Source organism: Nycticebus coucang, chromosome 19, assembly GCF_027406575.1.
Source record: "Nycticebus coucang isolate mNycCou1 chromosome 19, mNycCou1.pri, whole genome shotgun sequence".
Taxonomy (NCBI): Eukaryota; Metazoa; Chordata; class Mammalia; order Primates; family Lorisidae; genus Nycticebus; species Nycticebus coucang.
Genome location: NC_069798.1, coordinates 26,388,539 through 26,934,443, shown reverse-complemented (window position 1 = coordinate 26,934,443; position 545,905 = coordinate 26,388,539). Strand labels below are relative to the sequence as shown.

Below are 545,905 nucleotides of genomic sequence, written 5' to 3'. Positions count from 1 at the left end.
GGCCTAGTGTTTTATAAATTAGTAGGGTGACTATAATTCACAGTAATCTACTGTCTATTTCAAAATAGCTAGAAGAGAATGATTTGAATGTTTCTGGCATAAAGAAAAAACAAGTATTTAAGACAATAGATATCTTAATTACATTGATTTGCTCTTTACAAACATGTGAATGTATTAAATTATCACATGTATCCTGCAAATATGTACATTTATTATATCTCAATAACAAATTTTTAAAAAATGGCATATCTTGTATTCATTCAATAATGTTACAGACTTGGTCAAAAATATTTTTAAGAAAGATGGAATGCAAATGCTCAGGACACTTAGAAGGATATGTCATGTACCCCTGGGGCCACATGGCAACCTTGCTGACTGTACATTTCTGGAACAGTCCAAAAGAAATTAATAACTTACGACTTGGCTTTGCTGTATTGTTAAGACTGATATAAACTAGACTAATATAGAACACTTTGTTCCCCATATTAAAGATGGGAGCAAGTCTTTTCCTGTCAAGGAATTTATAGATCATTTCTTGAAATGGCCAAGTAATAGACGTATTTTTTTAACATCTATTTTCTTCCTGGGGGCGCTCTATGGTTTTGTATTACTTTTGTTTTCAAATGGCGAATCAAATTCTCCAGTCACGCTATTTCAAGATTTTTCATACATGAGTATTAAATAATAAGATCACACCCTGCACACACATACAGAGGCACACACGCAAGCAGTATATATAGTATCTTTAAAACCTTGCAAATGCATTTTTACATCTATAAAATTTGATTCTGTAACATTTCTGTGAATTAGGCAGGGTATTATGATCCCTTTAGTATTCAAGAGACTTGCTTGCAGTCACAAAGTAGTTGGTGGCAGACCTGGGACTTCTACAGACTGGAAAGAAAGGACTGACAAATGAAATTTTATTGCATGAAGTTATGATCTGTGTTATTAGCAAAGGTAGAACACAATTTTAGAGCTTTTGAACCCTGGTTCAAGGTTATGGTCATCGATTCGAGACCATCTTTCTGTTCACATGTATATTCTTGCCACTAAAAATGGTCATTAGAGAACTAAGACATAAGAATCACTAACATTGTGATTCACTAATCTTTGAAAGGCCCTCTTGCTATTATGCTTACTTACACTATATGAAAATAATTTAATAAGGAACCATCTCAGGAAATAAAATCTTAAGTGCTACTATAATTTATTGTATCAATTTGGATTTTAAAATGATTTGGAATGTATTTCCTTGACCAGAGTTGCTGAGCTGTGTCTATGGTATTCTTTTTTAAACTGACAAAAAATTATATGAACAGTAGCAATGTACGAAAAATTACTTCTACAATTCTATGAGTAATGTTATTGTGGTGATAGACTCTATTAGCATTTGTGATGAAATTTACTAATGGAAAATAAAATCAATCATATCTTATTCACTGATCCTTGAGTAATGTACAATTATATGGTAATAGAGATTTCATTTGAACTGTATTATATTATCCCAATGTGTTAATTTAATTTAATTTAATTAATTTATTTATTTTTTATTAAATCATAGCTGTGTACATTGATATGATCATGGGGCACCATACACTAGCTTCATACACCATTTGACACATTTTCATCACAATGGTTAACATAGCCTTCCTGGTATTATCTCAGTTACTGTGCCAAGACATTTACATTCCACATTTACCAAATTTCGCATATACCCCTGTAAGATGCACCGCAGGTGTAATCCCATCAATCTCCCTCCCTCTACGCACCACCCCACTCCCTCCCCTCCCTTTCCCCCTTCCCCCTATTCTTTGGTTGTAACTGGGTTATAGCTTTCATGTGAAAGCCCCAAATTAGTTTCATAGTAGGGCTGAGTACATTAGGTACTTTTTGTTCCATTCTTGAGATACTTTACTAAGAAGAATATGTTCCAGCTCCATCCAGGTAAACATGAAAGAGGTAAGTCTCCATCTTTTTTTAAGGCTGCATAATATTCCATGGTGTACATATACCACAATTTATTAATCCATTTGTGGATCGATGGGCACTTGGGCTTTTTCCATGACTTAGCAATTATGAATAGGGCTGCAATAAACATTCTGGTACAAATATCTTTGTTGTGATGTGATTTTTGGTCTTCTGGGTATATCCCCAGCAGAAGAATTACAGGATTGAATGGCAGATCTATTTTTAGATCTCTAAGTGTTCTCCATATATCTTTCCAAAAGGAATGTATTAATTTGCATTCAGACAAGCGGTGCAGAAGTGTTCCCTATTCTCCACATCCATGCCAACATCTCTAGTCTTGAGATTTTGTGATATAGGCTAGTCTCACTGAAGTTAGATGATATCTCAAAGTAGATTTGATTTGCATTTCTCTGATGATCAAAGATGATGAGCATTTTTTCATATGTCTGAAGGCCGCTCGCCTGTCTTCTTCAGAGAAGTTTCTCTTCAAATCCCTTGCCCAGCCTGCGATGGGATCACTTGTTTTTTTCTTGCTAATGTGTTTGAGATCTCTGTGGATTCTGGTTATTAAACCTTTGTCGGAAACATAACCTGCAAATATCTTCTCCCATTCTGAGGGCTGTTTGCTTGCTTTACTTACTGTGTTCTTGGATGTGCAGAAGCTTTTTAGTTTGATCAAGTCCCAGAAGTGTATTTTTGAAGCTGCTTCAATTGCCCAGGGGGTTCTCCTCATAAAATACTCGCCCAGACCGATTTCTTCAAGGGTTTTCCCTGCACTCTCCTCTAGTATTTTTATAGTTTCATGTCTTAAGTTTAAATCTTTAATCCAATGAGAGTCTATCTTAGTTAATGGTGAAAGGTGTGGGTCCAATTTCAGTTTTCTGCAGGTTGCCAGCCAGTTCACCCAGCACCATTTGTTAAATAGGGAATCTTTTCCCCACTGAATGTTTTTAATTGGCTTGTCAAAGATCAAATAACGGTAAGTAGCTGGCTTCATCTCTTGGTTCTCTATTCTGTTCCAGACATCTACTTCTCTGTTTTTGTGCCAATACCATGCTGTTTTGATCACTATCGATTTGTAGTAAAGTCTGAGGTCTGGTAGCGTGATTCCTCCTGTTTTGTATTTATTTCTGAGTAATGTCTTGGCTATTCGAGGTTTTTTCTGATTCCATATAAAACGAAGTATTGTTTTTTCAAGATCTTTAAAGTATGACAGCGGAACTTTAAGAGGGATTATATTAAAATTATATATTGCTTTGGGTAGTATAGACATTTTAACAATGTTGATTCTTCCCAGCCATGAACATGGATTGTTTTTCTATTTGTTAACATTTTCAGCTATTTCTTTTCTTAAAGTTTCATAGTTCTCTTTGTAGAGATCTTTCACGTCTTTTGTTAGGTAAATTCCCAAATATTTCATCTTCTCTGGCACTACTGTGAATAGGATAGAGTCCTTAACTGCTTTTTCAACTTGACTTTTGTTGGTGTATATAAAGGCTACCGATTTATGAATGTTCATTTTGTAGCCTGAGACAGTGCTGTATTCCTTGATCACTTCCAGGAGTTTTGTAGTAGAGTCCCTAGTGTTTTTCAGATACACAATCATATCATCTGCGAAGAGCAAAAGTTTGATCTCTTTTGACCCTATATGGACACCCTTGATGGCCTTTTCTTCCCTAATCGCAGTGGCTAAAACTTCCATTACAATGTTAAAAAGCAATGGAGACAATGGGCAGCCTTGTCTGGTTCCTGATCTGAGTGGAGATGATTCCAACTTAACTCCATTCAATATGATATTGGCTGTGGGTTTGCTGTAGATGGCCTCTATTAGTTTAAGAAATGTCCCTTCTGGGTGGCGCCTGTGGCTCAGTGAGTGGGGCGCCGGCCCCATATGCCGAGGGTGGCGGGTTCAGGCCCAGCCCCGGCCAAACTGCAACAAAGAAAAAAAAAAATAGCTGGGCGTTGTGGCGGGCGCCTGTGGTCCCAGCTGCTTGGGAGGCTGAGGCAGGAGAATCGCATAGGCCCAAGAGTTTGAGGTTGCTGTGAGCCGTGTGACGCCACGGCACTCTACTCGAGTGCTGTACAGTGAGACTCTGTCTCTACAAAAAAGTACAAAAAAAAAAAAAAAAGGAAATGTCCCTTCTATACCAATTTTCTTAAGTCTTCTGATCATGAAGGGATGCTGGATATTGTCAAAAGCTTTTTCTGCATCAATTGAGAGAATCATATGGTCTTTGTTTTTTAATTTGTTTATGTGCTGAATTACATTTATAGATTTACATATATTGAACTAGCCTTGGGACCCTGGGATAAAACTGACTTGGTCATAATGTATAATTTGTTTGATGTGTTGCTGGATTCTGTTTGTTAGGATCTTGTTGAATATTTTTGCATCTATATTCATTAGTGATATTGGTCTATAATTTTCTTTTCTTGTTGGGTCTTTACTGGTTTGGGGATCAGGGTGATGTTTGCGTCATAGAATGTGTTGGGTAGTCTTCCTTCTTTTTCTACCTTTTGGAACAGGTTGAGTAATATAGATACTAATTCCTCTTTAAAGGTTTGGTAGAATTCTGACGTGAAACCATGTGGTCCGGGGCTTTTCTTTTTAGGGAGGTTTTATATAGTTGATGCTATTTCTGAACTTGATATGGGCCTGTTCAGTATTTCCACTTGATGCTGGCTAAGACTTGAAAGGTGACATGCTTCCAAGTATCGGTCAATTTCCTTCAGATTTTCATATTTCTGAGAATAAAGTTTCTTGTAATATTCATTAAAGATTTTTTGGATTTCTGAGGAGTCTGTTGTTATTTTGTCTTTTTTGTTTATGATTGATTAGAAATTTGAGATTAGAGATTAGAGATTTTACTCTTTTTTTTTCTGATTAGGTTGGCCAGAGGTTTATTTATTTTATTGACCTTTTCAAAAAACCAACTTTTTGATTTATTGATCTGTTGTATTATTCTTTTGTTTTCAATTTCATTTAATTCTGCTCTGATTTTAGTTATTTCTTTTCTTCTACTGGATTTGCGGTTGGAATGTTTTTCCTTTTCCAGTTGCTTGAGATGTCCCATTAAGCTGTTAACTTTCTCTCTTACCATTTTCTTGAGGAAGGCTTGCAGTGCTACAAATTTCCCTCTTAGAACTGCCTTTGCAGTGTCCCAGAGGTTCGGATAGTTTGTGTCTTCATTGTCGTTTTGTTACAAAAAATTGGCAATTTCTTTCTTAATCTCATCTCTGATCCAGCTATCATTCAGCATAAGGTTATTTAACTTCCATGTTTTTGTATGAGTATGCAGATTCCTGTTGTTACTCATCTAAAGTTTTATTCCATGGTGGTCTGAGAAGATGCAAGGAATAATTTCTATTCCTTTAAATTTACTGAGGTTAGACTTGTGACCTAAGATGTTGTCGATTTTGGAGTAAGTTCCGTGGGCTGATGAGAAGTATGTGTATTCAGTTTTTTTTGGATGAAATGTTCTGTAGATGCCTGCTAAATCTAAATATTGGCTGGTTAGGTTTAAATCTAAAATTTCTTTACTCAGCTTCTTGTTGGAGGATCGATGCAACACTGCCAAAGGAGTGTTGAAATCTCCGACTATTATGGAGCTGGTGAAAATCAAGTTGCTCATGTCTGTTAGAGTTTCTCTTATAAATTGAGGTGCATTCTGGTTGGGTGCATAGATATTAATAATTGAAATATCATCATATTGAGTGTTACCCTTAAAAAATATGAAGTAACCATTCTTGTCCTTCCTTACTTTTGTTGGTTTAAAGTCTATTGTATCTGCAAATAAAATTGCAACACCTACTTTTTTCTGATTACCATTTGCCTGAAATATGGACGACCATCCTTTCACCCTGAGTCTGTATTTGTCTTTTAAGTTAAGATGTGACTCTTGTATGCAAGAAATATCTGGCTTGAGTTTTTGTATCCAGTCCGCTAACCTATGCCTCTTTAGAGAACAGTTTAAGCCATTCACATTAATGGAGAATATTGATAAGTCTGGTGGAATTTTGGGTATTGAGTTTTTCAAAGGTCCAGTGGACATTTTTAATCCTTTCGCCAGTGTGGAAGTTGGAGTTTGATCCGAAGTTTCTGAATGAGTTTATTTTTGTGGTATAGGATTGGGTTGGTCATTGTGGAGGATAGGTCTGAGAATATCCTGAAGGGCTGGTTTGGTTATGGCAAATTTCTTCAACATATGAATGTCATTAAAGTATTTAATTTCTCCATCATAAATGAAACTCAGTTTAGCTGGATACAAGATCCTGGGTTGAAAGTTATTTTGCTTTAGGAGATTAAAAGTCGATGACCACCCTCTTCTGGCTTGAAAAGTTTCAGCAGAGAGATCTGCAGTTATTCTAAGATTCTTCCCTTTGTACGTAATGGTTTTCTTTCACCGGGCTGCTTTGAGAATCTTCTCTTTCATATTAAGTTTAGTGAAGCTAATTATGATATGCCTGGGGGATGACTTATTGGGGTTGAGTCGTGCTGGGGTTCTGAAGCTGTCTGCTATCTGAATTTCAGAATCTCTAGGCATGTCTGGAAAATTTTCTTTCATAATTTCATGCAGAAGGGCCTCTGTGCCCATTGAGGTCACTACATCATTTTCAGAAATTCCAATTATTCGTATATTGATCTTCTTTGAATTATCCCAGAGTTCTCTGACAGAATGATCCATTTTTGCTCTCCATTTCTCTTCCTCCTTGAGAGATTGGGAGCGTTCAAAGGCTTTATCTTCCATGTCAGAAATCCTTTCTTCTGCTTGCTCCATTCTGTTGCTGATGGATTCTACTGTATTTTTCATATCTTTGAGGGCTGTAAATTCTTGCTTCAGTGTGTCTAAGTCTTTGGTGGTTTTGTCTTTAAATTTGTTAAATTCTTGAGACAACTTTTGAATTTCTCCTCGAATTCCTAATTCCATTTTATTAATCTTGTCTGCAATGCAAATTCCGAATTCAATTTCTGACATCTCAGCCAGTCGTTTATGAATGGGATCTTCAATTACATCTGCTGTATCTTTTCTTGGGTGGGGTTGATCTATTCTGGTTATTCATGTTACCAGAGTTTTTCTGCTGATTCTGCCCCATAGTTATTTTACTCCCTTTGATTTTTTCCCCTGGGGCTTTATCGAGGGCCTGTACAGTGTTGTGGCTTGAGAAACTGGGGCCCTGTCTTGTGTGGTGGGGCTAAGTGGTTCTGTCTTGTTTTCAGCTTGTTTCCGTTCAACCCTAGTGTAACATTTACCCTGGGTTGAAGTCTCAGCTGTGTGGAAAAACCAGCAATTAAGTCACTCCACCTGCCCACCTCTGGCACCAATTGGAAAAGGAAAATCAAACCTTCCTACAACCGCACACCCAGGGCACCACCTGAAAAGTCCTGAGTCTATTGGTTCAGTTCAAAAGGTCCAAATCAATTGCCTCAATCAGTAGGCACCTGTCTCAGGTGGGAGAGTTCAAGAGGTCTCTGGGAACTGGATCACAGGGGTCTGGTGAGTACTCTGATATAGCTTACTCCAGTGCTGTGTGGAGTCAGGAGGAGCCACCTAGCTAATAGATCAGCCTGGGAAGGTTGATGTCTCCGTCCCCACTTTGTCCCTCGGTCAGACCCAGTCACTGGAATCTCTGCAAATGGCTGACCCAGTTGCCTGTAGTGAACAGATACTTCAGGGGTTTGCACCTGCCCGAATCCCAAGGAAATCTGTCAGGCCTCTGCAGTCTGCCACTATCTAGCAGGACGAGGTTGTGGCCTGACATCCTTGGGTGCTTGATGAAGGTGGGGGGGAGGTGTTCACTCAGGCTTAGCCCCGCCCCTGATTGATGTTGCTAACAGAACAGAACAGAACCGTAAGACAACTTTGCGGGATTCTGTCTCTGTTTCTGCTAAAATCGCAGAAAGACAGGCTGTTCTGAGTTCAAACGTCTTTGCTGATGGAGGTTTGTGTCCGATTACCTCTCTGAGTCGGCCCTGCCCTGGAAGCTTCTCGGGTCTGTGAGCAGCATCAGGCAAATTTTTTACTCACTGGTGGCCTCCTCTGGTTGCCCAGGGAGACAGGTGGTGTGGCTTCAGAATATCCAGAAGTGAGCCGTTTTGCTGTTTAAAAAAAATGGCTGTTGATCTGCCTCTGGGAACTGCTGCTCTGGTGTGGGCACCCAGTTGACCCTTTTCTCCTCGGTCTCGTGCCCCAGAGTCAGCACTGACCAGCCGCAGTTTATGCTCTGTCCACACCCCTCAAGAGATCACCCAAAAATGCGGACTCCTGGGGGGTCAGACCTCCAGGTCTGAGAGTGGGGGCGAAGGAGAGTGCTGAGGCCCAGAGCTGTAGGTATTGATAACACAGAGTTCCAAACAGTTTTATGCCTGGCTGCATCACTGCCAGAAGACAGCTGCAGCTCCATGGTCTCAGGGAACTGCCGGTCTGGTGCAGTTCCCTTCTAGCCAACAGTCGTCTCCTCACTTCTGCACCCCAGAGATAGCACAGCTCAGGGACTGTCCACAGCCCATGAGAAATCACCCAAGAATCCGGACTTCTAGGGGACAGGCCTCCAGACCCCTGAGTGAGAGTGGGGGGGAGTGCTGGGAGCTCAGTGCTGCAAACGGGAAAGCTACAGTTTCACTCAGTTTTATTCCTGGCCATATTGTTGCCCAAGGAGGGCTGCTGCACCGCATCACAGGGAAGTGCCACCGAGGCATGACTCCCTCTCAGCCAGGTGCCCTCTCCTCACTCACGTGCCTCAGAGTCAGTGCTGACCAGTCGCAGCTTGGGCACTGTCCACACCCCTTGAGAAATCACCCAAGAATTCAAACTCCTGGGGGACAGGCCCCCAGACCCCCAAGTGAGAGTTGGGGGGTAGTGCTGGGAGCTCAGCGCTGCAAACGGGGAAGCTACAGTTTCACTCAGTTTTATGTCTGGCCATATTGTTGCCCAAGGAGGGCTGCTGCACCACGCCGCAGGGAAGTGCCACCGAGGCGTGACTCCCTCTCAGCCGGGTGCCCTCTCCTCACTCACGTGCCTCAGAGTCAGCGCTGACCAGTTGCAGCTTGGGCACTGTCCACTCCCCCCGAGAAATCACCCAAGAATCCGAACTCCTGGGGGACAGGCCTCCAGACCTCAGTGTGAGTAGGGGGGAGTGTTGGGAGTTCAGGGTTGCCAGCAAAGGATATTTAAAGTTTTATACAGTTTTATGCCTGGTCGGAGAACGCCATGGCACCCCAGTAGGGGAGGTAGGTCCAGTTTTTAGAAGGTCTCTCCCATGGAGTGTAGTGGGAGGGCCTTTAATTTCTGCCCGTTTGTTTGTTTGTGGGGCTCTTGAGCTGCTCTCATGGGGGAGGGGGACTCCCATCTGCTTGGTGATGGATTTTGTACCTTTTGTTTGTGTCCTTGTGGTCGCAGCTTGCCTCAGTGGTGTTGATGTGCATTCTTCAACCTTCTCTCTTGGTGCAGCTCATATCCACCAGGTTACTTACTAAATTTCTGCCCCTTAACTCTCCTTCTGGACGGGAGCCTCTGTGGAAAGCTGGCTTCAGTCCACCATCTTGTCTCCCCTCCCCCCCAATGTGTTAATTTAAGAAAAATATTAATTCTAGATCCTTTTCTTAGTTTCATTTAGTTTGGTAATGGTGCTCTGTTTTTGAGAGAGAAACTAAGTGTTTGTTTATTCTTTTGTTCATTCAAGAATCATGCATTGATTTCTTCTCCCTCATTTTTTTAAATTACCAGGTGAATTTTCTTCAGAAACTATTTAAAATGTTTATTAATTTATTGGACTATTGTTTATTGTTTTTTTCTCCTCTAAGCAGAGGTTTTCTATCTTGGTTACACTGTGTTTCTAATGCCTACATTTATGCCTGGTTTTGAGAGAAGGCTCACTATGTGTTCTGTGATGACTACAAAACATAAGTGGGAGAAAGACCTCTTGGTATCTCACTGTTCCGGCTGAACCTGGCCTTGCAGCCTTCCTTGCCAAAGCACCAGATGTGTAAATGGCTCTCTTGCATATTCTAATCTACTTGAGTCTCCAGAAGGATGCATGCCCAGCCAATATGTGGAGCAGAACCATCCAGCCAACCCTCAGAACAGTGAGAGGTTACAAAATCATTGCTCATTTGGGACTTTGAATTTTGGGGTGTTTTTAAAATGCATCAATAGGTGACCACAATACTGGTATTTTAGACTTCATTTTTTGGAAAAAAAAAATTTTTTTTTTTGGAGACAGAATCTCACTCTGGTACCCTGGGTAGAGTGACGTCTTGTCATAGTGTCATAGCTCACCGCAACCTCATGGCTCAAGTGATCCTCTTGCCTCAACCTCCCAAATACCTGGGGCTACAGCTGCCCTCCACAATGCCCAGCTAGTTTCTCTATTTTTAGTAGAGATGGGTCTCACTTTTTCTGTGAATGGTCTCAAGATCCTAAGCTAAAGCAATCCATCAGCCTCAGCATCCAGAGTGCTAGGATTCCAGGTGTGAGCCAACACACATAGCCTTGGAAGATATTCTAAAAAGGAGAAAAAGATCTTGGGATGCCATGAAGTGCAGGATCCTAGAAGGAGATAAAGCAGTCAACAGTTTAAAATACATTCTTGTCTTAGAGCCTTCTTTAAAATTTATCTGAATGTTTGTCCATTCATCCTATTTAACCACACTCACATGAGAAAGAAAAAATTAAAAAAGAAAGATTTTCCTTTGTAAAAATCTATGGTAACATTTTTAATATAATTTAGAATTGGAAGTTCATATTATCAAAAATAGTATCTTGCTGGGCTTGTTAGTTTATGCACATAATCCCAGCATTTTGGGAACCTGTGGTGAGAGCATCACTTGAAGCTAGGAATTGAAGACCAGCTTGGGAAACACAGAGAGACCCTGTCTCTACAAAAGAAAAAGAAATTGAAAAAGAAAACCAAGCTTGGTTTGGTGGCCTGTGCTTGTAGTCCCAGCTACTCAAGAGGTTGAGTCAGGAGGATTGCTTGAGCTTAGGAATTCAAGGTTGCAACAAGCTATGATTGCATCACTGTACTCCATCCTGAGCAATAGAGCGAGACTGTGTCTCTGAAAAAGATCTAGGAAGAAAAAAAAAATTTTTTTTTTGAGCCTTGTTCTGTTGCCCAGGCTAGAGTGCAGTGGCATCAGCCTAGCTCACAGTAACCTCAAATTCCTGGGTACAAATGATCCTCCAGCCCTCCGCCTCTGGAATAGCTGGGACTACAGGTGTGCCAAATTGCCAGGCTAAGTTCTCTATTTTTGTAAGAGATGAGTCTCTTCTGCCTCACTCTGCCAGAGTGCTAGAATTACAGGCATGAGCCCCCTGTCAGGACTTTTTTGTTCTTAATAATCCACATCTTTCTCTTTTATTTTCCTAAATCAGATTAGGCCAGAGATACAGACAATGGACATGAGACTAATCATAAATTAGGAGACAGGTAGTAGTTAGAATAAATTCGGGACAGAATCCCTAGTAACTACACTTTTTACTTCCACTTGCTTTTATAATAGCTCTGCTTCTTTTGTGAATTACTATCCTATCTCATTTAGCTACACTTACAATGTTTTGTTCTAATGATTTTTTTCACATCTTCCTTTTTACCAGGCTATACATGTCTTGAAAACAGAGCTTGTAACTTACTTTTTCTTTAAGCTTATGTTTTTTCTCGCATACTGCCTGGCACATAATAGGTACTCAAAATGTGGATGGCTTTGTGGGAAGTCATAGAGATACTCTTTATTTTCTTGGTGAAACCTGTAGGCTCATCTTCAGAGAATTGAGATCAGATGAGGAGTAAAGAAAATAAGTCTGAGGTCAGTTCTGAGCACTTCCTTCGTGCAGTGGGAGCAAGCCCTGGGCTGTGGCTTCACAGGACTCCATGCTGCCCTTAGAACTTGCTTTGCATCTGAGCTCTTGTTTCTGACTCCAGAAACTAGGAGTGAGACAGGGGATCCTTATAATATTTCTCTCCAGTGGGACTTTTCATATGACTTTCAAAGAATTGTTTAAAATGTACTTTTCGGGGTGGAGAAAAGATGGCTGACTGAAGCCAGCTTTCCACAGAGGCTCCTGTCCAGAAGGAGAGTAAAAGGACAGAAATTTAGCAAAAAACCTGGTGGATTAGAGCTGCACCAAGAGAGAAGGTCGAAGAACGCACATCAACCTTGCTGAGGTGAGCTGCGACCGCAAGTATACAAACAAAAGGTACAAAATCAATCACCAAGTGGACGGGAGTCCCCTCCCCCATGAGAACAGCTTGGAGTGCCCCCACAAACCAATGAGCAGAGTTCAAAGGTCCTCCCACTATACTTCGTGGGAGAGACCCTCTAAAAACTGGACCTACCTTCCCTACTAGGGTGCCACGGCATTTTCCTGCCAGGCATAAAACTTTATAAAACTGTATATATTCTCTACCTGCAATTCTGAGCTCCCAGCACTCCCCTCCACTCTCACTCTGAGGTCTGGAGGCCTGTCCCCCAGGGGTCCAGATTCTTGGGTGATTTCTCGAGGGTTGTGGAGAAGGCCTGGACTGCAGCTGGTCAGTGCTGATTCTGTGGCACGGGAGTGAGGAGAGGATGGTTGGCTGAGAGGGAACCATGCCAGAGTGGTAGTGCCCTGAGGCACAGAGCAGCAGCCATTCTTGGCAACAATAGGGATCACTCCCGGATATTCTGAAGCCACACTCCAGTCTCCCTGGGCAACCAGAGGAGGCTGGGCATCTTCTCAGGTGTCAAGCACTGCAGAACAGATCTGGGACTGAAATGCAGGCCCTGTGAGTAAAGGGTTTGCCTGAGGTGGTACCGGCCTGGGTGGAGTGTGGGGACTAGAAAATGCATGCACAGAGCCAGGAAATACCCAGGGCAGAGCTGACACAGAGGACCACTTTATTGAGCCTAAGATGCACCAGGCCCTCAGGGGATCCTCAGCCTACAGACAAAGGAAGGCAGGAGGCTAGAACTGACAGCTAACAGGACCGCGAATACAAACCTGCAGGAGCAAAGACAGGGCCTGAGGCACAAGTTCTGGGAATTCAAAACAGCTTCTCTTCTGCAGGGGAATTTAGCTGGGACAGAAACAAATTCTCACAAAGTTGTTCTGTTCTGTCAGTAACATCAATCAGGGGTGGGGCTGGAACTGAGTGAACACCCTCCAGCCTCCATCAAGCTCCCGAGGTTGTCAGTCCTCACCTCCCCCTGCTGGATAGAGGCAGAAAGCAGTGGCCTGGCTGAGTAGATATAGATTTCCTTGTGATTCAGGCAGAGGCAAAACCCTGGAGTATGTGCTCATTGGAGGAAACTGGGTCACAGCCCTGCAGGGCTATCAGTGATGGGGTGTGACATGGGTGCAAGGTGGAGAAGGAGGCATCAACCTTCCCAGATGAATCTATTTTCTGGGTGGGTCCTCCTGACTTCATGGAGCACCAAGGCGAGTTATATGTGAGTTGCCAGCAGAACCCTGCAATCTAGTTCCCAGAGACCTTTTAAACTCTCCCACCTGAGACAGGTGCTGACTGAGACAATTGATTTGGACTTTTTGAACTGAGCCAATCACCTGAGAATGATCCAAGTGGTGCCCTGGGTGTGTGGTTGTATGAAGGTTTGATTTTATTTTCCAATTGTTGCCTGTGGGGGGCGGGGTGACTTAATTGCTGGTATTTCTCCAAAGCTGAGAATTCAACCAAGAGTAACTGTTTCACTAGTGTTGGACAGAGATGAGCTGAAAACAAGACAGAACCACTTAGCCCCACCACACAAAACAGATCCCCAGTTTCTCAGGCGTTAGCACTGTATGGGTCCTTGACAAAGCTCTAGGGGAAAAGTCAAATGGTGTAAAATAATCATTGGGAGTAATCAGTGGAAAAACTCTGGTAACATGAATAACTAGAATAGATCATTACCACCCCCCAAGAAAAGATATGGCAGATGTAACTGAAGATCCCATTCATAAACAGCTGGCCGAGATGTCAGAAATTGAATTCAGAATTTGGATTGCAAGCAAGATTAATAGAACAGAGGAAAATTTGGAATTAGAAATTCGAGGAGCAATTCAAAAGTTGGAATTAAAAATTAGAGGAGAAATTCAAAAGTTGTCTCAAGAATTTAACGAATTTAAAGACAAAACCATCAAAGATTTTGATGCTCTAAAGCAAGAATTTGCAGCCCTCAAAAATCTGAAAAATACAGTAGAATCCCTCAGTAACAGAGTGGAGCAAGCAGAAGAAAGGATTTCTGACTTTGAAGACAAAGCTTTTGAACGCTCCCGAACTCTCAAAGAGGAAGAGAAATGAAGAGCAAAAATGAATCATTCTCTAAGAGAGCTCTGGGATAATGCAAAGAAAGCTAATATCCGCCCCATTGGAATCCCTAAAAATGATGAAGTGGCCTCGCAAGGCACAGAGGCCCTTCTCCATGAAATTATGAAAGAGAATTTTCCAGACATGCCAAGAAATTCTGAAATTCAGATATCAGACAGTTTCAGAACCCCAGCACGATTAAATCTGAATAAGACATCCCCCAGGCATATCATAATTAACTTCACTAAAGTTAACATGAAGGAGAAAATTCTGAAAGCAGCCAGATGTAAGAAATCCATTATCTAGAAAGGGAAGTATATTAGAATGACTTCAGATCTCTCTGCTGAAACTTTTCAATCCAGAAGAGGGTGGTCATTGATTTTTAATCTTCTAAAACAAAATAACTTTCAACCCCAGATCCTGTTCCAGCTAAAATGAGTTTAATTTATGACGGAGAAATTAAATACTTTAATGATATTCATATGTTGAAGAAATTTGCCATAACCAAACCAGCCCTACAGGATATTCTCAGACCTATCCTTCATAATGACCAGCCCAATCGTCTACCACAAAAGTAAACTCACTCAGAAACTTTTGATCAAACTTCAACTTCCACAGTGGTGAAAGGATTAAAAATGTCCACTGGACTTTCGAAAAACTCGATACCCCAAATTTTATGAGACTTATCAATATTCTCCATTAATGTGAATGGCTAAAACTGTCCTCAAAAGAGGCACAGTTTAGCTGACTGGATATAAAAACTCAGGCCAATCATTTGCTGCATACACGAGTCACATCTTACCTTAAGAGATAAATATAGAATGAGGGTGAAAGGATGGTTGTCCATATTTCAGGCAAACGGGAATCAGAAAAAAGCAGGTGTTGCAATTCTATTTGCAGACACAATAGGCTTTAAAAGAACAAAAGTAAGGAAGGATAAGAATGGTCACATCATATTATTTTTATTTATTTATTTATTTATTTATTTATTTTTATTGTTAAATCATAGCTGTGTACATTAGTGCAATCGCCTGTACCCAATCTAAGATGCACCATAGATGTGGCCCAACCTATTACCCTCTCACCACCAAAAACTCCCCCCCCTTCCCCTTCCTTGGCCCTTTCATCATAGTCTTGTGCTATAGTTGGGTTATAGTCTTCATGTGAAAGCTATAATTTAGCTTCATAGTAGGGCTGAGTACATTGGATACTTTTTCTTCCATTCCTGAGATACTTTGCTAAGAAGAATATGTTCCAGCTCCATCCATGTAAACATGAAAGAGGTAAAGTCTCCATCTTTATTTAGGGCTGCATAGTATTCCATGGTATATATGTACCACAATTTGCTAGTCCATTCGTGGGTCGATGGGCACTTGTGCTTCTTCCATGACTTAGCAATTATGAATTGGGCTGCAATAAACATTCTGGTACAGATATCTTTGTTATATTGTGACTTTTGGTCTTCTGGGTATAAACCTAGTAAAGGAACTATAGGATCGAATGGCAGGTCTATTTTTAGGTCTTTAAGTATTCTCCAAACATCCTTCCAGAAGGAACGTATTAGTGGGCATTCCCAACAGCAGTGTAGAAGTGTGCCCTTGCCTCTACATCCACGCAACATTTCTGGTTTTGGGATTTTGTTATGTGGGCTACTCTTACTGGGGTTAGGTGATATCTCAGAGCAGTTTTGATTTGCATTTCTCTGATGATTAAGAATGATGAGCTTTTTTTCATGTGTTTGTAGATCTTGCATCAGTCTTCTTTAGATAAGTTTCTTTTCAAGTACCTTGCCCACCTGAGATGGGGTCATGTGTTCTTGTTTTGTTAATACGTTTGAGTTCTCTGTGGATTCTGGTTATTAGACCTTTATCGGAGGTATAACCTGCAAATACTCTCTCCCATTCTGAGGGCTATCTGCTTGCTTTACTCACTATGTTCTTGGCTGTGCAGAAGCTTTTTAGTTTGATCGTCCCAGCAGTGTATTTTTGATACTGCTTCAATTGCTGGGGAGTCCTCCTCATAAAATATTCACCCAGGCTGATTCTTTCAAGAGTTTGTCCTGCACTTTCTTCAAGTATTTTTATAGTTTCATGTCTTAAGTTTAAATCTTTTATCCAGTGAGAGTCTATCTTAGTTAATGGTGAAAGGTGTGAGTCCAGTTTCAATCTTCTACAGGTTGCCAGCCATTTTACCCAGCACCATGTGTTAAATAAGGAATCTTTTCCCCACTGAATGTTTTTAATTGGCTTGTCAAAGATCAAATAACGGTAAGTAGCTGGATCCACCTCTTGGTTCTCTATTCTGTTCCAGACATCTACTTCTCTGCTTTTGTGCCAGTACCATGCTGTTTTGATCACTATGGATTTATAGTACAGTCTCAGGTCTGGTAGCGTGATTCCTCCTGCTTTGTTTTTATTGCTCAGTAATGTTTTGGCTATTCGAGTTTTTTTCTGATTTCATATAAAATGAAGTATTATTTTTTCAAGATCTTTAAAGTATGACAATGGAGCTTTAATAGGAATTGCGTTAAAATTATATATTGCTTTGGGTAGTATGGACATTTTAACAATGTTGATTCTTTCTAGCCATGAGCATGGTATGTTTTTCCATCTGTTAACATCTTCAGCTATTTCTTTTCTTAGCGTTTCATAGTTCTCTTTGTAGAGATCTTTCACGTCCTTTGTTAGGTATACTCCCAAATATTTCATCTTCTTTGGCACTACTGTGAAAGGAATAGAGACCTTGACTGATTGTTCGGCTTGGTTATTGTTGGTATATATAAAGGCTACAGATTTATGGGTGTTGATTTTGTAGCCTGAGACATTGCTATATTCCTTGATCACTTCTAAAAGTTTTGTAGTAGAATCCCTAGTGTTTTCCAGATATACGATCATATTATCTGCGAAGAGTGAAAGTTTGATCTCTTCTGACCCTATGTGGATACCCTTGATCGCCTTTTCTTCCCTAATTGCAATGGCTAAAACTTCCATTACAATGGTAAAGAGCAATGGAGACAATGGGCAACCTTGTCTGGTTCCTGATCTAAGTGGAAATGATTTCAATTTAACTCCATTCAAAACGATATTGGCTGTGGGTATGCTGTAGATGGCCTCTATTAGTTTAAGTAATGTCCCTTCTATACCGATTTTCTTAAGTGCTCTGATCATGAAGGGATGCTGGATATCATCAAAAGCTTTTTCTGCATCAATTGAGAGAATCATATGTTCTTTATTTATAAGTTTATTTATGTGTTGAATTACATTTGTAGATTTATGTTTATTGAACCAGCCTTGAGACCCTGGGATAAATCCAACTTGGTCATGGTGTATAATTTTTTTGATGTGTTGTTGGATTGTGTTTGTTAGGATCTTATTGAGTATTTTAGCATCTATATTCATTAGTGATTTTTGGGCTATAATTTTCTTTTCTTGTTGGGTCTTTCCCTGGGTTGGGGATCAAGGTGATGTTTGCTTCATAGAATGTGCTGGGTAAAATTCCTTCTTTTACTATATTTTGGAGGAGGTTTAGTAGTATAGTTACTAGTTCCTCTTTAAATGTTTGGTAGAATTCTGACGTAAAGCCATCTGGTCCTGGGCTTTTCTTTTAGGGAGATTTTGTACAGTTTATGCTATTTCAGAACTTGATATAGGCCTGTTCAACATTTTAACTTCGTACTCGCTTAGTCTTGGTAGGTGGCGTGCTTCCAGGTATTGGTCGATTTCTTTCGGATTTTCATATTTGTGAGAGTAGAGTTTCTTGTAGTATTTCTTAAGGATTTTTTGAATTTCTGAGGGGTCTGTTGTTATTTCATTATTACCATTTCTGATTGATGAAATTAGAGATTTTACTCTTTTTTTTCCTGGTTAGGTTGGCCAATGGTTTATCTATTTTATTGATCTTTTCAAAAAACCAGCGTTTGGATTTATTGATCTGTTGTAGAAATCTTTTGTCTTCAATGTCATTTAATTCTGCTCTGATTTTTGTTATTTCTTTTCTTCTGCCGTGTTTGGGGTTGAAGTGTTCTTCTTTCTCCAGTTGCTTGAGATGTTCCATTAAGTTATTGACTTCCTCTCTTTCTATTTTCTTGAGGAAGGCTTGCAGTGCTATAAATTTCCCTCTTAGGACTGCCTTTGCAATATCCCAGAGGTTCTGGTAATTCGTGTCTTGATTGTTGTTTTCTTCCAAAAATATGATGATTTCCTTCTTAATCTCATTTATAACCCATGTATCCTTTTGCATAAGGTTTTATATGTTCCATGTTCTTGTATGGGTGTGCAGGTTCCTGTTTTTATTTTTTCAACTTTTATTCCATGATGGTCTGAGGAGATGCAAGGAATAATTTCTATTTTTTTAAATTTGCTGAGGTTAGATTTGTGGCCTAGGATGTGGTCGATTTTGGAGTATGTTCCGTGGGCTGATGAGAAGAATGTGTATTCAGTTTTTGGGGGATGAAATGTTCTGTAGATGTCTGTGAAATCCAGATGTTGAGTGGTTCAGTTTAAATCTAAAATTTCTTTGCCTAGCTCCTTTTTGGAGGATCTATCCAGGACTGTTAAAGGGGTGTTAAAATCTCCAACTACTATGGAAGTGGAGGAAATTGAGGTGCTTATGTCTGTTAGAGTTTGTCTTATAAATTGGGTGCATAAATATTAATAATTGAGATCTCATCATATTGAGTATTACCTTTAACAAATATGAAGTGTCCATCCTTATCCTTAATTATTTTGGTTGGTTTAAAGCCTATATCATCTGCAAACAGGATTGCAGGATTGCCTGCTATTTTCTGCTTTCCATTTAGCTGGAATATAGGTGACCATCCCTTCACCTTGAGTCTACATCTGTCTTTTAATGTAAGATGTGATTCCTGGATGCATCAGATATCTGGGTTGAGTTTTTGTATCCAGTCCACCAACCTATGCCTCTTTAGAGGACAATTTAAAACATTCACATTAATTGAGAGTATTGATAAGCCTTTCGAGAGCCCGGTAGACATTTTTAATCCTTTTGTGACTGTGAAGGTTGGAATTTGATCAAAAATTTTTTGGGTGGGTTTACTTTTGTGGTGGAGAATTACGCTGGTATTTATGGAGGATGGGTCTGAGAATGTCCTGGAGAGCTGGTTTAGTTGTGGCAAATTTCTTCAACATGTGAATGTCGTTGAAGTATTTAATTTCTCCGTCATAAATGAAGCTCAGTTTAGCTGGGTACAGGATCCTGGGTTGAAAGTTATTTTGTTTTAGGAGATTAAAAGTCGATGATCATCCTCTTCTAGCTTGAAAGGTTTCAGCAGAGAGATCTGCAGTTATTCTGATATTCTTCCCCTTGTAGGTAATGGTTTTCTTTCGTCTGGCAGCTTTCAGAATTTTCTCCTTCATATTAACTTTAGTGAAATTGATTATGATGTGTCTGGGGGATGTCTTATTTGGGTTGAGTCGTGCTGGAGTTCTGAAACTGTCTGCTCTCTGAATTTCGGAATCCCTTGGCATGTCTGGAAAGTTCTCCTTCATAATCTCATGAAGAACAGACTTTGTGCCTTGTGAAGCCACTTTGTCACTTTCAGGGTTCCCTATAAGATGAATATTGGTTTTCTTCAAATTATCTGAGAGGTCTCTGAGAGAGTGGTCTGTTTTTGCTCTCCATTTCTCTTCTTCTTTGAGAGTTTGGGAGTGTTCAAAAGCTTTGTCTTCAATGTCAGAAATCTTTTCTTCTGCTTGCTCCATTCTGTTACTGAGGGATTCTACTCTGTTTCTCAGATCTTGGAGGGATGGAACTTCTTGTCTCAATGTGTTAAAATCATTGGTCATTTGGTCTTTGAATCTGTTGAATTCTTGAGATAACTTTTGGAATTCTGATTCAATCTTATTTGCTATCCAGACTCTGAATTCAATTTCTGACATCTCAGCTATTTGGTTGTACATGGGGTCTTGTGCTGTTTCTGCCCCATTGACCCTTGGAGTAGTTGATCTACTCTGATTATTCATATTGCCAGAGTTTTCTGTTCATTTCACCTCATGATTGTTTTTCACCATTGCCTCTGGCTGTCCTCAAAGTTGGGGAGGTGTTTCTCCAAGATTAGACCCCAGCAGTATCTCTCTATTGTTGCTGGATCTTTGTAGTGAGTGACCGTGTGTAGTTCCTCTGGGGCTGCTGTAGCTAGGGAGTTCTGGGTGTGGGAGCAGCTCTTGTTTGTGACACATCTGGATCCAGCAACCGGCCTGTGGGTGGTGCATACGGTTCTGAGAGTGCCAGGTGCCCAGTGACTTTGGCACAGAAAGCCCAAGGCTCCAGCTGTCTCTGGCCAGGAGAAGAGCTCTGCACAGAGGCAGGGAGGGCTGAAAGGGCACGCAGCTACCAGAGTCCCTGTCCAGATGAATGGGCTAGTTTGGTAGCTGGGAGGACACAGGAGGGATGACACAGGGTTGCGTGGCTCTGGCAGTTCCTGGTCAGGGAATGCAGAGGCCTGGTGGGTGTGGGTCACTGGTTGGGGGTCGCTGCACAGCTCTTATGGAGGTTTGGGTGGCACCAAGCCCAGGAGTTTCAGGTTGCAATGAGCTGTGACGTCACGGCACTCTACCCAGGGCAACAGACCAAGGCTCCAGTGTGCCAAAAAAGTCTCACTTTGCCCCTAAGTGTTAAAGCTGTAAGGCAGCTCAGCCCCTGCCTTTAGGCTTCTCAGTCAGTAGGTTACTTTGACCCGCCCAGTCCTTGCTCTGAGACCCTGAGGGCAGAGCTTGCCGGGGCAGTTCTTTCACAATGGCTTCCTGCACCCAGCTCAGTGTCTCAGTCTGGGGCCCCAGACAATGCCCAAAGTTCTCCACACTCCTGCTCAAGCTCTCTCCAAGGCAGTTCAACTGAGTGCCAAGTCCAAGAACACCGAAACAGTTCACAGGTAAGGCCTTTCCAGTTTGCAGTCTCACTGCTGCTTGTACTTACAGTTGCCGGCGCGATTAGGTCGATCGAACACACGCAACCACTTGCCAGTTTTCCACTGTTTTTATCCTCCTCTTTGGGTCCAGAAGTCCCTTTCTGGCTCCCTGTATCCTCAAAAGATGATTATAGACAGATCCCACTGGGAAGAGATGTCTGGGGTCTTGTCTCCCCAGACTCGCTGTTCCCAGTTGCAGGGAAGCTGTTACTCAGCCACCATCTTTAGTCTCCCATATTTTTTAAGGGTAATTCTCAATAAGATGAGATTTCAATTATTAATATTTATGCACCCAACCAGAATGCACCTGAATTTATAAGAGAAACTCTAACAGACATGAACATCTTGATTTCCTCCAGCTCCGTAATAGTTGGAGATTTCAACACTCCTTTGGCAGTGTTGAATAGATCCTTCAATAAGAAGGTGAGCAAAGAAATTTTAGATTTAAACGTAACCATCCAACACTTGGATTTAGCAGACATCTACAGAACATTTCATCCTAACAAAACTGAATACACATACTTCTCATCAGCCCATGGAACATACTCCATAATTGATCACATCTTAGGTCACATGCCTAACCTCAGTAAATTTAAAGGAATAGAAATTATTCCTTGCATCTTCTCGGACCACCATGCAATAAAAGTTGAACTCAGTAACAACAGGAATCTGCATAGTCATACAAAAACATGGAAGTTAAATAACCTTATGCTGAATGATAGTTCAGTGAGAGATGAGATTAAGAAGGCAACTGCCAAATTTTTGGAACAAAATGAAAATGAGGACATGAATTATCAGAACCTCTGGGATACTGCAAAGGCAGTCCTAAGAAGGAAATTTATAGCACTGCAAGCCTTCCTCAAGAGAATGGAAAGAGAGGAAGTTAACAACTTAATGAGACATGTCAAGCAACTGGAAAAGGAAGAACATTCCAACCCAAAACCCAGTAGACGAAAAGAAAAACCAAAATTAGAGCAGAATTAAATGAAATTGAAAACAAAATAATTATACAACAGATCAATAAATCAAAAAGTTGTTTTTATTGAAAAGGTCAATAAAATAGATAAAACTTTGTCTATCCTAACCAGGAAAAGAAGAGTAAAATCTCTAATTTCATCAATCAGAAATGACAAAGATGAAATAATGACAGACTTCTCATAAATTCAAAAAATCCTTAATGAATATTACAAGAAACTTTATTCTCAGAAATATGAAAATCTGAAGGAAATTGACCAATACTTGGAAGCACTTCACCTTCCAAGACTTAGCCAGAATCAAGTGGAAATGTTGAACAGGCCAATATCAAGTTCTGAAATAGTATCAACCATACAAAATCTCCCTAAAAAGAAAAACCTGGGACCAGATGGCTTCATGTCAGAATTCTACCAAACCTTTAAAGAGCAATTAGTACCTTTATTGCTCATCCTGTTCCAAAATGTAGAAAAAGAAGGAAGCCTACCCAACATGTTCTATGAAGCAAACATCACCCTGATCCCCAAAGCAGGAAAAGACCCAACAAGAAAAGAAAATTATAGACCAATATCACTAATGAATATAGATGCAAAAATATTCAACAAGATCCTAACAAACAGAATCCAGCAACACATCAAACAAATTATACATCATGACCAAGTCAGTTTTATCCCAGGGTCTCAAGGCTGGTACATTGTATGTAAATCTATAAGTATATTTCAGCACATAAACAAATTAAAAAACATATACCATATGATTCTCTCAATTGATGCATAAAAAGCTTTTGACAATATCCAGCATCCCTTCATGATCAGAAGACTTAAGAAAATTGGTATAGAAGGGACATTTCTTAAACTGATAGAGGCCATCTACAGCAAACCCACAGCCAAAGTCGTATTGAATGGAGTTAAATTGAAATCATTTCCACTCAGATCAGGAACCAGACAAGGCTGTCCATTGTCTCCACTGGTCTTTAACATTCTAATAGAAGTTTTAGCCATCGCAATTTGGGAAGAAAAGGTGATCAAGGATATCCATATAGGGTCAGAAAAGATCAAACTTTCGTTCTTCGATTGTATATCTGGAAAACACCAGGGTTTCTACTACAAAACTCTTAGAAGTGATCAAGGAATACAGCAGCCTCTCAGGCTACAAAATCAACATTCATAAATCGGTAGCCTTTATATATACCAACAATAGTCAAGCTGAAAAAATAGTTAAGGACTCTATTCCATTCACAGTAGTGCCAAAGAAAATGAAATATTTGGCAGTTTATCTAACAAAGGATGTAAAAGATCTCTATAAAGACAACTGTGAAACTCTAAGAAGAGAAATAGCTGAAAATTTTAACAAATGGAAAAACATACCATGCTCATGGCTGGGAAGAATCAACATTGTTAAAATATCCATACTACCCAAAGCAATATATAATTTTAATATAATCCCTATTAAATCTCCACTGTCATACTTTAAAGATCTTGAAAAATAATACTTTGTTTTATACGGAATCAGAAAAAACCTCACATAGCCAAGACATTACTCAGAAATAAAAACAAAGCAGGAGGAATCACGCCACCAGACCTCAGACTATACTTTAAATCAATAGTGACCAAAACAACATGGTACTGGCACAAAAACAGAGACGTTGATGTCTGGAACAGAATAGAGAACCAAGAGATGAATCCAGCTACTTACCATTATTTGATCTTTGACAAGCCAATTAAAAACATTCAGTGGGGGAAAAGATTCCCTATTAAACAAATGGTGCTGTGTGAACAGGCTGGCAACCTGTAGAATACTAAAACTGGACCCACACCTTTCACCATTAACTAAGATAGACTCTCAATGGATTAAAAATTTAAACTTAAGACATGAAACTATAAAAATACTAGAAGCAAGTGCAGGGAAAACCCTTGAAGAAATTGGTCTGGGCGAATATTTTATGAGGAGGACCCCCCCGGCAATTGAAGCAGCTTCAAAAATACACTACTGGCACCTGATCAAACTAAAAAGCTTCTGCACAGCCAAGAACACAGTAAGTAAAGCAAGCAGACAGCCCTCAGAATGGGAGAAGATATTAGCAGGTTATATCTCCAACAAAGGTTTAATAACCACAATCCACAGAGAACTCAAACGTATAAGAAAGAAAAGAACAAGTGATCCCATTGCAGGCTGCGCAAGAGACTTGAAGAGAAACCTATCTGAAGAAGACAGGCTCACGGCCTACAGTCATATGAAAAAAATGCTCATCATCTTTAATCATCAGAGAAATGCAAATTAAAACTACTTTGAGATATCATCTAACTCCAGTAAGATAGGCCATATCACAAAATTCCAAGACCAGAGATCTTGGCATGGATGTGGAGAAAAGGGCACACTTTTACACTGCTGGTAGGAATGAAAATTAATACATTCCTTTTGGAACGATGTTTGGAGAACACTTAGAGATCTAAAAATAGATCTGCCTTTCAATCCTATAATTCATCTACTAGGTATATACCCAGAAGACCAAAAATCACATTATAACAATGATATTTGTACCAGAATGTTTATTGTAGCCCAATTCATAATTGCTAAGTCATGAAAAATCCCAAATGCCCATCAATCCACGAATAGTTTAATAAATTGTGGTATATGTACACCATGGAATATTATGCAGCCTTAAAGAAAGATGGAGCCTTCACCTCTTTCATGTCTGCATGGATGGAGCTGGAACATATTCTTCTTAGTAAAGTATCTCAAGAATGGAAGGAAAAGTATCTAATATACTTAGCCCTACTATGAAACTGGCTTTGATATGAAAGCTATAACCCAGTTATAATCTAAGAATATGGGGAAGGGAGAGAGGGAAGGGAGGGAGGGGGGAGGATGGACAGAGCGAGGGTGATTGGTGGGATTACATCTATGGTGGATCTTACAAGGGTACATGTGAAACTTAGTAAATGTAGAAGATAAATGTCTTAACACAATAACTAAGAAAATGCCAGGAAGGCTATGTTAATCAGTGTGATGAAAATATGTCAATGTTTTATAAAACCAGCGTATGGTGCCCCATGATTGCATTAATGTACACAGCTGTGATTTAATAATAATAAAAAAAAGATTAGGAGTAAGATCAGATTAGGCTCCTAGAAGCATGAAATGGAAATTTCTAAACTTAAGTTAAAAATATTCCATGTAGTACTAAGATTCTGAGTTAGGTTTGCAGTCACAGGTTCCGGGTTGGGTTTAGGGTGGGGCAGACTAGAAAATTCTCAAGTGGCTTCTGTTTTCACTTTATGTAAAAGAGTGGCAGTGAATTGGAGAGATGGAATGTTTCGGTCTTTAAACTTCTGACCATGAACAGTATTTAGTAAACTTCTGGCTATGCACAGCAATTAGTATTTATTAAAAGTTTAAGCATTTTATTTATATTCTTTGAGAAGTTTGTTTATGTAAATCAATGACAGCTATTTCTCTCCAGTACTATCTAGAAAAATTGGACAACTGCAGTGCCTTCTTTTATGTACCTGGACAATGCCCTGTAACTGTCTTAGAAGCTCATAGAAAGAAAGATTTCATCTAATCAAGGTAAAGCAATACTTTATGCAAGTAATTAAATAAAAACTAAGTAAAAAAAAATGAAAAATCCATACACACACTTCAAATCTTGAATATTGTTTTATTTATTTAAAGAAATTGATATTTTTACTCTTTTGTGAAAAAAATTGGTTTTTTTAAATTAAATTATCACTGTGTACATTATATTGTGAAAATTTTTAATAAGGATTACAGAGAGTTAAAGCAATAACATTGTTCTGATTTTTTTTTTTTTTTTTTGAGACAGAGTCTCATTTTATCACCCTCCGTAGAGTGCTATGGCATCACACAGTTCACAGCAACCTCCAGCTTCTGGGCTTAGGTGATTCTCTTGCCTCAGCCTCCCAAGTAGCTGGGACTACAGGCACCCGCCACAACGCCCGGCTATTTTATGTTGCAGTTTGGCTGGGGCTGGGTTTGAACTCACCACCCTCAGTATATGGAGCCGGCATTGATTTTTTTTTTTTTTTTTAAGGGAAGGAGGGAAGAAGCAACAGCAATACAGAAGTTCCTTGCGTAGTTTAACTTGGGATATTGAGGCACTGAGACTGTACTTGGAATGGCTAATGTTGTAATTGTAGCTGATGCAATTGCAGGGTCCAGTTGGAGGTCATCTGAATATATCTGAGTTTTGTGGTCCTGATAGGAAGAATATGACTATAATTACAAAATGAATCACACAGTAGATAGATTAGGTACAATCCAGATAAGATGATGAAGAGGTTGAAAATGAAAACTATTGAGAAGAACTTAATTCAGGTAGTGGGAGGCTATTAGATTGGCTCCTTGTAATATCAGAAGTCCATAGTGATTATCAACACAGACTCACTGTATCCCAACTTCATAAAGTGTGAGTCTTCTGTTTGTCCTTGAGAACAACTTTTGTTTACAGAAAGAACTATTTGTACTAGCTATGATCTTTTATAGTTAATATTTGTTTTTTTTAAAGTTTTAAATCCAAATTGTAGCTTTTTCTTCAGGTTTAAATTTAAACTTATAAATCTAATTATTCTGTTTATAAATCTAGTATATTCTAAAAATTAATTTTAGGAGCACAGTGTATCAATTTAATAGGTTGATATTTTTAAAACAGTTAAATTTTCAGAACACTTTCCTGAGCATTTAAATGATTATTGAAATCTATTAAATTATAATTATAAACCTGAAGAATCTATAAATAGTGATCATTCTGAATGTTGTAATATTGTTTATAAACCCATAATTCTTTTATACATTTCCACTTAAAATCACAAATCTAAATGAATCACCTAATCGCACAGTTAAAATTGGAATCACAAGATTCATCTAGCAGATTCTTTATTCTCTTAATTATTCTACTGGAATTGAAGGAGCTTGAGCCTACCTGTCATTTTCTTCCTTCAGAACTTTAATTGCACTTCGTAACAAACCTTTTTTTTTTTTCTTTTTTAGAGGCAGAGTCTCACTATGTCGTCCTTGATAGTGTGCCATGGGGTCATAGCTCACAGCAACCTCAAACTCTTGGGCTTAAGGGATTCTCTTGCCTTAGCCTTCCAAGTAGCTGGGACTACAGGTGCACTCCAAAACACCTGGCTATTTTTTGTTGCAGTTGTCATTGTTGTTTAGCTGGCCCAGGTCAGGTTCGAACCCACCACCCTCGGTGTCTGTGGCTGGCACCATAACCACTGTGCTATGGGTGCTGAGCCAGCAGTTATCATTTTTGTTTAGCAGGACCCACCTGTATGTGAGGCGTCCTAACCACTGAGATACCGGCACTGAGCCCAATTTCCTATTTCTTAAGGCTCCTTATCCCCAAGTGTCCCAAATACTGGAGATACTGAGTATGTCAATACATTCTCTTCCACCTGTACCATGTACCAGTTAATCACGGTGAAAGTTTTAATGGTTGGAGTTGCCACAGAATGCCAAGGATTGACACTAGTCATCACTAGTAATGGAGGCCTTGCTGCCATTTTGCTAGTGAACCTTTTAGTTCTAGAAGCCCATCCTGAGGATCTGCTTCTCAGGTTTTCTTATCTTACCAATTGTCTTACTTTGTGCTCTCACAGAAGTGTACCCTGGGAGAAAGATTGTCCTATGATCCAAAATGTTTATTTGGGAGGTGAAGCAAACATCGGTAGGAGATTTGGAAATAAGATAAGGAGGGAAGGCAGCCAATAAAAATGTCCACTGTTGAATCAGTTTTCACTGTGGTCACTGGGCTTTAATCCCACTGGGGGATCTCTGGGAGACTGTGTAGAACATAGATCTCAGTATTATCCCCTGCCTGTGAAAGGTAAGGGATCTAGGGTATTATTTAGTAACGTCCTTCCTCATTGGTGGAGGGCTCCTGCTGAGGGATGCTAATTCCTTGACACTTTCGGACTGCTACAAAATGGCTGTAAAAAGCCCGCCAGGAAGGAAACACAGGTGCTGGGAGTTAGTTGGAAGTCTGGTCCAAGTACATAGAAGTGGTAGAGTGAGAGGGTTGTTCTTGAGCTTTGGCTCAAATTTGAGGTTAAGTGTTTAGACAAAATGAGAATTAAAATTTTCAAAATTGAGCCCGGCATGATGGTCACGCCTGTAATCCTAGCACTCTGTGAGGCCGAGGCAGGTAGATTACTTGAGTTCTGGAGTTCGCCCTGAGCAAGAGCAAGACTCTGTGTCTAAAAATAGTCAGTCATTATGGTGAATACCTGTAGTCCCAGCTACTAGGGAGATTTAGGCAAGAGGATTGCTTGAGCCCAAGAGTTTGAGGTTGCTGTGAGCTATGATGTCATCGCACTCTACCAAGTGTGACAAAGTTGGACCCTGTCTCAAAATAATAATAATCGCAAAACTGCCAAAGCCTTTTAAATAGGTATGAAGCATTTTCAGTATTCTGGATAGTAAGTATAAATTTGCTGAAACAGACAGATTCGCTAAGCTGAGCTATTTAAGCTAAATTATTTATTTTTACTTCTGCTAATAAGACTCCCAGATGTAGATGTGAAGGAATAGAATAAACATGTTTCTTGGACTGCTACAGGGAGGAAAGAATATGAGTCATATTCAGGGATTTGTTTAGAGAGGAATTAGCACTGCTGGGCATTAATATACCTATTTTAGAACAAGTAAACAAATTAGTGTTGGGGGTGGGGACGTTTCCGGTACCATGAGATAGTACAGAAAAGTTTGATCTTCATATTTACTATGATCAAATTAAGTTTCGTTTTGTTTTGTTTTTTTCCTTTGGATTGTTTTTTAAAGGAACACACTTGGTAGAAATCTGAGGACATTTTTATGGATAGTACATGAACCAGTACTTAAGTTATGGGATGACCATATTGAAACTTCTGGTTATATAAAGTTTTATAAACATCATAGACTACAGTGAGAAGTATCATGTCAATTATCAGTGAACTTCTTACAACACAATTTTATGTCGGAGCCATTTTAAAATTACACATATATTTGAGGATATGATAAGGAGGTGCATCAGTTGTGGTAAGGTATTCTGACTAAATGATAGCAATAATAATACAGATAATTTGTGTTGTGTATGTCAGAAAAGCAGAGTCCGTGCTTCTGATCTTCCAAACTCACATGGTGGTTTTCCCTATTACACATCAAGAATATTATTTTTCATTTACTGAAATCTATGCCATTATTTTGCATCTACCTTTGCATCTCAGTTAAGTTCCACAGTTGCTGCCTATAGGATGCTTATGGCCCAGTGCAGGAGAAGACCTCAACTCAGCTATTTTTCACACAATGGGGACTCTTTGGACTTTTATAGAAAGATGTCATCTACTTCAAATGAGGGGTTCTAGAGATTCCACCATAAAACTAGATGCTAAACAAGACTTCAGGGGCTGCTGAAAGAAATGATTTTCTATGCATGATCAGAAAGGCGAATGGGAACCCCAGAGAAGAGTTTCTGAGTGATCCTTTATAACATGAAGGTTGCTAGATACATAAGCCCCAGATGGAAGTCCTCACAGGCAGGCAATATTCCTTATTTGGAAAGAAGCTAGTTTAGCTTTCACAGTATCTCTGAGTGGCTGCAGATGCAGATGAAATGCGTGGAGAGATGTTTACGAATACTCAGTAGCACTGAGTATATCTTGGCAAACATAAATTCTATGAAATGAATCAAGTCTGTGCTGGATCCTTTTTCTGTCTGAAGCCAATTTATTTGCATCATTAGCTGTGATTACAGTTGATTGTCCTAGCCAACTTATTTGGGGTGGGGAGGGGTAGGTAAAGAGATCTGCTTAATTACTTTCTCAGGTCAGTATAAACACTGAGGATTGGCAGCCCTGTCTAGCTGTGTAATACTAAGCAGGTGGGTGGTGGTCTCTGCACTTTCACCAGAGCCCCCCCAAACCTTTTCTGCACAGAGTCCAGGTCTGAGACTTACCTTTTCCGTTATCTCCTATAGAGCTTTACTGGCAGTTCAGCACTGTTGGCCAGACTGTGATCTCTTCTAGAGAGACAAGCTGACTACTCTCACTGCTTCAGGGAAAAGAGGGGCTGTATGCACCATTCACGGAGTGCTCATAAAGAATTCTGGAACAAATACCATGCTTTCAAAATAAAAATAGACAAGGCTAAACTGGATTCCAAGGAAAAGCTAACATTTCTTTCAGTTACCTCTCTGTGTATACATTTCTTTTTTTTGTTTGTTTTGTTTTGCTGATTTTTTTTCTTTTTTTTTATTGTTAAATCATAGCTGTGTACATTAGTGCAATCGCCTGTACCCATTCTAAGATGCACCATGGATGTGGCCCCACCCATTACCTTCCCTCCACCAAGACCTCTCCCCTCCCTTCCCCTTCCTTGGCCCTTTCCCAATAGTCTTGTGCCATAGTTGGGTTATAGTCTTCATGTGAAAGCTATAATTTAGCTTCATAGTAGGGCTGAGTACATGAGATACTTTTTCTTTCATTCCTGAGATACTTTACTGAGAAGACTATGTTCCAGCTCCATCCATGTAAACACGAAAGCGGTAAAGTCTCCATCTTTCTTTAAGGCTGCATAGTATTCCATAGTATACATGTACCACAATTTGCTAGTCCCTTCGTGGGTCAATGGGCACTTGGGCTTCTTCCATGACGTAGCAATTATGAATTGGGCTACAATAAACATTCTGGTACAGATGTCTTTGTTATATTGTGACTTTTGGTCTTCTGGGTATAAACCTAGTAAAGGAATTGTAGGATCGAATGGCAGGTCTATTTTTAGGTCTCTAAGTATTCTCCAAACATCCTTCCAGAAGGAACGTTTTAGTGTGCATTCCCACCAGCAGTGTAGAAGTGTGCCCTTTCCTCCACATCCACAAAACATTTCTGGTTTTGGGATTTTGTTATGTGGGCTACTCTTACTGGGGTTAGGTGATATCTCAGAGTAGTTTTGATTTGCATTTCTCTGATGATTAAAAATGATGAGCTTTTTTTCATGTGTTTGTAGATTGTGTGTCTGTCTTCTTTAGAGAAGTTTCTCTTCAAGTCCCTTGCCCACCCTGAGATGGGATCACTTGTTCTTTTTTTGCTAATACATTTGAGTTCTCTGTGGATTATGGTTATTAGACCTTTATCGGAGGTATAACCTGCAAATATTTTCTCCCATTCTGAGGGCTGTCTGCTTGCTTTACTCACTATGTTCTTGGTTGTGCAGAAGCTTTTTAGTTTGATCAGGTCCCAGTAGTATATTTTTGATACTGCTTCAATTGCCTGGGGAGTCCTCCTCATAAAATATTCACCCAGGCCGATTCCTTCAAGAGTTTTCCCTGGACTTTCTTCAAGTATTTTTATAGTTTCATGTCTTAAGTTTAAATCTTTTATCCAGTGAGAGTCTATCTTAATTAATAGTGAAAGGTGTGGGTCCAGTTTCAATCTTCTACAGGTTGCCAGCCAGTTTACCCAGCACCATTTGTTAAATAGGGAATCTTTTCCCCACTGAATGTTTTTTTTGGGCCAGGGCTGGGTTTGAACCCACCACCTCCGGCATATGGGACCGGCGCCCTACTCCTTGAACCACAGGAGCCGCCCCCCACTGAATGTTTTTAACTGGCTTGTCAAAGATCAAATAACGGTAAGTAGCTGGATCCATCTCTTGGTTCTCTATTCTGTTCCAGACATCTACTTCTCTGCTTTTGTGCCAGTACCATGCTGTTTTGATCACTATGGATTTATAGTACAGTCTCAGGTCTGGTAACATGATTCCTCCTGCTTTGTTTTTATTGCTCAGTAATGTTTTGGCTATTCGAGGTTTTTTCTGATTCCATATAAAACAAAGTATTATTTTTTCAAAATCTTTAAAGTATGACAATGGAGCTTTAATAGGAATTTCATTAAAGTTATATATTGCTTTGGGCAGTATGGACATTTTAACGATGTTGATTCTTCCCAGCCATGAGCATGATATGTTTTTCCATCTTTTAACATCTTCAGCTATTTCTTTTCTTAGCGTTTCATAGTTCTCTTTGTAGAGATCTTTCACGTCCTTTGTTAGGTATACTCCCAAATATTTCATCTTCTTTGGCACTACTGTGAAAGGAATAGAGTCCTTGACTGTTCAGCTTGGTTATTGTTGGTATATATAAAGGCTACAGATTTATGGGTGTTGATTTTGTAACCTGAGACATTGCTATCTATATTCCTTGATCATTTCTAAAAGTTTTATAGTAGAATCCCTAGTGTTTTCCAGATATACAATCATATCATCTGCAAAGAGTGAAAGTTTGATCTCTTCTGACCCTATGTGGATACCCTTGATCACCTTTTCTTCCCTAATTGCAATGGCTAAAACTTCCATTACAATGTTAAAGAGCAATGGAGACAATGGGCAACCTTGCCTGGTTCCTGATCTAAGTGGAAATGATTTCAATTTAACTCCATTCAATACAATGTTGGCTATGGGTATGCTGTAGATGGCCTCTACAGCAGATACAAGGTAAAATTTCAATTCTTTTAATTCTGTTGATATTTGTTTTGTGTCCCAGGATATTATCAATTTTGGAGAATGTTCCATGGGGTGATGAGAAGAATGTATATTCTTTATCTTTGGGTGGAGTGTTCTGTATGCGTCTATCAAGCACAGTTGTTCTAGGGTCTCATTTAAATCTCTTATTTCTTTGTTTAATTTCTGTTTAGAGGATCTGTCCAGCTCTGTAAGAGGAGTGTTAAAGTCCCCTGTGATTATGGTATTATCAGATATCATATTGCTCAGACTGAGTAAGGTCTGTTTCAAGAACCTGGGAGCATTTAAATTGGGTGCATAAATATTTAGAATTGAAATGTCTTCTTGTTGTATTTTTCCCTTGACCAATATAAAGTGACCATCTTTGTCTTTTTTGACTTTAGTTCCTTTAAATCCACATGTATCTGAAAATAAGATTGCAACTCCTCTTTTCTTCTGAACTCCATTTGCCTGAAATATTGTCTTCCAACCCTTGACTCGGAGCTTGAATTTGTCTTTTGAAGCCAGGTGTGTTTCTTGCAGACAGCAAATGGATGGCTTGTGTTTTTTAATCCAGTCAACCAATCTATGTCTCTTCAGTGGGGAATTCAAGCCATTAACATTTATTGAGATAATTGATAAGTGTGGTAGTATTCTATTTGTCTTATTTTGTGAGTGTCCATTGCTTAGTTTTATCTTTTGCAACAGTGTGGAGGTTAGGTTCTGTCCTTTAATTTCTGAGGTCTTACTTTGGTGCTGATCCATTGTGGTCGTCAGTGTGCAGAACAGGTTGAAGTATTTCCTGTAGAGCTGGTCTTGTTGTGGCGAATTTCCTCAATGTTTGTATATCCGTAAATGATTTGATTTCTCCGTCAATTTTGAAGCTTAGCTTAGCAGGGTACAGAATTCTGGGCTGGAAATTGTTCTGTTTAAGTAGATTAAAGGTAGATGACCATTGTCTTCTTGCTTGGAAAGTTTCATTAGAGAAGTCTGCGGTCACTCTGATGGATTTGCCCCTGTAGGTCAAGTGGCACTTACTCCTGGCAGCTTGCAGAATCTTTTCTTTCGTCTTGACTTTGGACAGGTTCATCACAACATGTCTTGCAGAAGCTCGGTTAGAGTTGAGGCGACCTGGGGTCCAATAGCCCTCTGAAAGCAGTGTGTGAGAATCTTTGGTGATATTTGGGAAATTTTCTTTTATAATATTCTCTAGTATGGCTTCCATTCCTCTGGGGCATTCTTCTTCCCCTTCTGGAATTCCTATAACTCGTATGTTGGAACGCTTCATAAAGTCCCATAATTCTGACAGTGAACGTTCTGCTTTCTCTCTCTTCTTTTCTGTCTGTTTTACTATCTGAGTTATCTCAAAAACTTTGTCTTCTACCTCTGAAATTCTTTCTTCTGCATGGTCTAACCTGTTGCTGATACTTTCCATTGCATCTTTAAGTTCCCTAAGTGACTGTTTCAGTTCCTTCAGCTCTGCTATATCCTTTTTATATTCTTCATATCATTCATCTCTTATTTGATTCTGTTTTTGGATTTCCTTTTGGTTATTTTCCACTTTATTTGCAGTTTCCTTTTTTGTTTCCATCATTTCTTTCATTGTTTTCAACATGTGTATTCTAAATTCCCTTTCTGTCATTCCTAACATTTCTTTATAGGTGGAATCCTCTGCAGTAGCTACCTCATGGTCCCTTGGTGGGGTTGTTCTGGACTGGTTCTTCATGTTGCCTGGAGTTTTCTGCTGATTGTTCCTCATGAGTGATTTCTTTTATCTGTTTCCTTGCCCTAATTTTCCTTTCACTTCCTCTTGCTTTTTAAGTTCTCGTGCCTGTGGACTAAGGGTTACAGGACCAGAAGGGTGAGAAGGCTGAAGAGCAAAAAAGGGATGAAAGAAAGGAGGACTGAGTGATAAGAAAAAAAAAGAAAAATAGAGAAAGGAGAAGGGGTGGGTAAAAGGAATATTGACAAAAAGAAGAGAGGCACAGAAAGAGGGACACAGAACAATATGGGTGTACAGTAGGGTACTTTGACACATTTAAAAAAAACCCCACCTTCTGGGGGTGCCCAGTTGGTTGGTTCCCTTGAGGTCAGCAGCTCTTTGCTAACCTGATCAGACACAGTACCCCACCTCCACCAAGTAGAGAGGAAAGACAAAAATGCTATAAATCAAACCAAAACATGCAAGCAGAAAACTTTATGCGATAATATTGGGTGAAAAAGCAAATAATAGTGGTAGAAACACTAGCAAAAATGTTCTAGTTATTGAAAAAGGCAGCAATGGGAAATTATAATTAAACTAGAAAAATTGAGAAAGAAAAAGGATCTGTGTGGAAAAGGTTGAAATTAAAAAATAAAACAACATCAACAACACCAAAATAAACAAAAAAAACCCCAACCAAACCAAAAAAAAAAAAAAAGAACACAACCAAAAACAAAGCAGTATGTATATGTTATTGAATATTGTCTGGGCAACACTTGGTCTTCTGTGGTATGAGATGTTAATCACAGTTCTGATACGACTGGAGGCTGTTGATTTCTCAAACCCCAGCAGGTAGACACCCTAAATCTCTCTTCAGCCCATTTAAAAGGCACTTTGAACTTGTAAACTTGCTGAGCAGAAGCTTTCCCAGGAAAGTGCTTGTCGCTGGAATCACTGCTGAAGTGGCTATCCACTTACCCTGTGTGCCAAAACCGGTCTCACTTTGCCCCTGAGGGTTAGGGCTGCTAGGCGGCTCAGACCCTACCCTTAGGCTACTTGGTCACTGGTTACCAGCTCACACCCTATTCTAGGTCCGCGACCGTGAGGGTGGAGCTTGCCAGGGCAGATCGCTCACAATGGCTCTCTGTGACCCACAGCCAAACACTATGGCTCCGTCTGGCTCAGCAGCTCAGACTGGGGCCCTAGACAACGGCCAAAGTTCTCCGCACTCCCGCTCAGGCTCTCCCCAAGGCAGTTCAACTGAGTGCCAAGTCCAAAGACACCAAAACAGTTCACAGGTAAGGCCTTTCTGGTTTGCAGTCTCGCTGCTACTGAACTTACAGTTGCGGGCGGGTTTAGATGGATTGAACACACGCGACCACTTGCCATTTTTCCACGTTTTTCGTCCTCCTCTTGGGGTCCAGAAGTCTCTTGCTGAGTCCCTGTATCCTCACAGGGGTGATGACAGGCAGATCCCACCAGCCAGAGATGCCTGGAGTCTTACCTCCCCAGACTTACGGTGCCCAGATCCAAGGAAGCTGTTACTCGGCCGCCATCTAGCTCCTAAAGTTACCTTACCACTGTTCCTATCCATCCACACTGGCCTTCTTGATGTTCTTTAAGCAGGATAAATTTTCTTAATATACTTCAACCAAAACAACCTATTACAAAAGATTGAATGCAGAAGCAGTTATGAGAATTCAGACATCTTTTGTTAAGCTAGACCTTAAAGGGTACATGTGTGAAATTATAAAATAATGCTATTCTTCTCTCTAAATATTTTTTTGGTTTAGAAAATAGCTGTATTTTTTGAAAATAGGGTAACATGGAATAGATTTGTTATTGTTATTTTTAAAGAAACACTTAAAGTGTTTCTCAGCTTTAATTTCTATTAATGATAAATATTAATAGATATAACCCACATCAGGCTAAAGTATTTGATTATATGATATGCGCTTATTCAAAGTCTCCTTAATGTTTTTCACCTATGTGTTGCATTAGGTGTAAGCTTTGTCTGAAACTTACATGCTGTGCTTTGAGAATTCAAAGAATGCTTTAGTTTTAAAGCAAAGATTTAACTGCTATAAATAGTTCTTGTGCTATGCATGAATCTTCTAAGAAGCTCACTGATGGTCAACAACAGAGTTAAGAGAGCCAATAAACTCTCCTTTGAGGAAGGAGAGGAAAATCTGTAAAGAGCCAGTGTCACTTCCACACATTTTTGTTTCAAGTAAATAAACACATGTGAATTCTTAGGGTATTTATTCTTGAAATCACTTCTTGCCTTTGAAAAAGACCTAATCAACAAGTACATTTTCTTGGCTCAATAAGGACCAAAGAGATCTCACTGATACTTGAATAATTCAGTGCTTAGACTTCATTTCTGCCATAACTTATTCTTTAAAGAATAGTTACATTTGCCATGACAAAATTTTTCTTTTTTTTTTTTTTTTTGTAGAGACAGAGTCTCACTTTATGGCCCTCGGTAGAGTGCCGTGGCCTCACACAGCTCACAGCAACCTCCAACTCCTGGGCTTAAGCGATTCTCCTGCCTCAGCCTCCCGAGTAGCTGGGACTACAGGCGCCCGCCACAACGCCCGGCTATTTTTTAGTTGCAGTTCAGCCGGGGCTGGGTTTGAACCCGCCACCCTCGGTATATGGGGCCGGCACCTTACTGACTGAGCCACAGGCACCACCCGACAAAATTTTTCTAATCAACGTGTGCCATGCAAACATTTCACAGGCTGAAAAATGAAAAATTCCATTACTAATTTTTCCATAGAATTGACTAACTTGTTTTTATGTCTTGTGTCAAATATTAATTCAGAAATTGATGGGTCTGAGGCTAAGGAAATTGCTAGAAGACAGTCATCGGGTGTTGACTCTGAGAAAAAGACTCTTACAGATAGATTGCTCTTATTTTCCCTATGGATGACCAGCTTCCAGTGTTATAGGAGGATAAAATTTTGTTTCCCACAGAGATGTGCATGGACCAGCAGCATCAGCACCAACTGGAGCTTGTTACAAATGCAGAATCTCAGGTCTGACACTAGGCCTACATAATCAGAATCTCAATTTCAGAAAGAGCCCTCATTTCATGGCTGCCCAGCTTGAGAAGAAGTGCTAGTAGGGATACAAAAAAATATTTTTTATATATATTTTTTCAGATTTGTTTTACAATTTTCATATATTATTATTATTATTAAATCATAGCTGTGTACATTAATGCAATCATGGGGCACCATACACTGGTTTTATATGCCATTTGACATATTTTCTTTATTTTTTTTTATTAAATCATAGCTGTGTACATTGATATGACATTTGACATATTTTCATCACACTGGTTAATTTAGCCTTCCTGGCATTTTCATAGTTATTGTGTTAAGACATTTATATTGTACATTTAGTAAGTTTCACATGTACCCTTGTCAGATGCACCATAGGTGTGATCCCACCCATCACCCTCCCTCCACCCATCCTCCCTCTTCCCCTCTCCTTCCTCTCCCCTTCCCAAAATTCTTAGGTTATAAGTGGGTTATAGCTTTCATACGAAAGTCATAAATTAGTTTCATAGTAGGGCTGAGTACATTGGATACTTTTCTTCCATTCTTGAGATACTTTACTAAGAAGAATATGTTCCAGCTCCATCCATGAAAACATGAAAGAGGTGAAGTCTCCATCTTTCTTTAAGGCTGCATAATATTCCATGGTGTACATATACCACAATTTATTAATCCATTTGTGACTCAGTGGGCACTTGGGCTTTTTCCATGACTTGGCAATTATGAATTGGGCTTCAATAAACATTCTGGTACAAATATCTTTGTTGTGATGTGATTTTTGGTCTTCTGGGTATATAGCTAGTAGAGGAATTATAAGATTGAATGGCAGATCTATTTTTAGATCTCTGTGTTCTCCAAACATCTTTCCAAAAGGAATGTATTATTTGCATTCCCACCAGCAGTGTAGAAGTGTTCCCTTTTCTCCATATCCACGCCAACATCTCTGGTCTTGGGATTTTGTGATATGGGCTAATCTTACTGGAGTTAGATGGTATCTCAAAGCAGTTTTGATTTGCATTTCTCTGATGATTAAGGATGATGAGCATTGCATTCCCACCAGCAGTGTAGAAGTGTTCCCTTTTCTCCATATCCACGCCAACATCTCTGGTCTTGGGATTTTGTGATATGGGCTAATCTTACCGGAGTTAGATGGTATCTCAAAGCAGTTTTGATTTGCATTTCTCTGATGATTAAGGAAGATGAGGATTTTTTCATATGTCTTCAGGCCGTGCGCCTGTCTTCTTCAGAGAAGTTTCTCTTCAAGTCCCTTGCCCAGCCTGCGATGGGATCACTTGTTCTTTTCTTGCTTATACGTGAGTTCTTATACGTTTGAGTTCTTATACGTGGATTCTGGTTATTAAACCTTTGTCAGAGACATAACCTGCAAATATCTTCTCCCATTCTGAGGGCTGTCTGCTTGCTTAACTTACTATGTTCTTGGCTGTACATCTTTTTTGTTTGATCCCAGTAGTGTATTTTTGAAGCTGCTTCAATTGCCCTGGGGGGGGGGGTTCTCCTCATAAAATATTTGCCAGACTGATTTCTTCAAGAGTTTTCCCTGCACTTTCTGCTAGTATTTTTATAGTGTCATGTCTTAAGTTTAAATCTTTAATCCAGTGAGAGTCTATCTTAGTTAAGGGTGAAAGGTGTAGGTCCATTTTCAGTCTTCTACAGGTTGCCAGCCAGTTCACCCAGCACCATTTGTTAAATAGGGAATCTTTTCCCCACTGAATATTTTTTTTTTATTTATTTTTTTATTTTTTAGGACACATTAAAATTTGCTTTAATACTTCTTTGGGGGGGGGAAACACACTTGTAGTGAATGAACAAGAAACATTTTTATGCTATTATTTGTATCTACCATGCCATGAATTCACAGGGGAAGAGGTTCCAGCAGCTCAGGGAGGCACCTTGCCATTTAATGTGACAAAGTGTTAATTGACTTTTGAATTCGTGGGAAATAGGTCCCAGCACCTTGTATCACTGTTACATGGGGTCTATTGGTTATCCTGTGTGCTATGCTGTACACATATTATGCCATGAGCTAATGGGGAATAAATAGGTTCTTGCTCCTAAAAACATGGGTCCACTAGTACTCCTTTGTGCCATGTTATATGCTTATTATGCCATGAATTCATAGGGAATGGGTTCCAGGAGCTCAGGCTCCTTTCCGTTAGTTCTCACAAAGTGGGCTTCTCTGGGTGGCGCAGGCTGGCGCTTCAGTTGAACCCAGGTACCTTTCTCTTTGGCTTCCTTCTTTTTCTGATCATTTTCCTTCACCCGTTTCAGGAAGCTATCTCAGCTCTTAGAGTGCTTAATATGCTCAATACGAACATTAATCCTCTTCGCGAGGATCTTGCCCTTAACTTGTTTGTTTACAACAATGCCAACAGCATGCTGGGTAACATTGTAAACTCTTCCAGTTTTGCCATGGTAACATTTGTGTGGCATGCCTTTTTGAACAGTACCCATTCCCTTGATGTCTACAATATCACCTTTCTTGTAGATTCGCATATATGTGGCCAAAGGAACAACTCCATGTTTTCTAAAAGGCCTAGAGAACATGTATCGGGTGCCTCTCCTCTTTCCCTTTGTGTTTGTCATTTTGGTGAATTACTGGAAGATGGCGTCTCCGGCCGAAAGCCCCACTGAATATTTTTAATTGGCTTGTCGAAGATCAAATAATGGTAAGTAGCTGGGTTCATCTCTTGGTTCTCTATTCTGTTCCATACATCTACCTCTCGGTTTTTGTGCCAGTACCATGCTGTTTTGATCACTATCAGTTTATAGTACAGTCTAAGGTCTGGTAGCATGATTCCTTCTGCTTTGTTTTTATTTCTGAGTAATGTCTTGGCTATTCGAGGTTTTTTCTGATTCCATATAAAATAAAGTATTATTTTTTCAAGATCTTTAAAGTATGACAGTGGAGCTTTAATAGGGATTGCATTAAAATTGAATATTGCTTTGGGTAGTATGGACATTTTAACAATGTTGATTCTTCCCAGCCATGAGCATGGTATGTTTTTCCATTTGTTAACGTTTTCAGCTATTTCTTTTCTTAGAGTTTCATAGTTCTCTTTATAGAGATTTTTCACGTCCTTTGTTAGATAAACTCCCACATATTTCATCTTCCTTGGCACTACTGTGAACAGAATGGAGTCCTTGACTGTTTTTTCAGCTTGACAATAGTTGATATATGTAACGGCTACAGATTTATGAGTGTTGATTTTGTAACCTGAGATGCTGCTGTATTCCTTGATCACTTCTAAGGGTTTTGTAGTAGAATCCCTGGTGTTTTCCAGATATACATTCATGTCATCTGCAAAGAGTGAAAGTTTGATCACTTCTGACCCTATATGGGTATCACCTTTTCTTTCCTAATTGTGATGGCTAAAACTTCCATTACAATGTTAAAGAGCAGTGGAAAGAATGGGCAACCTTGCATGGTTCCTGATCTGACTGGAAATGATTTCAACTTAACTCTATTCAATTGGATATTGGCTATGGGTTTGTTGTAGATGGTCTCTATCAGTTTAAGAAATGTCCCTTTTATACCAATTTTCTTAAGTGTTCTGATCATGAAGGGATACTGTAGATTATAAAAAGCTTTTTCTACATCAATTGAGAGAATCGTATGGTCTTTGTTTTTTAATTTGTTTATGTGATGAATTATACTTATAGATTTACATATATTGAACCAGCCTTGAGACCCTGGGATAAAACCCAGTTAGTCATGATGTATAATTTGTTTGATGTGTTGCTGGATTCTGTTAGGATCTTGTTGAGTATTTTTGCATCTATATTCATTAGTGATATTGGTCTATAATTTTCTTTTCTTGTTGGGTCTGTTCCTGGTTTGGTTTGCTTCATAGAACGTGTTGGGTAGTCTTCCTTTTTTATCTATATTTTGGAACAGGTTGAGTAATATAGGTACTAATTCCTCTTTAAAGGTTTGGTAGAATTCTGATGTGAAGCCATCTGTGAGGCTTTTCTTTTTAGGGAGATTTTGTATAGTTGATTCTATTTCAGAACTTGATATAGGCCTGTTCAACATTTCCACTTCATTCTGGCTAAATCTTAGAAGGTGATGTGCTTCCAAGTATTGGTCAATTTCCTTCAGATATTCATATTTCTGAGAATAAAGTTTCTTGTAATATTCATTAAGGATTTTTTGAATTTCTGAGGAGTCTGTTGTTATTTCGTCTTTGTCATTTCTGATTGACAAAATGAGAGATTTTACTCTTTTTCCTTGGTTAGGTTAGCCAAAGGTTTATCTATTTTATTGACCTTTTCAAAAAACCAACTTTTTGATTTATTGTATAATCCTTTTGTTTTCAATTTCATTCAATTCTGCTCTAATTTTGGTCATTTCCTTTCTTCTACTGGGTTTTGTGTTGGAATGTTCTTCTTTTTCCAGTGGCTTGAGATGTCTACTTAAGTTGTTAACTTCCTCTCTTTCCATTCTCTTGAGGAATGCTTACAGTGCTATAAATTTCCCTCTTAGGACTGTCTTTGCAGTATTCCAGATGTTCTGATAATTTGTGTCTCCATTGTCATTTTGTTCCAAAAATTTGGTAATTTCCTTCTTAATCTCATCTCTGACCCAGGTATCATTCAGCATAAGGTTATTTAACTTCCATGTTTTTGTATGAGTATGCAGATTCCTGTTGTTACTGAGTTCAACTTTTATTCCATGGTGGTCCAAGAAGATGCAAGGAATAAATTCTATTCCTTTAAATTTACTGAGGTTAGACTTGTGAACTAAGATGTGATCTATTTTGGAGTATGTTCCGTGGGCTGATGAGAAGTATGTGTATTCAGTTTTGTTGGGATGAAATGTTTTGTAGATGTCTGCTAAATCCAAATGTTGGATGGTTAGGTTTAAATCTAAAATGTCTTTGCTCATCTTCTTCTGGGAGGATCTGTCCAACACTGTCCAAGGAGTGTTAAAATCTCTGACTATTATGGAGTTGGAGGAAATCAAGTTGCTCATGTCTGTTAGAGTTTGTCTTATAAATTGAGGTTCATTTTAGTTGGGTGCATAAATATTAATAATTTATTTTTATTTTTTATTTTTTTAATTAAATCATAACTGTATACATTGATATGATCATGGGGCATCATACACTCGCTTCATAAACCATTTGACACATTTTTATCACAGTGGTTAACATAGCCTTTCCAGCGTTATCTCAGTTACTGTGCCAAAACATTTACATTCTACATTTACCAAGTTTCGCAAATACCCCTGTAATATGCACCACAGGTGTGATCCCACCAATCCTCCTCCATCTACCCACCCCCCCTTTCCCACTTCCCCCTATTGTTAAGTTGTAGCTGGGTTATAGCTTTCATGTGAGAGTCCCAAATTAGTTTCATAGTAGGGCTGTGTACATTGGGTACTTTTTCTTCCATTCTTGGGATACTTTACTAAGAAGAATATGTTCCAGCTCCATCCATGTAAACATGAAAGAGGTAAAGTCTCCATCTTTCTTTAAGGCTGCATAGTATTCCATGGTATACATGTACCACAATTTATTAATCCATTCGTGGATCGATGGGCACTTGGGCTTTTTCCATGACTTAGCTATTATGAATTGGGCTGCAATAAACATTCTGGTACAAATATCTTTGTTATGTTGTGATTTTTGGTCTTCTGGGTATATGCCCAGCAGAAGAATTACAGGATTGAATGGCAGATCTATTTTTAGATCTCTGAGTGTTCTCCATATATCTTTCCAAAAGGAATGTATTAATTTGCATTCCCACCAGCAGTGCAGAAGTGTTCCCTTTTCTCCGCATCCACGCCAACATCTCTGGTCTTGAGATTTTGTGATATAGGCTAGTCTCATTGGAGTTAGATGATATCTCAAAGTAGTTTTGATTTGCATTTCTCTGATGATTAAAGATGATGAGCATTTTTTCATATGTCTGAAGGCCGTGCGCCTGTCTTCTTCAGAGAAGTTTCTCTTCAAATCCCTTGCCCAGCCTGCGATGGGATCCCTTGTTTTTTTCTTGCTGATGTGTTTGAGTTCTCTGTGGATTCTGGTTATTAAACCTTTGTCAGAGAAATACCCTGCAAATATCTTCTCCCATTCTGAGGGCTGTCTGCTTGCTCTGCTTACTGTGTTCTTAGCTGTGCAGAAGCTTTTTAGTTTGATCAAGTCCCAGTAGTGTATTTTTGAAGCTGCTTCAATTGCCCGGGGGGTTCTCCTCATGAAATACTCACCCAGACCAATTTCTTCAAGGGTTTTCCCTGCATTCTCCTCTAGTATTTTTATAGTTTCATGTCTTAAGTTTAAATCTTTAATCCAATGAGAGTCTATCTTAGTTAATGGTGAAAGGTGTGGGTCCAATTTCAGTCTTCTGCAGGTTGCCAGCCAGTTCACCCAGCACCATTTGTTAAATAGGGAATCTTTTCCCCACTGAATGTTTTTAATTGGCTTGTCAAAAATCAAATAGCAGTAAGTAGCTGGATTCATCTCTTGGTTCTCTATTCTGTTCCAGATATCTACTTCTCTGTTTTTGTGCCAATACCATGCTGTTTTGATCACTATCGATTTGTAGTAAAGTCTGACGTCTGGTAGTGTGATTCCTCCTGTTTTGTTTTTATTTCTGAGTAATGTCTTGGCTATTCGAGGTTTTTTCTGATTCCATATAAAATGAAGTAATGTTTTTTCAAGATCTTTAAAATATGACAGTGGAGCTTTAATAGGGAGTGCGTTGGAATTATATATTGCTTTGGGTAGTATGGACATTTTGATAATGTTGATTCTTCCCAGCCATGAGCATGGTATGTTTTTCCATTTGTTAACATTTTCAGCTATTTCTTTTCTTAGAGTTTCATAGTTCTCTTTATAGAGATCTTTCATGTCTTTTGTTAGGTAAATTCCCAAATATTTCATCTTCTTTGGCACTACTGTTAATGGGATAGAGTCCTTAACTGCTTTTTCAATTTGACTGTTGTTGGTGTATATAAAGGCTACCGATTTATGAATGTTGATTTTGTAACCTGAGATGCTGCTGTATTCCTTGATCACTTCTAGGAGTTTTGTAGTAGAGTCCCTAGTGTTTTCCAGATACACAATCATATCATCTGCGAAGAGCGAGAGTTTGATCTCTTCTGACCCTGTATGGATACCCTTGATCACCTTCTCTTCCCTAATTGCAGTGGCTAAAACTTCCATTACAATGTTGAAAAGCAATGGAGACAATGGGCAGCCTTGTCTGGTTCCTGATCTGAGTGGAAATGATTCCAATTTAACTCCATTCAATATGATATTGGCTGTGGGTTTGCTGTAGATGGCCTCTATCAGTTTAAGAAAAGTCCCTTCTAGACCAATTTTCTTGAGTGTTCCGATCATGAAGGGATGCTGGATATTATCAAAAGCTTTTTCTGCATCAATTGAGAGAATCATATGGTCTTTGTTTTTTAATTTGTTTATGTGTTGAATTACATTTATAGATTTACGTATATTGAACCAGCCTTGAGACCCTGGGATAAAACCAACTTGGTCATGATGTATAATTTTTTTGATGTGTTGCTGGATTCTTTTTGTTAGGATCTTGTTGAATATTTTTGCATCTATATTCATTAGTGATATTGGTCTATAATTTTCTTTTCTTGTTGGGTCTTTCCCCAGTTTGGGGATCAGGGTGATGTTTGCTTCATAGAACGTGTTGGGTAGTCTTCCTTTTTTTTCTACATTTTGGAACAGGTTGAGTAATATAGGTATTAATTCCTCTTTAAAGGTTTGGTAGAATTCTGACGTGAAACCATCTGGTCCCGGGCTTTTCTTTTTAGGGAGGTTTTGTATAGTTGATGCTATTTCTGAACTTGATATGGGTCTGTTCAACATTTCCACTTGATTCTGGTTATGTCTTGGAAGGTGGCGTGCTTCCAAGTATCCGTCTATTTCCTTCAGATTTTCATATTTCTGAGAATAAAGTTTCTTGTAATATTCATTAAGGATTTTTTTGATTTCTGATGAGTCTGTGGTTATTTCGTCTTTGTTGTTTCTGATTAATGATATTAGAGATTTTACTCTTTTTTTCCTGATTAGGTTGGCCAGAGGTTTATCTATTTTATTGACCTTTTCAAAAAACCAGCTTTTTGATTTATTGATCTGTTGTATTATTCTTATGTTTTCAATTTCATTTAATTCTGCTCTAATTTTGGTTATTTCTTTTCTTCTACTGGGTTTGGGGTTGGAATGTTCTTCCTTTTCCAGTTGCGTGAGATGTCCCATTAAGTTGTTAATTTCCTCTCTTTCCATTCTCTTGAGGAAGGCTTGCAGTGCTATAAATTTCCCTCTTAGAACTGCCTTTGCAGTGTCCCAGAGGTTCTGATAGTTTGTGTCTTCATTGTCGTTTTGTTCCAAAAAATTGGCGATTTCTTTCTTAATCTCATCTCTCACCCAGCTATCATTCAGCATAAGGTTATTTAACTTCCATGTTTTTGTATGGGTATGCAGATTCCTTTTGTTACTCAATTCATGTTTTAATCCATGATGGTCTGAAGATGCATGGAATAATTTCTATTCCTTTAAATTTACTGAGGTTAGACTTGTGACCTAAAATGTGGTTAATTTTGGAGTAAGTTCCGTGGGCTGATGAGAAGTATGTGTATTCTGTTTTGTTGGGATGAAATGTTCTGTAGATGTCTGCTAAATCTAAATATTGGATGGTTAGGTTTAAATCTAAGATTTCTTTGCTCAGCTTCTTTCTGGAGGATCGATCCAACACTGCCAAGGGAGTGTTGAAATCTCCGACGATTATGGAGCTGGAGGAAATCAAGTTACTCATGTCTGTTAGAGTTTCTCTTATAAATTGAGGTGCATTCTGGTTGGGTGCATAGATATTAATAATTGAGATCTCGTCATATTGAGTATTACCCTTAACAAATATGAAGTGACCATTCTTGTCCTTCCTTACTTTTGATGGTTTAAAGCCTACTGTATCTGCAAATAAAAATGAAAATATTTGCAACACCTGCTTTTCTCTGATTACCATTTGCCTGAAATATGGATGACCATCCTTTCACCCTGAGTCTGTATTTGTCTTTTAAGTTGAGATGTGACTCTTGTATGCAACAAATATCTGGCTTGAGTTTTTGTATCCAGTCAGCTAACGTATGCCTCTTTAGAGGACAGTTTAAGCCATTCACATTGATGGAGAGTATTGATAAGTCTGGTGGAATTTTGGGTATCGACTTTTTCAAAGGTCCAGTGGACATTTTTAATCCTTTCGCCAGTGTGGAAGTTGGAGTTTGATCCGAAGTTTCTGAATGAGTTTACTTTTGTGGTATAGGATTGGGTTGGTCATTGAGGAGGATAGGTCTGAGAACATCCTGAAGAGCTGGTTTACTTATGGCAAATTTTTTCAACATATGAATGTCATTGAAGTATTTAATTTCTCCATCATAGATGAAACTCAGTTTAGCTGGATACAAGATCCTGGGTTGAAAGTTTTTTTGCTTTAGGAGATTAAAAGTTGATGACCACCCTCTTCTTGCTTGAAAAGTTTCAGCAGAGAGATCTGCAGTTATTTTAATATTCTTACCTTTGTACGTTATAGTTTTCTTTCGCCGGGCTGCTTTGAGAATCTTCTCTTTCATGTTAACTTTAGTGAAGCTAATTATGATATGTCTGGGGGATGACTTATTGGGGTTGAATCGTGCTGGGGTTCTGAAGCTGTCTGCTATCTGAATTTCAGATTTTCTAGGCATGTCTGGAAAATTTTCTTTCATAATTTCATGCAGAAGGGCCTCTGTGCCCTCGGAGGCCACTTCATCATTCTCAGAAATCCCTATAATCCTTATGTTGCTTTTTTTCGAATTATCTGAGAGTTCTCTGAGTGAGTGATCTGTTTTTGCTCTCCATTTCTCTTCCTCTTTGAGAGATTGGGAGCGTTCGAAGACTTTATCTTCAATGTTAGAAATCCTTTCTTCTGCTTGCTCCATTCTGTTACTGAGGGATTCTACTGTATTTTTCATATCTTTGAGGGCTGTAAGTTCTTGCTTCAGTGTGTCTAAGTCTTTGGTGGTTTTGTCTTTAAATTCGTTAAATTCTTGAGACAATTTTTGAATTTCTCCTTGAATTCCTAATTCCATTTTACTAATCTTGTCTGCAATCCAAATTCTGAATTCGATTTCTGACATGTCAGCCAGTTGTTTATGAATGGGATCTTCGATCACATCTGCCGTATCTTTTCTTGGGGGGGTTGATCTATTCTGGTTATTCATGTTACCAGAGTTTTTCCACTGATTCTGCCCCATGGTTATTTTACTCCCTTTGGTTTTTCCCCTGGGGTTTTATCGAGGGCCCGTACAGTGTTGTGGCCTGAGAAACTGGGGCCCTGTCTGGTGTGGTGGAGCAAAGTGGTTCTGTCTTGTTTACAGCTGGTTTCTGTTCAATCCTATTGCAACTTCTACTCTGGCTTGAAGTCTCTGCTGTGTGGAAAAATCAGCAATTAAGTCACCCCGCCTGCCCACCTCTGGCCCCAGTTGGAAACGGAGAATCAAACCTTCCTACAATCGCACACCCAGGGCACCTCCTGAAAAGTCCTCAGTCTATTAGCCCAGTTCAAAAGGTCCAAATCAACTGTCTCAATTGGCACTTGTCTCGGGTGGGAGAGTTCAAGAGGTTTCTGGGAACTGGATCACAGGGGTCTGGTGACTCCTCTGACACGGCTCACCCCAATGCAGCGTGGAGTCAGGAGGAGCCACCCAGTAAACAGAGCAGTCTGGGAAGGTTGACGTCTCCTTCCCCACTTTGCCCCTCCGTCGGACCCAGTCACTGGTATCTCTGCAGATGGCTTACCCAGTTGCCTGCAGTGAATAGACACTCCAGGGGTTTTCACCTGCCTGAATTGCAAGGAAGTCTGACAGGCCCCCGCAGACTGCCGCTATCTAGCAGGAGGAGATGGGGCCTGACATCTTTGAGTGTTTGATGCAGGTGATGGGAAGGAGGTGTTCACTCAGGCTTAGCCCTATCCCTGATGGATGCTGCTAACAGAACAGAACAGAACAGACAACTTTGCGGGGTTCTGTCTCTGTTCCTGTCAAAATCGCCTACAGAAGACGGGCTGTTTTGATTTCAAACGTCTTTGCTGCTGGAGATTTGCGTCTGAACACCTCTCTGGGTCGGTCCAGCCCTGGAAGCTTCCCGGGTTTGTGAGCAGTGTCAGGAAATCCCCCGCTCACCGGTGGCTTCCTCTGGTTGCCCAGGGAGACAGGGGGTGTGGCCTCAGAATATCCAGAAGTGAGCGTTCTGCCGTTAAAGAAAAAACGGCTGTTGATCTACCTCCAGGGAACTGCTGCTCTGGTGTGGGCACTCAGCCAACCCTTTTCTCCTCTGTCCCACGCCCCAGAGTCAGCACTGAGCGGCCTCAGTTTATGCTGGGTCCACACCACTCAAGAGATCCCCCAAGAATCCGAACTCTTGGGGGATAGGCCCCCAGACCCCAATTGGGAGTGGGGGGGAAGCTAGATTTCATTCAGTTTTACGCCCGCCTGGGGAGGGCTGTTGCACCGCACCACAGGGAAGTGCCGCCAAGGCTTGATTTCCCCTCAGCAGAGTGCCCTCTCTTCGCTCACGTGTCCCAGATTCAGCGCTGACCTGACGCAGCTCAGGCACTGTGCACTCCCCTCGAGAAATCACCCAAGGATCCGAACTCCTGCGGGATAGGCCCTCAGACCCCGAGTGAGAGTAGGGGCTCTCAGCTCTCAGCGGGGAAGCTAGAGTCTTATTCGGTCTTGTGCCTGCCCCGTAATGTTGCCCGGGGAGGGTTGCTGCCCTGCACCGCAGGGAAGTGCCGCGAGGCGTGACTCCCCCTCAGCCCGGTGCCCTCTCCTCACTTGCGTGCCTCGGAGTCAATGCTGACCAGTCGCAACTCGGGGACTGTCCACTCCCCTTGAGAAATCACCCAAGGATCCGAACTCCTGGGGGACAGGCCTTCAGACCTCAGTGGGCGGGAGGGGAGCACCAGGAGGATTCCTAAGTTTTATTCAGTTTTATGCCTGGCAGGAGAACACCACGACACCCCAGCAGGGGAGGTAGGTCCAGTTTTTAGAAGGTCTGTCCCTGGAGTGTAGTGGGAAGGCCTTTAATTTCTGCCCGCTTGTTTAATTGTGGGGCTCTTGAGCCGGTCTCATGGGGGAGGGGGACTCCCGTCTGCTTGGTGGTGGATTTTGTACCTTTTGTTGCATCCTTGTGATCACAACTTGCCTCAGCGGTGTTTTATTGTGCGTTCTTCAACCTTCTCTCTTGGTGAGGCTCAAGTCCACCAGGATACTTACTAAATTCCTGTCCCTTAACTCTCCTTCTGGACGGGAGCCTCTGTTGAAAGCTGGCTTCAGTCCGCCATCTTGTCTCCCCTCTCAATATTAATAATTTAAATCTCATCATATTGATTATTACCCTTAACAAATATGAAGTGACCATTCTTATCCTTCCTTACTTTTGTTGTTTTAAAGCCTATTGTGTCTTCAAATATATTTGCAACACCTGGCCTGAGTTTTTGTATCCAGTCAGCCAATCTGTGCCTTTTTAGAGGACAGTTTAAGTCATTCACATTAATGAAAGATATTTATAAGCCTGGTAATATTTTGGGTATTGAGTTTTTTGAAAGTCCAGTGGACATTTTTAATCCTTTGACCATTGTGGAAGTTGAAGTTTGATCAAAAGTTTCTGAGTGAGTTTACTTTTGTGGTAGAGGATTGTGCTGGTCATTATGGAGGATAGGTCTGAGAATATCCTGAAGAGCTGGTTTAGTTAAAACAAATTTCTTCACCATGTGAATGTCATTAAAGTATTTAATTTCTTCATCATAAATGAAACTCATTTTAGCTGGATATAGTATCTGGGGTTGAAAGTTATTTTGTTTTAGGAGATTAAAAGTCGATGACCACCCTCTTCTGGCTTGAAGGGTTTCATGAGAGAGATCTGCAGTCATTCTAATATTCTTCCCTTTGTAGGTTATGTTTTCTTACTCTGGCTGCTTTCAGAATTTTCTCCTTCATATTAACTTTAGTGAAGTTAATTATGATGTGCCTGGGGGATGTCTCATTGAATTTGAGTCATGCTGGGGTTCTGAAACTGAACCTCTTGGCATGTCTGAAAAATTCTCTTTCATAATTTCATGAAGAAGAGCCTCGGTGACTTATGAAACCACTTCATCGCTTTCAGGGATTCCTATGAGGCGAATATTAGATTTCTTCAAATTATACTGGAGCTCTCTGAGAGAATGAACCATTTTTGCTCTCTATTTCTCTTCCTCTTTGAGATGTTAGGAGTGTTCAAAAGCTTTGTCTTCAATGTCAGAAATCCTTTCTTCTGCTTTCTCCACTTTGTTACTGAGGAATTCTAGGGTGTTTTTCAGATCTTTGAGGGCTGCAAATTCTTGCCTGAATGTGTCAAAATCTTTGGTGGTTTTGTCATTAAATTCATGGAATTCTTGAGACAACTTTTGAATTGCTCTTCAAATTTCCAATTCCAACTTTTCCTCCATTCTATTAATCTTGTTTGCAATTCAAATTCTAAATTCGATTTCTGACATCTCGGCCATCTGTTTATGAATGGGATCTTCAGTTGCATCTGCCATATCTTTCCTTGGTGGGGTTGATCTACTCTGGTTATTCACATCACCAGAGTTTTTCTGTGTTTCTGCCCCATGATTGTTTTACACTGTTTGACTAGATGAGCGGATAAAGAGAAGTTGGTTTGGGGGCTCCAGAAGTAGTGATTAACCAGCCCTTTTCCCATAAGCTGGGACTGGTGTCTTTATATTTTCCCCTGGAGCTTTGCCAAGAACCCATACAGTGCTACGGCCTGAGAAACTGGGGAGCTGCTTGGTGTAGTTGGGCTAAGTGGCTCTGTCTTGTTTTAAGCTGGTCTCTGTCCTACCCTAGTGAATCAGTTACTCTGGGTTGAAGTCTCAGCTGTTGAGAAACACTAGCAATTAAGTCACCCCATCCCCCAGAGGCATCAATTGGAAAAGTAAAATTAAACCATCCCACAACCAAACACCCTGGGTACCACTTGGATGGTGCTTGGGTGATTGATACAGTTCAAGAGGTCCAAATCAATTGTCTCAGTCAGGAGAGTTTAAAAGGTCTTTGGCAACTAGATCACAGGGGTCTGTTGACATCTCAAATATGACTCACTCTGGTGCTCCATGAGGTAAGGAGGACCCACCCAGCAAATAGATTAATCTGGGAAGGTTGATGCCTCCTTCTCCACCTTGCACCTCTGTCACACCCAGTCACTGATAACCCCCCGGGGCTGTGACCCAGTTGCCTCCAATCAGCAGATACTCCAGGGATTTGTACCTACCTGAATCAAAGGGAGATCTATGTCTCCTCAGCCAGGCTGCTTCTCTCTGCCACTATCCAGCAGGGGGAGGTAAGGCCTGACAACCTCAGGTGCTTAATGAAGGCTGGGGCTGTTCACTCAGTTCCAACCCTTCCCCTCATTGATGTTACTGACAGAAAAGAACAACTTCATAGAATTTGTGTTTGTCCCAGCTATCTTCCCCTGCAGAAGAGAGCCTGTTAGAGTTCAGAGAACCTGCACCTCAGGCCTTGTGTGTGCCACTGCCCGGTCTGACTGCTGTTTGTATTCCAGTGGCACATGGTTAGCTTCAGTTCCAGCCTCTGCCTGCCCTCCTTTGTCTGGGCTAATGATCTCCTGAGTGCCAGGTGCATCCCAGGCTCAGTAAAGTGGTCCTCTGGGTCAGCCCTGCCCTAGGAATCTCCCAGCTCTGCACGTGTTTTTTCTAGTCCCTGTGCTCCACCCAGACCAGTACTGCCTCAAGCAAACCCTTTACTCATGGGGCCTGCGTTTCCATCCCAGATCTGTTCCGCCAGTGGCTGCCACCAGAGAAGATACCCGGCCTCTGGTTGCCCAGAGAGATGGGGGTGTGACTCTGGAATATCCAGGGGTGAGCCCTATTGTTGCCAAAAATGGCTGCTGCTCCTGTGTGTTTCCCTCTCAGCCAACCATCCTCTCCTCACTCTTGTGCCACAGAATCAGCACTGACCAGCAGCAGTCCATGCCCTGTCCACACCTCTTGAGAAAATACCCAAGAATCTGGACTCCAGGCTTCCAGACCTCAGAGTGAAAGTGGAAGGGAGTTCTGGGAGCTCAGAATTGCAGGTAGAGAATATATACAATTTTATACAGTTTTATGCCTGGCAGGAGAGCGCCATGACACCTTAGTAGGGGAATTAGGTCCAGTTTTTAGAGGGTCTCTCCTGTGGGATATAATGGGAGGACTTTTGAATTCTGCTGGTTTGTTTATGGAGTACTCTGGGCCATTCTCATGGGGGAGGGGACTCCCATCTGCTTGGTGATGGATTTTGTACCTTTTGTTTGTATCCTTGGGGTCATAGCTTGCCTCATCAGTGTTGATGTGCGTTCTTCAACCTTCTCTCTTGGTGCAGCTCTAATCCACCAGGTTACTTGCTAAATTTCTGTCCTTTAACTCTCCTTCTGAATGGGAGCCTCTGTGGAAAGCTGGCTTCAGTCAGCCATCTTGCCTCTGCCCCCAACAGATCATCTTCTTTCTCTCTACGGGCCACCAAATATACCAGAGTTTAGTTTTCTGTAGGTTCTTGGTCTTGGTGATACAGAGAATGAATCCACCAACCTTAGCTCAGTATTAAAACAGGATTTATTTACAGAAAAAAAAAAAAGAATACAAAAACACCAAAGCTCCTGGCAGAGAAAACCCAGGTGGGGGGGAGGGGAAACTCTCTCGCTCCCTCTTTCTGCCTCCCAGATTTTTTTTTATAGTATTCAAACTCTTTCTCTCTCTCCTTCCTTCCTTCTTTTTTTTTTTTTGAGGTAGAGTTTTGCTCTGTCACCTGGGCTATAATGCAATAATGTCATGATATATCATTGCAACCTCAAATTCCTGGTCTTAAGTGATTGTCCTGTCTCAGCCTCCTGAGTAGCTGGGACCTCCTGCCTAGGTATTTTTTTTTTTTTTTCTGTATAGAGAGAGTCTCATGCTTTGGTTGGTCTGGAACCCCTGGCCTCAAGCAAGTCCCCCTGATCATCCTTCAAAATGCTAGAACTGTAGGCATTGCCACTGTGCATGGCCCAATTCTGTGCCTAATCCAATTTTAAGAAACATAATCAGTGTGTTCAGACTTACTCTTGAATTATTAAAATATTTACTCCTACTCTTTGCTATATATTATTCCTATTTAATCATTTTATAATAAAATAACGATTCTTGTGCTCTGTCTTCTAAAATGTCATGTCATTGAAGAGGTTGAACAACTCAAGAAATACAGATTAAAACCTAAACGTAGGATAGCAGTAACTGATAAAATCAGTGTATGTTCATGTTTTAAAAGTCCTTTGTCTTAAATGAGACTTTTTTAAGAAAAAAGTTTTATGTAAACTAGAATCTCTTCTACCTAGCCCTTTATCTGCTTAATACCACATTTTTAGATTGTCAAACAGTCTGATTTGCAAGGTATCCCAATAGTTACACATTCGTTAACATACTATACTTACCTGCCAGATGTCAGGAGCAGCCCTTTGACTTATTCATCCAACCTCCAATCTTTGAAGTGTTGTGAATTCACTTTCTTAAGGAAAATAAAAGCTTGTATCCAAATATCTTTTTTATGCTCCTGAAGGGGGCCTTTTTGAATGGTTGGTCCCACCTTGGTAGCTCTCTGGTAGCCTGCTTTGGGTCACGTGAGATCATGGGTTATCTTTCCTAAAATGATGGAAGATCACTTTCTAAAATCAGACCATGTTTTACAACAGGTGGTTTATTTTTGCTTCAGAGAAGCTGCCAATGAAGACATTCTGCAAAGTTTGAGGAAAAATACAATATGGCAATACAGTACCATTTTTCATATCCTACGCAAATTATTTCAGGGCATCTGTTGTTTGGAATGTGATCTTCCCCGGTCAAAGGCCATGAGATTTTATTTATTATTTATTTATTTATTTAAGATTATGAGATTTTAAAATGGATGACCCAGGACTTTGCTTCCTCAGAGCTTTTCAAGTGCATTCAATAAACACTTAGCTGCAGTTTATACAATATCAGGCATGTATGTCAGCCCTGCCTGTGTGGAAAGCATTATATTAATTAAAGGTCATAACCACATCATTACATCATTCTGTACTTCAAGAATTTCTTTTATCTGCTAACACTTTTGATGTGATATATGTTTAAGAATATGTGCTTTCAGTACTCTGATAAAAATGATGGTCGACATGTGGATATGTCCCACACTTCCTACGGACTCCATTAGTCACTACTGGAGGAAAGCTGCTTCACTACTGGAGGAAAATGTGAATAATTTACTGGTGAAAGTTTTGAGTTAATCTGCTGACAACTGAAATCATACTTAAAGGTTCCTAAGGGTATGGGGCTTTGGGAAAAAAAGGCATACTCTTTGTTAGTAAGAAGAATCAACAGCACCTTCAGCTTCAAGGCCACATAGGGCCCTCCAGTTCCCCAAATGTATCCTCTCCACAGAATTTAAACTTCACAGAAAAAAGTCCTTTGTTAAACAGATTTGCTCTGTAAAAGTTTGATTTTATGGAAAGGCTACACTCAAGGATCCAGAAAGTCACATTTGACCCTAGGGCTGTAGGTTCCCCACCCCTGATTGGGTAAATTATTTCTTCATATGTTATATTTATAATTGTTTGATGTTTTCATTATAATGATTTTGTGTGGATTTTCCCCAAAATATATAATAAGATAATATAATTTATTAAAAATTATATCTTCAAAAGCATTTACTTTTAAAAGATCAGTTTTAGATCACATTTAAAAATTAAATGTATTTAAATTTATAATAAAAAGTAAAAATCATTAGACGATACAAATTACATAGAGTAACATCTACATAAAGAAGATGGGAAGAGGGATTGAGGTTTATGAGAGAGTTTTTTAAAATACAGAGTAGGAGAAGAGAAAATAAATGGATTGAGATTGAGAGCTGCCAATTCTAGGTAAAATCTAGGCGATTATAATAATAATTAAAAAGTTAAAATGTATTCTTATAATGTTTACATGAACATTTTCCCCCATTTAATCCTTGAAGTAACCCTCTAAGAGGGGTGCTTTGGTTTTTCCTGTTTTTAGAGAAGGAAACTGAGGCACAGAATTGTCTTAAGGCCATACAACTCTTTTTTTTTTCAAAAATTTTAACTTAATTTTTATTAAATCATAAATATACATTTATGGGGTATGATGTGACGATTTGATACACAACATGGAATGCTTAAATTAAGCTGATTAACATAATTATCACTTCCCTTATTTTTTGTGGTAAGACTTTTATAATATACTCTTAGTTTTTCTGACAACTTTTAAATGTTTGAGTAGCTTCAGACCTAAGACGCTGGCCGGGAAGCTCATGTTCTTTAACCCTGCATGATACTGAGAGAGTCTGCTGCACCCCACCTTGTGATTCACCAGCCGAGGGCGCCAGCTCTGGGCCATGTTCTGGGAGGCTTTTACTCAGGTGATTTTGCAGTGTGATCTTCACCCACTGATTTCACGTCCTTCCCCATCTTCCTTATCAATCCTGCAGACAGGCTTCCACTCTTACCAGTAGCATTTTATTTTGAAATTGTATAAGACTCACAAGAAATAGCAAAATAGTATAGAGTTGCTCTGTATCCTCCCAGCACTTGGTATTTTTGTTGTTGTTGTAGTTTTGGCCAGGGCTGCATTCGAACCCACCACCCTCAGTGTATGGGGCTGGCGCTCTACTCACTGAGCCACAGGTGCCGCCCTCAGCACTTGGTAATCAGTCATTTTCCTTTCCTTTCCTTTCCTTCCTTTCTTTTTTTTTTTTAGAGAAGAGTTCTCATTATGTTGTCCATTATGTTGGATTTGAACTCCTGGGTTCAGGACATCTTCCCTCCTCAGCTTTGGGACCACAGGCAACTCCGTCTGGCAAGTATTTTTTATATTAGACATTCTTACAGGTATGCAGTGGTGTCTCCTTGTAGCTTTAATGTATATTTCCCTGATGGCTAAAGATACAGAGGCTTTTTTTGTGTGTGCTTATTTGCTGTTCTTATAAAGTCTAGTAAAATCTTTTGTCTACTTTCTAATTGGATTGTTTGTGTTTTTACTCCTAAGTTAGTGAGTTCTTGATATATTTTGGATGGTAAGTTCTATGTCAGCTATACAATTTACAAATCTTTTCTCCCAATGTGTGGCTCATCTTTTTATCCTCTTTATCAGGTTTTTCTCAGAGCAAAAGTTTTTTAAATTTTGGTAAAGTTCAGTTTATTGGTTTTTTTCTTTTAGAGATCCTGTCTTTGGTGTCACGTCTATTAACTCTTTGCCTAACCCCAGGTCATGAAGTTTTTCTCCTCTGTGAAGTTAGGTCAAGATATTTTCCTATGATTGTCTAATGTTCTGACATCATTCGTTAAAAAGACTGTTTTTCCTCCATTTTTTTTTCTGTTCTGGTGAAACTGTTCACTTCAAATAATTTTATAGGAAGAGCCTTGAGATGTATCAGTTATAAAACAAGTTATAAAGAAAACATTTTAAAATTTACAAATACAAATCAGTCCTTTGTACAAGAATTCTCTACAAAGTTCACCGATCAATGTAAAAAATAATCTGTTTCAACCTAACATAAGGCATGCCTAGTTTATGCCATTTTGTAGAATTATTTTGGCTTTGTGGGAGACTTTTCTCTTCGCTGATGCTGATTTTTTCCTTGCGTCTCTGGAATGTTCAGTGTATCTGCTAGATTTTTCCCAGTGCCTCTCTGCACCATTCTGATATCTGTCTTCATCACTTCTAGAGCTTGCATGCTTTCTGTCTGTTTCTCTTGACTTTGATCTATCTCATCTTCTAAAATTTTCACTGTCCTTATTTCAATGCCTGTGCTTCTCATTTTCAGAGTAAGAATTTCTTCTCTCTCTTTTCTTTTTGTGATTACCACGTTTATTCTCCAAATCTCTGTGCATTTCTTGATCTCCGTCAGTCACAACTCCACTGTCATTATTTCCCTCAGGGGGAACACTTCTGTCCAACATGTACTTTGTTATGGGGTCTCTCCCACTTGAATCTCTTGAATTTCCATCTCTGTGTTTTTCTGACCCTCTGTCTCTCTCAGTTCTTGTTTCCTGGTGCCTGTGTTGTAATCTTCTTTCTTCATGTTTTCTATCATTTGTTCGTAGGCTCCTGATCAATTTGTCTACTTCTTTACTTCTGGTCTTCCTTTATCTCTTCTACTTTGTATCTTTGCTGAGGCAGAGCAGTGACTGCTGATAGATGAAGAATCGTTCTCTTCACTGGAAGACTCTGAGCTGCTGGTCAGAATCAGAGTCGAAGGAGTCAGCCTCTGAAGAGGAGGAAGCTGAAAGAGGAAGAGGATGGGGAGGAGTTATTTTTCTCAACATCTGGTTCGTGTGCACGATGACCTTTGGCTTATTTTTGAGATGCTCATGCAATTCATCCGTTAAACCCCTAAGACCTATTGAAGAAAAGAAGTTGATAGCAAAACCAGTGTTTCTTGGATTATCTTCAAGTAATAATTCTTCAAGAATGGCTGTAGTTTCATCTTTTAATCTTGCATGAAGTTTAGGGAGACCCATGTATTCTCATAGTTCCTGAAAAAATATTTTTACAAAAATTCTACTGGAGGATGTAGTGGTTTCTTCGCTCAGTTTTATACATTCAATAATATGCCATGGAAGTGAATCAGTGTATAAAAGGTGAGCAAACATCTTAGCAACATTTCTCAATTGGTTTGTTTCTAAGCAATGGATGGTATCATATTGTTCTTTGAATATACTTTCAAAGGATTCCATGTACTCTTTATTTAGCATGCAAAATCTCCCAGCTAATAAGCCAAAAAATTTCTCATATGTCCTTTGCTGAGCACAGCAATCAAGTATCGTGTTGCAGAGTTCTTTGGTTTGACTTTCAGGGAATTCCATGTTCAGCAATTTGTGAGCACATTCTTCAACATCTAAACTTGACCGAATAGCAAGATATATTGTATGATGAAATGAGACCAGACTAATTTCTGTTTTGTCATGAATAGTCACTTTTGGTCCTTCTTCATCTTCTTCTCCCTCTTCCTCCTCACTACTTCCAGCATCTTGGTCTGTGTTTGAATCACTGTCTCCTTCATCAAGAATTTCCTTCTTAATAGTTTTGTACTTCTCTTCATTTTCCATAAAATTAGGATCCATCTGGAACACATTAAGTACCTCTTCGGGATTGTAATCATCCTCCAAAGGGAGCATATGGGTGAACTGATCATCTTCCTCCACTAAGTCAAGTCCTTCTAGGATAACGGGGTGGTCCTTGAATCCATCCTTCCATACAGCGAACATCACTTCAATCATATACTGAACTCTTTTATCGATTTCATACTCATGCAGACTGTTTCGAAGGCATTTGAATATAGCATTGATTCCTCTCAGTGACACTTGTGTTAATTTCAGGCTGCATTCCTTGAGAAAACCAATAGCTACTTTAACACTATCATCTGTTGGTCTTTCCAGGAGCAAAGTGAGCATCTCTAAGCATAACACCTCGTGCGCCACATTTTGGTTAATAACATGTGCCACAAATTTTATTTATTTTTTATTTATTTTTTTTTATTAAACCATAGCTGTGTACATTAGTATGATCGTGGGGCACCATACACTTGGTTTGTAGATTGTTTGACACATTTTCATCACATTAGTTAACATAGCTTTTGTAGTATTTTCTTAGTTATTTTGCTAAGACCTTTACATTCCACATTTACTAGGATTCACATATACCCTTGTAAGATGCACCGCAGGTGTAATCCCATTAATCCCCCTCCTTCCCCCTCCCTCCCCCCTCCTTCCCCTCCCTTTCCCCTTTCTCCCTATTCTTAGGTTGTAACTGGGTTATAGCTTTCATGTGAAGGTCCTACATTAGTTTCATAATAAGGGTGAGTACATTGGGTACTTTTTCTTCCATTCTTGAGACACTTTACTAGGAAGAATATGTTCCTGGGCGGCGCCTGTGGCTCAAGGAGTAGGGCGCTGGTCCCATATGCCGGAGGTGGTGGGTTCAAACCCAGCCCCGGCCAAAAAATCACAAAAAAAAAAGAAGGATATGTTCCAGCTCCATCCATGTAAACATGAAAGAGGTAAAGTCTCCATCTTTCTTTAAGGCTGCATAATATTCCATGGTGTACATATACCACAATTTATTAATCCATTCATGGATCAATGGGCACTTGGGCTTTTAAGGAGTCAGGCAAAGTTGCTTCTCATTTCTTCGATATCCTTTTGGAAAATTAAGAATTAACCTTCTGAGGATTAATTCGCCAATCTGTGGAAATTTTGAGTTGGTAATTGCCACTAGTGCTGCATAGACATGGGTGAATATTGCAGATGCAGGTTGTGCTTGTAAAATAGATCTGGACAGCAGACCTCTTCCTTGAACTATATTTTCTTGAAAAAGCTCTTGAATAATAAACCTTAGATTGGAAATGTTGACTTTGTTGGTAAGACCATTGATCGACTTCTTTAGGGCCTCCCAGCTCATCCTCTGGTATTCTGAGCTGTTTTTATCTGTAATCTGTTCTCGCATCATCCTGAGCTTTGCAGGGGGAATGTATGCTCCACCAGTGCGAGTCAGGAGAGGATCCGGCTCATCTTTTCTCTTCTTTGCAGGAGGTTCATCCTAAGCAGAGGAACTCTGGGTTACTGATGGTTCTGGGCTTCTTCTCCCAGGAGATGGAGATTTCCACGACCTTTTCTGATCTGCATTTCTTTCTCTTTCTCTACGTGTTTCTCGGTCTCTATTTCATGACACCATGCTACCATCGTGAGGATGTCCTCTTCTCTAATGCTCATGGTCTGACCTGCTATAATCATAGTAATCTCTATCCCATGGGGATCTTTCTTGCTCTACATATATGTCTTCTGGAGAGGAGGTCCCCTGATATGAATTATGGTTTTCCCTTCTGTCATGACCAGAAGAATGTTTTACGTGTGCCATGGTACTTTTCATTTTCTGTTGTGGTTGATAAATAAAGCAAAGATTCCTTAAACTGGTCCACATACTCAAAGTCTGATTCCTTGTCAGTTGACTTCTTCTGTCTGCAAATATCACCTGAAGCTCCACCGTGCCACCATTATACTGGATGTGCATCACTTGGCTTTGATGGTTCTTTTCCAAATTCTAGAGGATATCTGCATGTTGTGGAGCCTGGCTGCATTCTAGCAATGAAATCCCTCCAGCTGATGCTTGAGTCCTCACAGCTTCTTTTCTCCTTTTCCTCCAATTTTTAAAAACTGCTTTTACCAGGTTGCTGATGGCCCCGTACTTTGCTAAAGGAGCAATGGCCCCTGACACATTTTGGCAATGTAGACTGATGGATGCTTTAGCATGTCAGTGAGATCAAGAGTTGACTCACCTGCAGGCAGAGAGAACCAAGGGAGCGTATAGGCCTTACCCGTTGCCCACGGAGGGAAGGACACTTTCCTAGACGGTGGGAGTGGCCCCGATTGTACACTTCCTGCCTCTGCAGAGCAAATCGGGTCTATCTACACATATGTCCCCAGTGGTACAATGTGATTATTCAAGAACATTTTCCATCTGTTCTCCTTCAAATATTAAAATAAGAAGATAACATTATAGTTTAATTTTAATTTTTTTAGTTTTAGAAGCTAGAGTGCAGTGGCATCATCATAGCTCACTACAGTCCAAACTCCTGGGATCACGCAATTCTCTTGCCCCAGCCTCTTAAGTAGCTAGGACTACAGGTGTGCCGCATAAATTTTGTTGCTTTTTTAGGAGACAAGGTCTTAGTATGTTGCCCAGACTGGTCTCAACTTCTTGGCCTGAAGTATTCCTTCTGCCTCAGCCATGCAAAGTACTGGGATTATAGACACCTTTGTAGTTTTAATTTTTATTTAATTGTTTCTTATTACTAATAAAATAATGTATTCATTATAACAAATTTGTAACATACGAAAACACCTCTCCTTGCTCTTCTCCTTTGCCAGTTTCTCTTCTTCCTCATGGAAATGATATGTAGTCTTTATAATGGTGATCTACTTTTGCAGAAGTGGAAACGGGAGAGAGGGGGCTAGGTAGATAATTGGCTCTGTAGGTAGAGGTCAAAGCAAATGTGGCAGAAGTAACATACTCTTGGTGGTAGGGATATGGGAGGATTATTTTTCTATTCTGTGTTTGTAGACTTGAAATGTTTCAGAAGTGAAATAAAAATAAATGAAATCCCTTAAGGCATTTATTTCAGATGAAAAGACACTAAACATTTACGATCTTTATTATTAAATTATACAGTCCTGAATGGGGAGGTCAGAGGCACAGTGTCCCAACCATCTCAGAGATGAAAGGATGATGCTATGAACTATTTAAAATGCACCACTGTTTTTATTAAATGACATGAACAGTAAGAGAGACTATAACCTGTTCTGGATGTTTGGAGAGGTGACAGAAGAGTGATAACGAGGTTTTCCCATGGTTCTCTTGTAGGCACACTGTTCTTTGCTATAGGTAACAGAATGAATAAATGACCTGCACGGCAGTTTTGGAAAATTTCCTGATGTGTTCAGATAATAAGAGCAGGCAAGTAAGCTTCCTGAGAGCTGTTAGTTCATCAAGTTAGAATTACCCTTCATAGTCAAGTTGCAGATTTTATAGGTTTTCTAGGTTTAGTTTGCTGACAAGTCTGTTACTTTTTGATATTTCTTTTTCAGACATCTTTGCCCCCATCTGCCACCTGATTAGCCTCTGAAGGCTTATTATTAAAATAATAATTTCAATTTTATTTTATTCTTATTTTTTTGAGGCAGGGTCTCTCACTTTGTTGCCCTCGGTAGAGTGCTGTGGCATCATAGATCACAGCAGCCTCAAATTCTTGGGCTCAAGCGATTCTCTTGCCTCAGCCTCCCGAGAAGCTGGGGCTGCGTTTTTAGAGATGAAGTCTTGCTCTTGCACAGGCTGGTCTCGAACCCTTGAGCTCAATCTACCTGCCTCGGCCTTCCAGAGTGCTAGGAGTACAGGCATGAGCCACCACACCCGGTCCTCAGAAATTTTAATAGGCTCTAAAGAAGGAGGTATCTGTCTCCAAGTTGTAGCATTTGAAATTTACACTTCATAGCGAAGCCCATGTATTAGAGTGAAGTAGAGAATTAGGACAATCACTTAGATCAGGCGTCCTCAAACTTTTTAAACAGGGGGTCAGTTCACTTTCCCTCAGACTGTTGGAGGGCTGGACTATAGTAAAAAAAAAAAAAAACTATGAACAAATTCCTATGCACACTGCACATATCTTATTTTGAAGTAAAAAAACAAAACGGGAAAAATACAATCACACCGCCTCATGTGGCTCGCAGGCTGCAGTTTGAGGACCCCTGAAGATGATTTCAAGCAAAAACAAAATTCACAAGGCTCTAATTACCTGGACAATGAAGGCCAAATCTAGTTTTGGTACCAAGTACTCAGATAGTTACTTAATTTGGCGTAGACAGATACAGATTATGTCAAACTGGACTTGTTTACCGCTACCCTAACAGGCACTTTTCTACAAATGCCTTATGGGAAAGTGAGAACAATAATTTTGCTTGGGAACTTTTCCTAATGAATCTTACCTTACTTTGCACAAGCCTCTTACTGTTTTTTCTTGACTAAAGAACATAGGATTTGGACTGCATACACTTTAAGCTCCCTTTTATTTTCATGATTTTAAATAAGGACCTTTGTAAATCTCCTCTATTGGACTTTATTCTCTCCACTGAGATATGTTGTTAGTTTTCCTGCAGGCCTGGGGTTGAAAGATGGAGGAGGAACGGGAGCTGCCCTGATCCCCGTGTTATCTGTGGGAGTGAAGAAGACAGTGTGCCTTCCCAGCTCTCACCGGGCAGCTGCTTGGAGGTAAGATGCTGCCGCTCCTGTGAAAAGAATGAAGGACATGGTGGGAAATGAGGCAGGAGCGATAAGTGGACAGATCAGACTTGTAGGGTTTGGACTTTAGTCTGTAGGAGATGGGGCTGTCTGAGCTTTTCAGGTAGAATAGAAACAGGTTTAAATAAAGGCCCTTCTGGTCAAAGTGTGGAAGATCATGGTAGGGAAAAATTGGAGAGTGAGTGTTAAGGTAGAAGATAATTGTAGTAGGGTAGGTGATAAATGACAGCAACAAAGGCCTGTGGAGAAAAAAGAATCTGAGGGATTGTAAGGAGTTGGAATTGTCTGAACTTCATGGGTGATAGGATGTGGATATCCACACTTCTAGGTTTCTTCATTCAAAGTTTGCATTTTTTATGCTACATCCATGCTTATTTTAATCTAAAAATAGTATTTTAATTACTAGATTAAAAATTTGGATACAATTATCCATATTTATCTTGCGTATTCACAGTATGAGAAGTACAGGTAGGTAAAAAGGAAGAGGGGCTATGGTTAGAACCCCAAGGAAAGCCAGCATCTAAAGGGTGGTGGGGGTAGAGGAGCCTGCAAGGAGAGTAAGGAGGGGAGTCAGAGGGCGGAGGAAAAGCTGAGAAAATGCTACTATGGAAGGGAAAAGAGGAGACAGCTGCAAGGGGAGGAAATGACTGAGGGGGGCCACGTGCTGCACAGAACCCAAGAAAGTTAATGGAAATACAGTCTTGGAGTTCAAAAAGTAGCAAAGTCTTGTTGATTTAAGTGAGGGTACATTGTGGTGACAGTTACCAGATTGTCATGAACTATAAACAGAGGGTAGGAAAGTAGGGCCGATAGGCATGAACTACTCTTTTGAGGAATCTTATTTGTGAACAGAAGATCATTAAGAGGCCAGTGAATCCAGGGGGAAACAGTTTTTATTTTATTTTTTTTTAATTTTTTCACTGGAAGAGAGTTGAAGATTTTGATAAATTGGTCGGAAGGACCTAGTAGATATGAAGAGATTAAAACCACTGAGAATAACTTCAATCTCTTACATCCTAAAGGGTAAATAAGAAATTTTAAAGTCTTAAAAAATGTACATACTACACCCTTTAATTTTTATTTCTTGAATGCTATTCTAGTTTTAAAAGCTGTAAATACTTTTCTATAATTTAAATTCCACAGTTAGAATTGTATATTAGGTATTTAATAAAAAAGGAACAGAGATTTGTGCAATTTTAATACCAAAATATTAGTAATTACTTTGATATTGAACATTAGAAAATTTTCCTTGACTGCTGTAAGGATTTTTGAGTGAAATCTGTTGAGCTTTTATGCTGGATAGATTGGCCAAGCTCAAAATGCTTGTCGTACCCAGAGCCCCATTCAAGGAGTTCTTCCCCACTTTTTCTTTCTTTAAACCATTTTTATTCAGATATAATTTACATACAATAAAATGCACCATTTTAGTGTGTGACTGTCACCACAATCAGGACATAAACATTTATGCCACCCTGAAGATTGCCCTGTTCCCTCCCTCATTTACCCTCTTCCTCCCACTGGCCATAGGCAATTACTGAAATGCTTTCTGTCACCATAGATATGTCTTTTCTAGAATTTTCCATGGTACAGTGTGTGCTCTTAGCGTCTGGCAATTTCAGGTCACGTAATGGTCCAGGATTATGCCTTTTCATCATTTCAGGGCATAAATATACCATAATTTGCTCATTTACTCACCAGTTGGTGGACATTTAGATATTTTCAGTTTTTGGCTATTATGAATAAAGCTGCCAGAAACATTTACTTAGAAGGCTTGTGTGGGCATTTTTAATTTTCCTTGGGCAAATAGATAGGAACAGAATTGCTGGTTCACAGAGTCATATGGTGAGTGGTGTTTAACTTTATATGAGAAACTACCAAACTGTTCTCCAAAATGGTTATACACTTTTAACATTCTTACTAACAAAATATGAGGGTTCTGGTTGATGTGTATCCTTTGAATTCTTAATCATATTATTACTGGTATCTCTCTAAGTGTATATATTTTAAATTTTAAGTGTGATTACTTAATAACTCTTAAGGGGAGGGGGAAGGGGAGAAGGGAGCTGTATTCTTGTGCTCCCACCAAATGGGCACCACATAAGGGTATATGCCACACCTTCTGGGCACAGGAGACAACTACGTAGCAGGGGCTTTACCTAACAAATGCAAACATTGGAACCTAATTGTTGGCACTCTCATATTAATCGCCTATGGCTCAGTGAGTAGGGCGCCAGCTCCATATACGGAGGGTGGTGGGTTCAAACCCAGCCCCGGCCAAACTGCAACAAAGAAACAGCCAGGTGTTGTGGTGGGCACCTGTAGTCACCGCTACTCAGGAGGCTGAGGCAAGAGAATTGCTTAAGCTCAAGAGCTGGAGGTTGTTGTGAGCTGTGACGCCATGGCACTTTACCTAGAGCAACATAGTGAGACTCTGTCTCTAAAAAAATAAGATTAAAAAATTAAAAAAGAAACATTTTATAGTTTTTCTATCTGTTCTTGAGAATCATTGCTTATCCCAAGGTTGTGGAGAAAATCTCTTAGTTTTTCTTCTAGAAGTTATATAGGTTTAGTTTTATATTTAGGACAATATTCTATTTTAATTTTTATGTAAGATGTAAAGTAAGGTTTTTTTTTTTTTAAGCATGGATATCTAATTGTTCTTGTACCATTTGTTGAAAAGATTATCTTTTTTTCCTGTTGAATTATGTTGGCACCTTTATTGAAAATAAATTGATCACATATGCATAAGTCTATTTCTGAACTTTCCATTTTGTTCTATTTATCTTTGTCTTATACTTCACTTCTTAATTACTATAGTTTTATAGTAAATCTTGACATGAGGTGGTGTATGTATTCCAACTATATTCTTTTTCAAAATTGTTTTGGCTCCTGTGTATCCTTTGTATGTGTACATGAAATTAAAATCAGCTTTTTATTTTATTTTTAAAAAGTCTGCTAGAATTTTGATTTGGATTGTGTTGATTCTATAAATTAATTGAGAGAAAATTGTCTTCTTAATTTGAGTTAGAGAAATTCTGAAATAGTTTCTGCAGAATGGTATTGGTTTTTTTCCTTGAGTGTTTTATAGAATTCAGCAATGAAACCATTTGGGCCTAGAGATTTCTATGTGATGGATTTTTAATTAAAAATTAATTTATTTAAGAGTATATGGTGCTATTCGGATCTTCTATTTCTTCTGACTCACTTTTGGCAATTTCCATCTTTTAAGGATTTTGTCATTTCTTCAATTGTCAAATTTATTAGTATAAAGCATTCACAATATTTTCCACAATATACATCCTACAAATACTGAAAACATGATAAGAAAATATCCATTTCTTTATTCCTGATGTTGGTAGTCTGTGTCTTCTGTCTTTTAAACGTTTTTGAGCATCATAGGTGGAAGTTTATCAACATTTTTTATTTCTTCAAAGACCAGGTTTTGGTTTAAGAACTTTTCTCTGATGTCTATTTTTTTATCGCACTGATTTTTGCTTTTATCTTTGTTATTTTATTACTTCTACTTATTGTGGTTTAAACTGCCTTTTTCTTTAGATTCTTAAGGTGAACAAATATTTTTCTGGTGTGGCTTCTTCACACCATGCCTGGGTTATGCCCCGCCACACTGAGAGAAGATGGGATCTAGAGAGCAGCCAATGGAATGTGTCAAGTTGCTAGTGGCCTATAAAATGCTGTGGAGTAAAAATTCTGTCTAACAGGATGGAAGTGTTAATAGACAATCATATTATTCCTGTTAAGAGGTTGAGCAAAGGGCAGAGTGAAAGAGTTTCTCAGTTGAGCTGTGAAGGTAGAATATGAAAAATCCCCAGTGAGTAGCTGAGTCAAATGATGGTACCCAGGAATTAGAATAATGCATTCCTGCCACTGAGAGGGCAACAAGGTACTTGTTAGTGTCTGTGACTCTGGAAGACATTCTCATTCTTATTATATTTATGTTCTAGTCTTGGTAGGGCCTTGGTAGGGTTACATGGCTGAGTTTGAGTTCCTGCAAGGCCTGGCCCCATTACTGAGTCCGCTTTTTCTTCACAAGTGAATTCACACCATCACTTAGTTGATTGGAGCAGCCTCTGATCAATTATGAGAACACAACTGGCAAAATTTTAGAGATACAACAAAAACACAAGACCCAATTTTATATATGTATTGTATGATTCTTGGCAAAAACATATAGAAAAGCTATAGAAGAGAATCAGAGATAAGTTTTGTTTATATTGTTCTTTATAAAACCAGATTTTCTAGACTTCAGTCTATGGATGCAGATGGAATTACATTAAGTTTAGTAACTGGGCGGCACCTGTGGCTCAGTGAGTAGGGCACCAGCCCCATATACTGAGGGTGGCTGGTTCAAACCTGGCCCCAGGCCGAACTGCAACAGAAAAATAGCTGGGCCTTGTGGTGGGCGCCTGTAGTCCCGGCTACTCAGGAGGCTGAGGCCAGAGAATTGCCTAAGCCCAGGAGTTGGAGGTTGCTGTGAGCTGTGTGATGCCAAGGCACTCTACCGAGGGCTATAAAGTGAGTTAAAAAAAAAAAAAGAGTAGTAGCCCAGATATCACTGGTGTGATTCCTGTCTGCTTACAAGGACCTCAACTTCTTGTAAACTCACTTCTTTTCCCAACATAAGGAATTACCAAACATTATTGATCAGAACCAGAAACTAGGAGTATTCTAGACTCAAGTAAGATCCTTAGCTACACAGTGGCTTTATCACAAACATGTATTACAATCAATCCTCATTATTCCTAGATTCTCTGCTTTCGAATTTATTTGTAACCCCTAAATCCGTACTTGTGGTGTTTGCGTGGTCATTAACGGATGTGCACAGGGTGGCAGAAAATTGGAGTCACCACCTTTGCATGTTCCCAGCTGAGCGAACAAAGTCTGCTTCTTGCTTCAGCTCTCCTACTGTGAACAAGTATCCCTTTTTTGCATTTATCAATGACATCGTTTTTGCATTTTTATTGGTAATTTTGCTGTTTAAAATGGCGCCAAGCCTAGTGCTAAAGTGCTATTTCATGTTCTTGAGTACAAGAAGGCTGTGGTATGCTTTCCAGAGAAAGCACGTGTGTTAGATAAAGTTTGTTCCGGCATTATTCACAGGGCTATTGGCTGTGAGCTTGGAGCTAATGAATCAGCAGTACATTGAATAAGGTGTCTTTAAACAAAAGCACACATGAAAAGGTTGTGATAAGAAGCTCACTGAAACCCTATCCCTGTGTTCCCGCAAGGAGAAATGGTTCAGTATTTGCTGAGTAATATTTGCTGAGTTACTTTGAGGTAACTTTATAGAATACAACTATCGTGAGTAACAAGAATTGACTGTACTTTAATTAAGAGAGAAAAAAAAGATTTAATAAAAATAAAGAGCAGAATGCATATGAATCTGTACAATTAACATTCATTATTCTAACTGATGGAGGAAGGTCAGAAACTATAAAAAGGTTGGGGTTCAAAATACAGGAGATAGGGTACCTTTCCATCTTAGACCGGAAGGAAGGAGATAAGACAATAATCAGATGAAGAAAATTTGAGGGAAGGGGAGGAATGACAGGGAGCAGACCAAATTCAAGAAGTGTTTGAGATCATCTACTAACTCCACAAAGATGATTAAGATGACTTTAAGAGTATATTTTGCCAGATGGAAAGGATTTGGGGTGAATTTTTCACTTAACATCTTTATTAACTCACTTTTCTAAAGCTGTTTTTAATAATCCTTCAGCGTTCTTTATAATTCAATATTTTTCTCCCAAAGTTGTGAGAAAACACTCAAGTAATAAGCATTAAAGGATTCCGGAAAAGTTTGACATTATAAACATATACTCTTTGAGGAATAAAGAATTCACTCCGGTTGACTACTCTGCTTGGAAGTGGTCTATATTTCAAATCAAATAAATTTCACTTTGGTTTATCTGTCTTCCATTTACAGAATAGAAGATAAAAATGGTTTCAGATGTGTTGGGAGTACTTTTTATTTTTCAACTGGATTTTATTAAAAACACTTTCTGTAAGATATTTATGTCTAGAATCTATCTTTCTTTAGGACAGTTTAAAATTACCTAATTTTTTATTTTTAACACACAGATTCATCAAAAGCAGTTTGGTGCTTATTACAGAAATACATGTGAGCTATGTGGTCATATATTGCATATCAAATTAGTCATTTATCTGATCTGTCCACTGGAAGTATGTTGCTGTGAAAATATAGAGAATAGTATTTTAAATATATGGTCAAACTGCATTTATCAGTTATTGGAGCTGGCTAAGGGAGATTGCATAATATTAGAAAGTCTTTGAAAGTTTATTATTGGTTAAAGGAGTGTCGCTATGGGTTTTGTCTTTTTTTTCTTTTTAAAGTAAGCCCTTTGAATTCCTGGAACTTCTGCATCTGAGTAAGTGCTGTACTTAATAAGAAATGCGTTATTTATGTCAGTATATTTCCATAATGTCATTATGGTTTCAATTCTATGCTGATATACCATAATCACATATGGGTATTTGGGATATTTTTTGATGTTATTTGATTGATATATTTGAGATGAAATGCTGTCTATTTTTCTGTTTGCTGTTTTAAGTGGTTGCAGGATGTTTGTTTTATTGGTGGAGAGTATCGGATTATTTCATCTTATGGGGGTGAATGGAGTGTGCTATTATGGAAAGAAATGAAATTATTTTTAAAAGAGGTTTCAGTAGAGGAGAGAGAAACACTACTAAATTATTAACTTGACATTTTAGATGTGAATTATTAAGCTGCTGTGTATGAAAACTTTATGCTACTGACGTGTGTATAGCCAAGGGAAAAATCCTATTTGCTTTAGAACAAATGTAGCAGAAAATGAGTATTAGGAATATTTTAGCAAGGCTTACATGGAACAATGATTAAATCTTTTCTCTGTTGTGATACCTATGTGATAGATTTCTGTGACAGTATCCAGATGTTGAAGAAATTCTCAGCATTTACAAAAATTCATAGTGGTTGCTGCTACAACTGTTAACATTATACTGCACCATGGCTGTTCAGGATAAGCTGTGCTTAGACAGTTTTCATAGGGCTGAACTGAGTGAGTAAAGAAGGGGTATGGACATGCTTGAAGTCCCTTTTTGAATATCTTTTTAAAAGCAAATAATTTAAAAATGTTGATACTTTGCTGTCTGCAGCCAAGACATTAAACATGCCTCATGCCTGATCACTGTACACTAGTTTGTTCTGATAGTGTGTTCAATAGCTGCCAGTGTAGAAGGCCCTGGCTCCACAGCATTCTTCACATAACACTCAAGCTTTGTAAGTTACCAAGATTTCTTTACTATTGGTGAAAAGTGACATTACAAGACCTGATTAATTGCAATATACAGATTTTATTAGACTGAGCTGTTCACCAAGCAGCTCTATTGATTATGTTTCTAAGATAAATGCTTTGATGGAATTTTGAAATCAATACATCTATTTGCATCATGACTTAAAATCATATGTTCTTTTTAATGGAAGTGATGGCAACCCCTCTGGGAATATAATGTAATGAATTATAGATCAGAATAATGCTTGGACTTTATTTACATGCAGGGGATCATGATTTTTCAGGATCCCCTGTTGGGTACCACTTCTAGAGATTTTGGAGAATGAGAACTTGGGATTATTTGAATAAATATTATGTTCCAGGAATTGCAGTTGGCAAGATGTAGATCCTTCCTGGAAATAAGAGGATTATTTTTCTTTGGCAATTAAAGTGCTATTTAAAAGTTATAAAGGTGTAGTTACCCACAGTTACATCAATTACAAGATCTAAACAATAGAAAAGGTGAAGACATGGGGAAGGACAGTGGCTCTCAAGTTTTTCTCCAGTGGAGAAATAAGAAATTAAATAACGTCAAAAAAGAACATCACACAGGAAATATTTAAGCAGGGAAAAATAAAGCGAGGTAATAATGTGTAGAAGAAATAATATAAGCAATATTTCTTCTTTCCTCACAAATAATCTCTAGTGCAAAAAGAATATACTTTCTAGTGGGACACGTAAGAAAGTCAAGAATGACTCTTGTGCAAGTAAAATGTAAAATGAAGTGCTTGATACTTCATGGGTGGTGTGGAAACATGCAGTACTGGCTTGCTTCTGTAAACAATAAGACAGAGTGATTTTGATTGCTGTTCCCGCAGATGTCAAAATGAATTTATCTGCATTTCTAATAATGAAATCCTTAATCACTGGAATGGAATGCTGGTAGCAGACTTCTGTGTCACCTTGCAACAGTGTGGCTAGACTGTACTGGTTTTCTCTAACAATTCTAGTTACCAATTTATCTATTTATTCAATGCCTATTATTGTCAGCTGTGGTCTAAGTGTTAGGGAGTTAGGGAGTATAATTTTTTAGCAAATAAACGACTTTTCAGTCTACTGAGAAGAGTGAATCCAACTAGCATAAGCCATTCATAAGAGAAAAATGTCAACCACATTCTCCCCAAACTCCCCTTCTATAACACACATGCGCACGCATGCACACACACACACACACCCTTAGTCTTTGTGACTTTTTGTACAGAGACACTATTTACCAAATACCAAAGTATTTCTACAAATTCCCTAATACCCATATCATTAAACAGGATCATGTGCCTAGCAGTGTTCCATGAGTTAGAAGTTGAAGTAGACCTGCTGCGGGCCACTTCCAGGAGAAAGCATTTATTTGACAAGTGTGTGATGCTCCAGTTCTCTCCTCCCTAAGTGGTGACCTAGAAGCCATGGGTTTAGATGGCATAGCTATAATGAGGAATTAGAATGGGTCACCAAGTCATCACTTTGAAGGAGCAACCCTGAGACTCATGACAGACATGTTCTGTGGTAGTCCATTGGGAGATCATGGTGATTTTGGAGCAAAATTTATCCTAGGCAGACCAATAGACTGCTGTTATCTGATATTCCCTTATAAAGGCCATAAGATACCCTGGGATGAAACTCCCAAGTGCATTAACAGTGTTCTAGTGAAAGTTTGGGGACTATTTCTTTAGTTCCTTAGATTATACATTAAACATAAAATGGCTTAACCTTAATCTTTTTTAAAAATTTTATTTATTATTAAATCATAGCTGTGTATATTAATGCATTCATGGGGCACCATACACTGGTTTTATAGACCGTTTGACACATTTTCATCACACTGGTTAACATAGCCTTCCTGGCATTTTCTTAGTTATTGTGTTAAGACATTTACATTCTACATTTACTAAGTTTCACATGTACCCTTGTCAGATGCTCCGTAGGTGTGGTCCCACCAATCACCCTCCCTTCACCCCTCCTCCCCCTTCCCTCCTTTCCCTTTCCCCATATTCTTAGGTTATAATTGGGTTATAGCTCTCATATGAAAGCTATAAATTAGTTTCATAGTAAGGCGCAGTACATTAATCTTTTCTATCTCCTTCCCTAACTCACACTTTTTACTGTGGCCCAAATTTTAGTTGGGCAAAGCTAGACTTGATTACAGTAGGTAATTACTGTTCATGCCTTATTTTGGTGTTGCTGGGTTTTTATTATATAGGAACTTTGGAACTTGAAATGAACCTGTGAAGGCAGCAGTGATAAGTAACAGTGATAAATCGACATAGACCATCACCACCTAAGAGAGATTGGAGCTGATAAACACTCTAATGATGCCTATTGTCTACACCAGTGGTTCTCAACCTTCTTAATGCTGTGACTCTTTAATATTTTATTACTATTATTTCATTATTAAAATAACAATTATTTTTGTTGCTACTTCACAAATTTTATGGTTGAGGTTCACTACAACCTGAAGAACTGTATTAAAGAGTCGTGGCATTAGGAAGGTTGAGAACCACTGGCCTACACAATGGTGATGGTGATGGTAATACTAATGACACTACTGTCGGGTAACACTTCCATGACACTTACTATGCATCAATCATTAGTCTAAATCTTTTCTACACATTAATTTAATTACTTAATTTATCATTAATGGTATCTCCCAATTCCTACCTATCTTCTACTCATTGGGAATATTTGCTTGTTTCACTACTTAGTGAAATCTCTTCCAACTCTTCCAAAAAAACAGTGTAACTCCTTCTGAGGGTCCTTACTTCTTGGTACCTGTCTTTATTCGGGATTGATAAGATTATGTTGCAATTATTTGTGAATATCTGGGTCATCATACATCATATACTCCACAAAGGCCATTTATTATCTAATTTTACATTCCCAAACTTATACATTGCCTGGAATGTATAGACAGATGATGAATGATTTTTAAAAATTAATAAAAACGAATGTTAGTAAATTATTGAAATCATATCAGGCCTTTTGTTTCTTACGACCATGAGAAATAAGAAAATAAGAAACTGAGAAAATGGACTTTTTACAGTGAAAACATAAAAGATTTGTATAGTTTAATGTAACTCTGAAAATTTCTTAAGATATTAATAATTTTAGGCTTTATCTTCAAAGCAACTTTTAATCAGAAATCTTCTTTGGCCTGGATAATCAGATGTGACACAAGGGGAGAGAGTGACACAAGAGCATTAGAAGGATTTCTTTTCTTTCTTTCTTTCTTTTTTTTTTTTTTTATTAAATCATAGCTGTGTACATTAATGTGATCATGGGGCACCATACACTAGTTTCATAGACCGTTTGACACATTTTCATCACACTGGTTAACATAGCCTTCCTGGAATTTTCTTAGTTATTGTGTAAATGTCTTAGAAGGATTTATTTTCAAGGAGTCTCCCCTGTGCCTAGAAAGTAATATTTCAGACCCTCTTGGGGACGTTGGTAGAAAATGGCCTCAATCTCTTAGCCAGGGGGTAAGGACGTAATGGAGTGGTTCCCTATAATGAGACATTGGACTTCTTAAGTAACTTAAAGGTGAAACTGCAGAAGCTTAAAACATACTAGCAAAATAAAATTGCTCCTTGGTCTTCACTAGGATTAAAGTTTATATGGTTATTATTTACTATCTAATAACAAGAGAAACAAATAATGCAACCAAACATTTTCTCTGAGAGTTAAAGCATTTTGATAAATGATTATATTGAACTTTGGCTTGATTTTTATACCAACAGGTTAAAGTCAGGGTTAAAAGTTGGGGTTATTGATGAGTATACAGACTTCCAGGCAAAAAAGGATATTTCAGGAACAACCCTTGAACATTTCCTGACTGTATTGTAAACTTGCTTCACTAAGGCTTTGTGTCCTTAAAGTCTAAAAGGGAAATAAAAAACAGATTTGTAATTCCCTTAGCTATATACCATGGAATACTATTCAGCCATAAAAGAGATGACGACTTTACATCTTTTATGTTTACCTAGATGGAATTGGAACATATTTTTCTTAGTAAAGTATCTCAAGAATGGGAAAGAAAGTACCCAATGTACTGAATACTATTTAAAAAATCAATCTATAATCACTTGTACATTTGTATCAATGATAAAACACAAATATAATCCAGCAAGAAGTGGTGGGATCTCACCTAATGTGCACAATGCAAGGGTATATTTCAAAATAACTAAGAGTAAATTAAAAATGTCTTGCCACTAAAAAATAAGTGAGATGATGGTTATGTTAATCAGTTTTATTTAAGCATTCCACATTGTATATCAAATCATCACATTGTACCCCATAAATGTCCACAGTTATGATTTAATAAAAAGTTAAATTAAAAAAAACAAAAAACAGATTTGTGTTGCAATGATTAGTAATATTGGGACTAACAGATGTTTATTGAGCTTATTACTAACAGATATGCTGCTAACTCTGTATGCATTTCACCTTATTAAATCTTCCCAGCATCCTTTTGAGAGAGTTTCAGTAACTCCATTTTTTTTTCAGGTGAGGTACAGAGAGATTCAGTAAATGGCCCATGTCACAATGTCACACAGTTAATAAGCAACTCTAAAGCCCAGTTCTTAATCTATACCCCGAACAGGCTCCCCACGGATGGAAATGGGATTCTTTCTTTTTGTTTCTTTCAACTTTAGTGAGGTATAATTGACAAACAGAAATTGTGTACATTCAAGGTGCATGACTTGATGTTTTGATTTACCTATACATTGTGAAATCATCACCACAATCAAACTTGTTAACGTGTTCATCATCTCTCATAGTTGCCCTTTTTTTTTTTTTTTTGGCATCATGAGGACCCTTAAGATCTACCTTCTTAGCAAACTTCAAGTGCATAATATTAATATTTTAACTCCAGTCACCAGGCTGTACCCTAAGGATCTCAGAGCTTACTCTTCTTGCCTACCTGAAACGTTGACTCTCATTTCTCATTTCCCCCGGCCCAGTTCCTGGCAGCCACTGTTCTACTCGCTGCCTCTTTGAGATTCAAGATCATTCAGTATTTGTCTTTCTGTGTCTGGCTCACTTCACTTAGTATGACGTCCTCGGGTTCATCCATGTTGTCAGAAATAGAAGAATTTCCTTCTTTTTTAAGTCTAAGTAATATCCTGGTGTGTGTGTGTGTGTGTGTGTGTGTGTGTGAGAGAGAGAGAGAGAGAGAGAGAGAGAGAGAGAGAGAGAGAGAAAGGCCATCTGCCCCACATTCCTTGTTCTTCCCCTGTTGCTGAGGCTACAGGACAAGCTATGCTCAAGAGGCTCATTCCTTCCAGCACCTTCCCACCTAAAATTCTTTTCTTCCTGGGTCTGCTATTGTTGCTCAGGAGGCTGGGGAAGACATCTTCTTCTAAGTGCCTTTTGCAAACTACAACTGTAATTTGGGTTGTATCCTAGGATTGAATAATGGAGTTTCGTAGAAACTGTCTAATCCCTGGAGTATTCAAAAGAAGAATCTACACTGCACTGTCCAGAGATCTCATATATTATTTTCTCATGATTCTCTTCATGATAACGTTTTTAAGAGATGATGTTTTTTAAGCAAACATTAAATTTTGGGGGGAGGGGAGAGTCTGAATTCTGTTTAGATTTAATGAAAATGTGAAATATTTTTGATGAAAGTATTTTTTCTCATAGGAAGTTGAATCATATAATATTTTTAAAAAGTTCTTAGGTGCCTATAAGAATTATATAATTAGATTTCATCTTTGTGGCAAATAAGAATAATTAGGGAACTTTGAAATGATCCAAGCAGTTTCGTATCAGTAATAAAAATAACAAGTTATGTTTAGTAACTGAATTTTTATGTTTGTGCAACTTGCAAAGTACTTTTATTGGTGTATCATATTGTCGGATATATAGAAACAGTTTGTGAGGTACATAGAGTGAGTGTTCTTATTACTTTTTCCTTTGGAGATGAAGAAACAGATACTGATGAGGTTACATGTCTTGACCAAGACAGCCAAGGGCTCGTGTCTTGTGTTCCGACTTAAAGCTCGAAGTTCAGCATGAAGGCACTTGACCTTCCTACCCAACCCATGTCTGTGGCCAGTCTTATGAGGAGATTGGGATTGAGGAGAATGGGAAGAAGAGGAGAAGAAGAGGCCTATGTAAAGTTTTCACCAATCATTAGAATTTTTTTCATGGCACCTGGAAACTTCAAATGTAGGAAGCTCAGCTATCATCTCAGCTAACGAGGTTGCATATGAGTTCATCTGAGCTCAATGATTAAGGATTTTAGATTCTCTCTCCCTCCTTCCCTTTCAGAAATTTACCTAGCTATAGTGACTTATGAGTCATTAAATAAATATTTACAATGCTCTAAGCCGCTTGCCTGGAAAATTTCCTTCTCCAGATGCCAACCTGGACCTGATGGATTCTCTCAGTAAATTTTAAAAGGAAGACTGACAGCGTTGGGTATATTGTTGTCAGCTTGGTACTGCCTGGCTCCTTAGATAACTGAACTGGCATTATAATTGGGAGCAAAAATTTGCATTATTGTGCACATGCTAAGTCTAAGACATCATGCAGGATATTTGGGGTGGGCAAAAAACAAAATTGCAATAAAACATATTCCTTCATAGATACATAATGTAGTGAAATAGTCTCTAGGTCTAAATATCCTGTGCCAACTCATATTTTTTCCTCTTGTAAACAATGTGGATGCTTCAGCATTCAAAGACCTAGTATAACAAGGAAACAAGATGTGCTTATTTATTTAATAAATAGTGAATGTCTATTATGTGATCAGGCAACATCCCAAGCCCTGGGGATCTAAAGGAGCCTGAAACCACCTTATTATCTCTGTTTTAACTCAAGTTGGGGAAATGACTTAAAAAGAAGCAGACATAAAAATAAATGAAGTGGTCCAAATTGTGTTAAGTATGACAAGGCAAAACAAAAACAATCAAACAAACAAACAAGGAGCTAAGAAATGGAAAAAATGGATTTGAATAGGAGACCTCCTTTAAGTAGGATGCTTATGAAAGCATCTGGGAGAATTTCACTTAAACTGAGACCTAAGGCTGGAAAGAGTTAGCTATGTGAAGAGAGAGGGGAAAGGTGTTACAGGCAGAGGGAGCAGCACATTCAAGAACAGAAAGTACTTTTTGGCTTATATGAGCAGAAAGTCCAGGGGTAGATCTCATTTCCAACATGGCTGAAGTCAAAGCCTGAAAGAATGTGATCAGGATGTGGCCCTTCCTGCACCTCGCAGTGTGTCTTGGCTTCATTGTCAAGCACACCCTCGTCATGCTCATGGCCAGGGCATACGTCCCAGCCCGTGCCTGGCATTGAGGGCCCAGGTAAGGCTTGATCCCTCTCACTTCCATGAGCCAAAAATGGGGAGGGGTGGTGCCCATAGCACCGTGGTTACAGTGCCGGCCACATGCACCGAGGGTGGCCAGTTCAAATCCAGCCCAGGCCAGCTAAACAGCAATAACAACTGCAACAAAAAAAATAGCCAGGCGTTGTGGCAGGCACCTGTAGTCCCAGCTACTTGTGAGGCTGAGGCAAGAGAATAGCTTAAGCCCACAAGTTTGAGGCTGCTGTGAGCTGTGATGCCACAGCACTCTACCAAGGGTGACATAGACTCTGTCTCAAAAACAAACAAAAAAAAAGTGGGGAGGGTTTTTACCTGAGGGGAGGTGGATTCTGGGTGGGTAAAAACAACACCCTACACTCCTCCAATGAGAAAAGCCTTGAAGCCTGAAAGAGTTCAGAACAGATGGTAGACAACTGTGGCAGGTTGTGGGAGAAGAGCCACCAAGATTGGGTGGGGCTGGTAGTGAGGGATAGTAGAGAAGCATTTTGTAGGTGTGAGAGAGAGCAGCTTGGAATGTATTCTAAGAGTACTGGAAAGCTGCTAAAGGGTTTTAAACAGGATTGATATAATTTGATTCATCAATGTCATAATTTCTAAGATTTTTTCAAACGTTTAAAATTATTTTCTATTTGGAAATAATTTCAAATTTATGGAAAAGTTGAAAGAATAAGAATAGTATATAGGATGCTTTTGTACCTTTTACCCAGGTTGACCCAATGTCAACATTTGGTCTTGTTTGTTTTATTATTTATTGCCCCCACTATCTAATCTATCTATCTACCTACCTATCATCTATCTATCTATCAATCATCTATCTCTCCCTCCCTCTGCCCACTTTCTCTCTCCCCCCCCCACACACGAGCAAACACATACTCACACATGCACACACACAAAACAACATCCATAAAAGCAACTGAATGGCTTAAAAAGAAGCAGTCATAAAAATAAATGAAATGGTTCAAATTGTGTTAAGTATGACAAGGCCAAAACCAAAAACCAAAAAAACAAAAACACAAGGGGCTAAGAAATGGAAAAAAATGGATTTGAATAGGAGACCTCCTTTAAGTAGGATGCTTATGAAAGCATCTGGGAGAATTGAGTCATTTTTAAGCAAGTTGCATACATGTGGTGCTCTACTCCTAAAAACTTTAACGTGAATTTCTTAATAAGAATATTCTCTTATAAAACCCCAATACAGTCAGCAACTTCAATAAATTTAATTTTAATACAATATGCTAATCAAAACTAATATCTATATTTCAATTTTGTCTGTTGACCCAAAAATATTCTTTATAGATTTATTTCTTCCCCTCTTGTGCAGGATGTGCTCAGCCCTATAATACATCTGGTGCAGTTTCAGAATTGCTTCTCTCTATCACTAAACAAATCCAGATCCATTTTTAAAACTTTGGGGTTTATTTGCTTTTCTACTTCTCTCCTGGTTTGCCTGAGCCTGAAGGTGTATAACAAAATATTGTGTTCACACACGACTTAGATTAATTCTCTCTCTTTCTTTCTCTTGTGTGACCATATTCTCTTTTGAACAATGGTTGGGTTCATTTGTTTCAGTTTAATTTTAGCTTCAATTTTTTCTCTTTCCCAACTTTGTCAATTTAATCATATTAGACCATTAATGCATTTCTGAAGTAAAAATTACACACAAAGTTGTCCTCAGAGAATTGCTTCTCCCTCTCCCTCTCCCTTCTTCCTGTTCACTCTGTTCCCAATCCCATGTAGGTAACCAACTTGACTGCTTTCTAGCTTATCTTTCCTAAACATCTTTTGTAAGGATTAGCAGGAAAATTCTTGCTTTCTTTGTTCTTCCTTTTTTCTTGCAGAAAAGGTACATACTACATGTATTGTTTTGTACTTTGCTATTTTCAATTAGCAATACCTCCTAAAAAATTCTCCATATAGTTCATCAATATCATCCTCATTCTTTTTTTATAGCTGCGCAGTGCTTTGTTGTGTGTATGTACCATAGTTTTTCCAATCTCCTGGGCTCCAACATTTACACGGCTTCTAATATTTTGCAATGACAGATACTGCTGCAACAACAGATAATACCGTAATAAATAACCTCTTCTGAACATGTGTTTCCATATGCTTGAGAACTATTTTCAGAGTAATTTTCTTGATATGGAATTGCTAGATAAATGATTAAATGCATACTTAGTTTTATTTAGTATTGAAAAACTCCCATCCACAGAGAATATACTATTTCCTTATTCCCTCCAGCAATACATTCTAGTGCCTCCTTCTCTATTGCCTTACAACAGAATTTATTGTCCTTTTCCAAGCTTTCTACCATCATATCTGATTTGGATGAAACTTACTTTTCAGGAGATTCCTCAGGAAGGACATATGAGTACCCTAGGAAATAATTTCCCAAGTTCTTGCATGCTCAATCTCATTTGTATATAATAGTGTTGATTATTGAAGGACAGCTGGGATAGACATAATATTCTAGATTTACACATTCATAGTTTTTTGAAAATTTTGATGCTGTTATTTGAATATGTCCTGCAAAGTTCATGTGTTGGGAACTTAATCCCCAATGCAATATTGTTGAGAGGTGGGACCTAGTTGCAACGGACTGCCCTGTCGGTGGCCTTCAGTCCGAGGGAGTGCAGGGAGAAGGAACGAGGAAAGTTGAGAGGTCGGCGCAGGAAAGACAGTCTGACACACTACGGGTTGGAGTATGCAGCTGTGAATTTACTGGGTACACATGTTGGTATTTATACATTTTTACAGAGCTTACATAATGCAATCTTTTTGCTTACGTGCGCGGGTTATCTTTGCGTTTACAAGTGTGATTTATCATGCATTGTTATGTTTTAATGTTCCGCTTCCGGAGGGTGGCGGTTATTAGTCAACTCTGCCCGCTTTCTCCTATCTCAGTTTCTTATTATCTTTTTAGAACAGCTTGACATCTTCTTTACGTTAATGCTTGATTAATTCTACATTTACTATTTGATCTTATTGTTATTGATAATTATAATTTTGATTTAGAGTAAATTCTTTGACAAGTATTATTTTTCCTATTGATTTTTATTATGTGTGACAGTTGGTGAAACAAGATGTTCTGAACAGGACTTTATGGTGGGTGGATGTGTTTCAGTGACTTTGTAGCTTATGTAGATAATTTGTATTTCATGTCCTTGGGCTTATCGTCTTAGCTCACTGGTGGGAAAACATCTTTATGTGTTCATTGTTGGTGTCACTGAGTTTAGCAGCTCACAAGGCTGTGCTCTATCTGGATTAGTAGTGCATTGTGCTCATTCTTAGGAAAGTACATATTGACAATTTATCAGAACAAACAGACTTCTGGTACAGGATGACAAACACATGAGTAGACGCCACAATCTTTAAACTTAAGCGGGTAACTGAGTATGCTAGGCAACATTTCTGATGCTGTGCATACTGGGGGCGCTGGGGGCAAAGCTCCGGGGAGCACAAACCACCTTCCCGTCGTTCTATAACGCGGACAGCACTGCCTCACTACGGCTATATGCCGTGGGCGTGGGACCTAGTAGAAGGAGATTAGGTCACGAGGGCTGTACTTTCATGAATAGATGTCATTATGATTAAGAGTGGGTTGGTTATCTCAATCATGGCCTTGTTATAAAGGTGAGTTTGACCCTCTCTTACTCTCTCATGCTCATTCTCTCTTGCCCTTTGAAACTTTCTGCCATGGGATGATGCAGTATGAATGTCTTCACCGGGTGTTGGTAGAATGCTTTGAACTTCCCAGTCACCAGAACTCTGAGCCAAATAAACTTTTGTTGTTTATATATCACCCTAGACTTAGATATTCTGTTATAGCAACACAAAATGGAATAAAACTGTTGGTCCACCATTGCCTTTCTTGTGTGTTGTTTTTGAGAAAGATGATGGCAGTTTATTTCTCTTGTAAGGTGGATTTTCTAGTAGTGAAATCTCTTAGTTTTTGTTTATCTGGGAACTTTTTTATTTCACCCTCATTCCCCCCCTTTTTAAAAATAAAGTTACTCCCATTTTACATCACCCTCATTTTTGGAAGACAGTTTGCTAGATAGGAGATTCTTGGTTGACAGTTTCTTTTAGCACTTTAGCTATTTCATCCCACCTGTTCAAGTCTCTGTCTTTTAGGATGAAAAGTCAGCTATTAACCTAATTGTATTCTTTTGTAGGGGACAAGTCATTTTTCTCTTGCTGATTTCAAAATTTTCTATTTGTATTTGTCTTTCAATAAAGATGTCAGGGTGTGGATCTCTCGGTATTTTTACTAGTGAGAGTTTACTTTTACTTCTTTCTTCATCTAATTTTTATGGTTTTTGTTGTTTTATTTATTTTTCTTGAATTTTTACTTGAATCTAATCTTGGGTATCTTATGATTTAGTCTTCATTTTGGATATAATTTTTCCTGAGTTCAACAGATGCTCATTTCATATCTTCTCCCCCAACCCCTTTATTTCTGTCCTTGATATTTTGTGTTAGTGTTCAAGATTTTTTCATATTTACAAATATTTGTGTAGAAATAGTTCATTTGGGAGTGTTGTATTACAATTTCTTCAGCTTTGTGGTTTATATTTGAGGGAGAGTTTTTATCAACTAAAATGCCTTCATTCACATTTTCTGAATTTTTATAGTAGTTTTGTATGGATGTGGTCTGCTATTTCTATTCCTATTCATTTTGTGGTCTGTGCTTCTAGTTTGATAATTCTTTATTCTGACAGTTCTACCCTTTGTTTGTTGCTTTTATGGATGTTGTTGTTGATGGTCAGGAAGGCAAGGAGGTGGTGTGTTTTGTTTCTCTGTCATTTCTTTATTTTATTTAATTTAGTAAAGATATTTAATTTTCTTTTCCTTCACTTATATGTTTCCCAGGCTTCCATTTCTTCTCTGTAACTCTTCCCCTGAGCAGTTCTTTGTAGAGACTGCTGCTTCTGTGCTGTCATACTCAATCCCCCGTCCCTTAGCTTCTCTGTTAATTACCAATTTCTCCTCTGTGGTTAGTGTTTACTGTTGGGTTTTCTCTTTCTGGAGATAATTTTGTCTGTACCATGTCTCCATTCGTGTACCGCTTTGATCTTACTGTGGAGTCTTTAAAGCCTCCTCTTCTCCATTTGTTTCACCCACAGCTTGCACTGGTGGGTGGGCAGTAGAAGCTCATCTAAAATTGGGTTTATTTCATTACTTACAGGGAATTTGAATGTTGTCATGATATTCTCTTTCGTAATATTGCTAAAGGAATGAATTATGTATGATTTTGCTTTTCTTCTTTGTTGGTTTTATGTTTTTTCAAGTGGTGGAAGATGAGTATACCTACTCAAAAGTCAAAATTAGGCAGTTGCCATCAGCCATTTCTTTTTTCAAATTTTAATACCTCTGAAATCAAGATCTTCCAGCTGATGTAATACGAAAGCATTATGTCATAGTGCAGTGGTATGTTTTTTCTCATATGCCTATCTAGTGGGGCTATGCTTCTCTGGCACCATTTATAAAACCCATTGGCAGTTATTGTTTTTTCACAATGTTCCAGTAGGGTGGCTCGTATTGTTATTATCATTTCACAGATGACTACATAGAGATCAAGTGTGTCAGAAACATTCATAATTATACACATAAAATTTGTGCTTTTCTAACTGGACCACATTTCTCAGTTCTCCACCCCCGTGTTTATAATAAGGCATGGCCATATGGCTAGTTCTTTACACTGGAATATGAATTAAAGTGAAACATGTCATTTGTAGGCCAGATTCCTAAGAAGTGGGTTGAACTTCTCTATGCTATCTTTTCTTTTCCACTAGCTAGAAACAAAGAACTCTAAATCCTTGTTGATTAGAGCAGTTTTAAAACTGGAAGTATCTGAATCCCTGAATCACTATGTGGAGGAAAGTTCTCTGCTGACTAGAAATATCTACATTGAACTGTCCTGTGAGTAAGAAACAATCTTCTATTGACAGTGAAATTTTGGTATTTGTTACATAAGTAGTGTTATCTTAACTAATATATCTGGGGATGTTAAATGTCTTGTGCAATATACCATAGTAAGTTAATGACAAAATTATAGCTAAAACCCAGATCTCTTATCTCTTTGTTAGATGTTTTGATGGGTCTCCGTTGCATAGGTACCATGGACTCTGGAAATAAAAGTTACATTTTATAGAAAACTCTGGAAATAGGTAAGTAGATGGTTAAATCAAATGCTCATTTAAAAATGTGTTTAAATTTTGAAATAGGTAAAATTAATAAATCCATCCTAGGTTTCTAATAAATCAGTGAAACTGATTTTAGAAGTTGTGAGAAATAACCTCTATTAGCAGGATAATATCGTGGGTTTTGTGTGTGTATGATACAAAACTGCAATGCACTTCTAACAATGAGACATTAACAGTGTGCATAACATTTTATCCCAGATGGCTCTTTTTTTTTGCCAATTTTATGTGGAAATCAACAGCTTGTTTAGGAGAATGCCTAAATACCCTTTCAGGTCAAAGTTCTCCTCACGTTACAATACACTTATGTGTTGTTCTCTAAGAAGAGAACTCCTTGTAAGGCTAGAGTCATTCTAGATTACATTATAATTAGCCTTTTTCTTAAAAAAAAAAAAAAGCCATTTTAACAAAAGTATCAGATTTTATTATCCAGGGGTTGATGATCTCATTCATGGAAAAGGATCAAGAATTTATTGTTACCAGGCTTTTGTTAGTACAATTTTGGTTAGTATTCTTCTCAACATTTTCTTTTTAAGTAATTGTTAGTCATTGAAAGATATGATACCCAAACTTTCATAAGTGGCTTGTCTTTCTTTTTTCAATACTTTCCTTGTTTCCCTGTCCATTTCTGCAGTTTGCAGCTCTGTCTTGCACACTGTGGGGACTTGTTGCTGTCTCAAACCTGTCCCGAGAGAATAAATTTGGAGATTTTCTTTTTAATTTGAGAACGTCTCAGTGGGTTGTCCACGGAAAATCTGGTGAGTTGGGGAGCTCTGAAGAACACGGGATGGGTGGGTGCACAGAGCAAACACACTGCCCAGTGGCAACTGTAAGGAAAGCTCTCATCTCCAGAGACATGCTGATCATTCCTCCTTGACTATAATTATAAATCTTTAAGTTTCAAAGTCTCATCTCTTTGTTCTACAAGGCAACATCTTCTCTTTGTGATCAGAAGAGTCATGTTGATAGGCAAGTATGCATTGCCTTGCCTGAGTGGTAGGGAAGACTGAGGCAGCTCCTTCTGGGCCCTGGTGTGAGTGGATCTCTGTGAGCTTAGAAATGGAAGCATGGAGTACAATGGGATTTGCTGGGGCTGGAAGGTCAGATGGAGTCTGAGAGGGTACAGGAAAGCTTTGGTTCAAAACCAGGGAAGAGTCAGAATAAGGCAAAGATTAAAGATGTGAACAGAAGTTAGTTCTGCGAAGCCAGGTGTTCAGAAGAATGACACCAGTTCAAGCAGAGAAGAATTAAGACTTAAGTCACTGCTTAATGACTAAAGTTAACTGTTGCCTATGTTCTTCTTCTTCTTTTTTTTTTTTTTTTTGGTGAGGGGGACATGGGATGGTGTTTACTTTAAAACTTTCTTTAAGTAATTCCCTAGTGTTCCTAATTCTTTTTAATGTTTCTAGTCTTTGTCAGTGTGTGTGTATGTGTGTGTGTGAGAGAGTTACCTATAGGGAAATTCTTTCAGAGTTCCAGGATGAGATGCCACAGTATACTCTTGTATTGCAAACTGGATCACAATTTCCTCTGACACCTTTGTATTCCTCCTCTGGGCAGTGGGGTCGGCTATAAAGCAAAGCCTTGGGTTTCAGAGTGTGGATCTAGCTGGTAGCGAATTGAGAGCCAAATTGTAATCAAAGGAATGTCTCCTGCAGTTGAAGAAACCCTAGGAAACAAGGGTGAAAAGCCCTTCATGATAGAAAGACCACAAAGCACTAGGTGAGGGAGCACAAGAGATTTTGAAATTAGAATTACTGCTTTGCTGGGGATGGTATGGCGGGGAGGGGGATGCAATTAAAACACATCACAGTCTTAAGCAGCTTAATTCTCTTAACGCTATGTAGCTTTCAGGAGAGAAAGTTTTCTTTTATTTAACTAAAGGAAAAAAACACATGACCTCCATCAGTTTCTCTCTGTTCTTTGCCCTCTTATTCACTAGCTAGTAACACTTGATAGGAGCAGCCCAGAGAAAGCAGAGACAGACTTTAGGTGATGGGTCTGACAGGTTGAGCTTACAGGCCAAAAAGGAGGAGGGTGATGTAGGTATTTCTGAAAAGAATATCTAAGAAAAAAAAAAGGAAAAAAGAAAAGAGCAACAGCAGGAAACTGCTGTTGGCACAGAATTAAATACCACTAGGAAACAGTGGAAAGTTTCCACTGATATCTAATTAGCTCTCCCCCTTGGTTTTTGGAACTATTTACTGTCAGGTTAATTCAATTTTGCTGTGACTTACCTTATTGTGAAAAAGATGTTAGTTGTATAGAGTTCTGATTTTATCTTTTTGAGTCATCATTACTAACACAAATAGCTTAGATTTAAAGATTAGGTCTTTGAGAAAAGTTCTAGAAAGGACACACATGTCCCATGACATTTTTATCTCAAAATGATACTTTAGTGATATTCCTCAGTCGTTATTCTCACCAAGATAATTCTTTATTATTTGCTTATACTTTTACATTTTCCTTTGCAAGGGCAAAGCTCATATTATATAAAAGCAAACAAAAATTAGGTCAAGTCTGAAAAAAAGTATTAAAAAAAAGAAGAATTCTAATAAAAAGGAAAATGATTATCTCATCCATTCTATCATTCTTTAGATTATTGCTGTCACTGCTTGAATTCTGAGTTGTAATCCTGCTGTATTAGTTATAGGCCATGCCTAAGGGAAATTTTGTTCACTTAATAGAATTTTCTAGGCTCAATGATATATTATGCCTGCATTAACAATGATAAACCTAGCAGACATATATTTTTTTTCTCTCATTCTCTTCTGCTATTTTGTTTTGAAACTTGGAGTTTTATTCAGTGTGAAATTTACCTACATGCTGTCACTTGCCCCCACTTAGGTCTCTCAACACAACTGAATCTGAGGAATCCTAGCTCATAGCTATCACATAGGGGTTGCTTTTTTATTTTTTTATTTTCTTTCCCTTTCTTTCTTTTTTTTTTTTTTTTTTTTCAGAAAATGGTGTGTGGGGAAAAATACGTATAGAGTACTTTTTTAAAGGAACACAGAAGAATTTGGTTATTGATGAAACTTTTGGTCCACAGTTAATTGGGTTTACATAGAAACTCATCTTTGCTTTAATTCCACCAGATCCAGAGTTCAGTTTGGGTTTGCATGTCACAAGTAGAGAATACATATCCTTTGATAATATTACAGCGAGCTCTATGAACAAATTTCAATAACCTCTCTCTGTTATTTATTTATTTTTTAATGATTCTCTTCCTTGACTAAGTACTTGACCTTTTGAATTGTTACCTAGAAATGGGGTGTTTTCTGCAAGACAAAGGAGTTAAGGTTCCCTGGGCAGACTTCCTGATGCTGAGATTCATTATCCCCATGACCTGACCCCAGTGGTTGTAGCCTTTTGTTAGTTACACCATGACCTTCCCCAAGGAACGTGGCTGCTCCTTTAAAAGCCTATGGTCTCTGTTAGCCAGAGACATGGATTAGAGGCAGCTTCTCCTATTCTCCCAACAAGACTTCTGTCATTTAAAAAAAGTCCTTTGTTCTTGGCAATCCTTGTTTACCCAGTAAGTGGGTCTTTGTGTAATGAGCAACTGGACCTGTTACAGACTTACCAGGTTCATTGCTGCTGCTCAAGAGGAAGCAGATACACTGAGACAGTAGGGGGTCACAGCAGAGAGAGAGTTTAATATTGCAGGCTCCATGCAAGGAGATGGGAGAGAATTCTCAAATCTGCCCCCCAGAGAATTTGGGAGAAAAGATTTTTAAAGATAGTTTGGTGGGCAGAGGGCTAGGCAATTTGGTCTGCTAATTGTCTGGGTTCAGGGTAAAACCAAAGGGGTATTGACATTGTCTTCTTTGCTGAGTCAGTTTTTGAGTGGAGGGTCACAAGACCATTTGAGCCAGTTCCTCAGTATGGGCCACTGGTTCTAAGTGGGTCAACTGCTCCACTGGAATATGGGGCCTAGAAGATATCTCAAAAACTAGCCTCAGCATTCACAGGATGGTGTTATCTATGGGAGCAATGAAGAAAGCTAAGAATCTTCATGACCATCAATGATATGTGAGTAGTAAGCAAATATAGAAATGCAAGCTAGGGAACAATGGATGGTTTCTTTTCGTCACAAATTTGAAGGCTGTAAATACCTGGCAAATGGATGCCACTGTGTTTATGTTTAAATCATATCTCTTAATAACTTATTTAATTTATTATTAAATAATTAAACTTGTTATCAAATAACAATTACATATAATTATTAACTAATTAGAATGGAAAATTAGTTATGTTATATAAATGATTATAAAAAAATTCTAGTACACGATTTTCAGTGCTCCTCCTTAAGGTTAAAAATCAGTAGAGAAAAACCATTTGTGAGATTATAAGGAAAGAGTAAGAAAAAAACAATCTCACTCAGTGTTGAAGTGCTTCTATAATAGAACTTTGAAACCATGATTCAGATCTTCAAAAAAGGCAGTGTCTGGGGATCAGATGATGTTCGTGACCAGGCATTTTCTTATTTGAGTGGCTCTCATGTCTGTACTGAGTTATATAAATGTGTGAATGCCTGAGGGAGCCATTCAAGAGAATTTTGGATTTGTTTTAACTGCTAGACTGGAAGGAGGGTAAAATCCCACAAGTTCCACCTGGTGAAGTCAATTATTGCTACTGCAAGTGTCAAAAAAACAAAATGAGAAACACTGATTCAGAACAAATTGAAGTTACAGCTTGGTACCTGTAGCTCAAGTGGCTAAGGCACCAGCCGCATACACCAGAGCTGGTGGGTTCGAATCCAGCCCAGGCCTGCCAAACAACAATGACAACTACCACCAAAAAATAGCTGGATGTTGTGGCGGGCACCTGTAGTCCTAGCTACTTGGGAGGCTGAGGCAAGAGAATTGCTTAAGCTCACGAGTTGGAGGTTGCTGTGAGCTGTGACACCATGACACTCTACCCAGGGCAACAGCTTGAAGCTCTGTCTCAAAAAAAACAAAACAAGAAAGAAAAAGGAAAACATTGAAGGTACAATGAATGAAGTAGATAAATCTGCAAATCTCTCCACATCAATTCATTGCAGATCTCATGGTTAAGCTACTGTTTCCCAATCAAATGGAAACCACTGAGCACACCCTTCATCAAACCACCCTGGGGCTTGGTCTGCAAATTTCCAGTTTCATATAGCACTGCTCTTTAGTTTCAATAAACAAATACTTCTACAGCAATGGCCAAAAGGGGAAAAATGGCTCGCTTTCAGACCTAAGGGGATGTTAGCTCTACTTGCGGAGTGAACTCCACTGGGGTGCGGCAAGGGAGGCTCTGCTCAGAGTCCCAGGGATGTGGCTTACAAACACTGAGACCATTGTCTTTAGAGGAAACAAAAAGGGTTGTTGAAAAACCAAGCTTTTATATAAAGCCAAAAAATCTGTGCTTGTCATTTTGTGTTTATTTGGCATTCAAGTATGGCAGTCATTCTCAGCTCTTGCTGCTGTTTATGTTTAAAGGAAGGCCCACAGCCACCGAATGGGAGCCAGCTTTCAATATCTCACTGTTAAAAAAAAAACAAAACCAAAAAAATCGCTGTATCGTTTTTTACTCATGTGTCCTTTGACTTCTTGTCTGAACCTGTGGGCCTGGGGAGCTGATGGTAGAGTGACAGAGCAGAAGGTTCCTTAACACCAGTGCTGGGAACCCTCCTGCACAGTTATTTCATAACCAGCTCCACGTTTGTATTTACTTGGAGGAGGGGGATAACATTCCTTTGCCATTGGGTCAGATATTTTTTCCCTCTTATATATTTTCTTTTGTGGTTCTAGTTGGGTAGTTTCTGTCAAATTGCAGCAACGTGGGCAGGGGCGAGTGTGTAATTGTGGAATTTATTTCAGCTTCTTGGTTGGCAGTTACATTGGTCTTGGCTTATGGGAAACAAAACGTAAGTGGTTGAGGAACCACAGCAATTACGTAACCTTTGCCCTCACTGGCTTGAGGAATGAGAACTGGCAGGCAGGAGAGGAGGATGAAGTGATGCTGGTAACCTGGAATGGGCAAAGGTCACTACAGTGTTAATTAGCGTCTGCAGTGCAGACCCATTTTTCTATGGTGATCAATGTCATTCATTGAAATGAATCAATGCCCTTGCCTTCTTAAAAGAGGTGAAGGGAATTGATTATAGCAAGTTCCTTGAACAATTAGTTAAGATAAGGATACAAACTACTGGAACTGATGCATGTGATAACAATACCTTATATTTGAATGGTGAATTATATTTCTTCACTTACATTGTTATAAACTACTGAATGATTATACTTCTATTTCACTGCATTGCTTTATTTGATTATCATAATAAATCTGTAAAGAACTTAAAATAAACATCTGCACTCTCCATGAGAAATTTGTTGGCAATAAGAAGTTAAGTCATTTGCCTAGGATCAAGTAAGCCAGACTTCAATGTGGATATCTTCAGAATGTTGTCACATGGCCAAAAATTCAACAGTTGAAATACAATAAAATGATTATGCACCATCCAGTGAAAAGTCTCTATGGCACATCCCTGTTTTTTAATGCATCCAGTTCTGACCTGAAAAAATAAATGCTGGGGAAGAGTCATTACTGCGTCTAGTGGATCCCAGCAATGGCAAGAGATGGGTTCCTTTTTATTTCTTTTATTCCCCTGACCTATAAAACTGATTTTTACTTGGTTTCGGTGGTCTTTCATATAACTCTCTTTTAAATTAGCTCAGGGCAAAGTCTCTCTTGTTTATCAAACGTTAACTTTGACAGAGTTTCACTTTTTTAAACCATTGTTCTGTAGATTACAGCTAAATCTAAATGCCATCTCATTCCTTACATATTATAACAGTTCATAATACTGAGTCTTAGTCAAAAAAGGTTGTTGGAATCCCTGGCCTAACGAAGCCACTCAAAATTCTTTCTTGACCAAATTTCTGAATGTCCAATGAAAGCTGATGAGCAGAAAGTAACTATAGGATCCTATGAAATCCCAACCTGTCAAGTAGATGCCTGACTTATTCTATGACTCTGGTAGACCGCATTGGTCCATGAAGAACCTGGTGGCTTCTTACACCTCAAGAGCATAATAGCTGAGCATCATGACCAAAAATGTTTCTCTTTCTGATTTTATTTCCCTAAATACCTTTACCAATTTACATTCTGTGGAATGTTGGATATAAATGTTTAAGAAACTCTGTAAAACTCTAGCTATGAGCATTTCCTGCTTCCAACCTTTAGTTTGTTTTCCAGGGAGAATATAGAGTCACCCATTTCAAACTCACATGCCTGTACTAGGCACTCAAGGATCCCTGGGGGTAGGAATGGCAGGGCAGGAATTAGCCAGATTGTAATCTTTGTCCTGCAGTCTGACATCACCTGTAAACTCTGCCAAAATTCCTTTGGAAACAGATGTTCCTAAAGAAGGAATGGTAATCACTTATCCTCTTCTGTTTGTTTAGTACACGCTGATTCACAGAAAATACAAGGATTTAGGATATGATTAGGAACAATTCATTAGGGATATGCATTTTTTTAGAGAACAAATCTGATTATTACAAAATATTTTTTTCCTCCTACACAGCTTTCCCATCTACTCATAATCAGGAAGGAATAGTCACATACATGTATATGCCCTCCTACCGCTCAACACAGTGGGTGGGTCCTGTGTCAATCTGTGAATGAGTAATTTACAGATCCTAGTGAGATTTTCTTTTCTTCTTTTCTCACTTTATTTTATTTTAAAATATCATGGAGGTACAAATGGTTTTGGTTATGTGGATTGCTTTTTCAATGTTTGAGTTGGGCTGTAAGTATGCCCATCACCCAGATAGAGTTTATGTGCCCAATAGATAGGGTTTCACCCATTTCCTCCTTCCCCTTCCTTCTTTTTATTTCCACTGAGTTTTACTTCCCTCTGTGCACTTGTGTGTTCATCAGTTAGTTCCAATTTAAGAGTGAGTGCATGTAGTGTTTATTTTTCCATTCACTTAGGATAATAATCTCCATTTCTGTCCAAATTGTAATAAAAGGCATAAATTCATCCTTTTTATGGTTAAGTAGTATTCCTTGGTATGCATATACCACATGTTGTTAATCCACTCATGAATTGATGGGCACTTGGGTTAATCCCACATCTTTGCAATTTTGAATTGTGCTGTGATAAACATTTAAGTGCAGGTGTCTTTTCAATAAAATGACTTCCTTTCCTTGGGCTAGATACATAGTAGTGGAATTGCTGGAGTGAATAATATGTCTACTTTCAGTTCTTTGAGGAATCTCCATGCCATTTTCTGTGGAGGTTGTACTGACTTGTAGTCCTACCAAGAGTGTATAACTATTTCTTTCTTTCTGTATTCACATCAGAATCTATTGTTTTTGAATGTTCTAATAAAAGCCATTCTAACTAGGGTGAAGTGAGATCTCATTGTAGTTTTAATTTGCATTTGCCAGATAATTAGTGATACTTAGCATTTTTCATAAGTTTATTGGCTATTTGTCTATCTTCTTTTGAAAAGCTTCTGTTCATGTCTTTTGCCCACTTTCAAATGAGGTTGTTTGTTCTTGTCTTGATTTGCTTGAGTTCTTTGTATATTCAGGTTATTAGCTCTTTGTTGTATATATAGCTTGAGAGTATTTTCTCCCATTCTGTAGGTAGTCCATTTGCTCTGTTGATTATTTCCTTAGCAGTGCAGAAGCTTTCTAATTTAATCAAGTCTCATTTATTTATTTTTGCTGTTGCTGTGATTGCCCTTGGGGTCTTTTTCATAAATTCTTTGCCTAGACCAATATCTAGTAGAGTTTTTCCCTACGTTTTCTTCTAGAATCTTTATGGTTTCATGCCTCACCTTTAAGTGCTTTATCCATCTTGAATTAATTTTTGTGAGTCATGAGAGATATAGATCCTATTTCAATCTTCTGCATGTGCCTATCCAATTTTTCCCAGCACCATTTATTTAGTGGGACTTATTTTTCCAGTATATGTTGTTGTTTGCTTTGTCAAAGATCATTTGGCTGTATGTGGATGGTTTTATTTCTAGGTTCTTTGTTCTGTTCTGTTGGTCTATGCCTCTATTTTTGTGTTAATACCATGCTGTTTTGGTTATAAAAGACTTATAATATAGTTTCAAGTCTAGTAAGGTGATACCTTTAGATATGTTCTTTTTTTTTTTTGCTTAATATTGCTTTGGCTATTAAGGCTCTTTTCTGATTCCATATGAAATACAGAATTATTTTTTCTAGTTCTGTGAAATATGATGTTTGTATTTTGGTGGAGATTGCATTGAAATTACAAATCACTTTAGGTAGAATGAACATTTTAACAATGTTGATTCTACAGATCCTATTAATATTTTCTAATCATTGCTCTAACATCCCAATATAACCTTCAAGTCATCTTCCTTGTAATTGGTAAATTATCTCTTTTATACAAAAAGTGGAATTATAACATAAAACTCCAAAGGTAGTACTTTTATTGATATCTTACTTATAAACATGAAAACCTCTGGGTTTTGTATAATGGCTGTGACTACAATGGCCTTTGGCTACTATAATGAGTAAAGATATAGATACAGTTATAGTTATAGTTATAGATATAGATGTTGATATACATACCAGAAAAATACTGCTTCTGATATAAAAATATCAAGGGTTTTAATTTTTTATTTTTACATTCAAGAAATACACTCTCTGTGGAACATAAAGCTGAGTAAAACTGATATGAAACTTATTTATGCTTATATAAATCTCCAGCTAGAAATTCTTTATTGGCAGTTACCATTGAACTGAAAGCATTTTCAGTTGAATTTCCATCTGAATGAGTTATCAGCTACAGGGTAAGGATGAAAGTTCATTCAGAGGTGAACTGTTTAGGTAACTGCTGAAGCAGCTTACCCAGGACTTTTTCTAGTGTGATGTGTTCTATAGTTTTTTGTGTTATTAGGAGAATCTTGAATTATTTAAAAGACTAGAAAGAAATTATGTTAGAAGAAATTTCCTCCAGAAATTGCAGGATGGGAGCATTCTACAGTGCAGTATATAAATCTCACAATATGTTAGCAGTAACTTCCCCAGAAATATCAAGGTGATATTTTATTTTGCTTAATTGAGAACAGAAATAGTTACAACATTTGTTAGTCTTTGATTCAATAAACAGAAGAATTTTTAAGGGCCAGATCGTATGTTCCCTTCATAGAATCCAACCTCTTACATTTCTTTCTAGATTCTGTTTCAATGTCCCTTTGAGATTACTGCAGGTGACTAAGGGCACAGGACAAAGCAATGCTATGGTAAAAACAGGGCTGAGTCTTAGCCCGGTCTGTCCAAACTCATGTCTGAAGAATTTGATTCTGTTCTTAGATGAACTAAATGATGTCCTCCTTTCAAAGAAAATGGGAGGGCATGTTAATGAACTGTTCAAACTTTTTGAGACATCCTCAAGGATGTCTTAACCAAAAAACTCAATATCAGTCATGTCAAAATTCAAAACCCAGAGATTAGAATACAATTCAATGTCTCTGTTTCTCAGAACAAGCATCTCTTCTGCCTACTTTTAGAGCACATGGGTTTCCTCATCAACCTCCCACTTCGAGGGTTAACTAGAGTCTATTCCAAATTGATTTTCCTCTATTCCAACCCTTCCATGATAAATCCTCTGACCACTGAAAATTTAAAAAAGTAGACTGTGTCCTCCTTATTTTTTTTTTTTTTTAATTTCTTCCATAGTTTTTGCTCAATCACTTAGCACCAGCTATTGGGTTAGGTCAGGGATTTTCAACCTTTTTAAACTCATGGTCCACTTGAATCTATAGTTAAACTTCTGTGACACACTTTAATTATGTTGAACAATAAAAGAGTATACAAAGGAATGTACCTACCGTGCTTTGAACTTCTTTTGAAAGTAAGTTAATTAATGATCTTAAATAATTTTTGAGGCACACTTAAGATCCTCTCATGGCATACCAGTGTGCTGTGTTACCAATGTGCCATGGCAGACCAGTTGAAAATCATTAGGTTGGGTGATGTTTCCAATAAGGACAGATCCTGCTGACCATGGGCTTGGAATCTGATAAGGCAAATAAATAAGTGAACAAAGCTTTTCCTCTTCATCAGGCCTGGCCAGGCTGGCCAATGCTATAGTCCTAGAAGAAATTCTGCTAGCTTTGCACAACTCACCTTCATAAACTTGCAATTTAACATTATGCTAAGTGGTCATGAAAAAGGAGTTTATGCTTTTTTAGAAAATAAGTTGAAAACTGTTCCTGACACAGCTCAACATTCATTATATAAACATTATATAATACAGTCCACCCTCCATAGGTTCTGTATTCTTGGATTCAACCAACTGCAGATTGAAACTTTTGGGGAAAAAAAACAACACAGCAATAAATACACAAATTTAAAAAATATAGTACAACTATTTATATTGCATTTACATTGTATTAGGTATAATAAGTAATCTAGAAAGGACTTAAATTATATGGAGGACATGTATAGGTTATATGGAAATACTATGCTATTTTATATAAAAGACTTAAGCATGCCTGAGATTCTAGTCTCTGCAGGGGGTGAGGGACAGCCCTGGAACCAATCCTTGGTGGACACTGAGAATGGATTATATATGCCTTTAAAGAGTTCATGGCTGGAAAAATACCAGTCTCTGCAGTTGAACCACCTTGTGGTTGACAGTGAGAGCTAGGAAGCCAAGAGACGCATGCATTTTTCAGTATCTTTCCTTAGCCTTGGTTTAATTTTCTGGTAAAATGATACTTCCCTTTTTATCCTGTTAACATATTTTAATCTTTCTCCATCAAAGATTGTCTTTGCAATAGAGGGGAAATATTTCTCTTTTTTCATATATTAACTCCCCCATGTGTAGCATTCTTTTTGTATTTAAGACTATAAAGGATTTTGTTTTTCAGAGGACCATTGTTCCCAAATTGGCTATGAACCAGAGAAAAGATTCTTTCTCTAAGCTTGTCTCAGGATCTATATCCAGATCTGCCCTCTTGATCCTGACTTTTACCCATGAAGTCTTACTGGAGTGTTTTAGGAGTGGGCAGTAGTAAGTGTACATCACAGTTGTGGCAGAGCCTGACGTCTTAGTAAAAAACTTGGTACTAAAAAGAAACCAAAACTCTTTTTACCTTTCCCTAGCCTCCCAGGTTCCCTTTGCTAGTGCAAATAATGTTTACAATAAAAATTCTCAAACTTAATGTGGGTTGCTAGGAAACCACAAGACAGCAGCAGGAATTAAACGAAAGCCAAGAAACTGAGCATAGCTCCTTGGGCGAATCTAAATCTTGGCTGATACCATATCTAATAGGGGCCTGCTAAAGTTTACTTATCACATGTTGTAAACAACCATTGTGAAGAATAAGTGCATTTATTGAGCACCTAGTATTTTTCCTAGTATCTGAAATTTGGGAGGAAAGAATAAAAGAAAGAGAGAAGAAGATGGGAAAGAAGAAGAGAAGAAAGGAGAGAGTATATAGATTTTTGACTCAAGATGCTTATAAATTTATAGCAGAGGCAAAAAATATGCCAGCATTCCAGAGTTTATACACTTACTTGGCCCTGCTCAGTGTTCTAATTACCAAATGTTTGCTTCAAGATGACCCTTAAAATTACAATATAGCTAAAGAGACATTTATTTTGTTGTTATTAAAGAATGAAAAAGCAAGACATTTAGGAAAATAGGGGCAGTATTTAGCATGCTTTCCAGAAGGAATGAATATATGCAAATTTCTTTTCAAGTGGAAGAGTAATTTAATCTCATAAAAACTCATCTATTTAGGTCAAATAGCTAAAATTTAAAAATACTAACCAGTTTACAAATATTCCACGTGTAATTCTTATAAATTTGAAGACAGACATGTTACATTTAAACTCTAATACTTCAAAATGTAATTTGTGTTTGTTTTAGAATATGCATAAAATACAGATGGATTAAAAAATATTTTTAAAATGTATTCAAAATTCTTCACCTAATTGTTCTGATTACTTTAAAGTATTTCCCACCATATTTTCTTTAAAAAAATTAAAATTACACTCATATAGTATATAAAGTCTTCATTCTCCCTAAATTCCCTTTATTAGAAACAGCTAATTCTACCTCTTTTTTCCTTTTTTTTTTTTTTAAGCTTATTCTTTTGGTCTTTTGCTATGTGTGCCAGCTCCAAATAACATCTTTGCATTTTTGTTTCATAAATTTTGAGCATTGCCTATGGACTTCCCATTATGGAGGATGAGAAGCTAGCCTTCCCTTCCACCACATACATGTACATAGTCTATCATCCATCTTTTCAATGTAGTTATATGTGATTTTGGTCAGTTAACATCCTGTGTTTGCATTATTATTTCTTGTATGGTATTTGGAGCTGAGAGTCAAAGCTGAACTATGTGGTCTACCATGAAGTCTGACAATTAAGTTCAAGAACTCATCCTAGAAAAAGTGCTATATACCTCACTGCTGAATATCCCTATGATCACCTCCAAAGTACTTTCCTTGGGAAGCTATGCATCAACACCAATGCCTAGTCCACCCTTCAAAGCAATTTTGGAACTCTTTTTCTGGAATAGACATCAGAGCTGTTGTCATACGGCATACAAAAATATGCAACAAACAATTATGAATGCCACAATTCAGCAAGACACTGCCACACATCGACATGAACACAGCTGTGAGACCCTGATATACCAAGGTTATGGAACCTTACTGAGTTGTTTGAACAGTGCTATCAATGTAAATACACTGTGGCAAGTTTGTGAACTGAATTGTCAGATTTCATAGGAGGGCAGTTTAACTGTCCATGAAAGTGGTTCCATGGTGACTTCTGAACCATGATGAGGGCCCAAACCAGACAGTATAAAACAGGACCCCATACCATTGCCAGAGCCTTTTTGGCCTTGGCAAGAGTACCCATTTGTAGTCTGTAGCAAATGTATCTTTCTCTGTAAAACTGTTTCTTGCTTTTGCTCTGTAAACCTTTCTCTTCCTCAATAAACTTTCTCACTTGCCTTGGTTTGGCGCGTCTGGCCATTCTTCAACTGAGAATGCAGACAATTTCCTGAACTCTGACACTTCTAGCCAATTACCTAGAATATTATCCTTTAGGAACATCATGACAAGCCCTGATTTTATAGCTGGTCAGTCAGAAGTGTGGGCAACCCCTGAGGCTTGTGACTGGCATCTGAGATGTTGGCAGTTTTGCAGAGGACTTAGCCCTTCATCTGTGGGGTCTGCTCTGGGTAGTGTCAGAATTGAATTGTGGTACACCCCTTCAGGTGGAAATGGGATGTATTATATTTTGATTTGTGATATCACTTTTTATTTCCTACATAGTTTAAAGGACATACATAAAATTAATCATACATCTGTGATATTTGTCACACAACATACAAAGATGAAGACAGGTGCATGCAAATGAACATTTGCCCCACTCCTCAAGTAATTTACACTAGAGTGTATGGAAGAGCTCTCCTATGTACAGCAGACACACCTGTGTGTATACCTTCTTCCTTATCCCTTGTTCTACCTCAGTGGTTCTCAACCTTCCTAATGCTGCGATTTATTTCTGGTCTACCTGCTTAAGCCACCAATAGTAAGGAAAGGAGTTTGCCAAAGAAAAGAATTCCAAGGAAAGCAAAAGTAAGCTTCTCCTTGAGGTCTAGAGCAGAGAACTGGTCTAATGAGCCCTATTCAGTATTCTCAGGGTGTAGCTATTTCCAAGTTCAAGCAGTTCAGCCACAAAATGGCCTCTAGAAAATAATGGAATGCTGGAGAGACCATTTGCCTAGGGCCATTTATGTTCCAACAAATGTTTTGTTTTTTTTTTTTATTAAATCATAGCTGTGTACAATAATGCAATCATGAGGTACAATGTGCTGGTTCCATATACAGTCTGAAATATTTTCACCGAACTGGTTAACATAGACTTCATAGCATTTTCTTCATTATTGTACTCTATACTCTACACTTAGTTGGAAGGGTGCAGGTCAAGTTTACCAACAAATTTTTTTGCCTAAGACTCATCCTTAGCAGTACTTCTTGGTGGGGTGGGGTCGGGTGGGGGAGGGCACCGTCAGGGGACTGGAAAGTGAAGGAGCCAGCCACATGGGTGTTATTTAGCTTCATTTCAATCCTGAGCCAGCAGAACCAGAGCTGGAGAAAGTGCATGGCCTGCATTACCACTCTACATGCTCTGTTCTCTCCATTCTGGAACCGATGAGCATTTGGAAATGGGGAACAAAAAATTGTCCTTATTTAATTTGACCCATAAGACCACAATATTTTTATTAAGTTCTCTTTAATATAAAACACACACATAATTGTCAATGCCCTGTGGCTTAAGAATGCTACCGAGCATTTCTATAGGCAAAGAGAGAATTCTTTGTTTACTGAATGCAAAGAAAATCTCATTGTCAAGGTGATGACTGTATAATATTAGTGAACTTAAAACCACTGAGCTGTACACTTACACATTGTTAAGACAGTAAATTTTGTTTTATGTGTATTTTACCACAATAAAGACATTATGAGGAAAAAAATAAATTATGTACTCATGCAAACATACACAAATCTACATCTATCAAAAGTTACACTAAAATGCTAACAATTAGTTGTTGTCTCTGGGAGAAGGGATCATGGGTAATTTTTACTTCTGTTTTAAACTTTCTTGAATTTCTTAAATTTTATTCAATAAAATGAATTGATTTCAATATTTAAAAAGAAAGAAAATTGTCATTGTTAGACAAGCCTACAGAAATGCTGCCGACTCAAGCATCCTTATGACCAAATAAAAGAGATGGTCACCTCCCAAAGGCTCCTTATCTATTCTCCTATCTACACTAAACATTTGTTATAAGGCGTTTGGAAAAGATACAATAACTTGTGGACAATAATAAAAATACCACTACAATCCCACGATTGTGAGTGCTCATCTTTCGGTGTGTATTTTTCTGGGTATTTTTTTTTAATATATTGTCACTCAAATATTTACAAAATTGTGATCATTCTAACAATTATGTAATCTGATTTTGTTTGGGTTGATGAATGTAAATATGTTCCAATATATGTATCATGACTTTTATGGCTTCTTAGTTTGCATCCTACCACATCATGCCATAAATAGCTTAAATGCTCCTATACAAAGTATAAATGCCCACTTAAGCTATTTCTTTATTATTATTATTATTGAATCATAGCTGTGTACATTAATGCAACCATGGGGCACCATACAATGGTTTTATATACCATTTGACATATTTTCATCACACTGGTTAACATAACCTTCCTGGCATTTTCTTAGTTATTGTGTTAAAACATTTATATTCTACATTTAGTAAGTTTCACATGTACCCTTGTAAGATACACCGTAGGTGTAATCCCACCAATTACCCTCCCTCTGCCCATCCTCCCCACTTCCTTCCCTATAAGCTTAGGTTATAACTGGGTTATAGCTTTCATATGAAAGCCATAAATTAGTTTTATAGTAGGGCTGAGTATATTGGATACTTTTTCTTCCATTTTTTTTTTTTTTTGCAGTTTTTGGCTAGGGCTGGGTTTGAACCCACCACCTCTGGCATATGGGAACAGTGCCCTACTCCTTTGAGCCATAGGCACTTCCCTTTTTCTTCCACTCTTGAGATACTTTATTATGAAGCATATGTTCCAGCTCCATCCATGTATACATGAAAGAGGTAAAGTCTCCATCTTTCTTTAAGGCCGCATAATATTCCATGGTGTATATATACCACAATTTATTAGTCCATTCGTGGATTGATGGGCACTTTGGCTTTTTCCATGACTTAGCAATTATGAATTGGGCTGCAATAAACATTCTGGTACAAATATCTTGGTTATAATGTGATTTTTGTTCTTCTGGGTATATACCTAGTAGAGGAATTATCTGATTGAATGGCAGATCTATTTTTAGATCTCTAAGTGTTCTCCAAACATCTTTCCACAAAAAAATGTATTAATTTGCATTCCCACCAGCAGTGTAGAAGTGTGCCCTTTTCTCCACATCCACGCCAATATCTCTGGTCTTGAGATATTGTGATATGGGCTAATCTTACTGGAGTTAGATGATATCTCAAAGTAGTTTTGATTTGCATTTCTTTGATGATTAAGGATGATGAGCATTTTTTCATATGTCTGTAGGCCATGTGCTTGTCTTCTTCAGAGAAGTTTCTCTTCAAGTCCCTTGCCCAACCTGCGATGGGATCACTTGTTCTTTTTTTGCTTATATGTTTGAGTTCTCTGTGGATTCTGGTTATTAAACCTTTGTCAGAGACATAACCTGCAAATATCTTCTCCCATTCTGAGGGCTGTCTGCTTGCTTTTCTTACTGTGGTCTTGGCTGTGCAGAAGATTCTCAGTTTGATCAAGTCCCAGTAGTGTATTTTTGAAGCTGCTTCAATTGCCCTGGGGGTCCTCCTCATGAAATACTCGCCCAGACTGATTTCTTCAAGAGTTTTCCCTGCACTCTCTTTTAGTATTTTTATAGTTTCATGTCTTAAGTTTAAATCTTTAATCCAGTGAGAGTCTATCTTAGTTAATGGTAAAAGGTGTGGGTCCAGTTTCAGTCTTCTACAGGTTGCCAGCCGGTTCACCCAGCACCACTTGTTAAATAGGGAATCTTTCCCCCCCTGAATGTTTTTAATTGGCTCATCAAAGATCCAATAACAGTAAGTAGCTGGGTTCATCTCTTGGTTCTCTATTCTGTTCCAGACATCTACTCTGTTTTTGTGCCAGTACCATGCTGTTTTGATCACTATCGATTTATAGTATAGTCTGAGGTCTGGTAGCATGATTCCTCCTGCTTTGTTTTTATTTCTGAGTAATGTCTTGGCTATATGAGGTTTTTTTCTGATTCATATAAAATGAAGTATTATTTTTTCAAGATCTTTAAAGTATGATGGTGGAACTTTAATAGGGATTGCATTTAAATTACATATTGCTTTGGGCAGTATGGACATTTTAACAATGTTGATTCTTCCCAGCCATGAGCATGGTTTGTTTTTCCATTTGTTAACGTTTTCAGCTATTTCTTTTCTTAGAGTTTCATAGTTCTCCTTATAGAGATCTTTCACATCCTTTGTTAGATAAAATTCCAAATATTTCATCTTCTTTGGTACTACTGTCAATGGGATAGAGTCCTTAACTGTTTTTTCAGCTTGACTATTGTTGGTTTATATAAAGGCTACCGATTTATGAATGTTGACTTTGTAACCCAAGAGGCTGCTGTATTCCTTGATCACTTCTAAGAGTTTTGTAGTAGAATCCCTGGTGTTTTCCAGATATACAATCATATCATCTGCGAAGAGCAAAAGTTTGATCTCTTCTGACCCTTTATGGATACCCTTGATTGCCTTTTCTTCCCTAATTGTCGTGGCTAAAACTTCCATTGCAATGTTAAAGAGCCGTGGAGACAATGGTCAACCTTGTCTGGTTCCTGATCTGAGTGGAAATGATTTCAATTTAACTACATTCAATACAACTTTGGCTGTGGGTTTGCTGTAGATGGCCTTAATCAGTTTAAGAAATGTCCCTTATATACCAATTTTTGTAAGTGTTCTGATCATGAAGGGATGCTGGATATTATCAAAAACTTTTTCTACATCAATTGAGAGAATCATATGGTCTATGTTTTTTAATTTGTTTATATGCTGAATTGTATTTTAGATTTACATATATTGAACCAGCCTTGAGACTCTGGGATAAAACCAACTTTGTCATGATGTAATTTGTTTGATGTGTTGCTAGATTCTGTTTGTTAGGATCTTGTTGAATATTTTTGCATCTATATTCATTAGTGATATTGGTCTATAATTTTCTTTTCTTGTTGGGTCTTTTCCTGGTTTGGGGATCAGGGTGATGTTTGCTTCATAGAACATGTTGAGTAGTCTTCCTTTTTTTTCTATATTTTGGAACAGGTTGAGTAATATAGGTACTAGTTCCTCTTTAAAGGTTTGGTAGAATTCTGACGTGAAGCCATCTGGTCCCAGGCTTTTATTTTTAGGGATATTTTGTATGGTTGATGCTATTTCAAAACTTGATATAGGCCTGTTCAATATTTTCACTTGATTGTGGCTAAGTCTTGGAAGGTGACATGCTTCCAAGTATTGGTCAATTTTCTTCAGATTTCCATATTTCTGAGAATAAAGTTTCTTGTAATATTCATTAAGTCTTTTTTGAATTTCTGAGAAGTCTGCTGTTATTTCATCGTTGTCATTTCTGAATGAAGAAATTAGAGATTTTACTCTTTTTTTCCTGGTTAGGTTAGCCAAAGATTTATCTATTTTATTGACCTTTTCATAAAACCAACTTTTTGATTATTGATCTGTGGTATAATCCTTTTGGTTTCAATTTCATTTAATTCTGCTCTAATTTTGGTTATTTCTTTTCTTCTACTGGATTTGGGGTTGGAATGTTCTTCCTTTTCCAGTTGCTTGAGATATCTCCTTAAGTTGTTAACTTCCTCTCTTTCTGTTCTCTTGAGGAAGGCTTGCAGTGCTATAAATTTCCCTCTTAGGACTGCCTTTGCAGTATCCCAGAGGTTCTGATAATTCATGTCTTTATTGTTGTTTTTTTCCATAAATTTGGCAATTTCCTTCTTAATCTCATCTATGACCCAGCTATCATTCAGCATAAGGTTATTTAACTTCCATGTTTTTGTATGAGTATGCAGATTCCTGTTGTTACTGAGTTCAACTTTTATTCCATGGTGGTCCAAGAAGATTCAAGGAATAATTTCTATTTCTTTAAATTTACTGAGGTTAGACTTGTGACCTAAGATGTGATTGATTTTGGAGTATGTTCCATGGACCGATTAGAAGTATGTGTATTCAGTTTTGTTGGGATGAAATGTTCTCTAGATGTCTGCTAAATCCAAATGTTGGATGGCTTGGTTGAAATCTAAAATGTATTTTCTCAGCTTCTTCTTGGAGTATCTATCCAACACTGTCAAAGGAGTGTTGAAATCTCCGACTATTATGGAGCTGGAGGAAATCAGGTTGCTCATATCTGTTAAAGTTTCTCTTATAAATTGAGGGGTATACTGGTTGGGTGCATAAATATTAATAATTGAAATCTCATCATATTGAGTATTACCCTTAACAAATATGAAGTGACCATTCCTATCCTTCCTTAATTTTGTTGGTTTAAAGCCTATTGTATCTGCAAATAGAATTGCCACACCTGCTTTTTTCTGATTACCATTTGCCTGAAATATGGATCAGCATCCTTTCACCCTGAGTCTATATTTATTTTTTTAAGGTAAGACGTGATTCTTGTATGCAGCAAATATCTGGCCTGAGTTTTTGTATCCAGTCAGCTAACCTGTGCCTCTTTAGAGGACAGTTTAAGCCATTCACATTATTGGAGAATATTGATAAGTCTGGTAAAATTTGGGGTATCAAGTTTTTCAAAAGTCCAGTGGACATTTCTTTTTCTCTTCTTTTTTTTTTATTGTTGGGGATTCATTGAGGGTACAATAAGCCAGGTTACACTGATTGCAATTGTTAGGTAAAGTCCCTCTTGCAGTCATGTCTTGCCCCCATAAAGTGTGATACACACCAAGGCCCCACCCCCCTCCCTCTGTCCCTCTTTCAGCTTCCCCCCATAACCTTAATTGTCATTAATTGTCCTCATATCAAAATTGAGTACATAGGATTCATGCTTCTCCATTCTTGTGATGCTTTACTAAGAATAATGTCTTCCACTTCCATGCAGGTTAATACGAAGGATGTAAGGTCTCCATTTTTTTTTAATGGCTGAATAGTATTCCATGGTATACATATACCACAGCTTGTTAATCCATTCCTGGGTTGGTGGGCATTTAGGCTGTTTCCACATTTCGGCGATTGTAAATTGAGCTGCAATAAACAGTCTAGTACAAGTGTCCTTATGATAAAAGGATTTCTTTCCTTCTGGGTAGATGCCCAGTAATGGGATTGCAGGATCAAATGGGAGGTCTAGCTTGAGTGCTTTGAGGTTTCTCCAGACTTCCTTCCAGAAAGGTTGTACTAGTTTGCAGTATCACAAGTGTAAAAGTGTTCCCTTCTCTCCACATCCATGCCAGCATCTGCAGTTTTGAGATTTTGCGATGTGGGCCATTCTCACTGGGGTTAGATGATATCTCAGGGTTGTTTTGATTTGCATTTCTCTAATATATAGAGATGATGAACATTTTTTCATGTGTTTGTTAGCCATTCATCTGTCATCTTTAGAGAAGGTTCTATTCATGTCTCTTGCCCATTGATATATGGGATTGTTGGCTTTTTTCATGTGGATTGAGTTCTCTATAGATCCTAGTTATCAAGCTTTTGTCTGATTGAAAATATGCAAATGTCCTTTCCCATTGAGTAGGTTGTCTCTTTGCTTTGGTTATTGTCTCCTTAGCTGTACAGAAGCTTTTCAGTTTAATGAAGTCCCATTTGTTTATTTTTGTTGTTGTTGCAATTGCCATGGCAGTCTTCTTCATGAAGTCTTTCCCCAGGCCAATATCTTCCAGTGTTTTTCTTATGCTTTCTTTGAGGATTTTTATTGTTTCATGCCTTAAATTTAAGTCCTTTATCCATCTTGAATCAATTTTTGTGAGTGGGGAAAGGTGTGGGTCCAGTTTCAGTCTTTTACATGTAGACATCCAGTTCTCCCAACACCATTTATTGAATAGGGAGTCTTTCCCCCAAGGTATGTTCTTGTTTGGTTTATCAAAGATTAGGTGGTTGTAAGATGTTAGTTTCATTTCTTGGTTTTCAATGCGATTCCAAGTGTCTATGTCTCTGTTTTTGTGCCAGTACCATGCCGTCTTGACCACTATGGCTTTGTAGTACAGACTAAGATATGGTATGCAGATGCCCCCAGCTTTATTTTTATTACTAAGAACTGCCTTAGCTTTACGGGGTTTTTTCTGGTTCCATACAAAACGCAGAATCAGTTTTTCCAAATCTTGAAAGTACAAGGTTGGTATTTTGATAGGAATGGCACTGAATAAGTAGATTGCTTTGGGAAGTATAGACATTTTAACAATGTTGATTCTTCCCATCCATGAGCGTGGTATGTTCTTCCATTTGTTAATATCCTCTGCTATTTCCTTTCTGAGGATTTCATAATTTTCTTTATAGAGGTGCTTCACCTCCTTCGTTAGGTATATTCCTAGGTATTTCAGTTTCTTTGAAACTATGGTGAAGGGAGTTGTGTCCTTAATTAGCTTCTCATCTTGACTGTTATTGGTGTATACAAAGGCTACTGACTTGTGGACATTGATTTTACATCCTGAAACATTACTGTATTTTTTGATGACTTCTAGGAGTCTTGTGGTTGAGTCTTTGGGGTTCTCTAAGTATAAGATCATGTCGTCAGCAAAGAGGGAGAGTTTGACCTCCTCTGATCCCATTTGGATTCCCTTTATTTCCTTATCTTGCCTAATTGTATTGGCTAGAACTTCCAGCACTACGTTGAATAGTAAAGGTGACAGAGGACAACCTTGTCTGGTTCCAGTTCTAAGAGGAAAAGCTTTCAGTTTTACTCCATTCAGTAAAATTTGGCTCTGGGTTTGTCATAGATAGCTTCAATGAGTTTTAGAAATGTGCCACCTATGCCTATACTCTTCAGTGTTCTAATGAGAAAAGGATGATGGATTTTATCAAATGCTTTTTCTGCATCTATTGAGAGGATCATGTGATCTTTATTTTTGCCTCTGTTAATATGGTGGATAACGTTTATGGACTTGCGTATGTTAACCAGCCTTGCATCCCTGGGATGAAGCCTACTTGATCATGAAGAATGACTTTTTTGATGATAAGCTGTAATCTATTGGCTAGGATTTTGTTGAGAATTTTTGCATCTACATTTATGAGTGAGATTTGTCTGAAATTCTCCTTTTTGTTTGGGTCTTTTCCTGGTTTTGGTATCAGGGTGATGTTTGCTTCATAGAATGTGTTGGGGAAGATACCTTCTTCCTCAATTTCTTGGAATAACTTTTGCACTACAGGAATAAGCTCTTCCTTGAAGGTTTGATAAAATTCTGGATTGAAGCCATTTGGACCAGGGCATTTTTTGGTTGGAAGATTTTTTTATTCTTTCTTTGACCTCAGTGCTTGAAATTGGTCTGTTCAGGAGCTCTATTTCTTCCTGGCTGAGTCTTGGGAGAGGGTGTGATTCCAAATATTTATCCATTTCCTTCACATTGTCAAATTTCTGGGCATAGAGTTTCTGGTAGTATTCAGAGAGATGATCTCTTGTATCTCTGTGGGATCAGTTGTTATTTCCCCTTTATCATTTCTGATTGAGGTTATTAGAGATTTTACTTTTCTATTTCTCGTTAGTCTGGCCAATGGTTTATCTATTTTATTTATTTTTTCACAAAACCAACTCCTTGTTTCATTAATTTTCTGAATGATTCTTTTGTTTTCAATTTCATTGATCTCTGATTTGATTTTGGATATTTCATTTCTTCTACTAAGTTTAGGCTTAGATTGTTCTTCTTTTTCCAATTCCATAAGATCTCTTATGAGATTGTTGATGCGATCTCTTTCTGTTTTTCCAATGTAGGCATCTAAAGTGATGAATTTTCCTCTCAAAACTGCTTTTGCAGTATCCCACAGGTTTTGGTAGCTTGTGTCTTCATTGTTGTTATGCTCAAGGAAGGTAATGATTTCCTGTTTTATTTCTTCCTGCACCCATCTGTTATTCAACAGAAGATTGTTTAATTTCCATGCCTTTGGGTGGGGTTGAGCATTTTTGATAGAGTTGAGTTCCACCTTTAGTGCCTTATGGTCTGAGAAGATACAAGGTAAAATTTCAATTCTTTTGATTCTGTTGATATTTGTTTTGTGTCCCAGGATATGATCAATTTTGGAGAATGTTCCATGGGGTGATGAGAAGAATGTATATTCTTTATCTTTGTGATGGAGTGTTCTATATGCGTCTATCAAGCACTGTTGTTCTAGAGTCTCATTTAAATCTCTTATTTTTTTGTTTAATTTCTGTTTAGAGGATCTGTCCAGCTCTGTAAGAGGAGTGTTAAAGTCCCCTGCTATGATGGTATTATGAGATATCATATTGCTCAGACTGAGTCAGGTCTGTTTCAAGAATCTGGGAGCATTTAAATTGGGTGCATAAATATTTAGAATTGAAACGTCTTCTTGTCGTATTTTTCCCTTGACCAATATAAAGTGACCATCTTTGTTTTTTTTGACTTTAGTTGCTTTGAATCCACATGTATCTGAAAATTAGATTGCAACTCCTCTTTTCTTCTGAATTCCATTTGCCTGAAAAATTGTCTTCCAACCCTTGACTCGGAGCTTTAATTTGTCTTTTGAAGCCAGGTGTGTTTCTTGCAGACAGCAAATGGATGGCTTGTGTTTTTAAATCCAGTCAGCCAGTCTATGTCTCTTCAGTGGGGAATTCAAGCCATTAACATTTATTGAGATAATTGATAAGTGTGGTAGTATTCTGTTCATCTTATTTTGTGAGAGTCCATTGCTTAGTTTTATCTTTTGCATCAGTGTGGAGGTTAGGTTCTGTCCTTTAATTTCTGAGTTCTTACTTTGTTGCTGATCCATTGTGGTGTTCAGTGTGCAGAACAGGTTGAAGTATTTCCTGTAGAGCTGGTCTTGTTGTGGCGAATTTCCTCAATGTTTGTATATCCGTAAATGATTTGATTTCTCCATCAATTTTTAAGCTTAGCTTAGCAGGGTACAGAATTCTCGGCTGGAAATTGTTCTGTTTAAATAGATTATAGGTAGATGACCATTGTCTTCCTGCTTGGAAAGTGTCATTAGAGAAGTCTGCGGTCACTCTGATGGATTTGCCCCTGTAGGTCAAGTGGCGCTTACTCCTGGCAGCATGCAGAATCTTTTCTTTTGTCTTGACTTTGGACAGGTTCATCACAATGTGTCTTGGAGAAGCTCAGTTAGAGTTGAGACGACCTGGGGTCCAATATCCCTCTGAAAGAAGTGTGTGAGAATCTTTGGTGATATTTGGGAAATTTTCTTTTATAATATTCTCTAGTATGGCTTCCATTCCTCTGGGGCATTCTTCTTCCCCTTCTGGGATTCCTATAACTCGTATGTTGGAACGCTTCATAAAGTCCCATAATTCTGACAGTGAACGTTCTGCTTTCTCTCTCTTCTTTTCTGCCTCTTTTACTATCTGAGTTATCTCAAGAACTTTGTCTTCTACCTCTGAAATTCTTTCTTCTGCATGGTCTAACCTGTTGCTGGTACTTTCCACTGCATCTTTAAGTTCCCTAATTGTCTGTTTCATTTACTTCAGCTCTGCTATATCTTTTTATATTCTTCATGTCATTCATCTCTTATTTGATTCTGTTTTTGGATTTCCTGTTGGTTATTTTCCACTTTATTATCAGTTTCCTTCATTGTTTCCATCATTTCCTTCATTGTTTTCAACATGTATATTCTAAATTCCCTTTCTGTCATTCCTAACATTTCTTTATAGGTGGAATCATCGCAGTAGCTACCTCATGGTCCCTTGGCAGGGTTGTTCTGCACTGGTTCTTCATGTTGCCTGGAGTTTTCTGCTGATTCTTCCTCATGAGCGTTTTCTTTTATCTGTTTCCTTGCCCTAATTTTTTTCACTTCCTCTTGCTCTTTAAGTTCTCGTGCCTGTGGACTGAGGTTTACAGGACCAGAAGCCTGAGATGGTTGAAGAGCAAAAGAGGGATGAAAGGAAGAAGGACTGAGTGATAGGAAAAGGAAGGAAAAATAGAGAAAGGAGAGGAGGTGGGTAAAAGGAATATTGACAGAAAGAAGAGAGGCACAGAAAGAGGGAGACAGAGCAATATAGGTGTACAGTAGGGTACTTTGACACAACCTTAAAAAAACCCCACCTTCTGGGGGTGCCAAGTTGGGTGGTTCCCTTGAGGTCAGCAGCTCTTTGCTAACCTGATCAGACACAGTACCCCACCTCCACCAAGTAGAGAGGAAAGATAAAAATGCTATAAATCAAACCAAAACAAGCAAACAGAAAACTTTACAGGATAAAATTGGTTGACAAACCAAATAATAGCGGTAGAAACACTAGCAAAAATGAAGTTCTAGTTATTGAAAAAGGCAGCAATGGGAAATTATAATTAAACTAGAAAAATTGAGAAAGAAAAAGGATCTGTATGGAAAAGGTTGAAATTAAAAAACAAAACAACGTCAACAACATAAAAATAAACAAACAAACAAAAAAACAACCACCCCCCCCTAAAAAAACAGACAAAAAACCCACAACCAAAAGAAAGCAGTATGTGTAAGTTATTGAATATTGTCTGGGCAACACGTGGTCTTCTGGCTTACGAGATATTAATCACAGTTCTGATACGACTGGAGGCTGCTGATTTCTCAACCCCTGTAGGTAGACACCCTAAATCTCTCTTCAGCCCACTTACAGGGCACTTTGAACTTGTAAACTTGCTGAGCAGAAGCTTTCCCAGGAAAGTTCTTGTCGCTGGAATCGCTGCTGAAGCGGCTATCCACTTACCCAGTGTGCCAAAACCGGTCTCACTCTGCCCCTGAGGGTTGGGGCTGCAAGGCGGCTCAGACCCCACCCTTAGGCTACTTGATTGCTGGGTTACCAGCTCCCACCTGATTCTTGCTCTGCGACCCTGAGGGCGGAGCTTGCCCGGGCAGATCGCTCACAATGGCTCCCTGTGACCCACCACCAAACCCTATTAGCTCCATCTGGCTCAGCGGCTCAGACTTGGGCCCTAGAGAATGGCCAAAGTTCTCCGCACTCCTGCTCAGTCTCTCCCCAAGCAAGTTCAACTGAGTGCTAAGTCCAAAGACACCAAAACAGTTCACAGGTAAGGCCTTTGTGGTTTGCAGTCTCGGTGCTACTGAACTTACAGTTGCGGGCGGGTTTAGACGTGTTGAACACATGCGACCACTTGCCATTTTTCCATGGTTTTAGTCCTCCTCTTGGGGTCCAGAAGTCTCTTGCTGACTCCCTGTATCTTCACAGGGGTGATGATAGGCAGATCCCACCAGCCAGAGATGCCTGGAATCCTATCTCCCCAGAATCATGGTGCCCAGATGCAAGGAAGCTGTTACTCGGTTGCCATCTTGCTCCGCCTCCCCAGTGGACATTTTTAATCCTTTCGCTACTGTGGAAGTTGAAGTTTGATCAAAAGTTTCTGAGTGAGTTTACTTTTGTGGTAGAGGGTTGGGCTGGTCATTATGGAGGATAGGTCTGAAGAATATCCTGAAGAGCTGTTTTGGTTATGGCAAATTTCTTCTTCACCATGTGAATGTCATTAAAGTATTTAATTTTTCCATCATAATTGAAACTCATTTTAGCTGGATACAGGATCTGGGGTTTAAAGTTATTTTGTTTTAGGAGATTATAAGTCAATGACCACCCTCTTCTGGCTTTAAAAGTTTCAGCAGAGAGATCTGCAGTTATTCTAATATTCTTATCTTTGTATGTAATGGTTTTCTTACGTCTGGCTACTTTCAGAATTTTCTCCTTCATATTAACTTTAGTGAAGTTAACTATGATGTGCCTGGGGGATAACTTATTTGGGTTGAGTCACGCTGGGGTTCTGAAACTGTTTGCTATCTGAATTTCAGAATCTCTTTTCATGTCTGGAAAATTCTCTTTCATAATTTCATGGAGAAAGGCCTCTGTGACTTGTGAAGCTACTTCATCACTTTCAGGGATTCCAAAGAGGCAGATACTAGCCTTCTTTGAATTATCCCAGAGCTCTCTGAGAGAATGATCCTTTTTTGCTCTCCATTTTTCTTTCTCTTTGAGAGTTTTGGAGCGTTCAAAATCTTTGTTTTCCGTGTCAGAAATCCTTTCTTCTGCTTGCTCCACTGTTACTGAGGGATTCTACTGTAGTTTTCAGATCTTTGAGGGCTGCAAATTCTTGCTTTAATGTGTTAAAATCTTTGGTGGTTTTGCCTTTAAATTCATTGAATTCTTGAGACAACTTTTGAATTTCTCCTCGAATTTCTAATTCCAACTTTTGAATTCCTTCTGAATTTCTAATTGCAAATTTTCCTTCATCCTATTAATGTTGTTTGTGATCCAAATTCTGAAATCAATTTCTGACATCTTAGGTATCTGTTTATGAATGAGATCTTCAGTTAAATCTGCCATATCTTTCCTTGGGGGGGGGGGTTTGATCTACTCTGGTTATTTATGTTACTGGAATTTTTTTTTTCATGTTGTTAACTTTATATATAGATACCATACAAAAACAATTGTTCTACAATTGCTTTTACTTCCACTAGGCATTAAATATATATATATATATATTTTTTTTTCAATTTAGCTGGACTTCTTTTATTTTAACAATAGTTGTTTTTTTATTATTATTAAATCATAACTGTATACGTTGATATGATCATGGGGCATCATACACTCGCTTCATAAACCATTTGACACATTTTTATCACAGTGGTTAACATAGCCTTTCCGGCGTTATCTCAGTTACTGTGCCAAAACATTTACATTCTACATTTACCAAGTTTTGCAAATACCCCTGTAAGATGCACCACAGGTGTGATCCCACCGTTCCCCCTCCCTCTACCCACCCCTTTCCTTTCCCACTTCCCCCTATTGTTAAGTTGTAGCTGGGTTATAGCTTTCATGTGAGAGTCCCAAATTAGTTTCATAGTAGGGCTGTGTACATTGGGTACTTTGTCTTCCATTCTTGGGATACTTTACTAAGAAGAATATGTTCCAGCTCCATCCATATAAACATGAAAGAGGTAAAGTCTCCATCTTTCTATAAGGCTGCATAGTATTCCATGGTATACATATACCACAATTTATTAATCCATTCGTGGATCGATGGGCACTTGGGCTTTTTCCATGACTTAGCTATTATGAATTAGGCTGCAATAAACATTCTGGTACAAATATCTTTGTTATGTTGTGATTTTTGGTCTTCTGGGTATATGCCCAGCAGAGGAATTACAGGATTGAATGGCAGATCTATTTTTAGATCTCTGAGTGTTCTCCATATATCTTTCCAAAAGGAATGTATTAATTTGCATTCCCACCAGCAGTGCAGAAGTGTTCCCTTTTCTCCGCATCCACGCCAACATCTCTGGTCTTGAGATTTTGTGATATAGGCTAGTCTCATTGGAGTTAGATGATATCTCAAAGTAGTTTTGATTTGCATTTCTCTGATGATTAAAGATGATGAGCATTTTTTCATATGTCTGAAGGCCGTGCGCCTGTCTTCTTCAGAGAAGTTTCTCTTCAAATCCCTTGCCCAGCCTGCGATGGGATCCCTTGCCTTTTTCTTGCTGATGCGTTTGAGTTCTCTGTGGATTCTGGTTATTAAACCTTTGTCAGAGATATACCCTGCAAATATCTTCTCCCATTCTGAGGGCTGTCTGCTTGCTCTGCTTACTGTGTTCTTAGCTGTGCAGAAGATTTTTAGTTTGATCAAGTCCCAGTAGTGTATTTTTGAAGCTGCTTCAATTGCCCGGGGGGTTCTCCTCATGAAATACTCACCCAGACCAATTTCTTCAAGGGTTTTCCCTGCATTCTCCTCTAGTGTTTTTATAGTTTCATGTTTTAAGTTTAAATCTTTAATCCAATGAGAGTCTATCTTAGTTAATGGTGAAAGGTGTGGGTCCAATTTCAGTCTTCTGCAGGTTGCCAGCCAGTTCACCCAGCACCATTTGTTAAATAGGGAATCTTTTCCCCACTGAATGTTTTTAATTGGCTTGTCAAAAATCAAATAGCTGTAAGTAGCTGGATTCATCTCTGGGTTCTCTATTCTGTTCCAGATATCTACTTCTCTGTTTTTGTGCCAATACCATGCTGTTTTGATCACTGTCGATTTGTAGTAAAGTCTGTAGTCTGGTAGCGTGATTCCTCCTGTTTTGTATTTATTTCTGAGTAATGTCTTGGCTATTCGAGGTTTTTTCTGATTCCATATAAAACGAAGTAATGTTTTTCAAGATCTTTAAAATATGACAGTGGAGCTTTAATAGGGAGTGCGTTGAAATTATATATTGCTTTGGGTAGTATGGACATTTTGATAATGTTGATTCTTCCCAGCCATGAGCATGGTATGTTTTTCTATTTGTTAACAATTTCAGCTATTTCTTTTCTTTGAGTTTCATAGTTCTCTTTATAGAGATCTTTCACGTCTTTTGTTAGGTAAATTCCCAAATATTTCATCTTCTTTGGCACTACTGTGAACGGGATAGAGTTCTTAATTGCTTTTTCAATTTGACTGTTGTTGGTGTATATAAAGGCTACCGATTTATGAATGTTGATTTTGTAACCTGAGATGCTGCTTTATTCCTTGATCACTTCTAGGAGTTTTGTAGTAGAGTCCCTAGTGTTTTCCAGATACACGATCATATCATCTGCGAAGAGCGAGAGTTTGATCTCTTCTGACCCTATATGGATACCCTTGATCGCCTTTTCTTCCCTAATTGCGGTGGCTAAAACTTCCATTACAATGTTGAAAAGCAATGGAGACAATGGGCAGCCTTGTCTGGTTCCTGATCTGAGTGGAAATGATTCCAATTTAACTCCATTCAATATGATATTGGCTGTGGGTTTGCTGTAGATAGCCTCTATCAGTTTAAGAAAAGTCCCTTGTAGACCAATTTTCTTGAGTGTTCTGATGATGAAGGGATGCTGGATATTATCAAAAGCTTTTTCTGCATCAATTGAGAGAATCATATGGTCTTTGTTTTTTAATTTGTTTATGTGCTTAATTACATTTATAGTTCTACGTATATTGAACCGGCCTTGAGACCCTGGGATAAAACCAACTTGGTCATGATGTATAATTTGTTTGATGTGTTGCTGGATTCTGTTTGTTAGGATCTTGTTGAATATTTTTGCATCTATATTCATTAGTGATATTGGTCTATAATTTTCTTTTCTTGTTGGGTCTTTTCCTGGTTTGGGGATCAGGATGATGTTTGCTTCATAGAACGTGTTGGGTATTCTTCCTTCTTTTTCTACATTTTGGAACAGGTTGAGTAATATAGGTACTAATTCCTCTTTAAAGCTTTGGTAGAATTCTGACGTGAAACCATCTGGTCCCGGGCTTTTCTTTTTAGGGAGGTTTTGTATAGTTGATGCTATTTCTGAACTTGATATGGGTCTGTTCAACATTTCCACTTGATTCTGGTTAAGTCTTGGAAGGTGGCATGCTTCCAAGTATCGGTCAATTTCCTTCAGATTTTCATATTTCTGAGAATAAAGTTTCTTGTAATATTCATTAAGGATTTTTTCGATTTCTGATGAGTCTGTGGTTATTTCGTCTTTGTTGTTTCTGATTGATGATATTAGAGATTTTACTCTTTTTTTCCTGATTAGGTTGGCCAGAGGTTTATCTATTTTATTGAACTTTTCAAAAAACCAGCTTTTTGATTTATTGATCTGTTGTATTATTCTTTTGTTTTCAATTTCATTTAATTCTGCTGTAATTTTGGTTATTTCTTTTCTTCTACCGGGTTTGGGGTTGGAATGTTCTTCCTTTTCCAGTTGCGTGAGATGTCCCATTAAGTTGTTAACTTCCTCTCTTTCCGTTCTCTTGAGGAAGGCTTGCAGTGCTATAAATTTCCCTCTTAGAACTGCCTTTGCAGTGTCCCAGAGGTTCTGATAGTTTGTGTCTTCATTGTCGTTTTGTTCCAAAAAATTGGCGATTTCTTTCTTAATCTCATCTCTGACCAAGCTATCATTCAGCATAAGGTTATTTAACTTCCATGTTTTCGTATGGGTATGCAGATTCCTTTTGTTACTCAATTGAAGTTTTATTCCATGATGGTCCGAGAAGATGCATGGAATAATTTCCATTCCTTTAAATTTACTGAGGTTAGACTTGTGACCTAAAATGTGGTCAATTTTGGAGTAAGTTCCGTGGGCTGATGAGAAGTATGTGTATTCAGTTTTGTTGGGATGAAATGTTCTGTAGATGTCTGCTAAATCTAAATATTGGATGGTTAGGTTTAAATCTAAGATTTCTTTGCTCAGCTTCTTTCTGGAGGATCGATCCAACACTGCCAAGGGAGTGTTGAAATCTCCGACGATTATGGAGCTGGAGGAAATCAAGTTACTCATGTCTGTTAGAGTTTCTCTTATAAATTGAGGTGCATTCTGGTTGGGTGCATAGATATTAATAATTGAGATCTCATCATATTGAATATTACCCTTAACAAATATGAAGTGACCATTCTTGTCCTTCCTTACTTTTGATGGTTTAAAGCCTACTATATCTGCAAATAAAATTGCAACACCTGCTTTTTTCTGATTACCATTTGCCTGAAATATGGATGATCATCCTTTCATCCTGAGTCTGTATTTGTCTTTTAGGTTGAGATGTGACTCTTGTATGCAACAAATATCTGGCTTGAGTTTTTGTATCCAGTCAGCTAACCTATGCCTCTTTAGAGGACAGTTTAAGCCATTCACATTGATGGAGAGTATTGATAAGTCTGGTGGAATTTTGGGTATCGACTTTTTCAAAGGTCCAGTGGACATTTTTAATCCTTTTGCCAGTGTGGAAGTTGGAGTTTGATCCGCAGTTTCTGAGTGAGTTTACTTTTGTGGTATAGGATTGGGTTGGTCATTGTGGAGGATAGGTCTGAGAACATCCTGAAGAGCTGGTTTACTTATGGCAAATTTTTTCAACATATGAATGTCATTGAAGTATTTAATTTCTCCATCATAGATGAAACTCAGTTTAGCTGGATACAAGATCCTGGGTTGAAAGTTTTTTTGCTTTAGGAGATTAAAAGTTGATGACCAGCCTCTTCTTGCTTGAAAAGTTTCAGCAGCGAGATCTGGAGTTATTCTAATATTCTTACCTTTGTACGTTATATTTTTCTTTCGCCGGGCTTTGAGAATCTTCTCTTTCTTGTTAACTTTAGTGAAGCTAATTATGATATGTCTGGGGGATGACTTTTTGGGTTGAATCATGCTGGGGTTCTGAAGCTGTCTGCTATCTGAATTTCAGATTCTCTAGGCATGTCTGGAAAATTTTCTTTCATAATTTCATGCAGAAGGGCCTCTGTGCCCTCGGAGGCCCCTTCATCGTTCTCGGAAATTCCTATAATTCTTTTTTTTTTAATTTTTTTATTAAATCATAACTGTATACAATGATATGATTATGGGGCATCATACACTCACTTCATAAACCATTTGACACATTTTTATCACAGTGGTTAACATAGCCTTTCCGGCGTTATCTCAGTTACTGTGCCAAAACATTTACATTCTACATTTATCAAGTTTCGCAAATGCCCCTGTAATATGCACCACAGGTGTGATCCCACCGATTCCCCTCCCTCTACCCGCCCTCCCCCCTTTCCCACTTCCCCCTATTGTTAAGTTGTAGCTGGGTTATAGCTTTCATGTGAGAGTCCCAAATTAGTTTCATAGTAGGGCTGTGTACATTGGGTACTTTGTCTTCCATTCTTGGGATACTTTACTAAGAAGAATATGTTCTAGCTCCATCCATGTAAACATGAAAGAGGTAAAGTCTCCATCTTTCTTTAAGGCTGCATAATATTCCATGGTATACATATACCACAATTTATTAATCCATTCGTGGATCGATGGGCACTTGGGCTTTTTCCATGACTTAGCTATTATGAATTGGGCTGCAATAAACATTCTGGTACAAATATCTTTGTTATATTGTGATTTTTGGTCTTCTGGGTATATGCCCAGCAGAGGAATTACAGGATTGAATGGCAGATCTATTTTTAGATCTCTGAGTGTTCTCCATATATCTTTCCAAAAGGAATGTATTAATTTGCATTCCCACCAGCAGTGCAGAAGTGTTCCCTTTTCTCCGCACCCACGCCAACATCTCTGGTCTTGAGATTTTGTGATATAGGCTAGTCTCATTGGAGTTACATGATATCTCAAAGTAGTTTTGATTTGCATTTCTCTGATGATTAAAGATGATGAGCATTTTTTCATATGTCTGAAGGCCGTGCGCCTGTCTTCTTCAGAGAAGTTTCTCTTCAAATCCCTTGCCCAGCCTGCGATGGGATCCCTTGTTTTTTTCTTGCTGATGCATTTGAGATCTCTGTGGATTCTGGTTATTAAACCTTTGTCAGAGTTATACCCTGCAAATATCTTCTCCCATTCTGAGGGCTGTCTGCTTGCTCTGCTTACTGTGTTCTTAGCTGTGCAGAAGATTTTTAGTTTGATCAAGTCCCAGTAGTGTATTTTTGAAGCTGCTTCAATTGCCCGGGGGGTTCTCCTCATGAAATACTCACCCAGACCAATTTCTTCAAGGGTTTTCCCTGCATTCTCCTCTAGTATTTTTATAGTTTCATGTCTTAAGTTTAAATCTTTAATCCAAAGAGAGTCTATCTTATTTAATGGTGAAAGGTGTGGGTCCAATTTCAGTCTTCTGCAGGTTGCCAGCCAGTTCACCCAGCACCATTTGTTAAATAGGGAATCTTTTCCCCACTGAATGTTTTTAATTGGCTTGTCAAAAATCAAATAGCGGTAAGTAGCTGGATTCATCTCTTGGTTCTCTATTCTATTCTAGATATCTACTTCTCTGTTTTTGTGCCAATATCATGCTGTTTTGATCACTATCGATTTGTAGTAAAGTCTGAGTTCTGGTAGTGTGATTCCTCCTGTTTTGTTTTTATTTCTGAGTAATGTCTCAGCTATTCGAAGTTTTTTCTGATTCCATATAAAACGAAGTATTGTTTTTTCAAGATCTTTAAAATATGACAGTGGAGCTTTAATAGGGAGTGCGTTGAAATTATATATTGCTTTGGGTAGTATGGACATTTTGATAATGTTGATTCTTCCCATCCATGAGCATGGTATGTTTTTCCATTTGTTAACATTTTCAGCTATTTCTTTTCTTAGAGTTTCATAGTTCTCTTTATAGAGATCTTTCACGTCTTTTGTTAGGTAAATTCCCAAATATTTCATCTTCTTTGGCACTACTGTGAACGGGATAGAGTTCTTAACTGCTTTTTCAATTTGACTGTTGTTGGTGTATATAAAGGCTACCGATTTATGAATGTTGATTTTGTAACCTGAGATGCTGCTTTATTCCTTGATCACTTCTAGGAGTTTTGTAGTAGAGTCCCTAGTGTTTTCCAGATACACGATCATATCATCTGCGAAGAGCGAGAGTTTGATCTCTTCTGACCCTATATGGATACCCTTGATCGCCTTTTCTTCCCTAATTGTGGTGGCTAAAACTTCCATTACAATGTTGAAAAGCAATGGAGACAATGGGCAGCCTTGTCTGGTTCCTGATCTGAGTGGAAATGATTCCAATTTAACTCCATTCAATATGATATTGGCTGTGGGTTTGCTGTAGATAGCCTCTATCAGTTTAAGAAAAGTCCCTTGTAGACCAATTTTCTTGAGTGTTCTGATCATGAAGGGATGCTGGATATTATCAAAAGCTTTTTCTGCATCAATTGAGAGAATCATATGGTCTTTGTTTTTTAATTTGTTTATGTGCTGAATTACATTTATAGATTTATGTATATTGAACCAGCCTTGAGACCCTGGGATAAAACCAACTTGGTCATGATGTATAATTTGTTTGATGTGTTGTTGGATTCTGTTTGTTAGGATCTTGTTGAATATTTTTGCATCTATATTCATTAGTGATATTGGTCTATAATTTTCTTTTCTTGTTGGGTCTTTTCCTGGTTTGGGGATCAGGGTGATATTTGCTTCATAGAACGTGTTGGGTAGTCTTCCTTCTTTTTCTACATTTTGGAACAGGTTGAGTAATATAGGTACTAATTCCTCTTTAAAGGTTTGGTAGAATTCTGACGTGAAACCATCTGGTCCCGGGCTTTTCTTTTTAGGGAGGTTTTGTATAGTTGATGCTATTTCTGAACTTGATATGGGTCTGTTCAACATTTCCACTTGATTCTGGTTAAGTCTTGGAAGGTGGCGTGCTTCCAAGTATCGTTTAATTTCCTTCAGATTTTCATATTTCTGAGAATAAAGTTTCTTGTAATATTCATTAAGGATTTTTTGGATTTCTGATGAGTCTGTGGTTATTTCGTCTTTGTTGTTTCTGAATGAAGAAATTAGAGATTTTACTCTTTTTTTCCTGATTAGGTTGGCCAGAGGTTTATCTATTTTATTGACCTTTTCAAAAAACCAGCTTTTTGTTTTATTGATCTGTTGTATTATTCTTCTGTTTTCAATTTCATTTAATTCTGCCCTAATTTTGGTTATTTCTTTTCTTCTACTGGGTTTGGGGTGGAATGTTCTTCCTTTTCCAGTTGCGTGAGATGTCCCATTAAGTTGTTAACTTCCTCTCTTTCCGTTCTCTTGAGGAAGGCTTGCAGTGCTATAAATTTCCCTCTTAGAACTGCCTTTGCAGTGTCCCAGAGGTTCTGATAGCTTGTGTCTTCATTGTCATTTTATTCCATAAAATTGGTGATTTCTTTCTTAATCTCATCTCTGACTCAGCTATCATTCAGCATAAGGTTATTTAACTTCCATGTTTTCGTATGGGTATGCAGATTCCTTTTGTTACTCAATTCAAGTTCTATTCCATGATGGTCCGAGAAGATGCATGGAATAATTTCTATTACTTTAAATTTACTGAGGTTATATTTGTGACCTAAAATGTGGTCAATTTTGGAGTAAGTTCCGTGGGCTGATGAGAAGTATGTGTATTCAGTTTTGTTGGGATGAAATGTTCTGTAGATGTCTGCTAAATCTAAATATTGGATGGTTAGGTTTAAATCTAAGATTTCTTTGCTCAGCTTCTTTCTGGAGGATCGATCCAACACTGCCAAGGGAGTGTTGAAATCTCCAACGATTATGGAGCTGGAGGAAATCAAGTTACTCATGTCTGTTAGAGTTTCTCTTATAAATTGAGGTGCATTCTGGTTGGGTGCATAGATATTAATAATTGAGATCTCGTCATATTGAGTATTACCCTTAACAAATATGAAGTGACCATTCTTGTCCTTCCTTACTTTTGATGGTTTAAAGCCTACTGTATCTGCAAATATAATTGCAACACCTGCTTTTTTCTGATTACCATTTGCCTGAAATATGGATGACCATCCTTTCACCCTGAGTCTGTATTTGTCTTTTAAGTTGAGATGTGACTCTTGTATGCAACAAATATCTGGCTTGAGTTTTTGTATCGAGTCAGCTAACCTATGCCTCTTTAGAGGACAGTTTAAGCCATTCACATTGATGGAGAGTATTGATAAGTCTGGTGGAATTTTGGGTATCGACTTTTTCAAAGGTCCAGTGGACATTTTTAATCCTTTTGCCAGTGTGGAAGTTGGAGTTTGATCCGCAGTTTCTGAGTGAGTTTACTTTTGTGGTATAGGATTGGGTTGGTCATTGTGGAGGATAGGTCTGAGAACATCCTGAAGAGCTGGTTTACTTATGGCAAATTTTTTCAACATATGAATGTCATTGAAGTATTTAATTTCTCCATCATAGATGAAACTCAGTTTAGCTGGATACAAGATCCTGGGTTGAAAGTTTTTTTGCTTTAGGAGATTAAAAGTTGATGACCAGCCTCTTCTTGCTTGAAAAGTTTCAGCAGCGAGATCTGGAGTTATTCTAATATTCTTACCTTTGTACGTTATAGTTTTCTTTCGCCGGGCTGCTTTGAGAATCTTCTCTTTCATGTTAACTTTAGTGAAGCTAATTATGATATGTCTGGGAGATGGCTTATTGGGGTTGAATCGTGCTGGGGTTCTGAAGCTGTCTGCTATCTGAATTTCAGATTCTCTAGGCATGTCTGGAAAAGTTTCTTTCATAATTTCATGTAGAAGGGCCTCTGTGTCCTTGGCAGCCAGTTCATCATTCTCCGAAATTCCTATAACCCTTATGTTGTTTTTTTTCGAATTATCTGAGAGCTCTCTGAGTGAGTGATCCGTTTTTGCTCTCCATTTCTCTTCCTCTTTGAGAGATTGGGAGCGTTCGAAGACTTTATCTTCAATGTCAGAAATCCTTTCTTCTGCTTGCTCCATTCTGTTACTGAGGGATTCTACTGTATTTTTCATATCTTTGAGGGCTGTAAGTTCTTGTTTCAGTGTGTCTAAGTCTTTGGTGGTTTTGTCTTTAAATTCGTTAAATTCTTGAGACAATTTTTGAATTTCTCCTCGAATTCCTAATTCCATTTTATTAATCTTGTCTGCAAACCAAATTCTGAATTCGACTTCTGACATCTCAGCCAGTTGTTTATGAATGGGATCTTCAATCACATCTGCCGTATCTTTTCTTGGGGGGGTTGATCTATTCTGGTTATTCATGTTACCAGAGTTTTTCCACTGATTCCGCCCCATGGTTATTTTACTCCCTTTAGTTTTTCCCCTGGGGTTTTATCGAGGGCCCGTACAGTGTTGTGGCCTGAGAAACTGGGGCCCTGTCTGGTGTGGTGGGGCAAAGTGGTTCTGTCTTGCTTTCAGCTGGTTTCTTTTCGATCCTTTTGCAACTTCTACTCTGGCTTGAAGTCTCAGCTGTGTGGAAAAATCAGCAATTAAGTCACCCCGCCTGCCCACCTCTGGCCCCAGTTGGAAAAGGAGAATCAAACCTTCCTACAATCGCACACCCAGGGCACCGCCTGAAAAGTCCTCAGTCTATTAGCCCAGTTCAAAAGGTCCAAATCAACTGTCTCAATCGGCACTTGTCTCGGGTGGGAGAGTTCAAGAGGTCTCTGGGAACTGGATCACAGGGGCCTGGTGACTCCTCTGACACGGCTCACCCCAGTGCAGCGTGGAGTCAGCAGGAGCCACCCAGCAAACAGAGCAGTCTAGGAAGGTTGACGTCTCCTTCCCCACTTTTCCCCTCCGTCAGACCCAGTCACTGTTATCTCTGCAGATGGCTAACCCAGTTGCCTGCAGTGAACAGACACTCCAGGTGTTTGCACCTTCCTGAATCGCAAGGAAGTCTGCCAGGCTCCCGCAGACTGCCACTATCTAGCAGGAGGAGATGGGGCCTGACATCTTTGAGTGTTTGATGCAGGTGATGGGAAGGAGGTGTTCACTCAGGCTTAGCCTCATCCCTGATGGATGCTGCTAACAGAACAGAACAGAACAGACAACTTTGCGGGGTTCTGTCTCTGTTCCTGTCGAAATCGCCTACAGAAGACGGGCTGTTTTGAGTTCAAACGTCTTTGCTGCTGGAGATTTGCGTCCGAACACCTCTCTGGGTCCGCCCCGCCCTGGAAGCTTCCCGGGTTTGTGAGCCGTGTCAGGAAATCCCCCGCTCACCGGTGGCCTCCTCTGGTTGCCCAGGGAGACAGGGGGTGTGGCCTCAGAATATCCAGAAGTGAGCGTTCTGCTGTTAAAGAAAAAATGGCTGTTGATCTACCTCCAGGGAACTGCTGCTCTGGTGTGGGCACTCAGGCGACCCTTTTCTCCTCTGTCCCGCGCCCCAGAGTCAGCACCGAGTGGCCGCAGTTTGTGCTGGGTCCACACCCCTCAAGAGATCCCCCAAGAATCAGAACTCTTGGGGGATGGGCCCCCAGACCCCAATTGGGAGTGTGGGTGGGGAAGCTAGAGTTTCATTCAGTTTTACGCAACACTACGGCCTGGGGAGGGCTCCTGCACTGCACCGCAGGGAAGTGCCGCCAAGGCTTGATTTCCCCTCAGCAGAGTGCCCTCTCCTTGCTCATGTGTCCCAGATTCAGCGCTGACCTGACGCAGCTCAGGCACTGTGCACTCCCCTCAAGAAATCACCCAAGGATCTGAACTCCTGGGGGATAGGCCCTCAGACCCCGAGTGAGAGTAGGGGCTCTCAGCTCTCAGCGGGGAAGCTAGAGTCTTATTCAGTCTTGTGCCCCTTAATGTTGCCCGGGGAGGGTTGCTGCACTGCACCGCAGGGAAGTGCCGCGAGGCGTGACTCCCCCTCAGCCCGGTGCCCTCTCCTCACTCACGTGCCTCAGAGTCAATGCTGACCAGTCGCAACTCGGGGACTGTCCACTCCCCTTAAGAAATCACCCAAGGATCCGAACTCCTGGGGGACAGGCCTCCAGACCTCAGTGGGCGGGAGGGGAGCGCCGGGAGGGTTGCCAGTGAAGGATTCCCAAAGTTTTATTTAGTTTTATGCCTGGCAGGAGAACACCACGACACCCCAGTAGGGGAGGTAGGTCCAGTTTTTAGAAGGTCTCTCCCGTGGAGTGTAGTGGGAGGGCCTTTAATTTCTGCCCGCTTGTTCAATTGTGGGGTTCTTGAGCCGGTCTCATGGGGGAGGGGGACTCCCGTCCGCTTGGTGGTGGATTTTGTACCTTTTGTTTGCGTCCTTGTGATCACAACTTGCCTCAGCGGTGTTGATGTGAGTTCTTCAACCTTCTCTCTTGGTGAGGCTCAAGTCCACCAGGATACTTACTAAATTCCTGTCCCTTAACCTCCTTCTGGACAGGAGCCTCTGTTGAAAGCTGGCTTCAGTCCGCCATCTTGTCTCCCTCCCATGTTACTGGAATTTTTACGCTGATTCCACCTCATGATTATTTTATACCATTTGACTTTTCCCCTGGAGCTTTGCCAAGGACCCAAGTGCTTGGGCCCGAGAAGCTTTGCCAAGTGCTATGGCCTGAGAAGCTTTGCCAAGTGCTATGGCCTGAGAAACTGGGGATCTGTTTGGTGTGGTGGGGCTAAGTGGCTTTGTCTTGTTTTCAGGTGGTCTCTCTCTGACCCTAGTGAAACAGTTACTCTGTGTTGAAGTCTCAGTTGTGGAGAAATACCAGCAGTTAAGTCACTCCGCCCCCCATAGGCAACAATTGGAAAAGGAAAATCAAACCTTCCTACAACCACACACCCAGGGCACCACTTGGATAGTTCTCGGGCAATTGGCTCAGTTCAAAAGGTCCAAATCAATTGTCTCAGTCAGCACCTGTCTCAGATGAAAGAGTTTAAAAGTTCTCTGGCAACTTGATCACAAGGGTCTGCTGACAACTCACATATGACTTGCTCTGGTGCTCTGTGAGGTCAGGAGGACCCACCCAGCAAATAGATTAGTCTGGGAAGATTGATGCACCTCTGTCACACCCTTCCTTGCACCTCTGTCACACCCAGTCACTCATAACCCTGCAGGGCTGTGACCCAGTTGCCGCCAATGTTCAGGACTCCAGGGTTTGCACGTGCTGGAATCACAAGGAAATCTATGTTTCCTCAGCCAGGCCCCTGCTCTCTGCCTCTCTCTGGTAGGGGGAGGTGAGGCCTGACAACCTCAGGGGCTTGATGGAGACTGGGGGGTGTTCACTCAGTTCCAGCCTGCCCCGATTGATGTTACTGATCGAACAGAACAACATTGCGGAATTTGTTTCTGTCCCAGCTAAATTCTCCTGCAGAAGAGAAGCTGTTTTGAGTTCACAGAACCTGCACCTCATGCTCTGTCTTTGCTTCTGCAAAGGTTTGTATTCACTGCTTGGTTAGCTGTCAGTTCTAGCTTCCTGCCACCTTTTGTCTAGACTGATGATCCCTTGAGGACTGGGTGCATCTTAGGCTCAGTAAAGCAGTCCTCTGGGTCAGCCTTGCCCTGGGAGTGAGCCAGAACTGCACATGCATTTTCTAGTTCCCACGTTCCACCTAGGCTGGTACTGCCTCAGGCAAACCCTTTACTCACAGGGCCTGCATTTCCATCCCAGATCTTCCATCAGTGGTTGCCACCTGAGAAGATGCCCGGCCTCCTCTGGTTGCCCAGAGAGATAGGGGGTGTGACTCCAGAATATCTTGAGGTGAGCCCTATTGTTGCCAAAATTAGCTGCTGCTCTGCACCTCAGGGCACCACTGCTCTGGCGTGGTTCCCTCTCCGCCGACCGTCCTCTCCTCACTCCCGTTCCACAGAATCAGCACTGACCAGCTGCAGTCCATGCCCTGTCCATGCCCCTCGAGAAATCACCCATGAATATGGACTCCTGGGGGATAGGCCTCCAGACCTCAGAGTGAGAGTGGAGGGGAGTGCTGGGAGCTCAGAATTGCAGGTAGAGAATATATACAGTTTTACACAGTTTTATGCCTGGCAGGAGAGCGCCATGGCACACTAGTAGGGGAAGTAGATCCAGTTTTTAGAGTGTCTCTCCCGTGGAGTATAATGGGAGGACTTATGAACACTGCTCATTTGTTTTTGGGGTACTCTGAGCTGTTCTCATGGGGAACGGGACTCCCATCCACTTAGTGATGGATTTTGTACCTTTTGTTTGTATCCTTGGCATCGCAGCTGGCCTCAGCAGTGTTGATGTGCGTTCTTCAACCTTCCCTCTTGGTGCAGCTCTAATCTGCCAGGTTACTTGCTAAATTTCTGTTCTTTAACTCTCCTTCTGGATGGGAGCTTCTGTGGAAAGCTGGCTTCAGTCAGCCATCTTGTCTCCCACTTAAGCTATTTCTATTTTTTTTTTTTTTTATTATTATAGACAAGGCTACATGAACATCATTGCCTATGTCTCTCTGAAGTTTCAAATGGGAAGTGGTCCTACCAGAAAGGCAGGATCCTTAGTACCCATGGTGCCTAGAGAATTTCTTTCCAGGGCTCTTGGTAGGCAGCCTATGTGCTCTGTTGGCCTTGTGAATGTTAAACATTGCCAGCTTCTCATCAACCAACTTGGCCTTGCCCCAACTTGCAAATATGCCCTTTTGGGGTCACTAGATCCATGGAGTCCTGCTTCTGCATAATTCCTTGTACCATAGAGACAGGCCTCACCTATGGGAATGAAAGCGTCTTTGATAGAATCCTAAATCCAGTCTTGCTGGTATAGGTTTAGCTGCTGCAATGTTACCTCAGTGGCCCAGGCCAAACAGGCTTCTATCATGTTCATGCCCTTAGACTTGGCTGTATCTTTGTTTGCTATATACAGGGATCCCCAAAGTCCAGGAGTAGATTATTGTACCTGCTTTACCAGTAACAGGATTCTCAGAATTTGTCTCATTTGAAAGAACTCCATAGCTTTTTACCTCAAAATACGGTCCTCAGACCAGTATCAGTATCACCTAGGAACTTAGTTAAAATGTAGATCTCAGGCTCCACCCTAGATGTATTAAAAACATTTTATAATTCAAGAAGTACTATGTTATCCTTGCTGAAAAAGCACCTCTGGCTTGTCATTGCATACCTTGAGGACCCAGATGAGTCTACTCCCAAAGCTAGGGAGGAAAATGGCCCTGGGCCAATGCTTCTTAAAATTTAATGTGCACAAAAATCACACATCCTGGCCTTTCACCTGCCATGGGCAATGGAATGTGTGAGTTTCCTCTCATGACCATCACAGGTCAGGATATGCCCTTGTAACTGATGGAGAGTTTCTTAATTTCTCTCTCTCTCCCACTGCTTCAGTGTTTACAGAAGTGTTTTTCAATCTCACAGTACATTTGAACCTATAGTTAAACTTCCACGGCACACTTAAATTATGTTGATCAAAAGCAAGAGTAAAAAAAGTATATTTACTGTGCCTTATACTTCTTTTCAAAATAACTTTACCAATGATCTTTAAAATTTTTTTCAGCACACCTCAGATGCTCTCACAGCACACCAGTGTGCCACGGCACACCTGTGGAAAATCACTGGTTTACAGCATTTTCACTGAGTTCCTATCAATCCCAGACTGTGAGCAAGACTTCCAGCACCATTCCATGTCAGACTTCCTAGAAATGCCATTCATGAAGTACATAACCAGACTTGAAAGTTCTGCTTTCTGTAAAGGAATCAGTTCCTCAAGGATGAAAGCAGCTAATCCCCATTGCATAGAAATCATAGAGGTTCTTAGAGGAGAAATGAGAATGGGAGGAATGATTATCACTATGGATTCGTTATTTTTTCACCTGTATGTGCAAGATTTAGGTATCTATGCATTAATTTTAAATAGCTTTATTGAGGGATAATTGGAATATAATAAACTGAACATACTTAATGTATATAATTTGATAAATTTGGACATATGTAAATACACTTGAAATCATCAAAATATTCATTTTCTTTCTTTTTTTGAAACAGAGTCTCATTATGTCACCCTCGGTAGAGTGCCGTAGTGTCCCAGCTCACAGCAACCTCAAACTCTTGGGCTTAAGTGATTCTCTTGCTTCAAACTCACAAGCAGCTGGGAATACAGGTGCCCACTACAATGCCCAGCTATCTTTTGGCTGGAATTGTTATTTTTAGTAGGTCTGCGCTGGGCTTGAAGATACAAGAGAATCTTCATTTTCTGAAGGTTCTCTTGTATGATGGGAATGTAAAAGTTAGTTACCCATACACATTAAAATAAATTTGTATAGTTTTTCTCTTGTTAATCTGATTTATTGTGAGTTGATTTTCTAGGGAACCTTCCTAGGGCAAAGGGGAAGTTTTCTCTTTGTCCCAACAACTCCATGTTGCATTAGCAAAGATTCACTGAAACAAAGGAATAAAACATGCAAGGTGTAGTGTTTTTAAAAACATCTTTTAATGAAGAAATAATTCCATTCCAAAATATAGACACACAATTAAATAGTTTAATCACTTCAAAATATAACATGTCCCCAGGAGGTTCCAACACGCACACACACACACACATACACACAAAACAATACTTAACAGCAATACAAAAAAACCCCATACAATAGTAGTTTTGTTACAATACCAATGAATATCATGAAATCTTTAGTGTCTCTGAATTGCTTATTTCAAACGGTGTTAAATTGCAGTAGTCATAATTAAAAATGTCTCAAGTAGTTTCAAGACGTAACACTTTTGACTTTTTGTTTCTCTTTTTGGTTCAAAAGTAAAAATGCCCTTTCCTCTGAGGACACTGGAGTGTTTTTTATGTGGCTCCTTGTGTGGAATCGAACCAAGGTCAATACTGCAACCAAAGGTTGCCGAATTTACAAGATCTATCTATAGTTAACAGCCAGGAACTAATAAGGGTGGACAACGATGATCAAAATAAAAGCAGACATTAGTGCTCAATTTTGATGGATGCAACAGCTTGGCTCATGCATATAAGAAAATACAAAGCATATCACAACCAAGGCCACACACTCTCAATGCATCAGTTCACATTACTACTTACAAATGAACCTTCCCTGCCTTATAGGAGATCATTCAAGAATCCATTTTTCACAATCTCCAGCACATCTCTCTCTGACCAACCAAACTTACCCCAACTTCCGTCCTGACCAACCACAACTGATCCTTGAATCCCATGCAGTAGATGTCACTTTCCTCCCTTTCTCCATTAACACAGTGCTGTGGGGGAGGGTTGGCTGTGTTAGACCAGTGCTCATTAAGAAGCCATCAGCTCGGAAGAGATGGACATGCAATTCATTGTGGAACAAGAAAGAAACAACCCCATAAGATATAGTTGTATCTAATGGACTGGACAGGTGAAATCTGCTGGGTTTTCACTTAGAACGGCCCCAGAAGTAAATTTGGAGAGCCAAGGAAAGAAATCCACCAAAACCCACAAAAACCCAAAACAATATACGCCATTTTGTCTCGGTTACAGGACAGGGGTGCTTGAGTCTGGTCTCAGTGCGGACGTGGAGCTAAGAGAAAGAAAAGGTGGCTGGTTAGTCAGAAATTGGTCATGGGCGGCAGTTTCCAGAGTCCTTGCAATGGCTTTGTATGATGGCATCGACAACCAGGTGATGGCATTGGTTGGCAATGAAAGTTATGACAAGGGGGAAAGTTATCAGCAGAGCAGGTCAAACCTTACACGGATGTTCTGATGTAGAAACAGAACGAGACAATACATGTCAGCTCCGTCCAGTCAATGGCTGAGAGCCACATACAGGGGCTGAGTTCGAGAACCACCTGGCTATGATTTCGAGCTGACAGCAATGTAGGTAACTGGATGTAGTGGTTTTCAGTACTTAGTATGAGGCACCAGTGGCCACCTGCTCCATCTAGAGAGGTATGGCTTCACAGAGGATGGGCAGTGGAAAAGAGATGAACATTAAGACACACCAACAAAACCTGCAGTAAAATCCATCTGTAAAGATATCTGAGAACTGTGCAGTTGCGCCACTTTGGTGTCAGCTCAGGGACACTGGTCAGTCGGGTTCTCTGGAGGGAAGTATGATTGAGTACATCAAGGGATAGGATGGGCTCCTTACTTGTGCCAATCAAGTATTTTACTATCTCAAGGCAAGCAACTTTGCTCCAAAGGGCATCTAAAGAGATGGGTTCTGACCAAATGTGGACATACAAACATCTTAGAGCCCTCCTCAAAGGAAGCTCAATGATGTCAGCACTCAGCTGGGCACCCACCAACTACAGACTAGCTGTGTAGTGTGGGAGAAGATTTTTGCCAGCTCCAGAAGCAAAATTGAATTGCTGATGCTTTGGGGTTGACACAGAACCTTTTTTCCTCATTCTGAATAAGGCCTTTTCAGAGACTTCATTATACAACTTTATTCTAAAGGAATAGATAATCTTTAGTGTGCATCAGAACGCTGATTCGAACATAGATTACTAGTTCCAACCCCCAGAGCTTCAGATTCAGTAGATCTAGGTTGGGGACTATGAATTTTCGTTTCTAAGACCTTCACAGGTGATGTCAATGCTGCTAGCCCAGGGAACATGCTTTGAAAACCACTGTTCTAAAATGATGCTCTCTTCTATCTTTTAAGGGAGAAAAAAGAGCAATGTCCATAGACATTGCTAATTTAAGTATGTATAATGTATCCAATATGTTGCAGGCTTTTTGTATTCACTCAATTATTAAACAAGTAGAAGATTACTTTTTCATTTCTCCCAGCGTTCCTAAGGGAAGTCCCTCTGTGTCCCTGAAGAGAGCCGGCATAAAGGACCATCACAGAGTCTTTGATCCTCTTGTCTTTGACAGTTCTTTTGCACTTCAGCTTTTCACTGAGTGCAGAATCCCAACTCAGCCTATCTCCTTTCACGTGACCGCAGAAGGCTGCATGCAGAGTGCCAGGTGGCCAGCTAAGGCAATAAACATTCAGAAATAAAAGGAGAGCGGACATTTGAAAGCGCACTTGAAGCCTGTACATTTAAAGCTGAAGGCCTCCAAACCACCTGATGGGGGAACGTGGGAATGAGCAGTGCTATGAGAGACATGCTTCCTAAAGCCACAACGAGACAAACAAGACCGAGGAAGAGCAGAGATGACTTGTCCGTTGGGGGAATCTTATGGCACCTGTGGTTTATAAACAGCTTTAGTAACGAGTATTTCAAAACATAGTTCACAGTTTTAAGAAGATCTGTGCTGATTTTAAAAACTAGAATTCTATATAATTTGAATGTTGTTGTTTTTGAATATGATATCTACTTGGAAAAAATATTTACACTAAATTCTATGGCTGATTTATTAGAGTCTCTTGAAAAAAAACAACCCCAAGTTGGAAAGGAGCCCCAGGGAATGGATTATTCCTAGTGCGTTTGGTTCAAGTCACTGCTCACAGAGACTTGGACACGACTGCTGACTGTGTAGGTCATGGGCCCTTTTTGGCTTCTGGGCTCTGAGTTTCGTACACTCAGGAACCAAATCCTTTGGGGTTTGTGAATCACTTCAAGTGGTTGTTTTTTTCCAATTGCTGTGGAACAAAAAATGTACAGTGTATAATAAACTGTTTTGCTAAAATTTCAAAGAATCTAGAAATCAAAGTTCTAGCTACAAACAGCATTAATATTGTCATTGTAAACTGAACAGATTCGATGTCATGTGCAAAGGTTTTAAAATGCTTGTTAATAATACTGCCATCATGTGTAACAGCAGCATGGGTTTCCAGCCTGTTTGTTGTTTTTTTTTCCTAACCAGGGATGAGTCATGTTACAGAAGACATAGCTGATAAGTTAGCTTTGAACAGAAGTCTTTTTTTCTTTCTCAAAACACACACCTACAAACTACATATCTTAGAACAGAAAATTAGCTGTGCTCTAGTCATCAGAACACATCTTTAGGGGTGGGGGTCTGTCAGGAGCTGCTGCGTGGGGTGGTTCCTCTCTCCGGGAGATGCTGTCAGGTGGCTGTCCTCCTCCTCTGTGTGGGCACAGGGCTCGCCATCATCACCAGCTTTCATGTTACTCTCATCATCTGTCTGACTATAGCTTGCCTGGGAATAAGGAATGTGTAATTTTTTTTAAAAAGGAAAGATGTTTCTAAATTAGGGTTCTGAAGCTAAGGGTCCCCCCATCTCCCCGACACACACAGCGCATGCTCACACTCACTCCACTCCCTCCTGGGACAATCAGCAATGAATGTCCCAGGACACTATTTGCTATTGCACCGGTGAAGGAGAGGACAAGGGGTCCTTCTCATTGAGTCTCTTTCTTAATGGTACCTGGCGGGTTAAAGCAACACAACACAGCCTGTGCTGTGTTTTGGACAAGGAGATAAGACCACTGACCCACTATCAGAATGCCATGTGGATTTTTTTTTAAAAAATCCATCCACATTTTTTGGAGAATTCTGTCCTCTAATTCGTGAAGTCAGGCTATGACTGGCCAAGGAGAGTGGTGTGCTATGTGGCTCAAGGATGGAAAAGGGACAAATTCAAGATGTGAGTTGCACCAAAATGGAGTCTTGGAGGGCCCCAGGGTGAGTATCAGTATATATACTGCTTCTTCAAAACTGTCTAGTTGAAAAGAAATAAACTAGGCTTTACTCTATCACTCTTCTTTAGTAATTTATTGATATGTATGTATTTATTTTGATAAATGTGCATTTATTTTCAAATAGGCCTCAAGCTCCTTTGGAGCAGAAGATGCGCCTTCCATCGTCTCTGTCACCCACCTTCTGCCTCTTACCCACGTAGGACTCTGCCCTGGTGGACGGCTCACTCATGTGGAGCTGATGAATTTGGCCTCAGGACTCTTGGATACTTTGGGACAATTCTGATCTTGCAGAGCAGTCAGAAAGTCCAAACAAAATAAAATCACTTTTATAATGTAAAATTTCAACTGTATGTCTTTTCTACATTAAGAAAAATTAAGGAAGGACAGAATTAGCTGCAAAGATGAAAAGCCACTAGCTTTTGCAGTGTTCCATCCAGTTTGAAATGAATTTTGCCTGATTGATTTGTTGACAGTCAGGTTCACATTCAGGGTCTTATGGAAATTGAGCTAGGTAGGGTAGTACAGGATGTAGTAAACAGCAGAGGGCAAAACTGTTAAATTTCATTGTCAAATTTGCAACAAAAGATTTAAAAAATGGCCTAAGACCTTTCAGATTACTGAAATTTTTGGCTTTTAGACATGAGAATCAATTGCCACTTTTTTATCTGGGTTCATGTCAAGGCCATTTTATTAGGATTTTTCAAAAAATATTTTTCCTTAAAACCAGCTACGGATGTTTAAATAATGTGTAACACAAAAATAATCAAATTGCTGGACAGAAAAAGAAAATGAATGCTGTTAAAGGAAAAGGGCTATTCCTTTGGGGCTAGGTTTATTTTAATTAGAGTGAATATTTTCAGAAATAGCTCTTGGGAATGTTTCAGTCTGCTCGTAATGAATCAGGAGAGCATGTGGTACAGTATTCTCAAATCCCAGGGAGATGGGCGGTAAGACCCTCACACCTCATGAGGGATATATCATCATAGCAATTATGGCATGATTGTTACTTGCTTCGTTTTAACCTTAGGACTCAGACAAGATGGCAGCAGTGTTTGAGCTACCATATATTCTTTACTAATTGGTATGTCATGTAAGAGCTATCTATCTCTTTCTCAAATCAGCAATAGCGTGGATAGAGACTACTGTCACTGCCCTATAGACTTACAAAGAATTCCATGGCTGGGAAAGATCGATGTGGATGAGAGTCTTTGGGCGAGTACAGCCAGAATCCTGGGAGAGGCATTATTAGCTTTTAACTATAAGGAGGAACATCTAAATGTTCATAACTGGAGCTGGAGACAACAGCTAGATGTCTGGGACAGTGAAGCCCAAATCATTGCCTACAGCTGAGTCTTAGTCTTATTTATAAAAGGAGAGAGAGAACAAGTCGTTCCCAGTCCTGGTGGTTCCTGTGCACTTACGTAAACGCTATCTCAGCTTCCAGGGACTGAACTGTTGTAAAGCATAAGCATGGGGCCAGGCATCTGTGTGTATGTTCTTAATAATTGATGGTATGTCTGCCCCTATGCTAGCCCTTTCAAAACTATATCCCTGTGAGCACAGTTCCTTAATGAGGCAGGTGTTATTCTATATGGTGTGCAGAGGAACCTGAGGCTAGAACAGGCTTAATACTTTGCTTGAAATTATGTTGTTTGGATTTGGTGAAACCCGTATTTGAAATCAGGTTAATTATAGTCTTCAGCTTAAGCTCCAGACCACTACTGTCAAATAATCCTGCCAGTCAAGTCCTATTCTCTTTCCATTAAGAAATTACTGAGGATTTCCCACATATTTAGGTAGATCCTTGGAGTGGGATCACATGTCACATAAATGGTCAGGGGTGAGAGAGGCTGAAACTCTGACACCATTATGGATTGGTGATATGGCTGAATGAGCTTCATATTCACTGAGGTTTTCTAGGTCTCTCTGCTGTTACAGAAGTTTCTGTGCCAATTTTCCTAATTAAGAGAATAAAAAGTCAATTCCCAAGGGTGTCTGGCAAATGTCTGCTGAATTATAATGAGATGAATCTTTGATATCAGCAGTGAAGGAGGATATTTCATCACACAGACGGAAACGACTAAGAGGAAGTGATTGTGAATTGAGGATACAAGTTATCAGAATTCAGTGTACAGTGTCCATTTTCCTCCTAAATAAGAGGGTACTTACTTGAGAGGAGAGTGATAAAAGGATATTGCATTCAACCTTGCAAGCTGACCTGTGGGTGACAAAGGATACAAACAAGAAAAGTGACATGTAAAGTTTGTGATGCTGTCAAGCTGGTGTATTATTTGCTGGAAGCCATGCACAAAGACAGAGTGTTCAGTGAATGAAAGTAGTTTCCGATCCCTCCACCAGCCATGCACTCACAGAGCACTCAAGGGCAATCACGCCAATGTTCTCCAGGGACCGGATCTTGAGAGGGGACTCACAGACCCTTCTCTGCTCTTTCCCTTGAAGTCACAGAGCACGGAAAAGAAAGGAGAGAGAGAAGGAGCTACAGAACTTTCAGTTTTATCAGAAATGGCAAAAACTCCAATTGGATCCTCAGTCAAGTAATACAATTTCCCTTCATTTTACTCATGTAAGGTTGAATGACTAATTCACTAAAACAAACGAAAATCTAATGTTTTACATGGAAAGGTGAAAGACTGCCTCCCTTAAAAAAATAAAAAAAAGAAGAACCTCTGGAATTTTTGCTACCAAAATCCAGAAACTGATGTGAGCTCGAAAACAGGTATCTCCAATAGCATGAGCCCCGGAACACTGAATATTGAGCCACATCTCCCTCTCCTCTATGGGAGAACCAAACGGGGCCCTGTAGGATGGAGAACTCCCCTGGAGTCCCCAAAATGTCCTGGCAGCTTCATTCCAGGTTAATTTCCTCCTGCAGATGAGCTGCAGAAGGCTCAGGGGCTTGGCTCAGGCAACTTTGTTTCTGCAGCATGGAGAATGGCTCTCCAGGGATGATCACTGTTTCCCTCTCTTCCTCCCCACCTCTGTCGTTAAGACTAGACCAATATTTTTAGTCACTTTTGAAAATGTGGTCAATAAGCTATACTACCGCACTTCTGCAACTCTGTTCATCCACAACTTGCTAAACTCAGGGGTCAGTGCATCTCACGATGAGACTTGTCACTCTCCTATGCACTTACTTCTGGCATGAGGTGGGCAAGGAGCGGGGCTGAGGACAAACAGTTCAAGGGAGGAGGTATAGTTATGCTTACTCAATTTTCTTATGCCTTGTTCTTCATATTTATTAAAAAAAAATTATGAGAAAGAAAGCATCTTTCTTAATGATCCTGAAGGAGTTTGGACTGTTAGTTATTAAGGTTTTGCGAACACCAGGGCTCTTACCACTTTCCAGATTAGAATTTATAAGTGCTGAGTGACAGCTGTAAGAAATATTCAACATTTTTACCATCTAGAAGATATGGACTGAGGAGTGCAATCAGAATAATCTGGAAAGGGATTATGGAGGGAAGGTCAAGGCACTGATTTTGAGCATCCTGTAAAAGACCCAGGCTACCAGGGTGGCGCCTGTGGCTCAGTTGGTAGGGCGCCGGCCCCATATACCAAGGGTGGTGGGTTCAAACCCAGCCCCTGCCAAACTGCAACCAAAAAATAGCCGGGCGTTGTGGCGGGCGCCTGTAGTCCCAGCTACTCGGGAGGCTGAGGCAAGAGAATCGCTTAAGCCCAGGAGTTGGAGCTTGCTGTGAGCTGTGTGAGGCCACGGCACTCTACCGAGGGCCATAAAGTGAGACTCTGTCTCTACAAAAAAAAAAAAAAAAAAAAAAAAGACCCAGGCTACCAAGGGGCCGAGGTGGATGTGGTGGAGTGAGGTGGGCCTGGAGCCCCATACCTGGTAAGCTTCATCCTGCAGCTTCTGCTTCAAGTATTCCTCCATCTTGAGCTCATTCTCTAGCTGCCGGACAGAGTCATTTTCATAATTCTCATCCTCAGGCCTCACATAGGGACCCCCATCTTCGGTAACCCTGGGAATAAATTACAGATGGAGTTTTGGAGCAAGTCATAAAAGAGAAGTAGGTGTGGAATTTATGTGTGAGCTACATGGCTTTTTGTTGCTGTTTCTAAGATAGGGTCTACTTTGTTGCCATCACAGCTCGCAGCAACCTCACACTCCTGGGCTGGGCTCAAATGATCCTCCTATCTCAGCCTCCTGCGTAGCTGGGACTATAGGCATGAGCTACCATGCCCAGCTAATTTTTCTGATTTTTGTAGAGATGAGGTTCGCTCTTGCTCAGGCTGGTCTTGAAATCCTGACTTCAAGTGATCCTCCCACCTTGGCCCTCCGGAGTGTTAGGGTTACAAGCGTGAGCCACTGTGCCCAGCCAAGCTGCAGTTTTGCTGGCACATTTACATTCCCTTCTCTGAGTCTCTTTCATGTCTTCTTTAAACTAGGGGAAAACTTTGACATGTTTTTGGAGGTTGGAGCAATACACGATCAAGGTATTTCCAAAAATGATGTTTTTTGTTTTTTAGAAGTCTGGTGATCATTGCTTATCTTTTTTTTTTTTTTTTAGGGTGTATAGGAATGGATCGGCCCTTTAAATGTTCTATAATCTTAAAAAAAGGCGCCGGCCACATATGCCGAGGGTGGCTGGTTCGGACCCAGCCCCGGCCAAACTGCAACAGAAAAATAGCCGGGCGTTGTGGCGGGCGCCTGTAGTCCCAGCTGCTCGGGAGGCTGAGGCAAGAGAATTGCGTAAGCCCAAGAGTTAGAGGTTGCTGTGAGCCATGTGACGCCACGGCACTCTACCCAAGGGCGGTACAGTGAGACTCTGTCTCTACAAAAAAAAAAAAAAAAAAAGGCAGACATCTTTTGAGGAAATGTAAAGTTTTCCCAGGCTGAGGGCTTTTTTGGTCCTTTTTCAAAAACGGAACCCAGGAACACATTTTATAAGGAGAGTGAGCCCTCTAGTGAGATAATGTTTAAGGACATTTGTTCAAAATTTGATCCTCTTTGCATTACCCATGCAGATATGTGAGCGTTTGCACACCCACACACACACACTCATCCTTTATTTTTAAGGTAGAATCAAATCTTAGAATATCAGATAGTTGAGTCCAGGAAGGTTACTATTTTAACCCACAGCTTTTGACCTTTAAAATTTATACTAGCTTTAAATCTGAAAAAATTCACGTAAATTGATAAATTCTACTATGAAAAAATAGATAACAATGACCTCATTCACTAACGTGGGACTCTCTTACCTCCATCTATTCATCCCAGAATATGGAAAGCTCTTTGTGGGGCTAACCTTAAGTTCACTAACTAAATCATAGGACTAAAATATTCTCAGGCTACAATACAGTGCATGTTTAAACATCCCAGATATTAAAGTATCCCCTAAAATGAAAAGAGTGGTCAAGGAAAAGTTTCTGGGGCTGGAAGTTAAATGCTGTTCATGTTTATTTATGTCTGTACAACATGTTCTTGTTATTTTTGGAGGTTTGGGGACCAGCCTTAATGGGTCTATGAGGCTTCTTTGAACTTTCCCTCCCCAGCTCTTAAGTTATGTCTGGGGGTTAGTACCGCTACTCAGCATACAGGGGCCAACATATTAGGGTTCCTTTAATAGTCTTGGATGTTAGGACTGGGACAAGAACATTTTAACTAACCACCATGTTAATGCTTAATAAGAAAAAGTCAAATAGATAGGTATTTGCCAGACAAAACAGATGACAATTAACTCACCATTTTGAGTAACAAACAAATCTGACAATCTAAATTATAGAGGAAAGGATGAGAAAGAAAACTATAACAAAAAGCAGCAGCCTACTGCCATTTTAAGTTATGTTATGACTGTTTTGTTTTGATCTTACACTCTCCTGCTTCCCAATTGCCTCTCACGCCGTGTCTCTTTCTAATTCTTCATTATTACTGATCTTTGGGTTGTGAGCCAAAACACCAGAACAGCTTCTGGTTAGTTTCTTCTTTGAGTCTTTAAACAGCCGGTTTATTTTTATAGACTAGTTTGAAGTACTTTGCACATTAAGCAACATCGCCCTTCTGGGGTATTTTTAGTGCTCAGCAATTCCCTCTCTCAGCGTGTGGTGGCCTTTGACCCTGTTTCTTGCATCACCTGGTGCTCCCAACAGCCCCTTTTCTCCATGGTCTTTGTTTTCTTCTTTTCCCTCCCATGCTGGGCTCTGCTGGTCTTTCCTAGCTTTGCCTTTGCTTCTCAGCTTTGGTTTTCTCCGCTAACTACTTTGAGCTGACCTGGGTCACAGAAAGTCTAGCGGGGATGCCACTCATTCTGCTGGTTTCTGCCAACGACAGAAGCCTAACTGGGTGAAAACTTTTGCCAGTAAGTTTTTCGAGGGTCTAAAATGAATTTCCTTATAATGCGCTTTTATGCATTTTCTTATTTCAGTTCCAAGCGCTTACTTGATACTGTTTACACCAATTCTGAACAGAAAGCTTTCCAGCATCGTAGAGTTTTCTAAGTGCAAATATAGTTTTACAGGTAGGATGATTTATCTCTTCAACTAGATTATAAGCCCTGGAAGGGTGGGAACAGTCTTTTCATACCATTTTGTATAGAACTAGCACAGCGCCTTGGGCGAACCAGGCTCTCAATAAGCACTGTTTGGTCAGGTTATCCCTGCTCCCTGGAAATTGTAAGGGGAAAAGTCACAACGCCTAATTTAAAGATAGCACACTTCTCCCTCTTATGGCAGGAAAAGAAACTGCAACATCTCTTTTCAAAATAAAAAGAACTAAACAACCACGTTTTACTTTCTTACTGCTCCCTATGGATTGTTCTGTTATTATCACTGAGGAAATGCCTCCAGGGCAGGATACTCACACGCTCCCACACAGGGCACTTGTGGCAGCTCCGCTCTGAATGTACCCAGGTTTTCGGGCATGAATTTGCGCTAGAAAAGCCTTTTCAGAGGTTGGCGAGGGAACCAGGTCCTCAAACTGAGTCCGTGCAAATTCAGAATCCACATTACTCTCGGTTTCACTCCCCCCCTCTAGTAAATACAAATGAAGAAATAAAGAAAACTTTTTAGATTTTTTTATAACCCACAAATAAAAGACTAGGCTTAACAAATCAACCTGCTGTGTGGTATAAAATATTAACCAGCTATTATACATTAGTCAAATAAATATTTTTTTTTTCAAAATAAGAATTGATAGTGACATGGATTATTATAAAATCATTTGGTATATTACATTTTCTTTTCTTTTTTTTTATTAAATCATAGCTATGTACATTAATGTGATCATGGGGCATCATACACTAGTTTCACAGACCGTTTGACACATTTTCATCACACTGGTTAACAAGGCCTTCCTGGTATTTTCTTAGTTATTGTGCCAAGACCTTTACATTCCACATTTACTAAGTTTCACATATACCCTTGTAAGATGCACCGCAGGTGTAATCCCACCAATCCCCCTCCGTCTGCCCACCTCCCCCCTCCCTTCCCTCCCTTTCCCCCTTCCCCCTATTCTTAGGTTGTAACTGGGTTTTTATCTAATAAAAGTTATAAGGATTTTTTTGTCTAAGTAACTGACTTAACTCCTTAATACTTCTACTTTCCCCCCTCTATAAAATCTTCATTAAAATTGTTGCTGCTTTTACTTAATGTTACTCTAGTTTAAAAAACATGAACCTAAAATGTTACTTTCACTTAAAACTTCAAAGAATTATAAGAGTACAAATTAATAGCACCTAAGACTTCCATAATAAGAATAACCTTTTTAGTCATCATTTGTAAGTACACACCACTAATGATGTATTAACTATTGTCATTTCATCCTATTTGGTAATCTTAATCTAAAATAGCAGCAGCACTTTTCAATAAGTTTAATTCTTATTAGAGAGGTTTTAAGAAATTTAAATCGAGGACTTTTTAAATACTGAATTATATTTCTTACAATTTTATAATCTTGACTCTAAGATCATACTCCTGCTAGATAAATATCTTGTCTGCTTTAAGATGGAGGTATATTAGTAATTGGTAAGGTATTCATTTGCATTATTCATGCTACTAAAATTTTAAAAGTTCTTTATAATACGAAGAGGATAAAGAGTCTCTCGAATTTTTATGCTAGTTGCTTTCCAGGCAGATCTTTTTCAGAGATATTTTATAGGTAAATTTCAGTTCAGCCTCAGTGAATGATTAGGACACAGAGTCCAAATAGGTACATACAACATTTGGGTCTATAAAATAACATTGGCATCATGTTTTAGATCCCCATATGAGTTACTCAGTGGCTATCTTTGGATTCTTGAATTATAGGTCATTTTCATATTTTTCTTTATGCATTTTTTAAACTTTTTGCATTCAGCATGCACTAACAGTCTTCTAATAAGCAAAATATAAATATGACTAAAAGATTTGAATATTCCAGCAAAACATGACATAGACCTTTACAATATCTTTTTATATTTGACAATGAGTAGATCTCCAAGAGAGGCTCTTAGCATGTAAGGGTCTCTCTTTCCAATGAGCAGATAAACCAGACAGGATCAAGGACTCACCAGAATTCAGCTCTTTCACGAGAGAAGACATGGTATTTGTGATGGAATCTGCTGCCACCAGTAAATCATTCCTTAAATTTCTTCTTGAACCTTTAGAAAAAAAGAAATAATCATTTAAAACAAAGCTCCCCCTCTTCCATTGATAACCTAAAGCAAGAAAACGTCTAAGACCTTTCCTTTTCAGAAATGTTCTGGTTCATTCCCTAAACAAAAAAAAACACTTATGGGACAGGCTTCTTAGGCAGGGTGTCCATAAAGTTTTTAAATTGCACATGAACTTTATGGATACCCTGCATAAGAAGACATGGTTGTTGGGTGTGGTGGCTTAAGCCTGTAATCCTACCAATTTGGGAGGCTGAGGTGGGCAGATTGCTTGAGCTTAGGAGTTCAAGAACAGCCTGAGCAACTAAAAATAGAAAAACTAGCCAGGTGTTGTGATGAACACCTGTAGTTCCAGCTATTTAGAAGGCTGTGGAAAGAGGATTGCTTGAGCCCACAAATTTGAAGTTGCTGTGAGTTATGATGACATGGCAATCTACTCAGGGTGACAAAGTAAGACTCTGTCTCAAAAGAGAAAACATGGTTAATAAAGGAGATGCATATAATTTATTGTCTAAATTAGACAATTTTGAAAATGAAGGGGAGAAGTATTAATAATAAGACTGGGGAACCTAACACAAAGTGGAGTAGTCCCAGGAAACCACCATGTGTGGCTATCCTTCCTAGGAACAATCACATAGACGACAAGTCTGATTTTGCCAGGAGAATTGTGCTTTCCTAGCTGATGTTACTATTGTAGCCATTTCCCGGTCAGTGCGCACACCGGATTCTGGTCTCTACCAGCACGGGCTCTGTTGGGGCTCTCAGAACTCTTCCTACCAGCATAAGTACCTCATGCAAATGGGAAACCATCTCAGAGCGAGAGAAAGGGGTGAGGATTCTTGTTGCTTCTGCCAAAACACGGGCAGATGCACATCTGATGCTCTGAATTGGAACTTAGATTATGTTTCATTGTGGCAGAGAAAGATCATTATGTTATTTCAGGAATATACTAAGGATTGAATGAATATGTATGAGCTGGTCTGGGAGTAGGAAAGGTACAGAGAGCTAATCACCATAGTGTCTTTGGAAAAAAGGGTTCAAAATTCCAAACACATGACTTACAAATGAACTTAGGTAGCATGAACTCTTTAAGATCTAGGGGCTGCTGATAGGCCACAAGGCATTCTGTCATTTCTCAGAAAGTAATAGCAAATAAATAAAATACTAAATACATTAAGTTAAAAAAATCAAAGTAGTTAGGTAAAAAGATTATAATAGAAGGTATAGTTTCTAATATTTGGAAATATACTGTAAATTTCCTTAAAATATGATTCAGAGCTGCAGCCACCCACCCGTGGCCTTTGCCTGTGCAGCAGGAGGTGAGCTGTAGGTGAGCAAGACTGAGCCAGTGAAACTTCGTCTGTGTTTACAGCTGCTCCTCATCACTCACATTACCACCTAAGCTCCTCCTCTGTCCAGTAAGTGGCAGCATTAGATTCTCATAGGAGTGCAAATCCTACTGTAGACTATGCATGTGAGGGTTCTAGGCTGTGCCTGATGATCTGAGATGAAGATGTAATGCACTTGAATCATCTCAAAACTAACTTCCTGCCCTATCCATGGAAAAATTTTCTTTCATGAAACCAGTCCCTAGTGCCAAAAACATTGGGACCCCTGTCCTAGAATCTCCACAGGTGGCTCTTATGACTCTCAACCACTCAACACACCTTGGCAATGTCTTTGACACCTAAAAGCACACCACGATAAAAAGTAAAGCCACTTACTTTGTGCAAACGCCTCTTGTACATCTCCCCCTACCCCTGTGAGAGAGTCCTGTGGTGTATGCGCTGGGGTGGAGCAGGTGGATGCTGACCGGATAGGCATGGGAATTGGCCTGCTGATGGTGTGGCTGGGGGAGGAGCGGGGAGAGCCTGCCCCCTGGGTCTGGAGAGACAATGCAAGTCATTAATTTGCTTTCCCAAGAAAATGCCATGTGCCATCCCCCAATGCCTCAGTCAAATGTTAAAACCAGGGACAATAAAATTTCAAAGCAGGAGGAAATACAGGTAATTGAGGTGGTCATCCTAAACCTGACTTGCAGGTGCAGATAATTTAGGAATTTAAGATACATAATCTGAGATCGGGGTTAAATATTGGAAACTAACCCTATTAGTATAGCACCATTCTATAATACATGAGATGTGTACTCATATAATGAAGCTATTGTTAAGTTATGTATGCGTTCTCCTTGAGGGACGTTCTCCATAGAATAAAGACATTAAGGGGAAAGTTTTAAATAAAAAACTAAAAGACTATTTGAGGTGGATGCTGCCTAAATTTTCAACCTCTTTGTGATGGCATCATCCTTGGAGGATAATTCATAGTTTAAATCTTATCAGACGATATTGTATGTATTAAGTCTCAAATTAAGAATCAAATAAGGTGTAAATATGTTATCCTGATTTTATAGCAAATGCTGATTGTGTCAAATTACACTGTGACTCAGGAATTGGAATGGGGAAGAGGAAAAAGAAATCTCAGCTTGTAATGTTTGGCTACTATTTTCTGCAGAAAATGTCCTTCTCTTTGCTTATGAAATGGCAGTGGTTTAGCAGGACAATAAGAATAGTAGGCTTTAAAAAATGAGGAAAGGAAAAAGTGAGAAACAAGTAAAAGCCACTTATCTTTGCACTATACTTTTCTGCATGAAACCATTTTGAGACTGTGACACCCTGAATTTTAAGGCTTTGTTTTTATGGAGAGATCCCTTGGAAATGTTCTCCCTATTTCAATGATTAGTTGACAAAAGAGGTCAGTCACACATGCATAAGAAAATGCAAAGAGACCCTCAAGTGCATACACAATAGATTAGGTATTCACATCAATTCCTCCTGGTCTGTTGGGTCTGACCACTAAAGTGAGAACTCTTTTCCAGCAAGGCCCAGAGATTCAGCATCAACCCATTCAAACCCCTAGATGTGCAGCACCAAAGCAGTGGGTATTCAACTGAGGTCTTAGCTTTGGGCTCAGCAGCTTGCAGTTATAACACACAAACAATATCAATCCTGTAAAATTCCATGCTGTTAGCTCTCCAGGACTCAGCATCACACATAATTGTCAAAACCATAAATTGAGAAAAACCCAGAATTAAAACAAAGCAGAACAGAACAGAACACAGAAACAAGTAAAAGCCACTTATCTTTGCACTATACTTTTGCACTATACCTCACCATAGGCGAGGATTCCATTCTTTCACTCTCAACAGTACCTTGTAATGGTCTGTCCAGGCCCAGGAAAGAGAACTTTGCCCAGATGCGATGCATTGCAGCCTGCTTCCCCCAGCCTGCCCAAGGAGGGGTCTGGTTTACGCCAGCAAACTTTGGCAGCCTTAGCCCCATTACCTTGAAACCTGGTGCTTCTGAGCTACCACTGCATCCCCCAGTCTCCCATGGCAACAGTAAATAACTTCACATTTGTGTTGTGCTTTATGATGGTCAAACGGTTTTCCTGTACATTCTCATTGGTTTTCTCCAAGATACTATGATGTAGGCATCATCGGTCCAAATGTGCAGTTATGGATCCCAGTGCTCAGAGAGCTGAAAGGAACTGCTTTATCAGGGGATGGAGCCCAAGTAGCAGGCTGGTGTCTGGGTCCAGGGGTCTGAGTGCCCTGGGTCACAGGAACCATGATGGCCTGGTTGGTGGAGAGTCCCTCAGAGGAGACAGATGTTGGTCAGGTGCTCCCAAGTGCACTTACCCTTGGCCACCCTTTCTGTGCATCCAGTTTAAGGCAGAGCCCTCAGCAGGGCTCCTGGGCCTTTCTTATTTGTCCTCTTTACCAATGAAGCAGAAGAGAGGAGGGACTGGGGGCAGGAGATGGGAAGTTGGACAAAGCAGTTATAGGAAGTGGGCTCCTCTTGGCTATCAATGTGAGTTATCCTCTCAACTCTCAGAACCCAGATCCTCCCGATGGTGGAAAGTTCACAATAATAATACAACTCTACTTTTTGCGTATTAATTCACAGTACATGAAGCACTTTTACATATATTGCTTCATTTTCCTAATAGAGTAGTAGGAATAGTGATATCCTATATCTGAACAGTGATTTGCAGTCTATAAAGCACTTTAACCCCAGATATGGTAGAATCTCTGTAAGTTGACCACCCAAGGGACTGTAAGAAACTGATTAACATACCGAGGTGGTCAACATAAGTAACTAGGCCTACCGTACTGATATGTACAAGTGGTGCATATCTAGTCTACAAAAATGAGGTCAAGTTAAGGAGGTGGTCAATGTAGAGAGGTGGTCAACTATGGAGGCTATACCATACTCCATTTAATACTCCTAACAACCATATGAGGTATTATTTTCCCATTTTATAGATTAGCAAACTGAGGCTCAGAGGGGATAACTGGCTTCCCAAGGTCTTGGAGTTACTCAATGGTGGAAATAAAATGAATCTCTAGCCTCTAGACTCCAAGCCCAGGGCTTTACCACACTGCTTCTTAGGATTGTGGGCACTGGGCACCGTAACCAGCCATCACACGCTTCTGTCTTTGCTTCATTGAGCATGAAACTTCAGCAGCCCAAAGGCTGAGAAGATGCAGGACACAGACCCCCTGCTGTGTGGTGCTGGAGCAGCGTCCTCGGGCCTCCTGCTGGGCCAGGCAGTACTTTTTTATTGCTGTGTCATGGGAAAGCTGTGGATGGTCATGGTGGCAGGAGGACCTTTGGGCTGTTTACTGGTACAGAAATGCAGGCTCACAATGTCTTGTACACAATTTGGAAATCCAAAAAGCTCTGACAAACACGTCATTTCATAATAAATTTGGTCCTAATGGATATGAAGCCATTGATAGGGAATCTGCCTTGTATTGCTTTTCAAAAACCTGAAAAAGTCTGAGTTTTGCAGCATATTTGCACCCAGTGGTTTTAGATTTGGGGCCATGGACTGTATTTCAATATTTTATTGGCTGTACGGGGACTGCAGTGCGCACCAGCCCTGCTCCCACCTCTTTCACAGGCTCCCTTCCCTGGGGCAGCATTTGTGGGGAGAGGCAAGCATCTGGCCCTTCTGTCTTTTCTGTGAGGCTTTCTTCTCCCCTGCTCCACTGGCTCCTGGCTCTGCTGTGAACTTGTGTTTCTCTAAAGCATCCTCGGCCCTACCTCGCTCTCCTTAGTGCCTGGTCCCCAGAGCCAACTTTTCCTGCTGTCTTTTTTAAAACTCCCATTAGTGGTTCTGTGTTAAGAGGAAAATAATTGACTGTTGTTATGTGTTAAGGGAAAAACAGTGGACTGAATCTAAATTATACCAATGTATGAAGGACTAATGGCCACCATCTCCCAAATGAAATCTCTAATTGGTGCAATTTCAAGCAGTTTGATTATGTGAAGAATGTAGGCAGAAGAGTCTATGCTGAAGAAAACATTTGGCTGTATTTTTCCTGCAATTTGCAACTCTTCAGTCATATCTAGTCTTTACCTAGACTTGTGGTGATAGGATACTGATTTCATAGGTGATCATGGCCCCATCTTAACTATTTGTTGGGACACAGACTGGTTAGATGCATACTGTCTCCTAGCATCTACCGTGAGGAAGGCCATTTCTGGCTTTCTTTTCTGTTCCTTTCTTGTAGAGCCACTGGGAAAGGACAGTTACTTGTTGGCATTGGGCAGATCAGTGGCAATATCACTGAGTTTCATTTTCACGGGTGGTGGCCTCTTGCCTGGTCACAAAGCATAGGCATCTGCTAACAACTTTAGAAGAGTTAGAGGGAATAATCTCTGTGAACATCCTTGTCTGGAAATTACTCAGTGATTAATGGAGCTAAGCCTTAAGGGACAATGGTCCATGCAGATCAATATTTAGATCTAAAATTCCCGAGAACAGAGTTGATTTATGGAAGAAGGAAAACATATATCACACTTGGAAAATTTAAAATAGCTCTCTTCCTAGAGAATAAATGAAAAATTAATTCAACCTGCTATTGTATCAATTTTTAAAAAGTCTGACAAGAATAATACATTTTCTGATTTTTTTTATCCCCAGAAAGTATTTTGGTTTCTTCTCAGCACTAGAAATGAGGAATGTTTCAAGGAAGGAGCCACTGTCTACCTGTTGAGCCAGCACACCCTGATGAAGCAGTGGAGGGTATGCACTCCCCTCCCTCAGGCCTGAGGAATCGAGCCCTTAGATCTGGTCATGCCTGCTTGCACTTAGCAGCCTGAGCACAGTAAAACAGTGTTTAGCTGCATTCAACCCTATTTTTCACCCTTTATTCATATATGTTCATCAAACATTCACCATCATCATCCCAACAATAATATCTATAATTGGCCTTTTAAAAGAGATTGTTGTGTAGAAGGTGTTGTGGAGACACAGGCGAGGTGATTAGGTGGTCAGGCAGGAGGCATCATTTGACTTGGGTTTTAAGTGGAGATTTCCAGATAGAAAAGAGCAAGTTTTAGGAGGAGAAGCGTAGCGTGAGGCGTAGGAAGTGTGGAGGGTAACGTGGACTTGGGAGGAAGGCGCCAACGTGGCTCTAGAACCAGACTACTTGCAGGGAGCAAAGAAATGGGAGTGGGAAGTGGGGAGCCAAGCTTGAGGGCCTCCAGTGTAGACTTTATCCTGAACTGGAGGGTCCTCTTCCAAGGTTTTTAAGCAGAGAATTTTTACTGCTTTAGAATTAATCAATCAATCCTTAATTTAAAAAGGTGAGAGAGAGGAAGAGAGTCTGGGAGGGCACCTTTTTGGAACATGAGATCATAAGTCTTCATCCTGTAGTGATTATTTGTGAGGTAAATTGTCCTTTTCCCTCATTTCTGACGGGCTCACTACCCCATAGAACACACACCAGGCGGGACGAGCCAAGGGAGAGGAAGGGAAGTCAAACCCAAACTGGTAAAATTGGTTACTCTTGGCCTGGTGTATTCATCATGTGTTTGGAAGAAGTAAGAACCTGATGCCTACAATTTCCTGAACCAATTAGATCTTTAAGTTATAAATAGAGAAAAGCAGGAGAAGGAATTTGGAATGATATTTGACTTTGTTTTATTTCCCTATCAAATTAGAAAAATTATATTATTTAACATAATACCAGTGTAGAGACCCTATCCTCCCAAATAAAGAACAACTTGATTCCAAAGCGTAGTTTTCTAAGTAAATCCTCATTGTAAGTTTGAAAAAAAAAAAAAGCCCTGCAAATTAAAACAAACTTAATTTTGATCCCTAACTAAAATATGTACCTTGTACCAATCACCCGTCTTACACAAACATGTATATTATAAATAAAACTTTCAGAAAAAGCTTTGAATGTTTTATAGCACACTGAACAGAGCACCTTCTACTTTCAGCCCTTCACGGTATTAGCTGTTTAAAATACCTGCTCAAAGGTGGGTAACGCTGTACAGACAATGGCATATCTAGGATTGTATCTGATGTTCCCAGAAATTGAAAAATATAATCTGATTAGATTGGCACTGTCTAGTATCAGTTAAATGACTTTTTTTCTACTGCTAAAAGTAATTATAAGAGATCTGAATAAATTAAAAGTCCTATTCAAATTTCTTCCCTGAAAAAGACACCGTTAGTTAAGTGTGAGGAGGAAACCTGAGTGTGTGTGTGTACGTACGCAAAATATGGGCCAAGTTTGAAAAGTGCATATAAGTGCATATGTGTATGCATACGGACATACATTCAGACTCAAATTTCACATCTATGTAGTATTTTCAGAAGTGCTCTCACCTCCATTATCTCTTAAAATCAATACAACAATCCCACGAGCCATGTTATTACTTGTATGTTTGAAACAGATTACCAGGAAGTTAATTGACTTACTCAAGATTTACACTTGGGAGCAAAGACCTGGGATCACTGTGATTAACATCTAACTTCAGTAACCTTTCTAAGAAAATATTATTGAGACCTTACTTTCTGGACCCCAAGTCAGGACACTTGGTTTTAGACTGGTACATAATATTTGGAATTGGAAGTATACCAGAAACTCTGGAACATACTGTTACTGCAATTACACCCCAGCTGCCTCATTATTAAGCTTTTTATGAGTGTTCCTTCAATAAATTGTAAAGATATACAAAGAAGAAAGAGGGTAGGATAACTTCAATTCAAGTTTTGTAAAAAAAAATTTATTGCTTGTGATACCATAATCATACTATATTACAGGCACTACTTTTTTAAAATTCATGTTCTCTCCTCAAAGGGAATAAATTCATGCATTACCTCTAACAAGAAACAATGGAAAGTAGGAACTGTATATGCCAGTATAATAAAATACTACATTGAATCACACAGATTTATGATAAAGCAAGTAGAAATCACTGAATCAAGCACAATTTGTTGTGTGGGGTGTTTAAGTTCTGTTTTACAAAAAGAATGTCCCCACAGGGAAAAGGTTCATAAATAAAAACAGAATTTAGAAGCACATGCCAGTCTAAAACCTCTAAATTCTCTCCTTAGATCATGTCACACCACAAGCAGCCTATATATTTGCACAGGCATTTGTTTATTTCCCTGTAGAACTATCTCTATAGGGTTAAGATTCATGGGGTTCTGTCTTTAATTTGACTGAAGGTCAGTGGAAGGAACAGCCACATGAATCTATGACTGCATTTCCTCATTTTATTATTCAGCACTTCTTCTATAAAGCTATGAGTGAAAAGTTTCTTTTACATTTTACGCCAACAGAAATTCTGTTCCCCTGAGAAGCGGTCTTTCTGTACTGATAAAACAACTGATGATGTTTTCCTTTTTTGCTTCATTGCCAGAAAGCTCAGAGTAACACCCCCGCCCTTTATGATGAGTAGATTCGCATTTTTCTTTAGTTTTCTCTTGTTCTGTTTCAATGTTATGAAGTTGCTTTTTATGCCTTTTGTTGGAAGCTGCCTCAGGTCCTTTGTGAAAAGAGCCCTGAGCATATAAGCAGATAAAGAAGTAAGTAAAATGGGCCAATTCTCACAACCACCCAGATAGTGCCTTGCAGACGAATCTGGATGGTAGGGACTAATGCCTTTAGGTGCCTACGCTGATGAGCCCCGCTGGCCAACACCCCAAGATACAGAAGCTGTTGAGGGACTCTGGGGGGAGGAGCTGGAAGGTGGGGAGGCAGGGGTGCCACCTTACAGGCACTGCCATAGCGCGGCCCTATGTATCCATCTGTGATGAACTTCCTGGGCGCAGGAAGCCTTTCAAGAACACGAGGCCCAGGAAATGGTAGGGAAGGGATGTCCAAGGGAAGCGGCTGAAGCAAGGCTGATGCGCCACAGGACCACTGTCTCTCTCTCTCCACCAGGAGAAGAAAGGTGATATTTGAGTCTTATTTCCTTTTTTTAAAATGTACATGCTAAGTAACAGGGAAGAAAAGAGGCCATTTGCAAAGAGAAGTACCCCAAGAAAGGCATTTTTCTCTACCATGATCTAAGTGTATTGGAAGTACAATAGCAGTAGCCCATGTATGCATTTATGGGCAATTACACAGGCTGTAAATGTTGCATGTCCTTCACCCAGAGGGACTGTCTCTTGTTAACATTTAACCATAGTAAAGTAATTTCTTTCACGAAATACAAAATAATGTAATACATTGTCTTTATTGTCTGACATTACAGATTGATTTTACACTTTCCTTTTTTTACAGACCACGGGAATGAAGAGTAAAAATGTGTCCAGCATTTTGCAAACATTCTTTGTTACACACAAACACACACAATGAATAACAGCAAAGAGCATACAGAAGAATTAAAAGGTACGTTGAAATTGGACAGGCTGGGTTCTAATTGTTCCATGGAAATAATGTAAAACTTTTTAATAATGCCAGTGAATGAGATATATTGTCATACATAGCTTGGTACATGCACTTGAAATTAAAGCTGCTTTTATTTTGCTTCTATTTAATTTAATTTTTTTTCCAGTATGCTGCTCCCTCTGCTGGCTCTGAACCTGACCACAGGTTCAGACACAGCTCCAGTTTAGACTGTGGTTAATGTTGCAATGCCTCTATCTCCAGAAAAAGAAAAAAAATCTATGTCATGACCTTCTGAACTCTCAGAGCAGAAAGGTTCTTGGTGATAAGAAAAAGGCTGAAAATTACGTAGTCTTTAGAGATTATTGTCAACCAAACGTTAAATTCAGCTTTAGAGAAAAAGCGAAAAGATGGGAAGTGAACAGTTACTGAGTACAGTCTTTCCCTCACAAAATTGAGCACATTTTGGTGAGCAGTGGGGAACAGGGCTTAATAATTATGTGATGAAAAGAAAGTTAATTGCCTGATTTTCATCAAAAGAGGTTCTACACCATTTCAATAAAATGGAAAAGTGAACTGAACAGTCACAGCATGAGATGATACAAAGGTTAGCGTTTGAACGCTGTGGGTTTTGAGATGAGACACACCTTAGCGTAGCTCTAGTGTCTGTGGTAGGCGTCTTTGTATTAAGACAAGCTTCTGATCAACAACCCTGACAAGCATAAGACTGGTTCGAAACTTTTCTTCCTGAGGATCTGAAAAGTTTCCAACAAATGACGATTTGTTCCCTTCTCTAAAGGATGTAATAGCTCTTCTTTTAATGTCGATAGTAGTGATAGTTATAAAAAATGCTCAATTTTATATCTCTTAATTCAAGCACTACATTGAAAAGGAAGCAAATTAGTATAATTGTTTTTTTCTCTTTCCAAACTGAAGCATGAACATACATTAGAGGCAAAAGCAATGAGAAAACAGCAGGTCGGCAGGCCCCTCCACTGTTAGTTAAGACCTGCAGTAGGGGACATAACTTACTCCCTGCTTCAGTTCTTCTTCCTACAGAAAGATTGAATCAATAACAGTTAGATTACCCAGGGTTCCAATAAGACCACGGACACAGCGCAAAGGAATGCAAGACCCGGGAAATATCAACAGGGCTTTGCTGCAAGTTTGGGCCTCTGCCACCTCAGTGACCATGGAATCATCTCTTTCTTCCATGAAAAGAGGATCTTTCCAGCCATCTTTCAACATGATCTGTCTCTCTGTCCTGGTGTTTGTACATCTTGATACAACAAACCCTGTGCCCAGTTGGGCTAGGCTGATACCAAGGTGGCTGGGTGAATAGACTCCTATCCCATAGGGAAAATGTCATCAGTATGGTGACAAAAGTTGTAGAACATAGGGGGCAGCTTTCAAAGCTTCCTGTCATTCAGTGGAGGGAAAAAAGAGTTTAGTCCTCTTCATTTGGTGTATTTGGAAAAGGAAGGATAAAGAGCTTTTCTGGGCTATCAAATGAGATGATAGGCCAGAAACAGCAGCAGATTATTAATTATCTATTCCTGCCTTGCCCTAAATGGGTCAACCTCCCCCCAGAATTCTACACTTCATGTGTCTAATCTACCAAAAAAGTAAATTCTGTTGAATGAAGATAGTGTTCTCAACACTGTTACCAAAGACAATGATGAGGGGAAAAGTTGACCAAGGAATAAAGCAGAGTGAGGAAAACAAAAGAAAGAAAGGTTAGAAAAGCAGACTAGGTTTCAACAAATGTTTGTTAAAAAGAAGTGAAATAAAAATGGAAAGAGGGACAAAGAAACAAAAAAAGTAAAAGAAAGACATAAACAAAAGAAAAGAAAGAGAGGATGTAAGGACAGATAAAATAAAAACAAGTGATAGTGTCAGGGATGTGGGGGGCCCAAAAGGGAGCTGCCCAGGGCCATTCTCTTCATTGTCCTCCTAGGAGAAGTTTCCTTGCCTTTAATATGGCACAGTTCCCACCCATATGCCTGGTTACACCATAATGAGGCAGGATGATCGCAAAGCACTGATAATTCTCCTGGGCTGACTGTTGCCATAGGTTGTCAACTTTTGACTTGAAATGTAATTTAATATACATTGAAGAAGGGTGGCTTTATTAAAAGAAGCATGCCACTCCCTATGAGAAAAATAAATTATAGTATTCTACAGGTCATCTTATTAATAAAATTCTCTACTCACAGAAGACTCAGGAGATATTCTCATTTAAAGTTTGCATTCGAGACCACTAGAAATCATGTGACTCACCGCTAAGCCACACAGACGAGATAAAATATTTTACTGAAATCCATAAAGTCATTCTTCTTCGTAAAACTATAATCGCCAAAATCATTTCATGGCTCTCTCTCAGTTTTTTGAATTAGACATTAGCCTCTGTTCAATTTAATGAGAATTGCTGAAAGCTATTAAATATAAAATATTTCTAAATAAATCCAGTTTTATTACTTCCAAGGACATAAAGAAACTGGAAATAAGCCAAGAAGCATGAAGGCCCTCAGCAGTCTGGTTCCAGGAAATGGATGAGAATGAGCGTTTTGACTGCCACTGTTTCATTGTTCTAAAAGATGGTTCTACATCAGAGTTTGGAACTTTTTGGGAAATTGTGTACAGTAATTGCAAAAACTTTTAAGAAATACTGTAATAATAGGTCTAGGAAACATTTCATTAAAATGTCTTTACCTTTAGTAGCTTCATGAGACCTTCTAGCTGCACCATTAGCTCTCTCCGGCTCTCCTGGAGAGCAGACATTCTTTGCTCCAGCTCGTCCTTGCGCTGTCTGAGAAAGAAGCAGTTGTCATCAGAAGAAGCATTTAACTCTCTGAGCTAATTACGTTTCACATCCTTGTGGGACTGGTGCTCTAACTGGAAAAGGGCATCTCTGGGTTTTTGACAGGGATACAAGGCAGGGAACTGTCATCAAATGAATGACAGTGTGAGGTGTTCTTTTATTTGTTAGAAGTCACACTACACTTAAAGAGAATTAAAATCCTTCCGGACAGTTCCACCTTTCTCCTGTGAATGAAGTAACCATCAAATGAAGTGTATTCTGAATGCTTACTCCGTAGTGGGCCCTGGGCTATGCCATGGATTCCCCAGAGACAAAAAACACATGACAATTTCAAATTGTCACTGAAAAAGGCCAATCAGAGAGATCTGCAAATGCAGGAGACCACAAGAAATATTGATTACTTTCGTGTTTGGAAATCTGATTTAGAAAAGTATATTTTAAATCTCTTTTGTTGTCAGCATGCAGAGGGGTGCTTTTAGAAATGAAATCTTAGTAGTACGTAGATATAGTCAATCTAAAGTTTTTGGTTTGGGTTTGGGGTGTCATGAAGTGGAGTCACAATAAAGGAGTTCCTACGTAATTATCTTATAACTGAAATTGATCTATAAGGTTAGTGTTTATTTAATTTTGTTCTGTTTTGCAAAACTTACATTAAACTATCAGCAAGAATGGAAACCATACAGGGCAATTTATACTCCATTTATGTTGAGACTAAGAAGTCCCCAAAACATCTCTAAAGGGGGAAAGGAATGAAACAGTGGGAAGAAAAATATTAGTTGTTCATAGTTCTGAAGTACAGGTACGCTTTTCAAACCAATTTCAAACCTAATATTGAATGTTCATTACTGAATAAGTAGTACACACAATTTTCCTTTGCCTCAAAGGCTTCCGTTTGAGTTTGAAATACTTGTACTTAGAAATGTGTGGATGTTTTAAACATGAATTAATGCATGAATGGCTCTGGCCAGACTCAATGGCATAGATGCCATGTTAAATGGAGCTACAGCAGAGACTCTGAAATGAAACACTGCCAATATAAAAATGTCACAGTGAGTCAGGTCAATGACTCGTGCAGTTGAAAGATATTTTGTGGGAGGACAGGTTAAGGATATAGATGGGACATTTCTAATTTATTTTCATGTAGGCTTTCTCTGCAATAAATTCTAAATTTAAAATTTATAAACATTTCCCAATCCTTTTTGAATACATTTATATTTTTACCTAATATTGCCACTTAACGGCTCACTCCTAAGCAAGCCTTCCTTCCATTTCTTTTACAATTGTCTCTTTTTTGAATTCATAGGATAAGGAACATCATAATTTTATAGGCTTTAATGGTGTCTTAATTTAGCCTTTATCTTCCAGGGCTAAAGCAGTCTAATTTCTAAAGTCTGGAAAGTCTTTCCCCATTCAAAAATATTTTTCAATGACAAATCCATTAGCTTTTTATTTGACCTTGTCTGCACATGGTGTTCCAAGTGCATCCATAATTGGTCTTGGTACAAAAGTAGATAATGTTTCTAATTTATTTCTAGTTTCTTCCTTGATACTGCTCTGTAATTTTTGGCCTTTTGGCCACAAGAAAACATTAGGAAGAAGGTTAAAGTAAAATTCTAATATATGTGAGAAATACTAACAGGAATAGTTAAAAGCTATCAGAAAAAAAGTTAACTGGTATTAATTTAGAATTAGTCAACATTTTAAAAAGTGTTCTTTGTGCATTTATCTTGTAGTAGTAATCTCTTAAAAACATGACATTGAATTATTTAATAATATCTTTATTCAATCTTCTCTGTGAGTGTTTATACCCATGGTTACCAAATGCAGTTCTATAACAAATCAGCCTCCACCATTCTAAGGACTAAACAGTGATTTCATTTTCCTAGAGCTGAATGTATTCATCTTTAAAGGAATATCTTATAATTTTAAATTATAAGATTATCTCTAATTTTTTATGTGTGTTAAAACATACTTTCTCTTAGGACAGTACTGGAAAAATTAATAAAATTTTACTATAGATTTTATATTAGGTAATAATGTTTATCAAGATTAACTTTCCTGAATTTGATGATGGAACTATGAGGGAATCTTTTTTTCTTAGAAAATAATACACATTAAGTACTTAGGAGTGAAGGGTTATGATGTCTTCAAACAAACTGTGACTCTCAGTTTCCTCATCTATTAAAGGAGTACAACAGTAGCATCTTTCTCCCAGGTTTGCTACAGCAATTATAGCTTAAAGTATACTAACTGTCAGAGGAGCACACAGGAATGCCTTCTAGGCAGAAGAATCATGTAGAATATGGAGCCAGGGAAACAAATCAGTTGGTATTTAGGTGTCTCAGGCCTCAGGCTTTGGGTGTGGGCTAGAAGCACAGATGTTTCCAGGAAACCCAGTCTACTCAGCGTAACTTTGGGATCAGCTGGGGTCATGGAATACCCACAGGTCTGGGCCAGAATGATGGTTAGAAATTTCAGTCTGTTCCAAGATGGCAACATCAAAGAAGGCAGAAATATCAGTTGGAAAATGTGTCATCAGGGAACCAGGCATATTAATATTCCTTTTCAGATTGTACCATCCAGAATGCAAAAGCTAAATGGGGGGGAAACTCAAAAAAATGCCTGTGAAAAATTCATAGTCATAATCCCTCTAATAGAGGATGGGATGGCCAATGGAAGAGGTATAATGAACATTTCAGGCAGAGACAAGGTAGCTAATGTGGAGATGAATGACTATTTCCAAGTTGGTTCATTCATTTAAATTTCTGTGTACATTAGGCCTTACTTTCAATTTGTAAGCTTGGAAGGCCTACATAATCCTGTTTGGCAAAAGATACTTTCAAGCAGATATTAACTTCCGAATTTGATGAGGATGATGATACAAAACATCACGTACTCATTATTATTATTATTATTTTTTATTTTTACCTCTTCTATAGTAGGAATGTACAAGGATTTCTAACACAATTCTCTGAATGTAGGACCAGAAATCATATAGGTTGAGAAGAAAGAATTATAATTCTTTCATTAAATTAGTTTTTAAATTCTCAACCTGTGGGTTGTGACCCACAGGAACTGTATTAAAGGGCCATGGCATTAGGAAGGTTGAGAACCACTGTTCTAAAGTATGAAGTGATGTCTTCACATCAAGCAGAGCCTACAAGCTTGCAGGTTCAGCAGATCTCTTTATCACATGTCAAGCCTTGATAGGTTTGCTCATCTGATCTGTATATGGGTCTTGTGATAGGTGAAGAGCATCCCAGATGGGGAGAGCAAGAGGGCTGCAGGTTGGGCCACTTGTGCTGCAGGGAACCCCCAGAAACATCCATGACTACAACCAATAGGGACGTGATAAAACCTAATAAAGTCATACAGACCTGCTTCATTTAGTCTCTTTATGGTGGAAGAATTTGGCACTAATTCTGGCGAGCATTTCTGAGAAGAGCATTTGTACTTAGTATAAAAAGTATGACTTCCAAGTAATAGATATAGCTGGAATGTACTTGACACCCAAACTGAAAGATGAAAATATGTAATATTTGCTAACTAAAGGTGCCTTGTGAAAGATCAGTGTGACATTTCTATGAGGGATGTCTTTGAATTTATTTTTGTGTTGTTTGCTACACAAATGCATTTGAGTAGCAAATGATGTCTTTCAATTTATTTTGGTGGTGTTTGCTACACAAATACATTTGCCACATTCAAGGCTTGGTACTAAGCCAGTCTGATGCAGAGCCCAGAGTGAGATTGCCGTTTTATAGCATGGAGGTAGTGGGAGGGACCACAGTCCTTACCCAAAGCCTATTAACTCTCTAGGTTTCTGACTTTCTGTTTATGCTGAAATGAAGGGGTTAAATCAGATGACCTTCTATGGTCTCTTCCAACTCAAATATTTAATGATGACAGGCCAAACAAAACCAGGCTTTTAAATCCATTTATAGCACAAGATGGTATGAGGTTTATTTTTAAAGGCATTTAAGGCTGGGCGTGGTGGCTCCTGCCTGTAATCCTAGCACTCTGGGAGGCCGAGGCTGGTGGATTGCCTGAGCTGATGGTTCGAGACCAGCCTGAGCCAGAGTGAAACCCCATCTTTAAAAATAGCTGGGCATTGTTGTGGCAGGCGCCTGCAGACCCAGCTACTTGGGAGGCTTTAGCCCAAGAGTTTTAGGTTGCTGTGATCTATGATGCCACAGCACTCTACCGAAGGAGACAAAATGAGACTCTGTCTCAAACAAAATAAAAAAAAAGGCATTTATAATTTTTAATAAAGCTATCAATTTAGAAAAATATCAGACTCCCTTTTATGGGTTATAGGTAAATTTTTAAATTGGAAAACCTACAATGTTTAGAAGTTCAAACTTTTTTTTCCAGTGAGAGATGTTATTTCTGATATTTTGATCCGAATACTATTTCCTTTTCTCTGTGTCAAATGAAAGTAAAAAACAAACAGCTTCTTTGCAAACTCCCCAAATCTCAGCAACTAGGTGTGTGCCATAAAACTTACAATTTATCAGCAGCTATGGTGGTTAAGGACTGCTTTCTGGCTACATACTGTTAGATCTTTATTAAAGATCTCCACCACTTACACTCCTGAGAGGATGTGGGTGTCCTCTCTTACCTGAGGAGCCGGAGCTCTGCCAGCAGGGTGGGGTTTTGCTGCGCCTTCTCAGGCGTGGGCTGAGAAGCTTGTTCATGCTCTAGCCGAAGTCTCTGGATCTCCTGTAAGATTTCTCTTGGGAGAGAGGAGGAAGGTGAGAAATTAGGGTCAGTTAAATTCCAGGATATTAACAGCACAGCAGATCAGGGCCACTAGAACAAAGAGAGAAGGAATCATTTGACGTTTAGGAGCAGAACCAACAAAGGCTTTTGTTTGTGAGGCTTTGGCTTTGGCTGTGGCTGTTTGAGGGCTGTGGGTGTTGGGGAGACTAGCTTCATCTCCAGCACATCCAACCATGAAGGCTGTGGAGTGTGTTTTTCAGTGTTATCACCAGGCCTCCAACATCTCCCTAGTAAGTAATATAATGCTGTGTGATGTATTCAACTTCGAGAGTGCACTGCTTAAGAGACAAAAATGGATCCTCTATTATTTATGATCACACTCTGACACCATGAAGTACCAGCAGCTACCAATAAAGAGACATCTGGAGAGAAAATAAGGATAAATGGTGCTCATTTTACAAAACTAAATAACCTCATTCTCTCACTAAGAAGGAAATTCTTCGTAGTGAATTTGTCTGAGAAACCTCCAGTTAGACAAAATTCTTTCTCTTTTTCTTAACACTCTCAGCCTTAACAATGGAGGAAGCCTTAGAAGGAAAGTGCTTTTAAATGGATTCACTGTAATTGAGTCTGTGACATGGAGTGCCGCTGATGTGACCTCTGTTGGGAGGTGAGACGTGTCAGTCCATTATTGATGCTGGGGCCTGGACTTCCCTGCATTTAGGTGAACATTAGCCTGGGCATAAAGGATATGAGACCTGTCCAAGGAAAATTATCCCAAGCCAATCAGAAGCCATTAAGCAAGGCTACAGATCACATATTCCTGGGAGCTGGGGATACGAGTGTCAACAAAAAGCGTAGGAGTCAGTACAACAGATCAGAACACTGAGCATTGAAGGTGAACTTGGCAAGCCAGGGAGTAGCCTTCCATTTGGAAGTCTGATTTATAACTGCCTGCTTCACAAATACCAGAATCAGGAGGCTAATTACCAGCAAGTCATTCTACCTTAGGTGAGTGTGGTGAGAGGTTGGGCTTTCATTCAGTGGTTTTTGACCTTTTTTTTGTTCCCCTTGGTGTTCCATGATGGAAAACTTTTTAAAAAATAAATCTTCCATAGAAACCCAGTATGTCGGACAGTTAAGGGGGGCTGCCCTGCTTAAAGAGAGTGGCCCCCTGTGCTGCGAGCCCCTTCACTCCCCTTTTCAGGTACCTCTGCAGAGGCCCTAGGGCAGCACAGAGCTCAGCCTGAAAAATCAGAGCCCCAGGATGTTCGTGATTTCCTCCAGGGTTACTATCCTGATACTTTATGACTTTTGCTAACGCTCCCTGGGGGTTGTAAAGACAGAACCATGACAGAGCCATGTAGCCCAAGGGAGGAAAGGAGAATAGCAGCTCTGGTAGGAAAAAATAATGCTGAGCTATGGTACATGCATTGAGTGACTATACAGGGCGGCCATAAAGTTCGTGTGGAATTAAACTGGCCATAAACTTTATGGCCACTCTGTATATGCCTGGAGCGCTTAATCTGTACCCAGGAACTGTGCCGTCATCTTTAAGCTTATTTTATTTAATCTGTTAACAATTCTATTATATGTAGTACCATCATCATCTCTGTTTCAGGATCAAGGCAGAGATCAGTTGAGAGACTTAGCCAAGTTCAATAATAAGTATGTGGGAGAGATGATGTGAACCCAGGCAAGCTGGCCCTGAAACCCGTATGTGTCAGACTACCTCAGTCTCTGACACTTGCTTCACCTGGTCTAGCCAAGGCAGGCTGTAATTTATACAGTGTAATTTGAAGACTGCTGTTACTCCTAGAACTAACTGGTTCCTTCAAAGGTGCTATAGAAAAGCGTTATCTTCTAAAGGTCATCATGGAAATGTGCATGAATTACTTGAGTAGACACAGTTATGGAGCTAAGGAACTCAGAGACCTGATTGTTGGGTTAATTATCACTTTGGAGATATGGGACCCCTGGGAAGTTTGCACAGTGCGGAAGTGTGACCTGGATGAGCTTCTTGGACAGTGCCTTGGGATCTTTGGAGAGCATGTGCTTTGAGAGATGAGCTCAAGAAGGACTAGCTGCTAATCAGAGGAGGGGTGGAGAGGTCTAGGAGACACAAACGAACTCAGGGACAGAAAGAAGCTCTCTTTCTGCCATCTTGTCTCCTTCCCATTTCTTTTTTCTCCTTTTGGTTTTTTCTTTTTTAACATGGATCTAGAGAGCGCAATCTAAAAATGTCCAAGCAAGCAAGCCGTAAGAGTGGTATTGAAGCATGGTCAGGACATTCATGGAGCTTCCTGTTGATTCTGAAAGCAGAAATAGACTGACATGGAGGCAGATAACCCTGGAATATTTCCTCAAAAAAAGTCCTAACTTCCCCTCAGGTGTGCAGTCCTCCTGTCTGAGTGGAAGCGGAAGATTGAAAACAGACTCTGGAGAAGTGGAAGAGCAGGTTAACGCTTCCGCGAAGGTATCTGTGGGCTGTGGAGTTTTCCTTCAGTCTTTTCCTTCTAAGAAGAGATGTGGGAGTAATGCTGGTGCTTATGGGAAATCAGGCCAGCTGTGACCTTCCTCTGATCATGCACAGAGACCCTCGTGGGGTCTTATCCTATCCCCAATCCCTGACTTTGCTTTTCACACGAGGACAGATGGATAGGAAGAAGGAAAGAAGAAGAGGGTGAAAGAAATCTGCTACTGAAATCTGAATTATGTAAAGATCATTGGTGGACAATCTAGAATCCCTTACAGAAAGTTTAGAAATGAATGGTAGAGAATCTTGTAAAGAAACATTCCACCAAGATGTATGCTTTTATTTAGTTAGCTCCTGTTCTGGTTCCTTTGATTTTTGTTTCTCATGCCAACTATTTAGTGTCAATCCTCATCTTGTCACCAGCTCCTAATCAAGTCCTTGTAAGGGCAAGCTGCATGTTTAACAAGCTGATTGTTCTGCCATAAACATGCAGATACTCTGTCACATGCCTGATCGCTGCTGTCTACCATGACAGGAAAAAATTTAATTTTTTTAGCTTGGTATACAACCCCCATATACCAGTGCTTTCATTTTACTCTTCATCTCAGCCCCTAGGTGCTGGCCAGGCAACTGTCTTCATTGCTTATCGCAAGGTCAATATATATTTTTACACATAATTCCATCTCCCATGTTTTGCTTCCAAATTTCACTTTTCAACTACAATCCTACCTTCCATATCAAGTTTACCCTACACAACCTAGGTCACAATGATGGTAAAGTGGGTCATGTTGGAGAAAAAGGATAGAAATGAAACCTCAGTTTTGAAATTTCATCTATACAGTGGGGATGATAATAGTCACCTATTATCTATTCTGAGGGTGAAATGAAACATTATTTGTATACATGTATTATAACTACATAAGATTGTCATTATTCTCTCTTCAATACCTCAAAACAAAGACCCAGATTTCTTCCTGCGGCCACCTGGAATCTCTACTCATATGCTATGGATGCTGGTCTCCCCAGTGGACGGCTCCTTGGTGGGCAGCACTCACACTATGTTTTTGAGAAAAGGGATGTAAGCTGGAGCAGGAGGTGTGGGATGACATCTGGCAGAAATTCTGAACCAACAGACTATAGAGAGAGCCAGGTCCTTCTCCAGAAAATGGCCTCAACTCTGGCAAAGTTCAATTGTGCCTTGAGCCGGCATAGCCTCCTACTTCTAGATCAAGTGGTAGATTTTATCTCTCCTCTAATCCTTTTTTCTTCAGCTCTTCCATGCTGACTTTGTTATGGGACACTCACTTGACTTAGTGACATGTAAATTCTGAGGGAGTCATTTTGAGTAATCTTCCCTATCATATATTAGAGTTTTACTTTGTTGACTAAAAAAAAAAAAAAGAAACCCACCCTTTGTGTTCCAATTCTAACATTTGCTAAGGTTACTGTTAGGTCTAGGCTAAAGTAGAAAAATACCAGTTAACTCCTGACAAATTCCTGGGCTGCAAGCCCTCAACAAAATGGAGTAAGTCTGGTTCACACCCAAGATAGATGGGAAAGTACTCACTAACTTCTCGCTTGATGAACTCCTGGGCCTGGGAAACGAACTCACTATCCCCAGACTGACCTTTAAACAATGCCAGGTGGAGCGAATACTGAGACAAGGATGTATGGAGGAAAAGTACTGGAACTAAGATGTGTGGGAAAATATTAAAACAAAGATGTATGACATATAGCTCACTAACCAAAAATTCTGCTTCTGTACAATGCTTACTTGCTGCCCCCCATACCCCCCAATGTACCTGGAACAGCCTGCATGCCAACCAGGATGCAGACCAAGCCTTAAAAATCCAACTCCTTAAGCACTGGGGCTGCTCTCAGAAACCCCATGTTGGGACACTGAGGCAGTCGCCAGCTGGCTCTTTGATAAAAGGACTTTGCTGTAAATTTGGCTTGTTTGGCAGTGTGGTCTTTGTGGAACTCCTGGGCACTACATTACCAATAGTAATGTTTTGTTCTAAAGAAGTAAAAACTTTGGGTTAAATCTAATTGTCAAAAATTTAAAATTGGTCCATTTTTCTTTTTCTTTCTTTCATTTTTTTTTTTTGAGACAGTCTCACTGTCACCCTCAGTAGAGTGCTATGGTGTCACAGCTCACAGCAACCTCAAACTCTTGGGTTTAAATGATTCTCTTGCCTCAGCGTCCCAAGTGGCTGGGACTACAGCTGCCCACCACAAAGCCCGGCTATTTTTTGGTTGCAGTTGTCATTGTTGTTTAGCAGGCCTGGGCCAGTTTCAAACCCACCAACCTCAGTGTATGTGGCTGGTGCCCTACCACTGTGCCACAGGTGCCAACCCTCCATTTTTCTTTTTTTCTTTCCATGCCCTCTTTGGTGTCTGAATTGATATAAAGCGTTGAGACAACATTTGAACATGGCCTCGGTGTTCAACAACTTCTCATCACCATCAGAACTTTCACAGCCTTTCCACCAACCTGAGAGTCCACAGCGATTCTCTCCACTGTGTGCTCTGAGCCTTCAGGCCTCCCTGCCCCTCTTTGACCCGCTGTCCCTCAACTGCTTATTTCCTTCCTATGGGTTATTTCTCTTACTGAATTGTAAGTGCCTTTGCTCATTTGAAACCAGTCCCTCTCTCAATAGCTTTTCTGCCTTAGCAAAAGTTTTTGCACTGTGGACATAATTAATGTTCTATAAAATTGAATAGGTAATTGTATAGACTCGCGACTGTCCTGAACAATTTCTAATTTTTTCTAACTCTTCTCTATGCCCCTTCCCTCTCCCTTATTAATTCTTGCCTCTTATTCCTTGATAAACTGAGAGGGATCCCATGTGACAAACATTCTTTTGTGTTTCAGTTCTGATGTAAGCATATCCCCTGGGGGTTCAGAATAGAGCAACAGTTTCAAAGGCTATTGAGAGTCATGGTGTCACATGGATGGAGTTATTTCTATTTTAATTTGTGGTATCCTAATGATGAGAACCAGGTCCTAAGACAATTAAGGCAAAAGCTTTTTCACTAGTAAAAATATGAAAATGTGCCAGTGGAGGCTGCATCTTCCTTTTTATTTTTTCTGTAGAACTTAAAAGAACACTTTGTGCATTCATCCCCAAATTCTCAGGTCAACTTCACAGGCATGGAATGATAATCACAACCTCTTCCTTTACTTTATCAGTCTGACCTCAGACGTCACACGAGTGTTGAAGAATGACAAATGACAGTGAACATGGAACACAGGGATGCCTCTGCAAGAAATGCAGGATGTACAGATTGTTCCTGTGCTGGTCATACTCAGCACTGAGTTATTTATTATTTTATTATTTTTTCACTCAGTATATATTTACTGAGCTTCTACAATGTTCCAGGGAGGGCTCTGGGCCCCAGGGGCCATATGGTGTGGTCTCTGTTCTCAAAGAACCTCTACTGCAGTCAGGAAGACAGATAACGAACAAGGAAGCAAAACCCGAAAGTACAGTTATTTCAGACCCTGACGAGTGTAACACACACAGACACACCCACCCCCACACAGGGAGGGTTGCAAGATTAGACATGTGGTCTTCTAGGAGGTGACATTTGGGATGACAAATAAATGACAAGAAGAAGCCCTCCCTGCAGAGGCCTGGGAGAACTTTCTAGGCTGAGAGAGGAGCTACTGCAAGGGCTGTGAGACAGAGGTGTCATGAGACTGGCTGTGGGGAGCAAGATGAGCTGAGGCTGGACAGGCAGCGAGGAATCAGCTCAGGCGGCACCTTGCAGGCCATGGGGACAGGAGAAGGTTTTAATGAAAAAGTATGATGGGAAACCAGTAGATGCTTTGACCTGAGAATGACAAGAGATGATTGATGTTTTTATGAAGAACAGGCTGGATTGGGTGGTGGTGGGGATGAGTGGGCAGTGGTTGAGTGTGTACGTGAACTGTGAGCCAATCTGTGCTGAACAGAGGAAGGACTTGCTGTCGGGCTGGAGATGGAGGTGTTTGGCTTAAACAAATGGATGATGGTAGTGTCGCTCCAGGTGACTCTTCAGCCTGGGGTCCTGACAGGGAGCCTACCAGGTGAGCCTCCTCTTCTCTCTGGGTGGTGGAGACACCATGTGCCTAGCTCCTGAATGAAATTAAGTATGCCAGAAAATGGGAAATGAAGACTGTCCAGAGGGATAACATTAATTTCATCGACATCTCAGAATTGTACACACACTCAGTTTTCTCATTAAGCTCCAGAAGATCTGAAGATTTCAAGACCAGCTTTTCACAAGCCAGCATCACTGACTGTAGATGTCTTCCCTGGAATATGCACACAGGGTGAAAAGCCCAGAGCAGTGGTTCTCAGCCTTCCTAAGGCCGCGTCCCTTTAATACAGTTCCTCATGTGGTGGTGACCCCAACCATAAAATTATTTTCATTGCTACTAGTAACGAAATGAGGTCTGAGGTCATAGAGTAAAGGAAGAGGTTGTGATCATTGCTACTAGCAATGAAAATAATTTTATGGTTGGGGGTCACCACCACATGAGGAACTGTATTAAAGGGTCACGGCCTTAGGAACGTTGAAAACCACTGGCCCAGAGACTTTCAAGTGTGACTACCAGTTACTAATGAACACACAAGCTGATCCAATGAGCTACGTGCCTACAAGGCCTTACCTGTTCTTGTTTTCTAGTTCTGCAATCAGCTGCCTTTGTTGCTTATTTGCATCAATAGTGAAGGAGATGTCAGGAGCACTTCTCTGCTGAGGTGGCTGCTGTAAAATATGTAGTTCACACAATTTAATATTGGGAAGGTGGACCCATGCACTTGGGAAGACAGGAGTCATGAGCTATGCAGACAAGGAAGAGGAAACTGTTTCTGTTAAAACAATAAAAACAAATACAGAAAATTAAACAGCCATTCCTCACCTAATCTATGCAAATGGAAAGCAGAATCGAATTCTTTGGCAGGCAAACATAAAAAACATAGGAACAACTGTCCTTTAGCTTCCTGGCTTGATGTCTCTGGGAGCCTACCTCATTCTCACCATGCTGTCTCCATTGTAACTATTCTCTCAATATAGGTGTTGAGACAGTTCTTTCTGTAGAATTATTGTTCAGTTACTGTAATGTACAATTAAATATTTCATAGTTTTAAAATCATAGTTAATAAGTCTTACTTTTCTGCTTCTTTGGATTAACATATTTTTATGCATTTCTTTATTCACATGTAATTTTACATTGATGGATTCATATACATGGATATATTTGATTCTTCCATCTCCACCTGACATCAGCTCGTCATTCTCGGTCATGCCATCACCTTTATCAATTGCGACATACGAAGTCAGAGATTTCTCCATTCCCATCTAAACATGTATCATAAATCATATCTTACCATATTTATATGCCTGTCTATATAGAGTCAAAGGTTTATTTGGTATCTTATTTAAAAAAATGGTTTCAGATTATGTACTCTTGTCTGGGCCTTGCTTTCTTTGCTCTACAGTACATTGAAGAAATTCCTCCAACTCAATTTTTAATTAATTATTGTTTTGGAGCCAGAGTCTCACTCTGTTGCCCTAGATTGGGTGCTGTGGCATCATTGTGTTATCATAGTTCACAGCAAGCTCAAACTCTTGTGTTCAATCAATTCTCCTGCCTCAGCCTCCCAAGTAGCTGGGACTGCAGGCACCTGCCACAATGGCCAGCTAATTTTTCTATTTTTAGTAGAGACAGGGTCTAGCTCTTGCTCTGGCTGGTTTTGAACACCTGTGCTCTAGCAATCTGCCCGTTTTGGGTTCTCAAAGTGCTAGGATTACAGGTGTGAGCCACAGCACCCCACCAACTTTTATTTTTTAAAAACAAGATTTAAAAATCATAGCTGATATTTCTACCATGGAATGCAAAGCTTTTATACATGATACCTGTTGCATAAGCCAAAAGATAAGGAGAAATTAAACCAGCTTTTTAATGTCCAGAAATCTGACTGTAGGGATGGTTAAGTTTAGTAAAGGCCTGACTTTTATAAAACCGTTCTATGATTTTTAATCCACATCTCTTTTTAGTAAAGAAATGATTAGCATTGCTAATGAGAAATTTTGAGGTCCTGCATCTTATATCCTAAGTGGCTTTCTATAGCTAAGTCTGGCATACGGTGGCTTGGACCTGTGATTCAGGGTTTTCTTCCGATTTTACTACGTAATTTTCTCTTTTGTGTGTATATTTATTTTATGTATTCATAAATGGTAGAAATTTACCTGAGTCAGTTGTGGATTTCAGCCATTGCTTTTCTCTTTACATTAATTAATCAGGAATTATCCAGACAGAAATGCACCTAAGTAAATGGCAATATTTTTATTTTTTATTTTTTTGAGACAGAGTCTCACTCTGTGTGCTGAGTAGAGTGCTGTGGTGTCCTAGTTCACGGCAACCTCAAACTCTTGAGCTCAGATGATCCCCTTGCCTCAGCCACCTGAGTAGCTGGGTCTATTGGCACCCACTACAATGCCCAGGTAGTTTTTCTATTTTGAGTATAGAGGCAGGGTATTGCTTTTGCTCAGGTTGGAGTCAAACTCCTCAGCTCAAGCAATCCACCTGCCTTGGCCTCCCAGAGTGCAGGGATTACAGATGTGAGCCACCGTGCCTCGCTGTAAATGATCTTTCTATCTCCTTTCTAAACTGGTATCATCTTACTAATTCTGATTTATTAAGTTAATCATACAATTCTTGATATGTGATTATTAAAAGAGTGGCAAAGGAACTAGAATTAATGTGTAGATGGGATCCTTCCTATGACGGGCACACAAAGGTGATGTGGGACATAAGTAGGCAAGTAACACAAGTTAGAAATAAAACGATGGCTGGAGAATTTAATGCACATATAAATACAAACTTGTGCATAGGGATTTAGAAGCCTACCAGGGATCACTCATTCAAATGTTGAAAAGGGGCAGGTAGGTAACCCAGACGACAGACGGGGCCTAACGTACGGGTTGTGGCCGAGGGCTGCCTCGACTCCACTGCCACGAGGACCATGCACTTGGACTCTCAGCTGAAAATCAAGAGGTTTAAGGGAAACCACCTGAGATGTAAAGTCTGACAGCCAATAAAGAATTAAAAATACTGCCCTAACGAAACATTTCTGTGGGACGAATTTGGGTTTTGGGCAGCCGTTTTGTGACCGCTGGTTAATGTGGCACTGTTACACATTTTCATATCTCAGTGGACCCTAGTAACAGGCAGCACTGACATGTACAGTAATTATAATTATACCTACTGACAGATGACAGAGGAGGGACTGGACACAAAGAGGCGGCACTGTGAGTGATGATGGAAGCTGGGACACAGACTCAGAATCCCACACCGAGTCCACCTCACCATGCCACACCCTCTGTTCATACAGTAACTGCATAGGGCAAGAAACTAGAAAAAAGGTTTTTCCAGAAGCCTCGTTTTCTCTTTCTTTTCAAATGACTCCTGAAGGGGTTGCGTGTCCTAAAATCTAGTTCTCTTATTCTCTCATTTTAATTTAACACTTTTGTTCTTTATGGAATTAAAAATGTCATATACTGAAATGTCATCTCTTTTACCACGTCTGATTTGGGGCCAGGTAGGACACTTTTCAGCCTGCTATGGACTCGTCCATCTTGCTCATGGTAGTTTCTACCAGTGTTATGGTCACTGATGTTACAGAGAGCAAGTGCCAGGGCCAAGGCAACGCCATTCTCCAGCTCCATCTGGGATCCCTGGTGAAATGCCACACAAAGGGCTCTGATAATGGCAACACCTGCTCTGAGTGGAGGAGGCACCAGCTTCCTCACTGGCTCCCCTCTCATTCACTGCCTATTGTGGGGCCCTAATCGCAGCCCAACCTCAGTTCAGTGCAGACAAATTCTGAATCAAGGTTGCAAACTGCTTGTTGCTTTTGTCTTAGAGACAGAAGCAAATGGACAAAGATGTCAGTTCTGTTGCCTCTACTAGTATATTGTGAGTGTCACTTGCAATTATTCTGACTTAGCCTAGAGTCTTTGCGAAACATACCTGCCTTAAATCTATTTAAAAAAATTACGACCAGTCCTTGCCCCCTTCCTCAGGTCCTCCTGTGGGGTTGACACTGAGAGAAGGGGACATGGACTTCCTTCTTGGCTGCAGGGCCATGCTGCTGTAGATAGCCTTGTTCCTTAAGTCTCCCATTTAAAAACCGGAAATTCACCACCAGCTATCACAAACATAGCAATAAACGCATGAATGGTAAAGTGGCACAAACTGTCCTGGTCACTAACATCAGCTATAATGGTAACAATGAACATAACATAAGAAATTCAAGGATCCCAGATGCCAACAGATGAATCCATCCACTCAAGCTACTTACAGACGAGGAGGACTCTGCCGCCAGCCTCGCTGCGTACCTGGCGATCAGCCTGTGTTCTTCGTCAAGCCGGTTCGAACTCTCTAGCATGCTATGGAGAACAAAGCAAGAAGGAGATGGTTAGGCAACTTAAAAATATTCACAAATTCATACTACCACCAGAGGGGTTTGCCATTTCAATTTTCAGTGTTAACAATTTACAAGCTATACAAAACCCTGTTCAGTTAATGATCTCAAACTGGGATTCATGATATGATCTAATATATGGCCAGGACGGTCATTAATATATCCTGTCTTCAGTCAATCCAATTAATTGTCTCACTAAGACAGCTCTAAGGAGAGGTGCCTCTTCTGGTAAATATTTCTTATATAATTTCTCTTTAATTTTATTGGCTTTAACATTTTTATTTCCATATTATGAAAGTGACACATGTCCAAAATTGACATGATAGAAAATATGGAAGCAAGAAGAAAAGTAAAAAAACTTGGAGTCAGTGTCCAGAGATGTCCACTTGCAGGTGTTCCTGTTCCTGCACACTGTAATCTCTCCCCCTTTAGTGTGGGCTGAGCTTGCTGACTGGCTTCTAATGGATATCATATGGTAGAAAGAATGGACTGTCACTTCTACATATTAACAGACTATGGCTTCTATCTTGGGCTTGCTTTCTTTCTCTTGAGCTCTCGTGGATTGTGGGCCTGGTAGGAAGCTGGCAGCCATGTCCTAAGACAGCCCTGGGGACGACCCAGGTGTTGAGGGACCCACGCCAGCCAATGACTGAGTAAATGAATCCCCACTGGTAGAGCCTTCAGATGAGATCACAGCCTGAGCCCATAGTGTGATTGCAACTTCAGGGAAGTTCTTGAACCAAAGGCACCTGGCTAAGCCAAACTTGGATTTGTGACCTACAAAAACAGTGAGATAGTAACTGTTTTCTGTTTTAAGCTATTATAGTTTAGGGTAATTTATTGTGCAGCATTGGATAACTAATACAATTCTCATCTCTAGTATTACTACCCAGGTAACCTGCTTTTCTATTTACTTCCAGAAAAGGGAATTATTGTAATGGCTCCCAATGACACTAATGGGGATTGTTTAGTATCTCCTATAAATTCATAGAAACTATTCATACTAAAATAATATAGATCTGAGTCCCTAAAAGCAAATGCAAACAGAAGAATTATCAGTTCTTCCATATTTCAGAAAATTTCAGCCTTAGAAAGCCCTTCTGTCAAGACTAAGTTCTGGGTGCCATTCAAAAAAATTCTATGAAACATACCAATAGCACTAAAACCTGTTACAGACTAGACGGTGGTCGTTTGGCTTATTAGTTACTGTGGTGTGTATCAGGTCAGAATCCAACATCAGAAACTAGTTCCTCTCCTTCACAAACATACTTATATTCTTCTCCTTCAGTTCTTAAACCTAAGCCTGTTCCTTAAAGAAAAAAGTTAATATTCATAAATGTGCATTAAAGAAGACCCACTACTATGCCAATATTAAAGTTTTAAGAATTATACATTGGATCCATACAAAGTAGCACACAATTACATTACTTATATGTGAAATATAAGTTCATATTCATTTACATATGAAATAAACATGCAGCATAGTCTCTTAACCTCTGTTCTAAAGTGTGAAGATGGGTGAAATCATTTCGTACTCCCAGCATGTTGGCTAAGTCCCTTCCAAAATAGCTCCTCCTTTTGCTGGCTGAATCCCTCGATGTAACTCCCACCCTGCCCCACCCAGCCATTCATAAAAGTTTCCCGTCTTCAACCAGTGTGCAGCGTGCCACGAGAGGCTCTTAGGTGTGCCAGGAAAATTTTTAAAGAACATTAACTACATTATTTTCAAAAGAAGTTCAAAGCACAGAAGTTCAAAATACTCTTTTTTACTTTTATTTTCTGATCAACATAATTTAAATGTGTCACGGAAGTTTAACTATAGGTTCAAGTGTGCTGTGAGATAGAAAAGGTTGAAAAACACTGCTCTAGTCTATACCTTTCACATATATAAATGAGCCCTGTTTTTATCTGAAAACTTCCACTCTAGACTTAATCCTGGGCTATAATAAATAACTAGAACATTGTTGCACTTTCCTAACAAATTCACTTCTCCACCCTCAAAAGACAGGCTTCTCTTTTCTTTTGGCCAGAATGAGAAAAAAAATGTATGTTTCAAACCAGCGTGATATCTGGAATTATGAAATGCTCAAAAATGTTAGTTAATATGATGTTATTATTTTGGCTCATAAGTAACCCCTTTAGATTCATTAATGATTCTTGTTCCCATCAAAATGTCATCTACTGTCCAACAGCTGACTGCAATAGTGCTTCTCAAACTCCAAAGTGCAAGCATGTCACTTTGTGAAAATTCAGTTTCTGATTCTGTATTGAAGGGTGGTGGGGTAGGTTGAGGAGGGACCCAATAATCTGCATTTCTAACAAGCTTCCAAGAGTTGTGGATACTATTGGTGTAGTGTATTGGTCCAACACTTTGAGTAGCAAGGACATAGAAGATCTTGAAAACAAAATGGAAAACACCAATACATGAAATAAAGCCTAAATGCAAACCCCATATAAATGACACTTTCCATGAGTATAGCATATGTGATATTTTACAAACATTCTCTTAAAATGGAAAATTCTAGGCTACAAGACTCACATCATGCGTAGTATCAGTATCAGTGGATTGAGATTTTAATCAGCACACATTTAGGCTTGGAGTATGAAATTAATTTTAATAGCAAAATGCAGAATCAGTTCTAGAAGACTGATGCTTTAAAGCAGACATTTATCTTGATAAAACAATGTCTGTACTCTGCAGGGGTTAAAAAGGATAACCAAATTTCTTATTACACAACAAAGAGAATGTTACACAGTCTTTTCTTTAAAGATAAAACTATCCCACAAAGAACTTTAATTTGACGCAATGCACATCACTTCCAGCTTGTGTGTTAGAGATTCTATGGCTAATTCAATACAATGTGTGCAGACAACAGGGCCCATTTGCTCCAAGCCTGGAACAATGATACATGTTTGACTGCCTGAAAGTGACTTTGTCAGAAACACTTGTGTTTTCATAAAGAAATAATAAAACAACCTTGATAAAAAACTTCATGATAAAAATAAAAGTACCTTTTATCATGAACGTCCAGCGAGTATAAATGATATGGTTATACTAAAAAGAGCCTCTGGAAATGTAAGATGTGAAGATATGGGAGTCTGCAGAGTAGGCAGTAACTCACACTTCAGTACATTTCCGTTCCCAACATGGCTGAACCAGGCTGGTGTGATATATTACCCCATTGTGCACACGAACGATTTATGAGTCCACATGTGCCATTCCAGTCTGATAGAATTATACAAGGGTGAATGAGGCATTCCTCTGATAAATTCCATTATTTCAAGACTTCAATTACAAATAGTTGAAAATGAATGGCCAATAATCCCTAAATCATTAAAATAAATACTGAGCCCAACACTTTCTCCAGCCCTAGTTATTCATTTCAGGACTTTCTAATCAGTAATCTTGCTACAAGGTTATGATGAATTAAAAAGTGGCTACACTGTTGACGGCATTTCAGAGGAGGAAAATCGGTTATTTTTGAAAGCTCTCCACTTTCTGCCTTGAAAGCATGCCTTGAACCACATCTGTTGCTAGTGATTTCAAAACGGCATTCTAGGAAACACAGGTGACCCCAGCGACGTGAGGGCTTACTAATGTGTGGTTTACTGAAGATTTCTGGGAACTCAGCATGTGTTCACGTTTTTTAAATTTCTCTTTGACTTTGTTCTGCCTTCCAAGATGGGACAATCAACCAAAACAGTAGTGTGATTCATAGGACACCAGAAATGTTTCTATAATCTCCATTAATATTTTTCCTATTTGTCTAGATGGTGACAAGAATTTTATCACTCGAGATTAATTTTTAAGGCCAGCAGGTCTCCTGTATTCTTTTTCTATTAAAATGCAAATAGCTAATGAGAGAATTAGTGCCTGAGAAGGCGTTATTAATTAACACTCACACAGAGAATTCCTTTATTAGGTTATATATTTCCTATCTTTTGCAGGTGATTGAGAGTAAAACGCTATGGAAATAAGGTGCTTTTCAGGCGTTTGGGAGTCAGTGGCAGAAGAGTCTGGGTGTAAAGGAATGAAGTACTCAGAGGGGGCAGGAAACTAACTCTCAAGGCCTAAAGTGGTGGCCTTTCAATGAAAGGTCTGAAAAGACAGGAAATCATGAATAATTATAAAAGCTTGTCACAATTATGGCTTCTCTAGTGGACACCTCCAAACTCCTCTATGGAGACTCTGACTGTAACAACCCATTATGTCACAATCAAGGCCAGGCCTTCTGCCTTCAGAAATGGAACTTCTTTCATTTTCTTCTATCCCTGCTGCCCCTGATGTGCTCCAGGACACTGTCTTCTTCCTCTGAATTAGCATAAAGCCCTCTCAACAGGTTGCTTTGACTTTAGACATATTATGACTTCTCTCCAATTCATTTTCTATCCTGTAGCCAGTAATCTTTTAGAAACAAAGGTGGCTATAACATGTTTATGCATAAACCCTTCAATAGATGATTTCTCTACTTCTAAACAAGACCTATAAGGTCCTGTATAATCCAGCTTTAACCTTTACTCTATTAGACTTACCCACAGATGTGTTCCTCAAATGCATCTCTGCCCTGAACAATCTCTCTGCCTCCTCCACCTTCCTCCGTCACCTACTTTCATTAGTTAATTCTTGGCTTTCCCTGACAGTTTCTACTCTTACCTCTAATCTCCAAGTTCATGTTTGTTGCCCTTCCTATATTCATTCCATAAGTTCTTATTATAGCTATTATCCCTTTGTATTTTATTTTATTTTTTATTAAATCATAGCTGTGTACATTAATGCAATCATGGGGTACAATGTTCTGGTTTTATATACAATTTGCAATATTTTCATCAAACTGGTTAACATAGCCTTCACGGCATTTTCTTAGTTATTGTGATCTCTTTGTATTTTAGATGTACTTTTAACGTGTCTTTATCCTTCACTAAACTTTAACTTCCCTGAGGGCAGATGATTCAATCCTTCCACCATCAGATCTTTAGAGTCTGACATAGCACTTGGAACACAGCAGGAATTATGTAAGAATTGGTTGAATTAAAGAATGAATAAAGGTTATCCTTCTTAGGTTTGTAAAGGCAGGGTCTTTGGCCTACCACTTCTTTTCCCTTGGGATGCATGTAACCTCAATTTGAGAAAATCAGAAGAAAACAGACAAAATACTGTAGATCTAACACTAGCCATGCCATCTAAAGTTGTACTGCCAATTGTTCATGTTTGGCAGAGTTAACGTCATGATACACTGTACTGCACGCAGATTCCTTGTGTGCTTTGTACGGGTGTGGAAGTTCCTAGAAATATGATTTTACTCCTTCCTATTTATCAACATCAGATCTCCCTCACCCCCAATCATGGAAAATTCCCTGTTGGGTCACATCGGTTTTTGGTGGTGGTGGTCGTTGTTTTAAAGATTAGAAAAACCGATGGTTTCTTAAAGATTTAAGTTCCCACTCGTAAGAAATTCTACTATTAGGAGGGATGAATAAATGAGAGGAATGTTATGAAAAAGTAAGTAGGAGGTTGGAATGGATCATTTCAGGAGTCAAAGCCCCAGTCCTCTTACTTATTTGCTAGGTGACTTTGGCAAGTCACTTAACCTTTCTATACAACAAGACTATAATGGTCACTTGCCTCATGGCTCATTGAGAAGATTACTACAGGATGTGTTTAGAGCAGTGCTGGACACATGGTTAGGCTTTATGGGAGTAGCTAGTATTCTTTCTACTATTGTCTGTAAAAGGTAGGTAACAATGCTTTGGTATGACCATTTTTGTTTCATCACCTCTTTGTCTATAAAATAGCTTTTTGGTCAAGAGAAGGTGAGTGAGTAGTTGCTGGCCAATAGTCTAGGCTTTATAAAAAAGAAGAAATTCAGTTTAGTTGAAACAATGAAGGATTTAAAAAAACCAATAGGTGGTTTTTGTAGTTACGATTTTCTAAACAAAAAAAGGATTTAGCTACCCTGTTTCCCTGAAAATAAGACATCCTCCGAAAAGAAGACCTACTTACAGGAAAGATAAGATGTCCTCTGAAAATAAGACCTAGCGCATCTTTGGGAGCACACCTTAAGACACTGTCTTATTTTCAGGGAAACAGGGTAATAGTATTAGTTTTCTCTTAGTTCTTGCCTTTATATGCAAAGCCACATATTATCATGAATTTTAAATCAAGATGTCCTCTTTGAACAACTTATTAAGTAATATACTAAACTATATCCTATTCTGAAATTCTTTATTTTAAGCAGATTTTGAAAAATTATACTTTGATTTCTATGCAAGAATATTGATAAATACCCATGAGCTATCAGTTTATTTCTATCATATTAGAATGGACAGGTTTTACAAAATGGAGTTTTAAAATGTAACTTACTATGTGTCTTTAATATTATTTAAAACTAAGTGAGGGACTAACATTTTGAATTAATTCCACATGCCCATAACTGTACTAGCTAATTGACATAGAAACCTCAACGGATTGGTAGTATCAGTCTCATTTTCCAGGGAAACTTAAAATGTTTTAGAATTGCTATCATGGACAAATTAACTCATCTTAAAATCAATTGATCTGATTATACTACGTGGGCACAACACAGCCAATGGGGATATGTGCACTGGTGGTGCGATGGTCTTTAGATTTACATTTCTAGAATTCTAAGGAAATATAACTTTCAGAAATCCAGTTCTATAATTAAAGCTCCTAAAAATTTTATACAAGAAAAGAAATAGTGTTAACAAGAAATGAAAATTCATATAAAAGAGACACTGTGAGTAAGTGTAGGTACCAATTTCTTTTTTCTTTCAACAGCACTAAACTTACATTTTTCAAAATCAACATTTATTGAAAACTACCAGTCAAATCTTAGCCCACATATTAAAAATATTCAAGGCACACAATTCAGTGGATTCAATGGTGAAGCGTGTTATGGCCTGAATTGTGTCTTCCCCAAAATTCATATGCTAAAGCCCTAACACCCCAGAACCTTAGAATGTGGGTGTATTTGGAGACGGGACCCTTGAGGAAGTGATTGAAGTTATATGACATCACATAGGAAGGGTGTCCTTTTAAGAAGAGGAACAGATGTGAGGGAAGCATGACACCGACCGAGAAAAGGTCATCAGAGAAGGGTGCAGGAAGGTGGCCCCCTGGAAGCTAAGGAGAGAAGCCTCAGGGGAAGCCAACCCTCTCGGTAGTCTTAGGCTTCTAGTCTCCAGAATGGTGAAAAAATAAATTTCTGTTGTAGAAACTATGCAGTCTATGGTACTTCGTTATGGCAGCCCTAGCAAACTTATCCAAAGTAAAAGACACCAGACAGCATTAAAAAATTTCTTAAATTTTTTTGCCCAAAATCACTTTCAATTTTTTTTTGTTTGTTTTTTCTTTTCTAATCCTATATTGGTTGCTTTCCCCACATCAGTGAATTGCTGGTCCTTGTCTTTGTATTTATTACCTCTATCTGCATAAAGCTTAATACTTAACTTTCTTCTCTGCTTTATACTCCTATAGTAAATGTTCCATTTAAAAGCTACTATATAACAGTAAGGTTTTTTGTTTTTTTTTTTGTAGATAGTAAAATAGGTTTTTGAGCACTCCCAACAATTTTGTTTAGGGTAAGATGGAACTTTACAAGTTTAGCACTATCAATAATCTACAACATCTGATGTGTACTGGGCACAGACTCTTGTGCCAGGCACTGTGCTGGGTGCTACAGATAAGGTGGTAAATAAGTTAAAAAGGTTCCTTGCCCCCTTAGACGGTAAGATAGCCAACTAACCAACCAACCAGTTAACCGAATAATAAATGCAGTTATTTAGAAGGAAACAAATATTGGAGACCTGCCTGGGAGTATGTCTAATCTAAGATTGGAAACCAGAGAAAGAGCTAGTTCTTGTGCATGTGGAAGGTGGGGACAGAGGTAAAACGGGGAAGAATGATCTAAACAGATGGAACAGTCAAGGTCTTAAGGCAGGAAAGTGCATGGCTTACAGGAATCAATCCAAAGCTGATGTGACTAAGTATCATAATTGACTGAGAGAATCCCATGAGAGCTGAGGCTGAGAGAGGAATAGGCAAGGGGTGAATCCCACACAGGTTTACAGACCTTGGTGAGGGTCTGGGTTGTAAACTGAGTGCAAAAGAAATCTATCAAAGGGGTTAAACCAGGTAATGTAATAAAAATGTAGGTTTAATAAATGGAATCAAGATATAAACATTCTTAGAAGAAGGCAGATATCTTTTTGCCCCAAACATAAAATATTGTGGAACAATTTTAAACTTAGTTGGATTATCAACCACTTAGGAAGAAATCTCTGGGCAACACAATTGTGCACTTGAATGTACTTGAGAAAAATACAAGCAAAACAATTTTATTTTAGTTTTCTGAGGTCAGGAATCTAACCAGGTGATAGCAATAGATTATGGCAGCAAAGTATAGACCGGAGCTTTTACCTGCCCCCTCTCCCTCCCTGACATTAGGGGCCTCTTTAGAGTTGAGAGGCGTATGCCAGAAACTTCTGAATGGTAAGTATTGCGGCTGTAACTGTGGTAACAGGTGGTTTCGAATCCTAGTCTGCCTGCCTCAGATCTTCCCTATGAACTGGCAACTCCAAGTGCTTGATAAGCTTCGGGGGAGATAGAAGAAGTCCTCACTGTATTACGTTTTGAGACCCCCCTTTCCTCTAATAAAGAAGGTGCTTAAAAGCCAGTAAGACTTTTAAAACTTCATGGAATTAGGAAGGCAGCAGAAATCCTCCCTTGAATCATAGTTTATTTATTCGGCTTATCTGACATCAGAATCAACCGTGACACAGTGTTGCATTAATCTAGCATCTGACTATTTACAAACAAATCAGTTTCTCATCATGTTAAGTAGTTAATATAGGGTAGCAGACCCTCACATAAAATATAAAAGAGACTGAAGACAAAGTTAATGCCCCTTCTGAGCTTACAATTAAAATGAGACTCACAACTCAAGGAACAACATATATAAAAGTTACATTAACAATCATCATTCCTATTACTATCATGTCCTCAAAATATTTATTAAAATGAAATAAAAATACTAGAATACGATATGCAGTTTTCAGCAGATAAATCCATAAAGGACCCGGTGTGAAGGAGTTATCCACAAAAACTTTCTGGAGAGCATGAGGTGATGCAGGTCAGTGAGTGTAATTTGAACAGCAATAGTTAAAATCTCTGCCCCACTGCATAGAAACTGCGTGACTGTGGGAGGCTCAGGTAAACTCTCTGATATGATGCCTCTCCTTATCTATAAAATGGGGATGATTATATTTATTGCATGGAGTTATTCTAAGAACTAGGAGAATTTACGTAAATGAAGCTTCTAACACAAAGCTTCGCATGAGACAAGTGCTTTGAAATGTAATAGCTATTATGATTATTACCATTATTATCTATCTCACTATAATTGAATGATGGTAAAGCATTATAGCTATAATGATGATAAAGGAGGTGAGAGCTCACTACATTACTTACACCATCATGACAGGTGTGAGGAATTCTTAGGCTCTGATTAAATGCAAAGGGGAGAGAAGAAAAAATGAGAAATTTGTAAGTGAAGTTGGAATGTTTTTTAAGAGACGAAAAAAGACTGAGAAATATGGAGGGTATGGCAGTTAAAATGGAATTTGTTTCATTGATTGGTCTTAAATTCTGCTTTGTTTTAAAAATACAAATCACACGTAGCTTTTATGAAGCAGACGTGTGTTGTCTCTGCTGAGAGTTTTATGGTCTTAAGTGACCATCAAGTCAATATGATTAATTACGTGAATAGGGAATACCTGCTGGTGGTGACAAACTCTGAGATTTTTCTCTTTGGAGATTTCTTTTTTACAACCTTAATTAAGAAGAGGTCAAAGAAGCGCTGTGAAAGTAACTGGTGTGTGCTTAGAATTACAGGGAGAGGACACAGTGTGAGGCACAACGTTGCCTTATGACTGAATCTCCGTCCACTGTACTCTTCTTTGAAGATGACCAATGCAATGTTTTTGAAATTCAGTGTTTAGTTCTGTTGTTTCAGCTACCATATAAAATTGGGGTACAAAAATCTCTGAGAATAATATTAAAGCAATGTTGTAATTATGAGAGGCTGAGCTGTGAGAAAGTGTATACTATTTAATATTTTATAGCTCAGAAAACTTGAACAAAGAGATGGGCTTAGTTCAACTGGAAAGAGTGCATTTTTATCTCCTTACAGAGAAGGATATATGATAAAATTCAACTAGCATATTGGTTAAATATTTTTAAAAATACAAATTAAGACATATCTATTAAAATTAATACATGTTCATCAATTTGACAGTGCTAAAATCATCTCATGTACCAATCTTGCAAAAATAGCTCCAAGCAGCAGCAGGAGGAAGGAACTTTGGAAACGCACAAATGAAGAGGAAAGAGTCCTAGAAACAAAGCGGCTGATAACACCAAGTGCTGAGGACTGTAAGAGATGCCTTGGTGAACAGAGGAAAGGAGGCCTTTCCTATTTCAATGGAATTTTGACCCCCTGGATCATTTAACAGTTATAATGGCAGAAAAATCTATGGGCCCTTAGTTCAGAAAAAGCTAGAGTTTAAGTAAAACTGAAATATTTCCAAGGAATTGGTTTGCTAAATACATTTGTAAAGCAATAGTCTAAACTTGATTGAAGCATCCACATGATAAATGTATAGTCTGTTATTTTACTTTCAAATTGCAAGTGCACATTTATTATTAGAATCAAGTCATTTTAACCAATGGAAGGAATCTTCTATGTCACAATTAAAATAGAGAAAAACTTTGTGAATGCCTTTATCTGAATATACAGGGCTTTTTGAATTCCTGCATTTAACACATTGGAAAGTAAGCTTTGCATATTCGGCGACTTGACAGCAGGTTTTATCAGGATGACTACTTGGAAACATTTATAAATAACAGAATTATTGACAATTTTCCCCACTGTTATGACTGTTAAAGAGATGATTTCCATTTTATGATCCCATCACATCTTCTCTTTTTCATTTCTGTCCTCAGTGTGATGAAGCATTGTTTTTGTTTTCTAGATCACCAGAGACATCAGTGTCCTTGGAATAAGACAAATTATTGCATTGTCTTTGGCGTGACATATGTAGCACAGAACCGCCTGGTGGGAATCAGTCTTATATCCACCTGAATGCTAATATTTAGCATGGCTCCTGTTCACACACGTGTTCCCTTTAGGGAAGTTATAAACAAGGATATGAATTCTATGGTCATTGATGGGAAGTATCCAAACTAAGGTCACAAAATGTTTCTTAATTGAATCAGTTAAAAAGTGCCTTCCTGACGCCATTGCTATCCAGTGGCCTTGTCTCTTGCTAAGACTGCTTGTCTGAATAGCAGACTGTTCCCCTCTCTAAGGACAGTCGAGCAGCCCAACCTGCACTAACCATGACGGGTGGTTCCGGAGCATGTTGACATACAGCCCGATGAGAACATGTTCATCGGCCAGCCTGTCTGCCACGTTCAGGCTGTACTGTATCCTGGAACAGGGCAGGAGGAAAGAAAGGGTGTTGTTAGGAGAGCTGGACGTAAATAAGCAGAGAAGGCAGGAGTGAGTTTTTGGTAGAATGGGCATTTAGAAAACCAAGCAAGTAAAGGAAGGGTAGTAGGCAATGTTCTATGATAAAAACACAAGCACAAATCCAAGCAAAGACATTTACAATTCCATTTCACTAACTTTAAAAATATAGACTTCCATTTAGATTAGATAATGTTTTTAGAAAACAGATTTGCATTCATTCTTTCACTATTAAGGCCGAGGAATTCATCTGTACAGTAAACACACTGAAATGGATTGCAAGAGAAGATTAAGTATCCTTTGGAAAATCAAATCTTCAGCTTAGTCATTTTAAGAAAAGGGAAAGAAAACAGGGAAAGTGAAAACAACGTAGATGTGTCTACTGGAAATAACTACTTGTTGTTGTTAATTGAGTTATAATAGAGCTGCTTTTGCTAAATCAAAGATGGTCTTTCACACACAAAACATTTTTTGACAAAAGAAATCTCCATTTTTAGTTGAGTTAATTCAGGGTTCCAGTACACTCTGGCTTTCACTTACCCTTTGCCCTTCAGAAAAGCCGGAGCTGCCCTAGCCAGCAGTTTGTTCTGCTCTACTTCACTGTCCTTGGGAGGAGAGCTAGTTAATAAGACGGGAAAGCCAAGAAGAGCGTAAACACAGCAGTGCATTCAAGAATAGAAACTGGCAACAGACACTCCCAACTCCAGATCCAAGCTGCATTGGAAAAGATCTCTTATGCTTTTGAAATGTTCAAGATGTTTTCAGATTTCTGCAGAGTTCAACCAGAAGTAGAAACCTGACCTGAGAACCACTATTATAATTATACGAGCCACATGATCCCTGATTTGACCTTCACTCTTTGCTTAATAAGCAAGCATTTATATTCCATATACCTAGATACAATGAAAATTCCCTCAACATTTATCATGGGAAACCCATGCAATTATCCAGTCGTTCATGAAGTCCTGCCAGCCTTTAGATCCCACTCGAGAAGTCTGTGTCTTTGGCTTTCCCTACATCTTTTAACTTTTTGTGTTGAATAGAAAGACTTGAAAATTAGAAGAGGAGACATCCACAGCTGAGGAAGGACAGGTGATCCCAACAAGCTCTGCTTTCCATGATGACACAGCAGGCTTCCACGTACACCTGCTACTTCAGCTATGGTTATCCCAGGTCAAGGCTACGTGGTAAGGGCACAGTTTAAACAAATCACAATTCCCACCCCACCTGCCAGGACTTGACACATTACTGCCCAAATAAAATCTGGGTTCTGTATTTGAAAAAACAAAACAAAACAAACTTATCTAAACACAGCTACCATACTAAAAGTGCTTTACCACTCCAAGTAAGAGTCACCTGATTTTGACTGATGCTACAAAGAAAACTTTCAGAGAAACCGTCTTACATATTCATGTTTCTTGTTTTTATATTAATACATATTAGCAAATATAGTCCTGTCACTAAAGCAAATTCTTAGCATTTCATTAAGAGAAATAATTTTATTTAGTAATTTAAATGACAGCTTTGAAGTTTAAAATAGAGTTTTTATTAAAGTACAAATAGAGAAGTAAATAATAATTAAGTGTGGCCAAGGCAAAGTCACACAAAATCTACCGTGATGAATAGTCATGTTTCATTGAGAAGTATGTTATTAATTCTTAGTATTGGTAATGTGTTTAAAGACAGTTTGCTCCTTTGTAGATTAAATAAGAATTTTCCCTACATATTGGTGAACCAAAACTATCCCCTCTCCCTTCACTGAAAATACAAAAATAATCTGAGTTTGTTAGAATAGCTATTGGCAACTAAATTATGAGGTTTTTGCCACAAAATTTCAAGAAGCTCTAAATCTATTTTATATAAACAGAGGATGCCAAAAAATGTATACATATTTTAAGAGAAAAAACTGTCCTATTCTTGTCTATCTCATGGTGACGCTAGCATTTATTTGATTAATACCACCATTTGAGTGAACATCATACCATACACTGCTACCATAAATCAATTCAACTTCAAAAAGAAATGCATAGGTAACATCTCTTAAAATGTGTATACATTTTTTGGCACCTCTGCTCTATATACACAGACACACACACATATATATCTATGATGGAGTATAAAGTCATAAAAATCTTAACAACGTTAACTACAAGTTTTAAGGTTCTACTACAAAGAATCACTCTTTTAGAGCATGAAATACTAAAAAATAGAAATTTATTAATGAATATCATGTTAGAATTAGGCACATTATAGTTGGAATTTTTGATTTATAATTGTTTTTAAGATTCCTTAAATAGTAAAGTCTCTGTTAAATGTAATATCAAATTTGATTTATAAAAAAAGATCTAAATCTGAGTAGGCATTCCTGTTTCTTAAATGAATTACATTTTTATTCAGCTTTTCAGGAAGGCATCTGTTACACAAGGTGTTGCCGTACTTAAATTACAACTGCACAAAAAAATCGACTTTAACGATAAATTAATGTTCTAGGAGAATTTACTTTCTTGATGACCTTCACTGTTTCTTAGCATATAGATCTTCGCCTTCTAAGGCTATGAAACCTGCACATCAGGGCCAAATGACCATCTTAAGCCACCACAGCTGCTGTTTTCTGTGATGTACCATAATCGGCAAACAGCATTGCAAACCTTGTCTACGGAAGCTTATCTGAGTGCATTCATTACTTCATGTTGCCCAATATCCCTCCCCAACTTTTTATTAGCAACTTAAGATAGATGTATCTATTGCATAATTGATTTTAGATGCTTACAAAACCATCTAAAACACTGCGTGAAATATTAATTATTCTCTTTAAACTATTTCCCTGCTTGTTATATTTCTTTGCTCTTTGAATCTTGTAAATTGTAGTGATTCCTCTTTAAACCAAAAGCCTAATAGTTCCACATCCTCTGATGTGCAAGGACAAGAAGAAAGAGCCAGTAGAGAAAATAAACACAGGAAGGTTAACCACAGAGATGTTTGCTACACGTTATTCTGGTGAGGTTTTGTGGAAGAGGATGAAGTGTGGACAAAGGCCCAGAAGTGCTGTTCCACCACTAGGTCGCCAACAAAGCACAGGCACGTGGTACCCTGCTGACATTAGGGCTGCGCAGGGCTGGGTGGTGACAAGGGAGAAATTGGCCAGATTTTTCTTTCATGGACATATTCTTTCTTTTCCTTCAATTCTTTGGGCCCCTCTCCTCCTTCCTCCATTCTTTGCCTGTCTCACCTCTGCTCTTCTTTTTCTTCCTTCTTCTTTCCAGGTCCCTTTCTCCCTTAAAGGGACAAGCAGATATTCTACATGTATACACATCTCTTTTCACTTTTGTTATCATTTTCTTTGTATTGATCTTTGCCAGTGTTGGTTTGAAGGTACCATTTAGATCCTTTTATTTTCCTTTCCCTTCTCACATGAATTCTTGGGAAAATTCTTCAAAAATATGAGGTTACATTATGCACATTTATGAGTTTGTGGAAATAAACTATTTTGTTTTGCCACAGCTTAAATTTCTAGGGCCAGGGGGCATTTCTGACTTTTGATGCTCACTGTTTACATAGTTTCTGTACTTCCTAGAGCTAGCCTCAAATTATTTTCCCTATCACCTGTTTCTGGGAAGCCACAACAATATGGAGACCCTATATGGAGAGAAAGCCAAATACATGACAAAAACAAGACAAAAATAGTCACTCTTTAAAAATGAAATCGGTCAAGAACTTAGAAAGTTGATGGGGAAACAGGTTTCATTTAAAACTTGGGTCTTTAAAATCTTTTCACTGGAACCCTTTCCAAGTGTTTTCCACTGGAATCTCTTCTGCCGCTTGCAAGGAGCTTGAAGAAGAGAATCAAAGTGAAAAAATTTTCTCTTAATTGTGAAGGTAGTGATTGCTATGGTGTGACTATTTGACCCTTTCAAACCTCCTGCTGAAATTTGATCCCTGATGTTGAAGGTGGGGCTTAATGAGCAGTGTGTGGGTCATGGAGGCAGATTCCTCATGAATGGGTTGGTGCCATCTTCATGGTAATGAGTTCTCACTCTCCTAGTTCCCATGAAGCCTGGTTCTCACTGGCACCTCCCCACTGTCCCTTGCGTCCTCTCTCGCAATGTGGTCTCTGCAGAAGCCAGTCTCCCTCACCTTCTACCACGAGTGGAAGGAGCCTGAAGCCTTCACTAGAAGCTGAGTTCTACAGCCTGTAGAACTGTGAACCAAATAAATCTCTTTTCTTTATAAACTACTCACCCTCAGGTATTCCTCCTTAGCCACACAAATGGTATTATATTGTGATCCCTTCAAAGAAATTTATTTTCACAATATTTTATGATTACTTTAGATTTTTAAACTTTCATCTTGTAGTCTGGAAGTTTGCAAAAAGAAATTAAATGATATTTCCAACTTATGTAGACTTTAGTCTCAGGCACATTGGAACCTACTTCTTTTCTGAGGATTGAATGCTTTCAGTCTATCGGTGTGTTCAAATGAAACAATGGGTTTTACAAACTCTGGTTCAAGCTCTACAGGCTTCTACTTGTTCTACATGCCCTGCCTTCAAAGCAAAATGTGTTCTTTTTTTTTAATTTCTGAAATTGGAACTCCTTGGGGCTCACCTTGACTAGGGGTAATAGGTCTTTTCTTATCTCAGTCTCAAGGAGAAGCAAGACTACCACCTCAAAAATTATATGCACTACATCTCCTTTTCCTATTGTTGTCTTTTTCATTCTGTCAAGCCCTTGCCAGAGTGTAAGCATACCCCTTTGCTCTTGTATTATCATTGATAGGTTTGGTGACAGCCATACCTTGGGGAGTATGACATGGCAACTTTTGAAGTTCGTATGTTCTGCTGAAAGAAAAATTATTATTGCAGAAAATATTCCTTTTCTAAAAAAAACTCTCAATTTTCTCACAATTTCCATTTTAGACCTCTGGAAAGTAGCCTGTCTAAAGATAAAGAAAATTCTTTCAAAGTTTTTCATGGATACACACACACATACGTACACACACACAATGATACAATGGTTCTGGAAAGATGGAACAATTTCCAAAATATTTCACGTTTATTTATTAAATTCTCCCCTTAGTTTTAAAGCATGAAAAATAATATCAGTACTTTTGCTTTACTCAAAACATTTTTGGGGTATCCTAAGGTAACAATATTACACATAAATACTCCCTGAAATTTTGCTTAAACTTAAAATATCTTTTTTTCTTTTTTTAAACCACTTATGCTTATGTTGGGTTACTATAGACCCTGGTCAAAAGTTATTTTTCTTTGATTGAACATGATCTTTTAAAGGCCTGGTTGCAGTCTTACAGAGAAGCAATACTACGTAAACAAATTACATTAATGTAGAATAATTATTATCACCATGGTTAAAAGAAAAACAAAATTTGAACTATAACAAATTAAGAACAAATATTTTAATTTCTATTGATTCTTAAGTCATTGATAAGCATATGTGGTACTTGTATAAATGAATTGTGAGGTGGCTCTTTCCTTAAGTAACTATCGAGTCTGAGAAAAGTTTTGCTTCTCACCCCTTAGAAATAAGGTCATCATACTAAGTTCAATACAATTAAAAGAGCCCACAAATCAGTTAGGTCAAGAGATTATTTCTTGAAATATTGCTTCTTTTTTCTTTTTTAGCTTTCAATAGATTAGATATGAAATATAATATGTTTACTACATGCAAATTGGTAGACAAGCATGACAAAGTAGGTTAGTGTCTCACTGGGGAAAATCAGCTGTCATTAATTCAGGTTAGTGAGAATGTTGAACCATCCTAAGCAGGTACTAGGGAAGAAATGAGAATTCTTAAGTCATATGTGGTTCACTGCATTGACTATCTTGTCCCCAGATATCATCGAGCCATACCAATTTGTATTTTTGCCAAGAGAGCCTCTAGGAAAGTTTTCTGGGTATAGGCATATACAGAAACCAACCAAAGCAAAAATAAAAATAAAAAACAAAATAATAAATAAGAGTTTTTGAAGAGGAGGGGCAACTGTGGTTTTAATTGTGTACTAACATTTTAGTATAGGAAATTGTTAAGAGTTGAGTGTGAAGACTGGTTTAAGTTGGAAGAAGTTCTAGCACATTAGTGAAGATCTAGGGCTACATGAAGTAAATAATTATCTGTAGAGAACGGTTATTTCCAATGTCATAAAATTTCATAAAATATTCCCAGAATGTTTGAAAAGTGAGAAAATCTTCGTGGTAGTGCCAGATACTGACTTATGAATTTATGTATTTTTATGCCCAAAAATGGCTGGGCAATAATCTTAGAAAAAAGTTATCCATGGAGAAAACTTAGATTTCAATAGCTAAATTCAGTATCTCAATTTTAATTTTAGCCACTTTCAATTACCAAATCATAAATATTTTAAAACTTAGTTTGAACATTTTATTAATAAGTCGGATTATAAGCCTATGTTTTTAGTAAAGAATTTTTAGAGGAGAGAAAGTGTTTGAAAAAAATGAAAAAGACATTGTGAATTACAATTTCTTTGATTTGAAACCTAAGTCAATCAACCATTGGCCAACCAGTCAACCAACAAAAAACAACTCACAATGATGCCCCCCTGAGCAGAATTAGAATTTGGGGAGAGCTTAGGGTGGGTCATGCGTCTTCCCCATAAGTACTACAGAGCCAAATACAGCATCAGTAATTAACTACTTGTCACTGTGATAAACCACAAAGTAGCATATTGTAAGCATTTTGAAAATCTTTGTTGGAGTGATAAAATCTGGATAGATGTTATATATAATAGCTGAAGTGATTGCTTTTGTGAGTGGTTCCCACTTTACAGGTTGCAAATATGAAAATACCTTTAAAACCTTTAAGTGATGTTTTTAATATTAGAGGTAAAAAAACTAACCATTTAAGCTTCCAGAATGTCTTTATTATAGCTAAGGAAAAAGGCCATAGATGAAGCAGCTTATTTTACACTCAAAAAGATTAGTTAACTTTATAAACTAAGCAAGGATTTTGGTAAGATAATTAAGATTTTACAAAGGAGACACGATACCAACAAAAATAACAGATTCTAAGAGGTGCTTGTCTGTGGGCATTAAAAGGGAGAAAGGGGCCTTTTAGACCTGCCTTTGTGGTCAGTCCTTGAAATAATATTTGCAATAATAAATAGTATGCTCTCATACATAAGCTTAGCAATGTTGATGGCCCTACATAACCCTTGGAGCTCTTTACCTAGTGGTAAAGATAGATTTCCATCAGTTTAACCATTCTTTCCTACAAATTTATAAGAAAACAATCTGGGTTGAGAGATTCAGTTTATGACCAATAAAATGAATGAGGTAAATTTGTCGATGAATTTGTTATTTGACCCCCATCCTACCTAACTGCTAACCAGCATTGAGTATACACATTCGCACACAGCACACACACACACACACACACACACACACACACACACAAGAAGACATCAAAGGACTAAGGGAAAGTGCGTTTGAGTACTGCTTCTTCTAAGTATGAGAAAAGTGAATCAGACATACAGCTAATGGATATAAGAACAGAGGATGTGACAGATGGTGGTGCTAACAGAGGTACACACTCATAAATCTGTGTCAGGTAGATTACTAGGATGTCAAAAGACTTCAGAGATATGCCCTTGTGCCTTCTGAAGATCAAAGTAGTCTGCTTGTAAAGAACCCTAGGTGAATAATGCCAGGAGTTTGTGGTGAGGATACCCCAGTGGCAACTTCGCTTCCTCCTCATTCCGCTTTATGTTTCTAAGATCTGTCACAATACAAAAGACTGAACACTCAGGCTAAATAAAACAAGGAAACTTCCTCTTCCAAAGCTGCCCTCATACTGACCAGCATTATCTTGCCTTGCTAGGTTTTATTTGATTATAAAAGGGGCAGTTGGAGTAGGGTAGGTGTGAGCACAGAGCTCTAGGCCATACTGCTTTGGTCCTGTTCCAGTTATAGAAAGTATAGGATTTTTAGCTTCTGCCTACATCTGGCACAATGGAATGCCATCTGCTTTAGTGTATGCTCCTGGTTAAGAAATAAAAAGTGGGTCACCACCAGCATTATCAAGTCTTAGAAAATAAGCACTGAGAACAAGAACCTGGTTTTGAAATACCTATTCAGTAAGAAGCAGATTGCCCTCCGTGGGGGGAAACATGGCTCAGACCCAGTGGGATAGGAAGGTGCAAGTCCTCAAGTCTTTAACTGCAATAAGGTCCAGTCCTATGGCATTGCCCCAGCCTCATCCAGTCCAGTTAGTGTTACTGATCTTTCCAAGAAACTCCTTAATTCAAGAGTCTTAGAAATCGCTACATGGGGTTTTGCAAATTGTGTGAAAGTGGAGACTTGTCCAAACAAGATCCGCTTGGTCCTCTTCGCTGTACACATGTCATATACACTGGTCTGAGGCCACAAAATCAGGAAAACAAGTGGGAAAGAGAGGACAGAACTGAGAAGTCCAGCTTAAGTTGGAACAGCATCTTATCAAACCTCAGAAGTTCTATGCCCAATAAAACACACTACACGAGGACTGTAGTGCCAGAGTAGAATGGCTGTCAGTCTAGCTATGGATCTACCACTATGATTAGCAATGCAGGGTGGAGATACTGACCATGCACCGTGGTCAAGCTGACTTACGTACAGCTTTGTGAGGGAATGCTCTTCAGCCACAGGGCTGGATGCACTTATCCCCTCAGGTAACCTGAGGGAGTCAAACAACGAGACCTCATTAGAACCTCCCAGGGACGGAGCAAGGCCCACTCAGAGAGGAGAGACATTCAGTGTACACAGCTTTATTGAACAGCACCCTTAAAACAGAAACCGGAAGCTAATCTCTGAGGTCACAGAAAGAACCGCAAGCTTTAAACATGTCTGTGGTTCACAGGGAACATTCCAAAGGACTGAAAATGGGAAAAAAAGGGAAATTATCATATTTTGTGTTAATGGGTACCAGGCACCCTGGAGGAACCAGAATAGCTCAAAGCTTTATAGGAATATTTTAGGGTAGAAGAAGTCATGTTATCCATCTAGACGCGTCCACCATAAGCACCGTCCGAGCTGAAATGATATAAAATGACCTTCAGTAAGGGTGGGGTTTATCTCTGCTTGACAACTGCAGAATGTAGAGCTTCCTAATAAAAGCACATCTTTACAAACATCGTGTCAGGTCTTCCCTAGATAGATGCACACATCCACGTCTTTTACAGACTTTACAGTTCATGATTTTGCTTTCGAAAAAAAAAAAAGTGTTGCATTTGCTGGTGGTTCTGAAAAAGAGTGCTGAAAGGAAATTACTGAGGACATAAACCAAATTATTTCTCCGTGGACATAGCTGCCTCCTTCTTTCCACTTGGTAATAGACTTAATTTATAGGCTAGAAACACTCTATATTGCCACATTCTGTTTATTACAATTATGGGGAACATCTTCATTTCAGGTTCCTGTTGATGGGCAAATACAGGAATTCAGGGGGAAAATTAGTTGTGTTCTGTCTTCAGATCCTCAGTGAGAAGTACCAGGATATCACAGGGAAATTGGCCCTTAAAAAACCTCTTCAGGGAAAAGATGAATTGCGTGTGTTTCATGAACTACGAGGCCATTTTTTCCTGCTGAAAGGCATTTGAAATTTTATGTTCAATTACTCATTCCAATTTTCCTTACCTTTGTTTCTACTTCCCTATGAGCCTTCTTCATGTATTATTGTAATTTTCTGGTGCTTGATTGATGATGCTTGATCAAATGACTTAGGGTACGTCCTGACCCCGTGTGTGTCTAATGCTAACTCTCAGAGAAGCATTTGCTGCTCCTGTTCCTTGCTCACATGGGGGTAGGTCTTGTGCAGAAAGATGAGATACATCCCCAAGATTTATTTTTAAGTTACTACTATTTCCCAAGGAATTACTTCTTGGAAACTACATTTCCAAGTTTGGTCTTCAGCCTTTATCTTTAGGAGCTCCAGGCTTTACCAAGAGGAGGAATCTTTTATATCTGGAGCTTTAAAGAATGAGATATTTCAGAATCTGTATAATAACACCACTGCGTAATGACGTTCCAATTCTTTGACTTCAACGGACCACTTCAAGTGCTGTGAAAACGACTCTCAGTGACTCTCAGTGGGATAGAATGCATGTCTGTCAACAGTAAAACTGAAACATACCCCACATTCTTACTTTGGGTAGATCATAAAGGCAGGTTTCCAGAAATGAGATTAATCCCCAAAGCCACCCTAGCCCTCTTTCATTGAATCTAAATGAATGAAATTGAAAACTTATGATGGCTATTTATAAACTAGTTTCCAATAATAATATCCTGTGCTTGGCTTCACTAGAATATTTTTCTTGCCAGAAAATAATGACTCATTGACAAAGAGAGGGCTTCTTTTAGAATAGGATTGGAACTTACCTCCTGGTAATAAAAGGACTTCCTGAGGAGGGAACAGAGTGGGAGAACAGGGTATCGTTCATGCTGGTGACAGGTCTGGGAGGCCTAAAACAAAATATAGTGTGTTTGGAAAGTTAAAACAAATAAAACCGACAAATTGAAAACTATCCACCATCCTTTGAGGAAAGGGGATGGGAAGATCAGAATTCTATCTTGCCCAGGATTGATACAAAATTTTACATTTTCTAATTAAATTCTTTCAGGGTTTTGTAGTTACATTACCTCGAGAATACCCATATATCACATCTCAGTTAAACATTGGGAGGAGATCTCTGGACACCTCAGAAATGTTTATCCATGAGCTTTGAGCCTTGGCATTTCATTGAGTCATGCTCTCCAGTGGAACAAGGATTTTTAAAGAAAGCAATAGCTTTACTTGCACTGCCTCTCAAAGGAAGAAGCCAAGAAAACACTTATCCTCTCGGAAAGAGAAGGATTCTTGAGGATTTGAAAACTTTCTTCTGTTTTCTTCATGACAATGACCCTCTCCAACAGGCCTGGTCTGGAAGGACACAGGCTGCAAAATTATACGGGGCCTTATTTTCCCATTGTTTAAGTGAAGATGCAATTAGCCACAATAAGGATTTACTATAATAAATTTCTTTTATTTGGGTGATCCATATGATAGGGCATATGGTGTAAGGAATCCCATACATTTTTTTCTTATGAAAGAAAGAAAATAGGATTCACTATTCCTTAGAATTTTCCATGGTTCTAAACACAAGTGGATAGGGTCTGTCTTCTGCGGTCTTCTTTTCATTTCATTCTATCATTCTTTTCCTATCATGAAGGTCTTAATTCAGACAATATAGCTAAGATCCCTTTCTCACCTACAAGCAGTTTTTTGTCTTATTTACATTCAGGGTAAAATAGTAAATGGTGATATGAGATAAAATTTAGAGGTCAGAAGATAGAGGTTGAGGCAGGGCCTCATTCTCAGTCAGGGGAAATTTTAATTTCACTGTAATTCCATATTTGACTTCAATAGTATAGAATCTTTTGGAGATGAGACATTACAGTAGCCTATACAATAAGTTTGTATTGCTTTAAGAGCCAAATTTGTAGATGGTATTATTTTTACCTTAGGGAACCAGAGTTAGCTGAATTTCACAATGAAGAAATTCTTGGAAAATAGTAGACTTGTTTATTCCAATGTACTTACTGGAGTGGACATGATGCTTTGCAGGTTTTAAAATGTCAGCACTGTATGCAAAAATTCATTGAAAGTTTTTTCTTGGAAGCTGGTGCTAAACCCTGTTCTGAGATTTTGTAAGGCACTTGTTGGATGAGATCGAAACAGCAGATTCACTACTTCATCTACTGTAGATATATAATCTGCAAACAACCTTACGTTTTGCATTACTTATCTTTGATGCAAATGAGAAACACTAGTTTAAATCTAATTCTATCTTAAGTTAAACAGTTTCACTTCATAAGAATAATGCTAATTTTATATAAATGTCTTCTGTGAATTATAGCAAGTTTGGTACATCAACTTCTAAAAAAGTGAATTGAATAAAACATCTTCATTGTAGCTTTTCAGAAAGTTGAAAAAAAAAATAAACTTGGCCCCACTTTTCTGATTTTCTTTTTTCTTAACTTTTCTAACTTGCTGCATCTCTAGTAAATGAGAAAACCAGTGGACCTGGAATGCTTTCCAGCTAACTTAGTGAATGTACTCTATTGAATCTGGTCACTACAAAGCTAAAATCAAGGTTTCTTAGCAAATGGCTTCATGTTCACCATTGAAATGTCCAACTTGGGACCCTAGAATCGCTAACTTTGATTCGCTAGCTTTCAGAGGGGCTGAAGTTCCTATTTCTTCCATCATCAAATGGCAGGTTGCTTTATCTAATAAATAGATCACATGGGAATTTTAACATATTTACTTTTATGAAAAAGAAACAGCTCTGCAAGATGAAGTAAGTTATAGGGGCCTAAAAGGTTTTCTTCCTGGGTAAGATCTTCACAGGAAATATTTTTTATAAAATTGGCAACCTTCTCTTAAACAAAAGTGTGCAACACAGACAGAATAAGGCTCAGACTAGCCTCATGTCACTCCCTTGTTTTGTGTCTCAAAACCACATAAGTCCTTACAAAAACATCAGGGACTACTGAACTACTTACCAAGTATCACTTTTGGCAGCAAAACAAACAAAAAAAAAATTGAATAGAATGGAGACTGTTAATCATGGTAACATTTACAAACAATATAATAGCTGAGAGCAAATGCCAAATTACCAAAAGGTCACCACCTGTTCATTTCTATTTAAAGACTTAATCATGATTGGCAGTGCCTCTCTATTGCTTACGTATAAAAATCCCTTGGGTACAGTAAAAGAATGGCATTTTCTGTGTGTCACCTGCTTCATTTCCATATGCAAGTGTGTGTGTATGTGTGTTATGTGTGAGAGTTAGAGTAGTACCACAACCTGATTAAAAATCCCACCCAATCTTTTACTGTATCTTAGGCTACTTGTAAAATGTCAATGTCGTTACACAGACTGTGCCATGTTTTTGCCATTTTTCATGTTTAAAATGTTTAAATGTTAAAATGTTTAAAATCTGGAACTGGAGACTTAAGTAATAAAAATATTTTCTAATGTAGGCCAGTGCCCATAGCTCAGTGGGTAGGGCGCTGGCCACATACACCCAGGCTAAAAAACAATGACAACTGAACAACAAAAAAATAGCCAGGTGTTGTGGTAGACGCTTGTAGTCCCAGCTATTCAGAAGACTGAGGCAAGAGAATCGCCATGGCATTCTACCAAGGGCAACATAATGAGACTCTATCTCAAAAGAAAAAAAAAAAATTGACTTGCTATTCTGAAAAGCTGTCCTTCCATTGAAGCCTCCCCAATAGCTAACACTATCGGCATGCACCACCACAGCTGGCTAATATTTAAATTTATTTGTAGGCTGGTTCCACCTCCTGGTCTCCACCCCAAAGTGATGGGATTATAGGTGTGAGCTGCTGAGCTTTTTGGTCATATACTTTTAAATTAGAAGTCTTAGAATATCCTCACCAAAAAACCCAAGAGATCCATGAATATCTGTTCATCAAAACAGCTTTTGGATAAAGAAACAAATATGGAAAAATTTCTATGGCTGAAAATAGAAAAAAATATTCTGTTCTAATACAGACTAGACATTCTGCATCCAGAAATTTTTATATATCATTTCAACAATTAAAGATCTTGTACAACTTACATTTTTAAATGAAAACTTTCACCCTGGAGAAATATATTATTAGTGAGTCCCGATAAGTATTTTGATTCAAGACTCTTTTTAGAATCTGGTTAAGTGCATGCTAGTTTTCTCAGAAAAGGGCATATTTTGTATAGAATCTTAAGGAGATCTTCAAATTTCTCCATGGAAATGGAAGAACCTACTGTGTAGATATTGCCCTCAGTTCATTCAATGAGTTACAGCTTAGATCATACTGTTTCTAGAATTTAAAAATAAAAAAAAATATTTATTTATTAGAGACAGAGGTCTAGCTTTGTTGGCCCAAGCTAGACTTGAACTCTTGGTCTCAAGTGATCCTCCCATCACCCAAATAGTTGGGAGGACAGGCACATGCTATTGTGCCTAGCTCTGTAAGTAAAATTTAAAAATTATTACTCCTTGGTCAATTAAATAACTCTGTCTCTCACACACATACACAAATCGTGAGCACCTACCTGGTACAAGGCCCTGGGCTGAGTAATACTCCAATGAGACTAACTGTGAAACAAACTTTTATTTCACTGTGGTTTAGTTTTTTATTGTTTCTGGAAGCAGGCAGCAGCTTCTTCATTCCTGTCTATTACAAAGCTCATAGAGCTAGGCGCTTGCATCCACTGTCTATCTTTATCCTGCCCAGCAGCTCAGATTAAAGACTGCTCTCTTGGGGTGAATCTCCTAGCAGAGCTGGTGGAGAGAGATTCTTGGCTGAGCACAGAAAGCACAGTTTGCTCTCATTTTATCGTGTTCATTCACTAGCAATTTAGGGATTGTCTCTAATTGGCTATAAGGAGGAAAGTCAAAACCTAAATAAGAACAGTTCCTACGAGGTAGATTCTGCAAGTGGTCAGCCCTTTGTGACTCTGCTCAGATTTATTTATCTTTGGCTTATTTTAAGGCTTAATTTTACAAGCATAATTTCACAAAAACCATAGTCTACAGAATTTGTTTACATTGGTTTCTAGATGCCAAGATCAACATATAAGCCCTGAAACAGGAGTCTCCAGACTGCAAATATTGTTGAGGTCAGTGATCCCTCGAAAAACGCTAAAGAGGCAGCAAACAATGGCCCAGATTATTCACTCATACACTGCTCAGAGGCAGGACACAGTGTCAGTCATTTGATGGTATTTGGGTAGGTCCATCTGAGGACAGAGGTAGATTGGTTAGACCTTTTGCAAGCGTCCTATCCTGCATAGCTAGCGCCTTTTACCAATCATCTGCTGAACTTCCCAAAGCATGAACTTTGCATAGTTGAATACCTAATATTTGTAGGTCTGACCCATCTACCTAAGTTAACATGCAAACATAGGCCCTCAGGTGCAGTAGGTCCCACTGAACTATCTTTATAACCACACAAGGCAGTTCCTAGGAAGCAGCCTGTGACTGTGTTAGTTCCTGATTGCACACAGAAGCATGTAATGAGCTGCTTTTTTCTCAGAGCCCAGGAAAGGGTTTCATCTAGCTAAGCGCCCTATTATCTTGGTCATCCAGGTAGGAGAGAGACTCCAAAGCAGGAAGCTTCTGTGAGGGGCGGGCACAGGAGGCAGCACCATTCCCTGGCCCAGAGTCACACATACTTTGGACCAAATAGTTTTTTTGGATGTTCTGACGAATTTTACTACCAATCTGCCCTCTTCAACCTTCCCCTGCCATAAGTTTTCTAAAGTTATGTAGCTTGGGATGAAAAACCAAAGTGATTTCTAGGTTGGTTGGCATCTTTAAGATGATTGGGTCTGCAGAGATGTCAAACAAAGCTTATTTATTTATTTATTTAAGACAATGTCTCACTGTGTTGCCCCAGCTAGCATGCTGTGGTGTCATCATAGCTCACAGCAACCTTAAACTCTTGGGCTCAAGCGATCCTCCTGCCTCAGCTTCTCTAGTAGCTGGGACTATACAAGCATCACAACACCTAGCTAATTTTTCTATTTTTAGTAGAGAATTGGTCTCGCTCTTGCTCAGGCTGATCTCTAACTCCTGAGCTCAAGTGGTCCTCCTGTCTCAGCTTCCCAGAGTGCTGGGAATACAGGTGTGAGCCACTGCGCTCATCTGAATAAAGGGCTTTTATATTTGAGACTTAAAGCATCATATCATGTTAGGCCATAATATGCTCTAAGTATTTTTTTTTTATTACAGCAATTCCACTGATTGTTGACTTTCAACATATGGACCCCACTAACATCTGCTTTTATAACTAAGCTACCCGAGTACATTCTCTGTTTAGTTGGATTACGTTAGAGATGCACACTTTACTGGTACAGCGGGACAAAGCACTATGGACCTCGACAAGGAAACCTCATAGTGACATTACTCCGATTCTTTCTTTTAAGACAACTAAATTTTAAGACTTGGTTCCTGACAAATGATATGAAATTGCCTTCATATGGATATAGATCCCTGCAGGGAAGGAAGATGTCTCTTAATCTGGAGGCCAGAGATACTCACACGATGTGAGCCAAGTTGAGTGGCTTCTCAGGCTGATCCGGAAACATGGGGTGCAAAGGCTCACGGCTGGAAGCACAGCTCAGAGATTTGCTTAATGCATTAGTTAGCTTCTTAGCAGGCGATTTCTGGAAAGAAGAAGAAAGGTAGAAGTGATGAGAACTAACATTGATGCAATCTTTTATCAATATTGCTTTTCAGATCATTCATTCATTCATTCAAGAAGTCCTTTCTGAGTGCCTACTCTGAGTCTGGAAGTTTGCTCAATGCTGGAAGTGGAAGGCTGGTTACCTCCTGCTGCTTAGCCTCAGCAGATATCGCAATAAATGGAAGAAGCCAGGGGACTCCTGAGCTGAGAAAGAGTCCTTAAGAGTCCTTTTGACAAAAGCTAAAGAGATTGTGAAGGTCATTCAAGACAGAGAAAGAAGAGAGCCCTTCTGGAGAGGAAAGTTGGGGCACATCATTAAAGTCCTTATTATGGCAAGTAAAGGACTGTGTCTTTATCCCAAGATGGAAGGAGATGATGAAGAGTTTAAATCACAGGAAGGAGATGATGAAGAGTTTAAATCAGACTTGATTCTACAAGGATTGCTCCCAGTTAAGAACACGAAATGGTTTGTGAGGGGATAGGAATGGAAGAAAGAAGATGAGCAGGAGGTTTTTGCAGGAATCCAGGTGCAAGATGTTTCAGATGTAGTGGAACACATCCAGTTAGATGTAAAGTGAAGCTTCAGTCTGAGTCTTTAGAACTTAAAATTCATGTTCTTTCCAGAGCATGATGCTGCCTTCTTTTCTTTTCTTTTTTTAAAATTGTTTTTTATTAAATCATAACTTTGTACATTGATGCATTTATGGGGTTCAGGGTACCGCTTCAATATACAATGTGAAATGCTTACATTGAACTAAGTAACACATCCATCACAATTATACTCATTCTTAATAGTTTTGAAATGTACCATTGCATCATGCACATGAGGTGAGGACCCCCAAATACCCTCCCTCCTCCAATATCATCCCTCTCCTCTCCCCTCTCTTTCTTCCCTTCTACTTTCTGGACTATAGTTTTGTTTTGCCATTCATATGAGTGTATAGGTGATTATATATTGATTTCATAGTAGTATTGAGTACATTGGATACTTTTTTTTTCCATTCTTGAGATACTTTACTAAGAAGAATATGTTCCAGCTCCATCCAGGTAAACATACAAGATGTGAAGTCTCCTTTTTTATACTGCATAGTATTCCATGGTAAACATACACCACAATTTGTTAATCCAGGCATGGGTTTATGGGAACTTGGACTGTTTCCATGTCTTGGCTATTATGAATTGGGCTGCAATAAACATTCTGGTGCAAATGTCTTTGTTGTAAAATAATTTTTGATCATCTGGGTATCTATCTAGTAGGGGAATTGCAGGATCGAATGGTAGGTCTACTTTTAGTTCCATGAGTGTTCTCCAAACTTCTTTCCAAAAAGGTCATATTCCCACCAGCAGTGTAGAAGCATTCCCTTCTCCCCGCATCCATGCCAACATTTGTAGTTTTGGGATTTTGTCATGTGGGCTAATCTTACTGGAGTTAGATGATATCTCAAAGTGGTTTTGATTTGCATTTCTCTGATGATTAAGGATGATGAGCATTTTTTCATGTGTTTGTAGGTCATGTGCCTATCTTCATCAGAGAATTTTCTGTTCAAGTCTCTTGCCCACACAGAAATAGGATTATTTATTCTTTTCTTATTGATTAGTTCCAGTTCTCTGTAGATTCTAGTTATCAGACCTTTGTCAGAAGAATAACCTGCAAAAATCTTCTCTCATTATGAAGGTTGTTTGTTTGTTTTATTTACTGTGCTCTTGGCTGTGCAAAAGCTTTTTAGTTTGATCAGATCCCAGTAATGTATTTTTGGTGTTGCTTCAATTGCCTGGGGGGTCCTTGACATAAAATATTCTCCCAGGCCAATGTCTTCAAGTGTTTTCCCTGCACTTTCTTCTAGTATTTTTATAGTTTCATGTCTTAAGTTTAAATCTTTTATCCAGTGAGAATCAATTTTTGTTAATGGTGAAAGGTGGGGATCCAGTTTCAGTCTTCTGTAGGTCAGCAGCCAGTTCACCCAGCACCATTTGTTAAATAGGGAGTCTTTCCCACTGTGTATTTTTGATAGGCTTGTTGAAGATCAAATGGTAATAAATAGTGGGATTCATCTCTTGGTTCTCTATTCTGTTCCATAAATCTACCACTCTGTTTTTGTGACAGTACCATGCTGTTTTGATCACTATAGATTTATAGTATAGTCTGAAGTCTGGAAATGTGATACCTCCTGATTTGTTCTTATTTCTGAGTAATGTGTTTGCTATTCAAGGTTTTTCTGATTCCATATAAAATGAAGTACTATTTTTTCAAGTTCTTTAAAGTATGACAATGGTGCTTTAATAGGGATTGCATTAAATCTGTAAATTGCTTTGGGTAGTATGGACATTTTAACAATGTTGATTCTTCCCAGCCATAGGCATGGTATGTTTTTCCATTTATTAACACCTTCAGCTATTTCTTTTCTCAGAGTTTCATAGTTCTCCTTATAGAGTTCTTTCACATCCTTTGTTAGGTAAATTCCCAAATATTTCATCTTCTTTGGCACTATTATAAAAGGAATAGAGTCCTTGATTGTTTTTTCAGCTTGACTATTGTTGGCATAAATAAACGCTACTGACTTGTAAGTATTGATTTTTGTATCCTGAGACGCTGCTATATTTCTTGATCACTTCTAAGAGTTTTGAAGTTGAGTCCCTGGGGTTTTCCAGGTATACTGGTGAGATGTTCAACTTAATATTACACAGTCAGAATTATAAAAGTCTACCACATATAATAAATCTTTGAGCAAATTTTCCCCTTCCATAAGAAGCCATTTATAATTTCATCACATTTTTTTTGTACCTAGAGTCCATAACTGGTAATAAAATGAAGTGATTCCTGCCCTCTTTATTTAAAACCTAAGTAATAAGAGTGCTGTTCAGGAAGTCTCTCTTTCTCTCTTTGATTTCCATTAGGAGGCGTAACTCTCAGAACACTTAAACAGCAGTGGCTCTTCACCTCATAAACCACAGGGCCCTTTGGTCTCTTGTAAAGACAGTACTTTGCCATATAATTTTAAAGTCCACAATCCCTAGGAAAGGGGCTCCTAATGTGGCTTCAGCATTTATATAAAACAACAAGTGAAAATGATTAGTTTGGAAACATCAACCCTCGGGATCTGGAATAGAATTTGAATAATGCTAACATATTGACTATAAGAAGACAGGAAGCTTCAGCTCCGATCTTCTATGCTAAATATTAGTTCATGCTCCATGTCAGTGTATCTGTCCTCAGCATAGGACATCACCAACAGTGAGGGGTGGCATTTGAACTGTCCTGAAGTTCTCAGTATACTCTGCCTTACTGAAGAACTGTTACTTGAGTTCAGAATACGACAGGGGATGGACTAGTAATATATTTAAAATTAATGCATTCATTCAGTTCCCAATAATTTAGTGATTCCTAGCAAGAACATTCTGATTTAAAATGCATATTCTGAAGACCATTTTTTCTTAAAAAACAAAAACAAAAACAAAAAAAACTCAGAAGGGCTTGGCTCCCATAGCATAGTGGTTACGGCGCCAGCCACATACACCAAGGCTGGCAGGTTCAAAACCAGCCCAGACCAACTAAACGACAATGACAACTTCAACAAAAAATAGCCAGGTGTTGTGGCAGGCACCTATAGTCCCAGCTACTTGGGAGGTGGAGGCAAGAGAATTGCTTAAGCCCAAGAGTTTGAGGTTGCTATGAGCTATGACACCACGGCACTCTCCCGAGGGTGACATAGTGAGACTCCATCTCAAAAAAAAAAAAAAAAAAAGAATAATAAGTTACTGTTTAAGTAAATACTATGGGTTGAACTGAAATACCTTAACACATAGAAAAACTAACAAAAGGTTTGCATTTTCTACATAAAATATAGAAAAAATCATAAAAAGTTTGCATTTTCTTGTGATAGAACTATTCCAGGAGAGGCTGGCAGGGCTAATGTTATAGACTACAAAAATCAATTCCTGCATAGAGCAATCTTCGAGGAGACCCACGAAGGTGGCATTGCTGGAACTGATCTTTGAGCGCAACTAGGACAGAGGTCAGCAAACTGTAAACCACTTGAAGAGCCAGCACACGGGGAGAGTCAAATTCCTCCGAGAGACCCAGTGTCACATGCTCCTGAGAATCCCTCTACCACACAGACACATGTCACCTTTACTAAGTCGGTCACTCACACTATTTCTGAAAAGATGGCTTGCTAATATAACCACAATCTCTCCCTCCTCCCAAGCCCCTGCAAAAAAGTAAAATGAAACAGTATTATTAAGTCCACAGCCCCGCAGTTCTTAATATTCCAGTTATGCACTTAAAACAACTATGAAACTAACAATAATGTTTAAGCAGTTTCCACACATACATAGAAAAACAAAAGGGAATAAAACACCTTAACTTACTGTGAATATAACACTTGTTCCAGAAGGTGTTTGCCATTCAGTTGTTATTTATACCAGTACTGAGTTACCTGTATTCCAGGAAGCAACGCAGTTTTGAATCTTCCTGTATTTTAAGTCTTAGGAAGCTATACCGGGTTCAGAGAGACTAAATAAGAGATCCCAGTGAGGTGGGGGATGGCGGAAGGGAGACTGAACATTAGATGTGGGTGGAAGGCAAGTCTGCTCCTTCCGTCACTACCCTTGACGTTCCCTTTCATTCTGAGTGACACTTGTACATCTAACCGTAAGTCCTGCATGGATCTCGCCTTACCCACGATGTGTACTCTTTCATTTGGTGCTGGTTGCTATGGGAACCACCGGCATGTCCCCTCCAGAAGCAGTCCTGACAGAGCTGGTAATTGTGACACTGTTGGCATCGGTAGCGAAACCCCATCATACTCTCACTGTGGCAGTAGGAACACTCAACCGGATGGAAGACTAAGGGGGAAATAAATGAAGAAAAGGAAACAAAAGTATGAACCAGAATAAAGAAAAATACAGTACGGCCTAACAGGGATTGTGTTTTTCTGATGTGTGCTACAAATTTAAGTGAGAGTAGACTTTGGCTCAAAGAAGCATTTAATTTGCTTCTGAAATCTTACTACGCTTTTTGAACATGTGTGTGGGTAGAAGAAAAGAAATGAGATGGCGAAGACGTGTCCTTTTAACAACACAAACCTCCATAATGCCCTTTGCTCTTTCTACTCCCATCTCTTACACTAAAAGAATTTAAATAACCCAAACTGCTCTTGTGTCTGGGAGACCAGCACAGTTCACTGGAAGACTCAGCAGAATAAGGAATAAATACAGTTGACTGTCCCGTGGGTCAAGAAAATATATTAGAGAAATGGAGAACAAAGGGTGGAAAAAAAGAAAGGAAAATGGTGGGAGAGTAGAAAAACTGGATGAGAGAGTTGAGTTAAAAAATGGAGTAGTGCATAGGATTCATGCTTCTCCATTCTTGTGATGCTTTACTAAGAATAATGTCTTCCACTTCCATCCAGGTTAATACGAAGGATGTAAAGTCTCCATTTTTTCTGATATGAGGACAATTAATGACAATTAAGGTTATGGGGGGGAGAAAAGCAGAAAGAGGGACGGAGGGAGGGGGTGGGGCCTTGGTGTGTGTCACACTTTATGGGGGCAAGACATGATTGCAAGAGGGACTTTGCCTAACAATTGCAATCAGTGTAACCTGGCTTATTGTACCCTCAATGAATCCCCAACAATTAAAAAAAAAAAAAAAGTATGACAAAGTGTCCCTACGTCCATGAAAGCAAAGTTCTTATACTTAATGTCATAATAACATCAAAAAACCTGTAGTAAGCTTAATAAGCAATGATTGCACTAAGCAGCTGAAAAAACACATTTTTAATAGTGACATTGACATAGTATGATTAAAATGACCTTTAATTAAATCACATTAATAAGATTTCTGTGTGTGGAGAGGAATAGCAGAAGGGAAAGAGAGGCAGATGAAAATGAATAGGAATTCAAATGTATTTGATGTACATGTGACTTACTTTCTCCTGGGCTAGGATTTCTCAAAACAAGGAACAAGGGGTGTTTTGTTTTGTTTTGCTTTGTTTTTGAACACTTGTGCTTTCAGTCCAAAATATCTGGACATAAGGCATTTCCTCAAGGATGCATACAGTGTCATGTAAAGGAACTTGAAGAGTCAGACTCCAACGTCTCCCAAGTGAGCTCCTGTATTCACGGCCTTGTGTCTCTTTCCATGAGTATGGGTGGGACATGTGGCTCACTTCTAACCAATAAAATATGGGAAAGGTAATAGCATGGTGCTTCTATGATTGTGTAACATTGTATATGACTCCCCCTTGCTAGCAGACTCTCTAGGAACTCTCCCTGCTGACTTGACCAAGTAAGCAGCCATGTTGGAAAAGCCAAGTGGAAGGAACAGCTAGCAGCCTCTAGAAGCTCAGGACAGCCTTGAACTGAGAGCTAGTAAGAAGCTGGACCTTTAGTCCCACAACTGTAGGGAAATAAAATCTGCCAACACCCTGAATGAGCTTGGAAGTGGATCCTTCCCCAGTCAAACCTCATGATGAGAATGGAGTCTTGCTAACGCCTTCATTATAGCCTTGTGAGTGCCTGAGTAGAAGACACAGCTATGATGTGTATGTATTCTTCACCCACAGAAGTTGTGAGATGAAATGTTATAGCATTGCTTTATAACTCTAAATGTGTAATAGTTAATGTGCAGCAAAAAAATAAACAAAAATGTGAATACAGGAAAAAAAAATGGAGTAGTGGTGAAATAGGCTTCCTTGCCTTGTTCCTGGCACTAAAGGAGACACTGAAATTGTTTCACTGTTGAGTATCTGAGAGCTGGTTTACATGACCTTATTATGTGGAAATGCATACTTTTGAATGCATACCATTTTGAGTTTTTAATCATGAAAATGTGTTTAATTTTGTCAAATGTTTTTATTTATTTATTTATTTTGAGACAGAGTCTCACTTTATTGCCCTCAGTAGAGTGTCATAGTATCATAGCTCATGGCAACCTCAGACTCTTGGGTTCAAGCGATCCTCTTGCCTCAGCCTCTCCAGTATCTGGGACTACAGGTGCTTGCCACAAGGCCCAGCTATTTTTTTTTTCTTTTTTTAGAGATGGGGTCTAGGTTTTGCTCAAGCTGGTCTTGAATTCCTGAGCTCAAGCAATCCACTCTCCTTGTACTTCCAGAGTGCTATGATTATAGGTGTGAACCACCACCCCTGGTATCAAATGCTTTCAATACAAGTTTTGAGATGATTTAAAAAAATGGAGTGGTTAAAGATTTATTTACTAAGTGGTATTGTCTTCATTTAAGAGATTTTTTTTCCCCTGAGGCAGGTGAATAGGGCCCCAAAAGATGGGTGAATTATCTGAAAACAATTCTAATTCAGATAGTTCAAGAAACACAATTTTCTTAGGCAGGATTTGCATTACAAATCAGGCAGAGTAAAAATATTTGAGATTTGAAGCTAATGAGTGATCAAATCCAGGTAATTGTCTACATATAATAAGCTAAAGATACTAAAAGAGCAACATCATTTCTTGCCTTTGGTAAAGTTATTCTCTGGCTAACCTGCCAGAAAAAAATAATGCAAATAAGAATTAATGAAGATAAAACGCAAAGTGTAAAAACAAAGACATAACTAGTTCTGGGTGCATTTTCTTCTAAAGAAGCCTTATGACCTTCCTTTTCTGGCTCTTGGAAAAGACCAAGGTGGGACTCAAATCTGGAGACAACTGCCCTGGGACAGTGCCTCAGAAACTGATCTCTTGCAACAGGAAATACTGAGAGTGTGGGAATGAAATTACAGCTTTATAATTGGAAAATGACTAGTTCTAGAATAGTAAACAGTAATATGAAGAACTCATTTTGCATAATAGTATGGACCTCAACTTGCCCTTGCTTATGCATTAAAAAGGAACTATGATTGTTAGTGGTTGCAAAGAAACTAGTAAGTTTATTTTTTAAATTTTCTCCATAAAACAGGATAAATTCATAACTTTTCATCAAGTGAGATAAATCAGGGCAGATGCTAACAAATTCTGAGTAAAAATTTAAAATTAAGATAACCTTAGCTCTAGTGTATATTAAATAAATATATAGAAGTTAAAATTCTGGTAGATATGAAATATGGGATAAATTATTTTCTATTCAAGTCTAGAGAAATTTCACAGTTACATTAAACAGGAATAGGAACATGAATAGGAACACCTAAATATTAGATGGAGGTACTGAATTTTTCCACGTTTAAATTTCTTTAAATCTTATTCTGAACTGTACTTCATATTTAAATTTGGATATGCCAACAGTAGTTACTTTTATTCTAGAAATACCTGATTTTTTTTAAAAAAAGCATGCTTTGAAAGTTCTGTTTGCTCTTGTCTTTAATATAAGTACAATCACTGAAAGATTACAATTTCAAGCACATGACTAAAGATATCAGGGGGTTCTTGCCTAATTTTTTTGCCCCATCTCCTCCACCTATTCTGGCTGAGTGCCTGGCAAGAAATAGTATCGTATACACCAATATTGGAAATTCAGATATAAAACAAACACAAGAAGGTGTCACATTCCTTACTGAGGTTTTTATTCCATGGTATTAAGTCTTTTAGTCACATCTGACTTGTCACTGAGAGGAACACAATGGGCTGTCATTAAGTTTTTAGAAACGACAGTCCTAATTTTGCAGTGCTCCCCTAGAGTCTCACTGATTAGGGAGGTGGGCTCGTTCTATTCTAAACAAAACTAAGAATCACTAAGTAGACCTCCCTACAGCAATGATCTAGACTTAATACCTGTAGCCCTGAGGGCTTAATTTCAATAACTTTAGACACTGTAGTGATCTGCTGGGTAGTAAGCACTCACCGTTTTCTACATTTGCCAGTCTGTGGAGAAGAGGCAGCCAGACCAGGCACTGAGGCGGGGGATCCGACATGAGCGTGTCCAAGAAACCATTCAGCGTGACTTTTTTCTGCATCAAAACAAACACACACATGCAAATTGTGGACAGAGAATAATCTTAATTTACCTGCTATGTAGATTGAAGAAACAAGCACTTGATTAACCTCTAATTCCTAAAGAAACAGAACTTCTCAAATGTTACTGAGCTAGTTCAGAATTGATTGCTTTTTCTACCTGAGCATACATGGGACTGAACTGTCTGCATTGAATCTGAGTCAACATTATCCTCAGGAGAAAAACAGCTCTGAGAGTACCACTTCTATGTAAGAGGAACAGTATACAAATTATGAGGAACAACGAGGAACTGAAGCTCTCCATGGAATTTTACTTACTGGTACATCATAGCTCCCTGTAGAATTTCTCTATCAGTCAGTCTTCTGAATTTATCGAGCAACTTCTATTTCAAGCTTCCTTACCTTTCTTCAGTACTAAATGTTTAGAGATTAATGTGAATGGTTTTGTTATACAAGATTAAGGGAATCCTGTTAGCAAAGAACAATCTAAATTTAAGAAAAAATTCTCTTTTTTCTTTTCTTTATACATCTTTCCTCTCAATTCAGTCTGCCTCTGTCTCATTATCCTGTTTTTTTTTTTTTGATGTAGAGAAAGAATTCTTGCATATATAAGTATAATTTATAAGTATAATATTTTACATTTCTTTCAAAATGACAAAAATAATGCCAATTAATATATGTACTATAATAGTATAAATAATAAAAATTATATATTTACATGTAAAAATCATTATTTTATTTGAAATTTTGAATTAGAGTATCAAAGTTAATGGAATACTTTTATGTTTTTAAATAAGAAGTTATTCCTCAAGTGGTGTGGTATCTTTTTAAGGTCTATCCTGCTAGTCCTTGTAATTTACTGAACAAGTGTTTTGGTACCCCTTAATTAATCTTTTATTGTTAACAAATGTTTACAATTTCTGTCTTTTCGGATAATACTAAATAACACATTTCCATAGGGTTGACACCAACATTATTACTATAACATATATAAAGGACAAGGAATGAGATAACATATATTTAAAAGCCAACACAATTTATATACCTAAGAGAATATTGTCTTTCTTTTTTTTTTTCCAAAGTTTTTTTTTTTTGTAGAGACAGAGTCTCACTTTATGGCCCTGGGTAGAGTGCCGTGGCATCATACAGCTCACAGCAACCTCCAACTCCTGGGCTTAAGTGATTCTCTTGCCTCAGCCTCCCGAGCAGCTGGGAGTACAGGCGCCCGCCACAACGCCCGGCTATTTTTTTGGTTGCAGTTTGGCCGGGGCCAGGTTTGAACCCACCACCCTCAGTATATGGGCCCGGCGCCTTACCGACTGAGCCACAGGCGCCGCCCGAGAATATTGTCTTTCAAAACAATCACTTGAGATGGCTTGAATTTTTGAATGATGTATTTCAAACTGTTTTGGAATTTTATCATTCAAACTGTATAGTTAAGTTTATGAAGTATAAAAACTGTTCTTTATTTTTATTTGTGTTATCTCTTTTTGGACTTCTATTTTGACCACTTGCCATATAGGCTAAAAATCACTTCTGGAAGTTTCCAAAAAGGTTTTGATGATTTCAGTAGGTACAGATTTCTCATCACTAAGGATATTAAAACAGTTATACAACCCAACAATCTATGGAATATTACAAAAGGAATTTTCAGCCTGGAACGTCATATACAATTCTTTTTGAATATGTAGGTTTCTTATAGTTAAAAAATTATGGGCCTATTATTCTAGCTAATTATGAATCAGACATATTCTGAGGTGTTAGTACATTTGCCAAAGATTTGCAATATATGACCTAAAATCAAAGAATTCATAAATAAATAAAATTGTTCTTGTTTCTGTGATTGAGTGAAGTAATAGAACATGGTTGTATTCCCTGAGGTCCAGACCTCTACATATTTGTAGATATGAACTGATAATGTATAAAATAAAAGCAAAACACCAATGCCAAAAAAAAAACATAAGAGCAACATTAATACATTGGGGTGAGAGTTAGAAGACCAAGGTTAAAATCTCAACCCCCTGTACTTACTAGCTTTGAACTTTTTATTGTTAAAAAAGAATATTTTCCTTGTTAGCTCACTGGATTGCTGCAAGGCATGAATCAGACAATCCAAATTTATGAACCATAAAGTACTATAAAAACATAAGGAGCCATTTTTTAATGTCATTTAGAATGCTATGAAACAAGCTGGAAAGCAGTAAAATTGAAAAAATAGGTTAATAGATTTGTGTTTTGAAAGGGATTGGCACTGTTTTAAAAGTTAATTTCAGTAAAAAGAAAAGACTCATAATTTTTAAATCAGCTTAGTACAGTGAACACTTGTGTGTCTTTTAAGGAGGAGGGCTACAACTTTTTAAGGATACAAAGATGATTAAGATGGGGGCTTAAAGTCTATTGTGAAAACTTCTTGGAGAAATTGACATCTTGGAGAAAGGACTCCCAAAGCAGAGAAGGCACAAAAGCACAGACTCGAGAAGTAGTCGGCAGTGTGAGGGAAAGGAGGAAGAGGGCTCATGGGGGTGGGGAGATGACCTGGAGAGAGAATGTGACTCAAGAGAGGGAGCTTTCTCCTGCAGGCAAAGAAGTCTGCTGAGCGGAAGTGGCATGGTGGCGGCTGTCACAGTGGCAATTGTGGGGATGGGTTTGGAGAGAGGAAGCCTCCCTTGTTTTCTTGTCCTGTTGTGCTATATACACTTTGCATTTTGAGGACTTCTTAAAACGTCTTTCTTTTGTTTTCTTTCTTTTTTTTTTTTTAGAGACAAGGTCTTGCTCTACCACCCAGGCTGCACTGCAGTGGTGAGATGAGAGCTCACTGAACCCTCCAACTCCTGGGCTCAAGCCTCAAGCAATCTTCCTATCTTAGCCTCCGAAGTAGCTTGTCCTATGGGTACACACCACCATGTCCAGCTAACTTTTTTATTTTTTTAAGAGATGGGATCTTGCTATATTGTCCAGACTTGTCTCTAACTCCTGGCTTCTAGTGATACTCCTACCTCAGTGAGCCACTGCACCTGGCAAAATGTCTTTTTATAATGAGGTTCTGACTGAAGCTGGACTGCAATGGGGCATCTAATAGACAAATGTACAAACAAATAAATGCAGAGGTAGGGAGACTCATCTATTGTCTGCAGGAATCCAGGTAATATATGATGATGAGAAAAGATGATCTGAGAAACGCTTAGAAAGTAAGAGCAGTAAGACCTGATGATTAATGAGAAGTTCTGGGTGAAGAAGTCCAGAAGGAGGCGTAGGTGAACAGATACATTCTGATGTCACCAACTCCACAGGGAACGGCAGGGGCATGCTTTAGCTGGGCCAGAGATTAAGGAAGAAGGCACGGAGCATCTATCCGGGGCACAGGAACATGAGGAGGGTCAGCATGCCTTCCCGGGGGAGGTGACGGGGAGCAGAGTTAGCGTGTAGTGTAGCAAGTCAGCCCTTTCTTATTAGTTGTATGGATACATTAATGAGTGTGCAAAAGTTCATCACTTGCAGGGAAGGGCAATGCAGTTTTGACCTCCCAAATTGCCAAGTGAACAGACTGATGAAATTTATTAGCTGAAAACAGTTAAAGCAGTTTTCCAGGGGCTGCTACATACTGATTTCTAATTTAAGGGATCCATTTAGAGACCTGTCTGGTCAGGTTAGATTTTGAAAAACTGTTAACAAAGCTTCAATTTATGGTTTTACAAACTATAGACCGTGCTATGCAGGACGATGGGCAATCAGTTGTTCTAAAGACCCCCCAAACTCAGCATCTTTCCTGGGCTAACTTGGGCCATTCCAAGTTAAAACGTACCACTCTGAGCCTTGTGGAAGATAGAGGCAGCTGTGTTTGCCATATTTAGGGTTTCCCAGATAGCCATGTGCTGGGATTTTTTTTCCTGGTTTCTTTTGTTAAACAGTGGTAAAGCGTGAAATGTGTTTTAGATGAGGCTGACTGAGATAATTCAGTCCTTGTGATAGTGCAGTATCAATAATAAAGAGTGTATAGGGCTGTTGGAAGGATAAAATTTGACAATGAAAGTAAAAGAGCCTGCCTGGTGGTTAGTGACCACCATGCTGTTATTATTACTATCCTAAACTGTATTGAGTTTAGTCACTAGCTCAGAGGTCATTTGTTAGAGTCTGGCAGATACAAGACAGATTGTTACCATACAGAAGAATCAGCCTGTGTATCTGTGACTTGGAAGGACTCCCAAAGGGAAGCAAACACTGAGAAAGATTTCATTAAATGTATTTCCCCCTACCTGCTGGGAGAAACAGGACCTCGCTGACTGTTCTGTGTAACCAAATGAAGGACCTTCAAAAACTGCCGTGGGTAGTTTGAGAACTTCCCGAAGGAACTGGTCGTACCGTCCATAAACCATCACCCCACTGGAGTCGGAAATCATTGAGAAAATATCTAATGGGGAAAAAAGGGAAAGATATTTATTCATCACATGGACATTCTCCACTGTTTCTGCTGAACATAGCTGCTGGAAAAAAAATGTGGCAGAATAAATATATTTTTAAATGAAAGAATAATAAAAAATCTAATTTTTATGCTGAAATATTCCTGGTATGGTGTTTTCTCAGTTTTTTTGAAGATGATTCTGGCACATAGCATTAACAAGTAATTTGGATAAAATTAACATATTTTGGTAAGACAGAGGACATCATGTTTTTGTTTTGAGGTCAATTATCAACTCATATATAATCCAATTGGATACATTTTTGTATATGGGAGAAATATGCTGACCTTATTTGAAACACAATGAAAATTTTACTACAAAGGTTGGGTGTGTGTATCCATCTAGCGAGCAAATGACCCATCTATATTATCACTAATCCTTGGATTTTGGTTTAAGAGATTTGAAAAATGAAAGATACAATGGAGATAAAGGTGTCATGAAAAACACATGATTAATTACCTACAGAAGCAGAAAACTTTCATAGTGTTCTGGATAGAAGGCCCTTGATTTACAGGAAGGGTCTTTTGACTCATGTAGTGAAGAGAAAGCCTGGCCTTGTGGGTGATGGATGGGGTAAAACCAGGCTCCTGCGATAATTCTCTGAAGAACCCGTGACTTCACTGAACCTCTGTTCTTCAGTTTCTGCCACTGTGTGCACTTAATGACTATTAATGGTGTAATTCCCCAAGGTACTTTGAAATTCCTCTGTGGAAATCTCTACTGGAATGGAAAGGTTTGCCATGATAAAGGTTTTCACTGGGCTAACTAGATTGTCACTAGGCCAGCACAGCAGCTGGAATAAGCTTCTGTGAGTTCCATACTCTATCTCCATTCATTTTGGGTTTAATTTTCAAGGTCAAAATGTAATCTGGGACATTGTTTTCATACTGAAGTCAGATGCTAAGCATATCACAGGGCTTTTCTTAGATTATGTTTTGATGGTATGAATTGACTCTTATTTTGATTAAATACTCAAGTTATAGAGAGTTTTTACTATGTTTCAAATCATTTATTAATCGTGAGGCTATAGAAATTCTACTTGAGCAGAGAATATTTTCATTCATCTCCATTGTTTACTTGAATTTTATGTATGATGTTCCACTGTAACTGGACAAACAAAAGAAAAGTTGCCAACAGCAAAAGATCGTTATGTAATTCCAAACATAGAAACTCAAGAATTTCAACCGAAAGGGAGGAAAAGAAACCCAGGAGAGTAAATTGACTTTCTTTTGAGAGCTGCCATCTTGTTCTGGGGTGGGTTGCTTGATGATAATAGGGGCGGCATAATTACCTTCTGGGCTCTGGCTTTCTAGGTCAGGGCAAATTTTGGAGAGTAGCCTAGGCTTTTCAAATCTCCTATTGAAAGAATTTAGACAACCTCAGAGCAACAGCCAGAAGGAGAACCAAGAGGGACCTTTCACAAACCTGAAACTAATATTAAAATCATTTGTGTTGATGAAGGTCTGTTCAGCACCAGACAAACTAAGGCTATACTGCTGGAATTAAAGGAAGAGGCTGTTAAAAGCCACTCAGAATTTTTGTTTTGTTTTTATTCCTTTTATTAAGTCATATATACATAGATCATGAATATGTTTATGCATTTGTGGGGTAAATGTGTTGATTTTTTATACAATTTGGAGTGCTTACATCAAACTAATTAATATAGCTTTCACCTCAAAAATGAAGGGACTCCAAGGAAGCTATCAAAATGATATGAGTTGTACCTGAGCTCTGAGCCCTCTGTATATACCCACACCGACACGTACACACATAAGTAATATGCCTATAATATATGTGTGTGTATTATTAGATACAGTAGAAGGTTATTTCAAGGGTAGAATTAGTTAACAGAATAAACTTCTCACAATAGGGCTTGGCACGTAGAACACGGTGCAGAAATGTTGGCTATTTCTACTATTCATTCCACATTGCATTATTCTGCCTTCTACTTCATATGCTTAGGCTTTGCCTTCCCAACGAGATTGTTCTATCAGGTTCTCGACCATATTCTAAGCCACAGATGCTTTAGAAGGATCTACATTCATCAATTTATCCAACTAACATTAACTTAGCACATACTACACGTGTGAAACCAGGCTAAGTGATAAATGTGCAGAAAAAGCAGGATGTCATTCTGGGCCTCTGGGAAGTCCTAGACCATCGAGGTTGAGAGTGAGGTGCTCACACGAGGCATCACGAGCACCCCGTGTGAGAACACTGTGGCGTGAGCCCTGGAGCAGGGGGGTATATAGGAAGCATCAGGAGCCAGAGAGCAGGTCCCCAGGAGAAGGGCAGGAGGAAAGAATTGCTACAGAGGGGACTTCTGGGCCAAGTACAAAGACTCCTCAGGCAGAGCAAGGGGGTGGGTTTTGGTAAATATGATTGGGATGTGCACAGGCAGGGGAGTGAATGCAACCACTCGAGGGTCTCCAAGGGGTCCTCTGAGGCAGGGCCCTGGGTGCCCTTAAAGGCCTGGTGAGAGGGAGGGTGGAGATATGAAGAACTCTAAAAGCTCTATTAAGGCATTTATTTATTTGTTCCTATTTTTATTCTCTTTCTTTTATATAATTTTTTCCTTTTATTTTTAGTTGAAGCATAATAATTGTGCATAGGTGTGGAATACAGAATGATCCTTAAATACATGTATACAAGGTGTAATGATCATATTGGGGTTATGAGCACATCCATCACCTCAAACACGTGTCATTTCTTTGTGTTGGGAATGTTCAAAATCCTTAATTGTAGCTTTTTGACAATACACGATAAATTGTTAACCATAGTCACCCTGCAGAGCTATTGAACACCAGAACTTTAAAAAAAATTATTATTATTAAATCATAGCTGCGTACATTAATGTGATCATGGGGCACCATACACTGGTTTTATATACCATTTGACATATTTTCATCACACTGGTTAACATAGCCTTCCTGGCATTTTCTTAGTTATTGTGTTAAGACATTTATATTCTACATTTAGTAAGTTTCACATGTACCCTTGTAAAATGCACCGTAGGTGAACACCAGAACTTATTCCTTCTCTCTAGCTGTGCTTTCCTATCTGTTAACCACCCTCTAACTACCCTCTCCTCCCCCTGCTCTGCCAGGCCTCTAATAGTCACAATTCTACTCCTATTATGAGTTTGGTTTGACTAGCTCCCACGTATGAATGAGAACATGTAGCATTTATCTTTCTGTGCCTGACTTGTCTCACTTAACATAACATCCTCCAGATTCACCCATGTTGCCACGAATGACAAAATTTAGTTCTTCTTGTAGAGTCGAATTCTACTGAGGAGTTTAGATAGTGTCCAGAAACGTACAGGGAGATACTGAAAATTTTAAAGCAGGCCAATGCCTTAGAAACATTACCCTGGGGGTAGGCTTGGGGGCAGAACAACCAGTTCTATAATAGAAAAATCAATAAATACGTGGTGTTTGCCATAATACTAGTCTTTTAAACAAAATAAAACAAGTCCTCCCAAAGCATTAGAATAGCACATGACATTCCAGCCTCAGAGCATGGAATTTAGAATTTTTTTAAATCCTTATGATTATCCAGAAGCCCCAAGGCAGAAGTACAAATAAGTGTCCTAAGCCATTAAAACAAGAGCTTATAATCAGGCCAAGAGCAATCTGACAGAACAGCAGTGTACCAGGTCAGTTTATCTTTAGGTTGCGACAGTCCACACCGCAGAAGGCACCCTGCCCATCCCGGGCTGTGTCCATGCTGCTCTCTGGAGTCACATGAAGAATGCCTTGCACGTTGATGGCAGCCCTAATGACTGGAAATTGTGGTACAATAGGGGGACGTTGTTCCCCTTAATGCATTTTAAACATTTTAAAAAAACCAGGTTCAAATTTTCTGTTGCTGCCTCCTTTCTTTTGTTTTGTTTTTTAAAAATTCTAATTTATTTTCAGCCAGTTACTCTTGCTCAGAGCTAACAATAAGGACTAGCTGGAACAAACCAAATCTCCTTCCTCCCTGTGCACAAAATAGAAAAATTTCCAAACAAGCACAATTGGCATAATGGCTTAAAGCGAGTTTGAAAAATTTAAAGAAGAGCAAAACAAAACCCTCAAACCCTGCAGAATTCCATTTCCCTTCATCTCAAGTCTTCTAATTACAAAAGCAGTGCAGAAAATTATGGCCTTGCCTGCTTTATCATTAAAATGCAAGGCAGCAAAAGGAGACTATAAAACACCCACATTTCCACTCACCGAGGGGCAGCCACTGCTGTATGTGGGTGGGTTGTGTGGGTAGATTTTCCCATATTTGCTCATTCAGTCAATAATTACCACTGAAATTAAAAATACTGATGTGTGTGTGTATATATATGTGCGTCCACACACAAGGTGGACTTAAAGTTCACGTGCAATTTACTATGTTAAACTATTCTAAATTGCACGCGAACTTTATGTCTACTCTATATATTTTCACATACGCGCACACACACACACACACACACATATATATATATATTTTTTTTTTGAGACAAGGTCTTGCTCTGTTGCCCAGGGATGAGTGCGGTGATGTCATCACAGCTCACTGCAAGCTTAAACTCCTGGGCTCAAGCCATCCTCCTGCCTCCAAGTAACTGGGACTACAGGGGCCTGGCCCAGATATTCATTTTTGATTAGCTAACATCCTGGAGACATTCTTCCAACCAAACTGTTTTTAGCTAAATTGTTTTTGTTCAAATTGCTTTCAACCAAGTTACCAGGAAACCACTAAAACTATCCCCCTGGAATTAACTGTGTGAAGAGTGACTCCTAGTCAGAGAACCAGGGACTGGGATTCAGGTTTATGGCTTTTGAAGGGGAGATGGGAGATACTTTTCTACAGAATGTGTGACATTGTTGACATTCAGGTTTTGCAGACTGAAAGCCGTAGTTCACTGCCCAGGAGACTCATGCATTTTTGCAGTTTCACTGCGCTGAGAGGACCGACTTTGGCCACTGGAGAGCACACATCTTTTCTCACTGAATGCGTCTTTCGCAGGGTGCAGGGATGGGTGAGTGAAAAGCGCTGCAGCCGTTACATCATGTGCTTTGAACTCCTGGACCTGCCAGAGAACCGTGAAGGTTCTGATAGCTGGCAAAGATCTGCTCCAAAACTCTTAGTTTTACCTCAAGCTATGCAACTGTACTGACACTGCTAGTCCCTACTGGATAGCCATTTCCTTCCTTCATCTGTATTGGTCCCATATATGTTCTTGGGCCATGGGAAAGACGTGGCCTCTCCTCGCCCAGGTGGAGAAAGTGGCTCTGTGGTCACTGCTGTCGTCCCTTTCCTCTTACCAGCAACTGGTTTAGGTATTGGGTTGTGATGCCACCCTGGACAACAGGACTTGAGGGCTAGGGGGCCTCTGGAATAGACTGCTGCACCCTATGTCACCCACAGAAGGAGGGTGAAGTCTGCCCCTGAGGACAGCTGGGTGGAAAGATGTAGCCCCCTGGGACCTGGAGGGCTCAGAGTTAACTTGGCACCTTAAAGGCGCAGAGGAGAACTGACGTGCAGAAAAATGGCTTTCTCTGTTGTCATCAAACTTGTTCTAATATGAGACGCTTTTATCTAGGAACCCATTAATATACTGAATAAATATTTGGAAATGTTCCTCAAGATTTAATGTCCTCACCATAAATGGCCAGCTGTGATGTGAGCTCACAAGGCAAAAAAGCCCTCAGGATTTCCTTCCTTTGGTTCATTTTGCTAAACGTTCTCTTCCTAGCATAACCCTGAAGGAAATGCCTTCTGGATTGCTCTGATGCTAACTTTTATTTTTTATTTTTTAAATTTTTTTAGAGGTAGAGTCTTGATTTACTGGCCAGGCCAGAGGGCAGTGGTAAAATCAGCGCACTACAGCAGTGACTTACTACCAGTGTGCTGGAGCACCCTGGGGTGCCCTGAGAGGACTTCAGGAGTGCTGAGAAAATATTTAAAGATCATTCATTAAACTATTTTCTTTTCTTTCTTTTTTTTTTTTTTTGAGACAGAGTCTCACTATGTCACCCTCAGTAGAGTGCTGTAGTGTCACAGCTCACAGCAACATCAAACTTCAAACTCTTGGGCTTAAGCAATTCTCTGGCCTCAGCCTCCCAAGTAGCTGGGACTACAGGCGCCTGCCACAACGCTGGGCTATTTTTTTGTTGCAGTTGTCATTGTTTGACAGGTCCGGGATGGGTTTGAACCCACTATCTCTGGTGTATGTGGCTGGTGCTTTAGCTGCTGAGCTACAGGCGCTGAGCCCATTAATTTATTTTTAGAAGATGTTCAAAGCACAGTGAATATATTCTTTTTGTTGTTTACTCTTTTTTTTGATCAACATCATTTAAGTGTGCTGTGGAAGTTTAACTGGGTTCAAGTGTGCTGAGAGCTAAGAGAGGTTAAAAAACACTGCACTATAGCCTCGAACCTCTAGACTCAAGTGATCCTCCTGGAGTACTCTGTACTCCCAGAGTAGCTGGGAGTACAGACACATGCCAGCAAGCCCTACTAATTTATTTTTATTTTTTTGTAGAGAAAGGGTCTCATTGTGTTGCACTGGTCTTGAACTCCTGTGAAGCTATTTTTTGTTTTAAATGCCATTGATTCCAGCATCATCTAATTTACCTATTATCTTTCAATCAAACATTGAGGTAGATAATTTTTTACTTTCCATATCTTTCAGGCTAATGAAAAAGAACTATACTGCCCCTCCCAAGGTCTGATTGGGCTTCTGTGAATCCTGGCTGCACAGGGTTCTTCCATGGAAGGAAGTTTCTGGAAGTGAAGGAAGCTGCCTGTTACCTGAGGCTTTGGTCCAACAAAAGAACTCTTCCCTGGAGTAAGTCTGGGGAAATTGCAAAGGAATAAAGGTTTTTTTCTGTATCTCCCTTCATCCTTTTCCTCTCAGTGGATCAAGAAGCAAGAAATCTTGCTCAGAAGCTGGCAGAGAGTAGGTGAGTGTGATGCCTGCGAGTCACAGCTGTTGCAGCTAGGGAAGCAACCATCTCTACGGCTAGCTAGCAAAATCCCTAAATTTAGGATTCAGAGGAAAGCTGAGGGTGACAGAAGTGAAGTAAACGTCACAGGCTAACTCAGCTCATTAACCACACAGCTGGGCGAATGCTCTGGAACTCCCAGTTCCCTCGAGAATGCCCCCCTGATACCACATTATAACCCAGACTCAGTGTTTAGGGGAAGAGAGAGAGTTTTACATTTTTCTCTTAAACAGCAGCATCGACAACATTTTAAACTAGTCTAAGATAAATATCCTTGTTCCCTCCAAGTCTAGGGTTATAGAGTCAGAAATTCTGGGGGTGAGACCCCAAAATTTATGTTTCAAAAAACCCGCCAGGTGATTCTGATGCTTATAAAAATCTAAGAGCTACTGGTGCAGGAAAAAAGCTTCAAGGCTCAAATCCTGGTGTCATCTTAGCTGTGTGATTGAATTTAACACTCTGAGCCTCAGCCTTTTTTACCTAAAACCAACAAACAACCCCCGACTGTGTTGGTGATTAAAAAGTTCTACCATATTTGGAGACAACATGTACATGAAGGTCATACTCAAAGTCCTTCAGCTGCGGGGTTGTTACTGCCAGTCAGTTAATTCTCTCGGTATCGTCGCTATGTAATTCCTATCCTAGGCCGTGGCAATGTCTGCTGTGGGAAGTTTGGATTCCAGGGATTTGGACAACACTGGCTGAGAAGAATGAGGAAATGTGCCACGAGGTTTGGTTTTGGAATATCTAAGGGGGAAGTTGCCCCGTTGGCCCTTGAGCTGGCTGTAAGACAAGGGGTGTCTGAGGCTGAGTTTAGCTGGTGATCCTTAGCAGATTTAAGCAAAGGGAAGTGTCTGTTTCATTATTCAACATGAGAACACCTTTATGACAAAATCCAAAGATCATTGAAGACTGTATTTCAAACAAAATGAGGGAAAACGAGAATGGGCAGGGAACCGGGGTAGCCCCGGGGAGGAGAAAATGTGGTACTGGGAGACACAAGGAACCATCACTTACATCTTAATTTGTCCATGATCTTCCCTCCACACAAGGTGGCTAGAGCCATTTTGACAGCAAATACTGAAATTTTGCCATGGCCTTCCCTGTTTAAAGAGAACAGAAAAAAGAAACAAACATGATGTTATTTGGAGCACTTCCAGTAACAAGGCTTGACATTTTCTGTTCTGTAGAAATCACAGGGCGCGTAGCTGCATACATGTGAACACATCCATTTTAGAAAAGGTTGGGAATACAATTCCAAGCACATTTTGGAAAAACTGTTTATTCTATATTAACTTTTCTCAAGAGACACCAGCATCTTCCAGTTTATTCTTTGTGTTTGTCCTTTGCTCAAGGGCTAACAGCCATGAGAACATTCACTAGTTAACCTGGATGTCAACAGCAGAACCTGCTTTCACTTTGGGTTTCATAAACTGATTTGGTGCGTAACAATTCCACTTTCCTTAAACAAGGCTTCAGAAACATCATTTTGTTAAAAAGAAAATTCCTCAATTTGAGGTTAGGGTAACAATGGGGACTTTTTCATCACGTGTATTTTTTCAACCATTATTTCCTACCCACAAGCCAAGTGTGATAAATTTACTTTTCAAGAAGAGCTGGTATTTTACTTTTTAAATTTTTTTGGTGGGGTATTATGAGGATTTATTTTTATTTTTTTTAAGTTCAATTATTTTATTTTTTTTGAATGTCAGGTTAACGTGAGGGTACAAGCAACTACAGTACAACATTTGCATCCGGTAGGCACAGTTCCTCTTTAGTTGTGTCCTGCACCCGTGAGGTGTGCCACAGCCACTTCACATTGTACCCACGAAGGAGGAGCCCAGAGCTGGTATTAGAGGAGGGAAAGTAGGAGCTGTGTCTGAATAGTGCTCTTGCTACCCAAATGACACGTGTGGCCAGATCTTAATTGATTCAGGAAGTATAACAAACCTGTCCCTCACAAAACGTGATATAAAGGGCATACTGTAAGAAGTGTAATGTTTCTGCTAAGTTATTTCCCTGCTGGAATAAACTGTTTATTCTTATATACCCAGAATCAGGAAGCACATCTTATTATCAATTCATTTCTTTAATAGTTGCCACACTTAATGATGAGAAGAGTTACTTAGAACAATAATGTGGCTGAAAGGTAAGTAAAATCTATACTGACAAGGTTTTGGTATATAGAAAAATCATTTATATGAATAAAATTCATATACCTGATATATTTTAGAAGGAGAAGATAATAAATATTTGTGGTTGTGTTCCTTACTGGATTTCAGAGGGGAGTCATTTGTTACTTATCTTCATTGCTGTCATTCTTAACGTAATCCCTGAAATATAGCTAGCCAGATTGCAAAACTGACTGAGCCTTATGCTCGTGACTCTCCCATTTATATTTCTAAGCCCGAGCACCAGACTTATGCAATCATTTATTGGAAATCTCCACTTGGATACCTCCTGCCAAACCAAGTGCGTTCACAATAGGACTTACTATCTTTGTAGAGCTCTTCTGTAGGCCTCAGGTTAACCCAATGCTAATCTAGTCTTCCTCCTATGTTTCCTCTTCTGGTTGGTGGAACCTCCATGAACCTAGTTATGCAAAAATGAATCCCGAAACAAGGGTCACCCTGGATTTCTTGCTCTTCCTAAATTCATATCTTTTTTTTTTAAGACAGAGTCTCACTCTGTTGCCCCAGGCTAGAGTGCTCTGGCCTCATAGCTTACAGCAAACTCAAACTCCTGGGCTCAAGTGATTGTCTCAGCCTCCTGAGTAGCTGGGACTATGGGCACATGCCACCTGTAATTTTTCTATTTTTAGTAGAGACAGGGTCTTCCTCTTGCTCAGGCTGGTCTCAAATTCCTGACCTCAAACAATCCACCTGCCTTGGCCTCCCAGAATGGTAGGATTATAGGTGTGAGCCTGGATATAAATTCACTATTGCTTTGAACAGATGTTTGAGAGACTCAAACATACTTCTTAACTGTATGTTGAATTAATTCTCATCTTTCCATTCCCACTCTTGTTGCTTCAGTCAGCTCTTGCTTTAGTATTGCAGTAAGCTCTAAAATAGTCTCCTAGCCTGCACTCTCTGCTTTGCACAAATATGTACAAATTTGACCATATCTTTGTTTCAAACTTCCTTACCTCCTCTTGCCCACAAGACCAGGTTCTAACTTTTTCCCATGGCCTGTGCAGCAAGCTCCTCTGGTCTCATCTGCCACCTCACACACCAGGCACGCTGTCCCATGCCTCTGGTCCTTGGCCTTCCCCATGGTCTGCCCACTAGCCCCCTCATTTGTTAGATGCTGCTCCATGTCCTCATTCACTTTGCTCTGAAAACAGCTTTTCTCTAGCACGCTCATCCCAAGCAATCCCTCTGCCCTTCACTTTTATCTATTATTTGTCACCAGTCACACTGAGTGACCTTGAGTTATTTAGATGTCTGCAATGTGACTGAATTTGGGCAGAGATGACATATTTGGAATTAGTTGAGTTCCTAGTACCTAGCGCTTTGTCTCACATAGAAGTAGTGATCAATAAATTTCTTACAGGAGGGAATGGGTGTTAATCCTTGTAATAGGTACCCTTAGAATTTTTAATGGCCACCGTGTAAGTTGTCACTATTTTTACAGCAGGTAGCTGCAATATACATTCAGAGATTTTGTAAAAACCACCTTATTCAAACTTATTCCTGCACCCTGTATTCTCCAGTGCAGGGATAAGTACAAGCAAGAAACATTTGACTTCAGGAAGTAATTGGCTTCTTTTCCCAAACTGTAATGTGGTTCAAGTAATGAGAACAGAAAAGCCCACAAGGAATATGAGGAATAATATAGCAATAATGCAGTCATTAAGATGCAAAGAAATTGAGGAACATTATGAGGCTTCAAGAGTAATACAATGAGTCAGAGAGAACAATTTAACTCTGAGGAGAGAGAGAATTGACCACAGCTGACTTTGGAACGGAGCGTTCTCCAAAGGATGAAATCATGACAGCTCACAGGTGGATTTTTAGACCTTCGCTTTTAATGAACAAGATCGTGGGGAGATCACCAGGCCTGCACTGTCCCTGGAAATGGGAGATTGATGAGATTAAATCCAGCAGTGGTTGTATCAGAGCTACTCTGCCAAATTGACACAATATATCTAAATAAATCACCAAGAGGCCGAATGAGAGTTTTGGAGGAACTCAAGGGTGAAATTAGTCCATTGGAATCTTTTGTTACGCAAGCTGCTATGCCAGACGGCAAATGTGACCCTTGTCATGAAGATGGATTTGGGGCTGGGGGTATGCAGGGATTCGGGTCATGGTAAGCACACCAAGACTGGGGGAGTTCAGACCAGGCTTGCCCAGGCACTGGAATTTCAGGAGTTTAAGGAGTAAGCGGAGATGACTAACTCTGCAATTGAGAATGGAGGCACTCAGGAAGCAAGGAGTAGGGAGAAGTTGGCACACCCCAAATGGAGCAATGTCAGAGGCGTGTTCTTCAGGAATTATCATCAGTTGGGATCTGTTTGATGTAGAACAGTCAGTGAAATCTGTTAAGTGTCTGGGAAGTGGAAGCTCATTGGGGTGGATGACAGGAAACTCCCAGGAGTCTTACGCAAATCAGCAGGAAAGGAGCACATTGTTCCAAGGTGAGTTAGTCCACGGCGAGGCCTCTAGGGCAGTGGTTCTCAACCTTCCTAATGCCTCTAATGCCGCAACCCTTTAATACAGTTCCTCATGTTGTGGTGACCCCCAACCATAAAATTATTTTCGTCGTTACTTCGTAACTGTAATTTTGCTACTGTTATGAACCGTAATGTAAATATCTGATATGCAGGATGTATTTTCACTGTTACAAAGGGGTCGTGACCCACAGGTTGAGAACGGCTGCTCTAGGGGTAAGGTATCAAAACTGCACCTGTGGAATGTTGGCTGTCAGCCATGGCTCAGGAAGCAGGCTTGCTGTGAGTGCTGAGGACTGAAACCGCAAATTGTCCCTAATACCGTGGGCCAAAAAGACTGGGAATGGAGCCACAGCAGGAGAAGAATAGAAAAAGTCAGTCTTTTCCTGCTTTTACAAAAAGCTATGGCAAATGGAAGGTAAGAGCCACATCTTACTCATCTATACGTGCTTGAATCGGGTGTGCAGTTCTGATTGCTACCTCAAAAAGACACAACGGAGCCAGCGGTGTTTGAGAGACTGATGCATCACAGTGGGCGTGTCGGGACCACAGACTTTGAGGGGTAGGATGGGCCTTAGGAGTCTGTAATCAATTACGTGACCACCTCCAAGCTTTTCTTTGGGAATTAAAGCTGCTAGTGCAATTGATTCTTTAGTAATGTAACAGACACAGTAAAAACTTAAAAATTTACTAGGAGAGTGTCTTTTTAAATTAAAAGAATAATTTTATTTTAAAAATAATGTGATAAAATTTTACTTATTGTAATGTACAGAGGGAATGCAAGGCTTAATGCATGCCTTACTCATGTGTTCAACTCTTGTATTTTGGCAGAGGATGTCAAAAATACAGTACACATTTTAAGAAAGTAAACAACTGTATGAATATTATAATACTCACTATGCCAATAATAAAAGATGAATACGAGTCACATTGAGCACCTCTGGTAATTGCATAAGTCAAATGTGACTTGACTATTATACATTTAATACAATGTTTTCCTGTCCTAAAATGTGTAGACATTTTTTGTCACCCTCTGTATTAGTTCTAAGCCAATTTTCCTGGAGCTTTTGCCTATACAAACTTGACTTTCTTGTTTTAGCTTGACATTCCCAGATAATTAAATTGTATACTGGTATTTAATTAACAACTAACAAGGGAATTAAGAGACAGAGGTTAACATATGTAAAGTATCAAAGGTATGAACTGAAATGGCTTCATAAATCAAGGTTTCTTTAAATCTCTTATTTCCTTTTATACTTTTTCTCACTCTTAGAATTTGTAAATTATCTTAAGGGATGGATGATTGAAAATAGAGAGAGGAAGGCACTAAACCTTTAGCTAAAATATTAACATCTATGGTGATTGGTGAGTGCCTATTTTAAAAACATGTACATTAATTATCACCTCAGAGCTTGACTTGTCATAATAAAAAGTGAGTAACTGGTTTAGTCTGGGCTGTGTTTTCTGTAACTATATATAAAGACAAACTAATTTCTTTCAACTAAGAAGATACTATTGGTTGTGAAAAGTTGCAGTGAAGAGAAAATTTGCTTATGATGAGAAGGAAAGACAACACATAGACATCAATTGCTCTGGGATATTAGGCTCAACTCAAAACAGAACGTAAATTTTCACCAAGTTGCCAAGAGATTTTCCTGTTTGAGGTTACGAAATCCCATGATAGGCTGCATGTCTTCAGAAGTGATATTTGAATTCTGATGTTTTCTTGAACAGGCAGGAGAAATCATTTTCTCTATTAAGAGTACAAAATCAGAAGCCCTTTTTTCACCAACATATTTTACAAAAACATTTGGTGAACATTTTCAGTAAGCAGAGGCATAGAACTCAAATGGTTCTTTCTCACACATTTTTGATGGCTTAATTAACTGAATCACTCCCTTCTCCTTGCTTCTATAACATGCCTCTGTTATAATTTTTATCTGTTTTGCTCATGTGTATCACTCACTTAGTTGCTCAATAAATACTTACTGGCATTGTCCTAGAGGTTGGGAACGTATAGATGAGTAAGATGTGGCTCTCCATTTGTTCATAATGTGTTGGAGATAAAGAGGCAGAGAAAGTTAATTTTAATACACACATTTTTACAAAGGAAAGCTCGTCTCATTTCCTCTTGTCTTATTTATCATTTATCTCTGGGCTATCATAGCACTTAGCACACAGCAAGCTCTTAATATACATTATTTAAATTAAATGGATACACAAGTGAAAAGAAACTTTCTGATTTACTATGTAAGATTTGTACTGGGAAACATAAAGTGAGTAAAATTATAATGATTGACTTTATGGCTCTTACTATTAGGTTGTGAAGTTATGTGAAGCCTTGAATTTTGAAATGATCACATACAGAATCACTCTTGTTTTGAGGATAGTGGACAGAAAGGACACCCCTTTTTCGGATCCAGCATCTCTTTGGGCTCCCCCAAAGTTAGCAAAACATCTGGGAAAAGAATGCATATCCCTGGGCCAGATGAGTTGCCGGGGGTTTCTCCAGAGAGAAAAGGGCCATTGCTGGGGTGTCTCCTTTATCCCGTTGCAATTCCAACTTCCACTTGTCCAAAGTGAAAGTCAGAGAGATGAGTGACATTAAGGATATACAATTTGTCTATAATTGTGAACATTCTCTAGAAAGTGCTTGCATTTTACCAGCATGTATGGAGTGTTTTTCACAAGAACAACATTTTGGTTACTAAAAGAGAATGTTCTATGGTCATCTTGAATTTAAGATGTACTAAGAAAAAAGTCACCAAGCCAAGTAAACATTGTTCTGAATGCTTGGCTTTGGCCATATAGGTAACAGAAGAAAAGAGAAGAACATTTGGTTTTAGGTACGTTTTCTTTCTTTCCTTTCCAGATACACAGGGTCTCAAACACGAACAATGCATTTTGTCAGTGCCCAGAGAAATGACTGTGTACTGGATCAGACATCTTGCATTAAACATCAGACTCATTTTTAAAATGCAGAAGGCAGAAGGATTTCAGCAGAGTTCCAATATCATTTTGTATCTGCACATTTGAAATAGTTCTGTGGTGCGGTGCACAGCGTCAGGGCCTTGGCCGTGGGAACGGTTGTTTACATGGCTCAGCAAGGTGTGATTCGTCAAATAGAGAGGAAAACACGAGGACTATGTCTCCTCGACGTAAGACAATGGGTTCATTGCTTTTGTTGGCTGTCACAGGATGGATTCCAATGCTATGATGTAAAACTTGTTAAGTCCATGTATTAATATTTCCTTCATGTACACTCTTTCAAATATGTCTAAATACTACAAACTGGAAAGATTAGAAATGTGCGCATAATAATAACTTACAATCAGCAGGATAAGTCTGGGAGGAAAATAAGTACATTAATTCTTATTAAAGAAATTGTAATAGAAAGCATGAATAGAGCTGAACTGAAATTGATTCTGTTCCTGGAACAAAACGATTTTTTCCAATTCACTTTATCTAGTATGGAGGTGTATGACCTACAAATTATTTAGCCTTCTGTTGTCACAGCTGTCTCATCTCCTCAACGTGCAGAATGATAACAACACGAAGCCAAATCATAAGATTGTTGGCATACAGTAAAGCTCAGTACATCGTAGCTATTATTACGATTATCGTATAATTAGAGATATATCTTGTATCATTAGAAAACTGGCATTAAGACTATAGCTTGGGACCCTTGAGGACATGCAAATGATTTTCCTTTTAATACTTATTGTTTTTCCACTATGACTCCTGAATGACTGAATATTATATGAAAGTGATATTTGCTAAAACTGGGCCACTGTCACATAATTTATTTTATGAAGAACTGTCCTACTATTACTGAATTGAAATGAGATTAAGTAAAGAAGAAAGTTGTTTGGAAGTAAGATGCAAGCAACAGAAGTTACGCTGAAGTGTTTTTTAAAAACAGCATCACCCATATTGGCAACTATGACCACCTGGCTTTTTTTCCGTGAAGCAGAAGTAGACCCCGAGGGTCTGAATCGAGATGCCTGGAGCTCGCTAGTTTTGATAATACAACTGGAGATTAGAAAAAGAATCAAAGAAATTAGTGTGACAAGAGCTAAGAAGATGGACCTTTGATATTTGTTGATTGATTCATTCTCGTGTTGGTCTCACAGGAGCTGGGCATATGAAGAAGAACAAGACACAGTCCTCCCCTGAAGTGACTCACGAGAAGCAGCCATACACACAGACAGCCGCCATAGGCCACAGTGGGATGTGGGGAGGGCAGTCAACTTGGCTGTGAGAGGCAAAGGGCTCCACAGGGTATCAGACCTCTCAAAAAGGCTGCCTCTTATAGACGGTGGAGAATTATGTTCATCTTGTAACTTTCTGCAATACTGTTTTTCTTGGGAATTATTTTTGATTTACTAGAAAATAATAACAGTAAAGGTTCTTAGAACACTTCAAAGAGATTTTTACCCCCCAGTGCAATATGAACAAGAGGTGAGAGAAAAAGGTGCTGCCAGGCTGTGAGTGGATTCTGGAGGAGGGAGCCTCAGATGGGAGGCATCCACGGCAAAGAAAGGAAGGTGGAGGCCAGTGCCTGGGGTGCACAGCAGGAAAGAGACCAGAGGAAGAGTCTGGCCCAAGTGCTCAATGTTTTCTAATGTACCTTCTTCCCTCTCAGCCCTGGCTCCCATCCTCAGCGACCTCTTTTTCCACCATTCCCAGGTGCACCCATCCACTTCCCTAGACATCCTAGAAAAAGTAGCTCTGGCCATGGAAAGATCTGCTAAGAAGTTGGTTGATAATCAGTCCCCGGGTGATTGATTCCCTCCTCCCTGGAATACAGCCATGTTTAGAAGGAAAGTCAGGAAGAACAAAAGTCTTCTAGATTTGAAGGACTATTTCTTCAATGACAGAATAGCCAGCATGGGCAAAGGCCATTGCTACCTCCTAATATTCTACAAATCATCCTGCATAGGTAGCAATGTACTTTATCTTCTAAGGGGATGACTTGGCCAAAGAGCAGAGAAACCTTTGCAACCAAAAAACTGATAATGGTCTATAATAAGCATCCTTGTATGAGAATTGAGATCCATATATATATATATATATATATTTTTTTTTTTTTTTTTGGATGGAAGGCAGTGCTATTAGTCTTTTGGGGGAATTGTGGTTGTGGAAAGGTGAGTCTGATTCCCAGGGATACATCTGAGTAAGCTAAGCTTTCATCTTCATTTCAGATTACTATTTTCTTGGCAGAGTCCAACTGGCTGCATTTTAAGTCCCCCCTAGAAAAATGACCAAGTTCCTTTGAATGCAATTTCTCATACTTCAAATTTCTGTACTGTCTCTTCCATTCTTTTTTTACTTCAACATCATTGAGTATCTTCTCTCTTCTTTTTAACATTTACCTCTTTAGAGTCCAAGTTCTTATGACATCTCTAATTTTTATTTTGAATTGTTCCCTTTTTATGAATATGTCCATTTAAAATACAGCAAGTGGGAGAAAATCCCCTCAATGTTTTAATGATTCTATAATAGCAACAGCACATCTTTGTTTTACCAGTACCAGACTCGTTCACATCTGCCAAAATACAGAAGCTACTCTTCAACACTTGGGCTCTGTCATGGGACAGGTGGCAGGAAGTGACATCAGTTTTCCATACTGGATCTCATTTGGATAAATGGAAGTTTACTATAATAAGAAATAGAGTAGAACATTCATTTTATTCTTACATTTCCAGTTAGTTGTACTTCCTGACGGCTTACATATCCAAAATTCCATGCCATCAGATGGAAAATTCGAGTGTCAGTAGGACTGCCTATGCTTATCTGCTATGGCAAAGGAGAGAAAGCACAGCTGAAGACTGGGATTTCTTTGTGGATGTGTTTATAAATCCACTACAGTAAAATTATTGAAACTAGACGTAAGGGGCCTTCCTAAATGTAACAAGAACAGACACCACATAAACATTTCTTCTGAACTTCTATGTGAATGGTTTCTCATCTTAGGATAGTCCTTAAACATAGCATTCACTGGTCTTGAAATGACTCAGCTATACAGGATGGACATAAATTTCATGTGCAATTTAAACAGGAAACTAATTTACTATTAATTAGTAAACTAATTTAAATAGTAAACTAATTTACTACTTGTTAAATAGTAAACTAATTTCAGTTGCACATGAAATTTATGTCCACGCTACATTATCAGTAGCTATTTAAAGAACATTTATTTCTCTATGTATAGACACAATCTACCCAATATTTATAAACAAAAGTGAAAAATCTAAGTCTGTTAGTGAGAGTCCTACATATTTCGGAAAATACCCTCTTCCTTATTGCTAATCTGGTCCCGTTTGTGTATTTATGGAGTGGGTGTAAATTCGTCTTTAGCTTTGATTCCTTGTGAACCCTCTAGCAATATTCTAGGATTTAGTGGAAATTACATTTCCCATTGTTATACTGCTAACAGACAAGGCCGCTGACGTCTTTATTGGCAAGTCTGGAAGCTTGTGAAGGGGCCAGGATGGAAATGCCGTTGCAGAAACTCCACAGCCTGAGTCCATGCTGCTGCCTGTCATGTGGAAACAGCCCCCCTCACGTGCCCAGCTGCCTGGTTACCATGGCAACCGGGCCAGAGCTGTGCCCCTATTTCTGAAGTCTCACAGTCAAAACAAGGAGTTTACCAATCTGGACTGTCCATTTTAAAACTGTTTATTTCAACTTGAAAATTTATCAAAATATAAACATCATGGAGACAACGTCCACTCATAAAAATGAACAGGAATAATATCGTTGACCCTCCAGGTTGCAAAGTGACAGCTGGTGACTTTTGTGAGTTGCACAATAACATTAGCTTGACTGGAACATTTCCAGTGTTGGGGCAAATACTCCCAGGCCCTGGCCAGGTCACTAGACTAAGCAAAATCTTCTGAGAATGTTAAAATATGATTCCTGAAAGGTCAGGTTAGTAATTTTCCTTTTTAATATTCAAAACAAGTAGTGAAATTAGAAAGGGTGATTCTCAGTCCAGACTAGAGGGTATTGGCAAAAGCCCTTTTGAGATTTTATGCCGATAATGTAATTTAGGGGAGATTTTACATTTTATGAGTCTGCCACACACACCTTGGAAAAGACTTAAGTATTCGTAGCTGAATACTTAAGTCCCCACTTGACCCCTAATAAGCTGTGAAGACACTGCACAGGAGACAATCTCTTTGTGTTTCAGTTCCTTCACCTGTAAAATGAGAGATTGGGTGACGTTTTCAGATCTCAGCCAGCTCTGAAATTCTCTGATTCTATGAGGGGAAATTATAAACGATGAAGCTGAGTTTCCACTGGGGCCGTGGACAGCATCCTATTGTTCTGTGGTGGTGCGCTATTCACCAGTCTATTTAACACCAGTCATGGTCACTTTGACTAGGCTGGTCCAGAAACCCTTTTCAATTTCTTTCCTATTTGCTCTAGGGCCTTGTTAGGACATCTCAGAAACACTGTCTTAAATAATTTGCAAAGAAGCAAGTTAAAAACATTCTCCCACTTCACACTTCATTAAATTGCTCCACAGGCAACACGCTGGAGCATGCATAGCTTCTAGGAAGGGTGGGATGAGTTAAATAAAGGTCAGCACAGAAAATTCAATTGTCTTCCAATTCCTCTGGCACTGTCTTACTCTCCAGTCTTTTCCACAGCATTTAAAATTTATATTCAACACACAGAGACTTTACAGTGACATCAACATCTGATGAAGAAAAATGTGACTGTTACTCTAGGAAATTCTTTGGGGAAAAGACTGAGAAGTAGGAGAGGACATGGAAACCACGCACACAGAGGGGAACAGACATTCAGAGAGAGCTTACGGATCAAAGGCTGCAAGCAGGAAGTTGAGCAGGAGGCTGATGGACTGCTCCACATGGATTTGGTGAGTGGTAGGCATCCGTTTGTTGAGCTGGTAAAAAATGGTGGAGAGCACAGCCTCCAAGCGGGCCACGTTGAGCTCTATGTTTGGGTCCAGGTTGTTGAGGGCATTCTCCCGCAAGGCCTCTATGACATTCCAAATGTCCACCAGGTGCACTACGATTAAAGCAGAGTTAACACATCAGGCCAAAGTGCATGGAAGGCAAACACTACTTTACGTGTCCATCTGCCCTGTTGGTCTAGGCTCCTCACCTGCATTCAGCTATCACAGGGTTGACATAAATAAGCAAACATAATGGTGCAATATACAGACTACAACATAGACGAGGCTGCAGTATGTAATAGCCAGCAAATGGCTTACTGAACACCATTGCAGGTAGGTTATCTACTACCAGTTGTTTCCATTCTTCACGATGACCCTTGAAGTATGGTCATAATCCCCTCCCTGGTGAATGGCACCCTACCCACATCCCCTCACCCAGCTGGAATCTAGATTTCATTGCCCCATGCTATCAGTGACCAAGTCCCACGGACTCTGTGTCTGCCAAATATCACTTTAATCCTGCCATTTTCATGGACACTCATTGCCTGCACTGATTCTGTCACCCAGGGCTGTCACCATTATTCCTCACTGGTTGACTGAGTCAGTTCTTTCTGTCTTTCTTCTTTTCCCACTCCAATTCTTTCTGAACTGTAAAGCTGACATGCCACTCATACGCTGCTTCAAGTTCATTAATAACTTCCCATTAATGTGAAATCCAGGCATGGGGTGCACAGTTTCTTTCTTTTGGGGTCTGGCCTCTGCTTACTCTTCATCTGATCATCCATCAGACCTTGCCGTTAACACCACTTCCTCAAGGATATGTCCCTGGCCCCACCTCCAGGGGCTGTACTCCTCCTGTGTATCTCCTCAGAAGGCTGTTCTTCCCCATCACCATCTGCCATGGCACTCTTGTGTGGACCAGTTGCTTGTTTCCCCCTTCCTGCTCTGCATTGTATGCGACACAGAAGAGACTGTGTCTGTCGCACCCACCACCATATAAATCACAGAAGCTTAATAAATATCTTTTGACTAAATGAGTGAGTCATATAGAAATGACTAAACAGTGAGACAGGGTTTTCTAAGGATGCATTTGATTTTTAAAGAAGCAATAGGGCACAGCTCTGAAGAATCATAAGGTATTGGTTTGAATCCTACATATACAGGTGGCCAAGTTACTTAACCTTACTGAGTCTTCACCTCAAACAAATAGGAGTGGAAATAGCATCTACCCTGAGATGATTCCTATGAGAGTCAAATGAGAGAAGGCCTGTAAAGCACTTGGAATAGGGCCTGTCACATGGGAAGTAATAATTGTTCATATCTAGAAATCATATGAACGTTATTAAGATAAAGATGGCCCCTGTCTGTGTCCCCACACATTCCAAGTATTAAAGTAAGGAAAAATAAAATACAAATTCTGGTTAACTGGGAGAATGGATAATTTAAAGCAATTTAAAGAAAGCTGGTTTTTATCATGATGTGCAAGACACGGGTAGGGCAGGGGCCTCAGTGGCAACATCCAACACAGATGTGGTTCCTGCCTCAGGGATCTAAGAGTCAGGTGGGGACACAAATGTGATCCACACACTCACACAAAAACAGATGATCCGAAACGATGACATACTGCGACACACAGGTTGCTAGGCATAAATGGGATTACGATGTCGTCATGATAAGGCAGGAATACAAGATAAGGCTGGAGGAGTAATGCAGCCACAATGAGGATTTGCTTTTCATGCTGAGCATGAAGACATGGTTTTTAAGTAGGAGAGTGACCAGATCAGAAGTGCAGCTTAAAAACACCATTTCTGCCTTGAAGGGAAGAAAGAAATGAAGATAGACAGATGTGCAGTGGGAAGTAGCTGGAGCTTATTGTTTTAGGCCAAGGATGTTTGCACGGGGGCCAGAAGTGTGCAGAAGAAACTGTAATCAAGCATATAGTTTACTTCTATTCCAGGGGTGGAATAGTGGAAAGGTTTAGGATTTCGCATTCACAAAAATTGGGGGGGAGGGGTTCATGCCTGGCTCCACTAATTACTGTAAAACCAAGCAAGTTATTTAACTTCTATAAATTTTCTTATTCTTTTTTTTTTTTTATGAATGAGGAGACTAATGCCATCCAGAGAGAATTGTAGAGAGGTTAAAAGAGAAAATATATTTACAAGTGCTGACCATAGAGCCTACCACACACTAGGTACTCAATAATTGATAGAGATTTGTGTTAAAATAACACAATATACAGATACACAATCTCTTCTGTGTCATTTTATATTAATATACTTGGTAGACCCTCTGATCTAAAGCCATCCTACATCATTTATTGTTAATTTATAAGATGAATCTAAAAACTAAGTTTTAGCTGAGTCTCCCAAATTCAACAAATTAATCAACCCATAATTTTGATCATATATTGTGTGTGAAAAGTTAGTGGAGTTTAAATTGATTTTACCATATTGTATAATTAGAAACATGGTGAGTAAGGCTCCGTTCTTAAAGCTTCTTTGGACACTTCATTTCCTTGTCACCGCATTGGGAAGTGCGGTCACAGTGGGAAGGGTACAGGAAGCTGGACAGCAGCTTTGTTCTGTTACTGGCTATCCCTGTGGCTTTAGGCAAATCACTTCCCTTCCTTAAGTTTCAGCTTCCTCATCTGTAAAATGAGGACAACTATGGCTCCTCCATTATGTGGTTATTTTCGGGCTCAAATAAGATAATTCACGTAAAGCATTTCACATAGAGCCTAGGACATAAGAAGCATTCAATATAAATTAATTATTATTATTGAGAAACAAGTATAATAAGACTTTCACTTATTTAACTGGGAAAGATAAGAAATGTGAAGTTGATATTCAGGAAAGAAGTTAGTAAGAAGTCTGTTTTAAAAATCTGACAGTTGTATAAATGTGTTGCTTACTGTTGTGCTGGTAAGTCATTTTAGAAATAGACTTTTAGGTTGTGCAATAATAATTATCAACCACTAGATGGCACTGTGCATATTTTATTACTCTAGCTATCAAGCTTCAACTGTCCACCACAGAGGACCTGCTAACCAGGCACAGAAGACTGGAAGGGAGGTTCCCTGGTCCATACAACTGCAAGCATTTTATATTAATATACTTGGTAAGACAATAGTTTGTGTAATGAAATTTCTTAGTTATTTGGCCATATCAACAATAAACAAAATGTATTCTTAAACTAACATTTAGTATTTCACAGAATCTCAAAAGTGATGGTGTTGACTCAGGTGTTAATTATTAATACCAAAGAGTTACTTTTCACAAATAAATGGAAATAGTTAAAGCTTCAATAGTTTTCCATAAATCTAGGCAGTCCCAGGTAGAAAGTGCTAGGTTGGTGTGGTGGCCGAAAGAACTGCAAATGGGTAGACAAGAATTTGTTGATTTCCAGAAATGCTTATCTATTTGCTGATGTCTTAGGCTTTTTAAATAGATGATGGAGCCCTTAGTTCATAGTCGGAGATAAATTAAATCCAGATATTCCTGGGGAAAATGACAACATGACAAACCCAGTTATACTTAGATGGAATTAACTGATGTCATATACTTCATGGGAAATAGTAGAATCATATAAGTAGGGTAATATATGGGGCAGAGGGCACTGGAAGGACAGGAATATCAAAAGACAACTTTAGGATTCAGTCTATTTCATGACTTAGTCCAGGGCCAGCCTTTCCTGGACCCCAGAGACGAGGTCCAGGCTGTAAAATGGGGTTGGGTGACACTGCTACTGCTGGCCCAGGATCCCACTTGGAGTAGCAAAGCACAGGCTTCTGAGAAACACAGCATCTCAGTCCCCACCCCAGACCTAGAGAATTAGAAACTCCACTTTGTGGTTTGCATTTACATTTAAGTGCAAGAAACACTGCTTGAAGTCAGTTGTTGTCAGTCTTTTGGCCTAAAGACAAACCGAGCCTGGTACGTCCTAATAGGCTGTGAGATGTGTGGCAAGAAGCTGATTACTATCAATTAATATGCAGTTTCAGAATGATTTATAGAATTATGTGCATGCATATTTTTTAGAAAGATTTGAGGTCTACATCTATAAGGAGGTCACTTATTGCATTCTGATGTGCTGTCCTAATTAGGAGAAAAGGGAATTGCAGTTGGGCTGGGAATTGAATATTATTTGTTGATATGATATGCCTTTGGGAATATACATATATCCTCTAGCACATGGACTCTGTGTGTGTGTGTGTCTGTCCATGTGCACCCACTTGCCTTCTACACTTGAAGTGAGGGTGACTGGGGTTGAGGTTTTGTCCATGACTTGTTTTCTCTTCTGTGAAACATGCAGGTAAACACAGGAAGAGTTCTGTCATTGACTTAGCCATCAAATTCCATTGCAACAAAGGCATATTGTTTCTCCTGAAAATTCAACCACTTCTCCCCTCCCTAGATTGAAATTCCCTGACCTTCACTGCAGTACTCCCAGCATAAATTTTCTATTATAGCCACACTCTTCAGAGCAGGAGAATTAAGTTCAGGGAATATTTCTGATTGGTTGACATGCCGGGTTGGAAGCGCCAAATTGTTGTCCTTCACATAGCAGATTCTTAAATATGTTTGCTGGCTTGTAGAAAAGTTAATTATGGAGATTCATTCTTTTAGCTATCCAACGAAGTTCTGATGTTCTTAGAACTCAAAGACAAATTCACATAAAAGGATTGTCTTTTTTGCTGTGACAACTCTCAGAAATTTCATTCTTAAAGTAGACTTTAGGTAGAAATGCTTTTATGGAGCGTCTCAGATGGGTTAGACATCACAGGGGTGTGAGGAGGAGGGGAGAGGAATGGGGTCCCTTGTGAGTGTCAGGAATGCCTCCTTATCAGACTCATTACCCTAAACTGCTACTCGCCTTCTTCCCCAGCCCTACTGGTGGGACAGCACTTTGCTGAGTTCTATTAGAGTGTACAGACAGGCAAGGACTCTACACAGAACTTATATATGGTGGAGACAGAGGTATTAGGCGAGTAAGTGCATTGGGCATGTAACAATAATACATTTTTTCTTTTCAATTAAAAAAATTTAATTGACACAAACTATGATAACCAACATATTCAAGGCATACAATGTAATGATCTGCTGTTTGTAAATAAATTTATCTTTTTCTCTTATAGAGAAAAAATGGGCTGATAGATAGTAAACTTCCTTCATTTCTACAGTATGAATAATAATATTCACCTTTCTTATTGTGTAGGTGTCCTGAGGAACAGTGAAAATTTACATGGGAAAACAGTAAAATATAAAGCATTATGTACACTTTAGGGATCATTCTTACTTTTGAGAGAAATGTGAAGAGGAATTAAAATGTACAGTCATATTCAGGTATAATTATGAAACTTTTCACCTTACAAATAATTTTTTCAGTTCTTTGCTCTATTCTGTCAGTTAGGAAGCTACCTGTCCCTTCATACAAAGTTCATTCTATAACTTCAGGTTTGTTTTACTCCTTATGGAAAATCCATGAGAGACTGGATCAAAGTGATGACCAGTTTAGTTCAATTTCAGGTCAAATACCTATCCTGAGATTCAGTGAACCTCAGCTCATGAGAAAAAAAGAAGAATTCTTCAGTGTGTTACTACTTACCATCCATTCATCACTCACACACGGGTGTAACATATGGAGAAAGATGGCCATATGCTTACACATACAGAGCTGGGAAACGGTGCAAGAAGCTAGATTCCATAATTGTTTCAAAAGAAATTAAATCCAAACAGTAATGTTTAAGGATCTACAAAGCATTACGGTTGATGCTAGTGATTTAATGAAATTTGAGAGCTTAACCATAAAAGAGATTGTATTCCCATGGGGAAAAGACACACTCAGATGACCTAACTGAAGATCAGCACAAGATTCTACTGCTTCACAAGTTCACATTCACGGTGCAGATTGTAAAAGTGCTCAGGAGTTCAAATCACAGGCATGTCACTATAGGGTGGAGACTTTGGAAAGGTTTTGAGGAGGGTGTTAGGCTCAAGTTGATTCCTAAAACACAGCAGGAAGTGTACAGATGGAGATGAGGAAGGAAGAACATTCTGGAAAGGAGAGGATGCAGAGACCAGTGGCGCAGAGCAGTGGATGAAGACGGGGTGTTCAGATGTACTGAGCTGATAGGGTCAGAGGAGTTCATATTGGGCCTTACAGAAAAGCAGGGTCCATAACTAAAGCAATCTTGTCTATTGCCCCTTATGTAACACTGTTCTAATTTTTCAATGAGCAAACCTCTCTATTTTTATTTTTATTTATTTTTACATTTTATTAATAATTTTCATCTTATAAAGTTGCAGGCTTAGTGACTTCTATGTGAGCTAATTCAGATCCCCATCTAGAACCAACAATGTGGTGGTGAAAACAAAGGCTGCTCTTTAGAGTCATGGGTGGCTCTCAAATTATGATGTCTGATTCCCTGTCTTGGGTGTGTCCAGGGCATCCCCAGGTTTTAGCAGGTCCTTAGGTGACTTTGATGGACAATGAAGTTTGAGAACCACTGCTACGGAGTGTGCCTTAAAGGATGTTCTTGACAAGAGATGCTCATTTTGATTCAGAGCAATTTATTTATTTATTTATTTATTTTTTTTGTGTGTGTGTGATTTTTGGCCGGGGCTGGATTTGAACCCACCACCTCCGGCATATGGGACCGGGGCCCTACTCCTTGAGCCACAGGCGCCGCCCATCAGAGCAATTTATTTTAAAGAAATCATAAAAATTCTGGGAACATTGTGGTCAAGAAAGCCAGGTGCCAATTAGACAGTTGTTAAGATTTTCTTAAATTAATAATTTATATCTATGCCCTTATTCAAGTCTCTTATCATGACAAAATAGTGTTTACAAATCCGTTAGGCAGGAAGAACTCAAGTAAATGCTATACTTTGCCAGGTCAACAAATGTATTTTGATGTGATTACATTGAAGACATTAGCATCACTCATATTAACCAAACCCTGAGATCACAAGGAAAATATTAACAAAAGTGAAATATTCAGATTTGTTTTCCATTAGTGAGCATAAACCTTTATAAAATGTGAACACAGCGACACCTGAGTGGCTCACCCATTTTTTTGAAGCTTCCAATCTCAACCTCTCCCTTGCTCCCCGCTATGCTTTTATTACCAAGGTGGTTTTCTCTTTGGTAAGGATCTTTGGAAAGAAGCATCATAACCTTCAAAGATAACATTTTACTTTTACTTTAATTTTCTGGTTAAGACGTTGTAATGAGGCTTCAAGAATAGGTGTACAATGCATTTTTTGGTGTAAAATCAAATTGAATACCATGGCAGTCTTCAGAGGCCCTGGCAATACATCTATTGCCTACCAGGAAAAAAGGATTTGGTGTTCTTTAAATTGTGTTTGGAGACCCACATCATTATTCAAAATGAGGTATAATAATTGTTGGCTCCATAGCTGTCATCCCGTAAATTAAATTTAACTAAATCAATTGAATAAGCATCTATTAAGCCTATTATTTTCCAAGATTATAAAAATAGTAAGAGAAGGTAAATGGAAAGAAAGATCTGAGCGATAACTAATTTCTCCTTGTCAGTGTTTAACTTTGTTCAGAATATATTTAATAACTTGAGAAGCAACAGGCTCTTTTTTTTTGCAAGAGGCTCTTACACCTTATCTCCCTTGTGGGTGGTGATTTTACATGGGACTTCTAGACTTCACTGAGTAACTTTTTATTGATTTCTCTAATGTAGTCTTCCACTCTACATTCTAGTGCCCTAATTTAGGTTTTTACTGCTTTTTACTGACAGCAAGCCTCCCACTCATTTCTAGTTTCTGTCCTTTTGTGTCTACCCTAAGAAATGCTACAAGGCTCCGCTGTGGTCATGCATTCTCCACTGGGTATGGAGTAAAACCCAACATGCTAACCATGAAAACCCATGTTTGGACTTGAGTCTACAAATCTGTCATCTCATTCTCACTGCTCTCCAGCTTCTTCCAAGAGTCCTGTACTCCAGCCACCTGCACCTGTGCAGTTCCAGCCTGTGCCCTAGGCTTTCTTCTGTGAGTCTTTACTCAGCCTGCTGCCAGCATCAGGCACGGCCTTCAGTCACCATCCCTCAAGGTGGACCACACACGCCACGTCCTCTAGGAAGCCCACTCCGATGTTCTCAGATGCGATTACTGTCCTCGTTCCCATCTCTGTTAGACTATCTGTGACACTCTGCATTTCCCAGTTATTGATGGACAAGTTCTTCCAGCATTTTTAAGAATGGTCCATAATTGGACTTTAGGGGAGAGAACAATTGCTGAAATTATGAGCTTAATTTTGTGTTTAAGTTCATGTATATTTTGGGGGAGATGAGGCCATGGCTTTCATTAGTTTACCTACATAGGGAGTAAGCTTAAACCACAGCAGTCCCTGGCAGCATCGTAAGGATGTGGGCTATGGCTTGCTGGTCTTTGTATTCCTTGTAGCTCCTTGTACAATACCTGTTCAAACAGGGTGCCCAGTAATGGGAGGGGAAGGCAGTAAAGCGCCTGCTGCATCCCAGGCACTACGTACGTATAACTCCTAGGAGACTTCCTTCCGCCTCAGTATTCTAAGGAAGCTCCATTAGCTTACTGAGCCTGGCTTCCTCCAAGGCTTTTCTTATTTCTTATGTAGTGACTTGAGCTACGGCAGAGTCCTAGATGCCATAGAGCGCATTCCGCAAGCAAGAGTGTGTGCAGGGCTGGCAGCCAGGAGGGACTGTCTTCAGCTTCTTTACAGCTTTTGATCTCACCAACCCTGCATCATGTGCTCCACGGCCAATGTAAACAGGAAAAGACAAAGCACACTGGGCATTGAGAAGAGTGGCTAAGCGGCCACTGGCTGTGAAGTGTGACTTTCTCTGCACCCGCCCTGCAGTGCACAGAACACTGCCTGGGAATGGGGGTGGCATTAGGGATGAACGTCTCTAGGTAGTTGATCAGCAGAGCAGGGCATGCTATTTACAGGTATCTTGAGTGAGCTATCCACAAAAAAACCTAGTATAAAGAATATAAGGGGTGTATCTTATGTTAAAAATATCACAATTTCAAAATTACTAAAAGATTAAATTTCAAATGTTCCTGCGACAAAAAAATGATTAGCATGTGAGGTGACATATATGTTAATTACCTTTTTTAACACTTGTGCAATATATAACTATATCATAATATCACATTGCATCCAATAAGCATATACTGCTTTTTTAATTGATACACTTTGTTACCCTCAGTAGAGTGCTGTGGCATCACAGCTCACAGCAACCTCAAACTGTGAGCTCAAGTGATTCTCTTGCCTCAGCCTTCCTAGTAGCTGAGACTACAGGCACCCACCACAACGCCTGGGTATGTTTTTTTGTTTAGCAGGGCTGGGCCGGGTTTGATCCCACCAGCCCTGGAGCATGTGGCTGGTGCCCTAACCACCAAACTACGGGTGCCCAATCAACAACATATACTGCTATTGTTAGTCAATTAAAAATAAAAATTTAAGAAGTCAGTGGAAAACAGTGATGAGGAACCTTGAGTAGTGGAAGTCAAAGTATGCAGTGGGTGATAACTGCAGACCCATCTTATGCACCTTACAAGTCTCCTTGGACACACCTCTTTCTCTAGCTCCTGCCCTAGTAACTAGTATCACACAGAATTTACCCAGGCTCTGGACCTTCCACCCGGCAGCAGGTGGCCTCAGCCTGTCGCCGCAGACTCTGACGTCTCTGCATGAACACCTGGGATCTACCTGCACTCCCACGGGTGTGAGCCAGAAGCACAGGGGCGGCTCCTGTAGACCACCCTTGACCAATGCAGGACAGAGCAGCGGGATTAGAGCCTCTTCCTTTCATCCCTGAGGGACAGTTATGGGTGCACTTGCTCAGAACTATTGTACCATCTGCTTTTCTTCCTTGCATTGTCTCACTGAGACGCCTCCACGCAAGCCTTGTCCTGGGGCCTCCTTTCTGGGAACACACACACCGTCTCCTCCTGGTGGAAGCCTCCCAGAGCAATAAATGAGAATAGGATGATTATGACCATGTTTAAAGGAGATTCTGATTCTGTTCAGTTATATAAATTTTCCTCAACGTATCCCTCTCTGCAATGTAATTATCACTGTCTTATTTAGCAGTGTGTAAACTGAAAAATAAAATTCATCACTCTTGATTGCATTGATGAAAGTGTATTATTTCTCTGGGAAAGTAAGCTGTTTAGGGCTTGAGCCTTAGTGTCAGTTTCACAGCAGGCTAGTGGCCCATAGCTTGTGTCAGTTTGTTCCAGTGTTTTTTGGTGACAAAGCTTGACTGATGTTGTAAACGGTGACTTTGTTTAGCATGACACTTGGCTAATATTGGGAACGTAGAAGTTGGCTCTTTGGCTCGATGCCTGTAGCTCAGTGGTTAGGGAACCGGCCACATACACTGGGGCGGGAGGTTTTGAACCCAGCCTGGGCCTGCTGAACAACAATGACAACAACAACAAAAAAATAGCCAGGTGTTGTGGTGGGCACCTGTAGTCCCAGCTACTTTGGAGGCCAAGGCAAGAGAATCGCTTACGCCCAAGAGTTTGAGGTTGCTGTCAGCTGTGACGCCACGGCACTCTACCAAGGGTGACATAGTGAGACTCTGTCTCAAAAAAAAGAAGTTGGGCTTTCTAATTATATGACCTTATCCGGTGTTTATTCAGGGGAAGCCACTTAATATCTCTTGTGCTCTGCTCTCCTCACCTGGAACAGACAGAACTTTATAATTCCTGACAGACAAGGCTATGAAGCAGAAGCTCCAGCCTGGGACTGTCAATGGGTAAAAATAGCTGTGGACAGCTTATTTCAATATGCTATAGATATACACCTTTTAAGAAAACCATCATAGTTATAAGCAACTTTATTTTTTCCTTCCGAAAATGGCAGTTGGCTCAGGAAACTGAGAGGCCAGATATCAGTTTATACAACCACGTTTTACAGGATACCTGCTATTTGATAGTCATAGATCAGAAGCACTGTAACAAGTAGAATATGTTCATTAGTTTCCAAATTTGAGGTTATTCAATTACTAACTTTGCACATTGAGCAATATTACTATCTAGGATAACCTATATTAATGGGAAGATCTCTTAAACAGCACTTTTCTTCTTAATAATGCTCTGTTAAATCTTTTCTCTTTTAAATGCAAATGAGAATGTTACGAACTGACATTATCTGATTGACAGACATCTAAGCTATCCTGTGGATTAATTGTTATTTTGAAGGGGGGAACTTTAAACGCAGAAGAAAGGAAGAAACTTTAGCAGGCATTCTAGGCTTATAACGTTCTTGCTACTTCTGAACATTCTGAACATGCTCAAGTAAATTGTACAGACCAAGCAAAGATTTTGGAAAGGGACTGGGGAATCAGAGTAATAGAAAAGAAAAAGTAAGTAAAAAGTGGGTTTAGGTCCAAGAAAAAATTAGGTAAGTTATCGAATTGTGACCTCTAGAATGGAAACGGTATACATAGCAGGTTTCCTATGATCATCTACAAGCTGCTGGAGGTGAAGTTCCAGGTCTGAGTCATCTACCTGACGCTCGAAGCAATCAGTAAGATGTCTAGCACAGAGTCATTACTCCGTAGACACCATATGAACCCATCTGCACGAGTAAGGATTAAATGCACGCTGTGTGTTAGAAACTGTTAAAGATGTATACAGAGATAAAGCACAAGTCTTAAGGTCCTGACTTTTTTTCCTTAGAGTACTCCCTTCTATCTGAAGTTACCATGTGACTTGCTAGAATGCAAGCTGTGTGAGGGCAGGTATTTTTTTCTGTTTTATTCACTGCCATATGGAACACCTGGCACATGGAGGAAAATCCATATACATATTTGCTGAATTTTTCTTTAAAAATATTTTCCCATTAGAATATAGCTTTTATTTTACAACAGTAGACATGGAGAGATGGGATTGTTTTTTAAAAAAGAATTTTCTTTTTAAAAAAATTAATTGGGAGTACCACGGGTATCACTTAATCATGTGCTTGACTTTCAGGCACTTTGGTCTATACCCCAGAGTTCAGTCTATTTTGTGGCCATCACTGGAAAGAAAAATGGCTGGGACAACATTTTCAGGGCATTAAAAAATTCGTAGGGACAGAGTTTTTGTTCAGGATGATGAAAAAGAGTTGGAAATTGTGGTCTCCCTCACCTCTGCTCCTTCATGAGAGGGACCCACTTGCAAATCTCTTTGGACGTGCTCTCAACTTTCTCTTTGTTCTTCCTAAATAAAATTTCTCTTTGTTAAAAAAAAGTGTTGGAAATTGATAGTGATGATTCAACAAGAGGGTGAATGTATTTAATGACACTGAACTATACTTATAACATGGTTAAAATGGTAAATTTTATGTACATTTTAACACATTTTTTAAAGAAGAGTCAAATACATTTAGGTAGAGAAAATATAAAACCACATATGCCAAAATAAGAATAAAGCGGAGATGGTCATCGCCACTTTATTAACTTCAGACAGTGAAAAATGTAATTGTCTTTTTAAAAAAAAATCTTTATTTGAATATATTAGCTATTGCTTTTTGGATAGTAAAGTGGCTTGTTTTATGTTTTTAGGGTTTAATGTCTCATCCCCCTCTATCTTCTGTACTAACTTCTATGTGGCAAGCTTCAGAATGATGCCCTTAGTTTTAGTTAGATTTTGAAGCTTTCAAATAACTGAGGGAAATGAAAGCTCAATTTGTTGCAAGACCCCCTCCCCCGTGAAACCTCACAAATCTATCGGGCTTTCTTTCAAGGGGTTTTGTCACACGGTCTTCTATGTGTGAAGAACAGGTTCAATAGGTGGCTTCTCACAGCTGCTGCAGTTCCCTCACCAACATGGGGAGGAGGGTTAAGTTTTTGAGAATATTTATGGCAAGAAAATTCAAAGTTGAGATCTTCTGGAAGGACAAGAGAGTTAGGAGTAAATGTAGAGGTTTATAAATATTTTCTACTTCTGAAATACAACATTAATGACAACACATTAAGTAGACTATCAGTGGAGCTTCATTCATTTTAAATTAATTGGTATTGAACCATGCAGTCTCTGACATCATTTGCTTCTTGAAGAGCTTCTTCCCCAGTGGCCTTAGGAAGTTCATTCATTATTAGGCAGCCTTAAAGACATATGGAGACTTTATCTCTTTCATGTTTACATAGATGGAGCTGGAACATATTCTTCTTAGCAAAGTATCTCAAGAATGGAAGAAAAAGTATCCAATGTATCAGCCCTACTATGAAACCAATTTGTAGCTTTCATATGAAAGCTATAATCCAATTATAGCCCAAGAATATAGGGAAAGGGGACAGGGATGGGAGGGGAGGGGGGAAGATGGGTGGAAGGAAGGTAATTGGTGGGACCACACCTACGGTGCACCTTACAAGGATACATGTGAAATTTACTAAATGTAGAATATAAATGTCTTAGCACAATAACTAAGAAAATGCCATGAAGGCTATGTTAACCAGTTTGATGAAAATATTTCAAATTATATATAAAACCAGCACATTGCACCCCATGATTGCATTAATGTACACAGCTATGATTTAATAAAAGAAAAGAAGTTCATTCATTTATTCAGTAAGTATTTTATAAACATTTACTGTCTTTCATGTACAAGGGATACATCAGTCAGGACATATGCTGATCTTTGCTTTTAAGAAGCCTTCCTTTGACTTGGAGAAGATGTAATAAACATAACTAAGGAACTTATACAGCACAGATTATATCAGAAAGTAGTGAGTACTTTAGGGAAAACAAGAACAGCAAGATGAGGGAGATGAGGGACCTGGAGTATTAAATGGGGCTGCCTCACAGAGAAGATGACAATGAGCAAAGGCTGAGAGTCAGGGAGGAGGTCAGCCACATGGTTTTCAGCTGGAGGGAGCAGCCATGGCTAAGGCCCTACACAGTCACACGCCCGACACACTCCTGGCGCAGTAAGGAGGCCAAACATGGGTGGAACAGAGTGACCCGGCAGGACAGTGGGGAAAGGCCAGAGCAAACACAAGGCTGGCTCAGGTGGGCCAACTGAGCCATGTTCAGGACTGTGCTTTTACCAACAGGGAACTGGAGAGAAACTGCAGTGTTTTAAGCAGAGGAATGGCAAGATCTGATTCAGGTTAAAAGTCTGTTTGTTAATTTCCTTTACTTTGTGGAAGAAAATACTTGCCCTAAAATGGGTTATTTTTCCATCTGGCTTCTCAGTGTCAGCAGGATGCTTTGGGGACTGGTTATTGGAACTGTTGACTGGCCCCTGTTTCCGCCTCCTGGTCCAGATCCTGCCTTTGGGTCCTTCCTTTCTTCCTAGGGATGACAAGGGACTTGGAGGTTGGCCTGGGAAAGCATTCAGTAAACAACACCAAACCTCATCAGCTGTGCAAAATAGAGTTTTCACCCCCATCTGCTAAACCTACAGGGTCACTGGTCTTAGTCCTGCTCTGAATTTTGTACCCAAGTCTCTCATATTGGAGCGTTCTTTCTCATGACGTCACTGGAGTGCAGGTCCGCCATGCATAGTGCTTTTTTATGTATGGTGGGCTGGGGGGTCTTAGTTCTCTATTGCTATGTAACAAATAACCACAGACTCAGAAGCTTAAAGTAATATCTTTTTATTACCCCACAGTCCTGAAGGCAAGAAGTTTAGCAGGGTATGACTGGGCTCTCTGCTATGAGAGCCCAAGGATCAAATCGAAGTGTTGACTGAGCTGAGTTTGCATGTAGAGGCTCTGGGGAGGGAAATGTTTCCAAGACTGTTCTTTTTTTTGAGACAGAGTCTTACTATGCCACCTGTGTTGTCACAGCTCACAGCAACCTCAAACTCTTGGGTGTAAGTAATTCTCTTGCCTCAGCCTCCCAAGTAGCTGGGACTACAGGTGCCCACCACAATGCCTGGCTATTTTTTTGTTGCAGTTGTCATTGTTGTGGCCAACACAACATAACCACTGTGCTACGGGCTATTCTTATTGTTAGCAGAATTCAGTTCCTTGTGAGTTTTGGACAGTGGTCCCTGTTTCCTTGCTAGGGACGAGCCTGGCATCTCTGGATATCCAGAGGTTGAGCATGTGGCCCCTCCATCTTCCAACCAGCAGTGGTGTATTGAGTTTATCTTCTGCTGCCAGCCAGAGAAACCTTTCTGCTTTTAAAGGGTTCATGTGATTTGGTCAAGCCCGTCCATATGATCTCTCCTTTTAAGGTCAACTATACAATAACGTAATCTAATCACAAGTGGACAGTCCATTAAATTCACAGATCTCTTAGGCAACATTGAAAAATTTTATTTTTATGGGGGCAAGACATGATTGCAAGAGGGACTTTACCTAATAATTGCAATCAGTTTAACCTGGCTTATTGTACCCTCAATGAATCCCCAACAATAAAAAAAAAAATTATTTTTAGTATATTATACTCACTTATTGGTGATTAGAGATAAAGAGAGCTAGAAGTTGGTCATACAAAAGTGGAAGATTTATCCAAGGAATCCTTTTAAAAGTGGGATTGCTCTTTCAGTGAGTGGTGCCAACATCCATCAGGTTACCCAAGTCATAAACCCGGGGGTCGTCTTTGACCTCTTATCCAACAACCCAAACTGAATCAGTCGTGAAGTCTCACCAGTTACACTTTCTACATATCTCTCAGATTCATCCCCATCATTCTGTGCTGGTTAGAAAAACCTCCAAAACACCTTTACCTGGATTACAGTCAAAATGCCTCCCAAGATCTAAAATAAGAAAACAGTTAAAGGGAAGAAGCAGCTTTCTTTAAATTCGTATCAGAATCATCAGCATTTTCAAATCATAACTTTTCTTTATCAGAAGTTTGCTCTGATTAAGGGGAAACAATTTTGTTATCAGTCTGGGGTGCCCCGAGAGGAGCAGCTCTTCTGTTGTCATATTACGCAGGCATCTTTAATGGGTTTGTTTATGTTCTGTTGCCACAGAGAATTTTTAGGAACATTGCATTCTAGCACAATGCATGTTCTTCATTCGGAACAAGTGTCTAGAATGATTCAACATGAGGAATGAAAATATGTATCAAAAACATTTGCAACATTAGAAACAAAGACAATTGTGCTCCAAGGGTTAGTCATCTGCCCCTTACTAATATTTCCCTAACTATGAATGTTCTTGTTCTTCCTTCTGACCCCTTGACTAGGGAGAGTCCTTTAATCTTTCCCTTTTAAACATACTTCTGTTTTTGGTCCTATTTCTTTTGCCTGAATTTTTAATTTTAATTTTTATTTATTTATTTTACTTTAAGCTGTATTTTTACATCCAAGAGAGAAATAGAAACTCTGTGTTCTTGCACAGGGTGGTGGGCAGAATCCTTTTCCCTGTCACTCCCCCGTCCACCCCCACCCTTGTTCCTGGCCCATGGTGTCACATACTTTCTCCCAGTTATTCAAACACAAATCCAGGTGCTGCATAAGAAATTACGACCTCAAATTAGTAGACCTTAAAATACGGAGATCATTTGACTGGGCCTGATAACAATACATGAGTCCGTTCAGAGCAAAGAGATTCCTCCAGCTGGTCATAGAAGGGAAAATCAGGGAGACAACATGTGAGCTGGCTGGAAGAAGATGCAAATGTCCACGCTCTAAGCAGCCTACAGAGGCCACGTGGCAAGGAAGGAATAAAGATGGCTCTAGGAACTGAGGGTAGTCTTCAGCTGACGGCCCAAAAGAAAACACAACCTCAACAAAACAAAACAAAAACAGAACCTCAGCTCGGAGCCTGTAGCTCAGCAGCTAGGGCACCAGCCACATACAACGGGGCTGGCAGGTTCGAACCCTGCCTGGGCCAGCCAAACAACAATGACAACTACAACAAAAAAATAGCCAGGCGTAGTGGCAGGTGCTTGTAGTCCCAGCTACTCTGGAGGCTGAGGCAAGAGAATCACTTAAGCTCAAGAGTTTGAGGTTGCCGTGAGCTATGATGCCACAGCACTCTACTGAGGGCGACATAGTGAGACTCTGTCTCAAAAAACAAACAAACCAAAAAAAAAAGGAACCTCAATCCTACAACCACGAGAAGACGAATTTGTCCAACAACTGGCCTCAGATGATGACCATGGACCCAACCAGCACTTTGGTTTCAACCCATCTTAAGTCTGAGCTGAGAATCTAGCCACGCATCTGTTGGATTCCTGAACTACAAAGAAACTCCCCCAAACAAAAAAACAACAAAACCCGTGAGATAGTAAGTTTGTGGTGTTTTAAGCTGCTAACTTGCTGGTAATTTGTTACCTAACATTAGAAAACTGACACAGGCAGCCACAACTCCCTATGTGCAAAAATGAACCAGAGAGGGAGAATCCACTGGTATAGCGGATTGAATGAAAATGAGCGGTATATTTGAATTTAGTACTAGTAACTATTTCAGAGGTACTTGTGCTGCATAAGACTAGTGTCCTTCCATTCACCTGGAGGGTGACAAATGAATTTAGTGGAACATATCTGTTCATTCACAGAGTATTAATTCAGGACCTACTGGTTATATGGCACTCACTTGGATTAATTTTGCAGTGACAGAGGAAGATTTAGGTCAGTGGTTCTCAACCTTCCTCAAGCTGCGGCCCTTTAATACAGTTCCTGTTGGTTGCAACCCACAGGTTGAGAACTGCTGATTTAGGTAAATAGATAACTGCATTCTTTGGCTCACGGGAAATCTTGAAAGAAGTTTAAAGACAACACAGGGAAAGCATGTGTTCTAAGTTAAATTATATCTGGATGAAGAGTGCTTTGAAAAAATACATCATTTACTAGAGAAATAATATTTTTATAAAGGTTCTCTGATAGCCCAGATACAGTTATAGACCTTTGTCTCCTCTTCCTCTTGCAAATAAAATTTTAGTTGATGTAATGAACAGAAAGAAAATCTAGGCTGTCACCAACAGGACTAAAAAATGACACAATATTTAGCTGTGAGTGTGGGATTGAGTATCCTCTTGTCTCCTGGGGTTTTGTTCCTACCATTAAATGGCAAAGATGAGCTATTTCTGATTATCTCTCAGGCTGCCTTTTTTTGCTCATGAACTTCAGGTTGCATTTTCTGGAAGATCTGCTAGCATCACAGGGTCTCTGGATCATTAGCTGTATCAATGCTGACCAAAGAAATAATGTTGTGGTAGAAAAGTGATTCGTCTAAAATAAGGGCCGGCATATTGCCATTTCACACGTGCTTATAAAATGGCTTAAGGATATTAATTTTTGTGGGAAGTTAACAAAGAAATCTAGAAGCTAAAGAAAGGGTGGTTGATCAGACAGGAGGAACTGGAATATTATTTGTATTCTCCACTTTGTTCCATTCCTCCTTGAAAATAAAATAACAAACTTGGTGTCCCTAAGTTTTAAGAAACATGTATTCTTTGATTCTGTTGAGGAATGTGCTAGTTACGTCACAGGGAAGGCGGGTATGAGAGGGTAAAAGATGAATGGGAAGAAGAAGTGATTTGGAACATAGATCCCACAGAGAAAAGTTGAAGGAATGCCAAGTCCTTTGCCTGAAAGAAGAGAAGGACTTCTTACAACTCTTATGTCAGAGCTGGGATTGGTGAGTGTTTTTTGTGGACTAAGAGATGTAATGATCAAGGATATTATGTCAGTACAATTATAACAAGAGAAAAAACAATTTCCATGACGTTTTTCCTGATGACATTAAATATATAATAATTGAGTACAGTCTTTAAAAATGCTGGCTTACCAAAGAGAAGATTGTAATTCTTTTTTGGAGTATACATTTTGCTTAATCGAGGTTCCGAGTTAGACTTTCCTATTAACAATGTGGTCACAAATGTTCATCTCTAAAAACTATTCTTGGTTTATGGTCTAAGCAGGTGCTGGGCCTCACTCAATCCATGGGCCATGGTTTTCGGGTCTCCTGTTTTGGATCCGTTTATGCCTCTGGGAAATGGTTATTGTCAGCATCAATTAAATCAAAGGAATTAAATCAAAGAAAATGATCATAAATGTCAGCGACAGGAACCAATGTCATATATTAGAAACCGGAACCACCGTCAGCACTGGCTGTGGGGAATTCATTAACATTTATGATCTCTGATTTTTCTTTGGCAGTTTTTTGCCGAGGCTGGGTTTGAACCTGCCATCTCGGGTACATGGGACTGGCGCCCAACTCCTTGAGCCACAGGCACCACCCTATGATGTCTGAATTTACATTAAAAAGAAATCTCCTAAAAACCCATACACTCCATGCTGTATCCAGACAATATTTTTTCTAGATGATGATTTTACGAGTGCCAGTTTTTATCTTTTTTCCCCCTCCAGGTTTGTAAACTTAGTTTTCTTAATACCCAAATTAAATTTCACCTCTAAGTAAAGTCTGGGCCTGAAAGTGAATAACCTCTTCTAAGATCCATTTGATTTCTATGAAGTAAATGCCCTCACCAGACACTGAATCTACCGGGGCATTAATGGCTGGACTTCCAGAACTATAGAAATACAAGTTGTTTACAAGCCACTCAGTTTGGGATATTTTGTTATAGCAGCCCAAACATACTAGAATGTAATAAGGCGCTTTCCAATAAAACAGTGCACTTACAAATACATTACCTAGATTTAAAAGTTTCTTTTATTGAGAAGTAAAACTCCATCATAAGGTACCATCATTAAGCATGGGTGAGACTAAAATGTCCTTCCTCAAGATAGGGAGTTGTATTTGATGCTGAATCAGGTTGTGTTATATAAACACCACTGCTTCTGGCTGGTTAGCTTCCTAAAAGGAAGAATTCAGCTTTCATTCCGATAAGCCAAGATCAATTGTGTAAGCATTTTACGAGCACTTCTGAGCACCACAACTGTTATATTTATTGGTAGGAAGGAAAACTCAGCAAAACATATAGTACTTGCATTTAACGTTCTAATCAAGGTGGAAACAATTTTGAAAAGAAGCAAAGCATTCAAAATATGTTTGCTTTTCTTCCTTGAACTTTAACTGCATTCAGTTTATATAAAATGTAGTGTCTTTTCTCATCCTAGTAGGTGTAACTTTTATAAGGTACACTGTAAAGCAAGATCCTCAAAGGATAAGTAGGGACAACACAAGGTGTCCACTGAGTCTTTTTCTTTTTTTTTTTTTTGTTCCTTCTTACCATTTTGTAGTCTCTCTCTCTCTCTCAATCTGTATCTCAAAAGAAAAAAGCCCAAGGAAGGCTCTGCTTGGCAAAGCTTTGAAGGGGACAGACAAACCTCTTACCCTTACCCTGTACCCTTCCCTCCAGTTTTGTGGGTCATCGTACTGGTAATACATGACAGACCCTGAGAGAATCCCAGCCCTTTTTGTTGCTGAAAATATGAAGATTCTTCCTTTTGTTTTAATATGGATGATGGGATTGGAGGGGGAAGAGGGAACTTGTTCCCTAACACCAGCACTGGAAAGCAATTTCAATGACTCATCGATACCCAGGACACATCCACAGTCTTCCCAGCATCGGTGATACCTTTGTTGCTATTGTTTTTGGACTGGTCTAGCTTCCTTGGGGAAGTTGAAACACATAATCGATGTTTTAATGATGTTGTGCATTTTCTTTCTTTCTTTTTTTTTTTTTTTGAGACAGAGTCTCACTCAGTCACTCTGGGTAGAGTACTGTGGCGTCACGGCTCACAGCAACCTCAAAATCTTGGGCTCAAGGATTCTCCTGCCTCAGCCTCTCAAGTAGCTGGGGCTACAGGCACCCATCACAACACCCAGCTAAGTTTTTCTATTTTTAGTAGAGATAAGTTCTCACTCTTGCTCTGGCTGGTCCCCAACTTGTGAGCTCAAACAATCTGCCTGCCTCAGCCTCCTTGAGTCCTAGGATTATAGGTGCGAACCTCCACTCCTGGCCCCAATGCTGTGGTTTGAATTCTGTTCCCTCCAAAATTCACACTGAAATTTGATCCCCAATGTGGCAGTGTTGAGAGGTGGAGCCTTTAAGAGGCAGAACCCTCATGAATGGATTAACACATTCATGGATTAATGGATTGATGGGCTATCATGGGAGCAGGCCTGGGACCTCTCACATGTGGTGCCCTGTGCTGCCTTGGAACGTTGCAGAGTCCCCACCAGCAAGTAGACCCTCACCAGGTGCAACTCCTCACCCTGGACTTCTCAGTCTCTACAACTGTGAGAAATTAATTCCTTTCCTTCATAAGTTATCCAGTTTCAGGTTTCTGTCTGATTCCCAGGCCAGTTATTCAAGAACTTTGTGTAGGAACTTAGGGGAGTGGCTTTTATTTTTAAAAATTCATCCAAAACAAATTAGAAAAGGAAAATGGTTATTAATTTTTCTAGCAGTTTTCCAAAGCGAAAACAGTAAGTTCTTACACATGAATTGTGAAGTAACTTTTTTTTTTTCCAAGACAAAATGGATGTGGTAATATGATGAAAGCATTGACCCATCAAGGAATGTAAAATCCTCATTGTGAGTAGTGATCCAGCTGCTTAAATTTGGAAAAAAGCTGAAGCAAGTTCCTTTGTTTCTTTAAATATTGCCTTTTTTCTTGGTCTTGTCTGATGTAGGCAAATGTAATTAGTACTCATACAATTTGTCATTTAAGAAAAAAAAACTTAACATATCTTTCAGAAGCTTGAAAACATTTTTCTACACTTGTAAAGAAAATACAAATATAAGGAGGATTTAATGTTTGATATTGTATAAATTTCTTGGAAACCATTTTGATGGTACTTGGTACTGTAAATGACCAAGGTTAGAGAAAGGAATAAAAACACTCCTCTAGATTTAAACCACCCCAAGGTCAGAATTATAATGCAAATACATACAACTGGAGCTCATCCATTTCAATACCTTAGTAGTTAAGTATAATTCAGATCTCAGGATTGCTTACCAGCAATCTGTCTACCATTTGTATATCACAATGTTCCTTTTATATGTAAACATACTTTTATCAATTTTTAAGAAAACATAGTTTGAATAAACTGAGTACTAAATGTAAATAAGCTACAGGATTCACAATGGTAATGAACCCAAACAATGGGAATACTTACAGTTGCATTTCTTCTGAACAAACCTAAGCTTGCATGCTGTTCTGTAGGTGGAGAGTCGGATGCGATCCAGATCTTGAGCCCCTAGTGGGGGAAAAAAGGACACATATGGTATGCCATGTGTGTGGAAACACAAACAAACCCACTGCTGACATAATCCATGCACCTCGTTTTTGTTTCCTATTTTTATTAGAATATAAATACAACTTTAAGACTTGAAAAGGTCCCCTGGAGACCAGGTTGGTAAGCCCGTTCACAGACCAAGGGACACAATCTCATCCTTGTTTGTTTCTGCTACATCTGAGGACAATCTGCGTAAGCTGTGAACTAGAGTTCACGAACCGCATCAGACACTATCATCAAATGATTCTTTTATTAAAACAACGCTGTTAGGTGTCACATACTGGAGGTTGGACATCTCCTTGTGACTTTAGATCAATTGCTTTTAGAAACCTCATGTGGAAGAGAGGGTTGATGAGAATAATAGAACTTATTTTATAGGGTCATTGGAACGCTGGCACAGTGAGTGCTGTGTATTCGTTCTTATTACTAATACCTCTCCTGTGATTCTTCCAGTCATTCTCAGAGGAGAAGAATCCTTTCTAAAAACCACCTCTCTCTACTCTTTCTTATACTGTGGCTTCCAGTTCTCCCCAACACAGAGGGAACACGTTCCCATATTCTGGAATTGCTCTCTTTGTTCCACTCTTCCATTGAGGAAAGAAGCATCACTCCTGATGCGCACAACACGATGTCTGAGAGCCCCACTCTGAGTCCAAGCCCCCTTTGCAGGCTCTTTCCAGCTTTCTACTCAACAAATATTTCCCGCTACTCTGCCACAGAAACTCTGCTGAGCTTGGCCAGACGCTTCACCATCCTCCACATACAGGCTGCTTGTTATACTAACGCCTGAGTTCCTAGTATTTCTCCTGTTCTTTGATTGAGCTAATCTCTAGACTGAGTCTATTTTATAGCAGACTTCCAACAAATGTCTGCTTTTCTCTGCTGCTACGTTATTTGCCTTTCTTCAAACCCATGCTATGCTTCACAACAGATATAAAGGCACACAGCTATATTGTGATATGGATTGAACTTTCTCTTTACCAGTGATACACCAGTAAAATGTGCTACATGAATGCTTCGGAATAAAATAGAGTAGCAGATAAATGAACCTGCTGGAAGCAATTATATTAGGAGGCCAATGACATGCTCTCCCGATGAAAGTCTGGATGAATTAGCAAATATCCCTCCCTGAGAGTATTTAACAGTCCCTCAACTCAAATGGATCCCTTTAGAGTCACTTAAAATGTTATCAATAGTTCTAATACATTGTGGTTTTTATGAAGCAGATTATTAACAGCCATTCTTAAGAAAGTTTATTGCTTGACAAACAGGCTCCTTGCTACTGAGCACGTGCAGGATCAGAGAGGCGGGATCTACCCTCAACCAATGCAGGAATTCCCTTAGAAATGTTCTCAAGAGATGAATGTTTAGCCAACGACCATGTAGAATTTCCAATGACAGGGAAGTCTTCAAGTTAGTGAAAATAAATGGACATCGAAGACAGCCAACTTTAATTCTGCCAGAATTAAAAATTCTGTTTAATGAACTTAAACAGGATTTTACGTGGCATCTCAACATCCTCATGTATAAAATGAGAATAATATATAAAGTCTTGACGTCTGCACTGAATACATTTAATAAATGGGCTCCTTAAAAACCTTTCAAATTTCTTTAATATATTTGAGCTTTAACTTGCCTCCCTCTAACTTCAGCCTACTTGATCTAGTTTCCCCTCTGGAGCCACATAATCTTTTCTCCCTACCACTAGATCATTCACTTCTCAAATATTAGGAAGCAGCTACCATTATGATTATTACCATCTGCATTATCATCTGAAAATTATGTACCAAAGTCCCTGTCATCACAGACTTTAAGCAGGGGTCCTAAAACTTTTTAAACAGGGGGCCGATTCACTGTCCCTCAGACCATTGGAGGGCCGGACTATAGTTTAAAAAAGAAACAAAACTATGAACAAATTCCTATGCACACTGTACATATCTTATTTTGAAGTAAAAAAACAAAACGGGAACAAATACAATCACACCGCCTCATGTGGCCCGCGAGCCGCAGTTTGAAGACCCCTGCAAGTTTAGCTGGGAAGGTAGCCTGTCCTTGACTTTCTTAGGTAAAAGATGCTCAACTTCACAGCCATTCTGGGTAGACAGTCTACCTTGAAGTCTGGACCTGATAGGGCTTCAATACATGGGAGCTGCTGTTATTATTTTCATTATCATCAAACACGGTTTTGAGACCCATTCTAGCCACTCTGTTCTATGCCTGGCTAATACTTCTTTAAAACATGTCCAAAACTATCCTGAGTGTCACAGTTTATTGCCTATTTGTATAGAATATATAGAAGGCAATTATTAGCACTTTTGATAAAGATATTTAACTAATGCATCTCTTTTTAATAGATGGATCATTCTTCTGGCTCTTATTAAGTTTGCCGTTCATTAAAAAACTGATTTTAAAAAATCTTATGTGTTGCTATGTAAGTTAGATCTTTTCTACCTTCTATTTCTATTTTCTATTTAAGTGCTTATGTATTTGGCGGCTCAGGGTAGGACTTCATATTTATCTGGTAAGTTTCTTGTATTTGTTTAGCTTATGCTTTGAACCTTTCTGACATCTTTTAAAATTTATATTATCACTGGAATCTCATTTCAAAAATCTTTCCCAATTTCATGGCATCTATACATCTGTGAGGCTTTTGTGGGAAATGAGCTCTCTAGGATGCCAGATAACCACAGACAAAGAGATGATCAGAAATACTGAATGCGAAAGTCTCCTTTCCCCCTGGATGAGAATGTACTTTTATTTATTTATTTATTTATTTATTTTTTATTGTTGGGGATTCATTGAGGGTACAATAAGCCAGGTTACACTGATTGCAATTGTTAGGTAAAGTCCCTCTTGCAATCATGTCTTGCCCCCAAGGATGTACTTTTATTGACGCTGAGTTTGGCTCAACCACCAGGAGAGTCTCAGTATCTGTAACTAATCCCTTAAAAGAAACATTAGGGGGAGAGATGCTTTGTGCAAATTCTTCAAGAATAATGAATTAAGTTCCAGATGTAAAAGGATTGTGATGTACCACACAGTTAAGTTTTTTACTTACTGCAAGACCTTATGGTCTGAGAACAGTAACCCTGACAGCTCTTCACCTCCCTCCGCTAGAGTTCCTGGGGGCAGTTTGGCAAAGGTGCTCCTCTGCAAGATGTAGTTAAGAGGGATGTAGCGAGGCTACTTTGGCCCAGGAGTACACTGGCTGCTCTGTCCTGTCCTGCCACTATGGGACTTCACTGACTTCCCTGTGTTTTGTTCTAGAACGTGGAAGGGGTTTGTAGGTCTGTAAATGTTTTCTATTTGTCTAAGTTCTTTCTGGCTGATGATTTAAGTCCGGAATATTAAAAGGGATTTCGCTTTCCAGATGTGGAAAGTGGCTTGCACGCCGTGTTAACTGCAGAATCCATCCACAAAGGCACTGTAAGCTGAGCTGTGTTTTCTGGGTGTGCTTTTTGCTCCTTTATCTACTTGTTTACAAAACATTTCTTTTTCTTATTCTCTGCCCCAACAAACTATGAACTTAATGCACCTTTACGTGTGTAAAGTTTTTCTTGGAGTTTTATAAACAACCCAAAGCCTGCTTTGAAATTAGTTGCCTGTCTTGTATGTCTTCATCATTGATTAAAACTAAGACCCTGAACAGGGCTTTCTGTTATACTACCAGAGACCTTCTTCCAGTTCACTGACCCATCAGTTCTTCCTCTAGGCATGGTCATGAGATCACCCATTAATGACCCACTGGATGGTGACCCGGCCCACATTTCTCCAACACATGCACAGTCTGGGAACCTTTGTCAGTATCTTCTTGAAATTAAGGTTAATTTTTATCTGACAGTATTTTCCTGATCTAGCAGTCTGATAATCTTATTAAAAAGTGAAATTAGCGGGCAGCGCCTGTGGCTCAAAGAAGTAGGGTGCCGGCCCCATATACTGGAGGTGGTGGGTTCAAACCTGGCCCCAGCCAAAAACTGCAAAAAAAAAAAGTGAAATTAGCTGGGTTAATCTCTTTATTAAAAAGATGGAATTTAAATAAATGAATAAGAAAATAAAGTCACTAAAGCAATCCTTATTTTTAACACGTTGATGTGTCTAGGATTACCAATATATTTTGTCCATAATCCGGAGAAAAATCCATCCTATCACAAAGCCTACACCAAGTTTGTACCCGAGCCCCTGAAGAATATGTAACTTTTATTTTTAATAAAATAAAGAGTACAGAACTCTCCTAATACCTTTGTCTTGTAATGTCCTCTTTATTATTTTTCAAAATAATAGATAGTGGTGTTTTTTTTTTTTTTTAATTATGTCCCTGGGATATAATTCTTTAAAATCTTGAAAATTCTTTAAATTCTTGAATTCTCTAAATTTTTGAAAATTTAACTACCTTGAATAATTTCTTAGATTTGCTTCACATTAAGACTGTGGGGGTGGAGTATAAAATTAATGACAGAGGTAAATACTATTTTTCCTACTTCTGGATATATTTGAAATTTTTCATCATAAAAAATGTAACACTATTTCATTTAAGGCAACTTAGTACTCTTGTACCACACCCTGAACTCTCTTATACCCATGTCATAGTTTGAAGAAAGTAAGAAATATGAAAGCAAAGATGTGGTTAAGAAATTCTGACTGTTCACACTGTTATCAGCAGTAAATCTTGTTTTTCTTTTGTTAGCCCTTCTTTTAAAAACTCTTTCTGCCTCCTTTCTCTATCCTTCCATCCTTTCCTCCCTCCCTCAATTCCTCCCTTCTAATTTTCCCCACATATTCACTAATCGATTCAACCAACCAGTCTTACCTTTTGCCTTTATCTTATTACAGTCCGAAGGTTTTCATACAGCTCTTATATGTTTTGTGCCTTCTATGTTTTGATAGCTCATTCTAAAACCTTCAGTATAGATGTAGATTCTTAAATGCCTCATTCATATAAAAAATCTACTCATCAAAAGTTTAAGAATAAAAATGAAGCCTATGAATTCTCTGTCTGGATTCTTTGCCATGTTTGATGATTTTGTGTGTGTGTGAGAGAGACAGAGACAGAGTGAGAAGTGGGGGAGGTTGAGCGGGAGATTAAAGAGTTTAGGGGTCAAGAATGATTTCTACTTTTGGCAACTGAATGGGATGGAATGTCTTTTGCTGAGCTAAGATACAAACAGGGAAGAACAGGTTTGTAGATGGGTGAGGACAGATTTCATTTTTGGCCTAACCAGTTTGAGTTGCTTGTGGGATATTCAAGAGGAGACATCCAGTGAGCAATTGGGTATGTGGATGTGGAGCTCTTGACTAGAGCCATAATACATTCCATGGCTCACAACAGACCTATACAATGTAGCAGTGTGTTTGCACCAAGATTGAGAATATTTTTCCAAGAGAAGACTGTGTACACAAGTAGGGCTGTTCTACACACTAGGTGGCAAAATGAGGCACAGACTGGGAACAGGAACTTACTCCACACTTCTTCCTCCACACAGTCTCTGGTCTGTTCAGAGACTCTGAGGCTTTGGGAAGACTGGCAGGCAGTGACCTCCACAAGGACAGTGGCTTTTTTGAAATGGGTACTATTGGTGGAACTAATAACGAGCCCCCTCCAACCACTTTATCTCTAGAAGACTTGACAAGGGGGCAAGGCTGGAAGAGATGTAGAGTTTATGTGCTGACTATTCACAATAAACTGGCTCATTAGACTACAGGAGGTGTTCTCTGGGCTCCTTGAACACTTGGGAGCCACATACATAAAGGTAAAGCTTTTGGGGTTAAGGAAAATTGTATATGGAAAAAACTGGTCAAAACCAAAAAGATAGAAAAATAAAAGTAGAGTGGCCAGAAAAAAACAGAAGCCCAGGCTAGGGGGTTGACATAAGAGTTTCCAGGATGGTGGTCAATGACAGTAACATGTGAAACAGAACAAGGGGCAGGAGGAATGAAGCAATGAAGGAATGAAGAAGCAAGTGAACATTCACTGTATCCACCATGTCCCATGGGGCTGGGCTCACTTGTGCCATTTTTCTGAATTTTTGAAATCAGTGCTCTTAAAACTTATAAGGGACACTTTAAAAGCAAGCTCTAGGCTCCATCCAAATTGCTCTATTCCAACTACAGCCAAAACTTTTAAGAAGGACCACAAATAATTCAGTGGTGTTTGCTGAATAGTTCCGTTTGCCTTCCGTAGATGTCAGGTCTCTCTTCTGCTCAGAGGCCAGTGGCATCACTTTATTTTCTCCCAAAAACCTTTTCTCATTTTGTCAGGCAGTCTTTCATGTTCTTAAAGAGTATTTCCAATCTCTTCCCTTCCATTAAAACCTGCCCACCCTGTGCCACTTTTACACACTAAAAAGTGTGCTTTTAAACAAACATTGACTCAGCATCTAAAATGAATGGATTTGAAGGGACATGTCCTAAAAGGGAGTTGATAGTAGTGAGAGGCAAGGACGTGTTCTCTATCACACACGGCAGAGTAAATGTGCTTGGAGCACAGAACAACAGAAGACAAGGAGAGTGTAATTCCAAGAACACACCATTTATTCTGCTTTCAGTCTGATAGACTTACTTGAGCTGATAAACTTATCTGATGGCTGAAAAGGCCAACGTTGAGGATGACATTTACATCTAACTAGAGTTTTTCAGCTTTAATACAAGATATTAAATAACCTGACAGAGCATTATAGCGAAGAGAATTTTTGGTTAAGGACAACTTGCCCAGAATTTCTTAAATCAAAGTAGGCTGCCACCCAGTTTTTTATGGAAGGTTAGTCTTTTTCTGCTTATCTGTGAGTGCATGCTTTAATTTCATTTCTTTCCTGTTTCCTCCTGCTTCTGCTGCTGTGGTAATGAGCTCAGAGTAAATGTTTAACACGTAAGTGCTGCAATCACTTGAATTTGCCAAACTTTCTTATCTATTGTTCTCCTGGTCAATTGGTCCCTGCTCTTTGGTTTTTGAAAGGCCAAGAGGGCTTTAACATTCCCCTTCAACTTGCCTAGCCTTTGACAGGCTTCTCCTTGGCTCTGCAGGTGCCTGGTCTCCCTTTTCTTAGAGAACTTACATTAGAAAACTTTCCATAAGGGTGGAGCCTGTGGCTCAAAGGAGTAGGGTGCCAGCCCCATATGCCTGAGGTGGTGGGTTCAAACCCAGCCCCGGCCCAAAACCGCAAAGGAAAAAAGAAAACTTTCCATAGAAGAAAACTTAGAAAACTTTCTCTCTCTGCCTCTGTTGAGATGTAATCTCTAAATCACTTGCTAGTTTTACAACCCAGGAATCTTTTTTTACAAGAACCAGGGAGCCAGCACTTTGAAATGCAATGATTGTGGGACTTAACACCCAACCACCCAGTCTCTGTGGAAGGGCAGAAGTCTAACTCTTTAATTGCAACGATTAGCAAATGGATGGCCTAATCACGTGGGCCAATCTCTCACCAGTAAATATTTTGTAATGACTATTTTGTAATTACAGGTACATTTAACTACAATTTCGCATTTTCCCTACATAGCTTGACTTTAGGGGCAACTTTTGGGACAACCTGTAGATACCATGGATTCCTGGAAAAAGTTAACTTTTCAAGTCTCCTCTGATAATAGCTTCCTTTTTTTTCTTTTCAGTCTTGCTGATAGAGCTATGATACCCAGATACTTTTCAATCACTTAACACTTCTCAATGAGCTTAGCTTTATTGTTTGTATAACAATCTACCTACCAAAATCACTTCCTCTGAAACCAGCCAATTATTCCAGCCTTTAAAACCCTCCTTAGTGCAAAAATCTAAACATATTGCTCAAACTAATGGACTATTAAAGGCAGACACTTTTAGCTGTTTTTGTCAACATCTGAGTTGACACACCCAACTAAGAAAGTTCCCTACTTGTTTTTGTCTTGCTTATCTATGTTGATAACTAATCAGGAGCCCTCATAAAACTATTTAACAAGACCACATGACATCACCATAAAGTTTCTATGAAAAGGAAGTTGTGATTTGGGAAATGAATGCATGGTTTTCCTAAATCTCTCTCACTTGAAGAAACATTTTGAGTTGTTTTCTATGGCTATAAAATTACATCAAGCTTTCTTTGAGTGGGGCAATTTAATTTAATAGACATTTGCAACATACGTATTTGTCTGTGCCAGGCACTGCATCAGGTGCAGAAAACAATGAGATACTTAAACTCAGGCAAGTATTTACAAAATCATTCACACTTTTCTAATTCTTACAGTATGCTGGCTGATATAATCTTTAGTGTTTATAACTTTATGATAAGTTCAAAAAATTTCCCCAGATTCTATTACTTTTTTATAGTAAATGTTAATATATATATTTTTATGTTTGACAAGATGTTGGCTGGTGATATACTCTTCAGCCAAAGAACCTGTGTAGTGGGAGGATGGGTGCTATTGCTCTGGATTTTTAGTTTAGATGGTAGGCAATCACTAGGCTCCTTGATCTGTCAGATTCGTATCTACAAAAAAACAACCCAGTTTGAATTCCGGGCAATTGACCATGCCTCAAGTGAAGACACAGTACTCAACATGGCCTATGAAATTGGAAGATTTTGGCTGAAACTCACAAACTTGCTGGGCACATTTCTAAAAATGGAAAAAGCAGAGAACAATTGAGATTCCCCACATCAATTTTAATTTTACTTCCTTTTTTGTTATTTCTAATACAGTCTTGGTGCCCCTAGATTATTGGGAAATGATAAAGGAAAATATGAATCTTCTTATCTGGGACTTTCCTTTATCTGCTCTCACCCTCAGTCTTGCCAATCACTTCCACTCCTTAGTTGAAATCTAATTTTGCCTACTGCCGTCTTGGGGGAAAAAGGCTTACAACTCACCCCTCATCCTTATTCCTTATGTAGGAAGGAGAGATAAAAAAGACAATAAGAGAATTGTACTTTCCTCTTTATAAAATTTAATTTGAGATGTGTGTTTTCTCCCCAATGTCAAGTTCTTCTTTATGAATAAAAAAAGTGGGCTATAAGGGAGAAACTACCTAATCAATTACTTAGACAGCAACCATGCTCGTACATCAACCAATGGCCTTTGTTAACAGATGCTCCACTGGAGTCAGTAAATATTATCTTAGTTTAGTTTCCCTGTGTAGCAAGTCACCCCCAAAGCCCCTTTAGTTTTTCTTTTCCTTCATATTAAAAAAAACTGGTTTGTAGGAAAGTTAAGGTTCAAATGAACACTTACAGTTTAGTCCAGTAATCATGCCTAACTCATTTCCATCTGAACATATGTCATTTTGCAGGAGAGATAGTCAGTGTTTCATTTCACAAATATTAGGGTTTACAATATGTCAGCCACTGTCATAGTGCAGGGGGGTTCAGAAAGACTTTAAAGTTCAGGGGACTGTATTAATGTTAACACGATAGTATTTACCAAGTATCTCATGTGTGTGTGAATACACCTATATAAGTCCATAAACTTTTTCTTTGACATAAAATACACAGTCTAGCAGCAAATTATGACATACCATTGACTAATTTAACTTTTGCTCAATAGGAGACAAAAGTTGCCACACATACACTTTATGCAAGGAGATTATGATTTTAAAGCAAAGTATAAATGTCAGAAAGATAAAGTGGTTATTTCTAGCCTTTCCAAGAGTAATGAATGGAGCCTATGGGACGTTCCTTAAGATTCTCATACTTACTCATCTCTGCAAACAGCTGTCTTCTTTCTGCCATGGTATTTCCTCTTTTCCCACTATCTTCAATCATTCTGTGAGACAAAATGGTTACAATATATGTCATCTTCATGCTAATGAGGAAAGCAGCCATTTCCATGTAAACACACTTGCTGTATTTGTGTACAAACATAGAGAAAATCAATTTAAAACTGGTTATAGAAAACCTATTTTAAAACTGTACATTCTAAAAATATAGCTTTACTTTTGGTAATCTAAACTGCTATACATATTTTTCTATATATAACATTACTATAGTTGTTGGAGGGGTATAAAATTTTATTATCTAACATAAAAATAACTACAATAGCAAATGACCTTGTGCTATAACTATATACAACCATCTACTATGTGGTAGGTGATTGATTTCACACATGGTTTCTTTTGCAGTTTTGGGAATACCTTCGAAGATGATAGAGCAGATTATTATGAATCCCATTCAATAGATGATAAGACCCAAGTTTCATCATCTTGGTGAATTAAAGGTGTATACATCTGGGCTCTAAGACAAGTATGCCTTCTACCTCATTCTGTTGACAATTTTCCTTTGTACAACCAAAACCTCAATTTAGAAACAAGTAATTTCTTTTTTTTTTTTTTTTTTTTTTGGCCAGGGCTGGGTTTGAACCCGCCACCTCCGGCATATGGGAACGGCGCCCTACTCCTTGAGCCACAGGCACCGCCCAACAAATAATTTCTTAAATATTCATTAAGTGGAGTGTTTAGAACTTGTAACAGCTTTCCTATATATAATAATTGCATACAAGGTGGTAGGTTCATATTTCTTTCCTTAACCATACTATTGTCTGCAGTGGAACTTTCTTATTTTTATTTTATTTTTTATTGTTGGGGATTCATTGAGGATACAAGAAACCACATTACACTGATTGCATTTGTTAGGTAAAGTCCCTCTGACAATCCTTTCTTTCCCCCAAAAGGTTTGGCACACACCAAGGCCTCACCCCCCTCCCTCCTTCCCTCTTTCTGCTCTTCCTTTCCCACCCCTCCCTCCTTCTTTCTCTCTCTGCTCTCCCCTTCCCTCACCCCCACTGCATCCTTAATTGTCACTAATTGTCCTCATATCATGCAGTGGAACTATTTTTTAAAAATACTGTCACACTGCCAACAGTTAAGACTGTTTTATTTATTTATTTATTTTTTATTTTTGAGACAGTCTTACTTTGTCACTGTTAGTAGAGTGCTGTAATGTCACAGCTCACAGCAACCTCAAACTCTTGGGCTTAAGTGATTCTCTTGCCTAAGCCTCCCAAGTAGCAGGGACTACAGGTGCACACCACAATGCCCGGCTATTTTTTTTTTGTTGTTGTTGTTGTTGTAGTTGTCACTGTTGTTCAGCATACCTAGGCTGGGTTCGAACCCACTATCCCTGGTGTATGTGGCTGGTGCCCTAACACACTGAGCTTTGGGTGCCGAGCCATTAAGAGTTTTAAGTGAAAATTTAAAAAGACATGAAAAGTTGAAATTTAGCTTGAGGAAAAAAGACATTACTGAGAAAGTTAATGGAAATGTTGTTCAGTCAACATTTGGACCAAATATCAAAAGAGTTTTTGAGGTTGATGGATTAGATTTTTAATTACGTCTAATTAAACTTCTAAAAGCTAAAGTTTCTTCTCTCAAAAAAAAGATCATTTTATCATAAGGACATTTAAACTAGATTGTTTATCACAGCTCAATTTACAATTGCCAGGATTTGGAATCAACACAAGTGTTTATCAACTCATGAATGGATTAATAAACTGTGGTATATATACATATAATATTAATAAACTCTCTCTATAGACACACACACCATGGAATACTATTCAGCCATAAAAAGATGGAGACTATAGATCTTTTGTATTAACCTAGATAGAGTTGGAGAACATTGTCTTTAGTAAAGTATTACAAGAATGGAAAATCAAGTATCCAATGTATTCACAGTATTAATATAAAGCCAGAAGATGAATAAATACACACCCACACAAGAGAAAAAGTCAATTTAATTCAAAGTGGGGGGAGAGGGACTGGTGTGATCTTACCTAATGGGCACAATGGAAGGGTGTATGGCACACCTCCTGGGGGAGGGGCACAACTACGACAGGGACCTTACTAAACAAATGCGAACATTGTAACCTAATCATTTGTACCCTCATACTGAAATTTAAGAAATCCCTAAAGCGTCTTCTCCCACATACACATGGGCATGTATAGTGGTGTCCCACACACACCAATTCACTTCTGTTTTTGATTGTCAGGCATTAGTAACACAAGGCACAGCTGCCTGAGATTTTTTGCCTATCTTTTGATGGGCCCCTCTTGCTCAAACCTATGTCTTTGTCCATGCCTTTTTTAAAAAATAGGATTGCCTTCTCCCTACGTCGAGTTTACTTGTTAATTGTAGTCACTGTTCAGGTCTCAGCAGTTTAGCTCCAGTCTCTCCAGGCGGATCTTCCTGTGAAACTTCCCCCAACTCTCTATGATTGCCTAGACCTGGTGCCTTTCCTCTGAACTGCCACAGCGTGCAATGACTTTCTCTCAATTCTGAGCAGCCACTCAACAAACAACATTCTTTTGTTGTTTTTTTTTTGCAGTTTTTCTGGCCGGGGCTGTGTTTGAACCCACCACTTCCGGCATATGGGGCCACTGCCCTGCTCCTTAGAGCCACAGGAGCCGCCCAACAAACAACATTCTTATCACAAAAAATAAGGTGGTGAGGTGATGGGTATGTCAATTAGCTTGACTGAATATTTTTATGATGTACACATAGATGAGAACATCACACTGTACCCCATAAATACACACAATTGTTATTTCCCAATGAATAATAAATAAGAACAGAAGAAGACTTTACTGAGTGCGTTTTATATTCCAGAAACTGCACTATGCTCTGAGTGTGATGAAGTCACAGTGCCTGTCCTCAAGGTGCTTACATCACAGCAATAGAAATTCAAGGGCATAAAAGCAATTAAGATATGATTACATAATGAAAGCCATAGCAGTGGAAAGGAAGCTGTGAACAGGAGAGAGCCCAATTCTCTGGGGATACATTGAACAGAACTACTAGCAGACGACTGCTCAGAAGGTCACAGGCTGTGCACAAAAGGACTCAACCAAGGGCAAAAGACAAAATTAGTGAAAACGATGTCAAGTTGCCTCACTAGTTGCTTCTATGAGTGAAGGACTATTTGTCCATTGCCAGGAAGGGAGAGAAGCACATGGAACAGCCTTGGTTCACAGAGTCAAGAAAAGAGTTTGCACATGTTCACAATGGGTTAGATAATACCACCAGGGCCTGGCTTGAATAACACGTGGTGGGAAGGAGCATTATTAATGTAATTTCCTCAACTGGGTAACAATCACTGCTGAACACAGTCAAATAGGTTTTTTCTATCAGGTTTTTAGTATGCAGATAAACTTGATAAATAGATGCAGAGAAAAATGCTCCTTTTCTGACTTATATAACCCCTTCTCCTTTACTCCAGAGGAAGTTGGTAGATAATAACTTGACATCCACAACATAATCTGGATATAGCTTCCACATCTTATTGTAAGCTCTCAGAAGTAGAGATGAGGTAATAAGGGACGAAGGGGATGGAACCAGTGATGTGTTCCTGAATCTGTCTATATCCTGGAACGAGATGAAAAGAACCATTAAAAATAAATCACAGAGGCTGGCAGGCTGGAGAGCTCTGATTAAAAAGGTCAGTGAAGTAAAGGCTGGCACCTGAGCCCGGGGCACCTGCTGCTTGTATCACTCATTTTGCATTGTTGTGGCAACTCTTTTCCTAGTTGACTTTTGTTTGTCTCTCTGTAAGGTTTTTGAGGGCAGCAACTTCACAAATTTAAGATTCTTCCCAGTGCCTAGCAAAATTCAATCTATTGTATTAATAGTAAGCCCAATTTATTGGATTAATAAATGAAGAAGGAAAAAAGGAAAATGAGAGGACTAAAAAGCCAAAGCTAAGTCTGCTTTCCATGAGTTGAATTTTCAATTTATATTTCCAAAATCTAACTCATAGGAAAGCAAAATACAAGTGGTACTAGTTTCAGAGATTAATTATTTGAAATAAGAAAAACTAACTTACATCACTTTATCTGATCTAGCACCATGTATTTTAAAGCAAAATCATTATCTCAAAAATACAGCTTAAAAAGATGGGCACTACATTGATGACATTTTTTAGTCTATTCATCATTATTTTGGTTAATTAACTCATAAAAAACCCATCACAATAGGTACTACTTCTCACCTCTAAGTAGACTGTGTACCTTATGAGGAAAAGAAGGTAAAACTCGGTGGTGTGAAATAATACAAGTCACAGAATATAATTATACATTGAAAAGAAAAACAGCACATTTCTCATTTTACCTCTAGTGTTTCCTGGAAAGTGGCATAGTGAGATAAAATTGAGAATACTCACTTATTAACCATTGACTGTAGTCATTATATTAAAAATGGGGGTACACTAGTTCACAGCTTACGTGGATTCAACAAAGGGATTCTTGAACAAAGTAAGCCCAAGAATCACATGGGCAGGGAACACGGCTGCGGGCTCCTTGGTTTCTCAGTTAACCCTGATGGATGGAATCTGAGATGTACAATGCTTACTACATTCTCATTGCCTTTGGAAGAGAGAAGAGAACAACCTTCAGTAGGGAAAGTACCATGTTCTTTTACAGAGGGAAGTTCTGTTTCTGAAATAACAGAAATTTCAGTATAGCAGGTGCCCAAAGTCATCTGGAGGAGGTAAAGGGGAAAATTACCCCCTGTGATCACACTAATGTACATCACAAGGCACATGGCTCAGGGATAGGCCTGAAGTGGTCAATTTCTGCCACTCCTTTATGTGGATTAGATGTTTATAACCTTAGAATTTACAAAATTACATAAATACCAAAGGGTGAAAAGAACTAACAGCAATAAACAAGTAATTAGTCCCTTTACTAGGGCTCAACACTGCAAATTGTACAGGACACATGTTGCTTTCACTTAAAAGAATCCATCCATTCATTTTACATAAGAAATATTTATAAAATTAGCTATAATCTGTCAGGCACACTGGTAGTTTCTCAAGGCCCAAAGATAAATAAGACATCGTCTTTGCCCATAGGAAGCTCACAACCTTAGAAAGGGAAACAATTTTTTCTAATAAATAATTGTAATTTGGTGCAATATGTATCACAATGAAAGCACATATTGTTTATCACTGAGATAATCTGAAAGAGGCACGAAAGAAAGGGTGATTCTTATATAGACTTTTAAAGAATGAATAGGAATTTTATAGATGAAAAAGGCGATTACCATTAGACAGAATCATGAAAAAGTATCCAACCTTAAAACACGCACAATTTAACTTGTCTTGCCACTAAAACTCGTTTTTAACCATGCTCTGAGCCTGCATACTTTCTGTAGCCTCAAGATGGCATACAAACTTCTGTACCCCGGAAGCTCATGGAGGACTGGATCTTCATTCTGAAGGCTCCTGTGTTAAATAAACTTAATAAACACATTAAATAAATTTCTATGCCTTTTTGTCTATAGAAAAATAAAAATAAAAAGCATATAGTGCATTTGGGAACTGGGAATCACTCAGTATTGCTGGGTGCGAATGTGAGTGGAGACACGGGAAGGGTTTAGAGGCCTCAAATCTAGAAAGCTGTACTTGTCACGTCTACACCATAAAAGGCTCTCCTGTAGGAGACTGAGAGGCCTCCAGGGTTTAAGTAGAGAACTGATGAATAGAGGTTTAGGTTCGGGAAAGATTGGGCGGGCAGGAGGGCAGCACATAATTAAGGGAAGAGACTAGTCGGTTGGGTATTTCTGTGATTCAGGAACAAGACAATTATGTCTTGCAATGCGGATTGGTTTGGCTTGATGAAGTGACTCACATCTGCAATCCTGCAGGTGGGATGCTTGAGCTCAGAGGTGCAAGACCAGCTTGAGCAAAATGAGACCTTGTCCCTACCAAAAATAGAAAAACTGAGGCAAGAGGATTGCTTGAGCCAAGAGTTTGCGATTGCTGTGAGCTATGACACCAGGGTACTCTATCCAGGGCACAAAGTGAGACTCTGTCTCAAAAGAAAAAAAAGGAGGGGGCGCGTTGATTTGAGAGAGATTGAGCAGACACATTTGATAGGACTCAGTGACTTCCAGGGCATGTGGCGAGTAGCAGAGGAGAGGACCCCAGCTTTTGCTCTCTCATATTAGGAAATAATCTTTGCCCCCACAACAGTGAATTGGGATGAATAGGAGGTGAGCCAACCAGGTCACCCTTCTTCCAGAACAGCCATTAAAGGAAGGCTGAACAACTGAACAGGGAGGGCTGCAATTCTTTGCCTTAATGCTACATGTACAAGCAGGGATGAAATATCAGAGTAAAAGAGTTTGGGGAACAGCAAGAAGTAAATAACAAATCCAAGTGTGGAGCAAGAGTGTTAGAAGGAAGGAGAATTGTATTTTAGCACAGTGAGAATAAGCCCACAATAAAGGATCCCATCCTGGAGTTAATTCCAGCAGCATGTACCTTTCATACCACACCATCTATAATAAATACACATCTTGTACTATACATGATAAGAAGTTTTAGAGGTAGAATCTTAAGCTAATAGTCTTACATTTGTGTCACTTTCTAAAGATTATAAAATGTTCTTCCCTATAACCTTGTGGGGAAATTACGGAGATATTATATTCTTAAATTCTAGCTGATGAACTCCAGGGTGAGGCTGGTGAAGTGGCTGCCCCCAAAGAAAGTGTTTTCTGGGCGGGCAGGATATCGAATCCTTTTTTTTTCTTTTAAGTTTTAAATTCCTAGACTAGGATATATTCTAATTGCCAGTAATCTTACTCCAGGTGCTATTGTTCAACACCAAATTAAGATGTTCTGAAATTAGTAAACTGAAGAGAAGTTGCCAGGACTTGGTGATTAATGGGCCAGAAGGCGGATGGAGAAGGTCACAGTTCACCCAGACCTCACTGGGAAATGCTTCCATGGGCTACAGCTCAGCGGGAGCCTCCCATTTCAGGACATTGTTACGCAGGGAATAATCATGGAGATTAAAGAATTCCCCTGGAGAGTTATGTAAGCCCAGACACACAGGAACGCAGCACTCACACACCGATTCACATTGTCACAGTTTAAATCCACAGAAGCTGGGCCAGGTTTTTGGAAAGGTCTGGGTCTCCTTTGCCTCTGCTCCACTGTAGCAAACACTTAAGCAGACAGTGGTAAACGTGATGGGACTGTCCCCGGCTTCACTCGCCTCTGTTTTGCTCCTGATGAAGGAGAAGAAAATGCCGGGTTCAGCAATCCCCAACTGCCGCAATCCCTGAAGTTAATAACTACGACGAAGGCCATTTCAAGCTCCTTTCCTCCTTTAATTGATTTATTGATGGCATATAAATGCCTGTTTCCATTTCTGTTAATGAGGAAGGCCTTTGATATGACTTTCTCAGATTTATATTCTAGTCCTAATCTTCAGCAATATAATAAAAAAGTATTCAGAGCTCTTTCCTCTGGCAAAATATAATTGCATTTGCTTTTACCTCCTAGTCCTTTATCTAGATGAGCCCATGACAGTAAAAGAAAAAAAAATGCTGTTACTAAAATAAATGGTTATAATGAGTTTCTGACTTTGTCTTTTACTTTGAACACCATCTTCTACTCTTGGAACTTGGGTCTTTTTTATTTATTTATTTTTCCGGAGGGCAAACAGGAAAGAGCTCCCTATTTTGATATAACGATTAGCTAGGTTTTCAGGATTTGGTCTTCCTTGTAAAGTATTCAGCATAATAGTTCACAGCTGTGGCAGCCCGTCACACTAGCCCTACCAAAAATGCAAATACCTTGATCTACTGAATCTGGAGTTGGAGTTGAGCATTTGTACTTCTTTGAAGGAGCATCTGATACACAGCTAGGGTTGACCTAGAAATATGATGCTAGTTGAGTCTGACCATGAACTTTGTTCAACAGTATGGCTGGAATTCCTATGTTGCTTTACCATAGGTTTCAATAGTTTGTAAGACCCATTTTAAAATTTACTTTGAGCCAAGGGAGATGATAATTAATCATTTTTTGGTGAACGTAAATATACATAACCATATGCATACATTGAGATGGGTAGCTAACAAGGCGAACATTAAGAAATGGAAATGCCATTAAAATATGAGAGAGCCATTTTTATTCTGAAAAAAACTACTCCTAGTGGTTCCTTCAAGTCAAGAAAGAACCTCTTGTTCTAGGGTAAGATTTAAGTACATTTGGCTTTGTTCGGTTTCATCTGATTTCATTTGGCTTGTAAGAGTCTAGCACTCCAGCTTAGACACCACACCTCCCCCTTCCTAGAAGGACAGATCAGGCAAAAAGGAACCAACCTTTTGGAAGGATGATGATCAAAATTCAAACTCTGTCATGTGAAGATAAAAAGTTGTCGGAATGTCTCTGAAGGATGAGGGAGCCCTACCTAAGACTGAACTTGAGCAAAAGGACCTCACCAATGGGGGATCCATAAGGAGGAGTGGTCTGTGCTGCCATCTCCAGCGCTGCACCAGACTTCACAGTTTTTCAGATAACCACATTTTATTGAATATGATGTGTCTTGGGACAGTGGCTCTGTGTGTGTGTGTGTTTGCATCTGTACTTCTTAAGAGCAATGTTGTTACCTGTACGAGCCTACTTTGTCATGCCAGTGAACTTCCTGGAAAAACCATGTGTAACATGTCCCCTTTTTATAAAACCTCCCACCTCGTCTTTATTCTTCAGACATGCCCTGCATACCCTGAATTGCAATTCTTGTTTTCCAAATAAAAATGTTCAGTGAAGGCTGAACTGAACACTGGGAATGAAGGCTGAACTGAACACTGGGAATGAAGGCTGAACTGAACACTGGGGAGAGACATTTCCTTGTCCTCCTGTTGGGGCTGTTAAGTTCTTAACTTCTATGGGGCAGGTATCAGGAAACAATTGCCTTCTGATCATTTGGGACTTTCTTGATTCTGTGTAAGATATTATTGTTCATAAAAATAGGTCTGTTTCTTCTTCCTATGTATCAAATAAATAAAAACAAGTGAAAAGTTCCCCTCCAACCTGGGGTAATTAGGAAATTGTTTTTCGTGAACCTTATAATAAACCAATCCTGAATTTTCTAATTTAACTTTTGAACCCCACTTAAATTCCTTATAGCAGAAATATATTGCACACACATTCTTATAGCAGAAATATATTGCACAGAAATAAATGCATAACACATTTATAAACGTAAAATATTTTGGAACACTTTACAGAGTATAATTCCATATTGTTTTCTAAGTGACTGAGATAAACTTAGCATCCCAGTATGGAGGCTAGAACAGGACAAGGATGTATTTAGATGGTTAACTGGTACAGTGCTGCATTGTCCATATTTTTTTAAAAGATTAGACCCTTTAGGGTGGCACCTGTGGCTCAGTCGGTAAGGCACCGGCCCCATACACCGAGAGTGGTGGGTTTGAACCTGGCCAAACCGCAACAACAAAAAAATAGCCAGGCATTCCGGCAAGCACCTCTAGTCCCAGCTACTCAGGAGGCTGAGGCAAGAGAATCACCTAAGTCCGGGAGTTGGAGGTTGCTGTGAGCTGTGTGATGCCACGACACTCTACCAAGGGCCATAAAGTGAGATTCTATCTCTACAAAAAAAAAAAAGAAGAAAAAGATTAGACCTTTTAATGATCTGATAAAGTTTAGACCCTCACTTTATCCAAATGGTCATATTTAAGGGCACACAAATAAGGGAATTATACTTCCTCGCAAGGGCTGGTTTAGGAGAAGAAAGCCAGGATTTTGTGAGAATCAAAGGTATTTTTATTTTATGAGGAGCTCCAGTTATTAGTGAAATGGCAGCAGCCAATCATGGTGGACACATCTATAGAGAAACTATCTCTGGGAGAGGACAAGAAGGCTGGTGGTGGCCTGCTGAGACTGAGGAATGACAGTGATAGTGGGAGAAGGCTGGCCGGGCTGGTTCCTCACATGGTAGGAACCAGAGTGCCTGCATATGCAAACTGATAGCCGTGGGTCAGGCCTAAACTTGCATCTGCAAAATCCAAAGTGCTTTGGGACATTACTAACTAGCACAGCTTCTTGGTGTTTAAAGAATTTGAACCTATCTTTTGTGTTCAAAGATCGTAGAAATTAGATTTTATCGTAGAAATTAGAATTAGAAAGAAAAAGATCCTCCTTGTATAATTCCAATGTGCTGAGAAGAAAAAAAAAAAAAAAACTTGGGCTGTTTCCCATGGTCTAATTGTTATCAGGACTTTGGGAGAATTGGGAAAAGGAAGAGTGAGCATAAAAGTGTTGGGTGTTGAGCATTTAAGTGTTGGCCAAGGAGGCTTGTATGCTTGTCTTTGTCTTTAGGGTAGGGAGTGCTGAGTTTGGAGGCCTGGAGAGTTCTGAGTTTAGAGACATGGAAAGGGAGAGGCAGGAAACTATACCAGATTTCTTCTGGGAGAATAAATAATAATAGCCTCAGAACTATTTAAAACAATTATCATTTTACAAAACTATGCATAACATAGGGATTTTCTGATTGGAGTCGTATAAGAACACCAAAATGTTGATATCATTAGTTCCATTTTACCAATGTGGAAACCAATTGAGGATTGAGCAGTGGCCCAAGTGAACAATTTAAGGCTTAAAACTAGATGAGCCTGACTACAGATCCCACTGGGCCGAAGAACGATCAAAATGAGTTGTATGAAATAAAACTAAAAGGAACTGCTCTGTTTTCCCTGAGGGTTGTGGTGGTGGGGCATTGCACACACACACACCCACACCCACACCCACACACACTGTGGAGGAGTAGCCTGAGACACGCATGAGGATGTCAGAGGGCAGGTGGGCAGGATGCAGTTTCTGGATCCTGCAACGAGACCCGTGAGCCACTCCATCCTATCTCTTGTGCATTTTCCCTTCATTTTCTTCCACTTCTTTTCTTCATCTTATTCTCTTGTTCTCTGATCCAAACGTCCTTCCTTGTCCTTTAATTTCCTTTCCTTAATCTGCTATTCACTTTCTTCATTTCTCTATGTATTAAGGAATATAACTTAATCCAACAAACTCGATGGTTCTTAGCATGGGGAAGACAGACCAGGTAAGCACAGGGTAAAGGAATATCATGAGGGCCAAATCAGAGTCAGGTCACCCATGATCTGTGAACCTTCCAGCAGCACACAGAGCCTTGTGGTGCTTTATACCACCATCAACCCAGGGCACAGAGGGCCTTTTCATAAGTATGAGGATTCTTGAATGAATGAATGAATAAAGACAGAAGGAGTGGCCATTTATCTTCAGTGGATCTAGAAAACTCTCTGTACCATGAAACCTCTCCTCCATTTCTTATTTGTCATTGAGATGTATCTTACAGTTTCACCATGAGAATTTTCCTTTATTTCCTTAAAATGCAATTTCCTTGGGAAAATGATAAGATCATAGTGTAATTAATTTGGTTGCTTTCTTCTTACTGTTTGGCTGAGATAAACACAATGAAGAGGTGGTGATTTTGATTTACTAGAAAAAGGAAATAATAATGGTTCTTATGTGATTTCTAAGGAAGCCAGGTCTGGACAATACTTTTCAGAGGCCAAATAAGAAAACCATCTTTCGAGATAAAGAAGATGGGAGGGCAAATGGCATCTGAGAGCCAAGGCAGGTAAGTGGGGGGATGTCGACGTGATCACTGTGTCTTTACAGATTCAGAACCAATAAAAAAGCACAGAAGATCAAGGGGTTCCAAATTCAGTACAAGAAGTGATAAATAATGTCTATTAAAAATGTTTTTAAAATCTTTTCTTTCCTACTGATCACACTGGATGTTTCTGCAAATTTATTTGCTCCAGAATAAATATTTTTAAAGGGTAAGTCTGAAGAATTCTCAATTACAGAAAGAGCTATTTTGTTCTTTAATAAACATGCACTTAAAATGAGAACTTAAGGGGACCTTCATTTAACAAGTTTTCCATCTATCTTAATGTGTCAGTAAAATGTGGAATGCAGATTAAACCATAGTTAAATGTTGAATTAATTAATATAATTCTACTTTATTCTTTTCCCCACTCAAATTCTCTCTATGGTGAATATTTTAGGTTGAAATAAAACAACTTAGAAAACAGCAATGTTTAGACACAACTTAGAAAACAACATTGTGGGAACTCTGGTGATTGCTATCTAATAAAAGCACAGGCAAGAACATGGAGTTAATGAACATAGATGCCAAAATTAAATAGGCCACACGGAAAAGAAACAGGCAGAGTGTATGAGCAGCCAGAAGTTATGGCAACAAGACCTCTAGCAGTAAACAACGGTATTTTGCACACCCTGGTCATTTTCCCAAAACGAGGGTTGATTGGTGCGACAGGAGTACAGAATGGAAAGAGAAGAAACAGAGGCAGCTCTTATTTCTTGCCCCTGGATCTGCTCCTGTGAATCATAACACTCTTAGTTTTGTTCCTTCCTTTGAAGGGAATTTTGTCTGACATTAAGTAAAGACTGGGAGAGATGTGTTTCTTGAGAGAGCCATGGTTCTAAGTTGGTGGTTGCCAAGAATTTGAGTGGGAAAGAATAGCTGGTGGGAACCTGCCTTCCTTTTCAGTCTTGGATCACTGAGGCCCCTTGAAACACCCTGGTTGGTGAAGCGGAGTCATGACTGCCTGGGTTATACAATGGGAAGAGGCTCAGAGATTCATTTATTGAGTATAATAACAATAATAATCAACATTATTAAATGCTTTCTGTATGGGAGTAGGCTCTGAACTAACCATTTTACATGGATTATTCTATTTATTTCTTATTCTGAGATAGGACATACTATATTGCCCTACTGTACAGGTGAGAAAACAAAGTTGATGAGGGAGACAGAATAATGGCCCCTCAGAGATGCCCACATCCTAATCTCTATAATTTGTGAATATGTTATCTTCTGTGACAAAGGGGACTTTGTAGATGTCATTAAGAATCTCTAAGTGGGGGGATTATCCTGGATTATCTGGGCTAGTTAATGTAATCATGAGTCTTTGTAAAGGACCAAGAAAGGCTTTGAAATGGAGGAGGGGTCCACAAGCCAGGGAACACAGGTGGCCCCAGAAATTGGAAATGGCAGGGAAATAGGCTCTCTATACCACCTGAAGCAAAGCAGCCCTGTTAACTCCCTGGTTTTAGTAAGGCAAGACTTCTGGCCTGCAGAATTGTGAGCTGATACATTTGTGTTGTTTTAAGCAACAGAATTTGTGATAATTTATTGTAACAGCAAAAGGAAAGTAATACAACTGAGAAGGGTCCAGAAACTTTCACGAAACTACATTGCAGGCAGGCACAGAACCAGCATTTGTGCTTAAGAAGTCTTTCCAGGGGCTACAGCCATCATGTTGCACTACCTCCCAATCCTCCTTAGACTCTGCTAGCTCCTCGATACCACTTATTGAGACCTACTGTGCTAATTCCTAATTTCCACGATTTTGTTTAATCTTCAAGTCAGTTCCCTCCATTTTACAGGGGAGGGAAGAGAAGCTTAGACATTTTAAAGAATGAAATTTGGACCTAGGTTAGTCTAAATGACTTTCAGTCCAAACTTTTAGCCTTTTCATCCCTTTGCTATATATGTTTGACTAATATTTATTGGGTAACTTATAAATGCCAGCATAAAATGCAAACTCAAATTTGAGAACTTTACACCTCAGTAATTCTTGGAGACACCTAGATGTCTCATATAGGACTCGCTATATCAACTACACTCCAGGAATATTCCACACCAGAAGGTTAGTGGTGAAGTTTTGGGCATAAAGTTACCATTGACATAAGCTCTTTCAATCTTAAGGGTTTTCTAAATAGAATTAGCTAAGCTACATTCTGATACGATCTATATAAATAAATTTAATTATCTGATTATTTAATTAGTATGGTCAAATTTAATAATGATAAATATGTTAAAGAATATTTTGAGGTTATTAGAATATCAGCCCACACATCTGACTATCATGATAGGAGTATCCTTTAAACCCCAATCTACCACATATCCAAGATCATCTGGATGGGAGGCTACCCCACTTATAATAGTGAATTCTGAATCCTGAATCCTAGCTAACCAAAGGGTGTGTAAATGAAGTCCTTGCCACAGGGAACATTATGATTCCCCAAACCAGCACCTCAGTAAATTATCTTAACTCAGTTAAAACATCACATCCTTGTATCATGTTACATTATTCTTACCATGATAATATAAGGACAAAGTGATGTATAATACAATTATGTAGAAAATGGACCTGCCCAGAGAACCAGAAAACAGTTAATTTTTGAGTTACAATTCCCCCAAATTGGGTGTGTAAATGAAACACCCCACACACACCCACTGTGTTCTTCTGACTCATGACACTCCGACCTTCACTGCTAGCAACAGTCACACGGATGCAAAACGAGAACCAAGGCCCATGAACAAAACACATGAAGCCAAACAGCAGTGAGGCACTGGGGACACAGTTCTGAGACTGCAAAGATCATGTCTTCGATGCCCCAATACGTGTCTACCCTGAGTCTCTGAGTACTGAAAGCACATGGGCCAGATTCCTGCTTAAGTGCCTGCATTTACGGAAACAAGTGTCCCTGGACTTAGTGAGAACACGGCTAATAAGCAGGAGGCTCAGTGTCCCTCACTGAACAAGCAGTTCTTTTTTAACAAAGCCTTTTGCCTAAAGGCACTCAAACCATTTCCTGATGGCGCTGGGCACAAGCAGTAGCCACTTCCCGGGCATTCAGGGCACTGAGGCAGTGATGCATTTAATAGCACCTTAGTGTCTTCCAAGAATTAGTGACTCTAAACTACTACCTGGAAATGATTATGCACTGAGAAATAACTAGTAAAAAATTGTTCTTTAAAAGCTCCAAAAAGCTGTTGAAAGGGATGCTGGGACTTAGGAAGTTTACTATATGTGATGAATAGTATCCTTCCAGCTCCCATAGTGTAGAAATCAATTTTAGAGATGTTCTCTTCTGTCAGCTGTTATACACTGTTAGGCTTAAAACTTCAATCTGTCCTGTATCTTGCCTAAGGTCAGGTCATTGCAAATAAAATCCAGAATTTGCATAACATTTCAGGGGCAAATGAGAATGGTGTGTAAATAAAGAACTCACCCCAAGAAGTGTCTCAGCATGACGATCCCACTACTCATAGGTCATCTGGACTACTGTTTCCAGCTTCTCATTATCTCACGATGAGAACAATGAAACTCAGAAGTCAAGTGACAGCTCCAAGGCTGCCTAGTAAAGTAGCAAAACCAATAAGGTTTTTTTTTGTTCGTCTGTTTGTTTACACAGAGTCTCACTCTGTTGCCCTGTGTAGAGTGCCATGGTGTCATCATAGCTCACAGCCACTTCAGTCTCCTGGGCTCAAGGGATCCTCTTGCCTCCCCCAACTCCCAGAGTAGCTGGGACTATAGGCGCCCACCACAAAGTCTGGCTCATTTTTCTATGGGGTCTTGCTTTTGCTCAGGCTGGTCTCCAACTCCTGAGCTCAAACAATCCACCTGCCTCGTCCTCACAGAGTGCTAGGTTTACAGGCATGAGCCATTGTCCCCAGCACAGAATTTAATTTTTTGTCTTCTGCTTGGAGATTTTTCTTTTCTTTTTCTGATTTAGAGATCTATTTCTTTGAACCAGACCCTCTAGTACTGCAAACTTTCTCTAGAACTCCCATCAAGGAATAAATAGGCGATGTCAGGGGTGGGGGGAGGTGAGGAATGAGAAACTTAGAGTTGTAATGTGATTGTTAATAGTCACGAGGGTTCACGGAGGTTCTTTAAAGTATGAAAATTATCGTACTGTAGCACATCTCCCTGAAAAATGTTTTAAACTTGAGTTCTCATTATCCAAGGCCCAGTAATAGTCTGTAAAGCAGCTAAGCTAATGAGAACTTCGAATGACAGAGCTTTTAAAAGTTTGATGTGCCTTTGTCCATCCAAACTTCAGGATGATGCCAATATTCTACAGAAGTGTGTAAGTAGAACACTGTTTGATAGTGAAGAATATAAAAAGTCCTAGACCTCTCACCTCCAAACAAAACAGAAAATATAGTGGCTACTTTTACTATTTTTTTTTTTTTTTTTGTAGAGACAGAGTCTCACTGTACCGCCCTCGGGTAGAGTGCCGTGGCGTCACACGGCTCACAGCAACCTCTAACTCTTGGGCTTATGCGATTCTCTTGCCTCAGCCTCCCGAGTAGCTGGGACTATAGGCGCCCGCCACAACGCCCGGCTATTTTTTGGTTGCAGTTTGGCCGGGGCTGGGTTTGAACCCACCACCCTCGGCATATGGGGCTGGCGCCCTACTCACTGAGCCACAGGCGAGTATGTCACTGAGAGTGCAACAAATGTGCTCCTCTTAATATAAAGGTTGCTTATATCCTAATCCCACACAGTCAGTTGTTTTTAGTGAAAGGTCAAGCAAATTGTTCAGCTTTTCTCTGCAAAACTCGTCAAGAGTTATTTCCAATCTGATCTTGGCAACTACTGCTGAGCACAGCATTCTGCACTAATCCTTCATTAAAGTGGCTGCCGCTCCTGCTCCAGCACTGGGCTTTCAGAACCAGGACTCTTCCGGCACTGTTCACGGTGCACAAAGCTCTAGACTAGAGAGAGAGGGGTGTGCAGGAGTGTGGCCGGTGGACTGGCATTCCTCACTGCACGTCTGCTCCCCTCTCTGACATGCTAGACCCTGAACACAGCAGCAGGAGAGAGCCGTCGCATCAGAACAGCAGACAGGAGGACGAAGAGGCCCAGGTGCAGCGACAGGGAACAGGGTAAAGAAGGAGAAGATGGAAGGAGGGTGACTGGTACTCAGCTGTGACAAAGTGTCCAGACCCAGCCTGGTTCACGTGGCAATCTGGATTATTAGTAAGCCATATGCTTTAAATGGAAAAAAAACAACATGGACATCTTTGTTTTGAATGAAGTAAGCATATGATATTGTTCAATTTCTGAGATTCCTGGATATTACCCTGACTAGCTGGGCCTGTACTGTTTGCCTGCCTCAGTGTAGACGCTGGGCTTCTACTACCGCACCACGCGGACTCATTTGGGAGCTCTGCCTATTGAGTCTAACAGCCTCTATAGTCGACAAACATGCATTCTGGAGAATAGCAAGCGAAAGCAGATGGACTTCCCACTGCCTTTTATTAATTGATTGATGAACCATTAATTATTTTTTAATTTTTATTTTTGAGGTAGCCTCACTCTGTCTCCCTAGATAGAGTGCTGTGGCATCTTCATAGCTCACAGCAACCTCAAATATCCTTTTGCCTCAGCCTCCTGAGTAGCCTCCTACAGGTGCCCACACAGCTAATTTTTCTATTTTTGATAGTTTTGGGGTCTTGCTCTTGCTCAGGCAGGTCTCAAACTCCTGAGCTCAGGTGATCCACCTGCCTCAGCCCCGCAGAGTGCTAGGATTACAGACATAAGCCACCATGCCCAGCCCACTGCCTTTAATTTAAAAACCCAAATCCTTAAAATGGGTTTGTAAGTCCAGGCCACCTGGTTCCTAGATTTATTCTAGGCTCATATCTCTCTGATCACTCACTGCACTATGGTCACGCATATCTCAGGGGCTTCCCTTGTGCTGTTTCCTTTACCTAGAACATCCTTTTTTCTCTTCCCAGTACATATTCAAATCTCTTTCAGCCCCAAACCTGGCCAATTCCAAGTAGCACGTCTACTCCAGGGAAATGTCTCTTAATCTCCCTAGGTATCGATTTTTAGAATGCCCTCATATTTCTGTAACAATATTATTTTATAACAATTTCCTTTATCACAATTGTAGTCATAAAATACATCATGACATCGTATTTTTGGTGTCTGTTTCACTTACAGGACTGTCAGCCCAGGCATGTCCCCAGGATATTCATTAGTACCACCTGTGCCTACAATGAATGAAGCTGGGGACACTACACCAACTGCAGACCACCGAGTGGTTGATATTTTACAGAGGAGGAAAGAAGGAGTTCTGGGAAGATGTTTGTGCACAGGACTCAGACAATGCAAGCAGTAATTACAGAATCTTCATCGGACAACAAATATACAGGATGAACTGGGGAGAGACTAAAGCCTTGGAAGCATTGGCTGGGAAGGGCAGGAGGTGAGAACTCGCAGATACAGAGCTTAGGGGTCAGTCTGAGTGCCTTCCTTTTTCTAAGCAGTCCAGGTGGCCAGACACTGCAGGAGGGAGGAAAACTCCAGGGATGACTCAGTTGGAGAAGATGACAATATTTTATTGTCATGGCTTCAAATATACTTTTAAAAGATGCGGACATGTGGTAAGGAACAGACCATCTTAGAAGAAATAACTAAGATTTCACCTGAATAAGTGAAGTTCTCCTAAGTTTTACAAAATGATTTTGTGTAGACATAATATAAAATTTGAAACTGAATGTTGTTTGTGAACTTAATAGCCTTTATAAGTACAACTTGGCTCGATTTTTAAAATAAATATTACCCAGCTCCTTCTTTGATGATTAGGATAGCTTCTTAGATACATTGAAAATATCCAGTTCTCTTTCAATGAAGCCTCAATGGTTAATTATTGATAACTCTGATTATTTTCAAGGAAGCCAAACATCCTTACAATAAAAATACTTTCTTTATGTGGGTGTTTAAAAATGAACACTAATGAACTTTTACTGCCTCCTGGTTTTCAATGGAGCTCATTTCTTTGAAAGCCATCAAAGGTGAGATGTGTTGCCCTGTGGTATTTATGGTCCTCTGATGGAACTGAGCATACCTGGCAAAGTAGGGACATCAAATTATATGAGGAACAAGGACAGAGTTATTATCCAGAGTTTGTCATGTATAGAACCAGATAGTTTATTTACAGGTTTTCAAAATTCCTTACTGAACTTTCCATCACTGCTTTTAAACAATACCTATACTCAAGCATCCCAGTTTTTGGCCAAAATGTACTATGACTATCTCTCAAAAGTTCAGACAACTATTCTTATTATTATTATTTTTTTTAAACTTTTTTTTTTTTTTTTTTGTAGAGACAGAGTCTCACTGTTCCGCCCTCCGGTAGAGAGCCGTGGCGTCACACGGCTCACAGCAACCTCTAACTCTTGGGCTTACGCGATTCTCTTGCCTCAGCCTCCCGAGCAGCTGGGACTACAGGCGCCCGCCACAACGCCCGGCTATTTTTTTTTTTTTTGTTGCAGTTTGGCCAGGGCTGGGTTAACTATTCTTATTTTAAATGCATAATTTTGAATAGCCTAAGAACATATTGGGAAAATGCTTTTTAATCCCAAGGATTTCCAGGCATTTAAATGAAGCCTTGATTTTCGGAATACTGAGATTTTCATCTTGACGAATTCAACTCCATCTTCTCCATTCACCTCTAGTGGTTTTCAGAGCCAGGAATTTGATTACATCTGTACAATCCATCTCCCATTCTTTTCTCCTTATCTATTACCATTTAATGATCTGTGACACAATGGCAAGCAATTAAATTCCCCGTTTGGTGAAAGTTGCTTACCATCGTATCAATGGGAAAAGTAAATCCAAAAATATTTTGTCCTGAAAATATTTCTTAACTTGAGTTAAGGAATTCATTTAAATACAAAATATAAAAAAAAAATCCTATAAGGATTTCCTTATATTAATGATGACTCACATATAACTCATTTGAAAAGATTCCCCCATGGTTTTTAGACATGAAATCTCTTAACAAATGCAAACAAAGGACAAATAATGCACACACACATACATGCAGCATGAGAATATACAGGGGGAAAGTAAGATTTCAGAGTTTCATGTGGTATTGCTCTCATGATTAGTAACTTTTATAGGGGTTAGCCAATCCGAAGGTACAACTACAAACTGCAGCACTTGGTCGCCAGTGTTTGTGAGAGCCCTCCACGCTCAGGGCATTGAACCAGAATGTCCAACTCCATGATACAGACATCCTCAAGGACTATATGCCATAGAGTTAAATTCTGTATATTGAACCCTGTTTTCCCATTTTAAAATGAGAAACAAACTCCAAAGATAGTAAAGTCATAGGAAATGGCATCTTTTGAGGACGTTGTATGAGATCATAAAAGGAGGTGAGACGAGGAAGTGTCTGGCTTCCCCAGCTCTGTTCTAGCGGTCTTAGGAGGATAGTACACAGAAGTTAGGTCGAGGGAGAGCTGCCTCTCTGGCTGGCCAGTGGAATGACAATGTGTGGTGACATGAGGCCAAGCAGTGAGGCAATGCAATAAATTTCCAAGAGCCACACTAATCAATAACAACAAAAATAAAAGGGAAATCAATAGCAAAAACAATTGCACTTTGAAATGTCTTCATGCTCATCTCTGTGTATAAAGCCCACCCTCTGTTCCTGAAAAGCATAGCATATCAGGTTGCCAGAATTAACAAATAAAATTGTTGTTGTTGTTGTTGTTTTTTGGTATAAATATGTTCCAAATCTTGAGACTCAAAACTTATTGATCATTATTCTGAAGCTGAAGGTTCACTGGGCCTCCTGCATTTTATCTGGTAGTCCTACTAATGTAAGAATAGCAGTTCAGATTTGCAAAATGTTTATTGGGTGGTTTAATATTTTTGCTTGGGATTATTAGAAGAGTCTTTTCTTTAGATTGCTGGCTTTTATTTTTGCCATGGATTTTATATTTAAAAGAATCCCTAAACCCAAGTTAAGCACCTAAAACAGATAAGGAGGGAGTTGCTCTGGTCAGGGAAGAAAAGATTAACCCAGCCCAATCTGCCTCCCGCCCATGGCTGCAGTGTGAAATCCATTTCTTAAGCTCAAACTTTTCATTTTAAATGAGAAAAGGAAGATCCCAGAGAAAGGCGACTGCAAATCCAGTGTCTTTGCCTTAGATCAAGTGTCTCGGCGAATACAGGTGACTTTGTAGTACAAGAAAGATATTCCTAAAGTTATTTACAAGTTTCATTATAGCACAGAGGACACTGTCCTGTTCAGAAAATGATGTGGCATTAAAGTTGGATTATTAGGTCATCCAATAGGGTAGGTGATAAACAAAAGATGTGCTGTGGAAAAGTATCAGGGAAACACCTCCCCCCAACTATTTCAAATAAATTATGGGGAAGATGGGTTCTCCCAGACTAGCCTGAAAACCTAACAAGTATGGTTTGTGATAGTGAGACAGCATGGAGTCGGGTGAGCAAATATTCTATTTTCTCTTTTCCTGCTTCAGGGAGAATGATAAAGCTAACACACAAAGAGAAGAGACTAATTTGGTGGTGACGGCAGATGACGCGTAGAAACAAAGAGTGAATAAAGAAATTGAGGCTCTGTTAGTCTTTCCAAACTCTTAGAGAGCTGACAACATCTAAGATCATCTTAAGCATCTTCCCTATCCCTCACCTGCTACGTGACATCTTCCCTCTATAAAGTTACAAGTCTAAAGAGAGAAAGTCCTCCCAACCTAATTAGGCCCATTTATCCATTCATCTACTCATTAATTCAATAAAGAGTTAAAAGTGTGGGCCAGGTGCTCTATGATGCCCTGATGATACACAAATAGTTCCTGCGCTCAGGGAACTTAAAGACTTAGTGGGAGAGACAGACGTTAAAACGTGATTATAAAAACTAGTTTTCTTTGTGATAAGTGACACTCAGAGAAGTACAGTTACTGTAAACACTGGCTACTCAATACAAAATCACCAAGGTATCATCACCACCACCACATTCTTTATACACGTACTAGGTACTATACATTGTGCAAAGTATTGTACATTCTTTTATGCTTAAAATTTACAGAAATCTTGGAAAATAATAATAATAATACTGCTTTAAAAAGATATTGGAAAACATTTTTTGGATTTATAAACTCGATTGTCTTTTATGGAGGCTATTTAAAGACCTTTTGTTCTGAGTTCCTTGATACATTTGAGTATGAAAGTTTGGAACAAGAACAGAAGAGAGCTCATTTCTCTGCACATTAAGAGGGAAAATATTTGTGTTCCTAAGAAACAATCTGTAGGCACATACAAGCAGTGAGGAAAGGAGATGTAAGATCGAGGTTGCTGGAGAAATGACAAAGGTTGTGTGTGTGCCTCCCCAGTCCCATCAGCCCTTGCCAACCCTAAACCTCCAGTGAAGCTACTGGGCACAACTATATGAGTGGATTTACTGGTGGACACTGGTGAGGGGGAAGAGTTTCATTGCAGTTTGAATAAAGGAGGAAAAGAGAACACAACATGTGCAGATAATACTGTTAGAGATTAACAGGTTATGGGACTAAGAATGCCCAAAGTTTGTGGAAATGGACATGTGGACTCAGAGATGTCCCAGAGTCAAGTATTGAAGGAAAATCACTATATTTGAAATACAATCTGAATCTGACTCAAGGTCTATGTGATTCCTATGTTGTCATGCTCCCCAGCTTTTGTCACAAAGACACAAGGGGCCACAAGGCAACATTTCTGACTTATGAAATAACTGGAAGGAATTAGAGCCGGACTGAGTATGGAACAGGCTGGCCATTCTCACATCCGAGTCCCCAGCAATTGTGTACTGTTTCAATGCTTAAAGTTTAAAGCACTTTTACATACATCACCTAATGTATGGAATTTGATTTCTTCTGAATGAAGAATTAAATAAACTGTACTAAATAAATCCCCAGGCTCTTTAGTGTCTTTCAGCACAAATCCTCATCGGCAGTCTCTCCATGGGCATTATCTACCAAGTGCACCTTTGCCACCCAGCAAGGTCACTCAGCTGGAGAGCAAACATAGAACTCGAATTTGTTGTGCTGTGGACAGACTTGAAGAGCAACTTGTACATCTTGTAGGCTTTGGAAAGCAATCTGGGGACATAATGTCCTGGTTAAAGCAAATGCCTACATTTATTTTTGGAATTACTCCTTGGAACTGTGGAGAGATGAATTTTTTCATGCAGAACCAAGGACAAGTAACAGCACGGTTAAGGAAACACAAAGCTTGCAGCCTTAAAGCTCCACTAAACTTATCTAGAGTGTCCCGGAGGTTTAATCACCAGGGAGAGTAAATCCTCAGCAGGTATAAATAACCTCAGGTTTCTTTTGGATTGTCTGCTTTGGTTGGTGGACTGCCAGACCCATAAAGACTGTTATTTCGGGTTCCATTTTTGTCTTCCTACCTTGCATTTCCCATCCTCTGTCTTTTCTTCATGTCCTAATTTAGACGGTGCTTCTTCTGTGTCTCTGAGAGTGCCTACTATGCTAGTGAAAACACTCTTTGAATGCCAAATATGGAATGCACCCAACCTCCTTCAAAAAAGTTGAGTGTGAAATTATTTTAACATATTTGAATCCTACACCCGATTTTAAAGCACAGGAATTATCCAGCATTTTAGCTCAGGCATGCACTCTGACATCTTGTTCTCTTTGTTAGCTCTTCTTCAAGACTGTTCTCATGGGAGATAACACCAACTTGTCACCCCAATGTTTAACTTGAAAGACATTGTAACTTTTAAGTTGCTCCTTTGCCATTTCTCCCACACAGAAACATGAAAAATCTCTCTCTTTATCCCTTGATTGCAGAGGAAGCAATCATATGAGCCTGAGAAAGACAAAACATGTTTATCGCAGCTCAATTTATAATTGCCAAAATGTGGAAACAGCCTAAATGTCCACCAACCCAGGAATGGATTAACAAGCTGTGGTACATGAATGGAATACTAATTAATAGAATACTATTCAGCCACTAAAAACGATGGAGACTTTACATGTTTTGTACTAACCTGGGTGGAGGTGGAACACATTCTTCTTAGTAAAGTATCACAAGAATGGAGAATCAAGAATCTAATGTACTCAATTCTAATATGAAGCCAGTAGATAAGCTAACACATACCTTCCTAAGAGAAAAACTCAAATCAATTCAAGGTGAGGAGTAGAGGAAAGAAAGAGCAGAGACAGGGGAGGAGAAGGGGATGGGGGTCACAGTGCATGGCACACCTCTTGGGGGAGGGACATGATTATAAGAGGGACTTTACCTAACAAATGCAACCAGTGTAACCTAAATCTTTGTACCCTCAATGAGCCCCAAATAATAAAAAAAAGAAAGACAAAACATTTTAGTAGGGAGGTTTGGTGATGGAGTTAGATATGCCTTAGTTCAAGTTTCCACACTGCCAAGTACTGCTTATGTGTTCTTGAACAAATAACTTTTTCTTACCTTCAAGCTCTTTATTGGAAAGTGGACCCAATAATTCACCTTGTGTAATTCCACAGGAACTGAATGAGATAATTTTGTAGAATGTTTGGTATCGTACCTATGAGTTTCTGTTGTTGACACCTGTTGTACTCCCCTTCCAAAATTTTCTTTCCTCCCTTTTATCTTGTGTCCTCTCTTGTAATCTCTTTCATGTGATTGCTATGGGACTAACTTTGTTTCCCTTCAGACACAGAGATAGACAATGAGGTAACAATTCTGGGGATTGGAATACCCTTCCCTATAGCCATGGTAAGAAGCGAGAGATTTAGAGGATCTGAAGAGAAACCAAAGTATACCCCATAGCCATAGTGACCATTCAAGGCTGTGCATACAACCATGCCAAGGATTGCCACTTAACTTGCTGGAATCTTGTTTGAGTTTTAAGAAAACCTGCTGGGGATGTGATGCTGGTGGTATGTGATTTGGGGGCTACTGGTAGTCATCCTCCTTGCTGCTTGGACAGATGCTGTCCATGATCCAGTGAGAGATACAAGCTCTGGTTGTGCTGTCTGAGTAGGAGTCACTGGGAATGAGATCAGCAGAAACAAGTGGAGCCAAGGAAAGGGAAAGACAGAGCTTTGGGGATGTCCTTTGGGCCTCAAAATCTAAATGAGTTTGAAGACAACTTTACTTACATAAGCCAATTCCTCCTTCTAATTTTAGTTTTTTTGAGAAAAATATTTATTTTACAATAGTCATTGAAAAAATTGGAAGAACATATGTATCAAGCCCTCAACAGTGGTTATCCTGAGGTGAGAATAGAAATTTCAGGTAGAGAAGGTTTTACTTTTCATGTTAAATATTTCTGCAATTAAAAATTTATTCTTTTTTCAATTATTAAACTGGTTTGTATGGTATTTCTTGAACAAGAGGAGCCCATTATAATTCCCTTGTGTTACTTTACACAAATTAAAGCGAGGGTCTTGTTTTTTCCCTTTCTCAAAATCATTTTCATCCTGATTCCTACTCCTATTATATAGAAAAATTCTAAAAGTTATACAAAAGAAGATAAAGTCATCCTATTAATTCTTTGGCTCATATTCTTCTTGCCTCTTTTCTATTCGCATCTGCCATTTACACTGATTATTCAATTTCAAATTTGGATTTTAAACTTAATTTATATCAAAGCATTGCAAAAGTAAGACATATCTGAAGAAAATTTAGAAAACATAGGAAAGACATAAAAATTAATCTGCTGTCTATATGTATGTAATCATTAAGAACATTTTGCTTTATTTCCTTTTCTTTTTCTACCTCCCCTCCCATATTAGGATTAGATGGTAGATGGTATTTTATTTATTTTTAATTTCAAAATATTAAAGGGATAAAATGTTTTTGGTTACATGGATTGCTTTTATAATGCTTGAGTCACAGCTATATCTGGGTACTCATCACCCAGATAGTGTTCATTGTACCCATTAGGAGGTTTTCACCCCTTCCCTCCCTCCCCACTCCCTGCTTGCTTTCTGCTGAGTTTTATTTCCCTCTGTGCACATGTGTGCTCAACAGTTAGTTCCAATTTAATACCAAGTTCATGTACGTGGTGTTTGCTTTTCCATTCTTTAGACACTTCACTTTGGAGAATGGTGTCCAGTTCCATCTAACTTGTTGCAGAAAGCATTTATTCATCCTTTTTTTGTGCCTGAGTGGTGCTCTATGCTATACGTATACTACATTCTGTCAATCTATTCCACTAATGAATTGGTGGCCATTTGGGTTGATTCCATATGTTTTGCAATTGTGAATTGTGCTGCAATAAACATTTTAGCGCAGGTGTCTTTTTTAATAAAATGACTTCTTTCCTTTGGATAGATACCCAATAGTGGAATTGCTGAATGAAATGGTAGGTCTACTTTTGGTTCTTTGAGGACTCTCCATACTGTTTTCCATAGAGGTTGTACTAATTTTCAGATCCACCAACAGCATATAAATATTCCTTTCTCTCTGAATTCATGCCAGTATTAATGTTTTGGATTTTTTAATGAAAATCATATCTCACTGTGGTTTTATGGGAGGTGGGAGGGTATTAAGGAGGACTTTACCTAATATGCATGATGCAATGGTACATTTCCAAACTATTAAGAAATGAGTGTAATTGTGATGGATGTGTTACTTAGTTCAATGTAAGCATTTCACATTGTATATTGAAGTAGTACCCTGAAACTCATAAATGCATCAATGTACAAAGTTATGATTTAATAAAAACAATTTAAAAAATAATTTGCATTTTCCTGATGATTAGTGATGCTGAGAATTTTTTCCTATGTTTATTAGCCATTTGTCTATTTTGTTTTCAACTTCTGTTCATGACTTTTGCTCACTTTTTAATGGGGTCATTTGGTTTTCTTTTTCTTACTTTGTTTGAATTCTTTGTAGATTCTGTATATTAGCCCTTTAGTAGATGCATAGTTTGTGAGTATTTCCTCCCATTTTGTAGGTTCTTTGCTTGCTCTGTTGATTATTTCTTTAGCTGTGCAGAAGCCTTTCAATTTAATCAAGTCTCATTTATTTTTGTTATTGCTGTAATTGCCTTTGGGGTCACAGTCATAAATTATTTCCCTCAGCTGATATCCATGAGAATTTTTCCTACATTTTCTTCTAAAATGCTTATGCTTTCATGCTCTTGTGAGTGATGAGAGATACAGACCCTGTTTCATTCTTCTGCTGTGGCTATCCAATATGCCCAGCACTATTTATTGAATAGGGCCTCTTTTTCCCAGTGCCTACTATTGTTTTCTTTATTAAAGATTAGTTGGCTGTATGTAGTAGATGTTTCATATCTGGATTCTGTGTTCTGTTCCATTGGTCTATGCCTATATTTTTGTGCCATGCTATTTTGGTTTATTATAGTCTTGTAGTATAGTGTGAAGTCTTGTAATGTGAAGCCTCCAGCTTTGCTCTTTTTGCTTAAGATTGCTTTGGCTATTCAGGCTCTTTTCTGATTCAAACAAAGTATGGAGTTATTTTTTCTAGATCTGTGAATTACGATGTTGATATGTTGACGATTTTATAAGAAGCATATTCTCTCTCCCTAAGTATTTTTATAAAATAAAATTTTATCATGTTTTCATCATGTGAGTGTACCATAAGTTATTTAACCAGTTTTCCCTTTGGGGGCATTTAGTTTGTTTTAAAAATTTCACATATTTTAAATAATATTGTGATCAATATCTTTGTTTACACATTTTGGCCCCCAAATATTTTCATTTTAGACATTCCTAAAAATAGAATTATTAGGTCAATAATTAGGTCACAAGCTTTTTAAGTCAATTAAAAATATTGTGAAATTGTCCTCCAGAGAACGTGTGGTAATTTTCAACCCTATCAGAGTTTGTGATAGAGCTGGGTAAACACACCCCAGTAGTGACTGCATAGGATTTCCTAGCCATGGAATGACTTTAGCTACTCATTTTTCCATTATGAAACATTTGGTTGTTTTCAAGTTCTCATTGCTAACATTCTATAAAAATATCTTCTTCACAAAAATCTCTGTATCCATTTAAGATTATTTAGTTGATTAAAAAATAATTTTTTTATCAAAGGGTATAATTTTTTCAAGTCATTGATACATACAGATATGCCTAATTGCTTTCCAGAAACATTGTATTAATTTATACTTGTACCAACATAGTTTAAAAATGGTTTAAAACTTCACTGACATTACATACAACTACTATTAAAATAAAGCAAGACAACCCAATGAAAACATATCTAAAAATATTCTGTAATTTGATAAGTGTCACGATGTGATTTTATTTTTAATTGCTTTGACTAAAAGTAAAGTTTAATATTTTTCATACATTTTTACTATTTTTGGTTGCAACCTACCTACTTATGTTCCTTTACCATTTTACTGCTGCCTTCATATTTTTCTACATATTTTGCACAAATTCTTTATATATTAAGGTAGTTGACTTATCATCTCACATATATGTATTACACATATATATTATATGAGTTATTATAATTTTCTACATTAGGATATTAAATTATTTTTCACAAGTATACCATCTGAATATAATGTATGCCCCTTCTCTACACAGGGAGGTAGTACAGTGCAGTGGTCATGTACACAAGGTATGGCCCACAGCTGCCTTAAATAGGGGTAAGAGTGTCTATACTGATGTAAGGGTAAACTGATACATCACAATTTTCAGTGCTTTGCCTGTAGCAAGTTCTTACCACTATTAGCTATTATTTACATATTTTGACTATCACGTAACCTGCAATTTTGTTAATGGCATTTTTTGATATGCGCAAATTTAAAATGTTAACATTATAAAATACAACTTTTTCCCTTTTGAATCTTAAATTTTATACTCATAAACCCTTTTCCTTTCACCTATCATTTAAAGTTCCTCTAGGTATTTACTCAAAAGGCAGGAAAATATGTATCCATTTAAAGATTTTCACATGAACAGTCATTGTGACTTTATTTGTAATAGTAAAAAATTGGAAAGAACCCCAATGCCCATCAACAGATGAGGGAATAAATAATAAAAAAGTAATAAAATGAATGTATTAATAGATATAACATGGATGAATCACACAATAATTATACTGATGAAAGAAATCATTACAAATACAATAAAAATACACAATACAATACAATAAAAAATTATGTATTGTATGATTCCATTTATATAAACTCTAGAAAATGCAAACCGATCCATAGAGACTAAAGGAAGATCTGTGGTTGCTTGGGAATGGGGAGGGGTGGATGGAGGACATTACCAAAGGGCTTGCAAAACTTTGGGGGATAATGGACATGTTTACTCTCTTGAATCTAAAGGTAGGGTATATATATATATTTTTTTTTATACTCATAAATTTTATGAGCATATATATATATACACACACACCAATACTATTTACAACATAATAGTAATCTTCTCTATCAATATACAACACCTCCTCTCACATTCATTAACACATTTGTATATACTCAAGTTTTTGCCTAAATTAATAACCTCTTTAATCATATTTCTCATAATTATAGCTTTATAATATATTTAAGAGCTAGTAAGAAAAGCTTTTCTTAATTTTAATATTCTTTTCTTGCCTAACCCTAACCTAACTAAAAGAATCCAAGATCGTATGTTACTATCAGTAGAAAATATCTATGGGCCACGCCTGTGGCTCAGTGAGTAGGGCGTTGGCCCCATATACCGAGGGTGGCAGGTTCAAACCCAGCCCCAGCCAAACAGCAACAAAAAAATAGCTGGGAGTTGTGGCCGGTGCCTGTAGTCCCAGCTGCTCAGGAGGCTGAGGCAAGAGAATTGCCTAAGCCCAAGAGCTGGAGGTTGCTGTGAGTCCTGTGACGTCATGGCACTCTACCAAGGGCGGTCAAGTGAGACTCTGTCTCTACAAAAAAAAAAGAAACCCAACAATAAAAAAAAAAAAAGAAACCCAAAGGATCATTTTATGTATGTTTAAATACCAAAGGCAAGAAATGTTGTGATTCCAATTTGGGATTTTTTTTTTTACACTTTAAGGAAAGTGTAGGAAAAAGGAAGCCCAAATAGCCACAATACTAGGGAAAAACTTTGGTTTAGCCAAATTGGAAAAACCTGTTGCTGACAATCATTCGGTACCCTGGCTCTGTGCCCCTGACCAGACTGGTTCTCACGGAGAATTCGACAGTTGTGAGAGTATTACTTGTAACTCTAACAGGCAGGAAAGATAGCTAAACTCAAGGGCAATGTTGGATAACGAAGTGTGTGAAGAATACAGATGTTGTGTGATACAAAAACAGAACACATACATAGGAATACAGCAGGGCACTTCACAGGTCAGATATAATTGCATATTGTTTGGCCGTCACGTGGATATTGAAGGCAGAGTAGCCGGGGCCTCACAATAATTTCCTTTCTTTGGTTTTGCATAGGTACGAAACCCACACCCCACACCCCAGTCCACAGTGCCGTCTGTGTTGTCGCTTTCTGCTTTTGTCCATTTGGGTTATTTTAAGTCTGCTCATTTAGATGTTAGACATTAGATTATTTTTTTAAAGTAAAAATAACTGTCTCACTTTTTCCTTCACATTCGTTTCCCAAATTGGGAATTGTAATTGGTGACTATTCTCTTCCACTCCAAAATAAACAACCTTCTTTTCAGATCAGGGAGAATCAGAATAATTACTTTTGAGAAATACAAAGAGATAATAATCAGGCAGTTGACACTTATTAAATACATACTGTGTACATGCTACCTAGAAAAATATTGTTTTTTAAAGGCTGTAATGTGAATAATCTGAGTAAAATCCAAGAGCTCTTTATCTGTAATAGTGAGGTTTTCTAAATGTAAATAGCTATCACTAAGAACGTTTTTACTTTTACAGGTGAGAGGGTTCTGAGTGAAGCAGCATGCATTAGTAAACCAGTAAATTAAAATTTACACTTTGCTATTAAACCCAGTGCCTCTAGGAAAGTCACTGAGCTTGATTTTCTTCACCTTTAAAAAGGAAATGATGGTGTCATCTGCCTTCCAGGATTGTAGGAGAGTTATATATTATGTAAGTGTAATCCTTTGCAAATGGTAAACCAACATCCAAATTTAGTTATCACAGTTAATAAAAGCTTATGACTTCCTTGGATTATAAATTCACATAATATTTGCAGAGATTACTTCAGAGACCTCGTGAATCACTAACATTATTGAGACATTCCCTAATAGTGGAGAGAGACCATCGCCATTTAAGCTCACGGTGCAGTAGTCATCTGAGGTGGGAGTGACTCAGCAGGAGGCAAACCTCTATGGATAGATGCTCCACCTCCACACCCCAGTCCACAGTGCCGCAGCAGCTGCAGATGATGAGAAACTTTGGGTTCCTCAGACTCGAGGCTCTACCATTCCCCTTTCTTTTGCAGTCTCCTTTACCCCTCTAGATTCCTCACATATCTGCTATTTTGATCCATGGTGTCCTCAAACTTCTGCCTGACCTGTTAATTATGTACTATATACAACCCAAGCAGTAGTATTCTCCTCAGGAAATTCAGTACCACGGAGGCACTGTTCTTACATTCCCTGTATCTATAATGTTTAAGTATCTTTAATTCTGCATCTGTTGACTTTCTTATCTCAGTTTTCAAGACAAATATTTTTTTCATAAAATTCTTTCTGTGCAAAGGATAACAACCCATCCACCCTCAACTAACCCACATTATAGGGAAAAGAGATCAGAACCCAAATTTGTACCTGACTTTGTTCTAGGGTATGGTTTGGTTTTGCTGGGGGCCACCCACTTGACCTTGACTATGTTACCCATCAACACCCCTCATAACTGTGCCTTGGCCAGCCTCTGGCCTGATTCCCTTTCCTGGCTGGCAACCTCTCACTAGCTCCCTTAGGTTATAAAAATGTCAGAGCATTTAATTCCTAGCAAGACGGCAATGAACAAATTGACATACTATTCAAATACCAAGCGTGGAAGGGGATTTCATTTGCTCTCATTAGTACCATTAGCAGCAGTCATTTTCAGTCAGAAGGTCAGAGTTATGTAGACATGTATATAGAACGCTTCAATGAGGCACATTCTTTGAGGTGAAAACTTCAATTGTGCCAGTCAAACTGACTGATAGTATTTGGGTAGGAAGACAGTTACACTCCTAAGCAGAGCCTTATTCACAGTGTACATAAGGAAATCTAAAACTGCCCTAAAAATCATGTTACTATTTCTGAGCAGTGTCATGTGGAATGACAGAAATACAGGAAAGTCTTCTAAGTATTATTACATAATGATAATTGCTTATGTTTGGGAGGGTTTACTACATCCTAGGCACTTTGCAAACACTTTAAAGTATCATCTCTTTACATATAACAGACTTTGCTTAGATTAAGAGTAGGCAAGTTGACGTAGTGGTGAAGCTTCGTAAATACAGCTCTCTCTCTTACCAACCAGATGTTCTTTGGGGCAGTATTTAACTTCTCTGGTCTTTATTTCTTCATCCATAAATTAAAGACGATAAAAGAAAAAACACTCATGGGGTTGTTGTGGGGATTAACAGAGAGATAACAACTACTTAACATTTCTCAGTGATTTCCACGTTTCCCTGTACTAGTACTGTTCTCTAAATGAAGATTAATTGATTTAAATGAGTTAAGCAGAAAGCACTCAGAACAGTAGCTGCACTTAGAAAGTGTTGTGATTTATTGTCAGAGAACTCATGGAACTCTCACATAATGCACTCCTCTAGGTCCTTATATGTTTGGATTTCCTTCCAGCATCCACCACATAGAAAGGAATTATAGGGTCAGCCCATTGCCCAGAGTGCGGCTGCTTCTCCCTTGCCCACTTCAGCTTGCTGTCACTGCCTGACAGTGAGGCTAATGTCCAGAGTCTCCAGCAACACCATTCTCCTCCTTTCTGCTCTTTAGTATTAAATTTACACTCTGCCTCCTCCACCGTTTTTGACTGCAGTGATCATAAGGCTAACTCCCTTCTTTGACTGCAGTGATCATAAGGCTTTGGAAGATATCGACAGTAATTTCTTGTTGGAAAACAGCGGGGTCTCTGATGCTGGAGGTAACAGCTTCTACTATCCTCCAGTACACCAGTGAAGCAGGATATACTGCCAACAGGAAAAAAAAAATCCAACAAAATAAGCCAAAGGCAGGAGAATGATAATGTACCCGAGTCATAAATTCAGTTAGAAGATTGCTTCCACGATGATAAAGGGAACTGTTTTTGACCTTTCTAAGTGCTATCTAATTATACACTTTAAAAATTCTTATATTTTGGATAGAAAAAAATCACTATTTGTCAAAATAAAATTAAGATTTTATTGAAAGGAAAAATTTCATAAATATTAAGTTTCCACCTTCGTTGCATTACATCCCCCAACAATACTGTGATGTGTCACACGTTTCCAGAACAAAGATGATATAGTGGTATTTGCTTCCAACAGGATGATTTATGCAGGTTGGTCTTGTTTGAAAACTTACATATTGTAAGATATTCTCTGCTTCCTTGGCCACAACAATCCTGCTCTAGTGCTGCATGCAGTAATTGATGATTTTCAATAAGTCTTAAACAAATAAATCAGATGTTCTCTACCTGACTTTTCGTAAAGACAGGCAACTGACAAAACACTTCTCAAATCTACTCCTTTTCAATTCTACTTCCACCCTCTCAGCGCGGAACCTTCATCCGTGTTCTGGATTGTAACATTAGCTGATGGATTTATTTCTGTCTACCCAGGATGGCCTTCCTTTAGTCTGTTTTCAGTGCTGCTGCCATTATTAACTTCTTCAAATGTGTAAGTTTTTCCAGAGTATTCAGGATCAATTCCACGGAAAAGCAGATAAGAACTCAACACAAATTGAGACTCACTATGATAATACAGCTTGCCTCTTGTCTGACATCGCAGCTATGAAGTTGTCTCATCAACAAACAAGGACAATATTTGCTTCATAAGTTGTGACAAAAATTAAATAGTGCATGAAAAAATGTTTGTCCTAATGCTAAGTGATCATTATTGTGGTGACTGTGGTGATGATGATAACCAGAATAAGTTGGTTCCCAAATGCCTTTCTGAGTTCTACTTTCATTACATATTTATGATGAACTTACATTTCTAAAGATTTCTGATTTTCCTCCTTCACTGATTTTTCCATACCGTTCCTCCTCTCTAGATGCTCCCTTTCCCAGCCTCCTACTTAACACACATAATTTCTTTAAGTAGTTTAGCTCAGCATATCCTTCTCCATGAAGCATTTTCTCATCCCTCTCCTATAATATCTGCTTTGCAGCATTTGACTTTTGTTTTTTTTTTTTTTTGGAGACAGAGTCTCACTGTGTCACCCTGGGTAGTGCTGTGGCGTCATCATAGCTCACAGCAACCTGAAACTCAATCACTTGGGCTTGAGTGATTGTCTTGTCTCAGTTTTTCTATTTTTAGTAGAGACAGGATCTTGTTCTTGCTGAGGCTGGTCTCTAACTCCTGAGCTCACATAATCCACCTGCCTGGTCCTCTCAGAGTGCTAGGATTACAGGTGTGGATCCATTTGACTTTTAAATCACTCCAAGGAAGCACTGAGTCTAGGGACTCTGGTCTGTCATTATCTTTTCAGTGTCAAGAACAATGTCTGACACAAATATATTTGATGTAAGTTTTTTAACAAGTGAGGAAATGAATGAATATTTAGCATTCTTAAGTAAACAAAGCTATAGAATGTTTGAGACCAAGACTTCTTTAGAAAATCTTGGATTTACCACCCAAATCAAAGGATTTCCCTGCTGGGGTCCTGCCCTGGGGGCAGGGTCTTTCAAGACCTGTAGAACTGGTGGCTATCAACTGAAGCAAAATAAAGTTAAAAGTGGGGCGAGATAAAGAGACAGGACATGCAGGATAGAGTTTCAAAGGTGGAAACACAGGAGACCACTGCTAGCTTCTGGGGTTGCAGGGAGTGGCCCTAAATGTTTGTTCCACCCAGCTTTTATTGAAGGCTATTTTCTCATTTAGCTGAGAGGGTAAGCTGAGGAAGGGAGTAAAAACATCAGCAGTTTCTCCGAGTAAGCATGTTAGTTCTTATTGTGTCTATAATTATTAACTTTAAGAGTCTGGGCAGACTTGAGAAATCTGAAACCTGAACCTTGTTGGGGGCTGCCTGTCTGTGGTCACACATACAGATTCCTTAGAGGAGGTTACACCCCTCTAGTTACTCTGTGGAGTGGACGCAGTGGCATCAGGCCTCCTCTGAAGAATGGGTGGAAGAGAAAAATTTTCTTCTGATCTCCACCTGAAGCATTTCCCTCCATGGTTGGGGTACAAGCTCTCCTGCCCATATTTCAGGGCTTGAGCTGTTCCCTTGCTCTCCGCTTTGACCAGAGTACCTGTCCCCACAATGGGTATTTGTTTTGACTGTTGACTGGGCAGGGGATGGCCTGGTTAATGTTCCTTCCCAGGCCTTGCATGTACTTCTGTTCCAGCCATTGTCCTTCAGAGTGTCTACAGATCACAGCAGAAGTGTTTGCAAGCTGTATCCCTTACAGGCCAGACTTCTAGTAAAAGCAAGAACTGCTCAGACAAGTAATTTAGCTGCTAGTTTAATAAGCTGGCTAAACTGTTTTTATTCTGCCTTGCTCAGCTTATTTCTATGTTTTTCCCCCTTTATGGAGGTGTTTTCTCTTGCCAAGAATGGGGTCTTTGGTCCCCATTCTCTCTGCATTTCCCTAATCACTATTTCTCTAGATAGAAGGGGAATTTCACAAAATATTGTGACATAGGACTTTTTTGTGCTATGTCTCCCTAATTCAGAGATGCTTAAAATGAAACCCAAATTAAACAAAAGACCCAAATTATTTTGCTTAATTCTACAGCTTCATTATTCAACAAGATAACACTAGCAAAAGCTGGTTGTTTAAAGTTAAATTACTTAGCAATGAATGAGAAATCCTGTTCCTCAATTGTGCTAGCCACCTTTTGAGTGCTCAACAGCCATGCGTGGTTTGTAGTTGCTGGATTGTACAGGGAAGAGAGAGAAAGCCATTGAACTGCAGAGAAGGGGCCATTGAACTGCACTGCTCTGGGGCACTGCCTCTCTGCTACACCTAAGTGCCAGGCTACATTCAAGCCCAATTACCCTTTGCTCATCCTTACATGAGAAGATATTTATTTTGAATGAATTTCAAGCAGTAATAATTGGGAAGTATGTCTTCTTAAAATTATTTTATTGTTTCATTTGGCATTTCATTTTGGTGAAATTATAAGAATGCACCCTTCTTCTCCCAGTAGATACATGACTTCTTATCTGTAACATCAATTGTGAAGATAAACACATATAGATGGATAAAGGAATTCAGACTTTTCTGCTCTCTAATATTATTATTTTAAGAATACTGTATATTTTAAGAATACTGTTCTGTAAGAATACAGAATACTGTACTTACACTAACTCAGCTAGATCACAGCAAACCCAGACATTCTGACTCTTAATCCAGGTAAGCCAAAGTCCTTTTTCTACACCACGCTGTGTCTACACGTTCCCTGTAAAGAGCAGCTAAGTAAGCATATAGCCATGCCTATGACTTCTTACAGCTTTATAGCTTCTAGAGCAGAAATAGCAGCTGGTATGTATATTACATTGCTCAGAAGATTTTGCTGTTGTTTATACTTACAAACACAACAGTGAAAAACCCTGTAAATATGTTTGACTATTTATTTTGCTAAGATATGCTTCCAGAATCATTGGGTTCAAGTCTAAGCATCTTTCAAAGACTGTGTTACATGTTGCCAGGCAGACGAAAATTAATATGTAAATCTATATTCTCAATAGCAACCTACGTGAGTTTCTGTCTTCCACACCCTCCTTAACTCCAGGAATTACCTATCTTCTGTGCTTCTGTCTTCTAAAAATATTTGGTAAGTATTAGAATAGAATTTATTTAATTTTTAGATTTTAAAAATAATGAGTGAGGTGCTTTTTCATACAGATTTATGAGATCTCATTATGTATTTTGTGTATTCAGTTTTTCATTTATGCTTCATGTATGTTGTTAAATTCACGCTTTCGTATATTTCTTTTGTTTCTAATTGCTTATAGAATTTTCCAAAAGTAATCAAATTTCATATGTCCTTTCTATAATGGTTTCTGCCTTTGAATGCTACCTTATCTATCTTAGGTTGTATATTTTCTCCTACTACTTTCATGGATCCACATTTTATACTGGAATCACCAACTTATCTAGTATTTTTTTTCATTGAGGGATGTGTAGATTTAAGTGATTTCTTTCTAAGTATAACCTTTCCTCAAATAAAAATTAACGAGTTTTAGATATAAGATGTTATTTATTTAAAATGAAAAATGTAAAAACATAATTAAAATATCCAAATAATGCCAATAATGAGCATTTTGTAAAATGTGTGTCATAGAGTGGGAATTATTATAATCATATCACTTTAAATATATCAAGCTCATATTATCATGAAAATGAATCCAGTGATTTCCCTTTTATATACTAAAAATTTAACGAATTATTCATTCCTAGAAATGAGTATACTCCTTCCCTATTAGATACTACTAGCCCACACATTGTACAATTCTTGATAAATGTAATCATTTTTGATGGAAGGCTCTATTGCTTATTGAACAAAGCCAATCTATTTTATGATAAGGTCTGATAAGAATATAACACATATATCTATTGCTAGTGACTTATAAATGCTATTATTGGAATTAATTAAATTTGGTAGCTAATTTCTGAGAACCATACTACTTATTAGAAATTTCCACTGTTTTTCCTAAAAACATTGGCTCTACATATACAGCCAACAGCTTTCTAAGTCTATATTATTCTCCATTTAATCATTCTCATTCTCATTATTATCATCATGGTCATGGTATCATTGCTTTCTTTTTTATTCAAAAGGTTTAAGATTTCTAAAACAAAATCCAATTTTTTTCATATAAAAAACTGCAATAGTGGCCAATAATAAGATCTGTTAAAGTAATTACATAACAACTCTTAAAAATGGAATATCTAGTTGACATTGAATCACCAATTGGCTTGATCCTCATCTACTTTAGAAATATTGTCTTAGAGCTAAAAACTTATTAGTTTTCTAAAAGAGGCTACACTGTATTAGTTAATACAATCCTTCATCAGACTCTGTTAAACATCTATCTCCCTAATAGAGGTAAATGTTTTCAGATAATTAGCTATTTGTCTAAGAGTCTCGGGAGCTCTAGAAATTAAAGCTGAAATGTTTAGAAACATTACCATTCGAAGCTAGCAATAAAACTGAGTTAAACAAGGGTTGACACAAATATTATTCAATTAAAACATCTTGTCAAAATTTCAAATTTAAAGCAAATGCACTGGAAGTCAATTTTGCTTCGTAAGAATGTAAGTACAAAAATATAAAAGAAGTTTCTATCTAGGACCTCTCAGTCACAATGACTGGATGTGTACATATGGCCCAGTGTCAGGTGAATAGAAACCGCAGAAATTTGGGTATATATTGGTTTTTATATACGTCTAGCTCTAATGTCTAATCTGGCTCATAGCTCATATATTCAATTATATGATTTATTTTTCATTTCAGTTACTAGAAGGTACCTTCTATGCCTTGCCTGTATTTTTAACATGAAAAGTGATACTTTTCGGTCATTGTGCCACATTGACATTATTCTTTCTTCTTTGCTCTATAAAGATTTAACCTATTCCGTACTGATGAGAAAGAAGAAAGCATAAGAGCTCATTTATACTTTTACCTTTACCTTTTCTCTGGCACCATCTTTCACCAATTTAGGAGAACTCCCTGTTCGTTAGCAACAACAATTTTAGCATGTGAAAGTATTTCATGCTTTAGAGAACATGCTCATGGCTTGTTGTTTAATCAGACAACAAAGGGAAAAAGAAAAGAATGAATTCAGATACAAACACCAGCATTTTATAACCGTTAGGTGTTATTGCAATGCTTTTGATATTTGTTATCATGGAAACAGTCCCCTTCATGTGTAATTAAGGTAAACGTTGTTTTGAATAATAATTATAAATTGTTGCTCAGACTTAGAAGATGCCGAGGACATATGAAAACTAAAACGACTAAGGAAATGGCAATGGAAATCACGGAGCATAAATGAACTTAACAAAATCTAAGTTTCCCTTTTTCAGGAAAGCATGCTATATAACAAAACTTGGGATAATCTATTGGTTTTTATCCTAATTAGTGCCAATTAATGAAAACAATTGATTTTAGTTCCCTAAGATGGCATTTTTCAAAGATTTTTCTACATCTGCAGGTGGACATTGATACCCTAGAGTAACAGTGGGTCTCTGCTGCTATTTAGTTAGGTTTTATCTGTAAAAGCTGCTAAGACAACTTTGTTCTAAGAGAAGTTGCACGGGTTATCCCTTGCCTAAAAATTAAAGTAAATCCTAATGTCTCATGAAAAAGTCCGACATCAGACATCAGTAGAAAGCACAAACAAGAAACCCAAATAAGTTATTAATAAAGAAATTTTCTTCGCCTTTAACTTGCTCTGTGTACACTCCGGTTTTGAAGGGAGCTCCCAGGGTGATCTGTAAACAACACATGAGGAAGCTTCTGGGCTCTGGGAATTGAAGCCTCACCAAGCCACAATGAATTGTTTACATTTGGTTCTTACCAGCCTCCACACAAGAGTTCATTTTACACTCACTCATATTGTATTTACTTCTATTTTTAAAATTCTCTAATGCACAGGCAACCACAGTGCTTAAAAGAATAGAATGCTGATGGAAATCAAGTATCTTGTAAAAAGTACAGATAAAACTGAGCTATTCATGTTGGATGAGGCTGGCAGTAATGTGGTGAAAGAAGGGGGGAAGCCTCACAGAATAAACACACCAAATGAGACGCTGGAAAACTTTGTTCTACTGCTTCATTTAGTTCAAGAAAGAAGTAGCTTCGGACTAATGCCGCTCATGAAGTGCCCTCTAAGCAAGGCAGGCCGTTTCCAAAGAACAAAACAAGGGAACACTGCTCGCTTTTACACTGATCTGAAGATACAAACCACTGCAGTCTGCTTGCTTCCCTGGCGGTTTCCTTTCTCTGCCTGTACACACAGCACGCACACTCACACACGCTACCACCACAGAACCGAAAAATTCATAACGTTTTAGACTTTCAGATTAAAAACAGTTGAAACAGGAGGTGGAGGAGCTGGGGGGGGGGCGTTGCAGAAGAAATCTGTCCTGTGCCCATGTGGGGGTGGGGCGGGGGTGACAGTGAAATTCCACCCAGCAAGTTATGCCACTGCAACAGAAGTAAGAGAGTTCAGTTTCATAGATTCCATTGTACCTTACCTGGTTTTGTAGATAAAGGCACCCACATGCCCTTAATTCTTCCTCTGAAGTACTACATATGCTGAAAACTATAGTATTTGACCTTACACATTTCCACAGAAGAAACTCCAAAGTAACCTTTAACTTCAATAAAAAGCTGTGTTCATTCTTCCCCTTGCGCTCAACACACAGCAATCTAATACACCTCATCATGTGGTCCGTTACCATGGTAGCAATGAATCCAGCTGCTGAAATACAAAAGACTGACAAAAAGTTGCTTTTTTCCCCCTCCACCCACCCTGACAAAGTCAGTTTTATTCCCTCTGTATGACAAGTCAAATTTGAATATGTTTCTCTTGCTGACTCAAACTTCATGAACAAGGAGGAAAAAAAAAGACAGAGGTATAAGAATAAAGGGTCTCCGAAGCATTTAAACTAACTCATGAAATAAACTATATGCATTTTTAAGTTGCCATGAATCCCTTGAAATACTGATCATTCCTATTTCTACCAACTAAAATCTTTAAATGTCAGTTATCAGACTAACTCAATAGGAAATGCAGCTATCATCCGTCAGCTCCTTTAAGAACATAAAAAAACCTCATTAAATTATTCAGTAAACACAGATGCTGAAAACACTTTATCCAGTGTATGGAGGGGCTAGTCGCAAAGTGTTTTTTTCTAGAGCAAACTTCTAATCCCAGCTTAGATGTGGGAGGTAAAATTCTTCATTTTCTTTGTTTTAAAAGTCTGTGTTTAACCATTATTTAAACAGAGTAGATTTCGGTTCTATGTAAATTGATCATAGATTTGGATCTGTGCTAATACAGTTCACTAAAATCAAGCCTACTATTTTTTTGGGGGGGAGGGGCTTACAAGAACAGCAAGAGTTTTGGAGTGGAAACCACACCAGCTCTCAACAACCCTGGGACTTGGCTAGGTCCTTAATATTTAAGGCATCACCTTCAGCTTAGTACCAGTCCTTTAAGGAAAGGCTGAGGGAGCTTCCCCTCTCATGTCAACGCCATCCTCCCTTCCACCACACATGTTCACCCGGGGGAGCCTTTAGTAGGTGGCTACTTTGTCCCACAGACCTCCCTTTGTCACGCTGCTGCTTGCTCTGCCTTGTTTACTTCTCAAATTTAGCTTATATTTCATACTAATTTGCTTACACACCTGTCTTCTCTACGCACAGGCTCTCCTAAGGCCTTACTCATCTTTCTATACCAAGTAACCAGCAGAAGATTTGGCATTGGGCAGGGCTGCTACTCAAATGGATAAAGAAGGGAATGAAAGCGTCACCTCACTCCTCCAGGACTGTGTTCACAGCAGCCTCGCTGTGGTTAAATCCTCCAGGGATCTGCACAGGCTTTTCCCTGACACACCACACCACAAAGGGAGGCGGGGAGAGGAGCTCTTTGACAAGAGCAACTGCGGAGGTAAGCAGATGAAGGTTTGAAACCCGGCTCTTGCCCAAATGACTTCTGTGATCTTGGACAGATTATTTAACTCTCAAAGCCTCAGTTTATTCTTCTGCAAAGTCTCTATTGTAGTTTTAAAGAATTATGGAAAAGGATTAAATGAGACAGTCCAAGGAAAGCACCAAACACGGCGCTTGAAATGTTCTAGGTCTCGGGGCGGCTCCTGTAGCTCAGTGAGTAGGACGCCAACCCCATATGCCGAGGGTGGCAGGTTCAAACCCAGCCCCGGCCACACTGCAGAAAAATAGCCGGGCGTTGTGGCGGGCGCTTGTAGTCCCAGCTGCTCGGGAGGCTGAGGCAAGAGAATCCCGTAAGCCCAAGAGTGGAGGTTGCTGTGAGCTGTGTGACGCCACGGCACTCTACCCAAGGGCAGTACAGTGAGACTGTCTCTACAAAAAAAAAAAAAAGAAATGTTCTAGGTCTCAACGAATGGAGATTATTTAGTAAATATAGTTATAATTTTTGAACAAGAAGAACAACACTAAAGCTGACTGGCTCCTGACTTCCCTTTGCTAGTAAAAATGTCATTTTCAGCAAGATACACACTCTCAACCAGATGCTTCATCACGTGGGTTTGGTTCATAGCGCAGCATATGTCTAGGCACGATTTTAGGCAAATGGCTCCTACCTAAAAACCATCTGGGAGGGACCGATCAGTCAAAAGGTTACACGGTTTCCTAGTACGGAATGGACCGTGGCAAGAGTGCTGAACTTGGTAGTCAATTTTTTTTTTCCATTCTTGCATGTGACAGAAAGCACATCAAGTAGTTCATTGAGATACTCACATTGGATTCTTAAAAAATAGGCTATATGATATTTGTTAGTGATATTTAAAAAATTAAAATAGAGTGTAAAGAATCTTCATCATAAAGGGCATAAGAATAAAAATTATACACATAGATTACATTTTAAATACTTAACCAATATTGAATTAACTGTAGCCTTGAAAAGGTCACCTTGATCTGTGACAAGGAATAAAAACTGCTCACCAATATAGACTTTTAGCTGCTCGTGTAATTCAGGAAATTACCTGACACCAAAGTCAATGGCGTAGGAAAATTAGCATTAAAAATCCCTTTGTAGACTACAGCAAACAACAGTAGTCAGGCGTTAAAAAAAACAGTGGCAGAAAAACAAAACAAAACAAAACAAAAAAACAACTAACTTTTCATTGCAGGAAGTTACCAGAAAGAATAAAATGAATATTGTTCATTGCAAGATTTCTCTGTCCGAAGAAGGAGAAGAGAGAAGGGGGGGGGGGAAGGAGGAGAAAAGGGAGGGAGGAAAGGAAAGCGGGAGGAAGGAAGGAAGAAGGGAGGGAAAGGAAAGAAGGAAGGAAGGAAGGGCCCTACAACAAATCACTTGAGATGATTAAAATAGCTTTAGCACTGTTACAACCCCGAAAAATCCTTAAGTGCAGTGACTCATGAGGATACAATCTTACAAAACGTGTGAGGCAGAAGGGGCAAAAAAGCATGGTGCAGCCACACTGGAAGATTAGCACTCCTAATCCTCTTCAAAACGGTTGATGAAGGAAAGATAAATGGAACCCCAATTTGAATAATTCATAACTATTCTCGTATGGCTGGCTGAAGATGCAGTTTTCTCCATGTGGCTGTTACATGTATCTAATTGTTCCTCATTTTGTACATTGAAGAGCCCATCATTTATCTAGTTAACAGCTACTGCTCCTAAGCATTTACTATGATGGGCAGACATAAGGTAGATCCTTTGTCAAATGTTGTAGCAATTTGGTTGCTTTCTCTAACTATTAGAGAATATGATGTCAGTTTATTTGGTTTCGTGAAATTTTAAATCCTCTTTTATAAATGTTAATATTAACTCCCCTCTCGATCTGAACAAAATATATAACAATCTGTGCTGGGGTGATCCTCTTAATTTTAAATGAAGAATTCAATCACCCAGAAATAGTTTTTGTGACATAGGTGATAATGCTTCACAGTACTCCAGGAAGTCAACTGGCCTCACCCTGGTCCCACAGAGGTGGGAGGGACCTTAGAGGTTTTTAGCTTTACCGACCTCCCTTCACATATGAGGGGACTGAATGTCCCAGAAACTCAAGGTGACAAGACAGGCTGAGAGGTAGCTAGCTTAAAAAGTGTGGCTACAAAAACACTGGCTGCCAATGTTAATGAAATTAAAATAAGCAAAACAATTTAAAACTCTGCAAATGCAACTTTTCACATCACATTTTAAAATTATTATTTATTTTTTAATACCAAAAAGTGCTTCATTGTTAGGGCACTGGTTTAAATTAAATAAGAAAGCTTACTAACAACAACACAAAAAGATTGTGATCTTCTGAACAATTTTATAAGCACATAGTTTCTTGGGCGACTTTGAGCAGCTGACCTAAAAAATATTAATCGGATTAGTATCTATTCTATTCATAAAAATTTCTTATGAAAGAACGAGGCTATTGCAAGCCATCTCAATTTATATAACTCAATATTGAGATTCTATTTTACCCCCAAGATGCTTCAAAACATGCACTTTTCTTTGAATTAAAATAATAGGGCTATAAATAAGAAGGATTTCTTTATGTTCTACTGTAGAAGCATCACAGAAAATATCTGTTTTTAAATAACACTATGAAATTGATGGCTACATACCCTACAGATAACCTATTGTGAATCCTGAATCATTTTTCCCTATTATTTATAGAACTTTACTAATATTTCCAAACCTCTATTTTTATATTTTTTTCATTTCTTTAAAATTCATAATTACATAGTTATACTTCAGATTTATATATAGTAAAAGATATTTAATTCTAAACTTAATAATAAAAAGTTGTCCTTCTTGTTCATTTTCTTGCCAGAAGATATTATCATATGTTTCTGTGTAGAGAACTTTAAAAATACAGAAAGATTTTATGAAATCACATTAAAAACATGTAAAATTCAACTATCAGAAATAACCATTATCAACTTTTTGATGTATTTCTTTACATGTTAAAAATTCTGGATAATTTATTTTTTCTTTTGACTGTGTGTTTTTGTTTTTGTTTGGGGGGGTTGGGGATTCATTGAGGGTACAAAGAACCAAATTACATTCATTGCATTTGTTAGGTAAAGTCACTCTTATGTTTTTTTAATTAACAATAATAATTGTACACTTTAATGGAGTACATAATGATATTTCAATATATATAATATATGGTGATCATATCAGGGTAATTATTATACCCCTCAAAACAAGTATGGTAGTACATATGCTTCAAGAATATTTTTACTATAACAGTTGTATAACATTTTAATATTTCTTATGTATCAGAATTTATTTAGCCATCCTTATTTTTAATATATATTTAGTCTTTTCTGGGTTTCTTATTTTAAGCAATGTATCTTTGTATATAAATTTTTGGTTATGCCTTGGGTTATTTCCTTAGAACAGATTCCTAGAAGCAGGAGAAGATTACTGGGTTTAAGTTAGACAAAGCACAGAATTTAAGAATTTACCAAGTCTATACCCAAATTTAGTCTAATACTTCATTTTATTGATTTTATTGATGAAGAAATTGGGGCTTAATGAGGTGAAGTCACTTGCTTAAAGTCCCATTATGAATTATTCCAGGGATAGAACAGAAACAGGGGTCTTTGTGAATTCATTTTGCTTTTTGTCATTTGACCATATTGGCTCTAAATGTCAATTCATCTCTCAACCCCCCCCCCCCATCAGTTATACTTTGACGTCATCTGTGAAACTCATGGATGTGCTCTGGTGTCTAAGTCAAGAATAGGAGTTAATTCGAGGTAGGTGATGCTTTGTTTTTTTTTATTTGTTTTGTCCGGGACAATCCATGTGGCAGTTCTCCAAAGCCACTTCCACTCTTGGAAAATAGTAAGGATACTGAGAAATATTCTCCCAGATCAAAACCTGTTCTGCGCAGAACAAAATGGAAAGATTCCAAGAGAACTGAGGAGTCAGGATGTTCATAAAGTTAGTGATATAAAATTGATATAAAATTATCATCACTCCTGTATGGCCTCTGAGTTCTTCTATGGCATTGTAGTCTGTTCAGAGAGCAGAAACTCTGTGTGCGTTGAATGTCAGACTGTCAGGTAACTCATTAAGTACCCATCTGGTCACCCTCTGTGCCAGTCCCACAGTCTGTACACTCAAGTTGTTTGCATACCTATGATCCTGTCTCCACTGGACAGGACATATTCTTTCTCAGTTATCAGGGAAAGGGAAGAACATTTCTGAAAAATCAAGTCTACTTCTGAAGTCAAGGGAACAGGCAAATTCCTGAGACCTCACTATTAAAAGAATTCATTTTCTTAGTTTGAAAACACAGTACTAGAGATTATTGTTTCCTGATTTCTTTTATGTGGCTTATTCTAAAATGAGGTGACTTATTCTAATTCAAAAAATTTTAATTAACTGCCATCTAAAACACTTACTGCACCAGATGTAGTCAAAGAAATATGAACGGCCTACAGTCTAGATGGGAAGATGAGAATACAGATAAAGGAAATGTAACTGTAGGTGTAACAATATGTGAGCGAGGATGCCATCAACTGACTTGAGCCCAGACAGATAATTTAATTAGGTCAGTATAGGCAGAATATTTATGGGAAAAAATCACCCATTCAGTGTCCCTCAAGCTTGGAAAGCATTCGTTGTTGGGAGGGGAGGTGTATTTTTTCAGATTCTTTTACTCTGTGGGACTTGGGATACATTAGCAAAGCACATAGTCTAAAGCTCCAATGCCTGATGGACCCTCAGAGCACCTTTGGTGGCTACGATGAGATGCAGGAGAGATGGAAGCTACTGAGCAGCTTCCTTCCTTCCTCTGTGATGGTCCCTTGGGAAAGGCAAGTAATTAAACAGTCAGTGAGCAAGGGGAGGGCACACTGGAACCGCCTGCCAAACAACGCGTGTCCATATATCACAGATAATGGGTGGAGGGGACGGGGAGGCAAATGCCAGGCCAGGCGACCTGTAGACACTCAGCGAATATTAATTATTGATGGGACACTGTGATAAAGAGTATTAGAAAATGAAGCAAGTTAGAAAAAACTACAGAACTATAAGGAGAGTAAATTGTTATGGGCAAAACGATTTTTTTTTTTTTTGTAAAGACAGAGTTTCACTTTATTGCCCTTGGTAGAGTGCCGTGGCCTCACACAGCTCACAGCAACCTCCAACTCCTGGGCCTAGGCGATTCTCCTGCCTCAGCCTCCCGAGCAGCTGGGACTACAGACGCCGGCCACAACGCCCGGCTATTTTTTTGTTGCAGTTTGGCCGGGGCTGGGTTTGAACCTGCCACCCTCAGTATATGGGGCTGGCACCCTGCTCACTGAGCCACAGGCGCTGCCCGGGCAAAACGATTTTTAAAAGACTATTAGGTAATTTGGTGGGAAAGAAAAAGAGAAGCATATGTGGTTCATGAAAACGCACTAAACATTAAGGACTTTCTGATAAATTCCCAGGAAGATGGAAATAAAAAGAGAATGCTGAAAAAATACAAGCTATTGAGAGAAATGTTTGAATAAACTGAGGCAAATAACAAACTAATATTTGGAATTTCATTCCAAATGCTTAAATAAAAAAGTCCATCTAGCAGTTACATTTTATTCAAGTTGACCCATAAAATGAAGACGTGAGGCATTTTGGGCCCTTCCGGGTGCCTGTGGTGGCAAATACTCAGACCTGATATTTCAGAGGTTCCCGGGGCCGTTCTGGGGGGACGTTATCTCCACACATCACACTGGTTAATTCTGTATCAGCCATTGCCTTCTGCACAGAGACTCGTGTGACACGTGAAAGAGAGAGAAACTGGAGAAGGTGCAGTGGCGAACAACAACCAGAAAGGGAAGTCCAGCAGAAGCCCGAGGGAGGCCCTGAAGCGGTTGAAAGCATACCCGCCTGTAAATAATGGTGAACAAATGTCCTTTGTTTTTTACTGAAGCCATAACTGCATGCTTTTGGGTAGACATTAGGAAGGACTTCTTGATAATTAATAATACTAAAATCTGGCTTATAAGAGGCATAAGGACATTAACATTTTGCACTGCTTATCAGAGATGAACAATGTTTCCAAAGGAAATTAGCTGTCCATATTCATTATACATGTAAGAATGCTCTACATCCCAGGGATAACCCATTTTTTTCTTTATATCCTTCTACTTACACATATGAAGCACAGAGAAACCGAATGACATATGTTGGATCTGTGGATCAGTACAGGTCCATGGCCTGTTAAGAACTGGGCCACACAACAGGATGTGAGTGGTGGCACCAGTGGGCGTTTCTGAAGATCAAGTCTACTTGTGAAGTCAAGGAAACAGGCAAATTCCTGAGATTTCACTCTTAAAAGAATTCATTTTCTTAGTCTCAACGCACAGTACTAGAGATTATTGTTTCTTGGTTTCTTCCATGTGGCTTATTCTAAAATGAGGCGACTTAATCTAATTCAATAAATTCAATTAGAAATTGAATTCTGCATAGAGACTCAGAGTGACGTGTGAAAGAGAAACTGCAGAGGTGCAGTGGTGAACAGTAAATAGAAAGGGAAGCGGGACAGGGGCCTGTGAGTGAAGCTTCATTTGTACTTACAACTGCTTTCTACAGCTCACATACCCGCCAGAGCTCCACCACCTGTCAGATCAGCAGGGAGCTAGATTCTCCTAGGAATGTGAACCCTACTGTTAACAGCACTGGGGGATCTAGATTGTACGCTTCTTAGGAGAATCTAATGCTTGATGATCTGAGGTGGAGATGCAATGCCCTTGAAGCCATCTCCACCCCCACCCACCATCTGTGGAAAAATTGTCTGCCAGGAAAACGGTCCCTTGTGCCAAAAGGTTGGGCACCGCTGCATTAAGCCCCTGTCATTTGGCTTGCTTACCCATATTGTCATACTTATAGAAATAATATTCAAAACATTGAACACAGAGTTGTTTTTTTTTTTTTTTTTTGAGACAGAATCTCCCCTATCTCCTGAGCTAAAGTCATCGTAGCTCACTGCAACCTTAAACTCCTGGCCTCAAGCAATCCTCCTGAGTTGGCCTCCTAGAGTCCTAGGATTACATGTAAGAGCCGCTGGGCCAAGCCTAGACTATTTGTTTTATCCGCTTCAGACTTCATGATATTCTTGGTAAACATTTCAGACCAATTAAAAAAAAAAGTTAGCAAAAATATTTTCTACTAACGTGTAATCCCACCCACCACAGTTAACATTTTCGCGTCTACCTTTTCCTATCTACATATATATTCTTACATATCTCCATGTAAAAATGTAAGATTTTGATTGCAAAACGGATTGGTACTTTTCAAACTATGGCTTTTCCCCGCATTTGAAAGGAGGCTAAAGAGTTTATGACTTTATCTTTAAAAAGCGATTGCATTTTTGAGAATAAACTTCAATAGATCTATGGATTACATATAGTTTAGTTAGAAACAGAGAGGTGGTGGGAAGAAAAATCAAGCTCTACTTTGTAAAAGAGAAAAATGCTGGGTGGGTGACACCTGTGGCTCAAAGGAGTAGGGCTCCAGCCCCCTATGCCAGAGGTGGCAGGTTCAAACCCAGCCGCGGCCAAAAACGACCAAAAAAAAAAAAACAGAGAGAGAGAGAAATGCTGTGTTGATTATGGGTGGTACAACTAGAAAATTATGAGTTATTCATTGGAATAGGGAAGAGATTAGGAACTCGGTCCAGGTAAAATGGGTGTTGAGGCCTGGATGTGGGAGTAAGCTCCAGGTCAAAGAAAATTCCTATTTGCGACAGAAGCAAGTTCTAAAATATGGTGGCCCAGGGAGAAATAGTCAATATAGGAGCTCTTATGAAGATTAAGGCTTGTAATCTAAGGAATAACTATGTTGATAAGTAATTTTAAATATCTTGGCTTGTAATAGCTCTATTATCATGAAGATTTTGGGAAAGTTTTGGGGGCTGGTCTCCACAGTAGGTAAATAAGTCTGTGTCCAGGCTTGGGATGGGTATGAGGAAAGAATGTCCTCCCTGAGGTGAGTTGGAGGCATCTCAGACCTCTCTGAGAAATGGACATTTGCGAGGACACCTATGAAGAGTGGGGAGGAGGCACTTCTGGTTTAGGCGAGGTCTCTGAATGGGGGGATATACGCTGATATGATCAAGGAGCGGAAAAGAGCAGTGTGCGTGGAGCACTGAACCTAAGTCAGGGAGGGCCATTCTGGGACCTGGACACTGCAGACCACGTTAGGGATTCTGAAGTTTATTTTAAGTACAGTGGGAACCTTCTATAGGATCTGAAATACAATAGCACCATAATCCAACTTTCATTTTTAATAGATCACCCTTGCACCTTTGCTATGGTATGAGAATGAATGGACGGGGCAGGGGCAGAGTAGATAGAGTGAAACCAGTTTGGAGGCCAACCGATGACACTGGGCTAGATGCTGACAACAGAGGCAAGGATAAGTCGACACTCTGAAATACATTCCGCAAATAGAATTGACAGGCATCAGCCATAGACTGAATGTGCAGAACAAGTGAGAAAAACTCCCAAGATTATGAAATAAGCCATTTACTATGATGCAGAAGCTGGGTGCCGCAGCAAGCTGAGCCATGCAACAAGGAGTGAGTTGTGTGTGAAAGAAGGCGTTTAATTTCAGACGCCATCCAGGTTGTCTGTATCAGCCGGAAGCCTTGAAAATAAGGCATGGCTGGGGATACACACGTGGAAGTTGCAGGTATGGAGGGACTTTTTAAAGCCATAGGAAAATAAGAGATAGCAGGCCCAAGATGCCCACCCCCCAGGAGAGAGGGGCCAGGGAAGTAGGAGGAAAACTTTGTGCAGTGTAGATTTCTGCGAAAGCTAAGACAAGGGAGCTTTTCAGTAAGGAAGGAATTGTTTTTGTGTTGAAAGCAACTGAGAAGGTGAGTATAGAAAATAAAAAAGGTATTCATTAGCTTTGGAATATGAAGATAACGACAGTTTAATAAGAATCTTTTTAGTGGACTGGTGAGGGAAAGGGGAAGGAGGTGGGTGAGGGTGTGGTGAGGAAGTAGAGTCAGCCTAGGTAGACAATTTTTTTGAAAAGAAACTTTGATTTGTAGGGGAGCAGAGAAAGGGCAGGAATTGGAAGGGAAACATGAAGTTAAGGGAAGATTTCTAAATATAGAAGACTTAAAAATATTTGAATGGTCCACTACAGGCAGAGAGACAGATCATGTGAGAGGCAGAGAGACTTTAAAAGGGGACAGCGCCTGTGGCTCAGTGAGTGGGGCCCCGGCCCCATATGCCGAGGGTGGCGGGTTCAAACCCAGCCCCGGCCAAACTGCAACAACAACAAAAATAATAGCCGGGCGTTGTGGCGGGCGCCTGTAGTCCCAGCTGCTCAGGAGGCTGAGGCAAGAGAATCGCGTAAGCCCAAGAGTTAGAGGTTGCTGTGAGCCGTGTGACACCATGGCACTCTACCGAGGGCGGTACAGTGAGACTCTGTCTCTACAAAAAAAAAAAAAAAAAACACTGGGGACAGCATACAGAGTACAAGCTGAGAAAACCACTGTTCTCCTGGAACTAGGGAGAAAAGATTTGAAAGCTCTGCCAGTGGTGCCCAGCCTGTGGGCTGCAGGTGGGTTATTTGAGACCTTTATTACTTATCTATGGTGTCAGATAGTGACAATAATGCATGGACCTTTTTTTGCTTCTCAGCTTTCATTAGTGTTGTGTATTTAATGTGTGGCCCAAGACAACTCTTATTCCTCCCATGTGGCCAGGGAACCCAAAGGGTTGGACACCCCTGTTGGATGATGACATATCTGAATGTTTGGAAATAAAAAGAAGAGGGAATTCCTATGCAATGGCCTCTGTATTCTCAATAAGAATAGAGCAAGGCTGGTAGCTCAGAAAGAGGAAGGGGGAGAAGAGGTTTGATGCAAATGGGGAAATAAAGAGAGAAGGGGAATGATCCACAGGGCACTGCAGCCCCCTGGAGTGGGGACTGTGAGTCGACATGGTGCCAGCACAGTCAGCTGGGTGGTTTCCTTCAACAAAGCTCAGCAAACACGCAAGCCTGGGGAAACCAGTGAGTGGGTTCACTCACAGCTTGGCTGCTGTCTGGTGAAGCTGATGGTAGGATGGGAGGTGGGAGGTGGGAGGTGGAGGTATGTAAAAGGAAAATTGTACGAGGGACAAGCCACAGAACATAAGCAAGGAGGGAAGGAAGTAAAGACAGGAGGTAAAGGAAGACAGGCTGATGGACAGTGAGAAGGAACTAGGGCCAAAAGCTCCTCTGAGAAACGTCACAAAGGCTTACAGATGCAGGATATCAGCAAAAGGGCTGGTGGGAAGGAGCTGGGGTTTGCAGACAGTTTGTGACAATGGACGTGGTTCAATTGCTGAAGATAAGCAGATCTAGTGGTCAAAGTATTAGATGGCTGAGAAGTCAAATAAGAGGGAGTTTTTTTCTGGATACGAGAGAAGTAATGATGAGGTCATCCACAGGTAGATGAAGTAATCAATAATGAAAACAGGAGTTGGAACGTGGATCTTTAAGTGACCCCCGTAGAGCCAATCTGGGTTCTGTGGGAGTCAGAGTTAAGTTCTTTTCACTGTGAAAAGAACTATCTATGGTTGGGTAAATTATTTATGCTTGGAGGTGCTGACGGCTTTCTTCATTACTGCATTGGGAATGCCTCTTTAAGAATTAGTCCAACACTAGAGGAAAATATCTCTGAGAAAGGAAGAAAGAGACAGGATTTTCAATCACCTTTGAACTTCTGATCTACACTTATCTGAAGCCTGACTGCCCCCTTTTGTTAACCTCACCTAAATTTGTTTTGTTTTGTTTTGTCACTTGCAAACACAAAGCACAGACTGGTATGGATGGATCTGTTTTACCAAAAAGAAATAGTATATAGAAATACAAAGGATTTGTTGGTTATTTAGCCAATATCCATTCTCCCATTTTTCTGTGCTGGCAAAACAGAGTTTTCTGTTTATGCCTCCACCTCAGGTCTCAGAGAAGGTCTAAGTCAATAACTGTGCTTGCAGCCCCCTTGCCAGTGAAGCCAGTGAAATGTGAAGGAAAATGTGCTGGAGGAGGTATGGTTGAGTCGTGTGTCAGTTAACTTTATGTGTCAACATGATTGGGCCACCAGGGCCAAAGTTATTTGGTCAAATATTATTCTGGGGTGTTTCCTAGATGAGATTAACATCTCAATTGGTATAGCAAGTAACAGGTTGCCCTCTCCAGTGTGAGTGCAGCCTAACCAATCTGTTGAAGGCTCAGCAAGACAGAATTTGCTCTCTCTGCAGGAAGGTCTTCCTACTGGGACACTGGTCTTTTTCTGTCTTTGGACTCAGACTGGAGCTTACACCATCAGCTCTCCTGGTTCTCAGGGCTTCAGCCACCATAATCACATGAAATCATTCTTTATAATACATCCCTTTACAGACATGTGTGAGTGGGTGCATATATTGGGCCTGTTTCTCTGGAGAACACTGACTACTATAATTAGTGTCCTTCAAAAACTCATATCTACCCTGAAACTCAGAATAGGACCTTATATAGACATAGAGTCTTGGTGGTTGTAATCAGTTAAGGATCAAAATGAGATCATCCCAGATTACAATGAGCCCTAAATCCAATGATTGACATTTGTAGAAGAGGAGGGGAGGACACAGGAAAGGACATGCACACACAAGAGAGAAGTCACCAGGACGAGGCAGAGACTGGGACACCGCAAGCCAGGGAATGCCAAGGACTGCTGGAGGTTAGAAGACGCAAGAAAGGAGTCTTCCCTAGAGCCTTCACGGGGATGGCTCTACCACCACCTCGATTTCAGACTTCTTGCCTGAAGAACTATGAGAGAATAAATTTCTGTCATTTTTAAGCCCCCAAGTTTGTGGTAGTTTGTTACAGCAGCCCCAGGAAACTAATACAAAGAGTTTCTGGAAAAGATCTCGTAGCTCAAAAAAACAAATTCACAGGGAGAAATGAAAATGTGGATCTACCAAGGGAATGGCTAACGGCTGTATGGCTGGGGCGCCGGCTGAGTCCGGACCCACGAAGAGCCTGAAGAGGAAGGAGTTCAGCTTGCATCCCCAGGATTCTGACGGAGGAAGGGGAGGTTCTTTTTCTGCACGTGTTGGCTGAAGTGGACCATCTCTTCCTTGTCTGTGACCATCAGCACTTGTGGGGTTTGTCCTTGCCCGAGCCTGATGGCTGCCTTTGCTCCCCCAGGAGCTCAGGTGCCCTGAGGGGAGGCGGCGGGAGGTGAGTGGCCCCTCCTGCAGGAAGAGCCAGCCCGTCACCCTGCTGCCGTGCTTGCTGCTCTATTTCTTCTGTCAAACCCTGTGTGCAATTCCGCCTTTTCTGTACTCTAAGTCCTGCCGTCCTGTCTTGGAATTCCATCTTGCCCATCAGGGTCTCACTCTGTTACCTGTCCAGCCAGAGTGCAGTGGTGTTATCATAGCTCACAGCAACCTCAAACTCCTGGGCTCAAGTGACCCTCCTGCCTTCCTCTCCCAATGAGCTGGGACTGCAGGTGCCCACCATACCCAGCTAAGATTTCTACTTTTTGTAGATAATGGAGTCTGACGGGCTGGTCTCCAACTCCTAGACTCAAGCAATCCTCCCACCTCAGCCTCTCAAAATGCTAGGATTACAGGCGTAAGCCACCACACCTGCCCTAAAGAAGGATTTTTTTTTTTTTAAATAAAATTTCCTTTTTCAGTCACCTCTTCTCCAGTACAGGTGCCTGAAATCCAGTCAGTTCATTCTGGGGATGGAATAACAGGCCATGATTAAACTACCCTGTCGGCCAGCTCAGAAGCCACATGTGTAGCCTGGGACCCTTTGGAGACAAACTGCTTCCAGTTTGAATTTTTGAAAGAAGCTGTAGGTACTTTTGAAAAGAGCAGTGCAGCAAGCTGACAGGAGCTGGTTTTGAGTGTCATCGGCTTTTGAATTCAGGGTCCACTACTTTCTGACTGCATTGCCTTGAGCAAGTTACTCAACCTTCTGAGCCTCCAGTGCATTATCCAAAATGGGAGTACTGGTGGTACCTCCCTAAGGGAATAGTGATGAGGACCAAATAGGTAACCAATGAAAAATACCACGCATGGAGCCTGGTAGAGGGTAACTGTAATTCTTTTTGAGAAGAATTTGTTAACCTTAGCAGTGTTGACACTCAGATTAATTCTTTGCTCTGGGGGACTGTCCTGAGCACAGTGTGATGTTTAGCACCCTGACGGCCTGTCCCTACTAGATGCTAATGGCACTCTCATGTCTAGGCACCACCATCTAAAATGTCTGTAGATACTGTCAAATGCTCCCTGGAAAGCAAAACTGCTTCCAGTTGAGAACCACTGCTTTAGAGGAAAGTGGACAAGCCTTTGTATACCTCTTAAGAAACAGTGGTGATAACTTTCTGTGCTGTGTATAAATACCGGGGGTGCCAAAAAAGTATATATTGTATATTATATTATGTATAAACTTTGGACATATGTTGTAATTGTAGAAGGCAAACATGATTTGTATTTATCTTCTGTTTTTAGTATATATTCAGTGTTATTCATTTACTAGTTTTTTTCCTTTCTTAAAATGTGTATGCATATTTTAGTTACCTTCTGTATGTATGTCGTATCATTTTGTTATGAGTAGTGGTATTTTCCTTATTGAAATAAAAAAGCCTTCCTTCTTTCCACAATCTGAGGTGTTTTTTCTTTCCTTTTCTATCCTTTTCTTTACTTTTCTCTAGATTGCAGTGGCATCATCATAGTTCACAGAAACCCCAAACTCTGGGGCTCAAGTGAGCCTCCTGCCTCAGCTTCCTGAATAGCTGGGACTACAGGTGCCCACCACCATGCCTAATTTTTTATTATTTATTTATTTAAGACAGAGTCTCACTATGTCACCCTCAGTAGAGTGCCCTGGTGTCATAGCTCACAGCAACCTGAAACTCTTGGGCTTACGTAATTCTCTTGCCTCAGCCTCTCATGTAGCTGGGACTACAGGCACCCGCCAAGATGCTCGGCTATTTTTTGTTGTTGCAGTTGTCATTGTCGTTTAGCTGGCATGGGCAGGGTTCAAACCTGCCACCCTTGGTGTATGTGGCTGGTGCTGTAACCACTATGCTACGGGGACTGAGCCAAATTTTTTATTTTTTGCAGAGATAGGGTCTCACTCTTGTTCAGGCTGGTCATGAATTCCTGACCTCAAGCGATTCTCCTGTCTCTGCCTCCCAGAGTGTTGGGATTAGTGGCACCAGCCACAGTTCCTGGCCTGAAGTGTCGATCTTGATCTTGGATGGCTGTACTTTTCCAGATATCTCACTAAGGCTGGGAAGGTGAAGTAGTCCCAGCACACAGGGTGGAGTCTGGTGACAGAGTTACCTTCCAACACTGACATTTCTTTGATATCTTATTTTTCCCCTTATAAACTCACACAAATTTTGTGTTTAACTCAATAGTATATTCCTTACTGTTTTCATAAAAATGTAATATTCTCTTTCTCCTCTGAAATATAACGTATTTTAAGATGAGGTGGCATCGTATCCTGGGGCTTTGGTGGTCCCAGCATATGACCCAATACCAAATATCCCAGTCAGAAAACAGTGGTTTTAGGGTCACTAGTGGTTTTTGGTGGTGTTTTCTTCAGAAGGTATTAGCTATTTTTTACTTTATAGGTTAATTTCACTGCCCTGCTAAAAGTCTACTTATTCTAACCATTTCTTCCTTTGCTTCTACGTTGCTTTTTAAAGCAAAAGCCTTGAAAAATAGGGAGAGATGTTTCAGAATCCTTAAAAAAATCAACTTGAAAAAGATGATACCATCAGACCATGGAGTGAACACTGACATATTTTCCCAGCACAACTGAACAAACAGAATCACAAGCACTTGGGAAAAGCTGTCAGAGAGAGTTGAGTCCTAGCAGATATTTCATTCTGTATTCTGTAAAAAGTGTTTCAAAACTACGTTTTCACCATAGTTCTGCTGTTTCTATGGTCATTCTCAACCCCCCTTTCAGATCACAGAGAAGGACATTATGTTAAATGCTAATTCTCCTTTTTATGATTTAATGAGCTACTTCTGAGAAGGCTACCGTTTCAACAGCCCATTAGAAGTGTGTGGGATGGCTAGTGCAGAATTAAGGCTTAGGTCACCCAGCTGAAGCTAACGTCCATGTCTCAGTTCTTCATTTATGATTTTCAGACTCTCGGATACGCCCTCCTGGTCACCAGAGCTTACTGCAGTTGGTATACATCAAGCATGAGCTCCAGGTAGGACTTTGGAAGGGATCTGAATATTTTAATGAGAAGGCAATCATGAGCTGAACTAGATTATTACCTTTGTTATTAGGTAAGAAAAACTAGTAGGGTTTTAACGATCAGGAGTTAATGATATGTGTTGAAGAACCTTCACGCTTACAAGGGACCACCCTACACACAATAGGTGCAAGGCTGATAATCTGGAAAATCTCAAAGGAGTCCTGATTATCAGGACTGATAAGACTGTTAAGAACTGAGTTTAGGGGGGGATTTACAAACCCTGTTTCTCAGGCCCTTTCACTCCTTGTACTGTAGGAAGGGAGGTGTCCCAAAAGGATGGGAAATTTTTATTGTAGGGTAACTTTACTGCTGTACCTGAAGTCTACAAACATTGCCCACCACAGAAGAATTCAAAGTGCTGTGGGAATATTCCAGGGATTCGGGTGGTGGCATGTTCGGCCTTATTCATGGTGCCTGCTGGACCACATAGTGGGGATATGATCTGAGAGGCTAAATCGATTGCAGTACAAAACCGGGGCTTGTTTAACTGAGATAATGAGAGGCTCATTTGCTGTGGCTGAATGGGAAAAAAACATAGCCTTATCTGGAATGTACTAAGGCTGTTTTCCCTTCGAATGTTGCTTTGTGGATGATACTACCCTGGAGGAAATAATTTCAGAAGGGAAACTAAGTGATACTAGAGTTGTTTATAGAGGAAGAGATGGCATAGCAATGAAGCCCTGTTCAGAAGAAAGGTTACTTATTTACCCAACTAGGACTGGAGGAAGAACTACCGTGAGTATTTATCCGAGTCTGAGAGCGTATTAAATACAGACACAAATGCAGCGAAATTTCTAGCTGTTACAGAATTGTTAGGGATTGACAGAAATGAGACACGTGTTGTTTGCTCTGCTGATTTAAAACTGTCAAATTTAGTTTAAGATCTTGCTAAAATAAAGTCTGCGGAGATTTAAAATTCACATATTGAAAGTTAAAAAATCAATTAAACAAGCTCAAACAATAAACTGTCACTGACGTGAACACACGTTATCGTTGGCTTTTGTAACCCCATCCTAATCCCTTGTTTTTGATAGGAAAACATTACTCTATCCACTTTTGTGATAACATAGTTTTTAAAATTATACTTGCATAAAGATAAATGATATTCTGCAAACTCTTCCTGGAAATAAACAAGCAATTAACAAACAAAAGATCACAAATCAGAGACTTAACCTGGGAATGTCAATAGAGTTCTTATTTCTTCTAAGACACTACACACTTGTCTTACTCAAAACAGACACAGCAATGTAGACAGGCAATGCATTGTAACATTTCTTTTTTTTTTTTTATTGTTGGGGATTCATTGAGGGTACAATAAGCCAGTTACACTGATTGCTGCATTGTAACATTTCATTTGACTTCTGGAATGTTTAACTAGATAGGAAATAGGTACAAAACAAGTAGTGTACCAAAGGAAGAGACATGTATCTTTTCCGAGTAATATATAAGGTATGTTATGGATTATACTGTTTAACCTTTTTTAAAAAGTAAACACAAAAAAAAGAAATGTAAATAGGTTACAATTACTTTAGTTTTTAACATCACATTATTCCTGTATTTGCCTGGACTAGTTTTGTATTTCCATTAAAGGGAAGTTTACCTCCATCATGCTATGATGTTATACACACACACTCTCTCTCTCTCTTTCTCTCCCCCCGCCTCCCCACACACATGTGTACAACATACAAGACAGAAAACCAGATGTGGATCAGGAAGACACTTCTGTATTTCTTAGGGGTATGTCTGGTGCCTAGCCAACTCCCTGATACTCAGTTAATCGTAATAAACACTTGATGAATTGTGAATATATATATATATATATTATATTTAAAACCAAAATCAATGTATTTTCTCAGTGTTCTCTCCTTAGATCTGGAAACTTCTCTTGGTGTTAAAGAAAACTATGAATATAGGAATCTAACTAGTTCTGTGTGTATTGCAGAGACTTCCTGGACAGAAGGAGACTCATCTAGTCCTAGTTGTGGTTTTGCTGCTAATTTTTGTGGTTGAACTTAACCTTTCAATTTCCTCAAATTAAAAATTAAGGTACCTGCTTAAATGATCTTTTCTGTTGTTTCAATTCTATGATGCAAAGACATAATATATGGTAAATATAACTAGGATGTCACTTGAAATAATTACCCTTTATCTCAGCTTTCTAGGTTTCTAGACTAGAGCTAAGGCACGTCAGAGCTGTGTAATGTATGTTTCAAGCACAGATGAGCCATCATTATAGGTATGAACGCTGCCTATATATCCTTCAGATCTTCCACAAAAAGAAGGAGCCCTCTCTATGGATACTAATTTTTGCAATTAAAATAAATTCAGAAGATTTCTTTTTGGAAATTTTGAGTTTTATTCATGTAAATTATTATTTTTAGGTATGGTATTTGAATGGTGTGATGAAAAAATTCAGAACACATTTATGTACTTCCTTAAGACATGCTAATAGTATCACTATGTCTAGGAGAATTTTTGTTTTGCAACCTAAATAAACCCTTTTACAATTAGTCATAAAAATTCATTTCATAAATATACTTAAGGAGAAAAAGGAGGAGAGACAGATATACACTGCCATAAAAAACCCCAGCTCTAGATAACATTTAGCCCTAAAATTCTATCAGTTTATGGCTTTAGATATCATCATTTCCAGGCTTATGTGCACATCAATAAATAAGGTTTTTGCATAAATAGGTCTCATAACCACAAGTTGCTACATTTTTAAATACTACTTGAATAGAAATAATGCCAATTTTAGCATCAATCTAAACTTAAATTTATTTGCCAAGGAGAAAAGTTCTGTGGAGTTATAAATATCTTACTCTCAGGAAATATTTTAAATGGAAAATTCTAACACTATTTAACATACATTTTCTTCTTCTAAGATTAAATTGGAAAGCTCTTTTAGAGCTGCAGTTTGCTGCAATGGAAAGACCTAACATTCTTGTCCTGCTACTTACCAGAAATATGGCATTGGCATATTTCTAAACTCTTAGAATCAGAGGTGTTTTTTTCCTCTGAAAAATAATAGCTAATGATAATAGCTAATTTGAGGGGTTCTTATGGAGATTAAATAAGGTATGTTTCTGGAGCATCTGCTTTGGAGCTTGGTTAGAGTGTCACTGCCCTCTCCTTGGGGGTCCCTTCCACAGTGGAGCTCTCCTTTTACTTCTAAAGGCTACATAAAAGTGCTGTCATCTTGACCACACTGAAAGCCCTCAGGCATATTTCAATCTATGACCCTCTGTACTGCATTCAAAGCCAGAAAGGAAGACCACTCTGAGCTTGGTATGAGATGTTCAAAGACGAGAAAAGACCTGGCATTTGTCCTTGATGAAAATTCAGAGGAAAGACATAGATAATGTGGGGAAGGAAACGAGGCTGTGAGTGACTGAATGACGGCTGGTGTGTGTTAGTCCATTTGTGTTGCTAAGAAGAAAGTACCAGAGGCTGGGTAATTTATAAAGAGAAGAGGTTTAACAGGCTCTTGGTTCTGCTGACTGTACAAGAAGCACAGCACCAGCATCTTCTGGTGAGGGCTTCAGGGAGCTTCCAGGCAAGGTGGGAGGTGACGGGACAGCAGGTGTGACACATGGCAAGAGTGGGAGCAAGAGAGGGAGGAGGTGCCAGGCTTTTTTAAACAGCCAGCTCTCCTGTGAACTGATGAAGTGAGAACTCGCTGGCGATCACGAGAATAGCACCGAGCCATTCATGAGGCATCTGCCCTTATGACCCAAACACCTCCCACTGGGTCCCACATTCAATACTGGGGATGAAATTTTAACATAAAATTTGGATAGGCCAAACATCCAAACCAGGTCAGTTGATTTTTTTTCTTTTGTCTACATTAGGTGCTGATCTTCTAAAAATGGCCCAAAGAACTATGTGGACTCAGAAATAGGATTGGTAACCATTGACCCAAGAGGAGTTCATTGATGATCTTGAAAGATGACTGGCATATCGCAAGTCGCTGAAGAGTACATGGGTGTATGTGGAGGGGGACAATTGGAGAGGAGTGTGGATGGGAGGAGAGTGTGGTGAAAAAAGAGCATGGCATAGAAGAGGTAAAATATTCCTCTGTTAACAAAGATCAACAGATGAAGAGCAGAGGGAGAGGCCCAAGAGATTCACTGTGCCTATATTATGACATGCTAAGAAGTACAAAGTGCTGAGCTTGTTCTGCAGTTGAGGTTGTGGTAGCCAACACTGTCTTTGAGACCCAAGTAGCCAAGAGTAATTAAATCATATTGTCCAGTGTTTGTTTCATACATACTACTTACCAGGAACTATGCATGGTCATTTGATGGCTATAATTTCCTAGTCCTTAAAACAAAATGGACACTTCTCTTCAGCTGGAGGAAACTGAGGCTCACAGAGCTTAACTAACTTGCTACTCAAGATCACACATTATAAAGCAAATTTCATAAAAGGAGCAATGGGATGTTTAAAATAGAACAAATCATGGAAGAGTGGAAATGATGACATGTGAACATAAATTAGGAATTGATTTGGGCAGTCATGTTTTAAAAGGAGAGAGAAAATACTGAAAAGAGGGAATTGTTTTCAAAATAAGGCTGTTCAAGATGTGGGCAAGGTCTTAATTCTGGTGTGCTCTGGAATGATACAACTTTTTATTTATTTATTTTTTTCATCTGTGTCTTGAAGTTACTTGGTGATTATTTTATATAAAAGGAAGGGCAGCATGATAATTAAGTGGTCAGCATGTGAAGTCAGATGAAAATTTTCATCTCTAACATATTTAATCATGGGAAGGTTATTTAACCTCTATACACCCCAGTTTCCTAATTTTTACAAAAGGAGATATAATAGTGCCTATGTCATGGGGTTGTTTAAGCATGAAATGGACTATGTATGTACCTGAAACAATGCCTGGCCTAGAGTAAGAACACAGTAAGCATCAGCCAGAACTGCCTTGTGCCTTTGGCCTTACTCACCAGCCATTTGTTTAGGGAGAGTTTATCTGTGCTGAGAACTGTGCTAGTTTCCATGGATACAAGAGGATTTCCACCTCTAAGCACATTTGGTTCTTTTCCACCACTGTTCAGCAGAAATACTCTACACTACAGCGTGGTTAAAGCACTTCCCTGACCTATTTGGGCACTGATTTCAGATCTCTCACCATGTTGCTCATTAGTGCGGAGACTAACACTTCCACTCTTTCCAGTCCTCTTTCCAAGGTGACATTAAGTTTTGTTCAGCTGGGTTATCTTGATGTCAGATATTTCCCTTGATCCACCAGGCAACATCATAAAGTCAGTGAGATTATTTCAGTAGTCTCCTCCCACTTACACGCAGCAAACCTTCCAAAGCTGAGTGTTTCCACCATTGCCTCACGGGTCTCTTTTTTGCTAATTTATTAGACTTCTGTGTTGCATTCTATACATTATTAATGATTATATTTTTCTTCCCAAGTATTTTTTTTAAATAAAACTTTATAAAATTTGATTTCCATAAGCTGGAGAGAAATATTAAAGATTAGAATTGTCAGAGGTACACCAAACTAAGGAGAAGACTTGTTTTGGGAACAATAGTTATTCACTGTCTTTTAAAGCACATCATAATGTTGTTCATCCCTGTGTCTCCCAGGGCTAGGATCATGAAAGAGTTCAAGTAGTGCTGCTCATGGAGGCATTTGCACATTGTCTGAAAAGATTCTAAATTAAGCACTGCAGGTTCAACATTAACATTGGTTGAATAGATTAAAATTGTTGGTAGAAGGGACATCATGTCCTTTTGAGTATTAACCACAGTACATTGAAATGAACAGATGAGCAGTCATGATGACCTCTGAGAAAAGATCAAAAGGGAAAATGTCTACATAAATAAATGAGGAGGAAATGAAAATAGCAAGGCACTTACATTTAAAATAACTAAGTGAAGTACCAAAATGATTAAGCAAAAAGCTACTTTAATACCAAGGAAGCTCTTTAGCATGAATGGAATTGTTGAGATGGGGTGAATTGTTAGCTGTCAAGAAAGATGGACACTGGCCTCCTGATCACAGTGCTCTCTACTATATTCAGTGTTGGTTATTGGAAATGGGAAATGTTCAGATCATAAGGTTAAAAAAGAGAGGTTAGATCCCTCAACTTTATAAGTGTATAAAGATCAATAATAAAATAAATCCGATGCCCAACGTAGTTGTTATTATATGACACATACCAACGTTTCTGAAATGAGATTGTTAAAAAAGTAAAAATCATATTTGGTATGTACATGAGAATTTTTTTAAATCTCTCCACTAATTTGATGTGCAAACGGGGAAGTTGGCAATGATTTTGTTAACAGCAACAGATTAATGTTACAATATTGTATAGCTTATAATATGGTTTTAAATACATTAATATTTTTTCAATGTAGAAAAAAACAAGTCTCCAAGAGAATAAGCCACAAATTAGAGAAAGTATTTACAATATGATGAAGAATGGTTAGCCAAAATAGACAACAAATTTTTGTATATTTTAAGAAAACAACTAGCACAATTATAAAGTGAACAAAGTTCTGAACAGATATTTCACCAAAGAAAATATGTAGATGGCAAGTAACTGTATGAAAAGACATTCAGCATCACTAGGGTGCTGCTAACTAAAATCGCAAGCACATGCCTATTAGAATGGTCAAATTCCAAAACACTGTCAACACCGAATGCTGCAGAGGATACAGACCAACACAACATGCATTCGTATCTGTGAAAATGCAAAATGGCACTACCACTTTCATGGACAGTTTGGCAGTTTCTTACCAAACTGATCATACTCTCACCGTATGATCCAGCAATCATGCTCCTTTGGCATTTACCGAAACGAACTGAACAATTGTGGCCACACAAAAAGCTGGACATAGATATTTATAGCAGCTTTATTCATAATAGTCCCAATATGGAAGCAACCAAAATACCTTTCAGTAGGTGAGGCACATCTCAGCAATGGAATATTACTCAACACGAAAACAAAATGAGTTATCACGCCATGAAAAGACACAGAGGAAACTTAAATGCTATCGGTAAGTCAAAGAAGCCAGTCTGAAAATCATACTCTATGATTCCATCTATATGACATTCTGGGAAAGGTAAAACTAGGGAGACAGTAAAAAAGATCAGTGGTTGCCATTCCTGAGATACTTTACTAAGAAGAATATTTTCCAGCTCCATCCATGTAAACATAAAAGAGGTAAAGTCTGTATCTTTAAAAAAATATCCAATGTACTGAGTACTACTATGAAACCAATTTATCACTCACACTTCCATATGAAAGATGAATCACAACTATAGCCCAGGATGAAGGAGGGAATGGGAGGGGAAGGGAGGGGAGTGGGTCGATAGAGGGAGGGTTAATAGGGGGACCACACCTATGGAGCATATTGCAAGTACAAGTTGGATCTATCAGGTGTAGAACACAAATGTCTTAACACTGTAATTGGGTCAATGAGGTGAAGGCTATGTTAATTAGTAGAATATAAGCACTCATATTTGTACAAATAATCAACACATTGAATCCCACAATGTTCATGATCTATGTACAAATGACTTAATAATAATAAAAAAAAAATCAGTGGTTGCCAGGGATTGGGGGAATGGAGGGATGAACAGGTAAAGCATAGAAGATATTTTAGGGCAGTGATACTATTCTATACAATACTACAGGGATGGATAGATGTCATTTGACATTTGTCAAAACCTATAGAATTTACAGCACCAAGAGGGAGCCTTAATGGAAAGGAGGGTCTTTAGGTGATGAAGATGTGTTCATTGATTCATTGCTCTTAGGTTCATTGATTGTAATAAATGCACCACTCTGGTGGAGAACGGTGATAGTGGGACAGGTCGTGTGTGTGTTCATGTGTGAGAGAATAAATGAAAACTGTGTTTCCTGTGAATCCATAATTGCTCTAAAAATAGTTTATTAATTAAGGAAAAAAGAATGATCTGCTACTATAAGACACTGCATGATTCCATCAGATGAAACTCTAGAATAGGCAAAGCCAGTCACTGGTCAGACAAGTGACCCGTGGTGGTTTCTTCTGTGAAGGGACAGCCTGGAAGGTCACAGGTGCAGGACTTGTGTGGATGCAAATCACATTCTACTTCTTCATGTGATTGGATGCTTTTACTTTGTGAAAGTTCACTGAGATACACGCTTACTTGGGACCTTTTGTGTACATACATTACATTTCAGTGTCTTAATATTAAACATGTTAAAGGTATCTACTCAACTTTAAATTTACATATTTGTGGGAATCACTTGTTATCCTAAGGAGAAGCATGTAATTCCTATTCTCTTTTATTTTGATAATTTTGGAAGAGATTAATGATGGAGTAATTAGGATCCAACTAAGAAGAGATAAAACATACTAAGTATTTAAAATGATAGAATTTAATTCAGGGAAATGGCTACACAGACGATGGAAGAATTGGGAAACTAAATTATGGATGGTGAATCAAACTCAAAATTAGCACAAAGGAAGCCAAAGATGCCACCACTCACAATTGTCAACAGATAAAGGGGAGGGATGGTAGCACTGGAGTTCAGGATTCAAGGTCATGGGGGAAGCTGGAGCCAAAGGCGAGAGGGAGAGAAGGCTGAGGCTGGAAAACACAGCCCCTGGGGTCAGTCCCTGTGGAGCAAACAGAGGAGGGACAGGGCAAGGAATGACCCAAAGGTAAAAACAGGCACAGAATGGCACAACTGGAAATTAAAGCGTTCAGAAAATAAGTTCTTCATTTTCCTTTTCTCTTCTAGAGTAACTTTTACACTAGGCAAATTGATTTACTGGTATTTTTGATGGACACTAAGTTTAGCTCCTGGGAACTGCATTCTACATACAACTTGTAAATAAATACAATTATCATTTTAGTTCTACATCCAATCACAATAAACAAGATTTATATACCCTTAAGGTTATGAAAGAATTATTGACCCCTTCATTTTGAAGTTAATGAAAAGCATAAAGAACTTTCAGACTAAATTTAGACTAAATTCAAACCGTGGTCAATGCTCTGTTGGCCGCATTGTTTTATTCAGAATTGTAAACAGGTATTCTGGTGTTCTGAAAATCACCTGTCTTCAAAGAGGATAATGAAATTGCACTAATCATTTGATAATTGTGTGCACATGTGGCAATAACACTCATTAGAAATCAAGCAGGTAAGAGGGGGCGGAGGGGAGGTATGGGCACAGTGTACACTCTCTGCGTGATGGGCACACTTGTGACTGACACGCAGGCTGTACAAAAGCAGTTTATGTAACAAAAATCTTTGTAACTGTAAGATTCTGAAATTAAAAAAATATTTTAAATCCCTCCACAGTTTGATAACTGGACTTGGGAAGACTGGAAAGGCACACAATTTCCTCAATATGTGATCACTCAATTTTTCTCTGTTCTGCTCAAAATGACAATGGTATATTTTAGAATAATATTAAAGCTCCAATTTACAGGCTTTTGTCTTCTGTAACAAGGAAGGGTAATAACATATCATGATGTAAAATGTATTTATTCATCCATTTTATGGCCTGGAAAAATAAAGCTTAATATGAATGTATGTGCTTAATTGTACATAGCAGTTTAAAACGTTAGTGCACTTGACCTTAACCACGTCTTGCTTCTCATTCTAAGCAATATAAAATCTTCCAAAATGCAGCTTCTGGAAAGTTACCCTCATCTCGCACATAGAGTTGTTGGTGACTAAGTGACCGTCACCACCATCACATTCCCCTTTAGTTTATTCCATTAAAACACAGTTTTGTCTCATTCTGGTTTATTACTCTGATATTAAATACATTTTTTGGTATTAAGAAAACTAGTTAAGCTTTAGAACAGGATGAAGTATTATGACATTTGCTTAATACAAACCAGGATGAGATTCAGGACCACCTCGATTTTGTACACCTCATAGTTCAGAGGGTTTGTGATAATCAGAGCAAGAAATAAACACAAGGGACAGAGACCAAGTCTTTCATTAGCATCTCACTAAAAGTGTAAAACTGAAAGGTCTTCATAATATTAAAAATTTTTTTCATACAAAGGAGAGAATCACTTTAAAGGGAAAGAGTTCAATGTCCGTTTTAAATTTATCTTAAGCACACTCACCTAAAATTCAATGCAGAAGCAGCATGAACTTTCCAAAACCATCTATTTTTTTTTCTTTGAAATGGTGGTTGACTGTGGCATTTAAAGACTTCCCAAGTACTTCATCCAGGGACTGGTAAATCCTATTTATCTGTAATGAGAAAATATACTTTTATTTAGCTAAGCAGCTCACACATATTTATTACACAAACAGGAAGCCAGGAGTGGCAGATCTGGAACATATTACACTTTACAAATCCCCTTATACACTATTAATGACCTATAATGTTCCATTCAGAGCTCTGGTTTTCATTTACCTAAGAAATATTTACAATAATGGAGATTTATGCTAGAAGTCATTTCACAGAAGTGGATGTTGAAGCCCAGAAGGATGAAACCACAGTCCCAGATTAAACAGCTGGTTAGTGAGAGAGAGTGGCCTGGAACCTTGGACTCCTGATGCAGCTCTTCATTTTTAGTGGATTAAAATCCCAGAAATGGGAAAACATAGAATCTTCTATTTTTTTTTTCCAAGCAGATAACTTTCTGGAATGTTATATCACTATCATTTCTACTAAAGCCCAGGAAATTACTGCTAAGGTCACAGTCCTCAGACCAACATTTCCTCTAATGGTTTCAGCTCAAGCCGTTGTAAAGTAGACACCCTGTAAGAATGATGCACTAAAAGGTAACCTAATGTTATTTACTAATCCTCATGATTTATTACGTTGTGTAGTAATAACATACACATAGCAGGTAGTTCACAAAAGTGGCTGTTAATGTTTCTTATCAAAGCTGAAGCCATAAATTAGTTTCATAGTAGGGCTGAGTACATTGGATACTTTTTCTTCCATTCTTGAGATACTTGACTAAGAAGAATATGTTCCAAAGCTGAATGATCTTAAAAGCTTTTGCCTTCTGAGAAAACTTACAGATGAGAATTAAAAGAGAGAAGCTCGAGATCGCCCTGGCCAGCACCTGACACCCCTTGTCCCTCTCCTGAGAGCTGCCCAGGCACTGTACTCACTCTCCCTCCTCAGCTAGTCTTCCCCAACATTCTTCTCTTCCTCTTCCCCTTGTCCCTTTACTTCTCACAAACATACACAGGCTGGATGTTACTACCGCAGGTGCCAGATGGTTTGAAGCAGCAAAAATTTGAAACTCCAGAAATCACATGTTAAGATGAAAGAAAAGAATGGACAGGGGGCTCCACAGCAAAGTCAAGAGGAGAAGGCATCTCTCAGCAGTTGAATGGGCAGGAAGGGGCAGGAAAGCTGCCCTCTGTACCCTTGGTGGGTGATACATTTTCTCCACCCCCAGCTCCAACCTGGGGTTCCTCCCTCACCTGTGTTTTTTAACCCAGCTTAGCTAAAATGACCATGATAATTATTTTAGCTTCCATGACTGGCTTCAGGCATCCTGTGATTTTAGGTACACAAAGGAAATTCTATAATACTATCCCTCCCTTACTCTAATCCAAGTTCTCAGATAGGTTCCTTATTATAAGAGATTTATTTACTAGGAGATAAAGAAATTTTCACTATACAATTAACCTTTGTTCAGTTATGTAATGACCCAACAGTTTTTCTCTGTGCTTAGATCCTAGGGACATACGTATATTTTGACATTCTTTGAATTAAATGTATTATTACAAGAGTAATGTTTTTAGATATTTTGTTAAAATACACTCTTTAAAAAATAATTGAAGTTGGATTAGATTAAACCTATGCATCTGGGAATACATTGATATCAAAAATATTATTTCCCTTCATGAATGAGGCCCTCCAAAGCACAGAACCAGGAAATAAATGGAAATCTTACACAATCTTATATACTCTTAGTCTATAACGTTATATCTATTTCTATAATAAAGTTAGCACATAGAGATAAACATATCTGACACTATCTGGCAATACATACAGAATCACTCAAGAAATTCCTTGGTATTGGCTTAGGGACCTCGTAAGATTTTCCTGCTGGGTGATAGTCTTCTACCTGGCAATCCTGACAAGGGGTCTTTGCATGTTTGTTTTTTGTCCAGGTGCATGGGTCACCCCAGACTGAAGTAAAGCGGGAGGGAATCTAGACCCTGCTCATATGGGCCTGCTGTGCTGAAGAATCCCATGTGAGGCCTGGGTTGACACCTTGACTGGGATCTATGATTAGTGAAAGTTGCACCTAGGATGAACGCCTAATCATGAGTCAGCTTTTAGGTTTTGCTGTTCCTTCTCTACCTAGAAGTATCTTCCCTTTCAGTTCGTATCTCACAGTCAGTGATCAAAAGCGACTGCCTACCTCGAAGGCAGATCCATCCCTGTCACTCTTGGCTTCTATCCGGCATGGCCCCTCTGGAGTGTGCAGAGCCAAATACCAGAACTTTTTCTGCTCTTCTACTTGAGGGAGGCAGCCTCCCATGCTGCTACTGTACTAAGGGCATCAGTCCTTATCTCCCCTATTCCCGCATCCTGTAGGACAACTGCAAGGCAAAATACTCCCACGAACATTGAGTGAGAATTGAAGACAGGTCAGTTAACTTAGATTCTAGATTAGCTAATGTGTGACTAGAGATTAAAATTTAGTGTCATGGGATAATATTAAAATACTGTCTCCTCTGCTGAACCCCCTGAAAACTTTCCACGAGGGTCAAATTTGAGATAGGAGTCAAATAGGACCAGTAGAAAAAGACGTATTTGGGGTACCATATTTTAGGCCATAAAGGTTGCAGGAGGCAGATGTTTGCTTCATAAGAGAATTCCCCTCAAATTAAACCACACAAAAATAGAATGAGCCATCTAAAAAGATAACGACCTTCATACCAATGGTATCAATTTAAATAGAGGCCTCAATAATCATTTGTGGTGATGGGATTTGGTAAAGGGGATGCATTTTTTATACAACAGGGAGTAAGTGGTCATTCCTAACTCCGATTCTGTGGGACCTCGCCCAGTATTATACTGGAGTGGAGTTAACATTCACATTGCTATTCATATGTATGAACTTACTGATATTCCTGCCTAAAATAGCACTCACTCTCTGTTGTTGACTCTGATCTGTTTCCCTGCATTGCACCACTACTGTCTATTATTTATTCATTGTGTCTGCACACTAGAATAAAAGCTCCTAAAGGCAGAAACTTTGTTCACTAGTGTACCTCTAAGACTGTTCTAAGTCTTAGTCTTACTATGTCTTACTATGCTAGCACATAGTACGCCTGCAATAATATTTATTGCATGAACAAAAGAATGAATGAATGTGTATTTTGGGTTGGCACCAAATTTAAATATAAGAAGAATTTTGGGGGGGTCTTTTAATCACAAACATTTGCAAATCAGATTTAGGCTTTTAAATGACAAATTTATTTATACATACCTTGGAAAAAAACAAAGTCAGATGAAATACGAGATTACATAACAGAGATGTAGTCAAGGAACAATCTTATTACACTGCCTTTCTTATTTTAAATTTTGACTTCTTTTTTCATAAATATGTGGTATGATCTCCTTTCTCTTATCCCTAGAGACTTGTACCACACTAAAATAATTTCATTACAGCCCGAAGACTTCACAAGCTTTTTATTCACACAGAAAATATGAGAAACCTAAGCAGACATTCTATCTACCCAGGAATGGTACCCTAAATACCAAAAAGAGAAAGGAGAAGGGTGATCTTCAAGACTTCTGTGGTCTTCCCTTTCTTTTACAGTTAAGAGATGGCAGTGCCCTGAGCCTAGCTTATTAGATTTCAGAGGTCAGGCTGGAGATGAATTTCGAATCACCGTAGTCACAAATGGTAGGTTCATTGTTATGAGAACTGGTTAGGCATGATGATGACCATCAACCTGCAAAGGGTGATCCAGGGTAATGCAAAATGGAGAGCAATGCTGCAGCCATGAACATACAAAGCTTGGTCATTTCTGGTGCTTCACATGGCTTAAGCACCAGAAATGGTGCTTGGCTGGCTTAAATTGTAGCAGATGCTAGGGGAATTTGGTTAAAAATGATTGTAGTTACTTGAGAAGGAATAGCTAGATTTGTCCAAATACTTCCAAACCACTTAATAGGTCCTGCCTTTTATGAGTGACTCTATGTTGCTATATTCACAAATGGCACTCTAGGGTTTCCCTCCAGTGAAGAAACCTAACCTCAGGATTCTCGCTACTTCTTTTTTGCAAACATAGCAGCAGGCAGATCCTCCTCTACAACCATGAAGAGGCTGGGAGAGGATGAAAAACTTAGATCTGAAATATCCCTGAGGCATCTTCTGGTTTATGGAAGGGGAAACTGAACTGGGATCAGAAGACCGGGTTTTATTTCTCTGTCTAACACTAACTAGATGGGAAAGTCTTTTACTCTCATCTTGGTTTCAGTTTTCATCAGAAACAGGAGGCTATTGGCTTCAACCATTGGTTCTCCATCAAGGGTGATTTTGCCCTCATCCTGTAGGGACGTTTGGCAATGTCTAGAGACATCTTTGGCTGCTGGGGGAGGGTAGGTACAACTGACATTTGATAGGTAGAGGCCAGGATGCTGTGAAGCATCTTACAATTCACAGGAAATCCCCCATTCCCCTGCTGAATAATGATCCATTCCAGAATGTGAATAGCACTGCAGGTAAGAAACCCAGGTCTAGATGGTACAACACTCTCTGTAGTAAAAAAGGTCTGTAATTTCACCACAGACTCTATCCAGATCTGTGGATTTGCACACAGGCAGGTGTAATTTCTTCCTGAGCCTCCCCCAACTCCATATAGCTCACAGACTTCCTTTCTGTCCCTCCCAGCTGGGCTCTAAGACGCCCTCCAGGTGCCATCCAATCCTTGATGTGGTCACACCACTCTGAGTCCTTCAATGCAGCACTTGTTACCAAGTAAAATCAACATAAATTTTCTTACCCTTTGTAGGAATATGTGCAACTTGTGGGCAGGGACCATCTTGCTTATTTTCTCCTCATCTCTGGCTTATCATCTTTAATGATGATTAATAATCCTCAGTAAATGATTGATGATAGAAAAGCTGGCAAACATGAAGCTTACATTTTCATCCCTGGCTCCTACACCGAGCTGAAGTATAAGCTTATCCAGATAATTTCACTCGTTATTAGTTATCGGCCTAAGAACATGAAAGTGTATTGCGAAGCTATAGTAAGATGGATTTAGAATCATGGCCCTTGGACTAAACTCAGAATCACCCCAGACACAAGGATATTAATTAAGCCGGACTCAAGCAGAGCACTGCTGGGAAATGGGCCTTTCTAGACACTTAAAAGCTAGAGAGAGAATTCATGCTCATGGACACTGGGGCATTCTCTCTATTTCAAGGACTTGTTCTTGCTGACATAGCTTAGTCTGAGAATCAGGGAGGTCATGGATATCTGTACATCTTTCCTATTAAAGGCACAGATTATTACTTCAACTCCTGGGATACTGCAGCTGCAGCTGTGACAGTTGACGTTGTTCGGATCTCAGAGGAGGTTGTGCATCTGTAACTCCTCTTCAGCAAATCATAGCCCGCTGTTTGCAGAAATATGTGTACACTTCACAATTCTAGGAATGTCAGAATCAGACAGACACTGCTATCAAAACAGGCCACTGCTTATGTCTTACTTTTCTGTTGCCTACTTTAATACTTACCCCCTGTAACAACTAACAAGACAGTAAGAATGTATTTGAGCAAGTACAAAATAGCAGAAAACTCAGCTTTCTTCTTGATAGTTCATCAATAGTCATAAAACTTATATTTTATCATTTAGATTAAAGATAAAGCAGAGAAAACAACATTTGAACAAAAAGCTGTCAGAAGGAATAGAGACAGACATTCAGCAGTGAGTGCAGAAGTTTTTACACCACAAAGTCAAAGACCTGCTGTCATTTGGGAAGGCTGAGAAATAATGTGGCGACTTGCCTGTGAACATTAGCTCAGTTGGGTATTCGGTCAACTGTTTTCAAGATGCTGAGAAGGAAGATGATGTCTGTTTTAAAAGGAATCCTCAGCTCTTGCTTCTTGTACAGTATTTTCTTTCTCCAACGAGCTGTCTTTGTGTTTCTTTCGGCTGCATTTTATGGTAAGGTTAAGGTAGTCGCTTGCCCAGATGATCTTGATATTTTACAAGGACATTTCCCTGAGTATAATGGGTATGATGACTCATCCTATACCTGGGTGACCTCGGTAGAGGTGTTCAATCACTAAAACACTTGGGTGCCCATAAGTTTTGTTTTTTAAAATAAGAAATGTGAGGATAATTAGCTTATGTGCTCATATTTATGAAAAAGTAAGTTTTATTAAAAACTAAATCCAGAGATGACAGGAAACCAGTATTCTCTTAAAAATCAAATAAGTTTCCTTTTAGAAAACATGAGAAATTATGAAAAATATTAATAGCATCTACATTCCACTCTGGAAGAAATCCTGTGACAATTTTGGACATTCGCTTTTATTGACACATACACATGCACAGATCAATATATGTGTGTGTCATATGAAACTAAATTATATATATGTACACACATGTGTGTATATGGCATAGTACATAATTTTTAATGAAGTTGAGGGATTGTAAACTACATACAATTTTGTTTCAAGTTTTTAAAACTTTTCATGTCTATTATTAACAATCCATACATATTCAGCATAAAAACTTGCTTTTCATAGCTATGAGATTCTTTTTCCTCCAAAGATATGAGACATATGTAGTCTCTGAATGCTTCTTTATTTTATTCATGTATTTAGTGTACACTTGGCACAGGATACATTTTGGCTACAGTTCAGAATAAAACACTAGGTCATCTTTTTACTTTAATAATTATGCTTTTTTATTATAGAAATATATATTGTACAAAAGCCAAGTATCTAAAAATATCAAAAAATACAGGTCACTTTCCCAGGATAGGCTTTAAAGGAGAGTGACTATCTCATTTTATATCATCAAAAGCATACGGTTGCAAAACCTTTACTCACAATCACTAAACTTAAGTATCTTAAGCTTTTTTTAGAGGAAACCTGTTTTTATTAATTTAAGTAGGACAGTATGTGACTAAAACCGTGCACAGGCAAAAGGCATCCCATAGTGATGGCCTTATTAAACCTTTAAACTGAAATTAATCCCAAATAATTAATTAAACTGAAATTAATTCCAAATAAGGCAGAAAGATCAACATATTTTTGCTGATTAGGTCAAAAAAATGTTTTCCAAAACTTAGCCTTTTCTCGCTTGCATCTCAGTATACCTGCCAAATTGGTCAAAAAGAAAACTAAAATAAATTTTGAGGGTTAAGTAAAAATGTGTCAAAGATGAGTCCAAGTAATTTTAAACAGACAATTTTTTTAAATTTCAAAATATTAAGGGGGTACAAATGTTTTTGTTATATGGAAACCTTTTATAATGCTAAGTTGGGGCTTTTAGTATGCCCATCACTCAGATGGTGCTCACTACACCCAACAGGTAGGTTTTTCTCCTCCCCCGTCTTGATTTTCTATGAATTTTATATCTCTTTGAGCCCATGAATACCCACTGATTAGTAGAGAGTATATGTGGTATTTGTTTTTCCATTCCTGAGATACTTCACTTTGGATAATGGTCTCCAGTTCCATCCAAGTTCCTGCAAAAGGCATTATTTCATTCCTGTTTATACCCAAGTAGTACTCCAAGTTACAGATGTACTATATATATATATATTTTGTTTGTTTGTTTGTTTGTTTGTTTTGCAGTTTTTAGCCAGGGCTGGGCTTGAACCTACCACCTCTGGTATATGGGGCTGCCACCCTACTCCTTGAGCCACAGGCTCTGCCCTATACAACATTTTCTTATGTTACTCATAAATTGGTGGGCATTTAAGTTGATTCTACATCTTTGTGATTGTGAATTGTGCTTCAATAAACAGTTGAATGCGAGTGTTTTGTTTTGTTTTGTTTTGTTTTAAATAAAATGACTTCTTTTCCTTTGGGTAGATACACAGTAGTGGGATTGACGGCTCGAATGATAAGTCTACATTTATTTCTTTGAGGGATTTTTTTTATCATTTATTATTTTTATTTGGACAACATATATACATATGTACAAAATACTTAATGTCTGAATCCTCTTTTATAATTTCATTTGATTTACAAAAACAGGACAGCAAAATAACTTAGGTCACTAATACTGTGCAAAAATAAAACTGATTAAACAGTTGTAAAGATCAGTATCTTACAGTGTTACAGATCATTCATCTGTTGTGAAAGAACATCTCAGTCTATCCAGAGTGATGAGTACTGTGCTAAATCTATCTGCAAACTGACAAACTAATCAGTTTCTGTAATTATAACTACCAAATAGAATTCTCTTATCCAAAGAGACTGCACTAATTTGCAGTCCTACCAATAGTTATAATCATTCCTTTCTTTAAAAGACATTTTTAATTATCTACATCTGAGCATATCATAGACTCTATTGAAATCTCTCTGGTAATACGTGACCACGGCTATTGTGGTCAGACTTTGTGTTCATTCATTTGTTAGAGAATCCACTGCACACTTCTGAGAGATTAACGCACAGTGTGATCAGGTACAACACTGTCTGTTTGATTTTATCATGAGGTAAAGATCAAAACAATTAGAAAAGAAAGAAGAAAAGATGGGAAGGAAGGGGAGGAGGAATGGCAAAAGGCAGGGGAGGAAAAAGAAACTTATAAACTGGATATAGAAAAAAGGAAAAATTTAAAAAGTATTTTAATGGAACCTTTATCAGTTGCCTTATTAGCATTAAAAAGGGAGTGGATGAAGAGGGAAGGAAGTATTTGCATACAGATTACTATACTTCCAACAAATACTATGAAACATGTTTGTGCTAAACACATTTTAAAACATTTTTCTTCTTTAATATGCACAACCCCCCAGCCATAGAGGGTGCTCTCATAAAAATAACACGTATGCAAATGTAGCAGTTATTTGGACACAATTTCAGTGACAAACTCTTTGGCATGGAAACCAGATTCTTAATTTTTTTGCTGTTGTTGCTTGCAATATATATCTTGTTTCCCCAGAAAAAATATTTATGTGCAAATGGTGGTTGTTTGTAAAACAAAGAAATACTGTTTCTGGAAATCGTAAAGACACAGAGGAATTCTGTTTAATTCTGGGCCTAAATTCTCGGGTCTTGCCCGTCAGTGGTGTGTTTTTACTTTGATTAGTGGCCTTGTGTCTGCCAAATGCCTTTGTAGCCACTTCAGGGTTACTGATGTCTTGACTTATGATTTTTTTCTGACTCAAAAAGGATGTGTGTGTGGTACTCTTTTTTTTTTTGAGACAGAGTCTCACTTTGTCACTCTTGGTAGAGTGCTACGGCATCATAGCTCACAGCAACCTCAAACTCTTGGGCTTAAGCAATCCTCTTGCCTCAGCCTCCTGAGTAGCTGGGATTACAGGCTCCTGCCACAGCACCTGGCTATTTTTAGAGATGGGAATCTCACTCTTGCTCAGGCTGGTCTTGAACTCCTGAATTCAAGTGATCTGCTCACCTCGGCCTCCCAGAGTGCTAGGATTATAGGCGTGAGCCACCACACTCCACCAAGATGATTATCTTTTTAAATAAATGAAGATAAAAAATATACCATCTAATTGGGTATCACAACATTGCCATTCTACTTTGGGGTTAAAAATGTGGTACTATACTCTCTGTCAAAGATTTTCAAACTTTTTGCTCTGAGAGCTATTTATCTTATTGAAAATTAAAATTGAGGCTCGGTGCCCTTAGCTTACTGAGTAGGGCACCGGCCACATACACCGAGGCTGGCGGGTTCGAGCCCAGCCAGGGCCTGCTAAACAACAATGACAACTGCAGCAACAATAGCAACAACAACAAAAATATAGCCGGGCATTGTGGCAGGCTCCTGTAGTCCCAGCTACTTGGGATTGGGAAACTGAGGCAAGAGAATCGCTTAAGCCCAAGAGTTTGAAGTTGCTGTGAGCTCTGATGCCATAGCACTCTACTGAGGGTGACATAGTGAGACTCTGCCTCAAAAAAAAATTAAAATTAAAACTTAGAAATATTAAATATATTTATTTATAAATTCATTTAGGTAACAATGACAAATAATAGATATTTTTAATAAAATGTAAATATTTTACAAAACAAAAATGTTGGTAGTAAGTATGGCACAGCTTTACATTTTGGAAAATCTCTTTACTGTCTGGCTTAATAAAAGACAACCAGATTTTCATATCTGCTTCCTGTGTCAAATCTATCGCAATACATTGTTTTGGTTGAAGGACATGAAGAAACTCCAGGTTCACATAGATATGCAGCTTGAAATAGAAGAGTTTTTTCATAGCCTTTCAGATTATCTTAAATATTTTTCTTCCATATGACACTGAAACTCAGCATGGAACTGGAACGTGGAATCTGAAATATATTGATGAACTTTGCATTCTGTATTACGTTAAAATTCACAATCTAACTCATACTTGGTAAATATTTTTTTACCCTAGGTAGGATATTCTAACATCATGAACTGGTTATTTTGAAAATATTGGTTTACTGGGTAATGCAGATCTTTCAAATGTTGACCATTTCATTTTCAGTAACAAAAAATTACTGTTATTAATATCACCATCAGTCTCATCAGAGAAGTATCTTAGGTGTTGAGAAGCTGTCACCCTCATAGTGGCAGATGCAATCTTTCCAAAGTTCTAATTTCTGCTTGAAAGTTTAAATATTATCATTGTTAAAAATTTCTGTCAGTTGTTTTTTTCTGAAGGGTCAGGATCACTTTATTCACATTCAAAAAAATATTTGCTAAGTACGCTGATCTGAAAAATCATCATAGTTTGCAGTTGTTCTTTCAAGAAAACACGTTCTATGAAAGAAATGGCTAGTTCCAGTTGTACCCCCCAACATTGTCCTTGGAGACAACTACTGTTCCTTAATATATTTTAAAAGCGCTTTATGCGTACTTCCAATTTCCTCATAATATTTCAAACGTGTGATTTGAAATTCCAAAATCTCACAAAATTCCTTTGTTTCTTGACTTTTTTTATTGGTCGTGCCCGAGAGTGAAGACTATAGTAACCGTCAGTCGATTTGAGGCTGTTGCCCCCTCATTAGTTATAAGGTACCATCAGTGCAAATGCCCATGTGGTGAAAAAGGCAAATAGTATGTTAAAATTATTATTAAAATAGTTTTGCCTTAAGTACCCTTGTATGGTGTCTTGGGACTCAATTTTGAGAACCATGGCCCCTAGGAGGAAGGGAATATATTAAAGTGGTTAAGTTAAGGCCCTGAGTTTGAACAAAGTGACAGGTACATCTTACCTCATTACTGATTTAATCTCTATGTGATGTTTAGGTAAGTTACTTAACCACTCCAAGTGCCATTCTCCATAACTCTAAAGTAGGAATGATAACAGAGCTGTTCCTGACGACTAAAAATCACTTACCACTGTGCCTTATACACAATAATGCAACATATGTGAACTATGATTTATGATATTTATATTATTGCTTCTTTCTGAGATTAAGAAGCATTAATGTCAGTACAATAATATTAGTACAGGTGTTTGTTGGAATTTATCCTTCCAAAATCCAAATCTTAGTTCTACATGTCCTCAGTGAGTACCAGCTATATACACATCTCTTTTCTCCCCCAAGATTGATATTTTCTCCTTTGTACGTTGATTTTGCAACTCCTTGTGGAGTCAGTCCCAGGAGACATTTCTTGGTAGTTAGATAATGGGGATAAATAAGAGTTGATACTTGACTGGGTTCCAGGATCTCGCAATCCCTAATTTGAAGCCTGACGCACCACATTTAGGAAGCAGATATTACCAAAGGGGTATGCCACCAACAGGAAGCTAGATCACAGGGAGTTCCAGGGACCCTTTGTGTGTCTGAGGCCTAGGACGAACACCTAAGAAATGATTTTCTTAGAAATGTACTCTTTCCCTAATCTCAGTCCTCCAAGTTTTACCACTTTATGGGGAAAACCAAATTCAAGGAGATGTACACAATGAAGGGTGATGTGTGGGAGTCCCTCTCACAAGTCGGGACTTGGCACTGAGTGAGGACTAGAGAATTCTAAGCTCATGGGGGCATCCAACTGACACAAATGGTGGGAACACGTGCATGTAAGCCAAGGAGACCCAGGACCCAGGCACGCTGTGCCTGTGCATTTTTTCTTTATGAATATTCCTTACTGCTTCAAAGAAAGATGTTCTGTCTCATTTTCCTTGAAATTATAAGAAGTTTGGTTTTTTCTTTTTTTTTTTTTAACCACTGTTCATATAGAGCTGAGTACAAAAAGAAAAAATCTAGTTCTTAACATGGTAATAAAAACAATCATGCCAGCTAGATGGTCTGCTGATATGTAGTCTCATGATATGTAGTTGGTCTCAGTGTTGGAAAAATAAAGACTGGTAGCAATGGAGTTGAAATGAAGAGAATGTGCCCTGTTTAAAAAGAGAAGCTCCCCCTGCCTGTGCCACAGAGGGGTACGGACATAGTATGGCCACATCTTATTTTCAAGTTCAGGGTAGAAATCCGGATATTTACGTGAAATCTTCAAATTTATAAATAATGTGTCAAATGTTGGCAGGGATTGCAAGATGGCACATTTTAGATTTCTCCAAATATACAATTTAATTTTCTATGTAGACCTCATTATTCTCTGCACTTGACTTATCACGTCTTCTCACTTGAGGCAGAGAGGATGGGAACAGCTGGAAGAGAGGAACCTTTATCGCCCTCTAGTGGTTACAAATGTCAAAGCAACTAGCTGAATGCTCATTCATCTTGTTTATTGAAAACTTTGAACTACATTGAAACGAATCACTCATCTCACTAAAATCAGCGAAACAGACTCTGGCTATTATGTACGAGACATGGGCCGAAGTTTTATTGTCACTTCATATTAGACTCTAGGGTAAAAGGCATTAGAAAAAGGGAGTGGGGAAATTAGCTCAAGTAGGGACTTAGAAGACACAAGAATTCTAGACCCATCCACCAGGAAAAGAAAAGAACCTGAAAACTTGTACACTCACAGAAAGCAGGACAACAGCCCATGCTGTTGGCGGGAATACTGAGTTTTATGTATAAAGATGAGTATAGTGTGATGACCCCCTTAATCACTAGTCCAAGCAATATCTACTAGGCACTGCTAATTTGATCCCTGCTTTAAGTATTAAATAGTATCATAGCACTTATTAATTAATGGACAACATCTCACATTCTTTGTTTAGAAACTTCACTGGAGGAAAGTGTTTCTAGAGTGGATAATGGGATACACTTTTCAGTTTTGAAACGGTGAACAGAATTCAAATAGGTCAGTGATACAGAGCTAAGAAGTGTTGTTGAGAAAGTTAAAAAAGTAGTCTCCTAGCAGCTTCCATTTGGATGCCCACGCTGTCTTAAAACACTGTCTCCAAGTATTATTCTATGCTTGTAGCTCAAATGTCAACTTTCAAGGATGGTTTTCTTTGTAGATTTATTTCTTTGCTGTTTTGCCCTCCTCGACACACATACAAAATGAAATACAATTGCTTTTAGAAGCTCAATACTTCATTATACTTTTGTTTTGAAAACAGTTTTTGAGTTGAAAGCATGTCAGCAAAAGCGACCAAAAGAATGTGGATGTTACAGGGTCAGCTTTTCAGAAGCAGTAAGTGGTCATGATTGGCCTTCTGTCAAACAATCACCAGGGGCAGCAGGGCCATTCATGGGCAATGAGTCAGCAGCTCAGACAACACTAAATACGGTAATGGGTTAATGCACAAGAAAACAGGCTCCCAGGCTTCTTCAGAAAGCACTGGTGAGAGGAAAGATTATATTTTACTTTTTAGGTTTATTTAACAACCTATTTACAAGGAAATATGGATGTTAATGTGAGAGAGAGAGAGAGAAACTAGATTAAAATATTTGTACATGTGGTTTCTTCTGTAAAGGTAAATATATCCTGAGAAGTTAGGTATTTCAAATTGGATACTATTGTACAAAGAGGGAGACGTGCTTTATACCCAGGTAAGGGTTCCACATCGCTTCTGAGCAGTGAAAATGTGGCTAGTCCAAACTGAGATATGCTGGATAAAATATACACTGAGTTTTGGGTGATGCCTGTGGCTCAAAGGGGTAGGCCTCTGGCCCCATATGCTGAAGGTGGTGGGTTCAAACCCAACCCCAGCCAAAAACTACAAAAAAAAAAATAATAATAATAACACTATTGGGTTTTGAAGATAACAGCATAAAACATTTATAAATATCTCATTAATAACTTTTTATATTGGTTACATGTTGAAACGATAATATTTTAGATATAGTGGACTAAGTAAAATGTATTATTTAAATTAATTTCACCTGTTTTTTTTTCAGTTGTTTTTAAATGTGACTACTAGAAGGTTTAATATTATGTATGTGGCTTGCATTCAAATTTTGTTGGACAGTGCTGCTTTAGAGGAAGGTGTTTGATATCACCTCTTTCCAGATCTCTCTCTCCCTCTCTGTCATACACACATATCTCTCTCACACACATACACACACACACACGTGCAGGAAATGGCAGGTTATGGTAGTAAGCATTTATGCCTGGACTTAAAGGGTAGTTTTTAATGTAATAAAGGGCTCATGAGAAAATGTAGTTATTAATGGGAGAATGAGAACTGATATATAGAGAGAATATAGTATAACATCCTTTTCTAATTAGAACACTGAAGAGTATAGGCATAGGTGGCACATTTCTAAAACTGATTGAAGCTATTTATGACAATCTCACAGCTAATATTTTACTGAATGAAGTAAAACTGAAAGCTTTTCCTCTTAAAACTGGAACCAGACAAGGTTGTCCTCTGTCACCTTTACTATTCAACATAGTGCTGGAAGTTCTAGCCAATACAATTAGGCAAGACAAGGACATAAAAGGAATCCAAATGGGAGCAGAGGAGGTCATACTCTCCCTCTTTGCTGATGACATGATCTTATACTTAGAGAATACCAAAGACTCAACCACAAAACTCCTAGAAGTCATCAAAAAATACAGTAATGTTTCAGGATATTGACAAGTGTCCACAAGTCAGTAGCCTTTGTATACGCCAATAACAGTGAAGATGAGAAGCTAATTAAGGACACAACTCCCTTCACCATATTTCCAAAGAAAATGAAATACCTAGGAATATACCTAACGAAGGAGGTGAAGCACCTCTATAAAGAAAATTATGAAATCCTCAGAAAGGAAATAGCAGAGGATTTTAATAAATGGAAGAACATACCATGCTCATGGATGGGAAGAATCAACATTGTTAAAATGTCTATACTTCCCAAAGCAATCTACCTATTCAATGCCATTCCTATCAGAATACCAACATCGTACTTTCAAGATTTGGAAAAAATGACTCTGCATTTTGTATGGAACTGGAAAAAACCCCGTATAGCTAAGGCAGTTCTTAGTAATAAAAATAAAGCTGGGGGCATCAGCATAGCAGATTTTAGTCTGTACTATAAAACCATAGTGCTCAAGACAGCATGGTACTGGCACAAAAACAGAGACATAGACATTTGGAATCAAATAGAAAACCAAGAAATGTAACTAATATCTTATAACCACCTAATCTTTGATAAACCAAACAAGAACATACCGTGGGGGAAAGACTCCCTATTCAATAAATGGTGTTGGGAGAACTGGATGTCTACATGTAAAAGACTGAAACTGGACCCACACATTTCCCCACTCACAAAAGTTGATTCAAGATGGATAAAGGACTTAAATTTAAGGCATGAAACAATAAAAATCCTCAAAGAAAGCATAGGAAAAACACTGGAAGATATTGGCCTGGGGAAAGACTTCATGAAGAAGACTGCCATGGCAATTGCAACAACAACAAAAATAAACAAATGGGACTTCATTAAACTGAAAAGCTTCTGTACAGCCAAGGAGACAACAACCAAAGCAAAGAGACAACCTACACAATGGGAAAGGATATTGGCATATTTTTAATCAGACAAAAACTTGATAACTAGGATCTATAGAGAACTCAAATTAATCCACATGAAAAAAGCCAACAATCCCATATATCAATGGGAAAAAGACATGAATAGAACCTTCTCTAAAGACGACAGACGAATGGCTAACAAACATATGAAAAAATGTTCATCAGCCCTATATATTAGAGAAATACAAATCAAAACCACCCTGAGATACCATCTAACCCCAGTGAGAATGGCCCACATCACAAAATCTCAAAACTGCAGATGCAGGCGTGGATGTGGAGAGAAGGGAACACTTTTACACTGCTGGTGGGACTGCAAACTAGTACAACCTTTCTGGAAGGAAGTATGGAGAAACCTCAAAGCACTCAAGCTAGACCTCCCATTTGATGCTGCAATCCCGTTACTGGGCATCTACCCAGAAGGAAAAAAATCCTTTTATTATAAAGGACACTTGTACTAGACTGTTTATTGCAGCTCAATTTACAATTGCCAAAATGTGGAAACAGCCTAAATGCCCAGGAATGGATTAACAAGCTGTGGTATATGTATACCATGGAATACTATTCAGCTATTAAAAAAAAAATGGAGACTTTACATCCTTCGTATTAACCTGGATGGAAGTGGAAGACATTATTCTTAGTAAAGCATCACAAGAATGAAGATGAATGAATCCTATGTACTTAATTTCGATACGAGGACAATTAATGACAATTAAGGTCATGGGGGGGAAGAAAAGCAGAGAGAGGGAAGGAGGGAGAGGGGTGGGGCCTTGGTGTGTGCCACACCTTCTGTGGGCAAGACATGATTGCAAGAGGGACTTTACTTAACAAATGCAATCAGTGAACCTGACTTATTGTACCCTCAATGAATCCCCAACAATTAAAAAAAAAAAGAAAGAAAAGAAAACTGCTATTTGGCCACCCTCAGTAAAATAAGTGAAATTAAGAAAAAAACTAATCAAAAAATGTTAAACAATTATATGAAAGGAACAGGCAAACATTCCTGGGACCCACTGATCAACCTTAATATAAATAAAGGCGGAAAATCCAATATCTATCCAAATATGCTTTCTGAATCCAGACATCTAGGAGCTTAAACTACAGAATGACTTCAAAAGATTTTTTTAAAAAATACTTCATTAAGAATGTTATGTTGATCGCCTACAGAAACAATGTTTTGTATAGATTGGGTTAAATAAATTATAATCAATTGCAAACAAACAAACAAAAAAACAGGTTTTGAAATTCCATTGAAGGTGCTGATTTGGAGATCCTAGTTCTCTAAGCCAAAGAACGGTGCATCAGAGGCCACACCATTAACAATTTTATTCTACCCTGAACTGCCAACAAGCCTCAGCGCTGGGACAGGGGTGAAAGAGCATTGTCATAGTGTATTCTAGTGACAAAAAGATGGCAGTGTGCAAGGCTCCTAACCTGGAAGAAAGTGTGAAATTCTTCAAATGTCTTTTTCATTCACTGCCATACAATGACTCCCCTCCTTCCTAAATAAATAACCTAGTTTTGTCCTTTAAATTCAGAAATTGAGACCAATTTTTGAGGGGGGACTTGTATTGGAGAATGGCTTATCATTGTTCCCTAAAATCACTGTTTAGTATTCTTCCTTCTGTAAATGGAGAGTGATGTGTGTGAAATTCAGTATATAAAGTTAAAGTAAAAAATAATCTAAAGAAAAATTAATGGGTTAATATTCTGACGATTTTTCCTATATTTTGCTTTCTCATCAAAAAAGGACATCACCATATGAACATTTACTTAAGGGATGAAATTGACAAAACACATTTGCCACTCTTTATGGTAATTACTTTTTAACTCTTTCAGTTTGGACAACGAAAGGAAATGGACCAATTTATATCACATTTTGCTTTTTGATCATTTTGTTTCAAATCTAAATTCTTGACAAATATTTCTGAACAGCAACAAAAGAGTGCTTCTCTATTTGGAAAATATACAAAAGCAAAGTTTAAGCAAGCCAGGACAAGCTCATAGTGCCTGCTGAATAACAACCTGATATTATCTGATTCCACTGGTGATAGTTCAAAAGAATGCAAATATGAAAAGATTATGCGGAATAGACTTGACTTCATTTCACTACATTTTTAGATAATTACATTAGAGTATTTTTAAAAAGGCATTTCAATATCTAACAATTAGAATTTCCTCTTCTCTTTATTTTAGTTTTTATGATACAAACGTAATAAACATGAGGAATCCTGTTTATGAGCTTGTATGGGTTGTTAATGAAACTCCTTCAGAGAAACCAAACAAACCAAGAAAATCCACACCACTTAGTCATGTGACTTCCATAAAATGTGGTTTCAGAACCTTGGCAGGGATTAGAGGCCCTCAATAGGGGAGTATAAAGCAAGTTGGGATTTATCCCTGGCCTGGGGATTCAGAAAGGAAGGGGTTAATAGTGACTGACAGTTCATGTTAAGTCCCGATAGTACTTCAATGCCCTTAAGAGAAGAGGAAAAATGACACAATTCTCAGGCATTTAGGTAAGAAGAGCTCTGTTCTTCCAAGTGTGTTTCTCTAGCAGGACAAGGTGTGGAAGATAAAATCCAATTCCCATAGCTTTTGCTGATTTAACCAAGATGAATCATTTTAGGAATGGCTCACCTCTTGTCCCCAGGATCGACAGTTTTGCATTTAAGTGCTTAGTGTTTAGCAACACTAAAATTGGAAAGGAGACCGAAATGTGCTTAATTACAGAAGTCAGAGGAATTTACAACTACAACTTTATAAAAGGAATTTATAAACTGTGCTATAGTTTGATAAGAACATGAGCCATCCTGTCATGCAGACCACAGGATTACTGCCAAGAACATGAAGTCCCCTCATATAGTCTGATTCCCTTATCTGCAGGAAGAGAAGCAGTTGACAACTGGATATCATTCTGTGTGTGTGTAAACTTATGTGCATGTGTTTGTATGAGTAAAGCCTCCCTTTTTTGCTCATATAAAAGAGTAGAATGTGAAAGCTGACAGGTTTGAGAATAGGCAAAAGGAAAACTTAATTTCTTTGTGTGAATACTTACATATGTGTGTGTGTGTGTGTATATATATATATATATTTATTTATTTCTCAAATGTCTGTCTACTCCAAGGCAAGGTTGTAAGTCACCTGGAAGAACTGGCCCATTCACACGTCAACAAAGTATTGGAGTTTTATTACACTCAAATATAATGAGTTCTTTGGCTAAAGAAAAAAAAAGCTTAGGCAATCCAACTGTCCCCCATTAATTCTTGTGTCATTAATAATAAACATTACTACTTACAGAAAGAAGAACATAATTTCACCTGAGTAGTGACCCTTTGTGTATTTTTAGAAACTAATACCTATCAAATTTAGAGTCATAAAAGTTGACAACACATGAGCTAACTGACAGACAAATGGGTGAGATACACAAGAGCTTGCTTGCCTGTCGAGGAAATTTTTCTTTTCACTTAAGAATATTATATTCTTTTAAAAAGAAGACTATGATATTCAAAAGCAGCCATTTGGTATGCGTTTAGTCACTGTGGCCTTTACAGATAAAGTTAAGCAAGTTTGATCCCGAGTACCTTCGAGCAGGGAAATGGAGGTCTGGGCTGTGGGGAGAGGCACAGGAGGTCCCTGTGGGCTGGAATGATCTAGGGGATGTAAATCTCCCCCTTACCCTAAAGCACCACCGATCATGTGAGAGAAAGGAAGGCAAGAATTTTCCCAATAATTAGTCCAGAGAAGGCCTCAACGTGGGTGCGTGTAGTGTGGGAAGGTTACTGGCAGTTTTCTTGCCTCTCTACATAGACTGAGCGTTCTTTTTTGCCTGGCTGAATAATGAAATATCATATATTGTCTGTATGTACTAGTATTACAGAGTTCTGAAAAAATACATATGTAATTTTAAAATAATTCCTTAAATTATTACTTTTAAAAAATACTTTAGCAGTTTTACAGGCAACTTTCTAAATACATACATAATGGAACACAGAAGATTATCTCACATGGAAAATAAGTGGAAAAATCTGCATGTGGGTTCAAAATTTGAGGCTTGATTTTAGAATGTACCCAAGAGATGCCGTTTCACAATTACGCCTTGTGCCGGTTAGTATGAAAGCAAGTGCAACTGGGAAGTTGCAGGAGGACAGCGTGGTGACCAAGGCCTTACATCTGTGACTTATTTTCTCCAAATGTGTTTCCTCATCTTTAATATGAAGTTAATAATAGAACTAATCTAGAATAACCCTGAGGTTTGGATTTAGATAATGTAATATACTTAGTACACAACTGTCACTCAGTAACTGCTCACTGCTCTAGGATTATAACTCGGGGTGAGGGAGGAAATAAGTAAATAGAAATAGGGGTATAGAGACATGATCTCTAAAGTGAAAACCTCCTCCTTGCCAATGAGCAACAGCCCTATCCTATCAGCTATTTGAGAATATCACTCACTGGAAGGCAGTTAGCCAGCCACAAGAGAGAACACTGAGTAAGGCGAGCAGGTGACTTACTGAGACTTCCCAAGCTCCATAAATCCACAGTTCCCGGGGGAGTCATCGCTGACCCTGAATACCTTGATTAGCCGAAATGGGAGATAAGGAAAAGTTCTCGAAACCTGTTGGGTGGTTTCAAATAAAGCTCAGGCAACATTAGCCCTGCTGGGGGGATACAAGCAGGCTGAAAATCTATACCGTATTTTGAGTCTCCATGTCCAAGCTGCCTGATAGTTCAGAATGGATTTCTCAGTGGTATTTTTTATTTTTTTTTTAGTCCCTTAATATTAAGTAGTTTTTCCTTGTCCTTTTATTCAAATAGACCAGTGATACACTGGAGAGACTCAAGCCTCAACTACAGTCTTCTCGGTGAAGACAGACAGTGTTCCACTCCAGTATTCACTATAAATCACAGAACCTGCCGGATGGAAGACTGGCGTGTCCGGGAAATGCAGAAGTAATCACCACCAACATTAGCTATAAATCCACGCAGATAGTCGAAAAAGCAAAAAGCTAAAGGCTAGGCAGAATTTTACTTTTGGCAATCAATAGGTATAAGTCTACTCTATTTTCTTTTTTGACTTACCATGATTATAAGGTTAAATAAAAACCATGAATAAATGTATAAACACAGAACTAAGAGCAGAGGTGATACAGTTTCAAGTCCTTTAGATGTGTAATCTTTAACCACATATAATTTACTTATTACGTTTCTATGTAAATCTTGGAATCCCATAAGAAACGGTGACTTTTAAAAGAAAATATACTAGACTCAGGCTTAATCACTTTGGAACAAATAATTTAATTGCTCTGGCAATGCAGATCGTTAGGAACTACAAAAATAAGGTTACTGTTATCCAGTTTCTGAAAATGTATTCACCCATTTGCATATTTATTATGAACATCGCAGCTTGTATACTAATGTAATATGGTTCTGGGGTATAGAAGAAAACAATGAAAACAATGGCAGATTGGACCTGGACTCAGTCTCCTAGAAGGGAGACTCATAAAGGTTTCAGAGTCATATAAATACTTAGCTGTCCTGCAGTATAAAAATTGGCAAGATCCAGTAGAGAAGCACATTTAGGATATTAGGATTCAGAGGATGAAGAACAGTAGAAGAAATTGGGCCAGTTGGGGCATTTGGGACCTTCACGGAAATGTCATTTAAACTAGGGCTGGAAAAGTAGCATGGAACACTCTCTATATATTGGCGCTTAATAAATATTCATAGCATGAATGAATGAAAAGAAAACGGAAAGATGGGAGGCCACAGTGCCTGGCACTTACCAGTAGCTCAGAAAATGCTTCCAGACTCTAACTGTATTGAACTTTTGAGGATGGAGATTCTAATCAAGGTGACAAGAGAACCCTGGGGTATGTATGAAGAGTGTGGGTAGGGGCATGCAGGAAAATAATAGGAAAAGTAGGTGGGCCAAATCCAGGGACTCCTGCTCAGAGACTGGATGGTAGTGGGTGGATAAAGAGAAGCCAGTGAGGGCGGCACCTGTGGCTCAAATGAATAGGGTGCTGGCCCCATATACCAGAGGTGGTGGGTTCAAACCCGGCCCCGGCCAAAAACTGCAAAAAAAGAAATAATAATAATAAAAGAGAAGTCATTGATAATTCTGAACAGCCTACAGGATAAGGCCCAACTCCTTAACATGAATCACAATGCCTTCTGAGATCTGGGGCCTGCCCACACGTCTAGGCTTCTCTGTCCACTGTTCATGCTGAATCTCTTGCAGTTCCTCAATAAAAAGCCCTTTCTCTCACCTCCAGGCGCTACACATGCTATTCCTTCTGGCAATTTTTCCAGTTCTGTCCTTCTTCCACTCTTTTGTACCATTAACTTGTTCCCCACCTCAGTCTCAGTTTTAACATCACTTCTTCTGGAAGGCTGTCCTGGCCCTGCACTAGGATAGCTCCCCCTCAAGGGTCTCTCACTGACTATGCTTCTCCTTGAACCTTAATGAAAGGGCCTATTTATTATTGCTTGTTGTATGGTAGGCCCCTCCTTGAATGCGGAGGCCTTTCCTATCTGATAGCTGTGTCCCCCGTACCTAACTCCATGCTTGGAATATTCACTGAATTAATTTGTGAAGTGAATGAAACAAACAAGATCTGAGATAACTATCAGGAATGTTGATCTGGACTAAAGCATATCACACATCATAGAAGGAGCAAAGCCCATAATTTAAAAAACAAAAGTGGCTGGCACGTGGTGTACAGTCATTAAAAAATTATAAAATCAAATGATGTTTAACATTTATGGAGTGTTTACCACATCAAGCACTGTGCTAATTACTTTCCAAGTATTATCTTATTTAATCCTCATAGTAATCATCTTAGGAGGTACTGCTAACAAATAAAATCATAAATGCCATTATATATAAATAAAATCTAACCATTTTACAAAAACATTGTGTCTACACCTTAAATACTCACAGCTCCCAAGATCCTATATATAGATGAAGTATCTAAGAAGAATACACAGGTAGGTGTACAAAAGCTATGGGGTGTTCTATTTAGAAAAAGAAGATGAAAAGTCTGTAACACTTTGGAAAAGATGACAACAGATTTATCTTCTGGAACACTACTATAGTTTCAAGAGTAAGGTTAATGTCTATAAAAGGATGTACTACTAATATTACTAGGAGTAGGTTGAAAATAGAAAATAATTTTTAAACATGCAGGTGATTCACGTAATAAAGTGAATCCAATACTTTTGGATAAATACTTTTATCCAAGTAATAAAGCCATAAGAAATTACTAAAGTACATTAGGATTTAGAGATAAAGTCTTAATCTGACAGGAAGAAGAGTAACTACCTTCTCCTATAAAACATTTGGTATAACAGAGAAAACGCAGTTTGAACAGGACCAAGGGTCTGATGCACCGCACTCATTTCACATGCTCTTTACTGACACCAGAACAGAACTCCCAATTGTAGCAACTTTGCTTTCTGGGCCTCTAAGCTCGCTAGGTGTTCACTGAATGTTAAGGGAGTGCCAGGGGTGCCACTGCGTAAGAAAGAGAATTTTCAACCTATTTTGAGGTAGTGATATTGGCTCCAAACCCAAAAGATGATTAACAGTGTCTAAAAAGGAAGGGATGTAATTAACACTGTTTCTATAAAAGGACTACGTCCCAAGAAAATAAGTAAGAACAAAGCCGGTGTTTACAGCTAGGAAAACAACTTGCGAATAAGCTCGCTCTCTCTCCCCCCTCTCTTCCCCTCTCTCTCTGTCTCTCTCTCTCTGTCTCTCTCTCACACAGACACACAGACACGCATACACGTCTTTCACTGTTTGTACTTGATTCACATCGACTATTTCACCCTTGAAGTAGAATGAAGAGTTTGCCTGACTCACGCCCTTTCTGCTTATAGTTCTCATTTAGCGTCCTGGCAATAAATTCAGATGCTTGGAAGGTCAACTTTTTCTCTTCAAACACTCTGCTGTCAGGAAGTGAGGATTTTCATCTTCTGCACCAGATTCCAGAAAGGAGTGTAATCAGAGATCTGCTTGGCTGACCTGTGCAATGTGGAATCTTAAAACAAGCCTACAAGTCCTCTGACTCTCCTGTGTAAATGTCTTTATGCAAGATTGAGGCCTGAGGTTATTTATTTATTTATTCATTTGTTTACTTAACTTTTGCTTAGGTGAGAACTATCAGTTTTAGAATAGGTAAAATATGCAAATACCTGCCTGTAAATTATAAGTAGCATCTTGGAATTTGACAGCAAATGTATGCCATTTTTTTATATTCTTACCCTACTTTCGCATACAAACTAAAGTCAGAACAACAAGGTGAATTTACAAAGTTCCTTCAGTTTCCTTTGCTTTGGATCACGTATAGCAGGAGGTTGAAGTGAGGTGGGTATTTGACAGGAAAGAACAAAGGGGGAAAAATGATTTTAAAGCGTTTTTTGAAAAAATTTTAAAACAGAATGTAGGTAAAGCTTTATTTGAGATATTTATCAGAAAGAAAGTGACGGATAGCCCAATAGACATGAAATAAAGAAAACAAGGTTATAAACATGAATGTCTGTAGAAGAAACAAACAAAAAGTTTTATTTTTCTTTTGTAAAAATCATGGTTCCCCATTGTTTTTCTCCAGGAGAAAATAGGCCATCATGGAATTTTATGGACTGTGTTGTTGCTCCAAAAAGTGCATTTGGGATGAAAATTATTCAAATAAACAATTATAAATTAAAACAACATTTAACACATAGGAATGTCATTGCTAGAAGAGTCCCAGAAATGAGTCTCTATCTTAAGAATGAGGGAAGGAAAGTACGGGAAGTATTTCGCTGACTGTGAGTACAATATCTTTGCAGGAAGCCTGGTAGGCCCTCACGGCATTCTTACTTGTGTGTGGCAGTTTTGCAGACTTATCAATTCCCAAGATCATAATATGCCTTTTCCCATATCATCTTAAAAGCTGATTGATAAACACTGAAATGCCCCTCCCAATACCTCTGAGGAATCACTATAAAGTCTATTTTCAAGATGATGATAAATCTGTAAGCCAAGAACTAATAAGGAGGAGGAGGACAGAATAGAATCCAGAAGCATCAAATTTCCAGTCCTCTGTACAGAGTGTTCTTATCACTAAAGAAATTCTAATAAAGACTTGAACCATTAGAACTCAAAGAACCCTGGCTTCAATTTAACACTATTAGAATATTTGAATTACTTCCTAAAACATTAAATTGAAAAGTTAAAACAGAACCAGGAGGACCACATTAGCAAGACACACAGTATGAAGGTCATACAAAATTTACCTCTTCATAAAAATATTTCTAAAGGTAAAATATTTGGGCACTTCTAAAGATACATTTGCACACACACAATTCTTCATGATGATTATAATTATTCAATCCACCTAATTCATTTCTTGATGACAAAGGGAAATAGAAATACAATATAACCCAGGAGCAAGTTTTAAAGACTCTTGAGAATGTAGCCTAAATTTAAATGCTTCCACCATTTCCACTCATCTTCCCAACCCAGATCCTTTGAACATGCTGCTTCCTCTTCCTGAAAAATTTTGTCCATCACCCAACTCTTCTCTTTGCCAGCTCCTACTAATCTTTCAGGTTTCAATGTCGTTATTATTTCCCCAGAAAGACTTTCCCTGATTGCCTCACTAATTTAGATTCCCCTGTTGCTTTCTTTCACAGCACCTATTCTTTTCCCTCGTGTCGTTCCATTCATGCACGCATGCATGTGGGCAGGCATTCATTCACAGTTATTGCTGATCTCCTAATAGACACCCAGCTCTGTTCTAAGTGCCAGAGAGGCACAATCTCAGCTCTCTTGGAGCCTACAGTAGTAGCCACATTGGTAATCATATGTTTGTGTGTTTATTTAATGACTATATTTTCTTTAAGACATTCATAACAAGAGAAAATAGTAATAAAGGAGACCCAATTTTCCACAAAATAGTTGTAAGACTAGGAAATGACTTAAAGAGTAGAAAATGAAGTAAGCCAGCTTCTAAAGTCAATACAGCTGATAAACCTCCAAATTATGTATATTTTTCCCCTCTCATAGTCTTCTAGAAAAGTCATTGCGGGAAACTGAAGGGACTCCCTGTTTACTGGCAGTGCTTGCTCAAAGGCCTGGTCAAGGAACCCCCTTTCCATTTCTGGTGTATATGTGACTCCTGGTTCTGCTCCATCCAGTCTAGAGTATACATACGCCGTCAAGAGATTCCTTGTTGAGATCTGTTCTCTACCTTCTCATACAGAGATACGTATTCTGTAGATTTTCCCATGAATGGGGATATCCAGAATGGAGAGAGCCTGCTGTATTACTAAAGTTAATATTCCTTCAACAAAGCCTACACTCTCTTCTCTCACTCAACGGTAATTCTCAATTACTTGCCCACATTACAGAGTGGGATTAATAACATTCACAGCCTTTGCCAATTTCATGAACAGGCTAAAAAAATATGTAAATCTTATTAGTAAATAGCACTACCATGGAGGGTACACCCAGGGTTCATTATATGTATCTAACAATGATTAATAACAAGACATCTCTAAAATCACACCATTTATTTAACTACAGCCCTCCAAGCACTGTAAAGAGCATCAAAGTTATTCCAGAATTAGTGTTTACAGGCAAGAACCAGGCTTTGTGAAAATTCTTATTTCTAGAATGACAGCTCTTACATTGTTTGAAAAGCCATGGAGTTATAAGCGTGAGAAACATAGGAAAAGATTGAGTTTTCTTCAGCGCCAAGTGATCATAATTAAAGCATCCAGTTCCTAACCTTAGAAATGTTCACTAACAGTTAAAAGAATGAATTTACTATTTTGAAAATAAATTCAAATACTTAGTATACATTAAAATATGTTCTTGAGTACAAGGGTATTAGAAGGAATGTGATGAGCTGTTTAGAATATTAAGCCTTTTTATATTTACTGTGATAAAGGATTTATTGTGCAAAAGTCTCAACATTCTGGCAAGCTGTAGCAACCCCAGGAAGCCCTAACGCCAGATAGATTTTATATCCATATTAGGCTGCAGAAAAAAGACTGGTTGAAATGAACTGAAAAGTATGTTTTTCTTTTGCTCTAAATTTTCATAAAACTTCAGTGACATTCTCTTCAGACTGTAAACAGAACCTTCAAATGGTGTATTTCTAGAAAATTCCTGATTGATTTGTATAATCAATAGTGATTCTCTGAAACCTATAACTCAAAATAAACTGAAAGTTAGAGATGTTTAAATGACTAGTCATCCTTGGAGGCCCTTTTTAGCTCCCTAGTAGGATTTAGGAAATGTTTTAAAATCTGTCATCCCAGAAAGCCTTTTGAAAGAATGAGTGTGTTTCAACTGGAATCCTTAAAAAGTTATCCAATTAGCTGCCAGGCAATTTTATTCTCTCTATATTTCAACTAATAAATATAAACATTACAAGTAGTCATAAATAATTAACATTTATAAAAACATCCTCTTCATAGTAATACAGTCAACTTCTACATGTCCCATGAATTATTCAGCTTTGTGGCTCTTTAGCTATCTCCTTTATTTCTCTGTAAGTACTGCCACTGCTCATTAAGAATTCTACTGGAGGGTGAACAGGACATTAAAAGGATATAAATGGACAAGTATCTGGCGAGGGGACCCCCCAAATACTTAAAATGTCTCCATTATTCCCATGTTCTATCATTCCTCATAATCACGTGGGCCATGATAAAGATAATTCAGTAAAACAATCCAGGATCCAGTTGAAGAAAATGTTTTTTTGATAAGTTATAGGAGTTTTGTTCTAGCATTGTACATTTGGGTTAGAGGAGTTTATAACTTTTAGAGGTATATAAAGTTAATGTTTAATGATATATAGGAATTCCATAAACCATGCAATTAAGGAATACACAATCTGACTGCTGCTAATTACAGAATGATAATTTTATTAAGATTTCAAGTTGGTATTATTCACATTTAAAAATTTATTTTTATATTAAACCAGAAAGGATGTTAAATGTTTTGATAACTTTGAATAAATATGACTTTGCATATTTGTCTTCTCTGCTTTATTAAATGGCATATATTTTGTTTTTGACTTTTGCTCTTTTATATGGCTGACATAAATCTAAAGGTTTTTCTATGATACAATCTGGAATAGTTTAAATAATAGTTAATTCATCTGATCTTTGGATACTATAAAGTATTTATGACTGAAGGCTCTGGGCCTGATAATTTGTGTGTAAGTATGGGGTAGATTATATAGAAACATGAATAATTTCACAAATTTTCTATTCTTACATGCTTATTTTAATTTTCTGTCTATATCAATAATAATAAACTTTTATAATTATTAAAAATAGGTTTCATGTTGGCATATAGCCTTTTAAAATGGAGGACAGAAAACATAATCTTAATTTTGTATTTTAAGGACAGATCCTATCATATAATCTGAAATATCTTTAAGGATAAAATTGGAATACAGGTCAGACGTTTCTGGCAAACAGCCTAGACAGCAGAGCTGTGTGATAGTGTTGCCAACATTTCTGCTCCCAGTGTATACATTCTCCAAACGTCTGCAGAGAATAATAAGGAATAAATAGATTTCCTTAGAGATACAAAAAGTATGGAAATGAAGGTAAATCAGAACCAAGCTAATTAACACACTGCTGATGGGTCTTTGGTTATATTGTATTTAAATCCAGGAACTAGGGATAGTTTATTGTCATGTAAAAGTGATTCTTACAGATTCCTATCACAAAATAAGAAGGTGCTAATGCGAATCACGTATGTTTAAGTGAGTGTTAATTTTGAAAAGTAAAACTAACATGAGGCTTATACTGACATTTCAAAATATTCATGTGGAAGTTTTACCACTGTGGGTAAGAAACCATGGGCTCTAATGGTAATTAAAAGCATCAGTGGTTAATGCAGGAGAGGCCCTGAAGAGCTAAGCACCGTGATTGGTCTTGCCACTTTGCCTTAGGTGCATAGTCACTCTACCCACTAAAGACTGGCCATGTCCCCAAATTAAAGAATGTTACCAGAAATAGTCTCCACATTCCTTTTTTTTTTTTTTTTAAATCCAGTCATGGACTTCAGCCCAACTTAATACCCAGAGATGTTTTGCAACAGCCTGCTGCTGAGTTATGGCATGCTGGTTACTGGCATGAATTCCAGGGTAGTGTTCAAGGAGCTTGGGACAGGGCAGTGCTGCTGTGACATTTCTGGGAGGCTTTGGAGTTCTGTAAGCAGAGAATTAGCACTGGAGCTGAGGCAGCATGATTCCCCAGGAGAGCCCGTGTGAAGTAAAGTGGAGTGTGCAAGCTGTTTTCCCGACAGGAGGCTGGGTGCCCTCTGTTAAGGTAGTAAGATTGGGCACCTGAATGGCGGCCTTCAGTCGTCTTACCTAGTAAAGACAGGTGCTTGTCCTGGGATCAGTGGGCTCTCTCAAAGGCCCTGGAGGCTCCAGCATGGAAGAGGGGAGTTACCCAGAGATTCCCAATTTCGACTTGGGTGATATTTAAGTGCTTTACTCTTGTCCTGGTGCCACACTTCTTGCTCTAGGATTCCCCAAATGTCTCAGTGGTCCCTCAAGGACTCTCTGCTGCTTGGAAAGGATGTGGTAAGACTTCACTGGGAAGCTTCGCTGTGATAGTTGGATCTCATATCCAGTGGATAATCAACATGTATTACTTGAAGGGCAGCTAGAAAGCAATTAAATAAAGAGTCCTGAATATAATGCAATCCTACCAGTAATGGCACTAAAAGTAATATTAATACCTATTTTGTGGGTTATAGTTTGCCAGGACTTTGCTCTACATGACTGTCCTTCAGGGATTACTATTTAACACTCAACGTAAATGAAACGATGTAACATAAATTATTAAACGTACTTCTTCAGTACACGCTTCCTGTCCTTGCATTCTGCCTTTTCTTTCTACCTCTCACCTCCAAGCTTTAGTTCTCATTATTAACTTATTTATGTTAAAATAAAATAAAGGCCCCAAGAGAGAATTCCCCATCTCTGTTCACATCTTAAACACAGTGTCTGGTTAGCTGGGCCACACTTTGAGAAACAGTGATATTTGACAGAAGGGAGATGATTGAGACGGGATTGGAGGAGTTCCTCCAGAAAAGTGTCCTGTACTGTAACTACATTATTGATAATGTTCCACCTGGAGAAGAGACGCTTCTAGAGAAATATGACATTGTTGTCAAATTTTAAAAGGCTTTCATGTGGAAGGGAGAATGGGCCTCTTAAGCCAGGTTCCAGAGGGGGAAGGTCTAGACATAATAAACAGAAGAATTCTGTAACATTCAGGCTTGCTCTAAAACATCCCTGAGTTCCTGATGATGAGTAGGGGAGTTTTCCAGGATTAAATTCTATCAATGATGTCTCCCTCATAACAGAATACACAGAAATTACTCATTAAATACCATGGTCAATTATCACAAAATTAATACTTGTAATTATTTGGGGGCATGGGATTTGATAGCTGACTAGTAAGCTCCCTCGATCTCTGAGATTCTATGATTCGATGGACAGTTAAGGACTTACCATCACTGCCTTACGTTACGTTCATACATTATCTACTCTGGGTTCTAGAAATCTTCTGGGCAATTTTTTATTTTAATATTTATTTTTGCTAATAGCAGCATTTATTGTACATTCTATATCAATTATTTGATTATTAATGAAGTCTTTACCCCAATCTTACAGACATGTGAATTTACAGTGTGTACTGAAGCTTTAAATTCCTTCCTAAAAAACAAACAACAATCGAAAGCAAACCAAACAGCCCTTCCCCTTCCCCCAATGCAATGAAAATCAGCTAGATGTCCAAAGTAAAAAAATAAACCTTTGCTTTAAGAATTAATTCTGAAATTTTAGTATGAAATTAAGGAATAGTTAGTTATGGAGCAGGCTAGGTCAAAATGGAAGGAATCTAAACTCTGAATTGGTTTTTATAGCCAAAAAAAACAAATTTTCCTGAGGCTAAGTACAATAATGGGACATGTCCTAGACAGGTGGGCAGAGCCTGGTGCCCAACGGCGAGCGGTGTAGAAAGAGGAGGAGGTCAAGTGCCGGGTGAGCGTTCCTCGCAGGCGGCCCAGAGCACAGGAGCCTTCTGTGAATGTCTATAGGAGGAGCGAACAAATTAGGGACAGGACGAACGTCTGAGATGGGCAGCAGACATCCTTGTCATGGGCATTAAGGCTCTTGGTGAGGCTGCAGTCGCCGTGAGAACAGAGAGAAGGGATAAGGACAGTGACCGTTACCAGTGACTACTGAACCTGGGACATGAAGACAGAGTAAAATCAGACGAACAATGGTCTCCACACCATGAGAGATGTGTGGAGCTGTAGAGGCCTGCGTTCTGCTGAGAGTGTTGGGGAAAGGGAGGCAGGGCTAAGCTGAGGGGCCATGAGCTGGAAGCGACCACGTCGCCCCAGGGCTGCGTGGGGAGAGACGATGAAATGGTCTGCAAGGCGTCAATGGAAGGGAGCTGCTGACAAAATGTGACGTTAACGTGAAAATATGAAAAGAATTGTTATCTCTGATCATCCAACTATAGGATAATAGCCATTTCTGACAAGTGTTTGAAACTTAGCTCAGCAGAAATTTGCACCATAGGCTTTTATTGGAACTTATGAAAAACAATCATTTATACCCTAAAAAATAGTTTATTTTCACACATTCATGGGCCCATGTAGAAAGTCTCTGAACTATTATCCTAATCCCATGTCAGTAAATCCCAGGGAAATGTGTCCAAATAAATAGAGAACAGAATGGAGTTAGTGAAGTCGCAACTTCTGCTGCTACTATCTGCCTGGCTGGGAGAGGACCTGGCAGCCCCCTCTTCATTTTCAAGTGAAGAGAAACCCTGAGACTCCAGGGGAGCAGAATGGGAGTAAGAAAAACAAATGCCACCACCAATTCTGACTTTAATTTAACCTGTATTTCTTTCCTTCCGAAGGTGGAATAGGTCAGGCTGGAAGAGCATGAGTTACAAATTTCAATCCAAGTAGGCCCTCCCTCATGCTCTGTCACTTTATCTTGATGTTACCTGAAATGATATTATTTATCTTTGTCTCTTTTTTTTTTTAGAGGCAGAGTCTCACTTTATCGCCCTCAGTAGAGTGCTGTGGCGTTATAGCTCACAGCAACCTCCAACTCCTGGGCTGAGGCGATTCTCTTGCTTCAGCCTCCCGTTTATCTCCTTTTTATATCTCATTCTAATGGGAGCTCCATGAGCATAGGGCCAAGATGAGACGGTGATCTTGCTGCCCCTCTCCAGGGGCCATCTGGTATCGTCTGGAGACAGTTTTGGTTGTCACAACTGCAGAGGGACAATGGCTACAGATCTCTTGTGTGAAGAAGACAAGGATCTTGCTAACTGTGCCACAATGCAAAGGACAGCTCCCTACAGCAAAGGTCTATTTGCTCAAAGTTTCAGCATGCCCAGGCTGACAGTCGGTGGTCTCTGCTGCATTATTAGTCCCTAGAACATCAGTTCTCAACCTGTGGGTCGCGACTCCTTTGTAACAATGAAAATACATCTCGGCATTAGGAAGGTTGAGAACCATTGCCTGGAAACCAGTAGGTGATCATTAAATACTTACCAAATACATGGTATATGTTAGAATAAATTATTCAGCCAAATACTCCACATAGGGAAATAAACTTTTTGGTTTCACTGTGGGCATGAGTAAAGAATATTCTTCTATACTTTTGAAATGAGCAAACAGAAATGCTTATGAATTAAGGTGATGGTAGCGGGTTTCCACCCAGAACATAGAAAGGTAGAAACCAAGATGTCCTCTGGGAATTAAAAAATACATTGACACATCATGAACAGAGGCAGGCTATGCAAAGTCCTATTGAAGTTAAAGAATGGTGCCCAGGCAGGTCACACTTTAGTGTCAGTGTCACATGCGAGCGAAAAACATCGTCTTTGGAGTAAGACTGTCTAAATTCTAGTCTCAGCGCCACCATTTTCCAGGCAGGTAAATGAGCTAAACATTGTGCCCCGGTTTCCTCGTCTATAACATGGGAGTAATTACAGCATTTGCTGGAGGGTTACTGTGAAGAGTAAATGAAAAGCAATTAAACAACATATTAAATGCAATGCCAGTGCAAGGTAAGTACTCAGTAAATTACAAGACTGAACTATAACTTCCCTTGAGTAGTAACAGACCTAAGGGGTTAAACTGTTAACAGGAATTGCAGGGAAGTAAGCCTTGGAAGAACAGAAGAGCAAGAGGCATAGAGGGAAATAATACTTACTGCTCTCCCACCACATGCCAGGCATTTTATTAGGTGTTCCCTATCCATTACCTCATTTAATTTCCAGGGATGCTCTTTAGGTGATGGAGGCTAAGTAAGTAATCAAAGGGCAGACAAAGGTAAGAAATGGCACAGAGACGCCTGGGACCTGTGACAACAGCAATCTGCACTCTCTCCAGTGTATCCAGAGGAGACGCTCAGGCAAAAATGACAACAACCAGTTCACAGGCAAAAGCTTTTGATGGCAAATTTGCCTTTGGTGTGGAAACATATGCTGATCTCAGTGTTCTCAAATATTTGAGTGACCCAGCTAATTGCCCTGACTCTGATTTAATCTTATTAAGCAACTCTCTATTTCCCTTCCTTGCTCTGCCTACAGGAAAAGTGTAGGCGTCTAGCCCATGGGAGTATCCCCGTAGCACTTACATTTATCACTATAAAATTTAATAAACCTCTTTGTGATTTCATAAGCTTGGATAATGCAAGTACACCTCTGAGAAGGAATTGTGCTTGTCTGTATCTGAAAACAACAGGCAGCTCCAGGCCCTGTACTAATGTTGTACGGATGAAACGCAACGAGATGTCAGCTGTGGTGGTGGACGGGGGTTAGAAGGTGCTTTGTGGAGTGGGGACTCAGAGCTACGCAAATCTTTGGCCTAATAGCGTCTGGGTACCAAACTGACACCGATATTTAGTTCTAATTAACGAATCTGCCATATTTACACATGTAAGAAGTATATATATACTCTGCTTTTGGGTATTTTCTTTTCCATCCTGTTCTGGTGTAGAAATATATTATTTTTTTTTTCTGTAATTTCCCCTATGAGGACAGCAGTTTTTAGTAAAGGATGGTGGCTTTACACTTCTGAAGGATCTGATAAGAGCTGTGAAAGGGGCGGTGAGCCCAATTAAATTAAAATCCGGGTTGAAAGTAAAGAGCAGAGTTTACCTGGATGGAGTTGAAACACATTCTTCCTAGTAAGAATGTTACTTTTCTTAGTAAAGTACCACAAGAGTGGGAAATGCAAACATCCAGGGTACTTGATACTAATATGAATCTAATAGAAAAGCAGCTACACACCAATACAGGAAAATGACCGAAGGGGAAAGGTGGGGGCTGGTAGACTCTCACCTGATGAACGGATTGTGAGGGTGTACAGCACACCCCTGGATGAAGGGCTCAATTGCCTCAACCTCAACTTGAACTTTACCTTAGAACACAAACAATGTAACCTAATCATTTGTACCCTTATTTTAATCTGAAATAAAAAAAAAGTAAATACAGTCTATCAACAAAGACGGGCTGTGAGACGAACTATGGGTGGGGCTAAAGATAAATGTAGTTTCTTTCCTCTTTGCACAACGTAGGGCATAATTCCATCCACTTCTTTTCTCTTAGAACAATTCAGGGGCAATATCAGCAATTGGCTAAGTGGGTCATTATGTAAGTAAGTATGGCATGTATTCATTTAGAAGCTCAGATTTCTGGGTGGCACCTGTGGCTCAGTGGGTAGGGCGCCAGTTCAAACCCAGCCCCCACCAGCTAAAACAGCAATGAGAATTGCAATAAAAAATAGCCGGGCATTGTGGCGAGCACCTATAGTCCCAGCTACTCGGTAGGCTGAAGGAAGAGAATTGCTTAAACCCAAGAGTTGGAGGTTGCTGTGAGCTGTGATGCCACAGCACTCTACTGAGGGCAACAAAGTGAGACTCTGTCTCAAAAAAACAAAAAATAAGCCCAGATTTCTTAGACGGTATTCAATACCCGGCAGGTGCTAACGTCATCCTTCTTCTCTGGGCTCCCATCAGAAGACATGACCTACAAGTTGTGATCATGACAAAGTCTTCTATTAAGTTTCCATTAAGCATCAGTTTCTCCTACAGCATTTCAAAGCCATTAGCAGATTCCAAAATTCATTTTAACCAATCCTAATAATACACATTATAGGTGATGATTGAATATTCTTATGGCACGGTCACAACTTTGAATTTGAATAGATTACTCAAAGTACATGACATAAAAGCTGTGGGTGAGGAGGGTGACACTTTAAAATAAGAAAAAACAAGGTAAACTCAGAAAGAGGCATTCTGTATAGTATTGTTCCTCAAGGAGTGGTCCACGGGCTTCTGGGGGTGCCTGGCACTCAGGCAGGGTATCTACAAGACCAATCCTATTTTCATAATAATATTAACACATTACCAGCGTTAGACACCATTTGCACTGATGGTGCAAGGGCAAAAGAGAGTAAAACTTTCAGCACTGCCACATCAGACTGGACTAGTAATTTTTACCTGCAGTTTTTAAAAAATTGTATTTCACATTGTCCTTGATGGAACACAAAGAATTACTAATTTTCATTTTTCTTAAATTTTAATTTTAAATATTTGTCTTGTTAATATTTTGTGTGATAAAATGGGAAGTATAACATAAAGCACTTTTGACACAGAAGTAACTGCATTTGTGTGTGCACACACAGGACACACTTGTGAAAACTTCCTGTGAGCTGGGCTCAGTAATTTCCATGGAACACACTTTTAAGTGAAAAAAGATAGACGGGGTTATTCAAACTTGGGTATTTCACAAGTATTTTCTCAAAAATGAATGAAGTGAGCTTCAAGTAAAAAAATAAATTATTGCTAATGATAAAATTAGAGCTTTCAAGTAAAAATTAGAATTTTGGAAAACTTCCTTCTGTCACCATGAGCACAATAGCTTCCTAATACTAAAAGACTTTTGATCAAGAAAAAAGATTGATGAAATCAATGATGATGTTAACAAAAGTTATTATTTTTTTTGCAATGTAAAGTGAAACATGTCAATATTTGGAAGATATACATAGCTCATTAAATCGATATTCTTCAAACCACCAAAGCCTGCTAAAATAAAATCCTAAAAATAGGGCCGGTGCAGTGGCTCATTCCTGTCATCCTAGCACTCTGGGAGGCTGAGGTGGGTGGACTGCTTGAGCTCAGGAGTTTGAGACCAGTTTGAGCAAAAGCAAAACTTCATCTCTAAAAAAAAAAAAAAAAAATAGCTGGGCATTGTGGCAGATGCCTGTAGCCTCAGCTACTAGGGAGGCTGAGATAAGAGAATCGCTTGAGCCCAAGAGTTTGAGGTGGCTGTGAGCTATGACATCATAGCACTCTACCAAGGGACAACAAAGTGAGACTCTGTCTCAAAAAAAAAAATCGTAAAAATCATTATAAGACAATGTATTTTAATATAATAGATTACTCAAAGTTCATTAATATGGTTTAAGATTTCACCTTGCAAGTCACCTTTAAGAAACTACCGCTTGTTAAATGAAAACAGTATAGTCATTGTGGAGGACACTATGGAGGGTCCTCCAAAAATTAAAAGTAGAACTACCATATGATCCAGTGATCCCACCACTGGATATATAACCAAAGGAAATGTAATTAGTAAAAATCAAAGAAACATCTGCACTGCCATGTTCCTTGCAGAATTATTCACAACAGTCAAGATATGGAATAAACCTAACTGTCCATCAGCAGATAAAAGGGAAAAGAAAATGTGTCACCTCTATACAATAGAATACTATTCAGCCTAAAAATAACTATCCTGTTATTTGTGACAACATGGATAAACCTGGGGAACATTACTGAAGTGAAATAAACCAGGGACACAAAGACAACACAAGATTTCACCTACATGTAGTATCCACAAACACGAATTCACGGAAGTTGCCAACTCAATGGTGGTCACCAAGGCTGGGGTGGGGAATGGGGAGTTAGTCAAAGGATTCACAATTTTAGTTAGAAAGGAGGAATACATTCCAGGGCTCCATTGTATAACATGGTAACTATAATTAATAACAGTGTATTGTACCCTTGAAAATTACTAAGAAAAATATATTAAGTGTTCCTTCTATTTCTTAAAATATAAATAAGTTTGGTGGTGCCTGTGGCTCAAAGGAGTAGGGCAGGAGCCCCATATGACAGAGGTGGTGGGTTCAAACCCAGCCCTGGCCAAAAACTGCAAAAAAAACAAAAAATATATATATATGTTAGGTAATGCATATGTTAATTATCTAAATTTAGCCATTCAACAATGTATTCATATTTTAAAAGAACAAATTATACACATTAAGCAATTTATATTTGTCAGTTAAATTTTCTTTTTTTTAAGAACACCAGTTTTTGAGTTCAAGTGTCATATTGAAGAATACCTACAATTTTCTGAAAGGCTATGAAAATACTCCTTTCCAACTACATATCTAAGTGAGTCCAAATTTTCCTTTTATACTTCAACCAAAACCGCGTACTGCAGTAGATTTAATGCAGGTGCAGATATGAGAACTCAACTGTCCTTTATTAAGTCAGACAATAAAGACATTTGCAAAGAAACGTAAAGCCATCCTTTTCCTCTTAAATTCTTTTTACAAATTATAGTTTGTTTTTAATCAAAAGGTGCTAAAATGTTAAGTATTAATCATTTGTTACTTTTGATGAATTCATAAGTGAAAGGAGATTGTGCATCACTCTGCAGTTCTTCAAGCGTGGGTGTCTCTTCTCCATGTAATGGTGCTTGGTCAGGAAGGGAGATAGAAGGGTCCCTCTGTATATGAATGTGTGTGTCCATATACTGTACTATAATTAGAAATTATAGGAGGTGTTTGAGCGTCTGATCTGTTCACATCATGTGTATTCAGAAAGTTTTCAGCATGCTTTCTTTCCAGTCCCTACCTCTCTTGCTTCTCTATTACCTTACAACTGTCTGAATTCATCAAAAATTATAAAGTCTTGTAATGATCCTGATTTACTTCCTTTCTTATGCCTTTATTACTATAAAATATTTTTATATATCTGTTCATTTTATTTTTTGTTTTTATTTATTTATTTTCTCTCTCTCTTTTTTTTTATTAGTATTAAATCATAGCTGTGTACATTAATGTGATCATGGGGCACCATACACTAGTTTTATAGACGGTTTGACACATGTTCATCACGCTGGTTAACATAGCCTTCCTGGCATTTTCTTAGTAAATGTAGAATATAAATGTCTTAACACAATAACTAAGTTTCACATGTACCCTTGTAAGATGCACAGGAGGTGTAACCCCACCAATTAACCTCCCTCCGCCCATCCACCCCCTACCTCCACTCCCTCTCCCCTTTTCCCCTATTCTTAGGTTATAACTGGGTTGTAGCTTTCATGTGAAAGCCACAAATTAGTTTCATAGTAGGGCTGAGTATATTGGATACTTTTTCTTCCTTTCTTGAGATACTTTATTAAGAAGAATATGTTCCAGCTCCATCCATGTAAACATGAAAGAGGTAAAGTCTCCATCTTTCTTTAAGGCTGCATAGTATTCCATGGTGTACATATACCACAATTTATTAATCCATTCATGGATCAATGGGCACTTGGGCTTTTTGCATGACTTAGCAATTATGAATAGGGCTGCAATAAACATTCTGGTACAAATATCTTTGTTATAATGTGATTTTTGTTCTTCTGGGTATATACCTAGTAGAGGAATTATAGGATTGAATGGCAGATCTATTTTTAGATCTCTAAGTGTTCTCCAAACATCTTTCCAAAAGGAATGTATTAATTTGCATTCCCACCACAGTCTCCCATTTCTTCACATCCATGCCAACATCTCTGGTCTTGGGATTTTGTGATATAGGCTAATCTTACTGGAGTTAGATGATATCTCAAAGTAGTTTTGATTTGCATTTCTCTGATGATTAAATATTATGAGCATTTTTTCATATGTCTGTAGGCAGTGCACCTCTTTTCTTCAGAGAAGTTTCTCTTCAAGTCCCTTGCCCAGCCTGTGATGGGATCACTTGTTCTTTTCTTGCTTATACGTTTCAGTTCTCTGTGGATTCTGGTTATTAAACCTTTGTGGGAGATAACCTGCAAATATCTTCTCCCATTCTGAGGGCTGTCTGCTTGCTTTACTTACTGTGTTCTTGGCTGTGCAGAAGCTTTTTAGTTTGATCAGGTCCCAGTAGTGTATTTTTGAAGCTGCTTCAATTGCCCAGGAGGTCCTCCTCATAAAATACTCGCCCAGACCGATTTCTTCAAGGGTATTCCCTGCACTCTCTTCTAGTATCTTTATAGTATCATGTCTTAAGTTTAAATCTTTAATCCAGTGAGAGTCTATCTTAGTTAATGGTGACAGGTGTGGGTCCAGTTTCAGTCTTCTACAGGTTACCAGCTAGTTCACCCAGCACCATTTGTTAAATAGGGAATCTTTTCCCCACTGAATGTTTTTAATTGGCTTGTCAAAGATCAAATAATGGTAAGTAGCTGGTTTCATCTCTTATTTCTCTATTCTGTTCCAGACATCTACTTCTCTGTTTTTGTGCCAGTACCATGCTGTTTTGATCACTATCGATTTATACTATAGTGTGAGGTGTAGTAGCGTGATTCCTCCTGCTTTGTTTTTATTTCTGAGTAATGTCGTGGCTATTCGAGGTTTTTTCTGATTCCATATAAAATGAAGAATTATTTTTTCAAGATCTTTAAAGTATGGCAGTGGAGTTTTAATAGGGATTGCATTAAAATTGTATATTGTTTGTGTAGTATGGATATTTTAACAATGTTGATTCTCCCCAGCCATAAGCATGGTATGTTTTTCCATTTGTTAACATTTTCAGATATTTCTTTTCTTAGAGTCTCATAGTTCTCTTTATAGAGATCTTTCATGTTCTTTGTTAGATAAACTTCCAAACAGTTCATCTCCTTTGGCACTACTGTGAATGGAATAGAGTCCTTAACTGTTTTTTCAGCTTGACTATTGTTGGTATATATAAAGGCTACTAATTTATGAATGTTGATTTTGTAACATGAGACACTGCTGTATTCCTTGATCACTTCTAAGAGTTTTGTAGTAGAATCCCTGGTGTTTTCCAGATATACAATCATATCATCTGCGAAGAGTGAAAGTTTGATCTCTTCTGACCCTATATGGATATCTTTGATCGCCTTTTCTTCCCTAATTGCTGTGGCTAAAACTTCCATTACAATGTTAAAGAGCAGTGGAGACAATGGGAAGCCTTGTCTGGTTCCTGATCTGAGTGGAAATGATTCCAATTTAACTCCATTTAATACGATATTGGCTGTGGGTTTGCTATAGATGGCCTCTATCAGTTTAAGAAATGTCCCTTCTATACCAATTTTCTTAAGTGTTCTGATCATGAAGGGATGCTGGATATTATCAAAAGCTTTTTCTGTATCAATTGAGAGAATCATATGCTCTTTGTTTTTTAATTTGTTTATGTGCTGAATTATACTTATAGATTTACGTATATTGAAACAGGCTTGAGACCCTGGGATAAAACTGACTTGGTCATGATGTATAATTTGTTTGATGTGTTGCTGGATTCTGTTTGTTAGGATCTTGTTGAATATTTTTGCATCTATAGTCATCAGTGATATTGGTCTATAATTTTCTTTTCTTGTTGGGTCTTTTCCTGGTTTGGGGTCAGGGTGATGTTTGCTTCATAGAACGTGTTGGGTAGTCTTCCGTCTTTTTCTACATTTTGGAACAGGTTGAGTAATATAGGTACTAGTTCCTCTTTAAAAGTTTGGTAGAATTCTGATGTGAAGCCATCTGGTCCCAGGCTTTTCTTTTTAGGAAGATTTTGCATGGTTGATATTTCAGAACTTGATATTGGCCTGTTCAACATTTCACTTGATTCTGGATAAGTCTTGGAAGATGACGTGCTTCCAAGTATTGGTCAATTTCCTTCAGATTTTCACATTTCTGAGAATAAAGTTTCTTGTAATATTCATTAAGGATTTTTTGAATTTGTGAGCAGTCTGTTGTTATTTCGTCTTTTCATTTCTGATTGACGAGATTAGAGATTTTACTCTTTTTTTCCTGGTTAGGTTAGCCAAAGGTTTATCTATTTTATTGACCTTTTCAAAAAACCAACATTTTGATTTATTGAGCTGTTGTATAATTCTTTTGTTTTCAATTTCATTTAATTCTGCTCTAATTTTGTTTATTTCTTTTCTTCTACTGTGTTTGAGTTTGGAATGTTCTTCCTTATCCACTTGCTTGAGATGTCCCATTAAGTTGTTAACATCCTCTCTTTCTTTTCTCTTGAGGCAGGCTTGCAGTGCTATAAAGTTCCCTCTTACGACTGCATTTGTGGTATCACACAGGTTCTGATAATTCGTGTCTTCATTGTCATTTTGTTCCAAAAATATGGCAATTTCCTTCTTAATCTCATCTCTGACTCAGCCATCATTCAGCATAAGGTTATTTAACTTCCATGCTTTTGTATGAGTATGCAGATTCCTGTTGTTACTGAGTTCAAATTTTTTTTCCATGGTGGTCCGAAAGGATGCAAGGAATAATTTCTATTCCTTTAAATTACTCAGGTTAGACTTGTAACCTAAGATGTGATCTATTTTGGAGTATGTTCCATGGGCTGATGAGAAGTATATGTATTCAGTTTTGTTGGGATGAAATGTTCTGTAGATGTCTGCTAAATCCAAATGTTGGATGGTTATGTTTAAATCTAAAATTTCTTTGCTCAGCTTCTTATTGGAGGATCTATCCAATGCTGCCAAAGGAGTGTTGAAATCTCCGACTATTATGGAGCTGGAGGAATCAAGTTGCTCATGTCTGTTAGAGTTTCTCTTATAAATTGAGGTGCATCCTGGTTGGGTACATAGATATTAATAATTGAAATCTCATCATATTGAGTATTACCCTTAACAAATATGAGGTAAGCATTCTTATCCTTCCTTACATTTGTTGGTTTAAAGCCTATTGTATCTGCAAATAGAATTGCAACACCTGCTTTTTTCTGATTACCATTTGCCTGAAATATGGATGACCATCCTTTCACCCTGAGTCTATATTTGTCTTTTAAGTTAAGATGTGATTCTTGTATTCAACAAATATCTGGCCTGAATTCTTGTATCCAGTCAGCTAACCTATGCCTCTTTAGAGGACAGTTTAAGCTGTTCACATTAATGGAGAATTTTGATAAGTCTGGTAAAATTTTGGGTATTGAGTTTTTCAAAAGTCCAGTGGACATTTTTAATCCTTTCGCCACTGTGGAAGTTAGAGTTTGTCAAAAGTTTCTGAGTGAGTTTACTTTTGTGGTAGAGGATTGGGCTGGTCATTATGGATGATAGGTCTGAGAATATCCTGAAGAGCTGGTTTGGTTATGGCAAATTTCTTCAACATATGAATGTCATTAAAGTATTTAATTTCTCCATCATAAATGAAACTCAGTTTAGCTGGATACAGGATCTGGGGTTGAAAGTTATTTTGCGTTAGGAGATTAAAAGTTGATGACCATCCTCTTCTCGCTTGAAAAATTTCAGCAGAGAAATCTGCAGTCGTTCTCATATTCTTCCCTTTGTAGGTAATGGATTTCTTACATCTGGCTGCTTTGAGAATTTTCTCCTTCATATTAACTTTAGTGAAGTTAATTATGATATGCCTGGGGGATGGCTTATTCAGATTGAGTCATGCTGGGATTCTGAAACTGTCTGCTATCTGAATTTCAGAATCTCTTGGCATGTCTGAAAAATTCTCTTTCATAACTTCATGGAGAAGGGCCTCTGTGCCTTGCGAGGCCACTTCATCATTTTCAGGGATTCCAATGAGGCATATATTATCCTTCTTTGAATTATACCAGAGCTCTCTGAGAGAATGATCCATTTTTGCTCTCCATTTCTTTTCCTCTTTGAGAGTTTGGGAGCATTCAAAGGCTTTGTCTTCAATGTCAGAAATACTTTCTTCTGCTTGCTCCACTCTGTTACTGAGGAATTCTACTGTATTTTTCACATCTTTGAGTACTGCAAATTCTTGCTTCAGTGTGTCAAAATCTTTGGTGGTTTTGTCTTTAAATTCATTAAATTCTTGAGACAATTTTTGAATTTCTCCTCGAATTTCTAATTTTGACTTTTGAATTGCTCTTCGAATTTCTAATTCCAAATTTTCCTCCATTCTATTAATCTTATTTGCAATCCAAATTCTGAATTCGATTTATGACATCTCAGCCAGCTGTTTATGAATGGGATCTTCAGTTACATCTGCCATATCTTTCCTTGGGGGGGTTGATCTATTCTGGTTATTAATGTTACCAGAGTTTTTCTGCTGATTCCTCCCCATGATTATTTTACACCCTTTGATTTTTACTTGGAGCTTTGTTGAGGATCCGTATAGTCTATGGCCTGAGAAACTGGGGATCTGTTTGGTGTGGTGGGGCTAAGTGGTTCTGTCTTGTTTTCAGCTGGTCTCTGTCCAACCCTACTGAAACAGTTACTCTGGGTTGAAGTCTCAGCTGTGGAGAAATACCAGCAATTAAGTCACCCCGCCCCCCACAGGCAACAATTGGAAAAGGAAAATCAAACCTTCCTACAACCACACACCCAGGGTACCACTTGAATAGTCCTTGGGCTATTGAGTCAGTTCAAAAGGTCCAAATCAATTGACTCAGTCAGCACCTGTCTCAGGTGGGAGAGTTTAAAAGGTTTCTGGCAACTGGATCACAGGGGTCTTGTAACAACTAAGATATGACTTGCTCTGGTGCTCCATGAAGTCAGGAGGACCCACCCAGCAAATAGATCAGCCTGGGAAGGTTGATGCCTCCTTCTCCACCTTGCACCTCTGTCACACCCAATCACTGATAGCCCCGCAGGGCTGTGACCCATTTGCCTGTAGTGAACAGATACTCCAGGTGTTTGCATCTGCCTGAATCACAAGGAAATCTATATCTGCTCAGCCAGGCTGCTGCGCTCTGCCTCTATCCAGCAGGGGGTGGTGAGGGCTGACAACCTTGGGCGCTTGATGGAGGCTGGGGGTGTTCACTCAGTTCCAGCCCCACCCCTGATTGATGTTACTGACAGTACAGAACGCAACAACTTTGCGGGAATTTGTTTCTGTCCCTGCTAAATTCCCCTGCAGAAGAGAAGCTATTTTGAGTTCTCAGAGCCTGCGCCTCAGGCCCTGTCTTTGCTCCTGCAGGTTTGTATGTGGTTAGCTGTCAGTTCTAGCCTCCTGCCTTCCTTTGTCTATAGGCTAACTATCCCCTGAGGGCTGGGTGCATCTTAGGCTCAGTAAAACGGTCCGCTGGGTCAGCCACACCCTGTGAATTTCCTGGCTCTGCACGTGCATTTTCTAGTCCCGGCACTCCACCCAGGCTGGTACCACCTCAAGCAAAGCCTTTACTGACAGGGCTTGCTTTTCAGTCCCAGATCTGTTCCGTGGTGGTTGCCACCTGAGAAGATGCCCAACCTCCTCTGGTTCCCCAGGGGGCCAGGGGGTGTGGCTTCGGAATATCCAGGCGTGAGCCCTATTTTTGCCAAAAATGGCTGCTGCTCTGCGCCTGGGGGCACCGCTGCTCCGGTGTAGTTCCCTCTCAGCCGACCATCCTCTCCTCATTCCCATGCCACAGAATCAGCACTGACCAGCTGCAGTCTAGGCCCTGTCCACACCCATCGAGAAATCACCCAAGAATCTGGACTCCTGGGGGACAGGCCTCCAGACCTCAGAGTGAGAGTGGAGGGGAGTGCTGGGATCTCAGAATTGCAGGTAGAGAATATACACAATTTTACACAGTTTTATGCCTGGCAGGAGAATGCCATGGCACCCTAGTAGGGGAGGTAGGTCCAGTTTTTAGAGGGTCTTTCCCGTGGAGTGTAGTGGGAGGACCTTTGAATTCTGCTCGTTTGTTTGTGGGGTACTCTGAGCTGTTTCATGGGGGAGGGGACTCCCCTCCACTTGGTGATGGATTTTGTACCTTTTGTTTGTATCCTTGGGGTCGCAGCTCGCCTCAGCAGGGTTGAAGTGCATTCTTCAACCTTCTCTCTTGGTACAGCTCTAATCCACCAGGTTACTTGCTAAATTTCTGTCCTTTAACTCTCCTTCTGGATGGGAGCCTCTGTGGAAAGCTGGCTTCAGTCAGCCATCTTGTCTCCTCTGTTCATTTTATAATTAAATCTAACATTTGTTCAAGCTGTATTATTCAAAAAGTTTTAAGTTTCTTATTGCTTTATGTTTTACTTGATTTTTGACAACACAGCTTTTACATTACTTACCATAAATACACTGTCTTTTAATGATCTTCAATTTTAAATGGGATTTTGTGGGCTAGGCAGAGCACCAGTCCTTACTAGTATTGTATTTTGACATCCAAATAATTAATTCTCAGTAGAACTCTAGGTACTCACCATGGTTGAAAAGAACTGTTTTAGCCAAATACTAGAAGAGTTACCATTGCTTCATTACAAGAAAGATACATTGGCTTGATGTTCTGGATATTACTCATTCATCAACCATGGCACTGAAATGAGACTACCTGAATTCAAATACTGGCTTTACCTTTTGCTAGCTGTAATAAATTTCCCATCCTTTCTCTGTGTTAGTTATCTTCACTATAAAATAGGGAAATAACATAAAACTTCTAATAAATGACTGTCTGGTATATAATATAACAAAGAACACACTAACTCTTAATTCAGTAAGTTATTGTTATTAATTTTATGTTGACTGTCTCAGTAGGAAAAGAAAATATTTCATTGATTAAAATGAAAGTATTTAATGTTTTAAATGGTGACTTTAAAGGCAAGGGAAAATCTTCAGTAATTTAAAATTAAGAATGCTACATGAAAAAGGTATGTAGAAAAGGCTGAAATTGTCTAATACAATTCTTTTCTTCTAAAGCTCTTAGGATGAACAATTAGGGTAAGCTACAGTTGGCATATTCCACAAGAACAAAATTTACCAGTAAAGGGCTGAATGATTTTTGAAACAGCTGAGAAATCCTGCTGATAGAAAGATTCTCCCTGACAGGGGACAAGAGTTCAAGCTGAGTTCTGGCATTTTCTGCAGAGGACTTTTCCAAAATGCCACTAGGGAACTGTTAAATAAGGCACCATGCCCAGAGTTATGTTGAAATCTACAACAAAGCCTATCAGCATAGTTTGCAGCTATTGGGTTTGAAAGAGCCGAGATGCAATAGGAACCACTTGGCTTGCTTTTTAAATGATCCTCCCCTTAAATCACCACTAACAAAGGGAATGTAAGCTTCATGGGCTGGTAAGAAAAAGTTGACACAAAATGTCCCAATGTATAAAGCCATTTATGTCTGTGGCACCACACAGGAAGAAGAAACACAATGCCATATAATCTGCTTCTGATGCCAAGGGATTTATAAATCCTTGTGGTGAAATTTACATAAATTCTATGTTTTTAAATTAAAAGCATATTATATCAAAACTATTACAGGACACATAAAATGATGTTGATTAAAAAAAAAAAACTCTCAGGATAGTGAAAAGCATAAGCAAAAATCCCATGACTCTTCTAGATGGAGAATTATGAAACTCCCAATGGAAGTATAGCTAAGTTCAAGGACAACCCAGTTGTTCTGTTGCATCAACATAAGAGGAAATCACAACTGTAAGCTCTTCTGGGCACAGTGACTCTTGGTATATACATAGCTCGGGGTAGGCCCATAAACTGGTTGCTGGTAGCTCAATTCCCCGGTAGTAACAGTCCTATGTTAGTGACTAACTGTAAAATCATGTTATCTCATCACAATCTCTGTTGCTGTTATTCAACCCCACGAGGGAAAAGAATGTGATTTGTGGATTATTTTCATAGCAAATTTTTTGCATTTAACACTGTTAGTCATTCTCTCCTTAAAACTGTTTGCTTTTTTGTTCTGCAACAACCTTTCCTGCTCATTAAATATTTGGACTCTCTAGTCAGGCAGATCATGCTCAAATACCAACTGCAACACTTACTTGCTATAAGTAATCTTTCTGAATTTCAGTTTCCCTTATTTAAAAAAAGGGCCATTGATCATGCTGCTTCATTCAGTTAGTGGGAGATCAAACAAAATTGGAATAAAAATAACTGTTAATCCTTTCTATGAGTCAGGAGCTGCTTTACATGGTGCATTAACTATTTTAACCATTACATCAACACTGTGAGTTGGATACTATTATCATTCTCGAGCTACAGTGGCACAGAGTAACTTGCAAATGGCCCTACCTAGTAAGTGATAGAGTTGTGATTTGAACCTAAACACTGTTCTCTAAACCCCCATACTACATGGTGTCACAAAAGTCGCCCTTAAAGTTGCCATACATAGGTAAATGGGAATTGTAGCTAAACGTTATCTTTATTCACAAAAAATATTCATTACAACATTTTACAAAGAGGTGAACAATATTTAAAGAATGTTTTATAAACAATCTGGAAAATTTTGTAATGAATATTTCGTAAATAAAGGTACATTTAGCTACTATTCCCATTTTCCCTATGTATGGTGACTTTAGGGGTGACTTTTGGGACACCCTATGCAATGCATATAAAATGCACAGCAAAATTACCTGGTAATAATAAGCATGCATTATGTGTCAGCTGTAATTTTCACTTGTAACCATTATCTCCTTCTCTGGCCCTGTGACTGACTCTGTGTCCCCTAGCCAGCGCTACTATGTTGGGGTTCTTCAGAATTTCACTCTTTTCCTAATCTACATACTCTCCCTGTGTATATGATCACTTTCATAACTGATCATTTCGCAAGATTTATCTTTTACTGTGATGTTTATGCACTCCAAACACATATATCAATGTTGGTTTTGGATAGATTGACTTATAAATACCTAAAACATCATCCATCTGCTCCATCCTCCAGCCTTATTAACAGAGCTATAATCCCAGGATTTTCCAAAGCTTGCCACTCAGGAGTCAGCCTTCACTCTTCGCTTCTCTTAAATCCAAGAGATCATAAAATCCCACCAATCTTATCTTGTGTCTCTGGAAATTGATGCTCTTTAACTCCTATGTGACTGCCTCTTTTCCAGCTCCCAGAAACTCCTCTGTTGCAAACAAAATTAACTTCCCAGGGGTCTCTTTGCTCCTAGTGTCTATTTGCAAATCCCTTTAGTCATTATTCTGAGCTCTTCATTTTATCTGTGACTAACCCTCACAGTAATTCTATAATAGATTATTACTGCAGAATAAGATTATTATTTATTATATATCACATGTGATTAGTAGCTAAGATTTAGATTTAGGATTTGTTATTTGATTTATGATTTTGGAAATTCAGGGGAGTTAGGTCCTATACCATCAGGATGTGGGTGGGCAATAGGGTAGAGAAAATGGCTGGAGTCAGAGTAGCCAGGGCCCTGAGGGCTACAGCTCTCATGTCCACCCACCCAGATGTCAAGTCACTTCAGATGTTGGTGGTTGTTACAGTTGTGAAAAATACCACATACTGGCTTCTAAGCTCTTCAAAATGGTGCCAGATAACTGAGATCAATGGAGGTAGAAAGACATCAAGATGCACATCATAGAGCCCACAAAAGGTCTTTATTCCAGATGGTAGCGTAAGTTATGAAAACCATTTGTTGAGGAGGGTGGGGATGCTAACTCCATTGTCTAATCCTGTGGCACAGAAGGTAAGGGAGAATAAGCAGCTTTCCCTGGGAAGGGAAACTGGAAAAGCTGTGGAATCCGAGTCCAAGCAGATGTTGGTCAAGGCCAAGAGACGGGGAGTGACATTGTGGAAGTTTGCAGGAATAGTAGTGCAAAACGGAAGGAGTAAGAAGGTCAGTGGCTCAAGCTGCTGTCTCTGGTCATAGAAGCCCAGGAGAAAAGCAAGTAATGGAGAGGTATGTATGTTGGGATGTAGTTGGGGGGTGCTAGAGAACTAAGAAGTCTTCAGGGTTTCAACAGCGCATGTCTCAGAAGCTGGATGAGTCTTGCCTAGAAAGATTTCACTAAGACCCTAATTTACCATTCTTCTGAAGAAACCTTAGCCCAAGAGGACAAGTATCATGCTGAGTGAATTCTTGTGCCCAACACTACAGACTCTCTGATTAGGACAAAAAGTACCACACTCATCAGGAATCTGAAAAATAAATGACAATAAGATAAAATAAAAATAAGAGAAAGAGAGAAAAATAAAACCATTACTAAACTCTGAGTTTCAAATTTACTTGCTGGATCTTCATTCATTAAATTATGGAAATACCATCAACAGAGACTAACAGATTACCCCTTGGGAAGTGTCACTTTAGTTGAAAGTGCTTCTGAGGTAATTTACAATAAGAAAGTTTCTGAAGCACTGGGAAAATCAGTGTGAATTCTTAATATAAATAATGTGGTAAGATAATTGTTTTTTATTTGAAACTGAAATTGAGCTATAATGAGAATCAGATTTTTTTTTACTAAATAAGAAAGGAAGAAAACTTGTGTAAATGTAGCAGAGTGTGGTTTTAATTGTTTAAATATTTCATACAATAGGCCATTTCACAATTTAATAAAAAATTTGATTATTGATCAAACACACACAAATTTATTTATGCTACTAAGAAGGTACTAGGTAAAATAATAATATCAACATCATTTCAGGGAAGACATGCTGTACTGTGAGGGTTATACATTTTAAATAACTAGAAGACATGGTAGGTATAATGGATCTCGACCAGTGTGAAAATACAAGCTTACCAAGTGTGAAAAACTGGTTCAAGTATGAATAAAGGAAACATAGGAAGCTCGTACGCTCCAAGGCAGCCAATATACTTCATACAGCTGTCTTTCTGCATTAGACACATCTTTAGGAACATTGAGACTTTACAATCACAACAAGTAAAAGTGTGATCCAGAGAATATGAAATCTGAGATGCCAGAGGTTACTGGAAACTCTGATATGCAATTCTTTGAAAAGGCATCAGGCAAGATTTCTTTGGATTAATGAAAAAAAAAAAAAAAAGAAAAGAAAGAACATAATACAATGGAAACATTGTATAAACAGAAGTCAAGGGAAATGAGTCTTTCCCCAGAAGTGGATCACTGAGGAGATGGCTGGCTTTCTTTATAAAATCTCATGTCATGTCTAAAGATCCTTATGGCAAAGGTGATCAAAAGAAGTCACCATGTCACATGAATATGTGAATCTTTTATCAAAAGCACTTGAAAACCCTTTAGTGGAATTCATTTGGCACAGAGCTATTCTATACCTGGTAATATCCTGTTAGAACAGGGAACCTGAGTTGGGTCCCTGGTAGGTAGGCCAAGGCCCCTTTTACAGCAGGAAGTAGCTAGAAGCAGTTGTCCATTTTCCCTTCAAGATTTCAGGAAACTATTTCCTCAGGGGAGAATGAGAAGGGACACTAAGAAAGGGGCTTCAGAGGGGGTGTGAGGAAAATCTGGCCTGCTGAACCAGGAAGTCTGGAGGGCCCCTGAGAATGTGGGTGTGAAGTAACCGTGACCAATGACCAATAGGAAAGGGCACACAGAGGCCAAGGAAAGAGTTGCAACCAATTTCAAATGGAGAGAGTATTAATGACCCTGCAGCCTTTTGCATCTCTGTTTTTCTCACATTTTCTCTTCTATGAGAGGGACAAACTTTCAACTCTTTTTTTGGAAGTGCTCTAAACTTTCTTTGTTTTTCCTAAATAAAATCTCTTTGTTACCTCCCCCCTCCCAATGATTTGATTTATAGCAATATTGGTTAGCAGAGAAAGAATGTGTTAGAAGGATTTTTAAACAGACTTCATAAAAGCTACAGAAAGGACTTAAGGAAACACTTGAGTGTTTAATGGCTATTGTAGAAAACTGGATTATTCGTAAAGATTAAAATTCATATGTTGAAAATTGAAATGTATCAAAAAAATTTTTTAAAGGACAGGCACCGTGGCTCACACCTGTACTCCTAGCACTCTGGCAGGCCAAGGCAGGTAGATTGTTGGAGCTCAGGAGTTCAAGACACCAGCTTGAGCAAAAGCGAGACCCCCATCTCTACTAAAAATAGTAAAAACTAGCTGAACATTGTAGCAGGCACCTGTAGTCTCAGCTTACTTGGGAGGGTGAGGCAAGATGATGGCTTGAGCCCAAGAATTTGAGGTTGCTGTGAGCTATGAAACCAGGGCACTCTACCCAGTATGACAGAGTGAGACTCTGTCTCAAAACAAAAAAAAAAAAATAAAAATAAGAATCTAACGTACCACAATTGTATCACAAAATTTTGAAAAAGTAATAAATGTTAGGATAAATAGAAGCAACATTGGGAAGTCAAGAAATTGAATGAAGAATTTTAAAGAAAATCTTTCATATTCTTCCCAGACTGAGGACACATCCTAAAGAGAGGTTGGAGTGTGGGTGGAATTCTCTGTAACTATAGCTGCTCTGTTCACCATCTTTCCATGACTCAGGAAATCAAGGTTGAGCATCTGCTTCAAAGAGGCAAGGGGAACACAGGACTGGGCATATACAGAAGTTGGCTCCAGGGACCCGAGAGTATTGGTAGTTGCATTCGCAGATGTTGCAAACTGCAGAAGAGGACTTTTCAGATAGCAAGTCCCTCTGTGATCTGTAAGGCTTATTGATATTGGACGACCTACACTTAATGTCTTAAATGGTTGTATGGACATTAGCTGGGAGGAAACAGCAGGGGATAAAGATGGTATGGGAAGCAGTAGGGTGCTGAAAAGAGTGGATTCAGAAGGAAACAGGGGGATCTGGGAAGAATGTTCTCTCAGGCTGAAGGGAGCATCAGAGATTTCATCAGTGGAATAAGAGAAAGGGAGCACACTACACACGTACCACTGGGAATGAATGTTGATTCCCCAACTGTCACACGTCCTCACACAAATATTCATGGTCTCAAGAGTGAATTTCTTTGTTTTGACCAATCAAGTGAAAACAAAGTTCAAGTAAGCAAGTAAGGTAAATCATCAGATGTTCTTGATGTGATAGATATTGAATGAACTATTTTTTTTGACTCTCAGACTTATCCATGGTTGTAGACTTTTGCCTAAGCAAGATTTATGAGCATATTTTTTTCTTCCAGTAATGACGGCATCAGTTTATTTCATTTTACTGTTCTTGTATGGTTTCTCTAGTGACAACAACATGCATTGTGAGTCAGTGGGAAGGAGTGAACCCATCTAGTAATTGGGCTCCAGGACAAAGTGAGTCCTCTTAGAAGGCATTGCCATAGCTTTGACACCATAAGAATATACCTTTGACCCCTGAGATTATCAGTGGCACTTAATCTTAGCCAAAAGGCAGAGAAGCATTTGAGCTTATCAAGTGCAGCAAATGTCTCCACTTAATGGTGAGACATTCTTCGTCAATATCTGGATACAAACCCTTCTCATCTGTGCCTACATGCAACCCTCACAAGCTGCATCTGTACAGCTTACTAACAAGAACGCCCAGTAGAGCAGCTTCCAAAGTCTTAGCAAAAATTCATCCACATTATAACCTCCTTATCACTAAGATCTCTTACTCCGTGGTGGGTAGAAATTGTACTGATCTGCCCTGATTTCCCCTCCGTAAGTTCTTGTTGATTATTACCGATATTAAATGCTCTGCTGGTTGTGGCAACCTGTTGAATCCGTATCTTTTCAGGTATTGAAGTTGAAATTACCAGTTTATAATTCTCACAATGCTGTTCTCTTCTTAAAAAATCTTGCAAAAGGAAATTTCCTTTTGTGTTTTTCTACTTCGGGACACCTTCTGAAGGTTCTTGAAATAGTATGATAGACACTTTCAGACATAAATCTCTCTTTTCATGGAGCAGGTCCACTTTGGTTTCTCTCACACTGTTTTAACAACTGTTAATCCACCATGTCTGTTTTTCATCTACTCCTTTATGGTACAGCAGACCAACTAAAGGATTTTTGTCTAAGTCACAATTATAAGATTCTACAGAACACCTCCCATAAGTGTTAGGATTATAGATACACACAGTTCTCTATGTGTCTAATGTAATCATAACATTGGACATCTGTCTAATGCTTTACGGATTCCAAACTGTTTAGAGAAACTTTATATAATACAATTATTCAGAAAAGCAATAACTGCCAGACTCATCTTTCCAGTTACTTTTATGTGTATGGGAATTTCCTGTTCCTACCAGATCAAGTCTGATTCCTCCTCTCAGCATTTATGGCAAACCATCTTACCCTTCCTTAATGCAACCAATCTGTTCTTCCAATGCTCACAGAAGACCTTGTGCTTCAGCCAGGTCAGTCTCTGAATTTCATGGAACAGGATATAGTCAGTTCTGTCTTTTTTTGTGGTTTTAATAATTTTCAGCTTTTCCCTTCCACTGCTTCAGCAAATATTTCTAGGATTTCCCTGCCTGTTGCATCCTCACCTTCTCCAAGATGTCATTTAATCTCTCCATTTGACACCAATTCCTCCTTCTACTGAATTCTCAGAGCCTTTACTTCCTGATGAAAGATGTTTGTTTGTTCTTTTGCATGCAATTGTATATATTCATAATATTTTGTCTATGGCTACAGTCCTCTAACCGTTTTTCATATACATCTTATCTTCCCAAGACGGTAAGTTCCCTGAAAGAACAGGCCAGGTTGAATGCTTACATTCCCTCTGTGGTATGTAATGTTTCACCTGGTGTGCAATATTTAAAAGCTACCTTCAATTAGTCCCCTGCTTCCTACCATATACTGTGAGTTCTAGACGAGTTACAGTCTTACTAATCCATTATTTTATTTCTCAAGGTACCTAAGATGGCAGTAGTTATAAAAATAATTTAACAGTACTTGATAATTAACTGCCTATTAAATGTCAACTTTGTTTAAACATATCAACATTCTCTACAATATAGACCTCTTTTTGAGGAATAAGCATTTCCACAGTTAAAAATGATTATACTTGAAATTGCATTGGCATTAGCTATGTGAGAAAGAAATGTTTCATGGTTTCCTTATTTGTTTACTCAAAAATAATGTTGAAGTCTAGAAATAGAGATTAGTTGTGTTGTCAGATCATGATTACTTAAAAGGCAGTTGTTACGTCAAAAATACAGAAACAGACATTAAACATAGCAAGTACTTCTTATATTATAGAAATGCTAATATATTAATGTGTTATACAGTTTTCAGCATACAGTTTTCTATCCTTGTTAACTTCTTGACCTAAATATCTTTATACATTAATATTCTGTAAGTAGCAAAGGTGTAATGAAAATTGTCTTTCCATTGCAATTTTCCGGAAAACCTTATAATATAACCCATCAGTAACTAATTACCTTATTTAACATTTTACTTGCTCTTTTTATTCAAGTTCTTTAGAGATGGGAACAACTTTTCATGGACTCAGACAATCATGGAAAATCTTTTCACTAGGCTTTTAAGTAATCTTAATTAAAATTCAGTTCATGTTAATCTCTTAGGCTTAGCAAAAGCATCTGCCATGTTTTCCCCACTTAAGAACTTGAGCTGAAAATATGAGCATTTTCCTGTTATAAAAGTGCTGCGTCTGTGTAAATTTAAAATAGCTTCTGAGGACAATTTTCAACACATTTGGATCTTCCAAATTATAGTTGTAAAAATGCAACTTTCAGAAAACAACATTGATGCCTCATTCAGCAATGTGGCTCTGCCTCTTGCTACACATGACGCCTTGCTTCCCGGTGTGTGTTTCAGCCCTTGACCATTAGCCTACTCTGTTTTTTTTGTTTGGCCCACACTGTCTGCCACATAACAGCTGCTCAAACGTATTTGTTGAATAAATGAATGAATGAATGAATTCAAGGATATAAAACCTCTGCCTTCATTTATTTCTTCAAACTGTTCTAGCTGTAGTTACTGGTTGTAACCTGGGATGTTCTCCCAGTATGACAATGCCTTTACGCTTTAGAGACTAACTGCTGAAAACTAAAGAGAGAAGCAGAGGATTCAGAAAGGAAAGTGCCTTTGTGCAAGCAAGAAAAAAATTTTGTACTATACTTTTTCACAGAAAAGGCCCTTCCATCTGCCAGAAAATTCTCTAAAAATCCATCTCTAAGGAATCTAAAGTATGAATGGAGCTCCTCATAATTTGAGTCTGATGTTTACTGCAGCCCCTCAATAACCAAAATGAAAATCGTGTAAAGGCTCTCTGTTCCAACTCGAGGCACAGATCTAGGTTCGTGATTGGGTTTTTGTCCTCTGTTTAGGAGAAGCCTGCGTTTTCCTGCCCTTGACCCTACACTGGTGCGGTTTTCATGTTGCAGCTGCAGTGTGCGCCCTGTGAATGCTGTCCTGGAATCCTGCCCCCTGGCACACAGCCATGTTTCCTATCCCATGGTATTTTTTTTTTATCCTTTAATTAATTTTATTCATAGGATTCATAACCCCAAGGTATTAGAACTCGTGACCAAAATTGAGGTTTGTCATGTCTTCACTCTGTACAACAGAAACCAGGTGGAATAAATCTCTCTCTGTCCCTCTCACACCCACACACACAGAGGAAGTCATCTCTTGACAGTCAAATTAACCTAGTCCAGCAGCAGTCAACTTCCTGTCTTTTTAAAAATTTCAAATTAACATGAGGGTACAAATTTTTAGATTACATTGTTCTTACTTCCAGGGTAAAGTTTCAGTTGCAAAAGAGCCCCTCAGCCAGGGGTGTGTTATATACCCTGGCAATGGGCACATGAGACCCCACCTCAGTCCCTCCCTCCTGTCCATCATCTTCCTGGATCCCCTCCCCCCTCTTACTTCCCCCTGCCTCCGTACTAGACTATATTTGTGCTTTATTGTTCATATGAACATGTAATTGTTTATATATTGGTTTCATATTAGCGTTGAGTACATTGGATATTTATTTTTCCTTTCTTGCAATACTTTACTAAGAAGAATGTGTTTCAACTCCATCCAGGGAAATGTAAAAGATGTAAAGTCTCTTTCTTTTATGGCTGAATAGTATTCCATTGTATTTTTTAGAAGAAAATTCTGATATTTTCAAGAGACTCTGATGCTGGCTCAGCACCCATAGCACAGTGGTCACGGCACTGGCCACATGTAGTGGGGCTGGCAGGTTTGAACCTGGCCTAGGCCTGCTACACAGCAGTGACAGGCATTGTGGTTGGCACCTGTAGTCCCAGCTACTTGCAAGGCTGAGGCAAGAGAATCACTTAAGCCCAAGAGTTTGAGGTTGCTGTGATCTGTGATACCACAGCACTCTACTGAGGGTAACATAGTGAAACTCTATCTCAAAAAGAAAAAAAAAAAAAGAGAGTCTGATGTTAACTATCTGTACTAGGCAGGGTTCTCCAGACAGACCAACAGGACAGATACAGAGATCAATATGGATATGATAGATACAGATATGATAGAAGAGAGGAGATTTATGACAGGAATTGGCTCATGTGACTGAGAAATCCCATGACAGGTCATCTGCAGACTGGAGAACCAGCCATGCTAGTTGGATGGCCCAGTCCATGGGAGACGCCTCAGAACCAGAGATGTCAATGGTGCTATTCCCAGTCTGAGGCCAGGCCTGACAACTGGGGGGTGTTCGTGGAGGGCATAAGTCCTAGAGTCCAAAGGCAAGGCTGGAATTGTTGAAGGACAGGAGAGGAAGAGTGTATCCCAGCCCCAGCAGACACATCAACACACTGGCCTTTTCTCTGCGTGTATTCTCCCTGGGCCCCCAGCAGATTAGATGGTGCCCACCCACCTCGTGGGCAGACCTCTCCTATCTAGTCCACTCAGACTCACATGCTAATCTCTGCAAACAGCCTCACAGACACAATTAAAATTAATGCTTTATCAGGTTGCTAGGTATTCCTTAATGCAGTCAAGTTGCCACCAAAATTCAACCATCACCCCAGCACATACACCTAATTGTAGCAATTTTGATTAAACCAGTATGGCTTATGGGTAACAATTCAAGTTGTCCTTTAGATGGTAAAACACACAACTTGAAAATGTAAGCTAGATGTGCAGGCAACTTATGATTCCCCCTGAATTTTATTAAGATGTAATTGACAAATAGAAATTGCATATACATAGTATTTATAGTGTACATGTACAACATGATGTTTTGATAAATATGTATATGTTGTGATATGATTTAGTCAAGCTCAGTAATATTACTATAATATACTTATCTTTTTGTGGTAAGAACATTTAAGATTTGCTGTCTTGCCCTTTGAAATACAAATTAAAAATAAGTATAGTGACCATGATGTATAACAGAGCTCCAGAACTTATACACCCTAACTGAAATTTTGTGTTCTTTGACCAATCTCTCCCCATTCCTTCCTGCCTCAGCCCCTGGCAATCACTGGCCTACTCTTCTCTGCTTGTATGCGTTCAACTTTATCATTTTTAACAGACAAATATAGTTTGCACATTATGTGTAGTATGTTGTTTTGAAATACGTATACCTCATGGAATGAGAAAATTAACCTATGCATTACCTCACATTTTTTTTTAAACTGGGAATACTTAACATTTCCTCTCTTAGAAATTTTCTAAAATATAATACATCGTTATTAACTACAGTCACTACGTTGTACTGAAGACTTCTTCAAGTTATTACTGCTTTCCAACTGAAATTTATATCCTTTGACCAACATTTTCCCATTCTCCAGCCTCTTCCCAGGTAATCATCCGTCTACTCCCAACTTGTATGAATTCAACTCTTGTAGATTCCAAATGTGAGATCAAGCAGCATTTGTCTTTCTGTGCCTGGTTTATTTCACTTAGCATAAATTCTCCAAATTCATCCATGTCATTACACATGAAAAGGGTTCCTTCTTTTTAAAAGGCTAAATAGTATTCCATTGTAGGTATCTACCACATTTTCTTTACCCATCCATCCACTGATGGACACTCAATTTGATTCCAGATCTTGACTTTTATGAAAAATGAATGCTAAAATTAACGTGGGAGTGAGCTAGTTCTGATTTCCCTATTAATAAAGCAGTATCAGTTCCCACAAAACTTAGTTCACCCTCAAAATGTTTTCTGCTTAATATAAAATAGCTGTCTATTTTAAATTGCACATGAACTTTATGGACACTCTGTATAGTATTATATAGATGAAAATATACATTGTTGTATGATATCTTTAAGAAACATTGCTTTAAATGCAGTGTCCTTATTTGCAGAAGTGAGAGCAGGAGACTTTTCCATACAAAGACCAACTATCTATAAATTTTCCCTTAATCAAGAAACAATAGCATTTGAAATTTGCAATAAATATTTATTTTAATGGTATTTTTAATAAAATATCTCTCAAAGCAATTTAATCACTCCAAATAAATTTTTCTTAATGAAATGGAATTTTAATCATAGGCCAAATACAACTGCAATGCGCATCTTAGTTTGAAGTGAGCCACATTCCACACAAATATAATTCTACCGATTCCCAACCTCTGTAGTCTATTCTGGAATTGAGTCAGTTCCTCCTTTCTGAGTCTCCAAATTATCCATTTCCATAAACTTTTTTCATATAAGCATTCAAATACGTTCAAGTGTGTCTTATTTAAAATGACTCTTTTTACTTTTGACTTCAATTTGAATCTTCTCTTCTGTTATCTTTTTTCTTCATGACAGTGGTTTGAAGTTATTTCTTCATTGGTAACACGAAACCTTTAAAAACATCAACTCCTACTTCCTAACAATGAATGGTTTGGCATAAGCCCTCCAAAATGACATGGGCAGAAAGGAACAATAAATTATGCTTGAGAACCTGAGACAACTGGGCTGCTACTCACAGAAGTATGAACTATATGCCCAGACCACTGAAGAACGTAATTCCCTTTGCCTGCTCTCTGTTCAGAGAATTATCTGTGTTAGAATAAAATGGTGATTTATAGTCACCACTAATTTAAAATGCTTTGTAGATTATTTCTTAATCCTTCTGCCCTTAGACTTTCCTCACTTAAATGATTTCATGGTATTGCCTATAAATATTATGAACCACAATGAATTCCATATCTTAGGCTGGCGAATGATTATTGTAAGTGCCCCCAGAATGGTTGCCATCAATTTTTAGAAGGCCCTCAGTGTAATACAATGGTACTGGACTGTGTTCTACTCTTGGCCCTTGGGCTCCTCAACAAAGTTAATCTCCCTAGATTTGGTTTCCCCTTCTGTAAAATTAACAGTTTTAACTATTCACTAGATGATGTCTAAGCCTGTTCTCAGCTCTAACATTTGGTGAATGAGCCCAGAGATAAACTTCTCTGGATCCAGCATAATATTTGAAAATGTTATTATTTGAGAGGCAATGAAGGTGTGCAGAGGAATAGGTTCTCATAAAAATGTGCCCACAGGCACACTGCCGAAACACTGCGGGTTTAGTTGCAAATCGCTGCAATAAAGTGAATTTCACAATAACGGGGGTCACACGAATTCTTTGATTTCCCAGTTCATATGAAAGTTATGTTTACCCAATACCATAGTCCATTAAGTGTGTGACAGCATTATGTCTAAAAAACAATATGCACATCTCAATCAAAAAACACTTTATTGCCAAAACATTCTAATGATCATCTGAGCCTTCAGTGAGCTGGAACATTTTTGCTGGTGGAGGGTCTTGCTTTAATCTTAATAGTTGCTGAATTATTAGGGTTCAGGTTGCTCATGGGTGGCTGTGGCAATATTTTAAAATAAGACGACAATAAAGTTTGCCTCATCAATTGACTCTGCCATTCATGCAAGATTTCTATGTAGTGCATGATGCTGTTTGATAGCATTCTCCCCATGGTAGAACTTCTTTCCAAATTGGATTCAATCCTTCAAAACCTGCCACTGCTTTATCAACTATGTTTATGTCATATTCTAAATACTTACTTGTTATTTCACCACTGTCCACAGCTTCTTCACCATGAGTAAATTCCATCTCAAGAAACCACTTTCTCTGGTCACCCCTGAGAAGCAACTCCTCCTCCGTGGACATTTTATCATCATTTTACAGCAATTCAGTCAGTCCTATCTTTAGGCTCTAGTTCTCGTTCCAGGTTATAGGTGTTCCACATCTGTAGTTAGTCTTTCCACTGCTCTTCAGCTCCTCAGTGTCCAGTCTTCCAAGAAGCTTGGGATAAACATCTTTCAAATTCCTGGTAATGGCGATATTTTGACCTCTTCCCATGAAACACAAATATTCTTAATAGCACTCAGAATGGCGAATCATTTCCAGAAGGTTTTCTTTTTTTTTTTTTTTTTGTAGAGACAGAGTCTCACTTTATGGCCCTCGGTAGCCGTGGCATCACATAGCTCACAGCAACCTCCAACTCCTGGGCTTCAGCAATTCTCTTGCCTCAGCCTCCTGAGTAGCTGGGACTACAGGCGCCCACCACAACGCCCGGCTACTTTTTGGTTTCAGTTTGGCCGGGGCCGGGTTTGAACCCGCCACCCTTGGTATATGGGGCCGGGGCCTTACCGACTGAGTCACAGGCGCCGCCCTCCAGAAGGTTTTCAATTGACTTTGCCAAGGTCCATCAGAGGAATCAATATCTATGGCAGTTACAGCCTTATGAAATGTATTTCTTAAATTATTAGACTTAGAGATCAGAATTGCTCCTGATCCCTGGGTTACAGAATGGATGGCTGCCCGGTGGCTGGCATAAATGCATTCATCTCCTTGTACATCTCGGTCAGCACTCTCGAGTGACCAGGTGCTTTTTCAGTGAATGGTAATATTTTGAGAGGAATCTTTCTTTTCTGAGCAGAACTCAAAAGTAGGCTTAAAATAGTAAGTATACCATGCTACAAGTAGATGTGCTACCATCCAGACTTGGTTATTCTATTTGTAGAGCACAGGAAGAGTAGATTTAGCACAAGGTCCTTAGGATTTTTGAGTGATAAATGACCATCAGATTGGATTTAAAGTCACCAGCTGCATAGACCCTAAAAAAAAGAGAGGCTTAAGGGAATACTGTCCTTTGAAACCAGGCACTGACTGCTCTCTGGTTATAAAATCTTACACGGCATTTTCTTCCAATATTAGTTTTATTATATTGAAAATCCATTGTTTACTGCAGCCACCTTTCTTAATAACCTTAGCTAGATCTTCCGGTAACTTGCTGCAGCGTATACATCAGCACTTTCTGCTCCACATGGTGGTTTTATGTTGTTACAGAGGCAGCTTTTCTCCTTAAACCTTATCTGTCAACCTCTGCTAGTTTCAAACTTTTCATCTGCAGCTTCCTTACCACTCCCAGCCTTCATAGAGTCCAACAGTTAGGGCCTTGTCTTGGCTTTGGCTTAAGGGAATGTCATGGCTAGTTTAATCTTCTCCCCAGACCACTAAAACTTTCTACATGTTAACAAAATGGCTGTTTTGTTTTATCATTCATGTGGTTCACTAGAGTAGAACTTTTAATTTCCTTCAAGAAATTCCTTCCTTTGCATTCAAAATTTTGTCGACTGTTTGAGGCAAGGGGCCTCACTTTTGTTAGATGCCTTTCTCACTAAACTAGATCATTTCTAGGTTTTGACTTAAACTGAGAGACACATGACCCTTCCTTTCCCTGTATACTTAGAGGATGCTGCAGAGTTATTATATGGGCTGATTTCAATATTGCTGTATGTGAGGGAAAAGGGAGGCCCAGAGAGGGGGAATGAAATGGGGAAATAGCTAGTGTGAGAACAGTCAGGACACAGGTGACATTTATAAATTAAGTTCACACTCTTACGCAGGTGCAGCTATTGGCACCTCCAAACAATTATAATAGTAACAGCAAAGATCACTGCTCAAAGATCCTCATACCAGATATAATAATAACAAAGACTTTTGAAATATTGCCAGAATTACTGAAATGTGACCCAGAGACATGAAATGAGCACATGCTATTGGAAAAATGGCACCCATAGATTTGCTCGACACAGGGTTTCTGCAACCTTCAATTTGTAAAAAAAATCCCACAGCAGCAAAACACAACAAAGTGAAATTCAATTAAATGAGGTATGCCTATACTTTTTTAAAAAAAGCAATAAGAGTACAGCATGCAAGGGGACTCATTATAGTTTATTTATGCATTCAGAACTCTCCAGTCATGATTAATTATCATGGAATAATATTTTCATTTAGATTAATAAATATAGCATTTCATAATTATAAGGCAAGAGTAAGGAACATTGGTGGGGAAATGTTTACTGGTAAGTTGAGCACTGCTGAAAATGTCAAAGTGTAATAACGTTTACCGATGAGTATAAACCCTGCAAAATTAATAACAGCCTTTCATTGTTTATTGCTCCTCAATATAATCACAGCACACGTAGAAAAGATTATCTTTGGTGCTTTTTTAATTTCTGTAGCAACGAGGGGCTTCTGAATATGCTTGGAGTCTTGGGTGCCAGTTTACTACAGTTAAACACCCTGATGTTCTGCAAAGATGCATGATTCCAGTTTTTTCTTTGCTAAAAGACTGACATAAGCTCTGAATAAAGAAATGAGCTCTCATGATTCAAGATTTACAGAGATCAACACCTGATACTGAAGGAAACTTTCAGGAATGGGGTCGTCTCACCCTCTACCTGGTACATTTCTATTACAGGTGAATGAATTGGTCTAAAAGGCTACAAAGGATTTGAGCTAGAATAGAATGATACTACTTTCCTTAATGTATATGAGATGTACACTAGCAGGTAAAGGTTTTTAAGCAAATAAAACCAAAATAGTTCCTAACCCCAAATCCAAAAACTATTAAGATCTAAGGGAAGACCATTTAGTGGGTTTAGATTTACCTTTAAATTTCATATTTTTCTGGACATATTTGGTATGTTTTTGTAGAAAATTATTTGTGTAATAAAGGTGTGTACAAAAATAAAATAATCTCCTCTATCTCAGAATTCAGCAATAACTGCAAATTATGCTTCCATCTTGGCCTTTTCTATCAATATATCTACATACTTGTTCCCAACTGCACAATTTTGTTTCCTGGTTATTGTTATTGCTCCATTATGACATCAGCATTTCTCCCATATAATTAAAAATTTTCATAGACATCATTTTATTACATGCAATATGCTGAGCTCATAAGTTCTTTACATGGGATTCTCTTATTGAATCTTTTCAACAATCATAGGCAAGGGAGGAGACAAGATGGCTGACTGACGCCAGCTTTCCACAGAGGCTCCCATCCAGAAGGGGAGTTAAAGGACAAATATTTAGCAAGTAACCTGGTGGATTTGAGCTGCACCAAGAGAGAAGGTTGAAGAACACACATCAACCCTGCTGAGGTCAGCTGTGACCACAAGGATACAAACAAAAGGTACAAAATCCATCACTAAGTGGATGGGAGTCCCCTCCCCCATGAGAACGGCTCGGAGTGCCCCACAAACAAATGGGCAGAGTTCAAAGGTCTTCCCACTACACTCCATGGGAGAGACCCTCTAAAAACTGGACCTACCTCTCCTACTAGGGTGTCATGGCGTTCTCCTGCCAGGCATAAAACTGTATATATTCTCTACCTGAAACTCTGAGCTCCCAGAACTCCCCTCCACTCTCACTCTGAGATCTGGAGGCCTGTCCCCGGGAGTTCAGATTCTTGGGTGATTTCTTGAGAGGTGTGGATAGTGCCTAAACTGCAGCTGGTCAGCGCTGACTCTGGGGAACGGCAGAGAGGAGAGAACAGTCGGCTGAGAGGGAACCACGCCAGAGTAGCACTTCTCTGAGGCACAGAGCAGTAACCGTCTTTTAGCAGTAATACGGCCAGGCATAAAACTGTGTAAAACTGTATATATTCTCTACCTGCAACTCTGAGCTCCCAGCACTCCCCTCCACTTTCACTGTGAGGTCTGGAAGCCTGTCCCCAAGGAGTCCAGATTCTTGGGTGATTTCTCGAGAGGTGTGGACAGTGCCTAAACTGCAGCTGGTCAGTGCTGATTCTGGGGGACGGGAGCAAGGAGAGGATGGTTGGCTGAGAGGGAACCACACCAGAGCAACAGTTCCCTGAGGCTCGAAGCAGCAACTGTCTTCTCCAGGATATTCTGAAGCCACACCCACCATCTCCCTGGGCAACCAGAGGAGGCCGGCAACCACCCCTGAGACTTCAACCCAGAGTAACTATTTCACTAGGGTCGAACAGAAACCAGCTGAAAACAAGACAGAACCACTTAGCCCCACCACACCAAACAGGGCCCCAGTTTCTCAGGCCACAGCACGGTACGGGTCCTCGACTAAGCTCCAGGGGAAAAATCAAAGGGAGTAAAACAATCATGGGGTGGAATCAGTGGAAGAACTCTGGTAACATGAATAACCAGATTAGATCCACACCCCAAGGAATGATATGGCAGATGTAATTGAAGATCCCATTCATAAACAACTGGCTGAGATGTCAGAAATCGAATTCAGAATTTGGATTGCAAACAAGATTAATGAAGTGGAGGAACATTTGGAATTAGAACTTTGAGCAGCAATTAAAAAGTCGGAATTAGGAATTCGAGGAGAAATTCAAAAGTTGGCTCAACAATTTAATGAATGTAAAGACAAAACCACCAAAGGCTTAGACACACTGAAGCAAGAATTTGCAGCCCTCAAAGATCTGAAAAATACAGTAGAATCCCTCAGTAACAGAGTGGAGCAAGCAGAAGAAAGGATTTCTGACATTGAAGACAAAGCCTTTGAATGCTCCCAAACTCTCAAAGAGGAAGAGAAATGGAGAGCAAAAATGAATCATTCTGTCACAGAGATCTGGGACAATTCGAAGAAGAACTAATATCCAACTCATGGAATCCCTGAAACCGATGAAGTGGCCTCACTAGGCACAGAGGCCCTTCTCCATAAAATTATGAAAGAGAAATTTCCAGACATACCAAGAGATTCTGAAATTCAGATAGCAGACAGCTTCAGAACCCCAGCATGACTCAATCCCAATAAGACATCCTCCAGGCATATCATAATTAACTTCACTAAAGTTAATATGAAGGAGAAAATTCTCAAAGCAGCCAGACGGAAGAAAGCCATTACCTACAAAGGATAGAATATTAGAATTACTGCAGATCTCTCTGCTGAAACTTTTCAAGCCACAAGAGGGTGGTCATCGACTTTTAATCTCCTAAAGCAAAATAACTTTCAACCCCAGATCCTGTATCCAGCTAAACTGAGTTTCATTTATGATGGAGAAATTAAATACTTTGATGACATTCATATGTTGAAGAAATTTGCCATAACCAAACCAGCTTTCAGGATATTCTCAGACCTATCCTCCATAATGACCAACCCAATCCTCTACCACAAAGGTAAACTCACTCAGAAACTCTTGATCAGACTCCAACTTCCACACTGGCAAAAGGACTAAAAATGTCCAGTAGAGTTTTGAAAAACTCGACATCCAAAATTTTACCTGACTTATCAATATTCTCCATTAATGTGAACAGCTTAAACTGTCCTCTAAAGAGGCATAGGTTAGCTGACTGGATACAACAACTCAGGCAAGATATTTGTTGCATACAAGAATCACATCTTAACTTAAAAGACAAATATAGACTCAGGGTGAAAGGATGGTCATCCATATTTCAGGCAAATGGTAATCAGAAAAAAGTAGGTGTTACAATTTTTTTTTGCAGATACAATAGGCTTTCAACCAACAAAAGTAAGGAAGGACAAGAATGGTCACTTCATGTTTGTTAAGGGTTATACTCAATCTGATGAGATTTCAATTATTAATATCTATGCACCCAAGCAGGATGTATCTCAATTTATAAGAGAAACTCTAACAGACATGAGCAACTTGATTTCCTCCACCTCCATAACAGTTGGAGATTTCAACACTCCTTTGGCAGTGTTGGATCAATCTTCCAATAAGAAGCTGAGCAAAGAAATTTTAGATTTAAACTTAACCATCCAACATTTGAATTTAGCAGACATCTACAGAACATTTCATCCGAACAAAACTGAATCCACATACTTCTCATCAGCCCACAGAACTTACTCCAAAATCGATCACATCTTAGGTCACAAGTCTAACCTCAGTAAATTTAAAGGAATAGAAATTATTCCTTGCATCTTCTTGGACCACCATGGAATAAAAGTTGAGCTGAGTAACAACAGGAATCTGCATAGTCATACAAAAACATGGAAGTTAAATAACCGTATGCTGAAAGATAGCTGGGTGAGAGATGAGATTAAGAAGGAAATTGCCATATTTTTGGAACAAAACGACAATGAAGACATGAATTATCAGACCTCTGGGATACCACAAAGGCACTCTTAAGAGGGAAATTTATAGCGCTGCAAGCCTTCCTCAAGAGAACGGAAAGAGAAGATGTTAACAACTTAATGGGACATCTCAAGCAACTGGAAAAGGAAGAACATTCCAACCCCAAACTCAGTAGAAGAAAAGAAATAACCAAAATTAGAGCAAAATTAAATGAAACTGAAAACAAAAGAATTATACAACAGATCAATAAATCAAAAAGTTGTGTTTTTGAAAAAGTCAATTAAATAGATAAACCTTTGGCCAACCTAATCAGGAAAAAAAAGAGTAAAATCTCTAATCTTATCAATCAGAAATGACAAACATGAAATAACAACAGACTCCTCATAAATTCAAAAAATCCTTAATGAATATTACAAGAAACTTTATTCTCAGAAATATGAAAACTGAAGGAAATTGAACAATACTTAGAAGCACATCACCTTCCAAGACTTAGCCAGAATCAAGTGGAAATGTTGAACAGGTCCATATCAAGTTCTGAAATAGCATCAACCATACAAAACCTCCCTAAAAAGAAAAGCCCAGGACCTGATGGTTTCACGTCAGAATTCTACCAAACCATTAAAGAGGAATTAGTAGCTATATTACTCAACCTGTTCCAAAATGTAGAAAAAGAAGGAAGACTACCCAACACGTTCTATGAAGCAAACATTACCCTGATCCCCAAACCAGGAAAAGACCCAACAAGAAAAGAAAATTATAGACCAATATCACTAATGAATATAGATGCAAAAATATTCAACAAGATCCTAACAAACAGAATTCAGCAACACATCAAACAAATTACACATCATGACCAAGTCGGTTTTATCCCAAGGTCTCAAGCCTGGTTCAATATACGTAAATCTATAAGTATAATTCAGCACATCAACAAATTAAGAAACAAAGACCATATGATTCTCTCAATTGATGCAGAAAAAGGTTTTGATAATATCCAGCATCCCTTCATGATCAGAACACTTAAGAAAACTGGTATAGAAGGGGCATTTCTTAAACTGATAGAGGCCTTCTACAGCAAACCCACAGCCAATATCGTATTGAATGGAGTTAAATTGAAATCATTTCCACTCAGATCAGGAACGAGACAAGGCTGCCCATTGTCTACACTGCTCTTTAACATTGTAATGGAAGTTTTAGCCACCGCAATTAGGGAAGAAAAGGCGATCAAGGGTATCCATATAGGGTCAGAAGAGACCAAACTTTCGCTCTTCGCAAATGATATGATTGTATATCTGGAAACCACCAGGGATTCTACTACAGAACTCTTAGAAGTGATCAAGGAATACAGCAGCGTCTCAGGTTACAAAAATCAATGTTCATAAATTGGTAGCCTTTATATATACCAACAATAGTCGAGTTGAAAAAACAGTTAAGGACTGTATCCCATTCACTGTAGTGCCAAAGAAGATGAAATATTTGGGAGTTTATCTAACAAAGGATGTGGAAGATCTCTATAAAGAGAACTATGAAACTCTAAGAAAGGAAATAGCTGAATATGTTAACGAATGGAAAAACATACCATGCTCATGGCTGGGAAGAATCAACATCGTTAAAATGTCCATACTACCCAAAGCAATATATAATTTTAACGCAATCCCTATTAAAGCTCCACTGTCATACTTCAAAGATCTTGAAAAAACAATACTTCGTTTTATATGGTATCAGAAAAAACCTCAAATAGCCAAGACATTACTCAGAAATAAAAACAAAGCAGGAGGAATCATGCTACCAGACCACAGACTATACTACAAATCGATAGTGATCAAAACAGCATGGTACTGGCACAAAAACAGAGAAGTAGATGTCTAGAACAGAATAGAGAACCAAGAGATAAATCCAGCTACTTACCATTATTTGATCTTTGACAAGCCAATTAAAAACATTCAGTGGGGAAAAGATTCCCTATTTAACAAATGGTTCTGGGTGAACTTGCTGGCTACCTGCAGAAACTGGACCCATACCTTTCACCATTAACTAAGATAGACTTTCACTGGATTAAAGATTGAAACTTAAGACATGAAACTATAAAAATACTAGAAGGGAGTGTAGGGAAAACTCTTCAAGAAATCGGTCTGTGCGAGTATTTTATGAGGAGGACCACCCCTGGGCAATTGAAGCAGCTTCAAAAATACACTACTGGGACCTGATCAAACTAAAAAGCTTCTGCAAAGCCAAGAACACAGTAAGTTAAGCAAGCAAACAGCGCTCAGAATGGGAGAAGATATTTGCAGGTTACGTCTCCGACAAAGGTTCAATAACCAGAATCCACAGAGAACTCAAACGTATAAGCAAGAAAAGAACAAGTGATCCCATCTCAGGCTGGGCAAGGGATTTGAAGAGAAACTTCTCTGAAGAAGACAGGCGCGTGGCCTTCAGAAGTATGAAAAAATGCTCAGCATCTTTAATCATCAGAGAAATGCAAATCAAAACTACTTTGAGATATCATCTAACTCCTGTGAGACTAGCCTATATCACAAAATCCCAAGACCAGAGATGCTGGCATGGATGTGGAGAAAAGGGCACACTTCTACACTGCTGGTGGGAATGCAAATTAATACATTCTTTTTGGAAAGATGTATGGAGAACACTTAGAGATCTAAAAATAGATCTGCCATTCAATCCCATAATTCCTCTACTAGGCATATACCCAGAAGACCAAAAATCAAGTCACAACAAAGACATTTGTACCAGAATGTTTATTGCAGCCCTATTCATAATTGCTAAGTCATGGAAAAAGCCCAAGTGCCCCTCGATCCACGAATGGATTAATAAATTGTGGTATATGTACACCATGGAATATTATGCAGCCTTAAAGAAAGACGGAGACTTTACCTCTTTCATGTTTACATGGATGAAGGTGAAACATATTCTTCTTAGTAAAGTATCCCAAGAATGGAAGAAAAAGTATCCAATGTACTCAGCCCTACTATGAACTAATTTATGGCTTTCACATGAAAGCTATAACCCAGTTACAACCTAAGAATAGGGGGAAGGGGGAAAGGGAGGGGGGAGTGGGCAGAGGGAGGTGGATTGGTGGGATTACACCTACGGTGCATCTTACAAGGGTATATGTGAAACTTAGTAAATGTGGAATGTAAATGTCTTAACACAATATCTAGGAAAATGCCAGGAAGGCTATGTTGACCAGTGTGATGAAAATCTGTCAGACGGTCTATGAAACTAGTATATGGTGCTCCATGATCACATTAATGTACAGAGCTATGATTTAATAAAAAAAAAAAAATCATAGGCAGTGTCCCTACTATTGTCTCAATTTAACGGATGTTAGTAAATGGTTAAAGAAGTTAAAACAACAACACACAGTTCACAGGAAAATATTTAGTACTGCTCAGGAAAGAAATGTATGACAAGCTTCCACATGTAAAAGACCATATGTTATTTTATTGAGTGGATTTTCTATAGTGTTCTTAACTAGTTCACTTTTAAGTGTGCTTTGTGGTTCACGTTGTTCCCTTTCTTCTACTCCCTCCCTTTGGGTCTTTCCATTTTTGATGTGCATCTCAAAACGAGATTTATGCCACTGAGAAAAGAGACAAGTGACCGCATGCCACATCCCCAAATAGTACCCTGTTGAGTCACACTCTCCCCCCACTTTTTTCTCAGTACATAGTTTTAGAGCAGTTTTGAGATAGATCTGAGAAGCATGTTAGAGTTCTGGATTTTAAACCTGTCTTTTAGATTTCCCTTCATACTGATCTGTTCTGGTATTGGCCAATTAACCTTTCTAGCCTCAGTCTCTTTACCTGTCAAGATTTCAATGAGAGAAACACCAGTTCCTAGGAGTGACAGTTCCTAGGAGTGTCACTTACTTCAGTTCTCATAGACAGCCTCACAGGAGAATTCTACTCTGGCCTATAGAAGTCTTCTCGCATACTTGACTAGTGGCCTTGGTTGCAAGAACAGCACAAACTGAAGTTAGAAACACATTGCAATCAGGCCTGACCTTATTGCTGAACTATTCTGTTTAGAGTCCTTTGATGCAAACTACAACAAAGTTAAAACTTGCTGAAAATGAAACTCATCACAATAAAATGTGACCTGACTGAGGATAACAAATAGAGGTCTGGAAAAAAATGGAAGGAGAATAAAAGAATATTTTCAAGCTCTTTGGAGGAAATTAGTCTCAAAATGTCCCTAAGAATTGTTGTTTTTACTTATTATTTCAATGACCTTTGTTAGTCATTCCTGATGGATTAAAATTTTACTCTTACATTTGAAATGGAGTCTTGCATTATTGAAACCTACAGACAAGACAGTACATAGTATTGCTAATTCAGCAAATATTTATTGTTTGCTTGATGGCGAGAACTAGTGTAGCAATAGACAGTTTTCCCCTGAGTCTATGATCATAAATGAGAAGTCAAGAATTCTACCCTCATGAGATAAATTCTATGAAAGAGGAAATAAAAAATTTTGCTAACCCATGGGTTGAACCAAATTTTGAAGAGAATACTTACATAAGGTACCAAGAACTAGATCATTAATGAGAACTGAGCACTCATAATTTAGCTGTAAGACTTGAGGTAGTTAAAAAAAATAGGGAAACTGATAGATCATGTAGTCTTTCTTGTACATTTATAAAGGAATCTTACACACTTATCTTGAGGGAGAAATATTTTTCATGGAACTAATTCCCATAAGAATTGTGGAACTGGATTAGCTTCTTAATCTGACAATATCAAAAGAGCATCCAGCACAATGTTATTACAGTTGTTCAAAGTCATCCTTTTCTTATTTTCCCAAAGAGCTATGCCTTGGAGTAAACTTCAATAGCAATCAAGAGCATGAAATTAAATGGTTACTCGGTAATGATATTATACATGTCTGGGGGAGGCAGGGAAGCCAGTGTGCTCTAGGTCTGTGATCCAGTGTATTACTCTTGCACTTAGAGAAGGTGTCTTGGCTGTACTCTTAGTCCAGTCAATTCAAGGTTAAATTTGACACCAGCAAGAAGTGCTGATAACCTACGTGGTTCATTGAAATAAAGATCTATGTGTTCAAATAGCAAGGGAAAGCAGCATATTCTAATGGAATGATTTAGAAGCCTGACTTTTCTTCTTACACAGAGGTTGGTCACTCCAATGCACAAAAAGATTATAAAATTTTTTCAGAGAGGGAGGGGGTGAGAGAGAGAGAGAGAGAGAGAGAGAGAGTGAGTTAGTTCTGAATCTGCTATTGTAATTTCCTAAATTGCTTAAGCCATAGAAGAAAAAATTTGAGCCTAGAATTTTTTATGGATAGTTCTCACCATTACATTACCTGAATCCACTAAAAAAAACTTAAAAGAGACTTCGTTAAAATATTTGAATATTTGAGTAGGAAAACATACTGATGGGTATTCCAGAATGTTAAATGCTTTAAGCAGGTGAACAAATTGACTTCCTATGATTATTTAGTGTTGTGTATTTGAATACCAGAGGATATATCTTTTATTTTCAGCATTGCTAATGAAAAGTCTTTCTTCCTACAAGCCGTCAGTAGCAGACGTCGCTGCTTACCAAGACCAATCCTGCTTGTAATAGCAAAACCATGTTATCACGGTTCAGGATGCCTATCTTTATGCAGACTTATACACAGAAGCATCTTGCAAATTCATCTAAATACCAATCCAGCTATTTTAGATGTAGAAAATGAAGAGGACATGCCACAGTTCTTTTTATAAGATTTAAAATTGAAATTGAATCTTCCAAAAGAGTATAATGTTAGGGTAGCTTTATGAAGGATTAGAGAAGCTTTCTGAGCTCCCCTTAATTGGCAGCATAACAAATTAAGATTCAAATCATAGTTATTTGGAATCCTTGCCACTTCCAGACCAAGCACTGTTATAGTCCTCTATCTTGCATTTCAGTATTACATCTATTCAACAGAGCCACCTAGAAAAAGCCTTCCCCATGGAGATCAAGACACTATGTTTCTTGTCTTTTTCTGTATCTTGTAACCTGCTAATGCTGGATCAGGTGAGTTGAAAGGGTGCGTGAAGAAACAGCACCACCATTGTCCAGCAAAGCCCATAATTTTCTGAGTGTTTATGGAAGACTGTTGCAAGATCCCAAAAGGTCATGAGAAGAGATGGGAGGGACCCTTTAGAACAAACATCTCTGTCTGTGCTATGGGCATTAATTACATTTCTTCCATTTGTCCTGGTAGGTATTCATGGTGTTGTCAAAGGTCTCAACCCAGGAGAAAATTATAAAATGCATGTTTCTAAAATGATAAGCTTTGCTTAGAATATTCATTTTGGAATAAAGTTGGAGAACATTCAGCTAGAAATCAAATAGATTTCTACAGAAAAGTACTTTTTCTACAGATTATGGGAGCCGCCCTCAGTGGTCAAAGCAATATTCCAACTAATTAGGCACTCTGGAATTAGTTTACTAGTGGACTATTCCTCCATTCTTCCTTCTTTAAAAGCATCACCCAGAGTGATACATTTATCTAAAATTTGTTTCTTGGCAGGGTGCTGTGGCTCATGCCAGTAATCCTAGCACTCTGGGGAGACCGAGGAGGGTGGATCAATTGAGCTCAGGAGTCAGAGACCGTGAGCAAGAGTGAGACTCAGTCTCTACTAAAAATAGAAAAACTAGCCAGGTGTTTTGGTGGGCACAGGTAGTCCCAGGTGCTCGGGAGGCTGAGGTAAGAGGATCTCTTGAGCCCAGAGAGAGCTGTGAGCTGTGTGCTGTGAGCTATGACGACACTACGGCACTCTACCAAATGCAACAGAGTGAGATTCAGTCTCAAAAAATAATTAGTTAATTAAAAATAAACAAATAAATAAAATTTATTTTTTGCAACTCACACTTTAAATTATCATGGCTACCTACAGCTATATTTCTCAATCAAAAGAGATTTGCAAACAAAAAGGATTCTGAGGACACCAACAGTGTATCGAAGAATGAGAGCTATTGGATAAAAATGGTGTATCTTGGAAATTTAGAGAAAATTACTATTATGCTGGATGAATCAAAGACTTGTTATAAAATAAAATCAAATACATGAGAATTCAAATAATTGGATATCATGAAACATCATTTTGAGCTCTCCAGGCCCTCCTGTGAGTATAAATTCATTCTATTTTTGCCTTGTTTACTCTGAGGATAGGAATTAGATTTCAGAAGCGCTAAGTCCTCTAAGGAATATAGACCAACCTCCTTGGAATAACATAAAAGACCTTCCATGTCTGGTGGGTACCTGTTTACCTCTCCAAATTTATCTATCTACTTTCACTTTGTCCTGATGGTTTCATACTATAGTAACATCAAATTGTTGGTTATGTCCCGTACACACCATGAAGCTTCATATCTTTACTCATGCTAGTCCTTCAATTCTAAATGCCCTCCCCATCTTTCTTTATCCAGGTAGCTGCGATTCATCTGTTACGACCCAATAGAGCATCACTTTTTCAGAACATCTCTGGAACACTTATCCATCTTTCACTTACTACAGTATTTGTTATCATGCTGGAGAGTGCACTCCTCAAAGGCAGGGATTAGGCACCATGTAGACTGTTGAAGACATCAAATATAGAGCATAACTCTGAGATTTAGGAATTTCTTATTGTAATACACATGTTATTGATCACGTAAATTTGACATGAGTCTTAGTTATGGAATGATTATAAAAAGATAAGCACATTATTAATTTCTCAAGTTAATTCTGATCATCTTGTATTTTGTACTATACCATCTTATGATCTAAGGAACAATATAGATTTTCTTTTTTTTTTTTTTTTTTTTTTTTTAATTTGGCCGGGGCTGGGTTTGAACCCGCCACCTCCGGCATATGGGACCGGCGCCCTACCCGCTGAGCCACAGGCTCCGCCCACAATATAGATTTTCTAACAGCAAGATTTAAGTTTGTTCTAGTGAAGTTGCAGCTGTATGAAGTAGCTTTCTAAAGAAATAGTTAAAAAATATGAGAGCCCTCCAGTGGCCAAAATAACATATGCAAATACTCACAATTATTTGCTCAATATTTTCCTCCTCCAAAGAACTTATAAAATTTCAGTCTTCCTTTTATTAAAAATTCCTAATTTGATTATGTTTTAATATCATTGTAACATTACATAAATTTTTGTTTTAGCACTGTAGACAGAATAAATGTTTATCTAAGTCATTGAAATAAATGACAGATAATAGCTTGATACTGACTTATCAATGCATGAGTGATTGGGATAGTCCCTAGAATGTAACCGTGTGAGTGAGGGTAAGGCTAAATCTTATCCACCTATAAGTAATTTAATTCCTTATACTTTGGCTTTGAGAGAAATGTTGCTCTATATGAAAAGCATTTAAGATAAAGAAAGGATCCTAGCTGTGTCTCCTGCTTCTGTGTTCCTCTTAAGCATAGAGTTGTATTTTAATGTGTATATTCCTAGACTTGTAAAAGTACAATGTGTGTGTGTGTGTGTGTGTGTGTGTGTGTGCGCCTGTGCCTGCCCAAGTTGTGATTTTGATGGTTTGCATAAGAAATGTGTCGGCTTCTCTTTTAGCAAATGCGTGTCTAACTAAGCCAGGCAGCCGCACTTTCATCTGCTTCATCCCTTGTCATCAGATTACTAGCAATGGTTTGGCAGAAAGCCTGGAGTAATGTCTCTGCCTTGAAAATTGCCAAGCTTTAAAATTTACCCAAATGCTGCAACACTTCTTGGTGAGGGGTCTTTGTTTTGTTTTAATTAAATTCTCATACATATTACCTTGTTAGAAAGCAAAGCTCATTTAACAAATACACTCACATTTGTATGTGTGAGTCCATATATTTGATGGTTGAAATTTATTAAGGTTCCTTTTTTTATAAATATGATATATATAATTGTAAATATATGAATATAATTCTTACAACTAAATATAAAACAATATTGTTAATTATTATAGTTGTTAATATGCAAAGGCCATTCCCCAAAGACTAGCGCTTATTTATTTTTAAAAGCTGCAACAGTGAAGAAATGCCAAGAAACTATTTTATGCTCCACAACTTAATTTTTCACCCAGAATTTTTTGCTTGTAAATGTTTTAGACAAAGAAAGAGTTCATTAGTTTTCCTTTTTTATAGTAATGCAGACTAACCACTTCAATGTTCCTAAATTTAAAAAAAATTCATATTCAGTATCTACAAATGACCTTCAAGAAATTCATCCTGTTACAAGAAATGTTACGGCTAATTCTCAAAAAGCATGCTATCTGAGAATAAGTTATGGTCTAGGACAAAGCAGGGCATTTTTGGATGCTACATTGTGTCTTTGAGGCCACTGGGGGGCCATATAGGAAACCGAAGCAATAATTTACCCTTGTGCAATGAAAAATATAATGTAAGTTACACTCTAGGATCCTCTGCCTCATTAAGTTAAACACTTCCCTCATGTCATTTTAAAGGAGAAATGGTAATACTGTAAATCTAAGTAACTTGGATTTATGCTCTGGTATCTGGCAAATGGCTACACAGGATATTTTTCAGCGTTCCAAATGTTTTAGGTGCTAGGCAATTTCAGAACGTGGATATAACTGACTTCATAATTTGGCAAACAAGAAATAGAGTAGTGCTGAGTGGCTATTCAAAGAGTTGCAAAGGCGCAGCCCTGCAGTGCTGAACAAAGATCTCCGCATCCTCTTGCCATAAAATTTTAGAGGCATTACTGATATCACTGTAACTTCTGAATCTTATTAAAAGCCCATGAAAAAACATAAACAAAAATTAATCAGAGGAAAAAAATGTGTGCTACCCACAATTCTGATTTAATGAATTCTCTTTCTATGGTGCAGAAAGTAAGTATATTTCCAAGATCATTTTTTAGAGCAGTGATTTATCTCTTACTTTAAAATGAGGGGAGAGGAACTTGAATTGCTAATGAATGAAAAACAGAATAATCTTATCAGTGTGGACGAAGTGGTGAAAAGACACCCATACACTGTCACACCTAAGCCATCCTAATATCTAATATCTACTAGTGAGCTCCATATTTAGAATTTTCTTTGATTGGAATTGTTGATATTATATAAGTTCACAGAATAATTATTAAGCAGTCACAGCACTTAGCACTTAATAAATATGACATGTATACTAAAGAGAAGAGTGGACATTTTGTTCTTGCTAGGTTATTACTCTTCTTATACAGAAAATTCTCAGAGGTGGTAAGTTTGGTAGAATATATTTTGAAACCGAACAATGTCTTTTTTCTTTTTAAGCTTTAAAGCTTTGAACATACAGGAGGTGAACAAAAAATATATAAAGAAACAAATGTTGAAGTTGAAAATGACCTTTTGCTCCACAAGCTCTTCAGAAAGAAAAAAATTTGACAATTAAGTCAAATAAATTAATAATGTGCGATCACATTCTAAAATTGAATAATACAATTGACTAATACAATAATACAAAAAATTGAAAACTACAATATTGTCACACTTTTAATTAATATGAGGTACCAGGGGTTATTAAAACCATAATTAAGCAAAGTGTGTTTTGTGTGGGTGAAATGTAATATATCTCTACCTAATCCATCTATCTATCTATCTATCTATCTATCTATCTATCTATCTATCTATCCATCCATCCATCTAAAGTTCCAAGATCAAAATATATTAGAAAACATTGGACTTAAAAAAGTCAAATGTGTTTTTCTAGTGTCTTTTATGAATTCTTAATGCTAATATTCACCTAAGTCACCTAAATTTTTCTGCACTGCAAATGTTTTAGGTACTGGACAGTTTCAAAAAATAGAGTACTGTTGTATGGTTATTCAAAGAGCTGCAAAGGAATGGTCCTACAGTGCTTAATGGCATGGATCCAGGATTCCTATCCCCATTCTAGCCCCATATTCCAGTTCTTAGCATTATTGCTCCCAAGAACACAAATTGGATTTGCTGATTTAAATTAAAATTCAAGAGACCATAAAATGTTGGCTTAACAATTTTCAACTGTAAAGTATTTTATTAATCTTTGAATTTCTGAGTTTTTATCTCATTAATGCTTCAAGCTGTTATACATGCTGACCAAAAGGTAAAACATCAGTGATGTAAAAGTGATGCACATGCTGTTCAAGACTCACATTTCTAATGTATAATATTTGCCACCAATTCTCAGTGCCATTAAGCCTCATCCTTTTACTTTAACTACTGGTAAAAGTCAGGGCTGGGGATTAGAACTGCCAGACAATTTTCCCCTTTTCTGCATTTCTTGACCACACATAACTACTTTTTGGAGATGGGAGGGCATTAACATTTCACATTTGCTCCCTACATTCTTTAGGAATTGCCCTGAAGAAGGCTCCTTTCACTTCCCCAAACCGTTTATGGGCAAGTTTCCCTGAGTGCTAAGTGTGAGGATAGGTAAAAATTCTAGAATTCCACAGTGATAAAGAAGCTGCAACAGAAACGTCACAGACACTCTGGAATTGACAAATATTTAGAGAGCTTAAAAGTCTCAGTGGGGATGAGAGTCAAAGGATCTAAACTGGCAAAAGACATTAGCCTCAGACTGCAGGTAGCCTACACCTTACCAACGATGGGCCTGTTCACAGAATTAAAGGCTCCAAGTCTAGATCTATTATACCTGGGGGGGCTTGGGGCTGCCTGTTGTCCCTTAGTGTGGAAATTCATTAGAGATTTTCATAAATATTCTACTCTTTTCTCTTTCCAGACACAAGGTAGAAATGCACTTTCCCACTAAACTGAAGTTAGATATGGCTACATGGCATGCACTGGCCATTGAAATGTGAGTGTAAGGAAACTAGGGGTTATTTCCAGGTAAAAGCAGCAATATGGAGAAAGACCTTAACTCAACCTACTGTGGCTGAACTGTATGAGTTAGAAGGAAAACTTGGTTTGTGTATGCCACTGAAATTGGGAGTTTTTGTTACCTCAGGAAATCACCAGCATATCTGAAACATTTCATACAACATTTAACAATTAACTTTGCAAACCTGTCCTAGAGAAACTGCTGAGTATCACTACAATCATCTTTGAAGTTCTCCCTGTGGGAAGCTATGTACTGATGCATAGTTCACTGATGCACTAATGCATAGTTCACCCTTCCAAGCAATTTTGGAACTCTTTGTGCGGAATCACCATCAGAGCTGTTGTATAGCACACAAAAACACGCAACAACCATGAATGCCACTCAGCAAGACACCGCCATACATTGACACAAATATATACCAAGGTTATAAAACTTTACCGAGTTGTTTGTACAGTGACACCAACTTAAGCACATGGTGGCAAGTTTGCAAACTTAATTTGTCAGAACATTGTATGACAACAGTTTTGATGATCATTCCAGAAAAAGAGTTCCTAAATTGCATTTAAGGGTACAGTGCATAGCTTCCCAGAGAGACAACATCAAATGTGATTGTAGTAATATTCAGCAATGAGGTATGCAGCACCTCTTTTAGAATGAGTTCGAGAACTTAATTGTCAGGTCTGGTATATCTTAGTTTTAGGGTATATAAAATAAAATAATACCTGTGTCCCCTACAAAATAATTTGAAACTTTGGAAGAGGACTGTTACATTTATTTGAACTATTAAGAACAACCTCTTTTGTTGAGTAAACATATTTCTACAAATGTGCAGTAGTGAACCATCTAAGACTGGGAAGTTAATATGCATTAGAAGATAAAATTCATTCAGAATTAATCTATATTTTTTGATAAAACTAATAATTGAGGCATTTTTATTCTTGAGCTGTGATTACCTCAGTGAATTCATTGTTTCAGCATCTGTAAGTCTGTGATCTATCACATTATATAGGAATAAGTTCAGAAAGTAAAGGGAGCCTTAAAGGAGAAAATATAAAAATAACTCTACTGCTCTCTTTAAAACACATAAAGGTTTACAAAGCTTTCATGATTCAGTGTCTCTGAGTCATCCTTACACCATGTTTATTTTTCAAAAATGCAAAGTCTAGCTTTAGTTATGCAAATAAATGTACTTCCATTTTATATTAAGATATAATGCATTATGTGATAAAAATACACGTATTCTACTTAGCTCTTTTTCTGAAGAATTTGTTCATGAGCTATTCTGTAATAAAAATATCTTCTAAATCTGAGATTTTTAAAAAGAGTTAAAGCAATATGAAGATTAGTCTAAAACTTGGTTTTCTGAGAGAAAAACATACTAATTGTTTGGAAAGGCAAAATGACATTTTAAACATGTGGAGATCATGACAAATGAATTAAAAATAAAAATGAAAGAATATATAAAGAGTTTTAATTAATAGCTAACATGATATCCTGCCATGTCCAGGGAAGAAGGTAAATTAATAATCTCATTGCCTACACAATTAAAGCACAAGATAGGAGCTCAAATTGTTAAATGAATGAAACAATTGAGCTAAGCTACTTGGAAGTTAGGACTTAAAATTAGCCAGTGTTCAAGAGCTGGTCTAAATTTCTTTTACAGATAGGCAAAAGAAAAAAAGTGCAAATTATGTTTTCATATTTTGTGATGGGAAATTCTGAGTTCTCATTTAAAAACTGACTTAGAACATTTCATTAGCTTTGACGATGTTTTCTGAAGATAAATTTTTTGCCCCACCCAGAGTAGGGCTTCTCTTCTCTCTTTGTGAAGATTAGTCCAGTGCGAGAAATAATATAAGTCAAATTTCCTATTTTTCTAAATCTCAGAGGTTAGCATAGCAGAGACTCACAATAAATGTGTAAAAAAATTGTAAGTGGTCCATGGAATATGAAATTAATTGAACATCTTTATAATTAATAAGCTAATTAATATTTCTTCTTCTTCTGGTTCTCACCAACTATATCCAGTTTTTAATCAACAAGCATAATTTTTCTTTGCTTAGTATTAGTATGTGCTGTTAGCAAAATAATATTAAAGTTGTACTTCAGGGCCTTAAAGATTTTAAGAAAAAATTTCAAACCAGCTTTAAGATTTAGGATTGCAGTGCCATATTACATAAGCAATCAACTTCTTTCTTTTCAGGACTACATTGTGATCTAAAAACAACCCAGTGTTTTCTAATTGTTGAAGTTCAGGTCATGTGCAATGAGATAATTTTAATTTAGATGTACCTTACTGACTTTTTGCTGTTGTGCTATCGAACATTCTGGACTAGATTTGTTGAAACAAGCCAATTTTCCCATTCTATGACCCTGCTGATTACGAATTTCTCTGGTAATACATAGCTAATTCACCATCCCTAAATTTCCCAGTCTCTCTTGTCATCACAATCAGGTTATATGTCCCATTTGACAAAAAAGAAATAGAGAATCTGCATTCCTCAAAATGACAGCCACTACCTAACAAATGCCTGCTTGACATAGAGAATCTTTAATAATCACTATGCTGGACAAAGAATCTAAAGTCAAAAGAATGATGGGATGTATACTGAAGAATAATAAAGTAAAAAAGGAATTGCTGAGGACAAATTTCCTCAGAATAGTCATTTGTTCACTCCTTACACATATCCTCATATTAATCTGAAATTATAAAAAAATACTAAGCTTATTTTTGAAATGTATAAAGATCTACCAAATATTTTTAAGTAGGGTAGCAATCCACTGAGGTCTATAATTTTTAGAAGGTAAGTATGTTGGTCCCAGCATAGAAGATGTATGTGGAAGTTGGGGGAGGGTAAATTTATGAAGCCTAGGGACAGGAGAACAACTGGGAGACCACATAATACCTAAGTTAGATGCTGAAGACCTGAAATAGACCAAAGGCAAAGGGAATGGAAAAGAAGATTTTTTTTTTAAATGTGATATTGGATATCAGCCAAGAGAAAGTAGAAAGCGTCAAAGTCAACAGCTGAAAATGATGGATGGTAGTGGGGTGGATTAGAGATTAAAGAGATTAATTACCAAGAAGAGGGACCAGCTATGGCCAGATAAAAGAACTGCTAAGTATTGTTGACAGCTCCAAGTCTGAAAACATGACTCTTTTAAGCAACACGCATATGCATTTTTTTTCCAAAAAGTCTAAATAAATCAGGTCATGATTACAAAATAAAATTTAAAAAAAAGTTAAAAACTAACTGAAATCATTAATGATATCAGCAGACTATCTGATATCTTCTCTAGAATGAAGAGTGTCTATAAAAAATACTATACAAGCAGCAGAGTGAATTCCATATCTGGTAACAGCAATTAGATAATTTGGACCAACACACCCAGTCAGGTAAATGGGATATTTAAAATATAAAAACAGCAAAGAGCAAATAAGATGGTGAGGATTTAGCACATGGTGATTTAGGAGAAGACCAGAAGTCAGAGAGGTGAGCTCATTTTAGAAAGTTTTTGGCCTTGGGCATATGACTATCAGGGGGAAAGATGTGAGAAAGCAGGCAGCCTTATGTGTTTCATGGAAAAGTCCAAGTCCTGGGCCCTCAGGTGGGGGCTTTAATTAACTGACCCAATGTTAAGTTGTGATCCGGACAGGCCATACTTTCCTTGTGGGTAGGGGTGAACCAACCATTTCTCGTATAGATTTTCACCCTTGCTTCTCATCACAGAGGTGATTCAGAGAAACTTAGACATTGTACTTTGTCTAAGGTGATTCCAATGTGATATCATCTCCAGGTGCCCGGGAGAAGCAAAACAAAGTCTTCTCTGGAGGAAAACATTATCATCATTTAGGTCTCAATGTGAATTTTAATGTAATTTAAAAATATATTTCCAGCAGTCAAAGATATCCAAGCAACCAGGAAAATAAGACATCGTGAGCAAGAACTGGCAGGAACAGTAACGATACACAGAAACACATCCAGTAACGCTCGAGATGTTGTGATTATCAAAAATATATTATGAAAGTACACTTACTATGTTCAAAGAAATAAAAGCTAACCTGGACAATTTCCTCAGGGAACTAGAAACTATAAAAGTGGCATCATAGTAACAGAGAAATATTTGCCTCTTTTCCTGTCAACACTATTTGAGACACAGAGTTTAAAATTCTAACATTTTAGAATTTTAATTTGGTATTTTTTCATTTATTTTCTTTTCCCACACTGAAAACAAAAACAAAATCCCACAATAAATCTAATAGAATTTTGATCTATTTTTACAGTTCGATCAGAAATGGGTTAAAGCCAATGGTATAAGCTACACATGTTTGTAAGAGTACCTGTGTGTGGTGAGCACAGAAGGGCATGTGCTCAAAAGCTTCTTGGAACCACCTGTGGTTTCTGCCAGGTTCCTTCCTATTGCTGACCATTCAGGACACAGCTGGGTAGCACAATGTCAACAGGCGTCCAATATGACCAGGGGAAAATTTACAAAGGTACCATTCACTTATAGGGATATGAAAATAAGCTGCAGATGTTACTACCTACAGGTTAATTATAATTATTGTCAAAGGTTAATTATGATTTAACAAATAGCCAAAGTGTTTGAAAGTTACCTATAGAAAAGGAAGTATTTCTGATGGACTTATAGTACATTGACTTCAAACCCTCTAGACTCAGACTCTTCCTTGAGGAAGAGGTCTTGACTGACAAACAATGAAGGGCAATGAGCGGTGATACTCACCGGGGCTCTGGATGGAAGAGGAAGTCTGGGGCAGGGAAAAGTGGGCAGAGAAAGATGGAGGGAGCATTCACACTAAGCTCTGCCAGCTTCACATTTTGTCTGGCCTCACTAGATTATTCATTAGTTCTAAAATCAAGTGACTCTGTTGATAAAATGCACTATTTTCCATTTTCAAAGAGTAATATAGTATATTTCTTATCTTCTAAAGCTGAGTGAAAGACCATAGGAAGCCCTTCATTATTTAGACCTGGTTTTGCCAACTTAGTACAATAGAATCTGTTCTATTTGACGGAACCGAAACTGGCCAGTTACACTTAACAACTGTTCAGCTCCACAATCTGTATTAAGAGAGTCAGCAGATTTATTTTCCCCATATAAAGTAGAACTTCAAATTCACACCATGTACTCTATGACTATTATGGACAGTATTTATTCTGAAGGAATGCTGTGCAAGTTTGGAAAAGCGGTCTCTAAGGGCAGAGGGAGATGTTATTAGACAAAACAAGAAACAAAAACTATACATGGGCAAAACTTGAGAACTAAAGTTCGTCATTCTTTCTTTTCAAAGAAAAAGGTTTTTAAATCCTTAAAACACAGTGTGGAAATAGCAAATGAGACAACCCTTCTTCTCTCTCCTCTTCTCTCAAGCTCTGTATAATAAGAACCCTTCCATTCACTTAGCAAATATCAGCTTTTTGGGAGGTAAGACCAAAAAATAACTTCTCTCAATAAATTGTCCTCTTCCATAGATACCGTCTTTTTTTTTTTTTCAGTTGAGTTTTAGAAAGAATGCCTTCGAGTGGCTCCATATGTACTTTTCGACCACCATTCTCCTCCTTTCCTCCCTTTTTTCTTTTTTAAATTAGGAAGTGACTTAGTGCCCTGCCAGGGAACCTGAACTCCATTTTGCAATAACACAGTTTTACCCAACGGCATAATAGATGCAGTAATATTCGGTCTGTATTGTGACACAGAACTACTGAATCTGTAACTCAGTAAACTTACGGCACTTAAGTGAAGAGTTAATAGAGGAATACAGCAAGTAGGATAAAGGTAAAACTAAAGTTACAGGTTTGCAATGTCAGTCTCAGAAATAAGCTAAAGTCTTCTATTTCTCTCTGCTGCACAAACTATAAAATGCCATTATCTCAAGAAAGGCAAGCAAACTACCACACTGAAATATCTTCATTATCACCTTTTCATTCACACAAACAAAAAATTAAAATGCAATATTAACATTCCCAGAGAAGTGATGCACCCTAAAACCAATCTTTTCACTTACCCCAGAGTATGCAAATCATGATCTCTTAAATCCTTTGAATCCCAGTATATCCAGAACATATATGACTCCTTAGCATGTTCATTTAAAGAACAAACTTGAAACAAATTAAAAGATCATAATAGAACTCCCTGAAATTCTAGGGAGAGATATGTGTTTAAAGTCCAGCTTCTAGATCCTGGTGTATACTGTGTCTATCTTTAACTTGAAAATGATTTGGTTTCACATTCCATTGAAGTCCCACTGGCAGATGCCTTTGGTAAGCTCACCAATGGCAGGCTCTCACACACCCTCCTTCCACCCCCTCCCTGAGACTGAGCTTCCTGTTACATCTAATGCTGATTTACTCAGCTGTCTCTTTACCTGTCTCTGCGTGGGGAAAAGGAGATGCTTTCATTGATGGCCATTATGGAAACACGTGGAAGCTGAACATCAGCCGGGTGGACTCCCTGTGTTTCCCGTGCCATCCCCTCCCCCTGCTTACTGCCAGAAACCAACTGACTTCCAAACTTGGCTGCCTGAAAAAGAATGTTCTCTGATTGGCATTCCTGGAAGCAGAAAGCAAGGCAGCTCAAGTTTTGTACTGTTACTCAGCATGAATAACTTCCCAGGTACTCATAACACAAACAAGTAACATTGCTGGACTTTTTCCCCCTTAACTTTAAGGAGAATCAAACAGATATTATGAGCCATTAAAGGAGTTCTGTTGTAGGAAAGCATTTACGTTTTAATAGCCACATACAATTTTACCCAGAATGGCTATGACTGCAGTAGAAAAGTGACATGGCAAATTTTGTGTTAAAAGTTGAATGCACTTTAGTAAATGAGCTGGGAGCCATTAGAGAAAGAAATAGCCATGCTGCGTGTTTGACAGTTTTCCTGAGGGCAACTGTTGAAATCTGCATATTTTCTGTGAGGGAAAAACTTGCTTGTCGGAATTGTGAAAAACTGATTTCAAATGATCTATATTTTATATTCCAAACTATAAGAGAGTATACAAAACACTTCTATCTCCCTTTTGAAACTTCTTTTTCAGGACTGTCTCGCAAAACATTAATGAGGACCAGGAAAAAAAGAGTGTGTGTGTGTGTGTGTGTGTGTGTGTGTTCTATCATCTATCTATCTATCTAGAGATGCACACACATACATATCTGAACAAAGAAAAACCGAGTAAATGGAAACTAGGAAACAGATACATCTCCTCAAATACAGTCTGACAAGGGTTAATAATGTGGGGTTCCTTTAAATTACCTCTAATTTACTTGTGTTTACCATCTGTTTAGTGGCTTTTGGAGCCAAAAAATATCCTTCTTCTGAAAATAATTTACCTCTTTATGGTCAAACCATACACTTCCATGGAGCAGGCAACTTCTTCAAAGGCCTGATAAAGGATTTGTAATTTTGGTAAATGAGCACATCTCACACCCGAGCAGTCTGGGGTTTCCACATGTCCTCTGGCTGTGGCTGCCAACTCTGGGCAACTGTCAGCGGGCGAGGCTCGGGTAGGTGGTGTGGTTGCAGCTGCTCCTTGGAACTTACATGGACTTCTCAAAAATATCCAACTACAAAAGTTTGACTTCAGGAAGAAAGGTTTCTGTTTTTGTTTGTTTTAAATTTTCTGTTTTAGGGTTTTTGTTTTTTTTTTAAATTTGTTTGTTTTCACCACATCTAGAGCAAGGCCATTGTAAGGAACCATGAGTAAAACCTTGATTAACTGGCATCATATTACTAATTTATCTTGGTGGTATTTTGATGCCCCATGTAGATTGGTGGCCTACTGGCTTTTACTGTGTGTTTCTAGAGTAAAAGAAGGAAAAAGGAGGAAGAAACTTCCCTTATTCTTATTCCTAATGTTGATTATCTTAGGGAACTTGTAGGCTGTCTGCAATGCTGGTAAGCAAAAGCATTCAGATGACTTCATAAATAAATGGAAAGAAATAACCCCCTGCCTCAGAGGGGACACATCTCTGTCCCCCTGTTTCTCTTTATTTCTGTCAAAAACACTCCTCCCCAAGGCTAATGGATGGTTTCAAAACACAAGTGACCTAAGAAGAGAGGAGGGAGTTGGTGGCAGCCCATCTGGCTCACTGTCAGCCACACCAGCTCACTTTTGTTGTAACTCTTGAGAGAGCACTAGCACATAACTGACACTCAAGAAATGTATGTTGAAACTGCAGAACTGTTTGTGTACAAGTGCGTATTTTAACCTGTAGAAAATGGTTATATGTTGGCCCACATTTTAGCATTTGCTTTGGGAAAAATAAACCTCTCTTCAAGAAGTGAACAAAATTATTATATGGAGTGTATATTATGTACCAAGCACCTTTACCGAAACTAAAAAAAGTCATTATCCACCCTGTGTGTGTGTATGTGTGCAGGTGTGATTGACTGTAAATACTAACATGGCAAATATTTGTTAGGATTGCTGCTGCTTCTCTTGCTGACTTATAAGAAAAATAAAGAGAAAAGGGAAAGGTCAGGTTCTGTAATATTTCTCAGTAACTAATAAACTGTAACAATTTTCTTTATTGAATTTGTTATTGGTCATTCCTTGTATTACAGCATTCATCAATCAGATGTCTCCATGGTTCCCAACATTATCTACACTTATATTTTCATCTTTGCCAACCTTAGAAATTTCAGAACACTTCACAACGGTAACAAGAGCATTAGTGCAGACACATGGTTAAGTGAGCATGAAATATTTTTCTTCTTTTTTCTCCCTAACCTTCACAAGGCAATTGATAAGATTTACAAGGGCTAGAACTCAGTCTTTATCATGAGTAAAATGTTGTTTTCTCTTTCATAAGCACCAACATGAGAGTTACGATTTGATCAGAAAAATAGCTATCAGGGCTTGTTTCCAAAGAAATCTGGGCATGTAACAGGCAAATCAGATACCCTTGATTTATCATGAGCAAGAAGTTAATCTCTGCTCCATTCTCCAGAAATACACTGTATTAGTACAATTCTATGGCATGGTAAATGCTATTAGCAGCCTTCTTCTGGGGGTGAACAAGGTGCTTGAACACAATCTTAGCTGATATGTGTGGCATCCATGTGTATGAAGAAACTGGTCATTGAAAAGCAAATGACCTTTGTCATACTTTTCCTTCCTGTTGTCCTTAAGAGACTAGCACCTGTTGTCCTTAAGAGACTACCACCTTAATACAGGTGGCATTTTCAGGATGATAGGTTTATGGCAGAGTTTTTTGTCTTTTGTGTATTATTTATTTTTAAAGGCAAATGCCATCTATGCAAAAATAATTTTTTTTTGATGGGGGGAATCATGGTTTTGTTAAAACTGGAAAGATTAACACATCCAAGTAGTAGTTGTTTGAAAAGTAATTAAAAAGTAGACACTTCCCAAGAAAAAGTAGAAAAACTATGTACAAACAACATTAGAAAACAGGGGCATTGACAACAATATAGAAGAAATGCAAAACAGCAGCATGTATAATCCTATTAAATGCTAATCAATTAAAAAAATATACCCAGCAATATGTGTGCTGTGTATATATTCAAAGGAAATGAAATAACTATGTCCAAAAGATATCTGCACTGCCATATTCTTTGCAGCATTATTTACAATAGCCAATATGTGAAAACAACTAGAGGGTTTACTGGCAAAACAATGAATAAAGAAATTGTGATAAACACAACCACACATAATGGCATACTTAGAAAAGGAGAACCTGCCATTTTTGACAGCATGGATAAATTGAGAGGACATTATACTAAGTGAAATAAACCAGATGAAGTAAGAATATTGCATGATTTAATTTTTATGTGGAATATAAAAAAAAAACTGAAAAGAACAACAACAACAAATCCCAAATACATAGAAATATAGTAAAACAGTGGTTACCAGGGTGGTGAAAATGAGAAAATGTAGGTCTAAAGGTACAGGCTGTAGTTATATAGCATGAATAAGTCTAGCGATTAAGTGTATAACATGAGGACTATAGTTAATAATATTGTATTGTATGCTGGTAACTTGCTAAAGGAGTAGCTTTGAGGCACTCTTATCATATGTACACAAATATACATACCCACGTTATGTGTAACCACATACACAAACACTGTGTATAAATATATCAACATTTTATAAAAATAAGTATATCAAAACATCATATTGTATATATTAAATATATACATCTAAAAAATGAAAAGGAAAACCACATTACATAGTATTACATGTAATCAACTTAAAAGTTGTATGAAATGGACACCCATTTTGTATTTGCCCTATTGTACGGAAATAATTTCAGTCATGGAAAGAGTGATCTTTACAAATATACCAATTGTAATATATTTGGTACAGAATAATGGGGGAACAATGATAGTTTTGATGATAATAGAATTGCACAGGCTAATGCTTAGGTTAAAAATTAGCCTACAAACGTATGTGCACCATGATTTTAACTATATTATAAAATCTGTAGACACCAGAGAGAAAAATAAAGGCTGGAAGGAATTCTACCTAAATGATATGTGGGTTTTCTTTTTCTTTAAATCTTATTCCATTTTTTAGATATTTTTTTCTAATGAGGCTTTTTTACACTGACAATTTACACAAACACATACACCAAAACATTCACCTAAGAGTAATTGTAGCTTTTCCTCCTTCTTGTCCTTGAAGAGGCATCTCTATTTCCCTTCCTTGGGTCTATGCTGCAGGGGAGGAGAGGAGAATGGAGATGCTTTGTAATTTGGACAAAGGTATGTAATAGAAAAGGCTTAAGGGGACTTACCTTGTTTTAAGAAAGGGTATAGTGCTTCGTTTCATTTGGAACCAGGAAAAACTCTTAATAGTCAATGCAATTCTAAGAAATAAAAACAAATCTAGAGGTATTAGGTTATACTACAAGTCTATAATGATCTAAACAGCTTGGTAGAGCTGAGCAAGATGGTAGACTAGAGATAGTTCCTTACCAACTACTAGTGGTGAGAGAGGGGAAAGAGGACTCTATCCACCTCTGGTTGAGGGAATCTACCCAGAAACATCACCAGGGGCACAGTGAGGAGGTCTGGAGCTGAGGAAGATCAGCACAAAGGGCAAGTCCCTGGATATGGTTACAGGCAAGACAGTTGGCTTTCCTATGGAGGACTAGGGACAGGAAAGGGCTGTCCTGTAGTTTTCTGATTTTGGACTGACCTGCTCACTGGGGCAGTGAGTAAACTCAAATACAATCCAGTGGCTGGGATTGAACACTGGGTGGTGTGGATCTCCCATTGGCTTGGCTACTAGCAGGATATCACCATTGTGGGAAGGCTGCACACAGGAGGAATAGTCCACAGGGTTCTAGTGCATGCCCAGCTCTGATGTGCCTGCTGAGCTGAATGACCTTATCTTTGAGAAGGACACTTGTTGTCAGGGGCCACTATTTGATGTTCCTCTTAAGAAATTTGGTGAGATCTTTAAGACGTCAATCCTGCAGGGACTGAATACTGAGGTGAACATCACCATTTCTTCTGTCATTCTCTTTCTTGCTGTCCTTTTTTCTCTTTTGCTTAAATTATTTCCTTCCACCCCCTTCTTTTTTTTTCATCTTTATTTTCTTTTATTTCTCTCTTATTATTCTTTATACTTATCTTCCTTTTGGCCTTTTACCAAAAGGCCACTTCAACACCTAAGCTCTGAGACAGGTAATTTAAAGCAAAAGAGACAGTGAGGAGGAAAAAGTAGGGGAAAACGTACATGAGTAGGAACCAACAGAAAAATTCTGGCAATAAAATCAGAACAGAGAAATCCCAAGGGATTATGAGGTAGCTACTGCAGGGGATTCCACCTACAAATAATTAATAGCAATAATAGAAAGGGAATTTAAAATATGGATGTCAAAAACAAGGGAATTGTTGAGAAAGTGGAAAAATAAAACCAACAAATAGATGAAAGATATGATGAATATGAAAGGATATGGCAGACCTTATGGACTTAGTCAATGAGAGAACTTAAAGATGTAGTAGTAAGTATCTATTGACCATGCAGAAGAATCCAAGAGCTAAAGGATAAAGCTCTTGAGCTAATCCAGATAGTCAAAGAGGCAGAAAAGAAGAGAGAGAAAACAAAACATTTACTCACAGAATTAGGGACTGCAATTCTGAATTATAGGTATCCCTAAATGGGAAGAAGAACATCTCAAAGGAATGGAAGCCCTACTGAAGGATATCATAAACAAAAATTTCCCAAGTATCACTATCGATTCCAAAACACTCCTTTTGGAGGGATATCAAACCCTGGGTCATCTCAGCACAAATGAAGCAATTCCAAGACACATTATGATGAACCTGTCAAAAGTCAAGACAAAAGAGAAAATTCTGCAAGCAGCCAGGAATAAGTGCCAATTGACCTATTGGGGCAGATACATTAGGGTGACAGTGGACTTTACAGCTGAAACTTTCTAAGCCAGAAAAGAATGGTCATCTACCTTTAATCTTCTTAAAACAACAACAACAACAACAACAACAACAAACAGCTTTCCGCTCAAATTCTGTATCTTGCTAAACTGAGCTTCAAAATTAATGGAGAAATAAAATATTTTACTGATATACAAACATTGAGGTAATCTGCCACAAGACCAGCTCTATAGGAAATACTAGACCTTTTCTAAACCCTGTCTATCACAATGGATCACCAGAAAAGTAAACACCCGCAAACTAAAGGACAAAACCTAACTTCCACAATGATGCAAAGGATAAAACTAAGCCACAAACTTTCACAAAGAAAGATAAATAGAACTCCACCACACTTAGCAATTCTCTCAATAAATATTAATGGCTTGAATTCCCCACTGGAGAGGCACAGGCTGGCTGATTAGATAAAAAAGTACAAGCCATCTATATAGACTTCTCCAGGAAATATGCCTAACTTGAAGGAAAAACAGACTCAGGGTAAAGGGTTAGAAAACATTATTTCAGGCAAATGGAATTCAGAAGAAAGGAAGGGTCACAATCTTAATTTCAGATATAAGTGGATTTAAAGCACTAAAGTAAAGAAAGACAAAGATGGTTACTTCATACTGGTCAAGGGAGCAATACATCAAGAGGACATTTCAATTTTAAATATTTATAGACCCAACTTAAATGCACCCAGATTTATTAAACAGACTTTGATTGGTCTGCTTGATATCCTATAACACCACAATATCCAGGGACTTTAACAGCCCTTTGGCAGAACTGGACAGATTTTCCAAACAGAAACTAAAGAAAGATACAAGGGAATTAAATGTAACCTTAGAAAAAAAATGGGTTTAATACACATATACAGAACACAACATCCCCAAACTAAGGAATGTATGTTCTTCTTAACAGCCCACAGAAATACTCCAAAATAGATCATATCTTAGGACACAAATCAAACCTTAGCAAAATTAAAAAAATTAAAATTATACTTTGTATCTTTTCAGAACAGAAGGCAATAAAGGTAAAACTCAACTCCAACAAAAATTTTCATCCGCCGGGCGTGGTGGCTCACGCCTGTAATCCCAGCACTGTGGGAGGCTGAGGAGGGAGAATCGCTTGAGCTCAGGAGTTCGAGACTCGCTTGAACGACAGTGAGACCCTGACTCGTGAAAAAAAATGGAAAAACCCAGCTGGGCGCCATGGCGAGCGCCTGTAATCCCAGCGGCTTCCAGAGGCTGAGGCAGCGGGGTGCCCGCAGCCTGAGTCTGAGGTTGTGGTGAGCTACCACACCCACTGCACTCTGCTCAGGGGCATAGGGTGGGACCCTGTCTCAACAACAACAAAAAAAAATTTCATCCACACACAAAAGCATGGAAACTAAAAACCTTATGCTGAATAACAGCTAAGTTAAGGAAGAGATAAAGGAGGAAATTATTAAATTAATCAAATATAACAACAATAAAGCTAAAAGTTACCAAAACCAATGGGATACTGTGAAAGCAGTCCCCAGAAGAAAATTTTTTGCATTAGATACCTCCATCCAAAAAACATAACAAAAGCACTTCAACAACCTAATTAATCATATTATAGAAATGGAAACATAACAGCAATCCAATCCCAATTCCAGCAGAAGAAAAAAAATAACAAAAATTGAATTATAAATAAATTAAATTGGAAGCAAAAGAATCATTCAGAAAATTAATGAAACAAAAAGTTGTTTTTTTGAAAATATAAACAAAATTGATAAACTATTGGCCAGATTAACCAGAAACAAAATAGTAAAATCTCTAACAACTTGTCAGAAATGAAAAAGGGGAAATAACAAAAATACTACCGAGATCTCTGTTATCACTACAAGAAACTCTACATCCAGAAATTTGACAATGTGGAAGAAATGGACTTGGAATCACACCACCTCCCTAGACTTAATCATGAAGAATAGATTTCTTGAATAGACCAATATCAAGCCCTGGGATTGAAGAAACAATTAAAAAAAAAATCCATGGACCAGATGGCTTACACACCAGAATTTTATCAAAGATGAGCTTAATGTATACTATATTCTATACTTCAGAAACTATTCCAAAATATTGAGAAGCAAGGGACCTTCTCCAACACATTCTATGAAACAAATATCACCCTGATACCAAAACAAAAACAGGAAAGGAACCAACTAAAAATGAGAACTACAAACCAATTTCACTGATGAGTATTGATGAAAAATACTCAATAAAATCTTAGCCAATCGAATGCAGCTACTCATAAAAAATTATGCATCATGATCAAGTCTGCTTCTTTCTAGTGATGCAAGGCTGGTTTAAAACATGCAAATCCATAAATGTAATTCACAATATCAAAAGAAGCAAAAATGAAGAGCATATGATCCTCTGAAAAGATGCAGAAAAAACATTTGACAAAATCAGCATCCTTTACTAACAAGAACACTTAAGAATATAGATAAGCATAGGTGGCACATTTCCTAAACTAATTGAAGCCATCTACAATAAACCGCAGCTAATTTCATACTGAATGGAGTAAAACTGGAAACTTTTCCACTGAGAACAGGAACCAGACAAGGATGTCTTCTATCACCACTACTATTCAACATAGTGCTGGAAATTCTAGCTAATGCAATCATGCAAGAGAAGGATATAAAGGGCATCCAAATGGGGGCAGAGGAGGTCAAATTCTTGCTCTTTTCCAATGATATGATCTTATACTTGGAAAACACCAGAGGCTCAACTACAAGATTCCTAGAAATGATCATGAAATACAGTAATGTCTTAAGGTATAAAATCACTGTCCACAAATCAGTAGCCAGTACACACCAATAACATATTCTTCTTAGTAAAATACCACAAGAATAGAAAAGCAAATATCTAAGGTTCTCAATATTCATATGAAGCCATGCCCACATGTATCTAATACATGCCCACATAGGAGAAAAACTTAATTCAACTGAAGTTGGGAAGAGGAGGAACAAGGGAAAGGAGAGAGGGGAGGAGGGGGTAGTGGTGTGATCCCACTTAATGGGCACAATATAGGGGTATATGGCATGCCTTTTTTGGGTGTGGGACAGAACTACAAGAGGGATTCTATGTAGCAAATTCAAATATTGTGATCTGGTTGTCTATACCATCACGTTAACCTGAAATTAAAAAAAAAGAAAAACAGCTTTGTATCAGCATAACAAAGAGACATAGATCTATGGAACAGAACAGGAACCCTAAAGATGAAACCAGCCTAATATTGCCCTCTGATCTTCAATAAATGAAACAAAAGCATACACTGGAGAAAAGAAGTCCTGTTCAATAAATAGTGCTGGAATAACTGGTTTGCCACATATAGAAGGCCGATACTGGAACTTCGCCTCTCAGCACTTAGAAAAATTAACTCACACTGGATAAAACTTAAATCTAAGACATGAAATGATAAAAACTCTAGAAGAAAGTGTGGGGAAATTTCTTTAATGACATCTGCCTGGGGAAATATTTTATGAAGAAGACCCCACTGTCAATCGCAGCAACAACAAAAATAAACAAATGGTACCAGATTAAGCTTAAAAGCTTCTGTGCAACTAAGGATGCAATAAATAAAGCAAATAGGCAACTTTTAGAATGGAAAAGAGATTCGCAAGTTACAAATTTGACAGAGGGTTAAAAACCAAAATCTACAAAGAACTCAAGCAAATCAACAAGAAAAGAACAAACAACCAATTATTCACTGGGCAAGAGACAAGAACAGGACATTTCTCCCAAGAAGGCAGATGAATGACCAACAAACACATGAAAAAATGCTCATTGTCCCTAATCATCAGAGATATGCAAAATCAAAACCACCTTGAGATGCCACCTAATTCTAATGAGAACAGCCCACATCACAAAGCCCCCAAAGTGCAGATGTTGGCATGGATGCAGAAAGAAGGGAACAGTTATACATTGTTGGTGGGATTGCAAACTAATATAGCTTTTTGGATGTGGAGATTCCTCAAAGAGCTGAAAGTAGAGCTCCCATTTGATCCTGAAATCCCATTACTAGGTTTCTACCCAGAAGAAAAAATCACTTTATCATAAAGACATTTGTACTTGAATGTCTATAGCAGCTCAATTTACAATTGCAAAGTTTTGGAAACAACCCAAGTGCCTACCAACCCATGAGTGGATTAATAAACTGGATTAATGGATTAATAAATATGTATACTATAGAGTACTATTTAGCTGCAAAAAGATGAAGACTTTACATTTGATGCAGTTGAAGAAATTCTCCTTAGTAAAGTATCTCAAGAATGGACATCAAACACCCCATATACTCAATACCAATTTGAAATTAGCAGATGAACAACTACAGGCCCAAATGAGAGAAAAACACAATTAAATTCAAGAAGAGGAAAAGGGGGAAGAAGAGTTAGAAGACATAAACGCTCACCTAACAGCTACAACACAGGCAATGTACCTCATTGTATATATCCTTATATTAATCTGAAATTTTAAAAAATTAAAAATTGAAAAGGAAACGGTATAAAGGGAAAATACCCAAGAAGAAGAAGACTCTTAAAGGAAATGGTGAGAATGAGGGAAGAGGGAACAGGATGTGGTACAGGGTAGGTGAGGGGAAGACTGTCAGCTAGACTGGGGAGCAGCTACTTCAATAAAGGAGACTGAGGAGACCATGGGTTAGGGTATTTGGCCTTAGGACTTTTAGCTGTGCATTTTAGTTTCTTCTCATCAAACACTTGAGGGAGGGCTTTACTTTTCAGGATATGTTATTGTGTGTCTTTTGGACACTCCATGATATTGACATGGATCTAAATCTATAGATATATTTTGATACATAAACATTTTTGAAGGGTTAGTGTTCATTGTTGGTTTGTTGTGGTTGTTAAAATTGGTTTTCTTTGTTATGGGTAAGAAATCACTTTTATACTGTATAAACTTTCTGGATCATTTTCCTCTACTTGAATTTCATTTCCTGTATCTTTCTCAGTTCCTATGATGGGGTATCTAGTACAGTCTCTTAAGTTGACCATCAAATGTAAAGTGACTAACCATCCTGGTTTGAATGGAACTGAGAGATTTGCTAGGATGAAAGATTTGCAGTGCTAAACCCAGGAAAATCTCTGACAAACCAGAGTTATTCATCTTATATATAATCTACAATTTAAAAATTTATATGTATGTTTTTGATAAAGATTAACCTTTTTGTTAATTAAGAGGTATATGGCTCAGGTAGACCAAAACTCTGAAAATACGGATTTCATTTTGCATTTACCTCTTGTTAGTAACACAACCTGGAAGAGGTAAGACTTCCACTAGTCCTTCAGTCCCTATAATGAGAATAATACTACTACAAAGTGTTGTTGCCAACTTCTAACAAGGTATGTGTATAAATTCAAGATATGGAAAAATGTAAAAATCTATATATAGTTTATAGCAAGTATATTTTATACCCTTTATATAATATTATATATAGTTATTTTTCAAAGCAACTTTTCGTTATTTCAGATTAAGTAATAATGGAAGCACACAGAGAGGCACAACACTTCAAACTGTGTGTGGTGGTGTGGGGAAGAGAAAGAGCTGTTGACTGATGAAATTCATATTTTTCAGGAGTGCCTGTTTTAGCATTTGATTTTTCCTTAAATTAAACCCTCCAAGGTAAGTATGTTTTGTTTCGAAGGGCTCTGTAGCCCCAGTAACAACCAATATGACATGCTTACAAAAGGTATAGATTATCTTCAGCATAAACAAATAAAGATTTTATTGTATTTTTTCTTTAGGCTTGGTCAGGGGAATCTTTCCTTTGTGGGACCAAAGTAAACCATGATCGGAGCATGGTGATAAATATACCCATCACTAGGTGAAATTAGAATGTCTGACTGCATCACAGGGACAGAGATACCCTCTATTGGATTACTTGAGTTCTAACAGCGTATTCTCTATCTAATGCTGCTTTAGAAATGAGGGTGAAATTTGGTTTTGGAGTCAAATGAAAATGCTTCAAATATCATCATATAAAATCTGTGCAAATTTTCACAATCAAACGTCCAATCCATATTTGAAATGTAAGTGAAAAACTGGCCCAAATTCAAGTGCTTTGAGATTTATCCAAATAGGACCATTCTGTTTTATGTGACAAAAGAAAACAAGAGATGATAGTTAAAATGGGCTGAAGTTTACTCATTTGCGTTCTGGGGGCTGGGAAGTCCAAGATGGACAGCTGAATCTGGTGAGGGCTTCATGCTGCTTCATGGCATGGTGGGAAAGCAGAAGAAGCTGGCACAAGCAAAGAGACCAAAGAGAAGAGGCAGCCTCACTTTGTAACAACATTGCTTATAAGTAAACAACTTGCTCCCATGAGAAAGCTACTGTTCCCTTTTAAGGACCTACTCATCTCTTGCAGGCACCACCTCCCATCATAGCCACAATGGGAATCAAAGCTCAACCATAGCATTTTGGAAACCGTTATTCCCCAGATAGAGCACACAGCTATCATTGTTTTTCAAACTTGTTGTTTTGCTACAGAAACTTTTGTTCAAGTTCACTGGAACCTAACAATGACAAGGCATAGCTCCTTTAACAGAAACTGAAGTATGACACCTGTGGTCCCACCTGCTCAGCCCCTTCTTCCATGAAGCAGTCCCCGTGGGGATGCCAGAAACACTCCAGGAAGCTGAGCAGCAAGGCTTGGAAGCCTCAGAGCCCTATTATTCATGGCATACACTTTTTAAAAAATATCTAACATTTCTAAATTAATAAAAAATCATGCAGATGTTTTTAAAAGCTACATAGAATTGACGATCTTTAAAAAAAGTCCCATCCACCTCTTGCCACCTTTGAATCCCAGAGGCAATAATCTTCAACTCATAACTGATAATTATAATGATCACTCCATATTCCCAAGTGATACCCTCATGTATCTAATTTTTGATTTTTCAAATGTTAATATTATCTGTTGGCCTCCTGCTATGGAAGATAAGGACGCAGCTATTACCTACTCCTCCAATGCTCGTGTTCCTTCCGTCTCTGTCTTGCTCTTCCTCTCTCTTCTTTCCTGCCTCCCTGTCACTTTTTCTCATTCTCATACCACAAACAGGTGTGTGTTCACATATAGCCACACCCATCCACACACTCTGTTCCCTTTCCTTAATCCTCTCAATTTAATTACACAATAATTTTAGATGAAGCGGTAATCAGTGTTTACACTATTTTGGCTAGTATATATTATTTACATGTAAGCCACATGAGAATTTATGATCATATTTCTTTTACACATTTTTCTTTTTCTTGACATTAATAGTTTTGTCTTACTTTTGTTTGCTTAATTTTCTATCCGCCCACCAATACATTTTCCCAAACTCTGCAAGAAATATGCAAACATTCTTTTTAACATAGTCAGACCCAGCAGTTTATTTTTTTTTCAGCACCCTGGGCTGCTCTTTTTCTTTTTCTGGTATTGGCTTCTGTTCCCACAATGTTGCCTTTTCCTATTTCTTCACTGCCGGGCTCCGGGATGGGGGAAGCGTATACTACAGTAGCTTCCTAAGAAAGATGCTTCAGACAAACTGGGAGAACATGAATGTTCGAAAATATTTTTTAATTTTCTTCTTACACTAAATATTAGTTTGATTAGGTACAGAATTCATTGCTCAGAAATACTTTTTCCTCAGAAATTCACTCTTTAGTGTGTGAATAAAGAAGTCCTTTTGTTCCCTGACTTTTTTTTTTTTTTTGTAGAGACAGAGTCTCACTGTACCGCCCTCAGGTAGAGTGCCGTGACGTCACATGGCGCCTGTGGCTCAGTGAGTAGGGCGCCAGCCCCATATGCTGAGGGTGGCGGGTTCAAACCCAGCCCCGGCCAAACTGTTCCCTGACTTTTTATCTGACGTTCCATCCTTCTTCTTTTGCTCCTTAGATCATTCCTTGCTGGCTTGCTGTTTGCCTCCCTCCCACCCGCCCGCCCCTTCTCTGCTCCTTCCTCTCTCTCCTTCTTTCTGCAAACACTTATTATTCTTTCTCTATCCCTGGTACTGTACTGTCTCATGACACCCCCTACATCCTCCATTGATTATGTTTGAAACTCAAAGGACATTTGCTGGGAATTTTTGTTATGTATTTTATTTATTTATTTATTTTTTTGTAGAGACAGAGTCTCACTGTACCGCCCTCGGGTAGAGTGCCGAGGCGTCACACGGCTCACAGCAACCTCTAACTCTTGGGCTTTTACGATTCTCTTGCCTCAGCCTCCCGAGCAGCTGGGACTACAGGCGCCCGCCACAACGCCCAGCCATTTTTTTGTTGCAGTTTGGCCGGGGCTGGGTTTGAACCCGCCACCCTCGGCATATGGGGCCGGTGCCCTACTCACTGAACCACAGGCACCTCCCTTTATTATGTATTTTTAACAATTTCTGACCTCAGTCTCCTCTGTTCTTTCCGTCTGAAACTGAAGTCCTTTTAATTGAATGTTGGATCCTTTCACCTGACACTCTAATTTCATTATCCTTTTCTCTTCTTTTCATCTTCTTTCTGTCATCTCTTCTCCAGGAGAATTTCCCATCTCTCTTCTGTTGAGTATTTTATTTATGCTAACACTTTTTTTTTTTATTTCCAAGAATTCTGTCTCTAATTTCTCCTTTTTACATAGTACCATGTTTTCATTTCGTGGTCACAATTTATTTTCTATTATATGTAAGAATATACATTTCAGATTTTTTTTTTAAGCTTTCCTTGTTCCCTGCAGAATATTTATTTCATTTAATTTCTTGTTAGTTAGTTAGGTAGTTAGTTCCTTTGTTTTGGTCTCTTTTATGTTGGAGACTTTCATCCATATCTGCTATTTCCCAGTTGTCTGTCCAAGCAATGTATTATAGGCTACAAGACATTACCATAAAAACAGACAAAGCTTAGTTCTTTCACTGAAACATCCTCAAGGGTAACTAGGTTTCTGCCGTCTTGGGTAGTCAGACCCTCCAGGAAGGCATTTCCTCCAATGTTCTGCCTAGTATGCACAGTATGTACACCCTGGTTGTCAGTGTCCTGGGAGTTGAGTTGTGCAAGAAGGCTTGCAGGAGAGGGCAGTCTGTCACTGCTCAGCCTGTGGATTTCTACATCATCTCCCAGATTTCAGTACAGCATCTCACTGTCACCTGCCACTGTTCCCATTTGATTTTTCTTAGAGTTTTCAGCCATTCCATTTAAGTTACTCCAGAGACTAACACTCCTCTCTCTTGGTGAACAAGGGTAGTAGCTTCCAGGCTGCACGGGGTTGAGAAGGGGATTTGGGAGTCAAACTGCTCTTCTTAAGAATTTAAACCAGCTCGGTTTTCAGTCCAAAGTCTCTCCCTTAGCTTCAACAATCCTTTCTGGTCTCCAGTCCTTGAGTCTTTCCAGGGCTCTCTCTGGTGTTTTTATTTGCTTCTCATGAGCATTGACTTTGCTGACACCTCTGCATCTCTGCATCTTTCTGCAGCTCTGCATAGCTAAATTAAGCACCACTTATCCATTCCCTTTCTATTTCAAAAGGAAACAAAAAAGTCAATAGCTCTCTGCTGTTGCATTCTCCTTCATTTTCTTTATTCCAAAGTATTTTAAAATTATCAGTATAGGGTTGCTTTGGGAGGGAGAGGGTGAGATTAAGCATGTTACCATGTACCACTTTAACTCTAATTCTCTGCCAATACTCTTTAGCGCTGCGTTGTTAAGAAACAAGTTCTCAAATATCTCTCCAAAATGGATCCTACCAAATTCAGCAGATATGTATGTGTCTGTAAAAAAACATAGTATTTCATATTTCTCTACAAGTACGTCCAATGCTAAAATGAAAGTGAAAACCTAGCAAGGTATATATTTATGTATTATCACATAGAGTATAACATTCAATTAAAGTATAGAACTTTTTTTTTATTAAATCATAGCTGTGTACATTAATGCAATCATGGGGCACCATACACTGGTTTTATAGACCATTTTACATATTTTCTTCACACTGGTTAACATAGCCTTCCTGGCATTTTCTTAGTTATTGCGTTAAGACATTTATATTCTACATTTACTAAGTTTCACATGGACCCTTGTAAGATGCACCACAGGTGTATCCCCACCAATCACCCTCCCTCTGCCCATCGTCCGCCCTCCCCACCCCTCCCTTTCCCGCTTCCCCACATTCTTAGGTTATAACTGTGTTATAGCTTTCATATGAAAGCCATAAATTAGTTTCATAATAGGGCTGAGTACATTGGATACTTTTTCTTCCGGTCTTGAGATACTTTACTAAGAAGAATATGCTCCAGCTCCATCCATGTAAACATGAAAGAGGTAAAGTCTCCATCCTTCTTAAAGGCTGCATAGTATTCCATGGTGTACATATACCACAATTAATTAATCCATTCATGGATCAATGGGCACTGGGCTTTTTCCATGGCATAGCAATTATGAATTGGGCTGCAATGAACATTTTGGTAAAAATATATTTGTTGTAATGTGATTTTTGGTCTTCTGGGTATATACCTAGTAGAGGAAATACAGGATTGAATGGCAGATCTATTTTTAGATCTCTACGTGTTCTCCAAACATCTTTCAAAAGGAATGTACTAATTTGCATTCCCACCAGCAGTGTAGAAGTGTTCCCTTTTCTCCACATCCACACCAACATCTCTGGTCTTGGGATTTTGTGATATGGGCTAATCTTACTGGAGTTAGATGATATCTCAAAGTAGTTTTGATTTGCATTTCTCTGATGGTTAAGGATGATGAGCATTTTTTCATATGTCTGTAGGCCATGCACCTGTCTTCTACACAGAAGTTTCTCTTCAAGTCCCTTGCCCAGCCAGCGATGGGATCATTTGTTCTTTTCTTGCTTATACGTTTGAGTTCTCTGTGGATAACTGGATATTAAACCTTTGTCGGAGACATAACCTGCAAATATCTTCTCCCATTCTGAGGGCTTTCTGCTTGCTTTACTTACTGTGTTCTTGGCTGTGCAGAAGCTTTTTAGTTTGATCAGGTCCCAGTAGTGTATTTTTGAAGCTGCTTCAATTGTCCTGGGGGGTCCTCCTCATAAACTACTCGCCCAGACCTATTTCTTCAAGAGTTTTCCCTGCACTCTCTTCTAGTATTTTTATAGTTTCATGTCTTAAGTTTAAATCTTTAATCCAGTGAGAGTCTTTCTTAGTTAATGGTGAAAGGTGTGGGTCCATTTTCAGTCTTCTACAGGTTGCCAGCTAGTTCACCCAGCACCATTTGTTAAATAGGGAATCTTTTCCCCACTGAATGTTTTTAATTGGCTTGTCAAAGATCAAATAACGGTAAGTAGCTGGTTTCATCTCTTGGTTCTCTATTCTGTTCCAGACATCTACCTCTCTTTTTTTTGTGCCAGTACCAAGCTGTTTTGATGACTATTGATTTATAGTATAGTCTGAGGTCCGGTAGTGTGATTCCTCCTGATTTGTTTTTATTTCTGAGTAATGTCTTGGCTATTCAAGTTTTTTTCTGATTCCATATAAAACGAAGTATTATTTTTTCAAGATCTTTAAAGTATGACAATGGAGCTTTAATAGGGATTGCATTAAAATTGTATATTGCTTTGGGTAATACAGACATTTTAACAATGTTGCTTGTTCCCAGCCATGAGCATGGTATGTTTTTCCATTTGTTAACGTTTTCAGCTATTTCTTTCCTTAGAGTTTCATAGTTCTCTTTATAGAGATCTTTCACGTCCTTTGTTAGATAAACTCCCAAATATTTCATCTTCTTTGACACTACTGTGAATGGAATAGAATCCTTAACTGTTTTTTCAGCTTGACTATTGTTGGTATACGTAAAGTCTACCAATTTATGAATGTTGATTTTGTAACCTGAGACACTGCTGTATTCCTTGATCACTTCTAAGAGTTTTGTAGTAGAATCCCTGGTGTTTTCCAGATATATGATCTCTTCTGATCCTATATGGATACCCTTGATTGCCTTTTCTTCCCTAATTGCAGTGGCTAAAACTTCCATTACAATGTTAAAGAGCAGTGGAGACAATGGCCAGCCTTGTCTGGTTCCTGATCTGAGTGGAAATGATTTCAATTTAACTCCATTCAATACAATATTGGCTGTGGGTTTGCTGTAGATGGCCTCTACCAGTTTAAGAAATGTCCCTTCTATACCAATTTTCTTAAGTGTTCTGATCATGAAGGGATACTGGATATTATCAAAAGCTTTTTCTGCATCGATTGAGAGAATCATATGGTCTTTGTTTTTTAATTTGTTTATGTACTGAATTATACTTATACATTTACGGATATTGAACCAGCCTTGAGACCCTGGGATAAAACCGACTTGGTCATGATGTATAATTTGTTTGATGTGTTGCTGGATTCTGTTTGTTAGGATCTTGTTAAATATTTTTGCATCTATATTCATTAGTGATATAATTTTCTTTTCTTGTTGGGTCTAGTATAGAACTTTTTATTTTGAAATTACTTGTGATTCTTTATATTAAAATGTTCATTATAGATTTGTGGAATTAAATATATATGTTATATAAGTGTATATGTACAACACACACACACATATATATGATGACCAGTTTCTTTATGTAAAAACTAAAAATCCTAAACAATGAAAATACATTTCTTTTGTAACTGAAGTTTTGTGTAAACTATGAATTAAACTATAACTTAGTCCAGACAAGTAGAATTGTCTCAAAACTATCTTAGCGGTCATTTTGTGCTTGCTTTTTCTTTTTTTGGAAAGCAACTCCAAAATCCAAGTTGTCATAGTCATCTGCATATGGACCACATTAATGTATTTTATTATTTGAGGTAAGATTTGTCTTCAAATATTTTACACTAGTTCTGATCCTTATAATAAGTCAATCTGGAGACATCAGTTTTCCAGAAGCTATATTGTACTCAATTTCTTCAAGAATATCCTATTAACATTGAAGCTACCTTCTACTCTTAGAGACATGTATACATTCTGTTATTTGTACAGCTATAAGAACTGGTCATGGGCAAAACGTCAGGGCCCATCCTTACTATCTGTTACTTTCCTTCCACACATGGCCTCTCTTTATGCACTCTGCTCACCTATCTCCATCAGCACTGCTCTTTGATGTAGCAAGCGAGGGCAAGCAGGTAGGGGTGCCCTGCCCTGGGACTCAGACTTCAGAGGGCCTTGCTTTTTATCTAGTCTTTCTCTGTTTTCTCCTTGCAGAGCTGTAAGTTAGAAAAAGAACCACTGGACCTCATCTATATCATACTTTGAATACTTGAGACTCTGGAGTTCTCTGCCCAAAACGTGACTATAGGTCACAGCATGGTGACTATAGTCAACAATGTAGCCTATTTTGAAAATCACTGAGAGAGTGGGTTTTTAAGTGTTCTCACCACAAACACTGCTAAGTATGTGAGGTAAATCATATGTTAATCAGCTCAACTGAGTCATTCAACAATACGTATATGTTTAAAAACATCATGCTATAAATATATAGAATTTCTGTCAATTAAAATAATATAAAAAGAGTCTACTCTTTATCCAGCCCTTTATCTACTCTCCTGCCAACTAATGATAATGGCACATAAGAGTGTGCCAACATGCAGCCATGTGCAAACAGAATAAGGTGACATATGTCTATTTAGACACATACATTTTCTTCAACAGTTCCTTAGGAGAGGTTTTTAAACGGGGTTTTAGGCATTTGATAGATTTGTGGTGTTAGTGGCAGGGGAAGGGGCAGGGAGAAAAGCTGTGAGGTTTTCAGAGGCATTTTTGTTGCTAACAGTTCTTTAGGACCGTGAGTTGAGTTGTGCAGCCCTCTGCTTTGCCTGGCAGGCCTTTCTCATACACAACCTTTGTCACCCAGTACAAACTTTTAAACTTTATTTGAGGAATAAAGGACAGAAGAAAAGTGGAAGCTGAATAGGAATTTCTTGGTACAAAGTTGGCTGTGCATGTGGCATGGAGCAGGTCAGAAAGGATGGAAACCCCTATGTATCGAGCATCTACTGTGTGCAAAGTAGCATTAAATATCGTATGCTATTCCACGTCATCTTTTACAATCATATGACATAGGAATATTATTTCCATTTTATGGAATAAGAAATTGAGTGTCAGTGAGATTAAGTAACTTGCCCCAGGCCCAGGATTAATAACAGAAGTTACATAAATTTGAACTTTTATGTATGTGATTTCAAAGCCTCACATTCTCTCTATTATACCGAAGCCACCTTTCCAAAACACATAACCATCTACCCTTACTTCCTTAAATCTTGAGGACCTGGTGCTGTTCCACTGCAAGGTAATTGCAGTGGGGCCTGGCAGTTAGAGCAGATAGATGGCAGTGGGGAAAAATCTGCTTATCACCTAGTAATGGAATGGTGAGCTTAGATGTAGGTTAGACCCTGAAAAAAAAAATCAAGAGGGAAGGGGAAGCTGATGGCAGACCTGGGAAGACGTAATCTAGTCCATTTCGTAACCTTGCTTGAGGTCAGAATCTGGCGTGCTGGAATCAGACTCCACGGATTCACATTCCAGCTCTGCTGTGTCTTGAAGTGAGTTATGTAATCTCTCTATACCTATTCCTTATCTGCAAAAAGATAATAATAATATTGCTCACACCACACAGCTGCTGTGAATACTAAACGAGCTCCTTACCATACATAGATCACTTGGAAGAGTTACTTAGCACACAGAAAGTTCAATTAGAGTTACGATCGTCAATGTCATGGGTGACAGTAAATACACAATTCAGAGTATTCTCAATTAATACCCATTCTACAACAGTGGAAAGCCTGAGTAAAGTAAGAAACACAGCAGATTTGAGTCACCGAGGGCATTTTAAAATAATAATGTCTGGGCCCAACGTGGATCAAGGGGATCAGAACCTCCAGGGGTGGGTTCTGAACATCAGTTTTTTAAAAGTCTTCCTGGCTCTGAAAGAAGGAGGGAGGGGTGGGGAAAGGAAGAGCAGAGAGAGGGAAGGAGGGAGAGGGGTGGGGCCTTGGTGTGTGTCATGCCTTTTGGGGGCAAGACATGATTGCGACAGGGACTTTACCTAACAAATGCAATCAGTGTAACCTGGTTTATTGTACCCTCAATGAATCCCCAACAATAAAAAAAAGTGAAAAAAAAAATCAACTTTGCTTCAGTTGTACAGAACCAAACCTCATATTAAAAAAGGAGGGATCTGCCTTGCATGTAGGAAACACAAGTCACTCTCCACTCTAGCCCTACAGATTCTCAGTGCTGCAGAGACAAGAGGGGAGGAGGGGGCTCCTGGTTTGATGGAAGAATTCCTCTGCAACATCCTTGTCCAATTTGCATCTGTTGTTAGAAGTAAAATTCCTGGGTAGAAGGAAAACACATTATTACCTTTTAGGTACTACAACAATTTATACTCCCATCAATAAGGCTTTCATTAACACCAGATATTCAACAGTATCAGATTGTTTAATTTTGTCAAATCAGATTTGCAAAAAGTATACCTAGGTAATGTACATCTACATACATGTAAATAAAACTGGTGTTTTTTATCTTTAAAAAAAAAAGTCTTCCTGGCTCCAATGTTTAGCAGGCCTTTCTCATACACAACATTTGTCACCCAGTACAACCTTATAAATGCAGAAGTTCGAGGAATGAAGGACAGAAGAAATGTAGAAGTTCTCACATGCCACATAAACAGCCAACTTTGTACCTAGAAATTTGAGGTACAAAGTTGGCTGTGTATGTGACATGAGAGAACTTATACCATTGTACTCAAATTTCTATGATTTTTTCCCCCTAATATTTCTTATTGAGATGGAGATTAAGCTAACATGTTTGATCTTTTATATACATATCATGCATTAGGATATGTGGTTGAATTTTGATGTGATTGAGTCAATCTCTTTTTTGTGGGGGGAGCACCTATAAGTCTACAGCGTGGGAGTTAGCAAAATGGAGAAGGATCTATGGTGTTTGCAGAGGTGCTTTTTCAAGGCTGGCAACATTTTAGAAACATCAATGGAATTTAAAATTAACTACTAATACCTGGGCCTCATAGAGACTTTCATACATCTGATCTCAAGTACAGTATAGATTTGGGAAGATTAAGTGTTATGATTAATTTCATGTGTCAACATGTCTGGGCCACAGTGCCCAGATATTTCATCAAAAATTCTTAATGTTTCCATAAGAGTGTTTTGTTCTGGGAGAGGGAGGTTTGGTTGAAATTAACATTTAAATTGGTAAACTCTGAGTAAAGCATACTGCCTTCTATAATGTGGCAGTTTACTCCAATCAGTTGATGGCCTTGATAGAACAAAGACTGACCTCTCCCAAGAGAGAAAGTGAGAAGGGATTCTGTAGAAAGCCTTTACATTTGAACTATAGCATCAGTTCTTCCTGGATCTCTGGACTGCTGTCCCACTCTGTAGATTTTCACTCGCCTGACTCTATAATCATTTAAGCCAATTCCTTAAAGTAAATCTCTATCTATATACTCATCCACTTGGTTTTTCTCTGCAGAATCCTCTTCTGTTTGAAAAGCACTCCCTTTTCTTCCTAAGGCTAATCTTTCACCTGTGTTCCAGGTCCTTCTTAAGCATTCCTTTTAGTGTTTAGTCCCATAATGATCTCTCACCTCTCCCACAGCTTCTCCTTCTCTTCTCTCCCTTGAGTTGTGCTCCAGCCTCCCCTGCTCACACATTCCTGCATACAGGAATGTTTGGGTGTGCACATTCATGAGCGTGACTCAGTACCTTGGTGGGCTAGACCCAGTGAGCTCAGCCCAACGAGAAGGTGGAGGAATATTTTGCTTGACTTTTCATCGTTGGTCTCCATGTTAAGAGTCAAAGTTTTGTACTGGAGATGACATGAATTCAGCTTTGCTATATAGATGGGTTTTCTCAGGTTGATCAAGAGGTTTGATTGACTTTATGAATATCCTTGATTAATTAATTATCTCTTAAGAAATGATTACTGCTTCAGAAACAAACTTTCAAAAAGAATAATATTAAAAGGATGATTATGATTATGTATCGGGGAACTGTAGCAAAATAAAAAGGACACAAGAGAGGGAGGACAGGAGATCTGGAGATGAAGACGAGTGGCAGGTGGAAGGTTTTGGGAGAGTGAGATGAACCTTGAACAGTAGTACTAAAAGTAGTACTAAAGTACTTTTTCTTTATAAAGTAACATCATTTATAAGCAAAATCAAGTGAAAATCTAAGTTATCTCTCAAATTTGTAACACCAGAGTACCTTGACAAATCGTATCACTGTGTGCGTGCACGCACACACACACAGTGGTGAGATGGCTCTATGCTGAATTACTTGCAGCATAAAATGTCTGACTTAAAAAAAAAAAAACTATGAAATCCCGTATTTCAATTTTCTGGCCTTATTTTTATAAAATTACCCTTCATCTAGTGTGAATAACAAAGACTCAGATTCATATCAAATGTGCCTGTGCCTCATTTTCCAATCCATTGCTCATAAGAGCATTCCTCTTTCTGTAGAAAAATAGTTAATTTTTTTCCTAAAATTTCAAAGAGCATTCTCTCCAGAGAGCAATATTCATGTAAGGAAACTGCATAATTGCAATATGCATGAAAATAACATATAATTATATCTTAAAAAAAAATAAACCTGTAGAATAAAGAACTTGATAGTGACATTATAAGTAGGGCAAGGATAAAAGCTTTACAGAGATCAGAATTTTCTCTTGGATGAAAGGCACTAAATTCTAATTAGTTACATATATGTAGTTTGTGAATATAAATGCTAAAAGAGTAGAAAATATACTACTGGATTTTTCTAAGATGGCTTAGAATAATATCTTAATTGATTTTGATATAAAATAGCAGTTAGGAAGAATTTAAAAAATGTCTGCAACATTGTGTGATTCAACTCTAAGACAAAGGTTGTGTTTATCTATTGACCTGTTGGGCTTAATCCTAAATTGCTAAGTTTTAACATGTATTGGTTATTATGACATAAAATAGCATAAGGTTTTGTATATACTTCAACTTAATAATTTCCTATCTGTATGCTTTTAAATTCTGATTTATAAAGTCTGACATAAGGTATTTGTAAAAAAAATTTTTTAATAATTCCCATAATGATTCCATCCAAATTTTTAAGTTTTCAATCTAAAAATATATAATAAACAAGTTGACTTTAAATATGATAGTTTATTTCATCTGATTTTAAAGCTCAACTTGTTAAAGGGAGGAATGGCAAATTCACTTTTAGTTTTTAAAATGAATATACTTGCTATGATCTTAGTTCACAAGGCTGAGAAAAAGATTAAAAACTTATTAATGATGGGCGGCACCTGTGGCTCAGAGGGTAGGGTGCCAGCCCCATATACCAAGGGTGGTGGGTTCAAATCTGACCTCAGCCAAACTGCAACAACAACAACAAAAAAATAGCCAGGCATTGTGGCAGACGCCTGTAGTCCCAGCTACTTGGGAGGCTGAGGCAAGAGAATCACCTAAGTCCAGGAGTTGGAGTTTGCTGTGAGCTGTGACATCACAGCACTCTACCGAGGGTGACAAAGTAAGACTCTGTCTCAAAAGAAAAGAAATAAAAAAAACCTTATTAATGATTTGTTACCACTTAAAATAAAAACACCAGGAAACCATAATCCTAAGGGAAGTACTTAAGAATGGAAACATAAGTACATACACACAAAATGGAAAAATAAATTTATTGCATGTACTAAATATTGCCTGGAAGCTGAAAGATGGATATACACAGTCATACAAATGGACCTGGGGGACTCAGAAGGAGCCAGGGTGGAAAGAGCCCAAGAAACCAAAAATTATCTGTCAGTTACAAAGTACACTATTTAGGTGACTAGAATCCTTGACTTCGCCACTCTAAAATTCACTCATGTATGAAAAAATCACCTATACCCACTAAATGTATTGAAATAAAGATGCTAATAATAATAAAATAAACACATCTAAAATGCCCAAACTTACTTTCCTTCAATTTTTAAGAAATCAGTTGACACAAGTAAACTAGTACATAGGTAACATTGCTACTAATTCAAAATGTCACGAGGGAACACCAAATTTCCCAAAGAGACCTCAGTGCTCAGCCATCCCTTAACATATAATTGAAAAGGCCAAATTCCTAATATATGACGACATACCATGGAATGGCTTCTTCAATGTTCTTCCAACTGATGAGATTACAGCTATCAGAGTATTTCAGTTATTAACTTAAAAAGACCTAAATGAACTTAGCAGATGCCACTGGAAAGAAGAACGATGATGAAGCTTCAAAGTATACCGCAGTTCTAAACACCTAGAGTGTATAAACATGAAGCTTCCTTATGTTCTTAATATATTTCACACTACTGATCAGGAAGTTCTCTGATCCACGTTATGTATACCTGACTGATGTTTTATAGTGGACCCAGTAGGATTTCTGAAACACATGCTTTTACATGGAAGATCAGAGTCAGAAATCACAGTTTGGACACCGTGTTCTCCCCCTGTGAATGTAATAAGATGTTACAAGTGAGCAGAGAGGTTACAAGTGGAAGACTCCAGCATAGAGGCTCTTACCATCTCTGGCAAATTGCATGGTCTGTCTCATAGTTCAAAGGAGAAAGGTCAAGGGCAGGTGTCTTTACACAGAATTTTTACAGACTCTTTCTCTGAAATGTGTGCTTTGGTTATTACAAAGTGAGGGCTATGAATTGGCTTAGTTTCATCGCCCATTAGGAAGAAAATTCTAGACATTTGTCCAACTTTCTATCATTTTTAATCCATTAAAAATTGGATTCCTAACTTCTGAAACTGTTTATAGCAAAGTTCCCAAATCTAGCCTTTGTTAATACTATTTAATCAGCTTATCCTAACCTGACGCCACCAATTTTTGGTTCTTTTTTGTTGTTGTTGTTGTTCTTAAAATTAATTCCTTTCTTCTTTCCTATGCCACCCTTCTCTCCTGGTTTCCTTCTTGTTTTTCCAGCAACCTCTCATCCTCTTTTTCAGATTTTCTCAAAGATGCATCATTTTTTTCTTTTTCCTCACACAGATTGCCTTGACAACAAATACACATCTCTGTCCAACCAGGTCTTTCTCCTGATCGCTGGACTTATATACTCACCTGCTCAGTAAATATTTTCACTGAATATACTTCATTAACAATCTCACCATCACTGAGAGCTTGCCATGTGCCAGGCATGGTGCTATTAGTCAGCAAGACTTGGGCATCTCATGCTGTCCATGCCCCAGTAAGTCCTCACTACTTGTTGTCTCTCTCTCCTGAAACCCACCCTACAAAGGAAATATGGAAATGTCGCTTTCCCTGGGTAGCTGTAGTGGGAATGATGACTAGTCAAAATATAAGCCCATCTGGAACCCGTGAATATAATAACCCTGCTTGGAAACAGGGTCTTTGCAGATGTAATGAAGTTAAAGATCTCTAGATAAGATCATCCTAGATTAGAATGTGCTCTAAGTCCAAAGACAAATGTTCTCATAAGGGAAAGAAGAGAAGACAGAGAGACACAGAGAAGGTGGTCAGATGCAGACAGAGGCAAAGAATGTGGTTATCTGGCTGTAATCGAAGGAATGTAGGAGCCACCAGAAACTGAAAAATGCAAGGGAGGAGCTGCCCATACAGCCTTAGAGAGAGCATGGCCTTGCTGGGGCTTTGCTAGTGGACTTGCAGCCCCCTGACTATGACAGAATAAATGTCTGTTAGTGTAAGCAACTAAGTTTGTGGTGATTTGTTAAGGCCACCCTAGGAAGCCAGTACCATGCCCTTTCTTGATTTCTCCCAAGCCAAGGGCCCCAATGATCTACTTCTTTAGATTCCTGACTGTTTATTATTCCTCTTCCCACTATCACTCCTTGAAAGTAGGACTCCGAATTTCTTCTCAATTCCTAATACCTAATACATGGCATATAGTAAATATGTTAGAAAAATAAAACAAAGGGGCTTTTTGTTTATTATAATGATTATAGACAGAATAAATCTACATATATTAAAGGTAGGTAATTCAGATTATATTAGCAAAATTGTCTTCTTAGTAAATGTTTCTTTCAATTCATATAGCTTTTAAAAATACCTATTTATATACTGAAATACAGATGCTTTGTTAAGTCATGTGGGAAATGGATAGCAAAGCAACTCATTAAACTATTACTGAAAGGTATAAAACATGCAAATTCGTTTCCTCAATCAGATTCCCTAAACATGTCGTTCATAATTACATGTTTTGTTTTTAAGACAAGAATAGCTTTGCTTATCTCTCTTCTTTATCTTTTTTTTTTTTTTTTTTTTTGTAGAGACAGAGTCTCACTTTATGGCCCTCGGTAGAGTGCCGTGGCCTCACACAGCTCACAGCAACCTCCAGCTCCTGGGCTTAAGCGATTCTCTTGCCTCAGCCTCCCAAGCAGCTGGGACTACAGGTGCCCACCACAACGCCCGGCTATTTTTTGGTTGCAGTTTGGCCGGGGCTGGGTTTGAACCCACCACCCTCGGTATATGGGGCCGGCGCCTTACCGACTGAGCCACAGGCGCCACCCTCTCTTCTTTATCTTAAATAGAGAGCATGTTGCTCTCCACCCCACATGTGCCACCACCCCAGCACTGCACTCACACCCACACTCCAATTAACCTGTTTGTGGAGGGTCAATGCATTCATGACACCACGAAAGCGGCAATAGAAGGGGACACGGATACTCTTAATAGTATTAGTTACTTGGATATAAAAGGGTCAAATGGTCTAATTAAAAGGCTTGCTATGTATTTTAACAAATGAGTATAAAGCAGCTTAGAAAGCATAATCCACTTCAATTGAAAATTGTATTGAAAGACAGATGGATGGGAGAGAACAGGCATAATTTCCAACTAAAAATACATGAATACTTTATTTCTCCACAGTGCAAAGGGTTTTACATTTACTCTTCTCCTAGGAGATTCCCCCCCCACACACACACACACCCCAGTAATGAATAAGAATATGACTTGCCCAACTAAAACCAGACTCTTCAAAAATCCTTCAAAAGTGTGGACATGTTGGTCAAAGGGTACAGGATTGCAGTTATAAGATTAGTAATTTCTGGAATGTACAGTACGAGAACTATAGTTCCCAATGTATTATATCATTAAAATTTGCTAAGAGAATAGATCTCAGCTACTCTCCATCTCTCTCAGCTATTCTCTCTCTCCCTCCCACACACACAGACGTAGCTATGTGAGGCAATGGATACGTCAATTGCCTTGACTGTAGGAATCATTTCACAAGTATAAACATATCAACACATTGCTTTGTAAACCTTGAATACATGCAATTTTTATTGTCAGTTATACCCCAATAAAACTTAAAAACAAAAAAACAAACAAAAATTGGAAGGTGAACGGAGAAGAAAGTGGAGCTGGTGGGGGCGGGGGAGGCACACTTCTTTACAGAGTACGTTTTAATGAGAATATCTTTATAGACTAAGAGCAAGCACAAGAATACTCATAAAATATAAACCCTATAAAGGCCTCTGTCATTTTCCCTGAACTTTTGTAGCCATTAAACAAAAACTTTTCTTAAAACAACAGGAATGTAGGCCAGGCATGGTGGCTCTAGCACCCTGGGAGGCCGAGGCTGGTGGATTATTTGAGCTCATGATTTTGAGACCAGCCTGAGCAAAAGTGAGACCCTGTCTCTACTAAAAATAGAAAAACTGAGGCAAGAGGATTGCTGTGAGTTATGATGCCATGGCACTCTACCCAGGGTGACAGCTCGAGATTCTGTCAAAAAACAAAAACAAAAATAAACTGGAAATGTACTCTCTCCTAGTTTAGGAGTCCTAAAGTCCACACTCAAGGTGTCAGCAGGGCTGGTTTCTTCTGGAGGCTGTCAAGAAGGCTCGCAATCCTTAGCACACCTTGATTTGTGGCAAGGTAACTCCAACTTCTGCCTTCTTCTCCACACAGGCTTCTCCCTGAGTGTCCTTCCACGTGACCTTCTGATTGGGAAACCAGACATTGAATTTAGGGCACACTCTAATCCAGTGCAACCCCATTTTAACTGTTACAACTAAGAAAGGGCCTCTTTCTGAATAAGGTCACGTTCCGTGGTTCTGGGTACACATGATTCAAGCCAATACAACCCCTGTCTTTGAAGTTCTCAAATCTCACAAGGCAACTCATAAGGTAAATTCTCTCTAGTCACAATTGTTCAGGGATAAATTTTCCTAATTTGCAGTTTGTTCAAAGGCACACTACCTCATTACATAATTTCCCCCTGCATTTACAGTAAATTTTGAATAGGTCTTGAAGGATAGCAAGGCATTTTCTTTGACTCTCTGACAGGTGGTTAACACATGACTGTCACGGAAACTATTCCCTAACTCAATAGTCCTCTAACTTTAGAGTGCTTCTCAATCACCTGGAGGCTTGCTAAGATGCAGATTTGCTGGGCCTCACCTCAGAGCTACACAGTTGTGTATCAAACAAGCCCCTGGTGATGCAGAGGTGCCTGCCTTAAGGATCACACTTTGAGAGCCAGCGCCCTAAGTGAGGGTCCCTATTACTTGCAGGAAGGACCCCGGGTGAGGGTCCTTGTTACTTGCAGGAAGGAAGCTCTTTCCCTCCTTCTCAAGCTGGCTCTAACATTGTGATTAACAGGAAGAGGTGCGGTAGTGAAGACAGAAGAGGAGGCAGATGCCACTTCCAGTGACATAATATGGCTATTATTAACTTCTGACTGATGAGGAAGTCTAAGAATAGAATGAAGGGGAATGACTACACAAACGTTTTCTTAGTTTGGGGTTCTCACAGAATAATAATTCATTCTTAAAACAAGGAAAAGTCCCCCAACCCATACTTTCTGAATGTAGTTTAACATCTCTAAATTTTGATGGATTTCAGGTAATTTCAATGGGGAGAAATATATGTGGTGAAATCATAGATATGGTTTATTTGTTTAGAGGTCACTCTGTGTGTGTGTGTGTGGTATTCTTTTAAAAGAACCTTTTTAGCAAACTGATTGTTGTCTTTATTTTAGGAAATGGTTGTGAATAAATGAATTTTCTTCAACAGGGAAGCAACAGTTAATAGTTTCAAACTTGTTTTACAGAAAACAGCACATAAACTAAACCAAAGGCTCTAATATGGGGGAAAAGGGAAGTGATTTTAATACTTTTAAACACAAGTAAAAATAATTGGAGCGTGGAAAGAAAATAAAAACATGCAATCACTTTAATAGGATTAAAATTAAAATTTCCTATAGTTGGACAGTGGTCATGACAAAGAATTCTCAATTTCTTTCTGCACAAGTTTCAAAATGAATTTATTACTAACTAAAAATCACAATAAAATCAATAAAGTTGTTAACCAAAGAAGACCTGTGCTAGGGTGTTTCGATTAGCATCTATTTATAGCCTTTTCCCCTAATATATGTATATACAGCAAAATTTTATTATTTATCTCTGTTAAGAGGTACAATATGGAAAAATGGATTTTTCCTGTATAATTGATTAGTAGAGAACATAAAGAAACTTTGTATTTCAATAGCTCTAAAAGAAAGTCACTACCTTTTGAGACTCAACTATGACTTTGGGAAGGCAGAAAATAGCAAATATATAAGTTAGAAGAGTGACAAGGTTTTTTACCAATACTTCAAAACTCTAAAGTATAATTTTTTACTACAGCATATGCTTTAAAATATACGAAAATAAATCTTGAGAGAGCAGTGGTTTTAGTACTGAGAACTTCTGTAAAGTTCTTAAGGATCCCCATGATAGTATTCCAAGTTGTATCTCCATTTCTTTTCAAGGATGTTAGGAAAATAGAGTATTTTTAGGGAAATATATACCATATATTTTTGTTGTTGTTGTTGTTGGGGATTCATTGAGGGTACAATAAGCCAGGTTAAACTGATTGCAATTGTTAGGTAAAGTCCCTCTTGCAATCATGTCTTGCCCCCATAAAGTGTGACACACACCAAGGCCCCACCCCACTCCCTCCTTCCCTCTTTCTGCTTCCCCCCATAACCATAATTGTCATTAATTGTCCTCATATCAAAATTGAGTACATAGGATTCATGCTTCTCCATTCTTGTGATGCTTTACTAAGAATAATGTCTTCCACGTCCATCCAGGTTAATACGAAGGATGTAAAGTCTCCATTTTTTTAATGGCTGAATAGTATTCCATGGTATACATATACCACAGCTTGTTAATCCATTCCTGGGTTGGTGGGCATTTAGGCTGTTTCCACATTTTGACGATTGTAAATTGAGCTGCAATAAACAGTCTAGTACAAGTGTCCTTATGATAAAAGGATTTTTTTCCTTCTGGGTAGATGCCCAGTAATGGGATTGCAGGATCAAATGGGAGGTCTAGCTTGAGTGCTTTGAGGTTTCTCCATACTTCCTTCCAGAAAGGTTGTACTAGTTTGCAGTCCCACCAGCAGTGTAAAAGTGTTCCCTTCTCTCCACATCCACGCCAGCATCTGCAGTTTTGAGATTTTGTGATGTGGGCCATTCTCACTGGGGTTAGATGATATCTCAGGGTTGTTTTGATTTGCATTTCTCTAATATATAGAGATGATGAACATTTTTTCATGTGTTTGTTAGCTATTCGTCTGTCGTCTTTAGAGAAAGTTCTATTCATGTCTCTTGCCCATTGATATATGGGATTGTTGGCTTTTTTCATGGAGATTAATTTGAGTTCTCTATAGATCCTAGTTATCAAGCTTTCGTCTGATTGAAAATATGCAAATATCCTTTCCCATTGTGTAGGTTGTCTCTTTGCTTTGGTTATTGTCTCCTTAGCTGTACAGAAGCTTTTCAGTTTAATGAAGTCCCATTTGTTTATTTTTGTTGTTGTTGCAATTGCCATGGAAGTCTTCTTCATGAAGTCTTTCCCCAGGCCAATATCTTCCAGTGTTTTTCCTATGCTTTCTTGGAGGATTTTTATTGTTTCATGCCTTAAATTTAAGTCCTTTATCCATCTTGAATCAATTTTTGTGAGTGGGGAAAGGTGTGGGTCCAGTTTCAGTCTTTTACGTGTAGACATCCAGTTCTCCCAACACCATTTATTGAATAGGGAGTCTTTCCCCCAAGGTATGTCCTTGTTTGGTTTATCGAAGATTAGGTGGTTGTAAAATGTTAGTTTCATTTCTTGGTTTGAATTCGATTCCAAGTGTCTATGTCTTTGTTTTTGTGCCAGTACCATGCTGTCTTGAGCACTATGGCTTTGTAGTACAGGCTAAAATCTGGTATGCTGATGCCCCCAGCTTTATTTTTGTTACAGAGAACTGCCTTAGCTATACGGGGTTTTCTCCTGTTCCATACAAAACGCAGAATCATTTTTTCCAAATCTTGAAAGTACGATGTTGGTATTTTGATAGGAATGGCATTGAATAGGTAGATTGCTTTGAGAAGTATAGACATTTTAACAATGTTGATTCTTCCAAGCCATGAGCATGGTATGTTCTTCCATTTGTTAATATCCTCTGCTATTTCCTTTCTGAGGATTTCATAGTTTTCTTTATAGAGGTCCTTCACCTCCTTCGTTAGGTATATTCCTAGGTATTTCATTTTGTTTGAAACTATGGTGAAGGGAGTTGTGTCCTTAATTAGCTTCTCATCTTGACTGTTATTGGTGTACACAAAGGCTACTGACTTGCTAAAATCTGTTTTTGTCATAGTCATGTTCGCTGTAGTACATGTTAATAAAATTGTTGTTACATCCTAAAGAAAGGGTGAAAAATATATATTTTTCTGTTTTCTGGTAAAATCAGTCTAATCTATTCACTATCAAATATATCTTATAACTATCCAAGTTTTTTAGAGATTATAATAACTCAAAAAATAAATCAAAACACTCAATAAATAAAAATTGAAAATACAGAACTTAATATATTCAATTAAATATTTTAGATTATTTGGATTCACTACCATTGTTTAATTAAAATTATTCGAATTTTAAATTGCTATAGATTCTCAATGACTACCATGCAAAAGTAGGATGTATTGTATATTCATGGTATTCAGTAAAATCAAGATTCATCATAACGAACATCAAAATAATTGAGTAAAATACAGCTATAAGGAAAATGAAGATACAGTTCCTAGTGTCAAGAGTTTGTGATCTCTTAAACAAGACATATCTAAAACAAAAATACACACAGCATGTTAAATCTGTAACATAGGTACACAGAGTGCTGAGTTACCCAGAGTTACACAGAGGTATCTAACACAGAGAGGATGACTATGGTAGGCTTACAGGGGATCGTCACTTAAAAACTCAGTTCAAAAAGATAAAGAGGATTTTTTCAGGTAAAACAGAGCTGGGCAGGAAAGTAAGGAATCCCACATAAAGGGAAAAGTCTATGGAAAGGGGTATGAGTAAGAAAGAGCACGGTGAAATTAAAGAATCTCTAGTGGTTGATTAAGGGAAGAATGATCTAGGTCACAATTAGAATAATTATTAAAGGGAGAATGGTAACCAAAGACCCCATTCTTGTCAAGGGAAAACACCCCCAAAAGATGGGAAAAACAGAGAAATAAGCTGAGCAAGATGGAATAAAAACAGTATGGCTAGCTTAGTTTTAAACTAGCAGTTAAATTACTTATCTGAGCAGTTTCTGCTTTTATTAGAAGCCTGGTCTATAAGAAATAAAGTTTGCAAACACCCCTGTTGGGTCTGAAGAACAATGGCCACAGCAAAAGCTGTGTGCAAGGCCTGGGAAGGAACATTAACCAGGCTGACCCCTGCCCAGTCAAAAGTTAAAGCAAATACTCACTGTAGGGACTTGTATTATGGCCAGGGCAGAGAAGGGAGTAGCTCACGCTGTGCAATATGGCAAGAGGGCTTGTATCCTAATCACAGAGGAAAATGTCTCTGGGTGGAGATAAAGGGAAAATTTCCCTTTTCCACTGACTCTTCAGAGAGGAACGATGCCATCGCATCTGCTCCACAGCAAAACTAGAGGGGTTTAACCTCCCTCCAAGGAAAATATGTGCATGACCATAGACAGGAGGCTGCTCGCACACAAAGCTCAGGTTCCAGATTTCTCAAGGCTGCTCAGATCCTTAAAGTTAATGATTATAGTTAGAATAAGAACTAACATGCTTCTCAGAGAAACTGGGGATCTTTTTATTCTCTTCCCTAAATGAGAAAATAGCCTCCAAAAAAGGCTGGGTGGAACACTCAAGGCCACTTGCTGGAACCCCACAAACCAACAGTGGACCCCTATGCTCATTCCTGAAAACTCTGTTCTGTGTGTCCTGCCTCTTTAGCTCTCACTGCTTTTACTTTCGTTACTTTTCCTACTCAATCAGTGATGTTTCCACAAGTCCTGAAGGACCCTGCTACTAGGCAGGACCGCGGCAATTAAGGCCTACACAGTGACTCATTTCTGATGAAGACCCGTCTATATTGCCAACCTGGTTCAATTAACATGCCCCCCCCCACCTCGTTGAGGCATATGTAGAATCCGAAGTGTTCAATTCATATTTCTGATTCATTTAAGTTGCTGAAGAAGAGTCCAGAGACTGTGGAAATTCTGCTTCTATTCTGTGAAAAGGGCAAAATTAAGAATTAAGAATGGAGAGGTATTGTCACTTAGATGAATGTTGCCAGACTTTAGGGTTTCTTATACTTATATATAATTTTTAATTTTTTATATTTAAATTTATAATTTAAACTTTTTTTAATTTAAAAATTGACACAGTAACCGACCATTTAGAAAACAACAGTAACAATAACTAACACCTATTTTCACCAATAAGAAATTCAGAGCCACAATCTATCACAGGGATGATACTTAATTTCCTTTTAAAATTATAATAATAATAAAAGAATCTCAGAGGCCATTGTCTTTTTAGCAGACAGAAGACCAAATATGTACAAAATAGCATAAATTTCCAAAGGCAGCAGAAAGTCTATATGACACTGTTAGTTCTAGGAAAGCTATCCACAAAGGTACTTTATCTGTCTTAAACATTAATATACCTGCACCTGTTTAATTCTCACAGCATGACATCCAAATGGAGAACTGAGAATACCGCCTGTTGCTCACTGAGGTAGTTACCTGCTCATCACAGTAATGAATTATAAGAGTACATGAAAGTACTCTGCACAATTTCTTTAACGCAGCAAGTCAGGAATAAGCATTTAACTCTAATCATAATATTGGTGGAAGTGTGGATAACAGATGACAACAGAAACTCCCACAACACGACAATATTGCACAAATCCTTCGTACACACACACATACACACACACACACATATACACAGAGAGAGAGAGAGAGAAACCGTAATATAACTACTCTAATATTTTTTTTTCTGTAGAGACAGAGTAACCCACCGTTTAGAAAACAACTGTAACAATAACTAACACCTATTTTCACCAATAAGAAATTCAGAGCCACAATCTATCACAGGGATGATATTTCCTTTTAAAATTATAATAATAGTAAAAGAATCTCAGAGGCCATTGTCTTTTAGCGGACACTTTATCGCCCGCAGTAGAGTGCCATGGCATCACAGCTCACAGAAACCTCCAGCTCTTGGGCTTAGGCGATTCTCTTGCTTCAGCCTCCCAAGTAGCTGGGACTATAGACATCCCCCCCACAATGCCCAGCTATTTACTACTCTAATCTTTGATTAGAATCTAATATTTGATTCATTTAAAATGCTCTTCAAACTTATGGCAGGGCCAGTAGACATCTGACAACTCATAAAAAGGAAGAAAAATTAGGCTAAGCTACCACAGCCAAGACAGAAAGTTGTGAAGGAAGGGGGTTCTGCTGGCACAAAATTTCAATACCAGCTCTTAACTTTAAGAGGGGTTACAGAGAGTGACGACTATGAAGGCAAGAGAGTCTCATAACATGACAGTTGGCTTTCTGAGTACAAAAAGATATTAATTGTGTAAAGTGTAAATCAGAGTTCTTCCTTGGTGAGAAATTGTGCAAATTAGTATTTTCTTACACCTGATAATATGGAAACATGATCTGTCACAAGCAGAGGTGGGCCAAACCTGGGGTTTGTCATGTAAATCGTGTCACACTCCAGTTTACCTTAATTTATAAATACCTAATGTATCACACTGCAGTGTTATGTATTATCTGTCCTAAGTCTGTGATTGCACTTTTTTAACTGTGGTCATATTTTTTATGACCATAGAATCTCTGGCTATCGCTGAAGCCTACGGATACAACTGAGCAATATTAAGAGTGTCTTGATACAAAGTGCAGTGTCCCTGGACAGAGGAGATACTACAATGCTCAACAAACTCAAGAAAATCATACTTGAGAACTTCCCTTTGATCTTAAAACAGAACTAGAAAGGAACATTAAGGGTTTCAGTCTCAAGGGAATTTTCTGTATAATTGTGAACCTTTTATAGAAAATTTTGGTTGATATGTCATAATTTTAAATTAGGGTAAATATATATTTAACATAACTATAATTAACATTGATGGTTTATTAAAAAAAATGGTTATTTCAAAACAGCTGTCTTTCCTAACACTGTTAGAATCTAGTGAGTGAAGTTTTAGGATCTGCCTCAGCAGTCATGAGGAAGCAGCTTGCCGCAGATGTTTGGCTAGGGGAAGAAAGAGTGTAGAGTCCTTAGCATTGAGAACAAAGCCTGGAGAGTTGCAATGAGTAAAACTTACTAGGCAATAAATGCCCATTTACCAAAGGAGCCTTTAAGATAGCGTCAGCAGCAGTTGGTATTGACTGGGCTATCCACAATTGCAGGTGCAGCCAGGAAAACATGGCATTTAATACCGTGATTCCAACAGGCAGCACAGATAGTTCAAGGATAGCCATCTTTATCCAGCAAGATTTCCTACAAAGTGAATGTGGGAGGCACAAGTACAGAATCCTGTTACAGGAAAGGGATGGGTAAGTCCTTGGCAGGATACTGAATCTTGGATAGAGCTTGGTAGGGCTAACAGGAAGGGGTGGAGAGAAGGGTGAGTCAGGACAGCTGGTCAGAACAGGGGTCCTGGTTGGCCACAGTTGAGACATGAGAATACCTACAGTCTTGCTGAGCAATAAACCCTGGATCTGGAAGTCCCAGTTAATCTTTCGGAAGAGAAGAGAAGAACCACTGTGCGATGTGAAACTGGAGGAAAAGGATGTGCTGTAAACCCAGATTTATATTCCTACTGTGATAGCTAACCCACAGGAAATCATTAGACTTTTAAAATATATATATATAAATTTATAATTATATAATTTTTTTTGAGACGGAATCTCACTCTGTGTCTTGGGTAGAGGGCCATGGCATCCTAGCTCACAGCTACCGCAAACACTTGGTTTGCAAGATCCCCTTGCTTCACCTTCCCAAGTAGCTGGGACTACAAGCATGCACCATAACGCCTGGCTAATTTTTCTATTTTTGTTCAGGCCGGTCTCCAACTCCTGAGTACAAGGAGTTGTCCTGCCCACCTCAGTCTCCCAGAGTGCTAGAATTATAGGCATGAACCACCACACCCAGCCCATTAGACATTTTTAAATATACCAGTTACATTTTTGTTATATATTTTTTAGAATGTAATGAACTCAACCAAGTACCACAGTAGTTAACAATAACTACATAGGAACTTCAGTTGATTAGTTGATTTTTAAGTATAGAACATATAACTTAAAAATATATCTAACAATTTGTGGGGGCCCAGTTCCCCACAACCTTTGCCAGGATCTGCACTGAGGGCAATCTGAGAAAAGACAGATTCACTTATCTCAGGTGAAATAACTGATGGGAGCCTGTGAGAGGCGTACACTATCATTAGTAGCATCTAGTAAGTGCAGCCCAGTCCATCAGTCCATTCTCCCAATGGTCTCTCTCTCTCTCTCTCTTTTTTTTTTTTTTTTTTTTGAGACAGAGTCTCACTATGTCGCCCTGGGTAGAGTGCTGTGATGTTACCGCTCACAGCAACCTCCAACTCTTGAGCTTAAGCAATTCTCTGGCCTCAGCCTCCCAAGTAGCTGGGAATACAGGCGCCCGCCATAATGCCTGGCTACTTTTGTTGTTGTTATTGTTGTTGTCATTGTTGTTTGGCAGGCTCAGACTGGGTTTGAACCCACCAGCTCTGGTATATGTGGCTGGTGCTCTAGCTCCTTGGCTACAGACACCAAGCCCCAATGGTCTCATTATTCAGTCAGAAACTATAAATCATGTTGACAACGTAAAACATAAAGTTAATTTTAGTAATAAAACATTGAAATGGTTGGTACTGTGCTTTACTCCACTCTCCTTATTAAAGCAATCTGTGTAACAAAACATCAAATACACAAGTTTGAGTACTGGAGCTTCCTATCGCCTTCATATGGAACTCCAGCCTTCCATAAACTACATTTAATTATATAAAGTTTTTAATGTATTTTTATTATAAATGGCAATAAGGAGAGTTTAGTGAAATTTGTTCAATTCAGTGTCTGCTTTGTTCTTTCTTACAGTAAGATAGAAAAATAAGATGATTCTCATAGCAGGTTGTAGAGAAGGTTAATAATTCATCAGGTCAATTTCTTCGGTGTCAATTCTCTCTGAGCATGACACCAGATCCCTGGCGTGCATGGCTTTCTCCAAGCATAGTGCACTGTGCATTTAGTCAGAGATCATTAATTAAAGATCCATTGGATGCTCAGCTCTGTAGTACATACTGTGAAAAGAATTTTTAAAATACAACTTTCCTGTTAATGTGTACAAGAACACGAGAAATGGCTAAATGTTATCCAGAATGAATTTACTGACCCCCAATAGGAAAAACCTGAGTCTCCCCCGCTCCTAGCAGTGGAAACATGTTTTCTCATGTTGTCATGCTCCCTTAGCCATCATCTCTGTAACCAAAGGCATGAATCTCACTTTACCCAAAAAGGAAACTTAGGTTCATTCTGCTAATGAATTAGCATCAGTGATGCATGCTAATTGACGTGGAGATCTGCTTTATAAACTGAGCCCAATTAGTTCAATATGAACTATGTGCACTCTGAACCATGCATGGTTCATCCTATCCAACATTTTGCTTCAGCAATACCATAAGTGGTATCCTGAAACACCCTGTTTGAGTAAATAGGGAAATATCTACCATTTTTTACATTCTAGGATAATATACCCATCTCATAGTCTGCCAGACAGCGATTAACCCTACTCAGAGTAAGATTTCAATACGTATTACCAGTCAGCTTTTATTGGTTTGAGCCACTGAATTATTCATGCCCCTATAATCAGCAATGGGAAAGAAACTCAAAGATTGATTTAGATCACCAAAAGGATCCAGGATCAAGAATGACTTCCTGCTAGTAAACACACCAGTGACAAATTAGTCACGTAACGTTTAATTTTTTAAAGACAGCTCAAAACCCAAGACATAACCGGTATTTCCAACATTATCTTACAGACACACACTAAATCATCAACCAAACCTTTAATGAAAATTAAAGTGACATTTCACTCATTGTCAATAAAATGTGTATTATTTGAGTAAGGAATGGGGTGTCGGGGGGGAGGGGGGGTGGCTATCCAGTAATTTCTTGCCCTTATTTTGTTGTATTTTTCATATGGTTGTAATTTTTTGTTATTATATTATCCAAAATTATATGTAGAGAGGGAATAATTGTTACATAAGTTACCATATACTCATGGTTTATAGCAAATACTCATATAGACAATTTTCATGAGAACTGGGTTTTTATAGTAATTTTTGAAAGAAATTGCTTTTTGCTTTTAGTGAATTTGATCACTATTCTCTCTTGCTCAACAACAAATAAAAAATACATATTTCAAAAGCATAGAGAACTATTTTGTTTTATAATGATAATTTTTAAATTACTAAATTTCGAATTCTTTATGCCAAGGAGTCTGAGTTAACCTATTACCCCTATCCCCAGACCTACCCCCACCTCCATCAAAAAGAGAGCTATCAGCAAACATTGATCTTGCTATGGATTTAGCTCTGAAGTGCAACCAGCCAAGGAATTATTCTATTGTATTATGTCACTGTGAGATGTTCGTTGAGAAATATTACAAGGAGAATATTATTCTGTACTCTGACCTCTATGCATAACGCCTAACTCAATGAAAATCACAAGCTGCCTTTATTCCAGACAAGTTTACGAAAGATGTCCATTATTATTTTTAAACTACATTGGGTTCTTAGAAATGTACCTTGAATGAGCTGTTTTCTATTTTTTTTTTTTGTTAGAAAACAAAATATTCCTGTTTACATAATCTGTGTCATTGAGGACAAATTCAGCATATGGAAATCACTTGTAAAAAGACACAGAACTGAACTTAAATGACAAAAGTTGGAATCAATGCTTCAAAAAAGTATTGGATATTATTATGCCGTGCCTTATGAGTATGAATTTTAATATCCCAGGTGCAATCTGTGTCTGAATGTATCAGCTAAATTTTAATCACAGCAACCAAACTAAATATTAACCCAGTCGGACTCTTTTGTGGATGTTTTCAAGATAAATCTAGAAGGAATGAGATAAAGTAAAGATTAATGGAAGATTGCAAGAGTCACATAAACATAGCTAAGTTTTAAAGACTGAAGAGTGAAAAGTTTTGGAAGTTGGGGAAATCTTTTACCTTCTGTTTCTTGATGATTTATTCTTGGTTTGCAATTTAGTTATTGGAGGCTTTGATTTTTCCTCTTTTGAAGAATGACTTCCTCCTTATACATGTTGCCTTATATGTATTTCTATGCAATAAATTTAGTGATTGCACATTTAACTGAAAAATAGATAGCTTACCTTGCCTGAAAAGACAGGGCTGTCCCCTCTGCACCTGTCACCTTGTCTGAAGGGGGTCCCTGTACTTTGTTTATTTGTGCAAGTGTTAGAGGTGTTTGCCAGGCAGGGAACCAGAGCTGGAGGGTAAAGCATCCTTACAAAGTCCAAAGACAGAGGCTCTAACTCTTTTGGGCTGAATTATTTCACTATTTTTTTTTTTACTAGAAACAATGTAACTTAAAAAGGATCTGATGATAATTAATATTACACAGAACACCTAATTGAAGCATTTCATACAGAATTTAAAGAATATTAAAAGGAAGATATCAAATGATTAAAATACAAAACTAAGTGTTTGGATTTAAAGGAATTTTAAAAAATATTCATCATTTAATAATCTGTACACAGGCCCTCCCGGGCACCAAGATTCTTAGCAGGCTTCGGTTTACCTCCTAAGTGCCTCAAGCTAGGAGCCCCAACTCCTAAATGTCTATCTCTGTCTGTTTGTTATTTCAGGGCATTAGCTGACCCCTGAGCAAAAATACTTTAAGACCTTAACAGAGGTGTATTAATAGGGGAAACTGCATAATGGTCTTATCAATGGCTCTTTGTTCTTTTCAATGACTGGCCAATCAACAACGTTTTGCCTTGGAGAAAATAATGCCACTGGCTGGGAAAAGAGAAGCAAGATTGAAAGTGTTCTAGCCCACAGAGATTTTAATGCAGAAACCCCAGATTGAAATTATCCCTAGAATGAGTGTGATGATAATGCTAAGGGTAATTCTTCAGCAATCTTATCACACCAAGGTGTTTCTTCGCCTTTGTGAGTGGTACCATCTTCCAACAAATTGCGCTCTAGCCATGAACAAATGTTACTAGACCTCCCTTCTCGACTCACTACTGGTAGAGTTACCAGAAGTGCTAATATCTAACTGGCTTCCTGGCCCTTTGATCTGTTCACACTAGAGTCATAGTGATCTCTCAAGAACATAAATCTTAGAATGATACATTTCAAAACTATTCAGAATAGAGTATAAATGTCTTACCACAACAAATAAGTAAGCGAGGAGATGGTTATGTTAATGAGTTAGGTGTAAGCATTCCACATTATGTACCAAATCAACACACTGTACCCCATAAATGCATTAATGTACACAGTAATGATTTAATAAAGGAAAAAAGAACATAAATTTTCTACCAGTATTTTTTTTTAAATCCAACCATACAGGGATCCCCATTTGTTTACAGGATAACATCAAAAAGCTTCAGTCTAGTTCACCAAGCCCCTGATTCTCTTCTAAATCTCTCCCTTTCCAACTTCCTCTCTAACCGAGTTTTTCTAAGTGTCTGGATCTCCCTGCTGCCTGTGCTGCTTTGCCCTTTAGTTACATTCTACTTGTAATTCAGGGCAGACTCAGTCAGTACAAAAGGCTTTTGTTTTAGCTCTCCTATCTTATTTCACAATTACAAGCTTTAATTGTAATTTATTTCCATGCGTTTTGTTGATTTTTTTTCCTTTACTTCCCCGAGCATTATTTTAGAGCCAGAGTAGATAAGATCCTTTATTATTTGTAGCAACTACTCTTTTGTTACTAATGATCATAACTGTGGTGTTTTGAAAGTTAGTCTTTAAAAGGATCCTCCCAAGGGGTAACTTTGCAATTGGCCTGGTCATCTGTGTATTTGGCAGATGAATCAAAATTTCAAGTAAAAAGAATGAATTTGTCTTGATGAACTCTGGCCATTAAAGACTTAGAGTAACTGTTACCTGATTTCAAATGTCATCTTTTGTGACTCATCAGGCTCTCTGCCTTAAAATCCCAAGTGTTTGCTCCCTGTGGAGATAGATAAACAACCTTGGAAAGCTTCTAATAGTGATACTTTATCCCAGGGTACAACCTCACTTGGATTAGGCTAATTGTCAAAAATTCTGAAAAATTAATTACTCTCTTCATTGTTACGGAGATTAACAGCTAACTTCATACAACTAGGAAGTTGTATGAGAAGGCAGGGTGAAGGTGGGATTTTCTCAGAGACTCTCAGTCCTTTCTACTGTTTTCCAAGTGATTAGTGGGCAAAGAGCAGTGCTGTGCCCATTAAAAGGTGTGTGGGTTTGGGTCATTGCTTTGTTGGTCCAGACTGGATCCTTGTTTCTCACCCTAAGCAAGTGACAATAAATACCAGATTATCAAAAAAGAGTCCAAATATCAAGTTAATATCTATGTCACACCAGGTGGTGAGCAGGTGGATGGATACTTTGCAAATGCATTTTCCTTAATTATCTAGTTAGAGTTTCAGGTGCTTTGTTAAGTCTCAGAATTGTCATTTGGGGTTTGAGTATGTTTTAATACATAATCCAAGTTAACTGCATTGCTAAAAGAATAAGAAAATTAGCTAGTTTTGTTCTAGTCATGTTTACTTAATATGAATTAAAACATCAAGTAATTTCAACTCTTCATGTTCATTGTATTGTTATTCAGAAATCTTTACCTTTTTTTCATTACTTTCGAGATGCAGTAGACCCAATATACTCTAGATATTTTATCTCCAATTAAAAATACAAACATGCCTTATAAGAAAATATTTCCTTTCTTTCTTTTTTTATTATATTTTGTTTAGTATTCATTTCCTTGGGTCAGTTAATTTTATAGTTTTCATTGATGACTTTGCTTGGCATTCTGTTCTTTTGTTTGTTTGTTTGTTTTTTGCAGTTTTGGCTGGGGCTGGGTTTGAACCCACCACCGCTGGCGTATGGGGCTGGCGCCCTACTCCGTTGAGCCACAGGTGCTGCCCTACATTCTGTGTTCTTTAACAGAGCCAATAGAGCCCATTCTTGGACACTTCTTTAGGTATCAAATTAACTCAAATTCCTTTTAATTTAGACCGCATTGGATCTTTTATTCACTTTGATATGAAATATAAGGCCACCTGGTGAGCCTGGCTATTGTTATTTTTATCATTGCTGTGACTAGACTGGACCCCATTCCTGCTCTCTTCATAGCTCTGTCCTGTCAACCTTGAAGACAAAAGAGTTTTGTTTTATTTCTTCTATCTTACATCACAGAGATTGATAATTCCTCACTCAAACTTTTACAGTTTTTGAGTGATTCCTATGAGAGCCCAACCCTCCACCTGGCCACGTGTAGGCAAAGAACAAGTCAAATGGCTCTTCCTCCAAACTGCCCCCCACAGGTGACCACCTCTCCAGCCCTGTCCACAGTGATCATCTGCATCAAGTCCAGTCTCTCTCTCACCTGAACTATTGCAGCATCTTCTGCCTCAGTCTCACATTCAACTAACAGTACTCTCCATAGTGCAACCACAATGCCTTTTGTTCTCACTTTTTATTTAGAGCCATTTGGGGGGCAGGGAGTCTGTGCTTCTTGGTATTTCCAGGGTGTTTGGCTTCTCCAGCATCCAAACTTGGATATATAAGGCAAAAAGAAACCCCAGGGAACTCCCTGCTGCGGTGTTCCTCAGGGGCTGAGGTGCATAGCAGTCTACCCTCAGAGCTTCAGCTTTCTGAATATTCATGTGTTTGTTTTATATATAACATCTGAATTTAGCAACAGGAATAGGAAAAAGTGTATCTTCTACATCTGGTCTGGATCTGAAAGTACAGAATACCATTTGAAAATACATATTACAAGAGTCACTGTCCCAAGTTCAGAACAGTTCAATGTTTTGCTTTTAGTGCCCAACAACGATATTCCTCAGTGACCCACAAAACCCAAGTATTGTAGTCTTGGCCTGTCCCTCCAACACGTGTCTTGTGGCAGCGGCTTTCATTCCATTCAGCTGGTCCTTTATTTTCTTGAATATGCAGAGGCTCTTGCCTCTCAGAATCTTCCCCCATGTTGTTCTCTTTGCCTCAGTCTTTTGCCATCAATGCCCCTGACAGCTTGGTTCCTTCTCAGCTATTTGCTCCAATGCCACCTCCTTTATGATGTCTTTCCTCAGCCACCCTATCTAATATCATTCTTTTACTATCCTATGTTTCCTCCTTACATTAATTCAGGAATTAATATAAATCAGACTTTGCAGTCATTACTTTTCAGAGTCAGTTTATATGAACAGGTTTCAAACATAGTGTTTTAACATTTTTATATTTTGAAAGGTGCATTTAATGGACACCTCATTGGATAATGTTAGTGCATTAGAATCAACCATTTCATAAACAAACATCAAAGCCTCTAAGTTATAATAGGTCACTATGTCGTCATAGGCATGTTGCCAATTTTAGTTTGCTTATTTTTGATTCATGGATGAATTCAAACCAATATTTACTACATGCCTACTATGTATCAGACACTATTCTAGTTGCCAGGTATATAGCCATGAACAAAATAAAGTTCCTTCTTTTGCAGAACTTACATGGAATTAGAGAGAGGAAAACAATAAACAAACATCAAATAAATGCACAATGTATTGTGAGATGACTATAAAAAGTAAAACAAAATAAGAGAAGAGAAAGTGACCAGAGAAGGGCGGGAATGGGAGAGAGAAGTATTTTTATACAGAGTGGTGAGGAAAGGTCTCTTTGTCATAAAGTGATATTTGAGGAGGGACCTAAATGAAATTGAAGGTCAAGCCAAGCAGCTATCAAGGAAAACAAAGGGAAGAGTAAGGCCAAATGTCCTGAGACTGAAATGTGTGTGCCATTATTGAGGAACAATAAGGGGCTTAGGGAGGAAGGAGACAGAATTAGGCCATGAGGTTGCGTGGAGGTAAGAGCTGGGATTGCCTCAGTTAAGGCAATTGATGGAGGTCATGGACGGACTTTGACCACAGCAAACTCCACGTACTTGTTACACGTGGCCACCTTTCACCCCTTGGAACATGGCAACAGTATCACCAACAGAAGGAAGCTGTATGGTGAAATTTAATTCAAAGAATTATTTGATAGCTTTAAGTTCTAGTAAGAAAAATACATACATAATACCTATAAAGCCTGATTTCTCTAGTTGACTCTAGGAAGTCAGAGAGAGAAAGTACAGACAATTAGGGCTTATTATAAAAAAGTAATTAGAAATAGTTCTAAAAGGAAATGAATTAATTGTTTCAAAGTTATTTAAAATTCCAAACTCATAATCATTTAATTGCTTCCTTATATTGCAGTGTCACCAGGGTAAGCAACTGAACCAAGTTTTGTGGATAAGTAGAAAAAAATGAACAAAAAATCAAAGTATTCAAAAAATACCAAATAGACATTTAAATATGTGCAACCTTTTATTTCTTAATTAAAATGTGAATACTGCAGTTAGTGCATATGTATGTGCACAGTTACAGTCTCATTTTGTAGATACTGGCTAAGAACTAAATGTCATCTCTAATACTACAAAAAGAACAAGTTGCCCTTCGGAAATTCAAAAGGAAATTCAAAAGGAAAGAAGTGCCTGGTTTCCTCTTTGGTATAATTATCGATTTCATTCATCCATCTGGGCTCATAGAATGAAAATGTTTAAATCTGACATGGACTATGTTTGATTGAAACAGAAAATAAAGGTTGTCTTCATTTATTCTTGTCATAAATCTTCCTAAAATCAGAGCCACTTTCTAGTGGTCTTTAGTCAACATGGACTAACTGCTTCCTTTTCCTCTTTCTCTTTTGCCAATCATATCTTCCTCGCTAAAGTAGGATTAAGATCCCATCCCCTCTGTCATTCCATACTACAAAATATGTACATAAAAAATAAAACTATATAGTACTTGAAAAATGTTACTTCCCATTTTATAATTTGCCAGGGTCCTACCCTGGGTAGGGTCCATTAAGACCTGTGGAACTGGCAGCTATGGACTGAAGAAAAATAAAGTTAAAAGTGGCAAGAAATAAAAAGCCAGGACACACGGAATACAGTTTTCAAAGGTGGGACACAGGGGACCACCACTAGCTTGTGGGGCTTCCACGAGGGGCCCTGAGTCTTTGTTCCACCCAGCTTTTATTAAAGGCTATTTTCTCATTTAGCCAAGAAGGTAAGCTGAGGAAGGGAGTAGAAAAGTCAGCAGTTTCTCTGAGTAAGCATGTTAGTTCTTATTCTATCTGTAATCATTGACTTTAAGGGTCTGGGCAGCTTTGAGAAATCCGGAACCCGAGCCTTGTCTGGGGACAGCCTCCTGTTTGTGGTCACGCACACAGATCCATTGTGGGAGGTTAGACCTCTCTAGTTTCTCTGTGGAGTAGATGCGGTGGCATCAGTTCTCCTCTGAAGAATTGGTGGAAAAGAGGAATTTTCTTTAATCTCCACCTGGAACGTCTTCCTCTGTGGTTAGGGTACAAGCTCTCCTGCTCATATCTCAGGGCTCCAGCTATTCCCTTGATCTCTGCCCTGCCCATTATACAAATCTCCACAGTGGGTATTTGCTTTGATTATGAACTGGGCAAGGGACAGCCAGGTTAATGTTCCTTATCAAGCATTGCATGCAGCTTCTGCTAGGGCCATTGTTCTTCAGAGTGTTTACAGACCTAGCAGAGGTGTTCGTAAGCTGTATCCCTTACAGGCTGGGCTTCTAGTAAAGGCAGAAACTGCTTAAACAAGTAATTTAACGGCTAGTTTAAAAGTATACCAGTTAAACTGTTTTTATTCTGCCTTGCTCAGCTTATATCTCTGTTTTTCCCCCTTTCTGGGGGTGTTTTCCCTTGCCAAGAATGGGGTCTTTGGTCTCCATTCTTTCTGCATTCTCCCAAAGGCCAGGTGATTTTTTTCTCACTTTTCACTCACATCCTTGCTTTGCAAGGCAATTCTTGACTCTGTTTTACCTAAATATTGCCTGTGGTCACTTTCCATCCAATGATTTGCCTTTAAAAAATGTATCCACCAATATTTGAATACATGTGTTTGTGTGTTTTGGGTACTTGTTTTATGTGATCCTCTCCATTAGAACAAGTTGTTAGTATGGTAGTTACTCATAATATAGCTGGCGAATGAATAAATAAATGAATAACCCTAAATACTTTCCAAAGCCTATATTTTAAATGTTGACATCATTATATCCTATGAAATTTTGCTAATTAATATAGTTAATGTAGTATAATAAATTATTCTTTATGGGATTTAAATTTTAATGACATGCTAAAAAGTCAAGAAACCAAAGAGCTTAATGAAAAATAAAAGTGATGTTTACCACATTGGTAAAAGTGGTGTCATTACTCAACCTGCAAACTGGTGTTGCTTTTGTCATATGTGAAATTTTGTTTTACAACTGAACTTTTTATGGAGGTATTTTATGGTGTTTTGACACCGAAAAAGGATTAACATTTTAAAATGCCTTTCTAGTCCCATTTGGTGCTCAACCCTGAAGAACATTCTGTCTGAATGCATAATCTACTTTTCACAACTCACAAAAATGTTAATTTCATTGAATCCAGCAAGGAGTTTTAAGTTGGCTTAGCAGGTCCTCAGGTCAGTTGTAAATGCAGAAGAGCTTCTGTGCAAGATGAGGATTCTTATTTCAAGGAGAAATCTGGCTAAACTCCTTAATGTGTTAAATGTGCACAATGAACACAATATAATCTCAAACTTTTGGTTATTCAGCACATCTGAAGACTGGTGTAGAGAAGGAGTATTTTACAAGCACAGTTTTAAGGATAGAAGGCCTATTATTTCTTCTGGATTGTTTATGTTTTGCCTGAACAATATAGATTTATAGATTTTCCCCAGATGACACTAGACTATCATAAAAGTTATTCTTAGGCTATATATTCTTGGCTTCCCCAAGGTCCTCCTCTATTTAGTTGTATGCTTATGTGCTACAACTTAAATACTGTTGAAAGATGATGCTTGGTATTGTTTTATAGACTCTGACAATGCATATGTTGCAGGGATGAGGTCACTTCATACAATGTATGAGTGCCCATTTATAAAGTCTTCAGTAAAACTGTTTCATGATCAACTTTTCTTCCTATACAGAATCAGTTTATTTTCTATGCTTCATACAATGAAATTCATGCAAATTATAATGTTTCTTTCTTTTTTTTTTTACTGTAGCCAACAATAATTAGAAAAGAATGCTAATGTCAGACATTAGAAGCTGCACAGAATCTTGTGGCTTGAGTGTCTATGTTCTAAGTGGTCCTAAAAGCATACATGTAGCATCATCAATTAATTTTACCAGGCAAAAGAATAATTTACATAGAAAAAATATATTTTAGGCTAATGTGAGGGCACAATTAGGTAACAAGGTTTGCATTTGATAGGTAGAGTCCCTCTTGTAGTTGTGTCCCACATCCTTACATTGTGCCCATTAAGTAGGAGCACACACATCCACCCTCTTTCCTTCTCCTCTAACCCAGAAAAAAATACATTTTTGAAGAGGATATAAAGTAGATGCGATATTTTTGAGGTTTTATATAACTTAAAAATATAAAGACAATACAGTCCAAATCCACAGAATTCCTAAATCTGTTTAGTCAGAGGTTTTATTTTTAAAAGCCCTGCCCTAGGACAGTGCCCGTAGCTCAGTGGGTAGGGTGCCGGCCACATACACCCAGGTTGGTGGGTTCAAACCCAGCCCAGGCCAGCTAAACAACAATGACAACTGTGATGAAAAAATAGCCAGATGTTGTGGAGGGAGCCTGTAGTCCCAGATACTTGGGAGGCTAAGGCAAGAGAATCACTTAAGCCCAAGAGTTTGATGTTGCACTCCACTAAGGGTGACATAGTGATGCTCTGTCTCAAAAATATAAATAAATAAATAAATAAATAAATAAATAAATGCCTTGTCTGCATGCATACAGACAATGAGGTAATTAATGCCAGTAACTAGCAAATCAAGATCAGGGCAGCAAACACTGTGACTGCCTCCACAGGCCAAAAGCAATAGTAGCCATGTTAACAGAAATGCAATTCCAGCCTTAATGACAGTCGTAATCACACTAAACTGAGCTGCTTGGAACCTCTGATTCTTGGCCTTTCATTAGATTACTCAAAAAAACTTACAAATGTAGATTTCCTCCAATTTCTCTAAATTAACAAGTCAGTCAAACACCATAGCTCATGAAATTTCCAGTGGACTTTCCATTGTTCTTTTTTTTTTTTTTTTCAGATAAACTTCAAGAAACGAGAATCAAATTGAGAATCTAAACTTAGAATTTAAAATGTAAATTTGTTTTCATAAGCAACAGATTTCCAGAAACTGCTAGCCCCAGGAACTAGAATTGCAAATGGGCATGACCTGTATATTTCCTATGGGATAGGAGGCCGTTCTCTTGAGCTGAAGTTCCAGAAGAGCCATTAATATTGAAGAGAATCTGAACTCAACTCAGCAAAAAAGGACTGTATTCAGAACAGAAACATGTCACAAAGCTGTGATGTCCCACACACATTAGGTGCTTACTTGGGGTCAGACCAGGCCTTTATCCAGTAACTGGAACTTCCTTGAAGCCACAACCTCATAGTTAGTAGGAAGATAAATGGGAGGAAAAGGCTGTAGAACCACTATTTGGGGTTATCATTGAACATTTAATGCCTGCGATTTTTTTTTTTCACAACTTTGGAAACTTTCTCTGTTCATTTTCAAGCCCTATAGCTGTATAAAGAGTTTGCTCTTGCCAAAATCTGCTTTGTTTTGTTTTGTTTATGTTAAGTTTCTAATGTTGTCTCCTGACCCTTAATGCTGAGGTTCTCGTGAATATTAGTCAACCAATGTTACCTTTTGGTGGAAGAAGAAGATGACTGCTCAGCATCGAAACAAGATGGTGGCCTCATGAACTGCTGTTGATTTACCCCAAGTAGTTAAGCTAAAGTCTTGTGGTTTTATGTTGGATGGTAATAGCTAATCGTACATGAGTCTCCATCCCACTTCTTGCTCAGTCATAGACACAGACTTGAAGTAGTACTTTAAATGTCCAAATACTTAAATGTGGTAAACTGGAGGTAACTGTTTCTAGGTAGTTGAAATTTTAAAAGTCGAGATTAGCCACACAACTGTCTTCTACATACTTATTTTCTCATGCACTTTTCTGTGTGCAAATAAAGCTATAAACTTACTCATTTTAATAAACTGGAATTATAGGAAAAAATGTAACTCTGTCTTCCTTGGACAAATCACCTTCATGATCATTGCCAGTTTAAAAAAAAAAAATAGAATCCTAGAAGTGAAATTTCACCAACACTACAAACCTTTCCTCTAAAAATGTTTCCCCAATTGTGCACATTATAGATCTTTTAAAATATTTTGTCAATCTGATTTGCGAAAAGTGGTAGCCCATTGTTTTAAAATACGCCGCTACTGACATTTAGCATAATTTCATTTCTTTTTTGGCCTTTTGTATTACATTTTTATAAAAGTCTCTTTTGTTGTATTGAATTAGTTTTCTCTCCATGTGGTATTTGTTAAAACTTTGTGTCTCTGTGTTGAGAAAATCTAAATTTCTACATAAGGAAATTGCTCATTCTTTTCTGATGGGTTCTGGGTTTAAAGACTTTTCTTAGGAAGGTCTTTTCTACCCCAGGACTATAATCCTAAAATTATATATAGATTTAAGTATATGGAATTTATTTTTGTGTGAGATAAATATTGACTGTCCAAATAATACCAAGGAACAATACCAAGGGATATTTACCATTTACCAGGAATAGGGCTAAGTATTTTAAAATGAATCACCAAATTTGTTCCTCCCAACAGTCACATAGATACTTCTATTTTTTACTATTTGGCTATGAGGAAATTGAAAGATACCATTGTTAAGTTGTTAACTTGCTCAGGGTCATAAAAGTCAGTAAGAAAAGTGGTTTGAAACCAAGCAGGGTGACTGCATAGAGACTGTACTGGTCAGTAGCCACTTCACTGTGGATACTTAACAGCTCTATGGAAAAGTTGCTCTGAGTTTTTACAGTATTTTAGTAAGTTGAAGGATGAATTTCCACTTTAAAGAAATCTTCTGTGATTGTACTATCTTTGCTTTAATCCCACAGCAATTTGAAAAGATGAAATCTGGGAACCAGGATGTAGATAAAATAGTGGTTGCCTAAGCTGAATGGGCATCACAATCCCCCGAAGAGTTTATTAAAATGTCAGTCACTGCGCCTCAACCCCATAACATCTGTTTCGGTAGGTCTGGGGTCGGACCTGAGAATTTTCCCCCCAAATTTGATATTGGAGATTGCTAAAAGTGCTGTCTTTATTTTAGTACTTGCCTTGCATATTTTTGTCCTTTTGTTTTCAACTTTTACTTGCCATTTTGCTGAGCATAGCTCCTACTAAACAGCATAGAGCTACTTACCCAGACACAAAAATTCAGATTATTTCTTTTATGTATTCAGGTGTGCTGTGATGGCTGACAATTTGCATTTATTCCTCACATTTCTTTTTTATATTTATCACACTTTCTTGTTTTTTCTTGGTGCTTCTTTCCTATCATTTTAAAAACTGACCAATTTATCTTTATACTATTTTTTATCACTAATGATTCAAAAGTTATGAATACTATTTATAATCTTCTAATAAATGTTCATAAATATACAACATACTTCCTTGAGTTTATAAACCTTCATCAAGTTCTAGAGCTGATCTGCTTTGCTCTCCTCTTCTCTGTAAAAGCTTAAACACGTTTTTCCTTCATCTCCCCACGCCAGCCCCTTTACTGGATCCCAACTATGTGCTGAAGTCCCCGGGACATTATACTTCCAGGACTTCGTCATTTTATTGCAGACCCATCATCCCTCTGTTGTGCTGTTGCCAGTCTCTCTTATGTTATAGCATTTATTACATTTGAGGTGCCCAAAATTTCAGAATTTAAAACAATTTAGGTAAATTTCTGAGAATTATGACTTGCTTTGTGGGGTATACAATTCGCTTGTCAGTTTTTTGCTTTTAAAAAACATGGTATATTTTTCAAGTCATCATTAGCATTATCTTCTATATATTTGAGAATTTTCTTTAACTTCTTATTTTTTTCAAAAACTGCTTTTGAGTGTTTATGTAATAATGGTCATGTTATTTTCAGCATTACACATTTTCTCTCTGTAGCTTGTTTTGCTTGCTATGTCGCCAACAAAGAACAAGATAGTTGAAAGACAATTATGAATAGATTGCATTGCCTTAAGAATACACCAGCTATTCATATTTTGAGTTAGCAGCAACTTTAGTATGATTTAAAAATTTGTCTAAGCCCTTTACCTAGAGCATAAAACTAGCACTTCGAAAATTCAAAAGGACACAGTTTTGCCATAATAGTGACATGGATTTAGTCAGGTGTAGCTGGTAATAGCAAGTTATTCAGATATAGACCGGATTTAGTCAGGTGTAGCTGGTAATAGCAAGTTATTCAGATATAGACCAGAGTTTGATTTCAAGAGAGCAACGGAGAGAATGTCTTTCTTTTATTGTCCCTGCATTTTTTGTTTTCGGTTTTCCACTGTCACACTGCTATGGCAAAAGCAGCTGGCTGACTTCTCTTATCTCTGTGACCGAAACTTAACAAAGGCACCTGCATCCTCCTTCGTCCTTCCCCTTCCCATATTATTTGCTATTCAACAAAAGAGAACATTTTGGCTCAGATGTATTTAATCACTTTTCCATACAAATATTATGGTTCTAGCAAAGAGAAGAGGGTAATTTGGTATATGGGTTTTTATTTATTTTATTTAGAAAATGGATACTAAATATTTCTCATATGCATTTGAAAAAAAAGTTAGCAATAGCCATACTTTATTATGCTAGAAAACTGAATTTTTTCCTAGACAAAAGAATATATACAGAGGATGAGTTTGGAGTAAAATAAAACAAATACCACTATGAGAGGAAAAATGACCAATAAAGAAATGAAAATACATTAAATATAACTAGTAAATACAATTTGAAACAATGTTCTACCACTTTCACAGATCAAAATGGCAAAATATCTAAAAGGAACAATGATACACCTTGATGGTTCAGGAAGACAGCACACTCATTTCTTAATATAAGTTTACTTGGGAAACCATTGGAGAGGAAAGATTGGTAGTATAAGAAAAATTCCACTTCCAGAAAAGCATTAAAAAAAAGTTGTCAATGAATATGAATATGTTTGTCCAAAGGAAACAAATTAACATTTTATCTGTTTAAACAATTAGAATCAAAGGCAGCACCTGTGGCTCAAAGGAGTAGGGCACTGGCCCCCTACACCAGAGGTGGCGGGTTCAAACCCGGGGTCAAAAACTGCAAAAAATAAATAAATACATAAATAAATATATAAAATAAAATAAACAATTAGAATGAAATAATATATAAATCAGCAGGAGAACAATTTTATAAATTAGAAGTATGTACTTATGGTTTATTAGGCAGTCATTAAAAATAAAAAGGTCAATATACTAGAGCATGAAAAAACTGCCAGTAAATCTAGTAAATAAATGGAAAAATGTATGTATCTGACAGCCCATTTTATGTTATAAAATTATGTATATGTGTATATTCATAAATTTTAGAAAAAGAAAAAAAGTTTCAAATGCAGAAAGAAGAAGCAAAGCAATCTTTAAGGAAGAGAGAACTGTTAAGAGAGTGAAGAGACACTATTTTACTCTCAAAACATACATATTCAAAATCTTTATCATGACTTCTTTATCAGGAGTTATCATAAGTCTTTATCATGAGAACACATTCATGTGCCACCTGTAGACTTAATATACTGAATTCTGTAATTTATGGTCAGGGATCAAAGACGCATCCTGCCCAGGTGCATGAGATAATATTTCACGACTGAGAACTTTTCTGACTTTCCATGCTCTCCGTCACATTATTTTAAAGCATTATAACAACAAAACTAATTTGGTCAGCAAAAACATTATTACTTTAGAATACTATTTTAAGTGATAGGAATAATTCTCAAAGTAGTTGAAAACACAGGTAGGATACCAGACCACCTACCCGGTTTCCCCGAAAATAAGACATCCCCTGAAAATAAGACCTACTTACAGGAAAGATAAGACGTCCCCTGAAAATAAGACCTAGCGCATCTTTGGGAGCACACCTTAAAATAAGACACTGTCTTATTTTCAGGGAAACAGGGTAGATTCAAAGCCCAGTTATTTCATTCTATTTCTATAACCTTGGGCAATGTATCAAACATTTTTGTAGTCCAACTTTCTCAGCTGTAAATGGGCACTATTGTGAAGATAAGATGGTTTAACATACGTAAAGCTCTTAGAACAGTGTCCAGCACATAGTAACACAGTAAGCACTATATAAATGTCAGTAATTATTGTTGATGGTAAAGGCACATGTCTGCTAGAAGTTCTGCTTTATCCTTTCCTTTATGGAAAAAAATATTTTTTCTTTTCTTTTTCCACAAACATTTGTCTCAATACAGCCATTCTAAACATGTCTTTCTCCTATATTACTACATATTAATATTAATATTTACGTTTTTACATCCCCCCCTTTTTTTGAGATAGGGTCTTGCTCTGCCATCCAGGGTGGAGTATACAAGATCATAGCTCACTGTAGGCTCAATTCCTTGTGCTCAGTGGATCCTTCTGCCTCAGCATCCCAAATAGCTAGAAGTACAGGTAATATTCAGCTATTTTTTTTTTTTAACTTTTTGTAGAGGTGGGGTCTTGCTACTTTGGTAGGTGGCTGATCTTGAACTCTCAGCTTCAAGTGTTCCTCCTACCTTGGACACTGGGATTGCAGGCATGCACCACTGTGCCCAGGACCCTTTGATTTTACAATTTTAATAAAATTATTTTAGTATTTATATTTAGCATTTTAGTCCATGCTAATGTAACTGAAGAACTTCTGTTGATGTCAATATTTTTGTCTTAAATAGGAACATATATAAGGGATAAAAGATCTGTTCTCCCACTTCCTTACTTTTTTAATCATCAAATATTTTGAATCTTCTAATATTTTAGACTTTGAGGACTCAACAGGCTTAAAAGTTAGACCAAATTCCTGTCTGCTTAGATGGTTCAAAGCAAACTAATGCCAAATTCAAGTAAAATAAATCATTCAGCTCAGTTATCATGAAAAGTACTTTAGACCAAATAAAACTTCTACTCTAATCTAAAAGAAAAAAATAGTGAATAAAAGCTCCCTTCACTGTGGGGTAAGCCAAGGTCAGAGATGCTTAATACACTTGACTCATCTCCTCCCAGGAAAAGAAGCCCCAAGTCTTGCAAGATTTTTAAATCTCCCTTGCGACATTCATATAAATGAAATAACTGTTTACCATTTTCTGAGCCTATAACCTAAAAAAAAAAAAAAAAGTGTAAAGTAATTCTTTCCCCCAAAGTTTCAATACACACCCAAATTGACAGAAATATATAGTTCACTGGATTTAAGGAAAGATTAAGTTTTGGGGAAAGTTACCAAGTCTTGTACATTGTTTTGGAAAATCACATCAATAGCCGTCCAGTGGTGCGATTTGAGTCATTGATCTAACATGTCTGTATTAACACAGGCACTTCACAATCTGTACTCATGGATGTCATGGCCATGGTTCGAGAACCTTAATATTTTAGTCTTTATGTAGTGAGGTCTGAGCTCTTTCATGTTTTTATATTCTAAATTACTATTTTTTAATTTCTCCTTTATGTTTCACTTAGGGGATTACATTTGACCTTTTGCTTTAATTGTTTGCAAATAGGTTGTGTTGCCTATAAGTTTTATTTCCGAAGACTTGAAGACATAACCAGTCAAGTTTGACTTCTGCAATTCTAAGAGGTTCTCAAACATGCCTTGTCTTTGAATTTTGTTATCAGTAGTGTATTGAGTATTACAATTTTAGTGCAGTATTTTCCTTTTTAAAACGTGTATACATCTCTTTTGGCACCCTCTGTATTGTTTCAAAGAGATGTTTTGAGTTTGGCAGCTTCAAGAATTGCAGAATTACTTGAATCAGAGGTCAGAATAACCACACAGTAAAATTTAACAGGACAAGATGAGGGGTAGGGATTCAGTGGGATAAGTTTTACACCTGACTCCAGACGAAGAACGAACGTTTGAAAGCTGGAAGAAAATTCAGTTACTTAATGCAATTTCTTCAACCCGTGAAGAAAGTGAAAACCACATGATGTGACAAACATAAACTGCTTGTTCATAACTGGATACGGAACAAACCTCAAAACCAGTGACAACTGTTTGGGAAATCTTTTTAGCACACTGCACCGTCCTCAGCAATTTTTTGAGCAATTAGGAAAGGGACTCAGGGAGAGTGGAAGGAAGGGACAGGGGAAAAGGGGACAGGAGAAGTAGTACATTCAGAAGCTGGCAGCTCCCTTGGTGATTGATTTAATGAACAGTAATACTTAATCCTTATCCTGTAAGGTTTGCTTGTAGCCAAGAGAAAGGCTGTAAAGGAAATTTGAAGATAAAAGGATAAAGGGGAAAAATGAAAAAGTCAATTTTGAAACACTGACGCAGACAATCAGAGGTTATTGTGATGTCACTGATACTATGGTCAGTTCCCAGTGATTTCACTTTTCCCCTTTAATAAGGGATATATCGCTGTTGAAATATATCCTGGGAGAGTCTTCACATATTGTATGCTTGGATTACAATAAAGACTCCTCTTTTGCATACTTCCTACCATAAACCATTTGTTGCTTAAAAATTTGAAGGAAAATCTTCAAAATTTGAAGGAAAATCTCAGTGAAAAGCACACTTCACTGGAGATGCTTTAAATTCTGCTTCCTGAAACATTCTCTCAAAGTGCAAATTCTGTCAGGCAGAAAGCCACTGCAATGTGACTGATCTGATCTCAACCTAGGAGGCATCCAAAAATTCACAAGGGGGAGAGAGGAAGGGGAGAAAGTAGCAGTGAAGGGAAGGAATACATTCTTGGCCCTCTCATAATATTCAAATAATATATTTTCCCAGTATTTCTATGTCAATATATCTAACAAATCATACCGTTCTTGGTATAATGGCAAGGAAAGTACCCAATTGATGGGACCTACCTCTGCATCTTTACCTAGGACATACACGGTTGCGACTACCAATAGTATCTTTTATTTAAATCCTTTCTCCAAAAGGAAAAAAATATTTTCTTCAAGTACCACTTATTAATTCTTTTAATAGAAAATGTGTTTTTCAAGTTCCTTCTGTTTCCACTCTGTGCTATGGAAACTGAGTTTCAAGATGGTTATGGTCTTAGAAAACTAATAACCAAGCAAATCTTTATCTTCCTTAAAGCCTATTGATTTCTCAAAGGTGTTCAAATTGGTCCTGCAGAATCCAAACAAAGATGCCTCACCAAGCTTAAGAAACACAGAAAAACTAAAGCCCTGGCCTATTTTTAGAGCAATTGTCATAGATTTTCATATGTACCAAGGTCTTTTGAGTGTCTTTTGAATGTCCAGAATGGGATCAGATATTTACGTATTGAACGTGTATTTTGTTTCTGATTTCTTTCTCAATATAATGATTTCTGTGTATATTTTTTTCCCTTGGGTAAAAGAGACTAAATTTTCAGAAAAAACCTGCCAAAAATGAATCAATAAATTACTACACTTTGATTCAAGTCTTTGATGACCTTTCTCCACAGAGATGTACTAAAAGGTTGTTTTAGCCATTTTTAGTGTGTGAATGGTTGCCCTCTGGTCCCAGTTACAGTAGTCAAGAGCTAGTAGCTAGACTTGGCAGAGATTAATTGCTGATACTTAATCAGTCTGGAAAATGGCAGACACAGAGGTCATTTCCTGTGGTAGGTATCTTGATCTCCCATTCTGTGCATTTTGATCAATGAGTTTGAATGTCTATTTTTGACATCTTTCAAAGTCTCCCAAATTATTTCATCAACTTAACCATCCTGCATTCCTTCATTACGGTACTATAGGGAGGTGGAAAGTTCAAGCTCTTAGGTAATTCTGTATGAGTTTTAATCCTGGCTCCAGCACTTAACAGCTAAGTGAACTTGGGGCCTCCATAGCCTCACCAAAAAAGAGTTGTAATCATAATGCTCAAGGTATTGGATTATTTAAGTACCAAATCGATCATATACATGTATAAAATGCTTAGAAAAGAATCTGGCATATGTTACAGATAAATAAGCAACACCTATTCTGGTGATCACATCCTATTGCTTATCTTTGATTTCACTTTCTGTAAGTGGTTGAGATTTACACCATGGTAGCCATTGATGTGCTAACCCCAGATTCACCAAATCCAAAATAGCATTCATCTTCTCCTTCTACCATATGTCTCCTCCAAATCTGTTCCTTCTATGACAGTCATTTCCATTTACATAAGTTAGAAATCTTCAAGAAATCTTCTTCCCCACTTCCACTTCTTCTTGATCCCAAACCCAAGAAGTCATCAACTCTCAACTTGATGGCATCCTCAATATCCTGCGTTGGGCTTTTTTTCCTTCCTCTCAGGAAGGTTACAGAACTTCCTGTGTTCAATCATTTCCACCTTCCTGCCTTGCATTCCATCCTATGTGGGGTCCCCAAATGTCTCTCCCTACAACATAACCCTGACAACATAGACTCTAATTTTGTAAATGCGTGCACTCTAGGACGTGTGTAAAGTATTACTAAGGGTCACGCATCTCCCAGCATAGGTGTGCTGGCTGCCTGCTGCTGATACAGAAACAGACAGTTGTGGCTCTCAGAGAGCTTACAGAGTATTTCTGTTGATGTGCACAAAGTGCTGTGAAGTTAGGGAGGGGCAGTGGCACTGACTAGGGACTGAGTATAAAAACAAAGGCTTCCTTTCCCAATGTTAATTGCTGAAAAAAAAAAAAACAAACAAACAACAAAGCCCTTACTTTGGGAAAGGAGAGTATTCCAAATTCTGAATTCTGCAGCTACAACCTGACACTCAAACCTCCCATAAAAGGACCTCAGCTGAGCCTTCCAGCAGCTTTGCACACTGTTATCCAGGCAGCTTGTTTCCTCTGGGTCTTCAGAAGTGCCCATGCACCAGCACCCTTTGTGTGTGTGTGTGTGTGTGTGTGTGTGTGTGTGTGTGTGTGTGTGTGTGTGTGTGTGTCCTTCTTACCCTTTACTCTTCTTACTCTTTCCATTTTTTCAGGAATCAGGTTAAACTCTCCCACCTCCTCACTGAAGCCTGCTAAAATGCTCTATCAGAATTAATGCCTATGCCTCTCCTCCCTCAGCCAGCGTGCTCTGTGTGGAGTAACCTGTGCGTACATCTCTCTCTCCCTCTGCCTTGTGGCTCATTCACCTTTGCAATACAGAGAGGGACTTTTACAATAACAGGCAGCCCCTAGGGGATGTTTCCTGAATGCTATTTGAATTAAATGAAATAAAATGGTCCAGAGGCATTTTCATTCTTCCTGGTCATTGGACACTTCCCTAGAAGGCCCTCTATTGAAAGGATCTGACATTCTGGCTGAAGATTTTCGTGTTCTTTTCTCAAGTCTGAGGGAGGGGATTTTTAATAGGAAGAAAACCCCTCTCTATTTGGCTATTTTAAAAATATTTATATTTCTTTGTTTCAGAGCTTTTCAGATGCTTTTTAAAAATTCTTGAAACTGAAGTTAGAAAATTCTGACCTGATTTGTCTGAGAGCAATAAATAAATTTAAGATTCCTTAAAAAAAAAACTGGAGTGAAACTGAGGCATTCAAACGGGCTTGTGCTCCATTTATAAAGTCTTAATTATTAAATACTTTTTGTTTGCATTTGGCAAAGTTGAATAATTTACATAGAACAAATAACAATGAATGAAGTGGTAGTTAAAAAAGAGCAGAAGGTGATAAATAGGGTGACAGATGTACAAATACAAGACAAAAGCCCTGGAAACAGCAAAGCTTAACATTTTCAAAAGTAAAAGTAGCTTATTTAATCACATCTTCCAAATGCAACAGGAAATCTTCACAGAGTCATGAATGTTTCTATTGGAGAAATAAATACACAGTGTCCAGCTGACAGTCACACAGCCAGCCAGAGAGAGCCTGGAATCAGCATCCCCCACCATCCATCCTCGGCTCATCTCAACACTGTTAGGTCATGAAGCCTCCAACAAAGTGTCATGAATTACACTCAGGGTCCAAACCCAGAATTGATAAGCCGAAGTAAGATGTCTGCACACCTGTGTTCCCCATGTGCCCTTCTTCGCTTTTAATTAATAATGTGTTCCCATTCAGATTAATCTCTTGACCCAAGTGACTGTGTAATTCCCTCTTCCTCACATCAGTGGCTTTCCAGAAAAATAACTTACTTAAGTTCCAGCTCCCGTATGATTGCATAGAGACGTTCAATCTGACGATTGAAAAACACTGTAGGTCCTACCTGGGACTGGAGGTCAGGGGAGAGAGAAAGAGACCAAGGGCTGCTGATACGCTAGGAGAAGGCATTGCCTGCTGATTCCTTGGTAACAGCGACAAAGAACATTTGTTTTATGCTTTGATTGTCAGCTAGGCTACCGGAAGGAGGGGAGCAGAGCAGAGTCTCTCAGTTTGGAGGGCATTGGGTCAGACAGCTTAGGTTTGAATTCTGGCTCTACTCTTCGGAGTATTAGTAAAAGTGGAATAAAAATCATTCTCTTCTTTAAACCATTCCTAACTGGCTTAAACAACATAATATAAGCAAAAGTGCTGAGCATAGATTTTAGCACTTGATAAGGTGCCAGCAATTTAGCTATTATTGGTAGTGGTCATATACCATTACTAAGTTTGCTTTTCCACGTATGATGATATCATAGAAGGGAGAAATGGGGTTTGGGGTGGGGATAGAGGTAGGGTAACCAAGGAAAGAATAGAATATTTGTAAGAAGAGACTAAAAGAGATTTGGAGACAGATTTCCAAGTGATAAATACACCATTATTTTGTGATTTGAGAAGGATTTCATTTTCCTTGAAGGAGAAAGGAAAAGAACCGTAGTAAACGCCAGAGGGATCTAGAATAAGGGAGCATGAACTGAGAGGGTGGAGAGTAAAGGGACCATTTAAATGACTTCACACTTTTATTAAAGTGTCACATTGGTTAATGCCCAAGATTAGGATAAATTAGACTTGATGAAGATGTTTACATCCTCATTCTGAACATCGGCCTCGCCCGACCATTTTGAGAGTTGCTCTGTCCTGGCAGATGACAGCTGGCTGGTCAGCTCCATCGTCCAGGAGCAGGTGTGCAAAACACCACCCTCAGCAAGCCCCTTCCAGGTAGATGGGATAGTGTTCACTTTGTGAATGGAACACACTATCCCATCTACCCACTCAGAGAAGCCAGGGAAGCCCCTTACAGTTACATTTACTGAAAATATTTTATGGCCCACTGTTTCTTAATAACTGTCATAACTTTGGTTGAGAGAAATGGAATACTTCTGAAGCATATTCTCAACAATCTACTTTTCTGAATAGTCTAGTTCTAAACTAGATTAAATCAGACTTTTGGAGAACTGTGAATTTATATTGCATTATACTGGTGACTTACAAAGTTGCTTTTCCTAACGTGCAATTTGGCACTATAATATCAGCTTATATTAAGAGGCAGTCTAAGAAAAAAAAACCTATCAAAGTGTAACTGTAGGAAAACAGTTGAAGTTCTTGTTCATTACTGTACACAAGGGCTGCTTTGTGACGGCGTGTGGGGGGAAATGTCTCTATCATTTCCTAGTCAGTAGCAGTTGGCCTTTTGTTAAGCAACTGGTTTGTTAATCACGCTGTGAATCACAAAATTCATCATCCACACCCCTTCGCACTAGATGCTGGAAAGCTTGAGCCAAACTGTTTTCCTATCTCTGCAAAGATATACTTTCAGACATACTTTTGTGTTCTTTTGGCTTTCTTTTACTTTTCTACCATTATCTTCCCTTTTCCTTATATTCTTCGTTACTAAAATTTTAATTTCCCTACATTATTATATGCTGACTTCAATCATATACTCTAGCACAATAAATGAATGAAGAGTGTTTCTGATGCTAATGAAGTTATACCATGATATTTAATAGGGTAAAGGACAGAAGGCATATCAATCTACATAAATACATGTAGTTCTAAAGAAGCACATAAAATTATTCTAGAAGTAGACAATCACTATTATGGGTTCAACTGCTCAAACATGTAGACTTAATGTCTCTCAGATCCTTGACATGTCATCCTCACGGTGACATGATGGCTGCTGCAGTGCCACCCATTCTGCAGTAGATCAGAGCAATGTCAGTGGACAGCCACTTAATCTCAGTGGCTAGACCTGAGTCAGACTGTCACTCACACTTACAAGGGAGATAAGAAAATAATGGGTACAACTATAATGGGTACAACTTATAGAAAAGGGGCAGGTAAGTGTGCAGGGTTCAAATTAGGCATTGGATGTGACAACATAAATTAAGCCACAGATACCAGCCATGTAAATATGGCAAACTTTCAACCGTCAGTTAAAGTTTGAGTCACAGTCTGCAGTTTTTCATTTTCAAAGAAAATATAGGCTCAAGTTTAAAAAAAAACAAAAGCACTTAAACAATACAATACCGCCTGACGATGGAAGGGCTATTTATTTTTTTCAGGTAACTTAGTAGGCCCTGTACATCAGAAGACCAATTTCATTATGAAACAGGGCACTAAAGCATTAGTTCTGGGTAGTGCTTTCCTTCATTAGTAGAAAGGTTTTCAACTTAAAATTCTTGTAGTTATCCAGTGCATAAGTAATCATTTATTTAGCTTTATTTAAATCATACAGAATATATGAATATATTTGGTTTTCCTGAAAGTGAAATTAACAGGGCACTACTTCTCTGACTTGTTTTTACTGTATTTCCCATGTTCTGCAGTCACATCTTGTTTGTATGAGCTAATATAAATAACTCGTAACTATTTGTTTGGAATAGGCATTACCGTCCGGAGTGGCAATTCTAGAATTTTTAACGGAACAAATTACAAGCCGTGAAGTTAATGCTCTTCTTCAGTTCCAAGTAACTCTGACAATCAATTCTAATAGTTTTGGCATAAGTTCCCTGGGCTCAGTCAATTGTCTAATTTCAAGGTTTTGCACAACCCATCATAGTTGTAGAGGAAATCCAGGTTTCGAGGGCATGCTTTCATAGGAATCATGCATTAGAAACAGATGGGTCTTAAAGACTGAAGCATTGAGATTCTAACTCATTAAAATAGGAAATAAAAATAGAATTAAATAACAAATGAACCACAGTAGCAGGCATATCAGCATTCCTATCTAACTCAAAAATAGATAACATTCCTTTGCAATCCTCTGCTAAAAGCTGGGCATAAAAGTACTTTCAAAGGACAACAGAAGCCCAAATAACTTCACTGTCAGAAGGACTTCGTTAACATAGCCTTCACCACATCTTCTTAGTTATTGTGTTAAGACATTTATATTCTGCACTTAGTAAATTTAACATGTGCCCTTGTAAAATGCACCCTAGGTGTGGTTCAAATTGTATATAAAATCAGCACACTGTACCCCATACTTGCATTAAAATGTACACAGCTATGCTTTAATTTTAAAAAGACTTGTAAAAAGAAATAAATAAATTCACAAATAAGAAAAAAAGAAGGAATTCATAGAGAATTTCCCAAAACAGGTGACTTTGTTGAGCTTGATACAAGTTCAAGCAAAGCTTGGGATTTTGCTTAACTGCATTATCTGGTCTAATTTATCACAACTGAGTAGTTTAAGTAACAGTTTAATAACTGAAAATTGGGTGTTCCAAATCTCTGTCTTTCCAGTGATTTTTTTCTGACCTTGGACTAGACCCTTGCATCTTTAGAATTACTTTTCTGGCTTGCATTTTTGTTCCTGCAGAATAAAAATAACTTTAAAAAAATGGTAGATCAAATACACAAGTAACAAAACTGGAAAAAAATTAAACTAGTAACAATATGTCTTCATTGATATCTCAACATATTTTAGAACTCTAAATACAGATTTGTTTTGCGCTTAAATGATTTAACCTTTTGTGTAGAAAGCACAGGGCCTTGAATTAAAACAAAATGAAACATTGTCTTGTTTTGCTGAGGTTTCTGCTTATACCTAGAATGGCTACTATTAAAATGCCATTCTTTATTAACTTTTGGCAGCATCTGGTAAACCACTAAAAATACTCTTTTGTACGGGACTAGGGGAAGATAGAAAATCTATTTCTTGATGAGCAGACAATTCTCTTTGGTTTGTGGGAAGTATGACTTGAGATAAAAGGATGTGACTACATAATCTCTGAGTTCCTGTCTCATCTGTCTTAGCGCTGCATTCCTTTAGCAGAAAGATCTTTCCCACCAGATCCCAGAGGATGCGGTATATGTATCCATGCCTAGACGCACGCACCACATTTCCAGGTACATATGCATTCGATTGTTCACATATGAGGAAAGGGCAGTTCCAGGAATTACAGAAAGGACAGGTGTAGAGAGAAAAGAGAGCAGGAAAAGAAAAAGAAGGGCCAAGTGTTTAAAAAAGAGCAAGCCTAAGAAAGAAATAACACGAAAACAGGGAGAACTTCTCAAGAGGATCTGCTTATGATTTCCATGTCTGTTCCTTATTAGTGGGACGAGTAGATCATCCTAGCACTGAAAACTCCTCCCTGAGCCTTTTACAGATGAAAACCAAAGGCAACCAAACGCGCATGTGAAATAATGCATTACAGATTTAAATCAGATGAAGAAAAAGACGTAACACCACAGAAATAGCTTCTTTTTTCTTACTCATTGAGAAACATTAAAATATTAAGAATGGACAAAACCCACAAATCACACATTCTTAAATAAATAGAAGGGCCAACTTCCTATGCAGGGGGACAGTGGGATACCAGTTGCATAAGATTGAAATGCAGTTCCACCAAACTGTAATTTTATATATTCCTGTTATTATAATTAATATTCCCTTTGATGATGTAAATATAGGGATATAGTATGGAAGTTTTCTTTTATTGATTAATTTTTTTCATTGTAAAGCTATTTATTATTATATTCATAATTAACATATTCAAACCATAGCATATTATTACTATATCTCCTTACTTTGTTTTGTAGGTTTTCGATTTCTTTTTTTTTTTTTTTATTGTTGGGGATTCATTGAGGGTACAATAAGCCAGATTACACTGATTGCATTTGTTAGGTAAAGTCCCTCTAGCAATCATGTCTTGCCCCCAGAAGGTGTGGCACACACCAAGGCCCCACCCCCTTCCCTCCTTCCCTGTCTCTGCTTTTCCTTCCCCCCCATAACCTTAATTGTCATTAATTGTCCTCATTACCAAAATTGAGTACATAGGATTCATGCTTCTCCATTCTTGTGATGCTTTACTAAGAGTAATGTCTTCCACTTCCATCCAGGTTAATACGAAGGATGTAAAGTCTCCATTTTTTTTAAAAAGCTGAATAGTATTCCATGGTATACATATACCACAGCTTGTTAATCCATTCCTGGGTTGGTGGGCATTTAGGCTGTTTCCACATTTTGGCGATTATAAATTGAGCTGCAATAAACAGTCTAGTAAAAGTGTCCTTGTGATAAAAGGATTTTTTTTCCTTCTGGGTAGATGCCCAGTAATGGGATTGCAGGATCAAATGGGAAGTCTAGCTTGAGTTCTTTGAGGTTTCTCCATACTTCCTTCCAGAAAGGTTGTACTAGTTTGCAGTACCACCAGCAGTGTAAAAGTGTTCCCTGAGATACCATCTAACCCCAGCGAGAATGGTCCACGTCACAAAATCTCAAAACTGCAGATGCTGGCATGGATGTGAAGAGAAGGGAACACTTACTGATTAATTTTTAATAATAAGGCAATAGCAAGCTTAGTATGTGCCAGGAAGTGCTGTCAGTATCTTACATTTATTTAGTATACATATACTCACCACAACACACGGGGGCACCACCATTGTCCTTATTTTCACAGACGAAGGGTTTGAAGCTAATTGCCGATAGTATGCAACCAGTATAGGTCTGAGGTTTGGATATGAACTCAACTAGCACTCCAAATCATGACCCTGCAATACCCTGTTTCCTGGTGTGCTCCCAAAGATGCACTAGGTCTTATTTTCAGGGGATGTCTTATCTTTCCTGTAAGTAGGTCTTATTTTCGGAGGATGTCTTATTTTGGGGGAAACAGGGTAGTATCTAAACATGGTTTCGACTCACTGTATTTAAAAATTAATTTTAACCTAAAGCATGTAACAATAGCACACTCCAGAAGACAAAGCCTTTAAATAACAGCTATTTCTCTTTAAGTCTCTCACTTCCTTTGGGAGAAACAAAATTTTATAAGATTTTGTTAAGCTTTCAAGAGTCTAACAGCAAAAGCCCAGGTTAATAGTGGATCTTTGGGGTGGCGCCTGTGGCTCAGTGAGTAGGGCGCTGGCCCCATATACCAAGGGTGGCAGGTTCAAACCCAGCCGCGGCTGAACTGCAACAGAAAAATAGCTGGGCGTTGTGGCAGGCGCCTGTAATCCCAGCTGCTTGGGAGGCTGAGGCAGGAGAATCGCGTAAGCCCAAGAGCTAGAGGTTGCTGTGAGTCCTGTGACATTATGGCACTCTACTGAAGGCGGTAAAGTGAGACTCTGTCTGTACAAAAAAAAAAATAGTGGATCTTTGATTTCTAACCAGGAGTTGTGTGGCCACTCTTTTTTACTAGCAAACATTCTGTTAAAAAGCCTAAAGCTCAGTGTTCCAAAGGAGCACTGAGTTCAAGGATGTGCCCACTCTTCAAATCCTATGACCCTGAGTGACCTACAAGAAAGAGCACTGAGCCAGGCAATGAGGACCTAGCACCCTGCTTTGATTTTCTAATGTGGAAATGATCACAATCTAGTCACAGGCAGGGTAAATGCATGAATGAGAAAACAGATTCATAGATAATTTAAAATTTTTGGAAGACATCTTGACTAGCCAATCTATTTCATTTTTGTTTTCATTATGTCCAAGTAGGTCATGATCACTTTGGATTCTTAGAAAACCCATTGGCTCTTTCTAAATCAATAAAATAATTGAGGAATTATATTTTTCTAGTTTTATCCCTTAATATCAGAAGAGTGGCTTTATTTGATTAGTGGAATTTCTCACTACAAAACAGTCTGATTGCTGAATACGCTTTCCCTTGACAAAATATCTGATGGACAAAGAAGAAAGTCAGCTCCTACAATTTTTTTTTTTTTAAACTTAAGAATAAAAGGTCTAAACCTTCCCTGAAGCAGGAGATAGATCACATTCAGAATCATGTAAAACAGGTACTGACAAGTTCCAGGACTCAGACAGGAGATGAAAGAGGTAGTAGAGGGCAAAAAGAAGAATTAAAGCTGGATAAAAGGCAAGAGAGAAATGGAACCCGTGAAGGATGGAAGAGTGTCAACAGTAGTAGGGAAGGGAACGGTAGCACAGAAAAGGCATTTCTGCCGTGGTTGTTCATTTTCCCACGCTCTTTGAGGACTGATGCCAACTCTGTGGGAACCACCCTACACCTTGATGTCCGTATTCACTCCTACCTTCCTCACTGCTCTGTGGGAGCCACGTAGACTTCACAGAACTGAGGAGCAAGAGCTCTACATCAGCACCCATGAGAATGGCTGCCTCCATATGTACCGTGAGGCTGACATGAGATCGAATTTCTTTCATAAATGTGTCACCTTGAGTGTGATTAGAATGTAGTTGTTCCTTTTCTATGGCTTCAAGGCAGCATTGAGGAATTAATGAGTTTTAAAATTTTAGCTTTCATGAAATCCATGCTATTAATTCATCCTTCAGTGCAGCTCCAGGATGCACTTGCTCTGAAGTGCTTGGCCCTCCATGCAAGTGATTACATTTGGTTCTCTACCATACACAAATGGGTGAGCTGCCACAGCTTCCAGGAATAGTTTTCTTTTAGTTTCTAAGAAATGCATAAATCTATTTTAAAAAGTCTATAAAGTTTTTCTAATATATATATAAACTAGCAAAAATATACTATATATTTCTAAAGTTTTTCTAATCTATATACATATATAAAGTTTTTTCTAATATATATCTATATATATCCATATATATTAGAAAAATATATTTATATATTTCTAGAGTTTTTATACATATATCCAATATCTAATATATGGATATATATCTTAGATGGATATATATGGATATAAAATATATGTATATTATCCATATATACATAATATACATAGTATTATGGATTGTGTATATATAAGGATTATAGACATGGATAATATATACAATATATTATCTATATATGTACAATATACATATATTTATATATATATAAATATCCTTTTTTTTTTTTAAAGGTACGGATGACGGGAAAGGCCCACTGTCTTTGCATACCAGAGGACCAAGTACCAGAAAAAAAAAATTTACTCTGCTCAAATCCAGTAATGGGTATCAATTACTTGGAAAACAGTTCGTAATTTAACTTACTGTTATCTCTTCAAGTAGGCTATTTATAACAGAAGTCAGATGATATCCTACCAAGCTTCATCAGAAGATTGGTTTTCCGGGTTTAAGTGAGATGACTTTCAAAGTCTTTTTGGATTGGCTCTTAAGACTAGAACATTGCATTATCAGCTTCATGTCCAAAAGAAAACTGTAAGTTTTAAAGATAAGTATAAATAGTCATTCTGTTGTGTTATTTGTAGCATGCCAAAATAAGAACGTAGGATTTCCAGTTGGGAAATAAAAATCACAGACAAAGTAGTACAAAATGAAAATTTATGTATTTTTACAAAGATACTTCCATACACACTATGTTCTGTGACCACAGAACACACAATTTACTACAGAGTTCTATTTATTGCTGCTATTTTGCGCAAAAATCACCATTTGTGTTTGTAAAACAATATGCAACAGTATGTTTCAACTCACAGTTTCTTAGAGTTTTAATATCTTCAAGAGTAACCATAGAGTATACAGCAAACCAAAGTTCAGGAACACCATCATCATGTTTATTCAACAATTAATACATGCTAATACCACATAATATCTGACTTCAGGGCCCTAGAGAACTCGCCCGTTATCAGAAACATAAACAGGTATCAACCAGCTGCTCCAAAATGCTGACTTTGCAATCAATGTTTGAGACACTTGAAACACAGGATTCCCTGTAAATCCCCATTGCCAGATTTAATCAGTAACATCAAAGATAGAAAGCAGGCCTGTAAAAGACTACAGTCATTTAGAAGCCATCATTAGATAATTTCTCGTTACAAAATAGCCTCCAAACCAGAATTAACTTGCTAAAAAACAAATGATCTTGAAGTTTGAGCTTGAGTCATAAGCTTACTTACCTCACAAGGTTATTGACAAGTTCAGAGAAGATGATATATGTGAAACTTATAGGAAATGTAAAGTGATGCATAAAAGTTAAGCATTATCATAAAATACCCACGGATTTTATGTAGGATGTGTGGGAGGTTTCTATTTAATTTAGATGGACACAATGCTTATAAATTATCAAAGGTAATCTACATATGTGTTAGTGACCATAGTTATTCTTCTCTTTTTCACGTTTTCCCCACGTGGAACACTACACAGGGAGTATGAAAGTTGACTTTCAATGTGTTAATCAGCTCGAGCTGTCACGGAATCCTTTCTCCATATAGTCACCTCTGGAGTTAGCAGGCAAAGAAATGAAATTTACTAAGAAAATGAAAAAGAGAAAACGAGTTTTGGAAAGTAATTGTAATGAATTTTTCAAATCAGGAGTATGGTGGTAAAACTCATTCCATTTCGTTCAGTGAGTTTCCTACTTCTCTGGTCTTTTTTGGAAAACATGAGTCTATTCTGTGAGTTCCCAATTGAAAAACTGTCTGAGCAAGACATATAGCATCCCCTTTAGTGATGCGTAACTTGAGATTGAAGAGGGGCTATAACAAGTTATTTCCTAAGTTTTCTTAAACAGGATCAAAATCTTGAATTTCTTTGCTGGAATGTTTTAATTAATGGATGAAAGCTCCTCCTTCCTGACTCTTAGTTTGTAAACTCAGCCTTTCTGTTCAAGAATTTGTCTCCTGTAAATGAAAAGACACAAATGATAAATACGCACGCATCCAGAACAGACATGCGCGCCTCGCTGCCTGCCCCTGCTTGGGCCCATCTGCTCTGATGGCAAAGTGCCCACTGGCAAGCTGGCCCACTTTACTTCAGCAGAGCTGCCAGCCTTCGAAGGGTCTGTGTGTGGGTACAATGTGGTGAGAGCTAGCTTGCTGCAAGGATCCCTTCCACCCAACCTACATATGGGTCTGTTTGCACTTGACCACACTTGTTGGCTCTTACGTGTCATAAAACAAATGCTCCTAGTGTGCATAAAAGGAGGGCAGAGCTGCACTAATTATTTCAGGCATCGGTGACCACAGAACATAGACAAAACTTCCTGTAGGAGGGCTCAAAGTGGACAAGGAGGTCATGGACAAAGTGGGGAGAAAAATGATCCATTTATCTATTATTGGTGTGAGAAGTAAGAGGTCATATTAGCCTGAAATCCCAGTGTGAGCATTTTATCATCTTGCACAAAAGTACATTTCCCTCTCTTATGTGGTTCTGTCAAGGTCTGGGGGAGATAAGTGCACACGGAGTATTTCCCTGTCTTTGGGGACACTGTTGACCAGATACAGCATGCTCTCTTTATAGTTCTCTTTTACCCTAAATCTGAAAGCACCAAAGCCAAGGACAGGATGCAAAGCCCAGGGACTTCAGAATAGAAGGACAACAGTGAAGTATTTTAAGGACCAACTGCTCTGGAAACGGTTCTGTTCTGTATAAATATTAAAGCACAGTAACAAAAGGCAAACAAGATCATGAATAAAATGACTGCCAGAGATCGTGATATGTCATCTGAATTTACAGAAATTTCATGTACGTTCAAGGAGCCAGAATAAAAGGCACTGCTAGAGAAGAATGCAGAAAGGTGACAACTGCTGTATTTACTCATCACCCACAAAAACGTAATGAGCACTGACCATGTGTGAGATGCTGGAGGTGCAGAGATGCATGAGACAGAGAAAATCCCTTCCCTGCTGGAGCTGACACTGGAGGGGGACAGAAACCAGGAACAGCCAAATTAATGGATGCTACAGAGTCAGGTACTGTGAAGAAAAGTAAAGCAGGAAAAAGAGACAGACAGGGGTGCTCCATTAGCCAGAACGAGCAGCGAAAACCTCACTGAGGCTGATGTATGAACAGAGATGTGTGTGAAATGTGAGCGTAAGCCATAGAAAACACTGGCGGAAATATTCCAGGTTGGGGGGGACAGCACATGCAAAGGTCCTGAGGAGACCACAAGCTTGGGTTATTGAGGGAACATCAGTGAAGCAGGAGGAAAATCAAGGACCAAAACAATATGAGATGAGGCTGGAGAGAGAAGGCTCGGTAAGGGCACTGCCTTTAACCTAGGTATAATGGGAAGTGACAGAAGGTTTTACTTGTCGAATGACATTATCTCTGACTTGCACTTTTATTCTTGCCTCATTTCTGAAGGACCCTCTATGGAAACAGAAGTAAGGCCAGGGAATCCAGTCATCCCACAGATCAAACAATACAGACAAGAAATAAGAATGACTTGGCTCTTGGTGGGACGAGTGAGTAGTGGTTACCCTGGGGTATGTTTTGAGGGCACAGTGGGGAGAATTTACCGGTGGATGGGTGATAAGCTGTCAGGGGAAATGGGATAGAAGAATAACAGCTGGTCAGCTACTGGCTGACTGCTGGCAACGCACTGAGATGGGGGAAGACTGGAGGAGGAGCACATTAATGGGGAAAGGAGTAATCAAGAGTTCTGTCGGAAATATTGAGTAAGCAGTTGTAAATAAAAGTCTGTAGTGCTGACTGCCATCTTCAGAAAATACAGTCAAAATACTAAGAACACATCTGTCCCACAGTGAATGCTCAGTAAGGGATGGCTTTTATGTTGCTGTTGTTATTGCCTCTGAGATATTTCTCTTGGAAGGGGCTTGATGAATGGGAATAGGTTACCTCAGATAGGGCAGGGATTGTTTAAAAAGAGTCCATCAGAACATGTTCTAGTTTGGAACTAGAGAGAAAATCTGGGAAACACTAATAAGTGTTCAAAACAATCACTATCTAGAAGGGAAATGGCAGGGAATAGCAACTCCAGTGGTCCTGTGCTAAACCACAGAGCAATCTTTCACAGATGTTCTAATCTCACCTTGGAAGATTAAAAAAAAAAAAAAAAAAGATGGTAAATTTTACATTGGACCAACAGACGCAAATCTTCAAGGATCAAGTCCCCAGAGTATACATTTTAAAGTGTTCCCGGGGTAACTATGTGTTCAATGCCACTGCCCAAGGACACAATCTACTAAGCCAAGACATGAAATGTTTGCCAACACTGGTGTTGCAAGAACACCACAATCGTCTTTTATGGTAGGCACACAAAAAGCTCATTTCTTAAATACATCAGGACATGACTATCAAAAACAATCTTGCTTTCGAGAATGGTGCTTTGGGGGTCACAAGTGACAGGAATGTCCCTGTACCTCAAAAAATATTTAGGACACCAGTTTCTTTTGGAACTATAATCACGGTCATCCATGCAAGTCAATATTATTACTAGAGTTATGAGCACTACAGTACTTTAGAAAAGTATGAAATACCACTTGGGCCCAAGAGTTTGAGGTTGCTGTGAGCTGTGACGCCACAGCACTCTGTTGGGGCTGGGAACATAGTGACCCTCTCTAAAAAAAAAAGAAAGAAAGAAAAGAAAAGTAGGAAATAGGGAGTAGGTAACCCATTGGCTTAGACTAGGATCTGCCCCTAGGAAATCACATGACTTGGGAAAACTTTCTTTACCTCCACAGATCATATTGAGGATCTTATTATATTTATTAGTCATTTTCAAGAGTCTTAAATTTCCACATTATTGCTTCCATCAAAAACTTGGGTAAAAGAGGAGATGGCCCTGCTTTTAACTGTTTTCTATTTCTGTATACAACTTCTTTGGGAAAAACAATTCTACTTCTTAAAAAAATAGGTTGAAAAACATTAGACTAAACGATCTCAGGATTACCTTGTAATGGCAGGTAATAAAGAACAAGCAGGTGCTGAACCTTCATTCCAGGCCAAGCACTTCAGGCTTATCATCTTGTCTGGTCTTTACTATAGTCCTATAAGCTCTAGGGTTATAGAAACACCCAGGTTACAGATGAGAATATTGAATATTGAGATTCTAAAGAGTTGCAATTTTTTTGACTAATTCAATTTGTCTTGACCAAACACAGTTTGCATCAGATCACTCTATTTGTGACTCAGGCCCAAAGGAACCAGAGCCCCCAGGCTTTACATTAACCATAATATTTCTTTAGAGAATTTTATGATCACTGATTTTCCTTTTTGACATAAAAGAATACAACCTAGATTTATAACATCTTTTTGTAGCTTTAAGTGATTTCTGGCAATTCTCAAAAATTTTCCACCATGAAATTCTACCACAAACATTAGCTTCACATGGGACAACTTTTGCAGGACAGATCCTCCTCAGTTTAATGACTTTCTCAAACTCATGAAGTTTAAAAAAAAAAAATGCCCATTATCTCCTATCCAAGCCTGGTCCTCTTTTCTGTCTTTCTGGATAACAGCACCATCCCTCTGTTAATGTTTGGTGCTTCCTTTTCCTTAAACCATCATCTGCAAGGCTCTCCTGAATTTTCCCCATGAATATTCCCCCCTTGCTGTTTGTACCCTACTGTTTTCTCTCGTTTGTGCCACCCGCCAGGGCTCAGCCCTGTTCTGCCTACATTCACTTGTACCATCCAAGTCTTTTTCTTATCCTTCTGTCTTATAATTTAACTTACAATTTGGAAACTATTTTCATATGTATCTCCCCAACTACCCTAGGAGATATTTCAGAAACTGTGTTTTATTAATTTTCCTATCTTCACTGTCTATTTGCGTGGCACACATACAAGCCTCTCACAGAAATGTTGGCTGAAATAAAAAAAAAAAGATATGTAGCAATTGGACATTTATAGGCAAAACAATAAACTTTCAATCTAAACCTCAGGCCTCTTATAAAAATCAATTCAAAATAGATCATGGACTTAAATGTAAAATAATGAAAGTTTTAGAAACAAAGCGTAGGAGAAAATCTTGAGGATGTAGGGCTAGGTAAACAGTTCTTAAACTTGATGCCAAAAGCATAATCTATAGAGGAAAAATGAATGGTCATCAACTGTTCCTCATCAAAATTAAAACTATTTGCTCTGTAAAAGGAAAAAAGGAAAAATCAGGATACCAACTGAAAGCATTTGCAAACTACAAATCTAAAATGTATAACAGAATATATAAAAGACTTCCAAAACTTGGTAGTAAAAAAGCAAACTATCCAATTATGATATGGGCAGAACATATAAAGAAACATTTACCAAAGAGGATGTACAGATGGCAAATAAGCATATGAAAAGATGTTCAACATCATCAGCCTTTAAGGAAATACACAGGAAAATCACCATGAGATATCACTACACACCTATAAAATGGCTAAAATAAAATACAGTGACAATGCCAAATGCTGGTTTAATCTCTCGTATAACGTTGATAGGAAGGCACAGCCATTCTGAAATATAGTTTGCAGTTTTGTACAAAATCAACCATCTAGCAATTGCCCTCTTAAACATTTATCCAGAGAAATAAAAGCTTACATTCACACACAATGTATACACAAATGTCTACAGCATATTCATTTTTAATAATCAAAAACTAGAAAAAAATAGATGACCTGTAGCAGGTGAATGGTCCAACAAAATGTGGTATATTTTTACTGTGGAATAAAAATAAATAAACAATAGATACAGAAGGCAACTTGGATGCATCTCAAAGATTATGTTGGATTTAAAAACATCTCAAAGTGTAACAAATAGTGAAATTACATTTATATAACATTTTTGAAGTGACAAAGTGACAGAGATGAACAGATCAGTAGCTGTCTATGGTTCTGTCTAGGGATGGAGGGATGGAGAGGAGAGCGGAAGTGGACATGGCTCTGAAACAGCAGCACCAGGCAGACCTTCTCTATCTAGACTGCAGTGGTGTCTACACAAAGCTGCACATGTGACAAAAAGGCACAGACCTAAACACACACACGTGTGTCTGTAAAACTTATGAAATCTGAATAAGATTTGTGGATGGTGCCAGTGTCTATCTCCAGGTTATGATACTGTATTACACGTCTGCAAAATGCTACCATTGGAGAAAATGGGTGAAAGATTTATGGGACCTTAAAGGTATTACGCATTGCAATTGTGTGTGAATCTATAATTATCTCAATTTTTTTGCATTATTATAGAAATATAGGGAAGCTGCAGGATGAGAAGTTTCAACAATTTATTGAGAAGTATGGGCTGCTTTGGTTAATCACATTAACAGTCATGGAGATGGCTAAGTTCCACAGATAAAACTTCAAAGATGGTAGCAGAAAGAGACTGGCTGAAAGGCTGAAAGGCTGAAAGGCCTTGACCCTTCATGTGAGGCTGGGCAGTCCACTTCAGCTTCTCTGTTAGGGGAAAGGGTGGGGTAGACCACACCTAGGCTTCCTTTCAATTTGAATATTCCACAAGCATGGCATGATCCTGAGCCAAAAGTAGAGGATAAAAATTGAGTTCTTTGTATCTTGTGTAACAACCTGTATGGATTTGGAGAATATTCTCCTAAGCAAAATATCACAAGAATGGAAAAATAAGGATCGCATGTACTCAGTACCAACTGCATGCTCACATGAGGGAAAAACTAAATTAAATTCAAATAAGGGCGAAAGTGTTGGGGAAGTTGCCACCCAGTGGGCACCCTGAATTGGGTATATGGTACAACATGGACTTCAACTGCACAGACACAATTTATAAAACCTAGTTGTACAGACTCTCAAATTAACCTGGAAAAAAAAAGTTGAGTTCTATAGAAGAAGAAGAAAAGGAAAATCGCTGGGACTTTATTAGAAGAAAAAGGGCAAAGCTTTTCCTTTGATACAGTTAAGTTGGTTTTAGGACAGCATTTCTTGGGGATGAGAAGCTTAATTTCTACAGGACACATCAAGCAATAGACAATGTGTGAGACACGTTCTTAGGAAAATTGGAAACATAGAACTATCCTATCAAAACAGAAGTAACAGAGAGCAAAGTAACAACATGTGTCTATTGTAGTGGGCAGGACAATGTACAGTCTAATTGAGGACAAGGCTAATTTTACAAATACAATTACGACTATGGAATAAGAAGGTGCTTCTGAGAATGGTTCGGCTGTGTGTACGTGCACGTGTGTACAAGTATTCTTAAAATCTCGTATTCAATCTCGTTCAATAGTATTGAACTACAATACTATTGTAGTTCAAAAGGATGCTAGTATTGTAGTATTTTTGAACTGTTGTAGTATTTTTCAAGGAATGGTCTGTGTAGGAAGGGCAAGGACCCAGATTTCCTGACCAACAACTAGAAAGCACGAGGTTTAGCTAAACCACAGTCCAAACAAAGATTGGAGGAGTTTTTTCTTCACAGAGTTTGCCACCTAACAAGGCAGACAAAGCCAGCGTGCCTTCTGACAACATGAGCGGATGGAAAAGTCCCTTTGGCATGGGTTAGTCCCTTTGGCATGGGTTAGTCAATCAGATGGAGGCCAAATCCATCTGATTTTTGCCACATGTGCAGCTTTGTGTAGACACCACTAAAGTCTAGATAGAGAAAGGACATGCTGTTTCAGAGCCATGTCCACTTCTGCTCTCCTCTCTATCCCTCCATCCCTAGACAGAACCACAAGAGATGGCTCTTTTGAGATATTTTGAACAAGAATTCAAAAAGGCATCAAGCAAATGGAGTCCACCCTAATAGCAGAATTAAACACTCTAAAGGTTAATCAATCCATGAACACAGTTCACTCTCCCAACCCCCCCCCCCCAGTGCAAAATTTCAAGGCATAGCACAGCATGAGCTTTAACTGCTAATAAAATACACACCTTGCTATCCTCTGGATGTTTATGTTCCCTCCCCCAAACTCACGTATGAAAAATCCTAAACGCCAAGGTGATGTGATGATTTTGGGAGGTGGGGCCTTTAAAGGGTGATTAGGTCATGAGGACAGACCTTCCCTAAATCTTGGACTTCCCAGCTTCCAGAACTGTGAAAAATAAATTTCTGTTGATTTTTAGCCATCCAGCCTGTGATACTTTGCTGTCTGAACAGACTAAGGCACACTCCTTTGGCCATACTTCACTCCCCCATTTTTTCTTTAAGACTGCTTTATATATTATGTTTAAATGACTTAATTTTTAACAAAGCCTCTGTGATTTTCCATAAGCCTTACATGTCTTATCTGTGGCTCTTAAAGTGTGGTCCCTGGGTCAGCAGCGTCAGTATCGCCTGGTAATTTGTTAGAAATACAAATACTCGGTTCCCATCCCAGACCTACTGGGAATGAGGTCCGGTCCAGCAATCTGTGCTTTCAAAATGCCCTCAAGGGGATTCTGATTCTTTGTAAAAGATTGAGCTACTTCTTTATATACATTTAATATATAAGTGTGTGTGTATACATATGTGTCTAATATATCCAAACTCCATTTCTCTGAGTTGTTGGGAAATTATAACAAAGATCACATGATCCCAGAATATTCCTTAAGAATTAAAATTGATCCTTCAGCCTAATAAAATATTAAGAACTAAGACATAAAGTTTATTTTTTTTATGTCATTTTGTTTCATTGCTTCTTTTCTTGTAATTGCATATCCCAAATAGAATGGAAGCTCCGAAGGACAATGGAGTGGGACTTCCACCCACAGTGGACCAGCCGTCACATAAACAGTGAGAGTGACTGCATTCACCATCTTCCCTCCAGGCCCACACTGAGTCACCCAGATGGCTGGGATGTCACCTTGCCATAGACTGATGGCTTCTCTAATGAGAATTTATAACAAATCATTCAAATACCAGCCCAGGGTCTGGCATAGCTAGACATTTAGGTATTGCTAAACATTTTACACATTGCTACAGAAAATGATGTTATCAATAAAGTACACTTTTACATCATGCCATTTTTCCTGTTAGTCTATCACTAGGTAAAGATTGACTGTCACATGTTATGACCTTAACTTTTTAATTCTGCAACAATTTTATGTCAAATTTACTATTACCATATATCTTTTGTTAAGCTTGGTGTTTAAATGACCTAATTTTAATTGAGATCTGCATTAATCTCAACTAGTGTTTATTGAAGTCATGGTCATGGAAACTGGTGTAACCAATCTAGCTTCCAATGATGTATACCTTGGCAGATTTAACAGATACGAGGCAAAAGACTTATAGAAAATAGGGCAGTGCCTGTGGCTCAAGGAGTAGGGCACCAGCCCCATATACCAGAGGTGGTGGTTTAAAAGCCAGCCCCAGCCAAAAACTACAAAAAAAAAAAAAAAAAATGCACTTAACAGGCTTAACACAGTGCTTGGGGAAAAAAAGACCTATAGAAAATAAACTGAAGTCTAAAATATATATCTATGAAAATGCCATCTAAAACAGGGATGCCATTATGCTTACCACCAATCTTAAGCAATTACTAAAGTTTTCCATGATTATGATATTCATGCAAATGAATGTCATTTGATGAGGTCATCTTGGTCACAGCAGTGGCCACATCTTCTGCGTAACCAGCATCATTCTTTCATGCTGGTTTGCTAATTTGTATCCCATAATGCAGTGGTCACTTCATCACAGTGGAAAATTATTGTCTCTTCCATCAAATAAACAAAACCTAGTAAACCACAACTTATTAAGGTGCAAAGGATGCTTATTTAAGCATTGAAAAGGATTGTTTTAGTTTTGTTTTTTGAAAGGTATACTATGTTTTTCAAACCTAAGACCCTAAGGTTTCCACTGCAGCAGATAATATACTTTTCACAAGTACCTTGCTGAAAACAGTAACGATATCACCTCTACAGAGTTAAAGTTAACATTCTCTGACTCAAGAGAATCTCAAAATATTAGCCTCAAGATTGTTCACTGCAGCTGTGCCTTTTTTTGGTTGGATTCACCACTGGAGGATGGAACATTTGTAAATGCTGAGGGGTTTCCAGGGAGTGCTGTTGGCAGACGTTTATGTCATAGATGAGAGGATCATTTGCTTTTCCCGTCTGAGATAGTAAAGTTTACCTTTCAATAGATGCTGAGAGTGTGATACGTGGTTCCCAAAAGACCAACCAGGAAAAAAGAGATACTGAGAAAAAATATGATTTATTGGTGTGTATCTGCACTTCTGAGATGAATCTATAAACTTAGAAACAATCTCATTTCTTACATGATAAGATGCTGAAGCATAAGTTTAAAAGATGAACTATGACTTTTTTTCCAGAAAAAAAGAATGGAGTTTCAACCCAACTCCATTGCCTCAAAACTATAGCAAAGTCTACTAAACATACCTCCTGGAGCCAGGGGTGGTTTGGGAAGTGAAGAAACAAGGAGTTGTACCTGGTAGTATGACCTGAGTTGGCATTGTGCTTAGGAAACAAAACTGGGAGTTCAACAGATGCAGAAACTCAGAACAGAGTCACAGGCAAATTATCAGCTCCACAAAAATCCCCCCAAATAACAGGAAATGTGCTTGAGTTGGAACTGGTGGACGTTCAAGCCAATGTTACTCACATTTTCTGAGTCAAGGTGATCTCGAGACTTGGGACATTCAAAAGATTGATGTATGTGCACTTGTCTGTTATGTTTAATGTTATTACCATATTATTAGTTACTAATATTTACAGTAGCTACATCTTTAAGCTACAATTCATTTAAAAAGAAATTGAGAACAGAGCCTGATTCTGTCGATCTTTCGCTTAATCACAACTCCAGAGAGGTCCGTTAAATAAACCACAAGCTTCTGAGCACAATCTCACTCTAGATCCATCTGGGGCTGTTCATCCCGATTACCCATGGCTTGAAAGTGTCCTATCCACGCAAATGGTGGTTTTCACACTTCTCTCTTTTGCACTAACTAGAAGCCACTTGGTCCCCTGCCTGATTGCTTAGATGATAAAGCCAGGGGAACTCTTGAGTTATCATGTAGTTTCTTCGTTCTTTTACTAATAACTCTGTTGTAGAGCCCAGGAGCTTCAGCTCTACCTCTTGGTAGCAGAGCAAGATATACAGCCTCTTTTTCCTTATCTTTTTCTCACCTAGAAATCAGAGCTAGTAATGACACCACAAAGTGTTACTGGAAGAAATTCAGTGAAGACAGGTGAAATGTTCACAACAGTTTTTGACACATAATAAGTCTTCCACATATATTCACCATTTTTATCCAAATAACTTTTTTATTCTGACTTCAAGTTCAAGGAGAAAACTGACAATAATTTTTCTTCCTATGAAGGACACCCCATAGAGGAAGAGTGCCCCATGCTGATCCTAGTGACAATGGTAATTCTAACCGTGCATAAGCAAATTGGTGTTTTTATTTATAGTTCTGTCTCTATAAGCTTAATGTGAATTTGCCCTTGAGAGAAGGTTTAAGGTTCTGAATTTATTATGAGGATAAATCCCAGGACTTTGATGAATTCACTGGAGGTAATGATTCTCTGTCAACACTAACCTCTATCCTTACCTTTTGTCTTCAATAGCTCATTTCTGGCTGTTAACATAGGCTGTATGTTTTAAACACACAGAGACTTTAAATGAGAAATTTGGGGATTAGACCCATGCACTCTGATTTTTAAAAAGCTACCCTGGGTTGTAAACTGCAAATCTGGATGTCTCATCATTAGTGTAAGCCTTGAAATCCCAAAGTCAGAAAGAGAGCTTGTGGTTCAGTGAGTGGGTCTAGGAGGGGGCTTTCACACCTGTATTTTTAATGTAACCCCACACATGAGTATGATACACAGAGTCCTTGAAACATATTTTGAGAAACACTGCTGAAAAAAAAATATGTCCAGTTTCATAGTCACAGAACCGCAGGGGCATCAGAAGTTATAGCCAGTAAGAAAAGAAGAAAAAAACAGCTGGATGCTTTGAAAAGTTTTCTTTTTTCTTTTTTAATTTCAATAACAATATTTAAGATAAGGAAACAAAAACCTTGTGAAGAACGAACGAACATAAATATATTCAGAAAAAGAATCAGACAATTGCTACATCGAAATATTAAGCAATAATAATAATAATGCAAAGAAAGTAACATTCACATTGTCAAATAAGAGTGAAAAGTTTTCTTTTTTTTTTTTTTTTTTTTTTTTGTAGAGACAGAGTTTCACTTTGTTGCCCTTGGTAGAGTGCCGTGGCGTCACACAGCTCACAGCAACCTCCAACTCCTGGGCTTAGGCGATTCTCCTGCCTCAGCCTCCCGAGTAGCTGGGACTACAGGCGCCTGCCACAACGCCCGGCTATTTTTTGGTTGCAGTTTGGCCGGGGCTGGGTTTGAACCCGCCACCCTCGGTATATGGGGCTGGCGCCCTACTCACTGAGCCACAGGCGCCACCCAAGAGTGAAAAGTTTTCTTACTTTGACAATCTGACATATTTTGATCAAATTTTCAAAATCAATCTGACTCATATAACACCTCCTAGAAGGTGCTCAGCAGCATGAACTATGCCAAGACTCATTTAGTTCTCCCATAAAATACCGTAAAAGATTGAATCCAAGTGAATAATACGGAATGACTGATGCAACAAGGAGGGGACACTGAATTCTGCAGTCTCCTGGTGGGCTTGGGAGAGGTCTGAGAAGCACAAGCAAGGAACCAAAAAGTCTCTGGTTTCACCGTGCTCGTAGCGCACCTTCCTTCCTCACCATCCATCCAATTAGATGCTAGATGCTACTGGATAGGGGTCTTGGGGGGCAGACACTCAGAGAAAAACAGAGCAAATGCAAAGAAAACAAAGGAGATGGATAACACATACATAGGTAGAAAAAGCAAGGGCAACTGAATAGATTAGCATCTGCTTGCAAACAGGCAGAAATAAAGCTATGAAAGAAGTGAAACACTGATTAATATGTGTCACCTTCCTCCACCTTAGTCAACAAGCTCAGCCTTAAAAACAAACACAAAAAACATGACAGATGCTCACTCGGGTGAAATTGCAGGACTATGTATTCCCTTAAACTCCAGCGGGCGGGTGAAGTTGGATTATTTGCCTTTGTAACCACTCTGCACAAATTGGTGATAGAACGCCATTTCCTTTGGATTCACTTCAGTTGATTATTTTTTCCCTTGGCATACGGACCAAATCTTATTCTCATGCCTAAGCTCAAACTAAAATTTTAGAGGTATTTAGAAAACTTTTAGTTTTTAGCTATCACATCGTATGTGATGGAAACTAAGGTATAAAACAAAAACAAAAGAATTTAAACACCAAACAAGCAAAGAAGCAGAAAGAAAAAAGATCTGAGCATTGATGCATTGATGGTGAGGGAAAGAAAGAAAGAACAGCTAGATGCTTTGAGGTGTTTTCTTATGTTGAAAATCTGAGTTATATTTTGATCAGATGTTCAAAATCAATCTGACTCACATAACACCTCCTAGAAGGTGTTCAGCAGCATTAGCAGGAAGTATTATTTTGTACACATTCTAAAGCTAAACATTATTTTTACAGTGTAGGTTAAAAGGAAGAGACAGCATTTATCTGCATGTGGGGGAAAAAAAAAATCACCTGACACATTTTGTGTCTATAAATAGAGACAAACACTGTAGGGGGAAAATCTGGACCACAACCCACAGAATACATGGTGTGCACGTCCTAGCTTTATGAATCTCCCTTTGTCTGTCCACATTTTCATATGAGATCGATTTTCTTCATATCAAACCCTCTCCTAAGTGTTTTGATTTAATTACCACATTAAAAAAAATGGCAACCAGGTAATTACTTTAAGAAAGAAGACATCTGATTAGTATTGCCAGGGCTAGGGGCCTTTATTTTAGAAAGGATGACTCTGTGTAAGAGGAAACATCTGCTGCACCATCTAAAAATCTGTTCTGAAAGGGATGGCTCCTCCAACCTGCCCAAATGGTGTTATTGAACAAACACTGTATAATGAGGGTTTAGAAAAGTCTTATCCCAAAAACATTGCAGAGGCATAACTATTTAAATACCCAGGCAAAATGAGTAAATGAGAAATAGAATTGGACTGAATGCACAAGGGAAACAGAGGGAGTAAGAGAAGGTGACTACTGGTGGTGGGGAACAGTGGGAGGATAAGAAAATATTTGTTTTTCTAAACCAAAAATGTGCATCATCTTAAATAAAAAGCAGGGAAATAGTGCACAAGCTATTTATTCATCTTAGTCAAGAACAAGGCATTTTAAATATGATGTATGGAGTAAAGGGTATATAAATGAAATTTATAATTTACAGAAACTAAAAAATTCATCTCACAAATCATATATAGTAAAATGTAATGCTTAATTTTAAAGCTAAAATATTAGTCATCGGCAGAGGTGGATATTAAGTGAACACAGATCTATTATGCCTTCTAAGTTTAGTGAATTGCTCAATAGTATAAATTCATATAAATACTTTCCTTATAATATCACCATCAAAAACACCTTAAAACCTTTTAACCTTTTCTTTTCTTTTTCTTTTTTTTGTGGTTTTCGGCCCGGGCTGGGTTTGAACCCACCACCTCCGGCATATGGGACTGGTGTCCTACTCCTCGAGCCACAGGCACTGCCCTTAACCTTATATTTCTTGTTGGTTTTAACTTACCCCATCCTAGAGTTTGGAACTATACCTCAATGATAAAATCACCTGACACATTTTGTGTCTGTAAATAGAGACAAACCCTGTAGGGGAAAATCTGGACCACAACCCACAGAATACATGGTGTGCACGTCCTAGCTTTGTGAATCCCCCTCTGTCTGTCCACATTTTCATATGAGATCGATTAGTCTCCTAAAATCAAAATACAGCTTCTCTTTCCTCAGGACAGCTTGCAGCCAAGATTTCCTTTAATCTCACATGACCTCAGAGAAAAATGCCAGCCTGCAGTAGGCAACTCTGTGGTGGAGCTGCTGTGGTAATGACAATGATGAATTTGGACATCTGCATATGCATCTGTCTCTAACAATATTGCATGACAAGATCTCCTAAAAAGCATCTTCTTCAGAGGATGCAGAGACAACCCTACTCTTGCCTACAAATACCTTTATGACGGTGCAGGCTCTAGAAAAGATCGTAAAAACAGCTAGAAAACCCACTAATATACGACTTGGCATCAAAGTGAAGGGAATGTAGGCATGGCTCATTGTGTTGGGGTCAAACACAAAATCAGATACGGAGTACGTTTGGGTTAGTGGTAGAAAATAATTGTGCAAATCATTAACATGTATTTAAAAAGAGAGACAGTTTTAGGTAATGTATTTTTATTTTCCTTACTGTATTTACTTTAAAAAATTTATAATTAACACACACAAATTGTTCATTGCAATAAATAAGTTTTCTAAAATTCTAAAAGAATAACAAGATAGCAGTTCCCTGGAATTTTATGTTGCTTCATATATCCCAGACTTGGAGATTGAATCAAGGGTCAGTAAAATAATGAGCTGAATATGTTCTGCAATGCTTTGAGGGGTTACTGTAGAACAATGGTTTGCAGTGTTAGCATAAATCAAAGTTCCCTGGAGGGCTGGCTATAAGGTAGATTTCTGGGCTCCATCTTCAGAGTTTCTGATTCAGTAGGTCTGGGGTAAGGTCTTAGAATTTGCATTTACAAAGAATTCTAAGGCTGTCTGATGCTGCTAACCTGAGGATCATGTTAGAGAATCACTGCTATAGTACAGTGAGAACTTTAGAGTTAGCTACAATGTCAATAACTTGATTTGTCTTTTGCAAGAATTTCCCTAGATTGTTATTTTTGTGATCTCTTCCCTGTCAACCATCGTTCCTCAACATATTGGTTTCCAGCAGAAAATGCTTAGCTCCATCTTTTATCTTTAATCTACCAAATAGTGATCAAACAACTTGACAAATTAATACACATATTTTTAAGATGCTATTTTACGTCAAAGGAAATTAACAAGAAATCTTGCTGGTAGGTGCTCCTCAGTGAGTTTTTCTTTTTTCTTTCTTTCTTTTGTTTTAGACAGAGTCTCAGGTAGAGTGACATGGTATCATCATAGCTCACAGCAACCTCAAACTCCTAGGCTCAAGATATCCTCTGGCCTCAGTTTTTCTATTTTTAGTACAGACAGGGTCTCGCTCTTGCTCAGGCTGGTCTTGAACACCTGACCTCAAAGGATCCTCCTGTCTCAGCCTCCTAGAGTGCTATCCCATGCCCATCCTCTTCAGTGAGATTTTAAGTATGGATTTTGTGTTCACTACTTTTTTTCCTAGCTTAGAAACATTTACTACACACTTACTATTTCCAAACTGTATTTCAGATGGATGATATAAAGAGCACTTAGGGAGTATACAGTAAGAGCTAGGATGTGTTGTTCCAGAATCCTGTCATAAGAGATGATCTGTGAGACTGGGGAAAACAATGGCTTCCCAGGAGGGCAGAAAGCATCAACCAGGGGAGTGAGAGCTTCTGCCTGGTTCATGAATCTACAGTGATGGACTATTTTGTGAACCCATCTGCTTCATCACTCTAGGACTCACTCTTCCCTGTGACCTATCAAATGCTGAATATTCAGAAATAGATTGGCAGTAACCCTATTGAGAATTATCCTCCAAAAATCATTGTGGAATGGTATTTATCAGTTAACATCTGCATAAAATATATGGATTAGGCTCTCACTTTTATGTACATGAATTAAAACCACCTTTCTCTCTTCTTCCCACTAAGCACAATTAAAACCCCTGGATATTACACATAAAATAAACATATAGAGACTGAGAGTTAGAAAAGGGTAAGCCACAGCAAGGCAAACTCAGGATCTGAGGAATGACAGGAGAGTGGGTTTTCTGGAATTTGTGATGTCTCATATATCTGAGACTTGGAGATAGATAAACTAGAAACCTAGAAATGTCAACAGGCACAGATTTTTTAAAAGGTGCCAGCAAAACCATACACTCTCTAACCTCACGACCAGGATAGAAGCACTGCAGCCAAAGAAACAAACAAAAATAATAAAGTCTTAGATGAAAACTGCTTATATTTCAGCCGTATAAGACAGAAAAAAACTGTGGCCCCATCCCACTCATGAGAGGTTACGCAGGAAGCCTGGAATTCTACCTTTATCAAGTTATAACATGTTGCACCAACTTCTCCTGTTCCCATCATGGTGATGTCCAGAAGGCCAAGTAGAGACCAAGTAGAGACCTGGGACTTTCATTTCACTGATGGTAATAAAGATTCCCTACTCTTCACCTCAACTGCGTTATCAATGGAGACTGTGTGGGATTCTGAACTCCCACTGCCACCAGGCAATACCGAGGCTCCTCTCCCCTTGTCTGAGGGGGTGAGGTCACAAGAGACCTAGTGTAGAGACAGGACTGTCAATCAGGCCCAGCAGTCGTTAGGCTGCCTCTGTTTCCTAAAGTGACAGTGGAGGAACCACAAAGAGAGCAGAAAGAGGCATTCCTACCTTTCCCAGCCAGAGAGAGATCAGAGAAACCTGAGGAGGCTCCTGTTACCACCTGGCTCCCACAATCATGTGGTGCCACCTCAGATGTCTAGGAAGACCCAGTGAGGCATCTGTACTTCTAGCCCCACCTGGAAGTGATGAGATGCCACCACCCCCATTTTCCCACTGGAGTTATACTAGTGGAAACCACCTAAATAAAAATATATGAAGATCTAGAGTCTCCTAACATATAAGAAAATGGTCAGGTTTTAATTGAAAGTAATTCATCACACCAAGAACCAGGACACCAGTCATAATAAAAATATACTCCAACTGCGCAATTATGAACATGTTTAAGCCAGTGAAAATGTAGAAAGCTACCACTAAGAAATGAAGCATATAAGGAAGAACTAAGTAGAAATTTTAGAACTGAAAAAATAATCAAAATATGAAATTCAGTAGGTGTGCACAATAACAGAATGAAAGTACAGAGAGAAATCTGGGAGTTAGAAGACAGCAATAGAAACTACTCAATTTGAACAACAGATAGAAAACTGATTGAGGAAAAACCAGAGCCTCAGAAATGTGTGTGGTAGGCTGAATAAAGGTTTCCAAAGATATTCAGCAGGATGGCCCTAGTCCGTGGAACCTCTGAAGGAACAAAGAGATTTGTACATGTTGCTGAGTTACAGATTTTGATATTGACAGGATGTCCTGGATTATCCAGGTGGGCCCTAAAGGTAATCCAGCTATCCTTGTAAGAGAGAGGCAGAGGGAGATTTGACTACACAAAAGGAAGTAGGAGATGTGATGGCAGAAGCAAGACATTGGAGTGACCTGAGGAAGGGATTGTAATTCAAAGAATACAGGTGTTCTCCAGAAGCTCGAAAAGAGAAAGAAGTGGATTGTCTACTCGGCTCTCCAGAAGGAAGTGGCCCTGCTAATACCGGGGCTTTAGCCAAATGAAACTGATTTCTGACTTCTGACCTTCAGAACCATAAGAAAATAAATGTGCATTTTTGTAAGACACAAAATGTACGGTAATTTGTTAGAGCAGCCATAGAAGACTGTGGGACTATATATAACAAAGCTCTAAAATTCATGTCTTGGTGACCTAAATGAAAAGGAAAAAAATGGGGAGGGCTGAAAATGTGTTCAAAAATATAATGACTGAAAACCTTCCAAATTTGACAAAGGACATAAACCTACAGATTATTAAAAAGAAAAAAAATGAACCTGAATGCCAAAAACAAACAAAGAAAACCCAAGGAAATATATGCCAGGAAATATCACGGTGACATTTATAAAAATTTAAGACAAAAAAAAAAAATCTTGTAAACTAAAAGAGAAAAATAATGGTTTACTTATAGGAAAAAAAGCAATTAGAATGACAGTAGTTTCCTCATCAGAATCCACAGAAGCCGGAAGAGTATGGCACAACATTTTTCAAGTGCTATAAAGTATAATTGTCAATATAGAATTTCATATTCAGTGAAAATATCCTTCAGGGATGAAGAAGAAATCAAGATGTTCTAAAAGGTAAACAAACAAACAAACAAAAAACCCAAAGATATTTTGTCACCAGCAGACCTGACCTGCTCTATGGAATGGCTAGAGAAAGATCTCAAAAAAAAAAAAAAAAAAACCAAAGAAAAAAAAAAAGATTCTATAATTCCTTTACTAAGTATATACCCAGAAGACCAAAAATCACAATATAACAAAGCCATCTGTACCAGAATGTTTATTGCAGCCCAATTCATAATTGCTAAGTCATGGAAGAAGCCCAAGTGCCCATGGACCCATGAATGGATTAACAAATTGTGGTACATGTATACATGCAGCCTTAAAGAAAGGCGGAGACTTTACCTCTTTCACGTTTACATGGATGGAGCTGGAACATATTCTTCTTAGCGAAGTATCTCAAGAATGGAAGAAAAAGTATCCAATGTACTCAGCCCTACTATGAAGCTAATTTATAGCCTTCATATGAAGGCTGTAACCCAACTATAGCACAAGAATATGGGGAAAGGGCCAAGGGAGGGGAAGGGAGGAGGAAGGTTAGGGTGGAGGGAAGATAATGGGTGGGTCCACACCTACGGTGCATCTTAGAATGGGTACAGGCGAAACTTACTAAATGCAGAATACAAATGTCTACATTTAATAACTAAGAAAATGCTATGAAGGCTACGTTGAACAGTTTGATGAGAATATTTCAGATTGTATATGAAACCAGCACATTGTACCCCTTGATTGCACTAATGTACACAGCTATGATTTAATAAAAAAAAAAAATAAAAAGAAAAAAAAGAAAGGAAGAAAGAAACAATAAAAGAAAACATGGTAGAACATACAAAAAAAATAAAGTGAGAGAGAAAATAACATGGCAAGCAAAAATATGGACACATGCAAAGGACTTTCCTCTTGAAATTTCCAAATTATATTTGAGGCAAAAATTATAAGACCATCAGACATGGTTCTAAGTTTATGCAGAAGAAAGAAGAAATGCTTAACACAATTATATTATAAATGGAGGATGTACAGAGATGTAAAGTTTCCATATTTGATAAAATGACCATATTATTAGACAGTGATAAATTGTGTGTACATTATGTAATTCTTACACAATAAATACATTGTGTAATTTCAACAATTGGAAAATATTCATACTGATACACTTAAAAACAATATATATAAATAAAAATGGAATTCTAAAAATGCTTAAGTAACTGGCAGGATTATAGGGGAAGAAAACCTATAGAAACTAAAAACAGAGAGAACAAACAAAAAAAATGAAATGGTAGACTTACACATTAACCTGTCAATATTTATAGTAAATGTAAATGGCCTAAATATAACAATTAAAAGGCAGATCTTGGTAGAGTAGAATATGATCCAACTATATGTTTTCTTCAAGGAATTCAAATAAAATTAAAGAATATAGTCAGGTGGAAAGTGGAAGGAGGGAAAATAAATATTATGTAAGCATCCATTAAAGGAAAAAAAGTGCCTATATTAATATCTGATAAAGTAAACTTCAGAGAAAAAAAATTATCAAATAGAGGGGCATTATGTAATGATGACAGAGTCAAAACGCTAAGAAGATATAGCAATTCTAAATATTTATGTATCAAATTACAGAGCTGCAAAATATGTGAAACCACACTTCTAGATGTGAAAGGAAAAATAGACAAATCCACAGTTATATTCAGAAACTTCACTCTCTTGTCAATAGGACAACTAGACAAAAAAAATCAGCAAATATGCACAAGAACTTAACAGGGACATCAACCAACATGATCTAGTCAGCATTTATAAAACAATCCAGCCCCAAACAGCCAAATACACATTCTCCTCAGGTACCCATGGAGCATATCCCAAGATATACCACATTTGATGATATAAAATAAACCCTGACAAACTGAAAAGAATTAAATCATACAGAATGGGTTCTCTGACTACAATGGACATTATTTAGCATATATATGAAATACATATGAAAGTATGAATGAAAATCAAGTTGGGTGGAGGGGGAGGAGGGGATGGGTAAGTTGACACCTATTGGGTACAAAGTACACTATCTGGGCAAAGGGCACACTTATAACTTTTATATTCAATCTGTACAAAAACAAAGTATGTGAACAAAACATGTGTACCCCCTAATCTTCTGAAAGAAACAAATTATAATAAAGAAAAAAGGAAATGAGAGTGCAAAACAATAGAACGATTATATGCAAAAGAAAACATAATAAACCACAAACATTTCTATTAGAAATGGGCAAAAGACATAAGGAGTCATTTCACCAAGAAATCATTTATCATACAAATGCTAAATAGACACATGAAAAGACAGTCAGCACCATTAGTCACTACCAAAATGAAAATTAAAACCACAATGAGATATTGCTACACACCTACTAGAATGCCTAAAATAAAACACAGCAGTAAGATACAGGGTTTATTTTATATCATCAAATGTGGTATATCTTGGGATATGCTCCATGGGTACCTGAGGAGAATGTGTATTTGGCTGTTTGGGGCTGGATTGTTTTATAAATGCTGACTAGATCATGTTGGTTGATGTCCCTGTTAAGTTCTTGTGCATATTTGCTGATTTTTTTGTCTAGTTGTCCTATTGACAAGAGAGTGAAGTTTCTGAATATAACTGTGGATTTGTCTATTTTTCCTTTCACATCTAGAAGTGTGGTTTCACATATTTTGCAGCTCTGTAAACTCAGTCTCTCATAAATTGTTCGTGGGAATGTAATGGTACATCATCCACCCTGGAAAAGTTTGGCATTTTCTTGTAAATGTAAACCTTGCCACCTATGCATTTATCTCAAATAAATTAATACTTAAATTCATAAAAATATACATACATGAATATTTATAGGGATTTTAGTTGTAGCAGCCAAAAACTAGAAAAAAAAAATAGATATCTTTCATGGCTCATGTATGCCATAAAATACTATTCACCACCAAAAAGGAATAAACTATTGAGACATGCAACAACCTAGCTAGATCCAAGAAAATTAAGGTGAGTGGTAAACCAATATCAAAATTTGTATACTCTATAATCCTATTTATGTAACATTCCTGAAATGACAAAATTATAGAATATGGAGAGCAGATTACTGATTGCAAAGGGTTAAGGGGGAGTGGTGGCTGCAGCCCAGGTGGGTGTGGCCATAAAACAGCAATAGGAGTTAGCCTTGTTCTGATGGAATTTATTCTTCATTTTATCAATGCCAGCATCCTGATTGTGACATGCGAGATGTTATTACTGGAGAAAACCATGGGATCTCTCTATATTACTTCTTACAACTGCATGCAAATCTCCAACTATTTCAAAATAAAATGTTTAATTAAAAAATATAGATCGGGGCCAGACACAGTGGCTCATGCTTGTAATACCAGCACTTTGGGGGTTTGAGTTGTGAGGATCCCTTGAATTCAGGAGTTCAGGATCAGCCTGAGTAAGAGCAAAGCCTATCTCTACAAAAAACAGAAAAATTAGCCAAGCGTGGTGGTGTGTGCCTGTAATCTCAGCTACTCAGGAGGCTGAGGAAGAGGTTCCCTTGTCCTAGGCGTTTGAACTTGTAGTGAACTATAATGATGCCCCTATACGATAGTGCTAAGGCAGCAGAGTGAGACCCTGTCTCAAAAAATAAGACAAAATTAATATAGATCTGATATATTCTAACTATGCACAGTATGTTTGGCAATGTAAAATAAGAATATATTATGATTTGAATGTGTATCTGTATTACTTTTTATAAAAAATACATGATTAATACAAATGATACTCAAGTCCACATTGGTGAAGGTGACAAAAAAAGATACACATACAGCTGTTCTGATTTCTGTATCATGTTCATACTATCAAATCTGTTCAGAAAACACAGTCTGGGTGCTGCGTGCAGGTCTAGGCACTGCCCTTGGGTTGCACCAGCTGTCACAGACACTGTCTCACGCATTCACTCAAAACATCATCATTCCTTGACTAAATACAACTCCCACTGGAAAAGAGCAAGAGCATCAATTTCACAACAGGTTTATCATCTGATTTCTCTGCTGGTAGTTTTTATCAGGAAATACATTTCTTTGCTGAAGTTCTAGAACACAGTTGTTTGTCAGTCTGCTTTTACATTGAATGATAAGTCATTTTTAGGTGATAAATTATAATTGAAGGGAACGATCTCATTTTGTGTGGCAATCGTTAGGCATGTTGCAGTTTCTTCCACTCGGGCACGTGATAGAACTGCACTTCTCTTCCATCTGTAGGTGAGGCATGACTATAGGACTTGCTTTGGCCAATAAAATATGAGTAGAAATGCTGTTTCCAGGGTGAAGACTTTAAGACCTCATGTTGGATTCACAATGTTCCCAAGTGCCTTGGTGAAGGATAAAAATGTTCTGGAAGATGGGGACTTGATTAGCTTAGATCACTGAGTAAGGAAGATACAGAACAGAGTCCTTCACTGACCAAGATGGGAACTTAACAAGTTCTGAATTCAGAGCTGAACATACAGAGAAGTGGGGTGTCACATTCAATAGGCAGACAAGAATCACACCAAATCTATGCTCTGCCATGGTCATTTCCAATGGATTCAAAGAAGAGACGTACACATTTGTATGTATGAATTATGTATAAATTTCTATGAATGGTTAATATTATTACTAATCATACTAAGTGATATTACTCATCATTTTCAGGGAGAAATAACATTTACTAACATTTATTGTTAGACACTGATCAAAAATCTTTTTTGTGCATTAACACACTTAACCAATCAGTATTTCACTTTGCTGATGACAAGTGTCATGTCACTTAGGTTAAAATTATTTGATAATACTTAAAATTGCTAAATTTTTCTCTTTAAATTTTTGTCATAATGATTACTTTGATTCATGTGAAAAGATCCCAATGTAATAATTAACAGGGTACTCTGAATTTTACCAAGATAATGCAACAGGTGTTTTTATGATATACTTTATACTCTCTTTATAGTTCATACTTTAGGTAAAGATTGGGGAAAGATGATACAGGTGATTTAAATTGGCTGGGCACGGTGGCTCACGCCTGTAATCCCAGCACTCTGAGAGGCCAAGGCGGGTGGATTGCCTTAGCTCAGGAGGTCACGACTAGCCTAAGGAAGAGTGAGACCCTGTATCTACTAAAGATAGAAAAAACAGCTGGGCATAGTGGTGCATGCCTGCAGTCCCAACTACTCAGGAGGCTGAGGCAAGAGGACCGCCTGAATCCAAGAGTTTGAGGTTGCTGTGAGCTATGACACCACCGCACTCTATCCAGTGTGACAAAGTAACACTCTGTCTCAAAAAAAAAAAAATCTTCAATTTAAGAACTGCTTTTAAAAATATTTTCCTAATCATCTGAAATGCTAATGTGCATTCTCTTGATCTTAAAAATGTTAATAATTCCAAGTGGTGCTCAGGTTTCCACTTCTAAATTTAAGAACATATGAGAAATTTCTCATAATCTAGCAGTTATGAGCCCTTGGGTAGGCATTCAAATATTTTTCTTGTTTTATAAATTTTTTGCCTGTAAAATGTTGGGCAAAAGTATTAATATAAGGAAGTTCTACTTTTTCCGGTAATTTTTATTAAGAGGATAATAATCAAAGTAGATTGGAAGGTGCTACAATTTTCAACAGTGATACAAATTTAATTCATCCAGATCTATGAAATCAGAATGCTTGCATTTTAAAGCCCATCTCTTGTTCTTTAGTTTTCCCTTCTAATAATGAAGGGATAATGATAAAACATGCAAAGCTCATGTGGCTTCTGTGAATACATCAGTTAATTTATATAGAGGAAACAGAAGGATGTCCAGCACATAGTAAGTGTTCAATTAAATGAGTCACTATTATGCTTGCTTTAAGTTGGTAATGCACATTTTCCCAGTGTATTCAACACTTGAATACCATCTTCCTTACACAGAAGCTTCTTCTCTTCTTTTGGGCACTTCAGGGATTCTTACTGTGTGATAAATCAATTAAAATTCTATTTTGAGACATTCTGTCATTTTAACAACCAAAAGAAAGCCATACATACATACAATGACATTTTTTTTTAGTTTGAAAGCAGTTGCTAAGGCAAAAGAAGAAAATTTCTATATTTCATGAAACCTAAATAACTCTGCAAATAGAATAATAACCAGATAAGGTTGCTCTGTGCACTTCAGAAAGTACTAATGGAAGTTTTGTAAACCTCCCCATGCCCAGGGGAGAAGGAAGGGAAATAGTACGTCTCCTAGTCTCCTATGATGGAGGAGTGAAGAGACAACCCAAGTGACACATAATGTCTCTGATTTTCCTTTCCTTCCCTTTCCCCTTTCTTTTCCTTTCTTTTCTTTTCAAGACAGAGTCTCAATATGTCACCTGTAGTAGAGTGCCGTGGCATCACAGCTCACAGCCAACCTCAAACTCTTGGGCTTAAGAAATTCTCTTGCCTCAGCCTCCCAAGTAGCTGGGAGTACAGGCGCCCACCACAACGCCCAGCTATTTTTTTGTTGTAGTTGTCATTGTTATTTGGCAGGCCCTGGGGCCAGGTTCAAACCCACCAGCCCTGGAGTACGTGGCCGGTGCCCTAGCCACTGAGCTACAGGCACTGAGCCCACATAATGTCTCTGATTCAGGAAATAATTCAGAAAATTCTCAGGCAAGTATTTAGAAATACAACTGGACTTAGTCAACACCACACATCATTCCTTCACAAATATGTGACTTTTCAGCACCCTGTTCTCATCTCTGCATTTAGTCCATAATCTTCTAATATATATTCCCATAGAATTTCTTCTTTCCTTCAGGAACCTCATCTCAATTTGCAAGTAATCATTACTTTGTATATTACTTTATTAATAAAGTCTGTCCCTGTGTGCTGTCAGGGCTCACACATCTTCCTGCCCACCATTAAGCCCTAGATCTCCACTTAGCACCAGGAACAAAGAGGCTCTCCAAAAGCAGAGACAGCACAATTCTCTCAAAATACAGAGGTGTAGGACTTGAAAAGAAAAGGTCATGTCAGAACTTCCAAGTGAGATAAAAGTAGCAAGCTGTCTCTAAAATAAGTAACAGGAGCCAGAAAACTGGAACAATTGTGAGTCAGTTAAGAAGGGACATGTGTATATATATGTTATCATAGAACTTATGCCTTAATAACAATTAACATTTTATATAAATAGACTTGGAAAATTCAAATTCAATTTCAATGTCAAAACATTGAAATCTTGATGGCATGCAAGCATCCTGACCACTGGACAACACTCCATCATCTCCAAATAAAAATGTAGCCGTAATAGGGGGCAGTGTAGGGGAAAGGGGTTAGCCGCTGAAGAGCTGGATAATTTGTTTCATTCCATAAATCATGTTTCCACATGGTCCTGTTGTATTTTGGTCACTTCCTACTTATAATATTGAATAAGTGTGGTTTTGAAATTAAGTATATTGAATTTAATTAAACTGAAATGTAAGAATTAAAGGGAATATATGAATGTCAAAATAATTTTGAAAACTCGTTATGTGAAGAAGCAATTAAATTTACTTGTTAAAAATAACAGATGAAGACTTAAGAGAGACATCTGTACTATAAAATGAATATTATGAAAGCTCCATGATAAGCTCAAATGAAGAGTAATTTTCTAAATATGTAAGAGTAATTCTCTAAGTAAGCTGGAGTCTACCCCACTGAGACCTTTCTTCACATCATGGTTCCTTTAAAACAAGTGGAGATTTTTAAGTACTTGGACTTGGACCTAATGCTAAAATTTGCTTTCAATTTTCCTTGAAACTGGCCAAGACATGGCAGACTCTGATGCCCTCAAAATATACCCTACCTTTAATCACTGCTAGTTAAAAGAGAATTGCATAATTCTTCTTTTAAAACTGCCCAACTTCCTGTCAGAGTGATTGGATTAAATATAATTAAACTTGCTCAAAAATTCTGCAAGATGGTGTTCTGAAAAAAAAAAAGATGGCCATGCTCTGAACAAAGAATAGAATAACTTAGTAAGTTTAAAATTAAGTGCAAACAAATAAATAGCTTCAACCATCTGCTTTATAGTAATTTGCTGATAAAACTTAACTACTGAAAATGTTAACTTTGCTGTTAAATGCTACTTTAATCTATAATTATTGTAGGAAACTTTGTGGAAAAGGAAACTACTCAAATGACATTTTTCATAATCATAACATTAAAAGTTTGAAAAAGAGAAAACACATAGAATTAATTATCTTGATTGTGTAGGATACATAATTATGAGGTTCATCTTTATAGAAAGATACCGTCAAAACATCATATAGAAGACTTTAGGTATAAGTTGATTAAGAGCAGCACATAATGACATCACTGGATTCTTAACACTTAATAACTAGATGACCTTGGGTAAGTTATTTTATCTCTCTGCGACTGGATTTTTTGATCTTAAATGATATGTAATAATATTACTTATCCCTCATAGCAATGTAAGAATTAAGGAAGTGAATAATACTAGACCACACAGAACGGTGGAACATGTGTACTGTTTTTTCCTAAAATCTCTACCTTTAGGATAAGCAAAAAAGCTTTTTTTTTATTTTTGTAAAATAGTTAACTATGTATATTTCAACAATACAGGTACCTCTTCTGTTCAAAAGGAAACACAAATACGTTAAATACCAAATGATCAGGGTAGGTAACAGGAAAACCTCAATCTAAATAAACAATTCCAAAGACCATTTTTTTAAGAGTAAGAATGAATCCAAAGAGGGGTAAGCTTCATTGCAAATGTACATTATTTACCCAGAAGTTCTACACTTATCTTCCCAAAGCCATACCCTAAGCCTGCCCAACAGCAAAGTTTCCATCAAGTCCCAGCAAGGGTACCATTGAGTTCCAGCCCGTCCCACCCCTCTTCTCTCTTTGGCTTCAGTCTTTTGACAGACACCTCTCTCCACCTCCCACTCCGGGTACCAGAATGAACCTCTGCCAGCCCTCTGTCCAGCAGAAAACTTCGAAGTGGGCAACAGGCTATAAAAGTCGAAGGCACTCACCCCATGCCCACCTGCGCCCGCCGCCCTCCGGTCCCCAGCGCCCCGTGTCCACTCCCGCTCAGCCAACCGCCCGGACACCGCAGTGCATTGCAATACATGCAGACGCCGCCGGCAGGGAAGGAACGCATCGCGGGTTTCCTGGGCAGTGCCCCCAGACTTCCCCAACGTGAGTGTCATCCCTAATGAAGGTGGGCACGCCACCTCCCAGCAGCTCAGACCGCGAGGCTGACCGAGAGGGCAGCAATCACAGCAAAAACAACTCGACCCACGACGCGACGGAGCCGGCTGCCTCGGCCACCCCGAGAGCGGCGCCGCGGCGGCAGCGCGGGCTGCGGGCGGCTGGGGCCTGGGCGGGTAGCGGAGATTTACCTGCGCGGCCCTGCACCCCCGGGCCGGCCATCCTGCCGCAACCGCTACAGCCGCCCGGCGGGCCGGAGGCGCCGCCCGCCGCCCGGGGAGGCGCCGCGCCGCAGTCCCGGCTGCAGCGTCCGGCACATGCTGGGCGCTCGCGCGGCCGGCGCCGGCGCACAGGTGGGAACCCCGCGAGTGGGCGTTGGGGCGAATCCCTGCCTCCGCCGGGGCTCTCTCCCCGCTTCCACTCTTGACTTTGCCCGGTGCGTGGCGCCTGCCCTTGCTCCGGCGCCAGCCGCCCGTGCCCGCGCCCCGGCGCGGTGGGCGGCTGCGGTCCCTGCGCAGCTGGGGCTGCGCGTCATGTGCACTCCCGCCCCGCGGCGGGCTCCGCGGCTCCCGGGGGCCGGGGGCAGCGCGCGGCGGCCGGGCCTCGCGCCCACTGTGCGCCCCGCACCCGGACCTCTCCGCCCCCACGCCCTCCCCCACTCCGGAGCTGTCAAGGAAGAAAACGCTGTGCACACACCTTGGAATGGACGGGCGCCCCAGTCACCGACTCGCCAAACTCTTAGAAGGTGTCCATTGGTCTGTAGGGAGGCTTGGGCATGGAGTAGGAGCCGCTTTCTTATTATTTAATAATGTTGGAAGTGCCGGGTCCGCTGCCAGAGTTGTGGGTCATGTGGGCACAGCAGAGGCTGGCTGCTGCCAGTACCAGGGTTTCCTGAGGATCCTGAAACTATGATCTCATCCTCCTCATCCGCCTCCCCCGCCCCTCTCTCCGCGGGCGCGCACGCACAGCACACACACGCACACACACACACACACTGCATGTGCACTATCCTCCTTCCTGGACCGAAATATTCCTCCAGGGAAATAGTGTTCACGCTCTTCATTGAAAAAAAAAAAGAATCCTTCCAGATACACAGATATTTTTTTTCTCTTTCAAAGCTTGATTTATGTGCTTTGTTTATTTCCCACAGTTTCCCCTCACACGTGCAGGGGATCTGAACAGCGCCTCAGAATTAAAATTAAAAATAATCATTCTCTTCCGTTGACCCAGATTTTGATCAGAACCCAAGAACTCCAAGAGTACAATTTCAAACAGCAGTAATATACCAGACTTGAATATGGAATAGTAATAATATCTTAGATGTCTGCACTGGTTTTTTCCCCAAGCTGCAAACATTTCCCAAACATTACCTCATTTGTTTGCAGAGCATCTTTGCAGAGGAGGTGGTTGAAAAGGTAAATACCAATAGTATTGTCACTTTACAGCCACAGAGGCACAGATAAGATAACATGACCTATAAATGTACACATAAGAAATCAGTATCTCACTATAAATTTTAATTGCACAACTATTTACAGGTTGCTTATTCACTGTAATCAATTCCTGGAAACTAAGGTTACTGAAAACATTCTCGACTATTTTTAAGTTACCAACTGAGGTTCATTTATTTTTCTAATTGTACGTTTTCACATAATTTTCTCTTGTGTTTTTGTATATATCTCCAATTTCATGTTTTTGCATAATTTTAATTTTTGGGGGGAGTGTGTGTGTCTGTATTCATATTCACTTACATTGTATAAAGTCTTTAGATAGAAGTGCAAGCAATTTTAGTCCATGTGTTTGGGGTAGTCACCAATTCTATGATGACTTGTCTATGACATTCAAACCTGTTCTGCCTTTTGTATAATGCTATGCTATGTTTTGAAAGATCTAGAGAAGTTTAATACAGGTATCTATCCTCTATTCATTTGCATCTCATTGTTGAGGCAAGATACTTATACTGAATCCATATTCTACAGATGATAAGTTTTTTTTTTATTTTTGGTGTGAATTGTTGCAAAAAAGTATTAAATACAAGATATACTCCTTTTCTTTTTACCTAATTTCTGGAGCATGTTAAAATCACCCCAGTTGTGTGGGTGCCTCATATTTTGGTCTTTCTTTGATCTCCTCTAGCTCCTAAATAGCCAAAGTAATAAGCCTCACTTGGGCCTTCACTTTGCATGTACCAGACCCCCATAAACACTTGATGGGGATTGTTTTATATTGTCAATGTTTTCAGAAAGCACACTCTGTTCAGGTGTAGGCAAGAAAATTCAGCAGCTAACTAGTCTAATAATCCAAAAACAAGAGAAATGATGTAAGAGAGCCAGCGGGTCAGGGAAAGCACAGCAGAGAAAGCAGTGAAAAGCAGGGAAAAGGGGAATTAAGTTACAACAACAGGGAATAAATAAACCAAAAAAAAAAAAAGGAAAACTAAGGTCTTCCAAATTTTGTTGTGTAGAAAACAAATTCAGGAAATCAGACTTCATTGTCATCCAGCATGCTTCTGATAAACGTATAGGAACATGGTAGCAAGGCACCAGGTGTCAGTTCTGCAGAGTTTGTGCTAAATGACTTCAATTTAAAAAAAATACACATATAGGTATAAAATCCACTAGAAGAAATAAGTAGACTGACCTATCAATGTAATGTAATAATAAAAATGACAGAGAGATCAAATGGCTATGGGATGTATGTGTGTGTGTTTGTGTGTTTTAAAGAAGAAATCGACACTGATTTTCAGGGAGTCAAAGTGGAAACCAAAGGGCACAGTTATATTGAGGAGGACTATGAAGAGCTGGGCTGCAATATGTCAAACAAACATTAGTAATAATAATATCTTATATTTTAAAGCATCTTCAGATTTTTCAAAGTGCTTTTCGTATGTCTGCTATTGAATCTAATAATAATGAGAAGTACGTACCTTCAGGGGCTTCATTTTTAAAGAAATGAAGAAAGATAATTCTTAGTTTTCTACACTAAGAATTAATGGAGAAGTGCTGAAAATCTTCACTCATTATTTTGGAAATACCATTTATATTTTCTGATCTGTCAACTCTAAAGATGCTGCCCAATATATCTTCCTCCAACCCTTCTCATAAACAGTACAACCAGGAAGATTTCTGGACCTATATTGTAACAGTGATTTATAATCCAGGATTTTACACAAGCTATTGGTGTTGAACTAGAAGCTTTAGCATGTAGCCAACCCAAAAGGCTTTGCAGCATTGCTGGGAGATTTCCACAAATGAGGCGGAAGGCTACATTCAACAGCAATATATCAAGAGCACTTTCCTTTTGATCTACATACTCATAATGGGATTGTTTTAATCAGAGATATATTTAGGTTTGATGATTATAACAGGTGTTTCAGAGATGCATTACAACCTCAGTGGCTCAGAAATCCCTAGCAGTTTGTGTCAGAACACTTTCATTTAAGGAAAATATTTGTAATGTGTTTTGCACACACATTTATGGTTTCTACTAGTTTAGACTATCTTCACCAAGGGAAATAAACTACTTATTTTGTTCTTATAATTTCTTGATTTTCAAAATTATAGTTAAAATGAGAGTGGCTGTAGGTAAAATCGTAATGTTCACTATATCATAGTGAAACTCTATGTGTGTGCCTGTGTTTTAAGATGTAGAGATAGATAAACTGTGTATGCATTTTAGATCAATTTAGGATGATTATTAATAAGCTGGCAATAGGTTGGGGACAGGAAGAATTAACAATTTTGGAGTATTTAAAAAATTCACGTGACAAGAGTGAAAAGATATATACAAAAGAGTTGAAGAAATTACTATTTTATCAATTAAAACTCTTATACCCCCTGTGTAAACTACTTTTTCTTTCTTTCCTTTTTTTTTTAGAGACGGAGTTTCACTTTGTCACCCTCAGTAGAGTGTTGTGGCATCACAGTTCACAGGAAGCTCCAGTTCTTGGGCTTAGGCAATTCTCTTGCCTCAGCCTCCCGAGTAGCTGGGACTACAGGCGCCCACCACAAGGCCTGGCTATTTTTTTTTTTTTTGTTGTTGCAGTTTGGCCAAGGCTGGGTTAGAACCAGCCACCATTGGTGTATGGGGCCGGTGCCCTACTCACTGAGCCACAGACTACTTTTTTTTTTTTATTGTTGGGGATTCATTGAGGGTACAATAAGCCAGGTTAAACTGATTGCAATTGTTAGGTAAAGTCCCTCTTGCAATCATGTCTTGCCCCCATAAAGTGTGACACACACCAAGGCCCCACCCCCCCGTCCCTCTTTCTGCTTCCCCCCCAACCTTAATTGTCATTAATTGTCCTCATATCAAAATTGAGTACATAGGATTCATGCTTCTCCATTCTTGTGATGCTTTACTAAGAATAATGTCTTCCACGTCCATCCAGGTTAATACGAAGGATGTAAAGTCTCCATTTTTTTTAATGGCTGAATAGTATTCCATGGTATACATATACCACAGCTTACTTTTTAAGAGAAGGATGATCTGGGGGCTTGAAGAACACAATCCCTCATATACATAAATTTGGCTTCCACAAGCAACTGGTTAGCTTTGAAGAAAGGAAAGCATGTTAGCTGTCCAACACAGGTCAAGAAAATGGATCCACTGAGCTTTGCCTTGGGAAATTCATGGTTGGATTTTTTTTTTTTTTTTCTTGTGTGAGAACCATCATATTTGGGGCCAAACCATCCTGGGCAAAATTATGGGGATGGGTGAATTTGTCCCTCCCACTTTTAAAGAAAATATTCTCTTCTTCCTGCAGAAGCCCTAAATTTCCTTTGATTCCCAAAGATAGGAACCCCTATGCTGTTCTCTGGGTTTTCAGGAAACCCTATTGTAGGACTCATCAACCTCACATAGAACATCATGATCTGACCTTCACTGATTTGTGTAAATTGTATCCTAGGCATTCATGAAATCTGAGGGGATATAAGTATGTGTTTTTCTTAATATAAATCAATAAGAGAGTCCACTCAATCATCTCATGGGTAAGTTCTAGATGCATATTTATGTCAAGTTAATATGCATCTGCCCGAGAAATTCTGCAGTGAGGCATGGCCCTGGCAGCTCTTGGAGAGTAAATGCCAAGCCCAACAGAAGAGGGGTAGTCTCCCTTGCCTCTCACCAGTGCTCTCCTCCTTAGCTAAACTGAAGCCTCCTAGACATGGGCAGAATCATAAAGCAGTGCCAATTACAGCACTCAGCCACAGTGTTTCTGAGTGGATCCTCCTGTTGGACGAACACCCTTAGGAGAAATGTAGTTTGCATTCTCCACCATCTTCTGTGACTGAGGTGGGAAACGTAGCTTCAGAACAAGTGTAAGCAGTCAAGTGTATTTTGTTTCCCAGTGTTAAAATGAACAAATCTGTTGACATTTTAAATGGCTGTGATTCTACCTTATAATGGCAATTCATTAAATACATATTATGGTGGTTCACATCCCTCAATGCCATCACACCAGCATGCCCTTTACTCCTGGGAGAATTTATTTTCTCAATGGACCATAAACAAAACACAAATGTTTCAGATGAAACTTTAATGCACTGTCACAGTGAAGACACAGCAAGAAAAAGCCAGCTGGAGAGTAGCTTTTCAGAAGGTGCTTAAAATCTACTCATTTTGCTGCCAAAACTGTTTTTAACTCTACTTTCAATTGCTTTTGGGCTGAATGTTTCTGTGTGCTCATGTGTATGAGTGGGTGTATGTGTGTCTAAGAATACAGAATATTTCGTGTTACAGATAACCAAGGATTATATTGGATAAATCCATACTATCAATAGCAAACGATTTTAATCAATGTAGATGACTAGTCCAAATAATTATGGACAAAAAACCCTACTGTTTTATGGTAGACTAATTATCTGCATAGCTATCCACTTATCTGAGGGAAATGTCAAATTTGCCTGTGATAATTTCTAAATAAAACCTAATGTTTTAAAAAATACCAAGGAAACTGCTAATGAAGTGAAAAGCTTTGTCAAAACAATTTCATTTATGTGAAATCAGTTTGCTTGTCTTAATTTTTTCCCATTGAAATGATTTTTTACATATCATGTAGACATAGTACACACCTCTCGCAGACCATCAGGAACTATGTTAACAAGAACACATTTTAATTTGAAAGTTAATTCCCACAGTAAATATCATACAATTTACTTGATGCTGACAGGCTTTATATTTTATGAAAAACTAAATGAAAAAAAAATGAAGGGGCAATGAAGCTAAACTAGTCAATTTCCAATCTTTAAAAATATATGGTAAATATGTGAACATATCTATACCGAAATTTAATGTTGGAAGTAGGGGCTTTCACCATTTAGGGGTTATAGTTTGAGATAGTTTGAAGTGTATTTTTCTGAGCTGATAATGTATCTACTCAGGTGCAAATATTCCTTGTTAAATCTGCAGTCGGGATGCTTGTATTTCACATGTGCCACAGATAGCATGTACGCATCTCCCGTTCCTTCCTGCTTTTGTCTCTGACTTACTTCCCTAGATCAGCTTGAACATTCTCCATTGTTTCAAGGCCTTTTCATTTACATACTGCTCGTCCCCATTTTTGATTTCAATCAGCTATTCAGAAAGAAATAGGAATAGCAGGCATTTTACATGTTTTGTCATAACCAAAAGACTTCACTTGTACCCAGTCCCTAAGCTTTGGTCTGCATTGTCTGTGCTGCTCACTAGACATGTACAAAAATTTCCTGATTTTGAAATTTTTATTCTTTAGTATTTGTATATATCTCAAAAAGCGTTTTAAGATACTCAAGAACAATGTCCATGATGAAAAAGCTATCTTTTATTTTTTTCCTCCCCAGAGACTCAAACATATTTATTTCACATAGAAGGTATTTGGAAAATGTTTGTAAGTATAACATGAGGATTATAGTGAGGAAAATTTAAATATTTGACTTCTGACACCATATAGCACATGAAAATAACTCATCTAATCTTGTGAATACTTTGACAGATCATGTTTTTATATGTTTTATGTGTACAGGATGAATTGGATACACTGTGGTTTGTGGTTTTCTTTTACTATGGGGTATACACTTTTTTTTTGGTATGTTCATAAAAAAACAACTAAAAAATGTGGATGAGAGAATTATGTACATGAAATAGTATTCATTTAAGCTGAGTGATCAATACCAAGGCAGTTTGTTTCTTCTTGTAATATTTCTTCAGTTTGACAAAGAAAAATAATTATAATTTCCCTTATATATGTGTTTTAAATGATTAGAAGAAACTCTAAGCATTTGAAAACTATTTTATAGCTTCCATTAAAATAAATAGTAGATAGTTTATGGTCTGTTTTATTCGAGGGAAAATAAAACAATGTACTTACCTTATAATAGAAGCTGAGTGAAAGATTGTATTTGGTGCATAAATGACGTACTCTATTCTAGATTCTCTCTATCCTTGTTTTAACATCATTCAAAGCTCATTCTCTAGCCCGGTGTTATCCATTTTCCTTGAACTCATATGAAAGTTTTACTTTTGGAAACACTATCTTGAAACCTAGTCACATGATCTTTTGTATTGTTATCTAACCATTTCGTGTGTATTGTATTAGATATCAGATTATAAACTCCTAATCCTATATACCACTTGTACATTTCACATAATCTTGTAGTTATTCTATAAACACTTTGATAGTTGTGTTGATTAACTGAAAATAGACTGCCATTTTGATGTGACATTGACCCAAATAGGAAAGAGTAATGTCTTTTCTATTATTAATCTTTGTGAGTTTCTGAATATTTAAATAAATTCTTAGTATAGCATTAGAAAACATTTATCATAATGATATAAAGTTGGTAACAACTTTACCTTCTATATTTATGATTAAATAAATTATTTAAATGAGAACTAAAATAAAACTGATTTGTTGTTAATTTTCAAAGAGTAATTATTACCTAGGTTCTCTTAAATTCCTACCTTAACCAGATAGGATTACTTAGTATCATTCACTTTGGGTAAGATAATTTTATTTATTTTAAGAATCTTCTAAAAATGCACCTGGAGGTATTTTCTCTTTGTAATTTTTTTCCTCAAGTTTGTTATAAATTTTTGATAATCCAGAAGTTGGAGCTGATTTACTTTTCCAATTATATACCCATCACACTACAAAATGGCTTATATTTGTTCAAGGAAAATGAGCAAATATTTCAACAACTGAATACATTTATTGAATGCCTAATATATAATGAGCATATTTATTTAACAATAGATTATAACAAAGAGTTGCTATCCACAATCGATGATTTTCAGGAAATTCGAATTTGCCACCATAGTTGATATTTTTTAAATAAAGATCTGTATTATAATTTTATTCACATGCTGAAAGAAAACAAATACACTACGGGTGCTGTATGTCTACCTTCTCCACATCTGGCTCGAACATATTCTCTGTCTTTTCCCCTGTTAGTTGAGATTATCCTTGCTTTGGCTCCTCCGCTTTTATTTTCACTGCCTCCCTGGGCAGTTTTAACCCGTAAAACCTCCCTGATATGAGACAAACAGGGGCAACGATCCTCAGTCCACCCAGAGCAAGATAACCCAATAGGAATGTTACTAAGCAATCACTGCACATGAAGCCAAAACTGGGCACTGGGCGCTCAGAAAAGAAAAGCTTTATTGCAAATTGGCAAGGAGACAAGAGGAAACACTCAAATCTGTCTTTCTGACTGGGAGCTGGGTCGGGTTTTGTAAGCATAGAGTAATGCGATGTGATTTTCTGGCAATGAGAAGAAGCTGGGAGGCATGATCTGATCTGACTGGATCCCGCCATGCAGCGCCCTCTTTTCAATTCAGTCTCTGCTCCTTGGTCCCAGCACTTAGGTTCCGCCTGTGGTTGCATGATTGGTTCATCTAGGCTTGCTCAGATTATGTGACCTTCAACCTGGGGGTGGAAGGGGATGGTCCCGGACAACTGAAAAACCATTCAAAAGTGTCTTATGTGAAAGTCCAGCCAGATCTGTCTGATGTGGTTATAGGTATACTATGCATGGGTTTTTAACATTAGCAACAGCAGCACTAAAATCCTTAAAAGATGAAAACTTTCAAATGCAATCCGTGTAATCTGGTTTATTGTATCCTCAGTGAATCCCCAACAATAAAAAAAAAGATGAAAACCTTTTTTTTTTTTTAATTCAAAGACATTTATAAATAGTAAATAAAAACGTCTCTGGATTTAGTGCACTTATTTTATGGTTGCTGTGTGTTTTTTGAAGCTTTTTTTGAGAGTTCAAACATACATAAGAGTATTCATTATCCAGCCTTAGTAATTATTAACCATGGCCAAACCCTTCACATACCTATTCATCCCTTTATCCATATTATTTTGAAGCAGGCCAGGTGTGGTGGCTCACACCTGTAATCCTAGCACTTTGGGAGGCCAAGACGGGTGGATTACCTGAGTTTAGGAGTTGTAGGCCAGCCTGAGCAAGAGCAAGACCCAGTCTCTAAAAAAAATAGCTGGGCATTGTGGTGGGCACCTGTAGGCCCAGCTACTTGGAAGGCTGGGGAAAGAGGAACACTTGAGCCCAAGAGTTAGAGGTTGCTGTGAGCTATGGCTCCATGGCACTCTGTGGAGGATGGCAAAAAGTGAGACTTTATCTTAAAAATAAAACAAAAACTACAAAAAAGAGCATATTATTTTGAATCTTATCTTATGTATCCCATACTTCATTATACAGCTACTAAAGCTTTGATTGAGAATTATGTAATAGGGGTGGGTAAGGCAGAATATCATAATATTTATAGGCTCCAAAAATCCTACCTCAATTTTAGTGCATCATCATACACACATACTCAAAGCCAGTGGCCAGAGTGATTATTTATGAAATGGACTTCAGAAGACAAATGTAATTATAAGTGCTTAAACAAACAGTAAATAACTTAAAGACTGATCATCCTTGGAGGCTCCTGTTCATTTTCTAAAGGCTACATCCTATTTTAGGGTTTACTTCTGAGTTTTCAAAAAAAATTGGTGTTGGGTGGTGCCTGTGGCTCAGTGAGTGGGGTGCTGGCTCCATATATGAGGGTGGTGAGTTCAAACCCAACCCCGGCCAAACTGCAACAATAAAAAAATTTTTTAAACAATTGGTCTTGTTTCATAATTCTTCTATGCTTTTATACCTGGTCCGGGTTAACTTTCTCCTAAGATGGGGCCAGTTTTATCCTTTGTCCGTTTGATTTTTGTCCTTTCATATACATTCATATTCTCTCTCTCTCTCTCCTGCTTCTCCTCCAACCCCCATATTTTCTGCTTCCCCTCCCCCTTCTCTTAAGGGTACAATCTGACAGTTGGGATAAATGTAACCCACACCAGTCAAAGATTCAGAACCCTGTGATAACCAAGAAAATTCCTTCTGCCCTATTCTTGTAAATCCGTGCAGAAGTAATGACTATTTTATATCTTTCACTATACATTTGATAGTCTATTCTAGAATGTTATGTAAAGAGAATAATATAGTATTGTAGGCTTTTGTGTTGATCTCTTTCAGCTAAGCATCATGTCTGTGAGATTCATCAATGTTGTTGGGTATTTCAACAGTAAGTTCCTTTTTTCTTGCTGAGTTCGAGTTGGTTGTGTAAATATATCATAATTTGTTTATCCATGCTCATGTTGATAGACATTTGGTCAATAGTCATTTGGGTTTTTTACAGTGTTTATCGCTTATGAATAAAGTTGTTGTGAATATTTTTGTACAAGATTTTTTGAGAGTTCAAATTTTTATCTCTTGGGTAAATACCTGTTTTACTTTTACCAGTTTTACTTTTTTAGATTTATATTTTAATTTTTCGCTGCTAAATATTTGGTAAATCTTATAGAAGTTATCAGTTTTATCTATTTTAAAAATCAGCTTTTGGTTTTCTTCTTGTCTTTTTTTGAATTCTGTTTTCCTTTTCATTGGCTTTACTCTTTATTCCTTCTTTTTGCTTGAGGTTTAATTTACTCTTCTTTTAAGAGTTTTGTACAGAGGAAACTTAGATTATTAATTTGAGATTGTTCTTTTTTTCTAATGTTCACATGATAATTTTCTCTTTAAGCCCTGCTTTAGCTGCACCCCTCATGTTTGGATGTGCTGTATTTGTATTTATATTCAGTTCAAATTTTTTCTAATTTTCCCAGTGATATTTGTTAATCCATTTGTGATTTTAATTTCCATAAATTGGAGGTGCTTCCGGACATTGTTCTGTTATTGATTTCTCACTTCATTTCATTGTGAACTGCCATGCTCTGAATATTTTCAAACCTGTTAAATTTATTGAGAATTATTTTATGATACAGATTGTTTTCTATCCTAATAATCTAGATTTGTTTGAAAAGAATTAATTTTTTCTTTTTAACAAAGAATTAATTAATTCTCTGTTATTGAATAAACCGTTGTATAAATTACATTTAGGAAAAGTATTTGGTAATATTCTTACCCCCCGATTTTTTATCTACCTGTTCTATCAATTTTTGAGAGGGGGTTCTGAAACCTTTGCCACCTAGCCAATGATCGAAAACTTAGTGATTTAAAACACCTATTTATCATCCGAGAGTTTCTATGGGTCAGGACTCTGGGTATGTCTTAGCCAGGTCCTCTGGCTCTGGAGTTCTCACATGTATGCAGTCTTTCCAACTTTTGATGGGAAGAATTTGCTTCTTAGTTCACAAATATGGTTAGTCATAGGACTCAGGCTTTCTTTGGTTGTTGGACTGAGGCCTCGGTTTTTAAGGGCTGTTGCCCAGAGACTTCAGTTAGTTCCTTGTCCCATGGGCTCTCCATAGAGCATCTCACAAAAGGGCAGTGGTTTAGAGAGAGCTAGGAAGTGAAAGAACAAGTGAGCATGCCAGTGACAAAGAAAGTAATAGCAAGACTTTATCCCTTAATCCTAAAAGTCACCCATCACTTTTGCCATACTCCTTGCATTAGAAACAAGTCTCTAGTTCCAGCCCACACTTTAAGGGCATGAACACCAGGAAACAAGGTCACTGAAAGCCATGTCAGAAACTGCCTGCACAATATTGGATTTGTCTAATTCTCTTTTTATTTCTACCATTTTTGCTTTATGTATTTTTAAACATTTTATTATGTGCATAGACATGTAGGATGTTATATCTTCTTGTAGAATAGGCCCATTTGTCACTAGAAGTGACTTTAATCTTTGGTTCTCTCATTTGTGTTCTCTCTTGATTTTTTATTTCTCTCCCTCACTCTTATTTTTCTTTATCAGTCTTGCTAGAGGTTAATCAGTTTTGTTGATCTTCTCAAATAAACAACTTGTGGCATGTATTTGGGTCTTGTTTTTTAATGTCTTTGGAAAATCATTACCGTTTAAGTGGAGGATCAAGTTCATGGCCATTAAATGTAATTTCTTTTTTTTTTTTTTTTTTTTTTGTAGAGACAGAGTCTCACTGTACTGCCCTCGGGTAGAGTGCCGTGGCGTCACACGGCTCACAGCAACCTCTAACTCTTGGGCTTACGCGATTCTCTTGCCTCAGCCTCCCGAGCAGCTGGGACTACAGGCGCCGGCCACAATGCCTGGCTATTTTTTTTGTTGTTGTTGCAGTTTGGCCGGGGTTGGGTTTGAACCCGCCACCCTCGGCATATGGGGCCGGCGCCCTACTCACTGAGCCACAGGCGCCGCCCCCATTAAATGTAATTTCTAATATGTTTGGTTTCAGGCCCACTATTTTATTTTTAATTTCATCCCATCTCCTGTGTTCTCTTTTTCTATCTTTGTTGTGATTCACAAGATATCTTTAGATTTCAAATATATTGGCTTTATAGCTCTTTATATTATTTTTAATGGTTGCATTAGAGATTATAGCATATATTCTTAACCTTTCAGTCTGCTTACAATTAATATTGTACTATTTGATGTAAAGTTAACCTTCATGTATATATTTTTGTATATACTTTTTTGTATAAATTCTATTTATGGTTACCTCCAACTCTTAATCCATTTTATGCTGCTATAACAAAATAACTGAGGCTGAGTACTACAAAGAAAAGAGTTTCATTTATTTTTTTTCCTTTTTTTTATTTTTATTAAATCATAGCTGTGTACATTAATATGATCATGGGTCACCATACACTTGGTTCATAGATCATTTGACACATTTTCATCACACTAGTTAACATAGCTTTCATAGCATTTTATTAGTTATTTTGCTGAGACCTTTACATTCCGCATCTTACAAGAGTTTCATTTAGTTTACAGATCCACCTGTTGGGAGGTGCAAGGACATTGTTCTCAATTGTGATCAGTTTCTGGTAAGGGCTTTTGTGTTGGGCCAAAACATGGCAGAAAGTGAAAGGGGAAGCAGATATGTGCAAAGAGGGCCAAAACATAACTAGGAACTTGTCTTTGTAACAACTTGCTCTGGGGGAACGAGTCTCATGTCTGCAGAACTAATCTAATCTCCTTTGAGACCTCATTCTCACTTGCCACCTGGAGAATGGCAGTAAATTATTTGTGAGGAATGCAGCCCAAACACCTCCCACTAGGCTTTACCTTCTAACAGTTACACAGCCACACAGGGGATCAAATTTCAACATGAGATTTTTGTTGAAACTAACAACACCTAAACCATAGACCCCCAGAAGATAATGTTACTGACCATTTTTTCTTTAAACAGTAATATGCACTTTAAAAAATGAAGCACAAACAATAGTCTTTTATATTTACTTAGATATTTGCTATTTCTAATACTCTTTTTATTTGAATATCTGAGATTCTTTCTGGTATCATTTCCTTTTATACTAATGAAATTTCTTTTGAAACTGCTCATGAAATTACTTAGTTTTATTTCCACCTTAATTTTTGAAGGACATTTTTCTGTTACTATAAAGCAAGAGATTGATGGGGTTTGGGTTTGTTTTTTCTAGTACTTTTAATCTATCACTCCGTTGTTTTCTTTCCTCCATAATTTCTGATGTGTGGATTATTTCCCATATTTTTCCTGTTTTGGATTTTCTGAGAATCATAAATCTGTAAATATATGTGGGTCTTACCAAATTTTGGAAACAGTTAATCATTATGTATTCAGATATTATGTCTGCCCCCTTTTTTTACCCCTCTCCTTTTAAGCTTTAATTATATATATTCAACCATTTGTTATTATTATTCTACAGGACTTTGAGGCTCTGTTCATTTTTTTGATCTGTTCTTCAGATTGCATTCTTTATATTCATATCTTCAAGTTTTCTGTCTCATTTCCTTGTCATCTCCATTCTGTTGGTAAGCCCATCCTGTGAATTTTTATTTCATATATTTTATTTTTAAGTCCTAGAATTTAATTTTAGGTCTTTTTGATATTTTTGACATCTTTGCTGAGATTTCTCATATTTTATTCACTGTGAGAATATTTTCCTTTACACCATTGAGCATAGTTAAAATAGCTGTTTTAAAATTCTTGCTTGCTAATCCCTACTCCTGGATCATCTTGGAGTTGGTTTTCATGTCTTTTCGTTTGAGAATGGGTCACGTACTTGCTCTTTGCTCTTTGTATTTTGAGTAATTTTGATGAAGAACTTGTTTTCTTTTAAATTCTTCCAAAAAGAGTGGATTTTTTTTATATTTGTTTGTTTTAATGACCAAGAAACTTGCCTGGATCCAAACTGCAAATACTGTCTTTCTTATAGCAGTCCAAATCTCAGCCACTGAATTCTCCATCTATAGAGATCCTTTCATTCCCACCTAGCTTCTGTAGAGCCCTAAGCCACACATGCACATCTTAGAGTTCTACACAGTTTCTATACAGAACATGGGGATCTCTTTCTCTATCTTTCCTTTTTGGAGGTTATTTCTTCACTTTGCAAAAGTTATAATATCCTGGAACTCTGTTCTTTCTTTTTGGGGATTAGAAAAATTATAGATTTTTCTATTCGAATTTTATTTACACTGTGCGCAATGCTTACTGCAGCATTCTTTTAGCTCAAGAGATGTAAAAAGGTAAAATCCTCTATATTACAACATACTATCAAGCATTGATTGCTTCCAATGTCCATCCACTTTGTTCACTGTACAGTGCTTTCAGATGATTGTTTCGTTATTAATCTAAAGGCAATGCTATGCACAGTACTGTGTTAACTCAACTTGTGAATTTTTTGACTATGTCCTCTCTTTGCACATGAACTGATACTATAGAACTGTATGAAATGGTGACATGTGTCAAGTATGCATGAGTCTCAGTTGACATAGCTTCAGCGATCACAATGACTGCCTGTATTTTATCCAGGGTCTGCATTTGTGATCTACAGAAGGCTGTTGAATCTTTTTTATCCACAGTAGAAAAAGAAATCATTCTTTTGCTAGCTTTTCATAATTTTCCTTCATAGCACTTTTCACAGTCTATAATTATTTAATTTTATGTCTGCTTTCTTATTTATTTTCATACTGTCTTATTAAAATTGTATGATGGAGAGAAAATAATCAATTGCTAAGCATGGAATAAAAGAGTGAAGTGTTGCGTGACCAAACGGTGTCTTCCATGGTAGTATAACTTAGGCTGCAAAATCGCTTTAATTAGAATCCCAAAATTCTTCTGGGGATGACAATCATGTAAATAGTACCATCATAGGAGCCCTGATAAGATTTTCATATTTATTAAAGATCTCAAATAGGCATTTTGAATGTTATAATGACATTACCTGAGCTCTACTTTTATAGGGCATTTTCTGAATAATGCCTAATTAGGGAGATGGGAAAGACTTGAAAGAGTTAGTATTCAATTAAAAAGCAAAGGTTTTTTTTTTTGTTCTTTTTTTTTTGAGACAGAGTTTTACTATGTTGCCCTCGGTAGAGTGCTGTGGCGTCACAGCTCACAGCAACCTCAAACTCTTGGGCTTAAGCAACTCTCTTGCCTTAGCCTTCCAAGTAGCTGGGACTACAGGTGCCTGCCACAATGCCTGTCTGCTTTTTTGTTGCAGTAGTTTAGCTGACCTGGGCAAAAGCAAAGTTTTTAAACACATAATTTTTTTTTTTTAAAGAAAGTAAATCTTTGCTTTTATTTTTGTTTGTTTGTTTTTATTGTTAAATCATAGGTGTGTACATTAGTGCAAGCAAAGGGTACAATGTGCTGGTTTCATATACAATCTGAAATATTCTCTTTTTATTTATTTATTTATTTATTTTTATTAAACCATAGCTGTGTTCATTAGTATGATCGTGGGGCACCATACACTTGGTTCATAGATCGTTTGACACATTTTCATCACATTAGTTAACATAGCTTTTGTAGCATTTTCTTAGTTATTTTGCTAAGACCTTTACATTCCACATTTACTAGGATTCACATATACCCTTGTAAGATGCACCGCAGGTGTAATCCCATTAATTCCCCTCCTTCCCCCTCCCTCCCCCCTCCCTCCCCTCCCTTTCCTATATTCTCATCAAACTGTTCAACGTGGCCTTCATGGCATTTTCTTAGTTATTGTATGTAGACATTTGTATTCTGCCTTTAGTAAGTTTCGCCTGTACCCATTCTAAGATGCATCATAATTTTGTATAAGTCATCAAATGACTAAAAAACTGTCTTTGTGCAGCTTTACCATATTACAATAGCACCATATGTACATAATTAGAGAACAGGTCTGCAGTTTAACATTTTAGAGACCCAGTGTTCTTTATATAAAACATCTAGTGTAGCAGGTAGTACGTAGTATAGAATGATCAAGAAAGTCTATTTATTTCTTATTGCTTCTCTCTTCTTTTCTCCAGACTAAATCAAGCAAGTACCTTTTTCAAACAGTTCGATTCACGAGTTTTCTAGTATCAATGTAGCCCTATATTTTAACAGAGCTAATGAAGCTTAGGCAGGAAATCATCTTTTATTTGTGACTTAAAGCGATTTCTGCACTAAGTAAACAGTGGAACATTTATTGGAAAATGAATAAGGATGTACCTATCTTCTCTATAGCTCTCCACATCCACTTTACACACTGCCCCTCCCCATGCCAGTGATGGAAGTGGCAAAACGTAAAGGGCCTCGACTGAGATTTTAGACTAGATTTCTCTCATTTCTTGGCTAGAGTGAAGAATGGTCTGTGTCATTCTTAAATGAAGTCTAGTTTAAGCTATTTCCTTTATGAAGAACCTATTCAGTTTCAGGTAAGTGTGTGACATTAGAATGAGCAGCATCATAAAATTTAATTAACTGCAGGTAAATAAGACAAGCGGGATCTCTATAGATCAGTAATATTAATTTCCCTATTCACCAGCTATAGATCCAGTAGGATTATATATTACAGCTCTTGAACTTTAATGTTTATAGGAATCATCTAGAGATCTTTTTGAAATATAGTTTCTGATTCAGCAGAGTTTGAGTATGAGAATATGCATATCTAATAAGTTCCTACATGACATCTATGCTGCTGACCAAGGGACCCCATGCTTTGAAATGCTGGATTATCCTACTCCAAGTGAGATAGGATTTAAAATGCGTGCTCCCATTTCATCCCGCCTGTGGCTCAGTGAGTAGGGTGCCGGCCCCATATACCGAGAGTGGAGGGTTCAAACCCAGCCCCTGCTGAACTGCAACCAAAAAATAGCCGGGGTTGTGGCAGGCGCCTGTAGTCCCAGCTGCTCCGGAGGCTGAGGCAGGAGAATCACGGAAGCCCAAGAGCTGGAGGTTGCTGTGAGTCCTGTGACGTCATGGCACTACCAAGGGTGGTAAAGTGAGACTCTGTCTCTACAAAAACAAAAAACAAAAACAAAAACAAAAAAACTGTGATTATTGCAACTATGTAACTCTAAGTTTCCAAGAGGAAAAACATAGTGCAAAATAAATTTCAGATGTTATCAATCACAACACTCCACGATTTTAGAATTTCTTGGCAATTGTTCTTTCTGGTGCATTTTTTAGTACACCTGAGATGTTAAAAAAAAAAAAAAACTCTTGTTTTCTCAATGATAATAGTGTTTATATACAATAAAATGTACTAACTGAAAGGGAACTTAGTTGTAGTTGCAACTTCTCACTTCACAAATAAGAGGGATAAGGCTGATTCATTATGTGACTTGAGAACTTAAGTGTTCTGAGGTTCTTTAACATGCAAAAAAGTTAATTTGGAGGCAGATAATATTGTAGTGGTATCTAAAAAACATATAAAATCATCTGTGTTGATTGTGACCTAACCAATCATTTCCATAAAAGAGAGTTGTTTTCCCACTGCCTTGAACCTGTTACTTTGGCATTAGTAGGCATAGTAAACCTACCTTATTGCTAAGTGTCACTATGGTCACCTTTGAAGTACCTCCCCTTGGGAAGCTGTGCACCAAAGACAACATTTTGTGCACCCTTCGAAGCACTTTGTCTAGAATGAGTTTGTGAACATAATTGTCAGGCCTCATTTGATGACAGCTCTGATGGCCATTCCAGAAAAACATTCAAAAATAGCAAAAATTAAAAAACTGCTCACATGTAGAATCTAAAAAAGTAGTAGAACTCATAAAAGTAGAGAGTAGAATGGGGCTTTGCCAGACGTTGTGGGAGGAGGATGATTGGGAAAGAGAGGTTAGAAAAAGGGAAGAAAGTTTCAGCTAGACCAGAGGAATACACCTTAGTGATCTATTTCTCAGAATGATGACTATAATTATTAATGATAATGCATTGTATAGACCAAAATTCCTTAAAGATTATATTTTATATGTTCTCACCATGAAAAATTGGTATCTGAAATGATGGGTATGGTCATTAGCTTGACTTAATCATTCCACAATGTAAACATATATAAAAGATAACATGTATCCATAAAAGCATATCATTATTTTCCAATAAAAAAAACACAAATTAAAAAAATGAAGTTGTGGGAAAATTTAAATGGTAATTTTGATGAATTATTAGAGGCTGAGGGTGGACTAGTGTGGGAAAGGAATTCCTAGGGGCTGCATTATGAGAAGGCCTACCTATACTTTTGTGGACATTACTTTCAGGAATCCTCCAATTTGTCATGGTAAAAGTCTGTAATATATCTCTGTGGCTCTGTAAAGAGGAGGAGAAAACAGTAATCATTATGCAAAAAGCCCACAGCATTCTTCGTAATAGAAGTCTATTCTCCAAGGAAAAGACAATATCAGAGCCTTATTTCAGCTGGAGGAAGCACATTTCTCCAATGTAGCTCCCTTGAGCCTTTGTGTCCCACCCATCTAAGAATGAAATAAATTATGACAATAGCAATGCATGTGTGAAAATCTCAGTCCAGAGATGCATGCTTAAAAATTTAATAACTTAGACAAAGCGGAACAATTCCTTGAGAGACAAACTACCAAAATTCATAGAAGAAAATTACCTAATCTGAATAGGCCTATATCAAAGAAATTAAATCAATAATAAATTTCTAGAAAAAAGAAAGCACCAGGCTCAGATGGCTTTACTCATGAATTCTACTAAACATTTAAAGAGGAAAAGGTACAATCTCTTTTATGAAATAGAACTTGACATAAAACTTCTGAATTCATTGTATGAGGCTAGCATTATACTAATAACAAAACCAGTCGAAAATTTATGCCCATGCAAAGACCTGCATTCAAATGGTTATAGGAACATTATTCATAATTTCTCCAAACTGGAAGATATCAAGATGGCCTTCAATGAGTGAGCTGATGAATTGCACACACACATACAATGGAATATTATTCAGTAAAAAAAAAATAAGCCATGACAAGTCCTGGATAAATCTTAAATGCAAATTGCTAAGTGAAATAAATCATCATGAAAAGGCTACATAATGTATGATTTTATTAAATGATATGAAAAAAAGCAAAGCCATGGAAATCATACAAAGATTAATGGTTGCCAGGCTTTTATTACTAGGAGGTTGGGGGGGTGTTAAATAAGAAAGCACAGGGCATTTTTCAGAATGGAAAATCTATTCTGTATAATACTCTACAGGTAGATACATGACACTATGCATTTGCCAAAATCCATAGGACTTTATAGCTATAAAGGGAAACATACAAATAAAAAAAGAATTTTGATGTTATTGTGATTGTCTTTGGAATCTTCTTCATAAATTCTTTGCCTAGGCCAATGTCTGTAAGAGTTTTTCCAACATTTTCTTCTAGAATTATTAACTTCATGCTTTAGGTTTAAGTCTCTTATCCATTATCAATTAATTTTTGTGAGTGGTGAGAGATGCATATTCCATTTCAATCTTCTACATGTAGCTCCTAATTTTCCAGCACCATTTATTGATTAGGAATTCTTTTCCACTGTGTATGTTGTTGTCTGCTTTGTTAAAGATCAGATGGCAATATGAGGATGGTTTTATATGTGGGCTTTCTGTTATGGTCTGGCAGTCTATGTCTCTGCTTTTGTGCCAGTACCATGCTGTTTTGGTTACTATAGCCTTGTAGTATAGCTTGAAGTCTTGTAAAGTGATGCCTCTCAAATTTCCCTTTTGGCTTAAGGTTGCTTTGGCTATTTAAGCTCCTTTCTGTTTCCATACAATGAATTATTTTTTTTAGATTAGTGAAAAATGATGCTGATATTTTAATGGTGATTGTGTTGAATCTGTAGATCACTTTGGCTTAGACACTTTAACAACGTTCATTCTGCTGATCCACGAGCATGATATATTTTTCCATTTGTTTCCATCCTTTGAGATTTCCTTCCTCAGTGATTTGTAGCTCTCCCTATAAACATATTTTACTTCATTGGTTAAATATATCCCCAGATACTTTATTTTCTTTGTTTCCATTGTGAAGATACTAAGTCTTTGATTTTATTCTCAGCTTGACTCTTGCTGGTGTATAGGAATGCTATTGATTTGTGAATATTGATTATGTAACCTGAGACTCTGTTGAATTAATTTATAAATAACAGGATTCTCTTTGGGTTTTCTAGATATAAAATCATATTGTCAGCAAAGAGTGAGAGTTTGACCACTTCTGTCCCCATTTGGACACTCTTGATTTCCTTCTCTTGTCTGATTGCTTTGGCTAGGACTTCTAGCACCATATGGAATAGCAGTGGTGACAGTGGACACTGTTGTTGGTTAAGTTTCAGATCTAGGCAGGGATGCTTTTAGTTTTTCCATATTCAGTATGATATTGGTTTTGGGTTTATCATATATGTCCTATATCATTTTTAGGTATGTTCCATATATACTTAGTTTCTTAACAAATGGGGCCTGATTAAATTTAAAAAGTTCTGGTCAGCCAAAGACACAAAGAATAGAGTGAATAGACAACCTGCCAAATGGGAGAAAATATTTCCTTGCTATACAACCAATAAAGGGCCAAGAACCAGAAATACCTGTATTGAGATATAATTAGCATCCCTTACAATTCAGTCACTTAAAGTCACTTATTTAATGATGTTTAAACATCACCACAGTCAATTTTATAATATTTTCATCATCTTATAAAAGACATTCCTACCCTCTAGCTAATTACTTAATCATCCCTTATTCTGTAACTCTAAGAATCCACTAAACTAATTTCTCTTTCTCTATAGAGTTCCCTTCTTTTGGACACTTCATATGGATAAAATTATATAATATGTGGTCTTTTGTAAGTGGCTTCTTTCACATAGCATAATATTTTAAGGTTTATCTATGTTGTAGTATGTATCAATACTTCATTCATTTTTATGGCCAAATAATATTTTATTTAATAGACATACCACATTTTGTTTTTTCATTCATTGGTTGATGGACATTTGCATTGTTTTAACTTTTGGTTATTATGAATAATGTTGCCATAAATATTTGCATACAAGTCTTTTCATGGGCACACGTTTTCATTTTCTTGGGCATATACCTAACAGTGGAATTTCTGGATCATGTGTTAACTCTATGTTGAATCACCTGAACTCCCATTTTTTCCCAAGGTGGTTACACAATTATACATTACCGTAACACTGCATGAGGGTTCTGATTTTTCTACATCCTCACAAACTTTTGTTATAATCTAACTTTTGCAGTCTAGCCAGCCTGGTGGATATAAGTTATAGCCCCCTGTGATTTTGATTTGAATTTTTTTGATGATTAATAGTTTTGAGCATCTTTTCATGTATTTATTGGCCATTTGTACTATGTATATCTTTCTTGTATTATTGAGGAGATTTCTTGATATCTTTTGGATACAAATCTCTTATCAGATATATGATTTGAAATATTTTCTCCTATATTGTGGGTTCTTTTCACTTTTTTGATGGTTGTCTCTTGGAACACAAAAATGTTTAATTTTGATAAAGTTCAATTTATGATTTTCTTTACTTTATTTCTTATGATATTGGTGTTACTTCTCAGAATACTTTGTCAAGTCCAAGATCATGAAAATTTAGTAGTATGGTTGCTTCTATGAGTTTTACAGTTTAGTTCTTACATTTAAGTTTTTGACCTATTTTGAATAAATTATTGTATATGATGTAAGTTGAGGGTCAAACTTCATTCTTTTGCACATGGCTTTATATATTGTAGTTGTCTGAGCACCATTTGTTCAAAAGACACTATTGGATAGTTCTAGCATCTTTGCCAAAATTCAGTTTATCATGGATGTCTGGGTTTATTTCTGGACTTTTCATTTCTGTAGCATTAGTCTACATGTCTATCTTTGTGCCAGTACCACATTCTTAATTACTGTTGTTTCGTAATAAGTTTTGAAATAGAAAATAAGAACAATTTTACTTCTTTGTCTGAATTATTTTGGCTATTTTCAGTCTCTTGCAATTCCATATGAATTTTAGAATCAGTTTATAAATCTCTACAAAGAAGTAAACTGGGATTTTGTTGATGATTACACTCAATCTGTAGATCAATTTAGGGAGTATTGCTATCTTAATTATGTTTAATCTTCTGATTCATGAATGTGGGATATTTCTCCAATGATTTAGATCTTCCTTTTTTTTTTTTTTCAGTTTCTGGCCAGGGCTGGGTTTGAACCCAATACCTCTGGCATACGGGGCTGGTGCCCTACACCTTTGAGCCACAGGCACTGCCCGATCTTTCTTAATTTTTTAAACAATATTTTTCAGTTTAGAGCACTTTTGATTTAAATTTTTGGCATAAAAAAGAAAATATTTGCTTACAAATATTTTTAGTATTCTTAACAAAAGCACTTTGCGGAGCTTTTGTTAAATTCACCCCCAAGTACTTTATTCTTTTTGATGCTACTGTACATGGAATTGTCTTTTTAATTTCATTTTCAGATTGATCTTTGCAAGGGCATACAAATACAATTAATATTTGTATAATGATTTGAATCCTTCAAACTTGGTAAACTTGTGTATTAGTTATTAATATATTTTTGTGGATTTCTTAAAGTTTTCTTTATATGTGCACATGTCATATGCAAATAGAAATAGTTATACTTTTTCCTTTCCAACCTCAATGACTTTTATTTCTTTGAGATCTTCATTCTTCTTCTTCTTCTTCTTTTTTTTTTTTTGAGACAAAATTTCAATCTGTTGCCCAGGCTACAGTGCTGTGGTGTGAGCATAGCTCACAGAGATCTCAAACTCCTGGGTTCACACAATTCTCCTGCCTGAGCGTCTGGAGTAGCTGTGGCTACAAGTGCCCACCATAATTCCCAGCTAATTTTTTGTATTTTTAGTAGAGATAGGGTCCTGCTTTGCTCAGATTGGTCTCTAACCCTCGATCTCAAGGGGTCTGCCTGCCTCAGTTTCCCAGAATGCTAGGATTACAGCCGTGAGCCAAAGTGCTGGTTGAGATCTTCCTTTTTAATGGCATATAGGTATTTATAGTTTTATTTTCTCTCTAAACATTGTGGTAGCTGTACCAACAATTTTTGTATGGTGTGTCTTGATTTTCATTTTTCTCAAAGTATTTTTTTCCAATTTTTCCTTGATTTCCTCTTTGACCTATTGATCATGTAGAAATATGTTGCATTTACATGCATTTGGGAGTTTCCCTATATTTTCTGTTACTAATTTATAAATTCATTCCATTGTATTTTTATTGTGTCTAACCTTTGAACCATACTCACATTTGTTTTATGACATAGCAGATTATTCTGGCAAATATTCTATGTATTCTGGAGAAGAATGTATGTTCTTTTGCAGTTGGATGAAATGCTCTGTATTGTCTCTTAGGTCTACTTGGCTGAACTTCATTAATTTCTCTGTCATTAAAGTCTACTGTTGAGCTCCATCAGTGAATATTTTATTTCAGATATTGGTATGAAAATACCAGTATTACATAATATCCACTTGATTCTATCTGATAATTTTTTTTTTTTTTTTTGCGATTATGGTGCCCCATACATTGGTTTTATATACCATTTGACATATTTTCATCACACTGGTTAACATAGCTTTCCTGGTGTTTTCTTAGTTATTGTGTTGAGACATTTATGCTCTACATCCAGTAAGTTTCACATGTACCATTGTAAGATGCACCATAGGTGTAATCCCACCAATCACCCTCCCTCCATGCCTCCCTCTCCTCCCTCTCCCACTGCCTCATGTTCTTAGGTTATAACTGGGTTATAGCTTTCATATGAAAGGTATAAATTAGTTTCATAGTAGGGCTGAGTACACTGGATACTTTTTCTTCCTTTCTTGAGATACTTTACCGGATCCATCCATGTAAACATGAAAGAGGTAAAGTCTCCATCTTTCTTTAAGGCTACATAATATTCCATGGTGTACATATACCACAATTTATTAATCCATTCATGGATCAATGGACACTTGGGCTTTTTCCATGACTTAGCAATTATGAACTGGGTTGCAAAAAACATTCTGGTACAAATATCTTTGTTATAATGTGATTTTTGGTCTTCTGGATATATACCTAGTAGGTGAATTGTAGGATCAAATGGCAGGTCTATTTTTAGATCTCTAAGTATTCTCCAAACATCTTTCCAAAAGGAATGTATTAATTTGCATTCCCACCAGCAGTGTAAAAGTGTTCCCTTTTCTCCACATCCACGCCAACATCTCTAGTCTTGGGATTTTGTGATATGGGCTAATCTTACTGGAGTTAGATGATATCTCAAAGTAGTTTTGATTTGCATTTCTCTGATAATTAAGGATGATGAGCCTTTTTTCATATGTCTGTAGGCCGTGCGCCTGTCTTCTTCAGAGAAGTTTCTCTTCAAGTCCCTTGCCCAGCCTGTGATGGGATCACTTGTTCTTTTCTTGCTTATACGTTTGGGTTCTCTGTGGATTGTGGTTATTAAACCTTTGTTGGAGATGTAACCTGCAAATATCTTCTCCCATTCTGAGGGCTATTTGCTTGCTTAACTTACTGTGTTCTTGGCTGTGCAGAAGCATTTTAGTTCAATCATGTCCCAGTAGTGTATTTTTAAAGCTTCTTCAATCGCCCGGCAGGGGATCCTCCTCATAAAATATTCACCCAGACTGATTTCTTCAAGGGTTTTCCCTGCACTCTCTTCTAGTATTTTTAGAGTTTCATGTCATAAGTTTAAATCTTTAATCCAGTGAGAGTCTTTCTTAGTTAATGGTGAAAGGTGTGGGTCCAGTTTCAGTCTTCTACAGGTTGCCAGCCAGTTCACACAGGATCACTTGTTAAATAGGGAATCTTTTCCCCACTGAATGTTTTTAATTGGCTTGTCAAAGATCAAATAATGGTAAGTAACTGGTTTCATCTCTTGGTTCTCTAATCTGTTCCATACATCTACCTCTTTGTTTTTGTGCCAGTACCATGCTGTTTTGATGACTATCGATTTATAGTATAGTCTGAGGTTCGGTAGTGTGATTCCTCCTGCTTTGTTTTTATTTCTGAGTAATGTCTTGGCTAATCAAGGTTTTTTCTGATTCCATATAAAACAAAGTATTATGTTTTTAAGATCTTTAAAGTATGACAGTGGAGATTTAATAGGGATTGCATTAAAATTGTATATTGCTTTTGGTAATACGGACATTTTAACAATGTTGATTCTTCCCAGCCATGAGCATGGTATGTTTTTCCATTTGGTAACATTTTCAGCTACTTCTTTCCTTAGAGTTTCATAGTTCTCTTTATAGAGATCTTTCACATCCTTTGTTATATAAACTTCCAAATAGTTCATCTTCTTTGGCACTACTGTGAATGGAATAGAGTGCTTAACCGTTTTTTCAGCTTGACTATTGTTGGTATATATAAAGGATACCAATTTATGAATGTTGATTTTGTAACCTGAGACGCTGCTGTATTCCTTGATCACTTCTAAGAGTTTTGTAGTAGAATCCCTGGTGTTTTCCAGATATATAATCATATCATCTGTGAAGAGCGAAAGTTTGATCTCTTCTGACCCTATATGGATACCCTTGATCACCTTTTCTTCCCTAATTGCAAAGGCTAAAACTTCCATTACAATGTTAAAGAGCAGCGGAGACAATGGCCAACCTTGTGTGATTCCTGATCTGAGTGGAAAGGACTTCAATTTAACTCCATTAAATACAATATTGGCTGTGGGTATGCTGTAGATGGCCTCTATCGGTTTAAGAAATGTCCCTTCTATACCAATTTTCTTAAGTGTTCTGATCATGAAGGGATGCTGGATATTATCAAAAGCTTTTTCTGCATCAATTGAGAGAATCATATGGTCTTTGGTTTTTAATTTGTTTATGTGCTGAATTATATTTATAGATCTACGTATATTGAACCAGCCTTGAGACCTTGGGATAAAACTGACTTGGTCGTGATGTATAATTTGTTTGATGTGTTGCTGGATTCTGTTTGTAGGATTTTTTTTTTTTTCGTAGAGACAGAGTCTCACTTTACCACCTTCGGTAGAGTGCCATGATGTCACAGGACTCACAGCAACCTCTAGCTCTTTGGCTTCTGCGATTCTCCTCCCTCAGCCTCCCAAGCAGCTGGGACTACAGGTGCCTGCCACAACACCCGGCTATTTTTTGGTTGCAGTTCAGCTGGGGCTGGGTTTGAACCCACCACCCTTGGTATAGGGGGCTGGTGCCCTACTCACTGAGCCACAGGCACCACCCTGTTTGTAGGATCTTGTTGAATATTTTTGTATCTATATTCATTAGTGATATTGGTCTATAATTTTCTTTTCTTGTTGGGTCTTTTCCTGGTTTGGGGATCAGGGCGATGTTTGCTTCATAGAACGTGTTGGGTAGTATTCCTCTTTTTCTGTATTTTGGAACAGTTTGAGTAATATAGGTACTAGTTACTCTTTAAAGTTTTGGTAGAACTCTGACGTGAAACCATCTGGTCCCAGGCTTTTCTTTTTAGGGATATTTTTTTTTTATTTATTTATTTATTTATTTTTTTATTTTTTTATTAAATCATAACTGTATACAATGATATGATTATGGGGCATCATATTTAGGGATATTTTGTATGGTTGATGCTATTTCAGAATTTGATATGGGCCTGTTCAACATTTCCACTTGATTCTGGCTAAGTCTTGAGAGATGACGTGTTTCCAAGTATTGGTCAATTTCCTTCAGATTTTCACATTTCTGAGAATAAAGTTATTGTAATATTCATTAAGGATTTTTTGAATTTCTGAGGAGTCTGTTGTTATTTTGTCTTTGTCATTTCTGATTGATGAAATTAGAGATTTTATTCTTCTTTTCCTGGTTAGGTTAGCCAAAGCTTTATCTATTTTATTGACCTTTTCAAAAAACCAACTTTTTGATTTATTGATCTGTTGTATAATTCTTTTGTTTTCAATTTCATTGAATTCTGCTCTGATTTTGGTTATTTCTTTTCCTCTACTGGGTTTGGGGTTGGAATGGTCTTCCTTTTCCAGTTGCTTGAGATGTCCCAGTAAGTTGCTAACTTCTCTCTTTTCCCTCTCTTGAAGAAGGCTTGCAGTGGTATAAATTTCCCTCTTTGGACTGCCTTTGCGGTATACCAGATTCTGATAATTTGTGTCTTCATTGTAATTTTGTTCCAAAAATTTGGCAATTTCCTTCTTAATCTCATCTATGACCCAGCTATCATTCTGCATAAGGTTATTTAACTTCCATTTTTTTTGATGACTATGCAGATTCCTATTGTTACTGAGTTCAACTTTTATTCCATGGTGGTCCGAGAAGATGCAATTAATAATTTCTATTCCTTTAAATTTACTGAGTTTAGACTTGTGACTTAAGATGTGATTGATTTTGGAGTAAGTTCCATGGGCTTATGAGAAGTATGTGTATCCAGTTTTATTGGGATGAAATGTTCTGTAGATGTCTGTTAAATCCAAATGTTGGATGGTTAGATTTAAATCTAAAATGTCTTTGCTCAGCTTCCTCTTGGAGGATCTATCCAATACTGCCAAAGGAGTATTAAAATCTCTGAGTATTATGGAGGTGCAGGAAATCAAGTTGCATATCTGTTAGAATTTCTGTTATAAATTGAGGCACATTCTTGTTGGGTGCATAAATATTCATAATTGAAATCTCATCATATTGAGTATTACCCGTAACTAATATGAAGTGACCATTCTTATCCTTCCTTACTTTTGTTGGTTTAAAGCCTATTGTATCTGCAAATAGAATTGCAACACCTGTTTTTTTCTGATTTTCATTTGCCTGAAATATGGAGGACCATCCTTTCGCCCTAAGTCTATATTTATCTTTTAAGGTAAGATGAGATTCTTGTATGCAGCAAATATCTGGCCTGAGTTTTTGTATCCAGTCAGCCAACCTGTGCCTCTTTAGAGGACAGTTTAAGCCATTCACATTAATGGAGAATATTGATAAGTCTGTAAAATTTTTAGTATTGAGTTTTTTGAAAGTCCTGTGGACATTTTTAATCCTTTCGCCACTGTGGAAATTGGAGTTTGATCAAAAGTTTTTTAGTGAGTTTACTTTTGTGGCAGAGGATTGGGCTGGTAATTATGGAGGATAGGTCTGAGAATATCCTGAAGATCTGGTTTGGTTATGGCAAATTTCTTCACCATGTGAATGTCATTAAAGTATTTAATTTATCCATCATAAATGAAACTCAGTTTAGCTGGATACAGAATCCTGGGTTGAAAGTTATTTTGTTTTAGGAGATTAAAAGTCGATGACCACCCTTTTCTGGCTTGAAAAGTTTCAGCAGAGAGATCTTCAGTCATTCTAATATTCTTCCCTTTGTAGGTTATGGTTTTCTTATGTCTGGTTGCTTTCAGAATTTTCTCCTTCATTTGAATTTTAGTGAAGTTAGTCATGATGTCCCTGTGTGATGTCTTATTCTGGTTGAGTTGTTCTGGGATTCTGAAACTGTCTGTTATCTGAATTTCAGAATCTCTTAGCATGTCTGGAAAATTGTCTTTCATAATTTCATGGAGAAGGGCCACTTCATTGTTTTCAGGGATTCCAATGAGGCGGATATTAGCCTTCTTCGAATTATCCCAGAGCTCTCTGAGAGAATGATCCGTTTTTGCTCTCCATTTGTCTTCCTCTTTGAGAGTTTGGGAGCATTCAAAAGCTTTTGTATTTAATGTCAGAAATCCTTTCTTCTGCTTGATCCACTCTGTTAATGAGGGATTCTACTGTATTTTTCAGATCTTTGAGGGCTGCAAATTCTTGCTCTAATGTGTCAAAATCTTTGGTGGTTTTGTCTTTAAATTCGTTGAATTCTTGAGACAACTTTTGAATTGTTCCTCGAATTTCTAATTCCAACTTTTTCTTTATTCTATTAATTTTGTTTGCAATCCAAATTCTGAATTTGATTTCTGACATCTTGGACATCTGTTTATGAATGGGATCTTGAGTTACATCTGCCATATCTTTCCTTGCGGGGATTGATCTACTCTGGTTATTCATGTTACCAGAGTTTTTCTGCTGACTCCGCCCCGTGATTATTTTACACTGTTTGACTAGATGAGTGTATAAAGAAAAGTTGGGTTCGGGGCTCCAGGAGTAGTGATTAACCGCCCTTTGCCCAAAAGCTGGGACTGGTGTCTGCACCTTTTCCCCTGAAGCTTTGCCAAGGACCCGTACAGTGTTGTGGCCTGAGAAACTGGGGACTTGCTTGGTGTTGTGGAGCTAAGTGGCTTTGTCTTGTTTTTAGCTGGTCTCTGTCCAACCCTAGTGAAACAGTTACTCTAGGTTGAAGTTTCAGTTGTGGAGAAATACCAGCAATTAAGTCACCCTGCGCCCCACAGGCAACAATTGGAAAAGTAAAATCAAACCTTCCTACAACCACACACCCAGGGTACCACTTGGATAGTCCTTGGGCGATTGGCTCAGTTCAAAAGGTCCAAATAAATTGTCTCAGTCGGCACCTGTCTCAGGTGGGAGAGTTTAAAAGGTCTCTGGCAACTAGATTGCAGGGGTATGCTGACAACTCAAATATGACTTGCTCCGGTACTCCGTGAGGTCAGGAGGACCTACCCAGCAAATAGCAAATAGATTAGTCTGGGAAGGTTGATGCCTCCTTCCCCACCTTGCACCTCTGTCACACCCAGTCACTGATTACCCCGCAGGACTGTGACCCAGTCGCCTCCAATGAGCAGATACCCCAGGGAACAGAACAACTTTTTGTTTCTGTCCCTGCTAAATTGCCCTGCAGAAGAGAAGCTGTTTTGAGTTCACAGAACCTGTGCCTTAGGCCCTGTTTGTGCCACTGTCTGGTCTCAGCTGTAGTTTGTATTCGCACCATGGTTACCTGTCAGTTCCAGCCTCTGCCTGCCTTCCTTTGTCTAGACTGATGATCCCCTGAGGGCTGGGTGTGTCTTAGGCTCAGTAAAGCGGTCCTCTGGGTCAGCCCCACCTTGGGAGTCTGCTGGCACTGCGCGTACATTTGCTAGTCCCCGAGCTCCACGTAGGCTGGTACCGCCTTAGGTAAACCTTTTACTCACGGGGCCTGTGTTTCCATCCCAGATCTGTTCTGCTGGTGGTTGCCAACTGAGAAGATGCCCAGCCTCCTCTAGTTGCCCAGAGCGACAGGGGATGTGACTCTGGAATATCCAGGGGTGAGCCCTATTGTTGCCAAAAACGGCTCCTGCTCTATGCACCAGGGCACTGCTGCTCCTGTGTGGTTCCCTCTCAGCCAACCATCCTCTCCTCACTCCCATACCACAGAATCAGCACTGACAAGCAACAGTCCAGGCCCTGTCCACACCTCTTGAGAAAATACCCAAGAATCTGGACTCCTGGGGGACAGGCCTCCCGAACTCAGTGTGAGAGTAGAGGGGAGTGCTGGGAGCTCAGAATTGCAGGTAGAGAATATATAGTTTTACACAGTTTTATGCCTGGCAGGAGAGCACCATGGCACCCTAGTAGGGGAAGTAGGTCCAGTTTTTAGAGGGTCTCTCCCGTGGAGTATAATGGGAGGACTTTTGAACTCTGCTCATTTGTTTATGGGGTAGTCCGAGCCGATCTCATAGGGGAGGGGACTCCCGTCTACTTGGTGAAGGATTTTGTATCTTTTGTTTAAATCCTTGGGGTCGCAGCTCGCCTCAGCAGTGTTGATGTGTGTTCTTCAACTTTCTCTCTTGGCGCAGCTCCCTGTTTTCTTCTTTCTTTCTTTCTTTTTTTTTTTTTTTTGAGACAGGGTCTCACTATGTCACACTTGGTAGAGTGCTATGGTCTCATAGCTCACAGCAACCTTAAACTCTTAGACTTAAGTTGTTCTCTTGCATCAGACTCCCAAGTAGTTGGGTATATTGGTGCCCACCACAGCATCCAGCTATTTTTTTTTGCATAAATGTATTCATGATCTATGTGTATATGACTTAATAAAAGGAAAAAATAGAATTACAATAAAGCTGTTATTCTAGTAAAATGTTAAAATTAATTTTAATTTAATTTTATATCAGTAAAAGATAAATGCACTGAAGCAAAAATTTATTTTTAAGGTCTTGTGATTTACTTCATTTTTGAAAGCTTTTCTGGATTCTTGTTAAACTGAATGACTTATAACCTGGTTTTGATATTCTTGGCTCTGTGTTGGCCTAAGAACTTGATGTTATTGTCTTTTGACATTTGTTGTGGAAATTCCAGTTCAATCTGATGCTTTTCCCTTATATATTATTTGCTTTTACTCCTTGAATATTTAAGGAAACCATTCTTTAGTGTTGATTTTCAATAGCTTAACTAGGATATATCTTAGTGCTGGATGTTGTTAGACTTTCTTGTATCATGATGTATGCTTTTTGCTGAGATAATTTCCTATATTGACTCTATGAATGTATCTTCTCTTAAGATTGTTGGCTGTTATGCTTTAAAGGAACTAATTAGTTTTACACATGTTCATTTGTAATTTTAATCTTATCACGTTTTTCTTGATCTGTATTTTCACTTTTTTTCTTGATCTGTATTCACTTGATGATCTCAAGTCCTTTCTTTTATGTCATTGATAAATTTTCAGTGATATTCAATTTCTTGCTATTTCTATTTCTTATAGGTTAAGGTGTTCATTTGATCCTCAATTTATATCCTTAGCTCTATAGTTTATATTTTCCACCTCATTCTTTTAACATAATTTCAAAATCTTATTTTGTTGAATTTGTGTTGCTATTTTTTATTTATGATTTTATGTTATTTTTTTGTTTCGGGTTGATTTGAGAGTTAAAAGGACTAGGTTACAATGTTTGCGTTTGTTAGGTATAGACCCTGTTGTAGTTTTGTTGCTATTTGTTAAGTTGTCTTATTTGCTATTTTTTTTTTACACACCTTTTTTGTTTTTTATTGTTGGGGATTCATTGAGGGTACAATAAGCCAGGTTACACTGATTGCAATTGTTAGGTAAAGTCCCTCTTGCAATCATGTCTTGCCCCCATAAAGTGTGACACACGCCAAGGCTCCAGCCACCTCCCTCCATCCCTCTTTCTGCTTTTCCTCCCCCCCGTAACCTTAATAGTCATTAATTGTCCTCATATGAAAATTGAGTACATAGGATTCATGCTTCTCCATTCTTGTGATGCTTTACTAAGAATAATGTCTTCCACGTTCATCCAGGTTAATACGAAGGATATAAAGTCTCCATTTTTTTTAATGGCTGAATAGTATTCCATGGTATACATATACCACAGCTTGTTAATCCAATCCTGGGTTGGTGGGCATTTAGGCTGTTTCCACATTTTGGCGATTGTAAATTGAGCTGCAGTAAACAGTCTAGTACAAGTGTCCTTATGATAAAAGGATTTTTTTCCTTCTGGGTAGATGCCCAGTAATGGGAATGAAGGATCAAATGGGAGGTCTAGCTTGAGTGCTTTGGGTTTCTCCTCAAAGAAAGGTTGTACTAGTTTGCAAGTGCTTTGAGGTTTCTCCTTCCAGAAAGGTTGTACTAGTTTGCAGTCCCACCAGCAGTGTACAAGTGTTCCCTTCTCTCCACATTCATGCCAGCATCTGCAGTTTTGAGATTTTGTCATGTGGGCCATTCTCACTGGGGTTAGATGATATCTCAGGGTTGTTTTGATTTGCATTTCTCTAATATATAGAGATGATGAACATTTTTTCATGTGTTTGTTAGCCATTCGTCTGTCATCTTTAGAGAAGGTTCTATTCATGTCTCTTGCTCATTGATCTATGGGATTGTTGGCTTTTTTTCATGTGGATTAATTTGAGTTCTATATAGATCCTAGTTATCAAGCTTTGTCTGATTGAAAATATGCAAATATCCTTTCCCATTGCGTAGGTTGTCTCTTTGCTTTGGTTATTGTCTCCTTAGCTGTACAGAAGCTTTTCAGTTTAATGAAGTCCCATTTGTTTATTTTTTTTGTTGTTGCAATTGCCATGGAAGTCTTCTTCATGAAGTCTTTCCCCAGGCCAATATCTTCCAGTGTTTTTCCTATGCTTTCTTGGAGGATTTTTATTGTTTCATGCCTTAAATTTAAGTCCTTTATCCATCTTGAATCAATTTTTGTGAGTGGGGAAAGGTGTGGGTCCAGTTTCAGTCTTTTACATGTAGACATCCAGTTCTCCCAACACCATTTATTGAATAGGGAGTCTTTCCCCCAAGATATGTTCTTGTTTGGTTTATCAATGATTAGGTAGTTGTAAGATGTTAGTTTCATTTCTTGGTTTTAATTCAATTCCAAGTGTCTATGTCTCTGTTTTTGTGCCAGTAGCATGCTGTCTTAAGCATTATGGCTTTGTAGTACAGACTAAAATCTGGTATGCTGATGCCCCCAGCTTTATTTTTATTACTAAGAACTGCCTTAGCTATACAGGTTTTTTTCCGGTTCCATACAAAATGCAGAATCATTTTCTCTAAATCTTGAAAGTACTATGTTGGTATTTTGATAGGAATGGCATTGAATAGGTAGATTGCTTAGGGAAGTATAGACATTTTAACAATGTTGATTCTTCCCATCCATGAGCGTGGTGTGTTCTTCCATTTGTTAATATTCTCTGCTATTTCCTTTCTGAGGATTTCATAATTTTCTTTATAGCGTTCCTTCACCTCCTTCGTTAGGTATATTCCTAGGTATTGCATTTTCTTTGAAACTATGGTGAAGGGAGTTGTGTCCTTAATTAGCTTCTCATCTTGACTGTTATTGGTGTATATAAAGGCTTCTGACTTGTGGGCATTGATTTTATATCATGAAACATTACTGTATTTTTTGATGACTTCTAGGAGTCTTGTGGTTGAGTCTTTGGGGTTCTCTAAATATAAGATTATGTCATCAGCAAAGAGAGAGAGTTTGACCTCCTCTGCTCCCATTTGGATTCCCTTTTTTCCTTGTCTTGCCTAATTGTATTGGCTAGAACTTCTAGCACTATGTTGAATAGTAAAGGTGACAGAGGACAACCTTGTCTGATTCCAGTTCTAAGAGGAAAAGCTTTCAGTTTTACTCCATTCAGTAAAATATTAGCTGTGGGTTTGTCATAGATAACTTTAATCAGTTTTAGAAATGTGCCACCTATGCCTATACTCTTCAGTGTTCTAATTAGAAAAGGATGCTGGATTTTATCAAATGCTTTTTCTGCATCTATTGAGAGGATCATGTGATCTTTATTTTTGCCTCTGTTAATATGGTGGATAACGTTTATGGACTTGCATATGTTAAACCAGCCTTGCATCCCTGGGATGAAGCCTACTTGATCATGATGAATGACTTTTTTGATGATAAGCTGTAATCTATTGGCTAGGATTTTGTTGAGAATTTTTGCATCTATATTCATGAGTGAGATTGGTCTGAAATTCTCCTT

General features: G+C 38.4%; 1 protein-coding gene and 1 pseudogene across 28 annotated transcripts; both read right to left on the bottom strand.

Moving 5' to 3' along the window:
- Positions 1–57,089: 57,089 nt before the first annotated feature.
- On the bottom strand, positions 57,090–60,430 carry LOC128572000 (pre-mRNA-splicing factor CWC22 homolog; annotated as a pseudogene).
- Positions 60,431–128,533: 68,103 nt separating this feature from the next.
- Positions 128,534–511,817, bottom strand: DTNA (dystrobrevin alpha). 28 transcript variants are annotated; one of them, XM_053571201.1, is made up of 24 exons: positions 511,585–511,761; positions 328,893–329,022; positions 261,994–262,061; positions 252,219–252,299; positions 230,115–230,328; positions 218,631–218,716; positions 210,427–210,581; positions 206,064–206,169; positions 201,950–202,116; positions 197,127–197,251; positions 191,415–191,498; positions 181,568–181,645; positions 180,897–180,989; positions 169,359–169,446; positions 165,662–165,759; positions 158,428–158,541; positions 153,701–153,797; positions 152,021–152,041; positions 143,016–143,175; positions 141,190–141,279; positions 139,504–139,672; positions 136,533–136,665; positions 134,840–134,888; positions 128,534–132,168 (listed from the first exon to the last, which is right to left on the bottom strand). In XM_053571201.1, exons 3-23 carry the CDS (start codon positions 262,058–262,060, stop codon positions 134,871–134,873), a joined length of 2,244 nt encoding a protein of 747 aa, XP_053427176.1. In that variant the 5' UTR covers position 262,061; positions 328,893–329,022; positions 511,585–511,761; the 3' UTR covers positions 128,534–132,168; positions 134,840–134,870. The 28 variants fall into 28 exon arrangements, with proteins under 28 accessions (XP_053427176.1, XP_053427172.1, XP_053427169.1 ...); XM_053571197.1 differs by lacking the exons at positions 134,840–134,888; positions 511,585–511,761 and adding exons at positions 358,201–358,498; positions 412,796–413,007 and having other exon boundaries at positions 128,534–129,636; XM_053571194.1 differs by lacking the exon at positions 134,840–134,888 and having other exon boundaries at positions 128,534–129,636; positions 511,585–511,817.
- Between the last annotated feature and the right edge of the window lie 34,088 nt (positions 511,818–545,905).

Bases quoted from the DNA above. Each gene is read 5' to 3' on its own strand.
- DTNA (XM_053571194.1), bottom strand. From the start codon at position 262,060: ATGATTGAAGATAGTGGGAAAAGAGGAAATACCATGGCAGAAAGAAGA. The intron at 202,117-206,063 runs GTGAGTGCTTAC...TTTCCCCCTTAG, and splicing joins ACTGGCAAATGTAGAAAACG to TCTTCCATCCGGTTGAGTGT. The intron at 165,760-169,358 runs GTAAGTAGCTTG...CATATTTTACAG, and splicing joins CGGCAGAGTCCTCCTCGTCT to CAGCCACCTCAGCAGAGAAG.